At 43.8% G+C, this 415,669-nt stretch overlaps 4 protein-coding genes and 1 non-coding gene across 19 annotated transcripts; 2 read left to right on the top strand and 3 right to left on the bottom strand.

Annotated features, from left to right (window-relative positions):
• Window positions 1–6,057: 6,057 nt before the first annotated feature.
• Window positions 6,058–49,934, bottom strand: EIF4E (eukaryotic translation initiation factor 4E). Of its 2 annotated transcripts, none has more exons than XM_056567044.1 (7): window positions 49,754–49,934; window positions 30,258–30,364; window positions 17,286–17,381; window positions 16,157–16,220; window positions 14,510–14,623; window positions 12,897–13,036; window positions 6,058–7,183 (listed from the first exon to the last, which is right to left on the bottom strand). In XM_056567044.1, exons 1-7 carry the CDS (start codon window positions 49,769–49,771, stop codon window positions 7,069–7,071), a joined length of 654 nt encoding a protein of 217 aa, XP_056423019.1. In that variant the 5' UTR covers window positions 49,772–49,934; the 3' UTR covers window positions 6,058–7,068. The 2 variants fall into 2 exon arrangements, with proteins under 2 accessions (XP_056423019.1, XP_056423011.1); XM_056567036.1 differs by lacking the exon at window positions 49,754–49,934 and adding an exon at window positions 49,120–49,170.
• On the bottom strand, window positions 14,232–14,366 carry LOC130345698 (small Cajal body-specific RNA 15). The gene has a single exon (XR_008884290.1). It is a non-coding gene; the product is annotated as a small Cajal body-specific RNA 15 (non-coding RNA).
• A 5,781-nt stretch (window positions 49,935–55,715) lies between the features above and the next one.
• Window positions 55,716–225,882, bottom strand: TRMT10A (tRNA methyltransferase 10A). 9 transcript variants are annotated; one of them, XR_008891437.1, is made up of 14 exons: window positions 225,762–225,882; window positions 224,526–224,794; window positions 218,228–218,387; window positions 218,021–218,092; window positions 216,230–216,304; window positions 210,822–210,971; window positions 206,281–206,386; window positions 205,704–205,796; window positions 186,050–186,215; window positions 175,463–175,701; window positions 108,224–108,348; window positions 85,570–85,718; window positions 63,542–63,652; window positions 55,716–55,824 (listed from the first exon to the last, which is right to left on the bottom strand). XR_008891437.1 is itself a non-coding variant. In XM_056566993.1 (9 exons), exons 2-9 carry the CDS (start codon window positions 224,747–224,749, stop codon window positions 186,052–186,054), a joined length of 1,044 nt encoding a protein of 347 aa, XP_056422968.1. In that variant the 5' UTR covers window positions 224,750–224,794; window positions 225,722–225,843; the 3' UTR covers window positions 185,072–186,051. The 9 variants fall into 9 exon arrangements, 4 of the variants coding, with proteins under 4 accessions (XP_056422968.1, XP_056423000.1, XP_056422993.1 ...); XR_008891430.1 differs by having other exon boundaries at window positions 55,717–55,824; window positions 225,722–225,843; XR_008891436.1 differs by having other exon boundaries at window positions 55,717–55,824; window positions 225,743–225,836.
• Window positions 149,707–190,314, top strand: METAP1 (methionyl aminopeptidase 1). Its single transcript, XM_056566967.1, has 11 exons — window positions 149,707–150,085; window positions 164,849–164,900; window positions 165,661–165,770; window positions 174,498–174,558; window positions 174,646–174,737; window positions 175,477–175,560; window positions 177,087–177,225; window positions 177,392–177,523; window positions 184,912–185,055; window positions 186,723–186,788; window positions 187,977–190,314. The coding sequence occupies exons 1-11, from the start codon at window positions 149,972–149,974 to the stop codon at window positions 188,135–188,137; spliced, it is 1,155 nt and encodes a 384-aa protein (XP_056422942.1). The 5' UTR covers window positions 149,707–149,971; the 3' UTR covers window positions 188,138–190,314.
• Window positions 212,235–350,144, top strand: MTTP (microsomal triglyceride transfer protein). Of its 6 annotated transcripts, none has more exons than XM_056566924.1 (18): window positions 212,235–213,111; window positions 272,660–272,847; window positions 275,691–275,834; window positions 283,754–283,861; window positions 286,769–286,885; window positions 287,347–287,486; window positions 295,404–295,554; window positions 297,936–298,093; window positions 298,521–298,689; window positions 304,937–305,044; window positions 305,423–305,635; window positions 325,074–325,285; window positions 328,616–328,713; window positions 332,528–332,649; window positions 336,934–337,161; window positions 344,077–344,201; window positions 345,151–345,321; window positions 349,074–350,144. In XM_056566924.1, the coding sequence occupies exons 1-18, from the start codon at window positions 213,066–213,068 to the stop codon at window positions 349,240–349,242; spliced, it is 2,667 nt and encodes an 888-aa protein (XP_056422899.1). In that variant the 5' UTR covers window positions 212,235–213,065; the 3' UTR covers window positions 349,243–350,144. The 6 variants fall into 6 exon arrangements, with proteins under 6 accessions (XP_056422899.1, XP_056422909.1, XP_056422917.1 ...); XM_056566934.1 differs by lacking the exon at window positions 212,235–213,111 and adding an exon at window positions 225,905–226,006; XM_056566942.1 differs by lacking the exon at window positions 212,235–213,111 and adding an exon at window positions 225,916–226,044.
• Window positions 350,145–415,669: the final 65,525 nt, after the last annotated feature.

Here is a 415,669-nt window from a genome sequence, read left to right as displayed (position 1 = left end):
CTTATCACATTCTCCTCCCCCTTGTCACCCCCCCCATCACATTCTCCTCCCCCTTGTCACATTCTCCTCCCCCTTGTCACATTCTCCTCCCCCTTGTCACATTCTCCTCCCCCTTGTCACCCCCCCCTTATCACATTCTCCTCCCCCTTGTCACCCCCCCTTATCACATTCTCCTCCCCCTTGTCACCCCCCCCTTATCACATTCTCCTCCCCCTTGTCACCCCCCCCTTATCACATTCTCCTCCCCCTTGTCACATTCTCCTCCCCTTGTCACATTCTCCTCCCCTTGTCACCCCCCCCATCACATTCTCCTCCCCCTTGTCACATTCTCCTCCCCCTTGTCACCCCCCCCTTATCACATTCTCCTCCCCCTTGTCACCCCCCCCTTATCACATTCTCCTCCCCCTTGTCACCCCCCCCCTTATCACATTCTCCTCCCCCTTGTCACCCCCCCCTTATCACATTCTCCTCCCCCTTGTCACCCCCCCCTTATCACATTCTCCTCCCTTGTCACCCCCCCTTATCACATTCTCCTCCCCCTTGTCACCCCCCCCTTATCACATTCTCCTCCCCCTTGTCACATTCTCCTCCCCTTGTCACCCCCCCCTTATCACATTCTCCTCCCCTTGTCACCCCCCCTTATCACATTCTCCTCCCCTTGTCACCCCCCCCTTATCACATTCTCCTCCCCTTGTCACCCCCCCATCACATTCTCCTCCCCCTTGTCACATTCTCCTCCCCCTTGTCACCCCCCCTTATCACATTCTCCTCCCCCTTGTCACCCCCCCATCACATTCTCCTCCCCCTTGTCACATTCTCCTCCCCCTTGTCACCCCCCCCTTATCACATTCTCCTCCCCCTTGTCACCCCCCCTTATCACATTCTCCTCCCCTTGTCACCCCCCCCCCTTATCACATTCTCCTCCCCCTTGTCACCCCCCCCCCTTATCACATTCTCCTCCCCCTTGTCACCCCCCCTTATCACATTCTCCTCCCCCTTGTCACCCCCCCATCACATTCTCCTCCCCCTTGTCACATTCTCCTCCCCCTTGTCACCCCCCCCTTATCACATTCTCCTCCCCCTTGTCACCCCCCCCTTATCACATTCTCCTCCCCCTTGTCACCCCCCCCTTATCACATTCTCCTCCCCTTGTCACCCCCCCTTATCACATTCTCCTCCCCCTTGTCACCCCCCCCTTATCACATTCTCCTCCCCTTGTCACCCCCCCCTTATCACATTCTCCTCCCCTTGTCACCCCCCCCTTATCACATTCTCCTCCCCCTTGTCACCCCCCCCTTATCACATTCTCCTCCCCCTTGTCACCCCCCCATCACATTCTCCCCCCCCTTGTCACATTCTCCTCCCCCTTGTCATTCTCCTCCCCCTTGTCACCCCCCCCTTATCACATTCTCCTCCCCCTTGTCACCCCCCCCTTATCACATTCTCCTCCCCCTTGTCACCCCCCCCCTTATCACATTCTCCTCCCCCTTGTCACCCCCCCCCTTATCACATTCTCCTCCCCCTTGTCACCCCCCCCCCCTTATCACATTCTCCTCCCCCTTGTCACCCCCCCCCTTATCACATTCTCCTCCCCCTTGTCACCCCCCCCCTTATCACATTCTGCTCCCCCTTGTCACCCCCCCCCCTTATCACATTCTCCTCCCCCTTGTCACCCCCCCCCTTATCATTCTCCTCCCCCCTTGTCACCCCCCCCCCTTATCATATTCTCCTCCCCCCTTGTCACCCCCCCCCCCTTATCACATTCTCCTCCCCCCTTGTCACCCCCCCCCCTTATCACATTCTTCTCCCCCTTGGCACATTCTCCCCCTTCATGTTACATCCCCCCCCACTTCATGACACATTTCTTCCCCCCCCTCACCTTGTCCTGCAGCAGCATACACTAGGTTTGCCGGGCAGATTTCAAACCTAGTGTATTTGCTGCAGAACAAGTCCTTTCCCCTTCAGCCAATGACTGGCTTGACACCACTGTGGCCTGTGATTGGCTGAAAAGGGAAAGGTGCTAGAAGATGAATAGTGAAGAAAGCAGGGACCAGAACGCACGGAGGGGAACGGCATATGCAGGGATCGGGATTAGGTGAGCAAAAGTTTTTATTTTACTAATTTTTCCATTTACACTTAGAAAAACACTGCGCTAACAGGGTGCCTCCAGCTGTTGTGAAACTACTACTCCCAGCATGCCCGGACAACCTTTGGCTGATCGGGCATGCTGAGAGTTGTAGTTTTGCAACAGCTGGAGGCCCTCTGGTAGGGAAACACTGACTTAGTATTTTTCTTTACCTGCTCTGGCCGGCCCCCGCAACAGGAGCCGACCCGAGCAGATAATCGCATGTTTTCCCGGGGGCTGCATCGCTATATCGCATTGCTTTTGAGATATATCGTGCAGCCCAGCAGGCAACTCTGCAATACCGATCCTGGCAGGGAAAATTAACCCCGAGTCACACTCGGGATTACCGCTCAGGAGGTTAATAGAAGTCATCTATAAATCTGTTTAACTTTCTTGAGTTAATACCCCTTTAACAAAAGTTTTAATACTCTTTAGTCTAGTTCTTTTTGCTCATAAAGGATGATTTTAAATGGCACTGATAAAGGAGGTTTTAGCATCAGTTTTATGGCTGCAATTCCAGGACCTTTAGAGGTTCTACTGAACAGACTTTACATCACCATTATGTTCAGTAAAACTACTAGCGGTCTCCATAGTTTGGACTACGGCTGCACGATATGAGGAAAAATGTGCAATTGCAATTATGGAGGTAAATATTGAGATTTCCATATGCGATTGCGATATAACAAACAAATAGGAAAACCCCCCCTTTTATGTTCAATACCCTCATTTCATATAGCCACCCCCTCCTCCTCCCCCCCAAAAATAAATAAATAAAAAGGGTCCTATTCATTAACTTAGAGGGAACACTGGGAATATCCAATTTCCTTTAAGGACCAGGAAGGAGGGTTCATTTTTTTTCATCCCCACTTTCTAATAGCCATAACCCTTGACGCTCAATTTTGATGTGAGGCTTGTTTTTTTGCGCCACTGATTGTACTTTGTAATGACATCACTCATTTTAACCTGAACTTAAAAAAAAAAAAAAAAAAAAAAAAAAAGTTTTTTTTGGGAGGGGGCAAATCAGTTTGCCTAAATTGCCTCTTCTGATCGCTATAACTATTATTTTTCCATATGGGGACTGTATAAGGGCTTATTTTTTGCGGAATGATCTGTAGTTTTTATCAGTACCATTTTTATTTTGATGGGACTTTTTGAACACTTATTGATTTTTTTTTTTTTGGATTATGAAGTGAACAAAAATTAGCAATCCTGGTATTTAGTATTTTTATTTATGTTTATGCTAATGACCGGGCCATTTCATTAAGGTTATTTTTAAATAGTTTAGACATTTACGCACGCGGTGAAGGCACGTTTATTTTTGTTTACATTATTTTATTTTAAAATGGAGAAGGGGGGGGGGGGTGGGGGGTGGGGGGGGGGGAAGGGGAAGAGAGAAGGGCGATTTAGTTAGTGTGACTCCAGCTGGTCCCCCCAGCTCACTTTGGCAACCCGCCACTCCGAGCAGTCACACATGGCAAATCACCGTGCAAGTCACCGCGTGCAGTGTACTCAGACATTGTGGCTGCTCCGAGATGTTTGTTAGAGATGAGCAAAGTTACAGTACTTCGATTCTGCGTGAACTTCTCCGCTCGGCAGTTGCTGACTTTAGCCTGCGCGAATTAGTTCAGCTTTCAGTTGCTCAGGTGGGCTGGAAAAGGTGAATACAGTCCTAAAAGAGTTTCCTAGGACTGTATCCACCTTTTCCAGCCCACCGGAGCACCTGAAAGCTGAACTAATCTATGCAGGCTAAAGTCAGCAACTTCTGAGCCGAGAAGTTCGTGACGAATCGAAGTACTGTAACGCCGCTCATCTCTAATGTTTGTGAACAGACTGCGAGCATGCACGCAAATTGCCGACCCCTGTGTGAATGCTCGGGGTGGCGGATTGCCGTTAAGAGCAGGGGGAGGGGGGAAAACTGCTGGAGGCAGTGTTTTCCAAACAGGGTGCCTCCAGTCGTTGCAATACTACAACTCCCAGCATGCCCAGACAGTCAAAGGCATGCTGGGAGTTGTAGTTTTGCAACAGCTGGCGACACATTGGGGGACTATTACTTGCAATTTTGTGATTGCAGACACTGATAAGTGCTGTGCCATAGAAGCCTTTAGCATAGCACTGATAAGTTATCATTGCTCCATTACTACAGGCTGCTGAGGCCTGCATTATTGGAGCACCAATCGGATGAGCCGGAGGCAGGTAATGAACCACCACCCGTCCTCAGCTGATCGGGATCCCACAGGTTTTACCGTGGGTGTCCCGATCAGCTCCACTGAGCTATCGACCTATGCTTTCAGCATTTTAGATGCCGCGATCAACTATGATCGTGGCATAAAAAAGGTTAATGCCAGACATCACCTGGATCGGTGGTGCACAGCATTAGCCAGCATGAAGCGAGCTCAGCTCCTGAGCTCGCTTCACAGACCCCTGCCCCACAGCTGTGCCATATATAAACGACGGCCAGTTGTGGTTGGGTCAAGGCACCTCTTCCCAGCACTAGGCTCTGCTGGGAGGAGAAAGACTCACGCCGGAGGGGCCAGGCCGCACTGCACGGAGGCTGAGCATACAGCTGCCTCCAGGCCGGAGCCAGGATCGACGACTGTAGTGTTTCAAATGAAAAGTCGGCTCCCGTGCTGCGCTGAATGGCCTCTCCGGAATAAGTACTACATAATCGCTAAATTTTGTGAGGCCGAAATCGCTATATCGAGACCCGTAATAATTGCGATATATCATGCAGCCCTAGTTTGGATATAATCTAAATGCTTAATTGCACCCCAGTATTATGATGCCAGAGGTCTTGACTTTCAGTGAAGAATGTGAATGCATCCCAATGGAGAAAAAAAAAAAACCCTTGTCCTATTCCACGGGATAGGACATAAGTATCTGATTGCAGACCCCATGGAATCTCTGGCTCTAAAAAGAAAGCAAGTGCTGTAGACAGCATACACTCCATTTACTCCTAAGGAAGCACTGAAGATACCCAAGGGTACAGCACTCTGGTATCTCTAGCGTTCCCATCCAAATGAATGAATGGAGCGTGCAGTAGTTTACAGTATGCACTTTCACTGAGAACCGGGGTCCGTTCTGGGGATCGCAGGTCCCAGCTGTAGATACGGTAATTTACACTAGAAAACCTATTTAAACTAGGCAAGAAGTAAAATTTTCTATTGGTGTCTCTCCCTCCTCCATAAAACATTCTGACTATTTAAATAAAAGACAAAAAGCAGGAATACCCACATATAACGTCTCTTTCAAACCAAATAATAAAAACTAAAATTTAAAAAAGTAACTTCTATAAGAATCCTGTTAATTTTACATTGTTTTCCAAGTATATAGTTCACATATAGCTGTACTGTAGCAACATGCTCCCGATTTTGTAGAAAATCAATAATGGGCAGAACGTGGCAGTCTTATGCAATTATCAGTTGGAATTTTGTTGGATTCTTTTGTGAAGAAAGGTAGTTAAATGTCTTGAAAATGTCAAATAGAAAAAGCTCTCATTTACATAGCAATGCCTCACTCCCAAAGCAACAGTTTTATCCCCACTAACTCCTAATACACTATAAAGAAAAACTATAAAAGTCATGGGGGGAAAAAAATCCCAAGGAAAAACATTTTTTTGTTCTATTTTAGGAAGCCATATCTTTATAAAATGACATACCATAATGCTCTAGTTACACAACACCCCCAATAGCAGGAACACATATTTATAGTCAAAGGTGTAAGAACAGAAGTAGGTACCGGACGAAAGGACTTTTTTTTGGTTACAGATAAGCAAGAAAAAAACCACTATTGCCATTTTTCAACAAACGCTGCATAATAAATTCCGACTATAGTCTATATGAATTACTACAAGCATAGTGGTACACTGTTGCCATTTTAAAGGGAGTGATTCCTCTTATGAAAAGAAAAAAAATGACAAATCTAGTTGTCTAAAAGACAATTCACTGTACATGTTTTATTTACAGTTTTGTACACTGTCTTAATATGAATGGTGACTGCTTTGCTACTTGAGCCTTTTTATAACCAAAGCAAATTATAGTCTAATACAATGTATTAAAATACGCCATAGGATACAAAAAAATTAAAAAATAAAACAAAGGCATACTATTTCTAGTAAGGAAAAAGGAATGTCATTATGATGTACATTTAAAATAAATCCACAATTATGTTTAAGAAATCACAGAAACAGGTCACTGATTCTACTGAAATGCATAAACTTGCAGCAAAGCTTTGTAATGGCATACAAAATAAAAAATTAAATTAAAGAAGGTTTCTAAACGCACAAAATAACACTTTTATTCAACCAATTTGCTTTTTTCCCCCGGATCCATCACCAATGTTACATGAACTAATAAAAAAGGAAATCAAAATATCACTAATGTTATCAAGGAGGGAACAAATAAATTAAACCTAGCAGCCAACATCAGCACAAAATACAGCCAAAACAATGCTGTTAAAAAGAGAAAAAAAATAAAACAAACCATGAATCGCTAGATAAGTTTGAATGCATTTTAATCCTCCGCCTTGCAAGTCAGCAAACTATTGTAACTGCATACAATGCAAATATAAAGATTCATTTTCCTGTGGGAGTTGCAAGTGCACACTCTGGATAAATATTTCTGTAATAGTAAAGAGGCAAAAAAAAGGACTATTACAGAGATAACCTGGGCAACCTATGAGATAAACCGGGAGGAAGGGCATTTGCGCTTTGAAATGTTTTGATTGGATAACTTATTTTTTCCAAAAAATAAAAGAAAAAAAGAAAACGTGAGGGAATTTGAACATAGCACAAGACATAGGCGAATGACTTCACAATTCTTAGCAATATTGAGGTGGAAATCAAATTTTAATGCAGTCCACTCTGCTTTTGTAGAGGCTTTGGTACAGCTCCCAAGTCGCGATTGTTGACGCAGTCTCCTATGAAAGAATACTCAGAAGGCGTCTTCTTAAACAACAAATCTATTTTTAGTGGTGGAGCCGCTCTTAGTAGCCGTGTCTGCATGGGACTGGTATCCAATGACTACTTTTGGGGGAAGTCCTAACCTTTCCTTGTAAACTCTCCTATAAAAGAAAAAAGAAACATTTCTTCAAAACAGGTACAATAATATAAAATCTCATTAAATAATAATCTCATTAAATAATAAATATATATATATATATATATATATATATATATATATATATATATATATATATATATATACACACACACACACACACATAATATATATATATATATATATATATATACACATATATATATGTATATATATATATACATATATATATATATATACATATATATATATATATATATGTATATATATACATATATATATATATATATACATACATATATATATATACATACACATATATACATATATATATATATACACACACACACACACATACACAATACTGCAATATACACAGCCATTAATATCTATACCTTGGCCAAAAAAAAAAAAAAAGGATTCAGCCCGTCAGCATTACAGCACAACCACCACCAAGAAAACCACATCCTTGCTAAAGAAGCTGAAGGTGATTGACTGGCCAAGCATGTCCATGAGGCTTAAAGGGGTACTCCGGTGAAAACCTTTTTTCTTTTAAATCAACTGGTAGCAGAAAGTTAAACATATTTGTAAATGACTTCTATTAAAAAATCTTAATCCTTCCTATACTTATTAGCAGCTGAATACTACAGAGGAAATTCTTTTCTTTTTGGAATGCTCTCTGATGACATCACGACCACAGTTCTCTCTGCTGACGTTATTATAAAAATAATAACGCTTTATTTATTATTGTCCTTGGTGGGATTAGAACCCAAGTCCCCAGCACTGCAAGGCAGCATTGCTAACCACTGAGCCACCATGCTGCCCTTTTCATACATCTGCTATGCACGGTTGCTAAAATGGACAGAGATGTCAGCAGAGAGCACTGTGCTCGTGATGTCATCAGTGTTCCAAAAAGAAAGGAATTTCCTCTGTAGTATTCAGCAGATAATAAGTACTGGAAGGATTAAGATTTTTTAATAGAAGTAATTTACAAATATGTTTAACTTTCTGCCACCAGTTGATTTAAAAGAAAAAAAGGTTTTCACCGGAGTACCCCTTTAACCCCTTAAGGACTCAGGGTTTTTCCGTTTTTGCACTTTCGTTTTTTCCTCCTTACCTTTTAAAAATCATAACCCTTTCAATTTTCCACCTAAAAATCCATATTATGGCTTATTTTTTGCGTCACCAATTCTACTTTGCAGTGACATTAGTCATTTTACCCAAAAATGCACGGCGAAACGGAAAAAAAAATCATTGTGCGACAAAATCGGAAAAAAAACGCCATTTTGTAACTTTTGGGGGCTTTCGTTTCTACGCAGTGCATATTTCGGTAAAAATTACACCTTATCATTATTCTGTAGGTCCATACGGTTAAAATGATACCCTACTTATATAGGTTTGATTTTGTCGCACTTCTGGAAAAAATCATAACTACATGCAGCATAATTTATACGTTTAAAAATGTCATCTTCTGACCCCTATAACTTTTTTATTTTTCCACGTACAGGGCGGTATGAGGACTCATTTTTTGCGCCGTGATCTGAAGTTTTTATCGGTATGATTTTTGTTTTGATCGGACTTTTTGATCACTTTTTATTCATTTTTTAATGATATAAAAAGTGACCAAAATACGCTTTTTTGGACTTTGGAATTTTTTTGCGCGTACGCCATTGACCGTACGGCTTAATTAATGATATATTTTTATAGTTCGGACATTTACGCACGCGGCGATACCACATATGTTTATTTTTTATTTTTTTTACACTGTTTTATTTTTTTTATGGGAAAAGGGGGGTGATTCAAACTTTTATTAGGGAAGGGGTTAAATGACCTTTATTAACACTTTTTTTTTACTTTTTTTTGCAGTGTTATAGGTCCCATAGGGACCTATAACACTGCACACACTGATCTCTAATGCTGATCACTGGCGTGTATTAACACGCCTGTGATCAGCATTATCGGCGCTTGACTGCTCCTGCCTGGATCTCAGGCACGGAGCAGTCATTCGTCGATCGGACACCGGGGAGGCAGGTAAGAGCCCTCCCGGTGTCCGATCAGCTGTTCGGGACGCCGCGATTTCACCGCGGCGGTCCCGAACAGCCCGACTGAGCAGCCGGGTCACTTTCACTTTCACTTTAGAAGCGGCGGTCAGCTTTGACCGCCGCTTCTAAAGGGTTAATACCGCACATCGCCGCGATCGGCGATGTGTGGTATTAGCCGCGGGTCCCGGCCGTTGATTAGCGCCGGGACCCACGCGATATGATGCGGGATCGCGGCGCGATCCCGCTTCATATCGCGGGAGCCGGCGCAGGACGTAAATATACGTCCTGCGTCGTTAAGGGGTTAAGGACGTAAATGAACGTCCTGGTGCGGTGGTACTTAACGCACCAGGACGTACATTTACGTCCTGTGCATAACCGCGGGCATCGGAGCGATGCCCGTGTCATGCGCGGCTGATCCCGGCTGCTGATCGCAGCCAGGGACCCGCCGGCAATGGCCGACGCCCGCGATCTCGCGGGCGTCCGCCATTAACCCCTCAGGTGCCGGGATCAATACAGATCCCGGCATCTGCGGCAGTGCGCGATTTGAATGAATGATCGGATCGCCCGCAGCGCTGCTGCGGGGATCCGATCATTCGTAACGCCGCACAGAGGTCCCCTCTCCTTCCTCCGTGCAGCTCCCGGCGTCTCCTGCTCTGGTCTGTGATCGAGCAGACCAGAGCAGGAGATGACCGATAATACTGATCTGTTCTATGTCCTATACATAGAACAGATCAGTATTAGCAATCATGGTATTGCTATGAATAGTCCCCTATGGGGACTATTCAAGTGTAAAAAAAAAATGTAAAAGTAAAAAAAAAAAAAAAAGTGAAAAATCCCCTCCCCCAATAAAAAAGTAAAACGTCAGTTTTTTCCTATTTTACCCCCAAAAAGCGTAATTTTTTTTTTATAGACATATTTGGTATCGCCGCGTGCGTAAATGTCCGAACTATTAAAATAAAATGTTAATGATCCCGTAAGGTGAACGGCGTGAACAAAAAAAAGAAAATCCTACTTTTTTAATACATTTTATTAAAAAAAAAAAAAATTTATAAAAAATTAATTTAAAGTTTTTTATATGCAAATGTGGTATCAAAAAAAAGTACAGATCATGGCGCAAAAAATGAGCCCCCATACCGCCGCTTATACGGAAAAATAAAAAAGTTAGAGGTCATCAAAATAAAGGGATTATAAACGTACTAATTTGGTTAAAAAGTTTGTGATTTTTTTTAAGCGCAACAATAATATAAAAGTATGTAATAATGGGTATCATTTTAATCGTATTGACCCTCAGAATAAAGAACACACGTCATTTTTACCATAAATTGTACGATGTGAAAACGAAACCTTCCAAAATTAGCAAAATTGCGTTTTTCGTTTTAATTTCCCCACAAAAATAGTGTTTTTTGGTTGCGCCATACATTTTATGATGAGTGATGTCATTACAAAGGACAACTGGTCGCGCAAAAAACAAGCCCTCATACTAATCTGTGGATGAAAATGTAAAAGTTATGCTTTTTAGAAGGCGAGAAGGAAAAAATGAAAACGTAAAAATTAAATTGTCTGAGTCCTTAAGGCCAAAATGGGCTGAGTCCTTAAGGGGTTAAAGAAAATCTGACTGCTTGTTCACCCACACAATCAAATATACTGGGTATATAGTGTGGGTGAATAGCTGTAAAATGAGGGGTAACTTACATAAATCTGCACATAAGTCACAGATTAAAGGGGTATTCCAGGCCAAAACTTTTTTAACCCCTTAAGGACCGGGGTTTTTTCCGTTTTATTGCACTTTCGTTTTTTGCTCCTTGCCCTTAAAAAATCATAACTTTCAATTTTGCACCTAAAAATCCATATGCTGGCTTATTTTTTGCGCCACCAATTCTACTTTGTAATGACGTCAGTCATTTCGCCCAAAAATCTACGGTGAAACGGAAAAAAAAAAAAATCAATGTGAGATAAAATTGAAAAAAATAAAAAATGCAGTTTTGTAGCTTTTGGGGGCTTCCGTTTCTACGCAGTGCATATTTCGGTAAAAATGACACCTTATCTTTATTCTGTAGGTTCATACGATTAAAATGCTACCCTACTTATATAGGTTTGATTTTGTCGCACTTCTGGAAAAAATCATAACTACATGCAGGAAAATTAATACGTTTAAAATTGTCATCTTCTGACCCCTATAACTTTTATTTTTCCGTGTATGGGGCGGTATGAGGACTCATTTTTTGCGCCGTGATCTGAAGTTTTTAGCGGTACCATTTTTGCATTGATAGGACTTATTGATCTTTTTATTCATTTTTTCATGATATAAAAAGTGCCCAAAAATGCACTATTTTGGACTTTGGAATTTTTTTGCGCGTACGCCATTGACCGTGCGGTTTAATTAACAATATATTTTTATAATTCGGACATTTCTGCACGCGGCGATACCATATAGGTTTATTTTTATTTACACTTTTTTTTATGGAAAAAGGGGGTGATTCAAACTTTTAATAGGGGAGGGGTTAAATTATCTTTATTCACTTTTTTTTGCAGTGTTATAGCTCCCCTATGGACCTATAACACTGCACACACTGATCTTTTACATTGATCACTGGTTTCTCATAGGAAACCAGTGATCGATGATTCTGCCGCTTGACTGCTCATGCCTGGATCTCAGGCACTGAGCAGTCATTCGGCGATCGGACAGCGAGGAGGCAGGTAGGGACCCTCCTGCTGTCCTGTAAGCTGTTCGGGATGCCGCGATTTCGCTGTGGCTATCCCGAACAGCCCACTGAGCTAACCGGCACTTTCTACTTTCACTTTTAGCCGCGTGGCTCAGCTTTGAGCGCGCGGCTAAAGGGTTAATAGCACGCGGCACTGCAATCAGTGCCGCGTGCTATTAGCGGCGGGTCCCGGCTTCACTATGACGCCTGGCCCGCCGTGATATGATGCGGGGTCACCGTGGGACCCCGCGTTATATCACGGGAGCGGGACCAAGGACGTACTCATACGTCCTTGGTCCTTAAGAGGTTAAATATCAACTGGCTCCGGAAAGTTAAACAGATTTGTAAATGACTTCTATTAAAAAATCTTAATCCTTCCAATAGTTATTAGCTTCTGAAGTTGAGTTGTTGTTTTCTGTCTAACTGCTCTCTGATGACTCACGTCCCGGGAGCTGTGCAGTTCCTATGGGGATATTCTCCCATCATGCACAGCTCCCGGGACGTGACATCATCATTGAGCAGTTAGACAGAAAACTTCAGAAGCTAATAACTATTGGAAGGATTAAGATTTTTTAATAGAAGTAATTTACAAATCTGTTTAACTTTCCGGAACCAGTTGATAGAATATTATTTATATATATATATATATATATATAAAAAAGATGTTTTGCCTGGAATACCCCTTTAAAGTATGTTAATAGTATTCATATTGTGCTCCAGCATGCCTCTAATGGGGGCCAGCTCACCAAGCTCCTCTGCCTTATCTATATTTCGCCCTTGTCTTAATTATTCATTTTTTTAGGTCACTAGAAAGATAGTCTGTGAGGGCGCTCTGTTCTGAGCTCTGCCAAATGGCTCCCCGCCTGCAATGCGCAAAGGAGCGCAATATGAAGGAAAGTGTGTGTGTAAATAAAATATATATATATTTTACACACACACGCGAGATATTACCACATTATATACGGTCACTTACCCTATATGTGTAACAGCGTCCCTGTTTTCACATTCAGTAGTCCAGATTGCTATTTTATCTCCTTTTGCTCTAACATTTACAACAGCTCCACATACGTCATCACTGTAGTCATCAAATGACTCTCCAATAAGGCACATGAGCTAAAAAAAAAACATATATATGAATATTTAATCTAAGGATAATCAAGCTAAAAACAACTCCTATAAAGTACATTTTATGTTTATATGTAGTCACTACTAGTGAGGATTTGTAGCAAATTTGTTTTTGCTTTGTTTCTTTTTTTAAACAAAAAGGTGTGAACAGGGCCTTGTTTTTTCTCATTTAAAGAGGCACTGTCATTGTTAAAAACTTTTCATATATTGCAGGACTCCTTATAATATGACATTTCACAATATACACCTGTTAAAAAGGTTTTAAATTTTCACCTGAAATTTAAGCTCAAAATAGCTGCCACTAGGGGTCGCCTGTCTTTTAGCCAGACAGACTAGTCTAGATTTTACAGCATACTGGATACCATCCGTAAAGCATACCGGTATCCAGTATAGTAGATTTCTATTGTGTATGCAAAACTACAGATAAAGGATGTGTGGACATGCTGGGAGCTGTAGTTTTACAACAGCTGGAGGCAACACTGCTCTAACACAGTTGTTTACAAACATTGCAGCTTCAGTTGTTACTAAACTACAACTCCCAGCATGCTGAAATAGTCAAAGCTTTCTCGGACTCCTGAATGACAAAGAAGTTGATCAGACATTCAGGAGTCTGTGAAAGATGAATGACACACATAGTGACAGCTATGCTGATTAGCATCCAGCTTTACTAGGAGAAGATAAAACAGATAGAACATGTATTCATAAAAATGCTGTACTTTTATCTAAAAAATCCTTGCACTCATTTTATAAAGATCTATGCTTATATTTATGCATTTTATCCTGTTATGAATTCACCATAATGTCTTCTGATTACTGCAGGCAAGCTCCAAGTATCTTCCTCTGACACAGCATAAAACCAGAGAGGAAAGGGTTACAGAGTAGAGAGTACTGATTGGCTGACTGCCCAGGCTTGCTCCTGTGAGGGAGACAGACTGACACACCCCCTCCAGCCTGCACAATGAAAAAGTAACTCACCAGTAGATAAATGCTTATATCTCTGGATATATAGGTCCTAGACACATAACAATTATATGCACATGATCAGGATTGGGTCCTGAGTAACATATCACTTTTTTTCTTGCACTATGACAAGTACGCTTTAAGTATTTCCCCTAGGGATTGTCCTTTAAGTTCTTCTGAACACTTAACATGCAATACATCATACAGCTAATGCTGGTAAAAATGATGTTGGTAGATTAAGTAGGCTCTGAGTAAGTCTTGGAACCAGGCCTGTTCTTCTACCATTAGCTTTTTTATAGGAGGATAGTATCAGTAAAAGCCACAAGACTTCTTTAGCTTTACTTTCTTAGTCCTCCACTGTGCAAAAATAAAACCAGAAGATAACAATACAAAGTATTACATAGATTCCTAAATCTTAAAAGGAAATCTTTAACACTTTTCATGCTGCCCAAACTATCTAGATCAACTAGGCTTTGTTCTACTAGAATGAATGAAACCTACCGTTTCTAACCAAAAGCGATCTAAGTCATTTCTTCTTTGCTGTTTGTTCAGAGTGATTAACCATCTTCCTCCACGCTTATTCTTTTCATCCTCCCACATGGGCTCAATTCCATCCTGGAGAGACAAAAAACATAATTTTTTCAGTTTACATGATGTGTTTTCTCAATACACACATGATTCCACCATGACTATTTTACTGCTCTTTAATCCTACTGCTGGATTTACAAAAAAAACGCTACAAACTAAGATTTATCTGACATATTAAGGGTCTATTCACACATACAGTATTCTGCACAGATTTGATGCACAGTATTTGAAGCGGTGTTCAGTCACAGTTTACTGTACGTGTGAATAGAATAGTTAACTGTACGTACGTTCACGCGTACGCAGATTTGATGCACAGGATTTTCTCCTGCAGATTTCAATGTAAACTAAATGACTGAGCACAGCTTCTAATCTACAGTTACAAATCCTGCGCATCAAATCTGTGCAGGACCCTGTACGTGTGAACGCACCCTTAAGAAGTACTTGTCGCTTCAGGCAGCTTTTCAGGAAACACTGCCATGTGTACATGAGGAGAAGCTCTATTTCTTCACAACTTTGTGCTTTGCAGGCTCTCTCTCTCTAATTTTATACTGTTCTTGAGCTAGTTTGTTAAAACAAGCTCCTAAAAGGTCTTTCATACACTGCAGGAGATCGCGCTCACCCATATATCAATAGTATACCCAAGCAGCAGCAAAATGGAGAACATTATAGAGCAGTACTGAGCACTGTAAGCTGTGATTCATGTACCGGGATGACAGCTCCTGCAGTTTTGACTGTCTCTGGCTCTCTATAATCACTTTCCCTCACCTAAAGGCAGCATGTAGTGTGATCCCTGAGTGAGCAGATAGCCCATCTCCTCTCAAGATAGACTTGAGATGTTTTCAGAGTGAATGACTTTTTGGGGGATGGGTAGGGTTTGGGCGTTAAAGTAATAGAAAAGGAGGCAGATAAGATATTCACCTTTTCTTACAGTAATTTATGCAAAGTCTGTTGAAATTACACTTTGAAGAAAGGAGCGTAAGGGCATATCCACCAAAAATATACAAGGTGCGCGGCAGGTGCTCAGAAAAACACTTTCTCCATAGACTACAAAGCATTTCTGAAAGGATTACACTGACAGAATAAACTGTTCATTCTTTCTGCAGAGTCTGGAATTTGAAATTCCACATCAGGGTTTTCAGTCGCATTGGAATCTCATTAAAAAAAACAATTTTTTTGGCAGAATATTAACACTGGATTCTGCTCAGAAATTCTTCTGGGTAAAAATGCCCTTAGAGGAATATCAAATTATGAGCAGCACAAACCACAACCAGATTTACGGGGGTTGATTACGATGGGTGGGAATTTACTAACCCCAGCTAAGACTCCAATTTACAACTACTAACAGGTACATGGTGTAGAGAATCCCACATATGGGTGCAGACTCCCCTATCACAAAACCATGCCCCTTTTGCACCAAGTCCAACACACATTTACAGTTTCATGCAGATCACCCAAAAGTTGCAAAATTTTTGCATAAATCAGGGGTTTGCACAAAAATGTACGACTTGTTTGATCTGCACCAGGCATTGACCTAAATTCCACTCATAGTGTAAAGCTTACCTTAAAGAGTGAGTAATCACAACCTGACATTAAGTTACTAGACAACTGGATATGATTGTAAAGCCTGGGTGAAAAAACAGAAAACAAAAAAACAAACATGTATCAAGAATCAATACAAATCAGAGTCAAAATGGCAATGACTTAGACGGACAAAATTAGAAATGTAGGCGGTACATACAAACCCTCACCAGACCTTACATTAACATGCACAGCATTTTAATAGAGTGGAAGATGAATTGCATAACACAAAGCGGTCTCTATACAGCAGTTTCCTGGGGCAACAAATACTGCGATACAAGAGGGAATATTCTATATAAAAAGTGCAATTTCTTTTTATTTAACTAAAACACCCTGTGCAGCAAATGCAATCCAGATGATGACCTATAGCCATCTCATTTTAGGTTTACCTGAACCTAGGACTCTGCAGTCTTAGGGCTCTTTCACACGGCCGTCTGTCCCCGTTTTGTTTCCTTTCTTGCAGGCTTTAAACGGATTCAAAACGGTTAAAAAAAATCCCATTCATGTGAATGGGATTTTTTTTTACAATCCTTTTGCACCCGTCTGCACTCATTTCCGTTTTTTTTGACGGCAGGAAAAACGGCACATGCAGTATTTTTTCTTCCGTCCAAAAAACGGATACAGTAAATTTAACATTGAAGTCTATGGAAAACGGATGAGCCTTTAATGTCATCCGTTTGCATCCATTTTTTCAATCTGTTTTTTGATCCGTTTTTACTTTTGAGCATGCTCAGAACAAAAAAAAAATTTTGGGGGGGTTTATTAACTGAACAAAAACAGATACAAACGGATAACATCCGTTTCCATCCGTTATTGTCCGTTTTTTTAAAGTCAGTTTTTTTTATCTTTGACAGGAGAAGAACGGGACGGGTCTAGACGGCCGTGTGAACGCAGCCTTTTTTTATCCTTGAACTGCAGCTAAGAATGAGCACTTATCAAGAAAAAGAAATGGAGCACAAAGGAAAAATGAACGCTTTGTATGTAAGTGTCCTTTCCCCATGTAGTCCGTGACAGAAAATGCAACCCTGGACAGCAATTTTTTTCACATACTATACTGTAGCAAACCAATTGACAACATTAGGCTTTCACTATAAGGTTAGGTGATACTTACGCCCAAAAATCTTCAACTGTATCAACCTTTGAAATTAGACGAAGGTTAGCCTGCCATGTTTTGCTTTTGTCATTTTTAAAGAACCACAGGGCCCATCTGTAACAGACAATAGTTTTGTTAATAAAATAGTTTCTAAACTATAGACAAAATCCCAAACTGAACACATCCCTCTAAGGATGCATAAGCTGCATGAACTCTGTATGTATTATATATATATATATGTCATGTCAAAATAGGATTGTATACAGTTTTCCAGGTTCTCGTGTCAAAAGTCATAGTAATATTATCTGGTCAAGGATAGGTCACTAATTAACTCTGTTCCCTGTAGAGCTAGTAAATAAAGCCTTAACCCCTTAATGACCCAGGGCATACAGGTACGCCCTGACGTCACGGGACCTACCGGACCGGGATGCCTGCTGAAATCATTCAAGCAGGCACCCCCATGCAACCCCCCCATGTCAGCAATCACCGCATATCGCCGATCAATTATACCGGGGATCCAATTGTCCCGGGAAAAAAGGGTGATCGTGCAGTCCGAGATGGTACCTATCACCCTTTAGCAGAAGGAGTTAGGTGGCACTGGTTCCCCCTCACGATCGTCCTGATTTGTCGGCCATTAACGGCCGACAAATCAGGACTCCTGCTGTGGGGGTGTCCCTAACAACACCTACTCCACCCCTATGCCAGAGGGCAAGAGCAGGTACTGGGAGTCTTCACCTGGACCTGGGGCACCTGATCCACGGCGGCGGGATCAGGGCCCCAGGAGCGGAGACAGCGGCGGCAGAGTGAGGCAGGATCAGACATAGCAGCAGCAGGAGGTAAGGCCGTGCCTCCTGCTGTTGCATAACAAGATCTCCCAGCATGCACAAAAGGGCATGCTGGGAGTTGTTATGCAACAGAAGGAGGCACAACTCCAACTCCCAGCATGCACTTTGGTAGTTTGTGCATGCTGGGGGTCGTAGTTATGCAACAGCTGGAGGAACATTTTTTCTATGAAAAAGTGTACCTCCAGCTGTTTCATAACTACAAGTCCCAGCATGCCCTTTGGCTATAAGTGCATGCTGAGAGTTGTTTTGCAACAGCTGAAGGCACACTGGTTGCGAAACACAGTTTGCTACCTAACTCAGTGTTTCGCAACCAGTGTACCTTCAGCTGTTGCAAACTACAACTTCCTGAAAACTGAACAACAACTGAAACAACTGAAAGACCGTACATGCTGGGAGTTGTAGTTTTCAACAGCTGGAGGCACACTAGTTGTGAAACAGTTAAGTAAAACTGTTATGCAACCAGTGTACCTTGAGCTGTTGCAAAACTACAACCTCAAGCATGCACGGACAGCCAAAGGGCATGCTGGAAGTTGTAGCAGTGTGCCTCCAGTTGCTACATAACTACAAGTCCCAGCATGCACTTCGGCTGTCACTGCATGATGAGAATAGTTTTTGCAACAGCTGAAGGCACACTGGTTGCTAAACACAGTTTGTTACCTAACTCAAGTGTTCTGCAACCAGTGTGCCTCCAGCTGTTGCATAACTACAACCCCCAGCATGCACGGACAGCCAAAGGGCATGCTGGGAGTTGTAGTATTGCAACAGCTGAAGGGGACATTCACTCGGGCGGGGGTTTACAGCAAGTTTGAGATGCAGCAAATTTTCCACTGAAGCTCAAACTCCCAGCGAGAAATTCGCTGTGAACCCCCGCCATGTGAATGTACCCTAAAAACACTAAACTTACACAAAATAAAAAGTAAAACACTACATATACCCCTACACAGTCACCCCCCCCCCCTCCCCAAAAAAAATTAAATTAAAATTAAAATGTCTGGCACGGTACTGTTTCCAAAACAGAGCCTCCAGCTGTTGCAAAACAACAACTCCCAGTATTGCCGGACAGCCATTTACTGTCCAGGCATGCTGGGAGTTTTGCAACAGCTGGAGGCACCCTGTTTGGGAAACACTGCCGTAGGGTAATTTTGGTATCTGAGGCAAGTGTCATTCTTGCATCCGGGTCAGTCCCTATGCAAATCCCTAATTTAGGCCACAAATACACATGGTGCTCTCTCCTTTCGCCACATATGGGAGTATTTCCGTACTTGGGAGAAATTGCCTAACAAATTTTGGTGGGCTTTTTTTCTTTCACCGGGGGCGGGGGGGCTAGAGTTCCTTTCCCCCGGTCTGCCCACTGATCGAAGTCGGGGCAGAGCGGGGGTGCGGGGAGCACGGGCGGTGAGGTGGGGAGCATGGCCGGCTTACCAGACAGACGGAGGCGGCATCCTTGAGGAGTGGCGGCATCGACGGCAGCAGGAAGAGCGCGGCCGAAAAGTGCGGCAGTGAAGGCTGCAGTGAAGATCGCGGTAAGTGACCTTCACTGTGGCCTTCTAAAAGCTGCAAAACTACAACTCCCAGCATGCCCACACAGCCAAAGGCTGTGTGGGCATGTTTGGAGTTGTAGTTTTGCAACATCTGGAGTGTCACAATTTGGAGACCACTATACGGTGGTCTCCAAACTGTAGCCCTCCAGATGTTGCAAAAGTACAATTCCCAGCATGATCAGACAGTCAGGGATGCTGGGCGTATAGTTCTGCAATATCTGGCCCTTCAGATGTTGCAGAACTACAACTCCCAGCATGCCTGGACAGTCTGGGCATGCTTGGAGTTGTAGTTTTGCAACATCTGGAGGGCTACAGTTTAGACACCACTACTTAGTCTCCAAACTGTTCTTCCCCAGTTGCACAACTTCAACTCCTAGCATGCCCAGACTGTCCAGGCATGCTGGGAGTTGTAGTTCTGCAACATCTGAATGGCCGGATATTGCAGAACTACACTACCAGTATCCCTGACTGTCTGGGCATGCTGGGAATTGTAGTTTTGCAACAGCTGTAGGCACACTGGTTGGGAAACACTGAGCTAGCGCGTTTCCTAACTCAGTGATTCCAACCCGTGTGCCTCCAGCTGTTGCAAAACTACAACTTCCAGAATGCACAGACACAGACCGTACATGCTGGAGTTGTAGTTTTGCAACAGCTGAAGGCACACGGCTTAGAATCACTGAGCTAGAGTCTATTTTCTAACTCAGTGTGCCTACAGCTGTTGTAAAACTACAACTCCCAGCATGTACGGTCTGTCAGTGCATTCTGGGAGTTGTAGTTTTGCCACAGCTGAAGGTTTGGGGCGCCCCCCCCCCCCCCCCCATGTGAATGTACAGGGTACATTCACATGGGCGGGTTTACAGTAGGTTTCCTTCTACAAGTTTGAGCTGCGGCAAATTTTCAACCGCAGCTCAAACTCCCAGCGGAAAATTTATTGTGAACCCCTGCCTGTGTGAATGTACCCTAAAACCACTACACTACCAAATAAAAAGTTAAACACTACATATAAACCCCCTTACATATGGCAGTGTTTCCTAAATGGAGCTGTACTGGCAGGCTGGGAGTCTTTCAACAGCTGGAGGCACACTGTTTGGGGAACACTGCTGTAGGGTTTTGGTGGAGACAAGCCCCATCCTTGTAACCGGGTCCACCCTTTTGCAAATTCCTTATTTAGGCCTCAAATGCGCATGGCGCTCTCTCACGTCAGAGCCCTGTCGTATTTCAAGGCAACAGTTTAGGGCCACATATGGGGTATTTCCGTACTCAGGAGAAATTGCGTTACAAATTTTGGGGTGATTTTTCTCCTTTTACCCCTTATGAAAAGGTAAAGTTGGGGGTTACACTAGCATGTTAGTGTAAAAACATTACAATTTTTACACTAACATGCTGGTGTTGCCCCATACTTTTCATTTGAACAAGAGGTAAAAGGAGTACGGAAATACCCCATATGTGGACGTAAAATGCTCTGCGGACGAACTACATGGCTCAGGAGTGAGTGTACCATGTACATTTGAGGCCTAAATTGGTGATTTGCACAGGGGTGGCTGATCGTTACAGCGGTTCTGACATGAAGGCCAAAAAATAAAAAAAAAAATAAAAAAAAAAAAAACACCCACGTGACCCCATTTTGGAAACTACACCCCTCACGGAACGTAACAAGGGGTATAGTGAGCCTTAACAACCCACAGGTCTTTGACAAATGCTGGTGTTACCCCAATTTTCTCATTTTCATAAGGGGTAATAGGAAAAATGCCCCCCAAAATTTGTAACCCCATTTCTTCTGAGTATATTAATACCCCAATATGTGTATGTAAAGTGCTCTGCAGGCAAACTACAATGCTCAGAAGAGAAGGAGCGCCATTGGGCTTTTTGAGAGAGAATTAGGCTGAAATTGAAGGCCACGTTTGTTTACAAAGCCCCCATGGTGCCAGAACAGTGGACCCCCTCCAAGTGTGACCCCATTCATAGAGACTACACCCCTCACTGAATGTAACAAGGGGTGCAATGAGCATTTACACCCGACAGGTGTCTGACAGATTTTTTTGAACAGTCGTCTGTAAAAATGAAAAATGTAATTTGCACAGCCCACTGATCCAAAGATCTGTCAAATGCCAGTGGGGTATAAATGCTCACTGCACCCCTTATTAAATTCTGTGAGGGGTGTAGTTTCCAAAATAGTATTCCATGTGTTTTTTTACTGTTCTGGCATCATGGGGGCTTCCTAAATGCGACATGCCCCCAAAAACCATTTCAGCCAAATTCGCTCTCCAAAAGCCCAAAGTCGCTCCTTCCCTTCTGAGCCCTCTAGTGCACCCACAGATAACTTTACATCCACATATGAGGTATTTCCTTACTCGAGAGAAATTGAGTTACAATTTTTGTGGGGCATTTTCTCTTATCACTCCTTGTGAAAATGAAAAGTTTGGGGTAACACCAGCATTTTAGTGTTAAAAATCAAATTTTTTATTTTCACGTCCCACTTTAACGAAAGTTCGTCAATCACCTGTGGGGTGTTAAGTAGGGATCGACCGATATCGTTTTTTTAGGGCCGATGCCGATAACTTATACAGATATTCCGGTATAAGTTATCGGCTATTTATCCCCCCGTGACACTGCTGCAGATCATTGATGTAAAGCAATGAACTGCAGCGGCTTTTGCGGTGCCATAGACCGCCGCCGCCCACTTCTCTCCCTCTGCCTGTCCGGGGGTCCTGAGTCCTTATCACCGCCATGCCCCCCCCCCCCCCCGGCCGCTCCGCGCCCCCTAGCGCCCCGGCCCCATTGCCTCCCCCATCCCCGGTTTTATAATTACCTGTTCCCGGGGTCGGGGTCCACTCTAGATCTGGCTCCGGTGGCGTCCTCCTGAGCTGTCATTGTGCACACTGATGGTGACGTCGCGTCAATCGTCATTGCGCACAGCATAACGCAGGACGCAGCAGGAGCCAGAAGTAGCGTGGACCCCAGGAACAGGTAATTATAAAACAGGGGGATGTGGGAGGCATTTGGGTCGGGGCAGTGTGGGGTGTGACGCAGTGCGGTGGGGCTGGTCGGTGGCGGGGCATTATCGGATTATCGGCAAGGTAATTGCCGATACCGATAATGCCCAGAATCGTGATTATCGGCCGATAATATCAGCCAAACTGATAATTGGTCGATCCCTAGTGTTAAGGCTCACTGTACCCCTTGTTATGTTCCTTGAGGGGTGTAGTTTCCAAAATAGTAGGCCATGTGTTTATTTTTTTTTTGCGCTGTTCTGGCACCAAAGGGGCTTCCTAAATGCGACATGCCCCCCAAAAGCCATTTCAGCAAAATTTGCTTTCAAAAAGCCAAATGGTGCTCCTTCTCTTCAGAGCATTGTAGTGCTCATGCACAGTACTCTACGTCCACACATGGGGTATTTCCATACTCAGAAGAAATGGGGTAACAACGTTTGCTGTTCTGGCACCATAGGGGCTTCCTAAATGTGACATCTCCCGCAAAAACCATTTCAGCAAAATTCACTCTCCAAAATCCCATTGTCGCTCCTTCACTTCTGAGCCCCCTAGTGCTCCCACAGAGCACTTTATGTTCACATATGAGCTATTTCCTTACTTGAGAGAAATTGGGTTACACATTTTGGTGGGCTTTTTCTCCTTTTACCCCTTGTAAAAATTCTAAGACTGGGTCTACAAGAACATGTTAGTGTAAAAAAAATAAAGAATAAAAAAAATGGAGATTTTGAATTTTCTCCTTCACTTTGCCGCTATTCCTGTGAAACACCTAAAGGGTTAAACTTTATGAATGTCATTTTGTATACCGTATTTGAGGGGTGCAGTTTTTATAATGGGTTCATTTATGGGGTAAATTGGAAAATTGATGCATAACTTTGAAGCCCTCTATCTTCTAAAAGTAAAAAACAAGTCAACTTTATGATGCAAACAAAGTAGTTATATTGTATATGTGAATCAATATATAATTTATTTGGAATATCCATTTTCCTTATAAGCAGAGAGCTTCAAAGTAAAAAAAAAAAAAAAAAAAGCTACATTTTCTAATTTTTCGTCAAATTCTGGAATTTTTCACCAAGAAATGATGCATGTATTGACGAAAATTTAACAGTAACAAAGTAGAATATGTCACGAAAAAACAAAGTTTGAATCAGAATGAAAAGTAAAAGCATCAGAGTTGATAATGCTTAACCCCTTAAGGACTCGGCCATTTTACACCTTAGGACCAGAGCGTTTTTTGAACATCTGACCGCTGTCACTTTAAACATTAATAACTCTGGGATGCTTTTAGTTATCATTCTGATTCCGATATTGTTTTTTCGTGACATATTCTACTTTAACATGGTGGAAAATTTTTGTGGTAACTTGCATCCTTTCTTGGTGAAAAATCACAAAATTTGATGAAAAAATTGAAAATTTAGCATTTTTCTAACTTTGAAGCTCTCTGCTTGTAAGGAAATGGATATTCCAAATTTTTTCTTTTTTTATTCACATATACAATATGTCTACTTTATGTTTGCATCATAAAATTGACGTATTTTTACTTTTGGAAGACATCAGAGGGCTTCAAATTTCAGCAGCAATTTTCCAATTTTTCACAAAATTTTCAAACTCACTATTTTTCAGGGACCAACCAGTGCAGGTTTGAAGTGGATTTGAGGGGTCTTCATATTAGAAATACCCCATAAAAGACCCCATTATAAAAACTGCACCCCCCAAAGTATTAAAAATGACAGTCAGCGTTTTAACCCTTTAGGTGTTTCACAGGAATAGCAGCAAAGTGAAGGAGAAAATTCATAATCTTAATTTTTTACACTCGCATGTTCTTGTAGACCCAATTTTTGAATTTTTACAAGGGGTAAAAGGAGAAAATTTATACTTGAATTTGTAGCCCAATTTCTTTTGAGTAAGCACATACCTCATATGTCCATGTAAAGTGTTCGGCGGGCGCAGTAGAGGGCTCAGAAGCGACAAGGGGATTTTGGAGAGTACGTTTTTCTGAAATGGTTTTTGGGGGGCATGTTGCATTTAGGAAGCCCCTATGGTGCCAGAACAGCAAAAAAAAAAAAAAAAAAACACACCACACACATGGCATACCATTTTGGAAGCTAGACCCCTTGAGGAACGTAACAAGGAATAAAGTGAGCCTTAATACCCCACAGGGGTTTCACAACTTTTGCATATGTAAAAAAAAAAAAAAAAAAATGTTTTCACTAAAATGTGTGTTTCCCCACAAATTTCACATTTTTGCAAGGGTTAATAGCAGAAAATACCCCCCAAAATTTGTACCCCATTTCTTCTGAGTATGGAAATACCCCATGTGTGGACGTCAAGTGCCCTGCGGTCGAACTACAATGCTCAGAAGAGGAGGAGCGCCATTGAGCTTTTGAAGAGTGAATTTGTTTGGAATGGTAGTCAGGGGGCCATGTGCATTTACAAAGCCCCCGTGGTGCCAGAACAGTGGACCCTCCCACATGTGACCCCATTTTGGAAACTACACCCCTCACAGAATTTAATAAGGGGTGCAGTGAGTATTTACACCCCACTGGCGTTTGACAGATCTTTGGAACAGTGGGCTGAGCAAATGAAAAATTAAAGTTTTCATTTTCACGGACCACTGTTCCAAAAATCTGTCAGACACCTGTGGGGCGTAAATGCTCACTGCACCCCTTATTACATTACGTGAGGGGTGTAGTTTCCAAAATGGGGTCACATGTGTCGGGGGTCCATTGTTCTGGCACTATGGGGGCTTTGTAAACACACGTGGCCTTCAATTCAGGACACATTTGTCTTCAAAATCCCAATGGCGCTCCTTCTGTTCTGAGCATTGTAGTTCGACCGCCGAGCACTTTACATCCACATTTGGGGTATTTTCTTACTCAGAAGAAATGGGGTTACAAATTTTGGGGGGCTTTTTTCCTATTTTCCCTTGTGAAAATGAAAAATTTAGGGTAACACCAGCATTTTCGTGAAAAAAAAAATAATTTCTCATTTTCCCATCCAACTTTAACGAAAATTTGTCCCAGCGGTCTAAAAATCTTGTGTGCAGATGAGAGAAACTCCCAGAAGGTCAACCATCACTGCAGTACTCCACCAATCTGGCCTGTATGGCAGAATGGCCACAAAGGATACACATGAAAGCCCATCTGGAGTTTGCAAAAATAAAAACACTTAAACACCTGAAGAGATCTGAAAATAGCTTCCACTAATGGTCCCCATCAAACCTGAGTTTGAGAGGATCTGTTGAGAAGAATGTCAGACAATTCCTAATGCCAGGTGTGTAAACCTTGTAGCATCCTACTTAAGAGAACTGAAGACTGAAGTATGTACTGAGCAAAAGGGTCTGAATACTTATGTCAATACGAAATGCTCATTTTCCCTATGTAATAAACCTACATTATGGTGGCTGCAAAAAAATTACATTATGTTTTTTTTGTCATTATGTGGTATCAAGTGCCAAACGATTGGGGGAAGGGAAAGGCTGCAACATAAAATGTGAAAAAAAGTGAACGAGTCTGAAGACTTTCTGAATGCACTGTATACCATTTAGGTTTTGGAGTTTGTGGTGAAAATCTAAAGCATTTCTGCAACATGAGCATGTCCAGAAGTGAAATTCCATTGGCATGCTTGTTTTTACGTGCATCATTTTTTACTACACTTACATGGCATTTTTGAAGCCCTACTCAGAAGTACTGTTCTGTAAATTGCAGTGGACCAAACAGACCTATACCACATCCATACTTGTGCTTAGACTTACTTTACTAGGAGGAGAGGGACATTGTGCCATGTATTGGTTCTGTTGCTCTATATTAATGCTTAATTAAGTACACATTGGGGACACACTGGAATAAGTAACCCTAAACGTGTCTCCAGTATAGTTTGAGTGAAAACTGTATAACCGTCAATATCTCCCTATATAAACTTTATAGAATTAGCCCAAAAAAAGCATTTCTAGCAATATATTCTGCCAGGTAATGAAGAGGTAGAAAAACTGCAATGAAAAATTGTTTATGGGATTACAATTCAACAAATCCAGTCAAGATCAGAAAGATTGCAAAGGCAAACTAGACAACTGAAAAGAAAATAATTGAGAAAGGCCATATACTGGAGATACTTAAAAAATGTCTGATACACAATTTCTTTACATCTACCACCACCAGAACAAAACAGGAATTCTGGAGGTTGCCCATATGCATAAACCAGCTACCATAAAAACTCTGCCAACGCCACCTGCTTCATCTCTGTATTAATATACTGTGATACTGTAGACATACATTGGGGCAAAACAGTATTTATTCAGCCTCCAATTTTGCAAGTTCTCCCATTTAAAAAGATGGCCTGTAAATTTCCTCATAGGTATACCTCAACTATGAGAGACATAATGAGAAAAAAATCCATAAAATCACTGTCAGATTTTTAAACAATTTGTTTGCAAATTATGGTGGAAAATAAGTATTTGGTCACCTACAAACAAGCAAGATTTCTGGCTCTCACGGATCTGTAACTTCTTTAAGAGTCGTCTCTGCCCTCCACTCGTTACCTGTATTAATGGCACCTGTTTAAACTTGTTATCAGTATAAAAGGACACCTGTCCACAACCTCAGTCACACTCCAAACTCCACTATGGCCAAGACCATAAGCTGTTGAAGGACACCAGAAACAAAATTGTAGACCTGCACCAGGCTGGGAAGACTGAATCTACAATAGGCAAGCAGCTTGGTGTGAAGAAATCAACTGTGGGAGCAATTATTAGAAAATGGAAGACATACAAGACAAGAGATGATCTCCCTCGATCTGGGTCTGAACGCAAGATCTCACCCTGTGGTGTCAAAATGATCACAAGAAAATTCCAGAACTACACAGGGGGATTTAGTGAATGACCTGCAGAGAGCTGGAACCAAAGTAACAAAGGCTACCATCAGTAACACACTACGCCGCCAGGGACTCAAATCATGGAGTGCCAGACATGTCCCCCTGCTTAAGCCAGTACATGTCGGGGCCCATATGAAGTTTGCTAGAGAGCATTTGGATGATCCAGAAGAGGATTGGGATAATGTCATGTGGTCAGATGAAACTAATGTAGAACTTTTTGGTAAAAACTCAACTTGTCATGTTTAGAGGAGAAAGAATGCTGAGTTGCATCCATAAAACACCATACCTACTGTGAAGCATGGGGGTGGAAACATCATGCTTTGGGGCTGTTTTTCTGCCAAGAGACCAGGAAAACTGATCCATGTAAAGGAAAGAATGAATAGGGCCATTTATTGTGAGATTTTGAGTGAAAACCTCCTTCCATCAGCAAGGGCACTGAAGATGAAACATGGCTGGGTCTTTCAGCATGACAATGATCTCAAACACACCTCCTGAGCAACAAAGGAGTGGCTTCGTAAGAAGCATTTCAAGGTCCTGGAGTGGCAAAGCCAGTCTCCAGATATCAACCCCATAGAAAACCTTTGGAGCGTGTTACCCAGCGACAGCCCCAAACCTCACTGCTCTAAAGAAGATCTGCATGGCGGAATGGGCCAAAATACCAGCAACCATGTGTGAAAACCTTGTGAAGACTTACAGAATACGTTTGACCTCTGTCATTGCCAACAAAGAGTATATAACAAAGTATTGAGATGAACTTTTGTTATTGACCAAATACTTATTTCCCACCATAATTTGCCAATTATTTAAAAATCAGACAATGGATTTTTTTCTCATTCTGTCTCTCATAGTTGAGGTATACCTATGATGAAAATTACAGGCCTCTCATCTTTTTAAGTGGGAGAACTTCACAATTGGTGGCTGACTAAATACTTTTTTTTGCCCCACTAATCTGTCACCAGATTATTCTGAGGGCAACATAAAATGAAAAGAATCCCGATTCTAACCATGTATTACTTAAAATCTGCATGTGCAGCAGATGTCCTAAAATAATTGGGGGGAATTTATCAAGATTGGTGAAGGTGAACGATTTTTACACCTTTAATTTATGTGGTAATGTATGTGCACATGGAATACAGGGAACAGGAGGACTACAGTACCCAGAAAGATTATCAGAATTAGGGTTAGTTTAGAAAAAAGAAGGCTTAGGGGGGAGACCTAATAAACTATGTATAAATATATCAGGGGACAGTACAGAGATTTCTCCCCTGATCTATTTATACCCAGGACTGTATCTATAACAAGGGGGCATCCTCTACATTTAGAGAAAATAAAGTTTCTACACCAGCAAAGACGGGGGTTCTTTACTGTAAGAGCAGTGAGACTGAAATTCTTTGCCTGAGGAGGTGGTCATGGTGAACTCTGTAGAAGAGTTCAAAAGTGGTCTGGATGCATTTTTGGAGAACAACATCATCGCTGGTTATGTATACTAGATTTGTAGGGACAGAGCGTTGATCCAGGGATTTATTCTGATGCCATATTTGGAGTCGGGAAGGAATTTTTACCTCTTGAGGGTTTTTTTTTTTTTGCCTTCCTCTGGATAAACTCAGTAGGGACTCATTAGGGGTATAGGTTGAACTTGATGGACTCTTGTCTTTTTTCAACCTTATGAACTATGTTACTATAAATTGTTGCATGGCATGTGCTAAATCTGGTGCTAGTACACATTTCTTTGAAATTACAATGCAATGCACCAATTTGTATGGTTCCTCTTCTGAGACTTTCTTAACCCATGCAACTTTTTACTAATGCTGTCCACAGCCAGTTTTGTAAGCCAGGTCTGGCAGGTGTATATTTGAGACAAATTAAAGGCTTTGCGACTTTTTACCTAAAGTCGTACACGATAAATTTATGACCACTGCAGAAAAACAACTTGATTTTAACATACCTATGAGAAAATTGTCTACGTGAAGAGTCACAAGAAGTAACTGACAAATTTAAAGGGGTTGTGCACTGCCCTGCAGTTCGGAGCTCCGTTCACAGCGTCTGGCAGGCGTGAAGTCACGAAGGGGCCGGGCGTGACGTCACGCCTGGCGGCCGCGAACACGGAGGCTCGCACACAGCGTTTGGAGTAATGAACTCCGGACGCTGTGAGCTGAGCTCCGAACTGCAGGGCAGCGCACAACCCCTTTAAAGCAAAAATATAGTCATTAGAATTATAAATTCACCCCACTGTTCTTTATCCAGGACAAAGTGCAGAGCAGTGGCCTACTCAGTGATGTGCACAGTTCAGTCATCCAAACTTTGATCTTGCCTACAAATTATCCCAATATTACATTATACACAACAATATATGCCCCATATGGAGCTGTGTTTGTGTGCAGTACGTAGAAGCAGAGTGCACCCATAAACAGCTCTATGACAGGAGTCAGACAGACAAGAAGCGAACTGTCATACCCAGCTGTGTCTGTGGCATTCTGCTCCTACATTACCTTAGAGGCCAGACAAAAAGTAAAGGGAGTGGAGGTGCATGTGGTCCTAACACCTGTACCTTGTCCTCCTATATTACAGCTGTGTATCTGGGCTCTGACATTATGCAGGAACAGTGCGCTGGAAGTTCTGTAGTGTAAATGGGCCCTTAGATATGACGGGCGTTAGTGGCAGTAGCATGCATGCTGTTAGATACCACATGCTGCACACCTAGGACAAACACACAGAAAGAGCTACTAAATCGCTACTTAAACTCCTTACCTGTTCTGTAGTGGATGTTTAATGTAGTGCTCAGGGTTTACAATCTCCTGACTAGTCTCTGTTGTGGTTGTTGTTGTTTTTTCTTCTTCTTGGGTACTGACAGTTTCCTAAAAAGAATTTAAAAAAAATCCACAGTTTTATCACCATCAATGGCGGTAGAAGAAAGCCAGCAATTCTTGTGATACAGGGGCATGGCTCCTTAAAGGAGTTTCCCAACAACTTATCACCTCTCCTCAAGGTACTTTCAGCTATAAGTTATCGGCTATTTACCCACCCACCTGATTTAAAGCGGGCGCTTTAAATCAATGAACTGCAGCGGCTTTTGCAGGGCCAGAGACCGCAGCCCGCTTCTCTCCCCCTGCCTGTCCTGGGGTCCTCCCTAGTCCAAACACCACCGCTGCCCCATTGCCTCCCCCATCCCCGGATTTATAAATACCTGTTCGAGGGGCCTGCGCTACTTCTGGCTCCGGCAGAGTCCTGAGCCGTCACTGTGCGCACTGACGGCGACGTCGCGTTGAGGACGTCACTCATCATTTGCGCAGCAGCCAGAAGTAGCACGGACCCCGGGAACAGGTAATCATAAAACCAGGGATGGGGGAGGCAATGGGGCAGCGGCGGCAGTGGTCCCTGGCCGGGGCATTATCAGAATATCGGCAAGGTAATTGCCAATACCGATAATGTCCAAAATCGTGAATATCGGCTAAACCGATAATTGGCCGATCCCTACTTAGTATGTAATCAGATATACGTCAAAACTAGTTCGCTCCCCCAGGAGTGGCTTTCAGTATAATATGCAAGTAAGTGGGACACCGTTCAGTCAACAACCCCCTTATTACATTCACAGCACAATCCTGGTAGCCCTGTCGCAGATTATGAGAGCATGCACTTATTTGATGGGAAGTGGTTGTTGAGAGTCATGACATACAGAAGCATTTCCTAACATTTCTCCAGCAGCCAACGTAATTACAAGCAGGTACCTCTAGTTAAAAACACAATTCTTGCTCAACTGAACTTTTCTTTGCTGCTCTGCTTCTGTAAGTATCTGAGAACCTCCCCTGCAGTGTTGTGACTGTACAAATTCAACATGTCAACGTTGAAGAAAATGACACATAAGAGGGATGTAAGGCTAGGTTCACACTACGTTTTGTACTTACGGTTCCCGTATACGACTGGGAGGAGGGGGTCGGGGCTTAATCGCGGCGCCCGCACTCTGCCGTATACGGAAACCGTATTTAATGTCTATGAGCCGACCGGAGTGAACCGCAGCCTCCAGTCGGCTGCATTTTCGGGCGTATGCGGTTTCCCGACTGTAGACAAAAATGCGGTCGACCACTTTTTGCCTGCGGTCGGGAAACCGCATACGGCCGAAAACGCAGCCGACCGGAGGCTGCGGTTCACTCCGGTCGGCTCAGACATTAAATACGGTTTCCGTATACGGCTGAGTGCGGGCGCTGCGATTAAGCCCCGCCCCCTCCTCCCAGCCGTATATATGGGAACCGTAAGTACAAAACGTAGTGTGAACCTAGCCTTATGCAGGTTTTGCCAAACTTTGGGGGATCAAACTGCTGTCATAAAAAAATACTGTCTTATTTGCAGAGCCAGCTCAAACGCCTATGCATCAGAGAAACAATAAAAAGAAACTAGAAAACGGAAGAAGTCAACTAAGGTACAGAATAGACCAGCTATTTTTTCATTTGAACACAGCCCCATGTCAGACATTGTTAAAAGTACGATTAGAAAGAATTGCCATATTATTCAAGCAGACAGGGATCTGTCTGAAATAACCTGTGAACCCCTTTAAATTTTATTCCGCAGATCTAAAAATCTGCGGGATGAGTTTGTGAGGGGACAACTAGCGACACGGAGGGAAAACTGGATTCAGAAGGGGCTAAAAGGTAATCATAGGTGTAAAAACTGTTCATAATGTATGTTTATGGATACCTCATGCTCTGTACAATTAGGTTGCGTAAACCATGTGGTCTCGGACTTTATCACCTGCCGTTCGGACTACGTGGTTTACGCAATACTATGTCCGTGTACTTATTTTTACACCGGTAAAACTATCCGCCCACTTTTCCACAGATTCTGGGAACATTTGTACTCAATTAGAGCGGACAAAGGCTGTCCAAGACTGATTTCCCATGTTAAAACAGTTCATGAAGGTGAAACAAAAGGGTTACGATTCCTGGGGCTCCAGCAAATCTTACAAACAAAGCAGGATTGATAGTCATACCCGACTCCTCCTGGCGGATGTAGTATGGATCATCTGGACGGGCGCAAAGGGAATTCTGGGCTTGATTGATCGTAATCATTTTTTTTTTTTTTTTATAATACTCTTGATACCTCCTTGTATATTTCCTTTTTTGATATTATGTGATACTCTGACTGCTATTGTTTTTAACTATTGTTGTGATTTGTACATTGTGCATGATGGGTAATGGATGAGTATATAGACACGCTGCGTGTCCCCTCTCACCACACCCTGATGATGCGTCACATGACATGAAACCAGCACTTGTTGGGAACACGTCACACACCGCTTGCCTGTGATTTCCATGCTACAATAAAAAAAATTTTAGGGGTACTCCAGTGGAAATTTTTTTTTTAATCAACTGGTGCCAGAAAGTTAAACAGATTTGTAAATTACTTCTATTAAAAAATCTTAATCCTTCCAGTACTTATTAGCTGCTGAATACTACAGAGGAAATTCTTTTCTTTTTGGAACACAGAGCTCTCTGCTGAATCACGAGTACAGTGCTCTCTGCTGACATCTCTGTCCATTTTAGGAACTGTCCAGAGTAGGAAAAAATCCCCATAGCAAACATATGCTGCTCTGGACAGTTCCTAAAATGACCAGATGTCAGCAGAGAGCACTGTGTTCCAAAAAGAAAATGATTTATTAGCTGCTGAATTCTTCTGAGGAATTTAACTGGTGCCAGAAGTTGTAAAAAAAATAAAATAAAATAAAGTTTTGCACTGGAGTACCCCTGCATTGGAACTACCGGGTGCCGTGGACTCTTTATACTTCACCTATTAAAAGAGAAACTACAGCAAGGTAAGGAAGAAGCCTGACCACAGGGCACAACTCACCCCTAGACATGTAGCAAGTATCCCCAATTGCTTAGGGTACATGCCATGAGACAGACAAAACACACAGCTGGTATAACTTATATACAGCATACTTGGCAAAGAAATACTGCACAAAGATTCCAAGAGTTTTTGTCTGCCTGCTTCAACTAGACCAAGGTTACTTTCAGAAAAAAAAACCCCCACAAAAGCAACTGAATGACATAATACAAAACAAGCCTATTAATTCTAATGGCAGTGTGAGCTGGTTGCAGCTTAGAAAGTTAGACCCCATGTGACGTGCAATTTTTTTTTTTAAACAATGCAGAGGATGCTCCAACAGCACATAAGCAAAACCCTACACAAGGCCGTAATTTACTTTACAATACCATAAAAATGATCTGCCTGGCAGCATCTAAAATTGCAGACTTTACAGTTTCCACACAATGCTTTTACCTACAGCACTTCTGAAAACATCTAGAATGGCCTCTACCAGCTAACAGTACTAACAGGACTGATAACTAAACTGAAGCGGAGCAGGCCAGCTTAAATACATTGAAACCAGAGCCACCAGATGGATACTACGGAGTGTATGACAGTAATTCTAAAGATCTATCCTGATGTAGTGGAGAGCCCACACACTTTAGGTCTCTGGCTTAGGATACCTACATCTTACTTAACCAGAACACATTCCCTACCAAAAATAAGTGTAAAGGCACATGGAGCAGAAACGTACATTTATCACATGATGTGCACATTGAAATCCACAGTGGATCACAGTACCAGTCTGCAGAATGTTTTCACAGTCAAACTGTCCTATGGTGCAGATTTAATGCACTTTCTATGGAAGATTTTTACCCCTTTTAATGTAGAGATGTGAACCCTGCTCCAAATCCACAACATAATGGGGGAACTTTATCAAGCTCTTTGGATGGCTGTGTCTATATTTTACACAAGTTTTGAACAGTGACTTTTTGCGCTCAAGTTGTGCGGCAATCGTAATAGACTAGAAAGCAAAGTATTCTATGAGAGTTGACCATTTAAAAAAGTTCAGCACTCACTAATTTATTATGAGGAACTTTTTGAAGGGGCGCAAACATGTAGAGCATATGGCTTTTAAAGGTCGCAAATCCACGTAAGCCGGGACCAGACAGAAAACTGGCTGTGCCGACACCAAAAAGTTATAAGTCAGTTACTTATGTCATGTAAGAAAACTTTTGTGCCAAAAAAAAAAAAAAAAAAAAAAAAAAAAAAAAAAAAAAAAAAAAACACAATACAACCTATCTACACAAATAGCTTTCCACAACGAGAACTGATAAATACCCCCCATTCTGCCTGTTACAACCCTATCCTTAATAGTACAGTGACCCCCCCGACCTACGATGGCCCAGACATATGATAATTTCAACATACGATGGCCTCTCAGAGGCCATCGCATGTTGAAGGCAGAATCAACATACGATGCTTTTGTATGTCGGGGCCATCGCATAAACAGCTATCCGGCAGCGCAGACTGCTTCAGTTGCCACCAGATAGCAGTTTAAGGTGCCCCGTGTGGTCCGGTGACTATCACTTACCTGTCCTTGGGGCTCCGGCGTGTCCTCTTCGGGATCCCCTGCATCGCCGGCGCTCTCCATCGTCGTCATCATCATGTCGCTGCGCACGCCGTCCCGTCATCCAATAGTAGCAGCGTGCGTAGCGACGTGATGGCGCTGAGGGAGAGCGAGGATGCCGGGGAAGCAGAGACCTTGCCGGAGCGTCGGGGACACCCCTGGGACGCGGCGACAGCGATGGAAAGCGACATCCAGGGTAGAGGTGACTGTCCGGAGCGGCGGGGACACGCGAGTATAACCTCCAATACCAGTGGTCTTCAACCTGCGGACCTCCAGATGTTGCAAAACTACAACTTCCAGCATGCCCGGACAGCCGTTGGCTGTCCGGGCATGCTGGGTGTTGTAGTTTTGCAACATCTAGAGGTCCGCAGGTTGAAGACCACTGTCTTAAACTTTAGATTGCACAGATAGAGGGACCACTGTATATGATATGCTAAAAGGGTTTCCCAGGAATTTTAGTCTAGGGCTGCACATGGATTTGGTTGCAAATAAGCAAAACATTTTGGGGATTTTTCATGCAGTAGAAACAACATGTTAAGGGGCTGGACAAAATAACTACCGTATTTATCGGCGTATAACACGCACTTTTTAGGCTAAAATTTTTAGCCTAAAGTCTGTGTGCGTGTTATACGCCGATACACCCCCAGGAAAGGCAGGGGGAGAGAGGCCGTCGCTGCCCGCTTCTCTCCCCCTGCCTTTCCTGGGGTCTAGAGCGCTGCTGTCGGCCCTTTTCACCCCCTGGTTATCGGCGCATGACGTCAGAGCGGCGCATGACGCGGCGCATGACGTCAGAGCGCCGCGCCGTGCATAGCAACGACGCTGGGGACGGAGGCCTGGAGCAGCGCGGACCCGACTCAGGTAATTATGCCACCGGGGATGGGGGGAGGCAACGGGGCAGCCGCTTCTCTCCCCCTGGCTATCGGTGCCGGCACCGACAGTCAGGGGGACAGAACGGGCAGCGGCGCCGATAACCAGGGGGTGAAAAGGGCCGACAGCAGCGCTCTAGACCCCAGGAAAGGCAGGGGGAGAGAAGCGGGCAGCGACGGCCTCTCTCCCCCTGGCTTTCCTGGGGGTGTATCGGGGTATACACGTGCACACACGCACCCTCATTTTACCATGGATATTTGGGTAAAAAACTTTTTTTACCCAAATATCCTTGGTAAAATGAGGGTGCGTGTTATAGGCCGGTGCGTGGTATACCCCGATAAATACGGTTATCTGAAGTTGACATACTTGCCATATTCCTACCCCCTTAGTCACACAGCTTATATCGATGGCTGTTGACAACTTCTAAAAATCTGCAGAGCTGTGGATTCTTATGGTAGCATTTTAGGGGTAGATAGGACTATTTGATCGCTATTTTAATGTCTTTTGGGAGATGACAACCAAAATACAGAAATTCCAGCACTAGTTTTTGTTGTTTAATCTCATTCACAGTGCAGGGTAAATGTTCGATTGCATATAATATTTTACATTTTGGACATTTCTGCAACCTGAAATAGCTGGTTAGTTTATTTTTTAAATTTAAAATTAACAGGATTTCCTGAAGGAATAAAAATATTTAAAATATTTTAATTTTGGTTTGCAGTGTACTGTCATTTTTTATATCTTCTATTACACCCTGGCAGAGCGTAATACATTCACTAGGCCTCATGATAACTGAATGGCTGGTGGGAACTGATGTTAGCAGCAGACCCTGCTCCTGGGCACACACCATATTTCCTGACCTGACATTTGCTGTACATGTAAGAAGGGGTTAAAGGGATGTTCCTTAACATTTTTAACTCATTTTCACTCAAGTTTAATTTACATAACCATAAAAGATTATTAACAATAAGTAACAAATGCGTTCAAATGATGCTCACACAGGAGCTAAGGCAAATGGGGTCAAAGAAGGGGTTAAAAGGGTACTCCAGGGAACAGGAGAAGGGAAAAGTGTCTGAGTACCCCTTTAAATACCAAAGAAGCATCCATAAAAAATAAAATAAAAAAAAGAAGCCCATGACAGAAAAGACATGATGAGATTAGACACAAAAAGGGGTGAAGAATATCAGTCTGGGTTCATGAAGCAGGGTGGGTTGACTGGCAGTAGACATACTTCAGAGAAGTACACTGGCCCACATTTATCAATCTGTCCAAAAAGGTGTCTGATTTCTGTCTCAGACAGATAGCAAGGCTCATTTTGGAGGAACGAGAGCGGAGTTTCCATTTTTCCACACTAAACGTCCTAAAAGGCTTTTACAGATCAGCGCATCTCCATAACAGCTGTTACCCGAGTGACAGGCACCCAAGGCTTAAAGATGCGTTAGGGGTGTGTTTTTAGGGAAAAATCCTGTCTTGTCCCTGCTGCTGTGGCTCTGTGGGCAGACAAGCACTCCCGGCTCACACATCAGGATGATTGACAAGCCAGGGGCCTGCACAGAGCCCTACTTGTCCTGCCCTCACTTCCTTTATTTTGTTTCCACACAGACGTATAGGCAATAGCTTCAGGGACAGCATTGTTTAACCCAAAATTATACAAATTATTTAACCAATGCATATGACAAATATACATAGATTATTTACATAATATAAAACGTTTTTGCAAACTGGTACACTGTAAATCTGACTGATAGATCACAATCTGATTGAGCATTTGTGGGAAGTGCTGGAAAGACAAGTCCAACTCATGGAGGTCCCACTTCAGAGACAGATGTGGTCAGATATCACTTCACCCCTTCAGAGGTCTTGAGAAGTAGAATGCCTCAAAGGGTCAGAGCAGCACAATAGAGGTATTTTAATGGTTAATCAGTGTATAGCCATGATATGAAAACTGTATACAGAACATTTACATACAGTATTCACTGACACACTGAAAACTGGTATGGCATGGAAGTTTTATTTCCGTAGGAATACCATGCAGGGATGTGGAATTCGTATCGTCCGATGCCTGGGACATGCAGTTCCGGGCAGGTGAATTTTTAAGGCTGCTTCGGGCAAGCAAGGCCAGACCTGAAAGCCCCCGACAAACGCGGCGGCGCTCAGAGGGGTGTGTGGAATGGGCTCCGGACTCCCGCTCCATACTCTGCAGCCCCCAGCTGTTTTCAGTAGCTGGGGGCAGCCGCTATCGCCGTGGCTGGCTATTAACCCTTTAGATCACTGGTCAAAGCTGACGGTGCCATCTAAAGGGACATGTGGGGAAACGTTCATTCTTTGCACGGAATTCCGTGAATACTGCATAGCCGTCAATGGTGACGGCGCAGTGCCCCGCAGTGTTACCGCCAAAGTATTTTCGGCAGCTGCCGCCTGACGAAATCTCTGCTCGCGGAATTCCGTGAGCAGAGATTCTGCAGTGTGAACATACTTTAAAAGGAAACTGACAGCAGGTTCACCCAAACTAAATCCAATACACAGGGTTATAGTGCAGGTGAACCAGATAAAAAAAACATAACATGCTGCATTCACACTAGGATCTGACCTTCCGATGCAGAGATACAATTTCGGAAGCTCAGATAGCCTGAAATTGGATAGGTACGGACAGATACGGAGCCCTTAACTATTGCAGGGATGCGGACCCGATCATAGTCAGCTAGTGACTACGATCTGGTCATATTCTCAGGGGATCCGATTTTTGACAGACCAAGCTGATACATGGCCTTCTTGTTGTGTGCAATGGAGGCGGCTGCTGTAGTATGAGCAAAGATTTCTCTTTTCTCCATTGGGCAGAACAGGGAATTTGCATTGGCGGCAAGACCGATGTCTCTGGAGAGATTGCACTGATGATCACATGGTGAGCAGCGGTAGAAACCAGGTCACCTGCACTATCTACATATAAATTGCAGGTGACTCTGCTGCAAGATTGCCTTTAATAGTAGATAGTTGCAAACATTAGTAGCAGCCACCCCATAGACTGCAGACCCCTTGTAGGCAGCAGGCCGGCCGCCCAACCCCCCTTGTAGGCAGCAGGCCAGCCGTCCCCCCCCCCCCCTCCCCTTGTAGGCAAGTCAAGGAAAAGTTGGAGTTCTTACTTACCGATAACTTGTTTTTCATGAGTTCATAATGACAGCACTACCATGAGAGATTGTCCCCTGTAGCTCAAATAGGAAACAGAGAGGTTAAATAGGGCCCTCCCCATTTTAAATTAACTAGAGCATAAACAATACCTCTATAATACTTATCCACATAGAAGGACAGGAATTAAAGGGTGCTGTAATGATGAACTCATGAAAAACGAATTATCGGTAAGTAATAATTCCAACTTTTCATTTCATAATTATGACAGCACCACCATGAGACATACCAGATAAACAGGTGACTTTAGGGAGGGACCACCGCTTGCAACACCTTCCGGCTGAAAGATCTTGGGAAGATGTTACATTCAACTTATAATGGTTGAAGAAGGTATGTGGAGAAGACTATGCTGCCACTCTGCAAATCTGTTTGATGGAGGACCACACCATGAAATAGATTTCTTGCAGTATCTTAAATATATAGAAGAAGTAGAACCTTTTTAACAGTGTACTAACCACTTTACTAGAAGGTCCCTTCTTTAGTAGGATCTGCCTTTCAAGACCCATGCTGTTAACTGTAGGGTTTCTAGGTCTTGATAACAGGGGTCCGTGTCAGAAGATTCTTCCCCTGAGGAAGCCGGATCGGATCTGTTACAGAGAGAACATTTAGGAGACTGAACAAACCTCTCTTGGGCCACCAAGGGGCTATGAAGATGACATCCAATTGAATCTTTAGGAGTGCTTTCAGGATGAGAGGCAAAGCATAAGCAAGAGAGAAGTCCCAAGCTTGTTGAAGGGCATCTACTGCAAGAGGTTACTCTCTAAGAGAGAAGTAGTTCTGGACTTTGCCATTTTCCTTGCTGGCAAAGATCTATTTCCGGATATTCCTAAACTCTTACCAGTGACTGAAAGACTTGGGAATTTAGTTCCCATTTCCCAGGATCCACTTGGTTCCGGCTTAGGAAATCTGCTTCCCGATTTTCTACACCCCTCAGGTGTATGGCTGTAAGGGAAAGAACATTTTTCTCTGCCCATATAAGAATTTGAGGAAAGATCTCTTAGAGGAGAAGGTCTTGTGCCCCCCCCCCCCCCCCTTGATGGTTGAGAAAGGCCACTGTGGTTATATTGTCAGAATATAGCTTCACATGATTGTTTTTTAAGAGATGTTCTGAAGCTCTTCATGCCATTAAAACTGACTTCAATTCCCGAAAGTTCAAGGAGTGACATTGGGTTTTCTGGGACCATGAACCTTGAAGATAAAGGTGCTCGACATGAACACCCCAACCCCATAGACTTGCATCTGTTGTCACCATAATAGCAGGAGAGATGATCCAATGAATTTCCATAGAGATTCTTTTTCTTCAGCCACCATGCTAATAAGGCTTTTACCTAATGTGGTATCTGTAATTTCTTCTCTAGAGACAGTTGGGATCTGTCCAACACTTTCAAGATTAGGGATTGAAGGGGTCTCGAATGGTTTTGGGCCCAAGGTACTGCTGGTATACAGGATGTCATTGATCCCAGGACTGACATGTCTGTTCTAATGGAACAATCAGATCTCCATATCAGATCTTTTATTTTCAGCTGGAGGAAGAAAATCATGTCTTCTGGGAGAAAGGTCTTCTGTTTCTCAGAGTTTAGAATCATGCCCAGAAATTTCTTCTTCCTTCTGCCAGTTTATGATCCAGCCGAGGTTTTGAAGACAAGACAGTCAGAAGAAGTTGCTGATGAAGCATTTCTTTTGACTGGGCAAATCAGTAAGTCGTCCAAGTAAGGAATTATTCAAATTAGTTTTTGTCTCAGGTGAGCAATCACCTCTACCATTACTTTTGTAAATATCCTCGGAGTGGAGGATATTCCAAAAGGAAGGGCCTGAATGAGAATGAAGGGTAGAGTAATTGTATTGAATTGCAAACCTGAGATACTTTTGGTGAGAGGGATGAATTGGTAGGTGAAAGTAGGCATTTTTTAGATCGATGGTACACATCCAGGAGTCTCTTTGTATCAGAGGTATAGCTGTCTTCAGGGTCTCCATCTTCAACCTTTTGTAAGAAATAAACTTTAGATTTATAATAGTTCTGAAGGTGCCGTTTGGCTAGGGCACTAAAAAGAGATGGAAGTAGTGACCCAGACCCTGTTCCAAGATGGGGACCTAAATGACAGCTCCTAGAGACAAAAGATCCTTTATGCCTGAAAAGAGACGTTTGTTTAAAGGTGTCTGATCTGAGATTTGTAAAACAAAATCTTGGAGGAGGAAGGCTGATACTCTATTCTGTATCCCCGAGATATCAAATTTAGAATGAAGAGACATTTTGTGATTAGGGACCACTGGTGACTGAATAGAGACAGCTTTCCTCCCACAAGACTGTTTTCGGAATTGGGAAAAAAGTCTCTGCTTTTTTCTCCTTTGGGATAGCTCCAGCGACCTCCTTTACCTTTTCAATTATATTCTTTGTTCTTATTATATTATATTATTCAATTCTATTCTTTGTTCACACATACGCAGATTTGATGCGCAGGATTTGATGAACAGGATTTTCTGCTGCAGATTTCAATGTAAACTAAATGACTGAGCACAGCTAATTGCCAGTTACAAATGCTGCGCATCAAATCTGTGCTGGATCCTGTATGTGTGAATGTACCCTAAGGGTCTAGTCACACGTACAGTATTCTGCGCAGATTTGATGCGCAGGATTTTCTGCTGCAGATTTCAATGTAAACTGAACACAGCTTGAAATCCAGCTCATCAAATCTGCACAGAATACTGTACGTGTGAATAGACCCTAAAGAAACGAAAATGTTTTTCTGGATAGGGAAATCTTTCTTCCTGTCAGCCGCCTGTTCCAGAATTTTTTCAAGGACCGAGCCGAACACAAGATTACCCTGAAAGTGGATGGTAGCGTCACCTTGCCAGTTTTTAACCCATAGGGCCCTTCTAGCACAATTATTTTGCTGCAAATCTAACCGATTCAGCTGATGCATCCACCAAGAAGGCTGTGGCTATTTCAATATTTAAATGGATGAAATACTTTCCCTAGATGTTTTGTGGAGCTCTCTAACTCCTCTAACCAAATGAATAGACATTTAAAGCCAATGAGGCTTCCCAGGATCTTTTTAGAAGACCATCCATTTTGCGGTCTAAGGTGTCTGAGCTGAGCCGCATCCTCAAATGGAAGCGTAGTAGTTTTAACAACTTTAGGAAGCCGCACATCCATTTTTGGAGGCTCACTCCACATATTTACTTCATTGGGGTCAAAGGGGAAAAGGTTGCGAAATTCTTTAGGAACCTGCCACTCATCTGTAATAAAAAAAAGTTAATTGTATAACAAACTGAAAAAAAGCTTTTTTTTCTTCTTTTTTGAGCTTTAGACCAGCAAACATTCTGTCCTGACCGGACGTAGGTTCTGAAATATCAATTATACACAGTTATGGCCGTAGATGTTGGCACCCCTGAAATTTTTCAAGTAAATTAAGTATTTCTCACAGAAAAGGATTGCAGTAACACATGTTTTGCTGTATACATGTTTATTCCCTTTGTGTGTATTGGAACTAAACCAAAAAAGGGAGGAAAAAAGCAAAAACTGGTCATAATGTCACACCAAACTCCAAAAATGGGCTGGACAAAATTATTGGCACCCTTAACTTAATATTTGGTTGCACACACTTTGGGAAAAAAAAAAAAAAAAACTAAAATCAGTCGCTTCCTATAACCATCAATAAGCTTCTTACACCTCTCAGCCGGAATGTTGGACCACTCTTCCTTTGCAAACTGCTCCAGGTCTCTCTTATTGGAAGGCGCCTTTTCCCAACAGCAATTTTAAGATCTCTCCACAGGAGTTCAATGGGATTTAGAGTTGGGCTCATTGCTGCCACTTCAGAACTCTCCAGCGCTTTGTTGCCATCCATTTCTGGGTGCTTTTTGACATATGTTTGGGGTCATTGTCCTGCTGGAAGACCCAAGATCTCAGACGCAAATTCAGCTTTCTGACACTGGGCTGTACAGTGCGACCCAAAATCCATTGGAAATCCTCAGATTTCATGATGTCTTGCACACATTCAAGGCACCCAGTGCCAGAGGCAGAAAAACAACCCCAAAACATCATTGAACCTCCACCATATTTCACTGTAGGTACTGTGTTCTTTTCTTTGTAGGCCTCATTCTGTTTTCGGGAACAACAGTAGAATGATGTGCTTTACCAAGAAGCTTTATCTTGGCCTCATCTGTCCACAAGACATTTTCCCAGAAGGATTTTGGCTTACTCAAGTTCATTTTGGCAAAATGTAGTCTTGCTTTTTTATGTCTCTGTGTCAGCAGTGGGGTCCTCCTGGGTCTACTGCCATAGCATTTCATTCTGACACTGATATTCCCTGAGCCTGCAGGACAGCTTGAATATCTTTGGAACTTGATTGGGGCTGCTTATCCACCATCAGGACTATCCTGCATTTACACTTTTCATCAATTTTTCTCTTCTGTCCACGCCCAGTCAGATTAGCTACAGTGCCATGGATTGCAAACTTCTTGATAATGTTGCGCACTGTGGACAAAGGCAAATCTAGATCTCTGGAGATGGACTTGTAACCTTGAGATTGTCTATATTTCCACACAATTTTCGTTCTCAAGTCCTCAGACAGTTCTCTTCTCCTTTTGTTGTCCATGCTTAGTGTGGCGCGCACACACACACACACACAGACGCACAATGCAAAGACTAAGTGAACTTCTCTCCTTTTTATCTGATTTCAGGTGTGATTTTTATATTGCCCACACCTGTTACTTGCCCAAGGTGAGTTTAAAGGAGCAACACATGCTTGAAACAATCTAATTTTTCACAATTTTGAAAGGGTGGCAATCATTTTGTCCAGCCCATTTTTGGAGTTTGGTGTGACATTACGTCCAATTTGCTTGTTTTCCTCCTTTTTTGGTTTATTTCCAATTAGGGATGTAAGAAAAATAGATTATCGTGATTTTTTCATTTGGCGATACTGAATCGATTCAAAATATTTTTGAATCGATTCTTTTAGGGATTTGGAATTTGTATCTCCTGACGCCCGGAACAGCATGTCCCGGGCATCAGGAGATACAAGTTCCACATTTGTGGAGCCGGGCAGGCCGGAGCTGAGGCGGCAGCGCTCTGGGTGTACGGAGCGGGCTCCGACTCGTGCCCACTCCGTACTCTGCGACCCCCGGCTGATTTCAGTAGGCGGGGGCCGCTGATGCATCACCGCCGCTAGTATCCAGCATGCGGTGCTCTGCATTGTGTATGGAGCGGGCTCCAGACTCGTGCCCGCTCCATACTCTGCAGCCCCCGGCTATTCTCAGTAGAAGGGGGCCGCCGCTAATAGCCAGCATGCAGCGATCGCCGCGGCTGGCTATAAAAAAAAGAGTAGTGCAGCGCGCACTTTTTTCCTTTTATCCAGTCCGGGCTACAAAATAAAAGAACACACACTTTCTCTTACCTGCCAACGAGCCCCCGGAGCTTCGGTACAGGTGTTCGGTCCCCGGGCTGTATTCTTCTTACTTCCTGGAAGCCCAGCACGTAACACGGAGCTTCAGCCCATCACTGGCTGCAGTGCTGTCCCGCCTCTGCTGGTGATAGCCCGGCACGTCACACAGAGCTTCAGCCTAACAGGAAGTAAGAATACAGCCGGGGACCGAAAATCTGTACCGGAGCTCCGGGGGATCGTTGGCAGGTAAGAGGAAGTGCGTTTTCTTTTATTTTGCAGCCCGGACGGGATAAAATTAGAAAAGTGCGCGTTTGACTACTAGATCGCCGCTGTCAAAGCTGACAGCGGCGTCTATAGGGATCTGTGAATGCTCCCTGGTGGGCGATGTATCGGGATATATCGCAATGTATCGTCACCCAGACGGTATCTCGATATATCGAATCGCCACACTGGTATCGCGATTCGAATAGTATCGCCAAATTCTTGGCGATTCACACCCCTATTTCCAATACACACAAAGGGAATAAACATGTGTACAGCAAAACGTGTTACTGCAATCCTTTTCTGTGAGAAATACTTCATTTTCTTGAAAAATTTCAGGAGTGCCAACATTTATGGCCGTAAGATATGTATATCTTCAGAAGAAAAATAATATTTTTTATCATCCATCTTTACGAGGAGTGTCTAGAATTTCACCCTCTTCTTCAGAGTAAGACAGACCAGAATTTAAATCTTCATCAGAATCAGAGCCCAAGTCCAAAACAATAGCAGTTTTTTCTCCTTGTCACAAAATAACGTCCATTATTAATAATGGGCTATGATGGGTTAAAACTGGTAATGTAAAAATCTCAGACTATAAATGGGACTTTAAAATGAATTTATAGTGTGAAAGAGGCCTTAGAGGCCTTGGACAATCTCATGGTAGTGCTGTCATGATGTTCAAATGAAAATTGTGTGATTTCACCTTGTTATTACCTTTCCTATATCCGAGTGCAGTAGAAGTACTATCATGATAGACCTGCGGGACTTCATTAGACCATTGCCTGCCATGACAATCTGATGGAAGGCAGTGCCTCCTTAACCCCTAGACAGAGGGTGTACATGTACGTCCTTGCCATCTGGGACTTAAAGGAGATGTCCAGTACAGACTATTACTATTCCATCCTGCCCAGGCTGCAAGAAAAGAGAAAAACTTTCACTTACCCTCCTACGTTCCCTCAGAGCTCCGCAACAGCTGATCTGTCGGCCAGGCTGTCTACTTCCTACTTTCCTTAGCCTGGAACGTCACACGGCGCTTCAGCCAATCACCGGCCGCAGATAAGCGCTGTGTGATGTCCCGGGCTAAGGGAAGTAGGAAGTAGACAGCCCGGCCGAGAGATCAGCTGTTGCGGAGCTCCGAGGGAACATAGGAAGGTAAGTGAAAGTTTTTTTTCTCTTTTTTTGCAGCCTGGGCAGGATGGAATAGTCCGTACCGGATATCTCGTTTAATGGGGCACTCCCATGGAAAACTTTTTTTCATATCAACTGGCTTCAGAAAGTTAAACAGATTTGTAAATTACTTCCATAAAAAATCTTAAACCTTCCAGTACTTTGCTGCTGTATGCTCCACAATAAGTTATTTTTTAATTTCTTTTCTGTCTTACCACAGTGCTCTCTGCTGACACCTCTGCTCATGTCAGAAACTGTCCAGAGTAGGAACAAATCCCCATAGGTGTCGGCAGAGAGCACTGTGGTCATACAGAAAAGAAAATCAAAAAGAAAAGAACTTCCTCTGTAGCATACAGCAGCTGATAAGTACTGGTAGGATTACGATTTTGTACTGGAAGATATTTACAAATCTGTTTAACTTTCTGGCACCAGTTAATATGGGAGAAAAAAAAAAATATATAAAAAAAAAAATTAAAAAAAAAACACTACTTGTCCAATGGACTAAAACAGAACACAAACTACTTGTCCATCATAAAAATCCACTTGTCCTGGTAGACAAAATAATCTCGAACAAAATAGTATGTAAATAAGGTCTTTAATAGTTTCTGCGCTTTCGTTTTTCATTTTTCCATCTACAGACCCATATTAGGGCTTGTTTTATTTTTTTGCAGGACCAATTGTACTTTGTAATGACACCTTTCTTTGTTTTAGCCATTAGCCTTGTGGTAAAACTTACATATTTTAATACTTTAAGTCAGCCTGATTACACGAATACCAAATATTAATGTTTTTTTATCTTTAATTAAAAAATAATCCCTGACCCCTATAACATTTTTATTTTTCCGCATACTGGGCTGTATGATGTTTAATTATTTGGGCCATAATCTGCTGTATGTATCGGTACCATTTTAGTATTGACTGGACTTTTTGAACACTTTTTACTTCATTTTTTTCTTATGTTATAAACATAAATGCAATTCTGTGATTTGGTATTCTTCTTTAATGTTCACACCATTGACCGTACAGGATATAAAACTTTTTAATAGTTCGGACAATTATGCACGCGCCAATACCAAATGTTTGTTTTTATTAGGTGTACATATTTTTTATATGGAAAGTGGGAAAAGGGGGTGATATGAACTTTTAATATGGAAGGGTTTAATGGGTATTTTTTTAAACTTATTAAACTTTTTATTTTTACGTACACTTTATTAGGAGGAATCATTAGATTCCTCATACAGATCAATGCTGTTCTATTGAACTCCACTGATCTGTGTTCATTTGGTTGAGACTGCTCAAGGCAGGCTCAATTAAATGCAGATAAACGGGGCAGGCATGAATGGAGAGGTAAGCCCCTGCGGCTACTTCCACAGTGCCCCCATGATCGCGCTGTTGGGTGAATGGGGCGATTCACCCCACTAGACCACCAGATATGGTTAACAGGTCCCTTAGTCCAGTGGTTCTCAACCTTTTTCGCAACTGTACCCCTAAAGGGTGAAAGCATGTCCGCGGGTACCCCTTGCACAGAACTTACGCGCGAGGGGGACATTATAGGTCATAAAAGTACTTAATTACATAATGGCGTGTGCTTACCTTTCTAATGCAATACTAAATCCCCTTGTGCCATTATTCCCCCTCACTCTGATCCCTTTTGCCATTATCACCCCCCCCCCTCCATCTTAATCCCCTTGGGCCATTATACCCCCCTATGACCCCCCTGGGCCAATGAGATACATATAATAACACCCTCCCATAGTGCAGTGTTACACTTAGTTTAACATGCTTACCAGGCCTGTGTCTATCCCATTCGGTGGGAGTCGGAGGGCTGCACTGATGGGTGACGTCCTTCTGCGCCGTGCCGGCACACTGCGCAACGTCAGGGACGTCACAAGTCAGGCCTGGCAGCCACTGCAGCTCACATAAAGTGTCCGTAGTATACTATAGTGAGCTGCCCGGCACTACATGTCCTGGGTGTTGGGCGATAGGATTTCCATATCCCTAAGCCAGACAACCCGTGACATCAGTGATGTCTGGCATAAGCCACAGGACCTCACGGATATCCACCTAAGCGCACATCATAGAAGGGAAGCGAGCAGAGGCGCTAGAAGGCGCTTTCCGGTCTGACCATAGTGCTCTCTGCTGTCACCTCCAAAGCAGGAGCAAATCTCCAAAGCAAACCTGTCCAGGAAGGCTTGGGATTTTTAACCCCTTCCCGACCCATGACATACATGTACTACAGGTACCTCATGGGTTTGGTGGCGGGGGGGTATGACAACACAGGTGAACGGCTTAAAAGCAAAAAAATTAAATCCAAATGCCAAAATTGCTGATTTTTGGTCACATCACTTCCCAGAAAAAAAAAAAAGTTTAAAAAGCCACATACGCAAAAGTGATACCGTTAACAACATCTCATGGTGCAAAAAATAAACCCTAAAGTTAGAGGTCAGAAGATGGCATTAAACAAACTTTCTAATTCAAGTTTTTTTCCCCTTTGATTTAAAACCATAGAATGCAAAAAAAAAAAAAAGTGCAAGATTGGCATTATCGAAAAGAAAAAAAATCTGAGAAAAAAGGTAGCACTAATACCACTTTGACATCGGGGGAAAAAAAGCTATAAATTGGATTGTGAGGAGGAAAAACGTGACAAAAATAAAATAAGATTTATAGAGGTTTACTTGACCATGAAGGGGTTAAAGAGCAATTTACAAATACTTTCTGGCACTAGTTGATTTGAAAAAAATAATAATTCCCCTGTAATAGCAAAAAGTGTAAAAAAAAAAACCTTCCCCAATAAAAATTAACACTTCTGGCTGATACTGGTAAGTGCGCTGTGTGATTGATGGCATCTAACAAAATAGACATTGCCAGAGATGAGTGGGACAGCAGGTAAGTGTTACCCACCCTGCAGGGCATCACCTGATGCAGAACTACAACTGTCATTTCCAGAGTGAAAGGCATGATGGGATTGTAGTTGGAGAGCCACAGGTTGGGGGAACACATAAGAACAAAGGAATCTGCAGTTTACTCAAGTTCTAAAAGTTTAAAGGGGTTGGTTAATCAGGACTAGAAGACGGCAGCTTTCTCCCCTAAATAACGCCCCATCTGCCCTCAGGCCCGGTGTGGTATTACAGCTCATTTCCATTGAAGTGAATGGAGCAAGGTGGTAGTGCCCCAGACAGGTGTGGCGCTATTTTTTGGAGAGATTAGCAGTTTTCTTAGACAACCCCTTACTAAATGAGTTGAGATGAATTTAAGATCTCTGCTTGCTACAACCGCACATCCATACACAGCCAACACTAGTATATGCTCAAGGCAAGCGACTAACCCCAGTCACAGAGTCAGCCACCACAGCCGCATCCATATGCTGTGCACGTTCACACGGGCGGCGTCAAGCCGGGAATACAAGATAAGGCAGCGCCACTTCCTGAGGAGGAGGCAGCGCACATGGTGAAAGGAAAGAGAAAGGAGCTGGCAGGGTGACAGCGGTCCCTGATGGAACGCGGCCCCAGTCCCTATAAGGCCGGGAGACACCATGCTGCCGCCTGCTGACGAGGAGGAAGTGAGTAGAGGAGAGCGGCCCCGCACGGAGTCCCCTCACCCGCCCGCCACGCGGCCCTCTCTACTCGCGCCCTCTTTCGTGGACACGCGCAGCCAGTACGGGGCACACAACAGCGCCCCCGGCCCGACCCCTCCACCTCACAGCCGGAACGCCGAGGACACACCGCAGGCCTCGTAGGAGAGGAGGTGACGGCACAGTACTATAGCCGCCTGCCACTCCGTGAGGAGACACGCTGCTCCGGGCTCCTCCTCCTGTAACACTGCCGCTCTCTTCTCCCGGCGACCACACACCACCGCGGGCGCTACGTCTCCCGCCTCCGCCAGCCATCCGCACCCCGGATCTGCCGGCTCTTTCCCGCTGCGCTTTATGTGCCCGTTCTCCCGGTCACAGGTCCACTCACCGGTTCCACGGTCGCCATTTTAGATAGATGTGACTGCACAGCAGCCGCTGGCAGGGAAGAAGAGGAGACGAGGAAAAAAAAAACATTCAAACCCGGTTGGTTTGGGGCGGGTCACGTGACGTCCGGCGCCTCCTGGGCCTGCGTGGCTCCGCCCAGCTGCAGGCTGCCGGGAGTTGTAGTCCCACTGCCTGTACGAGTAGCCGCGTTCTGTGGGAGAGTGGAAGTCCTGGGAGCAGGTTGACGTAAGAGGGCTGGTGAAGGGCACAGAGGAGGGATCCTGGGGAAGGTGCTGTGCCCTGCAATGCCCACTGTGTGCCATGAGCCTGGCCGGAGTGTTTTCCAGACTGCTGGAATAGCCCCATCACTGAGAAAACTCCACTCTGAATATCCTTTCCCCCAGCAGAATGGGACTTGGAATATTAGTGCTTAATTCCGTGCAGAATAATAGCAGATTCCACATCATATCAACCATTGCGCATCCGCTAAAGAGTTCCGTAAGGATATTTGGGTTTGATCACACTAGGTTCCTGCCCCTTTTAAATCTTATCCATCGGCGGCTTGCTGACAAATACTGTTAATTAGGCTGAGATAAAACCTAACTTTTACTTAAATAGTGTTTAAATAATAGTGATTGAGGTACACACTTATGACAATTGGGGATAGGGAAATGGGGTACAGGTGATGCCCAAACCTACAAGTCCTAATACATAGAACACTCCTAATTTCTAGGTGTGGAAATGGGGAGAAGGATGAATTTACAACATTGATACAATGGCAATAACAAGTGGCAGACCTCTCTTTCCAACGCGTTTCACTCCTAATATCACAGGGGCTCATCAGGGATAAGAGGAGACAACAGTAATCACGTTAAAGAGAGATATGGTGTACCACATAGATAATGCTAAAATGTTACAAAACAACAGATAGGCGTCCAGAGAAGTAAAGTAAGGGAGTCTGTGTTTGTCAGAGTCAAGGGAAAGTCACACATATATAGGGCTATACAGTAATGAATTTAGGCCATATTAAAGCACAAATCCCAAACACAAGTAATAATAGAACAGATAAATGTTGTGAGGGCAGGCGTATGGCCTGACAGTCAGACTTGGAGCTGTAGATGAGCTTCACTGATATAAGATATTTAAGAGCCAACCCTAAATAGGATAAGGTAAAGGAATAGTTTTTCCGGTGATGTGACCTCACATGTATTTAGAACCACCCAGACTCCTAGTGATAACATGAAAAGATGATAATTGAACGGCGGGTGGTATGGAACCATCAAGATATGGAATACAGGTGACAATCATGCCCCCTAAAGATGGAGGGTCCATCTGATGACAGCTCAGATAGACAACCTGAAGGTAAGTGCCAGAGTTAGGGTCACTTAGCATACCGGACCTGTGTGATAACAGTGTCCCATCAGAGCAAACTGATGTTGTCATATGGTGGTGTTCATCATAAGCCACGAGGGACGGCGTCCTTCAATGTATTATGACTTGTAGGTTAGGGCATCACCCGTACCCTATTTCTCTATCCCCAATTGTCGTAAGTGTGTACCCCAATCACTGTTATTTAAAACATACCTGTCATAGTGCAAAAAAAAGTGATCTGTTACTCAGCACCCAATCCTGATCATGTGCATATAATTTTTATGTGTCTCGGACCTATATATCCAGAGATATAAGCATTTATCTGCTGGTGAGTTACTTTTTCATTGTGCAGGCTGGAGGGGGCGTGTCAGTCTGTCTCCCTCACAGGAGCAAGCCTGTGCAGTCAGCCAATCAGGACTCTCTACTCTGTAACCCTTTCCTCTCTGGTTTTATGCTGTGTCATGTGTCAGAGGAAGATACTTGGAGCTTGCCTGCAGTAATCAGAAGACATTATGGTGAATTCATAAAGGATAAAATGTATAAATATAAGAATAGATCTTTATAAAATTAGTGCAAGGATTTTTTAGATAAAAGTACAGCATTTTTATGAATACATGTTATATCTGTTTTATCTTCTCCTAGTAAAGCTGGATGCTAATCAGCATAGCTGTCACTATGTGTGTCATTCATCTTTCACAGACTCCTGAATGTCTGATCAACTTCTTTGTCATTCAGGAGTCCGAGAAAGCTTTGACTATTTCAGCATGCTGGGAGTTGTAGTTTTTGCTTATTACGCACAGGTAGGTTAGCGTTAGGTCCCGTGCCATCTGAGAAACCTTGGCATTGGTGTGCGGGCTCTGGTGTGTCCTTCATATAAGGATACACTGACGAATGTTTCAATTTTAACATCAGTGTTGAGGGATTAGCCAATGTCATTGTATACATCTACCACAGTAGTGCACCTACATTTCTGTATTGAGTTGTAGTTTAGTAACAAGTGAAGCTGCAATGTTTGTAAATAACTGTGTTAGAGCAGTGTTGCCTCCAGCTGTTTTAAAACTACAGCTCCCAGCATGTCCACACATCCTTTATCTGTAGTTTTGCATACACAATAGAAATCTCCTATACTGGATACCGGTATGCTTTACGGCCGGTATCCAGTATGCTGCAAAATCTAGACTAGTCTGGCTAAAAGACAGGCGACCCCTAGTGGTGGCTATTTTGAGCTTGAATTTCAGGTGATTTTTTATTTTTTTTTAAACAGGTGTATATTGTGAAATGTCATATTATAATGAGTCCTACAATATATGAAAAGTTTTTAACAATGACAGTGCCTCTTTAAACACTATTTAAGTAATTAAGTAAGTTAAGTTTTATCTCAGCCTTATTGGTGTTCTTCAAGTTGGTTCTATATTTAATATATTGACACCAAGTTCTCAATACTATAGTGGGTCCTGGTACCCCCATTGGTTGCCAGAAGTGGGAATACAAATACTGTTAATTGGAGCAGCGGACCCCATGGCCGATCAGAGTCACCTATTGACTCCTTTCCAGACATACGCACTATTACGATAGTTCAACAGTCCCTGTTATCAGTCCGCTTAAAATAGTGGATATGTCATGAATTGAGTCACTAGGGGTGAGTTCATTTAGCCATTGGTTCCTCACAAAATTTACTTGGTGTCCAAAGTCCCTTCACATTGCATTTTGTTTCTTGTTAGATTTATCCGTTGACATCCTGCCCAAAATAGAGAGCAAATGTTGCCATTCATTTCTAGTGACTTCATTCAGCACATATGTCCCAAACTCTGGGTCTTTTCTCTCTCTCTCTCTCTCTCTCTCTCTCTCTCTCTCTCTCTGTCAGACTAGGACATCATATCATTTAAAGCTGCGTTACAGTTGTTGCACGTGTAGGCTTCACGCTATATCAGACTCTACCTCCTCCCTCCATGTCATCCCTTTAAAACCTCCCACTGATGAGGGCATGATTGGTAAAACTCTGTGTTACAGCAGTGTTGCTGAAAGCCTCCTGCAGCCTTATCAATCAGCCATCTCGTGTCCATGACTCTTGGACACAATCATGCTGCTGTGAGTCTCATCAGTGTCCCAGGAGGTATGGGGACCACCAGTGGTGGGATTTTCAAAGGCAGTTTTCTTTAATAAAATTTGATAATAATTTTGTATAATACCGTATATACTCGAGTATAGGCCGAGTTTTTCAGCACGATTTTTCGTGCTGAAAACACCCCCCTCGGCTTATACTCGAGTGAACTCCCCCACCCGCAGTGGTCTTCAACCTGCGGACCTCCAGAGGTTTCAAAACTACAACTCCCAGCAAGCCCGGGCAGCCATCGGCTGTCCGGGCTTGCTGGGAGTTGTAGTTTTGAAACCTCCGGAGGTCCGCAGGTTGAAGACCACTGCGGCCTTCAACATCATCCAGCCCCCTCTCACCCCCTTTAGTTCTGAGTACTCACCTCCGCTCAGCGCTGGTCCGGTCCTGCAGGGCTGTCCGGTGAGGAGGTGGTCCGGTGAGGAGGTGGTCCGGGCTGCTATCTTCACCGGGGAGGCCTCTTCTAAGCGCTTCGGGCCCGGCCTCAGAATAGTCACGTTGCCTTAACAACGACGCAGATGCGTCGTTGTCTAGGCAACGGCTCTATTCCGGGCCGGAAGCGCGGAGAAGAGGCGCCCCCGGTGAAGATAGCAGCCCGGACCACCTCCTCACCGGACCACCTCCTCACCGGACAGCCCTGCAGGACCGGACCAGCGCCGAGCGGAGGTGAGTACTCAGAACTAAAGGGGGTGAGAGGGGGCTGGATGATGTTGAAGGCCGCAGTGGTCTTCAACCTGCGGACCTCCGGAGGTTTCAAAACTACAACTCCCAGCAAGCCCGGACAGCCGATGGCTGCCCGGGCTTGCTGGGAGTTGTAGTTTTGAAACCTCTGGAGGTCCGCATGTTGAAGGCCGCAGTGGTCTTCAACCTGCGGACCTCCGGAGGTTTCAAAACTACAACTCCCAGCAAGCCCGGACAGCCGATGGCTGCCCGGGCTTGCTGGGAGTTGTAGTTTTGAAACCTCTGGAGGTCCGCAGGTTGAAGGCCGCAGTGGTCTTCAACCTGCGGACCTCCGGAGGTTTCAAAACTACAACTCCCAGCAAGCCCGGACAGCCGATGGCTGCCCGGGCTTGCTGGGAGTTGTAGTTTTGAAACCTCTGGAGGTCCGCAGGTTGAAGACCACTGAGGGCGAATGATGAGAAGAGGATGATGAAGGGGGGGGGGGGGGTGTGGGGATGATGAAGGGGGGTGGGGATGATGAAGGGGGGGGGGTGTGGGATGATTACAAGGGGATGATGAAGGGGGGATGTGTGGGATGATAAGGGGATGTGTGGGATGATGACAAGGGGATGATGAAGGGGGGATGTGTGGGATGATGACAAGGGGATGATGAAGGGGGGATGTGTGGGATAAGGGGATGTGTGGGATGATGACAAGGGGATGATGAAGGGGGGATGTGTGGGATAAGGGGATGTGTGGGATGATGACAAGGGGATGATGAAGGGGGGGATGTGTGGGACGATGACAAGGGGATGATGAAGGGGGGATGTGTGGGATGATAAGGGGATGTGTGGGATGATGACAAGGGGATGATGAAGGGGGGATGTGTGGGATGATGACAAGGGGATGATGAGGATGTTAATGACGGGTCTGGATGATGACAGGGGGGGATGAGGTATTTCCCACCCTAGGCTTATACTCGAGTCAATAACTTTTCCTGGGATTTTGGGTTGAAATTAGGGGTCTCGGCTTATACTCGGGTCGGCTTATACTCGAGTATATACGGTAAGTATATTAGAAAAACTATTGTTTTGCCAAGATGTAAAACATATAAAATGTTTTTATATCTGACAGTGCCCATTTAAAGAGTCATTGAGTTTAAAAAAAAACTTTTGACGTGTGCTAGGGTTGAACAACAAGACCCCGACCGATCGCTAAAATAAGATGTGTCCACACTAAGCCATTCTCTCCCAGTTTAGTGTCATGTGACCAAGACCAAGATGGTAGCATCTTTGGTTGGGTGCCCATAGAGTGGGGCGAAGCAGTACTTAAAGGAGTACTCCGCTGCAAACATCTTATCCCCTATCCAAAGGATAGGGCATAAGATGTTAGATCACGAGGGTCCCACAGCTGGGGACCCCGCGATCTCAGGGCCGGCACCCCTGTCATTCGGGGCACTGAGCGAACTCCACTCCGTGCCCGATGACTGGAGATACGCCCCCTCCATTCAAGTCTATGGGAGGAGCCTTGATGGCTCTGTCCTAGCCGTCACGCCCCCTCCCACAGACCTGCAAGCTTCCATGTCCCGGACACCGTAGCTGCTGGCCTGGAGATCGCTGGGGTCCTCAACGGCGGGACCCCCGCAATCTAACATCTTAATCTCTATCCTTTAGATAGGGGATAAGATGTGTAGAGCAGAGTAGCCCTTTAACTGCAGTCTTTTCCCCACATGTTCTAGCTTGTTGTTGTTTTTTTTTTTTTTCTTAGATGCCTTTAAAAAATGTTTTAAATGTTGCTGGACCCAATCTGAAAAAAATAAAAAAAAAACACATACTCATCTACCTCACTCTCTTGAGGCTTATGCTGTGATGTATACCAGGTCTCAGCAAATCCTTGACTGAGGTGGGACATTGCTGTGATGTTAGCTGTCACTGCTGAGGATATAAAAAATTATAAATGTTATTAAAGCATCATTTAAAAATGAAACCATATGTAATAGTGAACTAGAAAAAAACGTGACAGAAACACAACAGAAAGGCGTTTCTGTTGTGTTTTTATAGTTCATTATAACATATAACTTCAGGGGTGTAGAAATTTAATAAAAAACGACTTGTCCACGGGACTAAAATGGAGCAAAAGCTACTTGTCCCTCATGACAATCCACTTGTCCTGGGCAATTTTTACTTTTACACTCTCCTCGCCCTATAATAGTCATAACTAACTACTATAATAATGCCTTTTAATTGTTCCATAACATATGCTCCGAAACAAAAACAAAAAATATATTGGTGAAGTGAAATTGAAATAGTAAAATATAATTTAGCAAATTTGGTGGTTTTCTTTTCATCGCCATTTACCTTGTGGTTGAGCTAACATGTTATTTTGGTACTTTAGGCCGGCCTGATTACAGCAATACCAGATTTGTATAGTTTCCTGAACTTTTTAGAATTTTTTTTAATTGCCATTTTCTGACCCCTGTAGCTTATTTTTTTTTTTTTTCACATACGAGGCTGTATGAGGGCAAATTTTTTGCGCCATAATCTGTTTTTTGTATTGGTACCATTTTGGTATTGATCTGACTTTTTAATCTGCAACTAACAGTTGTTGCTTTAGTTGCAGATTTATCTCTCTCCCACCAAGCGATCCCCCCTCTCATTGAAGCAGACAGGCTCCCTGTCATCAGCTGACTAGTGAGTCAGGTCTCGGCCGCATTGCAACCTGGGAAAAATCCGAGACAACAGTCATTTTGTATACTGTTAAAAATAAATAGTGGGGTGAAAATCACAGAATTGTGAGAAAACCGTCACACACAGGTACAGACACTATATTATGAACTACACTAACTTTACAGCCCCTGTAGCATAGTCAATTAAAAAAATTCCTGGAATACCCCTTTAAGCTTATGCTTCCTGCAACCTACTTCTCATCATTTACAGACAGCGTTTGCAACGTCTTGCTGTGTGTCTCATCCACACCACTTCTTGGGGCCACTCACAGCTCGGGCTGTGTGTTGGATCCCTGTCTCCTTGGAAGAGCCCCAACTATTGTATCTAACTTCTTTTTAAACACACTTCCCCTTTCTGCTACTTCATTAATTAGGCCACAGGTGGAGGTTTCTCCAGGGTGAGCTAGGGAAATACACCCTTCCCTTGCCACATTGTCACATATAAGCCCCCCCCCCCCCCCCTCTGCTCAGACCACCGGGAAGGCAGAGTCCAACTGCTTTTCCTTGAACAACGCCGTCCAACAGATTTTGAGGCACTCTGCTTCCTTCTTCAGCAGATTTTATCTGCACCACTTCAATGGTGCACCCTTCTTTCATTCGCAATTTCATCAGCCACCAAGAACAAGACCTTTGGTCACCTTTGACAAATTCCATGTAAAAAGCTCCATTTATGTCACACATTTCCAACTCCAGGTTCTTCATTTTGATCTGTGCAGTGCTCTGGACACTAGGTGCGGACAAGGCAGATGCTCCAGGCCTTTGTCTTCTGTCACCATTACCGCCATCACCCGAACTTTGCTGGTGGCCAACCAAGCCTGTATCACCCATTTGCAGGACTTATGCAGTTATCTCTGGTTTAGCTTCTGCCTCAGAGCACTTCTCTGCCTCAGCATTTTCACCATCCAATGTCCATATCTCTACAGCTTCAGAGGACCTTTCGTAGGGGTTTACCTCAGTCTCAGCTTCAGAGGACTTCTCATATGGCTTCCTATCATGGTCTTCAGACTCTACCGTTTCTTGAGTCTATTGCTCAGACTCTGTCTCCAGGGACAGCAGTTGTTCTCTCATCTTCTCATTATCTTTATTCAGCTGCACCATCGTGGACACTTTCTGCTCATAGACGTTTAGCTGAGCCTCTTGTTCAGAGAGCTGTGTTCCCAGTAAATCCAAGGTAGCTGCGTGAGACTTAAGGTGCGTTTCGTTCTGCGCCTCCAGGCTCTGCACCTTTATGAGCCATTACTACTTTCTCCTCTAGCTCTTCCGTGGCTACCAACCTAGCCTTGTGATCACTTTGTAGAGCCAGATGTGCCTCACACAGGACATTCACTCTACATCCTTGAATGAGACTTGCTTAGCCAGACTCTTCAATTCTCTCTCTCCTTGCTGGTCACAAGATTCTGGGAGGGGGACAGTTCATCCTGCAGAGCCGCAAACTAATTTTTCTGCAGCTGAAGCTTTGCTTCCTGTTCTTTCAAGCCAACTCATTCCATCTCTTCTTCTCCTTTAGGGGTTTTCGTCCCCTTTTCAAGGATCTTGGCCCCTTGGGCCTCAGGGTAGTCCCCGGACAGTCTCTCTGGACTGTTTCTCTGCTCTCCCACAGACTTCTCTTTCACTTCACCACCGTCTCTCTGCTCACTCGCGGAAACATCAAGAGCTCCTGGGTCTGCAATAACAACATCTGGTGCAGTGGTTCAACCTTCCCGGTCACAATCCATCTCTGGTCCAGACATCACATCTCCTTGGTCCAGACATCACATCTCCTTCACTCAGGACTCTGTCTATGACAGTAAGCGCAGCACCCAGATCCACATGTGCTCTTTTCAGTACTTCTGCATTATCCACAGACATCTCTGTAGCTTCTTTTCCAGTCACTTCTTCCAGATGACCGGGCTCATCTTTATTCACAAGGTTGAGCATAGCTTCCTCTTTCTCGGTCTCAGTCACTTCTTCCAGGTGACAATGCAACTCTAGCCCCACCTTGGGCTCATCTTCAGCTGGCGAATGGAACCCATGTTCCTGTACCTGATCCGTTTCTGGTTTTACTGAAGATTCTGTTTCAGACAGAGGCACACTTGTCACTTGAGTCTCTGAATCCTCCTGGACTTGACTCACGGTCTGTTCTTCAGCTCCTCTAGAAGTCTGGCAGACCCCTATCTGACATAAATTTAGTGACAGTTAACACTCCCTATCCTCAGCCTCTGCTGAGTAATTCTCAACTAGTGTGTGGTGTAATTCAAGTGTTGTGAGCCTATCAGGTGTACCCCCTCTAGTTACCTGACAGTCTTCCCATAACTGGTGAAAAATTGAAAATCCGTCCCCAGTACTACATCATACTCCAAGGAGGGCTCTACTGCAATTTTGTGACTTACATTACCATAGGGAGTAGAAATACAGAAATTAACAGTTTTATAACCCCAAATGTGTATAGTGTATAGACACTATGACAGGACACTATGACAGTATCACATTGCACATATTCAAAATTTACAGGAAAGTTCCTAGCAATATGACCTAACTCATGCAAAGTGCCTTTTGTAAACATTTCCTCCCAGCCCTGCATTCAACATTTTCTGTTCACCAGACTTTTTTAGTCCAACCTGCAGAGTGGGAACAGTCTCATCAGTCTTCAAGAGGGGTTCCCCACCCTCACATGATTTCACAAATAGACCTTGGTTGGAGTCACCTTGGACAGAGTTCACACAGTCAAGTAGTGACACATCACCCACCATTACCTCAGGAACCTTTTGTGTGCGATTTCTCTGGCACACTCTCCCCATTCCACAACTGCCAAAAATATGGGAAGTCTCTGCCCAGTTTAACCTCCACATTAGGCTCTGCTTACACCTCCATAACATGACTCACTGTCCCATAACAGGTTTCAAAGTCAATTAAAACAGTCTTACCAGATTCTGGTCGAACCTTCACAAACGGTATTATATCCGGCATGACTCTGGATACAGCCTGGCGACAGTCCAGTTCCACAAACAGTGGGATTCCACCCACCATCAACTCACGGATCCTTACATCCATCTTAGCGACAACCGGTTGCTGTCCATGTCGGTTGCTCCTAGCAAGGGCATTTTGACATCGACCCATTTTTCAAAACAAACAACAAGGCTTACTCCTGTTGCGCTGCGCAGGTGGCCCGTCCACCTGTCTCCTTAGCTGAGAGAGCGCTCACTCGCTTGATGCGATCTGTTGCCCCTAGCAACGCTTTCACCACAGCCTCAGTCCTGCTCTTGTACTCCACAGCTGGGCTTGTCCGCCTTGCAACATTCAGGGTGGGTTACTCCTAGCAACAACTTTACTGCAACTCAACCGTTGGTTGCTCTTAGCAATGTGCTGCCCGCATCCTCCACAAATTGTAAGGATTTCTCCCTGGGGATAGCTCTGGGATCGTCCTTGACACCGCCACAGGACACTATTCACTTCAATCAGCAGGAAAACAACAGTACTTTATACAAGTCCAGCCCCTCGCCAGCTTTATTAGACAGGTTGCAGGATAAATAAAAACATAACACAGGAGCAAAACAAAACCCTAGACCGTCCAGTCACTAATTAAACAATCCAGCATGCCCTGTCTATCAACTGGTGGGCTTTTCCCCGCAAGTTAAACTTATGCCTCCTGCAAACTTCTACTCACTGTTCACACAAAGCGTTTGCAACGTCTACACCACTTCTTGGGGTCACTCACAGCTCGGACTGTGTGTTCCTCACCAGGATTCCTGCCACCCGGGCACCCCCCCCCCACAGCCACCTTGCTGTCTTCTGGGGAAAGCCCCAACTATTTTGTCTATCTTCTTTTTAAACACACCTACCCTTTCTGCTACTTCATTAATTAGGCCACAGGTGGAGGTTTCTCCTAGGTGAGCTAGGGAAATACACCCTTCCCTTGCCACAGTGTTACACCAGTGGGGCCCGAGACATTACATCACTTGTCAGGGAGCCTGTCTGCTTTAATAGGTCAAGCAACCGCTGAGTAGGGAGGAGATCATTCTCCACAGGGCTACAGGGAATTGTCCCAGGTGTGCTTTTAATAGGTGGGGTGGCTGATGTGTGGCAGGGAGAAAAGTGACCTCACACTTACAAACAAGGGATCCTGGGACTTGTAGTTGGAGGACAGGAACTTCAACAGGAAATAGCTATTTCATAAAAAGAACCATCTGGCAGGTTAGTAATAATATCACCTTATGGTGGATAATCCCTTTAATAAAGTTTAGAATTTTTTTACAGTTTCTACTGGGAGCTGGAGAACCCTACACATCTTGATTCAGCATTACAACCGAGGAAACTGCTTGACTTCTACTCTGGTGCTTCCTGCATTTGTGGTGTTTCCTGTGGATATCTCTGTATGACAGTGAGCTGGTTTTCTCTTCTTTAGTTGCACTGCTGGGATGAATTTATCTTGGAAGTAGGAAGACAACTGGGGAACTGAAAGACGGGGGAAGGGGAAGCTCTTAGGGAGCAAGGTAGGTTTTTTTTTTTTTTCATATCGAGCCCAGAAACATTTAAAAAAGATGAAGAAGAGCTATTTCAGGCTATGTTAACATGGCAGAATTTCTGTGCGAAATTCCACTTAAATATATTGCCCATTGACAGTGTGATTCCGGTGTTCCATTCACACAGCACAATTTCTGCGGCCGCAATTCCGATGCAGAAATTTTGCATTCTGCTAAATTTATAGACCTGTAATTTTAAGTAATTCTGCAGCGGAAGACAATTGAGAATCCCATTGAGACCACAGAAATTTTGCCAGAAATCCTTTGCAAGCTTTGCAGAATGGAATTTGAGCAGAATTGCAGAATTTCGCCATGTGAACATAGCCTTACTTTGCAGAATTTCTTCACTGAATATACTCTATTACGCCATGCAAAACCAAGGCACACCATGGCTGTTTTCCCTTAGTATACTCAGCAGCACACAAAGGGGGTATCTCTGCCCCTGGATGCCCTGCAGTACATACCTATCAAAGGTAGCCTGATTGGATGAAGAAGTATCAAGCCTGTAATGCTTAACCCCTTAACGACCACAGACATAAATGTACGTCCTGGTTTGGCGGGACTTCCCGCACCAGGACGTACATGTACGTCCTGTGTATGACCGCGAGCATCGGAAGGGATGCTCGCGTCATACACGGCAGGTTCCGGCTGCTAGCAGCAGCCGGGGACCCACCCGTAATGGCCGACATCCGCGATCGCGCGGATGTCCGCCATCAACCCCTCAGATGCCGTGATCAATTCAGATCACGGCATTGCGCCACTTTGATTGGATGATCGGATCGCCCGCAGCGCTGCCGCGGGGATCCGATCATCCAGCATGACAGCCGGAGGTCCCCTACACCTGGCTCCGGCCGTCTCCCGGGGTCTTCTGCTCTGGTCTGCGATCGAGCAGACCAGAGCAGAAGATCACCGATAATACTGAGCAGTGCTGTGTCCTATGCATAGCACTGCACAGTATTAGAAATCAAAGGATTGCTATAGATAGTCCCCTATGGGGACATAAAAAGTGTAAAAAAAAGTTGAAAAATATAAAAATTAAAAGTGAAAAATCCCCTTCCCCAATAAAAATGAAAATTGTCAGTTTTTCCCATTTTACCACCAAAAAGCGTAATTATTTTTTTTTAATAAACATATTTGGTATTGCCGCATGCGTAAATGTCCGAACTATCAAAATATAATGGTAATGATCCCTTGCGGTGAATGGCGTAAACGTAAAAAATAAAAAAAATTTCCAAAAATGCAGCTTTTTTTGTCACATTTTATTTAAAAAAATTAATAAAAAATTATCAAAAAGTTTTATATATGCAAATGTGGTATCTAAAAAAAAGTACAGATGACGGCGCAAAATATGAGCCCTCATACCGCCCTATATAGGGAAAAATGAAAAAGTTATAGGTGGTCAAAATAGGGCAATTTTAGATTACTGATTTTGTACAAAAAGTTTTAGATTTTTTTTAAGCGGTACAAAAATATAAAAGTATCTAGCCATGGGTATCATTTTAATCATATTGATCCACAAAATAAAGAACACATGTCATTTTTACCGTAAAGTGTACAGTGTGAAAACAAAACCCTCCAAAATGTGCAAAATTTGGGTTTTCATTAAAATTTTTGGGTTCGCCGTACATTTTATGGTAAAATGAGAGGTTTCATTACAAAGTACAATTGGTCACGCTAAAAACAAGCCCTTATATGGGTCTTTAGAGGGAAATATAAAAGAGTTATGGATTTTAGAAGGCGAGGAGGAAAAAACGAAAACGCAAAAATAAAATTGGCCTGGTCCTTAAGGTGAAAATGGGCTTGGTCATTAAGGGGTTAAAGAGAATCTGAAAGCTGGATAGCTGTAAAATGAGGGGTCAGTTACTTTTATTGGTGCCTTCTGGCAGAGTTATGTTGGTTAATAGTTTTATTCATATTGCGCTTCAGCACGCATTGGAGACGAAAGTGAGCCCGCGGCCTTCCCCCGTCTTTTTTATCCCGCTTGCGGGTGGGGGTATGCACTTCTTTTTATGCGCCACTGAAGCCTCGCTACACCTGATTTTCAGGTCTAGCGAGGCAGTGGTGCCTGTGCTGCGCTGGGAGAGCAGGCTTTCACATCCTACTGACATGAGAGTGAAGAATTTGGTTAATAAGGCGGGCCATGGGGAAATATATGTTAGGCAGGGGAGTTAGGACAGCCGTCTCCCTGCCTCCAATGTGCACTGGAACGCAATTTGAATAAAACGATTAACCAACATAACTGCACATTTTACAGCTATTCTCCAACTCTATATCCCAGTATATTGGGTTTAGTGTGGGTGAACCAGCTGTCAGATACTCTTTAAAAAATGTCAGTGGTGTGCACTATTTAGCACAAAGAAACATTTGTACAATGGGCACTGAACCTCGTTCTGCCCAAGAAGAGGGAACAGCTCTAGTAATACCAACCTTAGTAAAGTCCAAAGTATCTTATCCCTCAATAGTGTAACACATGTTGATACAGTCACAGATCCAACGAGAAATCAAAGGTTTGGATGCTCTCTTCCCTTGTTTCTTTTCCTGTAACAGGATGAATAGGTTTTCATCAACATCAAAAGAAGTTCTCTGTGAGTAGATTCTTAATCATATGACACGGTATAGTGACTTTAAGTTCTCATCCTGCTGTGGAGGAAGAGCAGGTAGAGATATCAGAGGATTCCAGAGGATTTAACAGTTGATTATAGGTTTCTTAAAACCAAAGAAAGTTCCTAAGGAGAAACTAGATTAGCTATTCTGTGACAAAGTCTGAAATGGCTCTTCCGAAGGCTTTAAAGAGGTACTCTATTGGAAAACAATCTTTTTTTTAAATCAACTGGTGCCAAAAAGTTAAACAAATTTGTAAATGACTTCTATTTAAAAATCTTAATCCTTCCAGTACTTATCAGCTGCTATATGCTCCACAGGAAGTTCTTTTCTTTTTTCATTTCCTATCTGTCTGACCACAGTGCTCTCTGCTGACTCCTCTGTCCATTTTAGGAACTTTCCAGAGCAGGATAGGTTTGCTATGGGGATTTGCTCCTACTCTGGAAAGATCCTAAAATGGACAGAGGTGTCAGCCGAGAGCACTGTGGTCAGACAGAAAGGAAATTCAAAAAGAAAAGAACTTCCTGTGGAGCATATAGCAGCTGATATGTACAGGAAGGATAGAGATTTTTAAATAGAAGTAATTTCCAAATCTGGCTCCAGTTGATAAAAAAAAAAAAATTGTTTTTCAGTGGAGTACCCCTTTAACTTCTTGAAAGGTGAGAAGTCTTCTATGTAGAGATGCAGATTATTATTTTTTTTTTTAAATAACTGTTTATTTGTACAATCTTTACCCCCTATGGTATTAGGTGACAATCCTTTAATAAACCCCTCAGTCAGAAAATCCATTATTTCAGCATTTGAGTAGGAGGACTGATCTGCAGTGGTCCCCCGACATACGATGGCCCCAATATACGATGGCCTCTCAGAGCCCATCGTATGTTGAAGGCATCAAAATACGATGCTGCTGTGGGTTGGGGCCATCGCTAAAATGGCTATCCGGTAGCGCTGGCTGCTTCAGCAGCTGCCGGAAAGCCGTTTAACCGGTTGCCGTAGTAAGAGGCAACCAGTGTATGCCGTGGGCTCCTGACTTGAGCTCCGCCCCCCCCCCCCCCGCCATACCGGCCGGCCCCCAGCTGAATCCTGTAGCTTGGGGCCGGGGTTAATAGCCGACATGCGGCGATTGCTGCGGCCGGCCATTAACCCTTTAAGATAGCCGCTGTCAAAGCTGACAGTGGCATCTAAAGGGACCTTAAAACATTCCCTGGTGGTTCAGCGCAATTGCTGGGGGGCGATCTACTGTGGAGGTAGCCGGAGGGCTTACCTCTTCTTCCTTCCAGGTCCGCAGCTCTTCATTTGATTGAGCCTGGCTGGACTAGACTCAACCAAATGAGCACAGAGCACACAGATCAATGGAGTTGTATGGAACTCCATTGATCTGTATGAGGAATCTAATGATTCCTCCTAAAAGTCCCCAAAGGGGACTAATAAAGTGTAAAAAATAAAGTTTAATAAAAGTTCCTTATAAAAAAATATAAACACCTCCCTTTTCCAAAATTCCATATAAAAATATGTAAACATAATAAAAATAAACATATGTGGTATTGCCGCGTGTGCGCAAATGTCCGAACTATAAAAATAAAACTTTAATTAAACCACACGGTGTATTCATAAAAAAATACCGAAGTCCTAATTTGCGTATATTTTTGGTCACTTTGAATACCCTTAAAAATTCATAAAAAGCTATTAAAAAGTCCCACCAAAACTAAAATTGTACCATTAGAATCTATAGACCACGGCACAAAAATTGAGCCCTCACACATCCCCGTATACAAAATAATAAAAAAGTTCTAGGGGTCAGAAGAGGACATTTTTAAACATACTAATTCTCATGCAAACAGTTATAATTTTTTAACAGAAGTAAAACAAAATCAGACCTATATAGGTTGGGTATAATTTTAATTGTGTGGACCTACACACACTCAACATACAGTGGTCGTCCCGGAACCAATTACCAGTTTTCCATAGAGAAATATACTCAACATACAATGGATCTGGGCCTCCAGAACCAATTACCAGTTTTCCATAGACAAATGTACTCAACATATGATGGTTGCAACATACAATGGTCTTCCTGGAACCAATTAATATCGTATGTTGAGGGACCACTGTATTTCTCTGGACACGCACAAGTTTAAAATATCATCTTGATTCTGGCATTAGATCAGTTTGTTGCTTCACTTTTTCAATGATCTAGCATGTTGAGCACCTTATTAGAAAGCACCATGGGCTTCAATAAGGAGCGATCAACCTCCAGGCAGTCCGGTTGAAATACCTGATGCCGTGACATAACTGTGTGCCCTAAGACACTATGTTCTCTGTGTGTGTGTGTGGTGGGGGGGGGGGTGTAATAAATCCCTCGATTCATCGACATGAGTTGGGTTAACCAGGATCTTCATACCAGAGTGGTATTATGGTTATAAAGCAATATCCAAGGTATGATCGATGTCATGGAAGTCATCGGTAATATGTATGGAATGGACATTGTTCACCAGATAGAGGAAACAATTAACCTTAGTTTGGCATTCCTTCTCGTTGCTATAAGGTTTAAGACCCCACATAGTTATAAACTGAAGGAAAATTTCCCAATTTGGAACAGCAGGCAACCTGGCTATCTTGGTTTCTACCTAGATAAAATCTTCCCCACTTCTGACAGTAGAGCTAAAGATCTGGTGCTTCCCTGCTTGTTTATATAAAATGCCAATGCCATGTTGTCAGTCTTCACTTTCACAGCTCTGCCTGAAACGAAAGGAGAGAAGTGAAGGAGAGCTTTGTGTATAGCACTCAGTTCTCTGACATTTGCTGGTAGAAACCTCTCCAGATCTCACGAACAGTCATCTATTGTACATGGGCTCCCAAGCCTGTACCTGAGGTGTCTGTAGTGAGTACCAGCCAGTCTGTTGCCTCAAAAAACATCTGACATTTTTAGACATTTTGCTTTTGTGCTGATTTACAGATTAGAATTGATAATAAAAAAAAGCAACTAAAATATAGTACAATAAATATGAGTGGGATTTATAATTTCTGTGTGAACTACTGTATTAGTATTATGAACATCATAAAGGTGTTCCTTACTATGTGATTAATCTACTGTGGATTTCAATCTGCAGATTTAATCAATATAAATCAATAGCTGTATATATAAATAAATACTGTATATAATGTTATGCCATTGTGCCAAAAATATTTTGTAGCCCCATGGCATACTTTAGCCTTATGCTCAGATTATACTAAAAGGGCTTTACAGTTGAATGCAGAAAAATAGAATATGTCTAAGTATCTGGTTTTATTCATAAAATATATATATATATATATATATATATATATATATATATATATATATATATATATTATACATTGCCTTTAAAGCGTTACGTTCATTTAAAAAAAAGTTTTGAGATGTTACACATACATGCCAAAAAATTTTATTGGTCAGAGTCTCATTGCTGAGACCCCCACCACACATGACAGCATGCTTCACTCCCCAGCTTGGTGCTCAATCTGTCCTATTGTAGAAGATGGGCTCCATTATTAATCCATAGCTATATGCTCCCTACAATACGCTAGGGAGTGAAGTTGCTACGGAGCTGGATGTGGATCCTCTAACCTGTGTGGCTGATGACTCTGACCGTATCAGGGAGCGGAATAGAAGGTGCCGCTGATCTTCAACAAAGCCCACCGCAAGGCAGGATGGGCTTGATGCGGCAGGCGACACCCAGGTCGCTACCCCCGGCACGGCTCGACCACACAGGTAGCTGGGCAAGGCGAGGTACCAAAGGATAAGGCAGTAGCGTAGTCAAACATAGCAGAAGGTCAAGGCAGGCAGCAAAGGTGCGAAGTCAAATAACATAGCGGGAAAGTCTGGATACACGGGAAAAGCAAAGAGGCAATATGGAATGCTTAATCTCAGGATAGGGGCACTGAAGATCCGGCAGGGAAGTGTGGGAGGTGCAGGGACTTTATGATGTAGTAGACGTGATCAGATAAAGACAATGTATGTGTCGGCGGCACCACTCACGAACCTCTTCAAATCGCCACTATATGGATATGTATGGCTGTCAGACCTGGTTCCGGGTATGGGGTGCACAAATGCAACAGCAATATCCAGAGAAAAAACGAAATCCGCACTCACTAGTCCAGGGATCTGTAATAGCTTTATTCAGGAACATAAATGGCAGCAGACAATGTGCAAAACACAGTTCCAAACAGCAACAGGTCAGGATAGTGGGCGAGTGGATCACAGGTGTGGGGCGTGAGAATGAAGGCAATGAGTTTCATGTCATGACTGACGCTTCATCCGGCCGTCTCAGGTGTTAGTGTCAGGTGCAACAACTAATTATGGGCGCACTGGCCATTTAAATTTCAGAGTTCCGGCGCACGCCCTAGGAGACAGGGATGCACACGCCAGAGCGGAGACACAGAGGAGGAGGCGGCAGCGGAGCGTGGTGAGTGACGGGCTGGGATTCGCATGCGGGCACGTCCCGCGATTCGAATCCCCACCCTGCCGGCAGACGGGGACACAGGGACACTGTGCTTACGGCCGGAGCACAGAGTGTAACAGAAGTACTCTGCCACACACTATAAAACAGACATAAAGAGTTTTGATTGGTCGGTGTCTGGGTGTCTGTGCTCTGCTGGCACTGTACCGAGATGGTCTCATATTGTAAGTCTATGGATCGGTCTTGGTCCTAATGAGAGCAAGAAGATAAGCACTTAGCCACGTGCTACTATCCTCACTTGTTCTGGTGATTGGTCAAAATCTGAACACTTAGACTCAACCAAATAAATATTTTGATATGTCTGTAAGACTCGTCAGAACATTATTAAAGCTTTAAAGGTTAAACTGCCTGTGTGTTATGGTTGAGGCTATTTAACAGCTGCAGTCTCACTGTTTTCATTTCCCATCACCCTACTTGTAATGAATGTTTGATTTTCCATCCTAAATTGTGAAAGCAACTGTGCTGACTAAGAGAATGACCATTCCAAGGATGTTTGCTATGAAACATCTAGGGATCTCTGTATGATAACAAGATAGAAGGAACTTGTTTCATGGATACATTGATGCTGTCATCTTCCTGAACCAGTCAGACAAGAGTTTTATGACGTTACTGTCCTAGTTTGCTTCCATTGGCATATGTAGGCAGTGGCTGCTTTAAAATACCTTGATGATTTGACATTTTTTATGTATGCCATTCTTATGCCTGTGGACTATAATTGGTCTGATCCTACACCAAATAATTTGTACCTAACAAGTCATCAATATCATGGGAAATAGTAAATTGCTAGGATATACAGGAAAATAGGCAAAGGATGCCCCTGTGAAATATTGTTAGATTGTACAACAGCATAAAAGGTGCATCTGCACTGCATACTGGGAGCACCCCCCAAGACCTGCCATTTTGGAGATGCTCTGACCCTCACATCTTGCCATCACAATTTGGCTCTTGACAAAGACACTCAGATCAATACACTTAATCATCTTTCCTGCTTTCTACACATCAGTCTGAAGAACGGACTCTATACTTTCCACCTAATATATCCCACACCTTGAAACGTTGTAACAATGTAATCATTGTTATTTACTTAATCTATTTGTCATTTTGAAATAATTCAGAAAAAGCGAGGGGGCTTAACTTATCCAGCATAATAACCGGGGTGCTACTAACAGTGAAAACATGCCATATAACACAAAGGAAAAAAGAGGATATCTGCATAAAAGTGCACACCCAGAAAAGATTCTATAATCAAATATATCTTTATTGTACAAAAATCACACATAACATCACTATATGAGACAGCGAAGGACATCTAAAAACAATAAAAAAAAAAAAAGCTCATGAAAGAGCAAAGCAGAACATGGGGAGGGGCCATGAACCCATGAATAGTAAATACAACAAAGCTGCTACTCCAAAGTGCACAATGCCTACATTAGATATATAGCAATACAATAATACCCAGAGTGCATGAGAAATATTAATGACCAAACATGATTAATTAAAGGGTAGCAAACCACAGATGGAGGAGCAGCTAAGTAAGGTGATGCAGGACAGAACAGCCGGACCCCACGCATTCCGTCGCTCCATGGTGACTTCCTCAGGAGTGTTGTGCCAGAATGTCCTAAGTCTCTATTTGTATATCTTGCATATTAATTACTGAATATGACGTACTGCGTGCTCTGTTAGCACGTGACTCCCCGTTGTAGATAATATTGCGCATTCGCCAGCAGCGTTGTTTAGCTACATTCTATGTTAACACACGTGACTCGGTATCGAGTCACGTAAGTCATCATGTGATCACATGCTTGTCCCTATTCAAATGCATTGCGTATAGGCGCGCATGCGCTATTTGGTGCCAGAGCGTAAGTAACAGGCAGATAAATGTCATGGGTTGCATAGATATGGATAAATATGGCATACATGTGAATGGAAAAATGAAGCAAAAGACCCAAATAAAAAGCACAGAAATAAAAATGAAATAAAATATGAGGTTTGGAGATATCGATCATCAAAGATAGTAAAGAATAATCTATATAGCCTGCATACTAATAAGTTTTATGTACTGCCATGCTGATATTAGCATATTAGCATACTAGTATGTTTTATCAATTAGCATACCTGTCACGATGCCGACTGGCAGGTAGTGGATCCTCTGTGCCAGAGAGGGATTGGCGTGGACCGTGCTAGAGGATCGGTTCTAAGTCACTACTGGTTTTCACCAGAGCCCGCCGCAAAGCGGGATGGTCTTGCTGCGGCGGTAGTGACCAGGTCGTATCCCCTAGCAACGGCTCAACCTCTCTGGCTGCTGAAGATAGGCGCGGTACAAGGGAGTAGACAGAAGCAAGGTCGGACGTAGCAGAAGGTCGGGGCAGGCAGCAAGGATCGTAGTCAGGGGCAACGGCAGGAGGTCTGGAACACAGGCTAGGAACACACAAGGAAACGCTTTCACTGGCACTAAGGCAACAAGATCCGGCGAGGGAGTGAAGGGGAAGTGAGGTGATATAGGGAAGTGCACAGGTGTAAACACTAATTGGAACCACTGCGCCAATCAGCGGCGCAGTGGCCCTTTAAATCGCAAAGACCCGGCGCGCGCGCGCCCTAGGGAGCGGGGCCGCGCGCGCCGGGACAGGACTGACGGAGAGCGAGTCAGGTACGGGAGCCGGGGTGCGCATCGCGAGCGGGCGCTACCCGCATCGCGAATCGCATCCCGGCCAGAGGCGGTATCGCAGCGCCCCGGGTCCGTGGAACCGACCGGAGCGCTGCAGTGAGAGGAGTGTAGCGAGCGCTCCGGGGAGGAGCGGGGACCCGGAGCGCTCGGCGTAACAGTACCCCCCCCCTTGGGTCTCCCCCTCTTCTTGGGGCCTGAGAACCTGAGGACCAGACTTTTGTCCAGGATATTGTCCTCAGGTTCCCAGGACCTCTCTTCTGGACCACAACCCTCCCAATCCACTAAAAAGAAGGTTTTCCCTCTGACCTTTTTAGATGCTAAGATTTCTTTAACGGAGAAGATGTCCGAGGAGCCGGAGACAGGAGTGGGGGGAACAGATTTGGGAGAGAAACGGTTAATGATAAGTGGTTTAAGAAGAGAAACATGAAAGGCATTAGGAATACGAAGAGAAGGAGGAAGAAGAAGTTTGTAAGAGACAGGATTAATCTGGCGCAAAACCTTAAAAGGACCAAGATAGCGTGGTCCCAACTTATAGCTAGGGACACGGAAGCGGACATATTTGGCGGAGAGCCATACCTTGTCTCCAGGGGAAAAAATGGGAGGAGCTCTTCTTTTCTTATCCGCGAATCTCTTCATGCGTGAAGAAGCCTGTAAGAGAGAATTTTGGGTCTCTCTCCATATGATGGAAAGATCACGAGAAATTTCATCCACAGCGGGCAGACCAGAGGGCAAGGGGGTAGGGAGGGGGGGAAGAGGGTGACGGCCGTACACCACGAAAAACGGGGATTTGGAGGAAGATTCAGAGATTCTGAAATTATACGAGAATTCGGCCCAAGGTAGAAGATCTGCCCAGTCATCCTGGCGGGAGGAAACAAAATGTCGTAAATAGTCACCCAAGATCTGGTTAATTCTTTCTACTTGTCCATTGGATTGAGGATGGTATGCAGAAGAAAAATTTAATTTAATCTTGAGTTGTTTACAGAGAGCCCTCCAGAATTTAGACACAAATTGGACGCCTCTATCCGAGACGATCTGCGTAGGCAACCCGTGAAGACGAAAAATGTGTACAAAAAATTGTTTAGCCAACTGAGGCGCTGAAGGAAGACCAGGAAGAGGGATGAAATGCGCCATTTTGGAGAATCGATCAACGACCACCCAAATAACAGTGTTGCCATGGGATGGGGGTAAGTCAGTAATAAAATCCATACCAATCAGAGACCAAGGTTGTTCGGGGACAGGCAGAGGAAGAAGAAAACCAGCGGGCTTCTGGCGAGGAGTCTTATCCCGGGCACAGATAGTGCAGGCTCGCACAAAGTCCACCACATCAGTCTCTAGAGTCGGCCACCAATAGAAGCGAGAGATGAGTTGCACAGATTTCTTGATGCCCGCATGACCTGCGAGATGGGAGGAGTGACCCCATTTGAGGATTCCGAGACGTTGGCGTGGAGAAACAAAGGTCTTTCCTGGAGGAGTTTGCCTGATGGAGGCTAGAGAAGTGGAAATCAGGCAGTCAGGAGGAATGATGTGTTGCGGAGAGAGTTCAATTTCAGAAGCATCCGAGGAACGAGAGAGAGCATCGGCCCTAATGTTCTTATCAGCAGGCCGAAAGTGAATTTCAAAATTAAATCGGGCAAAGAACAGAGACCACCTGGCCTGACGAGGATTCAGCCGTTGGGCAGACTGGAGGTAGGAGAGGTTCTTGTGATCGGTGTAAATAATAACTGGGAATCTTGATCCCTCCAGCAGATGTCTCCATTCCTCAAGTGCTAATTTAATGGCTAGAAGCTCTTGATCCCCGATGGAGTAGTTCCTCTCCGCCGGAGAGAAGGTCCTAGAAAAAAAACCACAAGTAACAGCATGCCCGGAAGAGTTTTTTTGTAGAAGGACAGCTCCAGCTCCCACTGAGGAGGCATCAACCTCCAATAGGAAGGGTTTAGATGGGTCAGGTCTGGAGAGCACGGGAGCCGAAGAGAAGGCAGACTTGAGTCGTTTAAAGGCGTCTTCCGCTTGAGGAGGCCAAGACTTGGGATCGGCATTTTTTTTGGTTAAAGCCACAATAGGAGCCACAATGGTAGAAAAATGTGGAATAAATTGCCTGTAATAATTGGCGAACCCCAAAAAACGTTGGATGGCACGGAGTCCGGAGGGGCGTGGCCAATCTAAGACGGCAGAAAGTTTATCTGGGTCCATTTGTAGTCCCTGGCCAGAGACCAAGTATCCTAGAAAAGGAAGAGATTGGCATTCAAACAGACATTTCTCAATTTTAGCATAGAGTTGATTGTCACGAAGTCTCTGAAGAACCATACGGACATGCTGGCGGTGTTCTTCTAGATTGGCCGAAAAAATTAGGATATCATCAAGATATACAACAACACAGGAGTATAACAGATCACGAAAAATTTCATTAACAAAGTCTTGGAAGACAGCAGGGGCGTTGCACAGGCCAAAGGGCATGACCAGATACTCAAAGTGTCCATCTCTGGTGTTAAATGCTGTTTTCCACTCATCCCCCTCTCTGATGCGGATGAGGTTATAGGCGCCTCTTAAGTCCAATTTAGTAAAGATGTGGGCACCTTGGAGGCGATCAAAGAGTTCAGAGATGAGGGGTAAGGGGTAGCGGTTCTTAACCGTGATTTTATTAAGTCCGCGGTAGTCAATGCAAGGACGTAGAGAGCCATCTTTTTTGGACACAAAGAAAAATCCGGCTCCGGCAGGAGAGGAGGATTTACGGATAAAGCCCTTTTTTAGATTCTCCTGGACGTATTCAGACATGGCAAGAGTCTCTGGGGCAGAGAGAGGATAAATTCTGCCCCGGGGTGGAGTAGTGCCCGGGAGGAGGTCGATAGGACAATCATAAGGCCTGTGAGGAGGTAGAGTCTCCGCTTGTTTTTTGCAGAAAACATCCGCGAAGTCCATATAGGCCTTAGGGAGACCGGTTACTGGAGGAAGCACAGAGTCACGGCAAGGGTTACTGGGAACCGGTTTTAGACAGTCCTTGGAACAAGAGGGCCCCCAACTCTTGATCTCCCCAGTGGACCAATCCAGGGTTGGGGAATGAAGTTGAAGCCAGGGAAGTCCAAGGAGAATTTCCGAGGAGCAATTGGGGAGGACCAAAAGTTCAATCCTCTCTTGATGAGATCCGATGCTCATTAGAAGGGGCTCCGTGCGGAAACGTATGGAACAGTCCAACCTTTCATTGTTTATACAATTGATGTAAAGGGGTCTGGTGAGACTGGTCACTGGGATGTTGAACCTGTTGACGAGAGAGGCCAAAATAAAGTTTCCTGCAGATCCAGAGTCCAATAAGGCCACAGAAGAGAAGGAGAAGGCAGAGGCAGACATCCGCACAGGCACAGTAAGACGTGGAGAAGCTGAGTAGACATCAAGGATTGTCTCACCCTTGTGCGGAGTCAGCGTACGTTTTTCCAGGCGGGGAGGGCGGATAGGACAATCCCTCAGGAAGTGTTCGGTACTAGCACAGTACAGGCAGAGGTTCTCCATGCGGCGTCGTGTCCTCTCTTGAGATGTCAGGCGAGACCGGTCGACCTGCATAGCCTCCACGGCGGGAGGCACAGGAACAGATTGCAGGGAACCAGAGGAGAGAGGAGCCGAGGAGAAGAAACGCCTCGTGCGAACAGAGTCCATATCTTGGCGGAGCTCCTGACGCCTTTCGGAAAAACGCATGTCAATGCGAGTGGCTAGGTGAATAAGTTCATGAAGATTAGCAGGCATTTCTCGTGCGGCCAGAACATCTTTAATGTTGCTGGATAGGCCTTTTTTAAAGGTCGCGCAGAGGGCCTCATTGTTCCAGGATAATTCAGAAGCAAGTGTACGGAATTGTACGGCATACTCGCCAACGGAAGAATTACCCTGGACCAGGTTCAACAGGGCAGTCTCAGCAGAAGAGGCTCGGGCAGGTTCCTCAAAGACACTTCGAATTTCCGAGAAGAAGGAGTGTACAGAGGCAGTGACGGGGTCATTGCGGTCCCAGAGCGGCGTGGCCCAAGCCAGGGCTTTTCCAGACAGCAGGCTGACTACGAAAGCCACCTTAGACCTTTCAGTGGGGAACTGGTCCGACATCATCTCCAAGTGTAATGAACATTGGGAAAGGAAGCCACGGCAAAACTTAGAGTCCCCATCAAATTTATCCGGCAAGGATAGTCGTAGTCCAGAAGCGGCCACTCGCTGCGGAGGAGGTACAGGAGCTGGCGGAGGAGATGATTGCTGGAGCTGTGGTAGTAACTGTTGTAGCATAACAGTCAGTTGAGACAGCTGTTGGCCTTGTTGCGCTATCTGTTGTGACTGCTGGGCGACCACCGTGGTGAGGTCAGCGACAACTGGCAGAGGAACTTCAGCGGGATCCATGGCCGGATCTACTGTCACGATGCCGACTGGCAGGTAGTGGATCCTCTGTGCCAGAGAGGGATTGGCGTGGACCGTGCTAGAGGATCGGTTCTAAGTCACTACTGGTTTTCACCAGAGCCCGCCGCAAAGCGGGATGGTCTTGCTGCGGCGGTAGTGACCAGGTCGTATCCCCTAGCAACGGCTCAACCTCTCTGGCTGCTGAAGATAGGCGCGGTACAAGGGAGTAGACAGAAGCAAGGTCGGACGTAGCAGAAGGTCGGGGCAGGCAGCAAGGATCGTAGTCAGGGGCAACGGCAGGAGGTCTGGAACACAGGCTAGGAACACACAAGGAAACGCTTTCACTGGCACTAAGGCAACAAGATCCGGCGAGGGAGTGAAGGGGAAGTGAGGTGATATAGGGAAGTGCACAGGTGTAAACACTAATTGGAACCACTGCGCCAATCAGCGGCGCAGTGGCCCTTTAAATCGCAAAGACCCGGCGCGCGCGCGCCCTAGGGAGCGGGGCCGCGCGCGCCGGGACAGGACTGACGGAGAGCGAGTCAGGTACGGGAGCCGGGGTGCGCATCGCGAGCGGGCGCTACCCGCATCGCGAATCGCATCCCGGCCAGAGGCGGTATCGCAGCGCCCCGGGTCCGTGGAACCGACCGGAGCGCTGCAGTGAGAGGAGTGTAGCGAGCGCTCCGGGGAGGAGCGGGGACCCGGAGCGCTCGGCGTAACAATACCGTACATAAATAAAATGAAAATACGTGACATGTAAAGATGTAGATAATAGTGATACGAGTCATTATAGTTATAGATTATGAATTATACATAGATACTGACGGTACAATACATTATAGTATGCATATCAATTCGTTCTGCATGCTAACCAGTAGCGTACATGTAATGTACACGGATGTTTATACATATGCTCCTTAGGTATGATTATACATAAGCTCCTTGGGTATGTTGATCCCACATTTCTGCCAACTACATTTTATCACTAAAAATGATAATGAATAAATAAAAAAATAAAAAAACACATGAATATGTGCATAATAAATGAGTAAAGAACTGTAATAAATGAATGTGTACATGATCACATAGGTATATAGAATGTGAAGGTAATAATGCCAATAATGCTAGACCGTTGGGTGGTAGTGAAAGAATACATATCGTCCTTAAATCACCATCCCTTTCACCTTATCACATACCCCCCTTTGTTTAAGCCCGAGGGGGTGAACACTCATGCAACAATGTACCTGGGATAAGGCATCGGCGTTGCCAAGCAACCAACCGGCCCTATGTTCCACTGTAAATTTGAAATTTTGCAGTGACAAAAACCACCGGGTGACCCTCACATTTCTGTCCTTCGCCTGACACATCCATTTGAGAGGGGAATGGTCTGTCACAAGACGGAACTTTCTTCCCAATAAGTAATAGCAGAGAGATTCAAATGCCCACTTAATGGCCAAGCACTCTCTCCACTATACTATAACTGGTCTCGGCCGGGGTAAGTTTGCGGCTGAGGAAGACAACGGGATGCTCCTCCCCATTGACTTGCAGAGAGAGTACCGCACCGACCCCTACCTCCGAAGCATCAGATTGCACTATAAACTCCTTTCTGATGTCGGGTGTTACCAGAATCGGAGACCCGCATAGGGCCAACTTCAAAGCGGAGAAACCTGCTCTGCTTTTTCATTCCCCCTTACTATTACTGACTTGCGTCCTTTCAAAATGTCCGTTAAGGGCACAGCAACTGTAGCGAAATGGGGGATGAACCTCATATAATAACCCACCTTCCCTAGAAACAACCTCACTTGTCGGGTAGTGACAGGACGTGGCCAATTCCATATGGCCTTCACTTTGTTTACCTGAGGTTTAACAACCCCACGCCCAATGACATACCCCAGGTATTTGTTCTCTTCGAGCCCAATTACAATTTTTTGGGGGGTTAGCCGTTAACCCAGCTTTCCTGAAGTAGTGTACCACGGCCTGCACTTTTGGAAGATGACTTTCCCAATCTGTGCTGTGAATGACAATATCGTCCAGGTAGGCTGAAGCATACCGACGATGTGGCCGGAGCACAATGTCCATTAACCTTTGGAACGTAGCGGGAGCGCCATTTAGCCCAAAGGGTAACACCTTGTATTGAAATAGGCCTTCTGGTGTAACAAACGCAGTTTTCTCCTTGCCAGCCTCCATCAAGGGTATCTGCCAGTACCCTTTTGTGAGGTCCAAAACAGGAAAGTACCAAGCTTGTCCCAGCTTCTCAATAAACTCATCAACTCTGAGCATGGGATACGCATCAAATTTGGAAACTTCATTCAGTTTCCGGAAATCGTTACAGAACCGTAACGTACCGTCTGGTTTGGGTATTAAGACTATAGGGCTAGCCCACTGACTTTTCGATTCCTCAATAACGTCCAACTTCAACATTTGTTGTACTTCTTCCGCAATGGCCTGTCGCCGCGACTCAGGTACCCGGTATGGTTTCAACCGTATTTTCATCTGAGGTTCAGTGACAATGTCATGGCGGATGACAGAAGTACGACCAGGGAGATCTGAGAACAAGTCGGTGTTCCTTCTGATGAACTCCCTGACCTCCTGAGTTTGTGCAGTGGAAAGGCTGTCAGCAATCTTTACTGTGGCCGCCGCTTCCATTGTACTAGACTGAGGGACAGGTACCTCTACCCCTAACAAACCTGGCCGGGGGCTGTCATACGCACCAGTCTCCCTGTCTTTCAAAGGTTTTAAGAGATATACATGGTACACTTGCTCTGGCTTTCTACGCCCGGGCTGGTGTACCTTGTAGGTCACTTCCCCTACCTTTTCAATCACCTCGTAGGGACCCTGCCACCTAGCCAGGAACTTACTATCAACTGTTGGTACGAGAACCAGAACTCGATCTCCCGAGTTAAAATTCCGTACCCTAGCCTGCCGATTATAAACTCTTCTCTGAGGACGCCGGACTGCCTCTATATGTTCCCTGACCAAGGGCAACACTGTTTCCATATGTTCCTGTAACTGTGTGACATACTCAATTACACTTTTGTATAGTGTGGGCTGTTGTTCCAATGTTTCTTTTGCTATGTCTAGCAAACCACGTGGATGCCTGAAATATAGCAGTTCAAAGGGCGAGAACCCAGTAGAGGCCTGGGGTACTTCTCGCACTGCGAACATAAGATAGGGCAGCAAAAGGTCCCAATTCTTCCCGTCTCTAGCCACCACCCGCTTTAACATATTTTTTAATGTTTGGTGAAATCTTTATACCAGGCCATCTGTCTGCGGGTGGTACACTGAGGTTCGTAACTGTTTTACCTGCAACAGCTTACTAACCTCTTTCATTACTTTAGACATGAACGGAGTACCCTGGTCTGTCAACACCTCTTTAGGCAAACCCACTCAGGAAAACATCTCCATTAACTCTTTAGCGATGAGTTTGGCTGAGGTGTGTCGCAGAGGCAGCGCCTCAGGATACCTAGTTGCATAGGTCAGAATTACCAGGATGTGTTGGTGCCCCCTAGCGGACTTTGGCAACGGACCAACCAAGTCCATACCAATCCACTCAAATGTAACCTCAATAATGGGGAGGGGAAGCAGGGGACTATGGTAATGTGGCTGGGGGCTAGTAATTTGACATGTTGGGCAGGACCCACAGAACCTCTCAACCTCTTTGTACACACTGGGCCAGTAAAAACGCTGCAAGATTTGGTCCTGCGTTTTCTGCTGGCCCAGGTGCCCCCCTAGTATATATTGGTGGGCTAACTCTAAAACCAACCTCCTATATGCTTTAGGTACCACCAATTGTTCCACCCCGCATCTGATTTACCTGGTACAGCATCCCTTGGTGAACCACAAACCGGGGGTATACCGACTTGGACCTCGGTTGTTGTGGTGCACCTTCTACAACCAAGACATTTTCCCAGGCCCTAGACATCGTTGGGTCTTGGTGTTGAGCTGTACCAAAATTCTCTGCTGATATCTTGAGGTCTGCCAACTCGGGCCCTAAGGGCAGCTCCTCCACATCTCCAACCATTACATGTAAGGGAGACATTTCTTCTTCTGTATGTGTGGTCACCCCTACTGTGGGTACATCAGGGTCAGATTCCCAAGGTTCCTGGGTTACCCCTGAATAAGGCCAATCTATTGAGGACACCCCTGCCTCACAGGTTTGGTGAACTTTTATCTGGGGCCACAAAGACACAAAACCGGAAAGTCTCTCCCAATGGTTAGTTCGTGAGAGTTTTGTAGCCACGGCCATCTCATGGGTCCACTGGCCAGCTGGGGTTGACACAGGGTGGTGGGGTAGTCTCTCAAGTCCCCGTGGATGTACAAAACCCCCGCTTGCCATCCTGTATAGTCTATACGGGATACCAACTCCGACCTCACCATAGTCACCATGCTCCGTGAGTCCAGTAGTGCCTCCACCTCACGCCCTCCCAACTCCACCCTGCACAGGTGTCCTGACTCTCCTGCCTTGGGAATTCCTGCTGCACGTAGTCTCTGGGCATACATGGAGGGGCGGTGGGTAAAGTTCATGTCCATGGGTTCTCCCAGGTGGGGAAAATTAGCCTTGACATGCCCTGGCTCGTGACGTCCCCAACACAGCAAGGGGGCGGGGTCTTTAGGGATTACCTCCCGGGGAACCCTAGGGACTAACAACCTCTTGGGCAAAGGTGGGGACCTCCTTGGTTTAACTGCCTCCTCCTGCAGTCTGGTGGTGGCCTCGTACCTTTCCACCAAGGCCACCATCCCCAGGACATTGCTAGGGGATACCTGGCCAACCCAACTCTGGAGGGGTGTGGGCAAAGCCCTCCAGAACATGTTGGCCAGGAGACGGTCAAGCATAGCAGAGGGGGACCGGACCTCTGGCTGTAGCCACTTCTGGAGCCGCTGCAACAAGTCATAGTATTGCGGCCGGGCAGGCTCAGCCGGCTTGTATCCCCACTCACACGCTGGGTCCAGACCCACACAGTAACCCCCAGTCTTGCAAGTATCTCACCCTTCACCGTGCTGTAATTTGCCTGGTTATCCGGCAAATCAAAGTAGGCCTGCTGTGACTGAGAAGTCAGGAAGGGGGCGATGACCTCAGCCCACTGGTCGTAGGGTAGCTTCTCCCTCTCAGCCACTCTCTCAAACACCATCAAATAAGTCTCAACATCGTCGGCCGCTGTCATCTTAGGCATTGCCATCCGTACAGCCTTCCGGGCGTCTGGTGTGGTCCGTGTCGTCGCTGCGGCCTGCAGTGCCATCATCTGCTGTATCAGTAGCTGGTTGGTCTCCTGCTGTTGTGCCATGGACTGCTGATGATGCCTGGTGGTTTCCTGCTGGAGGACCATGGACTGCTGTTGTGATAGTACCAGCTGTTTTATTGCCTCTTCCATGGTGCTGGACAGGCCTTGAATTGCAGCAGCAGCTTTCACCCAGGACATAGGCTTCTTATCATGCGGTTGCCCCTAGCAACACCTCCAGCGGCTCTTAGCACTGTACTGCAACACGCTGGCCTCACTGCTTTGCCCGCATCCTCCATCAAATGTGATGACTCGCTCTTGCAGTGAGGTGCAGTTAGCAGTATTGAGGTATGGAGACAGCATTTTTAAAGCAAAGTCCAGTGTTTTATTCACACTCCAATAAACGGCAAACACAGTCTTTAACGCAGGAAACATGAAACAGCATAACAAAGTCCAACTTAACTTTCTTTCCTGCTAATTCACACACGGGGTTTGTGCCGCGTGGCACACAACAATGGCTTTTCCTTGTATCCAGGACAGATCCCCTCACACAGCTTCTCCTGGCTGTGTCAGCTCCCAAAAGACAATCTCCCCCACCTGGTGAGGGAGCCTAGCTTTAAAGCCTACTCTTGGTCATTCCCAGTAGAGCCGTCCCATACAAGCCTTCCAGACATACTTAAAACACAGCATCAGGATGCACCACAGCACAAACACTGGAAAACTATTCGGCTTTACTCCACCAAGGCAAGGAGCCTTGGTGACACATATTGTCCTTCAATCACCTTATCACAATTATATATATATAATTATATATATATATATATACAGTGGGAATCAAAAGTTTGGGCACCCCAGGTAAAAATTTGTATTAATGTGCATAAAGAAGCCAAGGAAAGATCGAAAAATCTCCATCAAATTACAGATTCGACATTCTAATAATATGTCAAAAAAAGTTAGATTTTATTTCCATCACTTACACTTTCAAAATTATAGAAAACAAAAAAATGGCATCTGCAAAAGTTTGGGCACCCTGCAGAGTTGATATCTTGTAATGCCCCCTTTGGCAAGTATCACAGCTTGTAAACGCTTTTTGTAGCCAGCCAAAAGTGTTTCAATTCTTGTTTGAGATATCTTTGCCCATTCTTCCTTACAAAAGTCTTCCAGTTCTTTGAGATCTCTGGGCTGTCTGTCACGCACTGCTCTTTTAAGGTCTATCCATAGATTTTCAATTGTGTTGAGGTCAGGAGATTGTGAAGGCCGTGGCAAAATCTTCAGTTTAAGCCTCTAGATGTAATGCCCCGTGTATTTCGAGGTGTGTTTAGGATCATTATTAGTGTTGAGCGGCATAGGCCATATTCGAATTCGCGAATATTCGCGAATATATGGACGAATATTCGTGATATATTCGCAAATATTCGAATATTCGTTATATTCTTGTTTTATTTTCGCATATGCGAAAATTCACGTATGCGAAAATTAACATATGTGAATATTAGTATATACAAAATTAACGTACGCTAAAATTCGCATATGCGAAAATTAGCATATGCTAATTTTCGCATATGCGAATATTCGCACACCAGTCTCACACAGTAGTATTACAGCCTTCTTTACACCACACAAGCTGGAAGCAGAGAGGGGTGATCACTGTGATGCGTACTGTGAAGAAAAAAAAACAAAAAAAAACGAATATTCGTAATTACGAATATATAGCGCTATATTCGCGAAATTCGCGAATATGCGATATTCGCGAATAATATTCGAATTGCGAATATTCGTGAGCAACACTAATCATTATCGATTTGTAGAAGCCATCCTCTCTTTAACTTCGGCTTTTTCACAGTTAGCATCCAAAATTTGCTGAAATTTTAGTGAATCCATTTTTCCTTCTACTCGTGAGATGTTCCCTGTGCCACTGGCTGCAATACAACCCCAAAGCATGATTGATCCACCCCCATGCTTAACAGTTGGACAGAGGTTCTTTTCATTAAATTCTGTTCCCCTTCTTCTCCAAACGTACCTTTGCTCATTCCGGCCAAAAAGTTCAATTTCAACCTCATCGGCCCACAGAACTTGTTTCTAAAATGCATCAGGCTTGTCTATGTGCAAAGTTCAAAGGCTGATTTTTGTGGTGAGGACATAGAAGAGGTTTTCTTCTGATGACGCTTCCATGAAGACCATATTTGTACAAGTATCTCTTGTACCACAACTCCAGTGTCTGCCAGATCCTTCTGGAGGGATTGTGCAGTCAAACGTGGGTTTTGAATTGTTTTTCTCACAATCCTGCGAGCTGTTTTGTCTGATATTTTTTTTTTGTCTTCCAGATCTTGCTTTAACTACCACTGTTCCTGATGACTGCCATTTCTTAATTACATTCCGAACAGAGGATATTGACATCTGAAAACGTTTTGCTATCTTCTTATAGCCTTCTCCAGCTTTGTGAGCGTCAACTATTTTCAGTTTCAGATTTCTAGACAACTGCTTAGAAGAACCCATGGTGCTGATTGTTAGGGCAAGGTCAGATGAGTATGGGCATTTAAAGCCTTTGAGATTGACATCACCTCTTCTTCCCAGATGATGATTGAGAACAATCCATGACACTGGCAGGTCTCAGCTTTGCAAAGGGGGCAGTGCATGCTATAAATTCTGCAGGGTGCCCCATTTTTTTGTTTTCTGTTATTTTCAATGTGTGAATGATGGAAATAAAATCTCACTTTTGTTGACATATTATAAGAATGTCTAATCTGTAATTTGATGCCTTTTGGAGATTTTTCAATTTTTCCTTGGCTTCTTTATGCACATTAATACAAATTTTTACCTGGGGTGCCCAAACCTTTCATCCCCACTGTATATATGAATAAAATATATATATTGGTCTGTCCCAATGAGGTCACCTTATCGCAGTGGAATGGTCCAAACTATTTGGCAAAGCACATCAATTTTTCATTGTAGCAATATAGCATTTCATGTTTTATCTGTATCTTTGTGCTAGCAGTGTGCTGCTGTATTCTTCTGTTTGTGTATATTTAGCCTAGCAGCGTGCACCTGTATGCCGGGTCCATGCAATAGTCTGGTATCAGTATATGCTGGCCAACTTTTTGTGTCATACATATGGGGGAGTGGCTACCTCCATGTTGGTTACTGCACCCCACCCATCTTATAAGGTGCTGGATGTTTCAGACCTTACAAGCCTGGTAACTGATTGCACAGAGGCACATTCACAGTGTAGGGTCTGTCCTAATGAGGTCTCCTTATCGCGGTGGGATGGTCCAAACTATTTGGCCAAGTGGTGAGCAATATAGCATTTCATGTTTTATCTGTATTTTTGTGCTAGCAGTGTGCTGCTGTATTCTTCTGTTTGTGAATAGAATAAAATAATATATGTGTGTGTGTGTGTGTGTGTGTGAAAAAGTGTAATAAAAACTGTTAGAACTGATGGTATATCTGAATACTGCATATCTGTATACTACATGTGTGTAGGTAATGGTGTCACCCCCTCTACTCGTGCTAAGTGCTCCCACTCACATGCTGTGCTGGCTATGTGACCCACTATGTGTGTGAGTTTGTGATGTGAGTGTGTGATGCGACTATATGTGTGCATTATGCCTAATGTGCCATGTGCTATTAAGATGATGTGATTATGTGTGATGTACTAATGTATGAAGTTGCGAAGAGATCGCACTATATGTGACCGTGTAATGTAAGTGCATATGTGTACAAACGTGCCCCATGTCACACTCCCCCCTCCCCCCCACCCACACACACACACATGTCACACCCATGCAACCCACTAACCACACAACCTGTGACCCAAGCCAATCACACTTACCTATGGTATAATCAAGTCTCCATCCCATCTCATCATGTGCGATTAATGGTAGTTTAGTTGCAGAAGAGAATTCAGAAACATATATCAACCATAGCCTTGGCGAGAAGGGACAAGGAGATAAATAAAACTCTAACTACAGTTGCAAGTCATTTTTTGAATTATCATGGAGGACGTGCAAGTGGGTTGCGAGTAATCGGCTTGGAAAGGATTACCAACAATTTGAGGGGAGGACCGGTCACCAAAAAATTACTTCAAACTGAATCAAGGTGGATTTATGAATTGGGAGCAGTATCACCGACGGGACTCAACGAGGACTTACTCTTCACAAGTTTCCTAGGTGAGTAAATTGTGGCTTCAGCTTGCCATCCTTTTATATGTAGATATATACCATCTTTCTTGTGTGTGCATGTGTGTTTTATTATCAGGCAGCACTAGAACAATCATAAACTACCACTAATCGCACATGATGAGACGAGATGGAGACTTGATTATACCATAGGTAAGTGTGATTGGTTTGGGTCACAGGTTGTGTGGTTAGTGGGTTGCATGGATGTGACTTGGGGGGGGGGGGAGAGGGGGGAGTGTGACAGGGGGCACGTTTGTACACATATGCACTCACATTACAAGGTCACATATAGTGCGATCTCTTCGCACCTTCATACATTAGTACATCACACATAGTCATATCATCTTAATAGCACATGGTACATACATTAGGCATAATACACACATATAGTCACATTACACACTCACTTCATCACATATGCACAAATAGTGACTCCGGTACACACATAGGAATATTAGTATCACTTATGTATGGTAGTATACATACACATAGTGGGTCACATAGCCAGCACAGCATGTGAGTGGGAGCACTTAGCACGAGTGGAGGGGGTGACACCATTACCTACACACATGTAGTATACAGATATGCAGTATACAGATATACCATCAGTTACAACAGTTTTTATTACACTTTTTCACACACACACACACACACATATATATTATTGTTTTACACATATTCTTTATTATTTATTATCTACCTACTTACTTTTATTAATATTTTCTATTATTCAGTAGATTATCTCCTTTCTCATCTATTAACACACAAATTTCTATACATCACGACATATACCCACAAATGGTCATATACACAAACACATCAACTGGCTTATTCCCTTTGGTTTATTTATTTATATACTGTAAGGTTCACTGTATTCATTCTGTTTCATTATTACTTTCTAGTAGAGTATGTGGAGTCTACCCGATAGAGGACTTACAATGCCACCTCCACAGTTGAACTGATTCTCTTCAGAAACCCAGAATCCTTCTTAGCAATCCGGGATTGTGTAGCACATAAGCCGTGAGGTCGGAGGATTCAGCTACTCTCAAGACACAGCCTGGGCCCATGAATAAGGGAACTTGTGTCCTGGAAAGGAAACAATAAATGAAGAAATCATCACTCTTGTGATATTGTGCCGAGGCTTTCCATAACCTTGAATGCAGTTGGTACTTGGCATAACTGTTTTTGTATAACTATAAACCTATCTTAGAGCCGTGGAAATAATAGAAAGAATGAAAATTTATACAAATCATGCTTGACCTCCTAGCCTCTTCTGATGCAAGACTGTCGGTTTTCTGACAGTGGACAATTCATCTTTCTAATGTCGATACTAGTAAGAATAATAATAAAGCTATTGCTTTACTTATACTGTTACAATATTGCTTTATTGTATGGGATACACTGGTGGAGTGCTGGTCTTTTTTCCCACATGGTCTATATATTGTATTTACCCGGGTGATATAAGGGGCTGCATAGATGTGGATACATGGCAATGCCCATGGCATTTAATAGTAATTATTGCCAAACTCATCAGTTTATGGCTCACAATTGGCACACTAGAGTTTTCTATACTACACACAAAAGAGATATGCACATAGAGTACTTGGCCTAAGATAGTTGTAGCTGTTTTATGATGATTTTGTGATTGGTGTGAGAACCAGAGGGATATTTTACTTAGCCCTAGACGGACCGAGCAGCTCCATGATAGCCATAAACTTACCATAATACATTGATGTAATTTGCAAGGGGATATTATCCCTCTACATCCCTCATATGCCTCAATATATATATATATATATATATATATATATATATTGTCACGATTCGGCTGGCTGGAGGTGGATCCTCTGTGCCAGAGAGGGATTGGCGTGGACCGTGTTGGTGGACCGGTTCTAAGTTGCTACTGGTATTTACCAGAGCCCGCCGCAAAGCGGGATGGTCTTGCAGCAGCGGTAGCAACCAGGTCGTATCCACCAGCAACGGCTCAACCTCTCTGACTGCTGAAGATAAGCGCGGTACAAGGGAGTAGACAAGAGCAAGGTCGGACGTAGCAGAAGGTCAGGGCAGGCAGCAAGGATCGTAGTCAGGGGCAACGGCAGGAGGTCTGGTACACAGGCTAGGAACACACAAGGGAACGCTTTCACTGGCACAATGGCAACAAGATCCGGCGAGGGAGTGCAGGGGAAGTGAGGTATAAGTAGGGAGTGCACAGGTGAACACACTGATTAGGCCTGCTGCGCCAATCAGTGGCGCAGTGGCCCTTTAAATTGCAGAGACCCGGCGCGCGCGCGCCCTAAGGAGCGGGGCCGCGCGCGCCGGGACAAGACAGACGGGGAACGGGTCAGGTACTGGAGCCGGGATGCGCATCGCGAGCGGGCGCCTCCTGCGTTGCGAATCGCATCCCGGCTGGGAGTGATATTGCAGCGCACCCGGTCAGCAGGTCTGACCGGGGGGCTGCGAATGAGAGGATGCTGCGAGCGCTCCGGGGAGGAGCAGGGACCCGGAGCGCTCGGCGTAACAGTACCCCCCCCCTTGGGTCTCCCCCTCTTCTTGGAGCCTGAGAACCTGAGGATAAGACTTTTGTCTAGGATGTTGTCCTCAGGTTCCCAGGATCTCTCCTCTGGGCCACAGTTTTCCCAATCCACAAAAAAAAATCTTTTACCTCTGACAATCTTGGAGGCCAGAATCTCCTTCACAGAGAAGACGTCAGACGAACCGGAAACAGGAGTGGGAGAAACAACTTTGGGAGAGAAGCGGTTAAGGATGAGTGGTTTAAGGAGAGAGACATGGAAGGCATTGGGAATACGGAGAGAAGGAGGAAGAAGGAGTTTGTAAGAGACAGGGTTAATCTGGCACAAGATTTTGAAAGGACCAAGATAGCGTGGTCCCAGTTTGTAACTGGGGACACGAAAGCGGACATACTTAGCGGAGAGCCATACCTTGTCTCCGGGAGCAAAAATGGGGGGAGTTCTTCTTTTTTTATGAGCAAATTTTTTCATCCGGGATGAAGCCTGTAAAAGAGAATTTTGGGTTTCTTTCCATATGGTGGAAAGATCACGAGTCACTTCATCCACAGCTGGCAAACCAGAGGGCAAGGGAGTAGGGAGGGGAGGAAGAGGGTGACGGCAGTACACCACGAAAAATGGGGATTTAGCAGAAGATTCGGAGACTCTGAAGTTGTATGAGAATTCGGGCCATGGTAGAAGATATGCCCAGTCATCCTGGCGGGAGGAAACAAAATGCCGTAAATAGTCACCCAGGACCTGATTAATTCTTTCTACTTGCCCATTGGATTGGGGATGATAAGAAGAAGAGAAGTTCAATTTGATCTTGAGCTGTTTACAGAGGGCCCTCCAGAATTTAGACACGAATTGGACGCCTCTATCCGAGACGATATGCGTGGGCAAACCGTGAAGGCGAAAAATGTGTACAAAAAATTGCTTTGCCAACTGAGGCGCTGAAGGAAGACCAGGAAGAGGAATAAAATGTGCCATCTTGGAAAATCGATCAACGACCACCCAAACAACTGTGTTGCCACGGGATGAGGGCAAGTCCGTAATAAAGTCCATACCAATCTGTGACCAAGGCTGTTCAGGAACAGGCAGAGGATGAAGGAGACCAGCAGGCTTCTGCGAGGAGTCTTATCCCGGGCACAGACAGTACAGGCCCGCACGAAATCAACAACATCAGTCTCCAGAGTTGGCCACCAATAAAATCGAGAGATGAGTTGAAAGGATTTTTTGATGCCCGCATGACCTGCGAGGTGGGAGGAGTGTCCCCATTTGAGAATCCCGAGACGCTGGCGTGGAGAAACGAAGGTCTTCCCTGGAGGAGTTTGCCTGATGGAAGCTGGAGAAGTGGAGATCAGACAGTCCGGAGGAATGATGTGTTGCGGAGAGACCTCTACTTCAGAGGCATCATAAGAACGAGAGAGGGCATCGGCCCTAATGTTCTTGTCAGCAGGGCGAAAATGGATTTCAAAGTTAAAACGGGCAAAGAACAACGACCACCTGGCCTGGCGAGGGTTCAGTCGTTGGGCAGACTGGAGATAGGAGAGATTCTTGTGATCAGTGTATATAATAACTGGATATTTTGATCCCTCCAGCAGGTGCCTCCATTCCTCAAGCGCCAATTTAATGGCCAGTAGTTCTCGATCACCAATGGAGTAGTTTTTCTCCGCCGGAGAGAAGGTCCTAGAAAAAAACCCACAAGTAACAGCATGCCCGGAAGAATTTTTTTGTAGAAGGACAGCTCCAGCTCCCACAGAGGAGGCATCTACCTCCAATAGAAAGGGTTTAGATGGGTCAGGTCTGGGGAGCACGGGAGCGGAAGAAAAGGCAGACTTGAGATGTTTAAATGCGTCTTCCGCTTGGGGAGACCAGGATTTAGGATTGGCATTTTTCTTGGTTAAAGCCACGATAGGGGCCACAATAGTGGAGAAGTGTGGAATGAATTGTCTGTAATAATTGGCAAACCCCAAAAACTTTGGATAGCACGGAGTCCGGAGGGGCGTGGCCAATCTAACACGGCAGATAGTTTATCTGGGTCCATTTGTAGTCCCTGGCCAGAGACCAAGTATCCTAGGAAAGGAAGAGATTGACATTCAAAGAGACATTTCTCCATTTTGGCATAAAGTTGATTGTCCCGAAGTCTCTGAAGAACCATGCGGACATGCTGGCGGTGTTCTTCTAAGTTGGCAGAAAAAGTCAGAATATCGTCCAGGTAAACCACAACACAGGTATATAGGAGATCATGAAAAATTTCATTAACAAAGTCTTGGAAGACGGCAGGGGCGTTGCACAGGCCAAAGGGCATGACCAGATACTCAAAGTGTCCATCTCTGGTATTAAATGCAGTCTTCCATTCGTCCCCCTCCCTGATGCGGATGAGATTATAAGCACCTCTTAAGTCCAGTTTGGTATAGATGTGGGCGCCTTGTAGGCGATCAAAGAGTTCCGAGATAAGAGGTAAGGGGTAGCGGTTTTTTACCGTGATTTTATTAAGTCCGCGGTAATCAATGCAAGGGCGTAGGGAGCAATCTTTTTTGGACACAAAAAAAAATCCAGCTCCGGCAGGAGAGGAGGACTTGCGGATAAACCCCTTTTTTAAATTCTCCTGGATGTACTCCGACATGGCTTGGGTTTCTGGAGCAGACAGAGGATAGATTCTGCCCCGGGATGGAGTAGTATCCGGGAGGAGGTCAATAGGACAGTCATAAGGCCTGTGAGGAGGTAAAGTCTCTGCTTGCTTTTTGCAAAAAACATCAGCATAGTCCAGATAAGCCTTAGGAAGACCAGATACCGGGGGAACCACAGGGTCACGACTGTGAGTACTGGGAACCGGTTTAAGACAGTCCTTGTGACAAGAAGTACCCCAGTTCTTGATTTCTCCTCTGGACCAATCAAGGGTTGGGGAATGGCGTTGAAGCCACGGTAATCCAAGAAGAATTTCTGAAGTGCAGTTGGAGAGGACCAAAAATTCAATTTTTTCGTGATGGGGTCCGATGCACATTAGGAGAGGTTCCGTGCGGTAACGCACGGTACAGTCCAATCTTTCATTGTTAACAGAATTGATGTAGAGGGGTCTGGCGAGACTGGTCACCGGGATGTTGAACCTGTTGATGAGAGAGGCCAAAATAAAATTTCCTGCAGATCCGGAATCCAAGAAGGCCATAGCAGAGAAGGAGAAGGTAGAAGAAGATATCCGCACAGGCACAGTAAGGCATGGAGAAGCAGAGTTCACATCAAGAGCTGTCTCAGCTTTGTGCGGAGTCAGCGTACGTCTTTCCAGGCGGGGAGGACGGATAGGACAATCCTTCAAGAAATGTTCGGTACCGGCACAGTACAGGAAAAGATTCTCCGTGCGGCGTCGTGTCCTCTCTTGAGGTGTCAAGCGAGACCGGTCAACTTGCATAGCCTCCACGGCGGGAGGCACAGGAACGGATTGCAGAGGACCAGAGGAGAGAGGAGCCGGGGAGAGAAACCGCCTCGTGCGAACAAAGTCCATATCCTGGCGGAGATCCTGACGCCTTTCTGAAAAACGCATGTCAATGCGGGTGGCAAGATGAATAAGTTCATGCAGGTTAGCAGGAATTTCTCGTGCGGCCAGCACATCTTTAATGTTACTGGATAGGCCTTTTTTAAAGGTCGCGCAGAGGGCCTCGTTATTCCAGGGTAATTCGGAGGCAAGAGTACGGAATTGGATGGCGTACTTGCCAACAAAAGAATTACCCTGGACCAGGTTCAGCAGGGCAGTCTCAGCAGAAGAGGCTCGGGCAGGTTCCTCAAAGACACTTCGAATCTCCGTGAAGCAGGAGTGTACAGAGGCAGTGACAGGGTCATTGCAGTCCCAGAGCGGTGTGGCCCATGACAGAGCTTTCCCAGACAGAAGGCTGACTACGAAAGCCACCTTAGACCTTTCAGTAGGAAACTGGTCCGACATCATCTCCAAGTGCAGGGAACATTGCGAAAGAAAGCCACGGCAAAACTTAGAGTCCCCATCAAATTTATCCGGCAAGGATAATCGAAGGCTAGAAGCGGCCACTCGCTGTGGAGGAAGTGCAGGAGCTGGCGGAGGAGAAGATTGCTGGAGCAGTGGTAATAGCTGCTGTAGCATCACGGTCAGTTGAGACAGCTGGTGGCCTTGTTGCGCTATCTGTTGCGACTGCTGGGCGACCACCGTGGTGAGGTCGGCGACAACTGGCAGCGGGACTTCAGCGGGATCCATGGCCGGATCTACTGTCACGATTCGGCTGGCTGGAGGTGGATCCTCTGTGCCAGAGAGGGATTGGCGTGGACCGTGTTGGTGGACCGGTTCTAAGTTGCTACTGGTATTCACCAGAGCCCGCCGCAAAGCGGGATGGTCTTGCAGCAGCGGTAGCAACCAGGTCGTATCCACCAGCAACGGCTCAACCTCTCTGACTGCTGAAGATAAGCGCGGTACAAGGGAGTAGACAAGAGCAAGGTCGGACGTAGCAGAAGGTCAGGGCAGGCAGCAAGGATCGTAGTCAGGGGCAACGGCAGGAGGTCTGGTACACAGGCTAGGAACACACAAGGGAACGCTTTCACTGGCACAATGGCAACAAGATCCGGCGAGGGAGTGCAGGGGAAGTGAGGTATAAGTAGGGAATGCACAGGTGAACACACTGATTAGGCCTGCTGCGCCAATTAGTGGCGCAGTGGACCTTTAAATTGCAGAGACCCGGCGCGCGCGCGCCCTAAGGAGCGGGGCCGCGCGCGCCGGGACAAGACAGACGGGGAATGGGTCAGGTACGGGAGCCGGGATGCGCATCGCGAGCGGGCGCCTCCTGCGTCGCGAATCGCATCCCGGCTGGGAGTGATATTGCAGCGCACCCGGTCAGCAGGTCTGACCGGGGCGCTGCGAATGAGAGGATGCTGCGAGCGCTTCGGGGAGGAGCGGGGACCCGGAGCGCTCGGCGTAACATATATATATATATATATATATATATATATTTATGGCTCTATTATTATATTATGTGTTAAGTGGCTTGTCATATTCTATATGGTGTAGCGATCATCACGACATGCCATAAACAAATATATCCAGTAGTATACTAAAAATGTTAAACCCTTTGTTTCAGCATTATTTGCCGGACTATGTAGTGGATACTTACCTTGACATGTTATTATCTATTAGATATACTCCTTTATTGGTGATAACTACAATCTACCCCTATATGCCGATATGTCCTTTGAAGGATCTTTTTTTTCCTACACATACTACATTATCTTCTTATCTATGGTATTACAGTTATTTATGCTTGTTGTGTTTCACATGCTATGTTACACCAATAACTAATGTTTTAATTTTGAGTCTCTCATCTCACATACCATGCAATACACTCATGCCTTATACTCTCTCTCAAGCACCATTTAGATGGCCTACATGATACTACATCACATACATAGCATTTTTTACACTCTACACTTATATACTTGTATTCTTTCACTACCACCCAACGGTCTAGCATTCTATATACCTATGTGATCATGCGCACATTCATTTATTACAGTTCTTTACTCATTTATTATGCACATATTCATGTGTTATAACTTTATATTTATTCATTATTATTTTTAAGAAGGTAAAGAACACTGCAGCACTCCAAAGATGTTGGTGGAAAACTTGTAAAAGGTGTTTTATTCCATCAAAAAATGCAGAAGGCAGCGTTTCAGCTGCTAACATGCAGCCTTTCTCAATTATTATTTTTAGTGATGGTAGTTGGCAGAATTGTGGGATCAACATACCCAAGGAGCTTATGTATAATCATCCGTGTACATTACATGTACGCTACTGGTTAGCATGCAGAACGAATTGGTATGCATACTATATGTATTGTACCGTCAGTATCTATGTATAATTCATAATTTATAACTATAATGACTCATATCACTATTATCTACATCTTTACATGTCACATATTTTCATTTTATTTATGTACGCTATGCTAATTCATAAAACCTACTAGTATGCTAATATGCTAATATCAGCATGGCAGTACATAAAATTATTAGTATGCAGGCTATATAGATTATCCTTTACCATCTATGATGATTGATATCTCCTAACCTCATATTTAACTTTATTTTTACTTCTGTGCTTTTTATTTGTGTCCATTGCTTCCTTTTTCCATTCACATGTATGCCATATTTATCCATATCTATGTGACCCATGACATTTATCTGCCTGTTACTTACGCTCTGGCACCAAATAGCGCATGTGCGTCCTATACGCAATGCATTTGAATAGGGACAATCAAAACCGAGTCACATGTGTCAACATAGAACGTAGCTAAGCAACGCTGCTGGCGCATGCTCAATATTATTTACAACAGGGAGTCGCGTGTGCTAACAGAGGCCGCAGTACGTCATATTCAGTAAAATAATGCTGCTTGTGCATGCGCAGCATAGCCGCCAATGGGGCGGAAGTGCCCGCACGCAATATGGATGGCGGAAGTACACGCCAGGCTATGGCATGCGCTCAGCACCATGTGGTATCCGGGAACCAACACTCCACTTGTCAGGTATCACTAAGTAATATGCAAGATTATAAATAGAGACTTAGGACATTCTGGCACAACACCCCTGAGGAAGTCACCATGGAGTGACGTAACGCGCGGGGTCCAGCTGTCCTGTCCTGCATCACCTTATTTAGCTGCTCCTCCGTCTGTGGTTTGCTACCCTTTAATTACTCATGTTTGGTCATTAATATTTCACATGCTCTCTGGGTATTATTGTATTGCTATTTATCTAATGTAGACACTGTGCACTTTGGAGTAGCAGCTTTGTTTTATTTACTATTTCTGTGGGACAGGACTTGGGGATAGGGGGTTCATGGCCCCTCCCCATGTTGTGTTTTGCATTTTCATGAGCTTTTTTTAAATTGTTTTTAGATGTCCATCGCTGTCTCATATAGTGATGTTATGTGTAATGTTTGTACAATAAAGATATATTTGATTATAGAAATATTTTTGTATTTTCAAGTTGTCAGAATGCAGCCAAAAATATAAACTCTTTCATCTTTTAAGGCTTCTAAAAAATTAAAGAAGCAATTTGATTACTATATGCAACTGGTCAACGTTTCCTTTAGGCCCCTTTCACACTACCGTTATGTTCCTGCAAAAACTCCTGTCAGAAAGTCCATAAAACGGCCGTCAAAAAATCCCATTCATGTCAATGGGATTTTTTGACTATCCTGTAGCTTCATGTAAGACCTGTTATGACTAACGTCCATTATTTTTGACGGTGCATGCAATTAAAATTTTAACATTGAAGTCTTTTGGTGACGGATGTTCACAAATGACATCCGTTATTGTCCGTTATTTTTATGTTCCGTTATGATCCATTATTGCTACTGAGCATGCTCAGTACAGCATCACAACCAGGAAATCACTGGGAAATAAAATAATGAACATAAAATAAGGAACATAAAATAACGGACTATAACGGTGCATGACGGATGTAATAACGGGTGATAACGGATGGCACATGTCCGTTATTTAGACAGAATGGCTGTCATAATTGGTCGTCAGTTATTATCCGTTGTATTCAGTTACAGTGGGGCAAAAAAGTATTTAGTCAGCCACCAATTGTGCAAGTTCTCCCACTTACAAAGATGAGAGGCCTGTAATTTTCATCATAGGGATACCTCAACTATGAGAGACATAATGAGAAAAAAAAAATCCATAAAATCACATTGTCTGATTTTTAAAGAATATATTTGCTAATTATGGTGGGAAATAAGTATTTGGTCAATAACAAAAGTTCATCTTACTACTTTGTTATATACCTTTTGTTGGCAATGACAGATGTTAAACATTTTCTGTAAGTCTTTACAAGGTTTTCACACACTGTTGCTTGTATTTTGGCCCATTCCTCCATGCAGATCTCCTCTAGAACAGTGATGTTTTGGGGCTGTCACTGGGCAACACGGACTTTCAGTAGAAATACATTTTTATTGTGAGAACCTTGCATAGTGGTTTAGTATATTTGTATAAAATTCTTAAAGTGTAGAGGGTACGCATGTTCTCACTTAAACATTTTTCTATTTTTAACAGAAACAGAACAAAGAAAGAAAAAAAACATTAGACACTAAATCAAGATATATATCTTGTAACTGAGAAATACTCTTTCAGTTATCATGTGGGTATCATGTGGGTAGAGGAATTGGTCAACAATTAGTGCAAGGACAATAACAATATGAACATATAATGTTATTTATATGGAGGTAAATGTTCTGCACGGTACATTCAGCATATAATCATTAAAGGTGTATTCCAGGATTTTTTTTTTTATTTGACTATGCTACAGGGGCTGTAAAGTTAGTGTAGTTCATAATATAGTGTCTTTACCTGTGTGTGATGGTTTTCTCACAATTCTTATCTGATTTTCACCCCAATATTTATTTTTAACAGCATACAAAATGACTACTGTCTCTGATTTTTCCCAGCTTGCAATTCGGTCGAGACCTGACTCACTAGTCAGCTGATGACAGGGAGCCTGTCTGCTTCAATGGGTGGAGAGAGCAATCTGCAAGTAATGCAACAGCTGAGGCACCCTGATTGAAAACCACAGGTCTGCATCTCATTTATGTTTCAATGGTGGGAAGGAGGAAAATGGAATCATGGGATTTGTAGGCAAACAAGAAAACTGAAAACAGGAAATACAAGTTCACAGAAAGCTAGCCACAGTGTTATGGTAATCTCACAGCAAGCGCAGATCACAGCAAGCACAGATCCTTCCTAAGCATGTCCATTACTGTCTGCCAGGTATGTACTAAAATCACCTTATGCTGGATAACCCCTTTAAATTTGCCTGAGTTTTGGATCAAGGAACAGTTAAGGGACTGGAGTCCAAAAGCAAAGTCCGACCCGCCTGCTCCGTATTTCATCAAGTAGCACAACAAGCATTATATGAGTTTGTAACCATATCAAAGAACAGGAAGGCCAATAGTATGGTATGTGTGAGTATAGTTGAGTGAAAGGCATTTTATTCAACCGGAAAAAGCTTGGAGTATAGATGTATTAAAGGTTGTATCAACATCCACATAGATGTTGGGATCTTCTTCGTTGTTCTCTGGGTCATCTTCTTCTTCATGTATATCTTGAGGAAACAGAGTGTGTGTCTGTCCTTGTGTGGGGAAATGCACCACTTAAGAGTGCCAGTGCTTAGAGACCTTCAGACTTCTACCTGATTGCGGTGCATATTCCTGCTCAAAAAAATGATGGGTAGAAACACTGTCTATGATTTCTGTAATAGATGGTACCTTAGTAGATTTCCACAATCTAGCAATTAGAGATCTGGCTGCTATACCTATATGGGTAATAGGAGTTTTGTATTCACGTTTAATTTTATCAATGCCAATGTTAAGTAGAAGAAGTTCAGGGGTAAGTGTAGTAAAGTTGTTTGAAATAAGCTCAATTAAAGTTTTGATCCCTTGTAACAGGTCATGCAATTTTGGGCAATGCCAAAGGATATGGATTCAAGTACCTTTTTTACCACATTCCCTCCAGCAGCTCTCCGGGCAGTCAGGGTAGAAGTTATGCAATTTAGTAGGGGTATAATACCATTTAGTGATGGTTTTTAAAATATTGTTCTCTGAAAGCCGGACTGGCATTCACCAGGAGATGCAGAGCGGAGCTTGTGGAATAAGGTAACGGAAGTCCCATATACTTGCATGGGACTTGAAAAAAAATCCATCTTTTATATAAGGGTGTACGTAAGGGTTAATTTAACTATCCTATATTTTTATTTGACATATAAGTAATATGTGTACCAGGTATTATTGAAATATCTCCAGCCATATGGAAGTTATGTGGGAACATACATTTCCCATAGATTTGCATGGGACTTTAGACAAAAACCCCGACCCTCACAAATGGGGGTGAGTAAGGGTTAAATCACCTATTCTATGTTTGTTGCTGACATATAAGTAACATGTGTGCCAAATTTCATGTTAATATCTTTAGCCGTTTGGTGGAACATACACACACATACACACATTGGGGGACATTTATCAAGGGACTAGCTGAGTACCCCGCGTTGCCCGTTTTTTCCTTCCTAATCCTTGTTGTGGAGGAAAATCAACAGAGGAAGCTTTTGACTTCATATCCCGTCCTCATATATTGTTGTCATATCCCAACCCCATATCCCGTCTTCATACCCCGACCTCCTATCCCGACCTCCTATCCCGACCTCCTATCTCGTCCTCATATCCTGTCCTCCTATCTCGACCTCTTATCTTGACCTCCCATCCCGACCTCCTATCCCGAACTCCTATCCCGGCCTCCTATCCCGTCCTCTTAACTCGACCTCCTATCTCGACCTCCTATCTCGATTTCCTATCCCGTCCTCATATCCCGACCTGTAATATGTGTACCAGGTATTGAAATATCTCCAGCCGTACGGAAGTTATGTGGGAACATACATTTCCCATTGATTTGCATGGGACTTTAAACAAAAACCAACACCCTCACAAATGGGGGTAGTTAAGGGTTAAGTTAACTATCCTATATTTTAAGTGGACATATAAGTAACATGTGACTAAGTATTATCAAAATATCTCCAGCTGTTTGGAAGTTATGCAGTAACATATATTTCCCATAGACTTGTATGGGACTTTAAATAGAAACCCTGACCCTGGCAAATGGGGGTGAGTAAGGGTTAAATTACCTATACTATGTTTGTTGTTGACATATAAGTAACATGTGGGCCAAGTTTCATGTTAATATCTTATAACCATTTGGACGTGATTGTGGAACATACATACACACACACACACATTGAGTTTTATATACAGTAACCCCCCGACCTACGATGGCCCCGACATATGATAAAATCGACATACGATGGCCTCTCAGAGGCCATCGCATGTCGATGTCAGCATCGACATACGATGCTTTTATATGTCGGGGCCATCGCATTAACTGCTATCCGACAGCGCAAAATGCTTAAGCTGCTGTCGGATAGCAGTGTAATGTGCCCCAGCAGGTTCACTTACCTATCCCCGCTGCTCCGGGTTCACTTCGCGATCCTCCGGTGTCTTGCGCATCTTCTCCGGGGTCCGGGCCTTGCTTTCCCGCGTCGTTATTACGTCACTACGCACGCCGCGCCGGCGCAGCAGCGTAATAACGTCACCGGAAAGCAAGGCCCGGACCCTGCAGAAGATGCGCAAGACACCGGAGGATCGCGAAGAAGACACCGGAGCAGCGGGACAGCATCGGGAGCCCCTGGAACAGCAGCGGGAGCGGTGAGGACCTGGTCCGGAGCGACGGGGACAGGTGAGTACAGATGCCTATACTTTACATTGCACGGATCCCTCAACATACGATGGATTCGACAAACGATGGGTCGTTTGGAACGAATTACCATCGTATGTTGAGGGACCACTGTATATAGACTAGCTGAGTACCCGGCGTTGCCCGGTTTTTCCTTCCTAATCCTTTTTGGGGAGGAAAGTCAACAGAGGAAGCTTTTGACTTCATATCCCGTCCTCATATATTGTTGTCATATCCCAATCCCATATCCCGTCCTCATATAACGCCTCCTATCCCGTTCTCCTATCCCGTCCTCCTATCCCATCCTCGTATCCCGTCCTCCTATCTCGACCTCCTATCCCGTCCTCCTATCCCGTTCTCATATCCCGTCCTCCTATCTCGACCTCCTATTTTGAACTATTATTTCGACTTCCTATCCTGACCTCCGATCCTGTCCTCCTATTTCGACCGCCTATCTCGACCTACTTTCTCAACCTCCTATCCCGTCATCCTATCTCGACCTTCAATCTCAACCTCCTATCCCGACCTCCTATCCTGACCTCCTATCCAGACCTCCTATCCCATCCTTCTATCCCGCCCTCCTATCCCGCCCTCCTATCCCGTCCTCATATCCCGTCCTCATATCCCGTCCTCCTATACCGTCCTCCTATACCGGCCTCATATCCCGTCCTCTTATCCCGTCCTCATATCCCATCCTCCTATCTCAACCTCCTATTTCGAACTTCCTATGTCGACCTCCTATCTCGACCTCCTATCCTGACCTCATATCCAGACCCGTAATATGTGTACCAGGCATTGAAATATCTCCAGCTGTATGGAAGTTATGTTAGAACAGACATTTCCCATTGATTTGCATGGGACTTTAAACAAAAACCCCAACCCACGTGCGCAGCGACATGATGACAACGATGGCGAGCGCCGACCATGCAGGGGATCCCGAAGAGGATGCGCCGGAGCCCCGAGGACAGGTAAGTGATCGTCAGCGGACCACACGGGGCACCGTAAACGGCTATCCGGTGGCAGCTCAAGCAGTCTGTGCTGCCGGATAGCCGTTTATGCGATGGCCCCGACATACAAAAGCATCGTATGTTGATGCTGCCTTCAACATGCGATGGCCTCTGAGAGGCCATCGTATGTTGAAATGATCGTATGTAGGGGCCATCGTAGGTCGGGGGTCACTGTATATAGATTTAGAGCTCTTTTTTTTTTGCTTACAAAAGTCGCACAAAAAGTCGCATTAGCACCTAAGCAAATTTTTGTGCGACTTTTGGCTGTGAATAAAAAGATACAAAAGAGCTCACGAAAGTGAATTTTATATTTCACTTTGCAGCGGTCAGGGATTTATCAAGTGCGAAAGTCGCACAAAAAGTTGCAAGGCCTCCAAAACAGCATAAATGTAAGCCAGCCGAGAGCTGGCTTACAAAACGGCTTTGGAGAGCAACATTTTTATATTTCCCGCTGGCAGCCATGATCACAGCTCCAGCGGGAAATATGATATAACAACTGTACAAAGGAGCCCAGGATGGCATCACTCTGCAGCTGCCCGGGCTCCGCCTAATTTAAACCCCGTTACCAGGGGTGAAGTCCTGGAAGAAAAAGTGTGGGAACTCACCCAAGATTTCCACTCAATGATTGGTCCTACAGGACTCTTGATAATGGGAACAGGGTTCCTGCAGTGGAAAAAGTGCAGGAACTCAATTCCCATGAGTTCCTGCAGGACTTGAGCCCTGCCCGCTACCCTAACATAATGACTGGGACACTGCTTTAGATGCCCCCGCTTGTCTCCAAACCACCCGCGCTACACATCTCCCATCTGTCTGCTACCTGTTGCAAGACTACAACTCCCAGCATGCCCATACAGTGAGGGCATGCTGGGAGTTGTAGTCTTGTAGCAGGTAGTGGGCGGGAGATGTGCGATGTGGGAGACAAGGGTGGGATGTAAATCAGTGTCCTGGTCATTTTGTTAGGGTAGCGGGGTTAGAATCAGACAGAGCCTGGGCGGCTGCAGAGTGATTCCAGCCCGGGCTCCTTTTAACATACCTCTATATCCCCTACTGTAATTTCATATTTCTCGCTGGGTCCCGTGATTGACCGGGACTGTGCAGCCATCACGGGACTAGGTGGAAAATTTGATCTTACAGTAGGGACTAAAAACTCTGCAGCTCCGTTATATGTTAAAAGGAGCCCGGGCTGGCATCACTCTGCAGCCGCCCGGGACTCCCGCAGCCGGGTGGGGAGATGTGCAGGACCCATCCCTGCCATCCCTCAGCACTGCAGTACACGCTGAGAGATGGCAGGGATGGCTCCTGCACATCTCCCGGCTGCGGGCGTTATGTCAGCCCGGGCTCCTTACCACAGCGCAGCGGACTTTACTGTAATTTCAAATATGAAATTACAGTGATTTTCTTATCAACCCCAACCAGGGAGCAGAGCTCATTACTGCTCGCTACCCTGGCTTGCACGACTACAACTCCCAGCATGCCCTGACAGTAACGGCATGCTGGGAGTTGTAGTTGTGGTGCGGGTCACAAGCTTGTCACCTGCCCTCTGCTGCACAACTACAACTCCCAGCATGCCCTTACTGTAAGAGCATGCTTGGAGTTGTAGTTGTGCAGCAGGGGCAGTTGAAAAGCTTGTCACCTGCAGCACTTCTACAACTCCCAGCAGGCCCTTACTATAAGGGCATGCTGGGAGTTGTAGTTGTGGGGCGGGTGACAAGCTTGTCACCTGCCCTCTGAGGCACAACTACAACTCCCAGCAGGCCCTTACTGTAAGGGCATGCTGGGAGTTGTACTTGTGGGATGGGTGACGAGCTTGTCAGCCGCCCCCTGCTGCACAACTACAACTCCCAGCATGTCCTTACTGTAAGGGCATGCTGGGAGTTGTAGTCGTGTGGCACGGGAGATGCGCGGGCGGGTGACAATAAATGTATTAACCTATTTTTCTTGTTTTTTTGTTCTCATTTTAGATCTGTGTATCCTGTGGACTGCGTGGATGACCAGCGTGTTTCTGTTTAATGTTAATAAAATGGTTGAGTGCTTGAGGGGAGTGTTATTTTGAAATAAACATTTTTTAACATGTTGTGTTTTTTTATTTTATTTACTTGACAGGCTTAGTAGTGGAAGCTGTGTAATAGATGGAGTCCATTACTAAGCCTGGGCTTAGAGTTAGCCCCAAAAACAACTAGCGCTAACCCATAATTATTACCCCCGTATCCACAGGGGTGCCGGTAAGAGCCGGTACCAAACGGCCCGGAGCGGCAAAAATGGCGTTCCTGGGCCTAGGTAGTAACAGGCAGGCATTATTTAGGCTGGGGAGGGCAAGTAACAATGGTCCTCGCCCACCCTGGTAACATCAGGCTGTTGCTGCTTGGTTGGTATTTGGCTGAAAATAAAAATAGCGGAACCCTATGCGTTTTTTTATTTAATATTTAATTATTTATGCAAAAAAGCATAAGGTTCCCCCTATTTTTATTCTCAGCCAAATACCAACCAAGCAGCAACAGCCTGATGTTACCAGGTTGGGCGAGGACCATTGTTACTGGCCTTTCCAGCCTAATTAATGCCAATCTGTTACTCCCTAGGCCCAGGAGCACCATTTTTGACGTTCCCGGCCTGTTGGTACGACTCTTCCGAGCACCCCTGTGGCGGTGAGTGCCGGGATGGTAAAAAAATGGTATTCAAAAGTGATTTATTGTTTTTTGCTTATGTGAGCCAAATTTATCAACCCCCTGCGAAAGTTTAATAAATGTATCATACATAAGCAAAACTAAAGCAAAAAAAAAAAAAATAAAATGCCTACAGAACTTGCTTACCAAAGCAACGATGATAAATGTCCCCAATTGAGTTATATATATATAAATATATATATATATATATATATATATATATATATATATATATATATATATAGATTAGCTGCTGATTTCGGCAAAAACTAGACAAATCTAAGGTTAAATACTACAGTCTATTAAACAGACCTTCTTCTCACCATCTATTCTTAGATAACAACGAGAAAAAATATTTAATCCTCAGAGTATAGCAGACAAAATCGCTTCCTACTATAGCCCACTGTACAATCTAAGAGATGATGCATCCACATTGCAACACGGACTTTCAACTCCCTCCAAAGTTTTTCTATGGAGTTGAGATCTGGAGACCGGCTAGACACCTCCAGGACCCTGAAATGCTTCTTACGAAGCCACTCCATTGCCTGGGCAGTGTGTTTGGGATCATTGTCATGCTGAAAGACCCAGCCATGTTTCATCTTCAACGCCCTTGCTGCTGGAAGGAGGTTTTCACTAAAAATCTCAGGATACATGGCCCCATTCATTCTTTCCTTTACATGGCTCAGTTGTCCTGGTCCCTTAGCAGAAAAACAGCCCAAAGCATGATGTTTCCACCCCCATGCTTCACAGTAGGTATGGTGTTCTTTGGATGCAACTCAGTATTCTTTCTCCACCAAACACGACGAGTTGAGTTTTTACAAAAAAGTTCTACTTTGGTTTCATCTGACAATATGACATTTCCCCAATACATCCAAATGCTCTCTAGCAAACTTCTCTGGTGTCTGGTGGCGTAGTGTGTTACTGATGGTAGCCTTTCTTACTTTGGTCCCAGCTCTCTGCATGTCATTCACTAGGTCCCCCCGTGTGGTCTGGGATTTTTTCTCACCGTTCTTGTGATCATTTTGACACCCATGGGGGGAGATCTTGCGTAAAGCCCCAGATCGAGTGAAATTATCACTGGTCTTGTATGTCTTCCGTTTTTTAATAATTGCTCCCACAGTTGATTTCTTCACACCAAGATGCTTGCCTATTGCAGATTCAGTCTTCCCAGCCTGGTGCAGGTTTTGTTTCTGGTGTCCTCGACAACTTATGGTCTTGGCCATAGTGGAGTTTGGAGTGTGACTGTTTGAGGTTGTGGACAGGTGTCTTTTATACTAATAACAAGTTCAAACAGGTGCCATTAATATAGGTAAGGAGTGGGGGGACAGAGGAGACTCTTAACCCCTTGGGGACGGAGCCCAGCATTTTTTGCAAATCTGACCACTATCACTTTAAGCATTAATAACTCTGATTGTTTTTTCGTGACATATTCTACTTTATGATAGTGGTAAATTTTTGTTGTTACTTGCATCATTTCTTTCATCATTTGAAGCTCTCTGCTTGTAAGGAAAATAGACATTCCAAATAAATTATATATTGATTCACAAATACGATATGTCTACTTTATATTTGCATCATAAAGTTGACATGTTTTTACTTTTGGAAGACATCAGAGGGCTTCAAAGTTCAGCAGCAATTTTCCAATTTTTCACAAAATTTTCAAGATCGGAATTTTTCAGGGACCAGTTCAATTTTGAAGTGGATTTGAAGGGCCTTCAAATGAGAAATACCCCACAAATGACCCAATTATAAAAACTGCACCCCCCAAAGTATCCAAAATGACATTCAGTAAGCTTGTTAACCCTTTAGGTGTTTCAAGGAATAGCAGCAAATTGAAGGAGAAAATTCAAAATCTTCATTTTTTACACTCGCATGTTCCTGTAGACCCAGTTTTTTAATTTTTACAAGTGGTAATAGGAGAAAAAGCCCCCCAAAATTTGTAACCCAATTTCTCTCGAGTAAGGAAATACCTCATATGTGTATGCCAAGTGTTCGGCTGGCGCGGTAGAGGGCTCAGAAGGGAAGGAGCAACAATGAAATTTTGGAGAGTGAATTTTGCTGAAATGGTTTTTGGGGGGCATGTCACATTTAGGAAGCCCCTATGGTGCCAGAACAGCAGAAAACCCCACATGGCATACCATTTTGGAAACTATACCCCTCAAGGCACGTAACAAGGGGTCCAGTGAGCCTTAACACCACACAGGTGTTTGACGACTTTTTGTTAAAATCGGATGTGTAAAGGAAAAAAAATTTTTTCACTAAAGTGCAGTTTTTTCCCCAAATTTACCATTTTTACAAAGGGTTATGGGAGAGAATGCCCCCCAAAATTTGTAACCCCATCTCTTCTGAGTATGGAAATACCCCATGTTAGGACGTAAAATGCTCTGCGGGCGAACTACAATGCTCAGAAGAGAAGGAGTGCCATTGAGCTTTTGGAAAGAGAATTCGGTTGGAATGGTAGTCAGGAGCCATGTGCCTTTACAAAGCCAGAACAGTGGATCCCCCCCCCACATGTGACCCCATTTTGGAAACTACACCCCTCACAGAATTTAATAAGGGGTGCAGTGAGTATTTACACCCCACTGGTGTTTGACAGATCTTTGGAACAGTGGACTGTACAAATGAAAAATTTTATTTTTCATTTTCACGGACCACTGTTCCAAAAATCTGTCAGACACCTGTGGGGCGCAAATGCTCACTGTACCCCTTAATACACTACATGAGGGGTGTAGTTTCCAAAATGGGGTCACATGTGGGGGGGGGGGGTCCATTGTTCTGGCGCTATGGGGGCTTTGTAAACTTATGTGGCCTTACATTCCGGACACATTTTCTCTTCAAAATCCCAATGGCGCTCCTTCTCTTCTGAGCATTGTAGTGCGCCCGCCGAGCACTTTACATCCACATATGGGGTATGTTCTTACTCAGAAGAAATGGGGTTACAAATTTTGGGGGCTTTTTTCCTATTTTCCCTTGTGAAAATGAAAAATTTTGGGTAACACCAGCATTTTTGTGAAAACATTTTTTTTTTCCTTTTCCCATCCAAATTTTATGAAAATTCGTCAAACACCTGTGGGATGTTTAGGCTCACTATACCTCTTGTTACGTTCCGTGGGGGGTGTAGTTTCCAAAATGGGGTCACATGTGGGTATTTATGTTTTTGCTTTTATGTCAGAACCACTGTAAAATCAGCCACCCCTGTGCAAATCACCAATTTAGGCCTCAAATGTACATGGTGCACTCTCACTCCTGAGCCTTGTTGTGTGCCTGCAGAGCATTTTACGCCCACATCTGGGGTATTTCCGTACTCAGGAGAAATTGCGTTACTAATTTTTTTCCTTTTACTGCTTGTGAAAATAAAAAGTATGGGGCAACACCAGCATGTTAGTGTAAACATTTTTTTTTTTTTACACTAACAGGCTGGTGTAGCCCCCAACTTTTCCGTTTCATAAGGGGTAAAAGGAGAAAAAGCCCCCCAAAATTTGTAATGCAATTTCTCCCGATTACGGAAATACCCCATATGTGGCCCTAAATTGTTTCCTTGAAATACGACAGGGCTCCAAAATGAGAGAGCGCCATGCGCATTTGAGGACTAAATTAGGAATTGCACGGGGTGGACATAGGGGTATTCTACGCCAGTGATTCCCAAACAGGGTGCCTCCAGCTGTTACATAACTCCTAGCTTGCCTGGACAGTCAGTGGCTGTCCAGAAATGCTGGGATTTGTTGTTTTGCAACAGCTGGAGGCTCCGTTTTGGAAACACTGCCGTACAATATGTTTTTAATTTTTATTGGGGGGACAGTGTAAGGGGGTGTATATGTAGTGTTATACCCTTTATTTTGTGTTAGTGTAGTGTAGTGTTTTTAGGGTACATTTGCACTGGCGTGTTACGGTGAGTTTCCCGCTAGGAGTTTGAGCTGTGGCGAAAAATTTGCCGCAGACCAAACTTGAAGCAGGAAACTTACTGTAAACCTGCCTGTGTGAATGTACCCTGTACGTTCATCACATGGGGGGGGGGGGACCTCCAGCTGTTTCAAAACCACAACTCCCAGCATGTACTGACAGACCGTGCATGCTGGGAGTTGTACTTTTGCAACAGCTGGAGGCACACTGGTTGGAAAACCTTCAGTTAGGTTCTGTTACCTAACTCAGTATTTTCCAACCAGTGTGCCTCCAGCTATTGCAAAACTACAACTCCCAGCATGTACTGACATACCGTGAATGCTGGGAGTTGTACTTTTGCAACAGCTGGAGGCACACTGGTTGGAAAACCTTCAGTTAGGTTCTGTTACCTAACTCAGAATTTTCCAACCAGTGTGCCTCCAGCTGTTGCAAAACTACAACTCCCAGCATGTACTAATTGCCGAAGGGCATGCTGGGAGATGTAGTTATGCAACAGCTGGAGGTTACGCAACTACAACTCCCAGCATGCTGAGACCAGCATGCTGAAACTGTGACCCTCCAGATGTTGCAAAACTACAAATCCCAGCATGCCCAGACAGCAAAGAGCTGTTTGAGCATGCTAGGAGTTGTAGTTTTGCAAGATCTGGAGGGATACAGTTTAGAGACCACTGTATAGTGGTCTCAAACTGCAGCCCTCCAGCTGTTGCAAAACTACATATTCCAGCATGCACAAACAGCTGTCTAGGCATGCTGGGAGTTGTAGTTTTGCAACATCTGGAGGGCTACAGTCTCAGACTGTAGCCCTCCAGATGTTGCTAAGCAACTTACCGGATTCCGTAGGATCCAGGGAGCCGTCCTCTTCTGCCGCACTCCGTCGCCGCCCGCCGATCACCGTCGCCCGCAGCCTTCGGAGGGGTAAGTGGACCTTCGGCGTTCGGCGTTCGTCCCCTTCGTTTTCCCCATTCTGCCCCGCCTATTGGGGGGGGGCAGGACGGGGAAAACGAAAGTAAACCCCTCCGCCCCCGATCTGCTATTGGTGGTCATGTCTAGATCACCAATAGCAGGGATAGGAGGGGTGGCACCCCTGCCACCTCACTCCTATGCCTTCAGGGGGATCGTGGGTGTCTTAGACAACCGCGATTCCGCTTCTATTCCGGGTCACCATAAACCCGTAATGACCCTGAATCGGCGCGAATCGCAAGTGTGAATTCACTTGCGATTTGCGCCGATCGCTGACATGGGGGGGTCTAATGACCCCCCTGGGCATTTGCACCGGGTGCCTGCTGATAGATATCAGCAGTCACCCCCGTCCAGTCCCCGCGCACGGCGGGGACCGAAATTCCCACGGGCGTATGGATACGCCCTTCGTCCTTAAGTACCAGGACGCAAGGGCTTATGCATACGCCCTTCGTCCCCAACAGGTTAAAGAAGAAGTTACAGGTCTGTGGGAGCCAGAAATCTTGCTTGTTTGTAGGTGACCATATACTTATTTTCCACCAAAATTTGCAAAAAAATTATTTAAAAATCAGACAATGTGATTTTATAAAAAAAAATTCTCATTCTGTCTCTCATAGTTGAGGTATACCTATGATGAAAATTACAGGCCTCTCATCTTTTTAGTGGAAGAACATGCACAATTGGTGGCTGACTAAATACTTTTTTGCCCCACTGTATTTCATCCATCTTTTCATGACCCGTTATTGCTGAATAACAGGTGTCAGAATGCAGGAACATACTGGTAGTGTGAAAGGGGCCTTACACAAGTTTTGATAAATCTCCCCCTGGATGTTTCATATTGGTTGCCATGAATGGGATCCGTGATATGTGTAGGTCCCAATGACAGTTGAGGTTATGTTATCTGTTTGTGGAGGTTACCATCACAACAAGGGTGAAAACATCCATTCTAAACACTCTTGGGGTAGCATCCAGAGAATTGGAATATGGAGATTTATTAAAACTTGTACAAAGGAAAAGTGAAGCAGTTGCCCATAGCAACCAATCAGATTCCAGTTTTCATTTTTAAAAAGCCTCTGAAAAATGAAAGCTGATCGATTGTTACTTCACTGTTCCTTTGCACAAGGTTTCATAAATCTCCCCCATGCGTGGTGTATAAAGTTACTCCTGTTTTATTTCATGACTAAGCGGCTATAATCCTTAGCAGAGGATAAAGAAACCATACAGTACTTAAATAAAGTATGGAAGCAAGCCTTATTGCTGAACTATATTTACCTAATAGAGGCTTGGCCTAGTCATAGTTTCAATGAGCATCAATGACAGTTATTGTAACATTACATCAAACAATCACTTTGTAGGTTTCAGATGTTTGTCATACCATCTGAGCAGTGCTGATTCACCTGAAAAGAAGTATAATTATAAGTTGGATTCAGACAGCTAATGCATTTTAAAGTCTAACACCACTCCCCTAATGAAACAAATGTTTTTTAAACTAACCTTTCAGTTTATTGTCGATCTTATGGGATAACAACACACCACCATTGCATCTAGGATTGTCACCTCAATCCAATTTGGGAGGTGGAATTTGAGGAATGTAAATAGTTTGAAATGCATGATGCATGGACAGTACCACATACATAACCTGATTAACAATTCCATATATTAAGTAACAGAGGGAGTGACACATTTATATGTGCTCCAGATGCAGGTACTTGATAAACAAGTTAGGGTGAGTTTACACGTACCATTCATGGTGCAGCAGAAGTTTGTGTTAACATGTAGTTATACAAAAAATTGGTGTGGCTTTTAACTTGATTGTATATAGCTGCAAGTTGTGTGATTTTGTAAGGAAAACTGTTGTTTACCTGCAAAACTGCACTTCTATTAAAGGGAATCTGTTAAAGGGGTACTCCCGTGGGAAAAAAAAATTTTTAATCAACTGGTGCCAGAAAGTTAAACAGATTTGTAAATTACTTCTATTTAAAAATCTTAATCTTTCCAGTACTTTTTAGGGTCTGTATGCTACAGAGGAAATAGTTTTCTTTTTGGAACACAGAGCTCTCAGCTGACATCATGGCCACAGTGCTCTCTGCTGACATCTCTGTCCATTTGAGGAACTGTGCAGAACAGCATATGTTTGCTATGGGGATTTTCTCCTACTCTGGACAGTTCTTAAAATGGACAGAGATGTCAGCAGAGAGCACTGTGGTCTTGATGTCAGCAGAGAGCTCTGTGTTCCAAAAAGAAAACCATTTGCTCTGTAGTATTCAGCAGCTAATAAGTACTGGAAGGAATGATTAAGATTTTTTAATAGAAGTAATTTACAAATCTGTTTAACTTTCTGGCACCAGTTGATTTAAAAAAAAAAAGTTTTCCATGGGAGTACCCCTTTAACCCCTTAAGGACTCAGACCATTTTGGCCTTAAGGACTCAGACAATTTAATTTTTACATTTTCATTTTTTCCTCCTCGCCTTCTAAAAATCATAACTCTTTTATATTTTCATCCACAGACTAGTATGATGGCTTGTTTTTTGCGCGACCAGTTGTCCTTTGTAATGACATCACTCATTATATCATAAAATGTATGGCGCAACCAAAAAACACTATTTTTGTGGGGAAATTAAAACGAAAAACGCAATTTTGCTAATTTTGGAAGGTTTTGTTTTCACGCCGTACAATTTCTGGTAAAAATGACATGTGTTCTTTATTCTGAGGGTCAATACGATTAAAATGATACCCATTATTATATACTTTTATATTATTGTTGCGCTTAAAAAAAATCACAAACTTTTTAACCAAATTAGTACATTTATAATCCCTTTATTTTGATGACCTATAACTTTTTTATTTTTCCGTATAAGCGGCGGTATGGGGGCTCATTTTTTGCGCCATGATCTGTGCTTTTTTTTGATACCACATTTGCATATAAAAAACTTTTAATACATTTTTTATAATTTTTTTTTTAATAAAATGTATTAAAAAAGTAGGAATTTTGGACTTTTTTAATTTTTTTTCGTTCACGCCGTTCACCGTACGGGATCATTAACATTTTATTTTAATAGTTCGGACATTTACGCACGCGGCGATACAAATATGTCTATAAAAAATGTTTTTTACGCTTTTTGGGGGTAAAATAGGAAAAAACGGACGTTTTACTTTTTTATTGGGGGAGGGGATTTTTCACTTTTTTTTTACTTTTACTTTTACATTTTTTTACATTTTTTTTTACACTTGAATAGTCCCCATAGGGGACTATTCATAGCAATACCATGATTGCTAATACTGATCTGTTCTATGTATAGGACATAGAACAGATCAGTATTATCGGTCATCTCCTGCTCTGGTCTGCTCGATCACAGACCAGAGCAGGAGACGCCGGGAGCCGCACGGAGGAAGGTGAGGGGACCTCCGTGCGGCGTTACGAATGATCGGATCCCCGCAGCAGCGCTGCGGGCGATCCGATCGTTCATTTTAATCGCGAACTGCCGCAGATGCCGGGATCTGTATTGATCCCGGCACCTGAGGGGTTAATGGCGGACGCCCGCGAGATCGCGGGCGTCGGCCATTGCCGGCGGGTCCCTGGCTGCGATCAGCAGCCGGGATCAGCCGCGCATGACACGGGCATCGCTCCGATGCCCGCGGTTATGCTTAGGACGTAAATGTACGTCCTGGTGCGTTAAGTACCACCTCACCAGGACGTACATTTACGTCCTGCGTCCTTAAGGGGTTAAATAGCTGTTAGGGCAAGGAGACTTGGTACTTTTAATAACACAGTAAAAGGATTTTCTTCTCTTGTGCCAAGTGTCAAAGAGGTGTTCTCAGGCCCCTAAAGTGCTGAGGGTTGGAGTGTCTTCTTGCTCCCTCTCCCATCCCTCTCCCTGTTTGAATCTGCCTTGATCAGTTTTAAATGGAGAAAGAGTTCTCTGAAAAACCCTGTTAACAATAAGTTTACAAACCATGGCAATTTATGGTATAACCACATACTGACAGAGTCCAGGAGTGGACTTACATTGTAAAGCAAGAACTAGTTTTGGTGCAACTCCTATTAATCATATCATTTTGTGCATAATTGTCCGAAATATTAAATTATGATGTTACTGATCCAGCACAATGAACGGCGCAAATGGAGAATAAAACCAAACTGCGAAATTGATGATTTTTGGTCATATCATATCCCAGAAAAATGTTATAAAAAGTGATAAAAAAAAGCACATATATGCAAATGTGGTACCACTGAAAACTAAAGCTCATGTCGCAAAAAATGAACCCTAACACAGCTCCTTAGGTTGAAAAAATATAAAAGTTACAGAGGTCATAGCTATTTTTTTCTATTTTTTTATTTTTTTATCATAAAAAAAAAAAATTATCCAAGTTTGGTATCATTGGAATCATACTCCCATTGCCTTATATATATATTATTATTTTTCTGGCTCTGTAATACATTATATGATAAAATAAAATGTATAACTTGTCCTGAAAATAAGCCTTAATACAACTTTGTCCGTGAAAAAAAAAAATATATATTATGGCTCTTAGAATGTGAGGAGGAAAAAACGTGAGCCAAAAAAAAAAATCATCATGAAGGGGTTAAAATCAATGGCAGTTACTTATATTGCGTAACTCCCTGGCTTCAGCTGCTTTCAGCTTTCCGGCCAACTCCGGCACTCACAAACACACTGGGGAGGTCAGAAAAGTAGAAATTGCAATATAGGATTACCCCTTGATCTGACAGATTAACTCCTCAATAAATTTGTGGCATGGCTGGATGCATACAGATACTCTTCGGCATGGAGGAATTTGCGCAATGCACCAAGGTAAGGTAGCTACTCGGATTACAGCTTGATGATGGCAGTAAAAGAAGAACTCTGGCAATTTTTGCCTATTTTGTACAGCATAGGTTTTTGTTAAAGAATGATGTAGAGGTTGGCTCTTGTATATGCCTTGTGTATATATGTTATCTGGATTCCTTCCACTCTAATTTACAGTGGGAGTCAAAGGTTTGGGCACCCCAGGTAAAAGCTTGCAGGATTGTGAGAAAAACTATTTCAAACCCACGTTTGACTGCACAATCCCTCCAGAAAGATCTGGCAGACACTGGAGTTGTGGTACACTATTCCACTATAAAGAGATACTTGTACAAATATGGTCTTCATGGAAGAGTCATCAGAAGAAAACCTCTTCTACGTCCTCACCACAAAAATCAGCGTTTGAACTTTGCCAATGAACATATAGACAAGCCAGATGCATTTTGGAAACAAGTTCTGTGGACCGATGAGGTTAAAATTGAATTTTTTGGCTGGAATGAGCAAAGGTACGTAAAAAGAAGAAGGGGAACAGAATTTAATGAAAAGAACCTCTGTCCAACTGTTAAGCGTGGGGGTGGATCAATCATGCTTTGGGATTGTGGAACACGTAACATTTCACGAGTAGAAGGAAAAATGGATTCAATAAAATTTCAGCAAATTTTGGATGCTAACTTGATGCCATCTGTGAAAAAGCTGAAGTTAAAGAGAGGATGGCTTCTACAAATGGATAATGATCCTAAACACACCTCGAAATCCACGGGGGATTACATCAAGAGGCATAAACTGAAGGTTTTGCCATGGCCTTCACAATCTCCTGACCTCAACATAATTGAAAATCTATGGATAGACCTTAAAAAAGCAGTGTGTGACAGACAGCCCAGAAATCTCAAGAACTGGAAGACTTTTGTAAGGAAGAATGGGCAAAGATACCTCAAACAAGAATTGAAGGACTCTTGGCTGGCTACAAAAAAGCGTTTACAAGCCGTGATACTTGCCAAAGGGGGCAGTACAAGATATTAACTCTGCAGGGTGCCCAAACTTTTGTAGATGCCATTTTTTTTGTTTTCTGTTATTTTTAAAGTGTAAATGATGGAAATAAAATCTAACTTTTGTTGACATATTATAAGAATGTCTAATCTGTAATTTGATGCCTTTTGGAGATTTTTCCATCTTTCCTTGGCTTCTTTATGCACATTAATAAAAAAAAATTCCTGGGGTGTCCAAACTTTTGATCCCCACTGTATATTCAGAGGGTACAGTGTGTGGCAGTATTATATTCAGAGTGTGCAGTGTTTTGCAGTATTATATTCAAAGTTCAGTCTCTTGCAGTATTATATTCAGAGGGTGTAGTCTCTTGCAGTATTATATTCACAGGGTGCAGTATGTGGCTGTATTATAATTACAGGGTGCAGTGTGTGGCAGTAATATATTCAGACGGTGCAGTGTCTGGCAGTATAATATTCAGAGGGTACAGCGTGTGGCAGTATTATATTCAGAGGGAGCAGTGTTTGGCTGTATTATATTCAGAGGGTACAGTGTGTGGCAGTATTATATTCAGAGGGTGCAGTGTCTGGCAGTATAATATTCAGAGGGTACAGTATGTGGCAGTATTATATTCAGGGGGAGCAGTGTTTGGCTGTATTATATTCAGAGGGTACAGTGTGTGGCAGTATTATATTCAGAGGGTACAGTCTCTTGCAGTATGATATTCAGAGGGTGCAGTGTGTAGCTGTATTATATTCAGAGGGTGCAGTGTGTGGCAGTCCTCACATGTTTATTTACTTAGGTTGTAAAACAGATAATTTTATTATTTTATCTACCCTATATATTGTGCTCTACAGTGACATTTAAAAAAACATATGCAGGTATTACTTTGGAATCTAATATAGAAGGGGGAAAGGTTCCTTCCTGCCAGCGCTTACAACTATTGACTGACTAATATTTCTCCTAACCTCCTCCCCTCTTCTCCAGAATCTCTTGTTACGTTTTTTTTCCAGTAGAAGAGATGAAGACAAGCAGTGTTTTATCTCCTTACCCCTGTGCATGCTGAAATCCTATATTCCATATGTCTTCTATCCCCCACCCTTAGGCACCATTCATACCTCATTTTGCTGTATGTCTGAGGTATAAATAGCGGCAAATGTTATGCTAATGTATTCTGAAGACAACTTGTAGCACTCCTGTTGATTCTAAAAATCAGAATCTACTAGTTTTATTTTTGCTGGACTTATTAGTGTACCAAAAAAAAAGTATGCATTCAGTACCTGGACCAAATATTGTCACAATTAGACTACATTAGTTCCTTTAGGGTATGTTTACACATCGGAATTCCCACGTGGAAATTCCACTGTGAACTTTAACATTGGTGTGAATGGGTCTTTCTCTGACCCGTTCACCTACGGAATTTTAGCAGTGAAGAATTCCGACGCTGAAATTAATCTGCCAAAAGAATGAATCTGTTCATTCTTTCAGTAGGATTAGGCGTGCAGTGCATTGCCATCAATGGTGATGGTACAGGTACACGCAAAAGCATTTCAGAGCGGAATTCCACAAGCGGAGATTCCTCAGTTTTAACATACCCTTAATCTCAATAAGTCTGCCATAAATGCATACTAAAGACATACAGCAAAAAAAAAGGTGTGAATGGGGCCTTTGTTGTCAAATCCTGTCAGTTTTTCTAACTTTTGAAAGAAGCAGATATGGTATTATTTAACATATCAAGGATGCAGGGCGTACCTGTACACCCGCTCCCCTTCTATCATAGTGGGGTGGTCCCGGTGGCTATCAGCCGCTGGGACCCGTGACTTATACCAGACAACACCGATCGTGGTCATATCCGGCATTAACCTCTTAGACGCCACGATAGCTCAGTGGTAAAACCTCGCCATACAATCGGTGGCTCGATGCTCCAGGAAGCCTCAGCAGCCTGGGGCAATCGAGCATAACACAATAACACTGATCAATGCAATGCTATGTCATATGTCATTGAGCACTGTATGCTATCCAAGGATTGCATGTAATAGTCGTCTATTGGGACTTTAAAAAATAGTGTAAAAAAAGTTTTTAAAAAAGTAAATAAATGTGAATTAACCCCTTCCCTAATAAAAGTTTGAATCACCCCCTATTTCCCATAAAAGAAATGTAAAGAAAAATAAACATATGTGGTATTTTTGCATGCATAAATGTCCAAATTATAAAAATATAACGTTAATTAAACCGCACGGTCAATGGCGTATAAGTAAAAACATGCCAAAGTCCAAAATAGCATATTTTTTGGTCACTTTGTATACCCTAAAAAAATGTATAGAAAGCGATCAAAACAAAAATGGTACTGATAAAAACTACAGATCACAGTTCAAAACATGAGCCCTGTATATGGAAAAAAAAGTTATAGGGGTCAGAAGAGGACAATTTTCAATAAATTTTGGTGCAATAATCTATATTTTTTTAACAGAAGTAAAACAAAATCAAACCTATATAAGTTTGGTATCATTTTAATTGTATGGACTTACTAAATAAAGATAAAGATAAGGTGTCATTTTTACCGAAAAGTGCACTGCTTAGAAGAAGATGGCAAAAATTCCAAACTGACAGGTTTTTTCGATTTCGTCCCACAAATAATTTTTTCTTGGCTTTGCAAAGTAGTATACAGCAGCTGATAATTACAGGAAGGATTAAGATTATTAATTAGAAGTAATTTACAAAAACATTTTAAAAAAAATGTTTTCCACTGGAGTACTCCTTTAAGCACAGCCCATTTTGGCCTTGAGGACAAAGGAAATTTTCATTTTTTTGCTTTTCCTTTTTCCTTTGCGCCTTCTTTTATATTTTTATAAACGTTTATATTTTTTCATCCACAGACACATATGAGGGCGTGTTTTTTGCCAATTGTACTTTGTAATGACATTTTCATTTTACCATAAAATGTACGGTAAAACAAAAAAAAAGTATTATTAGTGGGGGATAATTGAAAAGAAAACAGCAATTTTTTGACTTTGGTATTTTTTTACGTTTACACCATTTTCCATACGGGATAATTAACATAATATTTTAATAGATCGGACATTTCCGCATACTGCGACACCAAGTATTTGATTTTTTTTTTACTCCTTTTTTTGTAAAATTAGAAAAGAGGGGTATTTAGGGGAGGGGTTTATTCACTTGTTTTACTTTTTTTTTTTTTTAGTCCCCACAGGACTATATATTGCAATCTTTATATTGTAAAAATATAGATCAGTGCTATGCATAAGCATAGCACTGATCAGTGTTATGTGTGATCTACTTCTCTGGTCTGCTTGAAGGCAGACGAGTGCAATATTTAGTCCCCACAGGACTATATATTGCAACCTTTATATTGTAAAAATATAGATCAGTGCTATGCATAAGCATAGCACTGATCCGTGTTATGTGTGATCTACTTCTCTGGTCTGCTTGAAGGCAGACGAGTGCAATATTTAGTCCCCACAGGACTATATATTGCAACCTTTATATTGTAAAAATATAGATCAGTGCTATGCATAAGCATAGCACTGATCCGTGTTATGTGTGATCTACTTCTCTGGTCTGCTTGAAGGCAGACCAGTGGAGAAGACCCGATGATGGCAACAGGAGGCAGGTAAGGAGCCCTCCATCTGCCATCTTGGCTGATATGATCCCTGCAGCCATGCCGAAGGTGAACAAGATCACCCACCGGTACAGCCGCAGTGCAGCAGATGCAGTGATCAATATTGATAGCGGCATCTGAGGAATTAATGGCGAACATCAGCGCCATCAGCACTTTTCAGGTTGTATTTATTTAGATGTGGATGGGACATGGCTAACATGGGAAGTAGAAAATACAAATCACATAACTATTTTTTCGTGCTTTTTCATTATGAAACCTTTCAATATACAGTCTGTAGGTGTCAAATAGCTAGCAAATCTTAAGCCATTTCCTAGTAATAACAGATCTGTACATGACCATGTCAAAAGTTACATCAAAATGTCTAGGTGTAAAGTGGGGTTTTAGGAATAAGTGCTATAAATGTCTGTGTGAATGGCTTATTTCAGTACTTGCCATCTTGAAATTCAAGAATTTAAAGCAAGACATGTCAATCATGGGATAGGTAAGAGTAAATGTACAGAGATTGGCACTTTAATTCTTGAACAATGAAGGATGATGGCAAAGCATTGAACTGTAAGACATCAGAGGTCACTCATGGTGAATGTGTTGTTACTTATGGAACATTTTCAGCATTTACATCTTGGTAGGAAAGTGGCAAAGTGTGACTTGTTAACACTTTTTCCTGTTTTTTTTCCTGATGAAACACAACAGAAAGTCTAATCTGGCATGGTTTTAATTGTTAAACCTAGAGATGATGTAATCCCCTGAAATTATTTTAGTGAAGGTTTGCTCCAGTTGGCCTGATCCTGAGAACATTCACCTTCAATTATAAAGAATGTGTGTGTGTGTGTGTGTGTGTGTGTGTGTGTGTGTGTGTGTATATATATATATACATTTCTATGGCAATTGTAATTATATATCTCTATATAATATACAGTGGGTGAAATAAGTATTGAACATGTCCAAATTTTTCTCACTAAATATTTTTCCAATGGTGGTATTGACATAAAAGTTTCACCAGATGTTGATAACGAACCCAAGTAAACCATACATACAAAGAATCCAAAACAAACAAGCTCATAAATTAAGTTATGTGTAATAATGTGAAATGACATATGGAAAAGAGAAAAAGTATTCAACACATGAAAGGGAGGTGCAAAAAGACATGGAGAGCCAAGAAAATGGCTGAAATCCATTAGTAATTAAACAGCAATCTATTGTCAGTGCAAATTAATTTCAGCTGGTTTAGTCCCAACTCATGGCCTATAAAAAGGTGTCATTGCTAAGGTGTCACACAAGACACATCTCATGATGGGTAAAGCAAATAGGTGTCTCAAGGCTTTTTTTATTTTTTTATTTTTTATATTTTTATTATGCATTTACAATTAATCATATGGGTACCTATAATATTTATATTACATATACAAACCCATCCTACCAATCCACCAAGTCAATCACACTTCTGTGAAATCACACTGTCAACTCAGGAAGCAACACTGATTGACAATCAATTTCACATGCTGTTGTGCAAAGTGAACAGACAACAGGTGAAAATTATAGGCAATTTGCAAGACAACCCCAATAAAGGTGTGGTTCTGGAGGTGGTGACCACAGACCACTTTTCATGTCCTATGCTTCATGGCTGATGTTTTGGCCACTTTTAAATGCTGGCGGTGCTTTCACTCTAGAGGTAGCATGAGATGGAGTCTACAACTCTAATGGCTCAGGTAGAGCAGCTCATCCAGGATGGCACATCAATGCGAGCTGTGGAAAGGTTTGCTGTGTCTGTCAGCGTAGTGTCCAGATCATGGAGGTGCTACCAGGAGAAAGGCCAGTAAATCAGGAGATGTGGAGGAGGCTGTAGGAGGGCAACAACCCAGCAGCAGGACCGCTACCTCTGCCTTTGTGCAAGGAGGAGCAAGAGGTGCACTGTAGAGCAGGGTGGTATGAGGTCCCGATGTCCACAGGTGGGGGTTGTGCTTACAGCCCAACACCGTGCAGGACATTTGGCATTCGCCAGAGAACACCAAGATTGGCAAATCACCACTGGCGCCCTGTGCTCTTCACAGCTGAAAGAAGGTTCACACTGAGCACATCTGACAGACATGACAGAATCTGGAGATGCCGTGGAGAACTTCTGCTGCCTGCAACATCCCCCAGCATGACCGATTTGGCGGTGGGTCAGTAATGGTGTGGGGTGGCATTTCTTTGGGGGGCCGCACAGCCCTCCATGTGCTTGCCAGAGGTAGCCTGACTGCCATTAGGTACCGAGATGAGATCCTCAGACCCCTTGTGAGACCATATACTGGTGCGGGTCGCCCTGGGTTCCTCCTAATGCAAGACAATGTTAGACCTAATGTGGCTGGAGTGTGTCAGCAGTTCCTGCAAGAGGAAGGCATTGATGCTATGGACTGGCCTGCCCATTCCCCAGACCCCAATCCGATTGAGCACATCTGGGACATCATGTCTCGCTCCATCCACCAATGCCACATTGCACCACAGACTGTCCAGGAGTTGGTGGATGCTTTAGTCCAGGTCTGGGAGGACATCCCTCAGGAGACCATCCCCCACCTCTTCAGCAGCATGCCCAGGCATTGTAGGGAGGTCATATGGGCACGTGGTGGCCACACACACACTACTGAGCCTAATTTCGACTTGTTTTAAGGACATCACATCAAAGTTGGATCAGCCTGTAGTGTGGTTTTCCACTTTGATTTTGAGTGTGACTCCGTATCCAGGCCTCCATGGGTTGATAAATTTGATTTCCATTGATAATTTTTGTGTAATTTTGTTGTCAGCACATTCAAATATGTAAAGACGAAAGTATTTCATAAGATTAGTTCATTCATTTAGATCTAGGTTGTGTCATCTTAGTGTTCCCTTTTATTTTTGTATTAAAAAATCTTAATCCTTCCAGTACTTATCAGCTGCTGTATACTACAGAGGAAGTTATTTTCTGTCTGTCCACAGTGATCTCTGCTGACACCTCTGCCTATGTCAAGAACTCTCCAGAGCAGGATAGGTTTGCTATGGGAATATGCTGGTACTCTGGACAGTTCCTGATATGGACAGAGGTGTTAGCAGAGAGCACCGTGGACAGACGGAAAATAAATTAAGAAAGAAAAGAACTTTCTCTGTAGTAAACGGCAATTGATAAGTAATGGATTAAGATTAAAAAAAATTTAATAGAAGTAATTTCCAAATCTGTTTAACTTTCTGGCACCAGTTGATTAAAAATAAAATGTTTTCCACCGGAGTACCCCTTTAAGACTCAATTGAAGAAAAGAGTAATCTTTTATCCCTACTTTAATCCCCATTCTATATATTCCTCCCCCCCCCCCCCCATTATTTTTACTCCTTCAACTCTCTGGGGCACTCCAGGGACCACTGGCATTAACAAGGATTTTTCCCAATTAATTCAAAAGCCTGACATTTGGCAAAATCGATCCACTACATTCCTCCTCAGGCAGCATAATTTCAGCATTTTCAAAAAAAAATAAGCAAATCTTTCGCTTATTGCCTCTCAGACCAAACTCATTTATGTCCTTTGCATTCCTAATTAAATGAGCTGATGGTTCAATAAAAAAAACAAATAATAATGGGTTCCCCTAGTAAGTGGAAATGCCCCAGACAGAGAACCATTGAGACTTATCCTCGCCCTTGGTGAACTATAGAGTATTTTTACCTAGTTCAAAAAAACACCTTCCAAAACCAAACCTTTCTAATGTGCACCATAAAAACCTCCACTCCACCGTGTCAAACGCTTTAATGGCGTCAAGCGACAGGATGGAGTGGATAGAGTTCTCACCCAGTTGTATACCAGTAAAAGTCCACAGTAGATTCATCTGAGTCGATCGCCGGACACAAACCCTGACTGTTCCTCACCAATCAGGTCCGGAACCACGGATACCAGCCTCCTGATCAAAACTTTAGCCAGGATATTGACATCCGTGTTGATAAGGAAAATCTGCCGGTAAGACTAATTTTAACGGATCCTTCTCTTTTTTTGGAATTGCCTCCAATATTGAATGGGGGAAAGTTCCTTAGTCCACTGTGCTTCCTCCAGAACCTCACAAAATATAGGCAATAAGATCTTCCCAAACTCCCGATAAATTTGAAAGGGCAGGCCGTCTGTGCCTGGAGCCGAGGATCCTTTACAGGCATTTACCGCTTATCGTAGTTCTTTGACTGTAATCTGTTTATCTAGACCTGACTCAGATTCCAAGGTAATCCTAGGGAGATCACATGTTTGTAAAAACTCTTAAATTTAATTATCTAAAGCAATACCCTCTGATATATATATATATAACTGTGAAAAAAACTCCACCTCCTGAATCTGCATTGGGTCCCTAACAATTCCCAGTTTTTGGGTCTGAATTGCAAGAATCTCAAATTTTTTTCCCGCTACACTTTAACCATATTTGCTAGTAATTCTCCTGGCTGACCCCCTTCCATGAACTTTTTCTGACCTAAAAAGATAATTCTTGAGCTTTCCCCACCATTAAATTAGCTAACTTATGCTGTGCCCCTTTTAGACTGGTATAGTTCTCAATATCTTCTGCCCTTTTCTTCCTTTGAATCAACTTATGTAACAAACCCCTCAAAACCGCCTTTAACCCCTTAACGACCATGAGCGTATATATATGCTTGTGGCAGGCTCCCATTATGTGAAGCGTGCTCAGGAGCTGAGCCCGCTTCATACCCGGCAGGTCCCAGTTGCTATCAGCAGCCAGGACCCGCGGCTAATACTGGACATCGCCAATCGGGCTGATGTCCGGTAATAACCCTTTAGATGCCGCAATCAAAGTTGATTGCGGCATCTAAAACGGGAGAAAAGCGTTGCCGGTTACTCAGTGGGCTGTTCGGGACCGCCGCAGTGAGATCGCGGCATCCTGAACAGCTGAGAGGACAGCGGAAGGCTTCTTACCTTGTCTCCCGCCATTCGATCGTCGCTCTGATGCTCCATGCCTGAGATCCAGGCTGGAGCAGCAGAGCACCGATAACACTGATCAATGCTATGCTATGGCATAGCATTGATCAGTGTCTGCAATCAAGGTATTGCATGTTATAGTCCCCTATAGGGGCTATAACATTGCCAAAAAAAAGTGTAAAAAAATAGTTAATAAAGGTGATTTAACCCCTTCCCTAAAAAAGCTTGAATCACCCCCCCCCCTTTTCCCATTTACATATTTTTTTAAATAAAAATAAACATATGTGGTATCGCCGCGTGCATAAAATGTCCGAACTATAAAAATATAATGTTAAGTAAACCGCACGGTCAAAGGTGTACACGTAAAAAGTCCAAAATCGCTAATACCCTAAAAAAAATTCTAAACAGCGATCAAAATGTCCCAAAATGGTACGGATGAAAACTTCAGATTACAGTGCAAAATATTAGCCCTCATATATCCCTGTATACAGAAAAATAAAAAAGTTATAGGGGTCAGAAGATGACAACTTTACACATAGTGATTTTGGTGCATGTAGTTTTAATTTTTTTTAAAGTAGTAAAATAAAATAAAACCTATATAAATTAGGCATCCTTGTAACCGTATGGACCTACAGAATAAAGATATGGTGTAATTTTTAAAAAGTGTACTGCAAAGAATCGGAAGCCCCCAAAACTTACAAAATGTTTTTTTTTTTTTTTTAATTTCGCCCCACAAATATTTCATTTCTGGTTTTGCTGTAAATTTTTTGGTGAAATGATTGATGTCATTATAAAGTACAATTGGTGGCACAAGAAAAATAAGCCCTCATATGGGTCTGTAGGTGCAAAATTGAAAGTGATATGATTTTTAGAAGGTGATGAGGAAAAAATTTCAATGCAAAAACTGAAAAACCCTGCGTCCTTAGAGTACTCCGGAGCAAAATTTGTTTGGACCATTGAAAAGATAATCAGAAGTTATATAACATTGTTAATTACCTCAACTCAGTAATAGCCATGCATCCCCAAGTTTCAGAAATTCAGAAGTACAGCCTGGGTTTCTTAATGATAAATTTCATCCCCCTATTCATTCGGCGGGCCTGCGGCCATTTTGGTAACGAAACGTCACATTTCTTATGATCTTCCCCGCTCTCTGCCGGCCCCCCTAGTCTCCTGTGGGTCACTCCCACAATTTACATATTCATGCCCCCTTCATTTGCACAGCTGCGATTTGCTGGGCTGTGCAAACGCCTCTGGATTTCCCTGGCTAATCACAGCCTTCTGTCCGCACCTGCGCACTCACTACAGCGCCAGGACCAGACATGTGACTTCAGCAGGCATATTATATACCTGCTAGTAACGCTGCTGCAACTAGCAGGGATATTCATGAAACCATTTAGTAAATACTTTAGCGCAGGCTTACTTAATTGCGCATGCGCACCCCTAGCAGCCCAGATATCCCTGATAGTTACGCTGCCGTACCTAACAGGGATATTCTGAAAACCATTTAGTAAATATTTGAGATATATTACACAAACAGAGTGCCTCCAGCAGTTGCAAGACTACAACTACCAACATGCACTATATAGGCATGCTCTGAGTTGTAGTTATGCTAAAGTTGGAGGCTGCATGTATGTAACTTGTTTTTTTTTCCCAGTAAACATGTGTGTGTTTGGGGGGGGGGGACACTTTATTTACCAGCGGGTCCATGTGTGTGTCAATGTATGAGTCCATCGCCCGTCTCCGCGGCGTCTGATCGTTAATTGATTGCTCCAAGCCTGAGCTACAGGCTTGAGCAATCGAGCCCCTATCTGACTGATCCGTGCAAAGCTATGGCTTTGCAGGGATCAGCATAGGAGATCAGTGTGTGCAGTGCTATAGGTCCCTATGGGAGCTATAGCACTGCAAAAAAAAAAAGTAAAAAAAAAAGTTAACAAAGGTCATTTAACCCCTTCCCTAATAAAAGTTTGAATCACCCCCCTTTTCCCATAAAAAAAAACAGTGTAAATAAAAATAAACATATGTGGTATCGCCGCATGTGAAAATGTCCGAACTATAAAAATATGTCATTCTTTAAATCGCACAGTCAATGGCGTGCGCGGAAAAAAATCCGAAAGTCCAAAATAGTGTATTTTTGGTCATTTTTCATATCATGAAAAAATGAATAAAAAGCGATCAAAAAGTCTGATCAATACAAAAATGGTACTGATAAAAACTTCAGAACACGGCGCAAAAAATGAGTCCTCATACCGGCCCGTACGTGGAAAAAAAAAAAGTTATAGGGGTTAGAAGATGAGAATTTTTAACATATAAATTTTCCTGCATGTAGTTGTGATTTTTTTCCGAAGTACGACAATATCCAACCTATATAAGTAGGGTGTCATTTTAACCGTATGGACCTACAGAATAAAGATAAAATGCACTGCGTAGAAACGGAAGCCCCCAAAAGTTACAAAATGACATTTTTTCTTCAATTTTGTCGCACAATGAATTTTTTTTCTGTTTCGCCGTGGATTTTTGGGTAAAATGACTAATGTCACTGCAAAGTAGAATTGGTGGCGCAAAAAATAAGCCATCATACAGAATTTTATGTGCAAAATTGAAAGCGTTATGATTTTTAGAAGGTGATGAGAAAAAAATGAAAATGCAAAAACGGAAAAATGCTGAGTCCGTAAGGGGTTAAATTGTAAGCTTTGGGATAATCTGGATACAGTGATACTTTAGCTCCTTGGTATGAAATCGCTCCAATGTCTCTCTCTTTATGCTCTCTCTTTATCTGGATACAGTGATACTTTAGCTCCTTGGTATGAAATCGCTCCAATGTCTCTCTCTTTACGCAATATAGTGTCCCAATCATATGAGGAAAACAAATTTAGTTAATACTGTCCTAGGCTGGCTATCGGGGAAGGGGGTTTGTCTCTTGGAAGGTATTTTGTGTGCTCTTTCCAGACTAAATTTTGGATTGGGATAAAAAATTTTAAGTGGAGATCAAAACCTTTTGGGAACTTAATAAGGAATCATCTGGTCTGAATGTAATATGGAATGTGCTTAAGGCCTTTTTAAAGGAGTAGTCCAGTGGTGACCCAGTGGTGAACAACTTATCCCCTATCCTAAGGATAGGGGATAAGTTTGAGATCACGGGGGTCCGACCGCTGGGTCCCCCTGCGATCTCCTGTATGGAGCCCCGACAGCCCACGGGAAGGGGGCGTGTCGACCTCCGCACGAAGCGGCGGCCGACACACCCCCTCAATACAACTCTATGGCAGAGCCGAAGCGCTATAGAGATGTATTGAGGGGGCGTGTCGGCCGCCGCTTCGTGCGGGGGTCGACACCCGCTATCTGGCCGGAGAGCCGGGGCCCCGTACAGAGAGATCACAGGGGGCCCCAGCGGTCGGACCCCCCGCAATCTCAAACTTATCCCCTATCCTTAGGATAGGGGATAAGTTTTTCACCACTGGACTACCCCTTTAAGGGGACTTTTTTGGGGGAAAAGAAAATGCAGTTAAAGCAAGAGGAAATTGAGGTGGTAAAAGAGGTAGAGGAGGCGGAATTTACTCTTTTCGCTAATCCTGATGCAAAGAACATGATAAAATTAAAACAAGCTCAAGATAAGAGAAAGAGAGAGAAGGCCTAGAATAAAAAATTTTTGCGGGATATAAATTCTTTTGTGAAGGGTGTAAACCGAATAGTATGTTAGCAAGGCTAGTAGTGCACAGGGGAATAGAAAGCCGATTTGCTCTATTCAAAACAAATGTGGAGTCATAACGTATCACCCAGAAGAAGTGGAGGGAGTCTTTTGTGAATTTTTCTCTAGATTGTACACTTCAGAGGAACAAGCACACGAGTCAGAGATAGTTGCCTTCTTAGAAGGTTTGGGACCCCCCAAAATTAATTTAGAGGGAGCTGCTGCTTTAAACTCTCCCATTACACTGGGAGATATTGAGGCCGCAATTCAAACATCCCCACATAGATCTACCCCAGGCCCAGATGGGTCACCCTTCGGTGTTTAATGAATTCTTTAAGGGAGGAAATCTCCCGAAATCTATGTTGGAGGCCTACATCATTTTAATGCCAAACAAATATAAAAATGTTTCATTAGTAGAGTCATATAGACCAATTTCTCTCTTAAACTCCAATGTAAATTAAAAAAAAAAAAAAAAAACTTTGCCAAAAGACTTAGCAGAGTTATAGATGTATTAATAACAGAGGTTCAGACAGGGTTTATCCCTCAAAAAACCTTATTTACAAATGTTGAGAGGGCATATGTGGGTATACAGAGAGGTGAGAGGGTGCTTCACTTCATCCTGTCTCTTGATGCTACAAAAGCATTTCACAGGATGGAGTGGAGGTACCTGTGTATCGCCCTTAAAGGGGTACTCTGGTGGAATTTTTTTTTAAATGAACTGGGGCCAGAAAGTTAAACAGATTTGTGAATTACTTCTATTAAAAAATGATCCTTCCAATACTTATTAGCAGCTGTATGCTACAGAGGAAATTCTTTGCTTTTTATTAATTTCTTTTTTGTCTTGCCCACATTGCTCTCTGCTGACACCTCTGTCCGTGCCAGGAACTGTCCAGAGTAGCATAGTTCCTGATACAGGCATCAGGTGTCAGCAGAGAGCACTGTGGACAAGACAAAAAAGAAATTCAAAAAGCAAAGAATTTCCTCTGTAGCATACAGCTGCTTTGCAAATCTGCTTAACTTTCTGGCACCAGTTGATTTAAAAAAAAAAAAAATGTTATCCACCGGAGTACCCATTAAGGCCTTTGGGTTGGGGGATACATTTATCAGTTGGATTCAGTTATTATACTGCTGGCCAAGGGCATGTATTTCATTGGGTATATCATACTTGGATCGGTTTGAATTGTTCAGGGGAACCCGATAGGGGTGCCCTTTGTCTCCTCTGCTTTTTGCTCTATACATAGAGCCACTGGCTGTTATGATCAGGAAGCTTGAGGGGATGAAGGGGTTCATCCATAGTGGTAGGGAGAACCGAATTTTACTCTATGCAGATGATTTGCTCTTGTTTGTACAAAACCCAATTAAAGTAGTTTCAATAATTATTAAAGCTTATTCAGATTTTGGGCATCATTCAGGACTGGAGATAAACTTTATTCTGCCAATATCGAACCAGTTGGCTGAGGGGGAGGTTCCGCTTAAAATTATTGGAGAAAATGGGGGTTTGGAATATTTAGGGATAATTATCACAGCGGACCCCAATAGATTTAGTGAATTTAATCTCAGGCCTTTAGTGAAGAGAGCAGAAAACTAAATGGGAATATGGTCAAAACTACCACTGTCTATGGCAGACCACATGGCCCTGATAAAAATGATAATTTTATCTCAGGACTTGTTTTTTCTTAATGCTTCCCCTGTGTAGATTTTACAAGGGTGGTTTAATATATATCACAGAAATGTAAATACGTTTCTATGGGGGAGGAAACGCCCCAGGTTGAAATATGAAATATGGCGTGTGCCGCCACGCCCTGTACACCAGCACTGGGACAGCTGTGTGATTGACACACAGGTCCCAATGCATGCACCCCTTATCTTTCATATGTGAGCGCCGGCTGACATTACTTTACAAAGCGAGTGCTCTGTCTGATGCCTCCGTGCACCCCGGACAGTGCCCGTCCTTCTCCTCTTCTGCGCGTCGGAAATGTGCTGGGTGCTTCTGCATTCTTTAGAGGCAAAGAGCACTTACTCTCTGCCTCTAGTATTGCCCAGGCGCACAAAGGCATCAGACAGAGTGCTTGCTCTGTAAAGTAATGTCGGACGGTAGAAAACTTTACATCACCGATGCTCACATATGAAAGATAAGAGGCGCATGCACTGGGACCTGTGTGTCAATCATACAGCGGTCCCAGCGTTGGTGTACAGGGGATAGACGTGGTGGCTGTGGGGCATAGCAAACTCTGGCCATGCCTATCCGACTGTTAATGACTGCAAGTAATTGAGACTGTGTAATATTTATATATGTATTGTGTAAGCAATTCTACTTTGGATAAACTGCATAGACTGTATCACCTGTATACCCTCAGTAAAGCTACAGTTGTCCGTAACTTGGCGTCGGTGTCTTCATTGCTCCCATGCCTAGCCCAGGACCAGCGGTATTACCTTTGGGTGGTTAAGGCTAAACCATGCCCTGGCATCATGACAAGAAGGGGGTTACTAACATCTGCCCCTAGGGTTATAACAGCTACCCTGCATTGCACCCTGCTGAAACCACATAAAGTTGAAGTAGTTTCTGTAACCCTGCATCTGTGCTCTTTATTGCCTCAGTGCTTTTCCCGGTAAGCTGCTATCCTTGTGTAATGTCCGTTTATTTGTTTTTGTATTTTTCTGTTTAGGTGTGTATTCACACACTAGGATGTTCAAAGCAGTTTTCTATTCTCCCTGGAAAGGGAGTGGTTAATACTCTGAACGAATGAGAACTCGGGTGTGTCTATTTTAAGCCAGACTTCTCCTGCATTCAATGCCACAATGTCTGTTTGTGCAATATTCTGACTGTCTGCTTGAGCATTTACCTTGTATTTATCTTGTCATTTTATCTGGGTTATTAGCCATGGTTATATAGCATGCTCCTTGTATTTTAGTCTGTGTTGCATTAGTCGGGTCTTAGGATTATGTTTGTTCGTTCTGCTTTGTCTGTGTTCACACTGAGTTAGTCTTGCTAGTGTTATCCATGCTCTGTATTTTATAATTCTTTTGTGTCCTGGAGTCTATCAAGTTCTAGTCTTGTATTTTGAGAAATATCCTGTCTAGTATCCTGGCCAGTGTTCCTCTACGTTGTAGAGTTTGGTGTCCTTGTATCTGTTTTTATGAAGTTCTGTGTTTTATATTTCTGTTTCCTACTTGATCAGCATCCTGACCACACTGTAAAGTGTGCCTGCTGGCCAGTAGTCTATTTGACTTTATTATTAACAGCTACTCCTTTTGTGGGGTGGGGTGTCCAGTTTGTTTGCTCTGTGTCCCAATGTGAAGTGTCCTATGTTTCTTTATCAGTTTGCCTGTTTATATTCTGCACTGTTAGTATTTGTATCCTGTTTGGTATATCTGGTTGTCTAGTAATTTTCCATTTCTGTTCTGGCCTGTGACCGAGTATGTATATTATGTGTTTTTATGCCACTGCACTTTAGCGCAGGCAAGGACCGGCTCCAAGTTGTCATACACCGCTTAGGGTGTATGGGCAAGTAGGCAGGGAGAGTGTTTTTAGGGTCAGTTTACGGCTTACTCTCCCTGTCCCCCAATTGGTCATGACACCTTGGAGTGTTGAGGTTAACACTACCCTGGCGTCACAAACTCTACTTTAGTCACAACACCCCACCAGTACTTCATACACACATTAACCCTGGCTCTCCAGACATGCAGTGCAGCCTTTAAGATAATTGAGCCATGTGAGGGGTTATTAACCCCCTTAAGGATGCAGTTTGTACACATCCTGGGTCTGCTTCAACTGTATGAAGCTCTTTCAGGAGTAATCACCAATAAAGCAGACATTTGGCATTAACCTTTTAGATGTTGCCATTAAGTTTTAGATTGAGGGAGGTCTGATTTCTGGAACCCCCGTGATCTCCTGAACGGGGACCCAGCTCTCATTGGGAATGGGGCGTGATGACCCCCGAATGAAGACACGCCCCCTCCATATATCTCTATGGGAGAGCAGTTTGGCTGCTCCCATAGACATATATGGAGGGGGCGTGTCGGCCGCCACTTAGTGCGGGATCAGCACGCTTTGTTTACCAGGGAGAGCTGGAGCCCCGTATCTGCGATCTGAAACTTATTCCCTATCCTGAGGAATCATTAGTGCCACTCAACATATTTTAGGGGTGTCATATTGTTAGTCCACCAATCACTCCGCCGGGAGGCAGATCACTTACATGTTGATCCTTTAGGTCGCTATGTGTTTGTCCTTGCATTCCGCAATAACACTCCGTTTGTGCTACTCTGTATTTATATTCCTCCCCCTACCACTCTGAAGGTGGTGCATACTGCTGGGTTTCCACATGCCCTGGTACTGTGTATGGGAGACTATAACTTGGTGCCTGATGTCCTGTTAGATCGCTTCCATGCGGTACCTCCTGCGCCTTCACCAACCCCCTCTACACCTCTAGCATCTCTGCTCTTTGAAATTGGCTGGAAAGATATTTTGTGTTGCAGATATTCTCATGCTATACAGTACTCCTGCTATTCCATAGGCAGCAATGTTCTGTCTCAAGATTTAGACTGTTGTAACCCTTTGTTTTTTCCTTTAGTTACTGCTATTTGATATAAGGTACGCACAATCTCGGACCACTCCCCTTTGGTGGTTGAAATTTCGCTGTCTCAGGATTTTGTGACCAGTGTGGGTAAGCAGAGGGTCTCCATGCAAGGACTATATTGCAGAGACCGAGAGCTGACAGACTGAATTTTGAAGGAAGCTAGTCTTAGCCAAAACTGCAAGCCGTCCTGACGGAACATATGACATATATTTCCTGAAACTATGTGTTTGTGTCTTGGTCTGAAATACTTATACTTAGCCATCTTAAAGTGTTCCTGTTATTAACAAAAAACTTCTAATGTCATATATGTCTCCAGTACTATACACGTTATCCCCTCTCCAAAGAGTAGGGGATAAGATGTCTGATCACAGGGGATTCCAACCTCTGGGACCCCCACATTTTCCTACCCGGCACCCTGGTGTTCTGAACATTTACGTTCAGAACTCCGGCTGTGCTAGGCTTCGGAGCTGTCGTGGTCAACATGCCACCTCCATTCATGTCTATGGGAGAGACAGAGATACAGCGCTCGTGTATCTCTAGATCTCCCATAGAGATATATAAAGCTTCAGGCTGTGGTCAACAGGAATCCAGCACGGAGCGGAGATCACTCCGTGGATGGGAATTATAAGGGAGCCGGGCAGGAGATCCCAGCGGCCAAACCCTCCACGATCAGACACTTATAAGATGTCTAGTAATCTTATAGTTTACGCCTATTTGACTAGTTCTTTAAATAGTCAATCTATAAACCCCATATCTCAAGAATGATAAGGTATATCAGGAAACTGTAACTGTAAGGTGTGTGATCAGGGCACCCTAAGCTATTTAATGATAATGCAGTCTAATTTTTTGGGGGTTGCCCAGTGGTCCTCTTGAAGGTGTCCATTCACTTAAAGGAGAAGTCTCATACAAGAAATGGATAAGTTTTAGATTGTGGAGGGGTCCGCAGGATAGGGTATATGTTTTAGATCGCGGAGGGTCTGAGCACTGGGGCCCCCTACAAACTCCTGTACTGAGCCCTGGCTCTCCCCTTGGTCGGCGAGTCACGACCCCCGCCCAAAGTTGGGGCCGGCACGCCCCCTCCATATATATTTCTATGGAAGAGCCGAACATAGCCGAACTGCTCTCCCATAGAGAGATCTTGTGGCATACTTTATCTTCTACAAGGTGCTAGAAACATTTTGGTCCATATGGACATGATGACATCACACAGTTTCTGCAGATTTGCTGGCTGCACATTCATGATAAGAATCTCCCATTCCACCACATCCCAAAGGTGCTTAATTGGATTGAGATCTGGTGACTGTGGAGGCCATTGGAGTACAGTAAACTCATTGTCATGTTCAAAAAAACAATTTATGATGATGTGAGCTTTGTGACATGGTGCATTTTCCTGCTGGAAGTATCCATCAGAAGATGGGTATACTGTGATCATAAAGGGATGGACATGGTCAGTAACAATACTCAGGTAGGCTGTCATGTTTAAATGATGCTCCAATGGAACTAAGGGGCCCAAAGTGTGCAAAGAAAATGTATCCTAAACCAGTACACCAGTAGCAGCCTATGTCATGCATACAATACAGGATGAATCCATGCTTTCATGTTGTTTATGCCAAATTCTAACCCTGCACTCTGAATGTCGTTGCTGGAATCGAGACTCTTCAGACCAGGTAATGTTCTTCCAGTCTTTAAAGGGTACCTCTCATCAACTAAACTTTTGATATATTTTAGATTAATGAATGTTGAATAACTTTCCAATAGCATGTTAATGAAAAATATGCTTCTTTCTATTGTATTTTTCCCGATCAGTCATGTCAGCAAGCATTTCTGACTCATGCTGGAATCCTAAACACTCAGAGCTGCCAGCCTGCTTTATTCACAGCCAAACAGGCTGTGAACAAAGCAGGCTGGCAGCTCTGAGTGTTCTCCTTTGTGAATAAAGCAGACTGGCAGCTCGTAGTGTTTAGGACTCCAGCATGAGTCTGAAATGCTTGCTGCCAGGACTGGTAGGGAGACCCCTAGTGGTCATTTCTTCAAAGTGGAAAATTAAATAGAAAGAAACATATTTTTTAACAACATGCAATTGTAAAGTTATTCTGAATACATTAATCTATAATATATCAAAAGTTTTTTTGATGAGAGGTACCCTTTAATATTCCAACTTTGGTGAACCTGTGTAAATTATATCTTTAAGAGTGGCACCCGGTGTGGTCCTACTATTGTAGCTCATCTACTTCAAGATTCAATGTGTTGTGCATTCAGAGATGGTATTCTGCGTACCTTGGTGGTAGTCAATAATTACTTGAGTTACTGTTGCCTTTCTGTTACCTCAAACCAGTCTGCCATTTTCCTTAGACATCAATAAGGCATTTTTGTCCACACAACTGCTGCTCACTGGATATTTCTCTATTTTGGACCATTCTCTGTAAACCCTATCTCTTAAAGGAGATATCTCATGCACAACATTTTTTGTATGATGCCTGGGCTGCCTACAGATAAACCAAGAAACAGGACTCACCTGCCGCCGCTCTCCCAATGTCCGGGTATCTCGCTGCGCTCCTCCTCTGCCGTCTTCTTCCTGCCCCTGTCGTGGTCAACGCATCACAATGCCTGTGAGCAAATGGCCTACGGCAGCCAGCGCCGGCGAAAGCCTAAGGCAGCAAAAGTAGCTGTTTTAGGGCCCTGGGGGAGGGGGTTGGAAAAATCCGAATCCCCAGCCACTGGCAAGGGATTCGGATCACAGGCGGTACCCCCGCCCCTGCATTGCTTGCCACTTGGCAGTATGACCAGGACATCCCTGGATCCTGAATGCTCTTCTCAGAATGCAGAGATGCCCCGGTCTTCTGCTGGCGCACTGCTACTTTGAATTTATTGAAAGGATTTAATTGGAGGATTTTATTGGAGGCAGCACATGCATACACTTCAATGACGTGCCTGCGTGCATGAGAGCCCAGGCAGAAGGAGCGGAGAAGCGCCGCAGAGGAAGAAGACAGACAGCTTGCCAGGTAATATTGACGGCTCAACATGCTGCCTTCAGTGCTTCGACCACTGCTCCTTCAGTCCAGGGACCTACTGCTATTGCCCACATGACCCAGACCTGAGGAGCAGTGGTCATAGCAGGGGTGGACTGATAGGGAGGGCCTGCCGCGACCAGGAGCCAGGATATATATATATATATTTTTTATTAATAGCACCTCCTCCAACAACTTCCCCCACTGCCGCTGGCCTACAACCCCCAAGATAAAGAAAATGATGCTGGAAGGAGGTTGAAGTTTTTGGCTCAGTTGCAGAGCCATAGGAAGTATCAGGGCATGCTGGGTTTTGTAGTTATTAACCACAACACCCAGCATGCCCTGATACATCCTATGGCTCTGGAGCTGACCCAAACCAAAACTACAACTCCCAGCATGTTGCACCGTATATTAGTATAGTAAAGGTAATGGTGCAACATGCTGGGAGTTGTAGTTTTTGGTCAGCTGCAGATCCATAGGCTGTGTCAAAGAATGCTGGGAGTTGTAGTTACTAACTACAACACCAGGGATACCCTCACACAGCCTATACTTCTGCAGCTGACCCAAAACTACAACTCCCAGCATGTTGCACAGTTACCTTTACTATACTAATACATGGTGCAACATGCTGGGAATTGTAGTTTTGGTTTGGGTCAGCTGCAGAGCCATAGGCTGTGTCAGGGCATGCTGGGTGTTGTGGTTAACAACTTCAACTCCCATCATTCCTTGACACAGCCTCTGGCGTTGCAACTGACCAAGAACTACAAATCCCAGCATGTTGCACCATGGACCATACTATGCTTCTATATAGTGCAACATGCTTGGAGTTTATAGTTTTGCAACAGGCAGAGAGCATAAAAAGTAATACATAAAATTATGTCTCCCCTAATAAAAGTTTGAATCACTCCCTCCCATCCTTTTACCATTTTTCAAATAAAAAAACGTAAACTAAAAAAACATATTTGGTGTCGCTGTGTGAGTAATTATCCGAACTATTAAAATATAATGTTAATTAAACCGCACAGTGGTGAATAGCGTAAATGTAAAAATATTACCACTGAGGAAAAAAAATGTGATAAAGCGATCAAAAAGTACAATCTAAACAAAAACTACAGATCACAGTGCAAAAAATTAGCCCTACATTTAAGTGTTCTAGGAGTCAGAAATGTTACCAAAAGATTACAAAGTTATTATTGTAGTAAAATAATACAAAACCTATATAAATTGGGTAATTGTTTGGACTTCCAGAATTTAGATAGCGTGTCATTTTTGTACCAAAAAGTACCCTGCATAAAAATGGAAGCACCCAAAAGTTGCAAAATTCACCTCACAAATAATGTATTTTTTTGCTTTTGTGGTAAAATGATTTCTCTACTTAAAGGGGTTATCCAGGAAAAACTTTTTTTTATATATCAACTGGCTCCAGAAAATTAAACAGATTTGTAAATTACTTCTATAATTTTTTTTTAATCCTTTCAGTACTTATGTGCTTCTGATGTTGAGTTGTTCTTTTCTGTCTAAGTGCTCTCTGATGACACGTGTCTCGGGAAACACCCAGTTTAGACGAGGTTTGCTATGGGGATTTACTTCTAAACTGGGCGGTTCCCGAGACACGTGTCATCAGAGAGCACTTAGACAGAAAATAACAACTCAACTTCAGAAGCTCATAAGTACTGAAAGGATTAAGATTTTTTAATAGAAGTAATTGTAACGTACCGGTCAGGTGACAGGAGGTGGATCCACTGAACCAGAGGGGCGATGACGTGGGCCGTACCAGGGGAACGGAGTCTAAGGGACTACTGGTCTTCACCAGGGCCCGCCGCAAAGCGGGATGGTCTTGCTGCGGCAGGTAGCCCCCAGGTCGTTCCACCCGATAGCGACTGGACCCCTCTGGTAGCTGAGAATGGCGCGGTACAGGAGGAGCAAGCAGAAGCATAGTCAGACATAGCAGAGGTCAGGGCAGGCGGAACAGGTTCACAGGCGATAGTCAGGCAACAGGTCAGGGCAGGCAGTACGGGTTCACTAGCCGTAGTCACGGGCAACGGGTCGGCAACAGGCAAGGGCAATACAGAACACTGGAAACGCTTTCACTCGGCACAATGCACTAAAGATCCGGCGAGGGCAGGAAGGGGCAGGAGACACTTATAGGGGCCGTATGGACCAGGCACCAATCAATGGTGCACTGGCGCTTTAAATTTCATGAAGCCGGCGCGCGCGCACCCTAAGGAGTGGGGTCATGCGCGCCAGGAGACAGAAGCAGCGCAGGAAGACGGGGCTGCATGTAAGGGGACACGGGATGCGGCGCGTGTGCAGGGATCAGCCGCCACGCTAACCGCATCCCTGCCGGAGGAATCCCTGCGCTCTCGGTCAGCATGTGTGACCAGGACGTGCCGGGACAAAGCAGACGGGGGCAGGGGCAGCGAGCGCTCCGGTACGGAGGAGGGGACCAGAGCGCTCACTGTTACAGTACCCCCCCCCCCCCTTTGGTCTCCCCCTCCTTTTGGTACCAAGGAAGTTGAGGATGAGGCTGCGGTCCAAGATGTTCTCTTCAGGCTCCCAAGATCTCTCCTCAGGACCACAGCCCTCCCAGTCGACCAGAAAAAATCTTCTCCCCCGATGAACTTCGATGCCAAAATCTCCTTGACAGAGAATACATCCGTAGTGCCGGACACAGTGGTAGGAGTAGCGACCTTGGGGGAGAAGCGATTAAAAATGGCAGGTTTTAGGAGGGAGACATGGAAAGAATTGGGGATTCTGAGGGAGGAATGAAGATGGAGTTGGTAGGATACTGGATTGATTTGCTTCTTGATTTTATAAGGTCCCAAGTAGCGGGGACCCAACTTGTAGCTGGGAACGCGAAATCGGATATATTTGGAGGAGAGCCAAACTTTGTCACCAGGAAAAATTCTGGAGGAGCTCTGCGTCTCTTGTCTGCCTGGGACTTCATGCAGGCAGAGGCTTTGAGGAGAGCAGTGCGGGTCTCTTGCCAGATGGAAGAGAAATCTCAAACAATGTCGTCAACAGCCGGTACGGGAGAAGAGGAGGACAGTGGCAGAGGTGGAAGAGGATGGTGACCAAAGACTACAAAAAATTGAGACTTGTTCGAGGCAGAGGAGTGTTTGTAATTATAAGAAAATTATGCCCAGGGAAGCAGATCAGACCAGTCACTGTGGCGTGAGGACACGAAATGACGTAGATAGTCTCCCAAAATTTGATTCATCCGTTCTACCTGGCCTTTGGACTGAGGGTGATGGGAAGATGAGAAGTCCAACTTGACCCCGAGCTAACCGCAAAGAGCCCTCCAAAATTTGGAGACAAATTGTACCCCACAGTCAGAGACAATGTGCTTGGGAAGACCGTGGAGGCGAAAAATATGCTGAAAAAACAGTTTTGCCAAAACAGGTGCAGATGGAAGACCAGGCAGAGGTACGGAGTGGGCCATCTTCGAGAAGCGATCAACTACGACCCAAATGACCGTCATTCCATGGGAGGAGGGGAGATCGGTAACAAAGTTCATGGCGTTGTGGGACCACGGAACCTCAGGAATAGGGAGAGGCAAGAGGAGACCAGCAGGCTTCTGGCGAGGCGACTTGTCCCGAGCACAAATCATGCAAGCTTGGACATAATCCGAGACACCTTCTCCATGGTAGGCCACCAGTATCTTTGGGAGATGAGCTGAAGAGTCTTCTGTACCCCAGGATGGCCTGCGAATAAGGAGACATGGCCCCACTTGAGGACTCGTAGACGCTGACATGGAGGCACATAGGAATTGCCAGGAGGGAGAGAGCACAGATCCACTGGAGCAGCGGCAATTAGGCGCTCAGGCGGAATTATATGCTGGGGAGTTAACTAGTCTCCCAGCATGTCAGAAGAGCGGGAAAGGGTGTCAGCCCTGATGTTTTTGCTCGCAGGACGAAAATGAATCACAAAATTAAAGCGAGCAAAGAACAAGGACCAGCGAGCCTGACGTGGATTCAGCCTTTGTGCAGATTGGAGATAGGCAAGGTTCTTGTAGTCCGTGAAAATACTCACAGGGTGGATGGAGCCCTCGAGAAGATGCTTCCATTCCTCGAGTGCCAATTTTATGGCCAAAAGTTCCCTATCACCAATAGAATAATTTCTCTCAGTGGGAGTGAAGGTCTTGGAGTAGAATCCGCAAGAAAGTGTCTTGCCCCTGGGGTACTTCTGGGTAAGTAGGGCTCCATCTCCCACGGAGGAGGCATCCACTTCCAGGGAAAAAGGCTTAGTGGGGTCAGGTCTGGATAGTACTGGTGCGAAGGCAAAAGAGGCTTTCAATGACTGGAAGGCCTCTTCAGCTTGAGAAGGCCAAGATTTGGGATTAGCCCCCTTTTTGGTCAGGGCTACAATGGGTGACACCAGAGTGGTTAAATGGGGAATGAATTGCCTATAATAATTGGCAAAACCCAAAAATCTTTGAATGCCACAGAGTCCAGAGGGGCGTGGCCAGTCCAGTACCGCTGAGATCCATCTGTAGCCCTTGGGCTGAAATGATGTACCCTAGGACTGGACCGCTATAAACAGACATTTATAGGGGCCGTATGGACCAGGCACCAATCAATGTTGCGCTGGCCCTTTAAATCTCATGAAGCCGGCGCGAGCGCCCCCGAAGGAGCGGGGCCGCGCGTGCCGGGAGACAGAAGCAGCGCAGGAAGACGGGGCTGCAGGTAAGGGGACACGGGATGCTGAGCGTGTGCGGGGATCAGCCGCCACGCTAACCGCATCCCTGCCGGAGGAATCCCTGAGCTCTCGGTCAGCATGTCTGACCGGGACGCGCCGGGACAAAGCAGATGGGGCAGGGGCAGGGAGTGCTCCGGTACGGAGGAGGGGACCAGAGCGCTCACTGTTACAGTAATTTACAAATATGTTTAACTTTCTGGAGCCAGTTGATATATAAAAAAAAGTTTTTTCCTGGATAACCCCTTTAACACCACTACCTACCTGCACTATACCTACCAATGCTATCTACCTGCACTATTTAGGGCACTGAGGGTAGGAAAGCATTGGGAAATGTGCTGGAAATGTTCAGAGCCTAACATGTTTTTCTGGCAGATTCTGCAAGGACGAGTCATGGTTGAAAGAATCTTCATGGCAGTCTGAGCAAGACAGAGAAAAAAAAGAACAAGAATGACTCCACAAAGATGACCCTGTAAGTCACTACATGCAACTGCACTGTAATCGCATATGGTCTGCAGAGCGGGGGTCATCACTATGAGGGACATTTATCAAGGAATTTAAAGGTGTACTCCGCCCATAGACATCTTATCCCCTATCCAAAGGATAGGGGATAAGATGTCAGATCGCCGTGGTCCCGCTGCTGGGGAGCAACGGGATCGCTGCTGTGGCACCCCGCTATCATTACTGCACAGAGCGAGTTCGCTCTGTGCGTAATGACGGGCGATACAGGGGACGGAGCAGCGTGACGTCATGGCTCCACCCCTCGTGACATCACGGCCCGTCCCCTTAATGCAAGTCTATGGCAGGTTGTCACGCCCCCTCCCATAGACATGTATTGAGGGGGGCGTGCCTTGATGTCACGAGGGGCGGAGCTGTGACATAACGATGCTCCGGCCCTTGTATTGCCCGTCATTATGTGCAGAGCGAACTCGCTCTGTGCAGTAATGATAGCGCGGTGCCGCAGTGGCGATCCCGGGGCTCCCCAGCAGCGGGACCGCGGCGATCTGACATCTTATCCCTTTAAGCTGTTTTTTGCTTACAGAAGTGGCACAAAAAGTTGCACGTGCGCCTAGGCAATTTTTTGTGCGACTTTTGTGGGTAAGCAAAAAATACCAATCAGCCCTTACCTAAGCAATTTTCAGCTTTCAATTTTCAGTGGTCGGAAATCCCCTTCAAAAAGTCGCTAGTGTAAGCCAGGTCAGACCTGGCTTACAAACTTGCTTTTGACAGCATTTTCAAAAAGACCTTTTGCATAGCTCCGCTCCCCGACACCCGCTCATAGCTACCACCCGCCCGCAAGCTGTTGGGACTACAACTCCTAGCATATCCTCACTGCAAGGGCATGGGTGGGTGGTAGATGAGGGCGGGTGGCCTGGGAGCGGAGTTGTGCAAAAAGTTGCATGAAAAGTCGCACGTGCGACTTTTTGTGTGACTTTTTGCACAGCTCCGCTCCCTGGCCACCCGCCTGCATCTATCACCTGTTTGCTAGGCATTGCAGAACTACAACTCCCAGCATGCCCTCACAGCACTGTAATTTTATATTTCCCGGGAAGACCTGTGATTGGTCCAGACCTCCTGGCCAATCACAGCTGCAAGAGGGAAATATGAAGTTACAGTGCCATAACCTGATTTTCCCCGCTGAGAGGCCAGGGAGCGGAACACAAACCGCCCGCTTCTCTAGCTTCCCTGTCACCCGCCCGTGCTGCACTACTACAACTCCTTACAGTAAGGTCATGTTGTGGTGGGAGTTGTGGTGGTGCAGCACGGGCGGGCAAAAGATGTGCGGGTGGGTGACAAGCTTGTCACCCGCCCGCACATATCCTGCCGACGCCACACGACTATAACTCCCAGCATGTCCTTACTGTAAGGGCATGCTGGGAGTTGTAGTGGTGCAGCGTAGGCGGGTGGAAGACGTATGGGCAAGTGATAAGTTTGTCACCCGCCCGCACAGCACAACTACAACTTCCAGCATGTCCTTACTGCAAGAGCATGCTGGGAGTTAAGCTTGTCACCTTCCCCTGCTGCACAACTACAGTACGTCATTCTCCCCGGTCGCATGACTACAAGCATGTTCTTGCAGTAAGGACATGCTGGGAGGTGTAGTCCTGCGGCGGGGCTGGTGACAAGCTTGTCACCTGCCCCCGCTGCATGACGAGTACTCCCAGCATGCCCTTAATGTAAGGGCATGCTGGAAGTTGTATTCGTGTTGTGGGGGCAGGTGACAAGCTTGTCACCCACCCACACATCTTGCGTCCGTGCTGCACAACTCCAACTCCCAGCATGTCCTTACTGTAAGGGCATGCTGGGAGTTGTAGTAGTACGGCGCAGGTGGCAGGAGATGTGTGAGCAGGTGACAAGCTTCTCTGGCTTGCTTGTCATTTGCCTGCACTTCTCCCACCAGCCCGCCGTCACATGACTACAACTCCCAGCATGCCCTTACAGTGAGGACATGCTGGGAGTTGTAGTCATGTGGCTCGGGCGGGAAATGTGCAAGCAGGTGACAATAAATGTACTAACCTATTTTCTGTGTTTTTTTTCCTTCTCATTTCAGATCCTGTGGACTACTTTGGATACGGTGGACTACGTTGTCGACCAGCATTTTTTTTTTGTTTAATATTAATAAAATGGTTCACGAGGGCTTGTGGAGGAGTATTCTTTGGAATAAAAGTTTTATTAAGCGTGTTTTTTTTGTATTTACTTTACAGGCTTAGTAGTGGAATACGTCTAGACCAGTGGTTCTTAACCTTGTTGGAGGTACTGAACCCCACCAGTTTCATATGTGCATTCACCGAACCCCTCTTAATTGGAAAAATAAAATATGATTTTTTCAAATTCAAAACATAGGAGGTATATATTTAAGTATATATTTATACATAGGTGCATAAAATGAACAAAACCATTAAGAACAAAGAACAGAACCATGAAAACATGATTTTCACACAAAACCATTATGAATATTTACTGCAAATCAGTGTGACTTCTGCTGTTGTCTTTCAGAGACCAGTTCAGAAATGTGCGGCTTTACCTTGGCAAGAGCCACTCTCATGTCATTTTCACAACAATGGCAATGCTCCCCCACATTAGGCAGGCAGTGTTCCCCCACATTAGGCAGGCAGTGTTCCCCCACATTAGGCAGGCAGTGTTCCCCCACATTAGGCAGACAGTGTTCCCCCACATTAGGCAGACAGTGTTCCCCCACATTAGGCAGGCAGTGTTCCCCCACATTAGGCAGGCAGAGTTCCCCCACATTAGGCAAGCAGAGTTCCCCCACATTAGGCAGGCAGAGTTCCCCCACATTAGGCAGGCAGAGTTCCCACACATAAGGCAGGCAGAGTTCCTCCACATTAGGCAGGCAGAGTTCCCCACATTAGGCAGGCAGTGTTCCCCCACATTAGGCAGGCAGTGTTCCCCCACATTAGGCAGGCAGAGTTCCCCCACATTAGGCAGACAGAGTTCCCCCACATTAGGCAGGCAGAGTTTCCCCACATTAGGCAGGAAGTGTTCCGAGACATTTATGTAGGCCAGTGGTCTTCAACCTGCGGACCTCCAGATGTTGCAAAACTACAACTTCCAGCATGCCCGGACAGTCAACGGCTGTCCGGGCATGCTGGGAGTTGTAGTTTTGCAACATCTGGAGGTCCACAGGTTGAAGACCACTGATGTAGGCAGTGTTCCCCCACAGACATACAGCCTCCAGCCATATACATTGCAGTAGGTCTCGGGACCGGTGGTTGGAGCACCGAGGATGACGTGCCGCTGGTCACTTACCAAGCTGGCCAGCGCGCGTCTTCCTCCTTCTCTATCCTCCGGTCCTCGGCGCCTTCGTTTCCATGGGCGCACGTACGGGACGTCAGTGACGTCCCAGCGTGCACTATATCCCGGCAATTTTAAACTTAACGCAGGGCCGCAGGGAGTTAATAGTGCCCCGTCACTACAGGACGGGCAAACACCAGCTCTGCTCGGGACCCCGGGCCAGCTCGGGGTCCCAAGCAATTGCTTGGTTTGACTGTCCTGTTGCGACCTCCCCCGCCGAACCCCTTAGATTGACTCACCGAACCCCTGGTAAACCCAGGTTAAGAACCACTGGTCTAGACGGAGTCCATTACAAAGCCGGGGCTTAGCGTTATCCCCAAAACCAGCTAGCGCTAACCCCCAATTATTACCCCGTTACCCATCTCCACAGGGGTGCTAAGAAGAGCTGGTATGAACAGGCCCGGAGCGTCAAAAATGGCGCTTCTGGGCCTAGGCGGTAACAGGTTGGCGAAGAAAAAACGTGTGGTTTCCCCATATTTTTATTCTCAGCCAGATACCAACCAAGCAGCAACAGCCTGATGTTACCAGGGTGGGCAAGGACCATTGTTACTGGCCCTCCCCAGCCAAAATAACGCCTGTTACCGCCTAAGCCCAGGAGTGCCATTTTTGACGTTCCAGGCCTGTTTGTATAGGCTTTTCCTGACACCCCTGTGGTGGTGGGTAACGGGGTAATAATTGGGGGTTAGCGCTACGACAGCTTCCACTTCTAAGCCGAGAGAACTACTCCCCACTGTCACGATGCCGGCTGGCAGGTAGTGGATCCTCTGTGCCAGAGAGGGATTGGCGTGGACCGTGCTAGTGGACCGGTTCTAAGCCACTACTGGTTTTCACCAGAGCCCGCCGCAAAGCGGGATGGTCTTGCTGCGGCGGTAGTGACCAGGTCGTATCCACTAGCAACGGCTCACCTCTCTGGCTGCTGAAGATAGGCGCGGTACAAGGGAGTAGGCAAAAGCAAGGTCGGACGTAGCAGAAGGTCGGGGCAGGCAGCAAGGATCGTAGTCAGGGGCAACGGCAGAAGGTCTGGAAACACAGGCAAGGAACACACAAGGAACGCTTTCACTGGCACTAAGGCAACAAGATCCGGCAAGGAAGTGCAGGGGAAGTGAGGTGATATAGGGAAGTGCACAGGTGAACACACTGATTGGAACCACTGCGCCAATCAGCGGCGCAGTGGCCCTTTAAATCGCAGAGACCCGGCGCGCGCGCGCCCTAGGGAGCGGGGCCGCGCGCGCCGGGACAGAACAGACGGAGAGCGAGTCAGGTAGGGGAGCCGGGGTGCGCATCGCGAGCGGGCGCTACCCGCATCGCGAATCGCATCCCGGCTGGCAGCGGAATCGCAGCGCCCCGGGTCAGAGGACGTGACCGGAGCGCTGCCGCGGGGAGAGTGAAGCGAGCGCTCCGGGGAGGAGCGGGGACCCGGAGCGCTCGGCGTAACAGTACCCCCCCCCTTGGGTCTCCCCCTCTTCTTAGAGCCTGAGAACCTGAGGAGCAGACTTTTGTCTAGGATGTTGTCCTCAGGTTCCCAGGATCTCTCTTCAGGACCACAACCCTCCCAGTCCACTAAAAAAAAATTTTTCCCTCTGACCTTTTTGGCAGCTAAAATTTCTTTGACCGAGAAGATGTCCGAGGAGCCGGAAACAGGAGTGGGAGGAACAGATTTGGGAGAAAAACGGTTGAGGATGAGTGGTTTGAGAAGAGAGACGTGAAAGGCATTAGGGATACGAAGAGAGGGAGGAAGAAGAAGTTTATAAGAGACAGGATTAATTTGACACAAAATTTTGAAAGGACCAAGATAGCGTGGTCCCAACTTGTAGCTAGGGACACGGAAGCGGACATATTTAGCGGAGAGCCATACCTTGTCTCCAGGGGAAAAAACGGGGGGAGCTCTTCTTTTCTTATCCGCGAACTTCTTCATGCGTGATGAAGCCTGTAAGAGAGAATTTTGGGTCTCTCTCCATATGATGGAAAGGTCACGAGAAATTTCATCCACAGCGGGCAGACCAGAGGGCAAGGGAGTAGGGAGGGGGGGAAGAGGGTGACGGCCGTACACCACGAAAAATGGGGATTTGGAGGAAGACTCAGAGACCCTGAAGTTATACGAGAATTCGGCCCATGGGAGGAGATCTGCCCAGTCATCCTGGCGGGAGGAAACAAAATGTCGCAAATAATCACCCAAGATCTGGTTAATCCTTTCTACTTGTCCATTGGACTGGGGATGATATGCAGAAGAAAAATTTTATTTAATCTTGAGTTGTTTACAGAGAGCCCTCCAGAATTTAGACACGAATTGGACGCCTCTATCCGAGACAATCTGCGTAGGCAACCCGTGAAGACGAAAAATGTGTACAAAAAATTGTTTAGCCAACTGAGGCGCAGAAGGAAGACCAGGAAGAGGGATGAAATGTGCCATTTTGGAGAATCGATCAACGACCACCCAAATAACAGTGTTGCCATGGGATGGGGGTAAGTCAGTAATAAAATCCATACCAATCAGAGACCAAGGCTGTTCGGGGACAGGCAGAGGATGAAGAAAACCAGCGGGCTTCTGGCGAGGAGTCTTATCCCGGGCACAGATAGTGCAGGCTCGCACAAAGTCCACAACATCCGTCTCCAGAGTCGGCCACCAATAGAAGCGGGAGATGAGTTGCACAGATTTCTTGATACCCGCATGACCTGCGAGATGGGAGGAGTGACCCCATTTGAGGATTCCGAGGCGTTGGCGAGGAGAAACAAAGGTCTTTCCTGGAGGAGTCTGCCTGATGGAGGCAGGAGAAGTGGAGATCAGGCAGTCAGGTGGAATGATGTGTTGCGGAGAGAGTTCAACTTCTGAGGCATCCGAGGAACGAGAGAGAGCATCGGCCCTAATGTTCTTATCGGCAGGACGAAAGTGAATCTCAAAATTAAATCGGGCAAAGAACAGAGACCACCGGGCCTGGCGAGGATTCAGCCGTTGGGCAGACTGGAGGTAGGAGAGGTTCTTGTGGTCGGTGTAGATAATAACAGGAGAACTTGATCCCTCCAGCAGATGCCTCCATTCCTCAAGTGCTAATTTAATGGCTAGAAGCTCTCGATCCCCGATGGAGTAGTTCCTCTCCGCTGGAGAGAAGGTCCTAGAGAAAAAACCACAAGTGACAGCATGCCCGGAAGAATTTTTTTGTAGAAGAACAGCTCCAGCTCCCACTGAGGAGGCATCAACCTCCAATAGGAAGGGTTTGGAAGGGTCAGGTCTGGAGAGGACGGGAGCCGAAGAAAAGGCAGACTTGAGTCGTTTAAAGGCGTCTTCTGCTTGAGGGGGCCAGGACTTGGGATCAGCATTTTTTTTGGTTAAAGCCACGATAGGAGCCACAATGGTAGAAAAATATGGAATAAATTGCCTGTAATAATTGGCGAACCCCAAAAAGCGTTGGATAGCACGGAGTCCGGAGGGGCGTGGCCAATCTAAGACGGCAGAGAGTTTGTCTGGATCCATCTGTAGTCCCTGGCCAGAGACCAAATATCCTAGAAAAGGAAGAGATTGGCATTCAAACAGACATTTCTCAATTTTGGCATAGAGTTGGTTGTCACGAAGTCTCTGAAGAACCATACGGACATGCTGGCGGTGTTCTTCTAGATTGGCAGAAAAAATTAGGATATCGTCTAGATATACAACAACACAGGAGTATAACAGATCACGAAAAATTTCATTGACAAAGTCTTGGAAGACGGCAGGGGCGTTGCACAGTCCAAAGGGCATGACCAGATACTCAAAGTGTCCATCTCTGGTGTTAAATGCCGTTTTCCACTCGTCCCCCTCTCTGATGCGGATGAGGTTATAGGCGCCTCTTAAGTCCAATTTAGTGAAGATGTGGGCACCTTGGAGGCGATCAAAGAGTTCAGAGATGAGGGGTAAGGGGTAGCGGTTCTTAACCGTGATTTTATTAAGACCGCGGTAGTCAATGCATGGACGTAGGGAGCCATCTTTTTTGGACACAAAGAAAAATCCGGCTCCGGCAGGAGAGGAGGATTTACGGATAAAGCCCTTTTTTAGATTCTCCTGGACATATTCGGACATGGCAAGAGTCTCTGGGGCAGAGAGAGGATAAATTCTGCCCCGGGGTGGAGTAGTGCCCGGGAGGAGGTCGATAGGGCAATCATAAGGCCTGTGAGGAGGTAGAGTCTCAGCTTGTTTTTTGCAGAAAACATCCGCGAAGTCCATATAGGCCTTAGGGAGACCGGTTACTGGAGGAACCACAGAGTTACGGCAAGGGTTACTGGGAACCGGTTTTAGACAGTTCTTGGAACAAGAGGACCCCCAACTCTTGATCTCCCCAGTGGACCAATCCAGGGTAGGGGAATGAAGTTGAAGCCAGGGAAGTCCAAGGAGAATTTCCGAGGTGCAATTGGGGAGGACCAAAAGTTCAATCCTCTCATGATGAGATCCGATGCTCATAAGAAGGGGCTCCGTGCGGAAACGTATGGTACAGTCCAATCTTTCATTATTTACACAATTGATGTAGAGGGGTCTGGCGAGACTGGTCACCGGGATGTTGAACCTGTTGACGAGAGAGGCCAAAATAAAATTTCCTGCAGATCCAGAGTCCAAGAAGGCCACTGTAGAGAAGGAGAAGGCAGAGGCAGACATCCGCACAGGCACAGTAAGACGTGGAGAAGCAGAGTAGACATCAAGGACTGTCTCATCTTTGTGCGGAGTCAGCGTACGTCTTTCCAGGCGGGGAGGACGGATAGGACAATCTCTCAGGAAGTGTTCGGTACTAGCACAGTACAGGCAGAGGTTCTCCATACGGCGTCGTGTCCTCTCTTGAGGTGTCAGGCGAGACCGGTCGACCTGCATAGCCTCCACGGCGGGAGGCACAGGAACAGATTGCAGGGGACCAGAGGAGAGAGGAGCCGAGGAGAAGAAACGCCTCGTGCGAACAGAGTCCATATCTTGGCGGAGTTCCTGACGCCTTTCGGAAAAACGCATGTCAATGCGAGTGGCTAGGTGAATAAGTTCATGTAGATTAGCAGGAATTTCTCGTGCGGCCAGAACATCTTTAATGTTGCTGGATAGGCCTTTTTTGAAGGTCGCGCAGAGGGCCTCATTATTCCAGGACAATTCTGAAGCAAGAGTACGGAATTGTACGGCATACTCGCCAACGGAAGAATTACCCTGGACCAGGTTCAACAGGGCAGTCTCAGCAGAAGAGGCTCGGGCAGGTTCCTCAAAGACACTTCGGATTTCCGAGAAGAAGGAGTGTACAGAGGCAGTGACGGGGTCATTGCGGTCCCAGAGCGGTGTGGCCCATGACAGGGCTTTTCCGGACAGAAGGCTGACTACGAAAGCCACCTTATACCTTTCAGTGGGAAACAGGTCCGACATCATCTCCAGATGCAGGGAACATTGGGAAAGAAAGCCACGGCAAAACTTAGAGTCCCCATCAAATTTATCCGGCAAGGATAAGCGTATCCCAGGAGCGGCCACTCGCTGCGGAGGAGGTGCAGGAGCTGGCGGAGGAGATGACTGCTGAAGCTGTGGTAGTAACTGTTGTAGCATAACGGTCAGTTGAGACAGCTGTTGGCCTTGTTGCGCTATCTGTTGTGACTGCTGGGCGACCACCGTGGTGAGGTCAGCGACAACTGGCAGAGGAACTTCAGCGGGATCCATGGCCGGATCTACTGTCACGATGCCGGCTGGCAGGTAGTGGATCCTCTGTGCCAGAGAGGGATTGGCGTGGACCGTGCTAGTGGACCGGTTCTAAGCCACTACTGGTTTTCACCAGAGCCCGCCGCAAAGCGGGATGGTCTTGCTGCGGCGGTAGTGACCAGGTCGTATCCACTAGCAACGGCTCACCTCTCTGGCTGCTGAAGATAGGCGCGGTACAAGGGAGTAGGCAAAAGCAAGGTCGGACGTAGCAGAAGGTCGGGGCAGGCAGCAAGGATCGTAGTCAGGGGCAACGGCAGAAGGTCTGGAAACACAGGCAAGGAACACACAAGGAACGCTTTCACTGGCACTAAGGCAACAAGATCCGGCAAGGAAGTGCAGGGGAAGTGAGGTGATATAGGGAAGTGCACAGGTGAACACACTGATTGGAACCACTGCGCCAATCAGCGGCGCAGTGGCCCTTTAAATCGCAGAGACCCGGCGCGCGCGCGCCCTAGGGAGCGGGGCCGCGCGCGCCGGGACAGAACAGACGGAGAGCGAGTCAGGTAGGGGAGCCGGGGTGCGCATCGCGAGCGGGCGCTACCCGCATCGCGAATCGCATCCCGGCTGGCAGCGGAATCGCAGCGCCCCGGGTCAGAGGACGTGACCGGAGCGCTGCCGCGGGGAGAGTGAAGCGAGCGCTCCGGGGAGGAGCGGGGACCCGGAGCGCTCGGCGTAACACCCACAAGCCCTCGTTAACCATTTTATTAATATTAAACCAAAAAACGCTGGTCATCTAAGCCAAAAACAGCTATCAATAACCCCCGATTATTACCCCGGTACTCACCGCTACAGGGGTTCCCGGGAAGAGCCGGTACCAACAGACCGGAGCGTCAAATATGGTGCTCCTGGGCCTAGGCAGTAACAATGGTCCTCGCCCATCCTGGTAACGTCAGGCTGTTTGGTTGGTATTTGGCTGAGAATGAAAATATGAGGAACCCTATGCGTTCTTTTTCTTTTCTCAAAAATAATGAAATAATAAAAGAAAAACGCACAGGGTTCCCTGTATTTTTATTCTTAGCCAGATATCAACCAAACAACAACAGCCTGACGTTAACAAGGTGGGCAAGGACCATTGTTATTGGCCCTCCCCAGCCTAAATAAAGCCAGCCTGTTACTGGCCCTCCCCAGCCTAAATAAAGCCAGCCTGTTACTGGCCCTCCCCAGCCTAAATAAAGCCAGCCTGTTACTGCCTAGGCACATTTTTGACGTTCCAGGCCTGTTTGGATAGGCTTTTCCCGACACCCTTGTGGCGGTGGGTACCGGTTAATAAAAGGGGTTAGTGCTTGCTGTTTTTGGGGGAGTCACCAAAATGCACATTCCCCTGTGTAGACAAAAATCCTTGCACCGGCCCTGGCCACAGCCATTGTCCTGCCTTGGCCAGCAATAGGCTGAGCTGCAGTGTGGTACATTGAACCAAGCCATTGGTCACACTGCCAGCCTTTTGCCGGCCAAGGTGGGACTTCGCTGCGGCTGGTGAATTGCTGACAGGCCTTTTAGAAATGTTGATCACAGCGGGGCCAGAAAGAAGGCGGAGGAGCGGAGTGAGATACTAGGACACCTCGAGGGAGTGGAGGCAGGCGAGTCCTGTTTATTGTTTTATTTTCAGGCAGCCCAGGCATTATACTAAAAACTATTTGTACATGAGACTTCTTCAAATCCCCTTTCTTTCCCATTCTGATGCTCGGATTGCACTTCAGCAAGTTGTCCTGACTACATCTACATGCCTAAATGCCTCGAATTGCTATTTGTTTTAAAAGAGATATATCATGCATAAAAACGTATCCCCTATCTGAAGGATAGGGTACAGGTTTTAGATCACGGGGGGTCCGACTGCTGGGACCTCCTGCACAAGCCCCCTGCTCTCCCTGGGTGTTCCGACCCCCGACACGGTGAGGGTCTGAATTATGGACTCTCACCTGGATTAACCCTTGAGGTTATGCGTATCACCACCTAAATGCGGGGTATCCAGAGGATACATCTGCAATTGAGAAAGGGTAGGACACTACCCGAAACACGTCTTGCTATAGCTGTTCATGTAACAAGTTTTTTTAATGAACCTCAGTTTGCTTCATTTCTCCTGGATAGCGCCACTCTGGAGTTTTTTTCTTCTTTTATCTCATATATCTCTATGGGAGAGCTGTTCAGCTAACTCCAGCTCTCCCATACAGATATATGAATGGGGCATGACGGCTGCCGCTTCATGAGGGGGTCGAGTGGAGAGCGTGCAGTGGAGTGAGTGCAGCCTATAGGTAGATTACACATGCTCCTCAATGAGATCTCGAGGAGTCCCAATCGTCGGACCCCCTGCGATCAGTTAATTTTCGTGGGAGATCTCCTTTAACCTGTTAAGGATTAAGGGCATACAGGTATGCCCTTGTGTCCTGGTACTTAAGGATCAAGGGCGTACCTGTACGCCCTAAATCCTTAAGCGGCTTTGGAGCGAGCACAGGAGCTGCGCTTGCTTCAGAACAGTTGATCCCATTGCTGCCGGTCATTAACCCTTTAGACGCTGTGATCAATGCCGATCACGGTGTCTAAAGTAAAACCTCTTCGGAGGGTCCCCTCACCTGCCTACTGCCAACAATCCCTTGATGTCCCAGCGGTCAGACCCCCCCCCCCAGGATAAGGGATAAGTTTTCCAATACTGGACTACTCCTTTAAGGGCCAAAATGAGCCATGACCAATAAAGTGGCCAGGAACAGATCATAGATTGAGCACATATATAAAGAACCGAGACTTCAATTCTTTTTGAATATATTCTTGGCTTTAGATTCAAGAGTGCTATTAAAAAGCTGAAAGTGTGAACACAGCCTTACGTACAAATTAAATAAAGAAAAGATTACAGGATTACGTCACAAACCACTGCAAACTCTGCATGTGTGACTTCAGCCTAAAGGTCTGAGTCACCCTCTAAACCCCGCCCCCTGCCCTGAACCACACTGGTGGGGAAAGGTTGTGACTATGTGGGAACTGTCTGGCCGGCTGGCCACGCCCACCCAGTCCGGCTACCTGCTCAGCTTTTATCTCCAGCCGCCCCCGCAGCCCCGCCCCCCGGAGCCGCCACCTATCGGACGAGACGTCTTTGGCCGGCGTGCTGACATTGGCTGGCCGTGCGAGCTGTTCCCTTTCCTGTTGTCACCCGTTATCTCCGCAGACAGGCCTGCTACAGCGCACACGCCTTCCTCTCGTCTCCTCCCCGCCGTCTGTGGGTGCTGCCGGGTGAAGCATGGCGGCGGTGGTGAGAAGAGTGTGCGAGACGGAGCACTGCACCAGCGAGGCCAAGCTGCAGTGCCCGACCTGCCTCAAGCTGGGCATCCATGGCTCGTACTTCTGCTCGCAGGTACTGCTCACCCCGGCCTGTGTCCTGCAGTCTGTGCGGGCTCCCTGCACGCTGCATGCACAAGCACATGTCATTGAGTCATGTTCACACTAGTGCTGTGGGATGTGTGCTCCCTAGAATAGACTGGTCTAGTGTAATCGGTGCCTTCAGCTCAGTTCACACGTCCAGGTTTTAGGTGCGAATTGTCAAATCCCTGTCAGACCTGATGTGCAGCATCCAATGCTAGTAATGCTATGTCCATGTAATTCAGGATCTTGGGCAAAAGCCGACCAAAATGCATCAGGTGTCATCCAGATACTACTATCCGGCATGTGGACCAGTCCAGGGTTACAGACCTGCCAGAATCAACTCCATTGGTTCTGGCATCAGTCTCTATGGGCTTGTTCACACTGCCTTTGTGATCTGATAAATAAAGCTCTGTCGTTCAGTCCATCGGAGTTGAGCAAAGAAAAAAATACTTCATGTCTTATTTTTCTCTCTGCTCAACCTCCAAAAAATACTAAATCCCCAATGGACCCCATTCAAATCAATGGGATCTGTCAGCACCCAGTTATGTCAATTGTTCTCTGTCTGGCACAAAAAAAGAGCTGAAAGAAGCCCGAATGGGACGGCTCCTAATGTGCTGGAGGAAAGCCACTGACTATATGGGATATATGGGGATCAGTGGGGTTATAGGAGCGATCTAGTATATCTTGTGCCGAGGAGCAGTTGTCTATAGTCCCCAATCAGAGGACCCACCGATAACTCCTCTGCACAAGGTTTGATAAATCTCCCCATAGTCCTTTCACATGAGGTGGAAATATGAGGTGGGTGATAACAACTTCCACATTCAAATTCTTTACGGCAGAGGTCACCAAAATGTGGCCCTCCAGCTGTTGCAAAGCTGCAACTCTCCGCAAGCCCGGCCAGCCATTGGCAATGCCATGTGAAGGAAATCTCGTTCTCTCACAGCCATTGAAGGAAGCCTCCAGTAAGTAAAAAAGGTTTTCCTGCTCGGCCCAGATCTGACTCTTCTCTTCATTAAAAACAGACCACCGAGGAGACGGTCAGGGATCCCAAGGAAATAGTTAGAAGGAAAGGGTTTCATCTTTGTTGCCAGCTCTGACTCTTGTGGCAGGGACAGTGAACAATGGTGTCCTGTAGGGTGTTACCTGTCTTGGTTTTCCTTGTCAGGAGTTCCGTTTCCTCCAAGCAATGGATCTTGAACCCCATTCACCTTATCCCAGAGACAGGTTTCTGCCCACAAGATTTTTTCAGACAGTTGGCATTGGAGTAAGAAATAATCTTAGTTGATAACTTAGAGTGATAACTTAAAAGAATGGAATCTATCTTTCCTACAAGAAACTTCATATGAAAAACACTGAAATGAACAGTAAATCTTCTCTGCGGATTGCTTTCCTTCCTCCTCCTCATTGTGGCCCAGTCAATGCAAGTTCTTTCCACTCCTTTACAGACGTTCTCCTTGATACTTTCATTCCCGGGTTGGAATATAAACCACAAGAAGTCAACTCTGGTTCCTTCCAAATAGGGTCAGTTTCTAGGAATCCTGTCGGTGAGAGAGAGCCTTTCCTCTTTTTCTATCGCATCTGTGTCTTTAAAACAACTGTGTTTATTTTTTTTTTTTTAATCAACTGGTGGCAGAAAGTTACAAATTTGTAAATTATTTCTATTAAAAAATCTTAATCCTTCCAGTACTTATCAGCTGCTTTATGTTCCAGAGGAAGGTCTTTTCTTTTTTGAATTTCCTTTCTGTCTGACCACAGTGCTCTCTGCTGACACCTCTGTCCGTGTCAGCAACTGTCCAGAGCAGGATAAGTTTGCTATGAGGATTTTCCCCCTGCTCTGGACAGTTGCTGACACGGACAGAGGTGTCAGCAGAGAGCAATGTGGTCAGACAAAAAATAAATTAAAAAAGAAAAGAACTTCCTCTGGAACATACAGCAGCTGATAAGTACTAGAAGGGTTTAGAAGTAATTTACAAATCTGTTTAACTTTCTGGCACCAGTTGGAGTACTCCTTTAAGAGCAGCAATGTCATTGGGGTATTAACCTCCTATATCCCAGCTGTACAATGGGCACAGATCAAGGTAACACCCCGCCAGACAAATTCTAAAGAACTGGGATGGCAGACCCTCCTGTCTAGACCACAATTTCTCTCTCCTTAGTAGTCTCCCTACTTTTGTGAACAGAGAGAAAACTTAGGTGTGGGTTCCTTGGACCACAAGTTCTCAAGTCAGTTTTTTACCAGACACATGTCCATAGGGTTGGGGAGTGCATTGCCAAGATTATTTTCTTCAAGGCAGATGGCCAGCCCACATTCTACAAGCCTTGTCAAATTTCAAGGAGCTTTATGCAGTATTTCTAGCCCCACAAAATCCACTTGCATCCTTTAAAGGGAATCTGTCAGCTGCAATTCATTCCAAACTGCTGCACTGTTACATAGCTATAAGAGCAAGGAGACACGCGGAACCTTGCGGATGCGGAATAGTCTGAATAGTTAAAATATAATGTAATTGAAACCACGTGGGGAATGGCGTAAAACCAAATGCCAGAATTTCAGGTTTTTAGTAACCTCATATATCATAAATAAAATTGAAAAAAAAATAAATAAAAAATAGTTCATTCTGCACAAAAACTACAGATCATGGCATGAAAAATGAGCACAAGAAAGGGCAATTGTTAAAGGACAACTGCAGCGGAATTACACTTATCCCCTATCCACAGGATAGGGGATAAGTGTTTGATCCTGGGGGGTCCGACTGCTGGGACCCCCCTCGATCTCCCTAACGGGGCGCCGGCATTAGCGCCCATGGTGACGTAGCGTCGACCTAGAGGTCGATGGTGATGCCCCGTCTCCTCCCCGTCCCCATACAGTTCTATGGGGAGGCACGAAAGCTGCCTCTCACATAGAGATGTATGGAGGAGGTGTGCCGGCCGCAACGTCATGCTGCGGCTGGCACGCCCCCTGCACGGGAGAGCTGCGGCCCCATACAGGAGATCGCCGGGGGCCCCAGCATTCGGACCCCCCCGCGATCACTTATCCCCTATCTTGAGGATAGGGGATAAGTGTTTGTACCGCTGCAGATGTCCTTTAACATATTTACTATATTAAAAAAAAAAAAAAGCTATATCACTTGGCTCTCTGTAATAGTACTGACCCACAGAATAAAAACATACTAGTTCTATTATAAAGTGCACTATATAAAAACAGAAACCCACAGAATTCCCACCTACAAATAAGTTTAGCCATCAGTTTTGCAATACATCTTATAAAGTGGTTATTACAATGCCAATTTGGGCCTGCAAAAAAAAAAGCCCTCATAATGGTCCTGTAGATTAAAAAATAAATAAATAAAAAAAACTGCTTTTAGAAGGCTAGAAGATAACATTAAAAGTTTGGTTTAGTCATTAAAAGGTTAGCGCTGGTTTCACACATGGATAGTATGCATCAGTACATTTTACCCTGCAACGCGGTTGTGACAGTGCCTGTTTCATCTAACCCCACGTAATGTTCACCCTCGTTCGACTCCTAAGGAGCTGAGCGTGCCTTATACCCAGAAGGTCTGTCCCATGGCTAATTGCTGATCGGTCCGATGTTCATCATTAACCTTTCGAAGTTAATCACTGTGTCTAAAACATGAAAAAGCTATTGCCGGTGTGAGGTGACATTTTCAAACCCATGCAGACGTCGGACCGCTGCAGAGCCCGAGGTCGCACGTCTGCAGGAGAAAATTAAGCCACGCCCACTTGCGTTGAGGGGGCGTGGTGTGATGTCACGACCCCCGCCACCCCACACAGCGTTCTAATCGAACTCTGGGTTCTTATCCCCTAACCTTTGGATAGGGGATACAATGTCTAGGGGTGGAGTACCCCTTTAAGGGGAATCAAGTGTCATCTCCATCCAAATGTCATTGTAATCCTGCCAGTGGTGACTGCTGAGGCAGGTGCCAGTATTGAGACCCAGCTTGCTGTCTTCCTGCTGACAACAGGCCGACTTTAAGCTTAATATCCGTCGTGCACTGACTACTTCCTTGTTGAATCGGTCTAATGGAAAAAGTGCCAAACGTGTAAATAAATAAATAAAAAATGCCCGTCACTAGTAAACCAAAATTCTGTGTGCAAACTCGAGAGAGACCCTAAAAGCCTTGATTTGGGTTACTTAGGGGTTGTTCACATGGCAAGATTAAGAGGATGAAAATGTATTTACAGTGGAAAAATCTGCATGGATTCTGTGCAGAACGTGTAGATAATTGACCTGGTAATATATTTTCAGCACCAAAAAATTAGCAACACAGTTTTGAAAAAAATGCAGGTTGTTCAGTTTTGTGGACAGTAAAAGCTGTTTTCTTCTGAAGCCAATGAGGAATGGAATTCCATGCAGAAATGTGCTCGAGCGCATTCTATGTCCAGATCAGCATGGAGATCAGCCGTGGGAAGTTGTTCTTTGCCCTTATTCTATTGTTGCAAATTTGTTGGTTGCATTTTCCTTCCTGACTTAGCTGAAGCAACAAATAAAAGGCATTGTCAGTTGACTTTTATGGTCTGTTAATAAATAAGGGTCACAAAAATTGATGTGAGCCCCTTCAGTGCATTTGTTTGGCGCTCTAGTTTAATGAAAGTATTATAGAAGGTAGAAGAAAGTTTAAGGAATGCATATTGAGCCTCTAGGTTTATTTATTCAGTATACAGAGAGGTTCAGAGATGAGATGCAGGATAGTTTTGTCCCTAAGCTATTTTAATTTTGTTGATGCCAGTGAATCCAGAATTCAGTTCCCTTCTAATCTCTTAAAGGGATTTCTAATGTGTAGCTTGGAAGCCCAAGTGTTCCCTGATATCTGGAAAAGAAGCGTTGGGTATGATGGATAATGTGCACACTTAAATGGGCACTGTCAGATTCAAAAGCTTCTTATGTGTTGTAAATCTTGACAAAACATTAACCGTTCTAATATACTTCATAAGAAAACTGGGTTATAAAATCATTGCTTTGTCCAAGCTGAAGCTCAGGCATGGGCAAGGTCCAGTAAGTGAGGGAAGGCTAGCACAGAGGAGTGCTATAGGACAGGGGGGAGAGCACAGAGGAGTGCTATAGGACAGGGGGAGAGCACAGAGGAGTGCTATAGGACAGGGGGGAGAGCACAGAGGAGTGCTATAGGACGGGGGGGGGGGGGGGAGAGCACAGAGGAGTGCTATAGGACGGGGGGGGGGGGGAGAGCACAGAGGAGTGCTATAGGACGGGGGGGGAGAGCACAGAGGAGTGCTATAGGACGGGGGGGGGAGAGCACAGAGGAGTGCTATAGGACGGGGGGGGGGGGAGAGCACAGAGGAGTGCTATAGGACAGGGGGGGGGGGAGAGCACAGAGGAGTGCTATAGGACAGGGGGGGGGGAGAGCACAGAGGAGTGCTATAGGACAGGGGGGGGGAGAGCACAGAGGAGTGCTATAGGACAGGGGGGGGGGAGAGCACAGAGGAGTGCTATAGGACAGGGGGGGGAGAGCACAGAGGAGTGCTATAGGACAGGGGGGGGAGAGCACAGAGGAGTGCTATAGGACAGGGGGGGGGGAGAGCACAGAGGAGTGCTATAGGACGGGGGGAGAGCACAGAGGAGTGCTATAGGACGGGGGGAGAGCACAGAGGAGTGCTATAGGACAGGGGGGGAGAGCACAGAGGAGTGCTATAGGACAGGGGGGGAGAGCACAGAGGAGTGCTATAGGACAGGGGGGAGAGCACAGAGGAGTGCTATAGGACAGGGGGGAGAGCACAGAGGAGTGCTATAGGACAGGGGGGAGAGCACAGAGGAGTGCTATAGGACAGGGGGGGAGAGCACAGAGGAGTGCTATAGGACAGGGGGGGAGAGCACAGAGGAGTGCTATAGGACGGGGGGAGAGCACAGAGGAGTGCTATAGGACAGGGGGGGAGAGCACAGAGGAGTGCTATAGGACAGGGGGGGAGAGCACAGAGGAGTGCTATAGGACAGGGGGGGAGAGCACAGAGGAGTGCTATAGGACAGGGGGGGAGAGCACAGAGGAGTGCTATAGGACAGGGGGGAGAGCACAGAGGAGTGCTATAGGACAGGGGGGAGAGCACAGAGGAGTGCTATAGGACAGGGGGGAGAGCACAGAGGAGTGCTATAGGACAGCATGAAAAATAAACCCTTCAAAATTAGCAAAATTACGGTTTGCATTAAAATTTCCTCACACAAATAAAAAATTTTTTGCGTTCGCCATTAATTTTATGGTGAAATGAGTAATGTCATTGCAAAGTACAATTGGTCATGCAAAAAACAAGCCCTCACACAGGTCTTTGGATGGAAATATAAAAAAGTTATGGATTTTAGAAGGCAAGGAGGAAAAAAGGAAAATGTAAAAATAAAATTGGCCTGGTCCTTTAAAGTTTTACTCCGGCCCTAAGACATCTTATCCCCTATCCAAAGGATAGGGGATTAGATGTCTGATTGCGGAGAACCTGCCGCTGGGGTCTTCCGCAGTCTCTCATTCCGCACCCACCTTTTGTGAGCTCTCCGCAGCGCTGGAGGCTCAGTGTGAAGCTTTACGACCACGGGGCCAGAGTATCGTGACGTCACGACTCCACCCCCGTGTGACATCACGCCCTGCCCCCTCAATGAAAGTCTATGGGAGGGGCGTGGACCCCCGCGATCAGACATCTTATCCCTCATCCTTTGGATAGGGGATAAGATATCTTAGGGCCGGAGTACCCCTTTAAGGCCAAAATGGGCTTGGTCCTTAAGGGGTTTAAATAAACTTGTGGCAGGAAGTTAAACAGAATTGTAAATCCATATATATTGTGCAGATGTGTAGAAATAAGTCGGCCACTCACTGGTCTTCTTGTTTCAGCAAATTTCTTTATTCAAACACATACTCACAACCGTGTTACCCAGGGAGAAGACATAGATGCTAACGAGCAGGGGGGGGGGCGACAACGCTGTTTCGCACTAAATAAGTGCTTCAACTGGCCTAACTCAGAACCGGAACGTCACACCTTATATACAGGTGAATAATCACGATCACCTATCACCTACTTAACACCTTGTGACGTGTATCACCATGGGAGGGGAAAAAAAGTGAATGCTTATTGATCAAAAGCATACACTTAGTATAATCAAAAACATACTGACACATCAACCTTATCGTTGAGTCCCAGGGCATCAGTTGAAAGTATCCAGTGTGTTTCTCTCCTGAGAAGATTTTTCTCTGTCTTGATGCCTGGTTGAGCTGTGACTCCTCCGTGTGTCTCTATTACATGCAAAATAAATCTAGGTGCGCCTTTCTTTGTGCGCAGGGAGTAAAAGTGTTTCCTAATTTTAGCACACAATTGTCTTATAGTTTTTCCAATGTAATAGAACCCACACGGGCAGAAGATAACATACACAACGTTTTTAGTTTTACAGGTAATCAATTCATTGACTGTGTGGTCCACAGGAACCAATCCTGAAGGATCTTTGGCATAAATTAAACCTGCAAAAATTACAGTTTTTACATTGAAAGTTCCCTTTCGGTTTTTTTTTCACTAAGCCAATCACTACCTTTCTTTTTCTTCTCATCTCCTGAACTGGGCTGTTTTAAAATATCCCCTAACGTTTTATTTCTTCTGTATGACATAAGCGGTTTATTAATTGCTATTTCTTTTATATCCTCATCCATCTGGAGGATAAACCACCACTTCTCAATGCTCTTTCAATGATTTTATTTGCAGGTGTGTTCTGAAATGTAAAAGTAAACCTTTTTGGGGATTTATTAGTTTTGAGGTGTTTTTTTGATTTTTTTCGAACCCAATAACTATTCGTGTTTTTTGCTCTGCTTTTTCTCTTCCCTTTTTAACAAGAGTCTGAGGATACTTTCTTTCTTGCAACCTATATTCCAAATCATCGGCCTGTTTTTGATATGTACTGTCATGGACATTGTTCCTTTTAAGATGCAGGAATTGCCCATATGGAATTCCATTCTTTACAGCTTCTGTGTGTGAACTGTGGTAGTGTAGAATTGAGTTGCAAGCTACCGCCTTCCTATAACCTTCGCTTATCAATGTACCCTTTTCTACTTTAATCCGGACATCTAGGAATTCAAGTTTGGGTCCACTGAATTGATATGTGAATTCCATATTGTATCATTTTGTTCTATTCAGGTATGTGACAAAATTAGCAAATTGTCTCTTAGACCCCGACCATATCATCAGGACATCGTCTACAAATCGGACATAAGTCTTGATGTATTGTGTATAAAAAAACAAACAAAAAAAAATAGTACTTTCAGGTATGATGGAAAGTGGTACAGACAGGACACCGGACCCCGATGGGGACACCGGTGTCCTGTACATATGCAAATTTATATCTATGGTGGTAACAACCACTAACAACCCATTTATACAATACATCAAGACTTACGTCCGCTTTGTAGACGATTTCCTGATGATATGGTCGGGGTCTAAGAGCCAATTTGCTAATTTTGTCACATACCTGAATAGTACAAAAGGCTATAATATGGAATTCACATATCAATTCGGTGGACCATAAAGTCAATGAATTGATTACCTGTAAAACTAAAAACGTTGTGCATGTTATCTTCTGCCCGTGTGGGTTCTATTACATTGGAAAAACTATAAGACAATTGTGTGCTAGAGTTAAGGAACACTTACTCCCTGCGCACAAAGAAAGGCGCACCTAGATTTATTTTGCATGTAATAGAGACACACGGAGGAGTCACAGCACAACCAGGCATCAAGACAGAGAAAAATCTTCTCAGGAGAGAAACACACTGGATACTTTCAACTGATGCCCTGGGGGTCCTGGGACTCAACGATAAGGTTGATGTGTCAGTATGTTTTTGATTATACTAAGTGTATGCTTTTGATCAATAAGATTACCGCTACAAGTGTCAAATAATTAGGCATTCACTTTTTTCCCCTATTTTTCCCCTCCCATGGTGATACACGTCACAAGGTGTTAAGTAGGTGATAGGTGATCGTGATTATTCACCTGTATATAAGGTGTGAAGTTTCAGTTCTGAGTTAGGCCAGTTGAAGCACTTATTTAGTGCGAAACAGCGTTGTCGCCTCTGTGGTCCACAAGAAGTTCTTACCTTTTTGAATTTCCTTCCTGTCTGACCACAGTGCTCTCTGCTGACACCTCTGTTCATTTTAGGAACTGTCCAGAGCAGGAGAGAACTTGTTCCTACTCTGGACAGTTACTAAAATGGGCAGATATGTCAACAGAGAGCACTGTGGTCAGACAGAAGGGAAACTCCAAAAGAAAACCTGTGGACCATATAGCAGCTAAGTACTGGAAGGATGAAGATTTTTAAATAGAAGTAATTTACAAACCTGTTTAACTTTCTGGCACCAGTTGAGTTTTCCCAGTTGAGTGCCCCTTTTTTAAGGGGTACTCCAGTGGAAAACAAATGTTTTCAAGTTAACTGGTGCCAGAAAGTTATACAGACTTGTAAATGACTTCTATTTAAAAAATCTTAATCCTTCCAGTACTTATCAGCTGCTGTATACTACAGAGGAAGTTGTGTAGTTCTTTTCTGTCTGACCGCAGTGCTCTGTGATGATACCTCTGTCCATGTCTGGAACTTTCCCAAGCAGGATAGGTTTGTGCCTACTCTGAACAGTTCCTGACACCGACAGAAGTGGCAGCAGAGAGCACTGTGATCAGACTTCCTCTGTAGTATACAGCAGCTGGCGTTTGGATGATCGGATCCCCCACGGCACTTCCACAGGGGTCCGATCACCCAACATGGCGGCCGGAGGTACCCTTACCTGCTCCGGCCGTCATCCTGGGGTCTTCTCTGGTCTGACATCGAGCAGAAGACTGCCGATAATACTGATCAGTGCTATGGCTATGCATAGTACTATTCAGTATATGCAATCTAAGGATTGCTATAAATGGTTCCCTATGGGGACTATAAAAGTGGAAAAAAAATAGTTTAAATATCCCTATTTAAATGGCCTCTTTTTCCTATTTTGTCCCAAAAAGCATATAAAAAATTTATAAACATACGGTATTTGGTATTGCCGCATGTGTAAATGTCCAAACTATCAAAATATGTTGATTATCCGGTACGGTGAATGGCGTAAATGTAAAGTCTAAAATTGGAGCTATACGAAAAAATTAGTGTTAGGTGGTCAAAATAAAGCAATTTTAAACGCACATTTTGTTAGTTTGAGATTTTCTTTTTTATATTCGCAAAATAGAAAAGCATGTAACCATGGGGATCATTTTAATCATATTGACCCACAGAATACAGTAAAAATGACACATGTTTTCTTTAAAGTGTACAGCTAAATTATAGTTTTCTTTTCACTTTCTCCACACAAATAATCTTTTGGTTGCGCTATACATTTTATGGTAGAATGAGTAATGTCATTACAAAGTACAATTTGTCATGCAAAAAACAAGCCCTCATATGGGTCTGTGGATGGAAATCTAAAAGTTATGATTTTTTAGAAGTAGATAGAAAGGAAATGGCTTCTCAGAAGAATTCCGTCTCGCACGGCGCTGACTGACCAAGACACGATAAGAAAGGTACAACTGGACTTTAATAACCAAGATGCAACGCATTTCGCTGCGCATGCGCAGCTTCTTCAGGCATAGCAAGACAGACACAACAGCATGCTTCTAAAGGTGAAAGTTGACAAAATAGAGAAGGATGTTAATCCCTTCCATGCCCGTTTTAATACATATGGCAAGTCACCGAAGCCACTCAAAATATGTAATCGCTCCTGTGAATCACCTCATGCCATTGCGAAGAAAAATAAAAATATTTAAAATTAACAAAATATGTAAAAATAAAATATGAAAAACTTATTCCAAAAGACAATCAGCTTATTAACACCCCTTACATACAAAAGGTATTACAGGTAATCACCTAACGTACTCTATTGCTTCATTAAGCCCCTGAGGAACTAAAGTAGCCAATAGTGTTTCGATTCGTCACGAACCTCGCGGCTCTGCAGTTGCTGACTTAATCCTGCAAAACTTAGTTCAGCTTTCAGGCGCTCCGGTGGGCTGGATGAGGAGGATACAGTCCTCGGAGTCTTCTAGGACTGTATCCATCTTTTCCAGCCCACCGGAGCACCTGAAAGCTGAACTAATTTATGCAGGCTACAGTCAGCAACTGCCGAGAAGTTTGTGACGAATCGAATCGCTGTAAGTTCGCTGATCTCTAGTAACCAACTTAAAAATCCAATAGGATTCACAGTTAATCAGTTTCTGGTAACGATTGGGGATATTTTCTGGTATAATTTCTAAAATAATATATAAATAATTAATATTATGAATCGTAGTGAAATCACGAGACACACTATATGTAATGCAAAACAATTTTTTATGTTGGATCTATGTTTGCACATACATGACCGCACCATCTGAATTTTGCGACCCACGTATTTCAAGCCGCAATTGCAGTATATAAAATATATTGTCACAACTGACTGAGCAATAGAGAATGTTTTGTTAGTTTGAAAGGACTTAAATGTAGTGTTGGGTGTTCCGATCATAGAGCAGCACAAACGGCGAGCTCTATTGCAGGGATAACAGCCCAACTCGATTGGGCTAGGTGATATTTGGATGTTGTCAATACAGCACTTTAATCTACTACTTTAAGCTACTAATCTCTGTAAATGATTGATGATGATTTTTAGAAGGCGAGGAGGAAAAAAAAAATGTAGCTCCCACCGTCCTTTTTTTTTTTTATTTTTTCCCCTCTCTGTCCCTGTCTATTGCCCATCTATCCCTAACCCCCTAAAAAATTTTTTTAAACATATTAAAAATGCCTTTTTGTCTGCCTCTTAGTGTGCTCACTTACCAGACAGACTTCCCCAGCAGGCGCAACATCACTGATGCCTGCTGGGGGGGACTTCCGCCCTTAGTTCACCTATATAGAGTACCTGAAGCTGTTTCGCCACTACAACTCCCAGCTTGCCTTGACATCTATGGGCTGTCAGGGCATTCTGGGAGTTGTAGTGGGGAAACAACTGGAGGCACACTGGTGCAAACAGTATATGCGATGGCCGCAGCTGCCGAACATCCCTCTCCCCCGAACCCTGCCGCGCAACCCGCTCCCCCCCACCTGCCCAAAAAATAATAAAGTGAAGGCAGTCCTAGCGCAGCACTGCTTAGCAGCAGCGGCACATGAAATTTTACCTGTCACCGGGAGCCGGGGCTGGCGTGCGAGGCCAGGGAGCCTGCGCGCATCCTCTCTGTTCAAAGCGCTCGCTCCTGCCTGTCTGACAGGCAGGGAGCGAAGCGCAGCCTGAATGAATTAGGACTGATTGCCCGGCTGGCATCGGTCCGAATTCAAGCGTGACGTCACGCCAGGCTGCAGCCGGCCACTAGGAGGGAGACCCCTAGTAGCCGGTTTTAAAATGTAAATTAAACAATTTAATGACACAAAAATTAACGTATGTTAGAGATATGTTGTAGTACAGAAGTACTACAACATACACATACACACACATATATATATATATATATATGTTTGGTGACTGCCCATTTAAGGCCAAAATGGGCTTGGTTCTTAAGGGTTTAAGCAAAAGTAAGCATAGTTTTACTATAAACACCTATGGTGAAAATGTTTTATGCAACTTAAGTACACAGCAAGAATAAATGCATCTGAAAGGTGTCTCTAGCCTTAAATGGGTACTCCACTGTAAAACATTTTCTTTTAAATCAACTGGTGCTAGTAAGGTACAGATTTGTAAATTACTTCTATTAAGAAAATTCCAGTCCTTTCAGTACATATCAGCTGCTGTATACTACAGAGGAAGTTCTTTTCTTTTTGAATTCCCTTTCTGTTTGACATGCTCTCTGCTGGCACCTCTGTCCATTTTAGGAATTGTACAGCATAGGAGCAAATCCCCATAAAAAACCTCTCCTGCTCTGGACAGTTTCTGATATGGACAGAGGTGTCAGCAGAGAGCACTGTGGTCAGACAGAGGATATTCAAAAAGAAAAGAACTTCCTCTTTAGTATACAGCATGTAAAAATACTGGAAGGATTGGAATTGTTTAGTAGAAGTAATTTACAAATCTGTTTAACTTTCTGGCACCAGTTGATTTAAAAGAAAATGTTTTCCAGTCGAGTACCCCTTTAAAGTATTTCCAAACGGACGTTATTTGTGACGGGAGAAAAATGAGTGCATGTAACGTTTTTTTTTTTCTCCCGTCACAAATAATGTCCGTTATTCATAACGGGCTATAACTATAATGGGTGATAACTGATAATCGAAATAAACAGACTTGAATGGGATTTTTTAACTGCAATTTTTAAGGGTTTTCTTAACGGGACATTGTAAGGGCTCTTTAAAATGGAGCAACATATAGTGTGAAAGGAGCTTTACCTGGTACAGTAATCTATATAGCTTTCAACATAAAGGGGACTTGTGTGAATTTGAATAACCCTTTTATTCCATTCTAGAAGAGCACATAAAATATCATGGGACCAAACATGGAGTTCAAACACTGATAAAAAAAAAATAGCTTCCAGAATATTAAATATAAAAACAGCACAAGTGTGAAACGTCATTGGTCTTTTAGATGTGTTCTCATGTCTGCAATGTGTGCTGCTAGCTAAGGTCACTGCCCAATGTGAACTTTATATTAGGTCATAAACTGAACTTTCTCTCACGCGCGCACGCACGCACGCGCACACACACGCACACACGCACACACACACACACACGCCTTTGTCATGTTCGTAGACCTGTTAATATCTGCAGCTAGTGACTCAGCAAAAAAGGAGAGAAAATATTCTACCCCTTCCCCTCTATACATACTTGGGGAGATTTATCAAAACCTGTGCAGAGGAAGAGTGGTGCAGTTGCCCATAGCAACCAGATTGCTTCTTTCATTTTCCACAGGCCTCTTTAGAGGCCTGTGGAAAATGAAAGAAGCAATCTGGTTGCTATGGGCAACTGCACCACTCTTCCTCTGCACAGGTTTTGATAAATCTCCCCCACTGTAGATCCCTGTAGCTCAGTGATTTACCCTATCCCTGTAGCGACTGCTATTCTTATTACCGTGCCCCCTTGGCACCCGGCACCAGTTAATGCCCCCACCTCAATGCCTTCAGTTAATTTGCTTCTCTTATGAATTCACTATTCAGTAAGCTACCACAGTACCCAATCACTAGTTATTTTGCCCAATAGGGCCCATTATTTTGCTTCCACCGCTGATTCATGTGCGGCCATTGTGCCACCACCAGTTACTTTCCATTCACCATGGAATATGTCAATAATATGTACAAGCTGTTACGAGCTTCCCTGCTGGTAGGAAGCTACATGTGTATGCCTGCAGTTTACTGCTTTGGACCCAGTTGCAGGAGAACACATTGCCATACTTTTAGAACCATTTCCTTTCTGACACCTACCTGCAAATAGCTAAAGGGGTACTCCGCTGTTCAGCATTTGGAACAAACTGTTCCGTATGCTGGAGCCAGGAGCTCGTGACATCATTGTCCTGCCCCCCTCATGATGTCACACCCATCCCCTCAATACAAGTCTATGGGAGGGGGTATGATAGCTGTCACGCCCCCTCCCATAGACTTGCATTGAGGGGGCAGGCTGTGACGTCACGAGCTCCCGGCTCCAGCATACGGAACAGTTTGTTCCAAACGCTGAGCAGCGGAGTACCCCATTTTAAACATGCGTTTTGTAAGTAGGTGATGGAGCCGTCTCTTGACCTCATTCACGTTTCGTGTTCTTTACCTTGTACTTGTAAATTACGTGTTTGTTTTTTTTTCTTTCACTCATAGGAATGTTTCAGGGGAAGTTGGGCAGCACACAAGATGTTGCACAAAAAAGCAAGTAAGCAATTGTTTTTGTCCTCACATATTTACATACATCCAAGGAGATATTTGGTAATTGTACACTGCAGGATCTCTGCTGTGTCAGCTGAAATAAGATTCATGCTAAGAGATTGTAACTAGTTTTGGCAAGGGCAGCAGATAATACAGACAAGGGCTCCACCACTTGACCATTGCCTTATGTTCAGCACAAATGACTTGTCACAACATTTAAGACTTCACGGGAGAGCTATCTAGACCAGCTGCTCATAGCAACCAATCAGATTGCGTCTTTTATTTTTCAGAGGCCTTTTCAAAAATGAAAGTGATCTGATTGGTTGCTATGGGCAACTGGGCAACTTTTCCTCTGCACAACTTTTGATAAATCTCCCCCTTTTTTATGTATTGATTTATTTTTTATTCTCATTTATTCAAGAGAATAAAAATAATATAATTTTCTCTTCGCCCATAGAAGCTCAGATGTGATGTGAACAATTTTATGGGACAGTATTGTGCATTGCTTGAAGGCTCCCATATATTGTTTTTGTGACCAGTATATAGGTATATAGTACCAGCAACAAGGTTGGCAAATGGACATAAATAGGGTCTGTGCATATCAAACGCTATGTGGACATAGTCTTGATATATTTCATACTAAGGATTCTAGCAATACAGGTGATATAGATGAGTGAGTTGCAATAAATTTATACAGTTATATATTGTAGAATAAAGTTTTTTTTTTTTTGCATTGCTTACTTTAATTGAAGTTTTTGCTGTTAAAGATGAGAAAGCAAAAGCTGAGGTTTCACCTTGGACAATGGAAGGAGAAATCAACACAGACCCTTGGCTGGGCTATCGCTACACTGGAAAGCTCAGGCCATACTACCCATTGGTAAGTTTTTAAGTCTTAAACAATCCCTTGCCTTTAACACTTCTGTAGAAGTGTAGTATTACACAAAATGCTGATAACTGCTTCAACCGCTTAAGGACCCAGGGTGTATGGGTACGCCCTGGCACCTTGCTACTTAAGGAACCAGGGTGTACCTGTACACCCGTGGGAATTCCGGTCCCCACCACGCATCGGGCAGTGACTGCATTGGGATGCCTGCTGAGATCATTCAGCAGGCACCTCGTGCAAACCCCGGAGGGGGGTCCTGAGCCCCCCCCCCATGTTGCCGCAAATCATCGGTCAATTCAGACAGGCGATCTGCGGCTTTTCTGGGTCATATGGGTCTCCGGTGACCCGGAAAATAAGGGGGGTCGTGGGTGTCCAAGACACCCTGATTCCCCTGAAGGGATAGGAGTGAGAAGGCAGAGGTGCCACCCCTCATATCCCTGCTATTGGTCATTCAGAAGTGACCGATGGCAGGGGGGGTTAAAGTTCGGTTCCCCGCTCTGCCCACTGACTGTTGTCCGGGCAGAGCAGGGGAACCGGCGGTGACCTGCGCCGGAGGTCACTTACTGGCGGCGATGAGATGCGGCTCCCTGGTGCGGCAAGCCGGTGAGTTGTTGTCTAGCAACATCTGGAGGGCTACAGTTTGGAGACCACTATACAGTGGTCTCTAAACTGTAGCCCTCCAGATGTTGCAAAACTACAACTCCCAGCATGCGCAAACAGCTGTCTCGCCATACTTGGAGTTATAGTTGCGTACCTCCAGTTGTTGCATAACTAAATCTCCCAGCATGCCCTTAGGCGATCAGTACATGTTGGGAGTTGTAGGTTTGCAACAGCTGGAGGCACACTGGTTAGAAAATACTGAGTTAGGTAACAGAACCTAACTGAAGGGTTACCAACCAGTGTGCCTCCAGCTTTTGCAAAAGTACAACTCCCAGCATGCACGGTCTGTCAGTGCATGCTGGGAGTTGTAGTTTTGCATAAGCTGGAGGTTTTCTCTCCCCCCCCCCCCCCCCCCCCCCCATGTGAATGTACAGGGTAGGTCGGGGAGGTGTACAGTGAGTTTCCTGCTTCAAGTTTGAGCTGCGGCAAATCTTCCGCCGCAGTGCAAACTCCTAGCGGGAAATGTGCCCGCTAGGAGTTTGAATGTGCCCTAAAAATACTACACCTACACAAAATGAAGGGTAAAACACTACATATACACCCTTACACTGTCTCTCCCCCCCCCAAATAAAAATGAAAAACGTATGGTACGGCAGTGTTTCCAAAACGGAGCCTCCAGCTGTTGCAAAACAACTCTCCCCAGCATTTCTGGACAGCCACTGACTGTCCAGGCATGCTAGGAGTTTAGCAACAGCTGGAGGCACCCTGTTTGGGAATCCTTGCCATACAGTACCCCTATGTCCACCCCTATGCAATCACAAATTTAGTCCTCAAATGAACATGGCGCTCTCTCTCTTTGGAGCCCTGTCGTATTTCAAGAAAACGGTTTAGGGACACATATGGGGTATTTCCGTACTCGGGAGAAATTGCACTACAAATTTTTGGGGGGCTTTTTCTCATTTTACCCCTTATGGAAAGGAAAAGTTGGGGTCTACACCAGCATGTTAGTGTCAATTTTTTTAAACTTATTTACAATAACATGGTGGTGTTGCCCCATATTTTTTTCACGAGAGGTAAAAGGAAAAAGACCCCCAAAATTTTTGCAACGCAATGCTTTCTCCTCAGTACGGAAATACCCCATATATGGGCGTAAAATGCTCTGCGGACGCTAAACAAGGCTCCGGAGTGAGAGCGCACCATGTACATTTGAGGCCAAAATTGGTGATTTGCACAGGGGTGGCTGATTTTACAGCGGTTCTGACAAACACAAAAAATACCCACGTGTGACCCCATTTTGGAAACTACACCCCTCATGGAACATAACAAGGGGTATAGTGAGCCTTAACCCCTTAAGGACCTGGGGTTTTTCCGTTTTTGCATCTTCGTTTTTTCCTCACCTTTAAAAAATCATAACTCTTTCAATCTTTCACCTAAAAATCCATATGATGGCTTATTTTTTGCGCCACCAATTCTCTTTTGTAATGACATCAGTCATTTTACCCAAAAATCTATGGAGAAACGGAAAAAAAAATCAATGTGAGACAAAATTGAAAAAAACGCCATTTTGTAACTTTTGGGGGCTTCCGTTTCTGCACAGTACATTTTTTGGTAAAAATGACACCTTCTCTTTATTCTGTAGGTCCATACGGTTAAAATGATACCCTACTTATATAGGTTTGATTTTGTCGTACTTCTGGAAAAAATCAAAACTACATGCAGGAAAATGTATACGTTTAAAATGGTCATCTTCTGACCCCTATAGCTTTTTTATTTCACCGCGTTTGGGGCGGTATGAGGGCAAAATTTTTTGCGCTGTGATCTGAAGTTTTTAGTGGTACCATTTTTGCATTGATAGGACTTATTGATCGCTTTTTATTCATTTTTTTCATGATCTAAAAAGTGACCAAAAATGCACTATTTTGGACTTTGGAATTTTTTTGCGCGCACGCCATTGACCGTGCGGTTTAATTAATGATATATTTTTATAATTCGGACATTTCTGCACGCGGCGATACCACATATGTTTATTTTTATTTACACAGTTTTTGTTTTTTTTTATGGGAAAAGGGGGGGTGATTCAAACTTTTAATAGGGGAGGGGTTAAATGATCCCTTTTTTTTTTTTTCCCCATAGGGACCTATAACACTGCACACACTGATCTTTCACATTGATCACTGGTTTCTCATAAGAAACCAGTGATCGATGATTCTGCCGCTTGACTGCTCATGCCTGGATCTCAATCACTGAGCAGTCATTCGGCGATCGGACAGCGGGGAGGCAGGTAGGGACCCTCCAGCTGTCCTGTAAGCTGTTCGGGATGCCGCGATTTCACCGCGGCTATCCCGAACAGCTCCCTGAGCTAACCGGCATGGTTTCACTTTCATTTTAGACGCGGCGTTCAAAGTTGAACGCCGCGTCTAAAGGGTTAATAGCGCGCGGCAGCGCGATCAATGCCGCACGCTATTAGCCACGGGTCCCGGCTGTTGTTAGAGGCCGGGCCTGACCCGCTATGACGCTGGGCCACGCCGTGGCCCCGCGTTATAGATCGGGAGCAGACTCAGGGCGTACAGGTACGCCTTGGGTCCTTAACAGGTTAACACCCCACAGGTGTTTGAGTTTTCGTAAAAGTTGGATGGGAAAATGACTTTATTTTTTATTTTATTTTATTTTTTACTAAAATGCTAGTGTTTCCCTAAATTTTTCACTTTCACAAGGGAAAATAGGGAAAAAAAAGTCCCCAATATTTGTAAACCCATTTCTTCTAAGTAAGAACTTACCCCATATGTGGATGTAAAATTCTCTGCTGGTGCACTACAATGCTCAGAAGAGAAGGAGCGCCATTGGGCTTTTGGAGAGAAAATTTGTTCGGAATTGAAGGCCACGTGTGTTAACAAAGCCCCCATGCTGCCAGAACAATGGAGTCCCCACCCACATGTGACCCCATTTTGGAAACTACACCCCTCGCGGAATATAATAAGGGGTACAGTGAGCCTTTACGCCCCACTGGGTCGTCATTGTCTTTATGCATAACTTTCTTGCCTCTGCTTTTCCAGTAGACTGGAAATTCTTAAGGGTAGGGTCCACGTAGCAAAAAGACGCAGGATATTTCACGCTGTGAAATATCAGCTGCACAGTGGGAAATACACTGCATATTCTTCTAAGAGCAGACACACTGGGCTAACCAGTGGCAGCCCTGTATGCGCAGTGAGGTTTGGAGGTGGGGCTGTATGTCAGTCATGTAGGCGCTCTGGCCTCACCTTCAAACCTCACTGTGCACACATGGCTGCCGCTGGGTAGCCCTGTGTGTCTGTTCTTAGAAGAATACGCACCCATGCGCAGTGTGAAATATGCTGCATTTACAGTACGTGGGACCCTACCCTAAAGTGGTCATTCATTCTTGTCAATCCCCACTATAGGATGTCCTGGGAAAAAATTGCCATGTCTTCTGCAATTGTGTATATCTGTTGGCTGTGTTGACGCTGAATCTCTCTGTCCTTACACTTAAGATGTAGCTTGTTTGGATGATGGCTATTCCTTCTGACTCCTGGCTTATCTCCCCTGAGAGCAAAAGAATCAGGCATGATGAAATCAATCATCCCCATTCTTTTTTTTACCCAACATTTGAGGTTGGAGGAGAAAGTCAGAACACCTCAATTCACATTAACTTGATGGCTGGTCCTGCCAAAAGCATGGTTCGAGAGACCATAATTGACGGGTTTTGGTGGGAAAAAATACATTTATGTGCCTCTTTGTCCATAAAAAAAGAGAAGGGGGGGGGGGGGGGGAAACCTTAAATACTTGCCTGCCTTGCTGCTGCTGGTAAGTCTTCCAATTTCTGCTGCAGTCCTCTTCTGATGTTTTGTGCCCTTAGCCGATCACTGGGCTTATTTTGACTGCACAGGGAGGCATAGAACAAGTTTATTTTTCCCTGGAAGTGCCCTTTAACCCTTTAAGGACCCAGACAATTTTCACTGTAGGACCCGGCTATTTTTTTGTCACATCTGACCACTGTCACTTTAAACATTAATAACTCTGAGATGCTTTAACCTTTCATTCTGATTCCGAGACAGTTTTTTCGTGACATATTCTACTTTGTTAGTGGTAAAATTGTGTCGATCCTTGCATCGTTTCTTGGTGAAAAATTCCAAAATTTGATGAAAAAATTTAAAATGTAACATTTTTTTTTTTTTTTACGTTGAAGCTTGTGATTCACATATACAACATGTCTACTTTATGATTGCATCATGAAGTTGGCATGCTTTTTCTTTTGGAAGACACCAGAGGGCTTCAAAGTATAGCAGCAATTTTCCAATTTTTCACACAATTTTCAAAATCTGTTTTGAAGTGGATTTGAAGGGCCTTCTTATTAGACATACCCCACAAATGACCCCATTATAAAAAAAACTGCACCCCTCAAAGTATTCAAAATTACGTTCAAAAGGTTTAACCCTTTAGGTGTTTCACAGGAATACCAGCAAATTGATGGAGAAAATTCAAAATCTTCATTTTTTTACACTGGCATGTTCTTGTAGACCCAGTTTTTGAATTTTTACAAGGGGTAAAAGGAGAGAAATCTTCCTAAAATGTGTAACCCAATTTCTCTCGAGTAAGGAAATACCTCATGTGTGTATGTCAACTGTTCGGCGGGTTGAATAAGAGGGCTCAGAAGAGAAGGAGCGACAGTGGGATTTTGGAGAGTGAGTTTTTCTGAAATGTTTTTTGTGGGGCATGTCACATTTAGGAAGCCCCTATGGTGCCAGAACAGCAAAAAAAACACATAGCATACTATTTTGGAAACTGCACGTAACAAGCGGTCCAGTGAGCCTTAACACCCCACAGGTGTTTGACGACTTTTCGTTAAAGTTGGACGTGTAAATGATAATTTTTTTCACTAAAATGCTAGTTTTCCTCCAAAAGGGCATGTCGCATTTACGAAGCCCCTATGGTGCCAGGACAGCAAAAAAAAAAACATGGCATACTATTTTGGAACCTACACCCCTCAAGGACACAACAAGGGGTACAGTGAGCCTTAACACCTCACAGGTGTTAGACGACTTTTTGTTAAAGTCGGATGTGTAAATGAGAAAAAAAATGCTGGTTTCCCCCCAAATTTTACCCCATTTGGAAACTACACCCCTCACAGAATTTAATAAGGGGTGCAGAGTATTTACACCCCACTGGCGTTTGACAGATCTTTGGAACAGTGGGCTGTGCAAATGAAAAATTACATTTACACCTGTGGGGCGTAAATGCTCACTGTACCCCTTATTACATTACATGAGGGGTGTAGTTTCCAAAATGGGGTCACGTGGGGGGGTTCCATTGTTCTGGCTCTGTGGGCTTTGTAAACACACGTGGCCTTCAATTCCGGACAAATTTTCTCTTCAAAATCCCAATGGCGCTCCTTCTCTTCTGAGCATTGTAGTGCGCCAGCAGAGCACTTTACATCCACATATGCTGTATGTTCTTACTCAGAAGAAATGGGGTTACAAATTTTGCGGGACTTTTTTCCTATTTTTCCCTTGTGAAAATGAAAAATTTTGGGTAACACCAGCATTTTAGTGAAGAACATTTTTTTTTTTTTTTTTCATTTTTCCATCCAACTTTGAAGAATTTCCATCAAACACCTGTGGGGTGTGTAGTTTCCAAAATGGGGTCACATGTGGGGATTTCTTTTTTTGCGTTTATGGCAGAACCGCTGTAAAATCGGCCACCCCTGTGCAAATCACCAATTTAGGCTTCAAATGTACATAGTGCACTCTCACTCCTGAGCCTTGTTGTGCACCCGCAGAGCATTTTACGCCCACGTCTTGGGTATTTCCGCACTCAGGAGAAATTGCGTAACAAATTTTGGGGGTCTTTTTTTCCTTTTAACACTTGTGAAAATAAAAAGTATGGGGCAACACCAGCATGTTAGTGTAAATTTTTTTTTTTACACTAACAAGCTGGTATAGCCCCCAACTTTTCCCTTTCATAAGGGGTAAAAGGAGAAAAAGCCCCCCAAAATTTGTAGTGCAATTTCTCCCGAGTACGGAAATACCCCATATGTGGCCCTAAACTGTTTCCTTTAAATACGACAGGGCTCCGAAGTGAGAGAGCGCCATGCTCATTTGAGAACTAAATTAGGGATTGCATAGGGGTGGACATAGGGGTATTCTACGCCAGTGATTCCCAAACAGTCTGCCTCCAGCTGTTGATAAATTCCCAGCATGCCTGGACAGTCAGTGGCTGTTTTACCCTTTATTATGTGATAGTGTAGTGTAGTGTTTTTAGGGTACATTCGCACTGGCGTGTTACGGTGAGTTTCCCGCCAGGAGTTTGCCCGTGTGAATGTACCCTGTACGTTCACATGGGTGGGGGGGGGGAACCTCCAGCTGTTTCAAAATTACAACTCCCAGCATGTACTGACAGACCGTGCATGCTGGGAGTTGTACTTTTGCAACAGCTGGAGGCACACTGGTTGGAAAACCTTCAGTTAGGTTCTGTTACCTAACTCAGTATTTTCCAACCAGTGTGCCTCCAGCTGTTGCACAACTACAACTCCCAGCATGTACTGATCGCCGAAGGGCATGCTGGGAGATGCAGTTATGCAATAGCTGGAGATACACAACTACAACTCCCAGCATGCCGAGACAGCTGTTTGCTGTTTGGGTATGCTGGGATTTGCAGTTTTGCAACATCTGGAGGGCCATAGTGATCTTCAAACTGTGGTCCTCCAGCTGATGCAAAACAACAAATCCCAGCATGCCCAGACAGCAAACAGCTGTTTGGGCATGCTAGGAGTTGTAGTTTTGCGAGATCTGGAGGGCCACAGTTAGAAACCACTGTATGGTGGTCTCTAACTGTAGCCCTCCAGCTGTTGCAAAACTACATATTCCAGCATGCCCAAACAGCTGTCTGGGCATGCTGGGAGTTGTAGTTTTGCAACATCTGGAGTGCTACAGTTAGAGACCACTGTATAATGGTCTCAAACTATACCCTCCAGATGTTGCTAGGCAACTCACCGGCTTCTGTATTATCAAGCCGCATGACATCGCCGCCCGCCGATCTCCATCGCCCGCTGCCTCCGACGCCTGCCCGGATTGGTAAGTGGCTCTTCGGCGCCCGATCCCCGCCGTTTCCCTGTCCTGCCCCGCCTATTGTAGGTGGGCAGGACGGGGAAAACGAAAGTTACCCCCCCCCCCTGCCCCCGATCTGCTATTGGTGGTCGCGTCTAGACCACAAATAGCAGGGATTGGAGGGGTGGCACCCCTGCCACCTCACTCCTAAAGCTTCAGGGGGATCGTGGGTGTCTTAGACAACCGTGATCCCCTTATATTCCAGGTCACCATAGACCTGTAATGACCCGGAATCGCGCAAATCGCAAGTGTGAATTCACTTGCGATTTGCCGCGATCGCCGACATGGGGGGGTCTGATTACTCCCCTGGGCGTTTGCACGGGGTGCCTGCTGAATGATTTCAGCAGGCATCCCGGTCCGATTCCCACGCGGCGTGGGCCAGAATTCTCCATGACGTACGCGTACGTCAAGGGTCCTTAAGGGGTTAAAGTCTTACAGACATAGAAGATCCATTTTAAGATTATTATAAAATCCATCTTTTATTTTAGTAACATTTGCTGTATGTGTATGACCACCACAGACTTTATATTGTCAGTAGATCTCAAATTTAACAGTATCTTTAGATGTGTCCAGCTTAAAGGGGTACTCTGTTGGAAGCATCTTATCCCTTATGCAAAGGATAGGGGATAAGATGTTAGATCGTGGGGGTCCCGCCACTGGGGACCCCCCCGTGGTCTCTAGGCCGGCAGCTGCATCTCGCCACGCCCCCTCCATTCATGTTTATGGGAGGGGGCGTGATGGTTAGTACATGGCCATCACTCCTCCTCCCATAGATGTGAATAGAGGGGGCTTGCATCGCCAGTTATCGGCCAGTCATTCGCTCCGTGCACTGAATGACAGGGGTGCCGCTGCGGAGATCCTTTGGACAGGAGATAAGATGTTTCCAACGGAGTACCCCTTTAAGTCCTTTCCAGTAGAACCCGCTGCCACCACTTGGACTATATCAAACAAGGAGGTTTGACTTGTAACCAGCTTGGTGTATCTGTGTGCACTTCTTTTGCAGATGCCAATGAGACCAGTACCAAGCTACATACAAAGGCCAGATTATGCAGATCACCCTTTAGGTAATGTGAAGTTTTTAATATAGCTGCAAACATAAGATCTCATTCAAGATGTGTAGTACCTATCCAAACGTTTATTTGCCTTTATAGGAATGTCTCAGTCTGAACAAGCCTTGAAGGGAACCTCCCAAATTAAAGTACTTTCTCCAGAAGAAATTGAGGGAATGCGTGTTGTATGTAAGGTATGGCTTCATCCAGTGGTCATGCTATTGGATCTACTTGTTGGTTACTTGATAAAGTCTTACTAAAAATATAAACGATGTCGATCTGCACAATTATTAGGCAAGTTGTATATTTAAGAATTTATTTTATTACTGAACTATTGTGCTCTCAGGACAAAAACCTGGAGTGATTGGAGCCTAAAAATAAAAAAATCAGAGCTCAGGTTTCATCTCTTCAAAGGGTTTTCCCACAGAGCAAAGATGTTCACCACATATATGTAAAAGAGTACAAAGGTGTTGGTCATTTTACAATTAAAAATTTAGTACCTAAATGCCTCTATGGGGGCACCATTCTTCCCAGCTTTCCACCATATAAAACTATTAAATAGGAAAAGAAACTTCCCACTGTCTTCATAGCACCAGTCTCCAGCACAAGACCCATTGCCATAGAATCGCGTTATGCTGGAGATGGGTGTTGTGGAAAAGCTTTGTCTCCTATTTCATAGTTATATAAGGCTGAAGGAGCAGCACCCTCTTCACACAGTGCTGCATGATAGTGTGTTTTTATTTTATTTTAAGGCATGTTTTTTTGACAAATTACTAAAAAAAAAAAAAAAAAAAAAAAAAAAATTTAAGGGAGACTTCACTATAAAGAATTAGCATTTTACTTCAAGTACTTATTCTATTATGTATATAGCGCTATGCTGTAATAGAGATTTTCTTGTATACCAGATCATGCACTTTACCTCTTTCACTGTAGCTGGCTAGAGAAGTCCTGGATGTAGCTGCTTTGATGGTGAGGTCTGGAGTTACTACTGAAGAGATAGACCATGCAGTACATTTGGTAAGCACCCCATTTTGCTACATTTTTCTGTCTGCTTTCTTGGTTCTCAAACGACTTGTCCATTCTTATTTTTGCTTGCCATTACAGTAATTCCTTATGTTGTAATATTAAGTTTAACCATTGCATCGGGAGATCAAAAATCTATGGAGAAATTAATAAAAATATTAGTAGAAAATTTAGAAAAATGGTCAAAATGATCAGATAACTAATACAGATTAAGGTAAGTCAGAAAGAGCTTCTAGAAGCTACAAATCGCTTTTTAGATAGAGAACAGGAGCATCTTCATGGTCCAGTACAGCACATAGTGTAAAAAGATAAAAATGAACCACCCTCACATGGTGTCCGAATGAACAGCACATCTTAGCTCAGGTAAAGAACATATAGCACTGCTCTATACTGTAGAAAGGCACTACTAGACAGTTATCTTCCAGCTGTTCCCACATGCCTTGGATTTGGATTGCCTATGGCATTGTATGTTGACAGTGGTTTTAAATCACAGTGGTCCAAGAAAGACATTGTATGTTGAAAATATGAGGCCATTGTTTCTTGAGGGACTACTAGTGTATATGTGGAGTTTTTACACCACTGTGACAAAATCGTAGGGTCCCGATCAGCGGAAAGGATAGGCGGAGGGTCCCTTCCTGCCCGATGCGATCAGAATTTATTAAGCAGGGGAGCGGGTGGCAAGCTCCGCAACCCTGCGATGTATCAGTGTGTTTTAACTTTCACTTTTGAATCCCCTGCGGGAGCCCTGAATGGTCAGTACCGAGGAGCCAATCAGGGCTCTCTGCGTGAGATTTAAAAATGAACATTGTGAGTAGCAGGGGGGCCATATCTATATTAAAAGCGCTGTGGGGGGCAAGATATATAGCGCTGCGGGGGGGGGGGGGGGGGGGCTATATAATATATAATCTATCTATCCGGCGCAAGTATAATGTATCCCACGCTGGCGCATGTATATGTACCCTCGCTGCATCTATGTACATATGTCACCGCTGCGCTATGAAGGAAAAATGCATTCTAGGCTTTATATTAGCAGCGCTTAGTGTCAGGAGCCGGCTCCTGACACTATGCGCTGCTAATAGAAAAACATACTTTTTTAACTATTAATATTCATAATTTTGACTATTTTTCTTTAAAAGCAGCACAATCCTAGGAAAGCATGTAAACATTGCTATAGTTTTAATTGTATTCACCCACATAATAAAGAGAACCTGTCAGTTTTACTGTAAAGCGCACTGCGTAACAGTTAACCCCCCCCCAAGTTGCAAAATTGCGATTTTTCTCTTAAATTTTTCACCCCAGATTTTTTTGTTGCCAGTGCAATTGAAAGATGTCATTACAAAGTACAATTGGTTGCTTAAAAAAAACAAGCCATCATATGGCTCTGTGGATGAAAAAATAAAAATGATGCCTCTTATAAGGCGAGAAGGAAAAAACATTTCAAAAATCATGGTAAATGTACATTTATATAGGGTTGCATCAGTCTTAAGGTTGCTTCCCTTACACAAAGATTTGTGTTACAGGCATGTATTTCAAGAAATTGCTACCCTTCTCCACTGAATTATTACAACTTCCCAAAGTCTTGTTGTACATCTGTTAATGAAGTCATCTGCCATGGGATTCCAGACAGGAGACCACTGCAAGATGGAGATATTGTGAATGGTAGGCAATTTTTTTGAATTTTTTGTAAGAAATAAGGTAGAAGCATTTTGACATGCAGATTCCATTTTCCTGGCATCCTAAATTCAAAGCCTACTGCTGTAGGTTATGCTTTATGTATATGTAAAACGCACCATTAAAATATTAAACCTTTTTTTTTATCTTTTAGTGGACATTACAGTCTATCACAATGGTTACCATGGAGATCTCAATGAAACCTTTTATATTGGAGAAGTAGACGAGGGAGCAAAACGGCTTGTTCAGACTACTTTTGAGTGCCTAATGCAAGCAATTGATGAAGGTAATAAAATGTATGCACAACAAAGAATACATTTTGCTACTTAAAGGGGCACTCTGGTGGAAAACACATTTTTTTAAATCAACTATGCCAAAAAGTTAAACAGATTTGTAAATTACTTTTGTATGAAAATCTTAATCCTTCCAGTATGCTTCGAAGGAAGTTGTTTTCTGTCTGACCACAGTTCTCTCTGCTGACACCTCTGTCTGTCAGGAAGTGTCCAGAGCAGTAGAGGTTTGATATGGGGATTTGCTTTTGCTCTGGATAGTTCCTGACACGGGACAGATGTCAGCAGAGAGCACTGTGGCCAGACAGAAAAGAACTACACAACTTCCTCTGAAGCATACAGCAGCTAAGTACTGGAAGGATTAATATTTTGAAATAGAAGTAATTTACAAATCTGTTTATACCACCAGTTTATAAAAAAAAAAAAAAATAATAATAAAATATATATATATATATATATATATATATATATATATATATATATATATATATATATATTATATAATTATAATAAAATATAATATAGCTTTCCACCGGAATACCCTTTTAACCCTTGAATATACATTTTTTTTATTTATTTTTTTTCTTCTGTAGAGTGGACTCTGGGTGTATTAAACATACAAAAGCATGTATGCTCACCTTCCCAGATGATCCTACAGCTGCCATTCTGATTTTGCTCCCAGATGCTTCCTGTGATGTGTTGTCCCTGCAGGAATTTTCCACTCAGCCAGTCACTGACTACAGTGGTGACCCACCTCAGTCAGTGACTGACTAAGCGGGTGTTTTCTGCAGAGACACATTAGAGAAAAAGGAGATTTTTTTTTTAACACTTACCGTAAAATCTCTTTCTCAAAGGATCCATTGGGGGACACAGACCATGGGTGTATGCTGCTGTCTCTAGGAGGTATGACAGTATGGCAACAAAAAAGTCTGCTCCTCCCAGCAGGATATACCCGCCTCCAGGCCCTGAGCTAGTCAATTTTAGTACCAGAGCAATAGGAGAGGACCGACAGGTCAAGGAAAAAACACGAACTGTCCGCGAACCAGAAGAAAAAATATAACTGAACACACCCTCGGACAGAGAACCAAAGAGGAACCCAAAAGGGCGGGAGCTGTGTGTCCCCAATGGATCCTTCGAGAAAAATATTTTACGGTAAGTGTTAACAAAAATCTCCTTTTCTTTATCGGCTCCATTGGGGGGACAGACCATGGGACGTACCAAAGCCGTCCCTTGGGTGGACAGATAATCAGTCAGGCAGACTGTTCCACTGCCGCCTGCAGCACTTTACGGCCCAGACCAGCATCAGCCGATGCGAAGGTATGAACCCGGTAGAACCTCGAAAGTGTGCAAAGACGACCAAGTAGCCGCCTTGCAAATCTGCGAGGCCGAGGCCTTGTTCTGGAGAGCCCAGGATGCCCCAACAGAAGGGGTAGAATGAGTCACAACCCTGAAGAGAGGAACCTTCCCCTACAGCGATAGGCTTCCGAAATGGCAGACCGGATCCACCGAGAAATGGTGGCCTTAGAAGCAGGTTGTCCCTTGCGACGACCTTCTGTAAGGACGAAAAAGGAATCACACTGACGAAACGAAGAAGTGATAGAGAGGAAAGACCTAACAGCCCGAACCACATCCAGTCTGTGGAGTAAATGCTCCTTAGGATGAGAAGGAGCGGGACAAAAGGAGGGAAGAACAATGTCCTCATTGAGATGAAAAGCCGAAACAACCTTAGGCAAAAGAAGGATCTAGCCGGAAGACAACCTTGTCCTGGCGAAGCACCAGAAACTGAGAACGGCAGAAGAGAGCTGCCAATTCAGACACTCTCCGAATGGAGGCGATAGCAACAAGAAACGCCACTTTCCAAGAAAGGAGGTGCAGGGACACCTCCCTAAGGGGTTCAAAAGGTTCACCTTGGAGGACCCCCAGAACCAGATTCAAGTCCCAAGGGGGAGAAGGTGACCGATAAGGAGGGGCAGCATGCACCACTCCTTGAAGGAAGGTCCGGACATGAGAATTAGAAGCCAGAGGACACTGGAAAAGAATAGAAAGGGCCGAAACCTGACGAGACAACCCCAGTTCCAATCCTGACTGCAAGAAAGAGAGAAGAGGGGGAATAGAAAAAGTAACAGGAGACAACCGGAGGTTCACACCAATGAAAGTACGACGGCCAGGTACGGTGGTAAATGTTTGCCGAGAGGGCTTACGAGCATGGTGCGAATTACTTGGGAAGAGAAACAGCGGGCTCTCAAAACCGCGGTTCAACCGCCACGCCGTCAAATGCGACTGTAAATTGGGGTGGCAAAGAGGACCCTGAGACAGCAGGTCCGAACGAAGTGGAAGGTGCAGTGGAATGTCGTCCAGGAGCCTGACCACGTCGGCGTACCAAGACCTTCGGGGCCAATCCGGAGCTATCAGTATGGCGGGAACGTCCTCCGCTTTGAGCTTCCTCAGAACCCTGGGAAGGGGAGGAAACAGGGCAGAGCAAACCCCGCCCAAGGAATCGCTAGGGCGTCCACAGCTAGCGCCAGGGGGTCCTGGGACTTCGCCACAAATGGAAGGATCTTCCGATTGTGCCAAGACGCGAAGAGGTCCACGTCTGGAATGCCCCAGAGGTCGCAGATCTGCGTGAAGACCTCTGGATGTAGGGACCACTCGCCGGGGTCGGCTGAGGACCGGCTGAGGAAGTCCGCTTCCCAGTTGAGCACACCCGGAATGTGAATCGCCGAAATGGCCGGAACCTTGTTTTCCGCCCAGATGAGAATCTTCGTCACCTCGGCCATGGCTGCCGAGCTGCGAGTGCCGCCTTGCCGATTTAGGTACGCCACGGCCGTGGCGTTGTCCGACTGGACACGGACAGGGCGAGACTGAAGCAGGGACTCCCAATGAAGAAGGCAAAGAAGAATCACCCTCAGTTCCAAGATGTTTATCGGAAGAAGGGCTTCCCGGGGAGACCAGAGGCCTTGAACCGTCCAGTCCCTGAACACACCGCCCCAGCCCGACAGACTGGCGTCCGTTGTAACCACCTGCCAATGGAGGGGAAGAAATGAACGCCCCTGAAGAAGGGGGGGGGCGGAGCCACCAGAGCAGAGACTGACGGATCTGACGAGGGAGAGCAATCTTGCGATCGAGAGACAGAGGAGAGCTGTCCCATCGAGAGAGAATCGCCAGTTGAAGGGGGCGGTAATGAAACTGGGCAAAGGGTATGGTCTCCATGGCCGCTACCATCCGACCCAAGACTTCCATGCAAACGCAGATGGAAACTGGGACCTGGGCCCGAAGGGAGCGGACTCCTGACAGGAGAGTCAGATGTTTGTCCGGCGGACGGCCAACCCGGGCAGAGACCGTGTTGAATTGAAGTCCCAGGAAGATCAGAGACTGGGTGGGAGAAAGGACAGACTTTTCCCGGTTGACCACCCGAAGCGATCCAGGGTCTGGAGGGTGAGATCCACATTCTCCGGGGTCTGGACTCTGGTGGGAGCCTTGATGAGAAGGTCGTCCAGGTAAGGGATCACTGAGACTCCTCTCGACCACAACAGGGCTATCACTGGCGCAAGGATCTTGGTAAAGACCCGAGGAGCAGTGGCCAGACCAAAGGGGAGGGCTACGAATTGAAAATGCCCCTCTGGAATCGCTAAGTGGATGTACCGTTGATGGCCGGGAAATATTTGAACATGGAGGTAGGCATCTTTGATGTCCACCAAAGAAAGAAATTCCCCTTGTTCATGGATGCCACTACTGAAAGGAGGGATTCCATTCGGAAGTGGCGGATGAGAAGATGACGGTTGAGACGCTTGAGGTCCAGGATTGGCCGCACAGAACCGCCCTTCTTGGGGACCGCAAAAAGATTGGAATAGAAACCCTGAAAACGTTCCCTTGGATGAACGGGGACAATAACTCCCTGGAGAAGCAGGGACCGGAGAGCCTCCCGAAACTGCTTCGCCAGAGAAGGAGACCGGGGGGCCCGGGACTGAAAAAAACGATCCCACGGGAGGGAGGAAAATTCGATTCGGTATCCGTTGGACACCACATCCCTGACCCAAGAGTCCTGAATGTGTGTGGTCCAGATGTCTCGAAAAAGTAAGACGACCTCCCACCCGAGAAATCTGCGGAAGTGGGTTTGCGGTTGCCCGATTTGGCCGCAAAACGGCCGGAATAGTTGGTGTCCGACTCCCAAGACGGGCGCGTCTGGAACAAGGGAGCCGCCTTGTCCCGCGAAGGCGCCTGCCCAGACCCCTTATTGGGGCCAAAAGTCTAAAAGGAAGAGGACTTCCTCTGAGAAGTAGAGCGAGCCTTATTTTGAGGCAACAAGGAACTCTTGCCCCCTGTCGCCTCAGAAAATCTCGTCACGGCGCTTGCCAAAAAGACGGGCACCAGTAAAAGGAAGCTCGGTGAGAGACCTTTTGGAAGCGGCATCCGCATCCCAAGCCTTAAGCCACATGGAACGGCGGAGGGCCGCCAGGTGACCCACAGCAAAGGCAGCACAACGGGCTGACTGCATGGAAGCTGTGCACAGAAAGTCCCCAGCTTTAGAGCATTGGAGAACCAAAGCAGACAGATCCTCTGGGGGGGATCCCGCCTGGATACCCTGACGGAGTTTTGAGCACCACACAGATAGGGCCTTGGACACCCAAGCCGAAGCGAAGGTGGGAAGCAGAGAAGAGCCTGCTGCTTCAGAGGAAAACTTCGCTAAGGAATCCACCTTCTTGTCCGTCGAATCCTTGAAAGCAGCTGCATCTGCTAGCGGCAGTGTAGTAGCCTTAGAGAGGCGGGAAATTGGTGGATCCACCGAGGAAGGGGAAACCACCTTAGAGACAAGGTTCTTGTCTAATGGGTAACGCACCTGAACCTTCTTCATTCCCGGGAACCTCTTGTTTCCATGCAGATTCCAGAAGGGTGTCAAATTCAGCGTGACAGCTTTGAGGTGCCGGTTTAGCACGATGAAAGGATACTTCAGGAGTCATGTCCATAGATCCTGGGTCCTCTAAGGACAGGTGTCTCTTATGGCCGCAACCAATGAGTTCACCCTTTCAACTGTATCCGAGCGGTCCTCTGAGTCAGATGCCGATTCGAAAGCCTCATCCGCCAGTTCACCAGGAGAATGTGAACGAGTGGAGGCAGCCCTGGAGGGGGCGACCCTGACCGGGTACGCGGCTCTAGCGAGGCAGAGTGGCGACTCCAGGAATGTCCTCTGGAGGAGCGACGTTTGTGACCAGATGACACGGGGGGCAGGACCCACGTCTACCTGAAGACTCAATGGAAGAGTCAGAAGATGCACCCCTAGTACGCTTGTGAGAGCGTGAAGTATGTGGAGAAGAGTGGGGCCCTTTAGAGGGTCGGCGCAGGGAAGACCTCTTCAAGGCAGACACCACATCATGGGAGGCCTCAGCCACCGAACGGGAGACTTGAGTTAAGTCAGCCATATACTGGGAATGGGAAGAAACCCAGGCTGGAGGGGCGGCCGAATCCACCAGAACTGAAAGAGCATCCGGGGGTACCAGGGGGTCTGGGGCAGCAGTGGAGCAGGCATAGCAAGTGGGTTCAGCAGTACTAGGCATTTTGGAATTGCAGTTCTTACAGACAAAATAGGAAACTAACGCTCCAGTTGTCTGTTTAGAGGGAGGAACCGTTCTGGGTACGGACATAATGAAAAAAGAACTCTCGCCCGAGTCTGTGTCCCCTGTGGCAGCTGCTGTGAGGAGAACTCCGCTCTGTGTAGATAGAGAGGGAGAAACAGGCCAGCCAATAGCCAGAGAGGCATGCCTGGAGCAGGGGCACTGTCTGATTGGCCTCTGCCACCGAAAATCGCGCGCACGGTGCTGATTGGAGGACAATTCGCGCCTCCAGTAAGCATCGGCGGCCCTGTGGGCGGAGCTATAGCACCCCGGGTGCCGAGAAGAACAATAGTAATGGCGCCCGCTCGTTGCCCCGAGCACACATGTCAGCCGCATATGCACCCGCGCGGAAGTGAGCGGGTGATACACATATCCGTCGGCAGCCGTCTGCTGCCGAAAGCGAAAGTAAGTCGGAGCTTCATGCGCTCGAACAGTACAAGCGCCGCGGTTGTCAGCCGCATAGTATAACACACACACGTGCATAATAATGAAGTAAACCATTCATTCCCAATATGCCATTGGTCGCCCCTTTTTTAGAATAAAAGAGCCCCTAACACAGGCCAGCCCCTTGGACCCTGAAAGGTGGCCCAAAAAATGATGGTCTCCAGAGGTTGCAAGCCAGCACCTAAAGGGAGAAGAATATATACTTGCCTCAGTCAGAAGAACTTACCTAATGGAGTCTTCTGTGAGGTCTTCAGTCAGCTTTCTGTTACCTGCATCACACAGAGCTACTATGTGCGAGCGAGGCGAGCAGGGAATAGGGGGACCTGGACCCATGAGGTACAACCCCAGGCGCTGACAGTTGGCGAGAGGGGGTGAACAGCGCATATACGCAATGTCTGTGCCCCCTCAATCTCAATGGGGAAACAGTGAGCCGCAGTTCCGGAGTCCCCACCTGAAAACATGAGAGAAAACGGAATAAAAAACGAACACCTTCCCTAACTAGGAAAAATAAACAGAAGACCTGGTCTGGAGAGTTCCAGACCATGTCCACCTCCTTCAGACACTAAGCTAAAACTGATTAGCTCAGGGCCTGGAGGCGGGTATATCCTTCTGGGAGGAGCTGACTTTTTTGTTGGCATAGTGTCACACCTCCTAGAGACAGCCGCATACACCCATGGTCTGTTTCCCCCAATGGAGCTGATGGAGAAATAGCTGTTTCTTTGCTTTGTACATTTTTGTTCTAGAAGACCAGTTTAATCACATGGAGGGACATTTATCAATGTTTACTTATGTATTCTTTTTTTTTTTTAGTAATTTTTTCCTTACTTTTTTTTTTGCTTGTGTGACTTATTTATCAACTGGTTTCAGCCTGTTGAGGATTTTCTTTCATGTAAGCAATTTTTCCTTTTTTACTTTGGTAGTAGTTTTTTCTGCTCCATGTTTGAGCTGGAGTAAATTTAGTAAATTTTTAACCCTGTTACGACTTTTTTTTGTGCAGTTGCAACTGTCGCAGTTGATAAATACCTGACTACCCGTAGTCCATTTTAAAATTACTATGTAGTTAATTTTTGGAAAACTTGCTTTTCTCACTTTCCAGTCAAAATGTTGCACGAAAAATCGCGTAGTCGCAGTTGCGACAATTTTGCGACAATTATAGTAAAGAAAACCTGTCTAAACCCGTTGATAAATGTCCATAATGGAGATTGAAGGGTCATCCTAGGTCTTTTACTGAAAGAATATTGTAAGTTGTACATAAGCAGGGGATTGTCTTGCTTAGTTTTAGATCTGCATTGCATTGTCTCTAGACTTGTTTTCTTTTTCCCCTCTCCCAGTGAAGCCTGGTGTTCGATACAGAGAACTTGGAAACGTTATTCAGAAACATGCTCAAGCTAATGGTTTCTCTGTTGTTCGAAGCTACTGTGGACATGGTATTCACAGATTATTTCATACTGCTCCAAACGTGCCACACTATGCCAGTAAGTTTTCAATAAATCATACATTCTTATTTAAAACATACATTGCCATACTCCTGCTGATTCTGAGAGCTGGGGGACCTAGATTATTAAATGGATATTCCAGCATTTTGTATATATTTTAAAAAACAAATGATGGGTGTAATTTATAAAAAAAAAAAAAAAAAAAAATTAATAATAATAATAATCCATAGTGCCTACATCCGGTCCCCTGCAGCTTCGGTTTGGCTCCGTCCGCCCCTGATCTTCCTGCTACTGAGATGAGTGTTTGTGCAGAACATGCTGGCTTAGACAATCGCTGGCTGTAGCTGTGTCCCATCTCTACCTGTGATTGGCTGTGCCGGCAGGTCCTGCTCGAGCACCCATGTCAGAAGTAGGAAAATTGTATGTGTATTATGATGCCGTGAACAAACGTCCATGTGGTCATCTGAAGGTATACAGGTCAACCTGCACTTTGCTTGCTAATCCTCTTCTGCTCTATACAAAAGTTGAAGTGAGAGTTGCAGGTATACGCTGCTCTCATTTTAACCTACTCTAGCTCAAAGAACCATACATCTTATTTCTACATGCTCTAATGTGTAGACAGGACACTGGTCTTGGAGTCTTGGACTTCCTATAAACAATGGGATTGCGCCAAATACCTCAACTCTCAGACCTTTCACCACGCAGTTATATCTGTAAAACCATTCACTTATAGAATAATGCTTATGGACATGATCACACTATGAATGTTTTGCACTAAATTTTTCTCATGGAGAGGAGTCTCCAAGAATTGAAGTGCTGTCTCACAGACGATAGTATAGTTCAGGGCGGGTTCCACTAAAAAAAAACATTTGTTTGGAGATATCAATTCCATTCCTACCGCCAAACATTATTTGGCAGCATTAGTTCAGTGAGTCGAACTTCCACAGTGTACAGGGAGCAGCAGCCTCTCATTGAGATCAAGAGGAAATTCCTTTTAGAAATTCAGCACAGAAATTCTGTAATGTGAACATACCCTTAGAGATGCTTGCTTCCCTTTCTATGGGACCAGAAGAGCAGTGATGTTATGGACCAAACAGTGATCAGCTCCATAGATCTACAACTCCTGTAACTCACACTGCCGGATTCTTCTGTGGGCAGGTTCTCTTGTGTCATAGAAGATGCAGCCGGACACAGCTCGCCTGTATGTAAGAGCCAACAATGAGATAAGGAGACTCTATGATAATTTACAGTTGGAGTTAGGGGACAGGTTCCATGTTATCGATCTAAAGTTTGCTGCACTTAAGCAGAGTGGTGACACCGGCCGTGCCCTGTCAATCAAGCCTGAGTAGGTGTCATAAAAGCTTGAAGCGCTGTGACAACATCGGAATGGATTTAGGCGCAAGTTTGAAATGAAAGTGACTTATATTTTAACAGAATAAACTGTCATACAAAAACTGAGACTATTAGGTGACCAGAATGATGTTTCTGTCCTATGCGTGTGATAGAGATATATATATATATATATATATATATATATATATATATATATATATATATATATATATATATATATATTAATATATTAATTATAAAATTTTGATAAATCTGGGCCTCTTGTCAACCTATGTTAGTAATGACAAAAAGCTTAGGTGTTTTAAAGTCTTAATATTATGCAGAAATGCTGAGAAATGTATTTTGTTTTTAAGAAAACAAGGCTGTCGGTGTGATTAAACCAGGGCATGTGTTTACCATTGAACCAATGATCTGTGAAGGTAAGTATGACCGCTTGTCCATTATTACTCTGCCCGGTAAGGTTTCTATTTTCAGTGCAAGCATGTTATTTTTACCCAGAGCATTTTAAAGGAAAACCCAATACATTGGGTTATAGTGTGGGTGAACAGGATTCCATAGAGGGGTTACTCACCTAAATTGGTCCAGTAGGTCCTGAGATATCATCTAAGTTCCCTGGCTGTCGGCCCCCCACCTGCCCAGCTAGCCACTTCTATCTCCATCTGTCACCTACTAGTCCCGCACCTGCTATTTGCAATTCATAGGGGGAGATTTCCTCTTTCATTTTTCAGAGGCTTTTTCAAAAATGAAAGAAGGAATCTGGTTGCTATGGGCAACTCAGCAACTTTTCCTCTGGACAGGTTTTGATCTCCCCCAATGTCTTCAACTCCACGTCCTAGTGGAGTCACGTGAGCGCAGCACTCTCTCGGCAGAGCACATTTGCTGGAAGATTTAATCATGTGAGAGCTGGGGTAAACATTCTGGCGCATGTGCTCTGCTGAGAGTGCTGCACTCACCTGACTGTATTCCTCTGTAGTATTCCTCTGTAGTATTCCTCTGTAGTATTCCTCTGTAGTATTCCTCTGTAGTATTCCTCTGTAATAATTTCCTCTGTAGTATTCCTCTGTAGTATTCCTCTGTAGTATTCCTCTGTAATAATTTCCTCTGTAGTATTCCTCTGTAGTATTCCTCTGTAATAATTTCCTCTGTAGTATTTCCTCTGTAGTATAATTTCTTCTGTAATATTCCGATTTTTTTAATAAAAGTAATTTACAAATCTGTTTAACTTTCTGGCACCAGTTGATTAAAAAAAAAAAAAAAATTTCCACCGAGGATGTGCCATAATCCAATGAGGCTCCTGGCATTTATGGTGGTTCCAACACCAGACAAGTAGAAAGTTGTTTTTATTTTCTTAATACATATTTAAACTGAGCCATATCTGATATTCTTTTTACTTAAGGACTTCAGTGTGTGACTGGCTAGGTTCACATACAGTATCTCGGTCAGTATATTTTGCCAAAACACAAGGAAGAGCTAATGTTTCACTTTAGGTTTTGTCTAATTATACAAACTAAAATAGTACATGATAACCCAGCCTTTTTCTGTTGAAACGTTATGTTCCTTATGGAATTCCTGTCTTTTACAACATATACTCTTCTTCTGATTGACAGGAGGGTGGCAAGATGAGACCTGGCCAGATGGTTGGACTGCAGTGACAAGAGATGGAAAACGTTCAGCTCAGTTTGAACATACCCTTTTAGTCACAGAGACTGGATGTGAGATATTGACAAGAAGAATGGAAGACAATGGACGTCCTCATTTTATGTTTTAGCATCCCTCTTGTTGTCTTAATTTAGTTGGTATTAATGGTGTGTCAGCCACTTTACACCATATGTTTTTACATGACAAGTACCTGAAGAAAACATGGTTTTATCACACCTTTACATATCTGTATGTGATAGAGGAAAACACCATGTGGCTTGAAATAGTGTGTTAAGCAACTCTTGAAACCAGGAGAAAACAGGTCTTTATATATTTTTTGTATCTTTTCTTGCCTTTTTATTGCCATCTGTTTGTTTTAAGAACCCCTTCACCCTTAAACATTCTGTTCCTTGCCTTCTAAGTTTCCACGGACAGAAACACATGTTGCCTCCACAGTGACTCTTTATACTGATGATGGTTGTATTTTACAGTTTGGGTTTTGGGGTGCCGATGTTTTTCTTTCAGTATATTCTAGCTATGCATTTGTGTTGCAATGTGAGAGATTGGGCTGCTTCTCAATTCTGGCTGTCTTTATGCTGCTGCTGACATGTAGTTAGGGGAAATACATGTCTGGCCTCATGGAATGAAATATGTAGGTTCTGGTACACTTATCTAGTGGTTTTTACTGCTCCATACTCTACAATGCTGATGAGGACATCTTTTTGCATTATTGGAGTTGGTTAGTTTTTGGCATCCCAAGCCTGTAGTAGCTCAGTCACTGGAAATATCAGACAGTAAAGTGACTTTCTCTGGTTGGCTGATTGTTCTCACCTCTTGGTAATCTTGGTGCCTTCAAGCATGGAAAGCCAATGATCCTATCTAGTAGTTTGCAGTATGAGCCTGTTATGGTTTAATCTCTGACTGACTGTTGTATGTTTGTCTACATATTAAGGCTCTTGAAGACATTACGTACAGTTTGCTCTGATAAGGCTACTTAAGTGACTTGCACATCAGGTGGCTACTGAGCATGTATGCTTTCTTACAGGATAACAACAACAAGATTTTAGTTCTATACATTTAATAATTGTCTGCTGAATTGTGAAAAATATGATTTTGCATCTGTTTTACCATCCCCCTTCACTGCCTTCTTCTATTTAAATAGTCACTGTCTTTAAACAGACTTTGTATAAATCAGTGAGATACTGACACTAGAGCCGCAACACCAGGATGTATGCTGCAAATGGAGCCAAAAGCCCTGTTGGTTCATTGTAGTGGCCATGTTGGGTGATTTCAGGTCTGCTGTTTGAAATGAATGGTAGGTGAGCTGCAGTCATTCAACATGGCTGCTACTCAATTTATGGAACCCAGGCTTCCACCTTTGTTCACTGTGTACATCTGTGCGCCACGGCTCTGCCAAACAGCTCCTCAGTGGGAGTGCCAAATGTGGACACCCCACCGATCAGATATTGATGGCCTAAGTTACAGAAAACAAATATAAGACGAAACTTCTGCAAAGAATTGTATTAAAGAAAAATGCCTCTAAATCTCCTTGTTACTATTTTCCCTCCCACATGCTACTTATTTATTTTTAGTTCATTGCATATATCTATCTTTAGAGCTGAGATGTATGTTGAACTCACAAAGGGATCAGGTTAGAGACTCTTTAATTTTATAGAGAAAGCTTTCAGTTTTACCCCAGTGCTGGATTTAACTGCAGAAGCCGCATCAGGTTGATCAAGACAGCAAGACAATTTACAGCCTGCTGTGCATTGTTCGGTCTTTACACCAGTCTTAGTGCACCTCTTCTTGCCCTTGCTTTTTTTTTTTTTTTTTAGAAGCAGCATGTCACCTAATCCCTCAGTGAGCAGGTAATCCATGTTTCTCAAGGTGATTTTGTTGTGAATTGAGTGAATGATAAATGCAGGAAGCAGGAGTAGTAACTCGTAAAGTTGGAAAGACATTTTTTTTTTCTCTAATACTTTACAGAGGTTTGATTGTAATGTTAATATATGCAAATTTAATTTAAAAGGACAGTGCTAATTTAAATATTTTTAATTTTTACAAGGTATATTAAATGCTTCTCCCCATATGAAGCGTAAAGTTCTTTGGAATGCAAAGGTCCAGTCCATGCTGACATTGTTACTCGTTTAAAACAATCCTGGTCTAACAAATAACATAACACAAATAATTATGGTTTATTCATTCACCTCATATTTGATTTGATAAAGACCTGTCTGCCCAAAGTTTTGATATGCTTTTCAACCAAATATTCTTGTTAAATTAAAATATGTTGACAAAGTAGAAGAATTGGTTTATTTTTGTTTTCTTATTTGCTTTAATAAGCTGTGGCGAAGCATGCATATATGGACAATCTCTTTATTCATTTGTTAAATACCCAGTGTTCTGTTTTGAATCCATAGAAATTACTGTTAGGGTATGCTCACACGATTAGAACTCTGAAAGTCTGCTGCAAATTACGCTACCATTCACTTCCATGGGTCTGCCAAAGGTCCACAATAGTGTCAGATTTGCAGATTGAAGTGAATGAAAATGTAAGTCGATTAAGATCACGTGAAGGTACCCATTTTTAAGCATATATACCACGATGTGTAACTTGAGTGAAAGTTCTGGTAGTGCAGATCACTATTCACCAGTCATTTAGGCACACAAGAATGAAGGCATCCTACAGCCATGTTGAAACAAAAAAGGTACAGCAGAGACATAAAACATTAGTTGTTAAACTAGATATGTACTCTAACATGCATTTTTTCTGCATTACCGTATATACTCGAGTATAAGCCGAGTTTTTCAGCACGATTTTTCGTGCTGAAAACACCCCCCTCGGCTTATACTCGAGTGAACTCCCCCACCCGCAGTGGTCTTCAACCTGCGGACTTCCAGAGGTTTCAAAACTACATCTCCCAGCAAGCCCGGGCAGCCATCGGCTGTCCGGGCTTGCTGGGAGTTGTAGTTTTGAAACCTCCGGAGGTCCGCAGGTTGAAGACCACTGCGGCCTTCAACATCATCCAGCCCCCTCTCACCCCCTTTAGTTCTGAGTACTCACCTCCGCTCGGCGCTGGTCCGGTCCTGCAGGACTGTCCGGAGAGGAGGTGGTCCGGTGGGATAGTGGTTCCGGGCTGCTATCTTCACCGGGGAGGCCTCTTCTAAGCGCTTCGGGCCCGGCCTCAGAATAGTCACGTTGCCGTGACAACGACGCAGAGGTGCGTTCATTGCCAACGTACTTCTGCGTCATTGTCAAGGCAACGCCTCTATTCCGGGCCGGAAGCGCGGAGAAGAGGTGCCCCCAGTGAAGATAGCAGCCCGGAACCACTATCCCACCGGACCACCTCCTCTCCGGACAGCCCTGCAGCACCGGACCAGCGCCGAGCGGAGGTGAGTACTCAGAACTAAAGGGGGTGAGAGGGGGCTGGATGATGTTGAAGGCCGCAGTGGTCTTCAACCTGCGGACCTCCGGAGGTTTCAAAACTACAACTCCCAGCAAGCCCGGACAGCCGATGGCTGCCCGGGCTTGCTGGGAGTTGTAGTTTTGAAACCTCTGGAGGTCCGCAGGTTGAAGACCACTGAGGGCGAATGATGAGAAGAGGATGATGAAGGGGGGGGGTGTGGGGATGATGAAGGGGGGTGGGGATGATGAAGGGGGGGTGTGGGATGATTACAAGGGGATGATGAAGGGGGGATGTGTGGGATGATAAGGGGATGATGAAGGGGGGGATGTGCGGGATGATAAGGGGATGATGAAGGGGGGATGTGTGGGATGATAAGGGGGGATGTGTGGGATGATGACAAGGGGGGATGTGTGGGATGATGACAAGGGGATGATGAAGGGGGGGATGTGTGGGATGATGACAAGGGGATGATGAAGGGGGGATGTGTGGGATGATGACAAGGGGATGATGATGAGGATGTTAATGACGGGTCTGGATGATGACAGGGGGGGATGAGGTATTTCCCACCCTAGGCTTATACTCGAGTCAATAACTTTTCCTGGGATTTTGGGTTGAAATTAGGGGTCTCGGCTTATACTCGGGTCGGCTTATACTCGAGTATATACGGTATGTTTTTAATTTCTTTATTAGTCAGATCTGTTTTATATGTCCTGCATGAACAGAATTAAAACCTAATACTGGTTAACTGCAGCCAAATATATAGTTAGCTTTTTGGCTCCCTTAGTAACAACATGCTATCTTTTGAACATGCTTAGTGTTTTGATTCCTGCTGTGAGCCATTCTCCCACCTTACAATACTGCTGATGATATTAATCGCTCTGTCACCAAGAGAAGCATCTTTATTTTTGTCTGTCCAAATTCTGAGTTCATTGCAAAACAGGAACAGTGAAAAAAAGTAAACAAATAAAACCTATTTGCTGTTGGTTAATAAAAAATTGTAAATGGCCAAACTGCTGGTTTTTAGTAATATCATTGTATAGTGTGCTACTTTACAACAAAATTAAGTTATGGCTTTAAAAAAAGCAAGTAATAAAGGAAATTGGCTATGCCCCCAAGGGGGTAAACTGCAGCATGTGAAATTAGCCTTAAAGTGTACCTGTCAGATACCACAAAAATGGATATGTTACTCAGTACCTAATCCTGACTATGTACATCTAGTTTTTATGCCTCCATCCCCTAGATTTATTATAAAAATCCCTCTTTTCATGAGCTCACTGTTAGAAATCCTCTCAGGGGAAGGTGGTGTGTCCCTCCCTTGTGGTGGGAGGTGGTTGTCCCAGTCGGTATGAGAACCCCCAGTGGTGGGATTTCCAGGGCCATTTTCTTAAATATTCAACAAATTTTAAACAACCATATTACAAAGTCTTTAATTTTAATCAGTAAGAACCTCTAACAAATTTTGGATCTGACAGTGCCCATTTAAAACTAGTCAAAATCATTGAATACTTCACCTGTATGTCTTAAAGGGGTGTTCCAGGATTTTTTTTTATTTGACTATGCTACAGGGGCTGTAAAGTTAGTGTAGTTCATAATATAGTGTCTGTACCTGTATGTGTGATGGTTTTCTCACAATTCTTCTGATTTCACCCCAATATTTTTAACAGCATACAAAATTACTGTTTCAGTTTTTTCCCAGGCTGCAATGCGGCCAAGACCTGACTCACTAGTCAGCTGATGACAGGGAGCCTGTCTGCTTCAATGGGTGGAGGGATCGCTTGGTAGGATAGAGAGATCAATCTGCAACTAATGCAACAGCTGTAGGCACCCTGATTGAAAACCACAGGTCTTTTGAATGGATGCAACTCATTTATGTTTCAATGGGTGGGGTGGCTGATGGAATTATGGGATTTGTAGGCATAAAGGAAATACCAGTTCACAAAAAGCTAGCCACAGTATTATGGTAATCTCATAAAATAACCATTTAGCCCCAAGACAAGCGCAGATCCTTCCTAAGCATGTCCATTACAGTCTGACAGGTACGTACTAAAATCACCTTATGGTGGAAAACCCCTTTTAAGTTCCTTGAAGTAGACCAGACAGATTGCCTCATGGTTCTTCTTATGACTATGCTGTTGCATCAAAACACGTAGAGGGGGCAAAAATTTGTGTTTTTTTTTTTTTTTTTTTTTTTTATAATACTGCCACTACAGTATTTGGAGTACTGAAGAGTCCAATGTTCTTTGACAGTGTATAAATGGTGAACCCATCAGGTGTTAAAAGCAAATTGTATGTATTTAACATAATTATGTATTTAACATAATTATCACTTGATTTTATACAGTTTTAAAGTAGGATTAATAAAAGTTAAATTTTAGGGAAGTATTATTTAAAGGGATTCAGTGCTCTGGGTTTTTGGGATTATAAATATTTGTAATCCCAGCTATATTGTGTAATAGGTTGTGCTTGTTTTATGCATTGATTTGTAAGTGGAAGTGATGAGATCTTCCCTGAACATAGCAATATTGTAAACTTCATGTTATACCAGATATCATTAAGTTAATTGGCAAAACCCTGTACAGTTGCCAAATCAGACCCCAAATGAAGGTCATCATTAGAGATGAGCGAACTTACAGTAAATTCGATTCGTCACGAACTTCTCGGTTCGGCAGTTGATGACTTATCCTGCATAAATTCAGCTTTCAGGTGCTCCCGTTGGCTGGAAAAGGTGGATACAGTCCTAGGACTATATCCACCTTTTCCAGCCCATCGGAGCACCTGAAAGCTGAACTAATTTATGCAGGATAAGTCATCAACTGCCGAGCCGAGAAGTTTGTGACGAATCAAATTTACTGTAAATTCGCTCATCTCTAGTCATCATCAGGGTAGTGACCGTACTAGATAATATCGGAACTGAATGGATTATGTGAAGAAAACAAGATTATATAAAATGTATATGTTGGCGAAAACATTGAAACATCAGTGACTTGCAGGTAAAGTCTAGTAAGAAACACAAGGACTGAATAAAAAAAAAATACCTGCATAATACAAAAGTGGTTGATACATTAAGTCTACTTTTAAATGAGCAGCTGCGCTAGACAAAATGTCTTCTCTGGTGTCATGCAATGCCTGACCACATTTGTCCATGCTGCGGTGAGTTACCTGCAGGGTGAGCTCATCATACTTGCTTTTTATCTAATGTTAATGAGTAATACCGTATTTTTCGCCCTATAGGACGCACTGGCATATAAGGCACACCCAATTTTAAAGGTGCAAAATCTAGAAGAAAAAGATTCTGAACCCAACAGTGATCTTCAACCTGCGGACCTCCAGATGTTGCAAAACTACAACTCCCAGCATGCCCGGACAGCAGTTGGCTGTCCGGGCATGCTGGGAGTAATAGTTTTGCAACATCTGGAGGTCCACAGGTTGAAGACCACTGGTATAGGAGGTAATATTCTCGTGTCCCCGTCACTGCTGGATGTCGCTCCATCGCTGTCGCCGTGTCTGCGACGCTCCGGACGTCTTTTTCCCCGGGATCCACGCTCTCCGTCGCCGTCATCACGTCGCTACGCATGCCGCTCCTATTGGATGATGGGACGGCGTCCGTGATGTCTAAGAGTGCTGGCCATGCAGGGGATCCCGGCACGGAGCAGACATCCGAGGAGACAGGTAAGGTCCCTCCCTCCTGGTGTCCTGTAAGCTGTTTGGGATGGGGCGATTTCACCACGGCGGTCCCGAACAGCCCTACTGATTAGCCGGGTTAGTGTCCCTTTCGCTTCAGCTTTGATCGCCGCGTGTGAAGGGTTAATACAGGGCATCACCGCGATCTGTGATGTCCTGTATTAGCCGCGGGTCCTAGCCGTTGATGGTCGCAGGGACCGCCGCGATAGGTGTGTATTCGGCGTATAAGACGCACCAGTTTTGGGGGAAGAAAAAGTGAGTCTTATATGGTGAAAAATACGGTATTTATTGGGGAAAACTGTACAACTGACAGTAGGCTCTAATACCCTGTTAGTTTGCCTCTAGCCTGGTTAGAAAATTAGATAGTTTTGGCCATGGAGACATACAGGTTCCATATGGCATCCAGTGACACATTTGCCCAGATATTGCAGCTGGACCTGTAGATCCTGCACACTCAGGGTATATAACTGCCTTGCCATATGTGTTCTTAGCAATAAATCTGAATATTGGGCAGACCAAGAAAACGTTCCAACTTGGCATTGTTGGGAAACGCTTGCTGTATGTAAGCATTATCTTGCTGAAAAAGGCCATTTGGAAGCCCAGCAATGAAATGTAACACAGGTAGTTTCAGGTTGTCCTGCACATAGGGTGAGTTGTTAGTGTCCCTCATATTACCCACTAGAGGTAACAGACTGTCAAATGCAATGTCTCAAGGCAAGATTAAAGTGCTCACCACCAGGCCTCTGTCCTCCTATTCATCCACTGTCAAATCTCAAGATGATCTGGTTCCAGTCTATAGCATTCTAGCTTTCTCATTCATGACACCACTGCAAAGAAGGGCAATACTGACAATGGCAGGACAGGTAATGGCACCAAACTTTCTTCTGCTCAGTGTCTGGAAATGGTCTAGACAGAGACTTATAATGAAGGTGGCACCTGTGTCTGGATGGTGAATAAGGAAATTAAGAGCTATTTGTGGGCGGATTAAACAATACTCTCTACTGGTGGTCTGTCTGGTCAGAGCCTTTTCACCATGGGAGGAGATTTATCAAAACCAGCGTAGAGGAAGCATGGTGCGGTTGCCCATGGCAACCAGATTGCATATTTAATTTTTCACAGGTATCTTTAAAAATGAAAGATGCAATCTGGTTGCTACGGGCAACTGCACCACTCTTCCTCTACACTGGTTTTGATAAATCTCCCCCAATGTGTTTATGCCCTCACGTAACCACTGCTCCCAATACCTCCTAAGGGTAGGGTCACACTTAACAAATCCGCTGGTGACCTGACCTGATAGTCTGCCTCCATTTGTTGCCACCCCCAGCGGCAATCCTTTCTGAGCAGCCACACAGGGGGGTCTGCGAGACATCATAGCAGCCGCAATGCCTGAGTACGCTGCGCAAGCGGGCAGCAACTTGCAGCCTCCTGTATGGCTGCTTGGAGTGGTGGATTGCCACTGCGAGCAGGCCAGGGCAACAGCTGGAGGCAAACTATGGGTCGGGTCACTGGTGGATCTGCAGCGTAAAATACACTGCGGATTCGTTGTGTGATCCTACCCTAACAGTATTGTCAGAATAGCCTTTATGCTACGCAGTTCATCAAAACAACTATTCTGCTTCTCTTGGTCCAATAATGTGGCCCCGTGTTAAAGCTTTGCTTTCATTAGTAAGAAAAAAAAAGCATAAATCAGTGTATTAATATGCCCTAAGACCTGTATTCATAATATGCATGTGTTAATATGTAAAAATACCTTTTGATTCTGTATATCTGTGATCTCTCCCTTGTCATGAGGTCTGCATAAACATTTTTACATTTGCAAAGCATATTGGCTGAATGCATGTTCTATATTACTAATGCAGTCATGCATGCTCTATATAACTCTAATGCAGCCATGTGAAACTATATGGCGCAGGGACAGAAGAAAATCAGCATTTATACATTTTCACAGCTTTGTAACCAAAGTGGATGCTTTTTATAACCCTATAGCAGCCATGTGGAACCTATATGGTGCACATACACAAGAAATAAGTTCATAAAATGACCAAAGAGAAATCATTTTGCATATAAATAAGTTCAGTACTTTGTATTGCTTGTAACTGTGCATGTGAATGCTTCTCTTCTTAAAGACTGCGGGCTTTATAGATCTTGTCTGTGCTCTGAGGAACAGCATGTAGATAACCACACCTCCCTACCCTCAGAGATTTTGGTCCTTTAAAAAAAAAAAAAAAAAAAAAAAGACCGAAAAGGCAGAATTTTCTGGGATGGTTTGTGAAAATAACCCCTTAAATAGGCACTCTCAATTTTTTTTGCTATTGCACTCCTTATGGCAAATAAATATTTCTAATATACTTTGTTTAAAAAAAATTAAGTTTTATTTGTGCTTAAAGCTTCAGAGCACATTTTCCCCAGTCTCATTCACTGGGCTTCGGTCCAAAGTCTAACACAGGAAGTGCAGCCTGGAGTGCTGAGGGGGGTGTGTCCAACCAACAGCATATGGCAGTTAAAGCGTACCCGTCAGGTCCAACAAAAAACTTTTTAATATCACTCAGTACCTAATCTTGACAATGTACATCTAATTTCTCAGTCGCTCTTCATTGGGGGACACCTTGCCAATAGGAGGCGCTGACACTAGGAAACAGAAAAGTCGACTCCTCCCTGGTAGGATATACCCGACCACCTGCAGTGAGGCAACCAGTTTTAGCTAGTGTCACTTAGGAGGTAGACACACAGGTTTGGAGCTCTCCAGACCTGTTCCTTTTTTTATTATTTTCTAGTAAGGGCTGTTTAGTCAGGTTCTTTACTCCTTTTTGTTTCCCTTTTTCAGGTGGGGGATCAGGAGCATGGCGCTACCTGTTCCCCCATATGCGGCTAAGGGGCACGGGACATTGACGAAGATTCCAATGCACAGTTAACCCCTTCCCGCCAGCGGCCAGCGCCTGGGGTTGCACCGTGGGTCCAGGTCCCCCTATTTTCCCTGCTCGTCTTGGGCTGTAGCAGCATGACGTGTGAGGGTGACTAAAATGCTGGCTGAAGATGTCTCTAGGTGAGTATGTGAAGATAGGCGAGTATGTAAAGATGGTCGGGTGAGTATATCCTCTCCCCTAGAAGTACAAGCAGTTGTAGTCTATTATTTCTGGGGCTGTTTTGGGGAGCCTGGACAGTGAGAGGTTAACCCCCGCTATTTCAATCATGCAGCCTTGACTGCATCTATGGGCTCGGGGGGGGTTGCCTTTTGACTTACAGCTCGCCCTGCCGACCTGAGCCGTCCCCCCTCCGTCCGCTATGCGGTTCAGGCGGGGGTGCGTTCTGGGGCACTTGGCTGGCGGGAGTTCGGGGACCATGGCGGCAATAGCTCCGCCCTTCTTCCCCGATTCCCACGCAAGCCGATAGGTTTGACAGCTCCTCCTCTCCATCACGCGCTACTGGGGTCTATTTCCAGTGGGGTATTCACATCACGTCTGCGGTGTCTAGCTCCGCCCCCAACTCCGGGCTCGGCATCGCTCCCTTATCTCCCAGGGCTTTAGCCCGGAGGGAGCTTTGTTGTAATTCCCTCGACCTGGAGCCGAGCGTGGGCTTAGCAGCAGTGCTGCTGTGAGCAGTTGCTGCTCCTGGGGATTCCTCTGCCGCCTGGCTTATGCGGCACTTTGCAGGGCGCTCTGCACCCCATGCTCCCTTCTGGCACTGGAGACACTACGGTGCCGGCGTAGTTTAGCTCCGCCCCTCCGCCCTTTCGGGAGGCGGCGCCACTTTGTGTACCGACCTCCCGAAGCTGCGGCCTGGCGGGAGCTTCTCCTGTCCGGGCTGCTTTCGGTTTCAATTATCCCAGCACTAGCGGTGCCTTCCAGCGGAGTTTAGCTCTGCCCCCTTCACCTTTTCGGGAGGCAGTGCGTTTTGTTCACCGGCCTCCCAAAGCTGCGGCCCGCGAAAGCTTCTCCTGTCCGGGCTGCTTCTATTAGCCTCAGAGCTATGCGGCTTAGCAGACGCTTCTAAGTGTGCTGCCCCGGCTGCCGCCGCTCCTGAGGCTGCCCGCTGTCTGTTCTTCCTCATCTGAGGAGAACTGATTTCGGGAGTTAGGTCCCCATTGGACAAACTGTTATAAAAAATAAAAAAAAACAAATCCTGCAGCTTTTCAGACAATTTGGTGTAGTCTGGCACCTTCTTGTGGCCAATCCTTGCATTGCCTTATATTTGGTTTCATTTTCAATTGTCATGCCTACGGTCCTGGTAGAGTCACACATCTAGTAGCTGAAGTACCTGCGGCTGGCCTACCGGCACACCTCTACCGTGCGAGGTGTCCTATGGACTGATTCACCCATACCTGTTTGGATTCAATGCAGTATGTGAGACAAGCGGCAGAGGAAACCTCAGTCTTCTGGTGTGATTCTTTCTATGCCGGACCCTGGGAGTCCAAGATGGACTCTCATTGGTCCTCCTCCATTCCCGTTCTGACGGGATGTTTCTTGGGGCTGCTCAGGTCTACTCGGACCACTCTGATCTATCACTGTTGGTCCCCTGGATTTGGACTCCGTCCTGCTATGCTGCGGTGTGCCTTCTTTTCAGGCAGCTCTCCCGATTCCTTGAGCCTTGGTGATGGTTCAGTTCTTGGACATTTGTAGCGGCCGGCCCCCGACTCCTCAGCGATCCATTGATCGGGGTGGTATTTCGGTTCTGCTCTCCTTCCCTTCTTTCTAGAAGTTTTTTCGCAGGGGAGATTTTCGCGGTCACCTGTTTCCTTTCTCCTGTGATTCCTTGTCTCTCTATAAGACCCAGGTGCCTTGGGTCTCTACAGAGGATAGATCTTTCCTTTTGGGTTCTGGTCCTTCTCCTTGGATGGGAGATCTTCCGTGAACTCATTGTTCTGGGCCTAGTATGTCTCCGACCTGGGGACTCGTCCATAGACCTTGCAGGCATGCGAATTCAGTCTTGGACTGTCTCCCTTTCGCTGGTGGTTGTTTTTTCCCACCCTAGGGGACTGCTTTGGTACGTCCCACCAGTTAGATGTCCCCCAATGAAGAGCGACCGAGAAAAGGAGATTTTTGTACTCACTGTAAAATCTCTTTCTCGTAGTCTTCATTGGGGGACACCGCACCAACCCATTTCTTCTTTTTCCGGTTCTTTGGTTGTTTCCGGGATTCCTTCTAGGGTCCTTCAGACGTATTTCCTTTGGGGCTTCTCCTACTGTTTTGTGACAAAACTTGTTGCCTTACTGCAGGTGGGCGGGTGTATCCTGCCAGGGAGGAGTCGACTTTTCTTTTTCCTAGTGTCAGTGCCTCCTAGTGGCAAGAGCATATACCCATCAGTTAGGTGTCCCCCAATGAAGACTACGAGAGAGATTTTACGGTGAGTACAAAAATCTCCTTTTTTATGAGTCTAGCACCTTTATTTTTGTTTATTAATTTAGCTCACTAGTCTGAATTCTTAAAGGGAGGGGGCATGGCCTCACGGTGCAGGTCTCCCCATCCCTCAGCATGCTGTCTGCTCACATCTCCCCTAGCATTAGCAAAACTACAACTCCCAGCTTGTCCTCAATGACCGTAGCGGGACACAATCGGACAGTGGAAGAACTTTTCCTCCAGCTGAGAGCCCTGCACTCACAGCTGTCAATCAAGGAAGTGTGTCCATGACATAGGTGATTATGCATGGACACAGCAGGACTAGTATGTGTCCAAGCAGGGAGGGGGGGGCAGTTGTTTGGCTTTTTCAGTATGAAATACTGAACATTTTCTAATGAAAGCAATTGCAAAACCTATTGGTTTTGCATGCTGTACAACAGCATTTTCTGTCTTTGGACTTTGCTCCAAAGTCTGTGTATAAGATGGGGGAAAATGTGCTCTTGAGCTTTTTTAAGCACAAATAAAACATACAAAACATCATTTTTTTTTTCAAACAAAGTATATTAGAAATATTTTTTATTTACCATAAGGCGTGCAATAGCAAAAATTAGTTTTAATGAGTTACCCTTTAAGGACCAAGCCCATTTTGACCTTAAGGACCAGACCAATTTTACTTTTGCGTATTTGTTTTTTCCTCCTCAGCCTTCTAAAACCCATAACTTTTATACTTCCATCTACAGACCCATATAAGGGCTTGTTTTTTGCGTGACCAATTGTATTTTTAATGAAACCTCTAGAGATGAGCGAACTTACAGTAAATTTGATTTGTCACGAACTTCTCGGCTCGGCAGTTGCTGACTTATCCTGCATAAATTAGTTCAGCTTTCAGGTTCTCTGGTGGGCTGGAAAAGGTGGATACAGTCCTAGGAAAGAGTCTCCTAGGACTGTATCCACCTTTTCCAGCCCACGGGCGCACCTGAAAGCTGAACTAATTTATGCAGGAAAAGTCATCAACTGCCGAGAAGTTCGTGACAAATCGAATTTACTGTAAGTTCGCTCATCTCTAGAAACCTCCATTTTATGGAGAACCCAAAGAATTTTTTTTTTTTTTTTTTTTTTTTTTTTTTTAGGGAGGATATTTAAATGAAAACCACAATTTTGCACATTTGAGGGTTTTTACTTTACGGTAAAAATTACATTTATTCTGTGGGTCAATATGATTGATTAAAATGATACCCATGGCTAGATACTTTTCTATTTTTGTACTGCTTAAAAAAAAAAAAATCTCAAACTTTTTGTCCAAAATCGCCCTATTTTGACCACCTATAATTTTTTTCATTTTTCTGTATAGGGGGTGGTATGAGGGCTCCTTTTTTGCGCTGTCATCTGTACTTTCTATCGATACCACATTTGCATAGATAAAACTTTAAGATATTTATTTTTGGAATAAAATGTGACAAAAAAAAGCAGCATTTACCGTATTTGACATTTTATTTTTACGTTTACGCCGTTAACCGTAAAGGATCATTAACATTATATTTTGATCGGACATCGCACGCGGAGATACCAAATATGTTTATAAAAGAAAATATACGCTTTTTGGGGGTAAAAAGGGACAATTTTCATTTTTATTGGGGGAGGGGATTTTTCACATTTTAACTTTTTTTTTTTTACACTTATGTCTCCATAGGCGACTATCAATAGCAATCAGTTGATTGCTAATACTGTTCATTGCTATGCATAGAGGATAGCACTGATCAGTATTATCGGTGATCTTCTGCTCTGATCTGCTCGATCTGAGACCAGAGCAGAAGACCCGAGGAAACGGCTGGAGGCAGGTGAGAGGATCTCCGGCCGCCATTACAGATGATCAGAACGTCGCCGCAGCGCTGCGGGTGATCCAATCATCTATTTTAACATGCGCATTGCCACAGATGCCGTGATCTGTATTGATTACGGCATCTGAGGGGTTAATGGCTGTCATCCACGCGATCGCGGATGTCTGCCATTACCGGTGGGTCCCCGGCTGCTGATAGCAGCCAGGACCTGCAGTGTATGACGCGAAAACAGCTCCAATGCTCACGGTCATACACAGGATGTAAATGTACGTCCTGGTGCGCTAAGTACCTCTGCACCAGGACGTACATTTACATCCGTGGTTGTTAAGGGGTTAAAAAGACAGAACCCCCTAGTGGCCATTTTTTTAAACCTGTTTTTCACATCTTTAGCAATCAATTTTTTTTTTATGCAGTATATTAGGAAAATGCTTAGTTTTTAAGGAAGTATTAAATGGAATGGAGACATGCCGACTTTTGTAGCAATTTGACATTTCTGTGTGGGTACAGATTTATTTTTATTTTTTTGCAGTGTGCGACTTGTTTCACAGGAGTCCAGATCTGTTGGATCCTTCATTTTCCTACTATGTGCGTGCCACTGCAGAGAATCTCTAGGAAGGAGGGCTATGCTTTTGTAGAATGGACCACTGATACTGGGTTTTCAATCCAGATGGATAACTTATTAGTTATGCTTGTTCACTGTGCTTGTAGTATTTTACAGTAGCTGAATCTTTATGCAATAACTAGAGATGAGCAAACTTACAGTAAATTCGATTCGTCACAAACTTCTCGGCTCGGCAGTTGATGACTTTTCCTGCATAAATTAGTTCATCTATCAGGTGCTCCGGTGGGCTGGAAAAGGTGGATGCAGTCCTAGGAGACTCTTTCCTAGGACTGCATCCACCTTTTCCAGCCCACCGGAGCACCTGAAGGCTGAACTAATTTACACAGGATAAGTCATCAACTGCCGAGCCGAGAAGTTCGTGACTAATCGAATTTACTGTAAGTTCGCTCATCTCTAGTAACTTTTCCCCAGCACCCCCCTTATGATGGAACCATGATAGGATGCTCCCTTATCACTCTAGGGACATAAAACTGGTTAAAAAAGAAAAAACTCCCTAACACCATCAGTGTTTCCTATCTCTACAGGGGTTGGCCAGAGAGGCCATCATCAGCACGGTGAAGATACCTCTGGGCAGTGAAAGGTTGATCAGGGGCTTCTTCTAGGGTTCCCTTTTTCCTTCAATAATCACTGCTCTCGCACACCTTGCTTTAGCACTCCTCCAGCAGTGAATGCCACTCTGTTCCACCCTACCAATAGGGCTGCATGGAGACTGCTGTTTAAGCAGACTTTCTGGGAAAGGAGCTGCTGGCTGAAACTGGAATTACGTGCACATTATATACTATTACACATCCCGCATGGGAAGCCGGTGGGTGATGTCACTTTTGGGCACATCAGATGAACTGGTCTACGGCAAACAACAAAGTTGGTTTGAATGAGGAATGATCTCTCTTCAAAAAAAGAATAGTCACTTCAACATCTCTTTGCACAAAGAGCCAATGGCTTCAAATGAGGCTAACATGGTTTCTTCAGATAAACGCTTATTGTACTTAAATGCTGAATCCAGTTTCCTTAGCACTTAGGGTCAAGGCAATCGAATGATTGTACATATAAGTCCCCTCAAAATGTTTAAGGGGAAAAAAAAAATAGGTAAAGTTTTTTTGGGTAAGTTTACATGTGCAGGATCTGTTGCAGATTTGATGCTGTGCTCAACTGTTTTTGTATTGATTTAACATGAAATCTGCTCCTGTACGTGAGAATCCCCCAAAAAATTCTAATAATCCCACCCTAATAATTCAGATCACCTTTTTCAAATAAATTTAAAATAAAAAAAGGTTACAGAGGTCAGGATATGGTGATTGAAAGCATTGTTTTTAAATTTTACATTTTTTTTTCCAAAGTAGTAGAGCATAGCTATACAATTTGAATATCATTGTATTCATACTGACCTGAAGAATACAGATAACATGTCAGTTTTACTGCACAGTGAATGGCGTAAAGGAAAAAAAAAACAAATTTGCTAAATTGCATAAACTTTTCAATTTCACCTCACAAATGATTTCTATTTGCAGTATATGCTATGAAAAACTGGAGAGTGTCAATACATAGTACAACAAGTACCTAAATGGCCCTTTAGGCTGTGTTCACACAACAGAATGTCTGTGCAGAATTCCGCATGGACATTTCGCAGCAGCAGAGTCCCATTGATTTCAATGGGATTCTGCTGCTCTGTTCACATGGCAGAATTTCCACAGCAGCAGCAACATCTGCCGCTGAAATCCTGATTCCGATGTCCGCAAAAACATTGAACATGTTCAATGCTTTTGCAGATTCAGCAGGTAAATGCATTTCCGAGCGGTCCTAGTCTGTGGAATGTCCGCATCAAAATTTTCCATGCGGATATTCCACCAAATGAACATTGACTTAGATGGCAAAATACAAATTATGGCTCTTTGAAGGAGAGGAGAAAAAAAAACAAATGCAAAAAAAAGACAATTATGCCACACACGTATAATATATGCCTGAAGGGTAATATAATTTCCTAAAGAAAAGATTGATTTTCCAGTATTTTCATATTAACAGTGACGAAAGTAACAGGTCTATTTATATGACAAGTTTTGTTTGTTTTAATTAAATCTTACATAATAAATCATTAAAAGTCTATAATATTAGGCTGCTTTCACACAATAAAATGTATCCGTTTTAAAGATCCGTTCAATGTTCTGTTATAAAAAACCTGAAAATCGTCCGTTACAGAATCCCATACGGCCGTTACAAAATGCCATTATAGTCTATGGGATTTTACGGATGTTATTTTCTTACAGGTGAATGCATGGAAGAAATAGTGCATGCACTATTTCTCCCGTTACTATCTTCCGTCATAAAATAACATCCGTTATTAATAACGGGCTATAACAGGTTAAAACGGATAATGTAAAAATCCCATAGACTGTAATGGGATTTTCTAACGGCCGTACGAGATTTTGTAACGGCCGATTTTCAGTTTTTTTTTTTTATAACGGAACATTGAACGGATCTTTAAAATGGATACATTTTATAGTGTGAAACAGCCTTAGCAATACAACGTTTCAGCAAGCTGTCCATCAGAATGTAGAAAGTCTTAGAGGTGTCCTAAAACACCATATGGTTATTTTTAACAGTTTTTGGTTGGCTGTAAACTGAAAGAAAAGTAAAATTCTTCAAAAAAAAGAATAGATAGATACATTCTGTGCATAAAAATACAAATTCACAAGATGTCAACTGTCATTCCTGTCTTGTGTCCCTGTCTGTATTGTGTCATCCAGCTCAGAGTCACTGTCTAACTCTTCCCCATATTCTTGAGTAGATGAAACGTCTGCAAGAGCATCAGAGGCCTCACCAATAGGTATTGCTCCCTTGCGCTGAGGTAGAACAGAGAAAAAGGCCTCCTTCCAGTCTTTTTTGTCCAGGAAAGCGAGAATTATTTCAAACACTGCAAAAAAAAAATGTTGTATACTTAGAAAATAATATTTAAAACAGTACCTAGCATTTCCAGGTCTTCCTACCTTAACCTGGAGGGAAAGGAAAAGCAACAATGACTCTTGTTCTTATATCCCATCCCCTGCACTTACTTTTCTCTGCACCTGCCTGCCAGACAGTCAGCAGGTTGTTTGAAAGTCCCGGGCAATCTCTGCAGCCTGAGAGTTATGCGATCAGGAGATGTACCAGAAGTCCCATAGACTTGCATAGGGTGAAAAATGCCTAATACTGTACAACTATATTTTTTAGATGACATAAGTAACACGTGTACCATGTGGAAGGCCCATTCACACCAATGCAAAGATTCACATTGTGGGACTCAATTCCGAAAATGGAAATTCCATTGTGTAAACATACCCTTCCATGAAAGACTAATGTTGCCCTAGTTCTAGGGTATGAAAATTGTAAAATAATGGCAAATATAAAGAGAGACTCACCATGGTTCACTGCTAGAACTTTGCGACTATTCATTTTTACAAAACTTCCCAGAGGCAGCTGAGCATGGCTGATTCCAAGTTCCAAAGCTTGTTTATAAGTAATACCCTACAAAATGTCACATCTTCATATCATTCACAAGTTCTATGGCTGACATTCAAACATTATGTAATTAATATGCATAAAAATCCTTTAATACAGGTCAAAGCTTTGGTTAAAGGGGTTGTTCAGTATTATTCAGCTGCTTCTGTTTTTTGAAAAACAGCACCACTCCTGTCCAAAAGTTGTGTCTGGTATTGCAGCTCAGCTTCATTAAAGTTAATGGGACTGGGCTGAAATACTGAACACAACCTGGGGACAGGAGTGGTGCTGTTTTCGCAAAGAAAAAAGCAGCATTTTTCTAATACTGGCCAATCCCTTTAAATAGTGGAAGAAAGGTTGTTTCTGTGAAACCAGAGAAGGTACTCACATAGAAGTTTGTATACTGCATTGATACAAGGAAGATGGCTAGAAAGGTGGAGGAGTATTTAAACTAGGGACTGGGGGGGGGGGGGGGGGGAACGTACAACATAGAGTGGGAAGATGGTGTAGATTGGGGGGGGAGCGGAGGGAGGGGTTAGAATAGTTAATAGGGATAGGCTTCATAGGAAAAAAAAAACATACACCATTGAATTGCATGTTGACTAATGCCAGAAGTCTGTCCAATAGAAAAAAAAATTCTGATAGAGGCTTGCTATAAGCCACCAAACATAATGGAGGAGGCAGAAGATCAATTACAGAGGCAAATAAACAAGGCAGCAAATCAGAACGAGGTGATAATAATGGGGGACTTTAACTATCCTGATATAAACTGGGAGACTGAGACCTGTGAATCTCAGAAAGGAAACAGGTTTCTGACTATAGCTAAAGACAATTATCTGTCTCAAATGGTGCAGGGCCGACGAGAGGGGGCGCCCTACTAGACTTAAAGGGGTTCTCCGGTGCTTAAACATCTTATCCCCTATCCAAAGGATAGGGGATAAGATGCCTGATCGCGTGAGTCCCACCGCTGGGGACCCCCGGGATCATGCACGTGGCACCCCGTTTGTAATCAGTCCCCGGAGCATGTTCGCTCCGGGTCTGATTACGGGCGACTACAGGGCGGGCGACGTGTGACGTCACGCCTGCGCCGGCGTGTGATGTCACGCCCCGCCCCGCAATGCAAGCCTACGGGAGGGGGCGCGATAGCTATCACGCCCCCTCCCGTAAGCTTGCATTGAGGGGCGGAGCGTGACGTCACACGCAGCCCGCCCTGTAGTTGCCGGTAATCAGTCCCGGAGCGAACACGCTCCGGGGACTGATTACAAACAGGGTGCCGCGTGCATGATCCCGGGGGTCCCCAGCGGCAGGACTCCCGCGATCAGGCATCTTATCCCCTATCCTTTGGATAGGGAATAAGATGTTTAAGCACCGGAGAACCCCTTTAATATTAACCAACAGACCTGACAGAGTAACTAATGTGCAAGTAGGACGACACCTAGGAAATAGTGATCATAATATAATACATTATAAATTGTTCTTCAATAAGGGAATCTCTCGAGTGGCCACAAGAACAATGAACTTTAGGAAGGCAAAGTTCAACCCAGAGAAGCCCTTAACAATATAAATTGGGATAATGTCCTCAAAAACAAGATTCTGACACTAAATGGGAGACTTTTAAAAATATCTTACATTCTCACTAATATGTATATACCTTATGGGAATAAAAGAGTCAGAAATAAAAGATAACCAATATGGATGAATAAAAATGTTAAGGGGGCAATAAATGACAAAAATAAAAGCATTTAAACTGATAAAACAGGATGGCAGTGAAGAAGCATTAAAAAGCTATAGAGAACAATGTAAAATATGTAAAAAAAACAGATAAAAGCAACAAAAATAGAGACAAAGACTCATTCAAAATTATGAGGAAGAAATTATAAACGGGGATCAGGATAAAGCAAATATATTAAACAAATTCTTCTCCACTGTATTCAGAGGAAAATGAAATGCCAGGTGAAATACAGTGTGATAAGGTAAACTCCCCAGTACAGGTCACCTGTCTAACCCATTAAGAAGTACAGTGCCGCCTACAAAAAGTCTAAATAGACAAATCACCAGGTCCAGATGGCATTCACCCCTGTGTTCTAAAGGAATTAAGTAATGTAATAGACAGACCCCTATTTTTAATATTCAGGGACTCTATAGTGACAGGGACTGTTCTCCCCAGGACTGGCGCATGGCAAATGTGGTGCCAATATTTAAAAAGGGGTCAAAAGGTGACCCCAGGAATTATAGACCTGTTAGTTTAACCTCCGTTGTATGTAAATAGTTTGTGGGTTTTCTAAGAGATGCTATTTTGGAGTATCTTGATAAAAATAAATGTATGACCCCATATCAGCATGGCTTTATGAGGGATCGGTCCTGTCAAACTAACCTGATCAGCTTTTATGAGGAGGTGAGCTCCAGACTGGACCAGGGGCAATTGCTGGATGTCGTATACCTGGATTTTTCTAAAGCATTTGATACGGTTCCACGTAAAAGGTTGGTGCATAAAATGAGAAGGATTGCGCTGGGGGAGAATGTGTGTAAGTGGGTAAGTAACTGGCTCAGTGTTAGGAAACAGAGGGTGGTTATTAATGGTAGGGATCGTCCGATTATGGGTTTGGCCGATATTACCGGCCGATATTCACAATTTTGGACATTATCGGTATTGGCAATTACATTGCCGATAATCCGATAATGCCCCGCACCGCCCCGGCCAGAGACCGCCGCTGCCCCATTCCCTCCCCCATCCCCGATTTTATAATTACCTGTTCCTGGGGTCCACGCTACTTCTGCGGCATCCTGCGTTAAGCTCTGCGCAATGACGAGTGACGTCCTCAACGCGACGTCACCGTCAATGCGCACAGTGACAGCTCAGGATGCCGCCGGAGCTAGAAGTAGTGCGGACCCCGGGAACAGGTAATTATAAAACCGGGGATGGGGGAGGCAATGGGGCAGCGGTGGTGGTTGGACTAAGGACCGGCAGGGGGAGAGAAGCGGGCGGCGGCGGTCTCTGACCAGGGGATGGGGGGGGGGGGGGGGGGGTTTGGACTCAGGAGGTCCCCAGGACAGGCAGGGGGAGAGAAGCAGGCGGCGGCAGCGGTCTCTGGCCCAGCAAAAGCCGCTGCAGTTCATTGATTTAAAGCACCCGCTTAAAATCAATGTTCTGCAGCCGCTTCTTCGGGGCCGGGAGGGGGGGGGGGGGGGGGGGTGGAGAAATAGCCGATAACTTATACCGGAATATCGGTATAAGTTATCGGCTATAGGCCTGAAAGGCCAGAGATTATCGGTATCGGCCCTAAAAAAAATCGATATCGGTCGATACCTAATTACTAGTGGGGTACCACAGGGGTCAGTCTTGGGTCCTGTTCTATTTAATATATTTATTAATGACCTTGTAAAGGGGTTATATAGTAAAGTAGCAATCTTTGGAGATGATACTAAACTCTGTAAAGCGGTAAACACTATAGAGGACAGTTCAGTGTTACAAATGGATCTGGATAGGTTGGAGGTTTGGGCTGGGAAGTGGCAGATGAGGTTCAACACTGATAAATGTAAGGTAATGCACATGGGAAAGAATAATCCGGGCTGGGATTATGTATTAAAGGGGAGACAACTTGGGACGACTGATGTGGAAAAGGATATAGGAGTCTTAGTTAACAGTAAATTTAGCTGTAGTGACCAGTGTTGGGCAGCTGCTGCCAAGGCAAATAAAATCATGGGGAGCATCAATAGGGGCACAAGGAAATAATTCTACCACTGTACAAATCACTAGTCAGACCACACATAGAATACTGTGTACAGTACTGGGCACCAGTGTACAAGAAAGATATAGTGGAGCTAGAGAGGGGTCAAAGACGGGCAACCAGAGTAATACGTGGAATTGGAGGACTACAGTACCCAGAAAGATTAGCAGAATTGGGGTTATTTAGTTTAGAAAAAAGAAGGCTTAGGGGAGACCTAATAACTATGTATAAATATATCACGGGACTGTACAGAGATCTCTCCCATGATCTATTCATACCCGGGACTGTATCTATAACAAGGGGACATCCTCTACGTTTAGAGGAAAGACTGTTTCTACACCAGCACAGACGGGGGTTCTTTACTGTAAGAGCAGTGAGACTATGGAACTCTCTGCCAGAGGAGGTGGTCATGAACTCTGTAAAAGAGTTCAAAAAGGGGCTGGATGCATTTTGGGAGAATAATAACATCACCGGTTATGTATACTAGATTTTATAGGGATAGAACGTTGATCCAGGGATTTATTCTGATTGTCATATTTGGAGTCAGGAAGGAATTTTTACCTCTAGTATGAGGGATTTTTGCCTTCCTCTGGATCAACTCAACTCAGTAGGGTCTTATTAGGGTTATAGGTTGAACTTGATGGTCTTTTTTCAACCTTATGAAGTATGTTACTATATGCTTGGACAAGAACTTCATACCTGGTCATAAAAATGATTATATACAAAGCGGTTACCTTATGATGGTTATGATCTACTAAGCCACCAATAATGTAAGCTTTGGTTTCATCTAGCTCATGGAGGACTTCAGGAGAATCCGATGTTAGATACACCAGGTCTTCAAGTTTCATAAGATCTTTGTAATGCTCAGATTTAATATGAATATCCTAAGGGGGAAAAAAAAATAAAACCCTTAGCTGCTTAGTCAATTCAGTTAATGCAAGCAGAACGAGTGGGCAAATAAGAAAATGGCCTGCGCGAATGCTCGTCTGTGTGGCTGCGCACATGCAATAATAAGTTTTATTTATTTTTTATTTTTATTTATTTTTTTATTTGCAAAAAATTTTTTGGGGTATTTTGCATGGACTTAAGTGTTCAGACCCTTTGCCATGATACTTAAAGGGGGTACTCCGCCCCTAGACATCTTATCCCCTATCCAAAGGATAGGGGATAAGATGTCAGATCGCTGGGTCTTTTCTTATCCTGTCCAATCAACTGGGTTTACCACTGGTGTCTCTACCGAGGGGTAGAAACATCTCAGAGATGGATCATGAGAAATAAGACCCCAACAGAGCTAAATTTTAAAGGGGTACTCCGCCCCTAGACATCTTATCCCCTATCCAAAGGATAGGGGATAAGATGTCAGATCGCTGGGTCTTTTCTTATCCTGTCCAATCAACTGGGTTTACCACTGGTGTCTCTACCGAGGGGTAGAAACATCTCAGAGATGGATCATGAGAAATAAGACCCCAACAGAGCTAAATTTTAAAGGGGTACTCCGCCCCAAGACATCTTATCCCCTATCTAAAGGATAGGGGATAAGATGTCAGATCGCCATGGTCCCGCTGCTGGGGAGCCCCGGGATCGCCGCTGCGGCACCGCGCTATCATTACTGCGCAGAGCGAGTTCGCTTTGCATGTAATGACGAGCAATACAGGGGCCGGAACATCGTTACATCACGGCCCCGCCCCTCGTGACATCACGGCCAGCCCCTTTCAATACAAGTCTATGGGAGGGGGCATGGCGGTCATCACGCCCCCTGCCATAGACTTGCATTAAGGGGACGGGCCGTGATGTCACGAAGGGCTGAGCCATGACGTCACACTGCTCCGTCCCCTGTATCATCCGTCATTACGCACAGAGCAAACTCGCTCTGTGCTGTAATGATAGCGGGGTGCCGCAGCGGGATCCTGGGGCTCCCCAGCAGCGGGACCACAGCGATCTGACATCTTATCCCCTATCCTTTAGATAGGGGATAAGATGTCTAGGGGCGGAGTACCCCTTTAAAATTTAGCTCTGTTGGGGTCTTATTTCTCATGATCCATCTCTGAGATGTTTCTACCCCTCGATAGAGACAACAGTGGTAAACCCAGTTGATTGGACAGGATAAGAAAAGACCCAGCCCTGTGTATATAAGGTCTTACAGCTGACAATACATATCGGAGCAAAAACCAAACCATGAGAAGGAAAAAACTGCCTGCAGAGTATAAAGATAAGATTTTGTGGCGGTACAGACCATGAGAAGGTTACCAAAAAATTTCTGCTGTGCTAAAATTTCCTAAGAGCACAGTGGTCTTCATAATTCTCAAACTAAGTAATCGGGGGACAGGTACCCAGGAACCCATTGGTCAATCTGGACACTCTCTAAAGATCCTGTGTGCAGATGGGACAAACTTCCTGATGGTAACATCACTGCCCCAATCTGGGCTTTATAGTAGAATGGCCAGAAAGAAGCCTCTCCTCGGTAAGATACAAAAAAGCTGCCTCGAGTTTGCAGAAAAGAACCTAATGTACTCTCAGACTGTAAGAAACAAGATTCTCTGGTATCATGAAACAAAGATTGAAATTATTGGCCTCAATTCTAAGCATTCTGGAAGTCATCACCTGCCCAATACCATTTCTACATTGAAACGCAGCGCCATAGTGTGGGGGTGTTTTTCAACAGCTGGAACAAGAAGACTGGTCAGGGTTGAGGTAATGCTGAATGGAGCAAAGTACAGACATATTCGTTATGAACACCTGATCCATAGCGCTCTGGATGTTCGACTGGGCTTAAGGTTCACCTTCCAACAAGATAATAACCCTAAGCACACAGCCAAGACAACACAGAGTGGCTTAGGGACAACACTGTGAATGTCCTCAAGTCACCCAGCCACAGCCCTGACTTGAACCCAATCAAACATCAGTGGAGAGATTTCAAAATGGCCTCCAGCACAGATTACCATCCAAGCTGATCAAGACTTGAGAGGATTTGCAATTTTATGGCATCATCCCCAAGAAGACTGGAGGCTGTAATCGCTGCCAAAGGTGCTCCAACTAAATACTGAGTAAAGGGTCTGAATACTTATGTCCTTGCGAAATGTTAGCTTTTCCTTTGTAATAAATCTGCAAAGATTTCTAACATTTTGTTTTCATGGTTGTCATTATGGGGCATTGAGTGCAGAATGATTGGGGGCAGAAAATGTGAAAGGGTCTGAAGGCTTTTTAAATGCATTGTACTAGAGTTATTATTCTGCACCATATACTTTGTTTATTTTGTGTTCTTATATTGTTATTGCTTTGTTTCATGGTCTTTGGGATTCAAATGCTCACCTTGTATCGTATGTCCCTTATACTATTGTAAAGTCCTCATTTCTCTTATCAGTATGCATTTCACTCATGCTTCCCTTTATCACAAAGATAGCTCTAGGAAGCTCTTTGTAGCCCATAGCAACCACAGTTTAGCTTTTATGTCTCTTGCTCTGGTAAAATGAAAGCTGAGCAGTGATTGGTTGCTATGGGCAACCATAAAAATCCATTATACGACAGCTTGATAAATCTCCTGTTGCTATGTATCCTTATGGTACCTTAATACACATAATTAAAGTAGGATGCCGGGATTTTTAGTTTGTTTTTGCTATATAGTGCAAAATAGGCTATTATTAGAGAATAATGTAGAGCTTCTTTTGTATGCCTTGTGCTTACCTGTTTTATATGATGTGGCATGCATGGTATAGGCTCCATTTTGGTTTAAAAATGAACAATGATGTGGATTCTGTATGGCAGCTTACATTTCCCATGAATCATCTGCCTGGGGAGCAGGTGGCTGATCACTCCATCTTGTCATCTTTCAGGCTAATAGTGCTGAAGGTTACACCGGTAGACTCATAGTTCACTCTGTGCAGTTTTAATACATTTTCTTACTTAAAGTAAGCCCACACATACAGAATCTACTGCATATTTTTTGTAGCTGATTTTGCTACCCATAGAGTCAATGGATAGCAAAATCGGCAGAAAATATGCAGCAAAATATTTAGCAGGTCCTGTATGTGACTGTACCCTCAAAGTGATTTTTTTTTTTACCAAAAAGATTTGAATTATCACATTGAAGGTGTTTTATAAAGACTTGACCGGTTAGGGCTGAGGTCATACGTTGAATTTTTACTACATGGTAGCAAAAAAAATCATTTTTACCATAATTTGAACAACTGTGGTACAATATTTCAATGTTTGCTATGATTTGGCAAAAATCACAGCAGAAACAGAAAAAAGCAGCAAGCAACACAATGTGTGAACACGGCTTCAAGGGAGGTGTCTAACTACAGTACTATATAGCCTTTAGAGATGAGCGAACTTACAGTAAATTCGATTCGTCACGAACTTCTCAGCTCGGCAGTTGCTGACTTTTCCTGCATAAATTAGTTCAGCTTTCCGGTGCTCCGGTGGGCTGGAAAAGGTGGATACAGTCCTAGGAAAGAGTCTCCTAGGACTGTATCCACCTTTTCCAGCCCACGGGAGCACCTGAATGCTGAACTAATTTATGCAGGATAAGTCATCAACTGCCGAGCCGCGAAGTTCGTGACGAATCAAATTTACTGTAAATTCGCTCATCTCTAATAGCCTTATCCATAGAGGTAGCAGATTAGGCTGGGAAGGGTCTGGGAGATGGTAGGAGGGGGGGGGGGATGTAATTCTGTAGTCCACGGGAAGTCAGAAAGCAGGTTTGACATCCTGACACCTCACATTAGGCATAGTGAATTTTTTTTAATGAGACTGATGATCACATGATCAAGTTAGAGTAATGAACCACATAGATGCAGCTGTGCTGGGATAAAACAAATGGCGCTGTATGACTAGTGATGGGGTACATAATACCTGGAGTGCTTCTTTAAGACTATGAATATTTGCTCTTTTTCCCCCCACAACATACTATATTGCTCATTTAAAAACAAACAAATCCTTAGAAGCAATGATATTTTAGAAAGATTTACAATCCAGTATTAACAACACAGACAAATAGCATTTATACCTTAGGTAATAGGTCTATGGCATCTGGATTACAGCCCCATTGTGTTATTTACAAGTGCCATAGAAGTGCACTATATCCCACTGTGATCCAACACAATGACGTTAGATATGAGAAGTTGTGATGTACACCATGTGCTGCATCACCACAGGCATAGTACCTGAAGCTGTGCCTAGTACTGTAGCTTTGGAATGAAACAGGCTGCCAGGCACAGTGCCTATATGGTGGTCCCTCAAGTTACAATATTAATTGGTTCTGGGACGACTATTGTATGTTGAAACCATTGTATGTTGAGACCACAACTCTAGGGAAACCTGGTAATCGGTTCTGAAGGCACCAAAATGTCATCCAAAAATAGGAAAAAGTGAGGATTAAATAAAAATAAGTAGATAACTAATATAAATAAAGCAATTCCTTACATATAAAAGTAAGAAAGATCTGCTGGGAGCTGTAATCACTGTCTATGTCAGTGTTTTCCAAGCAGGGAGCCTCCACCTGTTGCAAAACTACAACTCCCAGCATGCCCGGACAGCCAAAGGCTGTCCGGGCATGCTGGGAGTTGTAGTTTTGCAACTGCTGGGGCCACCCTGCTTGGGAAGCACTTGTCTATGTAGAGGACAGAAGCTTCTTCGGGGTCGTGTACAGTGCACTCGGTGTCCTAAAAAAGTATCATGGAGCCGCCTACACCTGGTGTCCAAACGAGAAGCTAATCCTGGCCCAGATAAAGAGTAGTACAGAACATGTAACACCTCCCTGTACTGTAGGGGGCGCGACCAGACACCAGGCAGTGCATACGCTTCAGTAATACAGGAGTTTTACCAGTGAATGCCCATTCTAATTGGTCAGTTCATTGACACATTTCACAGATCTGGACTGTCTGTAGCATTGTATTTTGAGTCTGGTTTCAACTTACAATGGTCCAGAAAAGATCATTGTATGTTGAAACTATTGTATGTTGAGGTCATTGTAAGTTGAGGGATCACTGTACAGGCAAGCCGCAAACAATGAAAAAGACCTGCAAGTCCTGCAGACCTTACCCTGACAAGTGCGGCTTTCAATCAGACACCAGAAGTGGTTCACATATATTGTACCATATTCTTAACACACAGAACTGTAGTATTTTCTCATTTCTGTACCAACCTTCCAATTGATCCATCCCTTGTCATATTCATCCATGTTACCTTTCAGCTGTCCCCCATGGCTTGTTAGATAGAGCTTCAAGGAAATAAAGCAATGTCACTACTATTGGAGAAATCCACACAATGTATGAGGGCATGAAGCACAGAAAATAGCAGAAATGCTAATATATATATTATAACATCAACATGTGTGTAAGCATTAGAGATGAGCGAATTTACAGTAAATTCGATTCGTCACAAACTTCTCGGCTCGGCAGTTGATGACTTTTCCTGCATAAATTAGTTCAGCATTCAGGTGCTCCGGTGGGCTGGAAAAGGTGGATACAGTCCTAGGAGACTCTTTCCTAGGACTGTATCCACCTTTTCCAGCCCACCGGAGCACCTGAAGGCTGAACTAATTTACGCAGGATAAGTCCTCAACTGCCGAGCCGAGAAGTTCGTGACGAATCGAATTTACTGTAAGTTCGCTCATCTCTAGTAAGCATAATAGCACCTTAAAAGAGATATATCGCACAGAAATACTTTTCCCCTATCTGAAGGAACAAGGCATGTCAATCCCCGCACGAAGTGGTGGCCAACACGCACTCTCCATGATGTATCTCTATGGGAGAGATGTTTGGTTATCTCCTGCTCTCCCATAGCGATACAAAGAGGGGGCATGTCCGCCATCGCTTCGTGCGGGGGTCCACATCCTCCCTTCCCGGAGAGAGTGGGTGTCCTGTGCAGGAGATCGTGGGGGGACGCATCGGTCAAACCCCCCCCCCCCCCCCCGTGCATCATCACAGTAAAAAAATGAGCACTGAAATAGTGCTGCAATGCATCTGCATCATATAAACACAGGTTCTCTCAAAACTAAGCTATACAAGTGCACAAGAAGGAAGATTTAATTAGGCACTGCCCCTCTAAAGAAATAAGTAAAAGCACTACAAAACAGCAGTTTCCATGAACCATGTGGGTGCTCATGTAAAAAAAAGAAAAAGATGACTTCATAAAAGCAGATTCAGACGAATAGGAGGAAAACAGAGTCACCCAGCTGGTTAAAGTAGAAATTATGATTTTATGGTAGATTGCAACAGCTATCCGAATCCCGTGCTGGGATTCATTGACCATAAGACAGTGAAATCAGAATTTCTGCTTTAACCAGCTGGGTGAGTGCAACGTTCTACTCCTATTTTTCTCAATTTGCTTCAAAATTAGGTTATGCTTTATTAAAAGGATAAATAGCTAATCAATATGGAGCAGCGTACAAATGCTTGGCCATTGCTCCATTTACTGTCTAATGGACGTCTGAACATAACTCGATTCAGTGCTCAGCAATGTTTGGAAGCTCCATAGACAGTAAATAGGGCGGTGGCAGAGCACGCGCACTGCTGCTCCATTCATTCAGGACATTTGACCCCTGTTCTCATGATTAGTGGGGGAACTAGTGGTCAGACCCCCACTGATTAGTTTTCCCCTAGCCTGTGGATGGGGATAACCCCTTTTATAACCTCCTACAGCCTTCATTAAGGTCTTTTCTTGTGCAGTGTCAGAAAACATGGTGGTGCATAATAATGGATGCACGTAGAATTTTGGACTGTAGACCATTTCTGCCTTTTGAATCTCTGTATGCACAATGCACAAGCACTCTGTATACATCGTAGGAAGTACCAGTGACACAGCAAGTTTAAATAGACCCCATACAACTCTGACTGCGACAGGTGCCCCTTGTCAGGGCTGTTTTTTTTCCTATAATGAAAATAAATCATAAAAAAAAAAAGTGTGGTATAAAAGGTGATGGTATATAAGTTACCTGAACAGGATGGATCGCCCTACGATTTTCTGCATAGCACCTCCGTATCTGTTTATTTAACTTTTTCACATCCTACATGAGAAACAGAAAAAAAAAACAATATAGGAATACAGCTACACAAGAGGCCTGGTGCATGCAGCCGATTTTGCCAACAGTGGCTGATGCATTTCCCTAAGAAAAACATGTGAAATAACTGCGGCACCTTACCCTCAATGCCATCAAATCATCAAAGCTGCAGTCAATTATAAGACGCACTTCACTGGGCTGGATGTCCCTGCGAACTCTTTTACTGAGATCTTCCCCAGTCTGCGATACTTGGGCCTGGCGAACCAGTTTTCTTTTTTGTCTTTTCTCTTTTCGTTTCTGCCTAAAAGCAACATGGAAGATTAAAAAAAGAAATTTTCTCCAAAGACAGGCACTTCTCCCAATAAAAGGTTATCTTTATTCCGTCAGGAAAGACATAAAAAGTTGGTTTAAAAAGCACTTTCAACACGTTTCTAGCTCGGACTGAGCTCTTTATCAAGACGTGCATCCGTACATATTATAAAGGACGGTGTTTAACCTACTTGGCCCAATGCCATTTCAGCTAATAAGTCCCTATATAAGCCATCTATTGCCGTTCTTAATTAAACAAAATAAATTAATTAATTAAAAAAAACTAGACTGGGGTGATATACCTATAGTATTCTTATCAAATGCTCCATTAATATTATTGGTCTCACTGAACCCTGCCAGATATATATATATATATATATATATATATATATATATATATATATTTTCTCATAGAAAATAATTTGAATAAAATTAGGAGGGAATGGAGATTTTCATATATACAGTGGGGCAAAAAAGTATTTAGTCAACCACCGATTGTGCAAGTTCTCCCACTTAAAAAAGATGAGAGAGGCCTGTAATTTTTATCATTGGTATCACTGTCTGATTTTTAAAGAATTTATTTGCAAATTATGGTGGAAAATAAGTATTTGGTCAATAACAAAAGTTCATCTCAATACTTTGTTACATACCCATTGTTGAGGTCAAACGTTTTCTGTAAGTCTTCACAAGGTTTTCACACATTGTTGCTGGTGTTTTGGCCCATTCCTCCATGCAGATCTCCTCTAGAGCAGTGATGTTTTGGGGTTGTCGCTGGGCAACACGGACTTTCAACTCCCTCCAAAGGTTTTCACTGGGGTTGAGATCTGGAGACTGGCTAGGCCACTCCAGGACCTTGAAATGCTTCTTAGGAAGCCACTACTTCATTGCCCAGGTGGTGTGTTTGGGATCATTGTCATGCTGAAAGACCCAGCCACGTTTCATCTTCAATTCCCTTGCTGATGAAAGGAGGTTTTCACTCAAAATCTCACGATACATGGCCTCATTCATTCTTTTCTTTCCATGGATCAGTCGTCCTGATCCCTTAGCAGAAAAACAGCCCCAAAGCATGATGTTTCCACCCCCCCATGCTTCACAGTTGGTATGGTGTTCTTTGGATGCAACTCAGCATTATTTATCCTCCAAACACGACAAGTTCAGTTTTTACCAAAAAGTTCTACTTTGGTTTCATCTGACCATATGACATTATCCTAATCCTCTTCTGGATCATCCAAATGCTCTCTAGCAAACTTCAGATGGGCCGGACATGTACTGGCTTAAGCAGGGGGGACACGTCTGGCACTGCATGATTTGAGTCCCTGGTGGCGTAGTGCGTTACTGATGGTAGCCTTTGTTACTTTGGTCCAAGCTCTCTGCAGTTCATTCACTAGGTCCCCCCGTGTGGTTCTGGGAATTTTGCTCACCGTTCTTGTGATCATTTTGACACCACGGGGTGAGATCTTGTGTGGAGCCCCAGATCGAGGGAGATTATCAGTGGTCTTATATGTCTTCCTAATAATTTTTTAAATAATTGCTTCCACAGTTGATTTCTTCACACCAAGCTGCTTGCTTATTGCCGATTCAGTCTTCCCAGCCTGGTGCAGGTCTACAATTTTGTTTCTGGTGTCCTTCGACAGCTCTTTGGTCTTGGCCTTCGTCGAGTTTTGGAGTGTGACTGAGGTTGTGGACAGGTGTCTTTTATACTGATAAGTTCAAACAGGTGCCATTAATACAGATAACAAGTGGAGGACAGAGGAGGCTCTTAAAGAAGAAGTTACAGGTCTGTGAGAGCCAGAAATCTTGCTTGTTTGTAGGTGACCAAATACTTATTTTCCACCATAATTTGCAAATAAATTCTTAAAAAATCAGACAATGTGATTTTATGGATTTTTTTTTTCTCATTATGTCTCTCACAGTTGAGGTATACCTATGATGAAACAGGCCTCATCTTTTTAAGTGGGAGAACATGCACAATTGGTGGCTGACTAAATACTTTTTTGCCCCACTGTAGGTGGGAACTAACTCATTAGTGCAAACCAAATAAAGGTAATAGAAATGAAGCACTCACCAGGTCTTGATACGAATTGCCAGCTCTTTATTTCATTTCAGCTTACAGCGATCCTGTGGGTACAGGGAGAGCGGACAGGTGGAGCAAGGTGGGGGAAGAGGATGGGCGAAGGTCCGTTATCTCGCTTGCGCGCTTCGTCAGGGGCTTGACGAAGCGCGCAAGCGCAATAACAGACTGTCGCCCGTCCTCTTCCCCCACCTTGCTCCACCTGTCCGCTCTCAATGTACCAACAGGATCGCTGTAAGCTGGAATGAAATAAAGAGCTGGCAATTCGTATCAAGACCTGGTGAGTGCTTCATTTCTATTACCTTTATTTGGTTTGCATCTTGAACTTTCATATGTGAGCACCGAGATGGTCATTGTGCCGGAATAGCCTAGCGGAACATTTTCATTAAGTGGTGTTGCAGTGCCGGGCACGCTCGATATTGCAGAGTATTAAGCTTTTCTAAAATTGGCCTACGCTGCTATTCTGGCCAAGAAGTGCTGGATACTGTGGCCATTTAGCCTTCAAACCTTCTTCTCTATGTACGCCACATTTGTGGTTAGTCATCAGCACTTTTTCAGACTACAGATCCCTCATTCATTAGAGGACTGTAAGATCATCTCACTGTTACAGTGTGATATGGTCAGAACATACTTTTGATAGACCACCCTAGCATTAAAGGAAACCAGTAAGAATAAGCACAATGCAAAGCTGAATAGAAGTTGAACAGTGCCACACTTGCTCACAAATTATGTTTGCATTGCTGCATTGGGCAGAGCTGCAATACCTTACATAGGGATAGATGTGGCATTGTTTTTGAAAGCAAGCATCCATGTTTATCTAAGGCTATGTTCACATCTAAAATAGGTCAGGAGCGACTTTCCCCATGTCCTGTAGAGACTATATGTCAGGAGACTGGGAAAGCTGGGTGAGTCAGTACACAGCGCCCTGAGTCAAAAAGTTTAAATAACTAAAATAAAGTTTATGTTTATATATATATATATATATATATAAAAATCCTTCCCTTAAGGAACTTATCAGTACTTGTACTCCGTCTTTAAATAAAGGTATCAGGACATCCCTACTTTAGAGCTAATCTATTAAAGTGCACCTGTAACTTAACCCCTTAAGGACGCAGGATGTAAATGTACGTCCTGGAGAGCTGGTACTTAATGCACCAGGACGTACATTTACGTCCTAAGCATAACCGCGAGCATCGGAGCGATGCCCGGAAGGTCCCGGCTGCTGATCGCAGCCAGGGACCCGCCGGTAATCGTGGACATCCGCGATTCCGCGGATGTCCGCCATTAACCCCTCAGATGCCGTGATCAATACAGATCATGGCATCTGCAGCATCGCGGTCACTAAAATGGATGATCTGATCGCCTGCAGCGCTGCCGCGGCGATGTGATCATCCAGCTCGGCAGCCGGAGATCCCCTCACCTGCCTTCGCTGCCTTCCCGGCGTCTTCTGCTCTCATCTGCCTTCCCGCAGACCAGAGCAGAAGATGACCGATAACACTGATCAGTGCTATGTCCTATGCATAGCACTGAACAGTATTAGCAATCGAATGATTGCTATAAATAGTCTCCTATGGGGACTATTAAAGTGTAAAAATAAAAGTTAAAAAATAAAGTTTAAAAAAAAAGTGAAAAAACCCCTCCCCCAATAAAAAAGTAAATTGTCCCATTTTCCCTATTTCACCCCTAAAAAATGTTAACAAAAATGTTTTATATACATATTTGGTATCGCCGCATGCGGAAATATCTGAACTATTGAAATAAAATGTTAATGATACCGTATGGTGAACGGCGTGAATGTAAAAAAATTTAAAAAAGTCCAAAATAGCTGCTTTTTTTATAACATTTTAATCCAAAAAAAATGGATTAAAAGATTTATATAAGCAAATATGGTATCAATAAAAAGTACAGATCATGGCGCAAACAATGAGCCCTCATACCGCCGCTTATACGGAAAAATGAAAAAGTTATAGGTCTTCAAAATAGGGGGATTTTAAACGTACTAATTTGGTTAAAAAGTTTGCGATTTTTTTTAAGCACAACAGTAAAAGAAAAATATGTTATCATGGGTATCATTTTAATCGTATTGACCCAAAGAATAAAGAACACGTCATTTTTACCGTAAATTGTATGGCGTGAAAACGAAACCTTCCAAAATTAGCAAAATTGCGGTTATCTTTTTAATTTCCCCACACAAATAGTATTTTTTTGGTTGCGCCATACATTTTATGGTAAAGTGAGTGATGACATTACAACGGAAAACTGGTCGCGCAAAAAACAAGCCCTCATACTAGTCTGTGGATGAAAATATAAAAGAGTTATGATTTTTTTGAAGGCAAGGAGGAAAAAATGAAAACATAAAAATTTAAATTGTCTGAGTCCTTAAGGCCCAAATGGGCTGAGTCCTTAAGGGGTTAAACGCCTCACATGTCACGGAAACATGTCAAAAGTTGTGATCAGAAAGTAGATATCTGGGTGCTGAGACCACCACCTATCAGAAGAGCTGCTCCATTAAAAGTCTACAGGGCAGCTAAACGAAGATTGCTGAGAGCCAGGGAGTATAGCGTGCTACCGTGTGTTTATCCCTGATGGGTGGGGGTCTTAGCACTGAGATCCCAACTGATTACAACTTTTGACATGTCTAGGGGACCTTTTATTTTTTTTTTAATTGAGAAACATGTCCATTTTAAAGTGAATGAGTATTCTGCGGTTTATTTCAGCATACCTTTCAACCCGTACCCCAACATAACAGAGACAAACTGCACTTTTCAGATGTGATCATAGCCTAATTCTGTACAAGCTCTGTGATGGCATGAGTTAACATATACCATCAGCATAGTAGGTCTTTTTTAGCTAACAGAATAGGATCTGTAGGACTCTCCAAATAAAAGGAGATACATCACGCTAAAAAACTTCTCCTATCCAACCGATAGGGGATAAGTTATAGATTGCAGGGGTCCGACCAATAGGACCCCCTGCAATCTCCAGTACGGGGCTCTCGCTTTCCCCGGGAAGAACGTCACGACCACTGCACGAAGCGGCGGCCGACAAGCCCCCTCTATATATCTCTATGGCTCTCCCATGGAGATATATGGAGGGGGCTTGTAAACCGCCGCTAGATGCAGGGGTCAGCACGCCCCGGTCACAGGGAGAGCCAGGGCCCCATGCAGGATATTGCAGGGGGTCCCAGTGGTCGGACCCCCTGCAATCTATAACTTACCTCCTATCCTTTGGCTAGGTGATACATTTTTGAGTGCGATATCTCTCCTTTAAAGGGGTACTCTGCCCCTGGCATCTTATCCCCTATCCAAAGGATAGGGGATAAGATGTTAGATCGCCGCGGTCCCGCTGCTGGGGACCCCGGGGATCGCCACTGCGGCACCCCGCCATCATTACAGCACAGAGCGAGTTCGCTCTGTGCGTAATGACGGGCGATACAGGGACCGGAGCAGCGTGACGTCATGGCTCCGCCCCTCATGACATCACGGCCCGTCCCCTTAATGCAAGTCTATGGCAGGGGGCGTGACGACCGCCACGCCCCCTCCCATAGACTTGTATTGACGGGGGCAGGCCGTGACAGCACGAGGGGCGGAGCCGTGACGTAACGATGCTCCGGCCCCTATATTGCCCGTCATTACGTACAGAGCGAACTCGCTCTGCGCAATAATGATAGCGGGGTGCTGCAGCAGCGATCCCCGGGGTCCCCAGCAGTGGGACCCCGGCGATCTGACATCTTATCCCCTATCCTTTGGATAGGGGATAAGATGTCTAGGGGCGGAGTACCCCTTTAAAGCTGCTATCCAGGATTAGAATTGTAGAGCTGATTTCTTCCAAAAACAGCATTGTCCTCAAGTTGCGTGTTGTATGACAGCTTAGTTCCCTTGAAGTGAATGGTGTCAAGACGAAATGCCAGACACAACCTGAGGTGTAGAGCTGTTTCTTGAAATAAGCTCTTTTTCTATTCCTGGATAACACCTTGAATAATTCTACCAATCCCGTTTTTAACCGGCATTTCCTGTAGTGTTAGAAACTGTAGAAAAAGAGAATAGAATAAGTATATACTTTCTGAGCTCTCGCTGGTCTTCCCATTGCTTTTGTTTGATCAGCTTTTTCATTTGCCTCTTTGACATGGCATCAGGTCCTTTAGAGCTATCCCCTGGAGATCCATTCTGTGTGTTAGTATTGCTTGAGGGCAGGTGATCACCATTTTTGCTTTCATTGCTGTAAGTGGATTGTAAGGCAGGATTACTGCTCTCCGAGAAAAGAGCTAAAGACTCTGTGTCCATTGTCCTATGAAAGTAATTGTTCCATGTAAATCTAGTGCTTTAAACCTGTAATAAAATAGAGAAAATAAAGCTAGATGTTAGTGTTACATTAGGAATATAGCAAGGAATGCAAAGAGTGAAGATCCAAGAGTTTACAATATTACCTTATAATGCAGTACAGTTATTAGACCTGTATTCTGTAACGAGGCGCCACTATGGGTCCATTACCACCAGGATAACGCTGCATACTTGCCATCTGCCATAGTTGATGACGCTAGAGAGTAACTATGTCTGGCCCCGTGCATCGTTTCATGCTATAGATCAGTGGTCTCCAACCTGCGGACCTCCACATGTTGCAAAACTACAATTCCCAGCATGCCCGGACAGCCGTTGGCTGTCCGGGCATGCTGGGAGTTGTAGTTTTGCAACATCCGGAGGTCCGCAGGTTGAAGACCACTGCTATAGATCATCTGTATGCAGGATGACTCCAGATCACCGGATACAGGTTAAGAGACAGAGATCTTTTTCACTGTGACCATTTGGGGTGGCTTTACATGCCTATTTGACTGTACGGGTCACATATAAGTTGGCATCCTGGCATATACAGGCAGTTGCCCCATTCCCTTTAATGGCCTAAACACGGTGACTATGTTTGGGGCTTTCCCAGGACATATAAGTTTACTTATTACTGAAAAGCACAGCCTGCATATACCTGGACCAACAATAGTCACTTGCTATGTTTAGACCATTCAATGCCAAGGTATATGTGACACATACAGTCAGATCATGATGTGAACCCATCTGGTATTTAGGGAGGGTTGGGACCATCTCACAGGACCCAATGATGTCCACATGTGATCCAATGAGGCACATGCAGACTGATTTCAGTACTTATATAGCTTCACCCCACATAGGTATAGACCCCAGCCCAAACCCTGACATTACTGTCCCCTGCTGGGATACTGCCAAGCTGTGCATAACAGGCAGACGTACAGCAGAAGGCAGACACATTACCGTCCGTCCGTTCACACACATCAGCTGCGGTTTCTGAACACCTTCTAGGCTGTAAAGCTGAGCTCACTACAGCGTGCTGACAGGAACACAGTCGCTCCGTCGCATCTCTATGACGTCACCGGCTGAGAACCTCGCAGCTGCCATCTTTGAGACTGGCAATGCCGAAATGAAAGCTTATCCACAGGGGGACCAGCTGTTGGACCCCCACCGATCATATGTGAATTGGGCATAACCCCTGTGTGAGGCTAGTATGGTGGCTACCAGGTTGTAAGAAGTGTAGTGACTAATAGCAGTATAGCTGTGTATGTATGTCGTCATCTGTTAATATATCAGTAGACAATGTGAAGTATATATGTATATAGGTGGTATGCTTCTATATATGAGTAGGCAATGTGAGATATTTTTTTATGTGGTGTATATACTCCTAAATATCAGTAGACAATGTGTTATATATTAACCCCTTAAGGACCGGGCGTTTTTCGGTTTTTGCTCTTTCGTTTTTTCCTCCTTACCTTTAAAAAATCCTAACTCTTAAAATTTTGCACCTAAAAATCTGTATGATGGCTTATTTTTTTGCGCCACTAATTCTACTTTGTAATGATATCAGTCATTTTACCCAAAAAATCGACGGCGGAACGGGAAAAAAAAAATCATTGTGCGACAAAATTGAAAAAATACAGCCATTTTGTAACTTTTGGGGGCTTCCGTTTCTACGTAGTAAATTTTTCGGTAAAAATGACACCTTATCTTTATTCTCTAGGTCCATACGGTTAAAATGATACCCTACTTGTATAGGTTTGATATTGTATTGCTTCAGAGAAAAATCATAACTACATGCAGGAAAATTTATACGTTTAAAATTGTCATCTTCTGACCCATATAACTTTTTTATATTTCCGTGTTCAGGGCGCTATGAGGGTAAATTTTTTGCGCCGTGATCTGAAGTTTTTATCGGTACCATTTTTGCATTGATCGGACTTTTTGATCGCTTTTTATTCATCTTTTCATGATATAAAAAGTGACCAAAAATACGCTATTTTGGACTTTGGAATTTTTTTGCGCATACGCCATTGACCGTGTGGTTTAATTAATTATATATTTTTTTAAATCGGACATTTCCGCACGCGGCGATACCACATATGTTTATTTTTGTTTTTATTTACACTGTATTTTTTTATTATTGGAAATGCCGGGTGATTCAAACTTTTATTAGGGGAAGGGATAATTCAAAGGGTTAATTATTTTTTGACACTTTTATTTTGCAATATTATAGCCCCCATAGGGGGCTGTAACATTGCATTTACTGATCTTTAACTGTGTTCAATGCCTCTCCATAGGGATGCATTGATCAGGGTTTTCGGCGATTGATTGCTCAAGCCTGGATCTCAGGCTTGAAGCATTCAATCGGCGATCGGACTGCAGGAAGGAAGGTAAGAAGACCTCCTCCTGTAGTACAGCTGTTCGGAATGCCTCGATTATACCGCGGCGATCCCGAACAGCTCCCTGAGCTAACCGGCACTTTTTACTTTCACTTTTAGCCGCGTGGCTCAGCTTTGAGCGCACGGCTAAAGGGTTAATAGCACGCGGCACCGCGATCAGTGCCGCACGCTATTAGAGGCGGGTCCCAGCTTCACTATGACGCCGGGCCCGCCGTGATATGATGCGGGGTCACCGTGGGACCCCGCGTTATATCACGGGAGCGGGACCAAGGACGTACTCATACGTCCTTGGTCCTTAAGAGGTTAATATAGGGTATATTTTCATTTACATATATTGGTGAACAATGTGAGGGATATATTTATGCGGGGTATAGTTTCATATATATATATATATATATATATATATATATCAGTAGACTATGTGAGGGATATATTTATATGGGGTATATTTGCATTTATATAGATCGGTAGACAATGTGAGGTATATATTTATATGGGGTATAGTTTCAGTTTCAGATATATATCAGTAGACTATGTGAGGGATATATTTATATGGGGTATATTTGCATTTTATATATATATATATATATATATATATATATATATATATGTGTGTGTGTGTATATATATATATCAGCAGACAATGTGAGGTATATATTTATATGGGTTATATACTCGTATGTATCAGTAGATAGTGGAAGGTAAATATGTATATGGGCTTTCTACTCCTAAATATCAGTAGACAATGTGAGGTATATATTTATATGGGGTATAGTTTCATATATATATATATATATATATATATATATATATATATATATATGTGTATGTGTGTGTGTGTATATATATATATATATTTGTGTGTGTATATATATATATATATATATATATATATATATATCTCTATCAGCAGATAATGTGAGGTATATATTTATACGGGGTATAGTTTCATATTTATATATGGCATATACCCTTGGAAAGCTAGGAAATGGTATGGCCATATGCTGTGGAAATGCGTTCTCACAGCAGCAAATCCACACCAAATATACAGATTATGCTCTGAATATACTAATATTTTGAATGGTCATTGTCGTTTAAAACAAGTTGTCTTTTTTTTCAGTAGGCTTAAAGGGGAAATTTAGCAAAAAATATATATTTTTGCTATATATCTGATAAAATTTAAAAAAGCCTGTTCGTATGTTGTTCATGAAGGGGTTACTGAAAACACAGATCACTAAAGTTTGCAAAAAGCACAAATAAAAAATGTTTTAGGTTTTCGGTGTGTATGAATATGTGTGTTAAGAATATGAAAATTTCATCCACTTTGCTGCTACTGTAAATTTTGTGTGCAAAATCTGCAGCCAATGTGCTGTGTGAGGATGTACCCTAATAGGATACAGTATAAAACTCTTGGCTCAATTCTAAACATGACCACTAGATGGAGATATCATTTAAGAAACACATGACTTTGCTCTTGATTAGTTTTCTAATGACTGATCTTAATGGAATATTGTATAGTTGTTTCTGATTGCTGGGAACCCTATTGCTGAGACCGGGAGGCCATTTTTCATGTTCTCCAAACTTGGGGCAAGAGTGTAGCAGCCAGTTTTCTTTGAAGGTTATGGGAATTTGCAAAGATAGCTGTAGCTACAGGAGTCACAGCAGTCGCAGTTGTGACTGGACCTGGGAACCCCTCATACCACATCTGTCAGTGTAGTAAATGTATTAACTGGGGCCTGTGTAGTTTCCATTTGATAAGACCCCATCAACTCCTCATAGGTTTTCACATGGAATTGTTTATTTAATAGGCTGAGTATAGGGAAATCTAGCCATGAAAGAGGGTGGATCCATGGTGCTTTTGTAGTCTACTGATTAAGTATTCTTGGTCTGTTTGTGTGTTATCTCCAATAGAGTCTGCTTAGGCTACAAAAGAAAGGTCAGTCTAGAGGTAGCTAGGGAGGAGAAAGGCTATGTTCACATGCTTGAAAAATTTCCGTGAGTACATTCCACCAACAGCAGAGCGGCAGAAGAACATGTTGGCGCTAGGACTGGCACTGTCTCATAGATGGCCATGCATTTCTGTGTGGACTCCGCAGAAACAATAGACATGACTATTCTTTCTGTGGACACGGAAATTCTGCCATGTGAACAGTGCAGCAGAATCATATTGAAATCAATGGGACCTTGCTGCTGTGGAATGTCCGTGCGGAAATTCCATCATATAAACATAGATAGCATCAGTGGTTTAGAGCTCAAATCTAGCGGAAATTGTAGCAGGGTCTACTTGGGATCTGTGATAGAAACCACCTCATAGCTGAAGCAGAGATTTGGATGGCTAATGTATGCCCTGGACATCTCTGTCTTGAAATGCAGCAGACTGAGCAGGATCATTAGAATAAGGGGATGTATAGTTGAAGCTGGTCAAAACACAACCTTGGTTGGTGAAGACTATCCATGTGGAGGCCTCTGTGAAGTAACACAGTCCTGTGGTGTGGCGTCTGCATGTAAAGACTCATGGCAGTTGGCAGGACACTCTGGAGGTAGTGGATCTGCTGGACCTGTGTGGCAGATGGGGTGGGCCTTGCCAGGGAGCGGAGTCTAAGGTGCCGCTAGTTTTCACCAGAGCCTGTTGCAAAGCGGGATGGTCTTGCTGCAGCAGGCGGCACCTAGGTCGCTATCCCTGACACGACTTGACCACACAGGCAGCTGAGGAGAAGCAAGGTACAGGAGGTGTTTGGCAAGTCATGGTCTGGATAGCAGGAGGTCAGGGCTGGTGGCACAGGAGCGAAGTCAGGAACGTAGCAGAAGGTCTATAGGCAGGCGGCAAGGAGCAAGGTCAGGTCACGGAACAATGGGGTCTGGAACACGGCAAGGCAAGACTACCAAACGCGTTCACTTGGCACTAGGGCAACAAAGATCCAGCAGGGGTATGTGGGAGGTGCAGGTACTTATAACAGGTGCAGGTGTAAAACATAATTACGCCGCACTGGCCTTTTAAATCTTAGAGCTCTGGCGCACGCGCACCCTAGGAGGTGGGGGAGCTGCGAGACCAGAGAAGGAAGCAGCAGAGAGCAAAGGTGAGTGACCAGCTGGGATTTGCATGTGGGCTCTAGGGACCTAGGTAGCGAGGACCAAATTTGTAGCTGGGAATCTTGAACCGAATGTATTTGGAGGAAAGCCAATCCTTGTCACCGAGAGAGAGAGAAGGACGGAGGAGGTCTTCTTCTCTTATCAGCCTTGGCAGAAGCATAGATTTGAACAGATATGATCAAACGAGGAGAGATAGTATTCACACCTAGGGACGCCTCTCTGACGTGTCCTAGGTGCGAGCCTTTGGCGGACGCTGTGGACGTTTAGAAAAGTCTTTGAGAAAGTGCTTCCGACTGGCACAATATAGGCACAAATTCTCATCGGCATCTTTCCAGCTGCGTTAAGCGAGAACGGTCCACTTGCATAACCTCTTCGGCAAGAGGCAAAGAAACACTGTAGAGGTGGACGTTGGAACACAGGAGCCAAGCGAGGAAATCACTGTGTTTGTACAGGTTCTCTATCCATACAAAGTTTATCCTGCCTCTCGGCAAAACACACATCAATACGTGTGGCTAAATGGATTAGTTCACACAGGGTAGATGGAGGATCTCGTGCAGCGAGAGCATCCTTAATTCTGCTGGACAGTCCTTTTTTAAATGTAGCACACAGGCTGCTGAGGAGAAGCGAGGTACAGGAGGGATTTGGCAAGTGGTGGTCTTGATAGCAGGAGGTCAGGGCTGGCGGCACAGGAGTGAAGTCAGGAACGTAGCAGAAGGTCTATAGGCAAGGCGCAAGGTCAGGTCACGGAAAAATGGGGTCTGGAACATGGCAAGGCAAGACTAGTAAACACTTTAACTTGGCACTAGGGCAGCAAAGTTCCGGCAGGGGTATGTGGGAGATGCAGGTACTTATAACAGAGGTGCAAGTGTAACACATAATTATGGGCACACTGGCTCTTTAAATCTTAGAGCTCCGGCACGCGCGCCCTAGGAGGCAGGGGCACGCGCGCCAGAGTTGCGAGACCAGAGAAGGAAGCAGCAGAGCGGAGGTGAGTGACGGGCTGGGATTCGCATGCGGGCGTGTCCCGCAATGTGAATCCCAGCCCCGCCGGCTGGGGAAGAGAGGGCAGGGAAGCGCTCATGGCCAGTGTGTCTGGCCGGAGCGCAGGATGTGACACTGCAGAGTTAAGGGACATGAGAGTAGCATACTCATTTATGTGAAAAGGAACCTGTCACATTAAAAAAGTAGTCTAAATCTGGAGGCATCATGTTATAGAACAGGAGGAGCTGATCACACTGATATATAGTTTTGTGGGAAAAGAAAAATTCCAGGATAACTAATAATTCCAGGATAATTATAACATGGAGTGGACCCATCGGGTGACACCACCAAGTGGGAACTCATCTCGTAATGGTATCACCCCAGCAACGCTAGAATGGTAGAGCGACAGCTGTCAGCTCTGGCTCCACTATTCTCTCTCACATGCTGTAAGCACTTCATTCTTGCAGCGTGTGGGCCACAGGGATGTGATCCCCGGCAGGCTGGCGTGATGATGTGACGTCATCACACCTTCCCAAAGTTCCCGACCTTGCGGCTCACATGCTGCAAAAAATGAAGAGAGGGAGAGACCTGTTTGTGGGAACGTGGATTAGGTGAGTATAATTGTAAAAAAATTTTACTATGTTTGTATGTGAGGGGAACTTGGGGAATTTTAAGTGAGGGGCACTGGGGCATTATAAGTGAGCGGCACAGGGGCATTATAAGTGAGCTGCACAGGGGCATTATATATGAGAGGCACAGGGGCATTATATGTGAGGGACACAAGGGCATTATATGTGAGGGGCACATGACGGGGGATTGTATGTGAGGGGGAACTGGGGCATTATATGTGAGGGGCACTGGGGCATTATGTGAGGGGAACATGACAGGGAGCATTATATGTGAGGTGCACATGATGGGGCATTATATGTGAGGGGCACAAGACAAGGGACATTATATATGAGAAGCACAGGACGGGCCATTATTATTATGTGGTGGGAACAGGACGGCATTAATATTATTATGTGAGGGGCACAGGGCGGGGCATAATTATATGTAGGAACACAGAATAGGGGACATTATTATATAGGAGCATAGGACAGGGGACATTATTTTTATGTGGGAGCATAGGACAGGGGCATTATTATTATGTGGGGGCACAAAACGGGGGTATATTATGTGGGGTATAGGATAGGGGGCATTTCAGAGGTATGGTGCAAGTTTCATAGGATTTTCTGGGGTGATATGGTTTTTATGAGCCACAATATGTTGCGGTATTATATTTATAGGGTGCACTTTACAGCAAGGTTTTATTCAGAGGGCACATTGTGTGGTAGTATTATATTCATAGTGTACAGTGTGTGGTAGTATTCTATTCAGAGGGTACAGTGTGTGGTAGTATTATATTCGAAAGCGCAGTGTACGGTAGTATTGTATTTAAAGGGTATAGTGTGGGGCAGTATTATATTCAGAGAGTGCATTGTGTGTTGGTATTATATTCAGAAAGCCCAGTGTGTGTCGGTATTATATTCAGAGGGTACAGTGTGTGGTAGTATTATATTGAGAGGACACGATGTGTGGTTCAGGTTTATAATCAGAGAGTACAGTGAGGGGCAGGTTAATAATCAGAGGGTACAGTGTGTGGTAGTATTATATTCAGAGGGTACAGTGTATGGCAGGTTTATATTCAGAGGATACACACACTGTACGTGTGTGGTAGTATTATATTCAGAGGGTACAGTGTGTGATAGTATTATATTCAGAGGGTACAGTGTGTGGCAGGTTTATATTCAGAGAGCACAGTGTGTAGTTGTATTATATTCAGAGGGTACAGTGTGTAGTAGTATTTTCAAAGGGTACAGTGTGTGGCGGATTTATATTCTGAGGGTGTAGTGTGTGTCAGTATTATATTCAGAGGGTGTAGTGTGTATCAGTATTATATTCAGAGGGTACAGTGTGTGGCAGGTTTATATTCAGGCTACAGTGTATGGTATTATATTCAAAGGTACAGTGTGTGGTAGCATTATATTCAGAGGGTTCAGTGTGTAGCAGGTTTATATTCAGAGAGCACAGTGTGTAGTAGTATTATATTCAGAGGGTACAATGTGTGGCAGATTTATATTCAGAGGGTGTAGTGTATGTCAGTATAATATTCAGAGGGTGTAGTGTGTGTCAGTATTATATTCAGAGGGTACAGTGTGTGGCAGGTTTATATTCAGAGGGTACAGTGTGTGGTAGTATTATATTCAGAGGTACAGTGTGTGGTAGTATTATATTCAGAGGGTACAGTGTGTGGCAGGTTTTATTCAGAGAGCACAGTGTGTAGTAGTATTATATTCAGAAGGTACAGTGTGTTGCAGATTAATATTCACAGGGTGTAGTGTGTCAATATTATATTCAGAGGGTACAGTGTGTGGCAGATTTATATTCAGAGGGTACAGTGTGTGGTAGTATTATATTCAGAGCTACAGTGTGTGGTAGTATTATATTCAGAGGGTACAGTTTGTGGCAGGTTTATATTCAGAGAGCACAGTCTGTAGTAGTAGCAGTATTATATTCAGAGGGTACAGTGTGTAGTAGTATTATATTCAGAGGGTACAGTGTGTGGCAGGTTTATATTCAGAGGGTACAGTGTGGGGTAGTATATTCAGAGGGTACAGTGTTTGTCAGGTTTATATTCAGAGGGTCTGATGTGTGTCAGTATTATATTCAGAGATTACAGTGTGCGGCAGGTTTATATTCAGAGGATACAGTGTGTGGTTAGTATTATATTCAGGGGTACAGTGTGTGGCAGATTTATATTCAGAGGGTGTAGTGGGTCAGTATTATATTTAGAGTATACAGTATGTGGCAGATTTATATTCAGAGAGTACAGTGTGTGGAAGGTTTATATTCAAAGAGCACATTGTATAGTAGTATTATATGTAGAGGATAAAGTGTCCAGCAGGTTTATAATAATTATTGTTTTCATATAGAGGATTAGAATTGACATAGTGAGGAGCCATCTGGGCGTCACGTTCTGCAGAGAGAAGATTTAGCTGGAACAAGTCATGGCGGTGTGTTCCATCTGAATTAAATTAGGAAAGACTAAAGAGAAGACGTCACCTGTAGTCACTGATATCATTGTGTATCCTCCTCACTATAGAGAAGATGTCACCTGTAGTCACTGACATCATTGTGTATGCTGCCTGACTGTCCCATCAGAGCTGGAGTTATGTGTAAGTTCTGCAGTTATGATGAGTGAAACAACTCCCAGCATACCCCTTACCACTGCTTAGGTCATACTGGGAGCTGTAGTTTTAACCCCTTAACGAAGCTGGACGTAAATGTACGTTCTGGTGAGCTGGTACTTAACCCACCAGGACGTACATTTACGTCCTATACATAACCGCGAGCAGCCAGGGACCCACCGCCATTAACCCCTCAGATGCCATGATCAATACAGATCACGGCATCTGCAGCATTGCGGTCACTAAAATGGATGATCGGATCGCCTGAAACGCTGCCGCGACGATCCGATCATCCAGAACGGCAGACGGAGGTCCCCTCACCTGCCTCCGCTGCCTTCCACGGGTCTTCTGCTCTGGACTGCGATCGAGCAGACCAGAGCAGAAGAAGACCGATAATACTGATCAGTGCTATGTCCTATGCATAGCACTGAACAGTATTAGCAATCGAATGATTGCTATAAATAGTCCCCTATGGGGACTATGAAAGTGTAAAAAAAAAAAAAGTAGAAAAAAAAATTTGAAAAACGTCAATTGTCCCATTTTCCCTATTTCACCCCCAAAAAGTGAAAAAATAATATTTTATATACATATTTGGTATCCCTGCATGCATAAATATCCAAACTATTAAAATAAAATGTTATTGATACCGTACGGTGAACGGTGTTAACGTAAAAAAAAAAAATAGCTGCTTTTTTTTATAACATTGAAATTTTTTTATAAAAAATGTATTAAAAGTTTTATATAAGCAAATATGGTATCAATAAAAAGTACAGATCACGGTGCAAAAAATGAGCCCTCATACCGCCGCTTATACGGAAAAATTAAAAAGTTATAGGTCAAAATAGGTGGATTTTAAACCTACTAATTTGGTTAAACAGTTTGCGAATTTTTTTTAAGCGCAACAATAATAGAAAAGTATATTATCATGGGTATCATTTTAATCGTATTGACCCAAAGAATGAAGAACACATGGCATTTTTACTGTAAATTGTACGGCATGAAAACAAAACCTTCCAAAATTTGGAAAATTGCGGTTTTCATTTTAATTTCCCCACACAAATAGTATTTTTTTGGTTGCGCCATACATTTTATGGTAAAGTGAGTGATGGCATTACAACAGACAACTGGTCGTGCAAAAAACAAGCCCTCATACTAGTCTGTGGATGAAATGATAAAAGAGTTATGATATTTGAAGGCGAGGAGGAAAAAACGAAAACGTAAAAATTTAATTGTCTGAGTCCTTAAAGGTCCTTAAAGGGTACTCCTGCGCTTAGACGTTTTATCCCCTGCACGCAGCACCCCAGTTAAAGTCAGTCCCCGGAGCATGTTCCCTCCTGGTCTGATTATCGGCGACCACGGGGCCGGCGGCGTGTGACGTCACGCCTCCGCCCCCGTGTGACATCACGCTCCGCCCCTCAATGCAAGCCTATGGGAGGGGGCGTGACAGCTTGACCCATTTTTGGAAAAATACCCCCAAAGGTCTTATCAGTTTTTTTGTTTTTTTAATGAAACATTTTTTTGGGCAATTTAATGGTTTTATGGTGTTAAAATTTGCAATGTACTCTGGACTTGGTACATTGGGGTCCAATTATGGAAAATTAAAATGAGAAGGAAAAATTTTGTACTGCATGGAAGTGTAATACTCCCTGAAGCAGTTTTTAATGCAGAGGCCCGGCTGATTGGGGCAAGTGTCACATTGAGTGGTGGTATCCTTCCGTATTCCCCTCTTGTGACACACTCTGCATCTTTTCTGGGATCGTCCCTTCTTTCCAGTGTGAGGGACTTCACCTGGAAAGTGTTGGCCTGGGACGATCCTGGCACCTATAACTCCAGTTCCTTCGGAACTCCGGCCTGCTCTTTCCCGGTCGCCAAAGATCAGGACCTTTAGGACTTCTTCTTGGAACTGGAGGAATGTCCCTGTGTTGCCAGCGTACTGGGACAGCACAAAAGAGTTGTACATGGCAACCTGTACCATTTAGACCCCAACTTTGTTGTACCATGCCCGTGTTTTCCGCATGGCCATGTATGGCTTGAGGACTTGATCAGAAAGCTCAACTCCCCCCATATACCGATTGTAGTCAAGAATACAATCGGGCTTGAGGACCGGTGTTGTGATACCTCGCACAGGGACAAGGGGGCGGCCGTTACCATGAATAGTGGTCAGCATAAGGACATCCCTCTTATCCTTATACTTGACCAGCAACAGGTTTTCATGGGTATGCCCTTGGGCATAGGTGTCTGGATCAAATTTAGAGGGAGGCCTCTCTGGTTTTTCCGCACAGTCTCATAAGCGGACATGGATCTGGCGGCAAGGGATGTGAACAGAGGCATGCTGGTATAAAAGTTGTCGACATACACATGGTATCCCTTATCCAGCAATGGGTGCACAAGCTCCCAAACGATTTTCCCGCTAACACCCAGAGTGGGGGAACATTCTGGGGGTTCAATAAGGGAATCTCGTCCCTCATACACTCTAAACTTGTAAGTGTACCCGGAGGTACTCTCACAAAGTTTATAGAGCTTCACGCCATACCGCGCCTGCTTCGAGGGAATATACTGGCAGAACATGAGTCTCCCCTTAAAACCGATCAGAGACTCGTCTACCAAGAGCTCCCTGAGTGGTATGTAGGCCTCCAAAAAATTGGCCCCAAAGTGATCGATGACAGGCCTCACTTTGTAAAGCCAGTTATAGGTGGGATCACTTCGGGGTGGACATGCTTCGTTATCTGCATAATGAAGGCATTTCCGAATGGCCTCGAACCGCTTCCGTGTCATGGCCATATTGTAAAGCGGGGTCTTGTTTAGGATGTCCTCGCTCCAAACTGCAGAGGATCCTTGGGGACCTATTAGGACGTCGGGGGGGGGGGATTTTTTTACTTTTTATTTTTACTTTTGACCCTACCTTTCCCTGGGCTGTATTCTTTCCCTGATCTATGGAGGGCTTCTTTTCTTCTGTGGGGGCTCCGATCTCGGCAGAGGGGGGGGGGGTCCCTGGCTTCTTCCAGCAGCTCTGACCGCTGACTGAACTCAGCCAGCCGCGGGAGCTGCGGGAGGATGCTGTTAACCCCTCTCCTGCTGGCTGCTATTGGCCGGACGATCGTCTGGCCAATAGCAGCGATCCTGGGGGGGGGGGGGGGGGAGGTTGGGTGACAAAATCACCACCTCCCCATAGATACAGTGGGTGATTGGGGGTGTGTCTTGCACCCCCGATCACCATGTATCTCCAGATCACCCGTGACCCGCATCACCGGAAAAGACTCAAATCGCAAGTGTGAATTCACTTGCGATTTGCGCCGATCGCCGAAATGACCCCCCTGGGCATTTGCGCGGGGTGGCTGCTGATCGATATCAGCAGTCACCCCGGTCCGATCCCACGCCCGTACATGTACGTCATGGGTCCTTAAGTACCAGGGTCCCATGACGTACCGGTACGACATGTGTCCTGAAGAGGTTAAGGGGTTAAATAATGTAAACTTCTTTAACACTTTCCCATTCTGTGGCAATTGGTATATTTGATTATTATACTGGAATTTTTCACAACGTGCTACACCAGTGGTGTCTGTCACAACAGGCCAAAAACTTACTTTGGGGGGGTATGGGCTGACACCATTTTCTACCACATCGGGTGACACCAACCCTAGCAACGCCACTGACGTTTCGGTGATTGGCTTGTAGTTCTTATATGTTATCCTGTACATGATCAGCTGCATACATCAGGTCCTGTTTGGTTCAACAACTCATTCAATTCAAGAACTTTTTGAACTTTATATATTTTAATGATATAATACTGCTCCGTAATGTAGTAAAATAGTCCATCGCTATTTAGGAGTTCTAGTAATGTTCCCTTCAAGTAAAACTATGTTTCAGTACACGTATTTGTCCAGCACTTAGTAGGTATCGTCCTCATTATTGCTGCCCATCTCAACGACTATATATGTTTACCATCCATGTTTTTGTAAGACAATGCAAGGAGGACTCGCAGTTTCAATAATGAGGTTACTAGAATGGGCTCCAGAATAATCATTAACTTAAAGACCTTTAGTCAACAAAACTAACACATGGAGTTTGGATTCTGACCTTTACTACATCTAGATAAACATTGTTCTTCAGCCTCAATCGTTCCTTACCTAGTCTTAATCTTTTCCCGTAGCAGCTGGGTACTGATCCCTAGTAAATGAACTAAAGCTGCATTTGGAGCAAGAGAGCAGAATCATGATATCGCTCAGCTTGTTATTTTTACTTTGTATATTTTCCACATTTTCTGCTTCTATTAAAGGTAAGCACACGTTTACACAATTTCAAAGTGAGACCCTATCTCAGGATTGTTTTTACCCAAGTTGTGTTCCTTATATAGGACAGGCAGAGTGTAATAGTAAGCTCTCACAAGGCATATAATGTGTCATATTCTATATTTATATGGGCATACATTACAGAAAATAGTTTGGTGTAATATTGTATAGCATTCCTGTCTATGACGTGGTAATGGAAGCCTTGCTGTTGTTTATCCATAGATAAACTTAATATGTTACTGCGATATATATTTCTTATATTTTAAGGGTAATTTTGCAAACAACGGTACTTTGTAATGACGGCCTTCATTTTTCCCATAAAATATACTACAAAACAGGAAAATAATCTATTTGTTGGTGACATTGAAAAACAAATTTTTCAAAGGCTTCTTTTTTACGGTGTTAACCATGCGGTCAAACAACATGCCATATAAAAAAAAGACTATTTTTAAAACTGCCCTGTTCTGACCGCCTATTACTGTCTATGGAGCCATGATGGGGTTTTTGCACCATAATCTGGAGCTTTTATTTATACAAATTTAGAGTGTTTTGGTTATTTTTTTGATTTTTTTTTTTATTGAGATGTGACACAATTCCAAAATTTGTAATACATTTTTTTTTTACTTTTACTTTTTAAGCTGTTCACCGTGCAGGATCAATATTATTATTATTATTATTATTATAATTTTTTTTAATAATTCAGACAATTTCACATGCAGCAAAATCAAATATGTTTTGTTGTTTATTTATTTATTTTTTAAATTGGAAAAAAAAATTGAATTTTTATTATGGGGTATTCTTTAGTTTTTAGTTTTTTTTTCTTTTAAACAAAATATTTTTTAACTTTATGTAAACAATGTTTTTAGTAGCTGTCACATTGTCATTTAAAGGGGTTAAATGTAATCCAGCAATAGAGATATAATGGGAGATTTATAAAAACCTGTGCGGAGAAAAAGTTGACCAGTTGCCCATAGAAACCAATAAGATCACTTCTTTCATTTTTAAAAAGGCCTCAGAAAAAAAAGCAATCTGGTTGCTATGGGCGACTGGTCAACTTTTTCTCCGCACAAGTTTTCATAAATTTCCCCCACAGAGCTTATTTCTTCCCAAAATGACACCACGTGTCCACAGGTTGTGTGTGGTATTATAGCTTGGCTCCATTTACTGTCATGGAACTGAGCTGCTAAACCACACCCAACCTAGAGTTTTTTGAAGAAACCAGCTCTGTTTTTCTAATGTTGGATAAACTCTTTAACCCCTTAAGGACCCGGGGTTTTTCCGTTTTTGCATTTTCGTTTTTTCCTCCTTACCTTTAAAAAATCATAACTCTTTCAATTTTGCACCTAAAAATCCATATGATGGCTTATTTTTTGCACCACCAATTCTACTTTATAAGGACGCATGTAGTCATTTTACCAAAAAATGTACAGCGAAATGGGAAAAAAAATTATTGTGAGACAAAATTGTAAAAAAAAACACCATTTTGTAATTTTGGGGGCTTACGTTTCTACGCAGAGGACTTTTCGGTAAAAATGACACCTTCTCTTTATTCTGTAGGTCCAAATGATTAAAATGATACCCTACTTATATAGGTTTGATTTTGTCGCACTTCTGGAAAAAATCATAACTACATGCAGGAAAATTAATACGTTTAAAATTGTCATCTTCTGACCCCTATAACTTTTTTATTCTTCCGCGTTTGGGGCGGTATGAGGGCTCATTTTTTGCATCATGATCTGAAGATTTTAGCGGTACCATTTTTGCATTGATAGGACGTATTTATCACATTTTTTATTCAAATGCACTATTTTGGACATTGGAATTTTTTTTTGCGCATACGCCATTGACCGTGCGGTTTAATTAAAGTTATATTTTTATAGTTCGGACATTTCCGCATGCGGTGATACCACATATGTTTATTTTTATTTACACAGTTTTTTTTTTATGGAAAAAGGGGGGTGATTCAAACTTTTAATAGGGAAGGTGTTAAATGATCTTTATTCCCTTTTCCCCCCCCCCCCTTTTCCCCCCCCAGTGTTATAGCTCCCATAGGGGGCTATAACACTGCACACACTTATATTTTACATTGATCAGTGGTTTCTCATAGGAAACCACTGATCAATGATTCTGCCGCTTGACTGCTCATGCCTGGATCTCAGGCACTGAGCAGTCATTTGGCGATCGGACAGCATAGAGGCAGGTAGGGACCCTCCGGCTGTCCTGTAAGCTGTTCGGGATGCCGTGATTTCGCTGCGGAGATCCCGAACAGCTCCCTGAGGTAACCGGCATTGTTTTACTTTCACTTTAGACGCGGCGTTCAACTTTGAATGCCATGTCTAAAGGGTTAATAGCGTGCAGCACCATGATCAGTGCCGCACTCTATTAGCCACGGATCCCAGCCGTTGTTAGAGGCCAGGCCCGACCCGCTATGACGCGGGGCCACGTTATAGAACGGTAGATGTACCGGTACGTCATGGGTCCTTAAGGGGTTAAAAAGTCAATAGCCAGCAACTGAGATTGCTGAATAGAGTTGACAGACTCTGGGTATATACAGTAATGGCCGTAAATGTTGGTCCCCCTGAAATTTTTCTAGAAAATTGAAGTATTTCTCACAGAAAAGGATTGCAGTAACACGTTTTGCTATACACATGTTTATTCCCTTTGTGTGTATTGGAAATAAACCAAAAAAGGAGGAAAACAAGCAAATTGGACGTAATGTCACACCAAACTCCAAAAATGGTCTGGACAAAATTATTGGCACCCTTTCAAAATTGTAAAAAAATAAGATTGTTTCAAGTATGTGATGCTCCTTTAAACTCACCTGGAGCAAGTAACAGGTGTGGGAAATATAAAATCACACCAGAAAGCAGATAAAAAGGAGAGAAGTTCACTTAGTCTTTGCATTGTGTGTCTGTGTATGCCACACTAAGTATAGACAAAAGAAAGAGGAGAAGAGAACTTTCTGAGGACTTGAGAACCAAAATTGTGGAAAAATATCAATAATCTCAAGGTTACAAGTCCATCTCCAGAGATCTAGATTTGCCTTTGTCCATAGTGCACAACATTATCAAGAAGTTTGGAACCCATGAGCAAGACTACATTTTGCTAAAATGAACTTGAATAAGCCAAAATCCTTCTGGGAAAACATCTTGGACAGATGAGACCAAGATAGAGCTTTTTGGTAAAGCACATCATTCTACTGTTTACTGAAAACGGAATGAGGCCTACAAAGAAAAGAACACAGTACCTACAGTGAAATATGGTGGAGGTTCAATGATGTTTTGGGGTTGTTTTGCTGCCTCTGGCACTGGGTGCCTTGAATGTGTGCAAAGCATCATGAAATCTGAGGATTATATGATCGCACTGTACAGCCCAGTGTCAGAAAGCTGGGTTTGCGTCCGAGATCTTGGGTATTCCAGCAGGACAATGACCCCAAACATACGTCAAAAATCGCTCCAGAAATGGATGGCAACAAAGCGCTGGAGAGTTCTGAAGTGGCAGCAATGAGTCCAGATCTAAATCCCATTGAACATCTGTGAAGAGATCTTAAAATTGCTGATGGGAAAAGGCGCCCTTCCAATAAGCTGCTGCTTCATATACAGCAGTAATCTCAATATTTTTGCTTAGGTCTCATACACATTAACGTTGAAGCTTCCTTCAAGGAGCTCTGTTCGCCGAATCTGTTGTAATGATGAGACATGAGTGGGAAAAAAAAAATACTGGAGGTTGGTTTTTCTTTTGTTTAAGTCAGATCCTGCAAAAAAAAAAAAAAAAAAAAAGAAAGAAAGAAAAAAAAAAAAGAGACATTAGATGGATCCTATTCAAAGTCAAGGGGACCCAGTGGTGTCAGGACTGCCATCAGAAATGTTGCGGCCCCTTACACAGCTCAAGACATAGGCATCCCCCATGGCACACCCCACCCCCTAGGGTACATGCCAACTCCGCCGCCTAGGACCCACCCCCAAATTTTTTGTTTTTTGAGAATTACAAAGATATTAAAAGACAAGTCAGACCCTCATCAGTGATTTTAGTGAATTTTTTTTTGACTAAAGAATATGAAGCCTGCCACCACGACAAGGTAGACTCTTTTGGGCAGAACCCTTCACTACACTAACTACACTACCTTTCCTAATCTGCCTTAGCAATATTCGCCTAGCACACTTAACCAACAAAAACCTTAAGGGTAGGATCACGTGTAACGGATCCGCCGGTGACCCGACTCATAGTGTGCCACCAGCTGTGACCAAAAGCTCCGCCTCCCCAAGCCTGCTTGCAGCTGCAATTTTATCGGTACCATTATTATTTTGATGGGACTTTTTGATCACTTTTTATGAATTTTTTATGGTATATAAAGGGGCCAAAAATATGCAATTCTGGACATTACATATAACTACGCAACGATAACTAATGTTTATTTATATAATTTTATTAGAAAAAAGGGATAGGAGGGTGATTCAAACTTTTATTAGGGAAGGGGCTTATCACAATTAGGAACTTTTTTTCTTACACATTTTTTTACACTATTTTTTAGTTCCCATGGAAGACTATTACATGTGATTTTATGATTGCATACACTGAACAATGCTGTGCTATAGAAGCCTGCCATGACACAGCATTGATTAGTGTTATTAGCGCTCCATAATTTCCTGCATTTACATATCGTGATCAACTTTGATCGCGGCGTCTTAAAGGAAATCTGTCACCAGTATCACCTGCACTAACCTTTCGGTAACAACGTTAACCCCACAGGGACTTAATGAGCTAATAGAAAATGTCCGATAATTAGTCATTGCAGTTTTCGGTCTGGTTCGATATAAGATTGAGGGATTCAATAACTGTACTGAAAATATATTCTAATCCATTTGTTTTGAATTACTCATATGTGCATATACATGTATTATTTATTATATTTTTTGTATGTAGGAATTTTTTTTGCATCTATTAATTTTTATAATACTGTTTTTGATACAATGATTTAATTTTATGTTTCATTAGATATAGAAAAATTTCTTGTAAACCATACATTGGATGACAGTGGGGATTCCGGTTTTACGGATTCTCCACTGCCATTTACCAATGATGGTATTTTTAGGATGGTGTGTTCTTTTATATATTCACTTTTTACATGAAATATATATATATATATATATATATATATTTAATATTTATTATTAGACTCTTATGTTGTAAACCTTGCATTGAGGTGTGACAGAGGCTCCGGTTTTACGGACCCTTGGTTACTATTCACAATGCAGGTAGGAACACAGTTAGGTGTTTGTAATAGTGCATTTCTTACGTGCAGTAATGATATGTAAAGGGTTAAATCTTACCTATTTAAACTAACTGTGTATCCCCTGTTGTCATGCCTGAAGAAGCTGCGCATGCGCAGCGAAACGCGTTGCATTCTGGTCAATAAACTTACCTTAATCTACATACCTGTCTGGTCGTTCAGCACCGAGAACCGGGTTCCTCTGAAGCCAAAAGATCACTTAGGTAGTGCAGGTGACACTGGTGACAATGATACTTACCTTGTCCCGCTCCGTGCAGGGGATCTCCGGTGGGAGTCAGTGGCAGTGGGAGTCAGCAGAGAGCAGCAGCGGCTTGAGGCATGGGCGGAGCTTAGTGACATCACCTCTGCTTGGTCCCGCTGCTAGAGAACAGCAGTGGTGATATCACTAAGCTCTGCCCATGCGCCTAGGCGGGCCGGAGCTGAAGTTAACGGAGGAGATTACCGGAGATCCCCTGCACGGAATGGGACAAGGTAAGTACCGTTGTCATCAGTGTCACCTGCACTACCTGTCTGTACGTGACAGTGACATTGGTGACAGATTTCCTTTAAAGATTAATGCCGGACATTGGCCCCATCATTAATGCTCAGCATTAGCCATTGGTCCTGGTTGTTGACCCACTCAGCTCCTGAGCTTTCTTCAAACTGCGGAAGTGGTTGAAGGGCATAGATTTGTGTCCTTCAGGGGTTATGCATTATAAGCTATATTTTAGTCACTGGTATTGTTTCATATTGTTTGGGAAGACCCCTCTGTTAATAGTTGCCCCCATTATGGAGAGAGGGGCTGACCCAAACTATATGGGGGCAACTATTAAAAGGGGGTACCCAAGTTCAGGTTACCCCCATATAGCTGTTGTAGGCCCCTCTTAAAGAAAGGGTCTACAACTGTATGGGGCAACTTTTGCCCAAAAAAAGCCTACAAAAACTATATGGTGGCAACTTGCCCCATATAGTTGTTGTAGGCCCCTCTCTGCTGATAATTGTTGCCCCTATATAGTTATAGGCCTCAGCCCTTGCCCCCCAGACGGCAGACCTCTGTGCCACCATCCGCTGTCCTCCTCAGGGCAGGCTCTTTCGTCCTTCTGCTGCTTCCTTCTGTAGCCAGCAGACTGCTGCACCCTGCCGCTGGCCTCCTTTTTCAGACCCAGTCACAGCACTACAGTGTTCATGTGACCTTAGGTGTCGGCGTTAGCGTGCAGAGCGCAGCGGACGTACCTCCTGGCGACTACTGCAGCAGTCTTAAAGTGACAGTGGCCGCTAGCCCCGGAGGTACGTGCTGTGCCACTTCAGGTATGTGCTGTGCCGCTGCAGTGACTGACTGAATGACTGACTGACTGTACAGAGTACAGTCAATCAGTCAGTGTGTGATGTGTGGGCCTCAGCGGTCAGTGAGTGACAAACACTCACTGACACTGAAAAAAAAAATTTGACAGAACCGGCTGGGCCTCCTGTGGGTCCGGGCCCCTTACAGGGGTATCGGTTGTACCCCCCTGATGGCGTCCCTGAGTAGTGTCCATGGTACAATGGACCGGTCAGCTCAGTTTTTGCATGAATAAAGTCTGTGACGGATTTCTCGAGCAGAGCTCCAGCACTAGTGTGAGCCTAAAAAATGTAAGTATGGTACAAAGTGTCAGTAGATTTAGTTCAGCTTTAGAAATCATTTAAATATATGATTTGGGGTCTGTAATTTTGTAAGAGGGGCCACAATGTAAGTGGTTGTGACTAACCCAACTAAGGACGAGATTTTGACGGGCTGTTGGTAATGCTGGTGTCCACCCTGCGGGGGAGATAACACAGAAATTAAATCAGATAAAAGTGACACTTTGGGGGAAATGTATCAAAACCTGTGTAGAGGTAGAGTGGTGCAGTTGCTCATAGTGCCCATAGTAACCAATCAGATTGCTTCTTTCATTTTTTTTGTGACCTTTATAAAAATTTAAGAAGCAATCTGATTGGCTGCTATGGTCAACTGCTCCACTTTTCCTATACACAGGTTGTGATAAATCTTCCCCTTTATTCTGATGAGGCACTTAAATCTTGACAGTGACATGAGAAATATGTAAGTCCTCAATGCTTCACCGTTTTACCTCAGAGGCTAGAAGACTTGTGTTTCTCACACATCTCCAGCAGCACATCACACACTGCTCAATGGGTTGTAAAAATAAGTCTGGGGACTTGCCCATAGGCCGCTCACATGGTCTCATATTTACCAATACGAGTCACACTGTGGGCTCCTCGGGTTAGCTCCAACGAACTACATCATGGCATCAAGTGGGGTGAACTCCCCTGCCAACATGTTGTCAAAACCACGCAGATGCCATGACCACGAACAATAGTATGTATACATAACCTTAAAGGAGTACTCCGGTGCACACTTTTTTCATGTTATCCCGTCCGGGCTGCAAAATAAAAGAAAACACACTTTCTCTTACCTGCCAACGAGCCCCCGTAGCTCCGGTACACTCCGGTACAGGTGTTCGGTCCCTGGGCTGTATTCTTCTTACTTCCTGTTAGCCCGGCACGTCACACGGAGCTTCAGCCTATCACCGGCCGAGGCGGGACATCGCTGCGGCCAGTGATAGGCTGAAGCTCCGTGTGACGTGCCGGGCTAACAGGAAGTAGGAAGAATACAGCCCGGGGACCGAACACCTGTACCGGAGATCCGGGGGCTCGTTGGCAGGTAAGATAAAGTGTGTTTTCTTTTATTTTGCAGCCCGGACGGGATAACATGAAAAAAGTGTGCACCGGAGTACTCCTTTAAAGGGAATCTGTTAGTTCTCAAACACAATTTTATATAGCTGGTTGGCACCTGTGGTGCAGCTTTATAAACATACAAGAACTTTCAAATCTTTTAAACATAAAATCTTGAGATTTTTTTTTTTTTACATGATATCCCATTTAGGAAGAAACAGGATAGCTAAACACAGCACAAATCCTGCAGTAATATTAAAGAAAGGGTTATTTGTGCGTTTTATTACAGTATACAGTAGCTATTGCTAGGATGAGTCTTACATAAGCTACATTTGTAATAGCTTGCATTTTTACATTGGTATGGTTTGGGAAACGTATCCACTAAGCTTTAACTAGTGTAAGTGCAAGGTTTTCCCTGCATTACCTATTATCTACTGTTTCATAGTATTATATTGCTCTTTTATTGATTAAATCATCTTATTCTGCAGGTTAGTGTTCTTGCTGAGATAACTGGTTCCATTGGCCACTGATGTGTAAAGCTTACACAGTTGTTGGTTGAGCAAAGTATGAAATAGCAGAGTTTAGATAAGAAGTTGGGTAGCTGGCATTACTGCACACTCATTGATAATATAGCTCTTGATAAACAGGTTACAGAAATGCAGTATCATTTTTACAACACTTTGATCTTATCACAGCCAAGTGGACCTGAGCTAAGTGTCCTTACTGTGTCCCTGTGTAGTTGCTTTCCATTTTCCACATTGACAAAAGTCTATTAGGACACATGGATATATGAGAGGAGATGTCCTGTTAAACAAAAGTCAATAGAGCCTTATTAGGACATATAGACATATGAGACAACCCCTTTAACCTTGTTCTCATCAAGCCAGATTGCCTCTTACAGGGCCTAATAGGTAGAATAAGATGACAGACCTAGGGGTCACTGTTATGTGGGGCTATTAGTTGGTGATGGGGGGGGGGGGGTCATATACTGTGAAGGACCTCAGGAAACCACATGGAACCAAAATTGTTACCGGTGTACCCTAATAGACATTTATGACCAGCCCCACTGCAGCTTTTTGCCTGGCCTGGGCTCTGCCTTATGGGTCCCAATGCTTTGTGTGCTATACCTATCCCCTTTCTGTTCAAGATAAAAAAAAAATAGTGACTTTAAAGGGGTACTCCGGTGGAATTGTTATTATTTTTTTTTTAATCAACTGGTGCCAGAAAGTTAAACAGATTTGTAAATGACTTCTATTAAAAAATCTTTTTTTAGCAGCTGTATGCTACAGAGGAAATTCTTTTCTTTTTGAATTTCTTTTTTGTCTTGTCCACAGTGCTCTCTGCTGACACCTGATGCCCATATCAGGAACTGTCCAGAACAGGAGAAAATCCCCATTGCAAACCTATGCTGCTCTGGACAGTTCCTGACACGGACAGAGGTGTAAGCAGAGAGCACTGTGGACAAGACAAATAAGAAATTCAAAAAGAAAAGAATTTCCTCTGTAGCATACAGACACTAAAAAGTACTGAAAGGGTAAAGATTTTTTAATAGAAGTCATTTACAAATCTGTTTTACTTTCTGGCACCAGTTGATTTAAAAATAAATAAACATTTCTACCGGAGTACCCCTTTTAGTAAACTATAAATGTTTGCAAAGAAATATTGCAGCTCATCGATTTTCTTTATAGATTATAGTTTGCCTACATTTTCTGTACACAAACATAATGTGCATGTATATTCTGTTATATTGTATACTATGATGACTGTAAATATACCTTATTTGCAGTCAACATAGTATTTACATTGCACAGGATTTCGTTTTTTATTCGGCATTCAGGATTGTGGCAGTCTCAGATTTGTTATGTTATCCAGATGTGGAGACTGGTCTAGTTTCGTTCTACATGGATGATTTTGCACCCAATAAGCTACAGCCATGGCCGTAAATGTTGGCACCCCTGAAATTTAGAAAATTAAGTATTTCTCACAGAAAAGGATTGCAGTAACACATGTTTTGCTATACACACACGTTTATTCCCTTTGTGTGTATTGGAACTAAACCAAAAAAGGGAGGAAAAAAAGCAAATTGGACATAATGTCACACCAAACTCCAAAAATGGCCTGGACAAAATTATTGGTACCCTTAAATTAATATTTGGTTGCACACCCTTTGGAAAAAAATAACTGAAATCAGTCACTTCCTATAACCATCAATAAGCTTCTTACACCTCTCAGCCGGAATGTTGGACCACTCTTCCTTTTCAAACTGCTCCAGGTCTCTTATTGGAAGGGTGCCTTTTCCCAACAGCAATTTTAAGATCTCTCCACAGGTGTTCAATGGGATTTAGATCTGGACTCATTGCTGCCACTTCAGAACTCTCCAGCGCTTTGTTGCCATCCATTTCTGGGTGCTTTCTGACACTGGGCTGTACAGTGCAACCAAAAATCCTTTGGTAAACCTCAGATTTCATGATGTCTTGCACACATTCAAGGCACCCAGTGCCAGAGGCAGCAGAACAACCCCAAAACATCATTGAACCTCCACCATATTTCACTGTAGGTACTGTGTTCTTTTCTTTGTAGGCCTCATTCTGTTTTCGGTAAGCAGTAGAATGATGGGCTTTACCAAAAAGCTCTATCTTATCTGTCATCTGTCCACAAGACGTTTTCCCAGAAGGATTTTGGCTTACTCAAGTTCATTTTGGCAAAATGTAGTCTTGCCCTTTTATGTCTCTGTGTCAGCAGGGTCCTCCTGGGTCTCCTGCCATAGCGTTTCATTTCATTTAAATATTGACGGATAGTTCACGCTGACACAGATGCTCCCTGAGCCTGTAGGACAGCTTGAATACCTTTGGAACTTGTTTGGGGCTGCTTATCCACCATTTGGATTATTCTGCGTTGACACCTTTCATCAATTTTTCTCTTCCATCCATGCCCAGGGAGATTAGCTACAGTGCCATGGGTGGCAAACTTCTTGATAATGTTGCGCACTGTGGACAAAGGCAAATCTAGATCTCTGGAGATGGACTTGTAACCTTGAGATTGTTAATATTTTCCACAAATTTGGTTCTCAAGTTCTCAGACACTTCCCTTCTCCTCTTTCCTTTGTCCATGCTTAGTGTGGCACACACAGATACACAATGCAAAGACTGAACTTGTGAACTTCTCTCCTTTTTATCTGCTGTCAGGTGTGATTTTTATATTGCCCACACCTGTTACTTGCCCCAGGTGAGTTTAAAGGATCATCATTTGCTTGAAACAATCTTATTTTTCCACAATTTTGAAAGGGTGCCAATAATTTTGTCCAGACCATTTTTGGAGTTTGGTTTGACATTATGTCCAATTTGCTTTTTTTCCTCCCTTTTTTGGTTTAGTTCCAATACACACAAAGGGAATAAACATGTGTACAGCAAAACATGTGTTACTGCAATCCTTTCCTGTGAGAAATACTTAATTTTCTTGAAAAATGTCAGGGGTGCCAACATTTACGGCCATGACTGTATTTGTATAATACTAATTTCTTCTGAAAGTAGATTTGCCTAGAAAGATATTTTTTTTCTTCATTTGTGGACCTTCCAATGTTACATTTTCCATTTATATTTATTTGAAGGTACACAGCATTGGTGGTCCTAGAACCTTTTTATCCAGGTGCCTTTTCTCTTTACTGTGAATGATGACCCCTCTACTTCCTATATCTTGGCTTAGATTACCCATGCTCCACAGGGACATTTAATAACACTAACCTAATGACAGCTATGAAGATCACATTCATTTAAGTCTTCCAGATGTCCTAGTTGAGTATTCTGAGACTAGTGTACTGAGTAATCAGAAGAATCATGGAACAAAGTTTACATAAGGAGAGTAGAACAGACAGCAAATATCATTATGTGGATTAGTAAATGTTAAAATATACCAGAATAATCATGTATTTGAGGTTAGGCTTTGTGTTTGGGAATAGCCTCCAAACTATTTATGGCTCACTACCAAAAAGTCTAAAAAAAACTGCTGTTTGAAAAGGCCTTGTGATAAAGCTGTGCTATTTTTACATATTCTTTTTACTTTTTCAATTTGCAGCACTGCAGTATTTTGCCTTTGTTTTCAGATAGACGAATGGACAAATAAAGACAATCATGACTACTTTATTAAACTATATTAATACAGAAGCGAATATTAAACTATTTAAAAAATGGAGCGTCAGTATAAGGCTAGGATTACATATCCGGCATATGTAATTCCAGCCTAAATCTTGACGCAACTGATGCCACAGCATCAGTTGTCATCAGTTGTATAGCATCTGGCATCCATTTTTACTTAACAAGTCCAACCATCCGGTGACCAAATGGAGACGCCGGATGAATGTAAACTGTCCCGTTCAAATGAATCAGTTTCCCGACGCATATATGTAAACCCAGCCTTTTAAGGATAAGTCAACACAGGACAGAAACATTGCAGATTTTTCACAGCGGAAAAACCACAGCATGTCTGCTGTAAAAACGCAGCGAAAAATCTGCACTTCTGTAATTCAGATTTTGGTGTGGATTTTTTGTTGATTTGTCACTGCAGATTTTGGGGGGAGATTTGTTAATAGCGATTTGCCCAGATTTATCAAACTGTGAGAGAAAAAGTGGAGTGATTTCCCATAGCAACCAATCACAGCTCAGCTAACAGGATTTTGTAAAGTTTTAATAAATAAAGTTTTAATAAATCTGGATTTTGCAGTTTTTCTGCAGCTAGATCGGCATTAAAGGGTACTTCAGTGGAATCTTTTTTTTTTATATCAACTGATGCCAGAAAGTTAAACAGATTTGTAAATTACTTCTATTTAGAAATCTTAATCCTTCCAGTACTTATCAGCTGCTGTATACTACAGAGGAAGTTCTTTTCTTTTTGAATTTCTTTTTAGTCTGACCACAGTGCTCTCTGCTGCCACCTCTGTCCATGTCAGGAACTGTCCAGAACAGGAGAGGTTTGCTATGGGGATTTTCTCCTGCTCTGGACAGTTCCTAAAAATGGACAGAAGTATCGGCAGAGAGCACGGTGGTCAGACAGAAAATAAATTCAAAAAGAGAAGAACTTCGTCTGGAGCATACAGCAGCTGATAAGTACAGGAAGGATTAAGATTTTTAAATAGAAGTCATTTACAAATCTTTTTAACTTTCTGGCATCAGTTGATGAAACATTTTTTTTTCCACTGGAGTACCCCTTTAATGCAAATTTGTACTAAAATTGACATGTTACAATTTACAATCTGTACAAAAATTGTGTGTGGATTCCAGGTAGGTTTTTTTATCACACCCTTTTGCTACTACTACTTTTCTACTTTCGATTTGGGTAAAAAGAATGAGCCAGCGGGAAGCAATATCCTTATTTATTCTCGCTTCTTTCTATTATTTTTTAAACTGTCGCTGACAAGACAGCGTTTAAGTAGCCTCATTGCCCAGACATGTAGGAATGCATCTTTGGTATGAATGCTAAAACTTTCCATGATGACTTTTGCCATTCACTCATAGAAATATTATTTCTATGAACATGTCATTGTTAGTGAAGGTTGTTCATGGTGAACATGCTGTCAGTGTGCAGTATCTTAGCATACTCCTTTCTTATTTTAATATTAACTGTAAAAATAAATCTGAGATAAGCCCTAATGTTCATCCACACACCTTACATTTCAGTATTTATAGAGAGATGTGAGAAGAAGTGCCATAAAAAATATTAAAAGTCCTCCAGAATAAAAGCGCTCATAGCAATCCATTGATAGGAAAATAAAAGTGTCAGGCTATATCCCCTTAAGGACTGAGCCCTTTTTCACCTTAAGGACTCGGCCATTTTTTGCAAATCTGACCACTGTCACTTTAAACATTAATAACTCTGGAATGCTTTTAGTTATCATTCTGATTCCGAGATTGTTTTTTCGTGACATATTCTACTTTAACGTAGTGGTAAAATTTTTTGGTAACTTGCATCCTTTCTTGGTGAAAAATCCCAAAATTTGATGAAAAATGTGAAAATTTAGCATTTTTCTAACTTTGAAGCTCTCTGCTTGTAAGGAAAATGGATATTCCCCCCCAAATTTTTTTTATTCACATATACAATATGTCTACTTTATATTTGCATCATAAAATTGATGAGTTTTTACTTTTGGAAGACACCAGAGGGCTTCAAAGTTCCGCAGCAATTTTCCAATTTTTCACAAAATTTTGAAACTCGCTTTTTTTCAGGGACCATTTCAGGTTTGAAGTGGATTTGAAGGGTCTTCATATTAGAAATACCCCATAAATGACCCCATTATAAAAACTGCACCCCCAAAAGTATTCAAAATGACATTCAGTAAGCGTTTTAACCCTTTACGGGTTTCACAGGAATAGCAGCAAAGTGAAGGAGAAAATTCACAATCTTCATTTTTTACACTCGCATGTTCTTGTAGACCCAATTTTTGAATTTTTGCAAGGGGTAAAAAGGAGAAAATTTTTACTTGTATTTGAAACCCAATTTCTCTCGAGTAAGCACATACCTCATATGTCTATGTAAAGTGTTCAGCGGGCGCAGTAGAGGGCTCAGAAGGGAAGGAGCGTCAAATGGTTTTTGGGGGGCATGTCACCTTTAGGAAGCCCCTATGGTGCCAGAACAGCAAAAAAAACCACATGGCATACCATTTTGGAAACTAGACCCCTCGGGGAACGTAACAAGGGGTAATGTGAACCTTAATACCCCACAGGTGATTCACGACTTTTGCATATGTAAAAAAAAAATATATATATTTTTTACCTAAAATGCTTGGTTTCCCTAAAGTTATACATTTTTAAAAAGGGTAATAGCAGAAAATACCCCCCAAAATTTGAAGCCCAATTTCTCCCGATTCAGAAAACACCCCATATGGGGGTGAAACGTGCTCTGCTGGCGCACTACAGGTCTCAGAAGAGAAGGAGTCACATTTGGCTTTTTTGAAGGAAATTTTGCTCTGGGGGCATGCCGCATTTAGAAAGCCCCTATGGTGCCAGGACAGCAAAAAAAAACCCACATGGCATACCATTTTGGAAACTAGACCCCTCGGGGAACGTAACAAGGGGTAAAGTGAACCTTAATACCCTACAGGTGTTTCACGACTTTTGCATATGTAAAAAAAAAATTAAAAAATTACCTAAAATGCTTGGTTTCCCAAAAAAATTACATTTATACAAAGGGTTAAAGCAAAAACTACCCCCCAAAATTTGAAGCCCAATTTCTCCCGATTCAGAAAACACCCCATATGGGGGTGAAACGTGCTCTGTTGGCGCACTACAGGTCTCAGAAGAGAAGGAGTCACATTTGGCTTTTTGAAAGCAAATTTTGCTCTGGGGGCATGCCGCATTTAGGAAGCCCCTATGGTGCCAGGACCGCAAAAAAAACCCCACTTGGCATACCATTTTGGAAACTAGAGCCCTCGGGGAATGTAACAAGGGGTTAAGTGAACCTTAATACCCCACAGGCGTTTCACGACTATTGCATATGTAAAAAAAATAAAAAAAATTTTACCTAAAATGCTTCTTTTCCCAAAAACTTTACATTTTTAAAAAGGGTAAAAGCAGAAAATACCCCCCAAAATTTGAAGCCCAATTTCTCCCGAGTACGGCGATACCCCATATGTGACCCTTAACTGTTGCCTTGAAATACGACAGGGCTCCAAAGTGAGAGCGCCATGCGCATTTGAGGCCTAAATTAGGGATTGCATAGGGGTGGACATAGGGGTATTCTACGCCAGTGATTCCCAAACAGGGTGCCTCCAGCTGTTGCAAAACTCCCAGCATGCCTGGACAGTCAACGGATGTCCGACAATACTGGGAGTTGTTGTTTTGCAACAGCTGGAGGCTCCGTTTTGGAAACCGTGGCGTACCAGACGTTTTTCATTTTAATTGGGGAGGGGAGGGGGCTGTGTAGGGGTTTGTGTATTTGTAGTGTTTTTTACTTTTTATTTTATGTTTTGTTAGTGTAGTGTAGTGTTTTTAGGGTACAGTCGCACGGGCGGGGGTTCACAGTAGTTTCTCGCTGGCAGTTTGAGCTGTTGCAGAAAATTTGCTGCAGCTCAAACTTGCAGCCCGATACTTACTGTAAGCCTCCGCCCATGTGAGTGTACCCTGTACGTTCACATTGGGGGGGACATCCAGCTGTTGCAAAACTACAACTCCCAGCATGCGCTGAGAGACTGTACATGCTGAGAGTTTTAGTTTTGCAACAGCTGTAGGCACACTGGTTATGTATCACGGAGTTTGTGACCTTACTCAGTGTTTCAAAACCAGTGTGCCTCCAGCTGTTGCAAAACTACAACTCCCAGCATGTACGGTGCATGGTGTAAGGTGACTGCTGGGAGTTGTAGTTTGCAACAGCTGGAGGCACACCAGTCGTGAAACACTGAGTTAGGTAAAAAAAAAACTCTAGGTTTCACAACCAGTGTGCCTTCAGCTGTTGCAAAACTACAACTCTCAGCAGTCACCGACAGCCAACGGGCATGCTGGGAGTTGTAGTTATGCAACCAGCAGATGCACCACTACAACTCCCAGCATGCACTTTAGCTGTTTGTGCAAGCTGGGAGTTGTAGTTATACAACAGCTGAAGATACACTTTTCCATAGAAAAAATGTGCCTCCAGCTGTTGCAAAACCATAAGTCCCAGCATGCCCATAAGGGAATGCTGGGAGTTGTGGTGGTCTGCCTCCCGCTGTTGCATAACTACAGCTCCCAGCATGCCCTTTTTGCATGCTGGGAGCTGTTGCTAAGCAACAGCAGGAGGCTGTAACTCACCTCCTGCTGCTGCTCCACGCAGGCTGTCCCTCGCCGCCGCCGTCGCTCCTGGGGCCCCGATCCCAATATGGACGCCGGGGATCGGGGTCCCCAGCACCCGGGGTCGTCTTCCCGCACCCGCTCCCGCCCTCCGGAAGAGGGGCGGAGCGGGTGCGGGAGTGACACCTGCAGCAGGCGCCCTGATTGGTCGGCCGGTAATCCGGCCGACGAATCAGGGCGATTGTGAGGTGGCACCAGTGCCACCTCACCCCTGCAGGCTCTGGCTGTTCGGGGCCGTCAGAGACGGCCCCGAACAGCCAGTAATTCCGGGTCATCGGGTCACTGGAGACCCGATTGACCCGGAATCGCCGCAGATCGCTGGACTGAATTGTCCAGCGATCTGCGGCGATCGCCGACATGTAGGGACATAATGACCCCCCTGGGCGATATGCCGGGATGCCTGCTGAACGATTTCAGCAGGCATCTGGCTCCGGTCCCCAACCGGCTAGCGGTGGGGACCGGAATTCCCACGGGCGTATGGATACGCCCTGCGTCCTTAAGGACTCGGGATGCAGGGCGTATCCATACGCCCTATGTCCTGAAGAGGATATTCACACTGTGTTTATTCTAAACATCATAGGTAAATGGTGAAGTATTCCCTGATCTATACTTCCAGTGTATACCTCCATAATATGCCACTGCATAGCCACTAAGTGGCATATGTCAGCCATTTGCAAAAAACAAAAACACATCTGGCATACATTTTTGCAGTGGCCCACTGTATAAAAACAAAAAAGAAAAAACACACAGTCTGCTGTGCTTTCCTATACTACAGACACCAATAGACTGAACATGATCTCAATCAGATCAATGAGGATCTATAGCTATATTTGACATATTCTCCAGGAGCTTTCCTTAACCCCTTAAGGACCCTTGACGTACGCGTACGTCATGACAACCTGGTACTTAAAGACCCATGACATACACGTACGTCATGGAGAATTCCGGCCCCTGCCGCGCGCCGGGCGGGGATCGGACCGGGATGCCTGCTGAAATCGTTCAGCAGGCATCCCGTGCAAACGCCCAGGGGGGTCATCAGACCCCCCCATGTCGGCGATCGCGGCAAATCGCAAGTGAATTCACACTTGCGATTTGCGCAATTCCCGGGTCATTACGGGTCTATAGTGACCCGGAATATAAGGGGGATCGCAGTTGTCTAAGACACCCACGATCCCCCTGAAGGCATAGGAGTGAGGTGGCAGGGGTGCCACCCCTCCTATCCCTGCTATTGGGGGTCTAGACGTGACCACCAATAGCAGATCGTGGGCGGGGGGTTAACTTTCGTTTTCCCCATCCTGCCCACCCACAATAGGCGGGGCAGAACGGGGAACGAAAGGAGATCGGCACCGAAGATCCACTTACCGATCCGGGCGGGCGACGGAGGCTGCGGGCGACGATGACGTGCGGCTGGATCCGACGGAAGACGGTGAGTTGCCTAGCAACATCTGGAGGGTACAGTTTGAGACCATTATACAGAGGTCTCTAACTGTAGCCCTCCAGATGTTGCAAAACTACAACTCCCAGCATGCCCAGACAGCTGTTTGGGCATGCTGGAATATGTAGTTTTGCAACAGCTGGAGGGCTACAGTTTGAGACCACTATATAGTGGTCCCTAAACTGTAGCCCTCCAGATCTTGCAAAACTACAACTCCCAGCATGCCCAAACAACTTTTTGCTGTCTGGGCAAGCTGGGATTTGTAGTTTTGCAACAGCTGGAGGACCACAGTTTTGAGATCACTTAACAGTGTTCTCTAAAACTGAAGCCCTCCAGATGTTGCAAAACTGCAAATCCCAACATGCACAGACAGCAAACAGCTGTCTCGGCATGCTGGGAGTTGTAGTTGCGTACCTCCAGCTATTGCATAACTACATCTCCCAGCATGCCCTTCGGCGATCAGTGCATGCTGGGAGTTGTAGTTTTGCAACAGCTGGAGGCAGACTGGTTGAAAAATACTGAGTTAGGTAACAGAACCTAACTGAAGGTTTTCCACCCAGTGTGCCTCCAGCTGTTGCAAAAGTACCACCCAAAACTCCCAGCATGCACGGTCTGTCAGTACATGCTGGGAGTTGTAGTTTTGAAACAGCTGGAGGTTTGCCCCCCCCCCATGTGAACGTACAGGGTACATTCACACGGGCAGGCTTACAGTAAGTTTGCTGCTTCAAGTTGGGGCTGCGGCAAATTTTTTACCGCAGCACAAACTCCTAGCGGGAAACTCACCGTAACACGTCAGTGCGAATGTACCCTAAAAACACTACACTACACTAACACATAATAAAGAGTAAAACACTACATATACACCCCCTTATACTGTGTCCCCCCACAATAAAAATGAAAAATGTATTGTATGGCAGTGTTTCCAAAACGGAGCCTCCAGCTGTTGCTAAACAAAAACTCCCAGCATTTCCGGACAGCCACTGACTGTCCAGGCATGCTGGGAATTTAGCAACAGCTGGAGGCGGAACTACCCCATATGTGTGCGTAAAATGCTCTGCGGGCACACAACATGGCTCAGGAGTGAGAGCGCACCATGTACATTTGAGGCGTAAATTGGTGATTTGCACAGGGGTGGCAGATTTTACAGTGGTTCTGACATAAACGCAAAAAAATAAATACCGATATGTGACCACATTTTGGAAATTACACCCCTCATGTAATGTAATAAGGGGTACCGTGAGCATTTACGCCCCACAGGTGTCTGGCAGATTTTTGGAACAGTGGTCCGTGAAAATGAAAAATGTAATTTTTCATTTGCACAGCCCACTGTTCCAAAGATCTGTCAAACGCCAGTGGGGTGTAAATACTCACTGCACCCCTTATTAAATTCTTTGAAGGGTGTAGTTTCCAAAATAGGGTCACATGTGGGGGGGGGTCCACTGTTCTGGCACCACGGGGGGCTTTGTAAACGCACATGGCCCCTGACTTCCATTCCAAACATTTTTTTTCCCAAAAGCTCAATGGCGCTCCTTCTCTTCTGAGCATTGTAGTGCGCCAGGATATTCATTTTCCTTTATAAGCAGAGAGTTTCAAAGTTAGAAAAATGCAAAATTTACAATTTTTTCATCAAATTTTGGAATTTTTCACCAAGAAATGATGCAAGTATCGACAAAATTTTACCACTATCATAAAGTAGAATATGTCACGAAAAAACAATCTCAGAATCAAATTGAAAGGTTAAAGCATCCCAGAGTTATTAATGTTTAAAAAAACAGTGGTCAGATGTGCAAAAAATGGCCGTGTCCTACAGTGAAAATTGGCTGAGTCCTTAAGGGGTTAAGCATATATCAGATATGCTTGCCCAAATGCAGTGTGAACATAGACTTAATGAAAAAAACGAAGAAAAAAAAAACATAAAACATTGCTTGGGCAATATGGCTCAAAATAGGTCACTAAAAGCTTAAGAATAGACAAGAAGGAGAAAGTGTTATATCTAAGAGCAGAACAGTATAAACTGAGACCAGAGGTCTGTCTATTAAACAACATTATTCTCCTCATCCACCTTCTAGTCTGAATAAGGGGAAGTAATATTCACTGTATTCAAATACTTTTATTCTTGAGTGTGAACATGCAGTGTTCATATATGGAAAATATTGCAACAATACTGCCGTAATGTTGCAGTTCTCAAAACCGCAGCAAAAACTGCAACATAACATAACTACAACTCGTGAACACAGATTGGTATTGCCCATACTGGAATAATGGGTCTGCATACCTTGATCAAAGGTCTATGTATGCCCTGATCGAAGGCCTGCCTGAGTATTTCCTTCCAACCCCATCATGGAGGTCAGGGGATGGAATGTAAGCCATGCAGCTTTTGTGATCAGGAGTGTGAACCATGAGTGGAATTTTTTTATTTTCTGCCCCAAATGGCAAAATTGCACAAATGTTTAGTGCAAACTCCAAGCTTGTACAAAAATGTTATGCAATTTTGTTACTGGGCACAGGGCACAGGTAATTGTAAATTTTCCAAATACCCTTCCTGCAAAATCAGGTACATGTACATGGTGATTAGGGATGACTTCCTGCATTACCACGTACATGTACCTGATGAGAATAAACTGTCACAGCACCGGCCGGCAATCGCTGCTATTGGTCCGTCAGTATAGATGGACCAATAGCAGGGATCTAGTGCTGGTCTCCTCCTTCCCCCCTCTCCTCCGTCGCTTCATTGTGTGAAGTGATCGGTGGTGAGAGGGGCCCCATCGGAGAAGGCCACCCGCGGGCATTTAGGATCGGAACGGTTAACCCTGTAGACTCTGCGGTCACTAAGACCACAGTATCTATTAGGGTAACAGAGGGAGGGAGCAAAGTGCAAAGTGAAAGCAGAGCGCCGATAGTTACACCGGCCTTACACCGGCCTCCGTTGTGATGGCAATATGAGCGATCAGTCCCTACCTAAGGTAGGGACTGATCTATCCTATGTCTGTCAGTACTGACAGACATAGGCATAATTCAATGGAGTATAGATGTGTACTCCATTGAATTATGTGTATAATAGTAAAAAAATAAAATAAAAAAAGTGGAAAAAAAAAATTATGAACAAAATAAAAAAAAGAAGAAAATACATTATATACAGTGGTCCCTCAACATATGATATTAATTGGTTCCAGGAGAACCATCATATGTTGAAACCATCATATGTCGAGTACATATCTCTATGGGAAACTGCCAATTGGTTCTGGGATGACCATTGTATGTGGAGTGTATGGGGAGTGTTTAACAAACCAGGGTGCCTCCAGCTGTTGCACAACTACAACTCCCAGCATGCATGTACAGCCATTGACTGTCTGGGCATGCTGGGAGTTATAGTTTTGCAACAGCTGGAGGCACACTGGTAGGGAAACATTGATGTATGGGGTGTATAGTGTGTCTATGTATTGTATGTGATGTGTGACATCGCATACAGTACTGTACAGTTCTTTAAATACCTTCAGGGGGGACAGAATGTCCTCCATTAAGATCCTGCCAACTACTGCTCTATAGGAAAGGAAGGGGAGGGCAGCCAGCAGCTCATTGGATGCCTGCAGCAAGATGCTGCAGGCTATTGACTATGGCTGCTCTGGGAGGGTGGGGCTTACACAGAGCTCACAGTGGAAGCCTGTATGAGTTAGCAGGACAGCATGTGAGTAACAGGAGGCAGAACGGGGCACACGGGGCACATTAAACAACTATCTGTCAGTTGCTGAAGTTGTCAGCGCTGTCAGATAGCTGTTTGTACGATGGCCCCGACACACAGCAGCATCATATGTCGAGGCTGCCTTCAACATACCATGGGCTCTGAGAGGCCATCATATGTTGAAATGATCATATGTCGAGGCCATCATAAGTCGAGGGGTCACTGTATATGTGTATAATATACCCTCAAAAATAATCCCCCCAAATACATCAACATGTCCCGCAAAAAAAAGAGTCCTCACACAATTGCGTCAGTGAAAAAATAAAAAAGTTACAGCTCACAGAATGCGGCGACTTACAAACATGACAGTTAACATGTCATTTATACTGCATGGTGAACGACCTAAAAAAATTAAATAAAAAACTACCGCAGAATAGATTTTTTTTAATGTATACCACCTCATAAAATATAAAATAAAAAACGATCAGGGTGTCACATGTACCCCAGAATGGTACCAATGAAAGCGTCCTAAACTAAAAGGATGCCCTAAAATCCTCACAGCACACCTTCATGTCTGAGGCCTGTGTGAAAGACACGTAGCGTATAAAGGCCACATATGGGATATTTCTAAGTACGTCAGAATTCGGGGAATAAATCTTCAGTTTTATTTCTTTGTTTACACCTACTGTGTTACAGAAAAAAAATGGATTCAAATGAAAAATCTACAAAAAAATGTAATTTTAAAATCCGCCCCCACTTTGCTTTTATTTCTGTGAAATGCCTAAAGGGTTAATAAACTTCTTTTAATGTCATTCTGACTACTTTAAGGGGTACAGTTTATAAAATGGGGTGATTTATGAGGGTAGCTAACATACAGGCATCTCAATTCCACTTTGGAACTAAACTGGTCCCTGAAAAATCAGATTTAGCAATTTTCTTGAAAATCTGGAAAATTGCTACTAAATTTATAAACCCTCTAACATTCTAAAAAAAAGTAAAAGTATGTTTATCAAATAATGGGAACATAAAGTAGACTTATTGTTGATGTGAATTAATCATTAATTTGGTGCGGCATGGCTATTTGTCGTACGAGCAGAAAATATCAAATCTAGAAAAATGCTAATTTTTCATTTTTTCTGCAAATTTTATCAATAAAAAATTGCCACTAATGTAAAGTACAATATGTCACGAAAAAACAATCTCAGAATCGCTTTCAATAGTGAAAGTGTTCCAAAGTTATTACCAAATAAGTGGACGCATGTCAGATTTGATAAATTTGCCTTGGTCATTGAAGTCAAAACAGGCTATTGAGTAAAGGGGTTAAGTGGGAAACTACCAAAAATATTTAATTACTCTTATACAGTATATCCTATGTATATCCTATATATATATATATATATATATATATATATATATATACACACACACACACATTATTATTTGTTGTGTCACAATTTGTAGAGTGTTTTGCCCCTATTGGTATTCGTGTTGTAAAGAAATATTACTATGGCTATAACAGAAAACTATTAGTAAACTATATTTTAATTATAAGACATGCATGGCCTCCTACATAACCCCACAGGAACAGCTGTTGTTATCCTGTGACAGGATCTACTGCCCTTTGACAGTCAGTCCATGGAGCTGCATGGGTTTAGTGTGGGAGGCTGCACAGAGTGAATGTCAACAAGAATTTCTCTTCGTGTTCCTCTTTAATAAAACTTGTTCTTAATGACATTTAATGTCAAGATGACCTATTAATACAAGTGCACCTCAGATCACAGTGTATTATTGCCTTGTATTTGCACTTAATGTACAATATACATGTTAATAGTTACATACTGATATGGCAGATTCACAACATTGTTCAGATTTACTGTATAGCTTAACCCCTTAAGGACTCGGCATACAGGTACGCCCTGCGTTCTTCCGGCCCCTGCCGTTCACCGGGTGGGGACTTGACCGAGATGCCTGCTGATATCGTTCAGCAGGCATCCCGGCATATCGCCCAGGGTGATCAATTCAGATCATCGATTTGCGGCGATTCCGGGCTGATCGAGTCTCTGATGACTTGATAGCCCGCAAAATAGGTATGATCGGAGATGTCAGAGACATCCCCGATCATCCTGAAGGATAGGAGCGAGGTGGCAGTGATGCCACCTCCTCCTATCCCCTGCCATTGGTCGGTTAAGAATAACCGACCAATGGCAGTTGGGGGGGGGGGGTTTACAGTTGAAATCACCGCTCTGTCCACCCCTGGATGGGGGGGGGGGCGAAGATGGCGGAAAGGTACCGGAGTCACGAGGAGGCTGGAGTCCACTGGATCGGCGGCAGGCAGTGGCAAGATCGGGAGCAGTGAGGAAGCAGCGGTAGAGGCAGCATTGAAGATCAGTGGTAAGTGACCTTCACTGCTGCCTTCTAGGAGTTGCCAAACTACAACTTCTAGCATGCGCAGACCCCCAATGGCTGGCTGTGCATGCTGGGAGTTGTAGTTTTGCAACATCTAGAGGGCCACAGTTTGGAGACCACTATACAGTGGTGCCCAAGTTGTAGCCCTACAGATGTTGCAAAACTATAACTCCAAGCATGCCCAGACTGCCCAGGCATGCTGGGAGTTGTAGTTCAGCAACATGTGGCCCTTCATATGTTGCCGAACTACAACTCCCAGCATGCCTGGGAAGTCTGAGCATGCTTGGAGTTGTAGTTTTACAACATCTGGAGGGCTACAGTTTGGACACCTCTACACAGTGGTCTCCAAACTGTTCTCCTCCAGGTGTTGCATAACTACAACTCCCAACATGCCCTTCGGCATGCTGGGAGTTGTAGTTTTGCAACAACTTGAGGCACACTTGTTGGGAAACACTGTCTGTTTCCTAACTCAGTGTTTCCCAAACTGTGTGCCTCCAGCTTTTGCAAAACTACAACTCCCAGCATGCACTGACAGACCATGCATGCTGTGAGTTGTAGTTTTGCAACAGCTGGAGGCACACAGGTTGGGAAACACTGAGTTAAGTAACAAACTCAGTGTTTTGCAACCAGTGTGCATCCAGCTGTTGCATAACTACAACCCCCAGCATGCACGGACAGCCAAAGGGCAAGCTGGGCAAGTTGTAGTTTTGAAACAGCTGGACGTTTGCCCCCCCCCCCCCTTTACAGGGTACATTCACAGGGTACATTCACACGGTCAGGTTTACAGTGAGTTTCTCGCTGCAAGTTTGAGATGCAGCAAATTTTGCGCTGCAGCTCAAACTTCCAGCGGGAAACTAGCTGTGAACCCGCCCGTGTGATTGTACCCTAAGAACACTACACTACACCTACAAAAAACAAAGGGTAAAACACTACATATACACATACCCCTACACAGTTCCCCCCCCCCCCCATGTGTTTTTTTTTTTGTTGTTTTTTTTTTGCCTTTCTGGCACCCTGGGGACTTTCTAAATGCAACATGCCCCCCAAAACCCATTTCTGCTAAATTCTCTTTCAAAAAGGCAAGTTTTGCTCCTTCTCTTCTGAGCATTGTAGTGCGCCAGCAGAGCACTTAATGCCCACACATGGGGCGTTTTCTTAATAGGGAGAAATTGGGCCATTTTCACCTATTACCCCTTGTGAAAAAGAAAAATTTGGGGTAACACCATCATTTTAGTGTTAAAAATCTAATTTTCCATTTTCACGTCCAATGCAAAGTCGTCAAACACCTGTGGGGTGTTAAGGTTCACTATACCCCTTGTTATGTTCCTTTAGGGGTGTAGTTTCCAAAATAGTATGCCATGTGCGGGTGATTTGCTGTTCTGGCATCATGGGGGCTTCCTAAATGCAACATGGCCCCCAAAAACCATGACAGCTAAATTTGTTTTAAAAAATCCCACAGTTGCTCTTTCCCTCTTGAGTCATGTTGTAAGCCCACAGAGCACTTTATGTCAACATATGAGGTATTTCCATACTCAATAGAAATTGGGCTACACATTTTGGGGGGCTTTTTCTCCATTTACCACTTTTAAAAATGAAAAAAATGGGGCTACAAGAACATGTTAGTGTAAAAAATGCAGATTTAGATTTTTCTCCTCCACTTTGCTGCTATTCTTGTAAAAAACCCAAAGGGTTAACAAACTTTCTGAATGTCATTTTGAATACTTTGAGGGGGGTTGTTTCTATAATGGGGTCATTTTGGGGGTATTTCTTACAGAAAGGCCCCTCAAATCGACTTCAAACTTAACTGGTCCCTGAAAAATTCAGATTTTGAAATTTTCGTGAAAATTTTGAAAATTGATGCTATACTTTGAAGCCCTCTAATGTCATCAAAAAGTTAAAACATGTCAACTTTCTGATGCCAACATAAATTATACATATTGTATTTGTGAATCAATATAAAATGTATTTGGAATATCCATTTCTCTTACAAGCAGAGAGTTCCAAAGTTAGAAAAATGCTACATTTTCACAATTTTCATAAAATTTGGGGATTTTTCACCAAGAAAGGATGCAAGTAACGCCAAAAATGTACCACTATGTTATGGTAGAATATGTCACAAAAAACTGTCTCGGAATCAGAATAAACTGTAAAAGCATTCCAGAGTTATTAATGCATCCCCCGGAGGTCCGCCTCTTCCAGCGCTGACTTGCGCTTTGAGGCGGGCCCGCCAGCTGGATTTAAATATTCATAAGCGCTGGTCACATGAGCGCTCATGCCTGCTGAGCGCTCATGTGACCGGCGCTTATGAATATTCAAATCTAGCCGGCGGGCCCGCCTCAAAGCGCAAGTCAGTGCTGGAAGAGGGGGACCTTCGAGGGATCAGGGCTCCAGACTGCAGGTAGGTATAGCAGTCCGAGACCCTGCATCGGTCTCCTGTTCACCCGTACTATAACTCGGTGTATCGGGTGAATGGGTGACAGTTTTCCTTTGAAGGAATTTCCACATATAAATTGTAATGTTGTAATCCTTGATAAAAAAAATAAAATTCTGAGACTCAGACATATGATTTTTCTGGGACACTACAGAAAGAAGGTCTATGTCACTTACTGCACTTACATGAGCAAATGCAGTGAGGAGATGCCACTATAACTCTCTGCAAACCCAGTGGCATCATGGGAAATGTAGGCAGCAGTAGGAAATCATATGAGACAGGGATAGGAATCAAGAATGCAGACAATCCATGCATGCTACATCAGCAAAAAAACATGTATACACAACAGCCTTTAATATGTAAATGGATACACTATATATCACCACACTATATAAACAAAGAAAACATACCTGGACTGTTTCTTTAAGTGTAATCTAACTTTTAAGCCATTTAGGATCATGATCTGAAGCCTTCATTAGGCTCATCTGCTTCTTTTGCCATATATAGTAGACCTTCTCGACAGGTTGGCAGGTTCTCGTGAAACTCCGTCTGTCTGATTTGAGTTCCAGTATGTTACTACTCAGTTTGATGATAGTGGTTTTGCAGCATTCATTTATTGCTAAAATTAAGTGACCAATTGATATTGGGATATATTTTTATACGTAATTCTCTCCCTTGTTTAACAGATCACTAATGATTTCTCCCATATGTTTTTTGAGGCTCTATCAACTGAATTGTCACAAAGATGTTTAACCCAACCAGAATTAGAGAAAGCTGGTACTTTCTTCCAAACACAGCACCTCACCCATCCTCAGGTTGTGTGTTGTATTAAAACTCCATTCATGGCAATGGAAATGAGCTGCAATCCCACACAAACAGAGGACAAGAGTGGTGCTGTGTTTGGAAGAAAGCAGCACAGCTTTTTGTTGCCGTATTTACGCACCTCCCATTAATGCCAAAGGGAATATGCAAATTGCATAACACAGACAACTCGTCTGTTTTTGGCACCTTCTCTGCTGGCGGCAAACAGGTTGGTGTTGGCTGGGTAGCCACCTTTTTCATTTGTGGGCCAACCCCTTTGATCATTTTATATAGTTTTTCTTATGCTTTACCAATTTATGTGTCATCAAAAAGTGACCCAATGTTTTAATCAGTTCTTACATTAACCATATTTTTTTTAAGAACTTTTGGTGATGTTTTTAAATAATTTTTCATTTTTCTATCCATATAATAATCCTGAAGTCTTGCAGTTTCCATTCTGGCCACTAGGTCTAAAAGAAAGCTAAGACGTCCTGTTCTGTACAGATCATTTTCCCGTAGTGCCTTTCAAGGGAAAGGTAACACCAATAGAGAGATAACACTGGATCCACCAACATTCACAGCAGAGATGAGCATCCCCCCTCCAAATAGAATAACCTCTGTAAAGGTCTTCAATTCATCTGAATGGGGCAGTTCCTGTCTTTTGCTGTCTATGGTTCATGGGTCCTGCAGTAAAGCATGTCACTAAATGCTATTACAAACAGCTCAGGCAACATAACATGTACAAAAAAAAACTTACAATCAGATAAGAAATTACAATCAGAAAATAGAAACAGGTTAGAAAAAAAACATGTTTTAGTATCTGTCCCTAATCGGCAACATAAAATCTAGGTGACAAATTCCCTTTTTTGAAAAAAAAAAAACTTTTGGCCTATTTTTGGTTTTTCACAGAGACGCACACACACATTTTTATTATTTGTCTGTTGATAGACCTGGGTGAGGGCTTGTTTGTGCAGTGTGAACTGTAGATTTTATTGGCATAATTTGTGTACTTTTTAGGGATGATGAGGTGGCCAAAAAAAAAGCCCAAACGACAGATATTGCAATAGTTGAGACTCCCAATTATGTTTTTTCCAACATGCAATGGATTTTGTGTACATTGCACTGTAACCACTATCCTAGTGCACTGTGTGTTAAGCAGGGTTTCTAGGAAAACTAACTTGGCAGACCTTGGTGCCTACACTAGTCCATCTAGTCTGCCCAATATTCTAAATCCTATTATTAGTCCCTAGCTATTTATGCAAGAAGGCTATTCCATGCACCCACTGCTCTCTCGGCAAAGAAATACTTTCTGATATTACTTTTAAACCTTTGAACCTTTAAAAAGTACCTGTCACCAAATAAACTGTTCTATACTAACTCAGGCTATGTTCCCTAACTACTCCTTACACCCCTCCAGCCCTGAAAAAATGTCCAGAGCTTTAAAAAGCTGTGTATCTTACCTTTCTTCTTGCATGCATAGTGCAATCTCCAAAAATCTCTGCAAAAATCTCTGCAATCTCTGCAAAAAGTTTTATATATGCAAATGTGGTATCGATAAAAAGTTCAGATGATGGCGTAAAAAATGTGTCCTCATACCGCCCTTTATACGGAAAAAGTTATAGGTGGTCAAAATAGGGCAATTTTAGATTTTCCTGATTTTGTACAAAAGTTTTAGATTTTTTTTAAGCGGTACAAAAATATAAAAGTATCTAGCCATGGGTATCATTTTAATCGTATTGTCCGACAGAATAAAGAACACATGTCATTTTTACCGTAAATTGTACAGTGTGAAAACGAAACCCTCCAATATGTGCAAAATTGTGGTTTTCATTCAAATTTCCTCTCTAAAAAAATATTTTTTTGGGTTCGCCGTACATTTTACGGTAAAATCAGAGGTTTCATTACAAAGTAAATATGAAAGAGTTACGGATTTTAGAAGGCGAGGAGGAAAAAACGAAAATGCAAAAATAAAATTTGGCCTGGTCCTTAAGGTGAAAATGGGCTTCGTCCTTAAGCGGTTAAAGCTATGTCCTCTGTATTTTTTTCTTCTTTTAAATATGCTCTCCTCCTTTACTTGAATCCCTTTATGTATTTAAACGTTTCTATCATATCCCCTTTGTCTTGTCTTTCTTCCAAGCTATACATGATAATGTCCATTAACCTTTCCTGGTTAGTTCTATGCTTTTACATATTAGGACATTATAAGAAATCTGGTCCTTCGAAGGTCTTAAAATTAGGTTAAGACAACTTCTGATGAACACATGACAAATTCCGAACAGGCCAAAATGCAGAAGCAGTATGTGATAAATGAAAGAATACCTGTCATGAGCTTGATATATTTTTTTAATAACCCCACTTCACATCCCCCCCCCCTACCTCTACCTTGATATTGTTCGGTATCTTCTGCTCCGTCTCAGTCAGCTCCAGACTAGGTAGCAGAGTGAGGGAGGAAGTTCCCTCACTGCTCCGTCTAGTGCTGCAAAAGCTGAAATATTCAGCACAATATTCAGTACTACCTACACTGAAGGTGTCATGGCAGTCTAGCTCAGCTCAAAGGGAAGAGGAGCTAAAATATATAGCACTATACACATGACTGAGCTGAGGTCCCACCTGCATTTCCTGACTTTTGTCTCTGCCAGGCTGCTGCAGGAGACGATCTGCAAGCAGGACTGCAGGCAGGACTAGGAGGACCCCTGGTGGCCATACTGTTAGGGGTTAATATAACACATGAAGTTGCACAATTTTATTAAGACGTATTTTGGAAAAGTACCATTACAAAAGGTACCATTTAAAGGGGTACTCTGGTGGAAAATTATTATTTTTTTTTTAATCAACTGTGCCGGAAAGTTAAACAGATTTGTAAATTACTTCTATTAAAAAATCTTAATCCTTCCAGTACTCATTAGCTGCTGAATACTACAGAGGAAATTCTTTTCTTTTTGGATTTCTTTTCTCTATGTCCACAGTGCTCTCTGCTGACATCTCTGTCCATTTTAGGAACTGCCCAGAGCAGGATATGTTTGCTATGGGGATTTTCTCCTGCTCTGGACAGTTCTTGACATGAATAGAGAGAGCACTGTGGTCAGACAGAAAAGAAATTAAAAAAAGAAAAGAATTTCCTCTGTAGTATACAGCCGCTAATATGTACTGGAAGAATTAATAGAAGTTATTTTTAATAGATGTAATTTACAAATCTGTTTAACTTTCTGGCACCAATTGATTTAAAAAGAAAAAAGTTTTCCTCCAGAGTACCCCTTTAAGTACATCCTTACTGCTTGTTTGTAAGGGTTAACAGGAGAAAGCCTTTTCTTTCTAAAAAAAACCTGCAAACTGAAAGTCATGCAGAAAAACGTTACTGCAAGTTTCTGATTTATGGGGTGTACTTGGTTTTTATACATAGCTTTTTCATTTTAGCTTCATTTTTGTTAACGAATGGAAAGGTATAAACAGCTGTGTCTTGTTCATCAGACATTGTAATGACCTAATTTTAAGATATCCTACCAGCTTTTTTTATTTATTTATTTATTCATGGCTTGATATTTAAAACTTAGCCTTAAAAGGTTTCTAAGGAGTCTGCTTTTTTAGTAGGTTTTCTTTAAACGGGTACTCCGCCCCTAGACATCTTATCCCCTATCCAATATATAATATGTCTATGGGCGGAGTTCCCCTTTAAAGGGATTGTCTGGCAAAAAGGGTTTTTCTGAAAAACATGTCTAGGCTGGTAAAAAAAGAACAAACAAACAAAAGAAAACCTCTACTTACCTCTCACTCAGTCCCCATTGCGTCTGGTATTGCTGCACCCAGTCTCCACTGTGCTCAAGTTTCTGGTGCTGGACAGTCAATACCTCAGAGTGCCGCTTAGACAATCACTGGCTGAGGTGTAACATGCTCAACCAATCACTGGCAGGAGCGGCACTCTGATGTATTGGGCCCAGCACCAGGAAGTGGAGCACAGTTGAGACCGGGAGCAGAAATACTGGAGGCTACAGGGATCAAATGAGAGATGAGTACAGTTTGTTTTAGGTTTTGTTTACGATCCTAGAAATGTTTTTAGACAAATCTTTTTTGCCGGACAATCCCTTTAAGACCCTGTCCCACTTCAAATCTGAATTTCCCTTTGGCCAACTTAAAGGGGTTATCCAGGAATTTTATATATATATATATATATATATATATATATATATATATATATATATATATATATATATCAACTGGCTCCAGAATGTTAAACAGATTTGTAAATTACTTCTATTAAAAAATCTTAATCCTTTCAGTACTTATGAGCTTCTGAAGTTAAAGTTGTTCTTTTCTGTCTAAGTGCTCTCTGATGACACGCCCAGTTTAGAAGCAAATCCCCATAGCAAACCTCTTCTAAACTGGGTGCTTCCAGAGAGCACTTAGACAGAAAAGAACAACCTTAACTTCAGAAGCTCATAAGTACTGAAAGGAGTAAGATTTTTTAATAGAAATAATTTACAAATCCGTTTACCTTTCTGGAGCCAGTTGATATATAAAAACATTTTTTTTTCCTGGATAACCCATTACTACCGTGAGAACATTTAGTAAATATATCAGCATCTATTGAATGTGAAATTCAATCAATGTCAATGCAACTCAAGTCAACAGTGTCACAACAATGTATAAAATGGGAAAAAGTAAAAGTAAACAAAAATAATTTATTGCTTACAAAACTCTCTCTGTCAACATGCCTAATAAAGAATTCTCAGTGTATAGTATAAGAGTATGTTGGGCAGGTGACAGATATGCATACTTCGCATGTCACTGACACTTGCTTGTGCACGCATTACAAAGTTCTGCAGTATACTATGACATGATTTAATTATAGACCACACATACTTATGCAATTGGTGATCAGAACATATTCTCTTATGAGCTATTCAGCAACAAATCGAACACTACATGTCCAACTCTTTCACACACAACTGTGCAGTGTCATACCGAACCACTCTTGTTTGCTTCCTGTTTTGTTGCCTTTAAAACTGGAATTATCATTGATTTTGGGGATTTCCATTTGTTTTACACAGGACAGGATTGGAGATATGTCTCTGATGGTGTCCGACTACTAGGATCCCCTGCAACCTTTAAAATGGGGACTCAATTTTCCACAGTCACACATGCGCTCTGCTGCTCCTTTCATTCTCTATGGCTATTTCCGACAGCTCCCATGGAGAATGATATGCTATGATCCACCATAATTATTTGAATATTTGATGAATACAGATTTTACTATTGAGCTAGATGTTTTAAAATGTATCTTTGAAGGATTTAAGAGTCAACCATTTAAGACCTATACCTATTAACCAGAGCATAGAGTGCTTCTCACTCTGGAGGAACCAATATGTTCCTGCATTTCTTGGATAGACTGTAGACTTTAGTAAGAAATGGGTAGACTTTAGTAAGAAATGGGTAGACTTTAGTAAGAAATGGGTAATGCTTTATTTCTTCATTTGTGACACTGCAGGGGGATTGAGCAGTTGGGGCGGAGTTCCCCCACACATAACAGCTGATTGCTGTCATCATTGAAACCGTCTAACAAAAATGGGTTGTCTAAAGCCTACTACTTGTTTAACAATAAGTATGTGGCTAATGGCATTATTACTGACCAATTCTTTTGGACCATGAATTGGGCAAAAGTATAATCAGTATAATCAGTAAATTTGGTTGATCCTTGCCATATATGGTGTACTAAACAAAATAGAATGTATATCAATTGCGACTGTTACTTATTTTGACATAATGCACAAAGTTAATATGCCTTTAAATTAAGTACTCTAGCATTGTAAGGAGACCTTATGGTCAAAACAAATATTAAGCATTGAATGGGCACTGTCATAAAAAATAAAAATAAACGATTTCTAAACCTACAACCTGTATCTTGTGTTGCGTCACCATGACCGACCCATAATGTAAGTCTATAGGGCTATCCCATAGACATGATCGCATGATCGGTTGGGGTCTGAACACTCAGACCCTGACTGATAAAAACTTTTCACATGTTCCTAGAATATTTCATATTTATAGAATATATAGAAACTTTAACACCCCATGGATATAAATGTTGATATTCATGATGGATCCTTGACTCATTGCTGGTCTTACATTGAAAAATCTGGTTGCATTGAAGTGTTTTATAGTGGTTGAATGTACTGTTGTCTCTTATGCAATATTTTTTATTTATTATTTAATTGTTAAACTATAAAAAATATATAGTTCTGGCAAACATATTTGCCACATGTTGGTGTATGTTACTGGTATTGGCAGAACCATCGGTTGTACTGAATAGCATGGAAAGACATATTATAATAATAGCTGTTTTTTACTCTTTTATAGTACATACAGCAGGTCCAAGACTAAACAATGACAAGGTATATAAGTATGCATATACAACGGAAGTGCTAATCGATAAACCCAGAGGATCACTTGAGGATAGTGTGGGCTACAAGATTTCAACAGATGTAATGGTCAACTTGATATGGAGGAATCCCACCAACAAAGATGACCAACTCATCAAGATTGCCGTATGTTTTCTCACGCCAGAATGATAATTATCTCTTAGTGATATTATGATATTAGTCTGTTTTACATACTCTTTTAAGTCACCTTTTTCAGCGAGTTCACCAGTATGGGCCTTATTTAAAGAAGCACTCCAGGTTTTTAGTTTTTTGCCCACATCATGCTCATTCTCCATTCCTACAGCATCATTTGGCTTATTCCAGCACAACTGCATCTATGGGTTTCATTACAGTAACTGGGTCATGCAAGCTCCTGTGGGATTCTGAAAGCTTGCTATGGGATTCTGCCGCACAGCATCATTTTTCGCGGCAGAAAAATTTGCCTTGGAAATCCCTATTTTGATGTCCACAGAAACAATGAACCTGTGCAATGTTTCTGCATATTCTGCTTAAAAATGCATTGCCGTCTAAGAAAACAGCGCATTTCCGAGCGTCCCTAGTGCCGGCGGAACATACAGATTTGCAGAATGTCTTCAAAATGTTTTCAGGGCAGACATTCTACAAAAGTGTTTTTTGCTGACATTTTAAAATTAAAAAGCAATAAGTCAAATATTGCTACTCTGTCTTTACAAACAAAATCACAAGTAGATCTAAGCGACAAGTATCTAAAAAAGTTGTTTTTGGAACATTAAAGGGGTACTCCGGTGAATTTTTTTTTTAAAATCAACTGGTGCCAGAAAGTTAAACAGATTTGTAAATTACTTCTATTAAAAAATCTTAATCCTTCCAGTACTTATTAGCTGCTGAATACTACAGTGGAAATTCTTTTCCGTTTGAAACACAGAGCTGTCTCCTGAATCACGAGCACAGTGCTCTCTGCTGACATCTCTGTCCATTTTTAGGAACTGTCCAGGGTAAAAGGAAATCCCCATATCAAACATATGCTGTTCTGGACAGTTCATAAAATGGACAGAGATGTCAGCAGAGGGCACTGTGCTCGTGATGTCAGCAGACAGTTCTGTGTTTCAAAAAGAAAATAATTTCCGCTGTAGTATTCAGCAGCTAATAAGTACAGGAAGGATTAAGATTTTTTAATAGAAGTAATTTACAAATCTGTTTAACTTTCTGGCACCAGTTGATTTAAAAAAAAAAAAAGTTTTTCACCGGAGTATCCCTTTAACCCCTTAAGGACGCAGGACGTAAATGTACGTCCTGGTGAGGTGGTACTTAACGCACCAGGACGTACATTTACGTCCTAAGCATAACCGCGGGCATCGGAGCGATGCCCGTGTCATGCGCGGCTGATCCCGGCTGCTAATCGCAGCCAGGGACCCGCCTGCAATGGCCGACGCCCGCGATCTCGCGAGCGTCCGCCATTAACCCCTCAGGTGCCGGGATCAATACAGATCCCGGCATCTGCGGCGGTTCGCGATTTAAATGAACGATCGGATCGCCCGCAGCGCTGCTGCGGGGATCCGATCATTCATAACGCCGCACGGAGGTCCCCTCTCCTTCCTCCGTGCGGCTCCCGGCGTCTCCTGCTCTGGTCTGTGATCGAGCAGACCAGAGCAGGAGATGACCGATAATACTGATCTGTTCTATGTCCTATACATAGAACAGATCAGTATTAGCAATCATGGTATTGCTATGAATAGTCCCCTATGGGGACTATTCAAGTGTAAAAAAAAATGTAAAAAAATGTAAAAGTAAAAGTAAAAAAAAAGTGAAAAATCCCCTCCCCCAATAAAAAAGTAAAATGTCCGTTTTTTCCTATTTTACCCCCAAAAAGCGTAAAAAACATTTTTTATAGACATATTTGGTATCGCCGCGTGCGTAAATGTCCGAACTATTAAAATAAAATGTTAATGATCCCGTACGGTGAACGGCGTGAACGAAAAAAAATAAAAAAAGTCCAAAATTCCTACTTTTTTAATACATTTTATTAAAAAAAAATTATAAAAAATGTATTAAAAGTTTTTTATATGCAAATGTGGTATCAAAAAAAAGTACAGATCATGGCGCAAAAAATGAGCCCCCATACCGCCGCTTATACGGAAAAATAAAAAAGTTAGAGGTCATCAAAATAAAGGGATTATAAACGTACTAATTTGGTTAAAAAGTTTGTGATTTTTTTTAAGCGCAACAATAATATAAAAGTATATAATAATGGGTATCATTTTAATCGTATTGACCCTCAGAATAAAGAACACACGTCACTTTTACCATAAATTGTACGGCGTGAAAACAAAACCTTCCAAAATTAGCAAAATTGCGTTTTTCGTTTTAATTTCCCCACAAAAATAGTGTTTTTTGGTTGCGCCATACATTTTATTATATAATGAGTTATGTCATTACAAAGGACAACTGGTCGCGCAAAAAACAAGCCCTCATACTAGTCTGTGGATGAAAATATAAAAGAGTTATGATTTTTAGAAGGCGAGGAGGAAAAAATGAAAACGTAAAAATTAAATTGTCTGAGTCCTTAAGGCCAAAATGGGCTGAGTCCTTAAGGGGTTAAAGGAGTACTCCGGGGAACTTAAACGTATCCCCTATCCACAAAATAGGAGACCCCCCCACAATCTCCTGTTTGGGGCTCGGCTACCTACTCGTCCTCGGTGTGCTCTAGCCTACTTTCGAAAACAAGCGCAAGTGACAACCCACTCAGCCAATCACTGGCTGGGAAAGGGTCCTGTCTCAGTTTCTAATTGGCAGAGTGGGCAGTCACTTGCACTCATTTGCAAAGATGGGAGCCAGAGTGAACCGAGGATGGGTAAATAATGGATCCTGGTAGTTGAACCCCCTCCCCAGGATATGGATAAGTGTCTGTTCCCAGTGTCCCCCTTTAAATTAATTTAGTAAGTAAGGCATTAATAAGACATAACTTCTTAAGATGTTTTTTTTCATTACAGATGAAGAATATTAAAGTAGATAACATAATTGTACGTCCACAAGGTCAGAATATTTTTACTGAAAGCAATGCTGAAAAACTACTAGGAGACTCTAACCTGGCCATACTTCAGCGACCAGTTCTAGTGCAGTGGACTAATGGAAAGGTAAGACAGCAAAGCATTTTTACAAATCTGGGAAGACATTTAGCATTGTATTTAGAGGGTTCTTTCTGCTTATAATTATTGCATAAAATGTTGCATGTGTGCCAAACATTCTTTTCGTTACTTTACGCTGCAAGCAAACAGCAACAAACAAGCTTAAAAAAGGCAATTTCAGTTTTCAACTTGCATTGGTAATTGTGTAATCAAGTGCCAGTGTCGCCTAAAGTCGCAAACCCCTTCAAATCACCACAAATCTACACTGGCCCAGACCTGGATTGCAAAACTGTCTTTGGAGAGCATGTTTAAATGGTTGTCATCTCAGGATGAGTTGGCCTGAACTGGAGCTGGCACTTCCCGCATTAGGACGAGTCAGCTCGTCCTAGAGCTAAACTGTCACAGCACGTAAACATGCTGTGCCAGAAAGGTGACATTAGCTGTCATAGACTGCTGTCACCAACATTTTATTCTAACTGGTGAATCATGGCACTTCATCGCTAATCTAGTCTCTGGTGGACAAGAAGATAAGGGTGATTGGTGCTTTCAGAGACCTGGAGCATGTGCCCCACTCCTGTTCATATTTTCCAACGGGAGCCATGATTGGTCGGCACCAACTGACCAATTGTGGCTCCTGGCAGGCAATATGAAATTACGGACACTGTGATTTCATATTCCCTGCCATTAGCTGTGATTGATCGGTACCAATCGACCAATCATGGCTCCCAGCTGGAAATATGAAATTACGGGTGCCGTGGTTTCATGTTTCCAGCTGGAAGCTGTTATTGGTCAGCACCAACTGACCAATCATGGCTTCTGGCAGGGAATATGAAATCACGGCACCTGCTCTGCTTGCCCCATCTAAGTGCTGCAGAGAAGGTGCTGTAGATGCTGTGGTAAGTTTGACCATATCTAAAGAATGGTTGGCTTCCTCTGCCCTTTATCGGCATCCCACAGGAGCGGTGGTGGGGCGCCAATGGTGGCCATGGAAACCAAAGTTTTGACAATGGCGTCCATTGTCATGACTGCAGAAGCTGATCAGACTCTGCTTAAATTCTGTGCACCAAAACGGGAAATTAACAAAACGTTGTGTAATGGAACAAATGAGCAGTTTCTTGTGTCAACCAATCAGGCCTTTATTTTATTAAAAATAAAATGAACTATCTGATTGGTTGCTATTGGCAGCTGTTTCACTGTTCTTCTGCACAAGTTTGAATAAATCTACTAGGTCCCATATTGACAGCTTTTTTCCTACTTATACTGATAGGAATTTATAAAAAAAAAAAGACAGGAGAGATACACTTTAAAAAGATTTTTCCAATCTTTAGCTGCATTTAAAAAGATTCCGTACCTGACTGCCAAAAGGGGGATGTGGCGAGCATGACTGGAAGATGCTGTGTTCCCTCCCTTATAACTGGATAGAGGTAATGGCACACACTATACAGAATTGCATAGAGCAGAGGAGAACAGAGTCTGCAAAGCCTGATTTTGGATATATAGAAATAGTTTAATGAATGCTGCATGTCCTATTAGTGAAATGAACATGTATCACCAGTTTTCCCTGCATATATTAGCTTTTAACAGGTTACACTACAGATGGTCAAATTGGCTTTTAGGTCTCATCCTCAATATGAAAGGGATTTAAATTTGGAACCTAGAGCAAATAGAGTGTATAACTTAAAGGGGTATTCCGGGCAAAAACATTTGATCCCCTATCCAAAGGATCACGGGGGGCCCACTGCTGAGACCCTCCGCGATCTCCCTGCAGCACCCGCAGGTTTCCGGGACTGGGCACACCACGCCCCCTCCATTCATGCCATGTAGAATGCGGGTGCTGCAGGGAGATCGCGGGGTGTCTCAGCCCCCCCCCCCCCGCCATCAGACATCTTATCCCCTATCCTTTGGATAGGGGATAAAATGTTTTTGCCAGGAATACCCCTTTAAGGAAGGTCTCCCTTATGTCTGAGAGACTTTAAACATTGATGTGTAGTAAAATAATCTTTGCTTATCACTACGTACCATTAAAACTAATAAATAAGATATCTGTATAAAGGTCACGCACAACCAATAAAATAATGACACATGCTCAGATTAGTGGAAGCCTTATCTGAATACTGTGGAAATGTGCTTAAAGACAAAGTACCCCTAACAACAGCTTTAAAGGGGTTATCCACCATAAGGTGATTTTAGTACGTACCTGGCAGACAGTAATGGACATGCTTAGGAAGGATCTGCACTTGTCTTGGGGCTAAATGGCTATGTTGTGAGATTACCTTAACAGTGTGGCTAGCTGTTTGTGAACTGGTAGTTCCTGTTTGACTTTTCTTTTTTTGACTACAAATCCCACAATTCCATCTTCCTCCCTCCCACACATCAGCCACCCCACCCATTGAAACATAAGTGAGCAGCATCCATTCAAAAGACCTGTGGTTTTCAATCAGGGTGCCTACAGCTGTTGCAGATTGATCTCTCTCCCACCAAGCGATCCCTCCGCCCATTGTAGCAGACCTGCTCCCTGTCATCAGCTGACTAGTGAGTCAGGTCTCGGCCGCATTGCAACCTGGGAAAAAAATCCGAGACAACAGTCATTTAGTATGCTGTTAAAAATAAATATTGGAGTGAAAATCACAGAAGAATTGTGACAATTGTTACACACAGGTACAGACAGTATATTATGAACTACACTAACTTTACAGCCCCTGTAGCATAGTCAAATAAAAAAAATCGTGGAATACCCCTTTAAGCACACATGGATTATAAAGTAGCTTTCATTATTGATTTTAAAGTGCTTTTTTATTCATTTATGATGAAACACCAATTTTTTCACCCTGTAGCAGTTTTTCATTGCCTTTAGGCAATGAAAAACTGCTACAGGGTGAAGAAATTTTTATTGCACTCTTGCTGAGAAAAACAAAACAACACTTTTGCAATCCCCCCCCCCCCCCCCCAAAAACAAAGCCTAGCCTGATAGATTTGTACTATTACCTGTGTTTTGGGTCCACTCGCAGTTTTAGCTACTGATAAAACACCGAACAAAATGCTACATGTGAACCAAGCCTCAATTTTATATTTTCTAAATTAAATATCAGAAGTATTAGAACCTAAATAAATAATCCAAATGAATAAATTACACTAACCCAGTGTATTACCTTCTTTTAAAGTTTGTTTCTGTTCTGAAACATATCTCCAAACCAGAGATCCATTATTAGCTCAAAGTTCATTTTGCTGTTCATGACTCATCTTACATAGAGAAGGTTACACTAGGATAGCACAGAGTAATTCCTAGGATTTATCAAAGGATTTATGTGTTTTTTTTCATGTAACTTTGGCGCAATGCTTTGGCGCAGTGTCTTTTTGCGCCAAAGTTTGGCACATTCTCTCCACTGTCATTTTTACAACTTTCTTAAAATCACGGTCGTGTGTGTGATTTTAACTTTAGTCAGTAATTCATCATTTGCGCCAATCGATCTTTACTAATAGACAGATCGCCCGCTGCAATCTTTCTGTATAATGTATAGATGCGGCGGGCGCTCTTCTATGGTCCCCTGCCCTGACGTATATATACACATATTCATATTTCCTGCACAGAGCTGTGATTGGCCAGATGGTTCCAGCCAATCACAGCTCTCTGTGAGAAATATGAATAGGTGTATATATATACGGCCGTGCAGGGGACCATAGGAGAGCGCCCGCCGCATCTATACATTATACCGGAGGATCACAGCGGGTGTCAGGAGTGATACCTGCAGTGATCTTTCCATAACTATAGGTAATACTACTCCCAACATGGAGCACACTCTGCCTCATGCTGGGAGCTGTAGTACCCGCATTAATAGACAGATCGCAGTGGGTGTCAGAAGTTACACCCGCTGCGATCTCTCTATTAATGCAGGTACTACAGCTCCCAGAATGGAGCAGAGTGTGCTCCATGTTGGGAGTAGTAGTGCCACGGTTTTAGGTCAGGTGGGAAAACCGCATACAGGACAAAAATGAACCGACTGGAGTCAGCGCTTCACTCTGGTCGGCTCATTGAAATACATTACATACGGGCCGCATACGGCAGGGATACGGGAGCGCCTGGTTTTACTTCCCCCCAGCCGTATGCGGTCCTGTATTGCCTAAAACGTGATGTGAACCCAGCCTAAAATAACAAAATAAAAAATGTTTTTAAAATTATATAAAAACTCTTTCATAGCAAAAATTTTAATCACCTTCTCTTATTTTACATACAAAATAAAGTAAATATATTAAGTATCGCCATGTGTTAAATGGTCCAAATGTTTAAAATATAATGTTTAAGATGCCGCCCAGTAAACAGGGTAAATGTAAAAAAAATACCAGATGTCAAAAATGCAGATTTTTTTAATGAAATCATTTATCAGAGGCAAAATTTATAAAATGTTATCAAAAAGTCCTGTATACAGTATAATAAAAAAAAGAAACTATAGGGTCAGAAAAGGACAATTTTAAGCATACTGATTTTGTTAAAAAAAAAAGTTAGACTTTTTTTTTAAAGTAGGACTTTAATAGAAAATATATAAATCTGATATAGTTTAATCTTATTGACCTTCAGAATAAAGAGATCATTTTTATTTTTACTACATGGTGCACTGCCTAAAAACTAAACCTTCCAAGAGTTGCTAAATTGTGGTTTTCTTTTCAGTTTACCGCCACAAACACTATTTTTTTGGTTGCACTATGCATTTTATGCTAAAATGATAGGTGTCATTGCAAAGTACAATTGGTCATGCGAAAAAACAAGCCCTCATATGGGTCTTAAGAGGCAAGAAGGAAAAAACACAAATGCAAAAATAGAAATTTGCTGTCTCCTTTAAGGGGTATTCCGCTGCTCTGCATTTGGAACAAAAGGTTCCAAACGCTTAGAGCCAGCGCCGGGAGCTCGTGATGTTATAGCCACGCCCCTCATGACATCAATCCCCGCCCCCTCAATGCAAGTCTATGGAAGGGGGCGGTACAGCCATCACGCCCCCTCCCATAGACTTGCATTGAGGGGGCGGGGCATGACATCATGAGGGGGCGAGGCTCATGACGTCTTGAGCTGCCGGCTCTAAGCATTCGGAACATTTTGTTCCAAATGCTGAGCAGCGGAGTACCCCTTTAAGGCCAAAATGGGCTAAAGGAGTTAAGGACAAATAAAAACTTAATACAGATAAAGCAAGGCCTTACATATAAAAGTCAGACAGAACTTCTGGAAGCTATACATTATAGAAAATAGAGCTACCTTGACCTGGTGTCCAAAGGAGCAGCTCATCCTGGCATAGGTAAAGAGCAATAGTACCACCCTGTACTGTAGAGGCGCATCTGGACAGCAAATCAATGAATACAATTTAGTAATACAGATGTTTTACCAGTAACACGTCCTCTATGATTAGTTGATTCTTTCAGTCAATCACATCTGATTATGATAGCCCACAAAAGACACAATTGTAACTTGAAGTTCTACTGTAATTATGGAAATATGTATTACAATGTATGTGGGCTATAATAAAGCTTGTATGAATTGACCTCCAGTTGATCTGCTGTTTTCCACCCTTATGTAGTAAAGTTGAACCTCAAGAAAAAGTCACTACCTTAAACTGCATTTATCTTCTAGATCAAGATAGCACAGTTATCTTTATCAATAGAAGGGACAGTCCTAGAGGGCAATCACCTGTCTCTTTTTGGCTTTTCATGTATGTTCTAAAACAAAATGAGGGGCATTTAGATATTCATTAGATATGGCAGATGGTGAAACATGGGAGACCTAATTTCTGGAAAGAAACTTTGAAGGAATTTTGCTACCTTACTTCTTATTTCCTGTCCACCTCTATCCTTAATGTAGGGGCAGTACACATACTTGACAACTGCTTTGTTCATTTTCTATGGCAATGATGAAGATGGACAAAAATATTCTGAAAAGTGTCCGACAATGGGGTTGACAATGGACCATGGCAAGAACGTGGCATTTTACATCAGAGGCTATATTTTGGACATTTCCCTAAAAGAACTGCACATGGAGGCACCATATTGTGGCATCTTGAGTGGCTACCAGCCCATAATACAGAGTTGTAAGGTCTCCGTGCAGAGTCAATACAAATGGCAATGCAATGTGCCTGAGGTTGTAGACTAAGGTCTGTCATTTTAGGATTTGCATTAAAATCTTACAAAGTTTTAAAAAAGAAATGTTAAAATTTACAGATATAGTCGAAATCAAAATAACCATACACTTGAGTAAGAAAATCTTCTTTACATATCTACACACAAACATCTACTTCAGAACTGGCATACAAATAGAAATTCCCATAGAAATTCCCTTTGATTCCAGTTATTATGCCTTCGTGAGGTTTATTAGTCAGTTTGGTTTGTGCTGCAAAATACAACTTCAGACATCATAGCGTTTGTTCATACAGTCTTGCTGGAAGAAAGGATACAAAGTCCATTGATTTAAAGCAACGCATAAAAGCAGATAAAAGAGTAGTACAAAGACTAATGAACTTTTGACACGTCACTGAATATATTGTAATATATGGCATAACACTTGAAACTTGAAATATATGAAAACAAAAAGGTAGCAAACCATTATGCGTCCCTTCAGCCTTGTTCTTCCCTTAGCTCCATATTATAGGCCAAAGAAGGTACAGATCATGACAGACAACAATGGCACCAGAACACGTAAATCAATAGTATTGTATTTTTAAACAGTTTGGTTTTCACTATACATTCACCAGGCAACTGCAATGGATGAGGATTCCAAAAAGGAAAGCTGCAGCTTTTGTAGGCACAATATAAAGAACTGGTCAGCTATCCTGGCATGTCTATTCTACAAAATACTTTCTTTCCCGATCTAAGGCTGGGTTCACACTACGTTTTGTCCCATACGGGAGCGCATACGGCAGGAGGGAGCTAAAATCTCGCGCTCCCGTATGTGACCGTATGCGCTCCCGTATGTCATTCATTTCAATGAGCCGACCGGAGTGAAACGTTCGGTCCGGTCGGCTAATTTTTGCGCCGTATGCGCTTTTACAACCGGACCTAAAACCGTGGTTGACCACAGTTTTAGGTCCGGTTGTAAAAGCGCATACGGCGCAAAAATGAGCCGACCGGACCGAACGTTTCACTCCGGTCGGCTCATTGAAATGAATGGCATATGGGAGCGCATACGGTCACATACGGGAGCGCGAGCTTTTAGCTCCCCCCTGCCGTATGCGCTCCCGTATGGGACAAAACGTAGTGTGAACCCAGCCTAATATCAATCTTTTATTACAACTCTGTGCCTGTCCTTGTGCCGTTTCTCTGTTATTCCTTTTGTAAATACTTGAATACATTGGCATATTCCTTCCACACTCCAAACATAATTCTGGGATATTAATTGGTTCTATGAAACTAGTCCTTGGGTGTGTTTTTCCTAGGCCATGGTCACACACCGTAAAATGTGCAGAATGTCTTCTTGGAAAACACGGCGGACATTCCGCACATTTCAATAATCCAGCGGGCGCTAGGACCACTCGGAAATGCGCCATCTCATAGACGGCAATGCATTTCCGAGTGAAATTCGCAAAAAGAATAGACATGTCTATTCTTTCTGCGGACATCGGAATCGGGATTTCCACCATGTGAACAGTACAGCAGAATCCCATTGAAATCAATGAGACGCTGCTGCAGTGGAAGTCTGTGACGAATATTCTGGCAGTATTTCCCACGGACATTCCGCCATATGAACATACCCTTAGATTGTGAGCCCAATTGATGACAATTTCTGTACTGCACTGCAGTATATGTTGGTGTTATAAATAAATATTATGTGTCATAAACATAAAGACTGCATATGCATGTAAAATATTAGCAATAACAGCAAGCATAATGTAAATGCAATGTGTGTCATGTTTATTGCATTGTCTGGTTACCAAACCATTTGTTTGTTTCCCTAGGTGAAAACACTGTATATGTACCAGGATGAACCCACAGTCCTTAGTAATATCAAGAGAGGCTTGGCAAGCCTCTTCCAGATCCAGCTCAGCCCTGGTACAGTCACTGAGGTAATAGTCTTGCAAGATGTGGGCAGTTAACACAAGTGGCAGCTTGTGACCCAGCAGGAAGCTAGTCAAGTCCTTGGATTTAAGATTCCAGCATAGGTCATCTCCTGTGCCTAGTGTGGTTTTATGATATGTAGGAAGTAAAACATAGGATGAGTAGAATCATATTCTTGTGGTGGGTAGCAAGCAAATAATGGAATGTGTCGCATTGTTCATGAACTGTTGAACCTGTTTCCTGATAAATCATTTTTATCCCTCACACATACTCAACATGTGCTATAGGAATGGCAGTAGGATGCATGAGTATTTGGCCAAGGTTTTTTTTTTTTTATAATGATGTAACTACAAAATAAAATATATATGCACATCAAAATGCTTACATTTCAGATGTTAGATGATGGCCACTCTTATAACAAGAATATGAATTGTTATCTTGCATGTAAATATCCGTATATCTTCTTGCAGAAGGGGTTTCATCCACTACATTATTAAAAAGCTGGAACAATACTTTTTCAGTCACTCCCCAGACTTCTGTGGGGCCCCACTGTACATCTTAATGTGTCAGGTTTGAAACAGAGGTTCAAACCTGATAGTTGGAAGCAGCATACATTTTCAGAGATAAGATTATTCCTGTTTATGAAAACTTATCCCTCTCTGCAGGGAATCGTACCCAGCAGGGGTGGGTGAGGATTTGAAAGTCCAACCACTGGCACCCCCCATGATGTTCTGCCCAGTGCTCCGGCTTATCCCTTTTGCCTAGTCAACAGACCTTTAACTAGCCATGCCAGAACTCCCTACTCTGCACTGACGAGGAGAAAAATACTCGGAAAATGTGCTGTCTGCAGATGGGTCCTCTTCCCTTTTGGGAAGAATTCTGGCTTGGCATTAAAATCTGATCAGTTTCTGGGATTCGTAACTGGAGCTAAAGCTGATGGCCAAGGAATTTGCATATTACCTTTCCCAGAAAGCCCGTGGAGTACTAATGGCCTTTTTCGAATCTCCATACACCAGAAGTGTTGTCTCTGTCTAAGGGTGCGTTCACACTGAGGAAATCAAGAGGAATTCATGAGGAATAATTTCGGTCAGGAAATTGGTGCCTTTTATGTCATAAATTCTTGTCATTTTATCCATTAAGCGGAATTCAAGAGGAATTCAAGCGGAATTTCCATGCGGAAATGAAGAGGAATGAAGGAGGAGGCTATTTAATTCTACTTTTCGGAATTCCGCTTGAATTCTGATCGAATTCCGCTTGAAAATTATGTCAGGCAGAATTTTTTTTTACCATTGACTTCTATTGGATTCTGCTTACGGATTCCGCTTGAAGAATGAACATGTTCTTTCTTCAAGCCGAAAAAGGAATTCAGCGTCGGAATTCCGCTAGTAGAATTTCTGCAGTGTGAACAGGACAGCAAAAAAAAAAAAAAAACATTAAAGTCAATGGGCAGAGGAGATGTGCATTAATTTGGAGCGGAGAATTGAAGAGGAATTACTCGAGTAAAATTCCTCTTGAATTACTCAGTGGGAACAGGCCCTAAGAGGAATACTTATCTCTTGTGCCTATATATATATATATATATATATATATATATATATGTATGTGTGTATATATATATATATATATATATATATATATATATACAGTACAGACCAAAAGTTTGGAAACACCTTCTCATTCAGAGTTTTCTTTATTTTCATGACTATGAAAATTGTAGATTCACACAGAAGGCATCAAAACTATGAATTAACACATGTGGAATTATATACATAACAAAAAGTGTGAAATAACTGAAAATATGTCATATTCTAGGTTCTTCAAAGTAGCCACCTTTTGCCTTGATTACTGCTTTGCACACTCCTGGCATTCTCTTGTTGAGATTCAAGAGGTAGTCACCTGAAATGGTTTTCACTTCACAGGTGTGCTGGTGTGGAGGAGGAGGTGTGATGGTGTGGGGGTGCTTTGCAGGTGACACTGTTGGGGATTTATTCAAAATTGAAGTCATACTGAACCAGCATGGCTACCACAGCATCTTGCAGCAGCATGCTATTCCATCCGGTTTGCGTTTAGTTGGACCATCATTTATTTTTCAACAGGACAATGACCCCAAACACACCTCCAGGCTGTGTAAGGGCTATTTGACCAATAAGGAGAGTGATTGGGTGCTGGGCCAGATTACCTGGCCTCCACAGTCACCGGACCTGAACCCAATCGAGATGGTTTGGGGTGAGCTGGACCGCAGAGTGAAGGCAAAAAGGGCCAACAAGTGCTAAGCATCTCTGGGAACTCCTTCAAGAGTGTCGGAAGACCATTTCAGGTGACTACCTCTTGAAGCCATCAAGAGAATGCCAAGAGTGTGCAAAGCAGTAATCAAAGCAAACGGTGGCTACTTTGAAGAACCTAGAATATGACATATTTTCAGTTGTTTCACACTTTTTTGTTTTGTATATAATTCCACATGTGTTAATTCATAGTTTTGATGCCTTCAGTGTGAATCTACAATTTTCATAATCATGAAAATAAAGAAAACTCTGAATGAGAAGGTGTTTCCAAACTTCTGGTCTGTACTGTATGTATGTGTGTGTGTGTGTGTATATATATATATATATATATATATATATATATATATATATATATAGATGCAAATCAAAAAATGTTGCAGTATCTTGTAATACCTTTTTTATTGGACTAACAGAATTTTGTAGAGACAAGCTTTCGGGATTCCTCCCTTTGTGTGGAGAATTCACACTAAGATGGGCCATTTTTTGATTTGCATCTGCATCACTGGACTAATACGGCTACTCAAATTTACTATATATGTATATATATATATATATATATATATATATATATATATATATACATATATATGTACTTGTTTAGTTTGTGGTTCTTAACTGGATTGCCTATTTCAGGTTGATGTTTCTGGAAATTGTAAAGTTACCTATCGGGCAAAACAGAATCAGGTGACCAAAATCAAAGAACTTGAGAGCTGCAAGATCTCCAAAACTGGATTCACTAATCGTAACAAGGTATGATGCCATATTGTAAATGTAATACTGTATGACCTAGATTCTCAAGATACAGGCTTACCAATATATTGTAAAAGTGTTACCAAAATTAGTCAGTAGAAAACCATTTGTGCAATAAAAAAAAAAATGGTTGGTGGACTGACATAACCAGAACTGGTAAAATATTTATGTCTGGGTGATGAATTATAAAGGATGTATGGGAAATGAATACTATAAGGATTATGTGGTCTCTAATGACAAATAAAATACACAATTTCCTATAAAAGAACTTTTATTCCTATTGGTCACAGCTTTTCTTTGTAAAGGCTAATGGGGCATTCTGAAATAATAATTTAGAAATCAGCTCTATATAATGCTCCTTTCACTGTGTTACCTCAAAAATATTGCCTATATAATCTAAGTTAGGCTATATTCAGATTACATTTTTCAATCTGCATGCTAGTAACATACTTATTAAACAGGTCCTGAGCATCTCTAAGAAAGAAACTTCTAGTACAGCTTACCAACTTGAAGATGACAATATAAAATCTGTGTTAGCAGAAGAAAACCATGTGCTCATGCTTAATATATATGAAACCATTGCAGCAAAAGTTATTTGTAGGTAAGTTTGGCCTGTTATGTCCTTGTTTGTAAGAATAACATTTTGTAAATACAAATTAAGAAAATGTAAAAAATGTTCTTCAAATCTGTATCTACTTTAATATGCTAACCCTAAGGCTGTGTCATAAACAGAGACCACCGATCACCCAAATTCATCACACTGCACATACTGGTAGTGATAATTTAAAGGGGTTATTCACCAGGGGGGGCATTTACTAATCTTTTACTATGTAGTCTGGTTTTTACCCTGTTTTTTTCTACTTCATTTTTGACTATGTGCGACAAATTTACTAAATTGTTGCACGGCATTAATAAATTTGGCACACATAGGCAAAAGTGGGAAATTTACTTCATGTAGTAGAAAAAATAGTCTGTTCCTTTTTCCTGCTGTCTGAATTGGTTTGGCTGCTGGTTTCCTTCTGGATCTTTTGTTTTTGAGTTTTTTTTTAGCTTTTTCACCACATCTAAATAATTCAATAACTACAGTGGTCCCTCAAGTTACAATATTAATTGGTTCCAGGAAAACCATTGTAAGTTGAAACCATTGTATGTTGAGACCATAACTCTATGGAAACAGGGTAATTGGTTCTAAAGGCACCAAAATGTCATCCAAAAATAGGAAAAAGTGACAAAGAAAAATAAGTAGATAACTGATATAGATAAAGCAAATCCTTACATATAAAAGTAATAAAGATCTGCTGGGAGCTGTAAATCACTGTCTATGTCAGTGTTTCCCAAGCAGGGAGCCTCCAGCTGTTGCAAAACTATAACTCCCAGCATGCCTGGACAGCCAAAGGCTGTCCGGGCATGCTGGGAGTTGTAGTTTTGCAAAAAATGGGGCCACCCTGCTTGGCAAACACTGGTCTATGTAGAGGACAGGAGCTTCTTCAGGGGTCCTGTACAGTACAGGCAATGTCCAAAACAAGTAATGGAGTTGCCCTCACCTGGTGTCCAAAAGAGCAGCTAACCCTGATACAGGTAAAGTGTACAGAACATGTAATACCAGTCAGTGCATACACTTCAGTAATACAGGGGTTTTACCAGTGAATGCCCATTTTGATTGGTTGGTTCTTCCAGCCATTGACACGTTTTACAGATCTGGACTGTCTGTAGCATTGTATGTTGAGTCTGGTTTCAACTTACGATGGTCCAGAAAAGACCATTGTATGTTGAAACTATTGTATGTTGAGGCCATTGTAAGTTGAGGGATCACTGTAAATTGTAGTCATGGCTCAGAAGTGGTAAACAGCGTTTAGTGTGTGTGTGTGTGTGTGTGTTTATTACATTTTTTTAACACAGTTTTTTTCTCCCTAAATGTACTTACACTTTTTTTTTTTTTTGGTTACTTCTTCTACAGATCTGTGTATCCTGTGGACTCCTTCGGATTCGGTGGACTACTTCGATGACCAGCGTTTTTCTTTGCTTGATGTTAATAAAATGGTTAACGAGGGCTTGTGGGGGAGTGTTTTTTGTAATAAATTTTTTTTAAAACCTGTTGTGTTTTATTTTTATTTTACTTTACTAGACAGGCTTAGTAGTGGAAGCTGTCTTATAGACTGAGTCCATTACTAAGCCGGGCTTAGCGTTAGCCACAAAAACAGCTAGCGCTAACCCCCAATTATTACCCCGGTACCCAACACACAGGGGTGCCGGGAAGAGCCGGTACCAACAGGCCCGGAGCGTCAAAAATGGCGCTCCTGGGCCTAGGCGGTAACAGGCTGGCGTTATTTAGGTTGGGGAGGGCCAGTAACAATGGTCCTCGCCCACCCTGGTAACGTCAGGCTGTTACTGTTTGGTTGGTATTTGGTTGAGAATAAAAATAGGGGGACCCTATGCGTTTTTTAAATATATTTAATTATTTATTTAAAAAAAAAACGCATAGGGTCCCCCCTATTTTCATTCTCAGCCAAATACCAACCAAACAGTAACAGCCTGACGTTCCCAGGGTGGGCGAGGACCATTGTTACTGGCCCTCCCCAGCCTAAATAACGCCAGCCTGTTACCGCCTAGGCCCAGGAGCGCCATTTTTGACGCTCCAGGCCTGTTGGTACCGGCTCTTCCCGGCACCCCTGTGGCGTTGGGTACCGGGGTAATAATAGGGGGTTAGCGCTAGCTGTTTTTGTGGCTAGCGCTAAGCCCAGGTTAGTAATGGACTCTGTCTATAAGACAGCTTCCACTACTAAGCCTGTCTAGTAAAGTAAGAAAAAAACACAACAGGTTTTAAAAATTTTTTATTACAAAAAACACTCCCCCACAAGCCCTCGTTAACCATTTTATTAAAATCAAACAAAGAAAAACGCTGGTCATCGAAGTAGTCCACTGAATCCGAAGGAGTCCACAGGATAAACGGATCTGAAATGAGAAGAAAACTAAAAAAATGGGTTAGTACATTTATTATCACCTGCTCACACATCTCCCGCCCCGCACGACTACAACTGCCAGCATGCCCTTACAGTAAGGACATGCTGGGAGTTGTAGTTGTGTGGTGCAGGAGATGTGTGAGCAGGTGATAATAAATGTGACAAGCTTGTCCCCTGCCCCCAGCTGCAGGACTACAACTCCCAGCATGCCCTTACAGTAAGGTGGGGCGGAGGCCGGGCACAGTGTTTCCCAACCTGGGGCTTGTAGTTTTGCAACATCTGGAGGCACCCTGGTTGGGAAACACTGTTTTAGGCCAGTGTTTCCCAACCAGGGTGCCTCCAGATGTTGCAAAACTACAAGCCCCAGCATGCCTGGACAGTCAAAGGCTGTCTAGGCATGCTGGGAGTTGTAGTTTTGCAACATCTGGAGGCAACCTGGCTGGGAAACACTGGTACCCAACACACAGGGGTGCCGGGAAGAGCCGGTACCAACATGCCCGGAGCGTCAAAAATGGCGCTCCTGGGCCTAGGCGGTAACAGGCTGGCGTTATTTAGGTTGGGGAGGGCCAGTAACAATGGTCCTCGCCCACCCTGGTAACGTCAGGCTGTTACTGTTTGGTTGGTATTTGGTTGAGAATAAAAATAGGGTGACCCTATGCGTTTTTTAAATATATTTCATTATTTATTTAAAAAAAAAAACGCATAGGGTCCCCCCTATTTTCATTCTCAGCCAAATACCAACCAAACAGTAACAGCCTGACGTTCCCAGGGTGGGCGAGGACCATTGTTACTGGCCCTCCCCAGCCTAAATAACGCCAGCCTGTTACCGCCTAGGCCCAGGAGCGCCATTTTTGACGCTCCAGGCCTGTTGGTACCGGCTCTTCCCGGCACCCCTGTGGCGTTGGGTACCGGGGTAATAATAGGGGGTTAGCGCTAGCTGTTTTTGTGGCTAGCGCTAAGCCCAGGTTAGTAATGGACTCTGTCTATAAGACACCTTCCACTACTAAGCCTGTCTAGTAAAGTAAGAAAAAAACACAACAGGTTTTAAAAATTTTTTATTACAAAAAACACTCCCCCACAAGCCCTCGTTAACCATTTTATTAAAATCAAACAAAGAAAAACGCTGGTCATCGAAGTAGTCCACCGAATCCGAAGGAGTCCACAGGATAAACGGATCTGAAATGAGAAGAAAACAAAAAAAATGGGTTAGTACATTTATTATCACCTGCTCACACATCTCCCGCCCCGCACGACTACAACTGCCAGCATGCCCTTACAGTAAGGACATGCTGGGAGTTGTAGTTGTGTGGTGCAGGAGATGTGTGAGCAGGTGATAATAAATGTGACAAGCTTGTCCCCTGCCCCCAGCTGCAGGACTACAACTCCCAGCATGCCCTTACAGTAAGGTGGGGCGGAGGCCGGGCACAGTGTTTCCCAACCTGGGGCTTGTAGTTTTGCAACATCTGGAGGCACCCTGGTTGGGAAACACTGTTTTAGGCCAGTGTTTCCCAACCAGGGTGCCTCCAGATGTTGCAAAACTACAAGCCCCAGCATGCCTGGACAGTCAAAGGCTGTCTAGGCATGCTGGGAGTTGTAGTTTTGCAACATCTGGAGGCAACCTGGCTGGGAAACACTGGCCTAAAACAGTGTTTCCCAACCAGGGTGCCTCCAGATGTTGCAAAACTACAAGTCCCAGCATGCCTGGACAGTCAAAGGCTGTCTAGGCATGCTGGGAGTTGTAGTTTTGCAACATCTGGAGGCAACCTGGCTGGGAAACACTGGCCTAAAACAGTGTTTCCCAACCAGGGTGCCTCCAGATGTTGCAAAACTACAAGTCCCAGCATGCCTGGACAGTCAAAGGCTGTCTAGGCATGCTGGGAGTTGTAGTTTTGCAACATCTGGAGGCAACCTGGCTGGGAAACACTGGCCTAAAACAGTGTTTCCCAACCAGGGTGCCTCCAGATGTTGCAAAACTACAAGCCCCAGCATGCCTGGACAGTCAAAGGCTGTCTAGGCATGCTGGGAGTTGTAGTTTTGCAACATCTGGAGGCAACCTGGCTGGGAAACACTGGAATAAAACAGTGTTTCCCAACCAAGGTGCCTCCAGATGTTGCAAAACTACAAGTCCCAGCATGCCTGGACAGTCAAAGGCTGTCTAGGCATGCTGGGAGTTGTAGTTTTGCAACATCTGGAGGCAACCTGGCTGGGAAACACTGGCCTAAAACAGTGTTTCCCAACCAGGGTACCTCCAGATGTTGCAAAACTACAAGCCCCAGCATGCCTGGACAGTCAAAGGCTGTCCAGGCATGCTGGGAGTTGTAGTCTTGCAACAACTGGAGGCACCCTGGTTGGGAAGCCTGCGCAACTTACCGGCTTCCGTAGGATCTAGCGCTGCACGACACTGCCGCGCGACACTGCCGCGCGACAGTGCCGCGCGACGATCTCCGACAGCGATCGTCGCTGGAGCCTCGGAAGGGTAAGTGAACCTCTTCGCCGGTCCCCTTCAGCTGTTTAGTTTTGCAACAGCTGGAGGACTACAGTTTACAGACCACAAACCAGGGGTCTGCAAACTGTGGCCCTCCAGCTGTTGCAAAACTACAACTCCCAGCATGCCTGGACAGCCAATGGCTGTCCAGGCATGCTGGGAGTTGTAGTCTTGCAACATCTGGAGGCACCCTGGTTGGGAAACACTGTTTTAGGCCAGTGTTTCCCAACAAGGGTGCCTTCAGCTGTTGCAAAACTACAACTCCCAGCATGCCCGGACAGCCAATGGCTGTCCAGGCATGCTGGGAGTTGTAGTCTTGCAACATCTGGAGGCACCCTGGTTGGGAAACACTGTTTTAGGCCAGTGTTTCCCAACAAGGGTGCCTCCAGCTGTTGCAAAACTACAACTCCCAGCATGCCCGGACAGCCAATGGCTGTCCAGGCATGCTGGGAGTTGTAGTCTTGCAACATCTGGAGGCACCCTGGTTGGGAAACACTGTTTTAGGCCAGTGTTTCCCAGCAAGGGTGCCTCCAGCTGTTGCAAAACTACAACTCCCAGCATGCCCGGACAGCCAAAGGGTGTCCAGGCATGCTGGAAGTTGTAGTCTTGCAACATTTGGAGGCACCCTGGTTGGGAAGCTTGCGCAACTTACCGGCTTCCGTAGGATCCAGCGCTGCACGACACTGCCGCGCGACAGTGCCGCGCGACAGTGCCGCGCGACGATCTCCGTCAGCGATCGTCGCTGGAGCCTCGGAAGGGTAAGTGAACTTCTTCGCCGGTCCCCTTCAGCTGTTTAGTTTTGCAACAGCTGGAGGACTACAGTTTACAGACCACACACCAGTGGTCTGCAAACTGTGGCCCTCCAGCTGTTGCAAAACTACAACACCCAGCATGCCCTGACAGCCAAAGCCTATGGCTCTCAGGGCAGGAGCCCGGGCTGACATTACAGTGCAGCCGCCCGGGCTCCTCATACGGTCTCCCCGCTACCCCCCTTGTCTCCCGCCCGGGCTCCTCATACGGCCTCCCCGCTACCCCCCCCCCTTGTCTCCCGCCCGCGCCGCTCAGCTCCCGCTGCTACAAGACTACAACTCCCAGCGTGTCCTCACTGTAAGGCCATGCTGGGACTTGTAGTCTTGCAACAGTAGACAGATGGGAGTTGTGTGGCGCTGGCAGGTGAGAGGGGTGGGATGTAAATCACTGTAGTGTCCCGGTAGCGCAGTGAGGGTAGCGGGGAGAAAGTATGTCGGAGCCCGGGCGGCAGTAGCTTTTCCTGCTCCATGTTGGAGCTGGAGTAAATTTAGTAAATTTTTATGGCCGTTGCGACAGTTTATTGCGCAACTGCGACTGTCTCAGTTAATAAATTCCTGACCACTGCAAGTAAAAACTGAAAACTTGCGTAAATTAAGCGGGAAAAAAAAATTTGACTTTCTAGCTCTTGCTAGGGAAAGTCGCACAATTTATAGGGTAGGCGCAATTGCGACAATTTTGCGCCAAAAATAGTCAGAAAAAAATGACTAAACCCCTTAGTAAATGCCCCCCCAGAAGGTTATTTTAGTACCTGCCAGACAGTAGTGGACATGCTTAGGAAGGATCTGTGCTTGTCTTGGGGCTTAATGGCTATGTCATGAGATTACTGTAGTGAATGGCGGGACCACGGTTGTTGCGGTGTGAGTGGTGGGATCTAATGTTATTAACCCCGGGGGGTTTTTTGGGTTCCGGAACACCACACGCCCGGATTATCCGCTATCTCATGGGCAAGTAGTGAATTGAGTCCACAACCAGTTATGGTTTAACGGAGGCTTTACTGAATAGAAGACAGGTGTAATTATCTTCACAGCTAAAGCCAGAATTCCCAGAGAGGTGGCCAGTACCCAGAGGACCTCACAGCTTGCTGGACCAATACTTTTAATTAACTTGACTTGACTTTGTGCAGGACTTGACTAGTTTCAGTGACAGCAGACATAGACTTGTAGACTTACAGGAGAGACTTGTAGCTTTTGGGGTACTCCAGATACTGAACACTTGTCCTGAGATCTTTGGTAGCTGCTTCAGCAAAGACTTTGATGTTACTTTCAGAAGAGTCTGAGGAAAGAGAGTTAATTAAAGATTGCCACCCCTTTATATAGTGGGGGGCTGGACTAAAGCCAATTGGTGAAGCTGTGGGTCATAGGTTAGGCTGGTGCTCTCTGGGAGTACATGTTACAACAAATCATGTAACTGCATAACATAACATGTGACAGGCTTACTCACAGGTCCTTGAGACCTCCACAGGTCCTGTATACTATCTAGACATAAGGATCCTGTCTAAGCATTAAAGGAACATACACACATTTATTTAACCAACAAGAGAACAAGAGGAGACCCTGCAGGAGAGCCCCCAGGTCGTACAGGACCGTGTACCTGTACTGGGACATCACATTACCATAACACTGTGACTATCTTTTTGTGATCCTGTTGGATTTCATTCTCAAACTACACATCGTATAGTTCCATGCTTGTAAGTTTGAGGTCACTTTCCTCCCTCCCACACATTAGCCACCCCACCCATTGAAATACAAATGAGCTGAATGAGCTGTTGCAAAATTATCTCTCTCCCACTCATCGGTCACTCCACCCATTGAAGCAGACAGGCTTTCTGTCATCATTTTAACTAGTGATGTCACATCTTGCCGCACTGCAACCTGGGAAAACCCGAGAGCTGAGTCATTTTATATGCTGTTCAAAATAAATATTGGGGCGAAAATCACAGAATAATTTCTAGGCCACTGTCACAAACAGATACATTCACTATATTATGTTATGTACTTATGTACTACAATAACTTTACAGCCCCTGTAGCATAGTGAAATAAAAAAGAAATCATGGAATACCACTTTAAGCCCCATTGACTTAGAATGGAGCCATTGGATTTCACAGCAGTGTTTGTCATTTTCATCATAAAAACAGTGCTATTCTTCTTGTCAAAAATGACTGAATCTGTAATGGAAGCACCTTACAATTCCTATCATGTCAGTGTACAATATACCTTAGTTTATTTTGTTTTGATTAGTTTTTTTTTTTTTTTCCCATGTAGACAAAAACTAGAGCTAAAGTCCATTGATGCTGGGCCTAAAGAAGTTGCCGGAAAGCAGCTGTCCAGTGTGGTAAAGGCAGTAAATCCTAAATATGTAGCCATTCCTCTCATGGCTGATCAGGTGAAATCTAGTGGTAAAAGTTGTCCCTCGGTAAGTACAAGTTATCCCAAAAAATATTATTCCTGAGGGGGAATTTAAACAACAAACCCCCAAACCTGCAATTTAGCAAATTTTTCGTTGACGTTATTTTTATGAAGTGTAAAACTGACATAGGATCTATATTCTGTTGGTCAATGTAATGACAATAACACTCATATTTACAAAAAATCCAACTTTATTAACAAAATCAGTATACTTAAAATTGCCGTACTTTGACCCTGTCAATGGGGTTAATTATTTGCACATTAATCTGTCATGGAACCTCTTAAATGCAGTGATCGTGACATTTAAGAGAATATTTGCTTACATAAGGATAATTACTGATGTTCGTCATTAGCAATGAGTACTTTCTGATAATAGCAAGCCGACCCTCACAGTCTATGAAGTGAGGACATCTTCACAGACCTCCTGTATATGGTGCTGGTCGTCAAAGCCCAGGTAGCAGCTCATCATCAAGTGGTTAAAATACGGGTGCAGCTATATTTGATCTGTATTTTATTATTATTTTCATTTATTCTGTCATCTTTTTTTCAAAGTGTAATTCAAATTTCTGCCTAGAAGATGCCCATCAATATTTACTGTATAACATACTGATGCAATACTAAAGCAATACTGATGCTATTTCATCTATAATATGCCTGTATTTTGAATGCATATTACTGTTACTGTATGCCATATGCTCATGTGAAACTGGTTATATTGTGGGTTAGGAGCAAATGTGATTTAGTGTTGACCTCTTCCTGGCTCCTTTTGAGTACCTGTCCCAAAACATCTGCCCGCAACTGTACAGGCACATAATTGGAGGGCACTAAATAGTTGGTTATGGGCATTTTTATAAAAAGAATAAAGCATATAAAGGGGATTATGGGGTTCCAAGGAATGGTTACTTTTTGATTATGGATGTGCTGTAGTAGCAGTAGCAGTGCGTGGTGGGCCTATTTGAAAAAAACATTTTAAAAGAAGAAATTGCTTAAAGGGTACCTCTCATCAAATAAACTTTTGATATATTTTAGATTAATGAATGTTGAATAACTTTCCAATAGCATGTTAATGAAAAATATGCTTTTTTCTGTTGTATTTTTCCCAATCAGTCCTGTCAGCAAGCATTTCTGACTCATGCTGGAGTCCTAAACACTCAGAGCTGCCAGCCTGCTTTGTTCACAGCCAAACAGGCTGTGAACAAATCAGGCTGGCAGCTCTGAGTGTTCTCCTTTGTGAACAAAGCAGACTGGCAGCACGTAGTGTTTAGGACTCCAGCATGAGTCTGAAATGCTTGCTGCCAGGACTGGTAGGGAGACCCCTAGTGGTCATTTCTTCAAAGTGGAAAATTAAATAGAAAGAAGCATATTTTTTAATAACATGCAATTGTAAAGTTATTCTGCATACATTAATCTATAATATATCAAAAGTGTTTTTGATGAGAGGTACCCTTTAAAGGGGTTATTTGACTTTTTAAAATTAATCAATATCAGATCAGCAGGGGTCCAATGCCTGAGACCCCCACTGATCAGCATTTGGAAGAAGCTGTCGCACTTGAGCAGGCAGTGCAGCCTTTTTAATGTTTACCTGTGCTTAACCTTGAACTCTCTATACCTTTAGTAGAGGTGCTGTGAGGAACTGCATTGTTGCCTTGCTTACTTAAATAACGTTGACAAACTATGAAGCCTATATACAAAGCCTTTCAGGGATTAGCTCATTTTTTAAAGAGTACCTATCACTAAATAAACAATCCTAAACTAACTTAGGCTATGCTCCCTAACTACACCTAACACCCCCTCTGTTCTTAAAAAAAATGTAAGTGCTTTAAAAAGGTCTGTATCTTACCTATTTCCTTCCTAACAGAGCTGCCGGCAGGACAATGTGGGCATACACCAGCAGGCGTGATGTCACAGAAACCTGCTGGGGGGGGGGGGGGGCACTTCCCCGATTCCCACTGGTGTCCGGAGCAGAGGAGAAGCAGCAGGCTGGTTTGGAGAAGGTGAGAACTTCTTCCATAGCTGCCACCTATCTCCAGCCGGCCTGCTGGCCATGTCCGCCGCTGCTGCGGGCACAGCGCTCGCTCCCACTGGCCTGATTGACAGGCAGGGAGCAGCGCTGTGCTGGTCACGTGTCCCGGCTGTAGTCAGATTTCAGACTCATGCCAGTCCAGCAGCATAAGCCCAAAATCTAGCAGCCAGGACATGTAGGAAAACCCCTAGAGGTGGGTTTTCCCAAGTTAAAATAAACATTAAAAAAAGAAAACATTTTATAACATATATTTAGAAAGTTATTAAAAATAACTTTCTCTTTAACTTATAAAAACTTTTTTTTAATGATAGGTAGCCTTTAAGGTCTTAAAAATAATGATCATTTGTCAAACATACATCTTTCAGCTGTTAGAACAATGGAAGGCAATTCGCAAGGACTTGGAACCTGAAAATCTTTCAAAAGCCAGTGCAGCACAAAGCTTTTTGCAACTGATCCAATGTCTTCGAAGAGTTAAAAAGTCAGACATTGTGATGTTTCTCAAGTCGGAAAAAGAAGATGTCCTGTGAGTATTAGTGTCCTTATTATAGTGCTGTGGTAATGTACATATATTTTCCAGCGACAAGTGTTAGTTTATTACATTATTTCTGATAAATGATACATGATCAGATTTCAATATTTGTAATGTGTCTTGACATGAATGTGGATCCTTATACCCATAACCAGTTTGACACTGACTAGACTGGAGTGCAGATCTAAGTGATCCCCTTCTTGCGCTCCTAACTCTTGCAATGAGGTGTAGTCTTTGTTGCCGGTTAACTCCAGGTTGCAATTTTTTTGTGTACAGGCTTCATAACCCCCCCCCCCCTATATATTTATATATCACAAAGTGTGAAAGGGGTCTAGGCCTGTGTGCATAATCATATTTGATGAATTGTATATGAAATAATCTCCTGGGAAATAATATTCTCATACTGTAACTTTTCCCACAGTCCTCAGCTGGTTGATGCTGTCACCTTTGCTCAAACACCTGATGCTCTAGAAGCACTCTTGGAGTTTTTGGACTTTGTCAATGGAACAAGACCTTTGTTGCAAGAGAGGTTCTTATATGCTTGTGGCCTTGCCTCACATCCAAATGAAAGTATTCTGCAAGCTCTACTTGTAAGTTTACTTGACTTATAATATGCAAACACAAATGTTCAATGAAATGTTTTCAATCATGTTTGCAACCTACAATATCAAGAGCATAGAATAGTGATCAGAATATTGAAGGAGAAGTCTCATGTCGCAATATGTGTGGCCATTATGCCCAGGCTGGTAGAATATATACGGTGTCCCAGTATCGCCGCTCCAGACCTCCGCTGCCATTCTCCTAGTTCCCATGGACTACATGCAGGAATACTTAGTAAATAATAGTATTTTAAATGATAGCCAGCATGGGTTTACTAAGGATAGAAGTTGTCAAACCAATCTAATTTGCTTTTATGAAGATGTGAGTAGAACCCTTGACAGAGGAATGGCTGTGGATATAGTGTTTTTGGATTTTGCAAAAGCATTTGATACTGTCCCTCATAGACGTCTGACAGGTAAGTTAAAGTCTTTGGGTTTGGAAACTTTAGTTTGTAACTGGATTGAAAACTGGCTTAAGGATTGTACCCAGAGAGTGGTGATCAATGATTCGTACTCTGATTGGTCTCCGGTTATTTGTGGTGTACCCCAAGGTTCAGTACTGGGCCCGCTCTAGTTTAATTTATTTATTAATGATATAGAGGATGGGATTAACAGCTCTGTTTCTATTTTTGCCGATGACACCAATCTGTAGTATGGTACAGTCTATAGAGGATATAGTACAAGATGATTTGGATAGACTAAGTGCCTGGACATCCACTTGGCATATGAGGTTCAATGTGAATAAATGTAAAGTTATGCATCTGGGTACTAAAATTCTGCATGCATGATATGTCTTGGGAGAGGGGGTTAAACTGGGAGAGTCACTGGTACAGAAGGATCTAGGTGTACTTGTAGATCATAGACTACTGAATAGCATGCAATGTCAGGCAGCTGCTTCTAAGGCCAGCAGGATATTTGTCACGATTCGGCTTCAGGGTAGTGGATCCTCTGTGTCAGCGAGGGATTGGCGTGGACCGTGCTAGTGGACCGGTTCTAAGAGGCTACTGGTTTTCACCAGAGCCCGCCGCAAAGCGGGATGGTCTTGCTGCGGCAGTAGCAACCAGGTCGTATCCACTAGCAACGGCTCTACCTCGCTGACTGCTGAGAAGGCGTGGGACAGAAGGACTAAGCAGAGGCAAGGTCAGACGTAGCAGAAGGTCGGGGGCAGGCGGCAAGGTTCGTAGTCAGGATGGGTAGCAGAAGTTCAGGTACACAGGCTTTGGACACACTAAACGCTTTCACTGGCACAAGGCAACAAGATCCGGCAAGGGAGTGCATGGGAGGAGGTTAGATATAGTCAGGGACCAGGTGGAAGCCAATTAAGCTAATTGGGCCAGGCACCAATCATTGGTGCACTGGCCCTTTAAGTCTCAGAGAGCTGGCGCGCGCGCGCCCTAGAGAGCGGAGCCGCGCGCGCCAGCACATGACAGCAGGGGACCGGGACGGGTAAGTGACCTGGGATGCGATTCGCGAGCGGGCGCGTCCCGCTGTGCGAATCGCATCCCCAACGGCCATGACAGTGCAGCGCTCCCGGTCAGCGGGACTGACCGGGGCGCTGCAGGGAGAAAGACGCCGTGAGCGCTCCGGGGAGGAGCGGAGACCCGGAGCGCTAGGCGTAACAGTACCCCCCCCCTTAGGTCTCCCCTTCTCTTTGTCCGGTAACTGCCTCCCCTGGGATGAGGACACCGGGAAAGAACGGAGGGTTTCCTCAACGGCAGGCAGTACAGCAGGAGTGGGAATGGGGAGGGAGGGCAGAGGGCGAGGCCTGGCACGGGGCAGTGTGACACCAGGACGGGGGCCATGGGGAGGCACAGAGGCTTGCCTGACGGGACTGGGAGGGGGGGAGAGGCACTTCCTGTGGCAGGCAGAGTCCCAGTTCCTGATCTCCCCGGTGGTCCAATCAATGGTGGGAGAATGAAGCCGGAGCCATGGCAGACCGAGGAGGACCTCAGAGGTACAGCCGGGGAGAACGAATAGCTCAATCCTCTCGAGGTGGGGTCCAATAGACATGAGGAGGGGTTCTGTGCGATAACGCACGGCGCAGTCCAATCTGGCTCCGTTGACCGCGGAAATGTAGAGCGGCTTGACGAGACGGGTCACCGGGATGCTGAATTTATTAACAAAGGACTCCAAAATAAAATTCCCGGAGGCACCAGAGTCCAAGCAGGCCACGGCTGAGAGGGAGGAGTTGGCTGTAGGAGAAATCCGCACGGGCACCGTGAGACGTGGAGGAGCAGACTTGGAACCAAGAGACGCCACACCCACGTGAGCTGGGTGCGTGCGTGCGTTTCCCAGGCGTGGAGGACGGATAGGGCAATCCACCAAGAAATGCTCAGTACTGGCACAGTACAGACAGAGATTTTCTTCTCTACGGCGATTCCTCTCTTCCTGGGTCAGGCGAGACCGATCCACTTGCATGGCCTCCTCGGCGGGAGGCCCAGGCGAAGACTGCAAAGGATGCTGTGGGAGAGGTGCCCAGAGATCTAAGTCTTTTTCCTGGCGGAGCTCTTGGTGTCGCTCAGAAAAACGCATGTCAATGCGGGTAGCCAAATGGATGAGTTCTTGGAGGTTGGCAGGAATCTCTCGTGCGGCCAGCACATCCTTGATGCGACTGGATAGGCCTTTTTTAAAGGTCGCGCAGAGAGCCTCATTATTCCAGGATAGTTCAGAAGCAAAAGTACGGAATTGTATGGCGTACTCGCCAACGGAAGAATTACCCTGGACCAGGTTCAGCAAGGCAGTCTCGGCAGAAGAGGCTCGGGCAGGTTCCTCGAAGACACTTCGGACTTCAGCGAAGAAGGACTGGACTGTGGCTGTGGCAGGATCATTGCGGTCCCAGAGCGGTGTGGCCCAAGACAAGGCCTTTCCTGAAAGAAGGCTTACTACGAACGCCACCTTAGACCGTTCTGTAGGAAACAAGTCCGACAACATCTCCATATGCAGGGAACACTGAGACAAAAATCCACGGCAGAGTTTAGAGTCCCCATCAAATTTGTCCGGCAGGGACAAGCGTAGGTTAGGAGCGGCCACTCGCTGCGGAGGAGGTGCAGGAGCTGGCGGAGGAGATGGTTGCTGCTGTAGCAGAGGCAGAAGTTGCTGTAACATGGCGGTCAACTGCGACAGCTGCTGTCCTTGTTGGGCAATCTGCTGCGATTGCTGAGCGACCACCGTGGGAAGATCAGCGAGACTTGGCAGCGGCACCTCAGCGGGATCCATGGCCGGATCTACTGTCACGATTCGGCTTCAGGGTAGTGGATCCTCTGTGTCAGCGAGGGATTGGCGTGGACCGTGCTAGTGGACCGGTTCTAAGAGGCTACTGGTTTTCACCAGAGCCCGCCGCAAAGCGGGATGGTCTTGCTGCGGCAGTAGCAACCAGGTCGTATCCACTAGCAACGGCTCTACCTCGCTGACTGCTGAGAAGGCGTGGGACAGAAGGACTAAGCAGAGGCAAGGTCAGACGTAGCAGAAGGTCGGGGGCAGGCGGCAAGGTTCGTAGTCAGGATGGGTAGCAGAAGTTCAGGTACACAGGCTTTGGACACACTAAACGCTTTCACTGGCACAAGGCAACAAGATCCGGCAAGGGAGTGCATGGGAGGAGGTTAGATATAGTCAGGGACCAGGTGGAAGCCAATTAAGCTAATTGGGCCAGGCACCAATCATTGGTGCACTGGCCCTTTAAGTCTCAGAGAGCTGGCGCGCGCGCGCCCTAGAGAGCGGAGCCGCGCGCGCCAGCACATGACAGCAGGGGACCGGGACGGGTAAGTGACCTGGGATGCGATTCGCGAGCGGGCGCGTCCCGCTGTGCGAATCGCATCCCCAACGGCCATGACAGTGCAGCGCTCCCGGTCAGCGGGACTGACCGGGGCGCTGCAGGGAGAAAGACGCCGTGAGCGCTCCGGGGAGGAGCGGAGACCCGGAGCGCTAGGCGTAACAATATTGTCATGTATCAGAAGCGGCATGGACTCAAGAGACAGAGACATAATACTACCCCTTTATAAAGCATTGGTATGGCCTCACCTGGAATATGCTGTTCAATTTTGGTCGCCAGTTCATAAAAGGGATGTTGTGGAGCTGGAGAAGGTGCAGAGACGCGCGACTAAACTAATATGGGGCATGGAACATCTTAGCTATGAGGAAAGATTAAAAGAATTACATTTGTTTAGTCTTTAGAAGAGGCGTTTAAGGGGGGATATGATCAAAGTATATAAATGGCCAATACAAAAAATATGGGGAAAAACTGTTCCTGGTTAAACCCCCTCAAAGGACAAGGGGGCACTCCCTCAGTCTGGAGAAGGAAAGGTTTGGTCTAACGGGGCAACACGCCTTCTTTACCATAAGAACTGTGAATTTATGGAACAGTCTACCTCAGGAACTGGTCACAGCAAAAACAGTTGAAAGCTTTAAAACAGGGTTAGATACATTCCTAGAACAAAATAACATTAATGCTTATGCAGAAATATAAACTCACATCCCTTCCCCTTCATTGACCCATACCCCTTCCCTTCAATTCCTTGGTTGAGTTTGATGGACATGTGTCTTTTTTCAACCATACTATGTAACTAACATTTGTTAACTATGTAACAAATGGTGGCCGCAACGATGTCCCGCCTCGGCTGGCGATAGGTTGAGCTGCAGTGTGATGCAGTGCACCCTGGCATTGGCTGCCAGGGCTTAAAGGGTAGCTCCCACCAAGTACTATATAATCTAATATGTCCCTACCTAGTAGTAATCTAGCCCTAACCCCCTACCTGGCTTCAAAAAAAGTTTTAATCGCTTTAATAGAGCAGATTTAGTGCTTCTAAATCTGCTCTATAAAGCAGGGCAGGAAGCAGCACTTCCCAGCAGGCATGACGTCACTGATGCCTTGCTGGGCGCTTGCTTCCGCCCTCACATCGTCTATGCATGAGTGTTTTATTTATCTAATAGGGTGCCTCCAGCTGTTTCCCAACTACAACTCCCAGCATGCCATGATTGCTATTAGCTGTCAGGCCATGCTGAGAATTGTAGTTGTGAAACAGCTGGAGGCACCCTATTGTCTAATGTCATAGGGTCACAAGAATGCCTCCCGCGAGCGCGATCGCTACCATCACCGCTAGCGGGGTCCCTGTGCCCACTAGCTGTGCCCAATGTGCCCCCCGCGAGCGCGAGCGCTACCATCACCGCTAGCGGGATCCATGTTACCACGAGCGGTGTCAAATGTGCCCCCCGCGAGAGTGATCGCTACCATCACCGCTAGCGGGGTCCCTGTGCCCACTAGCGGTGTCAAATGTGCCAACGCGAGCGCTACCATCACCGTTAGCGGGGTCCCTGTGCCCACTAGCGGTGTCACAAGAATGCCGAGCGCAGCTCTGTTCCCCGTCCCTGTCAGCTGTCAGGGTACGGAAACAGATTTAAAAGCCTCGCACGCAGCTATCGTAGTACTGCGCATGCGCAGTACTACGCAAATAGCATAGGGCTAACGCCAGGCTCCTAGCGCTGCCTACGTTAGCCCTACGCTATTTGCGTAGTGCTGCGCCTGCGCAGTACTACGTTAGCCACGCGCAAGGCTTTTAAATCTATTCCCATACCCTGAGGGGTACAGGGACCCCGCTAGCGGTAATGGCAGCGCTCGCGGGGGGCACATTTGACACCGCTACTGGGCACAGGGACCCCGCTAGCGGTGATGGTAGCGCTCGCGGGGGGCACATATGACACTAGTGGGGACAGGGTAAAGGGGGCGGGCGGGGCCGTGCGCGAGGCCAGTGGAGCTGACCAATGCGCGCAGCCCCAGCTATCAGCGTGCTCGCTCTCAAACAGGCGGGCGCAATCAAACAGGTGGGAGTGAGCACCGCAGTGCCTGAAATTCAGTAGTGACGTCACTGCCGAATGCATTCGGCCACTAGGAGGGCGACCCCTAGTGGCCGAATTTAAAAGTGATTTTAAACTTGTTTAAAATCACTTTTTTTTATTAAAGTATATTAGAGATATGTTGTAGTACTTAAGTACTACAACATATCAATTTTTGTACTTCATGACAGTGCCCATTTAAAGCATCACACTGCCGGTCAGCATATCGCCAGCTGAGGCAGGACAATGCTGCCTGGGCATAATGGCCGCACATATTTTGGCATGAGACTTCTCCTTTAACTGGCCAGCAATCATGTTTGAGGCATCTTCGGAGATATGCTTCTTCTGTTAGCACCAATGGAGTGGCTGTAAACAGTGCAGTGGTTTTCCTCATTTTTATATTCTATTGCAGGACAAGTACAAAGGAAAAATAGCAAACAATGACATTAGAGAAACTATGGTTATAATTATTGGAGCTCTCATCAAGAAACTTCACCAGGCTACAGGCTCTGAATTACCGGTAAATACTGTATTACATTCTTGTGTATATGTATGTGGGTGGGTGTGTGCTTGTGGGTGTCCTTTAACTATGTCATATGAAAGCCATGGTTGGAATTGGTATAGTAATATTTGTATATTTAGAACCTCAGTAGATTATTGTCATGCACATTAATCAAAAATTATAACAGAAAGTAAGGAATTACTTTTTATGTACCTTTGTGGTCCTCTGTGAAGAAAAGACATGATTATCTCCTCTAGGCAAGGAATCCACATTGGTTTTAGCTGTTACATGCTACATTGAATGAATGCCTTCATGGTATGTTGCGTTTGTCAGGTGTGAGGTAAGGACAGCTAGAAATTTAAGTTAGTTAACATGTCTGGCTTGTTTGCTTTACAGGCAGTTTTGGAAGCCAAGAAGTTAATCTTGGATGGTTTACAAAAGGCAGACAATCCCTCTGATGTTAAGATGTATCTTCTAGCCCTCAAAAATGCCAATCTGCCAGAAGGAATTCCATTGCTGTTGAAATATTCAGAATCTGGGGAGGGGCCTGTCAGCAGCATTGCTGTCGGTGCTCTCCAGAAATATCATATCTCCTTCATCAGTGATGAGGTATATAAACACAAAGGCTTGAAAACTACCGGACTATGACTAACCTACACAAATCATTTACTCTCCACTGTCCACAGTTGTGTCCTGTTCAGTGAGTAACAGTGCCCCTAAACAGTAATACTATATCTTGGACGGTAACAATTTCCACTTTATGTCCCCCTGCCCCTTTTAAGACAGTACTAAAGACTCCCTTAGCATCCACCACACAGTAAAAATATCCACCTTTGTGTCCCCTAGAAAATAATTAAATTGGGCATTGTATTGTGTGAGGGCACAAAGGGGTTTGTTATTCTTGTTTTTGGAACAGAAAGGGGATAATATTATTAATAATGCCCTCTTACTGTACCCAAAACAGTATTAATCAACATTTGTAAACCCACATGATAAATATGCACTTATTTGTGCCCCTTAATAGGTCATGTCCCCAGAGTGGCTGATGCCTTTTCTGGACTGTGAAGTCAGCAGCTAGGTGCAAGCAACACAATGCAATAACATCATGCACCAGGAATCTGATGTCATGTGCGTGGTCCTTGCATCTTGTAAGCTGCAGGCTTAGGCCATGTTCACATGGCGTAAAATGAGTGGAATGTCCGCACTGAAAACATGTCCAGACATTCCCTACAATTGAATAATCTGCAGGGCACTAGGACCACAGGGAAATGTGGCATCACATAGATGGCAATGCATTTCCGAGTGAAATCGGCAAAAAGAATAGAAGTCTAGTCTTTTTGCAGACGCACAAACATTTGCTGTGAAAATTCTACAGTGTGAACAGTGCAGCACAATCCCATTGAAATCAATAGGACTCTGCAGCAGGGGAATTCTGCATTGACATTCCACCATGTGAGCTTACCCTCAAAGCTACCTGCAATCTAGAAAAAAAGGACGAATGGACAGGGGACCAATGGAACCCTGCTCTGCCATAGGTTTCAACTATATCTGCTTTCTGGGGACACAGATACAATTAAAGTGGCGCTACCAGTAGCTCAGATTAAATGACATATTATGCCAATTATTTTATTTTTAAAATGAGAAGTTGAATTCAATTCACTTTTATGAGAATATGTTAGAACAGAGAATTAATGGGGGACAGACAGGTCGATCTGTCACAAAGACCGGAATCGCGATCAGTGTGTTGTCTTCCTGGCGCTCCAGTTCGGCACAACGTGGATTGGGTTGACAGGTTGCTGGGTGGGGCTGGAGAGGACCCAGCAGTCATGGTACATATTGGCACCAATGACAAAGTAAGAGGTAGGTGGAGTGTCCTTAAAAATTATTTCAGGGACTTAGGCCGCAAGCTTAAGGCAAGGACCTCCAAGGTAATATTTTCTGAATTACTACCAGTACCACAAGCCACACCAGAGAGGCAGCGGGAGATTAGGGAGGTAAACAAGTGGCTCAGAAGCTGGTGTAGGAAGGAGGGGTTTGGGTTCATGGAGAACTGGGCTGACTTCGCTGTCGGATACCGGCTCTACCGTAGGGACGGCCTGGACCTCAATGGGGAGGGTGCAGCTGTGCTTGGGGAGAAAATGGCTTGAAGGGTGGAGGAGTGTTTAAACTAGGGACTGGAGGGGGAGGGAACCTACAACATAGAGGGGGAAGATAGTGTAGATGGAAAGGGGGAAATGATTAATATACCTAGGGGTGGAGTGAAGGGAGGGCTTAGAATAGTTAATAGGGATAGGCTTCATAGGAAGAAAAAACATACACCTTTGAATTGCATGTTGACTAATGCCAGAAGTCTGGTTGATAATGTCTGAGGAGAATAATGACATAGTGGGTTTAAAATGATAGCTGTGACTGGGCGGTCAACATACAGGGTTATAGTCTATTCAGGAAGGATCGGACAAAATGGAAAGGGGGAAGAGTTTGTCTTTATGTGAAATCGAGTCTGAAGGCCGCACTGCGGGAGGATATATGGGAGGGAAACGATAATGTTGAGTCATTATGGGTAGAACTATATGGAGATAAAATTAAAAAAATTCTGATAGGGGTTTGCTATAAGCCACCAAACATAATGGAAGAGGCAGAATATCAATTACTGAGGAAAATAAACAAGGCAGCAAATCAGAATGAGGTGATAATACTGGGGGTCTTTAACTACCCTGATATAAATTGGGAGACTGAGACCTGTGAATCTCATAAAGGAAACAGGTTTCTGACTATAGCTAAAGACAATTATCTGTCCCAAATGGTGCAGGGCCCGACCAGAGGTGGCGCCCTACTGGACTTAATATTAACCAACAGACCTAACTAAGTAACTAATGTGCAGGTAAAAGGACACTTAGGAAATAGTGATCATAATATGATACATTATAACTTGTTCTTCAAAAAGGGAACCTCGCAAGGGGCCACAAAAACAATGGACTTTAGGAAAGCAAAGTTTGATCAACTCAGAGAAGCCCTTAACAATATAAAATGGGATACTGTCCTTAAAAACAAGAATATTGACACTAAATGGGAGACTTTTAAAAATATCTTAACTTCTCACTGTAAGATGTATATACCTTATGGTAATAAAAGGGTCAAAAATAAAAGAAAACCAATAAGGATGAATAAAAATGTTAAGGGGGCAATAAATGACAAAAATAAAGCATTTCAACTACTAAAACAGGACAGCAGTGAAGAAGCATTAAAAAAGATGTAGAGAAAAATGTAAAATATGTAAAAAAACAGATGAAAGCCCCAAAAATAGAGACAGAAAGACTCATTGCCAAAGAGAGTAAAACTAACCCCAAAATGTTCTTTAACTACAGTGATCCCTCAACATACGATGGTAATTCTTTGCATATGAACCATCGTTACTTGAATCCATCGTATATTGAGGGATCTGTGCAATAAAATATAGAAAGTTATACTCACGTGTCCCTGCCACTGCCCTGGATCATCGCTCTCCATCGCCGTCATCATGTCCCCGGGGTGCCCCTGCCGCTCCGAACAGTCACAGCTGCTCTGAATCATCGCTCTCCATAGCCATCATCACCAATGCTGCGTATGCCGTTCCTATTGGATGACGGGATGGTGTGCGCGGCAACGTGATGACGACGAAAGAGAGCGATAGCCATGCAGCGGAGCATGAAGAGGATGGTCCGGAACGTTGGGGACAAGTGAGTGACACTCACCAGAGCACATGGGGCACATTAAACGTCTATACGGTGGCAGCTGAAGCAGTCTGTGTCACGATGCCGGCTGGCAGGTAGTGGATCCTCTGTGCCAGAGAGGGATTGGCGAGGACCGCGCTAGTGGACCGGTTCTAAGCCACTACAGGTTTTCACCAGAGCCCGCCGCAAAGCGGGATGGTCTTGCTGCGGCGGTAGTGACCAGGTCGTATCCACTAGCAACGGCTCACCTCTCTGACTGCTGAAGATAGGCGAGGTACAAGGGAGTAGGCAGAAGCAAGGTCGGACGTAGCAGAAGGTCGGGGCAGGCAGCAAGGATCGTAGTCAGGGGCAACGGCAGGAGGTCAGGAACACGGGCTAGGAACAGACAAGGGAACGCTTTCACTAGGCACTAAGGCAACAAGATCCGGCAAGGGAGTGCAGGGGAAGTGAGGTAATATAGGGAAGTGCACAGGTGATCACACTAATTGGTAATTGGGAAGATTGGGCCAGGCACCAACATTGGTGCACTGGCCCTTTAAATCGCAGAGACCCGGCGCGCGCGCGCCCTAGGGAGCGGAGCCGCGCGCGCCGGGACAGGACCGACGGAGAGCGAGTCAGGTACGGGGACCGGGGTGCGCATCGCGAGCGGGCGCCACCCGTATCGCGAATCGCATCCCGGCTGGAGGCGGTACCGCAGCGCACCCGGTCAGTGGATCTGACCGGGGCGCTGCAGCAACGAGGATGAGGCGAGCGCTCCGGGGAGGAACGGGGACCCGGAGCGCTCGGCGTAACAGTACCCCCCCCCTTGGGTCTCCCCCTCTTCTTGGGGCCAAAGAACCTGAGGAAAAAAAACTCAATTTTTCCGTGATGAGGTCCGATGCACATTAGGAGGGGTTCTGTGCGGAAACGCACGAGACAGTCCAATCTTTTATTGTTAAAACAATAGATGTAGAGGGGTCTGGCGAGACTGGTCACAGGGACGTAGAATCTGTTGATAAGAGAGGCCAAAAAATTTTTTCCTGCAGATCCGGAATCCAAGAAGACCATAGTAGAGAAGGAGAAGGTAGAGGCAGATATCCGCACAGGCACAGTAAGGCGTGGAGAAGCAGAGTTGACATCAAGAACTGTGTCACCTTTGTGCGGAGTCAGCGTACGTCTTTCCAGGCGGGGAGGACGGATAGGACAATCCTTCAGGAAGTGTTCGGTACCGGCATAGTACAGGCAAAGATTCTCCATGCGGCGTCGTGTCCTCTCTTGAGGTGTCAAGCGAGACCGGTCAACTTGCATAGCCTCCGCGGCGGGAAGCACAGGAACGGATTGCAGAGGACCAGAGGAGAGAGGAGCCGGGGAGAAAAAACGCTTCGTGCGAACAAAGTCCATATCCAGGCGGAGCTCCAGACGCCATCCGGAAGAACGCATGTCAATGCGAGTGGCAAGATGAATGAGTTCATGTAGGTCAGCAGGAGTCTCTCGTGCGGCCAGAACATCTTTAATGTTGCTGGATAGGCCTTTTTTAAAGGTCGCGCAGAGAACCTCACTATTCCAGGACAACTCGTAAGCAAGAGCACGGAACTGAATGGCGTACTCGCCAACGGAAGAAACACCCTGGGCCAGGTTCAGCAGGGCAATCTCGGCAGAAGAAGCTCGGGCAGGCTCCTCGAAGACACCACGGACCTCAGCGAAGAAGGACTGGACTGTGGCTGTGGCAGAATCATTGCGGTCCCCATCAAATTTGTCCGGCAGGGACAAGCAGGGGTTAAGAACGGCCGGTTGCTGCGGAGGAGTTGCAGGAGCCGGCGGAGGAGATGGTTGTTGCAGCTGTAGCTGTGACTGAAGTTGCTGTATCTGCGGCAGCAGCTGCTGTATCTGTGACTGAAGACGCTGTGTCTCGGAGATCAAGTATGCCAGCTGTTGATCTCGTTGGGCGATCTTTTCGCCAAATTTGTCCGGCAGGGACAAGCAGGGGTTAGGAACGGCCGGTTGCTGCGGAGGAGTTGCAGGAGCCGGCGGAGGAGATGGTAGTTGCAGCTGTAGCTGTTGCTGTATCTGCGGCTGCAGCTGCTGTATCTGTGACTGAAGACGCAGTGCCTCGGAGGTCAAGTATGCCAGCTGTTGATCTCGTTGGGCGATCTTTAGGGCTAGCTGGGCGACCAGTGTAGGATCTTCAGCGGGATCCATGGCCGGATCTACTGTCACGATGCCGGCTGGCAGGTAGTGGATCCTCTGTGCCAGAGAGGGATTGGCGAGGACCGCGCTAGTGGACCGGTTCTAAGCCACTACAGGTTTTCACCAGAGCCCGCCGCAAAGCGGGATGGTCTTGCTGCGGCGGTAGTGACCAGGTCGTATCCACTAGCAACGGCTCACCTCTCTGACTGCTGAAGATAGGCGAGGTACAAGGGAGTAGGCAGAAGCAAGGTCGGACGTAGCAGAAGGTCGGGGCAGGCAGCAAGGATCGTAGTCAGGGGCAACGGCAGGAGGTCAGGAACACGGGCTAGGAACAGACAAGGGAACGCTTTCACTAGGCACTAAGGCAACAAGATCCGGCAAGGGAGTGCAGGGGAAGTGAGGTAATATAGGGAAGTGCACAGGTGATCACACTAATTGGTAATTGGGAAGATTGGGCCAGGCACCAACATTGGTGCACTGGCCCTTTAAATCGCAGAGACCCGGCGCGCGCGCGCCCTAGGGAGCGGAGCCGCGCGCGCCGGGACAGGACCGACGGAGAGCGAGTCAGGTACGGGGACCGGGGTGCGCATCGCGAGCGGGCGCCACCCGTATCGCGAATCGCATCCCGGCTGGAGGCGGTACCGCAGCGCACCCGGTCAGTGGATCTGACCGGGGCGCTGCAGCAACGAGGATGAGGCGAGCGCTCCGGGGAGGAACGGGGACCCGGAGCGCTCGGCGTAACAGTCTGCGCTGCCGGATAGCAGTTTATGCGATGGCTCGACATATAAAAGGATCGTATGTTGATGCTGCCTTCAACATACGATGGCCTCTGAGTGGCCATTGTATGTTGAAATTATGTCAGGGCCATCATAGGTCGGAGAATCACTGTATATAAATAGCAAAAAAGTTAAAAATGAAAGTGTTAGCCTTTTAAAAAATGATAAGGAAGAAATTATAAACGGGGATCAGTCAGAAGCAAATATATTAGATTAAATATATTCTTCTCCACTGTATTCATTGAGGAAAATGAAATGCCAGGTGAAATACAGTGTGATAAGGTAAACTCCCCAGTGCAGGTCACCTGTCTAACCCAGGAAGTACAGTGCCGCCTACAAAAAATCTAAATAGACAAATCACCAGGTTAAGATGGCATTCACCCCATGTTCTAAAGGAATTAAGTAATGTAATAGACAGACCCCTATTTTTAATATTCAGGGACTCTATAGTAACAGGTACTGTTCCCCAGTACTGGCGCATGGCAAATGTGGTGCCAATATTTAAAAAGGTCAAAAGGTGACCCCGGGAATTAAAGGCCTGTTAGTGTAATCTTCGTTGTATGTAAATTGTTTGAGGGTTTTCTAAGAGATGCTATTTTGGAGTATCTTAATAAAAATAAATGTATGACCCCATATCAGCATGGCTTGGATCGGTCCTGTCAAATTAACCTGATCAGCTTTTATGAGGAGGTGAGCTCCAGACTGGATTTTTCCAAAGCATTTGATACGGTGCCACATAAAAGATTTTGAGGTAGTACAGCTTCACTCCTAGCCCATTGATACACCTGTCTCGGAGCCGCCGGCACCGCCCCGGCTTCAAGACAATTAGAACTCAGAAAAACGAATATCCAGCACTGGGTGTTCAGATGAATTTCTTTGGCTCTTTGTTTAGGATCAACAGGATGCAAACAACACGGTACAAACTCTGACGCGTTTCACGCAATAATGCGCTTAGTCATAGAATAGTTTCTAGATACAATCGACGTGTTAAAATACTCTTGACGTTCAGTCACATGATACAATTAAAATCGACAGATAGAAAACATGGTATGGATTCAATACTTGTATTTCATTCGTGACCTCATAAATATTATATTTTGTGTTTCATTTTTTAGTTTTTTAATATTTAACACTTCATATAGTAGGAGCAGAAAGCACATAAATAAGGTATATATGATATTAGTAAACAGTGATCAAATCCAATCTATGGTTTAATCCTTGCGGGTGGATCGTTTTAAGTGAGAACATCCAAAATGTTTCTCTATTTAACAGAAGTCTCCGCAAATCTCCACCCCGAGGTTTCTTTTTTATTTTTTCTATACCTTTTACTCTGAGTGAGTTAGTGTTACCATTGTGAACTTCACAAAAATGTTTTGTTAAAGCTGAAACTCCTAGCTTAACTCCTTTCATATCCAAAAGATGTCTCCTAATGCGCACTTTCAATTGATTGCTCGTGGACCCTACATATTGCAACCGGCATACAATACATGAGGCTAAATAAATATACCACATATTCCGTGTTACAATTAATGTAACTTTTTATCGGGTATGTTACATTAGTAGCATACGACGTGAACTGATTTGACTTTTCCATGTACCCGCAGGTAATACATCTCATATGTCCACATCCTATGTTACCAGTGTATTTCAGCCACTGTGTACTTTCCTGGGCAGGACTGCTTTTTCTTCTATACAGACTAGGAGAGAGTACTGAACCTAAAGTCGGTCCTCTCCTAGGTACTATATTCACACCTGGTACGATAACTTCCCTCAGAACCGCATCTACCTCCAATACCGATAGGTATTTGGAGATGATGCGTTTTATAGCTGCAAACTGTGTGCTGTATTCTGTAACAAATGATGGCTTCCCATTTATTTTATTTGTGTTTTTACCTTAATTATTCAGAGTTTTTCATTGTTTCATTGTCTCTCTCTTTGGCTTTCTGCATAGCATTTTCTAAAAAAATTTCTATTTACCCCCTTTCTCCCAAACTGATATTTATTAGGTTTAGGGAATGTGTTAGTTCTTTATTCCTTTTTATTTCTGTTTTCAGGTGGGGACTCAGGAAAGCAATGTTCACTGTTTCCCCATTGCGAGAGGTGGCAGGCATCTTGGATGTACTGTTAACCCCCTCTCGCCAACGGTCAGCGCTTGGGGTTGTACCTCATGGGTCCGGGTCCCCCTACCTCCCTGTTCGCCTCGCTATGAGCTTGGTTTGCCGCAGGTGAAAATGCTGACTGAAGACTACAGTCTGAAGACTTCTTTAGGTAAGTTCTTCAGCATGAGGTGAGTATCTTTCTCTCCCTAGGTCTTGCAACAGGTTTGTTTTTTGGCCCTATCCTACAGAAGCTGGGACTGGCCAGGGGATATTTATTCCCTGCAGGGGGAGTATTTTTTATTATATGGGGGGGCAGTGGAGCTATCGGGCAGTGTTTGTTTGTACGGGCACTTTTATTAACAAGTGTGTATTTCACTGTACACGCCGCAGGCTTCTCCCTGCGGGCGGCTTGCATCTTTTTTACTTTCACTTTCGGCAGCCACGGCTGCCGATAGCACTTCGCCCCCTCCGTTCCCGGACGCACAGGACTCACTACAGGCGGCGTGTGTGCTCTGAGCAGGCGCCATTACAGAGGAGTTCCGCTGTATATCTTCAATGGCCCGGCGGACGTTAGCTCCTTCCACCTGGCGGCATAAGCGCCTCAGCAGCTTGAAAAGGGCCACCAATCAGCAATGTGCACGCGTGGGGCCATGCAGGGGCCAATCACAGAGCTCCTTGCGCTTACCCGGCCTCTTCCTCCTATTGGCCGGCTCTCTCCCTCAGCACGGTGTAGAGTTCTCCTCACAGCAGCTGCCTTGGGACACAGACTCTGGGTGAGACTGTTCATTTTTTTTTACTATGTCCGTGCTCAAAACTGTTCCTCCCTCTAAGCAGATTCCGGGAATATTAGTTACCCATTACCCTTGTAAAAGCTGCTCTGCAAAAATGTTTTGTTCTGCCTGCTCCACTGCTCCCCCAGACCCCCCTGCTATTTCTAACCCAGATGCCCCTTCAGACCTGGTGGGTTCGGCCGCCCCTCCAGCCTGGGTTTCCTCCCTCTCCCAGTCTATATCCGACTTGGCACAGGTCTCCCGTTATGTGGTGGCTGCCTTGGAGAGGTCTACCCTTTACCTGCCTTCTAGAAGGTCCCGTTCCCCTTCTCCCTACGCTTCGCATAAGCGTAATAGGGGTGTCTCCTCTGACTCTTCCCAGGAGTCTACTGGTAGGCACGGGCGTTCCTCTTGCAGGTCCCGCCCGACCACTTCTTCAGGCCACACGCATCACTCTTCTAGAGGACGTTCCCGCGGTCGCCCCTCTGGCTCTCCTGAACCACGTACCAGGTCGGAGTCTCCCTCTTCCAGGGCCGCCTCCACTCGTTCGCACTCTCCTGGAGAGCTAGCGGCCGAGGGTTCCGATTCGGCATCCGATTCGGAGGACCGTTTGGACTCAGTGGACACGGTGAACTCATTGGTTATGGCTATAAGAGACACCTTTAACCTAGAGGACCCAGGAACTTCGGATGCAGCTCTAGAGGTATCCTTTCATCGTGCCCGACCGGCACCCAAAGTGTTTAGCTCTCACGCTGAATTTGAGGCCATTCTAGAATCTGCCTGGAAGCACCCTGATAAGAAGTTTCAGGGACTGAAGAAAGTCCAAGCGCGATATCCTTTCGCCAATGACCTTGTTTCCAAAGTGACTTCCTCTCCGTCGGTGGATCCTCCCATTTCCCGCCTCTCCAAAGCTACTACCTTGCCTCTGGCGGATGCAGCGGCCTTCAAGGATCCTGCGGACAAAAAGGTTGAGTTGTTAGCAAAGTATGCCTTTGAAGCAGCGGGTTCTTCCCTGCTCCCTGCCTTCGCCTCCACCTGGGTGTCTGAGGCCCTCTCGGTTTGGCAGTCCCAACTCCTTCAGAGCATTCTTTCAGAGTCTCCCCCTGAAGAACTGTCTGCTCTGGCCCTCCAATGTTCCAAAGCTGGAGATTTCCTGTGTTCTGCTTCCTTGCACTCAGCTCGCTGCGCTGCTTATGCCACCGGTAATCTAGTGGCCCTCCGTCGTTCCTTTTGGCTTAAAACTTGGAACGCGGACGCTGCATCCAAGAAGTCTCTCACCAAGATTCGTTTTACTGGTTCCCGTCTTTTTGGCAAGCGCCTGGATGAGATTATCTCTGAGGTGACAGGGGGCAAGAGCTCTTTATTACCTCAAAACAAACCTAGCACTTCTTTCCATAGTAAGTCTTTTTCCTTTCGGTCCTTTTGGACATCTGTCCCCTCTAAAGGATCCAACCAGGTGCCTCCACGGGACAAGAAGGTTCCCTTTTTCAAGGCCCGTCCCTCGTGGAAGTCGGACACCAACCTGCCCGACCATTTTGCGGCCAAAGCGGGCAAACGCAAACCCACTTCTGCATGAAGGGACGCCCCCGCCCACAGCTTTTTTCGGGGTGGGAGGTAGTCTCTTGTTTTTTCGCAGACGTTTGGACCACGCACATTCAGGACTCCTGGGTCAGGGAGATGGTGTCCAACGGATACCGGATAGAATTTGCCTCCCTTCCGAGGGATCATTTTTTCCAGTCCCATGCTCCCCGATCTCCCTCGCTTGTGAGGGGATTTCGGGAGGCTCTTCAGTCCCTTCTGGTCCAGGGTGTTATCGTCCCAGTTCCTTCAAGGGAACGCTTTCGGGGGTTGTTATTCCAATCTTTTTGTGGTTCCCAAGAAAAACAGTTCTGTGCGGCCAAACCTGGATCTCAAACGTCTCAACCACCATCTTCTTATCCGCCATTTCCGAATGGAATCTCTCCGATCGGTGGTGGCATCTATGGATCAAGGGGAGTTTCTTTCCTCGGTGGACATCAAGGATGCCTTCCTCCACGTTCCAATTTTTCCCGGACACCAGCGGTACCTCCGATTTGCGGTTCCGGGAGGTCATTATCAATTTGTGGCTCTCCCCTTCGGTCTGGCCACAGCGCCATGAGTCTTTACCAAGATTCTGGCACCTGTGGTAGCTCTGTTACGGTCAAGAGGGGTCTCAGTGATACGCTACTTGGACGACCTTCTCATCAAGCCCCCAACAGAGCCCATTCTGGAGAATGTGAGCTTCACTCTTCAGACCTTATGTCGCTTCGGGTGGATGGTCAACCGAGACAAGTCGGTTCTCTCACCCACCCAGTCTCTGGTCTTCTTGGGGCTTCAGTTCGACTCTGCCTCGGCTCGGATTCGCCTTCCGCTGGACAAACGTCTGGCCCTCTTGTCGCTCCCTCCGGACACCATCCCCGGTCTCCATCAGTACTTGCATGGAAGTCCTGAGTCGGATGGTGGCAGCCATGGAGGCCATACCCTTTGCCCAGTTTCATTACCGTCCTCTTCAGCTGGTGATTCTTGCACGATGGGTCAGGTCCCCTTTCTCTCTCGATCGTGAGATTGTTCTCCCGCTCCGGACTCGGCGGTCTCTGCGCTGGTGGCTCCGCTCCCCTCTTCTTCTTCAGGGGTGTTCCTTCCTCCCCCTCCACTGGCAGGTGGTCACGATGGACGCCAGCTTGTCGGGCTGGGGGGGTGTCTTCAGGGATCAGACGGTTCAGGGCCTCTGGCCTCCCCTAGAATCCCTTCTTTCCATAAACATTCTGGAACTGAGGGCGATTTATCTTTGTCTGAAGCATTGGGAGTCCCTGCTTCTGGGTCACCCTGTCCGTGTCCAGTCGGACAATGCCACAGCTGTGGCATACATCAATCGTCAGGGCGGCACTCGCAGCTCAGCGGCCATGTCCGAGGTGCAAAAATCCTCCTCTGGGCGGAACAAGTGGTTCCAGCCATTTCGGCGATTCACATTCCAGGAGTTCTCAATTGGGAAGCGGATTTCGTCAGTCGGTCCTCAGCTGACCCCGGAGAGTGGTCTCTTTTTCCGGAGGTGTTCGCGCAGATCTGCGACCTCTGGGGGACCCCGGACGTGGATCTCTTCACGTCTCGACACAACCGGAAAGTACCAAAGTTTGTGTCAAAGTCCAGGGACCCCCTGGCTCTAGCCACGGATGCCTTAGTAATTCCGTGGTGGGGCTTTGTCCTGCCCTACCTGTTCCCTCTTCTCCCTCTCCTTCCCAGGGTCCTGAGGAAGCTCAAGGCGGAAGGAGTCCCCGCCATTCTGGTGGCTCCAGACTGGCCTCGAAGGGCATGGTACGCCGACGTGGTCTGGCTTCTGGAGGACATTCTGTTCCGCCTTCCTCTTAGTCCAGACCTACTGTCACATGGTCCCCTTTGCCACCCCAATTTACAGTCGCTGCATTTGATGGCGTGGCGGTTGAGACTGCAGTTCTAAGGGCCTGTGGCTTCTCTTCCCAGGTAATTCGCACCATGCTTAGGGCTCGCAAGCCCTCCTCTGCAAAAATTTACCACCATACCTGGCGGTCTTACTTTTTCTCCAGTTACCTTTTCCGTGCCCTGTCTCCTTTCCTTTTTACAGTCGGGGTTGGAACTAGGGCTGGCTCTCAGTTCCCTTAAGAGTCAGGTTTCGGCCCTTTCTATTCTTTTTCTTATAGCTATTACCTCCATTAGGAGAGTTTCTGAACTGGCAGCTCTCTCCTGCTGTTCTCCTTTCCTGATAATTCATCAAGACAACGTTGTTTTCCGACCAGATCCGTCTTTCTTGACTAAAATTGTTTCGGCTTTTTATCTCAACGAGGACATCATCCTTCCATCCTTTTGTCCCACTTCTTCTCATCCCAGGGAGCACCTGCTTCACAAATTAAATGTGGTTCGAGCAGTTCGGACTGATCTTTCCGTCACCTCTTCCTTTCGTCAGTGCGATTCTTTTTTCGTCCTTATGGAAGGCCGTCGGAAGGGACAGCCTGCTCCTAAGGCCACCATTTTTCGGTGGATCCGATGTGCTATTTCGGAAGCTTACCACTGCAAGGGGAGGACCCCACCTTGCAGGGTTTTTGGCTCATTCCACCCGCTCTGTGGGAGCATCCTGGGCTCTCCGAAACAAGGCCTCGGCCTCGCAGATCTGTAAAGCGGCCACTTGGTCGTCTTTGCACACTTTTTCTAAATTCTATCATGTTCATACCTTTGCATCGGCTGATGCTTGTCAGGACCAGGGCTGGCGGATGGTGAGGACACAGGAGATGGATCCTCTGTGCCAGAGAGGTGATGACGTGGGCCGTACCAGGGGAACGGAGTCTAGGGGGTTACTGGTATTCACCAGAGCCCGCCGCAAAGCGGGATGGACTTGCTGCGGCAGGTAACCCCCAGGTCGTTCCACCCGGTAGCGACTCAACCCCTTTGGCAGATGAGATGACGCGGTACAAAAGGACAAGGCAAGGCAAGGTCAGATGTAGCAGAAGGTCAGGGCAGGCGGCAAGGTTTGTAGTCAGGGGCAACAGCAAGGGTTCTGGAAAAACAGGGAAAGGACACACTGGAAACGCTTTCTCTAGGCACTAGGCAGCAAGATCCGGCAAGGACAGGAAGGGGAAGTGGTGTTTTATACGTTTTAAGGTGATTGGGCCAGGCACCAATTAATGGTGCACTGGCCCTTTAAATTTAAGAGAGCCGTCGCGCGCGCCCTAGAGAACGGGGCCGCGCGCGCCAGGAGGCCACAGCAGGCAGGGAGAGGTAAAAGGAACGGGATGCGACCCACGGGCGGACTTGTGCCGCCATGCGGATCACATCCCCGCCGGCAGCACTGAAGCAGCGCTTCCGGTCAGAGGGAAAGACCGGGGCGCTACAGGGAGGCAAACGCCGTGAGCGCTCCGGGATGGATGCGGGACCCGGAGCGCTCGGCATTACAATGCTAGTCTGGGCCGTAAGGTGTTGCAGGCGGTGGTGGTACAGCCGTCCCAAGGGACGGCTTTGGTATGTCCCAGAGTCTGTGTCCCCAATGGAGCCGATAGAGAAAAGGAGATTTTTTTAGACTTACCATAAAATCTCTTTCTCGAAGGATCCATTGGGGGACACAGCTCCCGCCCCTTTTCTGGGGTTCCTTTTTCGGTTATCTGTCCGAGGGAGTGTTCAGTTATTGTTTCTTCGGGTTCTCAGACAGTTCATGTTTTTTTTTCCTTTAACCTGTCGGTCTCCTCCTATTGCTCTGAGACTAAACTGAATTGCTCAGTGGCCTGGAGGCGGGTATATCCTGCTGGGAGGAGCCGACTACCCAGAGTCTGTGTCCCCCAATGGATCCTTCGAGAAAGCGATTTTACGGTTAGTCTAAAAAATCTCCTTTTTTCGGCTTTATTGAGGTTACCTAATGTGTTGTGATGGACAGTGTTCTCATATAATTTAATCAGATCCCGCTCAACCAACACCTGGTATCTATCCAGGGCCTCTGTGCGGGAGGCCACAGGATAGAAACCAGGGCTGGGGGTGCGAAAACTGCGGCCCACCATATCATTATTACTGTCAGCCGACTCTTTTTCCATACCTCTCAACATAAGTAAATATTTTGATCAACAAAATTAGCACAAGATACTACATCACTATCACTTCTATCATTAACATCACTACTTTCTTCTACATTCCCCTCTGAGAAGATATGTTTTACGTAAAGTTAAATCTCTTGCAAATTTATTCACATCTAGAATTGTTTTAAATAATTGAAAACTACAAGTTGGAACAAAATTTAAACCTTTGCATACTAATGACAATTGAGAGTCTGTTAGGACACATGCAGATAGATGAAGTACAGGACTTATCTTGTTGTGAGAAGCGGCAAACGCAGGGGATATCTCGTTTCACCTCCTGTGTTTGCGTCCCGCTCTCCTCCTTCCCCGTTTGGGTATGCTTTCGGTTTTGTTCCTATTCCTCCATGAGTTGAGTGAATGGATTCCATGGAAGACTCCCTCGATAATCCACAGTGAAAGTCCTCCTGGGTAATGTCTGTATCTGAAAAACTCATTCGTCTTGCAGCGTCTCCTTGTGGTTGATTTTTAGATTTTTTATTATTATTTTTATTTTTAGATTTAGATGATTTGCGAAGAATAGAGCGAGGAGTGTGTTCTTGTCCATGAACCATGTGAAGACTTGGTCTTTTTTTATAATCGGTGGTGTCCCGTTCAAATTTATTCTTTTTTAATTCCATTATTTCCTTCTCAACAAAGTCCAACTTATCAAGTATTTTTATTTCCAAGTCTTTAAAGTCCTTATGGTCTTGAAATGGAATAATAGTTGCTTTCATTTCTTCCAATTCTTTTTGTAAAGAACACAATTTCTCCTCCTCTATTATGTATGACATTAATTTTCTGGAGCATTCAAGGAGTGCATTGTCCCATTTAGCTTCGAATTTGGTCGAATACATTTTCATAGGTCTCTTTTTTAATCAAAGACCTCTTGGTACTATTTCCTCGGCTAAATATGTAAAAAGTTCTTTATGGTCCCACCATGTTTTTAATTCTTTAATCGTGGATTTCTCCAACTGTGGCATTAAAAACAACATGTCCGTAGGAGCAGGTGCATTATTCCCCCTTTCCTGACGTACAAAGACTTACCTGGCTTTGGTGTCTCTCAGGTTCCGTCATAAGACTTTGCTTTTTCGTGGTTCCACCTGTTGATCCTGGTGTCCTTGTATCCCGATCCTCTGTAGTGGCCAATTTATCCATTTCTGGAACAGCAGGAGGAGCACGTTTCACGGTGCACACGAACAGCAATACTGGAGGTAGTATAGCTTGGGGGAAAAATACTCACCATCATTGGCAAATATTTTTATGATATTTTGGGAAATACAATATATTTTTACATTGGACAATCCCTTTTTATGAGTGCATACAATGGATAGGTCGTTTTATAGATGACCTGCTCACTATATGGAAGGGTACAAGGCAACAATACAATGCATTTGTGGAGTATATAAACAGTAACAGCTTAAATTTTAAATTTACTTCACATATAGATCAAGAAAACATTTTTTGGATGTAACATTATTTACATATAACAACAAAGTGATCTTTAGATCCTATTGCAAGGAAACAGCCACTAATTCCATATTACTAGCAACTTCATGCCATCCCAAACACGTCACCAAAAGTATACCGTATGGGGAACTATGCAGACTAAAGAGAAATTGCACACAAAATGAGATATTTTTACAAGAATCAAAGGAACTCAATATCAGATTGGGAGAAAGGGGGTACATAGAAAAGAATTTAGAAAATACTATGCAGAAAGCCAAAAAGAGAGACAGAGGAACTTTAATAAGAAAAACTCTGAATAATTCTGGTAAAAACACAAAATCAATAGGAAACCATCATTTGTTACAGAATACAGCACACAGTTTGCTGCTATAAAACGCATCATCTCCAAATAGCTACTGGTATTGGAGGTAGATGCGGTTCTGAAGGAAGTTATCGTACCAGGTGTGAATATAGTATCTAGGAGAGGACCGACTTTAGGTTCGGTACTCTCTCCTAGTCTGTATAAAAGTAAAAGCAGTCCTCCCCAGGAAAGTACACAGTGGCTGAAATACACTGGTAACATAGGATGTGGACAGATGAGATGTATTACCTGCGGGTACATGGAAAAGTCAAATCAGTTCACGTGGTATGCTACTAATGTCTATGCTACTAATATCCGATAAAAAGTTACATTAATTGTGAATGTGGTATATTTAGCCTCATGTATTGTATGCCGGTTGCAATATGTAGGGTCCACGAGCAATCAATTGAAGGTCCGCAGTAGGAGACATCTTTTGGATATGAAAGGAGTTAAGTTAGGAGCTTCAGCTTTAACAAAACATTTTTGTGAAGTTCACAATGGTAACACTAACTCACTCAGAGTAAAGGGTATAGAAAAAATTAAAAAGAAACCTTGGGGTGGAGATTTGCGGAGACTTCTGTTAAATAGAGAAACATTTTGGATGTTCTCACTTAAAACGATCCACCCGCAAGGATTAAACCATAGATTGGATTTGATCACTGTTTACTAATATCATATATACCTTATTTATGTGCTTTCTGCTCCCACCATATGAAGTGTTAAATGTTAAAAAACAAAAAAAATGAAACACAAAATATAATATGTATGAGTTCATACGATTGAAATACAAGTATTGAATCCATACCATGTTATCCATCTGTCGATTTTAATTGTATCATGTGACAGAATATCAAGAGTATTTTAACATGTGGATTGTATCTAGAAACTTTTCTATGACTAAGCGCATTATTGCGTGAAATGCGTCTGGTTTGTACCGTGTTGTTTGTATCCTGTTGATCCTAAATAAAGAGCCAAAGAAATTCATCTGAACACCCAGTGCTGGACATTTGTTTTTCTGTGCACATAAAAGATTGGTGCATAAAATGAGAAGGATTGGGCTGGGGAAAAATGTGTGCAAGTGGGTAAGTAACTGGCTCAGTGATCAGAAACAGAGGGTGGTTATTAATGGTACTTATTCTGATTGGGTGACTGTTACTAGTGGGGTACCACAGGGGTCAGTCTTGGGTCCTGTTCTATTTAATATATTTATTAAAGGAGTAGTCCAGTGGTGACCCAGTGGTGAACAACTTATCCCCTATCCTAAGGATAGGGGATAAGTTTGAGATCGCGGGGGGTCCGACCGCTGGGGCCCCCTGCGATCTCCTGTATGGAGCCCCGACAGCCCGCGGGAAGGGGGCGTGTCGACCTCCGCACGAAGCGGCGGCCGACACGCCCCCTCAATACAACTCTATGGCAGAGCCGAAGCGCTGCCTTCGGCAATCTCCGTCTCTGCCATAGAGTTGTATTGAGGGAGCGTGTCGGCCGCCGCTTCGTGCGGGGGTCGACACCCGCTATCTGGCCGTAGAGCCTGGCCCCCGTACAGAGAGATCGCAGGGGGCCCCAGCGGTCGGACCCCCTGCGATCTCAAATTTATCCCCTATCCTTAGGATAGGGGATAAGTTTTTCACCACTGGACTACCCCTTTAATGACCTTGTGGAGGGGTTGAATAGTAAAGTAGCAATCTTTGCAGATGATACTAAACTCTGTAAAGCAGTAAACACTATAGAGGACAGTGCACTGTTACAAATGGATCTGGATAGGTTGAAGGTTTGGGCTGAGAAATGGCAGATGAGTTTCAACACTGATAAATGTAAAGTAATGCACATGGGGAAGAAAAATTCGGGCTGGGATTATGTATTAAAGGGGAGAACACTTGGGACGACTGACGTGGAAAAGGACTTGGGAGTCTTAGTTAATAGTAAATTTAGCTGTAGTGACTAGTGTCGGGCAGCTGCTGCCAAGGCTAATAAAATCATGGGGTGCATCAATAGTGGCATAGATGCCCACGACAAGGAAATAATTCTACCACTGTACAAATCACTAGTCAGACCACACATAGAATACTGTGTACAGTACTGGGTACCAGTGTACAAGAAAGTTATATTGGAGCTGGAGAGGGTTCAAAGATGGGCAACCAGAGTAATACGTGGAATTGGAGGACTACAGTACCCAGAAAGATTATCAGAATTGGGGTTATTTAGTTTAGAAAAAAGAAGGCTTAGGGGCGACCTAATAACTATGTATAAATATATCAGGGGACAGTACAGAGATCTCTCCCATGATCTATTTATACCCAGGATTATATCCACAGCAAGGGGGCATCCTCTACGTTTACTGTAAGAGCAGCGAGACTGTGAAATTCTCTCCCGGAGGAGGTGGTCATGGTTAACATGGTAAAAGAATTTAAAAGTGGTCTGGATGCATTTTTGGAGAATAATAACATCGCTGGTTATGTATACTAGATTTATAGGGACAGAACGTTGATCCAGGGATTTATTCTGATGCCAAATTTGGAGTCGGGATATAATTTTTACCTCTAGTATGAGGGTTTTTTGCCTTCCCCTGGATCAACTCAGTAGAGACTCATTAGGGGTATAGGTTGAATTTGATAGACTCTGGTAGAGATGAGCGAATTTACAGTAAATTCGATTTGTCACAAACTTCTCGGCTCGGCAGTTGATGACTTATCCTGCATAAATTAGTTCAGCTTTCAGGTGCTCCGGTGGGCTGGAAAAGGTGGATACAGTCCTAGGAAAGAGTCTCCTAGGACTGTATCCACCTTTTCCAGCCCACCGGAGCACCTGAAAGCTGAACTAATTTATGCAGGAAAAGTAATCAACTGCTGAGCCGAGAAGTTTGTGACGAATCGAATTTACTGTAAGTTCGCTCATCTCTAGACTCTGGTCTTTTTTCAACCTTATGAACTATGTTACTATGTAATGTTTCTAATGTACTACATTGCACATAGTTATCACAGATATTAGAAAGTTTTTCCTTTGTAGATGCTGTCAACATTAAAGTGTATGTTTGTGTCTGAACACCATTTTTGAGTTCATAGGAAAAGATAGATCATAGATTTTTTTGTTTCATTTTTATGTTGTTACTAAAATATATTTTCTTATTAAACCAGGTAAAAAAGGTCATGAATAGAATCTACCACCAGAATTATAAAATACATGAAAAAACTGTAAGAACGGCAGCAGCAGATATTATACTGAACAGCCAGCCTACATACATGGAAGTTAAAAATCTGCTTCTTTCTATTGGCGAGCTCCCACTAGAGATGAACAAGTATATGCTATCTGTGTTTCAGGATATTCTTCAATTTGAGATGCCAGCCAGGTACATGAAAATATGAATTTATTGTTAGCGATGCTTCTTAAAGGCATTAGAGTATGCTCATGTTGCTTGTTCCTCCTGGTAAAATATGGCTAGCTACATAAAGGGCATAGAGCGGTTCTGTTAACATTGTTTAATAGATAACATTTCACTTCCCATGTCTTAACTACCTACATCAGCCTTATATTTATTATACCTTTTTTGCTTTAAAGGGGTATTCCTGCCTTAGACATCTTATCCCCTACTGAAAGGATAGGGAATAAGATGTCTGATCGCGGGGCAGCTACTCCAGAGACGTGATGTCACCCCAATCCCCCTCCATTCATGTCTGATGAGAGTAAATTTATATATGCTGCATTCACTGTGGATTTTACCTGTGCATTTGCACAACAGATGCAATACATGTGGATAAGAATTTACAAATTTCAAAACATTCTGTGGAAATTATCCAAATGGACATTTATCTAATTTTAAAGGGAATCTGTCAGCTTTATATCATGCTTAGAGCTCAAGGGTCAATGAGTGTTTTTTAGCCACAGCATGTATGCCTCCCCTCTCCCCTACCTGCTCTGCATGATTGATGTACAGGACTTCCATACCAGCACTAAGCCCTGTACATCAGTCAGTCAAGGCAGGGAGGTGTGGTGGTGGTGGTGGAGGGGCAGAGATGAACATGCTGCCGCTTGGCAATGCCTCCTTGACATTTGAGCTCTGAGCGTAATATAGAGCTGACAAATTCCCTTTAACATATGCAGCATGTCAATTTCTGTTGTGTATTTATTACTGCGGATTTTGCTCTTTTCAATGTAGCTGGGAAATAGCCAATGTGCTTTTTAACCTTTTCAGACATTTGAAAGCTTGAGGAAATGTTCACACATGGTGTTTTGCTCAATATTTTACTCAGTTATTTTAAAGGGTACCTTTCATCAAAAAAACTTTTGATATATTATAGATTAATGTGTGCAGAATAACTTTTCAATAGTATGTTATTAAAAAATATGCTTCTTTCTATTTAATTTTCCACTTTGAAAAAATGACCACTAGGGGTCTCCCGGAACACAAACTCACCATTGCTCATTGCCATGGAGCAGTGCTGAGCTTGTTTGTGTCCCGGCTGCAGTCTGAGATTTAGGACTCCAGCATGAGTCTGAAATCTATAAAGAAGGACTGGCAGGGAGACCCCTAGTGGTCATTTTTTCAAAGTGGAAAATTAAATAGAAAGAAGCATATTTTTTTATAACATACTATTGGAAAGTTATTCTGCATACATTAATCTATAATATATAAAAGTTTTTTTGATGAAAGGTACCCTTTAACCAAAACCAGGAGTAGAACAGACACAGAAAAAAGTACAAATCTTTCTTACACTTTTTCTCTGTGTTGGTTCCCCACCTGGACATAGCCAGACACAGGGATATCCATTTGACATTTCACAACTGTATATTCTGCACAAGCTTGAATATGAATTTTAATAATACATCTTGATAACATACACAAACTTATCAGATGTTTGTTCAAGCACTGTGCAGCCCCTTTCTAAGCAGTTCAGAAAAAAACATTGAGTTAAATGAAAAAAATATTTCTGTCACTAAATACAGATTTTTTTTAGATTAAATTTTAAAAGAAGAAAAATCAAATGAAAGGTACATTTCCTGTACTAGACCAACACCATTAACTTCTGCACCATCATAAATCTAATAATGAATATATCATTCTGTTGTTAAAAACTTTCAGGGAAAAACCACTATGCCTCACTGGACTTCCAAGAATATTAACCCCCTCCTGACATCTGATGTACCTGTATAGGAGCTAAGTTCACTCCATATTTGACAGGTGCTGTTAACTACAGCTGACACTTGCTGTCCGCTGCTGTGATCAGAGATGTGATATAAATAAAATAAAGTTTTTAAACAGATTAAAAAAAATATGCATAAAACCCTTTGGCCATTTATCATAAAACAATTTCAGGAATGCAAATTTTTATATATATAAAAGCCAAAAACTTTAAATGGGTAATTCTGTAATAGAAAAACAGAGCTACATTAATTTCTTTTAAATGGGCACTCTCATTAAAACATTTTTTGCTATTGCACTCCTTATGGTAAATAAGAAATCTTTCTAATATACTTTGTTTAAAAAAAAGTTTTCTATGTTTTGTTTGTGTTTAAAAAAGCTGCCACTAGGTGTCTCCCTACTTGTCCAGAGCAAATTTTCCCCCATCTTTTCACAGACTTTGGACTCCTGCTGGCCTGGCAGAAGTCCAAACACAGGAAATGCAGTCTGGAGTGCTGAGGGGGGGGTGTGCAGCCTCATCCAATCATAGCTCCTCTCACACTTAACTGCTGTTTGCTGTTAGTTGCAGAGTAAGGGAGGAAGTTCTCCCCTGTAAGGCTTGAGATGATGTCACATCTGCTGGGTAATGCCCCTTCCCAGTCTGTGAACCTGAACCTGAGGCTGAGCAGAAAATACAGAGCAATATCAAGGTAGAAAACTAAAAAATAATAAAAAATAAAGGCAGAGGGTGGTTTATCATGATGGGGGCAGTGAACTGGGAGAATTATAAAATTTATCAAGTTACTGAGAGATACGCTTTAAAAACAGCACCACACCTGTCATCAGGTTGTGTGTGGTATTACAACTTGGTTTCAGCCACTTTGCAATTGAGCTGCAAAACTAAACCTAACCTGCAGACAAACGTGGTGTAGTTTTTTTTTTTTAAAGAAATTAGCTTTGGATAACCCCTTTAAATAATGATGAAATTTCTCTTGTAAACTGAATAACTAATAAAATGGATTAAAAAGTAATCAAATGCTGTATGCACCCCATAATAGCACCAATAAAAATGATAGCTCATTCTGCAAAAAAAACACCCTCACTCAAGTCCATTGAAATAAACATAAAAAGGCATGTCAGAATATGGCAATGCAAAACAGATTATTAAGTAGTAAAAAAAAACGATATTCATTTGGTATTGTTGTAATTTTACTGACACGCAGAATGTATATAGCAAAGTGTGTACAAAAATTTATATAGCAAAGTGTGACAAAAATATATTGAGATAAAAAGAGGAATTTTGCCAAATGTACTTGGAAACTCTTCTGTTTCTTCCCATTGAAAACATAATAATACAATATAAAGTGATTATTTGTTTTTCCTTATTGTAATTTTGGCTAAAAATAGTTTTACAACACTGTCTGTATAGCTACAAGGTATTAAATATATGAAATGGAAGCTGTCTGTAGTAATTTCCCAAAGTTGCTCAGTATGACTGAAAAATGGATCTACAGTTCTGTTTGCTGCCAGTAATACGTACATGTCTGTTCTGTACTTTAGTAAGCTCATTCGACAAGTGTTGAAGGATATGAAGGTTCATAACTATGATCGCTTTTCAAAGCCTGGATCCTCATCTGCTTACTCAGGATATGTGATACGTATGTTGCACATTCTCTGTTTTCCTATTCCCTTACATCTACAATCTCAAGGATAAACATACGGCTATAGTATAGCCTGTATAGGGATGTATGGTGTCTAAAAAGCTCGGTTGAAGTTACATCCCTTGCTAATGATTGCAGTTAGTATGTCTATCATTGGTGTAATATAAATAGACCACTATATTAAATACACAAGAGATGAAATTGAATGGAAACATCTGAATATGTATTATCAAGTACAGTATATCTAATTTATTAAACATGCAAAGATCTTATAGGCATCTAACTTTAGTAAATGCTGTTTAAGCAATCAATGTTTATGCACCTGACAAAGACATGGAAAGTGTTTTTCTGAACTTATATTGGTTCAGAGAAAGCTGTAGTAAAGCACTTAGGGTGTGTTCACACGGCCGTCTGTCCCCGTTCCCCCCCCCCCCCCCCCATGTCTAGATTCCATTGCTGCTGCTGGTAAAATGGATGTAAAATAATCCCATTGATGTCAATGGGATTTTTATTTACAATCCTTTCACATCCGTTTGCACCCGTCTGCACTCATTTCCGTTTTTACTTACGGGAGAAAAGATGGTGCATGCAGTATTTTTTCTCCCGTCAAAAAAAAACGGAAGAAAAAATGGATACAGTGAATTTAACATTGAAGTCTATGGAAAACGGATGAGCCTTTAATGTCATCCTTTTGCAATCCGTTCTTTGATGTGTTTTTTTTGGTTTATTAACTTGACGGGAGAAGAACGGGATGGGACTAGACGGCCGTGTGGACACAGCCTTATTATGGAATCACCGTACCCAGCTTTGTTAATTCATAGCAAAGACACAAATAACAGATTTTACACGAATCAATGTTTACATAATAGCTATACATTCTAGCTTGATGAAGCATACCTCAAACAAATAAAAGGAAATTATTTCAATTATTTCAATAAATGTCAAGACTAAAAGTGAGGTTAAAGGTTAAAGGGGTTCTTTTGAGTTTATTAACAAACTACAGCTAGGAGCACCAGTGTTTCGGTCCACCCTGATGCCTCTGTTTACTGATGACATACTCCTCCTGCTCTGCTCATGACATTCGGACCCTGCTGCAGGGTCTGTACATTTAAGTTCAAGAAAAAAATAATACAAGTAGCAAACATTGCAATAGAGAGAATAATTTCCACAGAAAGTAAAAAGAACAGAAAAATATTTTTCACCTACATAAATAATATGAAAATTAAAACTGAAAATACAAATTTTCATTTTCACACTTTAGTCTTTTCCTCCATATGATGGCTTAATTTTTGCGCCACCAATTCTACTTTGTAAGGACATTACATGAAACAGCCTCCAACCACTCAGGGATTTAATTGGCGCAACAGGTGAATAGCAGCAATAGCCGCAAGGACACTCAGGCAGTAACGAGATACAGTAAAAAATAGATTTAATCCGAACAACGCGTTTCAACGCCATGACCGGCGTCTTCATCAGGTTCACAAAGAATGAATGACCACACTACATATATATAGGAAGAAAATACAATAAAATTAATGACTTGATTGACTTACATGTCGATCCGGGAACCTGAGGTCAGCTGACAAGGCGGAAGTCAGCTGACCTCACATTCCCGGATCGGCATGTAAGTCAATCAAGTCATTAATTTTATTGTATTTTCTTCCTATATATATGTAGTGTGGTCATTCATTCTTTGTGAACCTGATGAAGACGCCGGTCATGGCGTTGAAACACGTTGTTCGGATTAAATCTATTTTTTTCTGTATCTCGTTACTGCCTGAGTGTACTTGCGGCTATTGCTGCTATTCACCTTTTGCGCCAATTAAATCCCTGAGTGGTTGGAGGCTGTTTCATGTATCTTGACACCAAATTTCTGGTGGTGGGATCGGCTGCATGTTGGAACCTATACTTACATGCTGACTTCAGTGTTGTGCCTGACTGGTAGCACAACCCACGGGGTGAGCAATTTTCAATCAATATTGTTTGAGACTCTCTCACCCTAATTTATTGCATTACGGAGCGCTCTGTGGTTTCTTTTGTAATGACATCAGTCATTTTACCCACAAATCTATGGCGACACAGAAAGAAAAATCATTGTGCGACAAAATGGAAGAAAAAACGCCATTTTGTAACTTTTGGGGGCTTCCGTTTCTACGCAGTACATTTTTCGGTAAAAATGACACGTTCTTTTTATTCTGTAGGTCCATACAATTAAAATTATTCCCCTACTTATTTAGGTTTGATTTTGTATTACTTCTGCAAAAAATCATAACTACATGCAGGAATATGTTTACGTTTAAAATTGTCCTCTTCTGACCCATTTTTTTGCGCTGTGATCTGAAGTTTTTATTGGTACCATTTTTGTTTTGATGGGACTTTTTGGTCGCTTTTTATTATTTTTTATGGTATAAAAAGTGACCAAAAATATGCTATTTTGGACTTTGGAATTTTTTTTGGTGCGTACGCCATTGACCGTGCGGTTTAATTAAAAATATATTTTTGTATTTTTGTAGTTTGGACATTTACGGCGATACCACAAATGTTTATATTTATTTTTATTTACACAGTTTTTTTTATGGGAAAAGGGGGGTGATTCAAACTTTTCTAAGGGAAGGGGTTAAATCATCTTTCTTAACTTTTTTTTTCACTTTTTTTTTTGCAATGTTATAGCCCCCATAGGGGACTATAACATGCAGTACATTGATTCAATACACTGATCACTGCCATTGCAATGCAATGGCAGGGATCAGTGTTATCGGTGGTTGATTGCTCAAGCCTGGATTTCAGGCTTGGAGCAATCAATCGGCGATCAGACGCGCAGGAGGCGTTCTAGCTGATCGGGAAATCATGATTTTTACCGCGATGGTCCCGATCAGCCCGACTGAGCTGCCGGGAAGCTTTTACTTTCACTTTAATCGTGGCGATCAACTTTGACTGCATCTAAGTAGTTAATGCCGGACATCAGCCTGATCTGCGATGTCACTGCATTAGCCACGGGTCCCAGTTGCTTATAGCAACCGGGACCCATCGGGTATGATGCACGCTCACCTGCTGAGCACGCGTCATACCTCGGGAGCCGCTTTTGGACGTTTATAAACGTCCATATGCGGCAAGGGGTTAATGACTTTGTAGAGGGATTACTGAGTAGAATTTTAATATTTGCAGATGACACTAAACTGGGTAAGGTGATCACCACAGAGGAGGATAACATAATATTACAGAGGGATCTGGGGAAAACGGAGGCTTGGGCACAGACATGGCAAATTAAATTTATTGTGGATAAATGTAAGGCTATGCACTTGGGCCAAGGCAACAAGATGTATCACTATGTGCTAAATATTTAAATACTAGGTAAATCTACTACCGAAAAGGACTTGGTGGTATTGGTGGACAGTAAGCTTAACTTTAGTGACCAGTGTCAGGCAGTGGCTGACAAGGCTATTAAAATAATGGAATGTATCAAGAGAGGCATTGAGGCTTGTGACAAGAACATAGTTTTGCCTCTGTAGAAATCACTAGTGAGACCACACATGGAGTATTGTGTTCTGTACATAAACAGCTTTATGACTGTACTTGTTTTTTTTTAAATTAAAATTACTTACCATTTATTTGTTTGAGGGATATTCCATAAAGCTATGGCTGTGATTAATGTATCCTACAGAGTAAAAAAAAATCTGGTTGAACATTCTCTAATTAAATGGATTTCATACGATTCCATCATTTTTGCCAGAGATTGTAGTTGCTATCGCTGGTACTCATGTGCCCGTATTCATTAGTGGTGATGACATAAATGAATGTTTCTCTCCTTTAGGTGGCCCTGACTCATCAGCAACATACAGTCTTGATATACTGTACTCTGGATCTGGCATCCTCAGAAGAAGCAACATGGATACCTTTGTCTATTCCAAAAACACTGAGCTGCATGCCATAAAGGTAATCTGATACGTATCTAACTTAATTATCCAAACAGCCTGCAACTTACCCTTGCTGGACTTGTCCTTTAGGCCTTGTTTTGTGCACTAAGAACTTCCGCCAAGATCTGTAGCCTGGCATGTTGTATTTCATGCTAAATTAGCAGCTCGACAGCTGTCTATTTCTGAAATCCACCTTGTGGACTAGTAAATTGCATATATGCCATTCTATAAACATGCAGTACAGTGATTCTCTTTGCTTATTCTGGTTCCTGAGTGTTGGTTAATATAACAAAGTATTAGATTGCCATGTTCCCCGCGATTTGTAGCTATGATACCAAGCTTATCTAGCAACTGATAGTCAATATATATGTGTGTATGTTCCAGCATCACTTCCAAATAGCTAAAGATATTAACATGAAATTTGGCACACATTACTTACATGTAAACATAGGATAGGTGATTTAACCCTTACCCACCCCCATTTGCGACAGTCAGGGTTTTTGTTTAAAGTCCCATACAAGTCTATGGGAAATATATGTTGCTGCATAACTTCCAAACAGCTGGAGATATTTCAATAATATTCAGTCACATGTTACTTATATGTCCGCAAAAAATATAAGATAGTTAATTTAACCCTAACCTACCCTTATTGCAAGGGTCGTTTTTTTTTGTTTAAAGTCTAATTAAAATCTATGGGAAATGTATGTTCCAGCATAACTTCCGTACGACTGAAGATATTTCGATAATACTTGGTCTCATGTTACTTACATGTCAAATAAAAATATATAATAGTTAAATTAACCACTAACTTACCCCTATATGTGAAGGATGGGTTTTTTGTTTCAAGTCCCTTGCAAGTATATAGGACTTCTGGTACCTTACTCCACAAGCTCTGCTCTGCATCTCCTGGTGAATGCATCAGTCTGTCTGGCAAGCCACACCCTCCCTGCATTCCATGCCCAATCTTGCAAAGACATGCCCACTCTTTAAGCCACACCCTTTTATTTTCCGCTTACAATATCTTTACAACAATGCATCCCCACCTGAGGACGGGATATGAGGATTAGAAATGCGGATTAGATATCAGGACAGGATATGTGGTCGGCATATGAGTTCGGGATATGAGCGCGGGATATGGGGATGGGATATGGGGACAGGTTATATGGCTGGTATATGAGGTCAAGATATGAGGGCGGGATATGGGGACAGGATATGAGGTCGGAATAGTAGGAGGGAATTTGGGGTCGGGATATGAGGAGGGGATATGGGGTCAGGATTTAAAGGGTTTATCCAGGGAAAAACTTTATATATATATATATATATATATATATATATATATATATATATATATATCTCGACTGGCTCCAGAAAGTTAAACAGATTTGTAAATTACTTCTATTAAAAAATCTTAATCCTTTCAGTACTTATGAGCTTCTGAAGTTAAGGTTGTTCTTTTCTGTCTAAGTGCTCTCTGATGACACGTGTCTCAGGAACCGCCCAGATAGAAGGAAATCCCCATAGCAAACCTCTACTATACTGGGCGTTTACCGAGACACTTTTCACCAGAGAGCACTTAGACAGAAAAGAACAACCTTAACTTCAGAAGCTCATAAGTACTGAAAGGATTAAGATTTTTTAATAGAAGTAATATACAAATCTGTTTAACTTTCTGGAGCCAGTTGATATATATAAAAACGTTTTTTCCTGGAATACCCCTTTAAGGACGGGATATGAGGACAAAAGCTTCCTCCTATGTTGCTTTTCCTCCCCCACAAGGATAATGTAAGAAAAACCGAACAGCGCCGGGTACTCAGCTAGTGTCTAACCTAAATTAGGACTTTTAATCCTTTAATTAACACAATGATTTGGTCCTAAATGACTGGACACTTTATAACACCTCTGCACTTGTAACGGCCCAATAGATTCCAATTAAACCCTAGTTACATTGGAAAACAGCCTCACAGGAGCCTACTAAGACGCAATGGTTCTGCTAAGCCAGGGGATATATATTGGGGCAAAAAAGTATTTAGTCAGCCACCAATTGTGCTAGTTCTCCCACCTCAAAAGATGATTGAGGCCTGTAATTTTCATCATAGCTATACCTCAACTATGAGAGACATAATGAGAAAAAAAATTCCATAAAATCACATTGTCTGATTTTTTTTAAAGAATTTATTTACAAATGATGGTGGAAAATAAGTATTTGGTCAATAACAAAAGTTCATCTCAATACTTTGTTATATACCCTTTGTTGGCAATGACAAAGGTCAAACTTTTCTGTAAGTCTTCCCAAGGTTTTCACACATGGTTGCTGGTATTTTGGCCCATTCCACCATGCAGTTCTCCTCTAGAGCAGTGCTGTTTTGGGGCTGTCGCTGGGCAACACGGACTTTCAACTCCCTCCAAAGGTTTTCTATGGGGTTGAGATCTGGAGACTAGCTAGGCCACTCTAGGAACCATGAAATGTTTCTTACGAAGCCACTCTTTCGTTGCCCGGGTTGTGTGTTTGGGATCATTGTCATGCTGAAAGACCTAGCCACATTTCATCTTCAATGCCCCTGCTGATGGAAGGAGGTTTTCACTCAAAATCTCACGATACATGGCCCCATTCATTCTTTTCTTTACACGGATCAGTTGTCCTCGTCCCTTTGCGGAAAAAAGCCCCAAAACATGATGTTTCCACCCCCATGCTTCACAGTAGGTATGGTGTTCTTTGGATGCAACTCAGCATTCTTTCTCCTCCAGAGAGTTGAGTTTTTACCAAAAAGTTCTACTTTGGTTTCATCTGACTATATGACATTCTCCCAATCCTCTTCTGGATCATCCAAATACTCTCTAGCAAACATCAGATGGGTCCGAACATGTACTGGCTTAAGCAGGGGACACGTCTGGCACTGCATGATTTGAGTTCCTTGCGCGTAGTGTGTTACTGATGGAAGCCTTTGTTACTCTGGTCCAAGCTCTCTGCAGGTCATTCACTAGGTCCCCCCGTGTGGTTTTTGGATTTTTTCTCACCGTTCTTGTGATCATTTTGACACCATGGGGTGAGATCTTGTGTGGAGCCCCAGATCGAAGGAGATTATCAGTGGTCTTATATGTCTTCCATTTTCTAATAATTGCTCCCACAGTTGATTTCTTCACACCAAGCTGCTTGCCTATTGCAGATTCAGTCTTCCCAGCCTGGTGCAGGTCTACAATTTTGTTTCTGGTGTCCATCGACAGCTCTTTGGTCTTGGCCATAGTGGAGTTTGGAGTTTGACTGGTTGAGGTTGTGGACAGGTGTCTTTTATACTGATAACAAGTTCAAACAGGTGCCAATAATACAGGTAACGAGTGGAGGACAGAGGAGACTCTTAAAGGAGAAGTTACAGGTCTGTAAGAGCCAGAAATCTTGCTTGTTTGTAGGTGACCAGATACTTATTTTCCACCATAATTTGCAAATAAATTCTTAAAAAATCAGACAATGTAATTTTATGAATTTATTTTCTCAGTAGGTCTCTCATAGTTGAAGTGTAGCTATGATGAAAATTACAGGCCTCTCTCATCTTTTTTAGTGGGAGAACTTGCACAATTGGTGGCTAACTAAATACTTTTTTGCCCCACTGTAGGTCCAAAAAAAGCTGTGGAATTGCCACTGCCTCTAGTCACGATAAAGACAGCAATTGTTTACTGATTCCTTCTTCTCTTCATGGTCATTACGAGGAGGCCCTGTCCACTCAACCCCTCGTCTTGCTGTTTTGGCCAGAAAGCTCATCCATCCAAAAAAGGGCGCTCTGTGGAGGAGCATGTGACCATAAACGCCACCATTCCTCCTCCACTGCCTGCACTCGTTTCTTGCTCAATGTCTGCTCCTCTGGAGGAGGCTGAGTGACAGTTTGGTCACATGCTTCTTATGGAAAGATGAGCCATTCGGCAGAGACAGCACCATATGGGTTTGAGGGGGCAGAGCCTCTTCCATATGCAGAATAGGGCAACACTGTAATAACAGACACTTAGTAAGTAACATATCATTAACTTTACCACATATTTAATACAATTACATAAGTGGTCAACCCCTTCAAAGGTTCTTTTATGATCCCAGAAAAAAAATAATATGGAATTAATATGGGGTCTTTATGGCAAAAGGATGCATAGTTACTGGTGTATTATTGTCCCAGGGTCCCCATTGTCCATGTATCAGCTTCCTAAATCTGAGCATTTGTAGCCTACTATTTTGCAACTTTCTACAGATACATTTGGTAGCAGATTTGAAACACACATAGATACAATTGACTTATAATAGTAAAAATGCTCATGATTTTAGGTTGTGATTGAAGCTCAGGGTCTTGAAAGTTTAATCGCTGCCACCGCTGATGAAGGAGAAGAAGACCTTGAGTCCTTTGCCGGAATGTCAGCCATTTTGTTTGATGTTCAGCTTCGACCTGTAACATTCTTTCAAGGATACAGTGATTTGATGTCAAAAATGTTCTCAGCAACTGGTGACCCAATAAGTGTGGTGAAAGGATTGGTGCTCCTAACAGATCATTCTGAGGTAAATGACATAAAACCTTATGTACTTTTTATATACATGCGTTCTCTCAGGTGTTTTATTTTACACAGTGCCATGAGAAAACAAAAGAAATGAGATCTGGAACACTCCCCCAATTCTTGACTGTAGGTACTTTATTGATGAACATCCACAGAGGTAAAATCTGTTAAAAGTACATGGAGAGGGGAGGCATAAGTGTGCACCGGGCGATGGAGTCCGTTTCACGCACAGAGGCGTGTTATCAGGCCCATCGGTGACCGATGGGCCTGATGACACGCCTCTGTGTGTGAAACGGACTCCGTCGCCCTATGCACGCCTATGCCTCCGCTCTCCAACATGTACTTTTAACAGATTTTACCTCTGTGAATGTTGATCAATAAAGTACCTACAGTCAAGAATTGGGTGAGTGCTCCAGATTTCATTTCTTTTGTTTTCTCATGGCATGCCAGAAGCTATTGCTCCATCTGCGAAGCACCACACATTCAAATATACCGCTTTGCTTGGCTACTCACCTGCATGTGATTTATAGGCAGTTTTGTTACCAGTGCCAGGTAATTGTTTTTTTTTCTCTGGACTTTGCTTATTTTACACAGTGCTGAAGTGCTCGCAATACATTTATGTTCTACTTCATACCTGCTACGCCATGCACACTGATGTATACATTACCAACACCTTATTGAGTTCTAACTCATATTGCTTTTCTTAGTGCTAATTCCCTTTCACACAGGCTTGCGTTTTGCAAGCATACATGTTTTCACTCTATATTTTACATCAGCTCATTCAACACCTACCAGTATTGTATAACACCACTCAAGCAACCTTGTCATATAAGCTGTCAAAAATACATGGAGAATGCTTTCCATTTTGTTATTTACCCTTGCTGTCATTAGAAACCAATGTTACCATTTGCTAACCTATACTATACAAATTCATAATCTAAAGAACTAGGAGTACATACTAGAGTACTGAAGTAACAATACATGTTCTAAAGAACTCGGAGTACATACTAGAGTACTGAAGTAACAATACATATTCTAAAGAACTAGGAGTACATACTAGAGTACTGAAGTAACAGTACATATTCTAAAGAACTAAGAACTAGGAGTACATACTAGAGTACTGAAGTAACAATACATATTCTAAAGAACTAGGAGTACAGACTAGAGTATTGAAGTAACAATACATGTTCTAAAGAACTAGGAGTACAGACTAGAGTACTGAAGTAACAATACATGTTCTAAAGAACTAGGAGTACATACTAGAGTACTGAAGTAACAATACATATTCTAAAGAACTAGGAGTTTGTACTAGAGTACTGATGTAAAAATACATAATCTAAAGAACTCGGAGTAGAGACTAGAGTACTGAAGTAATAATGCAATGTATGTTAAAATAAATGCATATGTTAAAAGGAGATATCCAGCTGAATTATTATTTTTTTATCAATTGTGCCGGGGCTACAAAACATTAAAATAACAAACTGTCACCTTTTTTCGTTCCCCTGATGTGCCGATATCAGTCTTCTGTCTTCTTGGCCTGGTCTTCTTCCGCATCTTGGAGCCCGAAGCGTCACACTGCGATCAGCTTATCGCCGTCCGCAGCAATGTCCTGCTCGCCCAGTGATACGCTGGGCGCAGTGTCATGTAACAGGCCTGGGCAGCAAGAAGAAGGCGGGGAGATAGGAGATAGAAATATTTACTAAATAATATATGTCAGGAGAGACCACAAGTCCATTTCAGTGCTTTGCTAACACATATAACACATACTGTAGTTGTGGTCAATATTTTTAGAACCCCTGAACATTAAGTCTACCATGTAAAATATCTAAATATGATTGATCTAAATATGATTGATGCAGAAAAACACAAATCTTAAATATAACAAAATAACTTAGCAGGAAAAAAAGGATTCAAAATGAAAAACAATGCCAGGACATGATTAAAGAGGTTTTCCAGGGAAAACCGATTGATTACCTATCTACAGGATAGGCCATGTATAGCTGGTTGGCTAGGTACCGACACCTGACACCCCCCGACAATCAGTTGTTCTGCAGAGCAACGGTGCTAAAATGTAAACAATGTAATGGAACTGGAAGCCTTTGCTTTGTAGATTGTGTGAGGTCGTGTCTGTTTACTGCAGTGCAGCTCTCCCTTCAATGGGAGCTGCATTTCAGTAACCCAGTGCCACCATTAGGCTAGTTTTCATCAAAAGTTTTTTTCTGGCATTTTTTTGAAACTTCCACTGCAGTTTTTGAACCAAAGTGCAGGAAAAACCGTGAGTTTTCACAACACTGGTCCCATATATCAAGGCTGGCTGTAACACCTTTCAGTAATCTTTAAATGGTAGTTTATTGGCAGAGAAGCAACGCGTTTCTGCCCCAGAGCGGGCCCTTCGTCAGGCAAGGTGCATACAGAGTAACAACAGAGCAGACATTAAATGCATTAGATACGTATTCACAAACACATAAGGGAATTGGCTACCGTAGTTATGCCAATCACGGCCAGTATACAAAACATTATTTATCCTGGCTAAAACATTCCCACTTTTAAAAAAGATTATTACAGCTAGGTTACAAAACTAAACCAAGCGCATCATGAGCTCTTACACCGCTAGATAGCTGGTGACTGTATTTTACTGCTGGGCGATATTGTACATGATGCGCTTGGTTTAGTTTTGTAATCTCGCTGCAATACTCTTTTAAAAGTGGGGAATCTAGTGTTGAAATGTTTTGTATACTGGCTGTAATTTTTTGCCTGATTGAGTCAGCACAACTACGGTAGCCAATTACCTTATGTGTTTGTGAATACACTGATTTGCATAACCTTTGTATTTACGTATCTAATGCATTTATTGTCTGATCTGCTGTTACTCTGTATGCACCGTGCCTGACGAAGGGCCTTTTCCGGGGCAGAAATACATTGCTTCTGTGCCAATAAACTACTAGATTACTGAATGGTATTACAGCCTGCCTTGATAAATAGGACCAGCGCTGAGAGATGTTACTCTTTTTCCTGCACTTTGCAGCTATACCTATCGGAAGAGTGAGTCTTCTACTGGGAGAACTTCAGCTGCAGGTCCTGGCTTGATATCCATATGCCTTCCAAGGTGGTGTGCTCTTAGCGCAACCCTTTTTGGTAAATGCATTTTCACTTACCATTGCTAATCTCTAGTTTTGCTAATCTCCCATTCCTTTTGAAAACACTTCAGGCTCTGGTTCAAAAAAATGCAGAGGCTGTTGAAAAAAAACAAAAAAAAAACGCCAGAAAAAAGCTGCGTGGAAACCTAGCCTTACATTGTTTTCTACTGGGTAAAAAATCTGTGGACAGATTAAATCAAACTTGGTTTTGCACACCAGCGATATGTTTATAGACAACAAAATAAGACCTATAAAGTGTGCACCCTATCTACAGTGAAACTGTCATGAAGGGGGTGGCAGGGAGTTAGCTAACCCTAACTGTCCCTAAAACCGCTGTCCATTCCTATTGCCCATCCACCCTAAGCAGCGGATCGACAACCACAAAGACATTCCCTATACTGCGCTAATGTATAATATTTATACTGCATGGGCGTCAATTCAAAAACAAACGGAACACCATATGTTGGGGAACAAGTAAGAATCATAACAGGAATGCTAAAAAGCAACAAACAGATAATACAAGGCAGGATATAGCAAACTAAAACATGACAGGACAACGAGCACAATAGACACTAGACAAAAGACAATCCTTTTCCATAAAAGGAGTGGACAGCAATAATAACTCTAAATGGACTCCTTCTAGCAGCACACTCCAACATACTCCTAGATAGACGGATTAGCACAAAGCTTGGAACCAGGATCCAACAAGGTCAAACAGTACTGATGCAAAGGCATAGAGGTAAACTAAGATTCACAAAACCGAATCTGAACAATAAATATATGCAATGCAAGAATACTAAAACCCAACAAGGTACTAAACAAAGCAGGATAAAATCCAAATATCAAAAACATAGACAGGACATATAACCATGGTCAAACTCATGAAATGTGCTCAGACTGACAAAGGTGCATGAAAAAAACATGGTCAGAGTAACAGGTGAAATTACCAGCCATGGGCAGCACCTGAAGAGGCCTTATACACCCTCACAGTGCTGAAGGGCTGGAAGCATTAACTCTCACATTACCAGAGAGAAGTTAACACAGAAACTGTTCAGACATAAACAGCATGTCTGAACAGGCCCCAAAGAAGAAAATACCAAAACACAGAAACGGACATTACAGAAACATGGTGAAGGATCCGTAATGTTGAAAGGCTGCTTTACTTCCTATAGAACTGAAGGCCTTGAACGTGTTACAGGGACAATGAAATAAGCTCACATGTGTATGAAAACAAGTCGAACATAATGGATCCTACTGCAGAATAATGACTTAAAACCAACGTCTAAAAGAATGGTTAAGAAGGAAAATTGGATGTATTAAACTGGCCTGATTTTAGTCCAACTGAAAATCATTGGAGAGAGAGATGAATTCTGCTAATAAAATAAAGAAACCATGCACACATTTAACTCCTTAACGACGCAGGATGTAGATTTACGTCCTGCGCCGTCTCCCAAAATATAACGCGGGGTCACACGATGACCCAGTGTCATATCGGGTCAGTCCCTGCGGCCATTAACGGCCAGGACCCGTAGCTAATACCGGACATGCCCAATCGCGGTGATGCCCGGTATTAACCCTTCAGATGCGGCGATCAAAGTTGACCTCTGCGTCTGAAGTGAAACCAAAAGCATCCCGGCAGCTCAGTCGGGCTGTTTGGGACCACTGCGGTGAAATCGCGACATCCTGAACAGCTTGCAGGACACCACGAGGATCCCTACTTGCCCCCTGAGTGTCCGATTGCCGAATGACTGCTCCGTGCCTGAGATCCAGGCAGGAGCAGTTGAGCGGCGATAACACTGATCAATGCCATGTTAATGCATGGCAGTGAACAGTGTAAGAAATCAGTGTGTGCAATGTTATAGTCCCCTATGGGAGCTATAACATTGCAAAAAAAAGTGGGGAAAAAAAGTGTTAATAACTTAACAATTTAACCCCTTCCCTAATAAAAGTCAGAATCGCCCCCCTTTTCCCATAAAAAAACCTATATAAATAAAAATAAATATAAACATATGTGGTATCACTGTGTGAGTAAATGTCCAAACTATAAAAATATATCGTTAATTAAACCGTACGGTCAATGGCGTACACGTAAAAAAATATTTTTGGTCACTTTTTATACCATTAAAAAATTTATAAAATGTGATCAAAAAGTCCAATCAAAACAAAAATGGTACCGATAAAAACTTCAGATCGTGGCACACAAAAATTGAGCCCTCATACATCCCCATATGCGGGAAAAAAAAGTTATAAAGTTATAGGGGTGAGAAGAGGACATTTTTAAACATTTTCCTGCATGTAGTTATGATTTTTTTCCAGAAGTACGACAAAATCAAACCTATGTAAGTAGGGTATCATTTTAACCGAATGGACCTACATAATAATGATAAGGTGTCATTTTTACCAAAAAATTCACTGTTGAAAAACGGAAGCCCCAAAACTTACAAAATTGTGTTTTTTCTTCAATTTTGTCTCGCAGTGATTTTTTTTTTCCCGTTTTGCCATGGATTTTTGGGTAAAATGGCTGATGTCACTGCAAAGTAGAATTGGTGGTGCAAAAAACAAGCCATAATATGGATTTTTAGGTGGGAAATTGAAAGGATTATGATTTTTTAAAAGGTAAGGAGGTTAAAAACGAAAATGCAAACACTGAAAAACACTGAGTCCTTAATGGGTTAAGAGCTTGAAGGACCTCAGTAGAAGAAAATACAATTAAACAGGTGCAAAAAGACTCCAAAAATGTTTGGAAGCTGATACAGTATTGTTGCCAAAGGTTGTGGAACCCAGTATAAGGAAAAGGTGCATGTATGTTAACTGATCGACATGTTTGTTGAATGTATTTAGACATGGTAATAAAATATTCTAGGATACAAAGTTTGTACATACCCACCTCTTTCTGAAGATATTGGCTTTTCATACTAAACAATCCAGGGAGCCAATAATGTTGACCACAACTATGTATTGTCATGGGTTTTAGTGGTACAGTTAGCACCTTCCCCATTAACACAACACAAATCACAGCAATGTTGCCTGTTTAATGGGGGATATTTATCAAAACCTGTCCAGAGGAAAAGCCCAGAGCAACCAATCAGATCGCCTCTTTCATTTTGCAGAGGTCTTGTTAAAAATGAAAGAAGCAAGCTGATTGGTTACTATGGGCAACTGGGCAACTTTTCCTCTGGACAGGTTTTGATAAATCTCCAATATGCATTTTTTGCTGTGAAAACTATGGCTTCCATTCACTTACAGTTAACATCCAGACAACATTACTGAAATACCATATGTGAACCCAATCTAAATAAGCAGAGTACCTAAGGACAAATGCAGTTCAATCACTGATATGCTGAGTATTGGCACCGCTATTTACAACTTTATATTTTATATACATATTCTTACATAGCAGCAGATAGTTCTGTAGATCAAAAGGACCTTAGTAGTGTTCAGTGCATTGTAAATGGATCTGCATTGGTGTAATACTATACTATTGTTAATCCCAGTTTATATTGCACCAGTGTAATTTATAATCCAAACTGTTAACATAGGTATAAGCTCCAGCATTTTACACAAGATTTTCTTTTTAAGGCAGGTGGTTTTTTAGAAATATAGTGCCATACTTTATAGCCTGCATATATAGATTTTATTTTACTGGATGTCACAATAAATATAGATCTTTGCCAGCATTTACCTTAGTGATATAAGTAATATTGTGCAATAATAAAATAAAAACAGGTTTCAGATTGCCCACCTCTGGGGCCGATAATGACACCGTGCTATAACTTTCCTAGACTATTCAGCTGCAATCTGGGCTGCAAGCCAGTGCAGAGTTCCAGGGCGGACTGGCCATTGATGTCTCTGGAGGAATGGATTTTAGCCTTTGGTATAGAGAATCCAAAACCAGTGTTAATAATCGGTAAGAAAACCTATTCTACACTTGTCATCTGCATGTAAAATAAATTACTGATAATATTCCAGTAGAGGCATGCTCCTGGCAAGTAACCTGTTTGACACTTTTATTTCTCAACCTGAAAAGTATGAATTGTTATCTGGAAAAAATGCTGTTTCCATTAACTTTACCAGCATAAACTCGCTTTAAACACATACATTTGTATAGATGCTTATCAAGCAAGAAAGAATAAAAGATTTTGGCTCTGATGGCATTTTAGAAGTAGCATAATATCAGTAAAGTTAGAAATGGCATACAAAGTTGAAAATAACTCTAAGGCTGCATTTACACCACTATTCAGGGAAACAACAGCCGCATTTGAAAATCGGCTATGGTTGCATTCTCACTGGACCCATGCCACAACCCCCTTCATTTTGTGTGCCAGTTGGGGTCAGCTAGAGACTCCGGTTGGCTCATTTTTGGACCCTATTAGTTTTTGTTGCTGGACTAAAACCATGGTTGACTGCCGTATCCTCGAATCGTGATGTGAATGCAGCATAATATCCACCCAACAGAATGATAATACTTGAATTCACCAATTTGTAACCAAAGGTTCCTGATAGTGAAAGAAAAATTACAGAAAATGAAAAACAGAGAAGAAAAAATAAAGAACAAAATAGAGTAAAAATTATTTATTATCTAAGCCCTACAAAAGTGTATATACAGTGTACAGAAAGCATCCTATTCACACATGAAATTTAACAGAGTATATGAAGGCTTGGGTCCAAAGTGAGAGCAGGAATAAGAATCAAGGTCATACCTTCTGGATCTTCTAAGTCTTCCAACCCATCCCCTGCCATCTTTGTTGTCATTAATATTATGAGTTAGAGTACTTTCAGTAACATTTCAGATTATTTATTTTTAAGCTATATGTATACTTATCACTGATATAAACATGGTGACTTCTACTTTACAGCGGGGCTATGGTTGTTATAGGCAACATAACCATTGATTCAGAATTTGCTAATGCTGGTATGGAAACCCGCTTCGAAACAGAGTCTTCCTTCAATTTTATTACAACTGTGAAGTTCTCATCATATCCATTTTTGGTATGCATGCAAATGGATAAAGGAACATTTCCATTCAGGTAATTCTTTTTTAGGTCTATTAAAAAGGTATGGTATCTGGGCATGCACTTTTAAAGGAGTTTCCAGCCCCTAACAATTACAGCAATATATATAGCTTCTAAAATTAAAGTACTCTCCTATGTAAATGCAGTGCTTGTCCATGATTCTATGTGACTTAAAGAGTAGCTCCCACCATCCATTTTTTTCTGTCCCTGCCTATTGCCCATCTATCATTAACCCCCTCCCTCCCTGAAATGTGTGTATATGTATATATATATATATATATATATATATATATATATATATATATATAGTAGCCCTTGGGGGGGTGTATAGTAGTGGGGATGTTGTTTCGGTATATGAGGGGTTAATATTAACCCGATAGTTTGTGACGCCAGGCTGAGGGCTAGTATGCTGAGGTAATTCTCCGGCCTATTGCCGCCCTTCCCAGTAACGATAGGTGCATGAAATGACTGAAGGTCCACAAGGAAGTTGAACTTGAACAACTTTACTTAAGTGCTTGCGGTAAATCCAATGCACAGTGACAGTCTTATATAAACAGTCTCTATATTGCTCAGTGACTGACAGTTGTTGCGGACCTTGAGTAATATTACATGTCTCTGAATTTAGGATAATTATTGCAGATCCGTCCGGATTTAGGGGATAGATAAGGTCCGGTGATCTTGCAGAGTGCTTGGGATTTATACACTCACGATTCTGAATAGATTCAGCCGTGCCGCAAGGCTCAGGCCTAACTCACTGCGATAATAGCTGCGCAGATCCTTCTCGTTTGCCAGCCCAGGAACAAGAGAGAGAACAATGGCCGCCGCTCCCTTATATGGGCAGGGGGCGGGGTGAATCTGATTGGTCCGAATACCTGTCATTCACTGTTACACAGTATGATGGGATTGCATACGTCATAAGGACTTCCAATGGTCCTAAAGCAGAAATACGATAGAGTTCACCTAGTCACATGACCCGCAGGTCCTGGTATGCTACGCACAGGTAATTAACCATTTATTTACATGTATTATCACTATATTTACATAAACCTTGAGTAAACTACTGATTTACTATATGGAATAGAGGTGACAAGGGTAGACTATATAACTTGGACCCCTACGTCCTAGGGACTCTGGCTATGGGGACCCACAGACATATAGGTACTGTATAGGATGCGGTACTGGGACACCACATATATATATATATATATATATATATATTTAGTCAGCCACCAATTGTACAAGTTCTCCTATATATATATATATATATATATATATATATATATATATATATATGGATATTTAGTCAGCCACCAATTGTACAAGTTCTCCCACTTAAAAAGATGAGAGAGGCCTGTAATTTTCATCATAGGTATACCTCAACTATGAGAGACATAATGAGAAAAAAATCCGTAAAATGACATTGTCTGAATTTTAAAGAATTTATTTGCATATTATGGTGGAAAATAAGTATTTGGTCACCTACAAACAAGCAAAATTTCTGGCTCTCACAGATCTGTAACTTCTTCTTTAAGAGTCTCCTCTGTCCTCCACTCATTACCTTTATTAATGGCACCTGTTTGAACTTGTTATCAGTTTAAAAGACACCTGTCCACAACCTCAAACAGTCACACTCCAAACTCCACTATGGCCAAGACAAAAAAGCTGTCGAAGGACACCAAAAACAAAATTGTAGACCTGCACCAGGCTGGGAAGACTGAATCTGCAATAGGCAAGCAGTGTGGTCTGAAGAAATAAACTGTGGGAGCAATTATTAGAAAATGGAAGACATACAAGACCAGTGATAATCTCCCTCGATCTGGGGCTCCACACAAGATCTCACCCCGTGGTGTCAAAATGATCACAAGAACGGTGAGCAAAAATCCCAGAACCACATGGGGGTACCTAATGAATGACCTGCAGTAACAAAGGCTACCATCAGTAACACACTACGCCGCCAGGGACTCAAATCATGCAGTGCCAGACGTATCCCCCTGCTTAAGCCAGTACATGTCCAGGCCCGTATGAAGTTTGCAAGAGAGCATTTGGATGATCCGGAAGAGGATTGGGAGAATGTCATATGGTCAGATGAAACCAAAGTAGAACTTTTTGGTAAAAACTCAACTCGTTGTGTTTGGAGTAGAAAGAATGCTGAGTTGCATCCAAAGAACACCATACCTACTGTGAAGCATGGGGGTGGAAACATCATGCTTTGAGGATGTTTCTCTGCTAAGGGACCAGGACAACTGATCCATGTAAAGGAAAGAATGAATGGGGCATTGTGAGATTTTGAGTGAAAACCTCCTTCCATCGGCAAGGGCATTGAAGATGAAATGTGGCTGGGTCTTTCAGCATGACAATGATCGCAAACACACCACCCAGGCAATGAAGGAGTGGCTTCGTAAGAAGCATTTCAAGGTCCTAGAGTGGCCTAGCCAGTCTCCAGATCTCAACCCCAAAGAAAATCTTTGGAGGGAGTTGAAAGTCTGTGTTGCCCAGCAACAGCCCCAAAACATGACTGCTCTAGAGGAGATATGCATGTAGGAATGGACCAAAATACCAGCAACAGTATGTGAAAACCTTGTGAAGATTTACAGAAAACTTTTGACCTCTGTCATTGCCAACAAAGGGTATATTGAGATGAACTTTTGTTATTCACCAAATACTTATTTTCCACCAACATTTGCAAATAGATTCTTTAAAAATCAGCCAATGTCATTTTATGAATTTTTTTTTTCTCATTATGTCTCTCATAGTTGAGGTATACCTATGATGAAAATTACAGGCCTCTCTCATCTTTTTAAGTGGAGGAGAACTTGCACAATTAGTGGCTGACTAAATATTTTTTGCCTCACCATGTGTGTGTGTATATATATATATATATATATATATATATATATATATGTATATATATATATATATATATATATATAGATAGAAGAAATATCCGCAGCACACACGTATCGTGAAAAATCAAACGGTGGTTTATTCCATCAGAAAAACATGAGTGTAGAGAACAACGTTTCAACCAGCTCTCCTGGTCTTTTTCAAGCTCGGAGAGCTGGTTGAAACGTTGTTCTCTACACTCATGTTTTTCTGATGGAATAAACCACCGTTTGATTTTTCCCGATACGTGTGTGCTGCGGATATTTCTTCTATTTTGCAAATGGGCCTCTGACCAAGGTCTGGTCTCTGCGTGCACCACTGCATGATTTTTCTTGGACTGGATAGTGCTTGTTCCCTCCTGCTTTTATATATATATATATATATATATATATATATATATATATATATATATGTATATACATATATATATATATTTAACTCTTAAAAGTAAAGTCCTGACTTACAATAAGGCTGTTAAAATACATAATCATGTCTAGTACATTTTATATCTGTATATTATCCTTGTCTAGGGCAATAATATTGACTTATTTTATTTTAGTAGGTCTTTGTAAAGAATAGCATCAGCAAACATCTATTATGAAACCAATTGAAAAGCCTTCAGACCCATTAACTTATTTCATATTTTGTTATGTTGCTGCCTTAAAGGGGTATTCCGCCCCTTGATATCTTATCCCCTATCCAAGGATAGGGGATAATATGTCTGATCGCGAGGTTGATTTTAGTATGTACCTGCCGTACAGTAATGGACATGCCTAGGAAGGATCTGCGCTTGTCTTGGGGCTAAATGGCTATGCACTAGGTGCTCTGTATATATATAAGTAGAAAAATACTTCATTTTCTGAGAATTTACTTTGATTTTGCAGGCGATACATCACAAAGTATGAGAAATTGCAGTCTGGCAAGTCGTATGTATCTCGCAAAGGAAAAGTACAAACTGTGACAGGTTCTGAGCTTCCTCTTCATCATGAGAACTCCAATATGTGCAGGGTAGTTTTTGGAAACCAACAAGATTCCACAGAGAGCTGGTTTTGAAGAGTAATATCTCCGCCTTGCTCCAGTGTGCATCACTGGAAGGTTGTGTATGTACTGTATTGGTGTGGTGCATGCATAAAGTTTACATATTTACACTTATTTAAGTCATTTGTAAAGTGTTAGGAAAAAGATAACTTGTAGTTACGAAGTGCACTAATATTGTTAAAGGTGAGTCTGTGTTAACCCTTGTGTGCTGAGGCTGCCTAATACATTACCAAATTACTTGTTCCTACTCATAGTAACCTGTTGCATTTACCATTAAAGAGAAAGTGACAGCAGCATCACCCGCTCCAACCTGTATATTCAAGTTAAAACCCCTATGGACATAGCACATACATGTACGCCCTACGCTCGCTCCTGCCGTATAAAGCATGCTCAGGAGCTGAGTGCACTTCATACCGGTGGGTCCCGGTTAATATCAACAGCCAGGACCCATAGCGGATGCTGGACATTTCTGATCGGACCAATTTCCAGCAGTTACCCTTTAGACATTGCCATCAAAGTTGATTGTGACGTCTAAATAGGGGGGAAATTGTTGCCGGCAAGCTCAGAAGTCCGGGTCTGGATTAACTTTGACCGGGTTCCCAGTCTTCTATCTGTTCGACTGGCTTTCCTTCACTGTGGGCCGGCTCAGCAGCCTGTAGTTATGCAGCGCCAATAACACTGATCAATGCTGTGTATGCAATCAAAAGATTGCAAGTAAAAGTCCCGTAATTATAAAATAATGTACATAAAAACATAAATATCTGGTATCGCCATGTGTGGAAATGTCAGAACTATTTAAATATACTGTAATGTTAATAAAACTGCCTGTTCAATGCCGTAAACGTAACAAAGGTTCAGAATTGCTGATTTGTGATCATGTCATATACCTGAAAAAAATTAATAAAAACCGATCAAAAGGTCCCATCAAAACAAAAAATAATACCAATTAAAACTACAGTTCATGGTGCAAAAACAAGAGCCCTCATATATCTCCATATATGGAAAAATAAAATTGTTATAGGGGTCAGAAGAGGACAATTTTAAGCATGTTCACTGTGTAGAAACAGAAGCCCCAAAAATTGCAAAAAACGAAAGTACAATTGGTGGCGCAAAAAACAAGCCCTCATATGGGTCTGTAGGTAAAAGCGTTATGGTTAATAGAAATCGAGGAGGAAAGAACGAAAGTGCAAAAATAAAAAATGCGTCCTGCAAGGGGTTAACAGTGTGGGTGATGCTGATTAAAATGCACTTTACCTGGAAAAAAATCTGTTCAGCCATTCCTCAGCAATTTGTGTTTTTCCTTATATGCAAATTTCATTTCATGAGCAATTGAGGCGGTCTACAGTCTTCTGACAAATACTTAAGCATTATTTCAAAGTGAGTAGACCGCCTTTATTGCTCAGAAAATTTTATTTTCTTATAAGGAAAAATACAGATTGCTCAGGAATGGCTCAACAGACTTTTTCCAGGGAAAGTGCATTTTAATCAGCATCACCAGCACAATTAACCTGTAGATTCAGGTTAGTGGGGTGATGCTGCTGTCCTATAATATATGCAGAATTAATAGACAATTGCTATATTGCTTATTTGGTACAAGTTTGATAAAAAATGAAAAATAGCTAACAGTAGCATTTACAAGTGGTTCACAATATAAAGACTAATGTAAGGTATTCAAAATGCAGCCCGACTCCTGCTGTCCGATATATAAGCATCAATCTTCTAGATCAACGCTTGTCAACCAATCCCTTTACATGCCTCAGTATCAAGCAACCAGTGCCGCACAAATGATTGCTGGATAATTTGTGCAGCCCTTTACTCATATGTAAATGCCACACATGCCCTGTTACAAAGGGCAATGTGCGGTCAACAAACAACAATATTTAAAGGGGTACTCTGGTGGAAAACACATTTTTTCAAATTAATTGGTGCCAAAAAGTTAAACAGATTTATAAATTACTTCTATTAAAAATCTTAATCCTTCCGGTACTTTTCAGCTGCTATATGCTTCAGAGGAAGTTGGATAGTTATTTTCTGTCTGACCACAGTGCTCTCTGCTTACACCTCTGTCCATGTCAGGAACTGTCTGGAGAAGGAGCAAATCTCCACAGCAAACCTCTCCTGCTCTGGACAGTTCCTGACACAGACAGAGGTGTCAGTAGAGAGCACTGTGGTCAGATAGGAAAGAACAATACAACTTCCTCTGGAGCATACAGCAGCTGATAATATTGGAAGGCTTACATTTTTTTAATAGAAGTAATTTACAAGTTTGTTTAACTTTCTGACGTCAGTTGATTTGTAAAAAAAATTTTTTTTCCACCGGAGTACCACTTTTAGGCTATGTTCACACCTTGGAATGTCTGCATGGAAAATCTCCGCACGTACATACCAGAGACGGTGGGTGCCGGCATAACATTTGCGCTTAGGCCGCCAGCGCTAAGACAGCACGAGAATGCTATTGATTCCATGTGGAGTCAGCAGAAAGAATGGACAGGTTAATTCTTTGTGCGGACACGGAAATCGGAATTTCCATGCCAGAAACATCTGAAGTGGAATTTCCGTCATGTGCACAGCGCAGCAGAATCTCGTTAAATTCAACGGGACTCTGCTGCTGTGGAATCTCTGTGCAGAATTCCAATGCGGAATTCAAAGGTGTAAACATAGCCTAACACTGTAGCCAAGGGGTGTTCATGCCACAAATGTTTATTAACTATGTTTGTGGCTAAAATCCCCTTTAGGGTAGGGTCACACATACCGTAAACACCGTATTTCACACTGCAAGAAATCCACCAGGCAGAGGAAAATACCCTGGCATTTTGCTATGAACAGTCACACAGGACTTCGCCGCCGCAGCCCTGTGTGTGCAGTAAGGTTTGGAGGCAGGCCCGCACTCGTATTTCCTGCTGCCTGGCGGATTTCTTGCAGTGTGAAATACACTGTGTATGTGCCATGTGTGACCCTACCCTTAAAGGGGTACTCCGCCCCTAGACATCTTATCCCCCATCCAAAGGATAGGGGATAAGATGTCAGATCGCTGGGGTCCCGCTGCTGCAGCACCCCGCTCTAATTACTGCGCAGAGCGAGATTGCTCTGCACGTAATGACGGGCAATACAGGGGCCGGAGCATCGTTACATCACGGCTCCGCCCCTCGTGACATCACCGTCCGCCCCTTTCAATACAAGTCTATGGGAAGGGGGCGTGGTGGTCGTCACGCCCCCTGCCATAGACTTGCATTAAGGGGATGGGCCGTGATGTCATAAGGGGATGGGCCGTGATGGCGGAGCTATGATGTCACGCTGCTCCGGCCCCTGTATCGCCCGTCATTACGCACAGAGCGAACTCGCTCTGCGCAGTAATGATGGCGGGGTGCTGCAGCAGCGATCCCCGGGGTCCCCAGCAGCGGGACCGCGGCGATCTAACATCTTATCCCCTATCCTTTGGATAGGGGATAAGATGCCAGAGGCGGAGTACCCCTTTAAAGGGTACTCAGATGTCAGGTAAAAAGCATAAAAATGCTAAAGAAGCATATAACAATGCTTACTTTACTGCTCCAGTCATTTCACAGCAGACTGTTGCACAATGAATGAGTTTGCAGAACCTGCTATTTATTCCCTGTCTGCATTGCACAGCACGAAGCAGCTTGCTGTAAACATACATCATTGTCCCTATAAAGCTTTGTTCATATGTGGAATTTTATTAGCGGTATTGTCACAGTACCTCCGATTTTCTGCAGAAATTTCCCAAAATGACCATAATTGCTCTAAAAATTTTACAATTTTATTGCAATTATGCAAATCAACGTACATTTTTACAGTGATCTTGGTCTTTTTCAATAAAATGCATCAAAAAAGCATGTGGCACCACAACAGTATTGCTAATAAAACACTACGCCTGAACACAAGCAAAATGTCCCAATAACAATATATATGTATATATTGACAGAGAGATTACGATGGTGGCTATAGGGGCTGGTGACATCACTGGGGGAGCAGGGCTAGTCATCAAAGACAAGATCCAGCCAAGCCTCCTAAGACAATAGAGGATGATGTGTTGCCTTGGGAAAGAGGGAGGAGACGGGTAGCTACCACACTGACAATGAAAGTAAGAAAACTACACAACTTCCTGTCAGGGGTGAATCATGCAAAATCATGCTGAAGCCAGTAGAACTTGTGATAACACTATATTAGTATGTTATCTATATATCTTGGGGGTAATAGATTTATTTAAATACAGTTTTCTGAAACTATAATACCCTTTTAATGCTGGGTTTCCACTTGGCAGTTTTTGGGGAAAAAGAAAGGAAGGACTTATACGTCCTCTTCCTATGTGATCCACTTCTGGCTCATGAACTGCTATGGCAGTTCTAAGGCTTGGTTCACACATAGTATCTTGGTCAGTATTTTAGGGATAAAAGGAGTGGGTTCAAAAGCTGCAAATCTTTTTATTATAGTTTTTCATTGTGTTAGTTGCACTGCTGGTTTTGTCCAAAAGTACTGATAAAAATACTGAACCAAATGTCATGTGTGAACTCAGCCTAAATCTATCCACACTTTTTTTTACTAAAATAATCTCTGTTGAGGAATGTTCCATAAACTAAACAGATATTTAGAAATAAGTAACTTTATTCTTTTCATGAGGGTCATTAAACACTACGATATAGCATAAAATGATTCATATAGCATAGTTTTTGGTTCCCCATGATGCCATGCTGAAACATTACTAGATGGTTATCGTACTCTTAGAACACAGTTTATTGTTATATAGTAGGATTTTAAAATAAAATACTATGAAATGCATTTCTGACTTTATTTTATTCACATAACAAGACAGATAAAATAAAAAGTAATTTGGTGTCAATATAAACGGTGGATGAAACTAAGTAAATAAACTTTTACTCAATTTCATTATTTTTGAAATACTATAAATTTTGGCCTGATCCACAGCAGGATAGAAAGACATTAGTCATCATGGATCACACATTTAGATGAGATCAATCTTAAAGGCCCCATGGCATCGTATCCCCTATTGAAAGGATAGGGGATAAGATGTCTGATCTCAGGGATCTGACCGCTGAGACCCCTTGCGATCTTCGTGCAGCAACCGGCATTCTAAACAGTATGTTTAGAACGCTGGGTTGCCGTGGTGGGGTTCATGACATCACACCACACCCCCTCATGACATGATGCCATGGCCCCCTGGCCCCCTTCCCCTTGTGATGTCACGCCACACCCCCTCTTTTCATGTCTATGGAATGGAAAAGATGTGGCGTGACGCCACTGTGGCATCTGGGCGTTCTAAATTTACTGTTTAGAATGCCGGGTGCTGCACAGAGATTGAAGGGGGTCCCAGCGGGATCAGACATTTGGATAGGGGATAACATGTATAGGGGAGAAGTACCCCTTTTAAGGGCAATGGTTGTTTTCGAATATATACAGGGGGATTTATTAAAGAGGTTATCCAGGAATAGAACATAGCTAATTTCTTTCAAAAAGAGCACCACACCTGTCCTCAGGTTGTGTGGGGTATTACAAATTGGCACCATTCACTTCAATGGAACCAAGCTGATACCACACACAACTTGAGGACAGGTGTGGTGCTGTTTTTGGAAGAAATCATCTCTGTTTTTGTAATCCTGGATAACCCATTTAAAGCATGCATGCCGCTTTTCTGTCAGTCTCAATAAAAAAAATAATAATAATAATTACAAAGTGAATGCAGCTTTACTGGTGTCCAAAGGAGCCTCTCACCCTGGCACAGGAAAAAAGTTGTAAAGAACATGTAGTAATCCATTTTCCTGTGCCAGGGTTAGAGGCTCCTTTGGACACCAGGTGAGGGTGGCTCCATTTTTCTTTTTTTGGACACTGTATACTCTACATGACCCAGGAGAAGCTCCTGTCCTCTACATAGACAGTGATTACAGCCCCCAGCAGCTCTTTCTTACTATTATATGTAAGGACTTGCTTTATCTTGTTTTTCTTTAGTCTTGTTTTTCTTAAGTCCTCACTTTTTTCCGATTTTCTGATGACATTTTGGGGGCTTCAGAACCAATTACCAGTTTCCATAGAATTTTTGTCTCAACATACAATGGTTTCAACATACAATGGTTGTCCTGGAGCCAATTAATATTGTAACTTGAGGGACCACTGCATACTAATCACAAATATTCACACAATGAATATCCAGTATATAAGGGGTTATGTACTAATGTGATCCAGACTCTTTTTTATCAGGTTTTGCACCCAAATTGTATGTCTTTCCCCAAAAAAATTCAAAGCTGCCCACGGTGGTTTTTTCATGAAAACACTATTTTCATCTTATTTCTACTAAAGTGTTAAGAAAAAAAGGGATGGACACAGGAATAGAAAGAACTACCAAAGAAGAAAAAAGTTATTTACACACAAAGGTAGAAGTGCTAGAAAACATGCCAAAAAAGCTGCAAAAATTAAGAAAAAGGCAATATCTATTTTTCTGGTGTTTGTTCCACCGTTTCTTTTTTTTTTGTCCCCAAAAAAAAATGCAGAGAGAAAAACCAAGTGGCCTTATTCACATAGAACCTAATATAGAGTGACTCTGCTAGGAAAGAAGGACAGGACTTTTCCTCTCTTTAGTTCATCCTAGAAGTCAGACTTGCATGAAATACTTTTTACAGAATATTATTTTTATATTCCATATATGTCATATAGGCTGTATTGGAAACATTTTTCATGTATACCCAAAACACTGTCCTGCAGAATGTATTAAATCTCTATTTTGGAGTTTACACGATCTGAACTTTCAAATATATTCTGCTCAAAAAAATAAAATGAACACTAAGATAACACATACTGGATCTGAATGAATGAACTAATTGTATGAAATACTTTCATATTGACATAGTTGAATGTGCTGACAACAAAATGACACAAAAATTATCAATGGAAATCAAATTTATCAACCCATGGAGGTCTGGATATGGAGTCACATTCAAAATCAAAGTGGAAAACCACACTACACGCTGATCCAACTTTGATGTAATGTCCTTAAAACAAGTCAAAATGAGGCTCAGTAATGTGTGTGGCCACCACGTGCCCATATGACCTCCCTACAACCCCTGGGCCTGCTCCTGATGAGGTGGTGGATGGTCTCCTAAGGGATGTCCTCCCAGACCTGGACTAAATCATCCGCCAACTCCTGGACAGTCTGTGGTGCAACGTGGAGTTGGTGGATGGAGCGAGACATGATGTCCCAGATGTGCTCAAACGGATTCAAGTCTGGAGAATGGGCGGGCCAGTCCCTAGCATCAATGCCTTCCTCTAGCAGGAACTGCTGACACACTCCAGCAACATTAGGTCTAGCATTGTCTTCCATTAGGAGGAACTCAGGGCCAACCGCACAAGTATATGGTCTCACAAGGGGTCTGAGGATCTCATCTTGGTACCTAATGGCAGTAAGGCTACCTCTGGCAAGCACATGGAGGGCTGTGTGTCCCCCCCAAAGAAATGCCACCCCACACCATTACTGACCCACCGCCAAACCGGTCATGCTGAAGGATGTTGCAGGCAGCAGATCGTTCTCCATGGTGTCTCCAGACTCTGTCACATGTGCTCAGTGTGAACCTGCTTTCATCTGTGAAGAGCCAGTGGCAACTTTGCCAATCTTGATGTTCTCTGACAAATGTCAAACGTCCTGCACGGTGTCGGGCCCTCATACCACCCTCATGGAGTCTGTTTCTGACTGTTTGAGTGGACACATGCACATTTGCACATTTGCCTGCTGGAGGTCATTTTGCAGGGCTCTGGCAGTGCTCCTCCTTGCACAAAGGTGGAGCTAGCGGTTCTGCTGCTGGGTTGTTGCCCTCCTTTGGCCTCCTCCACGTCTCCTGATGTACTGGCCTGTCTCCTAGTAGCGCCTCCATGCTCTGGACACTATGCTGACAGAAACAGCAAACCTTCTTGCCACAGCTCGCATTGATGTGCCATCCTGGTTGAGCTGCACTACTTGTGTTGGTTGTAGACTCCGTCTCATGCTACCACTAAAGTGAAAGCACTACCAGCATTCAAAAGTGACCAAAACATCAGCCAGGAAGCATAGGGATTGAGAAGTGGTCTGTGGTCACCACCTGCAGAACCACTCCTTTATTGGGGGTGTCTTGCTAATTGCCTATAATTTCCACCTGTTGTCTGTTCCATTTGCACAACAGCCTGTGAAATTGATTGTCAATCAGTGTTGCTTCCTGAGTGGACAGTGTGATTTCACAGAAGTGTGATTGACTTGGAGTTACATTGTGTTGTTTAAGTGTTCCCTTTATTTTTTTGAGCAGTGTATATTTGGAATTGAGATGAGTTTGAGTTCACACTTGTATTACAACAGACATAAAAAATGTGCTGGGCCAGAAAATTCACATAAGGGATGAAGTAATAACTATTCTAAATGTGCATTTGTCACCCACATCTTTTGTGGAGTAAATGAGTCCTCTGTAAAGTGCGCCGATTTCAGCCATGATGCATACAATATCCATGAGGTCAGTTAACATGACAGTGCACTGGTTATTAGCTGCTCCGACAGCTGAGCATAATGAGAGTGCCTGTGGCTTTATTGTGAACAGCTGTCAGACCCGAGGTAACAGTTTAAAGCTCAGAGACACCATGACTACAAGAACAACAAAACTGTTAATCTTCCAAAAATACCATATCTTGCGAATGTGTGTACTGTACAATGCACTATGACAACCATTCAAAAATGGGTTCGGGTCATGCTTGGACCTTTTGGATTACAAACGATTTAAAAAGTCAGAGGGATTAACACTGGGATACATTATGTTATCTGCAAAGCTGGATGACCGTTCCATTGAAGACATGGATGCCAACAAACCCATAAAAACAGAGCTACCAGAAACAAGCAAACAAAATCAGATCGGTTTGCTAGTTCCAACCCACTATGTCTCAGGCTATGTTAACCCCTTCCCAACCCATGGCATGTAGGTCGGGTAGGTGGACATGATGGGGGCCCGCGGGTCGGGTCGGCGTCATGACTGGGAAATGTCCACTGCTATCAGCAGCTGACATCTGTCAGTAATAACGAACACCGGAGATCGCTCCAATGTCTGTCATTTAACTGTTTAAATACCGTGATCTATACAGTGCCGCTATTCCCTGGTGTCTAGTGGTCCCTTAGCCCCCGTGATGTAATCACAGGTAAGCTATGGGTTGCTAGAGAAGCCCAAGGCCTGGTCCTCTGCATATTCCCTGGCTCTGAGATTGCTTAGGGCTCCCTTTAGCAGCCCTTAGCAATCAAGCACAGATTTCATGGATCAATGTAATGCAATAGCATTACAATGATCTATGTAAGCCATCTTATTAGGGGGCAAAGGTGTGTATTAAAAAAAAATTTTTTTTTAAAAATATAAAAAAAAAATCCCTCCCCTAATAAAAATGTAAATCACCCCCTTTTCCCATTTTTTAACCTGTTCAGGACCCAAGACGTATGCATACGTCTTGGCACCCTGGTACTTAAGGAACCAGGACGTATGCATACGTCCTGAGTCATTCCGGTCTCCGCCGCTCGCCGGGCGGAGATCGGAACGGCATGCCTGCTGAAATCGTTCAGCAGGCATGCCTGCTGAAATCGTTCAGCAGGCATGCCGTGCAAATGCCGAGGGGGGTCCCGGGACCCCCACATGTTGGCGATCGGCGCAGATCGCAAGCGAATTCACGCCAGCGATCTGCGCCGATTCCGGTCATTCAGGTCAATTGTGACCCGATGACCCGGTAATAAATGGTGATTGGTGGTGTACGATACACCGCCGATCACCTGCCGTTGCTGGGGAGAGGTGACAATACTGTCACCTCCCCAGCAACGCTGCTATTGGCCGGCGATCGTCCAGCCAATAGCAGTGCGTCAGAGGAGGGGTTAACGGCTCCTTCTCCCCGCTCTGCGCGCTAACTGAGTTCAGTCAGCGGGCAGTGCGGGAAGATAAGGACCGGGATCCCCCCTGGGAGCATCAGAGACCCTCAGGAAGAAGAGGACCCCATTAGATCAGGGTGAGCTTTTTCCAGGGACAGGTAGGGAATCAAAAGAAAGTAAAAGTGAAAAAACAAAAGAAAAAAAAAGTAACCCCCCCCCCCCCGACCCCTAAGGGTGCGCTGTCACCTGATCCGTGTTTTTTGGCCACAAGTTTACACCAAGCACCACACACTACACACTTTCCTGCCACCCCCACACACACACCCTCACCACCGCCCCACCCCCGCCACCGTAGAAAAAGGGCGATGGCCCGCCGGGCATTTTCGGCAGCGGAGGCTTACGCTTTTTTAGCCTCCAACTAAGAATCTGCCAGTGAGGACGAGGAAGATCCTACATTTTTGTGTTCTTCATCGTCCTCCTCGTCATCTAGCAGTGATGATGAGCCCCCTGCACGGCGGCGGAGATGCCGCCAGGCGAGGCCACGCACCCCCCATGAGAGTGACCCAGTGGCCGACACTAGTATGAGTGGCAATGCCGCTCGTAATAGGAGTCAGGCCCCCCAGACAAGTGCACCGGAGCCCCCTCCGGATGACCCTGTCTGGAGCCCCCCAAAGGGTTATCAGCCACGGATTCCTGAGTTTGTTGGCGACTCAGGAATTCGGATTGACCATGCTGGATTCACTGATCTAGACTTTTTAAAGTTTTTTTTCAGTGACAGCCTGGTCAATCACATGGTGGAGCAAACGAACTTGTATGCCCAGCAGTTTATTGCCCACCACCCCGATTCGTTTTTGGCCAGGTCCAATGAATGGTACGCCATTGATGCAGCGGAAATTAGGACATTTTGGGGCCTCACGCTGCATATGGGCCTGGTCAAAAAACCAAGTGCTCGTCAGTACTGGAGCCGGGACGTCCTCTATCAGACCCCGCTTTACAGTATGGCGATGACACGGAAGCGGTTCGAGGCGATTCGGAAATGCCTACATTATGCAGATAATGCGGCATGTCCGCCCCGAGGTGATCCCACCTATGACCGGCTTTACAAAGTGAGGCCGGTCATTGATCACTTTGGGGCCAAATTTTTGGAGGCCTATGTACCGCTCAGGGACCTCTCTGTAGATGAGTCTCTCATCAGTTTTAAGGGGAGACTCATCTTCCGCCAGTATATTCCCTCAAAGCGGGCGCGGTATGGCGTGAAGCTCTATAAACTTTGCGAGAGTACCTCCGGGTACACTTGCAAGTTTAGAGTATACGAGATTCCCGTATTGAAACCCCAGATTGTTCCCCCACTCTGGGTGTTAGCGGGAAAATCGTTTGGGACCTTATGCACCCATTGCTGGATAAGGGTTTCCACATATACGTGGACAACTTTTATACCAGCATCCCTCTGTTCAAATACCTTTCCGCCAGATCCACGTCCGCTTGTGGGACCGTGCGGAGGAACCAGAGAGGCCTCCCTCTAAATTTGGCCCAGACGCCTATCCCCAAGGGTGAGTCCTGTGTGCTGACCCATGATAACCTGTTGTTGGTGAAGTATAAGGATAAGAGGGATGTCCTTATACTCAACACTATTCATGGGAATGGCAGCACCCCTGTCACTGTGTGAGGTACCGTGGGACCGGTCCTCAAACCCAATTGTATTCTGGACTACAAACGGTATATGGGGGGAGTTGATCTCTCAGATCAAGTCCTCAAGCCATATAACGCCATGCGGAAAACACGGGCATGGTACAAAAAAGTTGCGGTCTACATGGTACAGGTTGCCATGTACAACGCTTTTGTACTTTCCCAGTACGCTGGCAACACAGGGACATTCCTCCAGTACCAAGAAGAAGTCCTAAGGTTCCTGATCTTTGCTGACCAGGAAAGATCAGGCCGGATTTCCCTAGGGTCTGGAGTTATAGGCACTAGGATCGTCCCAGGCCAAGACTTTCCAGGTGTGATCCCCCCCACTGGAAAGAAGGGACGAACCCAGAAAAAATGCAGAGTGTGTTTCAGGAGGGGGATTCGGAAGGATACCACGTATCAGTGTGACACTTGCCCAGATAATCCGGGCCTCTGCATAAACTGCTTCAGGGAGTATCACACTTCCATGGAGCCCTAAATTTTCCCTTATTATGTTAATTTTCCAGAAATTGACCAATGTACCAAGTCCAGAGTACATTCCAAATTTTTAACCCCATAAACCTCTAAATTGCCCCAAAAACCTAAAAAAAAAACAAAACAAAAAAACCTGATAAAACCTCTGGGGGTGTTTTTTTCAAAAATGGGTCATAGGTCACTGAGTCACTATCATCGGGGACTTTTTTATGTTGCCTCAAATGCACAGTGCTCTCTCTCCACCTGAGCGGGTGCGCATTTGTGGCGACAGGTTACAGACTGCCACACACATCACATTCCCAGAATGATGATTCAGAGCATAGGGTTTGGGGCGGGCATATTTTTTTTCGTTTTGGCTATGCTCTGGGTCATCATTCTGGGAATATATCCTTTTTTATTATAATTTTCTGGCCCACTGTACCCCATATTACGGGCCTCTGTACCCCACCTGTATACCCCAGTTACGGCCCGTTGTCGCCCATAGTGTTCCCCTATTTTAGGGCTCAGTGCCCCCCCATTAAAGCTCCTTGAGGGGGGGTCCCACATCCTGGCTCCATATGAAACTCAAGGCCCCTGACTGCCCTCCCACTCCAGCAAGACCTGCTGTGCATCCGCCGAGCCATTATGATAAAAAAAATAAGGTATGTCCTTACTCCAAAGAAATGTATTTACAAATTGTGGGGGGTCTTTTCTGCTATTAACCCTTGTAAAAATGTAACATTTTGGGGGAAAACTCACATTTTAGTGAATTATTATAATTTTTTTTTACATATGCAAAAGTCGTGAAACCCCTGTGGGTTATTAAGGCTTACTTTACCCCTTGTTACGTTCCTCAAGGGGTCTAGTTTCCAAAATGGTATGCCATGTGTTTTTTTTTTTTTTTTTGCTGTCCTGACACCATAGGGGCTTCCTAAATGCGACATGTCCCCCCCATGTCAGCAAAGTTTGCAAATGTGACTCCTTCTCTTCTGAGCATTGTAGCTCCCCTGCAGTACACTTCAGGTCCACTTATGGTGTACTACCATACTCAGAAGAGATGGGGTTACACATTTTGGGGGGTATTTTCTGCTATTAACCCTTGCAAAAATGTGAAATTTGGGGGAAAACACACATTTTAGTGAATTTTTTTTTTCTACATATGCAAAGGTCGTGAAACCCCTGTGGGGTATTAAGGCTCACTTAATTCCTTGTTACGTTCCCCAAGGGGTCTAGTTTCCAAAATGGTATGCCATGTGTTTTTTTTTTTTTTTTGCTGTCCTGGCACCATAGGGGCTTCCTAAATGCGACATGCCCCCCGAGCAAAATTTGCTCTCAAAAAGCCAAATATGACTCCTTCTCTTCTGAGCATTGTAGTTCGCCCGCAGTGCACTTCAGGTCAACTTATGGGGTACCTCCATACTCAGAAGAGATGGGGTTACAAATTTTGGGGGGTATGTTCTGCTATTAACCCTTGCCAAAATGTGAAATTTGGGGGGAAACACATTTTAGTGAAAAAAATTTTTTTTTTTTACATATGCAAAAGTCGTGAAACACCTGTGGGGTATTAAGGCTCACTTAATTCCTTGTTACGTTCCTCAAGGGGTCTTGTTTCCAAAATGGTGTGCCATGTGTTTTTTTTTTTTTTGCTGTCCTGGCACCATAGGGGCTTCCTAAATGCGACATGTCCCCCCCATGTCAGCAAAGTTTGCAAATGTGACTCCTTCTCTTCTGAGCATTGTAGCTCCCCTGCAGTACACTTCAGGTCCACTTATGGTGTACTACCATACTCAGAAGAGATGGGGTTACACATTTTGGGGGGTATTTTCTGCTATTAACCCTTGCAAAAATGTGAAATTTGGGGGAAAACACACATTTTAGTGAAATTTTTTTTCTACATATGCAAAGGTCGTGAAACCCCTGTGGGGTATTAAGGCTCACTTAATTCCTTGTTACGTTCCCCAAGGGGTCTAGTTTCCAAAATGGTATGCCATGTGTTTTTTTTTTTTGCTGTCCTGGCACCATAGGGGCTTCCTAAATGCGACATGCCCCCCGAGCAAAATTTGCTCTCAAAAAGCCTAATATGACTCTTTCTCTTCTGAGCATTGTAGTTCGCCCGCAGTGCACTTCAGGTCAACTTATGGGGTACCTCCATACTCAGAAGAGATGGGGTTACAAATTTTGGGGGGTATGTTCTGCTATTAACCCTTGCAAAAATGTGAAATTTGGGGGGAAACACATTTTAGTGAAAAAAAATATTTTTTTTTTACATATGCAAAAGTCGTGAAACACCTGTGGGGTATTAAGGCTCACTTAATTCCTTGTTACGTTCCTCAAGGGGTCTTGTTTCCAAAATGGTGTGCCATGTGTTTTTTTTTTTGCTGTTCTGGCACCATAGGGGCTTCCTAAATGCAACATGCCCCCCAAAAACCATTTCAGAAAAATGTACTCTCCAAAATCCCCTTGTCGCTCCTTCGCTTCTGAGCCCTCTACTGCGCCCGCCGAACACTTTACATGGACAGATGAGGTATGTCCTTACTCGAGAGAAATTGGGCTACAAATTTAAGTATACATTTTCTCCTTTTACCCCTTGTAAAAATTAAAAAATTGGGTTTACAAGAACATGCGAGTGTAAAAAATGAAGATTGTGAATTTTCTCCTTCACTTTGCTGCTATTCCTGTGAAACACCTAAAGGGTTAAAATGCTGACTGAATGTCATTTTGAATACTTTGGGGGGTGCAGTTTTTATAATGGGGTCATTTGTGGGGTATTTCTAATATGAAGACCATTCAAATCCACTTCAAACCTGAACTGGTCCCTGAAAAATAGTTGGGAAATTTTGTGAAAAATTGGAAAATTGCTGCTGAACTTTGAAACCCTCTGGTGTCTTCCAAAAGTAAAAACACGTCAATTTTATGATTCAAACATAAAGTAGACATATTGGAAATGTGAATAAAAAATATTTTTTTGGGAATATCCATTTTTCTTACAAGCAGAGAGCTTCAAAGTTAGAAAAATGCAACATTTTCAAATTTTTCATCAAATTTTGGGATTTTTCACCAAGAAAGGATGCAAGTTACCACAAAATGTTACCACTATGTTAAAGTTGAATATGTCACGAAAAAACTATCTCAGAATCAGAATGATAACTAAAAGCATCCCAGAGTTATTAAAGTTTAAAGTGACAGTGGTCAGATGTTCAAAATATGGCCGGGTCCTAAGGTGTAAATGGCTGGGTCCTTAAGGGGTTAAATAGAACACTGTACAAACGAGAAAAAAATATACAGATATTTGGTATCGATGCGTGCGTAATTGTCTGAACTATTGAATTATTATGTTTCTGATCCTGCACAGTGAATGGCGTAAATGCATAAAACATTTCAAACACCAAAATTGCTGATTTTTGATTACACTACATCCTCAAAAAATCGTAATAAAAAGTGATCAAAAAGACAGAACTACACAAAAGTGGTATCGCTAAAAACTACAGCTCATGGAGCAAAAATTAACCCCTAGCATACATCCGTAGGTGGAGAATTAAAAAAAGTTATAGGGGTGAGAACATGGTAATGAACAAAGTTTTTTTTATTTTTCAAGGTTTACATTTTTTTTTAACCATAGAACGAAACTAAAATTCTTCACATTTGGTATCATTGGAATCGTACTGACCCATAAAGATAGAGATGGAAGGTCAAATTTACCATATTTAGAACTCCCAAAAAATTATTGCCCTACAAAATTGTGCAATTCCATATTTATTTAAATTTTGCCCTGCATATAATTTTTTTCTGGCTTTGTAATACATTTTATGATAAAAAAAAAGTGAATCAGTGGAAAGACCAACTCATCACAAAGAATATAAGCCCTAATATAACTTTGTCAGTCGAAAAATAAAGTTATGGATCACCAGAAAGAAATACAACTTACTGTGTAGTATACATCAGCTGATAAGTACTGGAAGGATTCATATTTTTAAATAGAAGTCATTTACAAATCTGTTTAACTTTCTGGCACCGGTTGATTTACAAAAAAAAAAAAACCTTTTAAGAATTTTTTTTTTTATTCACACATAATTAATTTCTACCTCTGATTTTTTTTTACTTTATATGCCATTGATTTTGTCATGGTGTTTGACATGGGTCAGTCAGCACCTAGGTCACTGGATACAGTTTCGGTGTACGATCCACTTCAAAAGGTGACATACTATTTGTTTTCACAAAGATTCTGTAACAAGCATATCTGCCTTTGGCTCTGGCAGCAACTCCAACCCCTCCTGTGTTCAGCTGTGGCATCCCTAGTTGCCATGATGATGCTCAGGCCAATCAGGAGGTGTGGATGACAAGTTAATGATATCCTGCCTTGGCTTCCACAACCTCCTGGGTTTGGCTATTTAAGTCACAGACTTGCTGTATTACTCTGTCTGTGTTAAATGTTTGTCCTTCTTATACCTGTATATACTGTGTACTGTTTTCTTGTACTCCTGACCTTTTGACTTGTTTCCTGACTATCTTTCGGCTTAGTTATGGGGTACTGCGTGACTTCCTGGTTTTGACTAGGCCTGCTTAATTTGGCTCTTTTTGTTTGTTTGTCTGGTTGTTATACACCTTTTTTTGCTCCTTGGTCTGTTCCTCTTTTAACCCTGTGTGTCCTGACTTTCTCTCTGACCTACCTACTGGTGTGTACCTTTGTTTGGCCTGGCTATGCCCTGCACTTGTTTAGAGTAGGCATTGTTGCCTAGTTGTGGGACCTTCGCTTAGGACGATTCGCCAAGTAAGTAAGGAAAGGGGCTGTGGGTGAGCTAAGGGCTGCACTCCTCCTTGTCCTACGTGACAGATTCATTTTAGATTTGAATGTGGAATTTGCAATGGAATACATGCTGAATATGTATATATACAACAGCCTTAGGCCACTTTCACACAGTAGTATTTTGTCAATATTTTACATTTGGATTTACTGTATAAACCAAACATAGGAGTGGGTCAACAAGGTGCAACCTTTTTGTGTTTCACTCCTAGTTTGCAAAATCTCTTTTTTTAGCTATTTGTTTGACTTGGTTCTCTTTATCTACTTTTAGTACAAATCTGATGTAGTTTTAGGTCAAATTTATGCAGAACAATAGAATATTCTGAAGGGTTCACAAACTTTCAAGCACCACTATAGCCTTGGACATTTATTTATTTATTGAGTGAAAGTGCCCAAAATCACATCTATGTGTGGCTGCGTGGTGAAAATATGTGAACCTTTAAGATTAACAGATAATTTTGAGGCGAAAATATAGCCAAGTGTTTACAGTCAATGGGATGACAATCCGGTGTGAGTGGACAAGCTGTTTTATATAATGCATACCCATAATGTCAAAAGACTTTTAAAAATCTGCATTGTTTTGATAGATATGGGGACAGAGTGATTTTTGGGCTCTCAGTGCTGTTATTGAACCTTTGAAAGTCCCCTCTATTGTGCACAGCTATTTCTTATTCTCGCCATTGCAGGGGGCTGTTAGCCAGTTGTACACATACTGAACTTCATTTCCCTTACTTCTCTAGCCAATCACAACACAAACTCCTCTCTGTTATGCTATGACATAATGGTGGTGAAAGCACACTGAACATACTGCCACTGTGTTGGCTGATGAGTTACCCAATATATTACTAAATAAGGCATATAGAAGGCATATAGAAGGCTATAGAAGGTGCTGTGTAAGCAGAAATGAAAAAAACACCAACAGTACAGCAAAAAAGGAGCTACACTAAGTGATGAACTGTTACTGTTTATGACAGGTAAAAGGGGAAGATTATACTGCAACACTATGTACATACAGCAGTAGGTATACTTGTATTTCCATCCAGCTGCTCTGTGCATCATATGGATTGTCAGAGAAAGGGGCGGGCTAATTGGCTGGTTTGTTCAGATGTGGTCCGAGGGCCCGGCTGGGTAAAGGACTCGCTGCTGCTACTGGGGATCCAGGACACTTGCCCTGATCCCCAGGCTAACTCTGCTGTCAGCTGTATGGGCAGCTCATGCTCATACAGCTGAAAGCCTTTTCTAAGTGTAAGCTGCATCTGTGGCCTACACTGAGAGGAGACATGACCTCTGTTGCGCAGTGCAGGTGCCGATGAAGTCACTCATCAGCGCCTGCACTGTGGAGCAAGAAAAACACGGCCCAGCGGTAATGTGGAGAAGATCGCTGTGTCGGACAGGTATCTGCTTTTGTTTTTTATTTTTTTTTATACAACTTGGCACAAAGGGGGTTCTGTGGAGGGGTTTCTACCTTCCTACCTGGCTAATTATATACCTGGTTGACTATCTACATACCTGACTAACTATATATCTGGCTTCCTAACTCTTTACCTGTTAACTATATACCTGTCTGCCTATCTACATACCTAACTGACTACCTTACTTTTTACATAGCTGCCTAACTTTCTACCAACATACCTGGCTAACTATATACCTGGCTGCCTTACTACCTACCTAACTTTATACCTGGCTGCCTATCTACCTACATACCTGTATACCTAACTACATACATGACTACCTACCTACATACTTGGCCACCTAACTACATACATACCTAGTCTACATACCTACCTGTCTACCTGCATACCTGGTTATATAACTACCTGGCTACCGACCTGCCTGCCTACATACCTGGCTACCTAACTACATACATACATGGCTACAGAACTACCTACCTGAATACCTATCTACCTAGCTAGTTACCTGAATGCATACATACCTGGCTACCTAACTACCTAGCTAGCTACCTAGCTATATGGCAGGCTACCCACCTACCTGACTGGTTACCTACCTACATATCTGGCTACCTAACTACCTACCTGGCTTATTATCTATCTGCTCTTTTACTGTGCAGGACACCAAAGGAGGGTTATTACACTTTTTTGGCCTATAGATGGAGAGATTGTGTAGAGGAGGGGAGGGCAATGGAAAAATGCAGAATCTCACGCTTGTCCTGAAGATGTTCAGAGATTTTTGAAAAGATGTAACTGTAATCACTTATATGGTATACAGATCCTGTATGCAGCTGGTATCTACTGTCATATGATCCTCAGGTCCTGTATATAATCATTTATATGGAATACAGGTCCAGTGTACAGCTTGTATCTACCTCTATATGGTCCTGTATATAATTACTTATATGATATACAGATCTGTGTACAGCTGGTATCTACTTCCATATTATCCTGTATATAGACGCTTATATACTATACAGATCCTGTGTACAGCTGGTACATACCTCTATATGGTCCTGTATATAATCACTTATATAGTATACAGATCCTGTTTGCAGCTGGTATCTACCACTATATGGGCACTGTATGGGGGACACTGGTCTGTGTATAGAGGTTTTATTCAGTACAGTATGGGGATATTATCCAGTTATTGTGTGGTGGGATATATTTCCTCCTTGTATAGTGGTATTATTGGTCATGGACAATTTATCTTACCTACGTTTAACGTGTTTCATACATATGTGTGTGTGTGTGTATATATATATATATATATATATATATGTATATATATATATTTATATATAAGTGTATTTACATTTTTTGTGTTGGGGTGGTACATGAGGAGGGATTTTGGTGGAATAGAGGAGGGGCAGAGGTGTGGCCAGGGACGGTGTCTTGCAGGGTAGTATCAAAGTTATGCCTGTTTTACTGCATCTGGGACAGGACAGCATAGCATCATTGATGGATCAATAAATTCTGAATTATACTAGTATATTGTAAAACAAAATGTGGGTTATGCAGCAAAACAACTACCCTAAGCGAACAAGTCATCCTTCCAAAGAATGGTTAAAAAACCAACATGTATTGAAAGTCTCAGCATTGGTGAGACCCCACAATGTTAAGTAGAATATAATTGTTTGTGAAAAGAGAGCCTGTTGCTATTTCATGCCACTTATGATTTGGGCAGAAGTAATGTCCTGACTGAAGCTGGGTTCACATCACGTTTTTGCCATACTGTTTTCAATTCGTTTTTCTAAAGAAAACCGTATGGCAAAAAAAGAGATGGAATAGTATGGGAAAAAGTAAACCGTATGCGTTTTTAAACAGTATACTGTTTTTATAAGTGCATACAGTTCTGTCAGTTTTTATAGAAAAAAAAACATACGTTTTTGAAAATTTTGTCCATTTTTAATGGGAGGGGTCTTGGGTGGGGACTTTAGGATTCAAATGCGCATGTGCAAAGTAAAAACGTATACTTTTTTCCCGTATGGAACCGTATACATGTGCGTTTCCCATTGACATCCATGTTAAAAAAAAAATGTATGCGGTTGAAGTACTGTTTCAACCAGAGACAAAATCGTGGTCAACTTAATCTTGAATTATGCTATTAGGGTATAGTGAACAAGTGCTATAATTTTGGGCATAATATAGGGATTACTTGCAAGTATTTGGGATCTGGTTCTTAGGTGCAATAGGTCCAGAGTTTGTAGAGATTAGTTTGCACAGTACACATATTGCAGACATGGTTTTAGTACCTAGATAAGTTGATTAAATATTCAGAATATTAAAATTGCTTTGAATTGTCTACATTATTTTTTCTCATTGGTGTTGGAATATTTTACTCCATCAGAACTAATCTTCCATCTGTGCAAAGAACCGTAAATCTTACATACAGTAGTTTTTAGTTTCACAGGGTGATGCCAAATAGGGGTCTCACAGTCCAAAAATAAATAAGTGTGCTTCAACAGCAATGTGATCCCACACTTGTGTAAACAAAAGTAAATGGCTTTGCAGGAAAAAAAAAACAGGATTTAATCCATATGTTTGTGAAAAGAAGCAATAAGGCCTTAAGTGGTGAATGACAAAACAAATTTAACTTTGAAATAATGTGTTAGTTTCAATATGTCACCTGCCATTATCTCTGTACGTAGGTGGTAGCTATTTCTGAGCTGAGAACAGTCTTCCAAATAATTTCAGAACATATGACAAGGAAGTAAGCTGGGATTTGGGAACTACACATCCACAATGTGAATGATACAGTATATATGAAAATGAAAAACTTTGTTGAGCAATTAGCAATTAGTAGGACATTATACACGATCCTGTATTGATTTTATTGCTACTAGAACAGTCTGCTTCTAAGATAGAAAGCTCTCCAAATTTTACCTAAAAAATAGAAGGCTCTAGACCAGTGTTTCTCAAGATTGGTCCTCAAGACCCCCCAACAGGTCATATTTTCAGGATTTCGTTTCACAGGTGAAATAATTATGGTCAGTGAATCTGGTGTATTGTCATAGAATGAGATTTGCCATAGAATGAGATGCCCCGCCTCCATTACATCCTATTGGCTCACACTTGTCACGTGACATATTTAACCGTCATGCATCGACGCGCACAGCTGTCTCAGTTTGGCTATCACAAGGAGAGGATCTCCTCTCCCTGTGATAGCTGAAGCTGCACGGAGCTGCACCGAGCTCTCATGGCCTCTGTGGCCCGATTCAGCTGAAGCTGCATGGAGCTCACATGGGCTCTGTGGCCCGATTGAATCGGGCCACAGAAGCTCATACATTTACTCAGCTCCTACGGCTCATACATTTACTCTTTTATTACATTTACTATTTTATAGATCTACAGCGCTGTCATAAGTGTGCCTCCCCGCGAGCACGATAGATCCACAGCCCTCTCGGAATCCCTATGCCTGATAGCGCTATCAGCGTGCCTCCCGCCAGTGCTATCGATCGACAGCACTATCGGGACCCCTATGCCCAATAGCGATGTTATCAGCGTGCCTCCCCACGAGCGCGATAGATCCACAGCACTATCGGGATCCCTATGTCCGATAGCGCTGTCAGCGTGCCTCCCGCCAGCGCTATCGATCAACAGCGCTATCGGGACCCCTATGCCCGATATCGCTGTCATCAGCGTGCCTCCCTGCCAGCGCTAACTACACCCCACGCCCGCAGCTCTACTCCCCGTCCCCCGTTAACTCTCAGGGAGCGGGGAACATACAGTAGAGCATCGGGTGCAGGTAAAGTAGTACTGCGCATGCGCACGCAGCTAAACCAGTAATGCGCATGCGCAGCACTACGCAAATAGCATAGGGAAGTAGGTAGGTAGCGTAGCCGTAGATTAGTGTAGGTTGTAAGTTAGCATAGTTTAGTATTAATAGTGAAAGGAAGTGGTGCAGCTCCGTGCAGCTTCAGCTATCACAGGGAGAGGAGATCCTCTCCCTGTGATAGCCAAACTGAGACTGCTGTGTGCGTCGATGCGTGATGGTTAAATATGTCACTTGACAAGTGTGAGCCAATAGGATGTGAAGGAGGCGGAGCATCTCATTCTATGGCAAATCTCATTCTATGGCAATGCACCGGCATCACCAGAATTATATCATCAGTGAAAGAATAAGGAAATCCTGAAAACATTGAGGACCAAGCTGGAGAAACATTGCTCTAGACCAGGGGTCTCAAACTCCCGGCCCGCAGGCCATTTGCGGCCCAGAGAACGAAAGTTTGTGGCCCGCACCAGGTATGTAGTGAAGAAAACTGTGTCTTGAAGCAGTTCTGTGTCCTGAGCAGAGCAGAGACTGCACACGCCCCCCCTGTCTATGTGTGTGTGTGCATGTGTGGGTGTGTGTCTGTCTATGTGTGTGTGTATGTGTGGGTGTATGTGTGTATGTGTGTGTGCATGTGTGGGTGTATATGTGTATTTGTGTGTGCGTGTGTGTGCATGTGTGGGTGTCTGTCTTTGTGTGTGAATGTGTGTGTGTCTGTCTGTCTATGTGTGTGCATGTGTGTGTGTCTGTCTATGTGTGTATGCATGTGTGTGTGCCTGTGTGTGTGCATGTGTGGGTGTCTGTCTATGTGTGTGTGTGCATGTGTGTGTGTCTGTCTATGTGTGTGTCTATGTGTGTGTGTGCATGTGTGGGTGTCTGTCTATGTGTGTGTGCGTGTGTGTCTGTGTCTGTCTATGTGTGTGTGCATGTGTGTTTCTGTCTGTCTATGTGTGTGTGCATGTGTGGGTGTCTGTCTGTCTATGTGTGTGCATGTGTGTGTGTCTGTCTGTGTGCATGTGTGGGTGTCTGTCTGTCTTTGTGTGTGCATGTGTGTGTGCATGTGTGTGTGCATGTGTCTGTCTGTCTATGTGTGTGTGTGCATGTGTGTCTATGTGTGTGTGCATGTGTGGGTGTCTGTCTATGTGTGTGTGTGTATATGTGTGTGTGTCTGTCTGTCTATGTGTGTCTGCATGTGTGTGTGTGTGTGTCTGTCTATGTGTGTGTGTCTGTCTGTCTGTGTGTGCATGTGTGGGTGTCTGTCTGTCTTTTTGTGTGCATGTGTGTGTGTCTGCCTATGTGTGTGTGTCTGTCTATGTGTGTGTGCATGTGTGTGTCTGTCTATGTGTGTGTGCATGTGTGGGTGTCTGTCTTTGTGTGTGCATGTGTGTGTGTCTGTCTGTCTGTCTATGTGTGTGTGTCTGTCCTATGTGTGTGTGTGCATTTGTGTGTGTCTGTCTATGTGTGTGTGCATGTGTTTGTGTCTTTCTGTCTATGTGTGTGTGCATGTGTATGTGTGGGTGTCTGTCTATGTGTGTGTGCATGTGTGGGTGTCTGTCTGCGTGTGTGTGCATGTGTGGGTGTCTGTCTGTGTGTGTGCATGTGTGGGTGTCTATCTGTCTTTGTGTGTGCATGTGTGTGTGCATGTGTGTTTCTGTGTATGTGCATGTGTGTGTGTGTGTGTATGTCTGTGTGTGTGCATGTGTGTGTGCATGTGTGTTTCTGTGTGTGTGTGTGTGTCTATGTGTGTGTGCATGTGTGTGTCTGTCTATGTCTGTGTGCATGTGTGTGTGTCTGTCTGTGTGCATGTGTGTGTGTCTGTCTATGTGTGTGTGTGGGGGTCTGTCTATGTGTGTGTGCATGTGTGTCTCTGTCTGTGTGTGTGCATGTGTGTGTCTGTCTATGTGTGTGCATGTGTGTACTGTACATGTGTGGGTGTCTGTCTGTCTTTGTGTGTGCATGTGTGTGGCTGTCTATGTGTGTGTGCATGTGTGTGTCTGTCTGTGTACATGTGTGTATGTATGTCTATGTGTGTGTGCATGTGTGTCTCTGTCTATGTGTGTGTGCATGTGTGGGTGTCTGTCTTTGTGTGTGTGTGTGCGTGTGTGTCTGTCTATGTGTGTGTGCATTTGTGTGTGTCTGTCTATGTCTGTCTATGTGTGTGCATGTGTGTGTGTCTGTCTGTCTATGTGTGTGTGTGTGTGTGTGCATGTGTGGGTGTCTGTCTATGTGTGTGTGCATGTGTGGGTGTCTGCGTGTGTGTGTGCATGTGTGGGTGTCTGTCTGTCTTTGTGTGGGCATGTGTGTGTGTGCGTGTCTGTGTGTGTGTGCATGTGTGTGTGTCTGTCTGTGTGTGTGCATGTGTGTGTGTCTGTGTGTGTGTGTGCATGTGTCTGTCTATGTGTGTGTGCATGTGTATGTGTGGGTGTCTGTCTATGTGTGTGTGCATGTGTGTGTGTCTGTCTGTCTGTGTGCGCATGTGTGTGTGTCTGTCTATGTGTGTGTGCGTGTGTCTGTCTATGTGTGTGCATGTGTGGGTGTCTGTCTATGTGTGTGTGCATGTGTGGGTGTCTGTCTGCGTGTGTTTGTGTATGTGTGGGTGTCTGTCTGTCTATGTTTGTGTGCATGTGTGGGTGTCTGTCTGCATGTGTGTGTGCATGTGTGTGTATGTCTGTCTGTCTTTGTGTGTGTCTGTGCATGTGTGTGTGTGTCTGTCTATGTGTGTGTTCCTGTGTGTGTGTCTGTCTATGTGTGTGTGTGCATGTGTGGGAGTCTGTCTGTCTATGTGTGTGTGCATGTGTGGGTGTCTGTCTGTCTGCGTGTGTGTGTGCATGTGTGTGTGTGTCTGTCTTTGTGTGTGCATGTGTGTGTGTCTGTCTGTCTATGTGTGTGTGCATGTGTGGGTGTCTGTCTGCGTGTGTGTGCATGTGTGGGTGTCCGTCTGTCTGCGTGTGTGTGTGCATGTGTGGGTGTCTGTCTGTCTGCGTGTGTGTGTGCATGTGTGTGTGTCTGTCTGTCTTTGTGTGTGCATGTGTGTGTGTCTATGTGTGTGTGCATGTGTGTGTCTGTCTATGTGTGTGTGCATGTGTGTGTGTGTGTGTCTGTCTGTCTATGTGTGTGTCTGTCTATGTGTGTGTGCATGTGTGGGTGTCTGTGTGTGAGTCGGGAGGTAATCGACAATGCTACCTAATGTGGGGAACCTGCTACTACCTAATGTGGGGAACCTGCTTCTACCTAATGTGGAGAACCGGCTATTACCTAAGGTGGGGAAACTGCTTCTACCTAATGTGGGGATCCTGCTACTACCTAATGTGGGGAACCTGCTTCTACCTAATGTGGGGAACCTGCTTCTACCTAATGTGGGGAACCTGCTTCTACCTAATGTGGGGAACCTTCTGCTACCTAATGTGGGGAACCTTCTGCTACCTAATGTGGGGAACCTGCTGCTACCTAATGTGGGGAACCTGCTGCCTACCTAATGTGGGGAACCTGCTACTACCTAATGTGGGGAACCTGCTGCCTACCTAATGTGTGGAACCTGCTGCCTACCTAATGTGGGGAACCTGCTGCCTACCTAATGTGGGGAACCTGCTTCTACCTAATGTGGGGAACCTGCTGCCTACCTAATGTGGGGAACCTGCTTCTACCTAATGTGAGGAACCTGCTGCCTACCTAATGTGGGGAACCTGCTGCCTACCTAATGTGTGGAACCTGCTGCCTACCTAATGTGGGGAACCTGCTGCCTACCTAATGTGGGGAACCTGCTTCTACCTAATGTGGGGAACCTGCTTCTACCTAATGTGGGGAACCTTCTGCTACCTAATGTGGGGAACCTTCTGCTACCTAATGTGGGGAACCTGCTGCTACCTAATGTGGGGAACCTGCTGCCTACCTAATGTGGGGAACCTGCTGCCTACCTAATGTGGGGAACCTGCTTCTACCTAATGTGGGGAACCTGCTTCTACCTAATGTGGGGAACCTGCTTCTACCTAATGTGGGGAACCTTCTGCTACCTAATGTGGGGAACCTTCTGCTACCTAATGTGGGGAACCTGCTGCTACCTAATGTGGGGAACCTGCTGCCTACCTAATGTGGGGAACCTGCTGCCTACCTAATGTGGGGAACCTGCTACTACCTAATGTGGGGAACCTGCTGCCTACCTAATGTGTGGAACCTGCTGCCTACCTAATTTGGGGAACCCCCAGAAGTAGCACCCCCATCATCCGTCAGCTCATGCTATTACCACACGGAGTAGGGGGAATGGAGGGGTTGATGGTGGATGATGGGGGTGTTACTGCTGTGGAGAGTGTTGATGGTGGAGGATGAGGGGCGTATGATGAGGGCATTATATGTAATGGGCGCATGCGGCCCAGCCTCACCCAGCTGCTACCTCCAGAGGCCCCTGGATAATTTGAGTTTGAGACCCCTGCTCTAGACAGTCTACAATCTTAATTTGCAGGCTCTTTATTGAGTCTACCACATAGACTGTCACACAAGTCATGGTTTCCACCACCAAATGGTGCCTGTGCTCAGGAGTATTTTCTTATTGAGCTAGAGATAAGGCCTTTAACAGGGAATTTCTGTTTCTTGCTGAAGACGAAGCGTCTCACAAAACCAATCAGTTCTAGCACTCAGTGAATGCCCTTTCTGGCACCACCATGCCACTGCAAAGTATACAAAAAGCAAGGTTGCAGCAGCACTCTTGGTAAAAAAATGGAGACTCTTAGGGGGAGATTTATCAAAACCTGTGCAGAGGAAAAGTTGCCCAGTTGTCCATAGCAACCAATCAGATCGCTTCTTTCATTTTGCAGAGGCCTTATTAAAAATGAAAGAAGTGAGCTGATTGGTTGCTATAGGCAACTTTTCCTCTGGACAGGTTTTGATAAATCTCCCCCTTAGTGCTTAGTGAGCAGGGAGGGGTGCAGGGCAACATATCAGTGCAGAGCTGTAACACCATTACCCTTCCTATGACGTTCCCAGACAACCAGATTTGAATCCAAGAAGGAGGTAGCTACACTAAAATAACTAGCTTAAAACAGCATTTCCTCTGCCATCACAAGCAGTTGAATGACATGGTGGTCTGCTTTCCCTCCAGGGAAAGGGTTCTAAGTGTGGATAAGACACACAACCTGTTAATTAAAACCCTTTAAACATTTAACATAACATTGGACAATAATAATTTAGGCAATAAAACCTTTGGCTTAAAGAAGCACTCCAGGTTTATTTTTATATCATAATTCCACAAAAGAGATAGTGACTGGCACTACTTACTATTACTCCTGTCTGGTTATGCTCGGTAGTATGGTGAACGCTGGTGTGGTGCTGTAGAGGTGCAATGCCTAAAAGTCCACAGACATCCAATGTTTCTTAGTAGAAAATGAAAGGCTGTACTCACCACGTCTTAACAAAGTGCTTTATTTCTTCCACGAACAGTGGGGGACACTACATGCGCGACATGTGCTTCGCGCTTAGCCCTGTATCGTCTGGCTTTGAATACATACCTGCAAACTCTGTCTTATATGTACACCTCCTCTTACTACTCACCTGTACTTTGATTAAAGGATCCGGGGTAATCAGTTCTCTCTGTGCACCGCCCGCTCTCAGATAGACAGTCCCTCCTGGCTTAACCTTTCCCCCCCTCATCACGTGACGGGCTTACGTGAGCTCAGCCCAACCCACATCCGAGAATATCTCTCGGCAAGTGAGCCGTGCCAGCGTCACTGAGGTGCTGTTCACGTGACCGGGAGTCAAGGCTCACTTGCCGAGAGATATTCTCGGAGGTGGGTTGGGCTGAGCTCACGTGAGCCGGCTCACGTGATGCGGGGGGGGGGGGGGAAGGTTAAGCCGGGAGCGTCTGTCCATCTGAGAGCAGGCGGCACATGGAAAGAACTGATTCTCCTGGATCCTTTAATCAAAGTACAGTTGAGTAGTAAGAGGAAGTGTACCTATAAGACAGAGTTTGCAGGTATGTATTCAGAGCCAGACGATGCGCGGCTAAGCGTATAACACGTATCGCTCTAGCACCCACATGTAGTGTCCCCCACTGTTCGTGGAAGAAATAAAGCACTTTATGAAGACGTGGTGACGAGTGCAGCCTTTCATTTTCTACAAAGAAACAAGGAGATTTTTTAACACTTACCGTAAAATCTCTTTCTCGAAGGATCCATTGGGGGACACAGACCGTGGGTGTATGCTGCTGTCTCTAGGAGGTGTGTGACACTATGGCAACAAAAACAGTTGGCTCCTCCCAGCAGGATATACCCGCCTTCAGGCTCTGAGCTAATCAGTTTAAGTTCCTGAGCAATAGGAGGAGACTAACAGGTCAAGAAAAACCCAAAACTGTCCGAGAACCAGAAGAAAAAACATAACTGAACACACCCTCGGACAGAGAACAAAGGAAAATCCCAAAAGGGGCGGAGCTGTGTCCCCCAATGGATCCTTCGAGAAAGAGATTTTACGGTAAGTGATAAAAAATCTCCTTTTCTCTATCGGCTCCATTGGGGGACACAGACCGTGGGACGTACCAAAGCCGTCCCTTGGGTGGGCAGATAAGCAGTCAGGCAGACGGCCATTCGACAGCCGCCTGCAACACTTTACGGCCCAGACTAGCATCAGCCGATGCGAAGGTATGAACTCGGTAGAACCTCGAGAAAGTGTGCAAAGACGACCAGGTAGCCACCTTGCAAATCTGCGAGGCCGAGGCTCTATTCTGGAGAGCCCAGGATGCCCCAACAGAACGGGTAGAATAAGCCACAACCCTGAAAGGAGGAATCTTCCCCTTGCAGCGATAGGCCTCCGAAATGGCAGACCGAATCCACCGAGAAATGGTGGCCTTGGAAGCAGGTTGTCCCTTGCGACGACCTTCCATAAGGACGAAAAAGGAATCACACTGACGAAACGAAGAAGTGATGGAGAGATAAGACCGAACAGCCCGAACTACATCCAGTTTGTGTAGTAAGCACTCCTTAGGATGAGAAGGAGCAGGACAAAAAGACGGGAGGACAATGTCCTCATTGAGATGAAAGGCCGAAACCACCTTAAGACAAAGGAGGGATCTGGCCGGAAAACAACCTTGTCTTGGTGGATCACCAGAAATAGAGAACGGCAGGAGAGAGCTGCCAATTCAGACACCCTCCGGATGGAGGTGCAAGCAACAAGAAATGCCAATTTCCAAGAAAGGAGGCGGAGAGACACCTCTCTAAGGGGCTCAAAGGGTGCACCCTGGAGGGGGAAAGGGTGACCGATAAGGAGGAACAGCATGCGTCACTCCTTGAAGGAAAGTCCAGACATGAGAATTAGAAGCCAGGGGCCGCTGGAAAAGAACAGTAAGGGCTGAAACCTGACCTTTAAAGGAACTGAGAGATAACCCTAGTTCCAACCCCGACTGCAAAAAGGAGAGAAGACGGGGAACCGAGAAGGTTACCGGGGAGAAGTCTTGAGCTTCACACCAACGAAAATAAGACCGCCAAGTACGGTGGTAAATTCTTTCAGAGGAGGGCTTACGAGCCTTGAGCATGGTGTGAATGACTTGGGAAGAGAACCCACGGGCCCTCAAAACCGCGGTCTCAACCGCCACGCCATCAAATGCAGCGACTGTAAATTGGGGTGGCAAAGAGGACCCTGAGAGAGCAGGTCCGGACAGAGCGGAAGGCGCAGTGGAGTGTCGTCCAGGAACCTGACTACGTCTTTGTACCACGACCTTTGGGGCTACCAGAATGGCGGGCATGTTCTCTGCCTTGAGCTTCCTCAGCACCCTGGGAAGGAGCAGAAGAGGAGGGAACAGATAGGGTAGGGCAAACCCCGCACAAGGAATCACTAGGGCGTCCACGGCCAGAGCCTGAGGCTGAGCCTGTGCCGGGACGCGAAGAGGTCCACGTCCGGAATGCCCCAGAGGTCACAGAGTTGTGCGAAGACCTCTGGATGTAGAGACCACTCGCCGGGGTCGGGTGAGGACCGACTGAGGAAGTCCGCTTCCCAGTTGAGCACCCCCAGAATGTGAATCGCCGAAATGGCCGGAACCTTGCTCTCCGCCCAGGTGAGAATCTTGGTCACCTCGGCCATGGCTGTCGAGCTGCGAGTGCCGCCCTGTCGATTTATGTACGCCACGGCTGTGGCGTTGTCCGACTGAATGCGGACAGGACGGGACTGAAGACGGGACTCCCAATGAAGAAGACAAAGAAGAATCGCCCATAATTCTAATATGTTTATTGGAAGAAGGGTCTCCTGGGGGGACCAGAGTCCCTGAACCATCCAATCCCTGAACACGCCGCCCCAGCCCGAAAGGCTGGCATCCGTTGTAACAACCTGCCAGTGAAGGTGGAAGAAACGACCACCCTTGGAGAAGAAGGGGGGAGCGGAGCCACCAGAGCAGAGACTGACTGACCCTGCAAGGGAGAACAATCTGACGATCGAGGGACAGAGGAGACCTGTTCCATCGGGAAAGAATCGCCAGTTGAAGGGGGCGGTAAAGAAACTGGGTACGGCCTCCATAGTTGCCACCATCCGACCCAGGACTTCCATACAAGTGCGGATGGAGACTGATACCCAGGACCGAAGGGAGCGGACCCCCGACCGGACCGCCAGACGTTTGTCCGGTGGAAGACAAATCCGGGCAGAGGCTGTGTCGAGTTGAAGTCCCAGGAAGGTTAGAGACTGGGTAGAGCGGAGGACTGACTTGTCCCGGTTGACCATCCACCCGAAGCGAGTCAGAGTGTGGAGAGTGACGTCCAGATTCTCCAGAGTCTGGGCTCTGGTTGGAGTCTTGATGAGAAGGTTGTCCAGATAGGGTATCACCGAGATTCCCCTCAACCGTAACAGGCCCATCACTGGCACAAGGATCTTTGTAAAGACCTGAGGAGCCGTGGCTAGACCAAAGGGGAGAGCTACAAATTGAAAGTGCCCCTCCGGAACCGCAAAGCGGAGGTACCGATGATGGCCTGGAAATATTGGCACATGGAGGTAGGCATCCTTGAAGTCCACTGATGAAAGGAACTCCCTTTGTTCCAGGGACGCCACCACCGAACGGAGAGATTCCATTCGGAAGTGGCGGATGAGAAGGTGATGGTTGAGACGTGAGACGCTTGAGGTCCAAAATTGGACGCACAGAACCGTCCTTCTTGGGAACCACAAAAAGATTTGAATAGAAACCCCGAAACCGTTCCCCTGGAGGAACGGGAACAATAACCCACTGAAGAAGCAGATACTGGAGAGCCACACGAAATTGCTTTGCCAGAGGAGGAGACCGGGGGGCCCGGGAGCGAAAAAAAGCGATCCCTCGGAAGGGAGGCGAATTCGATCCAGTAACCGTTGGACACCACATCCCTGACCCAAGAGTCCTGAATGTGAGAGGTCTAAATGTCTCGAAAAAACAAGAGACGACCTCCCACCCGAGAAGAAACCGCGGGTGGGGGCCTCACTTCATGCAGAACTGGGCTTGCGGTTGCCTGATTTGTGTACAAAGCGGCCGGACCGGTTGGAGTCCGACTTCCAAGACGGGCGTGGCCAGAACGAGGGAGCCTTCCTGTCCCGCGAGGGCGCCTGCCCGGACCCTTTGCTAGAGCCAGAGGTCCGAAAGGACCGAAAGGAAAAGGGCTTCCTTTGGGAAGTAGGGCGAGCCTTATTTTGAGGTAACAAGGAACTCTTACCTCCCGTTGCCTCAGCGATAATTTCATCAAGACGTTTGCCAAAAAGACGGCCGCCCGTAAAGGGAAGCTCAGTGACAGACCTTTTGGAAGCGGCATCCGCATTCCAAGCTTTAAGCCACATAGAGCGGCGGAGAGCCGCTAGGTGACCCACAGCAAAAGCAGAACAACGGGCTGCCTGCATGGAAGCTGCGCACAGGAAGTCCCCAGCTTTAGAGCATTGGAGAGCCAGAGCAGATAGATCCTCCGGGGGAGATCCCGCTAAGATATCCTGATGGAGCTTTTGGCACCACTCCGCCAGGCCCTTGGACACCCATGTCGAGGCGAAGATGGGAAGAAGAGAAGAGCCAGCTGCTTCAGTGGCAAACTCCGCTAAGGATTCTATCTTCTTATCCGTGGAATCCTTGAAGGGAGCGGCATCTGCCAGAGGCAGTGTAGTCGCCGTAGAGATCCGGGAAATTGGTGGATCCACTGAGGAAGGGGAAACCACCTTAGTGACAAGGTCCTTGTCAAATGGATAACGTTCTTGAATTGTCTTGATTCCCGGAAACCTCTTGTCTGGATGTTTCCATTCGGTTCCCAGAATGTCGTCAATGTCAGCGTGAGAGCTGAACCTTTGAAGTGCCAGCTTAGCACGATGAAAGGATACTCCTGGATGGACATCCGAAGATCCTGGGTCCTCTAAGTGAAAGGAGTCCGGGCGGTCCTCTGAGTCAGATGCCGGTTCGGAAGCCTCGTCCACCAGTTCACCAGGGGAATGAGAATGAGTAGAGGCAGTCCTGGAGGGGGGCGACCCTGACCGAGTACGCGGCTCTGGCGTGCCAGAGAGGCGACACCGATAACGTCCTCTAGAGGAACGACGTTTGTGCCCAGATGACCGGGGGGCGGGACCCACGAGGGGAACGCTCACATCTATCTGAAGACTCAATGGAAGAGTCAGACGAGGCACCCCTAGGATGCTTGTGAGAGCGTGAAGTATGTGGAGACAAGGAACGGGCCCTTCCAGAGGTCCTGCACAGGGAAGACCCCTTCAAGGCGGACACCACTTCCCGGGAGGCCTCAGCCACTGAACGGGTGACTTTGGTAAAGTCAGCCATATACTGGGACAGGGAAGAAACCCAGGTTGATGGAGCGGCTGAACCCACCGGGACCGAAGGGACATCAGGGGGTACAAGGGGGTCTGGGGGAGCAGTGGAGCAGGCAGGGCAAGTGGGCTCAGCAGAGCCAGACATCTTGGTATTACAGTGCTTACAGAGATAGTAAGTCACGGAAGTTCCAGGTTTCTGTTTAGAGGAAGGAACAGCTCTGGATACGGACATAATGTAGAAAGAAAAAAGGAGATAGGAACTTTCTCACCCCAGTCTGTGTCCCCTGTCAGCTGCAGTGAGGAGAACTCACTCTGAGCAGCTAGAAAGAGAGTGAACAGGCCAGCCAATAGGAAGAGAGGGGCGTGCCTGAAGCAAGGCACTCACTAACTGACCCCTTCCAACTGAAAATCTGTCTGTGCCCCCTCACTCGCAATGGGGAAACGGGGAACCGCAGTCCGAGTCCCCACCTGAAAACAGAAAAGAAAAGGAATAAAAAACTAACACGTCCCTAACTAGGAAAACAAAAAAACAGAAGACCTGGTCTGGAGCAAACCAGACCATGTCCACCTCCTGCAAGACACTTAGCTTAAACTGATTAGCTCAGAGCCTGAAGGTGGGTATATCCTGCTGGGAGGAGCCAACTGTTTTTGTTGCCATAGTGTCACACACCTCCTAGAGACAGCAGCATACACCCACTGTCTGTGTCCCCCAATGGAGCCGATAGAGAAATTATTTTTATATCACGCACAATTACCATCACTAGCCCTAAAGTGTCATCTGTTTAATTCCAGCACAGCTGCATATACAGTGAGACAAAAAAGTATTCGGTCAGCCACCGATTGCGAAAGTTCTCCCACTTAAAAAGATGAGAGAGACCTGTACTTTTCATCATAGGTATACCTCAACTATGGGAGACAGAATGAGAAAAAAAATCCATAAAATCACATTGTCTGATTTGTAAAGAATTTTTTTGCAAATCATGGTGGAAAATAAGTATTTGGTCAATAACAAAAGTTAATCTCAATACTTTGTTATATACCCTTTGTTGGCAATGACAGAGGTCAAATGTTTTCTGTAAGTCTTGACAAGGTTTTCACACACTGTTGCTGGTATTTTGGCCCATTCCTCCATGCAGTTCTCCTCTAAAGCAGTGATGTTTTGGGGCTGTTGCTGGGCAACACAGACTTTCAACTCCCTCCAAAGGTTTTCTATGGAGTTGAGATCTGGAGACTGGCTAGGCCACTCCAGGACCTTGAAATGCTTCTTACGAAGCCACTCCTTCGTTGCATGGGCGGTGGGTTTGGGATCATTGTCATGCTGAAAGACCCAGCCACGTTTCATCTTCAATGCCCATGCTGATGGAAGGAGGTTTTCACTGAAAATCTCACGATACATGGCCCCTTTCATTCTTTCCTTTACACAGATCAGTCGTCCTGGTCCCTTAGCAGAAAAACAGCCCCAAAGCATGATGTTTCCACCCCCCATGCTTCACAGAGGGTATGGTGTTCTTTGGATGCAACTCAACATTCTTTCCTCCCAAACACGACGAGTTTAGTTTTTACCAAAAAGTTCTACTGTGGTTTCATCTGACTATATGACATTCTCCCAATATTCTTCTGTATCATCCAAATGCTCACTAGCAAACTTCAGACGGGCCCGGACATGTACTGGCTTAAGCAGTGGGTCACGTCTGGCACTGCATGATTTGATTCCCTGGTGGCGTAGTGTGTTATTGATGGTAGCCTTTGTTACTTTGGTCCCAGCTTTCTGCAGGTCATTCACTAGGTCCCCCCGTGTGGTTCTGGGATTTTTGCTCACCGTTCTTGAGATCATTTTGACACCACAGGGTGAGATCTTCCGTGGAGCCCTAGATCAAGAGAGATTATCAGTGGTCTTGTATATCTTCCATTTTCTAATAATTGCTCCCACAGTTGATTTCTTCACACCAAGCTGCTTGCCTATTGTAGATTCATTCTTCCCAGCCTGGTGCAGGTCTACAGTTTTGTTTCTGGTATCCTTCGACAGCTTATGGTCTTGGCCATAGTGGAGTTTGGAGTGTGACTGTTTGAGGTTGTGGACAGGTGTCTTTTATACTGATAACAAGTTCAAACAGGTGCCATTAATACAGGTAACAAGTGGAGGACAGAGGAGACTCTTAAAGAAGAAGTTACAGGTCTGTGAGAGCCAGAAATCTTGCTTGTTTGTAGGTGACCAAATACTTATTTTCTACCATAATTTGCTAATAAATTCTTTAAAAATCAGACAATGTGATTTTATGGATTTTTTTTCTCCTTATGTCTCTCATAGTTGAGGTCTACCTATGATGAAAATTACAGGCCTCTCTCTTCTTTTTAGTGGGAGAACTTGCACAATTGGTGGCTGACTAAATACTTTTTTGCCCCACTGTATGCGTTTCTTTACTGTCACCGGCAATACTCACAGAAAATCAGCTTTTAATGTCTCATTTGAAATGGTCTGTCTTGAATCAGATGACTTCCTGTGAACTACCGGATGACATCATCCCTGATAGCTGCTCACAAATCCTCCTGTGGGTCACTGTTCTCTTATGCCACAATCAATCCATTTAAAGTGTACCTGTCACTTTAATAAACTGTTGGGTGTCCTAATGACATGTCAAACGTTTTGATCAGCCAGGGTCTAAGAACTTGACCACTCGCCAGACCGAGCAGGAAGAGAAGCAAGTGACATGGAGTATAAGATTGTCGGGGAGTGAACGCACTCTATTTATCACTGGATAAAACGGACCAAAACTTTTGATATGTCTTTAGTGCATATCTAAAGTTTTTCTTAAATGGCAGGGCCCATCTATGAAAGGCTGCTGACTGTGCTGTGTTTACTGCTTATGAAGGACCAAGGTATCACACTAAAAAGAGCATCTATTTTTTTATTTTTTTATTTAAAGTTTAATTCAGGTTATAAATTAATTCAGCTAATATTGATTTATAGATGCTGTGCATTATTTGATTGTATGGCCCTGTGGGGAATGGTTGGAAAACTCTGGCTAGCCTACATAACATGACCTATCCTCAACTATGGGAGACAGAATGAGAAAAAAAATCCATAAAATCACATTGTCTGATTTGTAAAGAATTTTTTTGCAAATCATGGTGGAAAATAAGTATTTGGTCAATAACAAAAGTTAATCTCAATACTTTGTTATATACCCTTTGTTGGCAATGACAGAGGTCAAATGTTTTCTGTAAGTCTTGACAAGGTTTTCACACACTGTTGCTGGTATTTTGGCCCATTCCTCCATGCAGTTCTCCTCTAAAGCAGTGATGTTTTGGGGCTGTTGCTGGGCAACACAGACTTTCAACTCCCTCCAAAGGTTTTCTATGGAGTTGAGATCTGGAGACTGGCTAGGCCACTCCAGGACCTTGAAATGCTTCTTACGAAGCCACTCCTTCGTTGCATGGGCGGTGGGTTTGGGATCATTGTCATGCTGAAAGACCCAGCCACGTTTCATCTTCAATGCCCATGCTGATGGAAGGAGGTTTTCACTGAAAATCTCACGATACATGGCCCCTTTCATTCTTTCCTTTACACAGATCAGTCGTCCTGGTCCCTTAGCAGAAAAACAGCCCCAAAGCATGATGTTTCCACCCCCCATGCTTCACAGAGGGTATGGTGTTCTTTGGATGCAACTCAACATTCTTTCCTCCCAAACACGACGAGTTTAGTTTTTACCAAAAAGTTCTACTGTGGTTTCATCTGACTATATGACATTCTCCCAATATTCTTCTGTATCATCCAAATGCTCACTAGCAAACTTCAGACGGGCCCGGACATGTACTGGCTTAAGCAGTGGGTCACGTCTGGCACTGCATGATTTGATTCCCTGGTGGCGTAGTGTGTTATTGATGGTAGCCTTTGTTACTTTGGTCCCAGCTTTCTGCAGGTCATTCACTAGGTCCCCCCGTGTGGTTCTGGGATTTTTGCTCACCGTTCTTGAGATCATTTTGACACCACAGGGTGAGATCTTCCGTGGAGCCCTAGATCAAGAGAGATTATCAGTGGTCTTGTATATCTTCCATTTTCTAATAATTGCTCCCACAGTTGATTTCTTCACACCAAGCTGCTTGCCTATTGTAGATTCATTCTTCCCAGCCTGGTGCAGGTCTACAGTTTTGTTTCTGGTATCCTTCGACAGCTTATGGTCTTGGCCATAGTGGAGTTTGGAGTGTGACTGTTTGAGGTTGTGGACAGGTGTCTTTTATACTGATAACAAGTTCAAACAGGTGCCATTAATACAGGTAACAAGTGGAGGACAGAGGAGACTCTTAAAGAAGAAGTTACAGGTCTGTGAGAGCCAGAAATCTTGCTTGTTTGTAGGTGACCAAATACTTATTTTCTACCATAATTTGCTAATAAATTCTTTAAAAATCAGACAATGTGATTTTATGGATTTTTTTTCTCCTTATGTCTCTCATAGTTGAGGTCTACCTATGATGAAAATTACAGGCCTCTCTCTTCTTTTTAGTGGGAGAACTTGCACAATTGGTGGCTGACTAAATACTTTTTTGCCCCACTGTATGCGTTTCTTTACTGTCACCGGCAATACTCACAGAAAATCAGCTTTTAATGTCTCATTTGAAATGGTCTGTCTTGAATCAGATGACTTCCTGTGAACTACCGGATGACATCATCCCTGATAGCTGCTCACAAATCCTCCTGTGGGTCACTGTTCTCTTATGCCACAATCAATCCATTTAAAGTGTACCTGTCACTTTAATAAACTGTTGGGTGTCCTAATGACATGTCAAACGTTTTGATCAGCCAGGGTCTAAGAACTTGACCACTCGCCAGACCGAGCAGGAAGAGAAGCAAGTGACATGGAGTATAAGATTGTCGGGGAGTGAACGCACTCTATTTATCACTGGATAAAACGGACCAAAACTTTTGATATGTCTTTAGTGCATATCTAAAGTTTTTCTTAAATGGCAGGGCCCATCTATGAAAGGCTGCTGACTGTGCTGTGTTTACTGCTTATGAAGGACCAAGGTATCACACTAAAAAGAGCATCTATTTTTTTATTTTTTTATTTAAAGTTTAATTCAGGTTATAAATTAATTCAGCTAATATTGATTTATAGATGCTGTGCATTATTTGATTGTATGGCCCTGTGGGGAATGGTTGGAAAACTCTGGCTAGCCTACATAACATGACCTATCCTCAAATGCTGATCTTAGTATGACTAAGGGTGAGTTACACCTGAAATGCGTAACTTTCTGTCTTTCCATGTCATATTGTGTGTCTCTTATGAAATAAACCTTCACGTTTTTATGCACAATTGCCACGCTAGACCTCCATTGTCTTTTTGGTTACCTTATATACTTCATTTCCTAGCAGGGTATAATTATTATGCTCCACTTCACATTGTTTTTTTTACCACAGAAGGTAGAGAGTTTTTTCTGAAACGCAAACTATCAAGAAAGTAACATCTATCATATGTGAGCTGCTCCCTTCCTTTTCCTCTCAGTGATTTTTGGCCATAACTGTCTTTCCATAGACAGAGACACATGAGGGCCCGTTTTAATGGACCACTTATATCTTTTTTTAAAGCCCCCCTTCTATATTTTTTAAAGACACTAATGATATAATGTACTGCAAAAGAGAATAAAAAATATTTGTTGGCTAGTATTGAAACCCTCTCAGCCTCCTCCCTCTCAGCCTCCTGAAGTGGGCTCAGGAGTTGAGCTTTTAGCAGCTGGCACTCATTGTCAATGACTGATATTGGAGATCACTCAGATGTCATTTAAAGGGGTAGTTCAGTTAATCATTTTTATCTATTATTAGTTTCCTCCTTCATAGTTTTTATTTTTGCAACAAACATCCATTAAAAATTTACACTCCTTCCACCACTATTCCTATGGTGAAATGTCATCAAAACCCTTCTTTTCTGCTTCCCTGTTCTGGCATCTCCGTCTCGGCTGCTGTCCCTCCTCCTACAGCCCCCATCTTCTGAGACGGAGATCATATGACTCAACTGCTGAGATGGCCAGCTGACTCTCCATCTGCGAGGGAGAGTGGGAGACTTCTTTTGCCTAGCAACACCCGTGAGGCAGCACGTCTGGTCCCTTACGTTCCTGGCACTAATGACTGCCCTGGAGCGCAGAGGAGGGAGGTGAGCGGCTGCAGAAACTCGGGTGAGCCGCGGCAGTCACACTGACCGGAGCAGCAATAGTAGTGGTGAGTATGACTTTCTGTTTTTTTCTTTGCAGCTCCAGCTCCCCTGCTACAGCTCTCGCTCCCCTGCTATAGCTCCCATGACCCGGCTACAGCTCCCACTCCCCTGTTACAGTTCAGGGTCCCCTGCTGTGGGGAAATTATGCTCCTAATGTGGTGAATCTATGCTACCTAACGTGGGGAAACTGCTACTTAATGTGGGGAAACTATGCTCCTAATGTGGAGAATCTATGCTACCTAACGTGGGGAATCTATGCTGTCTTATGTGGGGAAACTGTTACCTAATGTGGGGGAACTATGCTCCTAATGTGGGGGAAACTGCTGCCTACCTAATGTTGTATTTTTTTTAACTACAACTCCCAACATGCACTGAAAGCCGAAGGGCATGCTGAGAGTTGTAGTTATGCAACAGTTGGAAGGGCTCATATTGGAAACCACACTCTAGTGGTCTCCAATCTGTACCCCTTCAGATCTTGCAAAACTGCAATTTCCAGCATGCCCAGACTGTTCAGGCATGCTGGGAGTTGTAGTTCGATGTTGTGAAGGGCCAGATGTTGCCGAACTACAACTCCCAGCATGCCCAGACTGTCTGAGCATGCTGGAAATTGTAGTTTTGAAACATCTGGAGGAGTGCATTTTGTAGACCTCTGCACAGTGGTCTCCAAACTGTTGCCCTCCAGATGTTGCAAAACTAAAACTCCCAGCATGCACTCACAGCTGAAGTGTACGTTGAGAGTTTTATTTATCCAACAGATGGAAGTGCACGGTTTTGAAACCAGTGTGTAATGGTCACCAAACTTTTGCCCTCCAGATGTTGCAATACTACAACTCCCAGCATGTCCACGCTGTAGAGGCATGCTGGGAGTTGTAGTTTGGCAACATATGCAGGGGCATAGTTTGTAGACCATTGCACAGTGGTTTCCAAACTGTGGCCTTCCCGATTTTGCAAAACTACAACTCCCAGCATGCCCGGACAGCCTCTGATTGCCTAGGCATGTTGGGAGTTTTAGTTTTGCCAGCTGGTTGTGAAACATTGATTTTATATAATATATAAAAATATATAAATGTATATATAAAAGATATCTAATACGCACAATTACTTGTATGGAAAAAAAATACATACGTGTGTGTATGTATTTTTATTCAAATATGTATGTGTATTAATATATATATTAGATTTTAGTAGAGCTTTATTAGGAAGATATATCTCTGTCTGTCTATCTATCAATCTATATATATAAAACTCAACGTGTGTGTATGTATGTATGTATGTATGTATATATGTGTGTATGTATGTATGTTCCACAAAAACTTCCAAACGGCTAAAGATATTAACATGAAACTTGGCACACATGTTACTTATATGTCAACAACAAACATAGGATAGGTGATTTACCCATTACTCACCCCCATTTGCCAGGGGCGGGGTTTATGTTTAAAGTCCCATACAAGTCAATGGGAAATACATGTTACTGCATAACTTCCAAACGGCTGGAAATATTTCCATAATACTTGGTCACATGTTACTTAAATGTCCACTTAAAATATAGGATAGTTAATTTAACCCTTAACTACCCCCATTTGTGAGGGTCGGGGTTTTTGTTTAAAGTCCCATGCAAATCAATGGGAAATGTATGTTCTCACATAACTTCCGTACGGCTGGAGATATTTCAATACCTGGTGCACATATTACGGGTCGGGATATGAGGACGGGATGGGAGGTCGAGATAGGAGGTTGAGATAGGAGGTCGGGATAGGAGGACGGGATGGTCGGGATATGAGGACGGGATATGAGGACGGGATAGGAGGTCGGGATAGGAGGTTAGCATAGGAGGTGGAGATAGGAGAACGGGATAGGGGGTTGAGAGAGGAGGACGGGATAGAAGGACGGGATAGGAGGTTGAGATAGGAGGTCGGCATAGGAGGTGGAGATAGGAGGACGGGATAGGGGGTTGAGATAGGAGGACGGGATAACTCGAGATAGGAGGACGGGATAGGAGGTCGAGATAGGAGGACGGGATAGAAGGACGGAATAGAAGGACGGGATGGGAGATCGAGATAGGAGGTCGAGATAGGAGGACGGGATAGGAGGTCGAGATAGGAGGTCGAGATAGGAGGACGGGATAGGAGGACGGGATAGGAGGTCGGGATAGGAGGTTGGGGTATGAGGACGGGATATGAGGACGGGATATGGGGTTGGGATATGACAACAATATATGGGGATTGGATTTGAAGTCAAAAGCTTCCTCCTTTGTTGATTTTCCTCCCCGACAAGGATTAGGAAGGGAAAACCGGGCAACGCCAGGTACTCAGCTAGTCTATATATATAAACAAAGAATAAGTTGGCCAGCACTATTGATTCCAAACTATTATACGGACCTGGCTTACAGGTGCAGGCTGTTGGGCTAAATATACAGCAACAGGAGAATACAGCAGCACACTGCTAGCACAAAGATATAGATAAAACATGAGTATATAGATACAACATGAGAAGCTATTCAGCTATGGTGCAGTAATGAAATAGTGAGATACTTAGCTTGCAATTTGGTGGCCAAATAGCTTGGACCGTCCCACCACGGTAAGGTGATCTCATTGGGACGGACCCTACACTATGAATATGCCTCTGTATGAATAGATCAGCAGGCATTGCAGGATCTGGAACATCCAAATCACCTTATATACACCTGATAGAGGTGGGTGGGGTGCAAGAACCAACATGGAGGTAGCCACTCCCCCATATGTGTAATACAAACAAAGAATAAGTTGGCCAGCACTATTGATTCCACTATTAGCCCAACAGCCTGCACCTGTAAGCCAGGTCCGTATAATAGTTTGGAATCAATAGTGCTGGCCAACTTATTCCTTGTTTGTATTACACATATGGGGGAGTAGCTACCTCCATGTTGGTTCTTGCACCCCACCCACCTCTATCAGGTGTATATAAGGCATATTCACACAGAGGCATATTCATAGTGTAGAGTCCGTCCCAATGAGATCACCTTACCATGCTGGGATGGTCCAAGCTATTTGGCCACCAAATTGCAAGCTAAGTATCTCACTATTTCATTACTGCACCATAGCTGAATAGCTTCTCATGTTGTATCTGTATACTCATGTTTTATCTATATCTTTGTGCTAGCAGTGTGCTGCTGTATTCTCCTGTTGCTATCTATCTATCTATCTATCTATCTATATATATATATATATATATATATATATATATATATATATATATAGTCATGGCTGTAAATGTTGGCACCCCTGAAATTTTTCAAGAAAATAAAGTATTTCTCACAGAAAAGGATTGCAGTAACACATGTTTTGCTATACACAGTGTTTATTCCCTTTGTGTGTATTGGAACTAAACCAAAAAAGGAGGAAAAAAAGCAAATTGGACATAATGTCAACCCCCCAAAATTTCAGGGGTACAAACATTTACGGCCATGACTGTATATATTGGCACCCTTTCAAAATTGTGGAAAAATAAGATTGTTTTAAGCATGTGATGCTCCTTTAAACTCACCTGGGGCAAGTAACAGATGTGGGCAATATAAAAAGCAGATAAAAAGGAGAGAAGTTCACTTAGTCTTTGCATTGTGTGTCTGTGTGTGCCACACTAAGCAAGGACAATAGAAAGAGGAAAAGAGAACTGTCTGAGGACTTGAGAACCAAAATTGTGGAAACATATCAACAACCTCAAGGTTACTAGTCCATATCCAGAAATCTAGATTTGCCTTTGTCCACAGTGCGCAACATTATCAAGAAGTTTGCAACCCATGGCACTGTAGCTAATCTCCCTGGGCATGGACGGAAGAGAAAAATTGATTAAAAGTGTCAACACAGGATAACCCGGATGGTGGATAAGCAGCCCCAAACAAGTTCCAAAGATATTCAAGCTGTCCTGCAGGCTCAGGGAGCATCAGTGTCAGTGTGAACTATCCGTCAACATTTAAATGAAATGAAACGCTATGGCAGGAGGACCCCACTGCTGAGACAGAGACATAAAAAAGCAAGACTACATTTTGCCAAAATGAAATAGAGTAATTCAAAATCCTTGTGATGTATGCATGGTAAAAGCATAACAACAACAGCAGAGTTGGACCTGTCATACAACTGATACCAAAGGCGGCCACAAGACTCCATTGACTTATATTAGGATGTGTTGGGTTTTGATATAAAGAAAATGCTGTGCTATTCTTTTTGTTAACTCTGACAGCATTACCTAGACTCCAAAGAGAGTTTTGTGTATACATTCTTCTGGTATATTTTCTTTAATGTATAACAGACAGACTCAATAGCCCAGATTTATCAAACTGTGTGAGAAAAAAAGTGGAGTGATTTTCCTCCAGCAACCAATCACAGCTCAGGTTTCACTTTACCAGAGCTTGTTAGCTGAGCTGTGATTGGTTGCTGTTGGAAAATCACTCCATGTTTTCTCTCCCTCAGTTTGATAAATCTGGACCTATGTTTGTTAATGTTATTGAGAGTGTTTTCATTAATACAATAAAATACAAAAGCTTGTGAATGTTTTCAGTATTTTATTAAAAATATATTTCCAATTGTAACAGTTTCATACGCAATACAAATGTTTAGTATAATATAAAACATACATATTCAAAATATTCAAGCATAAAACATCAACATTTGCTATATATATAAAATGTCCATATTTCCACAATATTAGCAGTGCATTTCAGACGTATTGCTTTCAAAAGCGTGATTCCTAAACCTTCCTCTTTTACCTATTTTAGGTATTTTTTTTCCTACATCAATGTCAAAAAGACATATATTGCACCTTAAATGAAAAACAAAGCTAAAAATGACCTAAGTTGGCAGGATGTTCCCAGAACTCCATTTGCCTTGCACCAGTAGTAACTTCTAATAGAAATTGCTTTCCAAGATACTTTAGAAAAATGAAAAATGTCATCTTACTCATATACGAGAACCAAGCTGGTCTGACATACATACGGTAGCAGTCATCCTAGAGGCAGAAAAAGTGAGAATTATCAGAGAGACCCCAACTGCATATTTGTATCAGTGCTCATGGACATGGCTGTCTTACCCATCTATGTTGGGTTCACACCACGTTTTGTTAAATACGGCTCCCGTATTTGTGTGCATTCACATAAAATTATTATCATGGTATAGGTGTTGTATTATGAACCTGTGTAAGGCTGGGTTCACACCACGCTTTGTTAAATACGGCTCCCGTGTACGGTTGAGAGGAGGGGGGGCGGGGCTTAATCGCGGCGCCCGCACTCAACCGTATTCGGGAACTGTATTAAATGTATGTCTATGAGCCTACCGGAGTGAACCGCAGCCTCCGGTCGGCTTCGTTTTCGGCCGTATGCGGTTTCCCGACCACAGGCAAAAACGTGGTCGACCACGTTTTGCCTGCGGTCGGGAAACCGCATACGGCCGAAAACTAAGCCGACCGGAGGCTGCGGTTCACTCCGGTAGGCTCATAGACATACATTTAATACAGTTCCCGAATACGGCTGAGTGCGGGCGCCGCGATTAAGCCCCGCCCCCCCTCCTCTCAACCGTACACGGGAGCCGTATTTAACAAAGCGTGGTGTGAACCCAGCCTTACACAGGTTCATAATACAACACCTATACCATGATAATAATTTTATGTGAATGCACACAAAGGTCATTTCTCATGGATTCCATATACATTGGGAAGAAACTTGTTGCACGCTATAGTACACAGCTATTCCCTCCTGAAAGCATTTCGTATAGAGGCACCTACTGAATCCATAATACATGGATAGGTGAACACCGGTTAGCCGTTTGGGTGGAAGAATAGTGTACAAAGTAATATTGTAAAGTGCAATAATGCAAAACAACTGTACAAAGTAAAAAAACGGGTGTTCATGTTATAAGGAATAAATGGCAAACCGAGCAGGTGAAGTCTAAATTCTAATTCCCCATATGTAAACATTTCTCAATGTTACCAAAAGATCTTTGGCATCAATCAACTTATGACTTAGCTTTCTATTTCCTTTAAATGCATTTTACTTGCCTAGTCCTTCAAACCACATACTGATCATTCAGAACTCAAATCCAACGTGGTGTAACCTGAACGATGGTTACCCATGTACATCCACACATTTCAGCACATAAAGGATTAAAGGGGTACAAAGGATAGGGGATAAGATGTCTGATCGAGGGGGTACCGCCGCTTGGGACCCCCGCAATATAGCATGCGGCACCCACCTGTTTCTTGTCCGGAAGCGCTGGAGGGTCTGGATCGCGACCACAGGAACAGAAGTCCGTGACGTCATGACTGCGCCCCCGTGTCACGCCCCGTCCCCTCAATGCAAATCTATGGGAGGGGGCGTGATGGCTGTCACGCCCCCTCCCATAGACTTGCATTGAGGGGACGGGGTGTGACGTCACACGGGGCAGAGTCATGACGTCACGGACTTCCTTCTCGTGGTCGCGACCCAGACCCTCCAGCGCTTCCGGACAAGAAACAGGTGGGTGCCGCATGCTATATTGCGGGGGTCCCCAGCGGCGGGACCCCCTTGATCAGACATCTTATCCTGTATCCTTTGGATAGGGGATAAGATGTCTAGGGGTGGAGTACCCCTTTAAATTGTGTCAAATTAGTGCAGGTTTTTATGCATTTTTTTCCAAAGCCAAAATTGGATCCTAAAAAGACCATAAGCAAGGAACTTTTTTTTGATTCAGTCTTGATTTTGGGCAAAAAAAATCTAAAAATTGCACTGTGGGAAGAAGCCTTTAAAATGGTTTTCCAATCACAAAAAAATATGCCATATCAGTGAGATATACCATCACGTTTGTTTTGGGTTTCCTGGGTTAATGGGGTCATAGCAGTGGAACCTCTGCTGATCACTAATAATATAAAAGTCCAATACAAACTCTACCGTTACAAATCTCTTCATACTTTCAGGTTTAGTGAAGGTTTAACTACATAGCAGCTTATAAACATCACAATACATGTAAAACCCATGTCAGGTTTTTAAAGCAAAAGGCAGCATAGTAACTATGCATAACATTGTGTTACAAAATCATTTCTTTTCAGAAGAGTTTTCAGTACCATTTCTGTGTATGGTATTACTTAAGCCCATGCAAGTCCATGAATGATTAAAGGGCTATTCCAGGAATTTTGTTTTGTTTTTTCAACTGGCTCCAGAAAGTGAAACAGATTTGTAAATTACTTCTATTAAAAAAATCTTAATTCTTTTAATAATTATCAGCTGCTAAAGTTGAGTTGTTGGTTTTCTGTCTGGCGACAGTGCTCTCTGCTGACATCTCTGCTTGTCTCGGGAACTGCACAGAGTAGAAGAGGTTTGCTATGGGGATTGGCTTTTAAACTGGGCGGTTCCCGAGACATGTGTCATCAGAGAGCACTTAGACAGAAAAGAACAACTCAACTTCAGCAGCTCATACGTACTGAAAGGATTAAGATTTTTTAATAGAAGTAATTTACAAATCTGTTTAACTTTCTGGAGCCAGTTGATATATATATAAAAAAAGGTTTTTTCCTGGATAACCCCTTTAACTTTGCATACTGGCAATAGTAAAAAAAAGTTATCTCTTAATGTATACTTACTTTAAGTTGACTACATATATACTAATACCAAAACGCTGCAATGCCATGAGATTTTTTAGGGTAAACATACCCATTAAGGCCATGTTCACATGATGTAAAATGTGGGGAATGTCCGCATGGAAAACATGTACGGACATTCCACACATTTGAATAATCTGGCGGGTGCTAGGACCTGCTGTCTCATAAACGGTAATGCATTTCCTAGTGAAATCCGCAAAAAGAATAAACAAGTCTTTTCTTTTTGCGGACGCCGGAATCGTGAAATTGCACAGTGTGAACAGTGCAGCAGAATCCCATTGAAATCAATGGGACTCTGATGCAGCGGAATGTCCATGTGGATTTATGAGGAATTCCGCACGCACGTTCCACCGTGTAAACATGACCTAACAGCGATAAAATGTGATATTACTATGTACTATTGTATATTGTTGGAAAATGTGACCTCATTTGTCAAAACTGACCTTGTTTCCTTTAGATGCCATTTACAATTCAGCTTTTATGTTTTCAGAGCAGTTTAGAGAGATCAACCACCTTAGACAAAGCCTACTTGCTGGAATGATCCCTTGACAATAAGTGATCAAATGTAATCTGTGGTGGAACCGAGCAATGAGTGTTCAATTTCCCTGCAGCGCCACCATAGGAGAAATAAGGTATTACGCAAGGCCCATTTTAATGAAAAATCTATGTAGTGCAGGACAGGTGATGTTTTTGAGTGCAACAGATGCCCTTAGTAACATCTATGAACTCAGAATCTTAAAGGGGTACTCCACTGGAAACATTTTAAAGGGGTACTCCACTGGAAACATTTTAAAGGGGTACTCCCGTGGAATACTTTTTTTTTTTTTTAATCAACTGGTGCCAGAAAGTTAAACAGATTTGTAAATTACTTCTATTAAAAAAATCTTAATCCTTCCAGTGCTTATCAGCTGCTGTTATGATCCTCAGGAAGTTCTTTTCTTTTTGAATTTCCTTTATGTCTGACCACAGTGCTCTCTGCTGACACCTCTATCCATGTCAGGAACTGTCCAGAGCAGGTTAGGTTTTCTATGGGGATTTGCTCCTACTCTGGACAGTTCCTAAAATGGACAGAGATGTCAGCAGAAAGCACTGTGGTCAGGCAGAAAGGAAATTCAAAAAGAAAATAACTTCCTGTGGATCATAACAGCAGCTGAGAAGTACTGGAAGGATTATGATTTTTTAATAGAAGTAATTTACAAATCTGTTTAAATTTCTGGCACCAGTTGATAAAAAAAAAAAAAAAAAGTTATTCAGTAAATAAAGTGGGTTTTCCAAACTGGACAACCTCTTTAAGAAATGGAAGCTGAACTCTCAGTGATTGTTATTGCCAACAAGAGCAGTCTCATGTCAGATAGCATTGATAAAAGTGAGAAACCCTGCAGCTGCCTATTTCGATAATACAATGCTGTCATGCAAGTCAAATTACTTGAACATATCATACTACAGAAGTGTGTGGAATAGGATTAACTGTATTTATATAATTCAACTCATTAGTGTTGCTCGCGAATATTCGCAATGCAAATTTTATTCGTGAATTTCCCATATTCGCGAATATAGCACTATATACTCGCAATTACGAATATTCCTTTTTTTTTTTTCACAGTACACATCACAGTGATCATCCCTCTCTGCTTCCAGCTTGGGTGGTATAAAGAAGGCTCTAATACTACTGTGCTAGACTGGCGTGCGAATTTTCGCATATGCAAAAATTAGCATATGCAAATTTTTGCATATTAGAATTTTTGCATATGCAAATGTTTTTATATGCTAATTTTCCCATATGCAAATTTTTGCATATGCGAAAATATACCGCGAATATTACGAATATGCCAATTTAGCAAACATATGACGAATATTCGTCCATATATTCGCGAAATATCACAAATTCGAATATGGCCTATGCCGCTCAACACTACAACTCATATGGATTATATCATTTATGACAACTGGACATATCGTACCTATATGGTAGAGGAGAAGAAGAAGAACATTTTTAACTTTCTGCTACATGGAAACATGATAATTCTAGTGTGACATGTGTCATGTATTTCTGGAGCCCGTCCAAACTTCTTTCCAAACCTTAAAGGACAAGTCTCACAGTAAACAATAGTTCAGCTTTTAGTGCAGAAGGTAAAGTTATACAGGTTTGTAAATCACTTCCATTACCAATGCTGCTTAGAAACAAGCTTTTTCTGCATTCTTCTGTCTGACAGGAAAATCAGCTGTTCCAGGTTTTCATGACTTTCGACCCCCTATTCAGGCTGTTATCAGCAGCATCCCGGGGCCGTGACGTGACAATTACCCAGAAAACCCCTGTGCTGCAGAGAGCTCCCTGTGCTCGGCCTTAGCCCCTCCCATCTGATGAATATTCACACTGTCCTCCCTCTGTTCTGCAGTGATTGGCTGGGCAGCACTGCCTATATGCCAGATGATTCAGATCATAGCAGCCCCAGCAAACAGGCTGATTCTCTCCCCTCTCCTTGCTAATGTTTTTACACTGAGCACGGAGGAGAGGGGGGAGGGAGAGTAGAGCTGTCACACTGAGAATGGAGGGGAGGGAGAGTAGAGCTGTCACACTGAGAATGGAGGGGAGGGAGCTGCCAGCGTAGAGCTGTCACACTGAGCACTGGGGAGAGAGGAGTGCAGGGCAGAGAAGGGGGGAGGTGATTGTGCCGCTGTAAAGCTGTTTCACTGAGAGGAGGAGGGGAGGGAGTGATTTTACAGTGTAAAACTGCAGCTTCAACTCCAGGGTCCCTCTCTCTGAGCACTGAGATTACATTTTGTTTCCTCGTGGCCACCCTGCTGTATAGGGCTATGATTGGAGCTCAGTGTTATGTGGCCACCCTGCTGTATAGGGCTATGATTGGAGCTCAGTGTTATGTGGGAGTGAGCTAGCAGAGCTGTGGGAGTGACTAACATAAGTTAGGGGTGGTAACAAGCTCTCTGCTCAGGCAGCTGAGAGCAGGAAATGTGAGCAGTGCATGCAGGGAAATGTAGTCTTTGAGATCACAGGCATAGCCACCATAACCAGGAAGTAACTGGAATTTATGAGCTGAAGAGCCGGTGAATGGGGGCCGGAAAAAAAATCACAAACATGTCAGAGAGGTGGTAGGTGAATATACTATGGAATGGCTAGGTATCTTTTTTTTCTTTGCTGCATGGGATATCTTCTTTAAGGACTGTTTTTTCAATAAGAATATTCTTAATGGAATTGACCCATACGAGTCCTGGTTCTTCAATAGTATAAAAGATGGCAAAGGAACGATTTTATGTTTAAAATGACCATATAAATGAATCCATTAGCATTAAAGGGCTCATTGCTCTTCTAGGGTGTATAATTCTTATACTAATGTTTGCCCCTCTGATCTTCCATCCCTGTGTGTGGCTGGACAGTTTCCCCTCAATAAGATTACATCCCATGGAGGCGATACACATCACTGTGCCTTTTCTATAGCAGAATACTACTGTCAGGCAAGGTGCGCAGGCACAGTGAAGGGGGTCACATTATTGTATTGTCACATGATCCTCCATAGGAAGCCCTCTTATGGACAGGGAGCTGTCCCATCACCCTTCTAGCCATTCAAATGTGCTCACATTCTGGGAAGGTACAGGCTCTCTTACAGAAGATACAGCTCGTGTAGGGAGAGCAGCATAGATTTGCTATGGGGATTTTCTCCTACTCTGGACAGTTCCTGATACGGGCATCAGGTGTCAGCAGAGAGCACTGTGGACAAGACAAAAAAGAAATTCAAAAAGAAAAGAATTTCCTCTGTAGCATGCAGCTGCTAAGAAGTACTGGAAGGACAAATATTTTTTTTATAGAAGTAATTTACAAATCTGTTTAACTTTCTGTCACCAGTTGATTTAAAAAAAAATGTTTTCCACTGGAGTACCTCTTTAATATACTTTTCCCCTGGGAGTACTGCCTATATGACTCTCTACACTACCTAAGGCACCCAGTCTGTACTGACAAGAAGGAAGAATTCTGAAACAAGTGTACAGAGAGGAGTCGGGTTTGGCTGATATCTCTAGTCATGTTTTAAGGCCCTATAATGGCTAAGACATTGACTTACACGGTAACTACCTAGAGGAGGCACTAAAGGAAGAGCTTATTTGTATACATTGAAATCAATGCTAACTCAAGAACAATGCTCAATAGAGCCCCACAGCCCCACAGTGGTGGTCACGGAAATCAGGGATGTAACCTTAGGGAAGGCAGAGGTCACAGTCACACCGAGCAATGGTGCCAAAAGCATCCTTTTTCTCTATATGAGACGACTAATACTGTGATTCACATAATAGTTACTGGGCCATGTTATACATTTTGCATTGGGGCCCAGGAGTTTGAAGTTTAAATGGAAACACAATTCAGAAAATGTTCACTGACATATGAGAAGAGATTCAAGTATCTATATATTATATGATAATCTGCATCTGTACTGCTGTTAGTTCACCAGTAAGATTTCTGATATATATATATATGTATATATATACACACACACAGAAAGAGATGCGAGGACAGCACACTAAAGTAATTCCACAGCAGGTGGGTGCAGGCCAAAATCGACAGTCCCAGTCGCAGACTGTATAGCCAATATCCAGAGTAGGTATTAGGCAGCACACCAAGTAGTGTTCAAATCAAAGTGCGGTTTAATATCCCATATCAAGATACATGCTTGAGAAAGGCAGTGTGATACTGCCGAAACGTTGTATCTTGATATGGGATATTAAAGCGCACTTTGATTTGAACACTACTTGGTGTGCTGCCTAATACCTACTCTGGATATATATATATATATATATATATATATATATGCGTAGCTGTGCATTAACTTTACAGAATCCAATCTTTAATCAGACTTATGGGGGAATTTATCATTTGCTCAGTATTTAGTGCTATGTGTATTTAGAGGTAGGGAAAGACTGCTTTTCCCAGTGGGTAATTTATCACTCATTGGACGCCTTGTCTGCACCCCGTTAGTACCAAACCATTTAATACACTGTCCCTTGATATAAGCTTGAAAATAAACCACCGCCTGTGTGGTGTCAAAATGCGACTATTTTGCGGTAAAACTTGAATTTATTGCATTTAAAAAATTCTGCACATACTAAACCCTGTCAAAAAGTGAAATTCAGCATGAGGCCATAGATATATCTCTTAAACATCACATAATCACATATGGGTAACTGCTCCTCTATGGGTATTTCTCTGCACAAGTTGTTTTGATTAATCTTCCCCATAGGGTGTATATATATATATATATATATATATATATATATATATATGACATAGACGGTGCATTCAGCTCGTCACCTGCACACACCAACAGGTATATACTGTATATAGTGATCCCTCGACCTACGATAGCACCGACATACGATAATTTCAACATGTGATGGTCCTATTTGGGATCCTCTGCATCGTCGGCGCTCTCCATCGACGTCATAACGTTGCTGCGCACGCCGTCCTGTCATCTAATAGGAGCGGCATGCGGAGCGACGTGATGGCGGCGACGGAGAGCGCGTATGCCGGGGAAGAAGAGGCCTTACCGGAGCGTCGGGGACATCCCAGGCAGCGGTGACGAGCAGTGACGGTCCGGAGCGGCGGGGACAGGTGAGTACAACTTCCTCTAACAGTGGTCTACAACCTGCGGACCTCCAGATGTTGCAAAACTACAACACCCAGCATGCCCGGACAGCCAACGGCTGGGTGTTGTAGTTTTGTAACATCTGGAGGTCCGCAGGTTGTAGACCACTGTCCTATACTTTACATTGCACGGATCGCTCAACATACGATGGTTTCAACAAACGATTGTCCGCTTGGAACGGATTACCATCGTATGTTGAGGGACCACTGTATTTCCCATACCTCACAGCAATGAGAATGCCTCGGTGTCTAACTGAATCAGGTACCTGCTTGTAACACAGAAAGTAAGAGATTGGCCCTCATTTACTATTCTAAACCCGACCTCTTTTGTCGGGTTTTTTTGGCGCATCTTTGTCTGCGCCATGTCGCAGACATCGTGCGCCAGTCTGCGACACTATGCAACATTTTTTCCCGACGGACCCGATGTGGATTCTCCCAAACCCGAAAAAGGGGCGTTTCCCGACATTTCTGAGCTTTCCCACGTATTTATTAAGGTTTCCAACCCGAATTTGTTGAATTGTTGTGGATTTTTTCCCGACAGCTCAGAGGAGTTGGAAACCAAAACCTACAAAACCCATGTGCGACAAACAGGATGCGACATAATAATAAATACCAGGGGAAAAAAGCAGTCGGGTAAGAAAGCAAGATAGACTTACAACCCGATTTTCTTAGTAAATGAGGGCCATTGAGTATATGCCAGCCTACCTACTCATTTCAGTATAAAGATTAATGGACATATAAAGTATTTCTATTACCAAAAAGCACACAAGGACAATAATACACTGAAAGCATTAATGCCATTGCAAACAAGGCTTCCATAAAACAGATCAATTTTCTCCTGCAATGATCCATATTCAAAATTTAGCTGAAAAAAGAAATACACATAAGAGCTTATGACAAAGTAAAGCCATTAGAAGGTCACCCTAGGGTTCCAATGGAAACCTATCTTTGGCTAACTACGCTATAGTCTACGAACCCAAACTCACACAATCCACCAGCTGTGATTTTTTCGTCCGCTTCTTCTTCCGCATTGGGTTGTATGAGTAACTCTCTGCTTTCTTTCACAGCGTGCGTGCAAAGCTTATTCTTGTAGACTTCCATAAAGCCCACGGACCACAAACTTTGTGCAAGTCCCACATACTGTAACGTAGTGTGGAACTTGGTCCAAATCAGCCGACCTATTCATTCACTGAAAGGAGAAAAGTAACATTGAGGAAAAATAACAAAAAGATCCGGGCATTAACATAATGATATATTTAGGCTGGGTTCACATATGTCCGGCATAGGTGAACTTAGCCTGTATCTCGACACAATTGATGCCACAACTGATGACAAGTTGTCATCAGTTGTATGGCATCTGGCGTCCATTGTTTTCGGCGGACAGGGAACGCAGCAAGCTGTGTTCCCCTGTCCGGTTCCCTCCGGCATGTCTAACCATCAGGCGTCCAAACTGAGACGCTGGATGATTGTGAACTGTCCCATTCAAATGAATGGGATCAGTTCTAGCATCAGTTACCCTCCGATGCATGCTGGAGGGAAACTGTGCCGAACAACTGATATATGTGAACCCAGCATTACATATAACAAAAAATGGTTGACAAGTTACTAGTTGATTTATACATGGCTCTTTATAGTAGACAAGTTCGTAAGTCAGCATCCAACTTTTATATGATATACCTAGTATATACATATATATATTCAACTTTTATACAATATACCTAATATATATATATATATATATATATATATATATATATATATATATACAGTGCAGACCAAAAGTTTGGACACACCTTCTCATTCAGAGTTTTCTTTATTTTCATGACTATGTAAATTGTAGATTCACATTGAAGGCATTAAAACTATGAATTAACACATGTTGAATTATATTCATAACAAAAAAGTGTGAAACAACTGAAAATATGTCATATTCTAGGTTCTTCAAAGTAGCCACCTTTTGCCTTGAATACTGCTTTGCACACTCTTGGCATTCTCTTGTTGAGCTTCAAGAGGTAGTCACCTGAAATGGTTTTCACTTCACAGGTGTGCTGGTGTGGAGGAGGAGGTGTAATGGTGTGGGGGTGCTTTGCTGGTGACACTGTTGGGGATTTATTCAAAATTGAAGGCATACTGAACCAGCATGGCTACCACAGCATCTTGCAGCGGCATGCTATTCCATCCGGTTTGCGTTTAGATGGACCATCATTTATTTTTCAACAGGACAATGACCCCAAACACACCTCCAGGCTGTGTAAGGGCTATTTGACCAAGAAGGAGAGTGACGGGGTGCTGCGCCAGATGACCTGGCCTCCACAGTCACCGGACCTGAACCCAATCGAGATGGTTTGGGGTAAGCTGGACCACAGAGTGAAGGCAAAAAGGGCCAACAAGTGCTAAGCATCTCTGGGAACTCCTTCAAGACTGTTGGAAGACCATTTCAGGTGATTACCTCTTGAAGCTCATCAAGAGAATGCCAAGAGTGTGCAAAGCAGTAATCAAAGCAAAAGGTGGCTACTTTGAAGAACCTAGAATATGACATATTTTCAGTTGTTTCACACTTTTTTGTTATGTATATAATTCCACGTGTTAATTCATAGTTTTGATGCCTTCAGTGTGAATCTACAATTTTCATAGTCATAAAAATAAAGAAAACTCTGAATGAGAAGGTATGTCCAAACTTTTAGTCTGTACTGTTTATATATATATGTAAAAATATCAACCGGCTTATGTAATGGTTTGGAAGGTTCCCCAAGTTGAAAGCATATAGAGTCCCCACATTTTATTCCTATTATTATAGACCTAAGACTTCAGATACCCTCTAAAGTAGGGATGTAAGAAAAAATTGATTTTCGCGATTTTTCACTTCGCGATACTGAATCGATTCAAAATATTTTTGAATCGATCCTTTAAGGGATGTGGAATTTGTATCTCCTGACGCCCGGAACAGCATGTCCCGGGCATCAGGAGATACAAATTCCCCATTTGTGGAGCGGGGCAGGCCGGACTTGACGCGGCGTCGCTTTGGGTGAACGGAGCGGGCTCCGACTTGTGCCCGCTCCGTACTCTGTGGCCCCCGTACTCTGATGCTTTGCCGGCGCTAATATCCGGCATGCGGCGCTCAGAGGGGTGTATGGAGCAGGCTTCGGACTCCTGCCCGCTCCATACTCTGCTGCCCCCGGCTGTTCTCAGTAGCCGGGGGCCGCCGCTAATAGTCAGCATGCAGCGATCGCCGCGGCTGGCTATTAACCCTTTAGACTGCCGCTGACAGCGGCATCTAAAGGGATCTGTGAATGCTCCCTGGTGGGCTAGTGGGGTGGATCACCCCCCGCAGCGCGATCGTGAGGGGGCGATCCACAATGGAGGTAGCCGGAGGGCTTACCTCTGCTTCCCTGCTCTCCGTGGCTCTGTCATTGATAGATCCTGGCTGGACCAGGCTCTATCAATGGATTGCAGAGCAATGGAGTTCAATAGAACTCTATTCATCTGTCTGAGGAATCTAATGATTACTCTTAAAAGTCTTATAAAGTGTATTAAAAAAAATTACGTTTTAATAAAAGTGTAAAAGACATTGTTTTTTAGACAGAATCGGGATATATCGCTATGTATCGTCACTTAGACGGTATCGCGATATATTGGGATATATCGAATCGCCACACTGGTATCGCGATTCGAATTGTATCGCCAAATTCTTGCCGATTCACACCCCTACTTTAAAGGGGTACTCCGCCCCTGGCATCTTATCCCCTATCCAAAGGATAGGGGATAAGATGTCAGATCGCTGGGGTCCCGCTGCTGGGGACCCCGGAGATCGCCACTGCGGCACCCCGCCATCATTACTGCACAGAGCAAGTTCGCTCTGTGCGTAATGACGGGCGATACAGGGGCCGGAGCAGCGTGACGTCATGGCTCCGCCCCTCATGACATCACGTCCCGTCCCCTTAATGCAAGTCTATGGCAGGGGGCGTGACGACCGCCACGCCCCCTCCCATAGACTTGTATTGACGGGGCGGGCCGTGACATCACGAGGGGCGGAGCTGTGACGTAACGATGCTCCGGCCCCTGTATTGCCCGTCATTACGTGCAGAGCGATCTCGCTCTGCGCAGTAATGATAGCGGGGTGCTGCAGCGGGGATCCCGGGGGTCCCCAGCAGCGGGACCCCGGCGATCTGACATCTTATCCCCTATCCTTTGGATAGGGGATAAGATGTCTAGGGGCGGAGTGCCCCTTTAAAGCATAACATGCAATGGTTTGTAACCACTATGTCTAGAGTTTTCACAAAGGGGGATTCTTTTATGTGAGAGCTGTAAGACTTCTAAACTCTAGCCATGAGGAGATTATAGTTAAAAGGGTATTCTAGTATTAACAAGTTATCACCTATCCACTGGTCAGGTGATAATTGATGGGTCAATGGGGATCTGACTGTTGATACCCCCATTGGTCACTAAAGTCAAGGTCCTGTGTCCCTCGTTTGAAAAGACTATTGAATATCTCTGGCAGTTCCACAGAGTTAGAATAGAGGGGTCACACACATATTTGACTATCTGTCACCTATGCAGTGGATAGGTTATAACTTGTTACTACAAGAATAACCCTTTAACCATCATTTCCTCTGGTAAAGTGTTCAGTATTCTTACTGCCCTTAGGCTAAGTTTCCACTTGTTTTTTTTTGTGGCCCCAAAAAATGCCAGAAAAAAATGCCAGAAAAAATGCCACAGCATTTCCCTGTGTTTGGCGTTTTGTTCTTGCGTTTTTTCTGGTGCTTTTTGCCTTTGAGCAGAAATGGCATTTTTGGCCCCTTTGACGTTTTTTTTCATAGTTTGTTGGGTACCAGAAAAAAAAAAGGATGCAGTAGTGATGGAAAAAAATGTATTTAACGAAATTTATATTTTTTTATAACGAAACATCTGGCCGCAGCGTTTTTTCAATGAAAAATCTGTTTTGGTGGTTTTTGGGGAAAAACACACAAAACACACATCTAGAAACCTTTTGTTCTCTAGACAAAGCAGATATAAATCACTATTGAAATAGCCCTCTCTTAACCTACTCACACAAGATTAAAGAGTTTCTTAATGTGAGATAAAGCTATGAGCAACAGGCACTGAGCACAGAATTGCTGACAATGTAAGATTTTTTTGCAATGTCAGCGTAACTTTTTCCAACACTTAGATTGGACATATGATAGGCTAGGTTTCCACCTGTTTCTTTCTTGTTGAGACTCGTTTTTTTAAGGAAAATCTTGGCATTTTCCTCCCATAGAAGTCTATGGGAAAAAAAAACGCCAAGAAAAACACCATGTGGGTTTGAACTTCGGCATTTTTGCTGGCGTTTCTTATTCTTTTTTGGACTTGTGATGGAGATACCTTTTGTAATAAAATTTCGTAGGGAATCATTCAAAAATAATAATAATAAAAAAAGATACAGTAGTGATGGAAAAAATAGTATTTAATTAAATTTATCTTTTTTATAACTACATTTTTATACATTTTTAAACAGGGATCAATTTATGTGGGCGGGTGGGGACCTAAAAATTTAGCCGACAATAATAAAAATGTAGTGTGTGTGTGTTTTTCAGTTTTTTTCTTTTTACATTTTTTTGGTTGTACTACTACTACTACTACTCCCAGCATGGAACACAGTGTTCCATGATGGAAGTAGTAGTACCTGTACTAATTGACAGATCGCCCGGGGTCTGTTGCGATCCTCCTGTATAATTTATAGATGCGGCCGGCCGCTCTTCTATGGTCCCCTGCACTGCCATATATACACCTATTGGTATTTCCTGCAGAGAGCTGTGATTTGCCAGATGGATCCAGCCAATCACAACTCTCTGTGGGAAATATGAATATGTTTATATATACATAAGTGCAGGGGACAATAGAAGAGTGCCCCCCCCCCCCCCCCCCCGCATCTATACATGATACAGGAGGATCACAGCTGGTGTCAGGAGTGACATCCGGGGCGATCTGTCTATTAATGCAGGTACTACAGCTCCCAGCATGGAGCAGAGTGTGCTCCATGTTGGGAGTAGTAGTACCTGCAGTTAATGACAGATCACAGTGGGTATCACTCCTGACACCCGTGATCATCCTATCTATTGCAGAGATGTGGAGCGGCTCTCTACAGTGCTCGCATCTCTGCACTGTACTCCGGCCAGTGATGTGAATAGAACATCGCTCATTCATATTTCCCTCTGAGAGCTGTGATTGGCTGCAACCATCCGGCCAATCCCCACTCTGGGTGGAAAATATGAATGATTTTGAAATATGAATCACTGGCCGGCCGGAGTACAGAACAGAGATGTGAGCGCTGTATAGAGCCGCTTTAGATAGGACGATAGCATCGGGTGTCGGGAGTGACACCCGGGCCGATATGTCTATTAGTACAGGTACTACTACTCCCATCATGGAACAGTCTGTTCCATGCTGGGAGTAGTAGTAGTATTACCTGGGAAAAAAAATAGAGAAAAACTTTATTAAAAATTAATTAAAATCTCGCTATGAAAAAATAAAACTTTCGTTTAAATACATTTTTTCCCATCCCTACTGCATTTTTTTTTTTTTTTTTTGTACCCAACAATTTTAGAAAAAAAATGCCAGAGGGGCCAAAAATGCAATGGCGTTTTTTTTAAGTGTAAAAAGAAAACCAAGTGGAAACCTAGCCTTAATGCTGCAATTTTGCTGTTACCCATCTCCTTGTAACGCTAGTCCTAAGGCCCCCATACACATTAGTGGCAATTTGGTCAAACCACTGGTGTTGGCAAGATTTGCCATGCATCTTATGTATATGGGGCCTCCTAAAAGATGATATTCGGGGACAAAAGATCAGCCATGTTGGATTTCAATTGAACAACTCTTTGGGGAGATAAGGCACATTGCTGTCTCACACTTGCTTACTTCTCCTCATACGGAACACATGAACACTCGGATGAGCCGAAAAGTTCATGTGTATGGGGTGAACAGGTGTGATAGCTGATGACTGATCCAACAAACATTTGGCCACAGCTATTTTAGGTGTATGGGCACCTTTATTCCTCAAGCACACAGCAAAGTCCCCGTGGCTCAAAGTCCCCGTGGCTCAGTAGTCCATACATGGTACTCTGTGTGCTCTACAACTTTACTCCCGAGTATGGAACCAGGAAGTAACAACCCAGGGGATGGGGCACAGTAGTTGTGGCTTTTGGGACACATGTCTACCAATATCATTTGCCGTTTCCCCAAAAGGGCATAAAGGTGACTGGAGGCTTGCAGATGCCAGTTCAAGGCTCTGTGATGGCTCAGATCATGCACCCCGAATATCATGCAACAAGATAAAAGTTCTTACTCTAAAACTGGAAATTTGAGTTAGGGTGGGTTCACACCACGATTTTGCAAAACCGTATGTATACGGTTGTCTCCGTTTTTCAAACCATATTTTTTTTTTTCCGGACAGAAGAACGGTTTTTGGTCCGGGTGAAAAACTGTATTAACTGTATGCGTACAAATTTATAACTTCAGTATTCATACGTTCAAATATGCCTTATTCTACATGTTCTAGGGCAGTGGTCTCCAACCTGTGGACCTCCAGATGTTGCAAAACTACAACTCCCAGCATGCCCGGACAGCCAACGGCTGTCCGGGCATGCTGGTAGTTGTAGTTTTGCAACATCTGGAGGTCCGCAGGTTGGATACCACTGTTCTAGGGTATGTACAACTGTGAAAACATATTTTTATATTGCAAAATATAGTCTACAGCTCATATGCATACAATGCATCTCCATGGTTACAGACTACAACAAACCTTAAAGAAGATGTTCAGCGGCAAGAAATGTGTCCTCTATCCACAGGATAGGGGATAAATGTCTGATCACGAGGGGCCCGACTGCTGACTCTTTCATACGTTTTTGCAATACAGTTCCCGTATCAGTTTTTTGATGAAAAACAGATTCCTCAAAACCTGACTAAAAGGTATTAAAACGTGTTAAAACTGTATACTGTTTGAAAAATGATGTCCGGTTGCATCCGTTTTTTAAGAAAAAAATGTATACGTTTTTAACTTTTCACTTCATTTTGAATAAAATTTCACTTGTTTGATTGAAATTTCAAGAAAAAAAACTGTGCAAAGTCAAAAACCGTATGATGAAAACCGGATGGAACCGTACTTACATACAGTTCTGTACGTTTCCCATTGACTCCCATTTAAAAAACAAAACAAAAAAAAACGCATACGGTTTAATACAGTTTTTCACCCGGACCAAAAACCGTGGTAGACTACGGTTTTGGGTACGGGAAAAAAAAATGGACAAAACCGTACAGGATGCAAAACGGACACAACCAGATGCATTGTTTGGCATACGGTTTTCAATACAGTTCCATACGGTTTTCACATTGAAAATGTATACGGGAACTGTATTGCAAAAACGTGGTGTGAATGCAGCCATAGGGTAGGTTCACACCACGTTTTTGCAATACAGTTTTTTATCAGGTTTTTTATTTTAAAAAACGGATTCCTCAAAACCTGACTAAACTGTATCAAAACGTGTGTACAAAGTTTTATCCGTATATGGTTTGAAAAATGATGTCCGGTTGCATCTGTTTTTTTAATTAAAAAAAGTATACTTTTTGAACTTTTCACTCTATTATGAATAAAGTTTCACTTGTTTGACTGAAATTCCAAGAAAAAAAACTGTGCAAAGTCAAAAACCGGATAGTGAAAACCGGATGGAACCGTACTTACATACAGGTCTGTATGGTTCCCATTGACTCCCTTGTTTAAAAAAAAGGTATACGGGTCAGTACGTTTTTTCACCCGGACCAAAAACCATGGTACCCGGACCAAAAAACGTTTTTCTGTCCAGAAAAAAAAAAGTTAAAAACCGTGTGGTTTGAAAAACGGAGACACCCGTATACAATATGGTGCATACGGTTTTGAATGGAAAGTCTATGGCCACGGTTTGCTGTACGGTTGCAAATGTTTTTTTTTAAACGTATCCAAAAACTGTATAGAAAAATCGTGGTGTGAACCCAGCCATAGACTACGGATTTGGGTACCTGAAAAAAAACTGACAAAACCGTACAGGATGCAAAACGTACACAACCTGATGCATCTTTTGGCAAATGGTTTTCAATGGAGAGTCTTGTTGTTTTCAATACGGTTCGGTACGGTTTTCACATAGGAAATGTATACGGGAACTGTATTGCAAAAACGTGGTGTGAACGCAGCCTTACATAAAGTATGTGCAAAAAGTAAGGAACAGGAAGAATCTAACTGCAAGTGAAGACAACAGTTTGACATCTAGATCTTTCTAGGATCAGTACATACAAAATAGTAGGAGAATTTATAAAAATATAATAATGTATCCATATCCCTCCCATTCTTATAAGGGGGGCCATCACATATGTCCATCGATCCAATTGAGGTGCCAGATGAATCTAAACTGTCCCATTCAAATGATTAGGATCACTTCAATCATCAGTTTCCCTCCGACGCTTTTCTACAGCACCAGAGAGAAAGTGTATCGGATCCTCAGACATATATGACTGCACCATATTAAAAGATCTGGCAGTTCATAGTCTATCAAATAGTTAATTCTGCATTTCAATAAACTATTAACAACCGTCTCCTTCTCTTAGATCCCTTCCTAATACAAAAGAACAATATGGTACCATTGTATAACAACTAAAAACTTATATTTTTTTTGGGGGGGGGGGGGGGCGGGAATCTTACGACGCATAATAATGATTAAAATAATTTTTGGGAGAATATTTTTACTGATGAACAATCCTTGACACCAGGGCTCAAGTCCTGCAGGAACTCATGGGAACGGAGTTCCTGCACTTTTTCCACAGGAGGAATGCAGTTCCCTGCAGGACCAGCCCTTAAAGCGGTGATCCAGGGAAAAACTTTTTTTCATATATCAACAGGCTCCAGAAAGTTAAACAGATTTGTAAATTACTTCTATAAAAAAATCTTAATCCTTTCAGTACTTATGAGCTGATGAAGTTGAGTTGTTCTTTTCTGTCTAAGTTCTCTCTGATGACACGTGTCTCGGGAACCACCCAGTTTAGAAGCAAATCCACATAGCAAACCTCTTCTACTCTGTGCAGTTCCCGAGACAAGCAGAGATGTCAGCAGAGAGCAGTGTTGCCAGACAGAAAAGAACAACTCAACTTCAGCAGCTGATAATTATTGAAAGGATTAAGATTTTTTAATAGAAGTAATTTACAAATCTGTTTAACTTTCTGGAGCCAGTTGATATAAAAAAAATTGTTTTTTCCCTGAATACCCCTTCAAAGGGTTACTCCGCCCCTAGACATGCTATCCCCTTTCCAAAGGATAGGGGATAAGATGTCTGACCCCCCCCCCCCCCCCCCGATCTCGGCTGCGGCACCCCAGAAATCCGATGCATGGGGCGAACTTCGCTCCGTGCCGGATGACTGGTGATGCAGGGCAGAGGCTAGTGACGTCACAGTAAAGCCCCCTCAATGCAAGTCTATGGGAGGGACCGTGACGTCATGAGCCTCTGGCGCTGCACCCAACGCTCTAAACGAATGCCGGGAGCAGCAGGGAGAAGGTGGGGGTCCCCAGCAGCAGGACCCTCGGGATCAGACATCTTATCCCCTCTCCTTTTGGATAGTACCCCTTGAAGTGGAAATCTAGGGTGAGTTCCCAGACTTTTTTTTCCCAGGACATGACCCTGCTTGACACCCAGCACAATACACAGTGTACGATGACAGAAGTAGAAGGCTTCATCCATTGTGCAGTTCCAGCAGCTCAGCTTCTATTGAAGTAACTGTTAGTTGCTGCAGTGACCTGGCACATCCACTGCACAATGTATGGAACCATCTGCTTTAGTACTCTACTGATCAGATATTAATGGCCAAACCCGTGGATTGACAATCAATAAAAATGTCCTGAAAAAAGCCTTTAAAGCCTATGGACTTTAAAGGGGTTATCCAGGAAAATATTTTTTTTACATATCAACTGGCTCCAGAATGTGAAACAGATATGTAAATTACTTCTATTAAAAAAATCTTAATCCTTTCAGTACTTATGAGCTGCTGAAGTTGAGTTGTTCTTTTCTGTCTAAGTGCTCTCTGATGACACGTGTCTCGGGAACTGTCCAGAGTAGAAGCAAATCCCCATAGCAAACCTCTTCTACTCTGTGCAGTTCCCGAGACAAGCAGAGATGTCAGCAGAGAGCACTGTTGCCAGACAGAAAAAACAACTCAACTTCAGCAGCTGATAATTATTGGAAGGATTAAGATTTTTTAATAGAATAATGGAGCCAGTTGATATAAAAAAAAATAATTTCCTGGAATACCCCTTTAACTATCAACACTTTTTTTTTATTTTTTTACTTTGTAGCAGGTTGCCTTTAAAGGACATAGCTAAAAGATATGTTGTCAGTAACTGGTATGCATTAAATGAGGAGGTGTGCACCCTCCAGCCCTCCTTGTTTGTAGAAGTTCTCGTCCCAAATACCCTAAGTTACACAAATCTCATTCTGACAGTTTTACCTGGCGCTCATCTGTGCTCCACAACAAAGCGCATGGTGGTGCCATCAAAGGATGGTGGAGCCACAATCCTAGGCCCGGGCTGGGAGACCATGTTGATCATTTGTTTTCCATCGGGGCAGCCTAGGGATCCTCTTCTGATATTAGTGGCTTGTCCTATTGAGGAAGGTGCAGTGGCAGACCCTGTGGCTAAATAGTAGGGGCTATCTGCAATCCCCAAATCTCCAGACTGGGATCCCTCCATGATGGGCATTTCATAGGACTGTTCACTGCTGGGATTGGAAAGTTGTGTTTGCAGGGTGTTTGGGGGGAGAACAGCTGTTGGTGCACTGGGTAAAAACCCAGGGTAAAACATATAGGCAGGTCCATAGGAACCAGGGCTAAGGGCTAGCTGTGGCATAGGGATAGGCACTGGAGTAACAGGAGGAGGTGGCACAGAGACATCAACATACTGCCCAGTCTCTGGGTCAAAGAGTCTTCTTTTGACAGGCTGCACAGGGGTGTCCACCAGATAGTACTGCCCTGTGGCCAGGTCCACCAGCATCTTTCTCTGAGTCTGGGGGTACATCTCAGCGGGAGTGGCTGAGGGCAAAGGAGGGGAGTAATAGATGGGGCCTTGAGTACTGGGCATTGCCATGGCCATTGGCGGCAGCGGGTGATGGTAGATGGCAGCTGGGGGGACAGAGTCCGGGGTCTGGGGCTCAGATCCTGCCGAGGATGCCCTGGTGGGTTGGACGCCCTCTTTAGCCTTGCTGCCCCAGTCTCGGGGGGCTTTGATGGGGCTGGCCGCCGGGGTCTTAGCGCTGAATGGAGGGAGGGTGCAGTGCGCTGCCGCTTCCCGGACTGTGGCCGCGGCTTCCCGGATAACACTGGTGCCCTCCCTGTCTCTCGTGCCCGGGGTGGCCTCTTTGGCACTGCCGGTGTTCTCCCGGGTGCTGACTGGAGGTTTGCCCTCTGCCGCCGCCTTCACCGGGATGGTGAGGTAGTTCTCAAAGTCTGCGCTGGCTTTGCGCACCAGAGAAGGAGGCTGCAGGTCGGTGGTCTTGAGCTCCTCGGTGGTGGCGCTGGGGATCTTCAGGGTGGTCGGCGGCTGTGGCCGGGTGTTCCTGGTATTGAGGGTGGACTCCAGGCTCTGCTGCTTGCTCTTGGCTGTGCTCACGGTGAATACATTGACGTTACTGCTGCCGCCTTTGGTACTCAGGGTCGCCTCCTGCTGATCCTGTTTCTTCCCTTCCGTGAACCTGGACACCTGGAAGGTTCTAGGGGGCGCCTTAGTCTCTATGGCCGGCCGGGGCTTGGGGGCGCTCTTCTCCACACCTGGGTGAGAATTGCGGCGGAGCAAAGGTTCGGGGGCTTTGCTGACCAAAGGGACGGAGGCTTTGCGGGGGATCTCGGCCGCTGGGGGCTTGGTTTCCTCCGTTGCCTTCCCGTCGGTGGAGCCCTCCTGGCCGGTGATCATGGACAGCACATGGCTGCCCTTATGCGGCTGCGGTTCTTCCCTGCGCTTCCATTCTTTCTTGTCGAACACATAGAGCTGCTCCATGGTCCTCACCGCGGCCGTCAGCTTCTCCAGAGCCGCCTTGGACTGCGGAGACTTGGGCTCGGGCTTGGGCTCCGGCTCCTTAGGTTTCTCCTGCTTCCACTTGGAGGCCGATACGATCTTCACCACCGGCATTCTGGGTCCTGATTTATTGGGCGCAATGGTGGCCACGGGCAGCCTGCCAGATGCGCGGTGTACCAGGACAGTCTCCGCGGGGGAGAGCCCCTTCTGCGCGCTGTCCCCGCCACTCTCCTTGTCGCCATCCTCCTTGTTCTTCACGGCCTGACAAGTGATGACAATTGGGGACGAGATCTTGGTCTGCTTGGACTTGTAGTCGGAGGCGCTGTGGTCGGACATGACGCTTCCCCTATCACTGCCCTCACCTGTGTCGTGGCTGTAGGAGCTTTTCAGCAGCTTCCTGACGTCCCTCACCTGGTGAATAGCCCCCGGGGCTTTAGGCTTGGCTTCTCTCACATCCCTTACTAGAAACTGGGGCATCTTCTCCAGAACCTCAGCTCTGGAGGGCACTTGGCTTCTCAGGTCTTCTACAGCTTTAGTCAGACTGGCAGCACTGGCGGCTAGGTTGGGAGTCAGCAGCTTGGCAATGTTGAAGGGGCTATCTTTATTCTCCGGGGCTAATCCCAGCTTCAGCTTGATCTCCTGGGGCTTGGGGGTGATCCTGGGGGTCATCCTGCTGACCGAAGCCTCAAGAATATGGAGCTTTTCACTCTTGATCTCATTCTCATTGCGGCTGAAGCAGGTCTGGTGGGCATAGGTGGACACCGAGTACTTGGTGGCTTGCTTCTGCCCCTGCTTCTCCTTCGGGGTCTGCTGTTGGATGCCAGGGACATACAGGCGGGACATCTTGGTGGACTGCTCTGCTCTCCAGTCCCTTTCTAGTGGGATCTTTATCCTTCTTGCTTTAGCAACGTTCTCCTCGATTTTCTTCTCCATCTTTTCTATTTCCTTCTCCTTCCAAGACCTGAAGGCACTGTTCTGACTGCGGAGGAGCATGCCCTTCATAGTCTCGGCTGCAGTCTTCTTCACCTCGCAGATGGTTTCTTCTCGGTGGGTCTCAAAGGGGGATAGTCGCTTATCTAGAGAGGTCAGATCTTTGGGAGTAGCTGATTTGGCCTCGAAGAACTCCCCCAGATCCTCACTGCTGACCAGGGTGAGGTCGGATCCAGCC

Source organism: Hyla sarda, chromosome 1, assembly GCF_029499605.1.
Source record: "Hyla sarda isolate aHylSar1 chromosome 1, aHylSar1.hap1, whole genome shotgun sequence".
NCBI classification, from domain to species: domain Eukaryota; kingdom Metazoa; phylum Chordata; class Amphibia; order Anura; family Hylidae; genus Hyla; species Hyla sarda.
This window is presented reverse-complemented; position numbering and strand designations above follow the sequence as displayed.

Coding starts and splice junctions, on each gene's coding strand:
- EIF4E (XM_056567036.1), bottom strand. CDS start 49,155: ATGGATGCGGCTGTGGTGGCTGACTCTGTGACTGGG. Junction 16,221..17,285: donor ACAGTTGAAGATTTTTGGGC/GTAAGTATCACC, acceptor TTTTTCACCCAG/GCTTTACAATCATATCCAGT. Junction 7,184..12,896: donor GACGCTGTTACACATATAGG/GTAAGTGACCGT, acceptor TTTCTTTTATAG/GAGAGTTTACAAGGAAAGGT.
- METAP1 (XM_056566967.1), top strand. CDS start 149,972: ATGGCGGCGGTGGTGAGAAGAGTGTGCGAGACGGAGCACTGCACCAGC. Junction 165,771..174,497: donor TCAGGCCATACTACCCATTG/GTAAGTTTTTAA, acceptor CTTCTTTTGCAG/ATGCCAATGAGACCAGTACC. Junction 175,561..177,086: donor TAGACCATGCAGTACATTTG/GTAAGCACCCCA, acceptor TTTGTGTTACAG/GCATGTATTTCAAGAAATTG.
- TRMT10A (XM_056566993.1), bottom strand. CDS start 224,749: ATGGACACAGAGTCTTTAGCTCTTTTCTCGGAGAGCAGTAATCCTGCC. Junction 218,093..218,227: donor ATGATTTGATGGCATTGAGG/GTAAGGTGCCGC, acceptor TTTCTCATGTAG/GATGTGAAAAAGTTAAATAA. Junction 205,797..206,280: donor AGTTCTAGCAGTGAACCATG/GTGAGTCTCTCT, acceptor TTTTTTTTGCAG/TGTTTGAAATAATTCTCGCT.
- MTTP (XM_056566916.1), top strand. CDS start 238,692: ATGATATCGCTCAGCTTGTTATTTTTACTTTGTATATTTTCCACATTT. Junction 238,756..272,659: donor ATTTTCTGCTTCTATTAAAG/GTAAGCACACGT, acceptor ACTCTTTTATAG/TACATACAGCAGGTCCAAGA. Junction 298,690..304,936: donor GTATTCTGCAAGCTCTACTT/GTAAGTTTACTT, acceptor ATTCTATTGCAG/GACAAGTACAAAGGAAAAAT.